Source organism: Apus apus, chromosome 17 (genome assembly GCF_020740795.1).
Source record: "Apus apus isolate bApuApu2 chromosome 17, bApuApu2.pri.cur, whole genome shotgun sequence".
Taxonomy (NCBI): Eukaryota; Metazoa; Chordata; class Aves; order Apodiformes; family Apodidae; genus Apus; species Apus apus.
In genome coordinates this window covers 3,308,731-3,881,079 of record NC_067298.1, presented here as the reverse complement: position 1 = coordinate 3,881,079, position 572,349 = coordinate 3,308,731, and the positions used below count along the sequence as shown (strand labels likewise).

At 45.6% G+C, this 572,349-nt stretch overlaps 11 protein-coding genes and 1 long non-coding RNA gene across 23 annotated transcripts; 9 read left to right on the top strand and 3 right to left on the bottom strand.

The window, feature by feature from the left end:
• Window positions 1–4,108: 4,108 nt before the first annotated feature.
• On the bottom strand, window positions 4,109–48,867 carry FOXK2 (forkhead box K2). The gene is made up of 9 exons (XM_051635289.1): window positions 48,414–48,867; window positions 17,568–17,762; window positions 14,800–14,947; window positions 14,202–14,348; window positions 11,153–11,346; window positions 10,152–10,327; window positions 8,853–9,149; window positions 8,034–8,243; window positions 4,109–5,080 (listed from the first exon to the last, which is right to left on the bottom strand). The coding sequence occupies exons 1-9, from the start codon at window positions 48,770–48,772 to the stop codon at window positions 4,884–4,886; spliced, it is 1,923 nt and encodes a 640-aa protein (XP_051491249.1). The 5' UTR covers window positions 48,773–48,867; the 3' UTR covers window positions 4,109–4,883.
• Window positions 48,868–85,194: 36,327 nt separating this feature from the next.
• LOC127391681 (uncharacterized) lies at window positions 85,195–269,972 on the bottom strand. 2 transcript variants are annotated; one of them, XR_007891103.1, is made up of 7 exons: window positions 269,876–269,972; window positions 124,512–124,624; window positions 123,273–123,405; window positions 117,451–117,560; window positions 96,911–97,043; window positions 95,832–95,935; window positions 85,195–90,252 (listed from the first exon to the last, which is right to left on the bottom strand). It is a non-coding gene; the product is annotated as an uncharacterized LOC127391681 (long non-coding RNA). The 2 variants fall into 2 exon arrangements; XR_007891102.1 differs by lacking the exon at window positions 269,876–269,972 and adding an exon at window positions 129,990–130,094.
• LOC127391662 (myosin heavy chain, skeletal muscle, adult-like) lies at window positions 97,116–168,947 on the top strand. 5 transcript variants are annotated; one of them, XM_051634667.1, is made up of 39 exons: window positions 152,584–152,602; window positions 153,383–153,625; window positions 153,715–153,858; window positions 153,951–154,107; window positions 155,804–155,831; window positions 155,927–156,035; window positions 156,128–156,220; window positions 156,306–156,369; window positions 156,462–156,560; window positions 156,666–156,769; window positions 156,851–156,989; window positions 157,634–157,752; window positions 157,870–158,019; window positions 158,834–159,004; window positions 159,331–159,640; window positions 159,794–159,864; window positions 160,436–160,523; window positions 160,618–160,735; window positions 160,893–161,016; window positions 161,103–161,239; window positions 161,344–161,599; window positions 162,425–162,667; window positions 162,897–163,073; window positions 163,159–163,304; window positions 163,396–163,486; window positions 163,579–163,968; window positions 164,119–164,245; window positions 164,427–164,545; window positions 164,924–165,120; window positions 165,480–165,663; window positions 165,750–165,915; window positions 166,082–166,206; window positions 166,365–166,673; window positions 166,774–166,977; window positions 167,243–167,368; window positions 167,463–167,633; window positions 167,720–167,824; window positions 167,968–168,063; window positions 168,664–168,947. In XM_051634667.1, exons 2-39 carry the CDS (start codon window positions 153,419–153,421, stop codon window positions 168,817–168,819), a joined length of 5,820 nt encoding a protein of 1,939 aa, XP_051490627.1. In that variant the 5' UTR covers window positions 152,584–152,602; window positions 153,383–153,418; the 3' UTR covers window positions 168,820–168,947. The 5 variants fall into 5 exon arrangements, with proteins under 5 accessions (XP_051490628.1, XP_051490631.1, XP_051490629.1 ...); XM_051634671.1 differs by lacking the exons at window positions 152,584–152,602; window positions 153,383–153,625; window positions 153,715–153,858; ... (34 more) ...; window positions 167,968–168,063; window positions 168,664–168,947 and adding exons at window positions 123,207–123,428; window positions 123,517–123,660; window positions 123,753–123,909; ... (33 more) ...; window positions 136,947–137,042; window positions 138,176–138,400; XM_051634668.1 differs by lacking the exons at window positions 152,584–152,602; window positions 153,383–153,625; window positions 153,715–153,858; ... (1 more) ...; window positions 155,804–155,831; window positions 155,927–156,035 and adding exons at window positions 97,116–97,298; window positions 97,391–97,547; window positions 98,107–98,134; window positions 125,255–125,366.
• Window positions 170,602–185,586, top strand: LOC127391661 (myosin heavy chain, skeletal muscle, adult-like). Its single transcript, XM_051634666.1, has 39 exons — window positions 170,602–170,699; window positions 171,145–171,387; window positions 171,477–171,620; window positions 171,713–171,869; window positions 172,932–172,959; window positions 173,055–173,166; window positions 173,259–173,351; window positions 173,437–173,500; window positions 173,593–173,691; window positions 173,789–173,892; window positions 173,974–174,112; window positions 174,732–174,850; window positions 174,946–175,095; window positions 175,250–175,420; window positions 176,060–176,369; window positions 176,524–176,594; window positions 177,062–177,149; window positions 177,244–177,361; window positions 177,523–177,646; window positions 177,733–177,869; window positions 177,974–178,229; window positions 179,054–179,296; window positions 179,526–179,702; window positions 179,788–179,933; window positions 180,025–180,115; window positions 180,208–180,597; window positions 180,748–180,874; window positions 181,056–181,174; window positions 181,553–181,749; window positions 182,110–182,293; window positions 182,380–182,545; window positions 182,718–182,842; window positions 183,004–183,312; window positions 183,413–183,616; window positions 183,882–184,007; window positions 184,102–184,272; window positions 184,359–184,463; window positions 184,607–184,702; window positions 185,303–185,586. The coding sequence occupies exons 2-39, from the start codon at window positions 171,181–171,183 to the stop codon at window positions 185,456–185,458; spliced, it is 5,823 nt and encodes a 1,940-aa protein (XP_051490626.1). The 5' UTR covers window positions 170,602–170,699; window positions 171,145–171,180; the 3' UTR covers window positions 185,459–185,586.
• LOC127391677 (myosin heavy chain, skeletal muscle, adult) lies at window positions 188,369–203,925 on the top strand. Its single transcript, XM_051634708.1, has 38 exons — window positions 188,369–188,613; window positions 188,703–188,846; window positions 188,939–189,095; window positions 190,808–190,835; window positions 190,931–191,042; window positions 191,133–191,225; window positions 191,352–191,415; window positions 191,508–191,606; window positions 191,704–191,807; window positions 191,889–192,027; window positions 192,650–192,768; window positions 192,857–193,006; window positions 193,161–193,331; window positions 193,970–194,279; window positions 194,433–194,503; window positions 195,362–195,449; window positions 195,544–195,661; window positions 196,003–196,126; window positions 196,739–196,875; window positions 196,978–197,233; window positions 197,713–197,955; window positions 198,185–198,361; window positions 198,447–198,592; window positions 198,683–198,773; window positions 198,866–199,255; window positions 199,406–199,532; window positions 199,714–199,832; window positions 200,211–200,407; window positions 200,767–200,950; window positions 201,037–201,202; window positions 201,375–201,499; window positions 201,661–201,969; window positions 202,070–202,273; window positions 202,539–202,664; window positions 202,759–202,929; window positions 203,016–203,120; window positions 203,264–203,359; window positions 203,639–203,925. Exons 1-38 carry the CDS (start codon window positions 188,407–188,409, stop codon window positions 203,792–203,794), a joined length of 5,823 nt encoding a protein of 1,940 aa, XP_051490668.1. The 5' UTR covers window positions 188,369–188,406; the 3' UTR covers window positions 203,795–203,925.
• On the top strand, window positions 236,348–344,190 carry LOC127391678 (myosin heavy chain, skeletal muscle, adult-like). The gene is made up of 39 exons (XM_051634709.1): window positions 236,348–236,554; window positions 264,053–264,196; window positions 264,289–264,445; window positions 264,910–264,937; window positions 265,033–265,141; window positions 265,234–265,326; window positions 265,412–265,475; window positions 265,568–265,666; window positions 265,759–265,862; window positions 265,942–266,080; window positions 266,326–266,444; window positions 266,541–266,690; window positions 267,172–267,342; window positions 268,281–268,587; window positions 268,699–268,778; window positions 269,264–269,351; window positions 269,444–269,561; window positions 269,726–269,849; window positions 269,935–270,071; window positions 270,169–270,424; window positions 272,208–272,450; window positions 272,555–272,731; window positions 272,815–272,960; window positions 273,051–273,141; window positions 273,234–273,623; window positions 273,779–273,905; window positions 274,099–274,217; window positions 274,522–274,718; window positions 275,070–275,253; window positions 275,340–275,505; window positions 275,678–275,802; window positions 275,961–276,269; window positions 276,370–276,573; window positions 276,855–276,980; window positions 277,075–277,245; window positions 277,332–277,436; window positions 277,580–277,675; window positions 277,793–277,934; window positions 344,148–344,190. Exons 1-39 carry the CDS (start codon window positions 236,348–236,350, stop codon window positions 344,159–344,161), a joined length of 5,826 nt encoding a protein of 1,941 aa, XP_051490669.1. The 3' UTR covers window positions 344,162–344,190.
• Window positions 303,858–320,276, top strand: LOC127391679 (myosin-1B). Its single transcript, XM_051634710.1, has 38 exons — window positions 303,858–304,061; window positions 304,150–304,293; window positions 304,386–304,542; window positions 304,877–304,904; window positions 305,000–305,117; window positions 305,197–305,289; window positions 305,402–305,465; window positions 305,548–305,646; window positions 305,752–305,855; window positions 305,937–306,075; window positions 307,960–308,078; window positions 308,167–308,316; window positions 308,917–309,087; window positions 309,282–309,588; window positions 309,944–310,026; window positions 311,240–311,327; window positions 311,413–311,530; window positions 312,175–312,298; window positions 312,384–312,520; window positions 312,618–312,873; window positions 313,798–314,040; window positions 314,151–314,327; window positions 314,413–314,558; window positions 314,649–314,739; window positions 314,832–315,221; window positions 315,377–315,503; window positions 315,697–315,815; window positions 316,120–316,316; window positions 316,577–316,760; window positions 316,847–317,012; window positions 317,185–317,309; window positions 317,592–317,900; window positions 318,000–318,203; window positions 318,572–318,697; window positions 318,790–318,960; window positions 319,047–319,151; window positions 319,385–319,480; window positions 319,963–320,276. Exons 1-38 carry the CDS (start codon window positions 303,858–303,860, stop codon window positions 320,116–320,118), a joined length of 5,835 nt encoding a protein of 1,944 aa, XP_051490670.1. The 3' UTR covers window positions 320,119–320,276.
• LOC127391675 (myosin-1B-like) lies at window positions 335,392–337,290 on the top strand. The gene is made up of 2 exons (XM_051634706.1): window positions 335,392–335,839; window positions 336,323–337,290. Exons 1-2 carry the CDS (start codon window positions 335,508–335,510, stop codon window positions 336,606–336,608), a joined length of 618 nt encoding a protein of 205 aa, XP_051490666.1. The 5' UTR covers window positions 335,392–335,507; the 3' UTR covers window positions 336,609–337,290.
• Window positions 344,191–362,028: 17,838 nt separating the features above from the next.
• On the top strand, window positions 362,029–389,852 carry LOC127391940 (myosin-1B-like). Its single transcript, XM_051635225.1, has 40 exons — window positions 362,029–362,247; window positions 362,343–362,486; window positions 362,579–362,735; window positions 363,240–363,267; window positions 363,350–363,461; window positions 366,139–366,231; window positions 366,320–366,383; window positions 366,472–366,570; window positions 366,667–366,770; window positions 367,073–367,211; window positions 367,616–367,734; window positions 367,835–367,984; window positions 368,063–368,233; window positions 368,413–368,722; window positions 369,251–369,336; window positions 369,859–369,946; window positions 370,616–370,733; window positions 372,176–372,299; window positions 373,144–373,280; window positions 373,712–373,967; window positions 375,119–375,498; window positions 375,558–375,567; window positions 376,841–377,140; window positions 377,789–377,934; window positions 378,021–378,111; window positions 378,858–379,247; window positions 379,939–380,065; window positions 380,468–380,586; window positions 381,291–381,487; window positions 381,885–382,068; window positions 382,958–383,123; window positions 383,910–384,034; window positions 385,026–385,334; window positions 385,423–385,626; window positions 385,711–385,836; window positions 386,985–387,155; window positions 388,620–388,724; window positions 388,803–388,898; window positions 389,329–389,463; window positions 389,838–389,852. Exons 1-40 carry the CDS (start codon window positions 362,044–362,046, stop codon window positions 389,850–389,852), a joined length of 6,099 nt encoding a protein of 2,032 aa, XP_051491185.1. The 5' UTR covers window positions 362,029–362,043.
• Window positions 389,853–400,916: 11,064 nt separating this feature from the next.
• GAS7 (growth arrest specific 7) lies at window positions 400,917–493,759 on the top strand. 4 transcript variants are annotated; one of them, XM_051634683.1, is made up of 14 exons: window positions 400,917–401,099; window positions 430,722–430,842; window positions 449,852–449,923; window positions 451,405–451,490; window positions 454,722–454,775; window positions 464,018–464,107; window positions 466,127–466,242; window positions 470,998–471,072; window positions 474,304–474,382; window positions 478,180–478,308; window positions 480,698–480,821; window positions 483,072–483,151; window positions 483,555–483,653; window positions 484,661–493,759. In XM_051634683.1, exons 1-14 carry the CDS (start codon window positions 400,917–400,919, stop codon window positions 484,772–484,774), a joined length of 1,422 nt encoding a protein of 473 aa, XP_051490643.1. In that variant the 3' UTR covers window positions 484,775–493,759. The 4 variants fall into 4 exon arrangements, with proteins under 4 accessions (XP_051490643.1, XP_051490642.1, XP_051490644.1 ...); XM_051634682.1 differs by having other exon boundaries at window positions 430,719–430,842; XM_051634685.1 differs by lacking the exon at window positions 400,917–401,099 and adding an exon at window positions 428,318–428,449 and having other exon boundaries at window positions 430,719–430,842.
• A 14,426-nt stretch (window positions 493,760–508,185) lies between these two features.
• Window positions 508,186–525,566, top strand: GLP2R (glucagon like peptide 2 receptor). The gene is made up of 14 exons (XM_051634688.1): window positions 508,186–508,290; window positions 511,915–512,008; window positions 512,977–513,081; window positions 514,108–514,233; window positions 516,185–516,287; window positions 516,535–516,691; window positions 517,605–517,764; window positions 518,597–518,657; window positions 518,856–518,925; window positions 519,245–519,333; window positions 520,796–520,934; window positions 523,131–523,172; window positions 525,228–525,419; window positions 525,474–525,566. Exons 1-14 carry the CDS (start codon window positions 508,186–508,188, stop codon window positions 525,564–525,566), a joined length of 1,536 nt encoding a protein of 511 aa, XP_051490648.1.
• Window positions 525,567–533,428: 7,862 nt separating this feature from the next.
• On the bottom strand, window positions 533,429–570,542 carry MYOCD (myocardin). Of its 4 annotated transcripts, XM_051634678.1 has the most exons (14): window positions 570,231–570,542; window positions 560,168–560,233; window positions 555,499–555,554; window positions 550,376–550,451; window positions 548,414–548,575; window positions 544,571–544,746; window positions 543,501–543,626; window positions 542,761–543,026; window positions 542,248–542,401; window positions 540,152–541,102; window positions 538,338–538,364; window positions 537,747–537,848; window positions 536,749–536,806; window positions 533,429–536,068 (listed from the first exon to the last, which is right to left on the bottom strand). In XM_051634678.1, exons 1-14 carry the CDS (start codon window positions 570,283–570,285, stop codon window positions 535,500–535,502), a joined length of 2,844 nt encoding a protein of 947 aa, XP_051490638.1. In that variant the 5' UTR covers window positions 570,286–570,542; the 3' UTR covers window positions 533,429–535,499. The 4 variants fall into 4 exon arrangements, with proteins under 4 accessions (XP_051490638.1, XP_051490634.1, XP_051490635.1 ...); XM_051634674.1 differs by lacking the exons at window positions 537,747–537,848; window positions 538,338–538,364; XM_051634675.1 differs by lacking the exons at window positions 537,747–537,848; window positions 538,338–538,364 and having other exon boundaries at window positions 536,749–536,803.
• Window positions 570,543–572,349: the final 1,807 nt, after the last annotated feature.

The window sequence follows — 572,349 nt, the reverse complement described above, 5'->3', positions numbered from 1 at the left end:
GACATATCTAAGCCTGTTCTCTCCCTGTTTTGCTATTTCCGCAGCACCCGTGGGTGGTCACAGCTCTAAATCCAGAAAGGAAAACCAAGATTAGCCAGTGCAGTAAATCCAGTGGTAATTCCAGGTACTTGCCAGCAGAAGCCAAGGAATGCAAGTATGTCTGTTAGAACCTTTAAATAGTCACATTAAAGTAAAAAACTCAAGATTAGTAAGTTAAAAAGTAAGAGAAACAAGCCTGGTGCTTCCAGCTGCAGGCCCAGGGGCTGTGTCAGACACTGCCAACCTGGGCCCTAAGGCCACAGCCCTGGAGGCACAGGCTGCCCAACCTGCCTCTCACAGACCACTTCAATGCACTGCATTTTTTTTCCCTCTTCCCCAAAGTTTATATTTGCCTTAACAAGGCAGTGACTGCTCTGGTCTGTAGGAGAGCCTGTGGAATTTCACAGAATGGTCCATTCTTTTGTTAAAGGAACAGGTGATGCTCTTTCAGCTTCAGCTGCTGCAGTCCTTTGCAGGGGGTGCAAAGCCCTCCTTTGATTTCTCCCAGACTCATGTATTGACAGGAAAACCAGACCCAGCTCTCTGGTCAGTTTTTCTCGTGCTCCAGACAGAAGCATTTCCCCAATGCTGATGAGAAACAAAAAGAACATAACGAATCAAAAGAGGATCAGAAACCAAACCACCGTTAATTAAAATTATTGCAGAAAGTGCATATCTCATTAAACTAATTTTTAAAAACAATTATTGGTTAGTGTGGCTGTCCCTGCTAAATCAATACATTTGTGGCCAATGTTTTGAAAGTCAAATCATTGAACTAATGCAAATCCTTGGCTATGTACCTGAAATCATCCCCAGATGCTAACACACCTTCTAGAAGAATGAGATCCTTTGATACAAAAAAGAATTCTTAAAACTCTGGCTTGATAAGACAGAAAACAAGTAGTAGCAGGACTAAAGCTTGTTTTCATCTGCCACTCCACAAGTAAGATCAAGAACCTGCTGGTTAAAAGCAACCCATGCACGTACCAACTTCAGATGTTCACTCCCTTCATCAGTTAATTTTGTGTCAGACACAATGGAGGATTCTTAGTAAGAATGTTAAACTAGATAGTTATAGGGTATAGAGAGTGGTCCATCAGGTTAGCAGAAAGAGCAGCACTCCATTTAGTGTTAAGTTATATATATACAAAATAGGTGTTTTTATATAAGTATCTATCACACACATTTATATATAAAATCACAACGATATAAAACCACATGCTATGTAAAATCACAACTCAACCTGTATTGATAACCACCAACCACTCAAAATTTACCTCTTGGGGGAAATGAAATCAAGATACAAAACCTAGATCCCAACACCAATTGTTGAAACTAAGTTCCACTCCATGTTATTATAAAAAACCCCACACATTTAAAAATGAATCTGTATTGTAACAACCATGCAAGTGAAGGCAAAGTTTTCCCAGTTCTGCCTCCTGTACAGCAATCCATACTGTGAAGGGGCTTATGAAGCAGAAGTGCTTTTGTATCTCCTGGGGTTAGTCTGGTACAGGGATTTACCTAAATCAGCACCATTAAACCCAGCATAATACAGACTGGTACCACAGGGGCAAATATGCTGCACTGTGGGCAGGGGGAGGCAGCAGCTTAGCACTGAGACTGACCCCACCGACTAAACAGGAGGAGCCTTTCCTGCCACTCCAGCCTGAGTCCCCTCTGGGTTCCAAAGCCTCAGTGTCTCTTTGCTGGATCACAGGACACCCAGCAGCTGCTGGCACAGAACAACAGTCCTGTCTGGAGCCAGGAATATCCTACTGCCCAGGAGACTGTGCTGCCACCTTCCCAAAACTGCCCCGTGCAGCTGGATGGATCAACCCGTGAGGGCAGGGAGGGGGGTCTGGTGGGAGGAGGGCAGAACAGGCTGCACTGGAGGGGGACACCTCTGTCACTAGAAGCAAATGCACACTTGGGTCTTCCATGTGTTGGAATGCAGAGTCCTTTCCAGTCATGTTAAAGATTACACAAAAGCTGACTCTTAACAGAAGAAACACTGATCAGGCAGCCTAGAAGGAGCACAAAAAGGAATTAATACCACACACCATGAAACACAAAAGGAGAAAAGGTTTCATCAACTCCTAAAGTGAGGTCAAATCTCTATATACATGAATCACCTGAATAAATTTTCCATTTGCAAAATGATCCTGGGAGTCCAAGATGATTGACACATAAGAGCCATTTCAGAAGGGTGATGAGCATCAATCACCTGAGGAGCAACAGCGGGACAGGAGCCTCCTTCAGCCTTTGGTACCCAGCACTGCATTACCAGTGGGAGGTACATGAATACACAGACAAACCAGGAACAGTTTTGTTTCAACAACCCAATGACCCAGCTTTCCAAGGCTTGACACATAAAACAGAGATGTCTGCATTAGTCAAAAGCACTGGAGATTATCCCAGATGAGCACCTTCAGCATCCCTAGAAGCAGGATAAGCGTACATTATTTTTCTGTAAGACCATGAGCAGTTTCTCACATTGCACGGCTTTTCCAAAGGCTTTATCCATCGTCCCTGTGCCAAATTCCACATGCACCACAAAGTGTAAAACACAACCACGTTACAAAAGCAGGACCCAGACCACATCCTCACCTCCCCCTCCACCCAGGAGGACCCCACGTCCAGCTTTACCATTAACCGATAGCAAGGATCACCTGGCCTTCTTTGATCTGATAATACTTCCTGTGGCACTGCCAACATAAATTGGATTAATCACCCCAAAGTGTACATAAATATTCCAAACACACTTGTTGAGTAATTTCAACTTAGTTAATTTGCTGAATAAAATTTAATTTTATTTAAAAAATCTTATACACTATTATTCACCTAGCCCTAGTTGTGAACAGATTCTCACTTCTGAAAATAAACCACATTCTAGTCAATTCATTCAACACCAAATTAAATTACTAGTACTGGATATTTTTTCTTAAAAAAAGTATGTTAAAACTTTACTTTGTTTATTTTTAAAACCTCTAAAGAAAATGTTGCAATTTTACAGAAATGTTTCTTTTCAGGTTAAGCTTTTTTTTTAAATGCCTGTTATAAATTCAGCTTGTGTAGAGTTGTTGGGTTTTTTTCATAGTTTTTTTAATATGTATTATCTGCAGAGACATTGTAACAGTTCCATTTTGTGGATGAACACAAAACTTGTACAGATTTCTCATATTTGGTCTTTAGGTAAATAGTTCCCAAAAGCTGCCTAAATAAACCACTCACAACTGTTCAGTCCATCATGAAAATACAGTGTTTCCTTTCGTAGTGTGAAAGGAAATATAAATAATGCATCACTATTACAGAAAATGACAAAAATCAAGTTCAAATTAAGCCAACTATCTAGCTTTCACTCACCTTACTGCATGAGGAAATAAGACATCATGTGAATTGAAGACTGAACAGCAGCCTTACGTTTCAATTTAATTTTGAAATGTAAAGTGGAATCTATTACCACAATAAAAGTGAGAAATTACCAATACATTTTAAAATGTTCAACTGCAGAACACACACTTTAAAAAAGAAAAATATTATTATAATATAGTAGCCACTGTTAGAAAACCACAACAGCTACTCTGCATGGAGACCCCAAAAGGTCAGTGTATGACATCAAAAGTGTTATGGAGAAACTGGTCAGATTAATTCCTACTGATGGGTGCTTAAGCTTAAAAATATTGAATATACCTCTGACAAGATAATTTTACTCTCTTTTTAAAAGGACTTGTGATAAAGAATTTCATCTTTCTAAATGAAGAACAGTCTGTTATCTTAAACATACACAATATTAAGCGAGACTCTTGTTTTACTTTAGACTGGAAAAATATGCCAGGGACAGTCAAAGTCAACACAAAGTAACAAACAGCAAAGGTAGCAGAAAGAGAAACAGGTAAGTGCAGCTCTGGTCAAATTCATAGCAGTTCTTTACGTCAGTTAACGGCTCATTTACATTGTAATTTCTAATCAGTTACATGCAAGCCCAAAGAAGCATTTGATCACTACACATGGTAATAAAATTTGATTAAATTTATCAGGCAACTGCTAAAATATGAAAATTTGCAGATGTAATAAAGTAGCTTTATCTGAACTTTAACAGGACAGACAAAAGTAAATCATTCCATTGGTTAAAAAAACCCTACATTCAGTTTTTTACCAAACAAAATTTCACATGAAAAGTATTGTGTGATTCCAAAGTTTCCGGAGTAGAAATGGAGTGATTTGAAATGTCAAAGACCCCATATTATTTTGCAAAGAAATGAAAATACACCTCAAAAATTCCTAAATTCCACATGTGAACAACAAAATACTGCATTATCTACCAACAACTGCATCGGGTAGGTCATTATGAAAGGCTAGCTGCCAAGATGTAGGAAATGGCTCCTTGCCTCTGTTCCCTTTAAGGAATATACAATCGTTTGAAACCAGTTCACACTAAGCGCTTATCATGCTGCCGTTACACTGAGATACTCAGTCCTTAAAATAATCTGATAGAGATTTTTTTAAAGCTGCAGCCCTCCCCAACACTGTATTTCTCAGTGCTCACAGTTCAGTAAGGGGGCAGGGAGGAGCGGGGGTCACAGCCTCTGGAACAAGATGTTTTGCAGTTTGACTTTAAATTACCGAGTTTTAAGGCCACCTGTGTTGGGTTGGTTTTGTTGGTTTGTTTTTTTTTTTCAGTGCTGAAAGTTGAAGTCTGATCACAGGGCCCCTTTCCCCACTGCGTGAGAACATGTTCCAACATTTTAGGTGTTATGTTTAAGTGTCTCCTTTTGGCACCACGGAGTTTGTTTGTACGTTTGTTTTTGTTTTTTTTAAAAAAACACAACTCCCCTAAGTTTCTAGTTCTGGCTGCCTTTATCACTCACTGCCACAGATGGGGTGTCCACGTTAACAGCTATGACTATGCTCTCTCCATCTTCTGTTTTGATACGTTTGAGTTCCTGCTGTTCTGACTGGTCTCCGTTCTGGCGCTTGGTCGGGAGCGACGCCGATGCGGACGCATGGGTTGCCAACATATGCAAAGGACTTGCAGCAGCTGGAAAAAGAGAATATAAAACTTCAGCAGCCTAATCCTTGTCAAAACAGATGATACCAAAAGCAAACTGCATTTGCATCCAAAGGATGTATGGGTACTACCTGGGGTATTAGCAATCCCCGCTGAAATTCAGGTCTTTGTGCACACCTGAAGGTCATTTTCACAAATGACTGAATTTTCATGCAGATTTGGACAAAGGTGGGAGAATGGGGAAGTATCTCCATTTTCTCAAAGGGGAGCTGAAGACAGGGGGATTAATCCCTACTGTGATTTGTGACAGAACTGGGAAGTGAATTCAGAATCTCCCTGCAGCCGGTTCTGGCCATGACCATGGATCACTGCAGAAGGCGTGACCTGGCTGGGAAGGGGAGCACTGCCAAGTCACACTCAGCTGGGGCCACAAGGTATTTAAGAAGCCCTGAGGAGCACACAACTCAAGCACTAATCCCCCCCTTTGATAGAGAATGAGCCATGTTCCCACAAGGCAAGGAAAAGGCAGTGCTTTAACAAGCAGCAGCGTTAAGAAATGACCCATTTGATTAAGTGCACAACTGAATTAGATCAACAGAAATGTATACAGTTCAAACGTCCTATCCAACATTTTACTCTTTTTCATTCCATGGAAATGAGAGTATAGGTCATTATTAATGGGTGGGTGCAGCCCTTTAAACCTTCTGAGACACCCAAAGATTCCTTCCCTCTACTTGTTAGCAGTCCGTTTCTCAGTATTGATGCTGACTTCATTAAACCAACTATTCAAATGCAAAACACTAATTATATATTTGCTTGTTAATTGCATTTCATAAAAAATTATCTAAACATTATCAAACCACCTGCTTTTTTACACACAAGCTCCCTTTCTTCAGCACTACCACTTGCTGGAATTATTACAGCATTCCCTGCTAGCAGAGCTTAAACGTGAAGTCCATAAGGAATTCTTACTTATTAAACTTGTTGCATCTGTTCTTAGTAAACTATCCCAGAGAATATCTGGAATATCACCTTCTGCATGTAACCAAACTGATTTGTACTTTGTAATTTCTGGTAAAACAAATACTTCAGAAAATATGTACCTGATGCAAAAAGCAATTTCTGACTAGATGCCACAGATAGTGCTGAATAAACTGCCTCACTGCTAATTTATTGTTGCTTAAATGAAAACAAGAAGTTTACCCCTCAAACATGCATGAAGACTACTACTGCACTACTCACTGCAGGGTCTGCTTAGTAGAAAGAGACTTGCTGGCTGCAGCCACCCTGATACATGGAAGTATAAATACACAAAAGAACAATGATGTTTGAAATCTACACTGCAAGTTGAAAGAAAAAGCATTGAGCTACATCATGACATTCTGCAATAAGAGACCTGAATTTACTTGGGGCATCACAGGTTTCACTCAGACTCACAGCTACTAAAAAGCACTGCTGAACTGTTCTGCTGAGAGTAAGATTTGAAAGTACCTCATTACTACAAACAGATAATATTAGAAGCACAGCAGTTGCTCTGGATTTCTTGGATTTCAGATTGCACAAGTCATCTTTCTCCAAAGGCAAACACATACACTTACAAATGTGTGTGTGAACACAGATGTGTGCAGTTGAACAGAGCCCTATGCAGATGTCTGTGTTTGTAGACACATGCAAACAAATCCTATTTCTGGAGGCCTAGCTCCTCCTTTAGATGCTTTGCCTGAGAATTACCTGGTTTCTGGCTGCTTTGGGAGTTACTGTAACAGAGAGAAAAGGATGGGAATACACCTCACTTGCTGTTCATAATGTTAACATCTCATGAGGTATTTAAGCTGAGGAACCTCAGAGTGAACATCCCCAACACTGCAAGCACACCCAAGTCCCACACAGTGAGAAGCACCACAATTCTACTCCTACATTCAGCCACATTCCTTAAATACACCCAGCACCCGTGAGGCTTCCCCACTCACGAAAACGTGCTGAAATCAGTTGAGTTTTCAAAGTCCAGTAAAAAGACAAAAAATAATTATTTCTTACTTTATAAAATAACTTTTCAGTGTATTTCTTGTGACTCTTGGCTCAATTCACACATCCCTTCTGACAAAAAAAAGCTCCTATGAAGTCTGACAGTGATTGCTTTTGCTTTACTTAAGCTGGAATTGAAGTGGAAGCAGAGAAAACACTGACCTATAAATGTCAGTGATGGAAGAAGAGTAAAATGGAAACAAGGAAGATAATTCATTCCATTATAAAGACTCTGGAGAAGAAATGCAGGTGATAAACTGATATAAGATAGCCTAAAACTATTTTGGCAAACATTTTATGACAAAAAAAGGCTCCTTCAGTATCAGACAAGATCTCAAAGTGAAACTGTTAGAACAAGCTGTATGCATGCACCTGCAAAACAAAACTGAACATTCTGTGAACAAGTGTGAATATATGAAAATTATGAAAAAGTACTGCTACCCACTCAGACTGCTGGGTCCAACAGGGGAAAGATGGTATTCAGACAACAAGAATCTCAAAACCATACAGAATTTTGGTCATTTTTAGTACAGAATAAAAAGTAACAGTTCAAAAAGCCAACCCACAAGCAAGTTCTGCTTTGTTTTCCTGTTGGTTGGTGCTTGACAAATCATCTGGGGAGCAGCAACCATTTTAATGGCACTGTTTTACAAGCACTTATTTTAAAACTTGTTTATATGAAGAGGGAGGAAGGATTGTCACCACTAAGTATATCCCTATAATGACCACAAAATGAATAAACAGTTGGTCAGGTAATCATCAACAAAGAGAAATGTTGGTTCTTACCAACCAAGAGGGAACAACCCCTTGCAAGGCTGTAATCTACTTTTTTTTTTGGGGCAGAATTTAGTTTCCAGTATAACTAAGAAAGACAAGTGAACAGAGTTCAAAAATCCAGCACTGGTCACATGGAGGTTTTAAGACATACAGAGAAACAGCATCTTGAGACAGTACATACCAGCATTGCCCTGGCCTTGTATTGCAGTGGTGATGGGGACTATGTGCGTTCCGTTCTGCGTTACAGTTTTTATTGGTAGCTGGTGTTGACCTAGAGGTGCTTGTTGCACTATAGTAACTGTCTGTAGGGGTGTGGTCTGAGATGTCTGAATGATACGACTAGCAGCTCCTATTGTAGCATGACTAATAGCAGGTATAGGTTCCACTTTAACTGGAAAAAAAAAAGATAAAACACCATTAAAACCAAGAAGGTGTTAAAGAACCATTTAGTTTTACTCAATCAACCTTCAGTGAAAAAGGATACTGGTTTATTACAAGTTCCAACATATCTGAGAAATTATTACAGTATCGTCATGGTTGGAAAAGACCTCTAGGATCACTGAGTCCAACTGTCACGCCCCAGAAAACCCACCAAAATCAAAATCCAACCTTGGCCATTAGAGCATGCCCTGAAGTACCAAACCAACATGGCTTTTGAATACCTTCAAGCATGGTGACTCCACCATCTCCCTGGGCAGGCTGTTCCAGTGCCTATACTCTTAGAGTATAGAAATTCTTGTTAATATCTAATCTAGCCTCCCCTGCCACAACTTCAGGCTATTTCCTCTGGTCCTGTCATTCTTCACTTGGGAGAAGAGGCCAGCACCCACCTTCCCACAACCTCCTTTCAGGTACTTGTAGAGGGCAATGAGATCTCCCCTCACGATGCACAATCTTCAGTTTTAGTCAAACATTTCAAGAGTCCATCTGGAAGTAAGTTTCAAATAATAATCCTTCTGTATAAAGAGCTAGCAAAACAACTAACCCCACAGGCTCTCACCTTTTCCTTCCTTGTGGTCTCCATTCTCTTGAGGTTCTACCTTGGGCTGGGTTACCATCGCAGCTTGCGTGACTACAGCCTGTCCAGCTACAGTGTAAGTGTTTGCTGGTGCTAATCCAGTCACGTTTGTGACTGACACAGCTGGTATCTGGTGGACAACATGTACTGTTTGAACTACAGGCTGCTGGGATGTCGATGTGGTCACAGGAGTTGCAACAGTGTAGGTGACGGGTTTAATAGTTTGTGGTAGCTGCCGTTGTACAGTAATTAAAACTGGTTGGCTAGATAGAGGTGATCCTACCAAGAAAGAGACAAAAATGAGGCTGCTGATCTTAATTATTTTTTTTGAGCCAGTCATTCTATTAAACCTAACACTAAAGGCTCAGAGGATTAATGACCTCCTTCACTAATGCCTGAATGATCCAAAAGATAACACCAGACAATGAAGATTATGACACACAGTTAAAGCAAGTGCTGTGTTAGCTCAGTGAGACCCATACACCATGTGGGCAAAAGCCCTCCCCAGATCCCCCAGATGAAGCTGTATTACCAAAGGTATGTTTAATACCCATTTAGTAAAACTCTTTTCCACAGATGAGATCATATACATGCTTCAGAGGTTGTATGGAGCATGTCTGTGTGGGCAAAACTCCCAGCTTCCCAGACTGGTGAAACCCTGGGACTATGTTTGCCTCTGCCACGGAATGGTCACTGGCACTTCTGTAGTACCAAAGTATCACCAAGAACACAGATGGTAAAAGTATATGAGCTAAGATAATGAAACAAACACCTCCTTATCCCAACATGCTTTATGCTTTTTTTTTTAATTTTAAATAGAAAAATTCTTATCATGCAAATTTATTCCTTCTCTCTTTAACCTTCCAATTCATTCATCCAGACCTGTGAAAGGATGACATGACCACAGATGCATGCAAGACATTTGCTTATTTCTGTAACCCATGTAACCTGAAGTTTTTTGTTGTTTTTTTTTTTTTTCTTAACGAGAAATAATGTGTTTTAAAAGGAAAATGACAACTGTAACAGGACAGTGGTCCAATGCAGGGCAGCAGCAGGGTCTCTGCTGAGTAACAAAGTGATCAAGGTGCTGGCCCAGCACACAGATAACATTCCATATGCAGGCAAGCAGAATTTACCTGTCACATTCACATGTTTAGCAAAGATTGACTCTAAGGAGGTTAAATATTTACCTTTTTTTTTGCTATGTGAAGTTTTGGTAATATTTACATGTCAGCCCTCTCCCACCTCCAACCCGCAAAGGCTTCTGTCAGGACTCCTCACCTGGGGCACTCTGTGCAAATCGCGCTTCTTGTATTACCGCTAGTTTTGGCTGGATAGCACTAGGCTCAGGTTCCATTGGGACTGGAGATCCTTCCCTGGACAGACTCTCGGGGGTCTGGACTCCACTGGAGTGCGCAGACAACACTCCAGAGTGATTAGGAGAAGCTGGGGCACTTCTGTATTTAAAAATGAAAGCAGCAGCTTATGTGTTTTAACTTCTGAACTGTGCAAGCCAGTGACCTTCCTCTAAGAGACCGTAACTCGCACTGCCCACAGGAGGGCACCTCTGCCTTCTGGCAAGTGCAGTTACAATCCAAAGCACTTCTGATGATCTTTTACAAAGCTTTTGTTAAACAGGGACAGAATTTAAAAGCAAACTTCAGGTACAGATAACGGAGAAGTGGTGGCTGGATACCTTAGAGAGACTCTGTAAACAATCTGTGAAACTTGAACGTTTCTTCTGGTGGAGAAGAATGATGAGCAAATCTCAGTCTACAGGGCAAGTAATAAAAGATCTGCACCAGCAGAAAGGCCGTAACTTTACAGAGGGAATAATTTAAACCCACCTATTTCCCCATCATTAATTCTGCTTGAATATTATAGAACTAAATACATAATTGTCATCTCTAAATTCAGTAAAATGGTAGCTGGTATTGGGCAAGTTCCTTTGCAAACAGTTTAAAATGCAGTAGATGGTAGTTAGAAATTAAAATGATAGTTCTGAAAAAAACCCCAAACAAACCCAAAAGATACATCAAGGCTTGCTTACATTAACAATCTGATAGTTATGCAAACTGAATCAGTTCTTTAACACTAAAAACATGAAATAAAAACAAGCCTAGTGTATGGGGCAGCCTCCTAGTAAATGATACAGAATTTAAACACTGAGTCTGGATGAAATTAAATTACTAACTTGTGACTGTATCCAAAACTATCAAGTCTGTATCAGCCTGAAGATTAAACAACAGCCATAGTCTTTTTGTTCATCTGTTTTTCCTTACCTAGAAGAGAGTGGTCCCAGAGGGGTTCTAAAGCAAGGTACTCCCCTAGGCCGCCTTTTCCTAAAAGCCTGCTCTATTAATTTGCTTTCAGAGGCAGGGTCTATCCTCCAGAATGAGCCTTTGCCTGGTTCTTCCTGGGAACGTGGTACTTTGATGAAATAACGATTCAGAGAGAGATTGTGGCGTATTGAATTCTATGGAACATAAAAAAATATGTAGAATTCATATAACTTTTCCAAGTCAGAATGTGGCCTACTGCAGCAGTTCGTACTATAGGAGACTCGGGGTTCAGCTCTTTAATTCCTTAATTCAACAGAACTCAAGAGCACTACTACAAAGGCAGTGCCAGAAACCTGAAAGGACTCGTGCATTTTTCAAATCTTTCCCAACAATTAAAAAACAAGTATGCTAATGAGGCAATAACAGGAATTCCATTTAACTCTCTAATGAGAAACACGGCGATTGCAACAAACTGTTGCAACACTACAAATACTTGAGAATAATGCAGTGTAAAAAAGAAAAAAAAAAAACACCAAACAAAAAATTGTCAGTCTTCACACACCACCCTTCCCCAGGTGTCAAAGAAAATGCAGTCAGTTGTAGGAGGGCCAGTAAAATACAGAATATACTGGTTCTGATCTTGTATGATAATCTTGTTACTCTTGCACAATACAGAAAGAAAAGGTTAAATTTCACAAGTTCCAGCCAGATTGTTGGGAGTTCACCCACAGTCCAGCCTGTCTCAATAAAGGAGCCAAGGATTTAGTGTATCTAGAAAAGCAACAAATGACAGTAGGTCCTAAAACAGCTCCTCAGTGAGACCATCATTACTGCACTCTGGTTTGCACATCACTTTATCCTCACTTTGCTGTAACACACACTTTGATCAGAGACTGCTAACACCCTGAAGTGGCTGTACCTATGTTTGGCTTTGCACATGTACTATTTTTTTTTTTAAGGTAAATAAACCCAAATATCATCACTAAAGCAGATGAAAATATACTGAGATTCTTGTGGAGGAACAGTGGAAAACCAGAGAAAAAGCTTGACACTAACAAAACCTCTTCAAAAATTTGCAAAATCAAGTGCAAATCATGCTCAAGTGTCTGAGTTCATGACTCTGATGGCAAGCTTGGAAAACTGAAAGCAATGATAACCATGTATTATTTCTTAAATGCTAACTGATGAAACCAGAAATGGTTTTCCCTGCCAAAAATTTGAACAGAACTAGAAATATGCCAAGACCATGTTTACAAACTGTATTTATTTCTCCATATGCTAGAATAAAAGAGTAGATCCAAAAGTACCTGCTAAAATGAGTTCAAAAAAAGGAGTCTTCAAATCCTCAACAAAATGAGACCTTTATATAATAAAGGATAAAATACCTCAATACTACTTATTAAGGCATGGGATTTGGTATGTACTCTATGTTTTGAGTAATATGCACATATATAGCCTCAAATATTATTTAAAACATCTATGGTGTAAGTCACCCTACCTGTAATCCAACACCTGATGGATAAAAACAGGCAGAGCTGTTCACACCAGGTACACCTGTTAGTGTAAAAGTACTGTTTTATACGACTAGTGACTGAACAGCACCTCATTTCCAGCTTTTCCAATAGTTTTTATGAATAGGTGCTAATTAATTATCCTAGAACATACTATGTCTGCTGTGTCTGTCACCTTGGTTTTGTGCATTATTATACATCTAAATCCCTACACTGTTCCAAGATCGAGTTCTTTAGCCATGCATGACAATATATGTGCATGTATGGTGCCATGATGCTTCCATCAAGAAGCACTGTATACACAGATGTTCAAGGTAGTTCAGAATAGGAAGCAAAAAGCACTCCAACGTTTTATAAACAGCATCTTGTTGCTAAAACAGATCTGTTAGTACAACTGCAGCCAGGATTCTGCATTGTTTGTGTGTGAAAGGGAAACAAATGAGACTTCCTAGCCACAACAACAGCTTAGTCCTTTTCTAGCCAAGTCATTAGCACAAAGCTAGGAATGGTTATAACTCCCCACTAATCTTGGAATTCCTCTAAGAGTGATTCAACTTTTATATAGGCCCAATGATAAATCAGCATGTGATTAATATTTAACAATCTATTCCTCTACTGAGAAGGTGTGTATTCTCTAGCCTTCTACTTGTACAGCAAGTAGGGTATTAACACTTCCTCACTTTTCCCCTCCCCCAGGCTCTCCAAATTTTACTTCCCTGAAAATAACTTCAGAGCATGCCTCTGAACTAAGCAGCAACACAGTGAAACTGATACTCCGTGATGGACAGAGCAGTCTGAATGTTCTAGGGGCAAACTGGCCAGTCCTGCTAACTGTGCTCTTCTGTCCTTGGCTTGGAACTAAAAACAGCAGCAAAGGCACTGAGCCTTTATGTGTATCTGGAAAGACTATGCCAGACTGATTCATACTCAGTTAGTCATCCTGGCAAATGCTGAGGCTGGTGTCTTTAAAAATGAAAAGAAAGCAGAAATTAATGCTACAGAATTGAAGGACTTGATCTAACTCAATACAGAAACTATTAAATTCACAAATAGACTATGCTGGTTAAATAAAAAAGGGCACATAACAGTGCAAGATAACACACACTTGTTCCTTCACTGTATTGCATGGTCAAGATCACAGTTTTCAAATAACTGAACTTGTAATATTTAATATCTTCATTTTATCTCAAAATAACAATAGAGATGTTTACACAAGGACGTTACAGAACACAACTACATTCCTAGATAGTGTATGCAATTGTACAATGCCAACTGTACTTTTCTTCCCAAAAGCTTCTATATATCCCCCCTAGAGGTTTAGAGAATACCATTCCATGAATAAAGCAACATTTCAAATACAGAATAATGTAAACTGCCTACTTTGTTGGAGAATTCAGGATTAGGAAAAAGACAACACACTCTTTGACAAGGTCTATTTATGAAGGACTATTAGGCTCACCAATTTACTACTTATGAGCATTTAGAGCTGCTAGTATTACTCAAACTAAAAATAAAAACATTCCAGAAATCAAATTTACCTGCCAGCCCTTGTCTGCTGTCCTGTAGTATGGATAATTTTTAGTTATGTGCGTATAAATTCCATTTAGTGTAAGCTGCTTATCAGGTGCCATTGTAATTGCTTGTACTATTAACTGTGCATAGGAGTAAGGTGGCTTAGAGTCATCCTGCAGAAGAAAGAGAAGAGTCTGCATCAGTAACCTTAAAAGATATACACACCACTTCCTCAAGCAAAAGTTACAAAACACAATTAGACTGATTAAAAGCATTTTTTGGCAGCCAAAATCTTGAGGCAGAAAAGAAACTAAGACAATTTTGCTCTTCTGAATAGCAAATGTTAAGATAATATTAAAAATGTGGAGAAACATACAACAGTAAAGAACGTTCAATAGGCCTTAAGCAGATAGAGAACTGAAAATACATACAGACCCTCCCCCAAAGAGAAGAGAGGTAAACAGACAAACAAATCTCATGTCTAAGTAAAAAAACCTCCAAAATGTTTTTAAAGTCTGCAATGTTAAATTACGCTTTAGTGCATATACCTTAGGAAACAAACTTTCAGAAGTCTTACATTCACTTCAGATGTAATTTGTGGGATTGATTTCAAACAGTCTTTACCTTTGGGCTATCTCCACCCGATGCTTCCTTGTCATTTTCTGACTGGGAATTGTCAGCCATTAAATGTAGGTCAGATGGTATTACACGACTCATTTTGTACCCTGAAGAGCCTGCACCACGGGGGCTAGATGGGCAGGAATTTGCAGCACTGTAGAGCATAAAAAGAAGATCCTACTATTTTGTTATACAGTATATCACCACATTATGTCTAATCAAAAAGCTCTTATTACAGAAAAGCCAGAGCTTCTAAACTACAGTTAAGGGTGTGTAACTATTTCCATTGCAAACCCCATCTCCCAAGCCTTTCTAACTCATCCATGGGAATTAAAATCACTGCAGGAAGAAACCTGTCAAATGAAGCTCAAGCTTTCCTCCTCAAAGGAAAAAGGATTAGCTGATTTATTAGGTTGTAAGGAGTATTTGTGCAAGATTTGCCAACAGAAAAGTCCACTTCCACTACGTAAGCAACCACAAATTTTAAGACGCTCATTTGAAACAAGAAACATGTCTTGCATGAAATTTCTGCCATATGCTTGTGTTCAGTCTGCTCAAAAAAGATCATCTCTCCTGAGCAGTATTTTTGCACATTTGAGAAAGTATAGTGAGCAGTGAGGGAAAAAAAGGTTTGATTCTCATTTAAATCTAAGCCAACACTATTTTAAGTGTTTACAGGTATGTGCATGTACATACATATATGTATAAAACCCACAAACTTATCTATAAATGGGATGGATCAGCACTGACTCATCTGATTTAATGCAGTATTAAGCCATAGCTGCACTAAGTTGGTTTTCTTCTACCATTTCCATTTAGCCAACAGGAAAGAGACAGTCAGGGTGTGATGTCTGTCCTCTTCCCCTCAGAAAAATCTGGCAGTGCTCTACAAGGACGCATATTTCTCAGCAATTCATACTGTAACTGATTTCAGCACAGGCCCCAGAAATTTCATAAAATCTAACTAAAAAGTAGAATGACAAAGTCTGCTGTGCCCCAGAACCAGCTTCATCTCCAGTCTTTAACTGAACTTGAATCTATGGTTCAAAACATCAAGTACCAAACACAGCTAGAGAATGTTACTCAGATTTATACAATAAAACTTTAACAAGTTTACATCTGTCCAGCTTTGTTTGTCTGCCTGGCTTCTCAAGCTTTTTGCTACCTCCCTTTTTATATACAGTAACAAGGCAGGCACAATAGACTGGACTATATGTATAATTTAAAAAGTATTGTTCAAGTTTCACATCACAAGAAATGCACCAAAAATTTGCTACTAATGATACTCTATACAAGAGAGACTGGATTTTTTAAGTGTTGCATGGAAGAAACCTTGATTGGAGCCTGGATTTTTTTAAGTGTTGCATGGAAGAAACCTTGAGTGGAGCCAAAACGTGTAACTAATTTATTTTTTTAAATATAGGTCACTGCTGTTGTATGTTTTCACATACCAACTGACAACATCTCTCCACTGTGCTCACTTTAGCATACATTGACAAAGCGACACATATGGTATAATCAAAGCAAATTTACAAGTCTTCTATAAAACAGGAAGATTTGAAGAGAAACTGTCAAGCTTTGCTCTCAAAATAGACTCAAAACTGTAATCTATTTTTTTCTTCTTTTTTTTTTTTTTTTTGTCATGAACTACTCAACAGGTGCCTGAAAGCCCTGAAGAGAATTACAAAACTCATAGTGAGGCAACAACTGTCGTGATGTATGTGGTATTATCTGAAATATTTACGAGCTATTCTGTCATTTCTCGGGCTGGATATGGTTTCCCTGAATTTTAATAAGAAACCAAACCTGTTTTATTCAGTGAAGTCTCGATCTCTTTTCTCTCTACTTCCACCATCTATACAGATCTCATTAAACAGCACAATATTGATCTCCAAGATCTTGGCAAGCATGAAAGAAGTCAATTATCCTTACATTCAAATTCCATTACTAAGATCTACATTTTTAACAATCCTTTGCCCAAGTGAAGATACAGGGAGGAAGAGGGGAGGAAAAATCTTTCAAAAACATGTAGGTGACTTTCAAACACAACTTTCAGTGCCTTTAAACAACATTTTTGCTCCTGAACTTTCTAGGAATTGTAAAAATTGTATCTAAACTAATTTTACCAGTTTGTGAGGACAGCTCACTTATGTTTAATTCAGTTTGGTCCCAAATAACAAGTTGGACAATGGTTACAAGTACTAAATTAGGCAGCAGAGCAAGTAAAAAACCCAGATTGACCTCCTCTGCAGAAGACTTCCCTATGCCAATTTTTAAAGTAAAATATCTGTTTGCTTCCAGCAATGGCTAATCAATAACAAATCCCCTTGAGTAAGAGATCAGTCTGTTTTCCATAGTAATAAAAACCTAAAAACATTTTTACTGATTATAAACTTCAGAGGGACAGTGACAATCAGAATGTTTAAAAATGCTGTAATTTAGACTTTTCTCACTTAAAATGCTGCCATAAGCATGCAAGAGTAAAAAGAAATCTAAACCACCTGAAATGCAAGGAAAAGAGAGGCTCTTTGCTGCTCTAAGAATGCCAGGCTCCTGAGCAAACTGTTTCACATTTAACATGTTAAATTTGAACATTAAATGCTGTTCATGTAACTAGCTTAGTATTATCAGAATGGTGGTTTTCTCCAAGGTAGGTAATGCTGAGCTTCATCTAAACTTTTAACATAAAAGCAAAATACTTAAAATGAATTAGAAAGCTGTCTCAAGCCTGTAACCATACATTGTCCCACATCCACTCTGCAGGGTTTAAATACCTGATAGTTCCTGTGGGAGAAGGGAGAGGGCTGATCAGGTGAGCCATGTTGTCTGGAATGTTTATTGTTAAGGGAGAGATCTGGGGTTGCACAGGCTTCACTGGGGACTCCGGGGCCTCTTGTTTTTCTCTCTTTTCATTGGACAGAGCTGTGAATGTTATCTTGATGTTTGTGCTGGGAAACCTGAAAGTACACCTGAAAAGTAAAAAAAAAAAAAAAAAGGCAAACATAAGCCACTTGTTTAAAGAACTCAACATTTTCTGCATTTAACTTACATGTATCGCCTAAACTTATTTTAAAATAAAAAGGTACAGTATCTTATGTAATTCCCCGTGAACACCTTAATTTTGCAGATCATACAGAAAGATTTGACCAGAAAAAAATCCTCAAGTAAGCAACTTTAATATTTGCAAAGAAATAAAAGCAAACATAATTCTTTGTGACAAGGGCAGCTTGTCTCTCCAGATTTCTTGAGGTTCATCCTGATCTTGCAGCTATCCATAAAGGACCACTTTGAAGACTAAAGGCTACTAATTTATGATACCAGATAATGGCTTTGGCAAATGAACACAGAGGTCCATGATAACAAAATCAATCAGGAGCACAAATTTTGGCCAATTTGAGGTCTACCAAGTTTCACAGACTGGTCTAACTAAAAGGTTGTTTATTTTATCTTAAAATACTTAACAAATTAAACACATGCAAATCCTGATAATTTACAGAGTACATTTCTGTTGTAGTATTACATTCAAGTATCTTTTTTTCCAGAGCTGAATTTAAGAGATTATTTCAATAAATTGCCCATTTTCAAATATTACCAAAGACTGCATGTCCAAATTGAGAGACTGACGGTAAACTAACAATGTGTAATTGTTTTAAACATTAAAAAATAAAATACAATTAATGCACCTTGGACTATTTTCTTTTCTTCATCTCTGTATATAGCACTTAGAAGTTAATTAAACAGAGCAGGCTGATTATAACTTCTCAGTAAATAAACAGATTGAGTAAACAAGAAACTTAATTTTCTCTCAACAACAGCATCTATAAAAATACCACTCAAATAACTTTACTATTTCTTTTTTCTTAAGCTGTTAGACTGCACTCCAAACCCACAATTATATTTACACACCTCTTTCACATGATGAAAAAGACTTTCCAATGACACTACACCCAGAAACAAACCACAGAAAATGTGAGGGGTTTTTTAAGTGATTCTAGGTAGGTCGAGTTTTATACAGAAAGGAAGCAACAGCATGCTGGGACAGGCCTAAGAAATGTAGCTATGAAGCAAGACACAGATGATAAAAAAAAGTGATAACAGAACCATAGAACAGTATGGGTTGGAAGAGACCTTAAAGATCATCTTGTTCCAATCCCCTGCCATTGGCAGGGACACCTCCCACCAGCCCAGGTTGCTCCAAGCCCCATCCAACCTGGCCTGGAACACTTCCAGGGATGGGGCAGCCACAGCTTCAGTTTCCAACTTGTAGACTTTCGAGTTCTGTAGCCTGTCAGAGCCTCCCGGACCCCAGCAGAGCTCATTTAACAGAACACAGTTAACATGAACTGTAACATTCAACAGACTGGTCACCAGAGCTCCAGCAGTAAAGTCCATTATGATCTTTGGTGTCAAGCACTGAAACCTACATGGTACAACTCTCCATGTCTTCAATCCTATCATTCTGGGTGCATCACTCTCCTGCAACTTGCACTGCAGAGGCCGGACAACAATTGCTACTAAGTTACTGCAGAGGTTCGGGCCAGTTTCCAAACTGCACACATTTTTGCTGAACTGGTCCTCTATCTGCTATGGTCCCCCAAAGGTCACCAACTAAATTTTCTGATGTCAGACACAACCTTGCAGGAAACAACATGAGACTGACTGATTATACTTAGCTGCTAACTACAATTTTTCTGCCCAGTGAGGCGGGGGGAAACAAAACCACATAGTTAATGCTGGAACAATTTCTATGGAAGAATATATTAAACATAAAAGTGATATAAGAATTGGAAGGCACACTCAGCTGTGGAGTAGCCTTAAAAACACTAACTCTCATGTATTTTGCCTTTTATTTCTTAAAATTATTCCAAGGATATTTCTAGAACAAAGACAGCATTTGATTTTCACTACATTTCTTGCCCCATGCACCACAGTGGTTCTTTTTTCCTACAATACACACCCATGGATCAGGAAAAAAGAGAAAGAACCAACAATGACCTTCCCTTTCTCTCAGTCTTACTTCTCAGTATGGACCATGCCCGAATTTAACAGACGACCTATTTCTGAAACATGCTCAATGTACTAAATTAGGAACAGAATCTATGCCAAAAAACTGCACATGCATTTCAGCAAGGAAGTTAAATGGACCAATTTCTGGGTTGCTTTTGCTTGGTTTTTTTTCATATATTCAGTAACAACTAATTTCTTTGCCTTTTCCAGTAGAAAGTAGTTTTTTGCGTATATTGCTTAGTGACAATTCAAAGAGGTCTTAGCTGTTTGGCTAATAAAAATTATTTTCTAAACATTTCAGGTAATCAGGACTAATGACAACACTACACCTCAAGAGTATGCAAAGAGGGTAGCCAGAGGCATCATTTTTGCTAAAGATGAAATAAAAATCCCTGTGACAAAGTGAACAGTATCTGTTTGACTTAAAGACAAGTTTAAATTTTAGTTACCTGTTCTATACATTTTATGTGGCTATTCCATACCTGTACCATACCATTTAACTTCACGCCTTTCAGACTAAACTTATTTCAACTTGAGACAAAGGCAGGAACGACTGGATATAGCTGTAGATACTCATTCACTGCTTATATTTCTTATTTCCCAGTAAAAAACCTCAGTAAATCAAGATGAGCAACCAGGGTTCTGCTAAGGACAGGGAGGAGGTAGATGGTCACAAGTACCAGAAATACAGGAACACATAAAATGTATACTTGACAATTCCCCCAATATTCCATGTAATTATGCACATTAAAACATCTCCCTTCTTAGCTATTCCACTACCTTAAGGCATTATCTGCCCTGTGGGCATCTTTTGCAAAAAAGGTAAGGGCAGCTTACTCAGATAAGAGGAAAGTACAGATTTCAAAGTACAGTAGAGACATGGTGCTCTCAAATGTTGCTCAGTTTGGACAAAAATTAAAAAACAACCCCCAAAACAGGAGCTTTGTCTAATGAAAGGTACTGTATAGGTTATAAAGGTGCCAAACAAACTTGGAACTTAAGAGTCAGTAAGACCTAAGAAGCGTTACTGTTGCAGTTTACAACAATTCACACACTGAGCTTGAAAGGATATACTTACAAATCACTATCTGGTTAGCCCATACAAACACCTGACTATTATCAAAAGACCACAGCTGCCAATTGATTCATATTTGTAAACAGAAGGTTTTTTTAATAGAAGCATATTTTTTAATCACTGGAATTCAGCCAAAAAAAGCAGAATAAAGAGTGTATATTAAACAACAGATTTTATGAATAAATTGCATTAACATGAATTTATTAATTCAATTCAAGTAAGGAACATGTCCTAATTGATCAGAATCAAGTTGGTTTTGGCACATTCTTTAGTTATACAATGAGCAAAAGTACACCCAGAAGGAGAGACCTAATCAAACAGTCAGTGTACAGCAAATTGAATTTGCTTTTTACTCACTGTTCAAACTGTTTACAATAGTTTCATGATGTGCTACCACAGGACAGTTGCTACAGAAGAAACTCATCTCTACAACCCACTTTAAAATAAAAAAGGGGAAGCAAAAAAGAGCGCTTTTGCAAGCTGTCACTCTACAGCTTATCTATTCAACTAACTTCTGTTCTTCCTTTATAGGATGATGTCATTTGGAGTAAGAAATCAAACAGAGCCACCAAGAGTGATCCAACTGATTCCCAAAACCAAATGTTTACAGAATACCCATGTTTAAACAGTTATACAATTAAAAGTGTCCTAGGTATCTAAGTGATGAAAACCACTAGCACTATTTAGCTGACATGCCAGCATTGTATTTTATGTATTTCAAACAAGTATTCACAGCATCCACACTTGAATAATTTTGTACATGTATTGATGACAAGTACTTGCCCCTTGCTTTCTACAGAGCATCACAAAGCAGGACAGTGTTCAATCTAGGAAACTGCAGCAGAGGTGTCACAACCAAACTGCCAATCGTGAATCTAAGTATTCTGTTTGAAAAGTTCATTCTAGTTTGACTAGTAGAAAACAGACAAGAAGCATCAAAATAATTTCAAACTATTCCCTAGCAAATTCCTACTACCTCTATAGCATCCAGCAAAACGGAAATGTGCTGATCCAGGCACTGCCTCTAAGACTTTAGCAACTTTGTAGGATGCTAAAGAAGTATCTTGTGGGAAAATGTGCAAAGTGTAGTTTTGTCACATCTGTATTGCTAATATTTTCTCACTTCCCCATAGCAGTTCTGTCTGTACTACAGGGAAAAGCTAATTATACACTTGTAATTCTGCCTACAAGAAAACACCATGGCTTGTACTTCCTTCTCCTCCCTTATTTTCATCAGTGCAGGAACAAAAACCCATGGAAATCACCATACCTGTAGATATGGCCTCCCTTCCATGGAAGGGAGATTTGAAACAAACCCCTTTTCTACCTCTTACCTACCTACTTATCACACACCTCCAGTTGGTCTTTCCCCATCACTTCACTAAAAATTCTCCTCACAGACAACTATTTTATTTATACTTCTAGGAGAAGAGATGCACACTTTGAAGCTTAAGCCACTGTAGTAAGATGCTACACATTTCTAGGTTCACTTTTGATTCAATAGTATTTAAAAAGCCAAGCAAAAATTGCTGGTTTTTACATTGTTCAGATAGAACCACAGAGAAATCAAGTCTGGAAGAGATCTCCAAAGGTCTCTGGCCCAATCTTCTGCTCAAAGCAGGGCTAACTTGCAAGTTAGACCAAGTTGCTCAAGGCCTTGTCTAATCAAATTTAGGGGCCTTACAAGGACAGAGGTGGGCAATTAATTCCTGCAATTCACCACTGAACAGTGAAGGGTTTTTCTCATTTGTCCAGGTACAATTCCTTAGTTACAACTTGCTGCAGTTGCTCATCCTCAAACTGAGCCTCTCAGCACAGCCTGGCTCCATCTTTCTAGAACTAGCCTTTAGGCAGGGGAAGACTGCCATTAGATCCACCTTTGGGCTTTTCCAGGGGAACAAAATTTAAAAAAACAGTGGTCCTTTAGCCTCTCCTGATATGCCATGTGTGCCAGTTCCCTAAGCATCTCAGCAGTCCTTCCCTCACTTCTCCAGCTTGTCATCAGTGCCTGGACCCAGAGCCCAAACCCACAGCTGGTTCCTGCCCAGCACGAGGCCACAGCCTCCAATCTCACCAGGCCTCACAGCTCACACCTACAATCTCCCCTCCCCAGTGCCCCCACCCTTCCTCCGCTGAGCTGCTCCCCAGGCAGTCCTTCCCTTAACCCACCCCGGACGCCGGATTTTACATCTGTCTTTGCTGAACTTCACAAGGCTCCTGTCTGTCGTGCCTCCAGCCTGTCAGTGTCAGTCTAGACGACAGCCCTGCCCTCTAGCATATCAACCATTTCCTACCCCCAACTGGGCATTATCTGCGCCCTGCTCCGGGGGTACTCTGTCCCATATCCCAGGTCACTGACAAATAACAGCCCTGACCCCAATTCTACAAGGTTAGAAAGCTCACAAGGATACCAATTCTGCCTTGCTCTACATAACATCTGTAAAGGAAATCCAAGAGCAGCACGTCAGAACTGGGCAGCATTCTGGCAACACAGCACGTGAAAATTACAGTTTGTGTGACTCCATTTCAGTATGAAAGAACAAGGACCACAATTTTATTTCTTCTCCATTTGCTGCTGCATTTATTATTCACTTCATCACAATGGGTTATTAGGAAATTAATAATAAATTAAACCAGATATAGCTACTGATTTTAACAATTTTTTAATTAAGCAAGGCTTAAAAGATGAGTTTTTATGAAAACAACTAGAAATGCCATGGAGGTAAAAAAAGCTCCAAAAGTTGAAGTACGATTACATGTAATTTCAGCCTTTTAAAAGTCTATGTATTGTGCCCTCATGTCCTGAGAATAAAAATGCATTTCTAAATAAAGTTGGCTCCTCTCAAAGATCAAACTGACACACACAAAACACTGAGCAACCTGCAAGAAGAGACTCAGCTCCATGCATTGCAGATACCTGAAAGATGCAGCTTCTGTTAATTTGGAGGAAAGTAGCAATTCCCAAGGAGAAAGTGACTCTTCACTCAGCCTACTCTTTTATAAAAGAAATATAATTACATTTTCTGACTTCCTCTTCTGAATTTTATACCAAAAGGTTTCTGACCGTTCAACACTACGAGCAGGCATACTAAATTATTCACATCCAGAATTTATTTTTAAGACTTTGGGCTGTGTTTAATTGAACTCTAATTCAATACTGCAGTCCATTTCCAGAATAGAATCATCATCTTTAGACCTAAACAGAATCCACAAGCCCAAAACTTACTAAAGAGACAAACTGAACCAAGCTGCTTCGAAACAGAATCAAAATTCTGAAATAATCTTAAAATACCAAATAGTTAAAAATATGGGTTTCCAAAGCAATAATGAAGACAGATATATCAATCCATGCACTTCGCCATTTGCAAACTCCCAGTACTAAATTATTACTAATAAACTATAGTTTTTTAAGAAAAATCTTTACACACATTTTTATAGTAAGCATTTCCTTCCAAATAACTTTATAAGAGATTTGTTTTACCAAGTTTTTTCTAGGATTATGTAAAAAATTGCTGCTGTAAAACTGACCCATAGTACAAAAATTGGTAAGAGTACAGGAAATATTATAATGGACACACTGAAAAATGGTGATCTGATATATTATAATACCAGTAAGATTATAATTATTTTCTCATTGTCCAAAACAGAGACACCTTTCTCTATTGTACAGCTTCCAGTTCATCTACATGAGGTACAACCTTCTGCTCCTATCAGAAATTTTAGCTTTAACATTCCATTTGTAAAACCTTCTGCATTGTTGGTAATAAAAGAAAGTAGTATCCATTTTTCTCTGCCGACTTTGGGGGGGGGGGAGAATTAAAACGTACTTCTAAAATCCATATGAAAGAAACATAAGACCCAAGTCCTCTACTAGCTTTTTTAAAAGGAAGTTTTTAATGCTCTTCTGCTCGTAGTTGACCACACCCTGTGCAGCAATGAGGGAAACTACCCCAGCAGGAACACATCATCACTTCCTACAAAGTACATGTACACATACACTAGAATGGATTCCTCCTTCCTGCCTCCAGTTTTAAACTAAGTCCTGATTCAGCTAATTTACCATAAATTTACATTCAATTATGTTTGGCCATTACTAGTCAGGACACTTCTAGAGGTCATCCAAAAAGTAACTGCCCTTTAAAAGGTGGCAGCTTTTTCCTCTGGGGAGTGAATCATGACCTCATGTGTGTTTCCTTTAATTCTCTGTATCCTCTGCAATTGATTTCTGTTGACCAAAGATCAATAGTTGCAAAGCATGTCCTCCACCAACAGAAACGTGAGGGCTCTATAGCAAGCTCGACCTCTAATACAGTAAGGAACAAAACACTTTTTTATACCAGCAAATATGCTTTTTTATTCTGGGCAGTGAGAACACTTTTCACAAGTATTATGTCACTGTCTACTCAGTGACACAAAGCAGTACCAAAAAACACTCTAAAGAAAAATGATCACCCACCTACCTACCTACCTACCTACCTACCTACCTACCTACCTATCTATCTATCTATCTATCTATCTATCTATCTATCTATCTATCTATCTATCTATCTATCTATCCACTCAGATGTCTTAAGATTCAAAAGCAAAGATCTGCAGAAGTGATGAAATATTTCTGTTGCCTTGCCTTAATTCATGCTGACCAACAAAACACTTTTACTAAATTCTAAGCAAAGGCTGGAAATATGAACCAGTTGTAAATTAATGGCTCACCCATAGAAAATCTAGGTTACATACTTCCCCACTCATGACTTAGCAAGTGCATAAGAAGTATGTAAAGTTGTTGGTATTCATTACAGGAATGGTGCTAACCTGCTTGCAGAGGGATCTGGAACAAGCCTGTCTGTATCAAAAAACGATCCTATGACAACAGAATATTGATAACAACAACAAGAACATTCCTGAGCCACCAGCAGCAAATACAAGCTGAGTAATAATCACATGTTCTTGTTTGAAATGGTGCACAATTCTTCTTTCCCACTTAGAGAGCTACCTTGGTAAGAAACAATGCATTTTTAGTCCTGTGTTCACAACAGTTTCTCTAAAGGCATTTAATAGTCGAGACTGAAAAAGACGCATCCTCGAGTTGTTCAACTACAGCAAATTTTGCTGCAAATGTAAATGATTCTATTAACAACTTACAGCTGATCTCACCCCTCCCCTGCATTGTTATGCTACAGAAACAAGTATTAACGAAAGTACTATTACAAGTTTTCAAAGGTTTTTGTTTTAGCAGTTGGACATTCTTTATATCCCAACCACATAAACACTGGTATTGATCAGGAGCAAACGCATTCAGGTTATCCTACAGTCATGGAAATATGCTATGATTAATTTGAAACATGTATCTCAAAAAAATCACAACTTCCCACTGCACTGTCCTCTTTTCTTAAAGGGTAAAATATTTTAACCAGTATAGAAAAAAAACAAACCAAGCCACAACCACAAAACCTAAAGAAATTCAATACAGTAGCCCTGCACAGGCTGCAGGAACTGAGAAAGAAATTGGCCTGCAGGCAAGAATGTAGGCAGTAGTTACTGTAGAAACCAAGCTCTTCGTTGCTTTTCTCTAAGCAAAAGAAAGACACAAAAGAGCTGGAAAACAGCGATCGATGGGAAGCAGCTTATAAAGCTGCTTGTCACATCTGCTGCAGGAAAACCAGACACTAATTCATTAAAACTGCTCATGTAATGCCTCTGGAATTTGAGGCTCCCCAGCCTGTGAATACAAAAGAAACTCCGCCTATGGAAACACTGCATTTTCGGGTATTTAGCATCTCTGTACACAAAAGCCGTAGAGTCAGGTTGTGTGGTCTCTATCCCTAGATTTCGATTTAAATTATAAAAACAAACTAAGAAGTGTCCAAAAGATTGTGTGCCTCTATCTTTGCCAAATTTCAAATAGCTAGTTTGATTCCCAACAGAGCATACATAACTTTATAATACAATAGTTTCCTGTTTAAAAAACAGAAATTAAATGCTTGCAGCAGGGAAGTAAATATCAATCATGTCTTCTTCCTTCCAGATAACTGCATTTAACAATGGTTTCCTATGATCAAATATGCAAGCACCACAACAGTAAATACAATTCAAAAGCTTTTCATAAAGCACTATGATTTACAATCATAGCTGAGCTAAACGAGACAAACCAAAACCACTGTATCCTTTATTACAAAGTTCACTAGTTAAAGCATTACCAAGTATTTCAGCCTCAGATGTGAGGTGCCCGTGGGGATGCAAAAGTTCGTATGGAAACATTGATGTTATTGTATTATTATTCAGTGTTGAATGAAAAGCTATTGGCAAACCAAACCAAACCGCTTCAGCCAAACATACTGCACTTGGCATTTTACTATTCCTTATAATTGAAACAGTAGGGGGAAGTACAGTGAACAAGTACTGTCATGACATGTTTTGACGAAAGCCTAATCATAAAAAGCACTTATGACTCACACATCACTTTAGTAACAAAAGCCTTCACTTATTACCTCATCAGAAACCTGCATTCTATTGCAAAAAAATGCCAAATCTCCAGGATCATTACCAAAAGAACAGCTACCTACAGAGGCAAAGCTGCACAGAAAAAAAGATCACTGAATCAAGGAAGCAAAGTTTATTTTAGATAGGCTTTTCAAGACAGAACTTTGCTTCCAAGAGCAGAACAGTCCTTTATTTCTCACAGAAATCCATGACTAACTCAGGCCATTGAAAAGTGACAAAAAACCTACTTCTTACCAACTCTAATTTTGAGTAGACAGCAGTGTGTAATTTCCCTCTTAAATGTGCCTGTCTGGTCAAAGAACAGACTTTTTTCAGACTCCTCTCAAAAAAGCTATGGACATTAATTCAGAATTACCTACATAAAGATGCTTGATATCCAAGGTCATTCCATACTTGCCTCACTGATACTCAGTGATGCTGCTGGGCTGGGTATCTCAACGGGAATAATGATTTTATCCTATATTCTGAGATCCATTTTTTAACCAGCTGTACTCTGCAGCATGTTTTTTCAAACCAGTTTTCATTTTTTCTTCTGTTTGCAAATTCTTAAAACTTTCCCAGTGAAGGTGCAAACCCTTAAGAAATTTTAAATGCAAGGACTGCTTCACAGAGTATATAAACTTACCTTCCTTCATCACTTGTGTGGGCACTCAAGAACCAATCAAGACTCCAAAGAGTCTGAAAGGCCACAAAGCAAAGAAACTATTTAATCTACAACAAACACATTGTTGTTAGAAAATATTCCTCAAGAAACACTCCTCCTGAGCTATTCTTCTAAGACCACGCCAAGCTGTCAAATCTTGGGCTGTTTTAAGGGGCAGCATGAAAAGTGCAGAAGGATAAAACTCAACAAAATACAGACATGATTTAGTAAGTCAGTTAGAAAAGTCAAAATCTATCCAGGAATCAAAAAACAGGCTAAATGAAAGTCTTCATCACAGTTAACTATTAACAATTAATAATTAATAGTTAACTATTGTCACTGTACTGATAAAGGAACAACAGTACAGAGAAGGGAAGGGTATACCATGCAAACATGAAGCATGGGATTAATTTCTCCAAACATAAACCTGTACCTGTGTTAGTCATCTGTCTTTACAATGAGGGAAAATGAACAGACACTGAATGGTGTATATGCCATGGAAGGGAAAAGTCTAAACTGGCTTGGAGAAATCAGGTCTAAGGAGGCCTGTTTTTCACTGCATTTAAAGGGAGTCTAGGTGTACACAACACACAGGCAGTCTCACTTGCTCACACTCCTGCCCCTATATTAAGTAAAACAAAACCCAGTCTGAGTAACATCTAGTAATGAAAAAGAAAAGCCAAGATTCCTGAAGCATAGGTACCAAACAGGGTCTTAGCAATGAAAGCTTGATCTTGGGGATAGTTTCATGGGATACAGGGATTAAGAGCTCAGCACTGCCAAACGGGGCGGGCTCTTCCCTGCCTCTTGCAGGGAAGAGCTGCTGCCAGCCATGATTACTCCACCAACCTGCTATGAGGAGCCACTGGCACCTCCAGCTAATTCACCAGCAGAAAACTACTCAGGCTGAAATGTACACCTTTACTCATGTTTTAGTAAGCTTAAGTATCTCACAGTCTAATCTCTCTTCAAGATGGTAAAATCATCACGACACCTTAAAAGCTGTATTGTACTTTCTATACAAGAATAGGTTTCATTATGCGATTGTTCAAACCATTCCCTTTGAAAGACTGAAATTTGAACTAATACAGAAAAATGAGCTTCTATAAGTTACTAGTCATAAAATAAAGTATAGAAGTATGTTCGTAAACAAGTGTGTGTATTCAATGCTTTTCAAGAGAATAAAGTTTGGTTAACTTCTAGTTTAAATAGAAAGCCAGTATTCTGACTGCATATACTGTTAACAGAATGGATTAATGACCATTTAAATCAACCACCCCTTACAAAATTTCTACTACTCTTAAGATATACTAGAAACTACACTGGACTAAAACTTGTCAGAGTAATGGCAATTATACAGAAAGCATTTTAAGTAACTGAGGCATTTTTATGTTCCCAAATATAATTCTTCCGAGGTCTCAATTGTAACTGAATAAACATCATGCTCAGCAGTTCTGTGACATCTTTTATTAGAAAACACTGAAGTATTGAACACACACCAGCACAACACATTAGATGTAGTGTTCGTTGTACTCCTGGGCACACCAAACTTTAGAGGTAGCAGCATTCACATAGGGAACAGTGTATATAAGAAACTCTGGGGTACTGGGAAAAACAGAACCAATAGTCCTCAAAAACGGAGAGGGGAGGCAAGTCAGAAAGGGAGAGAACTAAGGTGTTTGCACTGCAGACAAAATAAGCCACTTCAAAATCCAAGGAATTAATTTTAAAAGGCAGGGCATAGCTCTTGATAAAAAGTGCCAGAAAAGGGCACTAAAATTTCACCATCCCCTCTGCCTCCACCCATGAAATATTATCCCCATTTTTAAAAACAGATTAAACAGATTTGTGACTTGGCCAAGTCATCTTGGCAAGTGTGCAACAAAGCTGAGAACAGAACATATTTTTCCCCAACAGCCAATCTTCATTCAAACCTCTTGATCATTCCTTAAGTCTTCCTTTTCCTACAACCACTTTTAGAGGAAGAACACCAGGTGAAACACACATCTCCAATAAAAGAGAGGTTATTTAATTAAATAAGACTGACATATTTCAACCAGAGTTCGTTGCTCAGGAGTAGCTGCTTAAGGAGCAAAAAAAGTACTGGCTGTGAAGCCTACATGGCAAGAAGTAAAACATGTGCATATATCTTGAGCAATATATCATCTCCTCCCAAACACAGCTAAAGGAATTTTCATTTCAGGCCTTACTATTACACCATGAAAACTGCACATTAAATGCACACACTCTAAAATTTGTAGTTATATACTGAAGAATTTGAAGATGTTAAGCTACACAAACCTCATTTTCTATGTATCTGTGAGAAGGATGGGTTTTTTTTCCACAATCAAACATAATAAAAAAATTTTCACTGGCTCAAAGAAACCAGATTACTAATTTATTTATTTATTTATTTATTTATTTGGCAGTAACTGAAATGCTTCGGAGAAGGAAATACATGGCAAGACCTATATTCACTTTTATTCACTTTTCATTTTTTGTCCTATTTAAATAAAGAGAACTGCTGTACACTATTTAACTTGTTTTGACTTCAACTGCATTCCTACAGACAGGTGGCAGAGTTCACAGTAACTGGATCAATCCCATACAACAAGGCATACTGTTACAGGAGGGTAACACAAAAAGCATGTCAAATCTGAGGTTTTCTGATACTAACATAACCATGACTTGTGACCAGTTACTTCTGGTTTAGCTTCAAATTCCAGACCTTTTGAAATTATTATTCTGTGATTCAGCTTTTCCAGACCATTCAGAACACCAAAATGGAAAAAAACGGTCTTCAGTACATAATGCACTAGTTCACTATACATCACTCTGCTTTAAACTCTGGTCCTTCTTTGAAATATACTGGAGACAAGCCAACTTTGTAGGTAGTAACTGACAAAAAATTAAAAGTCTTCCAGAATAAAAACTAATGTTGAGACCCATTTTTCTCTTCCTCTTCTGCAGATAAATGGATATAGTTAAGTTTATAAAATAATTTGATATGCTGAAAAAAAGCAAGCTGCAATCAACTCCAGAGATTCTTGTACAGCTACAGAGAAGAACATCCTGCTAACCAGCACAGACAAAAACTTCCCTCAATAAGCAGAAATCTGTAAAGCTTTCCTAGAGACACACATATATATATATATATGTAAAGCAAAAACCCCCTCAAAAGGAAATTGACATTTGCGCCACCCAGGCTTCCCCAGCTCATCAACTGAGGATCATTCTTTCCTGAATGGGGCTGCCAAAATTGTCACAAAGAAAATGATTGTCATGTAGCAAAATTACCAATTAAAAACTCCCCATCTCTCCCTCCCCACTTACCTACCTGCTGGACCTTCCCTCTACCTGAAGACCATTTGCTGTTACTACTTAAATTTCTGTCATGCACAACTATTCATTGTATAAAAATCATACATTTCTGTAGTGAAAGATGAAGGTAGGATTGCAAATTTAAGAACAATTTCATCAGTCATGTGATTTCTTCAAAATTCCACTGCAGAATCCACTTGCACAGCAAAGCTGAAAAGATGCAAAGGAGATCCATGCACACACTACTGCACAAAAAAGAGCTGCACACACTAATTTGCACAGTACTTAAATTAACATGTTTCCATCAACACTTGAAAACCAAGCTAAATTTATAAGATTCAGATTTTCAGAAAGCTGTATTATACTGAAGAGAAGTGTTCATCCCTAGCTACAGAAAGGCATTTCCTAATTTCCTTATATGTGGAAGACATTATACTTTCTTCAATGACAAAAAACTGTACTAATAAATGGATTTTAAAAAGAAAGCACCATCAAAAAATGTTGCATTTACATTATCAAAGATGGTCCCTAAGCTAAAGTTCTCATAAATCAGAAGTAGCAACAAACACTACTATATAATTCCCTCATTTTTATTTCATACACAAATACATCCAATTTAATTAATACATTATAATTTTAGAAGCTCTCATCTGAAAATATAAAAGACTAATATTTCTGGTGTAAAATTTTATTTTACAGACATTTTAAGAACTCTGGAGAGCGTGACCATGGCCTTACCCTGTACTCTAGCACCATGTACTCTTTTCCAGTATAGAGAAGGCAGTGTAAAGGCTTTAAGTCAGAAAAACTAAGATAACAGATACCTTAGACGATAAAAAACAATCTGTATAAAACAATGGTTTTTTAACATCCTTCCCCCCAAAATAGAAATCATCAAGATTTTTTCCCCACATCTGACAAGTTTTTTCTTAAATGTTAACCTTAATGAACAAGTTTGTTTGTCATGGTTTACAGAAGGAGCCAAAAAGGTTCACTAGATATTTTTAAACTACCACTCCTTTAATCATCATTGGGAATCACATCACAAAGATCTTAAGAGCACTAATTAGTTCAATTACAAAACTGTCTTACAATCAGTTTTCCTCCCTCTCCTGAGAAAACAAAAGCCCGTTTATATGAAAGTATCACCAGAACCAGTGACTTTTCCTTAAGAACTGTAAAGGCAAGACAGGACACCACCACCTGATGCAGAAAGCTTGAGATGCAGTAAGAACCCTTAAACTCTTTGTCACTGCTCAAAAACCAAGCCACTAAACTTAACAGAGACTACCATAAACTAGTTAGTGAGAGGACTGGCTAACAGGGGACCTAGTGGTGCCAGAGCAAGTGTGAGGGGATGGCTGGACCCTGGAGCCAGGATCAGGAATTAGAAAGAAAGACCAAGACCTTTCAAGACTGGAGAACCTTTGGATCAGCTCAAATGCCGATAAAACTGCTACACAAGATACTGTGAAGATACTTCATCAACCTTATTAATTTCTTCCCATTTGGTAATGGAAAAAAATTGACTTCTCACCGGACAGAAAACTAACCCTGAGACTGCCTCTCTCCTCTTCCAAGGGATTGTTTTTCAGGCCCACCAGTAAACTAATCTGACTTGAGCACACAGTGTGAACACAAGAGCTAACAGAGGACAGAACAGGATGGCTCTTTCAGCTCTAACTCCCAAGTAGCTTGTTTTAACTAACCTTGAAACCAAAGGGTTAGTTACAGTTTATCTTCACAGCCTGAATCTTATATATGGGTATGCTTAAAACAATGAGATGTAAGTGCTGTTCAGGTTGTAATAAAACTACACTACTGTATAAATCTAACACAAAGATTAAAAAGAAATCCCTTTTAAAAACAGGAACGAGAAAGATACTGCAAATGCTTGAAAAATAAACTTTAGCAATATATTTAACATGAGAAGCAAAAGCTTTTTGTGAGTATGTCTTTTAACTCAATGAGCTCGGGAGAAAACTGTATTTAAGAGAATAATCGATGTAAAGAAGTAGGCAATGTTAAACATGTTACCTACAGCACACACAGAGTGTGATGCATTCTGAAAAGCTCACCAAGACAAATTAATTTTCTGTCAAGTCTGAACCCATCAAAGAGGTAATAATCCCTAAAATGTTATAAAACACACTGCAAAGATGCAATAAATTTGTTTGTACATTACAGTTTTATTTATTGTTGCTTCCCCAGTCAAGTCTGGGTCAGTGCTCACTCAAGACATTTTGTACCAGAATCCACAGCACAAAATTGCTGCAACTGAAGAGTCATATGTAGTCTGTGAACTTGAGCTGTGATCAAAAATTGCTTTAAAGACCAGAACATGCCTATGGAGTGTATGCTTACCACCACTTATTTAACCAAAGATGACACAGGATGGGGGGACAAAACCTGCCATTTCACAGAGTTAAACACAATTGGAAAAGGTTTACACAAAGAGGTATCACAGCTAACTAATGAAAATAGACCAAGTCCCAAAAGATTAACTATAAGGTCATTTTGTCTCAGTTTCAAGTTGAATATAATCAGACTGGTCTCCACATTTTCAATGACACTCCCACATGATATACCAAGGACCACATCCTGAAAGAACTAGCACAAAATAGGGGTCACAGTGGTGGTAAACACAGCAGAAAATTTTAGAAATACAGAATCAATAGCAACATCAAAAAAAAGGAGGAAAAATAAAAAGAAACAAAAGGCTCAGTACTTGACACTGACAGAGGGAAAAAAACCCTCAAAAATAAACAGCTTGGAACACAAACTAAATAATTCATGCTCTATACTGAAGAGAGGGCATGTGCTGGTCATATGTTCAGCGTATGTTATTGGCACCACTCACCAGCATGTTCCATGTTGTAACAGCTTAAACATTTCAATTTGAAATGCGCTGCCTTCAGGGACGACATGATCTGGGCAACCCTGACGAAACACACACCACTCAAAATGAATACATGCTAATTTTGGCTTGCAGGTTATTTCTCCATACTCCAAACAATGCTTGGCTTGGCACTAACTCATTCGAAAAGCTTACATTAAATATAACCAGTGGTAGTGTGAAGCAACTTTTAAAACCAGTAGACTCAGTTTATGTAAGATTATATAAAATTACTATTGTAGTATGTGTGATATTAGAGGCAACTTTCTGCTTGGATCCATGCTACAGATTAGACATGCATGCCTTTAAACAGCAACAGTCTTTGAAGTTGTGCATGACTTCTCTATGCATTCACAGTCTCAGACATAGCAAGACATGACACGATGCAGCCCGTTGCCCAGATGACAATTAAATGCAGTGGTGTAGTTTTAAGACTCCAAAATATAGGGGGGGAAGGAACTTAGTTGGAGTTCAAACATGCAACTTCAAATGCCTGCTTTCTCTAGCAGTCAGCTCTGCCTCCTCACTCTACAGTCATTTCCATTTCTGTGAAAGTTACACCAAGATAGCTGCTTCTAGTGTTGACACACTGAGATCTGAGAAAGGATCACCACCTCACTACTGTATGCTAATTTTTGAGTGTATCAACCCTTTCTGCATTCAAACCAGTGGCTATGATTAGATCTATTTACTTCCTTTTAAATACCCATTCTGTAGTATTTTAATTTTAAATCCCCTAGAGCAATTTCTCTCTCTTTTGTATTTTGTATTATATCATTACCTGCACAAGTCAAATCCTGTCTGCATTTAGAACATCTCTAAGAGGGTTATTCTAATGACTTAAAGATGGTGTGAACCATCACATTACAAGTATCTAAGGACTTTTCGGATTTAAAAATAAAAGTCTCCTTCACTCTCTGAAGAACTTTACCAGCCAAACTTCTTCCTCTCTATCAGACACTGTCAGTATGCTCTCAGTCAGCAATTTATTTCCCACAAAACATCCCTATAAAAACACAGGGCAGTCCTATATATATTCTCTTCTTTAAATCTCTTGGCAAAAGTTTCAACAAGCAGCTACCACAAAGACAAAATAGTCCTAAGTAGGACAAAACTGCATTAGTGTAACATATCCAGTAACTAACACTTCTTTAATCAGAGCCCAGGGATCTTCAAGTTGAAACCAATGTCACTGCAACAGGCACCCACCCCCCCACTCCCCCCCCAGTACTCACCTATATTTATCTGGAAGTAATTAACCCTAAACTACTCAGACCTTCAAGATAAGAAATTTAACTAGAAGAACAAGAAAACCATCTAACCTTGTTAATATCAAATGCTGTTGCAAAAAGAAAAAGTTACAGACAGTAGTTTACCTAGATAAAGCATGTAAACACCTTTCAGTACAAAAACTGAAAGCATATCCTGCCTTCTCAAGTCTTTCCAAACAAAAAGAGACTTGGGCAACACATTTCTACGTTGCCATCTCCCATGTTCATTTCCACAACTGCACAGTTTTTTCTTAATTTCAAAAACTACAGAAAAGCCTAATTTTTACAACCAACATTTCTGATTAAGCTACCAAATGTGATTTCTCAGAAACACCTGCCTCAGGCTCTTCTCCCTGTCCACTATCCTGTTATTTCTCCAAGTAGTCAAATCACACTCTCTCACATTATGGTTATTTTGTATTCTATATAACCATGCTTTTAAGCTTTTCAGAGTAAGTTCAATTACTTTATGGCACACTTCTTAGCTGCATTCCAGCTAAGACAAAGAACACACATATAGGAGTAATGTTTTCTTCAGCTTCAACTAAGCCAAAACCAGTTTAAAATAATAACCTCAAACTTAAAACTTTAGAATCTTATTTTATCCATCTGACTGAGGGCTGAATTACTTACATTCACATGCTTCTTTTATTTCTTTTTTTTTTTTTTTTTGCATGGTTTGCATGCTTCTTTTCTTTAAAGGCTTAAAAACACCCATTTTACTGATAACCTTAGATAATAGTGAATAACCTCACATAAGAATCTTGGATACTTACTAGCCCACAGCAGACCAAACTTATTTATAGCTAAGTAGCAAGCTGGGGTTAGTGATCTCTTCCAGGCTCAACAATCTTCCAGCCTCAGAATAACCACACCATAAAACAAGCCGGGTTATTTCACTAGTGACAGAAAAGTAAACATTTGTGTACTAGGGTGTGCTCACAGATGATTGCTCTGGCTGCCTGTACTGCAGCAGACAGTAAAAGCTATTCTCAACTGGCCAAATTTCATGAACGAAATTTACAGTTTTGGTCACAAATACCTTTCAGAATTTAACTTGCATCTTTAAAACAGAGACAGGTGGAAGGATCTGAATTCTCCTCACAACTGTGAATGAAGTTTCCCTCATTCATGACTATATTGAGAAAACAGTACTTTAGCCCATAGAAAAAGCTTCAAAACAGAGAACAGCTCAGAAAACTAAAATTCTGCAAAAGTTCTAACAGAGTTCTCTGTTATAATGAAGAAAGATTTTTAAGAGAAAGCCTGGATACTAATAGAATTGGATACTCAAGCAAAGATGACAAGTAAAAATTAAACACTTCCAGAAAAGCCTGTTTTGATGTCAGCTTGCTGCTCACTGTTTCCTCCATCTCACTCCATCCCTCTGCTTAACCACTCACAAGATGATGTACATTTCAATTTGCTCACAAGAATTTCTGAAGTCACTACATGTATTCTGCTCAAACAACAGCACTCCTCCAAGACCAGCAGTCCTTCAGGAGGAAAGAAAAAAAGAGAAGGGATGCAATTAGTCAAGAACTAAGTAGTGAAACAGGCAAGAAATGACACAGCTTTGTACTATTCACTGCTGAAGGTTATTTTGTCTTGCCAGCATTCACAAGGCATTTGAGCACTGTTAAACGGTTCTGGAATTTGCTGATAATACAGACTAGCTGCATTTCTCAGCTTTATGGACAGACCAATACCAGGAAAAGGTTTTAAAAACAAAGGCTTGAATTTCAGTTCATGAGGATAAACAACTGAAGTTCTACTGTGGTTTCTACCTACGGCATTTCTTTCCTGTGTTGCTAAATGTGCCTGTCATCTGAACATTTCAACTGACACACACACTGTGGTTTCCAGGTCCAAAATGTTTGTAGCGATTATCAATATCTAGAAAGCTGAATGAATAATACTGTCATCAACCACAAACTGTAGGGCCCGCCCTCAACTCAGAATTCAGTTCTGCATTCATTTCAGAACCCACATTCATAGAAGAGGGTAACCACCTTAAACTACTGCATTTATTATTCAACTCAGTGATGTACCTACAAAAGTGCTGCCAGGAAAAAGGCTCTACTCTAACCCTTGATAGTATCATGGAAGTCAGACTATGTGAAGATGAATTTCATCATTCTGTGAGAATCTCATTACCCAATCTAGTTATTTTAATAAAGTTATTTAAGAATAGATTGCACACTCTTCAAAGCAATGTTTTCATATTATTTCAACAACTTAACAGTTCACCACTTGGCTGGCAGCCCGAGTGCTACTAAAAAGCTGATACACTTGCTAAGATGAAAGGGCAAAAAGGACCAAAGCCACCAAACCCCTTTACCCAATAAAATAATATCCCAGGTCAGATCTCCACACACACACAAACACTTCACTTGGTTACCCCAAAAGAAGTGTATCAACTGATGACCGTATAAAACAGATCACACAGAACAGAATACCTAGAATAAATCTTATCTGAACCTAGCCCAGCCACACCCAGAATATTCACATATGTAAGGAAAGGAAATTACTTGCTTCCTTTAACACATCTTTGCTCGATACGTTATTGAATGCTTACATCTGTGGAAGCCAGAAATTGGATTTTTATTTATGACAATTTTTGTCATTCATTGCTACTAACTTTTGTCAGTATCCAAGACCACTCAATACCTCGCTAGTAATGAGGGACACTTTTTGCTATAATCTCCTCCTCCAAATGATTGTTTTTCTTAAATGTTTCACCTCATCCCTTCTGAATGAAGTCTCAGAGTGAGAAGACAAATCAGACCAGGGAGCACATGCACAGCTACTTTCAAAGCTGCTACCTAAGTAGCTTTGGAAGGCTGGATCAACTAAATGTATTTCTTAACTGCTAACACACCTGCCTTAAATGGCACTCTGGTTTTGCTACCCTGAGTAAGAAGGGAGAAAGATTTTATTTTTTTTTAGATATTTCTGCATCCTATCAAGCAGAGACCCTTATGAGACAACACAGGAAATCCAAATCATATCTGATTTACCTGCATAGTCAAACTTCAGCAGATTTACATATTTCCTGAAAAAAAACCTATGGATATATGCAGCCCACACAATAAGGGACATGTAAAAACCAGAAAGGTTATTACAATTTTCTTCAAAATAATTTCATATTGCAGGCATATGATTTAATGCTGCACAAACCCTATTCAGTCACCTGTCTTAAAGGTAGAGAAGTCTGCTTTCTGAGATAAAAGGACTTTTGGGGGTGGAGGAGGCACAAACAAAATACAACACACAATTTTTTCTAAAAGGGCTACCTGCCTCCACTATATTCTTAATGTTCAACTTTCTGTAGAGCTTGTGACTTCCCTAGTCTATAATATACTTCAACCACCAACTGGACTAAAGACCTATGGTGCAAAGACTACCTTTAAGAACAAGATACAAGGATTTAGCACATGGAATGAAGACCATACATTAATTCTATCCTCTGGTACAAGATGATCCACAGCCAAAGAACTTGTTTAAAAAGGGCCAGAAAGCACATAGTAACCAAAGATTTGACACAACTGAATCATTTCAGCATCTGGACGACTTAGATCCACATTTTAAAATTTTATTTTGTGACTTGGAACAATTACTTAGCAGGCTTCTTTATCAAAAAGCATGTTGTCTTAAAACTTTCAGAATTTAAATATTTTTATATTACATTGCAAATGATTTTTTAATGCACAAAAATTCTTTCTGGTCTTTTATTGCTTAGGACCTTTTCCTTTCCATTTTTATTTCATAGACCATAAGAGCTCTTAAAACTGCAACTCCTTAATGTATGATTCCACAAGACACAGCAAGCTGACTGTTGCTGAAAGTCTGTGAAGCCCTGTCACATACTTTATGCCAGCTCCACTGCTTGCCAGACCTCTCCATGAGCCACTTCAATGCAACAGAAAACCACCCAAAAATAGCAAAAAAAGCAGTCATCAGCAGCTTATGGAACATCTGATGAGCTTCAAGGCCAGCACAACCTGCAGTTGGGGGCACTGCAGAAAACAAAACCTTCCCCTCCCAAGCTCCATTTCAGCAGCAGTGAAATGCTGTTTAGCTCAGACATTCATGAAAGCACAACCTATGTTTCTAAAAATGTGAGACCCCAGGTTCTTCTGAATCACATTTCCAAAACTAAACATCAAAGTTAGAGCCTCCTTACATTCTGTAAAGATAACAATCGTATCACTTCTCAGTCTCAGCTCTTAACACTTGAAATGATCTTCAATTTTTTCCAATCTTTTTTCAAGCCTCCCAGCAAACATTTTCATTTCTCCACACATAACAACTACAAACACCACTAGTGCCCTGTCCATATCCTAAAGCAAAACACATTGGGCTACGTCCTCATCTTTCCCATGTAGTAACTGAATTCTCCTCTTCCATTTTCTTAATCTGTACATGGCATGATGCTAATATTATTCTCTTTACCATTATTCTTGGTTTTTGCTTGCTTAATTAATCAGCTTGTTTTAGTTCAAATATGAACTTATCTTAACTCAGAAAATTTACAGTGAGTATATTCACCCCTCTCTTGTCTAAGCTTACTCTTCTTAATCTTATTTAAACCTCTGCCCTCATTGCTATGCAGGCCTTCCCCACCTATCTAGAAAGACCAGAAGACAGCAGTATCACCTAAGGAGGGAAACTCTTCTTCAAGAATCAGCTTCCACAATTTATATTTTCCAACTACTTTTCTTGAGTGTTTACTGCACTGACATGGTGACCAACAAGCCTGCCTGCTACTGAAGTATACACAAACTGTATATACACTAATTATATTCTGCCTAGAACACTCCAAATATAGTCACAGGACAATGCAAAGTGATAAATCAAATTTTTAATGTATTCTCAAATGTAAAAAAAAATCCAACAAAAAACCCATTAAAACAACAACAACAAAATCTTAAGTTTGTATCTTCATAAATAAATCAGACTTTTACTACACATGTAGTAAGACAATACATCATAGACTCTGCTAAGACACTAACATTTCAGGTATACTTTTTTGAGGATATTGATACTTCAGTGGAAGCTAAACTCTTGTTCCCCAGCTATGACACAAAAAAAAGGGAAGGCAACTTTTCTGCTCCCACAGTGCAACATGTCAGTAAAAATCAGAATTTAAAAGTAGATTCTGTCAACATGTTTGCTTGTCCATATCATCTCTGAACCAAACCCACACATTCACCTTAATTTCTTTAAATGATTTAGAAAACCTGAATTTAATTTCAGTACAAAGTGCAAACACTTCTTTCTATTGCATCCTAACCTGACCTCTTACCAACACATGAACTAAAGAGTAGTATCGAGTAACCAACAGCAGTATCAAGTAACAATACCAAGTAGTGAACAAGTATTTTTTTTCATGATTTGGTGGTAATCTGCACATTATAATAACCACCCTGCATATTTCCAAAATCCTGGTATTGGAAATACCATTGATTTTTTATTTTTTTTCCAATCTGGGTAGTTCCATGAAGCATTTAATAGTTACCTCCATCCCTGGAGATACTGGAAATTCAAATGGACAAGGTGCTAAGCACTCCGATCTGATATGGAAGTAATTTCTGCTTTCAGCAGGGGTTCAGCTGTAGGTTCCTTCAAATAATTCTTAATGTAAAATCTTAAACTAACACTTAATTAAAATTAATTCCAGTCAACTTTACACTGATTTTGTTACGCTTCATAAAGCCATGATAATGACATGTCTCTGACTTCTTTACAGCTCCCATTCTACAAATGCTCAATCCCATATACATCTTTATCCACATGAGCTGGCTTGCTGAAGTCACAGCAATGTTTACAGTTTAGCAGGGACAGAACTGTTTGTCAGTCTGCTTATGTTTTTTATTTTATTTGGTGCATGTGAACAAACAAAAACACGATGTGTTCATATAAATATTCATTAAGATGTTCTGAAATATTGAATATTGAAAATTTCACCCCCCAAAAACCTCAACTGTACAGCAAACATGAAGATGATGCTTTGTAAAAGTTTATGATTCACAGTCCTAATGAGGAGGACAGAACAGCACAGAAGCACATGCAGTAGCTGCAGCAGAATCATGCAAACACATGGGAACAAAGACTCCAATCATGTATAGACCTTCTTCAGCTCTATAAAAAAAGATATATTACAAAATTAAAAAGATTTGCACTAGCTCTTCAAGTAACTTACTAAAGCCTCAGCACTTTTCAGTGATAAAACAGTAGTGATGAAATCTTAACTGAGGAATATAATGTTTGTTTTCTATGCCATCCAATGTGGAATAGCTGCAGAATAAATATGGTTTCTCCCTTCTGACTGCTTTATCTAGGTCAAAATACTCCTTAAAGGCAGGAAGTCGCAGGAAACAAATGTCACTACACATCAACTTTTTATCATGAAAACAAGCAAGACACTAGACAAAACCACTACCTTCCCAGTATTTCAGTATGATGTTCCATGAAAGACATCAGCTTATTAGTAAACACAAGACTGTTGTGATAACTCCTTATAGGCTGTGAAAGAGATGACGTTACACAACCCCATGACAAACTCATAATTTTCTTTGAAATTGTATTTTTCCCAGTGTTTTACATAATTTTACGTAACTTAATGGGCTTGAGAGGTCTGGAAGGCACTGCTGTGCCTGCTGAAAAATACAGTAAATCAGATGCACAATCATCTTATTTTTAATGGCTTAGGCATGACTGTGAAAAAATCTCTGCCTTGTGCATGAGAATTACACATGCTCAAAAAAACCCAAAACCAACAGCAGCACAATAATTCTGCTCCAGAAGAATTCTCTAAAAAACAACTGCCTTCATGAAGGACTATTATTTACAAGGCGTCATTTCCTGATTTTAGGCAAATTAATAACGCACATTTATTTTGAAAAAGGTGAAAGATTAACTTATTTAACTTACACTTTCCAACAACAAATGGTGTCTCTTCCTACTCAAACATAGTGCATTTCACAACCAATGGCCAGTATATAGATTTAATCAATGCAAAGCAAATAACTAATTTATATATCTCTTACCTCATTATTATAACTGAGGGTAAGAATCTCAAAACTCTTTTCAACTACTGATTCTTGGAGCAGACAGTTTTAAAACTCACTCTGTCTTTAAACCAAAACAACACTCATCTTCCTTCTGTCACAGAATTGAAACTTAACAGACAATAAAGAAACCGTCAGTTTTTAAGATTATTTCCCTGTTCATAGTATTTCATGTAACTATACAAAGAATGTACTTAACTCCTATATCTAACTACAGATGTAACAACACTGTAAGATCAGTAAAACTGTAGAATTCAGTAAGGAAGTTTCATATACGTATCAATCACACCAACACAAAAAGCAAGGCAAGTGGGAATTAATCCAAATATAAAACGATTTAAGCTTTACCTCAACTACCTGATTGGTGTATGACAATTTGCAATGCTGCCTCAGTAACACAAAAAAATTCCCTCATACAGTGTGTGCAATTGAGAGGGACAAATGAAAAAAATGAGATTGCAGAAACAACTGTAGCACAAATTATGACTATAGAAACTTCACGCTTGTCTCCATTTTTATTTCAAATAATATGCACTCTACCTTCTTCCTCCCACGTTCCTTTTCAATCAGATCTGCTTATGTGAGAACACTAACTGCTACTAAGCCTGACATTTGCAAATCCTACTTTAAAGTAGCCAAAACCACACCTGTAGTCCCCCTGCCACACAGCTCAGTTAACTTTATTGGTCACTATGGAATGGGACACTGTCTGCTAAAGAAAGTAAATAAAAGTTTTTGGAGTCCAATTTGTAAGTCACATCCAAGTCCAACATTTCTTAGTTTTATGCTTAGAGATGATCTGTACATATATAATAGTTTTAACACAACCAGCATGAAACTCCAAAATACTCCTCCGAACACAAATCAGTCATAGGGTCTCAAAAACATTTCAGCCAGCTGTCTTCCTTACAAGCAACTGTATCTATCAAAAGTGCTGTCAAGTAAGGCAAAAAGCAGGTGCCAATCCGGCCTGAGGTATTAAGCTATACTTACAAACATATTCCCTCAATAATTGTTTTGATTTATTAAAGTATCTAACACATACATTTTAAAAAAAGAAGTTTCAAACATAAACCCCAAGCCAAAACCAAGCAAAGAACATTCTTCCTAAGCTAGTAAGTAACACTACCTAAGAAGATGTTATGATCCAACTGTTAAGCCAAACCTGTTGTTTTCAGTGAGAAACTCTGAGCACGTCTGCAGCCACAGCTCTAACTCGTACTGCAATCACAACTTCACATATAATGTAACTAACTGCAGTAAGATGACAGAAAAAAGTACCCTGATATATTAGAGGTTCTTTACAATCTGTCTGCATAGCTAATGCTGAACACAAATTTTTCCAAGGAATTCACTCAGTGAATAGATATACTTGATCCTTGTTCTGAATATACCAGCTTTCAGTGGCAGGAAAGCTTCTGCTACTTAAAAGGATATAACCCCACTTGGTACATCCAGACCACAAGACCAAACTAAAAGTATTATCTCTGTATACTACAAAGACACAAGAACACAACCAAGCAAATTAAGCTAAAGTGAAACATATTCAATGTGGTTTACTATACATTACTGAGTATGGGAGGTTATAAAGAAGTGAATGACAGAATGGGAGAATCATTTACTGTTTATTGTAAAAGAGCAAACTTAAGTTGCATCAATTGAAATTACCAGGTGTCAAGTTCAAAAAGCACAGCATGAAGAGGCATTTTTCCCAACTTGGACTCCTATTACAGTAGGACTTGCTGCCCAACGATGCTGTGGATACAGAGGTTTACAGGGATTAAAACAAAAGCTAAAAAACCCACAACATTGGAAAAAAAAAAAAAGCAAACAGTAAATGGTTATAACTCAAAAAGATACCAACTTTTGGGATCCAAAAGAAAAAACAATGGAAATACAATCATTTGCCTTTGCCATTTTTATGCCCCTCTCTAGGCATCTGCTACTGACTCCTCCTGGAGGCAGGTAATAGACTAGATACATCTTTGCTCTGACCTGGAAATGCTGTTCTTATGTTAATGTACCCTGTTTGTGATTCCCAGGTTACTTTCACAAAAACAAAACTAATTACTAAAATACAAAATACCTGGTTTTGTCAAAATTAACAAGACACTGTCTTGGAACAATCAAGCCCAAGATGCCAGATTTTTGTGCATTTAAATGCTGATGTACAAAGCACATCCAAGAAACACAAAAGTACAAACCAAAAACTTCTTCAGAGCTAAGCTGTACCCAGAAGTCAGTCTGTTTTTTCCAGCTCTATCAGTAACATCTGTCTGGAATTGTGCCTCTCCAAAAGCTGTATACAAGAACTCTGTCAACAACTGCTGCTGTGTCCAGCACAAAACGTATTTTCAAGCATAGTACCTCAAAAGTCAAATATGAATGCTATTATTTATCTAGCAATATACCCTAAGAATGCTTTCACTGAAAATGAACCAATTAAAAAACCTGACCTTTGTGAACTAGAAAGTGATAGTTCATACATGTTAGGTAATAAAAGACTAATTGAACTGTTTTGATTTGTGTCTATTTAACAGGAGACCCTAAAATCTTTCACTCCATGCCTCTCTGTGTCATGACATTGAGAGGAGATCTGCTTACTGAATATGAACAAAAAATTGCTGTTTTTTTCCCCTCACCCCCCATTTTATTAATTTAACAAGATGACACCTGGTTTGTATATACACAAGTATGTATGTGAGTCTGTCAAGAATTGGAAAAACAAAAACACACTTCCCACTGCTATTATCTCCTGCTTGATAACTTAAACATTTGAATTGTGAGCAAGGCTTCCAGGGAACCCTTAAAAATAGCAACCAGAACTGTTATCTTACTACACAGTAATTCCATGTTTTCTGGCATTTATATCTGTAGAAAGAAAGATGCCTTTATTACAGGTAAAAGTATACTCTAATATTAATAATTCAATTTCCCCAGATGTTAAAAACGTGTGTTTTGCAGAAAACTACAAGGTTATATTTCTGCTTTTCCCTTCCAAAACCAGCAAGTTCAATAACACTATTCATGGAATCATATTTAAACACTGTACTGAAATTAAAAAAAGAGGCCAAGGACACCGGAACTACATACAACTATTAGTGACAATTAAATAAGATATATCAAGTCTGTAACAATATTTTACTTGGAATCATCTGCAAGTCATTTTTAGTTAGACAGAACAGAGACGGACCCTCCATTCTTAGTTTCCAAGATCACTTCAAAACAAACAGACAGAACAGGGCATTTTGCTTTTTATTTTTTTTTTTTAACTTCACCTGCCATTAAAATTTCAAATGATTCTTTAGTCATAGGCAAAGCATATTACTGGCAACTCAGCAGGATTAAACTACAACAACAAAAATAGATCTAGTGATTACTTGAGCTGGAGGTTATCAATCTTGAACTCTCACCAAAACTACTTTCTTTATAATAACGTTTCAGCTGTTAATGTTAACATTGTACCAAAGCAACTAAGTTTGATTCTTAAAATCCAGGAGATCATCTTCAGTGTGACCAGTGAAATCTACCATGAAACTCAAGACACAGCTACAAACAATATTAGTCACCAGTAATTCACAGTAATGACTTGCTATAAGCAGATAAGGTCTGCTTTGAATTTGCCCAGACTCCTGTGTTAAACAAACAAACACACACTTTGCAAATAATGAAACTACTATTTCCCTATACAATGACTTTTCTTTTATAAACAGCTTTATTTTTTAATCAATCAAGCAGCACTGACTGACTCTCAATCACCAATCTAACCTAAGTCATAACCCTGTTGATTTTGCCTGCCCTTCAAAATAAAACTCATCCCAGTGCCTGATGACTGAAGAAATCCTAGTTGACTCAGTATACACACTGCTCCATTGTTTCTAGCCTGGACTGAGAGTATGTCACCTTTTATTTACAGGACTTGATGGCAGATCACACCTACATTTTGTAATTAGATCACTACTTCAACCAGCTTATATATCTTGAAACGGAAGGCTAGCAGTGTGCAGCCTAAGAAATGGTGTAATCACTGAACACTGTCAGGCAAATGCTAGTTTCTGTAACACCACCCACATGCACTTGTGAAGAAATTTTAACTGCACATAAGTTTTCAGCATTGTTCAACAAAAAAGTGACACCAAAAATCCTGCAAAATTTTCCTTCTCCTTAAAAAGCAACAATGACAGAAGGAACTAAAATAAATTACAAGTCAGTAATTACACAGACACTATGAAGAAGCAGTACTTTTTTTCCTGAGGTCTTAAGAGATTGCTACTGACTAAATTACTTGAATTAATTCTAGACTGTTTGCTATCAACATACACAAAAGCACAATGACTTGCTGGCAATTACTGTACACCAAATTCTGTTTACAAAGAAAAAGAGTATTTTATCTATACTTCATAAATGTGTTAGATTAAAATATAGATTAACCACATGCCAAACTATTATTAATATTAAAAACCAGAAAGCAAAAATAGAAGTTACAGCTAAAGGTCAAACAAGTCATCCAACTGTATTCATGATTATACAACTCTACACATACTGGCACTTTTAATCCCTTTCAAAATGAGCATTTCCTAGAAAGCAGCAAGGTAAGAAAATTTTATTTTCACTGAGGAATTAGGTGGGGAAACCAACATTAAGATGTCAAAGTGGAAAATACACACCATCAATGTCCTGAGCACAGTTTAAAAACTTGTAAGGCATTAAGGCTGTGTCACTAATGGCATGTGTTTTACAAAGGTAAAAACACTTGTAATCTTTCAGGTATTTCTTAGTCGACTAAATTTCTTTAGTCAAGACTAAAATGTCCTAAACCAAGCCACTTTCACTTTCCATACATGGGACTCCTCAAAACCTAGATTACTTATTTAGAGTTCAACATATCTTTAAACAGAGGAGGTAGGCCTCACACACTCCCCTAGAAGATTTTGCAAAAACAGTTAATGTTTGGTAATGGTAAAGGAATGTATCACCATTTTAAAACTCTAAATACATATTTTGTAACGTAAGGAAAGGCATTTTAAAACACTAAGGCTAGCATAAGTGTTTCATGTGGGTGATTCAGTTTACCCATAAAATGAATGTTACCATTAGGCAAAGAGGCACAAACTACCATAAAATCAGAAGGCAATCACATGCACAAAACATCCCCCCCACACTCTGCAAAAGCACCGAGTGTGCTACAGGATTTACTCAACACTGATCTTGAATTCAGAAATCCCAGATATGTGGATAACCATTTGAGTGGTTTCCTTTGAAGCACGTAAACAATACTCAAGGGTGTATCCAGTTCCATTTGCTAATTATAATACCTCCAAGCACTGCTGCAGACGGATTTACTCCCAAACTGACAACAGACACTGCTACGTGCAAGACACAGCACGGGAAGAGGGTGACCATTTGTCAACCACCAGCCCCTCACGCTTCCCACCTGTACCACCGGCTGCCGGAAAGGCTGGAGTGGGAATGGATCTGCCGGCGGGGCCCGGGCCCCGCAGGAAGGACACATCCGAGGGCAGCAGGCGCCGGTGCCCGGGTGGTGCCGGGCGACAGGGAGAAGAACTGGGGGGCAGGAGGCCTAGGGCAGCGCTGGCATGTGTCGCCAGGACGGGGCCGGCTCCCCACCTGTCACGCACCATGTGCCAGCCACACGGTAACGGAGACAACCGGCGCGGATGAGAAACGGCACCACCCCCGCCGCGGCAGCCGGTGTCCTCCCGGGGAAAACAGGGCAGCCCGGGGCGGCGAGGCGCGGCGGGTGGGCCCGGGCCCGGCCCGGCGGGCCCCGGTGTAACGGGGAAGGGCGGCAGGCCCGGACCACGCTTCTACTCACACTCGGGGCAGCTGCAGCGGCGGCGCCCCCCGCCTCTGGAACACGCCGTCCACGAAGACGCCGTTCTTGCCGAGGCAGCGCAGGTAGAAGTCCCCTCCTCCGCAGCCGCCGGGGGCAGCTGCAGGGTCCCCCGCAGGCGGAGGCGGCGGCCCGTCCGCGCCGGCCGGTGGCGGCGGCGGGGGAGCAGCGGTGAAGATCTCCAGGTGGCGCCGGGAGATGAAGCTGGAGTGGCCCATGCTCACGTCCACCGAGCCCTGCGACGAGTTGCGGCCGATGGTCACCGAGCGCTTCTTCATCAGGTACTCGAACTCCCGGCCCTCCAGCCGCGCCACGGCCGCCGCCGCCGCCGCCGCCGCCATCTTAGCGAGCGAGGGAGCGGGCCGCCCTCCGCCCGCACCGGCCCCGCAGCCGCAAACGCCGCCAGACACAGGAGGGCCGGGGCCGCTCAGCCCGGCCTGACGCAGCCGCCGCTGCCTGACGGACGGCGCTGCCGGGCCAATGCGCGGCCCGCACGCCCATGGGGCTATGGCGGCGCGGCCAATGGCGAGCGGCGCCGGGGCCAGCGCCGCGCAGCACGTCCGAGGGTCGGGGCTGGAGAACACGGGGAAGGCTCGGAAAACACGGAGCAGATCTGAGAGCGGGGGAGCGGAGCGACCCTTGTGTCCCGTCCCCCCCGCCCCGCTTCCCCCGGCGGCGGCAGGAGAAGGGCTGCGCCGAGCCCCGGCCCCTCCCCGGAGGCTGGGCTGGCTCAGCGCGGCGGGGCTGGCCCGCCTGCCATCTTCTTCCCGCAGCCCCTTCCTCCCCAGCGCCGGGGGGCCGCGGGCCTCTGGCACCTGCGGAAGGCCGGGCCGCTCCTCTCGGTCCCCCCGGGCCCTGCAGGAGGCCGCCGGCACCTCCCGCAGCCCCCGTACGTGTTTTCAGGCGGCAGAGAGTGAGTGAGGCACACGTGCCAGCGCTGCGGGAGGGGGGAAGAGTCGAGAATCAAATCGATAAGAGCATCCAGACATGGCCAGAGGGGTGGGCTACCACTTGGAAAGTAGTTTGTGACTCCTCAAATTGAACCTCAAACAACTACAAGAAGGAAAAAAAAAAAAAGTTTGATGCATCGTAGACAGCTGATGGCCTTTTAAGGGCTAGTTTAAGAGTTGGGTTAGAACTAGAGGCAACTCCCTGTCTTGGAGTTTGTCACATCCACGTAAAACAAGTGCAGTGCTTTAAAAGTTTCAGATAAGTCAGTTTGTGTCTATAAGCACACACCTCACTCGGCTTAGTCCTGGTCTTCTCATAGGAACTAGAGCGCAAAAAAAAAAAATAAGCAAGCAATCTGACACGAGGAAACAGAACCGGACACCCCGGGGCTGGGGCGGCCGGGCAGGAAAGTGTCACAGGTTACAGCATGGGAGAAGCCCCAGCAGGGGGGTTTCACTTGAGAAAATCACCGGCTGCCAAAAAGGCATTAATTGTATCCGATTTGTCAAACATAGCATCTGCATTGAGAGTGATTTACCTGATCAAAATCTTACAGGTACGTTTGCACGCTCCTCTCTCAGCGTCACAGGGACCAGGCACACTGTGAAAAGAGTGCTAAAACATGTTTATATCTGCTTACACACAAACTCTGCAAACACTTCATTGTAACAGCTCTGATAGCCTTACCATATTTTCAAGCACTTTTCGTTTAGAAGTGTTTTGTTTGTTTGTTTTTTAATTGTGGTTGCTTATTTGGGCTTTTTTTACAATACTGAAATTCAGAAGATCTTTAAAGACTTTCTTCAGTTGTGCACACATGCTCTGAGGGAATTGAAAATAATCTTTAAAAACCTTTTTATGCTCTGGACAAAACCAATCAAATCTCTAACAAACATCTAGTGGTAAATTTTTAAATTTAAACTTCTGTTGTTAAACACTTCAGTCAACAGACCTTTAACTGCAGAAATATGTTATGCTCATGAACAGAACACAGTGCCTGCTACCTGCAAAGTTACAGTAAACCTTTTGCTTTTCTACTCTTGGGATTGGATCAGCATTTGTTAGAAGCAGCTACAGCACAATTCCATACTGGTTAAGTCAATTTATACAATCACGTACACACATCAGATGCAGGAAAATATAGCAACAGTTTAGGGCTTTGGTTTCTTTTACAGAAAACCTTAGCTAAATCTTGCCCACACTTTGGTATTTAGAATCAGACTTTCTTCTATACCAACATATGTTTGGCACAGAAAATGTGGAGCATCAGAGAGCCAGTTATGACTCTCTGATTCTCAGCTTTTTTTTTTTTTTTTATCCCTTGGCTCTGCTGCAACTATAGAAATGTTGCGCCTGCTCTGCTAACAATCGGTTAGGGATCCTGAGGGGTATGCTGGCTGAAAATTGCCAGTGGATTTCCATCTCCTAAAACATCCCCACGCCCACAGAGAGGGAGAAAACAGGCAGATTTGGAGAGCAGCCAGCTGCACTCCCATCAGGCCAGCAGCACTTTCCACCACTCCTATGGTTGCTCAGTTCGCCAAAGTTAAAGGCATTAATGCTGCTTCAATATTTTCTGTTATGAAGTGCAACTTTGTTAATTTGTGTTAATTTCTTAATACTATCTAGTACTAAATTCACAAAGCTGATAAACCTTCCACACATAGAGAACACAGCTATTGACGTAGAATGCTGAAATTTTGTAATATAAACTGAAATTACTTTTCAAAATCCAACCATCAGTATGCTACCCCATAAAAAGTGACTAAACAGCAACAGAAAGTCTGTTTACTTTTGTATTACCAGCACTGTAGAGCAAACAACAAATTCCATTGTCAGAAGCTATATTCATTGTAAGAGGACAGGTGACATCTTTCTGCCCATGTTTTTCTAAATTGGTGCAGATTTAGTCACTCTCTTTGTGACTATACAAAATTGCACAGTTACAGGTCATTCCAACCTGCCCACTTGCAGTTCTGTTCTCTGTTGTATAAAGCAGGAAACAGAGCAGCTAGATGTGGTGGAACAACTCATGCTGACACAGAATCCTCCAGTGCTGTTCTGGGTTCTCCCAAAATCCACTCCTTGAACATAACCTGGTCCTGATGTTGGAGCTGCACAGCAACTCCAACAGATCCATGCTGCTGTATCCAGCAGATACATATTATTCCACGCATTGCTTTTCCCTGTCATTTGAGGGTAAGCAAAAGACATTCTTTTTCTGTCTGCTTTGCATCCACCACAACTCTTCAGGACAGAACTAGGGCTCAAAGTTACTGCCCAAAATTTAATCTTGCACCAAGTTGCTGCAAGTGCCACTGAAGCTAAACAAGGTCTCAAAGCACTCTTTGCAATTCTCCACTTCTTGCCCTTCAAGCTAAGTTACTCAGTCCACATCAAATTATACAGCAGCACCTGACTTCATCACAGAAATTAAGAATTAGCAGGAATTATCTGCACCATCTAATGTTAAAACAATATGACCTAAGTTTAGTAGAGATGTCTAAGTATTGTTTAAGACCTTATCCACTAATACTATTTCATTTGACCAAACTTCCCTTAAATGACTACATAGTTTTAGATATGTTCTTTCTTCCTTGAAGCTCATGCTACAGCCACATAAGGGTATTCATTTACAGTCTGCTTGTTCTTGGGGCTAGTAAACTGTCATATTACCAACTTATCTTTCTTTAGTGTTCTTATAATCTAATAAGGTATGTGCTTACTACAGAGGGCTATGAAGTGGTGAAGCAGCCTTCTGAAGACATTTTCCCAGATCCAAAAGCATATAATGCTACTAGAGGAATGTGATGAATAATCAAGTAGATTAAGTGACCCTAATTGCTTACTCTGACACAATCAGCACTAAACAGCTTTTAAAAGCCATTAGGAACTATCCATAAGCTTTTTATGATGGCAAGCGTCACAAGCTTCCAGTGAGATTTGATTTTTGTTAAACAAAACCCTACAAAGTTAATTTGCAAAACCACTTCCCTGTAACATTCGTATGTGATTTAACGAGATAAACTCTTCAAATACCAAAACCTACACAACCGAAGGAAGAAAGATTTCACTTACTGCTACTCCCGCACCTGACAAGTTCAATTTTTTCCTATTTACTAGGTGAGAAGCCCTTGTAAGCAGTGACAACTTCCTCCAACGCAGCCTCAAAACCGCTGCCTCACACAGCCACATTCTGAAGTAATCCCAGTAACCATACCGGAGCTGGATGTGCTTAAATTTAACGATGCGTGTAAAAACTTTGTAGGACTCGTGGTGCGTTTTCTCACAGACGCATTTTGGTTAAAGGGTTAAAAAAATAAACACAACAAAACACCAACCAACCACAACATAACGTGATGACTGCAAAGTACTGAAAACAGCGAAGGGTGGGGGGTGGTGTGGGGCTAGTTACACACCTGGCCAGCTCTTTCAGTGGGTTTAACGTGAAGAGGAGGAAGCAAAGCGCGGTACCTCAGGAAGGGGAGGTTTGGGGGTTGTTCTCCTGCGGCTGCCTCAGCCCGCCGCGCTGCCGCCCCTTCCCGGCGTGCCCCGCGCCCGCCCCGCGCCCGCCGGCCCTGAGGGAGCGCGCGGGACGGGCTGGGCGGGGGGGGGGGGGTTCGGTCACCGCGCGCACCCCGCGCTCCCGGCTGAGGTGACAGACGTGATCTCGAGGGGTAAGAGCGGTTTTGTGAGGTAAAACCTTTCACCTTCCAGGCGTGCGAAGAGTCGACTCATCAGTGTTTACAAATAGGTGAAGGGTGAGTGTCAGGAGGGCAGAGCCAGGCTTTGTTCAGTGATGTCCAGTGACAGGACAAGGGGCAGTGGGTGCAAACTGGAGCACAGGAGGTTCCATGGGAATATCAGGAAGAACTTCTTTCCTGTGAGAGTGACAGAGCCCTGGGACAGGCTGCCCAGAGAGGCTGTGGAGTCTCCTTCTCTGGAGACATTCCAACCCCCCTGGACACGTTCCTGTGTGCTGTGCTCTGGGTGCCCCTGCTCTGGCAGGGGGGTTGGGCTGGGTGATCTTTCCAGGTCCCTTCCAACCCCTGGGATTCTGTGACTCACCCCAAACTAGAGAGGAGCAGACTTGGTTAGTAACCAAAAAGAGAAAGTTTCCATCCCTAATGACTCTGTTTGCTTCAAGCAACGAGCATAAGACAACAATTCAAATTAAAAGCATCCCATCCCCTTTCAGAGGATAATTATGCATAGAGCAACTCGAAATCCCCACACCACAAAAGGATTTTTAAAAGCCACAGCATTACTCGGTTAACTGGAAATACGAAACCCCCATTTATTTGTAATTCAGCTTTGCCAAATATATACCTTCATGCTTCTATGTTACGTTTAAAATTGTAACACCTCAGAGAAAATAGGACCAAATGATTCAAAAGCATTTCTTATGTTTTGTTACCCACTTCCAAAAAATAAAGTTCTACCACTACTAAGTCTTGAAGCGTAGTCAGACAAACTGATCCTTATCCATTGCAACAGTTACTGCATTTAATGTTGATCCTTAGTTACTGCTTTTAGTTATGACCCCCATTTAGGCACAATTCTACTGTAAGATTTTTCTCCAAATTAATTAGCTTGCCTTTTGTGTCTGTTCATTTTATCTCCTTGCTTGATCAACAGATGTGTAACAACGCTTTTTAAGTAAACACTTAAAAGTACCTATTAAAACACACCAGAAACTAAAATGACAACTTTGTAGTTTATGCTATCAGAATAGGCCAGTTCTGCAACATCAGTGTGGAGAGCATCTTTGAGGCTTTTTAATTCTTTCAGAGCTCCAATTCTGTAATTTTTACCCATCTTTAATTCTGAATTCTTTTACAGTCTCCTTTTAGCACTCCCTTGTCACATACCTTTATGATATGGTATCATAAACAAACCCAGCTTTGCAAAAGGAAAAAAAAAGAAGCAAATTAAGCTGACAAGGTCCATCTTATCAGGAAGTGCCTCAGGCATCTGAAGGAGGTGACTGCAGCAGTACCACTGTCATAGGAGTCAGATACAAGTTTTGCAAAAACAGTAACAGAAGTCGTAGTTTGGTTAGCAGAAAAAAAGTAGATGAGTAGAGAGTCTAAGATATGGAGGCAAATGAGTAAATGATGGAATCACTGACATTAATCAAAACCAGAAAGAAATTATAGAAATGTAAGTAGGCTAAATGAAACAGCCAAAGGCAGATTAAAACCAATGCCAAGTGTAAACTAATAAGCATCAATAAGAAAAATACACTTTACAATATTCTTCCATGTTTTCATGACAGAGCATTCTACTTTAGATTTGCCATTTCAGGAAGAGATAAATGAGGCTTTTATCAAAATCAGATTGTTTTGTTTTTTAAAATCAATGCCATTCCCTCAGCCAACAGAAAGCCAAAAAGAAACAGTCAAAAATGTATTTTTCTTTACGTCTGTCTCCTCTGAAATACCCCTTACTCTGTCAAACAGCATAACTACAGAACTAAGCAAAGTTCAGAAGAGTTACCAAGATGATGAGGTATGAAAAGACTCTTACACAAAGGTTAAGAAACATGAATTGTTTTCAGTAGAGAAGACAAGTGGTATAGAAATAATGTAACAAGGCAAAAGCACAGTGAGAACAACCTCATGTTCTGTAAAGAGATATTGTGAAATTCCTGTAAGGCAGAAAATTGGCTGCAGTCACAGCCCACAAAGAAGGATCCTTAAAGGAACAGGATGACAGCAGCAGTATTTGTCATATTCATATATTCACCTTCACTGTTTTTGATTGACTAGCCAAAGTCTAAACAACTTTTTAAAAAGTTTTCCATCCCTAATAGAAGTCCTACAGTACAAGGACCACCTCTTTCCTCCATTTATATAAAGCCTAGCAAGAACTGATCTTACCCACAACTGCATTTGTAACATTGATTAATATAAAATGGAGCTGTTTGCAAATCTCTTTTACCTGAATACAGAAACCAGATGCTAAAGTGCATAAGCCTTGGGTCTGGTCCAATAGTTTTTCTTATGTCCCTAATAAATCTCAAAATATTATTAATCATCATAATATTTGTTTTTTTCTGTGAAACTTACTCAAGTTTACACCTAATCTTCTAAACATAAATCAAAGCATTTAAAGATTTTGAAGACAGGAGAGAGAAAAAGTCACACTATAAACTTATTTTGGGGAGGGTAACACTTGAGTGGTTTCTTCTGTTAAACCAATTTCTCTGTGGCAGCCAGAGAAAGAAAATGGATCTACAGAAAACTGGATGTGGTGCAATGAACTGATTATTTTCTCCTGAACTGGATGATGCAAATAAAACTAAAAGACTGTATCAATTATCTGAACAACAACAAAAGCACTTCAAAAAAGTTTAGAAACAATGCAAACAAATGCTGCACTGACTGGTTATGTTTGAGTCCTATGCAAGTCATGGGATGTTCAACCAGTGTCCAAATAGGGGGAGAACTACAAACATTCCTGACATGCAGGAATCTTAAGATTCACTCACCTTAGCATGCCTAGCAACGCACAAAGGACAACACAGACTGATCTTAGTGCTTTTCAAAAAAAAGTTGTCAAAATATCAAAGCCAAAATCCTTTTGACACAACAACAAAAAAAACTGCAAGTGAAAAATCGATTTATATCTACTACAAATAGAAAGGAATGTTGAGGCAGAAAGATGTCAGGCACTTCCACATTTTCATATGGGTTATATATATTAACCACTCTGAAGATGAAGCAGAAAATGAGGAAAATGGTTCCCTTTCTACAGATATTGAGTACCAACACAGTCACTAACACATCAAGATCAGGAGCAGAAAAATGAAGATGAGTCTCAGCAGCAGAGAGACCACTACAGATGGTGGGTGGGAGAGCACCAACCAGCCAGTTGTGCTTAGGGAGAGTCATCACTGACACATGTCCAACAGGCTGAGGAGTAAGTTTCTCCTCTGAGGACTCAGGTTCTTCAAAGCTCATCTTGTCCTCTACCTCCATTTATTTTGCTAATCAAATTAGTCTATGGTCAATTTGAGATTTCATTCTTAGAAAAAGAATGACCCAACAGACTATTCAAATCAGCAAATAAACAGCCCCCCTCATGACCAGGATCTGAAGTTTCTTGCAGTGTTCTTGAGTGACATTTATTTCAACAGGAACTGCCTGTTTGGATCATGACAAAATGGAACAGAAGAATATGAAACAATTCACTTATTTTTACAGTTGCTCCAGTTAGCCACATAGTTCTTTACTGCTTGTTGTTAAAAAACAGAGTAAGATGCAAGGAGAGGTCAAGGAAAAATGAACTTCTTACTCAGAAAGAAAAAGCAGTTGTGGATAGCTAATGTGACCATATTTTTATATATGTAATATATACACACAAGATAATAAATAACATGATAAAGATAAATTTAAAGCTTTTCTGAGGATGAACTAGAGAAAAACTATCATGCATCAACTACATAGCAAAGCATATACCATGGCACCAGCTACGGGGCTTTCTGGTCTTGTAAGCAGCTGTTGATGTCAACCTGAAACTTGCAGAGTACAAAAGCTTTGCAGTTTACTACTGAAAAGATGCTAATATAGCAATCATAAAACATAGTGATGGTGAGAAAAATCCAGCCCTTTTCTAAGAGGATCCTAAGATATAAACAAAACTAACCACTGTGGCTGGAAGTGGAGTTGAAATATTAGCAGGGTACAGCTGAAGTATCTGAATTTCCCTCTCTCCCATGGGCACAAACGTTTTTTAATCAGTCAACTTTCACACATCACCATTAACTTTTCTAACTCAAAATACTTTTTTGCAAAACACTTCTCCCCATAAGAAGATTAATTTCAGCACACGTCTGTAAACACAACTGCTACACCAACCCTGCACTGCAGCCTTTCATGACCTTGGGGCTGGTCAGTAGTGGTGGGCCACTTGAAAAGTTCCAACTACTACAAAGCTGGCAACTCACTGGCTTAGCGTGTTGGCAGGCTCTGTGGATCCAACTGATTTTTCAGCTTTCTTCTCATCAGTTTTAAGGGACTACTTGCATTTTTCCCCATCACATCCCTAATGGCACTTTTCATTCAAATTGCCTTTATTTTGCTTAATAAAGCTTTTTTTCTTGGCTGCCCAGAAAAGACTTAATAAGAAGCTGTTTGCAGGAATCAAACTGATTCCTGCTACAAGCACAATTAAGCAAACTGACCCATGACAAGTAACTCAATGCATTTACTTTGTCAAGTCATTCCTGACCCAGGGTTTTAGTACACAAGAGGGGAAGTAAACTGCAGTATGGATGCATAGAGTATAATATTCATCACCCAGCAACAGTAACTGAAGAAATCCAGATTAGAATGAGGTAAGCAGGAGAGAAGCAAGAATCACCAGACATCTAAAAACAGCAACACATTTATCTATAACAGTGTTTGGTTTTGGTTGCTTTTGGTTTTTGTTTGTTTTCCTCTAATTCCCAACACAGACTTTTGAAGAGAAAACCTTTGAGAACTCATGGTTTCACTACATCACTAAATGCATCAACACTGCATTGCATTTTGGAACTTTGCCACTTCACACAACAAAAAAGATCTGATATGGGAAAGAAAATAGAATTTTAAATAAGTGCATTTAAAAGATGTATTAAGTATCTTGAAAAATTTATTTTTCCCCCACTCATCTCATTCCAGTTTGCTGGGTCTCTTTTTTGTTGTTGGGGTTTGTTTGTTTTGGTTTTGTTTTGTTTTTGTTTGCCATTTGGTTTGGTTTTTTAGAAAGAGATGAGGCAAAGTGGGCAAATAAAGAAAAAAGTTCTTAAAAACAACATTCTGGAAGCTCAAAATTTTAAGTTAAACCCTTAATATCCTATTTCTAAAGCTCAGTAAGTTTTTAATTTGTCACTGAAAGTAGGTATTATTTACCTCAGATCCAACAGTAATTTGACATAATAGTTTAAGTAACTGGATAAGCTTTTTCCTCAGTGCTTTTATGAATGACTACAAGCCTAAAAGGTATTTCATGTCACAGATAAATATTTAGCCAACAGTTCAATGCAGGCCTGCAATGGTAGAGTCATTTCCTGCACTCCACACCAGCTCCCAGCCCCTCCTGTTGTGCCAGCAGATGTTTGCATGACTAAGTGACAAACCAGGTTAAGAAAACGACAAAAATGAAGAAAAATGACACCACCGTTCTGAGGGTGAGTTTTTGTAACCAGGTGAGTTCCCATATCCAGCCCATCCAAATGGACTCACCAAATGCTGTGCTATCAGAGGGAGAGGCCATGGTGAGACCAGAATAAATGCCCAGGAGGATCTGGGGAGCACAGCACTGCATGAGCCCTGGCCTTGCCTTCCAGCACACATCGAATTCCCCTGCATCTCTGCTGCCCTGAGCAGACAACCCTGCATTAAGCAGACAGCCTTGGTATGAAAAGCTTCCAAGAACACTCTGCACATTCACTAGAGCATTTTTAGACCTCTTTTAGGGATGTTCTGGCTGTAGCTTTTGGAAGCCTTCTTAAAAAAAGCACCTTATTCCTGTACGTGTATTTGCACCAAACTCATCAGTCTTGAAATAGTTATGGAAATATTTACCTGATGATCAGACTTCTCAAAAAACGCTGTTTTAGAATTACTTTACATATAAGTAGACAAAAGCTAAATTAATTACAGCAACAGTTGTTTTCTACACGTGCATAAAACCACACCTGCTGCCACCTCCACAACTGTCTTAATGTATATCAAAGTTCACAACCAAAGTGAGGTATCTGTGCTCCAAACTTGTTCAAGCTCACAGCTATCAGACCACACTAATACATTGAATCAAAAGTTTCAGGATGTTAAAAGACAAGAAACATTTTCACCTTTGAGAACCACCTACTGCAGCCTGTACTTTCAGCTGCCTTTTGGGAAAAGACAAGGAAAGACAAGTCATTTTTTGATACCTCTTAAGATTTTCTCCACATGTGTATGCTTTTATTTAGCACAAAGCTATTAACATCAGTAATTTGCTACAACTGTATAATTTAGGTGCCCACATAAATACATTGTAAGCATTTCCATACTGTCAGGTCATGTACCTTAAAAGACACAAATCAGGACTTTGACTACAACAAAAACAGGGAAAAAAGAAAACTGGAAATCTTGCATTCCAGATCCCATGTTGCATCAAGAAACATTTCAAGTTTCTATCAAGGACTTGGAGATTTGCAAAACTCAGCTAGTCAAGGCTCTGATCCAAACCTAAAGTCAGGTTTTAGAAGGCTGGATGTGGTGACCTTCAGAAGTCCCTTCACGTTAATTCTTTTCTAAAACAAAATGAAGAGTGGGAGTGTGTTTGCATACACATACATACAAACACACTTTTCTTTCTTGCTAGATACTCTAGCCAGTCTATAGACAACTACACTGAATACTGCATAAAACTACACTGAATACTGCACGTAAAGCAAGATCACAAACACCACTGAGTGGCAGACTGATACTGAGATCTTAAATACAATCAATTTTACATTTATACACAAAAAATAGAGAATAAATTACTGCTTTATGAGCTAAATGAGGTAGCAAAGATGTAAGACTTCTCACATGTATCAGATCTATCTGATCTCAGAAGTGTCCAGTTTATCTGTTGAATCCTCAGCTTCATGAAAACACAATCCTCCCTACACAGAGCTTTGACTCCCACAGTGTGGTGAGCAATCCCTCTGGAATTATAAAGGGATGAAATGTGAAAAGCTGCTGAGACATCAGGAAAGAGGAAGCAGGCGTGTCCTGAGACAGGTAACCACTCAAACCACAAAAAGCATTCAGGTTCACCATTCCTCTCTGACCCACATTTCATTTACACATCTCAAACTGAAACTCCACTACTCCTGAATTCCTTCTTTGATGCTCTTTCCCTTCTGCCATCCACTGATCAGTGTTCTCAGCAGTGACTCATGAGACTGCCTAACATGACACATTGTTAAAACTCACTCAGGCTGCCTCGATTTAAAAGCCTCAAAGACATGTCATTAACAGCAGACACAGACCATGAACATTTCTTGAAAGAGTAATGACAAGTATCACTCTTATAACAGTATTTCCTAATATTAAACCTTGCTTACAGACAAGCAATTGTGCCTTATAAAAGTTGCATTTGGAACTTAATCCTATGTTACCACAAAGTAAAAAAAGAGAAGCAACTTGAACAAGATGATCTACTAACCTTGGATTCAGAATAAAACCAGATTCTTGCATCCCTGTTATACTCTTTAATGTGTCTAGGGAGAGCATTCTGCTTCCTCCTCAACTTTTGACTGTGTGATAAGCCAGGTGTCCAGAACAAGAGATAAAAACTTAAACAGCCATTCTAAATGGTAAGAAAACAGGGCATTGAAACAATATTATTTCCTAGAGTAACCTACTCCCATCTACCTCACCTCAGTTCTATCCCCTATCAAGTGGTGTCTGATATCTACAAAAGTACTTTCTCTTCACTATGAAAGCTGCAAAAGCTGTTTGAAATATTTTCTCCTCAAGTTTTGTAGTTGTTTGACTACAAAAATTCATCACAATATAGAACAGATCACCTTTCCCGAACATAAAGTTTTCATGTAATACTAATTGAGCTAAGAGCACAACCATAATTACGGTGGTTTTAGAAAATAATTTCTTATAAAGGCAAAATAATGGAATATGAAGTTAGCAGCACAGAAACTGGTGCATTGTGAGTTAACTTTTTAGCTAATGGTTTGAAATATAAGTTTCAAAGCAGAAACTGTCCTTATTTGGATGGAAGTTTCCCAGTTCCCATACTTAAATACTCACATTTCAAAAGATTTGATAGATCCACAGTTCTAAGGAAACCAACTGGGACAGTAAAACCACATTAGAAACACAAACCCAAAATTCTGTATTTAAAGCCAATGTTGCCTTTCACTATAGACTCCCATAGAAAATGTTCTCATTTTCACATTACTTAGGCCAGATCCTGTACTCAGTATTGCCAAGAACCCAACTAACTATTTTGCTTAGAGCAAGTCTTCTATGTGTATATTCTTAACGTATCATTAGAACAACAGTGTAAAGAATTTTTGCAGCTTTCATTCTGACATTTGGATATATGCAAGTTCAGCAATTCCCATAGACCCATGGGTGCAGAAACACTTACTCAGCTGCTTTGACAAAAGCACAGCCACTGCTCTTGTCATGTTCTCAGCAGAAGCAAGAATCTTGTTTCAGAACCACTACCATTCACTGCTCTGCAAAATCTGCTGGAAAATACTTATGATAATCTTCTACTCTACAGAAGCCAGATATTCAAAAGTAAATGTTAATATAACAGCCCCAAATACATCATCCATGCATATTTTAACATGACAACAGGAAGTTTTAAAAAGTCTGCTTTTCTCTTGACTTTTCTTCAGCATCAGGTTCTAGTCTAATGGGAGGTTTTGGGGAAACACATTAGTATGATCATACTACATTCCAGTACCACACCAGAATCATCCTTCTACCAATAATCTTGCATACTGAGTGCATCTCAAAACACCATGAAATTGTAGGATTAGTTTACTTCCACAATAGTAAGTCTCATGAAATAATAAAAGTATTTTTAGTGTCTATTTATAAAGGCACAAGAAGTAGGCTGGACAGGCTGACAGGACAGAAATCCTTACTGAAATAACCCCCTGTAGTTTCATTTTCTTCTGCTGATCTTGTAAACGTTGGAAGAGAATATAAGAGATGACCCTGAAGGCTGAGTCCTCTTCCCTTTTCACTGTGATGACAGTGACAGTAGAAAATCTGAGAGCACTGAAAGACATTTAAATGAGAACTAGTGGCACTGCTCATACTTCTGTGAGCCAAACTGAGTCATTGATATGACTGACTGCTTGGCAGCCAAGGAAATATTCGGAAGTGCAGAGCAAAGAGAGAATAGAAACACATGGGAAGTGGTGTTTTCATTTTGAGAAAGCTTCAACAAATCATCTCCTCTGATTTATTTAAAAAGAACTATCTGTGCAACACAAGATACATTGTTAATAAGGTAACATTGAATTTTTATACTTCAGAAGCAACAGTATTGAAGAGCAGCAGTATTTTATAGCAGATGAAGTGAAGCAGCTCATTAAAAAACAGAATGTAGAGTGTAATGACCTAATTAGGGGAATTTGTCCATGGTGAGAGGCTGTTCCAAATTAAGTTGATGGGAAAACCCAGCTGGCTTGAATACTGTTAAGATCAGGACCTAAACACTTATGAAAGTGTGTGGTTAAAGAAAAAAAATTATAAAAAATCTCAAGACTGGTAGTTTCTGTCCTTCTGACAAACACACACTGAATACTATCATACTAATTTCACCATTTCTCAGTCAAAAATTTTCCAGGATTACTCATACTTAGTAACTACAAAACAATTCAGAATTGCCAGCACTATTGGTTGGCAGTGACTGAACTTCAGTCACTGAAAGTGCTCCAGACTTATTTAATCTTTGTTACAGAAGAAAATAATTAAGAAGCATCATATATCAGCTTGCATAGTATCAAAAGCCAAAGCAAGATAGCAAATTATTCAATAATGAAATATATTTAGATAAACAACATAGTATCTGATCTTGAATACTCATATTTTAGAGGGCACTAACAGAACACACTATCTCTCAGTGTTTTTCCTCATCATTTTTAAGTGCATCAATAACCTGCAAGAATACCTTCCAGGATGTGGGACATGTTAAACTTGCTCCCTTAGGAAACAGCATCCCAAGACACACATCCAGGATGGAAGCATGCTAGATGCTTCAGCTGCTACTAAGATGTTGTTTCTACTTTAACTCTTTGAGTTTTAAATAAAATGAGAAGAATTTTTCCAGTAACACAACCTACAGAAAGTTAACAAATGCTAAATAATCTTGAGCAACACCTATTGCTTCTTTGGCTTGTTTCTGGTTGCCCTTCAAAGAATTACGAACAGACTCTCCTGGGGAAATAATCCATTCCACACACTTTATTAATGTTAACATAACACAACAAAACTTTAGGAATTAAGCTTAACGTGCTGTTCTGTGAGTAACATGGAACTTCACACTACAACTTATCATAATTCTTTACAGTTCACAGTATCCTCACAGCAAAATCAAAGTGGACCAAAAACTGCCCCATTATTGTTATGCAAGAGCTTGATTTTCATCCGGCATCACCCTGAAAAGCAACACAATGGTAACAGTTACATATGAAATCTGTTTAATATTAAACATGAAATATGTTGGCATTGTTTCACAAAGTATGTCTAGGCACGTACATTTCCCTAATTTAACTCTGAAATAATGGAAAATAGGACAATCATTCCATTTGTGCATTTGTATGTGCAACAAATATCATCAGACCAACATCTTCTGCTTTTATGATGTCTATACACAGGCTTCACTGCAGTGAAATAAACATGAACATTTATCATCACAATAAAGTAAATTATTTAAGTGTCTTAGACTCACCACTCCATCTTAATTTCTGTAAGGAAAAACCATGTTACACATTCACTTTCAAGTTAGATTAGTGACATAACCACAGACTGGTTTGTCAGGGTTGTTTGGCTTTTTAAATTAAAACCAAACTATGAACACTGATGACCAAAACCAGTATGTGCAGAGTCCTCTAGTTCAGTGAAGAATTGTCATTTCATACTTTGGCCAGATTTGGTCTGAATGCAGACTAGTGAAAACAAAGCACTGAATAAAATAACCTGCCTCACAGAATATTTTATCAGGTTTGGGGTTTTGGTTTTCGGGTGTTTTGTTAGTTGTTCTTTTTATTTTTTTCTCTTAAATATACTTTAAGTTTTACTTTTCTGCTTGCTAAGAAACTCCTCAGCTGTTCCCACTGGTGTCATGGCAAGTCTTCAGCATGAACAGCTTGCTGCACTTTTCCTCAAGAATGTTTGTGTTATTTCCAAGTTAGGGAATTACAATTTACAACGGCCTTCTCTGGACAGTAACAGTACAACTCTTCAAGCAACAGATTACTTAAGATACAGAGAAATCCTGCAATGCAGACTCTTGGAAGGTCCCATGATTGTGAGAAAAGCTACGTAGCAAAACTTGATTGTAAAAGGAATTGCCACTACCATTTTAGGAGAGAAAGGAACTGAAGCTGAAGCCTTCCTTCAAAGTAGGGGCTTCCCAACTCATCATTTCCTAATGACAGACACCAACTCATACCAGGGGTTTCAGTCTTCCTCACCAAACTGCTATGACACTTTTGAGTATTTCTTTTGCATTTGTATTCTGGTTCATTTCTTAGTTAATCAAGGTGAAAAAAGATACAATCCATAATCAAATCCAAGGAAAGTCAGTTTTGTCAGGTAAAGGAGTTTTCGAAAATCACTCAAATATTGCAGAAGTAAAAGAATCCCAACTCTCCCTAAGCTTTCCTCAGAAAACACTGTTCAACAACCTGAACTCATCATTCTTCAATCTTGATGTCAGACTGAATAATAAGCACTAAAGAATAAATCACATGTTATCTGCTGGGGCAGTTTTGTACTTGCTACATGTAAATCAGAAAAATAATTTTCATCTAGGTAGGTGAGCATTCTAAATGTTAAAGTTGAAAGTTAATAACAGGAGAAGCATTAGAGAAGAACAGAATCTATTCCAGAGCCTAACTGGACATGGCTCAGTAACACTTCCCTTTGGCCATCACCTATTACTGCTACTATAAAATCAGATTTCTATGCTTTCCTTTCTTTCTGCACTATTTCAACATTTCAACTCCTCACAATAGCCAGAACTCAGAAAACTGCACCATTTCACTTGGCAAGAATCTGTAAAGCCCTGCTGCTTGACTCCCTCACTGTTTCTCCTAATTGTTCACACCACCAGCAGCCTCTGAAAGCTCATCTCATCAGGCAAGGCTCCAAAAACAAGACAGAAACCAAATACTAAAACCACTGATGATGCAGGTGAGTTTAAGTGTTCTTTGCTATTTCCGATTCTTCAACACAGATCATGTTTAGCCAGCCTAAAACTAGACTAGATAGTAAAAGTCCTGGAATACAGAAGCTGCTTTCTGACTTGTTACTTCAGAATTTGTTATTAAAGCACCTTCAATAAGACCTTGTTCTTTTCCTGGACCTTATACAGCAGCATAGAATGAAAAGACATACTGTGTAGGGCCCAAAATAATAACAGCAGGAAAACATGACACCCAAATGCCTGGAAAGCAGGAAATATCTGCTTTCATCTGCACCCTGTGCAGTGCAGGGCAGTTCCACACCTTTAAAAATTAAAATAAAATGATACATTAACATAAACACTGCTCCTTCCTGAAGGAAAACCACTATTTTCTACAACAGAATTTTGCCCACTCATCTAAAAGCACCGAGTTTAGTCTTACCCAAGACCCAAGTTCAGCTACCAACATGACTTTGGGCAAATCACTTGACCACTGTACAGACTTTTTTTTTTTTTTTAATCAAGGTTGGAAAAGACCTTCAAGACCATCAAGTCCAACCCTCAGCCCTACACCCCCATGACCACTGAATCACACAAAAAAAACTTTTCCCAGTATTTCTCACATTTCAGAAGGCTGAAATTAGCAATCAATTAAGAATCTTCTGTCTCACCTGTATCAAATCAATTTCAGGAATTCAATTATTGCTGCACTCCCAACTAAAATCATGTTGCCAGAGAAAAATGCTAGTTTGAAGAATGTCCTTGAATTTGTCAGCTTCATCAGCACTGGCATTTTATCTTCTCCTGACCTAGCTTCCAAGAATTCTTCTGTGCCACTGAATTGTTTTCAGACCCCCAACTTGTTCACCTACTAAAATCAAAAGTAAGAAAGAATTAGGGAAGAGACAGGGCAAAAACACAGTGGAAAATGAGATTGAGACAAGCATCTACATGCATTACGTACTTGGAGGGGTTTGGACACATCATGCAATGCCAATGCAATGTCCCAGGTTCTCAGTGTCCCCCTGCACACATTAAAAGACACAATTTTTTTGAAAGGTCAGGTAAAGACATGGACGAAATTACAATGATTCAGTAACGCTGCTGTGGATAATTCAAACCTAAATAAAAAGGAATGGACAAGCATACCTATTGGAGGCTCCTCTGATCTCAACTGTGAATGCCTCAGTTACTGATGACACTGCAGTAAAAGCAACCAGCAGTCCACTGATGGGGTGGTTCCCTCCTTGAGCACAGCACTATTTTCAGACAGGTGTACACATCACTTTTTATGTAAAAATCACTCAGTCAACAATGAAACATTTTGCTTTGGAGAAAGGTTCAAGCACAGGCAACTGCATTTGCCTGGATACTGTACTGCTGTGGAAATGGAGCTGCTTACCAAGTGTCTAGGGTACATGTAAAGCACCAGCTCTTTCCTTGTTCTGTGAATCTGGTCTCCAGTTAAGGAAGGTAGTCACTGAACAAGCAGGTTTGCTGAGTGTACTCTCAGAGTCTTAAAGCTTTGCCAGAATCTCTCTCAGATCCTTGCCTCAGAAGGACTGGACCAACCATTATGTCCCAACACGTTTTCAGATGATGAATCAGAGCATGAATGACATGAGTTTCTAACAACCAAAATTAAAAGTGGCAATAAAATAAATGCAATATATTTCCAAGCACAAAACATGCAAAAAACCCCCCAACGTAGTATCACTAACGTGTCTGTTGACAAGCAGTCATGTGGCCTCTCTCTCTCCTCTTTCACAGCTACAAGTCTCACATCTCCACGTTCAGAACAAGCAGATTCTTTAGACAACTGGTCTTCGTTGTCATACCTGCCAAGACAACCCAAACTGTTGATTAAAACATTTCTTCTGCAAAAATAAAGCTTTGTTTCTGCTTCTTCTACACTAGTACCAGGTGCTCAACAATACAAACAACAAACTGAATGCATAAGCTCTTCAACAAGGTATATGAAAAACATTTCATTTTCATAAAGCTAACTGTATACTTTCTTCTTTCTCACACAACTTCTGCCCTGTCTTTACTTTTTTGAGTGTCAGTTATGGTCTTCCAAGTATTACCAAGAAAAAAAAACACCTTTCTCCTGCTCTTCACACACAAGGAGAGCACTCTACTCACGTTCCATCAGCTGCTATTAAAGAAGTGCTGCCTGACAATGCTCCTTCTTCTTTCACAGTAATTCTTCTCACACCCTCAGGGAGGGGACAGACCAGAGTTTTTGACAATGGATTGTAGCTGTCATACCTAAAAAGAAAACACAGCTGATATTAACACCAACAGTTATGTCTTTGGCATTCAGAAACAGATTGTGACAGGCTACTCACAGGTCCAGTAAAAACCCTGCAACCTCTGCATCATTCCTGAAATCCAGCTTTTCCTTAAGGGTCAACCATCGCTCAATATGACTTCCCACATAAATCCTTGTTTTCCCCCTTCTCCGATCAAGACTTTGCTTCCTTCTCTTCTTTTCCAGAAAAGACAGGACTGGAGGCCTTCCACACCTCTTTGCTGGCAGTGCCATGGCAACCCTAGCAATAAAGGGCAGATAATTAGTGAGACGCAGCTCAGAGACCAAAACCCTCAGCGTTCCGAGTCACCGCGGCACAAACCCGACTGCCAAACACCACAAGCCTTTTTACTCCGGAGTTAAGATCCTAAGCCGCTAAAAAAAAGCGCGGCTCACAGGAGATGCCACCCCCGCCGGAGCGCGGAGGGGCCGGGCCCGGGAGGGCACCGGGAGGACACCGGGCCGGGCCGCCCCGAGCTGCAGGCAGGCGCGGCGCTGCCCGCTCCCCCCGCGGGTCTCGGAGGATGTGGCTGAGGCGCTGGGCCCCGGGGCAGCCCCGCCTCACGCTGCTCCTGGGAACACCCCCTCCCCGCCGCACCCCTCACCCCCAGCCCCCTCCTCTAACCCCCAGCCCCCCTCCCCTCACCCCCAGCTCCCTCCTTTAACCCTCCAGCCCCCCTCCTCTAACCCCCGGGCCCCTCCTTTAACCCCCCAGCCCCCTCCTCTAATTCCCAGCCCCCTCCCCTCACCCCCCGGCCCCCTCCTCTAACCCCCAGCCCCCTCCTTTCACCCCCAACCCCCTCCCCTCACCCCCGGGGTCTCTCACCCACCGGCGGCGACGGAGATAAACACGGGGCACGTGACCGCGGGGCGGCGCAGGCTGATGACGCGCGCGCCCCCGGTTCCGGTGCCGCCGGTTCCGGTGCCCGGGCCGGGCCGGGCCGGGCGGGACCGGGAGCTGCCCCGGGCCGGGGGGGTCGGTGCACGACCCGTGGGTGTCACACGGTGTCACAGGGTGTCCGCGAGGCGTGGGGGGCGAGGTCAAGTAGCAGATTTGAGGAGACTGGTAAAAAACCCTTTTTTTCCCCCCCTTTTTTTTTTTTGTTTTTTTTTTTTTGTTTTTAACGTTAAAGCGCGCAAATAACCGCAGTCGCGTCAGCTGAGAGACTGAGGTAACTGAGCAAAGCTCTGCTGAGGTACCGAGGTAAACCCGGGTGTCTGCAGGGTCCTGAAGCTGAGAGGAAGCAGCTAAAACAGCTGTTTCTGACGTTTAATTAGAAACTTGAGTAAATGTGGGTTTTTTGTGTTTTTTCTTTTTTTAAAAAAAAAAACAAGGACACTGTTTTTTCCCCAAGCAACACGTCCCAGGGTGAATTGGAAAAATTCTCTGTTCTACCTCCTGAAAAGCCAGATTCAGAAACAAAACTAAAATCTTCCTCTTAAGGGCAGAAAGTGTTTGAAATCTGACTTGTTCGTTGAAATAAAAATATTAAGGACACAAGGAAAAAAAAATATCAAAATTAAGTTTAGAATCCATGTTGTCACAAGGCACAGGGTGCATTTTACCAGCTTCTTGGCACTTCTGTGCACTCTGCTTACACTTACTATGTTTTTTTAAACAAATAGCTAAAAAGACCACAGGAACTGCCAACATTTATGGATATCTTTAACCAATGACAGAGACAATAATCCCTGCCAATTTATTTTTATTATTTCTACTGCCAGTTTTGGAAGATTCTCACAGTTGCTGGTCAAACAAGTTTGCTGAAATAGGTGACTGCAAACATAAAGAAACATTTATTTTCATCTGCTGAATCAGCTGAAATGACTGAAACAAAACCTTTAGTTTGGTTTTGTCCAACATTTCCATAACTTGAAATGAAAGAACTGAAGGAAAACAAAAGCCATGATGTCCTGAAATATATTTCACAGAACGTGGAGCAGATTTTAGTGACATTTTAGTATGTTGGTCAATAGAGAAGTAAGTTTTGAAAGACTGATTGTCATGTAATCGTAGTGATCATCTCTTAAAATAGCAAGAATTCCCTGCAACCCCCCATGGGGGGACCAGGCCAGCTGGTTCTGGGTGATGTAGAAGCAGGAAGACTGGGGGATGCAGAAGCAGGAGAGGAGCTGGGAAAGGGGGTCAGGAGAGGGGCTGGGGCTGGCAGGGGGGCCAGGAGGGGTGGGAGGACTGCACTTGGGAGAGATCACCTTGTTCCAGCACCCCCACCATGCGCTGGAACACCTCCCGCCCGTGCTCCCCACCTAACTGTGGAGCTGCAGAGGAGCTTTCCAATAGTCCTGATCTAATGCCAAACCCTCCCAGCCATCCCCAATCCTGATCCTTAGCAGAAGCAAAGCTGGACAGGGTCCAGCAGGTAAACAAGTACAATAAAGTACCATCTGGTTGCATCCAGAGGGTAGTGGTCAATGGCTTGGTGTCCAGATAGAAAACAGGGACAAGTTGCCTGGAGAGGTGGTGGAGGCCCCATCTCTGGAGATACTAAAAGTCAGGCTTGATGGGGCTCTGAGCAACCTGGTCTAGTGGGAGGTGTCCCTGCTTAATATAGGGGAGTTGGACTAGATAACCTTTATAGGTCCCTTCAAACCTCAGCCAGTCTATGACTCTATGTAAGGGCTTTTTTCTTTCTTTCTTTTTGGCAAACTGTCATTGGGAAATAGAGCCAAACAAAACTTATCCTCTTGTTTGTACTGTCTTGCTGCCTTTGGCTTCTCTCTTAAAAGGCCTAGAAGAAGCAAGAGTCAGGCGGGCCTTACTTCTTTGTGTATTTTTAAGAAAAGCTTGTCCTCGACACAGTTCAGCGAAGTCTGCAGTCATGACAAACAACTCTTACAGCCAGTTGCTTCCCATGGTAACAAAGTGTCTTTCTTTGCCAGTCTGACCTCTCACATCCTTCCCTGATCTCCAGGCACTGTCCTTGAAGGCAAAGTTACTGCTTTCTTTTGCTCCTCTTAACACAGGTTGAAGCTATCCCTCAAACTGGGATGCCAAAGGTTGTGTTTGCACACTTTCCCTCAGCCCAAACACAACGGGATTTCTGCTCTTCCTCTTGGAGCTCACCGGGGCTCTTCATGAATTGGAATCTCTGTGGATGAGCAGAATGAGGGCTAAGACTTGAAGTGGTCGTGCCTACCCCCTAGTGGAACCAGACAGAAGCATTAATCGAGCTCACGGGCCAGGTGGGACTGGTACTGCGCTTTAGGACTGAAGAATTCCTGCCCTTTAGGGGGCTGGCTCGAAATGAGCCATCACTGCCCTCTCAGTGCCCTGGTTTGATAGGCCAGGATAGAACCAATTCTCTTCCCAGTGGTTTTACTTTTCAGTTAAGCAGCTGCAGTTGGTGAAATGAACAGCATGTGTTTCAGTCAGTGTCTGCCTCTCGGGCTGATAATGCTCCATGTGCACAGTTATGGCCGCTCCATCCCAAGGCCACTGCTTGGTTCTGAAAAACATCTTGTGCTCTGGAACCAGAAGGGGGGAAAGGGGTCACATACCTGTGACCCTCCTTTGGGGAGGAGCAGACCGGACAGGTGACCAAAATTGGCCAAAGTATTCCATCCCATAGGTGTCATACTTGGTATGAATTTGACGAATCTTGAGGGTCCAGCTCTTTGTCCATGGCCAGTGTCCTGGGAGGATTCCATCCATCTACCTTTGATCCTGGTGCACATGTCCCTGAATCCCTGCACCCAGCTCCCACCAAGGGTTTCACACGTGAAATTCCCTATTTCCAGCATCAACAGTGTCAGTGGCAGAAGGGCCATGGAAAAGCAGCCCAGTCACAGATGGAGCTGCAGCCACAGCAGCAAAATGTTCTCTGATGTTTTAACTGATCAGCCCCCTCTGGTGAACTCCCCAAGCTTCCTTGCTGGGCTGGAGCAGGGGGGCTGTTGTCCTGGTGGAGGAAGAAAGGAGAGGTGTGAGAGGGGAAGGTGGGGGGAAGCTGCACCAGCAGCCAGACCGAGCCTGTGCTACAGGGGGAATTTATCCTCTTCTGGGGTAAATGAGACGCAGGAGAAAAATAGTGGAGACTGGCACCAATTCCAGGAGGAACGAAAATGGATCATGTTTGTTTAGAACTGAGGGAGGGAGCAGGAGGAGAGCCAAAGGGCTTCCCCCTTGCTGGGATGAGGTGTGGGGCTGAGCAAGAGGGCAGAGGAGAAGGAGAGCAGCATCTCCAAGGTAGAGGCTCTGGGCTGCCCTGGGTGCTCCCCTGCCCAAGCCCCCTCCTACGGGCTCTGCACGGCCCGTGCGCTGCCCTTAGAGCAGGGTCTGAGTTAAGCCCGAGTTGGTGCCCGCCAAACCATCCTGGCCACGAGAGGAAAGGCAGGGACTGCGGGCCTGAGGAAAGGGACGCTTTGACCGAGTTTCATTATGTTTAATTATATTGAAATTAATAAAACATTAATGAAGCTGTTCTTTTCTTGTTGTGTGGATTCTGTTTTTATGTTTTTCTGTTGAGTTCTTTTTAAATCGACACAAAAAGTTTAGAAATCAATTCATTAAATTTTATTGAGACAAAGGAGCAAACAGCGCTGGGCGGCCGGGGAGTCTTTGCTCTACCCACGGCGCGCAAGCTGCTCCGCACACGGTCCTCCTTTTATACAGTTCTTTTTCCCGCCGCCGTCGCTGTTACCGTTCTTCGGAGCTTGCGCAGTCAACCAAGATGTTATGGAAGATAGAGCCATCAACGTTTAACAGACATTCCAACGTTATGTAACTCGACTGGTTATCTTCCATACCTTCAGTTCATGACAGAATACAGCTAACAGACATTGCAGTTTAACATTTAACAAATACTAACAGCACATTCGTCTTTGATCGGCAAATGAAGTTCCTCATTCTTCTGTTACGGAGGGTGCCTGATTTCCTCTGAGCTGCCGCCCTTTTACTGGCAGAAACCAGCCTGGAATCCCTGGAGAAGGTTTTCCTCTCTGCAGGGCCCAGGGCAGGAACACCCAGCATACGTACGGGTGTGTAACCCATGGCCTGAGACGCCCAGTTTTTGCCCTTGTGTAGCCCACAAAATAACATCCTCGAGTGGGTTTCGCTCTAAATACCAACTCCCTTCACCTCCAGCAGCTTTGCTGCTGCCAACCTGGGCAAGAGCAGGAAGGACCTGGTCCTCCAACTGCCTCCAGTGTGAAGTAGTGTGCTTGGAATGCCTTGTTTTTCCTTGATTTCGTGTCCAGAAATACACTGATGTGTTATCACCAGAGTTTTCAGACTGTCCTAGATCTCCTCTTGCAGGAGAGGCAGCCAAGCTGTGCCAGTGCTGAGTGCTGGGGCACCCCCAGGCCCAGCCCCCAGCCCTCCAGTGCTGCCTGGCTACGGGTGAGGTCACAATCCTGCTCTGTGACCTCAGCCTCTCTGACCTATGAAAGCCCCACGCCGGGGCTCACTTTGCCACTCGTGTGACCCCCCAGTTGGGATCGCTTCCTGAGGTGACAAGGAGAAGGAAGGCTATCAGCTATCCATCTCTCACTCACCAGACTGATAACCCCTGGCAGAAAGCCTCTGGTGTCCCCTGGTCAGCTCTGCTGTAGCAGACAGGACAGCACCATGGACTTGTTTGGCCTGCCCCAACTTCTGGACCTGATCCTCGTGCCCAGAGACATGTGGACGGTCAACTTTGGGGCCCTGCGCCGTCTGTTCCCAGCCAAGCAGGGGCAGCCGAAGGAGCAGGAGACCAGCCAGACTGCCAGCGGCCCCCAGGTGGCCTCCGTGGCCACCGATGAGGGGCAGAGCAAGAGGACAGAGGAGAAGGGGAGCAGCTTCTCCAAGGTAGAGGCTCTGGGCTGCCCTGGGTGCTCCCCTGCCCAAGCCCCCTCCTACGGGCTCTGCACGGCCCGTGCGCTGCCCTTAGAGCAGGGTCTGAGTTAAGCCCGAGTTCCTGCTGGCACCTGGGGCTTCCCTTGGGAAAGGGATGGAGTTTTGGGGAGGAAGAGCTGGGGCTGAAATGCTGCTCCACTTGCTCTGGGTCCTCTCCACACTTGCATCTGCAAGTGCTGGTGGCTCCAATCCAGCCCTCTTTGTCCTGGGCTCTTCCAGCCCGGGGCTCAGCGCCCCTGAATCTTTGACCCCAACACCCTCCATCCTGCCCTTCCCCAATCCTGCCCTTTAGCCAGCCCCGTCCCTGAGGCTCACAGCTCACTCACCCCATCTAAACCCCTCTCCCAGGACCAGCCTGTGTCCCAGCACCTCCTCGGGGAGGTCAGAGAGCTGCCACCCGTGTGGGCCCGCCTGAAAGCAAAGATGGAGAAACTCCAGGGGCCAGTTGGCTTGGAGGCAGCTCTAGAGCAGGAGACCACCCCGACCACCCGCAGCCAACAGTTTCCCTCGGTGATCACCAGGGTTGGGCTGAGCATGAGGACAGAGGAGAAGGAGAGCAACATGTCCAAGGTAGAGGCTCTGGGCTGCCCTGGGTGCTCCCCTGCCCAAGCCCCCTCCTACGGGCTCTGCACGGCCCGTGCGCTGCCCTTAGAGCAGGGTCTGAGTTAAACCCGAGTTCCTGCTGGGACCTGGGGCTTCCCTTGGGAAAGGGATGGAGTTTCTGGGAAGTGGAGCTGGGGTGGTAATGCTGCTCCGCTTGCTCTGGGTCCTCCCCACGTTGGCATCAGCAAGTGCTGGTGGCTCCAATCCAGCCCCCTTTGTCTTGGGCTCTTCCAGCCTGGGGCTCAGTGCCCCTGAATCTTTGACCCCAACACCCTCCATCCTGCCCTTCCCCACTCCTGCCCTTTAGCCAGCCCCGTCCCTGGGGCCCACAGCTCACTCACCCCATCTAAACCCCTCTCTCAGGACCAGCCTGTGTCCCAGCACCTCCTCGGGCAGGTCAGAAAGCTGCCAGCAGTGTGGGCCCACCTGAAAGAGAACACGGAGAAACTCCAGGGGCCAGTTGGCCTGGAGGAAGCTCTGGAGCAGGAGACCACCCCGACGACCAGCAGCCAACAGTTTCCCTTGGTGATCACCAGGGTTGGGCTGAGCATGAGGACAGAGCAGAAGGGGAGAAGATTCCTCAAGGTAGAGGCTCTAGGCTGCCCTGGGTGCTCCCCTGCCCAAGCCCCCTCCTACGGGCTCTGCACGGCCCGTGCAGAGCCCTTAGAGCAGGGTCTGAGTTAAGCCCAAGTTCCTGCTGGGACCTGGGGCTCTCCTTGGGAAAGGGATGGAGTTTTGGGGAGGAAGAGCTGGGGCTGAAATGATGCTGCGCTTGCTCTGGGTCCTCCCCACGTTGGCATCAGCAAGTGCTGGTGGCTCCAATCCAGCCCTCTTTGTCCATGGCTCTTCCAGCCTGGGGCTCAGCACCCCTGCAGCTTTGACCCCAACACCCTCCATCCTGCCCTTCCCCACTCCTGCCCTTTAGCCAGCCCCGTCCCTGGGGCCCACATCTCACTCACCACATCTAAACTCCTCTCCCAGAACCAGCCTGTGTCCCTGGACCTCCTGCGGGAGGTCAGAAAGCTGTCACCAGTGTGGGCCTGCCTGGCTGAGAAGATGGAGAAGATCTGGAGACCACTTGGCCTGGAGGCAGCTCTGGAGCAGATCAGCCTGACCACCAGCAGCCAGCAGTTTCCCTTGGTGATCAGCAGGGTCGGGCTCAGAATGAGGACCGAGCAGAAGGGGAGAAGGTTCCTCAAGGTAAAGGCTCTGGGCTGCCCTGGGTGCTCCCCTGCCCAAGCCCCCTCCTACGGGCTCTGCACGGCCCGTGCGCTGCCCTTAGAGCAGGGTCTGAGTTAAACCCGAGTTCCTGCTGGCACCTGGGGCTTCCCTTGGGAAAGGGATGGAGTTTTGGGGAGGAAGAGCTGGGGCTGAAATGCTCCTCCACTTGCTCTGGGTCCTCTCCACACTTGCATCTGCAAGTGCTGGTGGCTCCAATCCAGCCCTCTTTGTCCTGGGCTCTTCCAGCCTGGGGCTCAGCGCCCCTGGAGCTTTGACCCCAACACCCTCCATCCTGCCCTTCCCCAATCCTGCCCTTTAGCCAGCCCCATCTCTGGGGCCCACAGCTAACTCACCCCATCTAAACCCCTCTCCCAGAACCAGCCTGTGTTCCAGCACCTCCTCGGGGAGGTCAGAGAGCTGCCAGCAGTGTGGGCCTGCCCGGCTGAGAAGATGGAGAGGATTTGGAGGCCAGTTGGCCTGGAGGCAGCTGTGGAACAGATCAGCCTGACCGCCAGAAACCAACAGTTTGCCTCAGTGGTCACCAGGGTTGGGCTCAGAACGAGGACAGAGGAGAAGGGGAGAAGGTTCCTCAAGGTAGAGGCTCTGGGCTGTCCCCTGGGTGCTCCCCTGCCCAAGCCCCCTCCTACGGGCTCTGCACGGCCCGTGCGCTGCCCTCAGAGCAGGGTCTGAGTTAAGCCCGAGTTCTTGCTGGCACCTGGGGCTTCCCTTGGGAAAGGGATGGAGTTTTGGGGAGGAAGAGCTGGGGCTGAAATGCTGCTCGGCTTGCTCTGGGTCCTCCCCACGTTGGCATCAGCAAGTGCTGGTGGCTCCAATCCAGCCCTCTTTGTCCTGGGCTCTTCCAGCCCAGGGCTCAGCACCCCTGGAGCTTTGACCTCAACACCCTCCATCCTGCCCTTCCTCACTCCTGCCCTTTAGCCAGCCCCGTCCCTGGGGCCCACAGCTCACTCACCACATCTAAACCCTTCTCCCAGAACCAGCCTGTGTCCCTGGATCTCCTGCGGGAGGTCAGAAAGCTGTCACCAGTGTGGGCCTGCCTGGCTGAGAAGATGGAGAAGATCTGGAGACCACTTGGCCTGGAGGCAGCTGTGGAGCAGATCAGCTTGACCACCAGCAGCCAGCAGTTTCCCTTGGTGATCACCAGGGTCGGGCTCAGAATGAGGACCGAGCAGAAGGGGAGAAGGTTCCTCAAGGTAAAGGCTCTGGGCTGCCCTGGGTGCTCCCCTACCCAAGCCCCCTCCTACGGGCTCTGCACGGCCCGTGCGCTGCCCTTAGAGCAGGGTCTGAGTTAAACCCGAGTTCCTGCTGGGACCTGGGGCTTCCCTGTGGGAAAAAGATGAAGTTTCTGGGAGGAAGAGCTTGGGCTGAAATGCTGCTCCGCTTGCTCTGGGTCCTCCCCACGTTGGCATCAGCAAGTGCTGGTGGCTCCAATCCAGCCCTTTTTGTCCTGGGTCTTCCAGCCCGGGGCTCAGCACCCCTAGAGCTTTGACCCCAACACCCTCCATCCTGCCCTTCCCCAATCCTGCCCTTTAGCCAGCCCTGTCCCTGAGGCTCACAGCTCACTCACCCCATCTAAACCCCTCTCTCAGGACCAGCCTGTGTCCCAGCACCTCCTCGGGGAGGTCAGAGAGCTGCCAGCACTGTGTGCCAACCAGAAAGAGAAGACGGAGAAAGTCCAGGGGCCAGTTGGCCTGGAGGCAGCTCTGGAGCAGGAGACCACCCCGACCACCCGCAGCCAACAGTTTCCCTCGGTGATTACCAGGGTTGGCCTCAGCATGAGGACAGAGCAGAAGGGGAGAAGGTTCCTCAAGGTAGAGGCTCTGGGTTGCCCTGGGTGCTCCCCTGCCCAATCCCCCTCGTACGGGCTCTGCACGGCCCGTGCGCTGCCCTTAGAGCAGGGTCTGAGTTAAGCCCGAGTTCCTGCTGGGACCTGGGGCTTCCCTTGGGAAAGGGATGGAGTTTCTGGGAGGAAGAGCTGGGGCTGAAATGATGCTGCGCTTGCTCTGGGTCCTCCCCACGTTGGCATCAGCAAGTGCTGGTGGCTCCAATCCAGCCCTCTTTGTCCTGGGCTCTTCCAGCCTGGGGCTCAGCGCCCCTGGAGCTTTGACCCCAACACCCTCCATCCTGCCCTTCCACACTCCTGCCCTTTAGCCAGCCCTGTCCCTGGGGCCCACAGCTCACTCATCCCATCTAAACCCCTCTCTCAGGACCAGCCTGTTTCCCAGCACCTCCTCGGGGAGGTCAGAGAGCTGCCACCAGTGTGGGCCAACCAGAAAGATAAGACAGAGCAAGTCCAGGGGCCAGTTGGCTTGGAGGCAGCTCTGGAGCAGGAGACCACCCCGACCACCAGCAACCAACAGTTTCCCTCGGTGGTCACCAGGATTGGGCTCAGCATGAGGAAAGAGCAGAAGGGGAGAAGGTTCTCCAAGGTAGGGGCTCTGGGTTGCCCTGGGTGCTCCCCTACCCAAGCCCCCTCCTACGGGCTCTGCACGGCCCGTGCGCTGCCCTTAGAGCAGGGTCTGAGTTAAGCCCGAGTTCCTGCTGGGACCTGGGGCTTCCCTTGGGAAAGGGATGGAGTTTCTGGGAGGAAGAGCTGGGGCTGAAATGATGCTGCGCAGCTTGCTCTGGGTCCTCCCCACGTTGGCATCAGCAAGTGCTGGTGGCTCCAATCCAGCCCTCTTTGTCCTGGGCTCTTCCAGCCCGGGGCTCAGCACTCGTGGAGCTTTGACCCCAACACCCTCCATCCTGCCCTTCCACACTCCTGCCCTTTAGCCAGCCCCATCCCTGGGGCCCACATCTCACTCACCCCATCTAAACCCCTCTCCCAGGACCAGCCTGTGTCTCAGGACCTCATCAGGGAGGTCAGAAAGCTGCCACCAGTGTGGGCCCACCAGAAAGAGAAGATGGAGGAACTCCAGGGGCTAGATGGCCTGGAGGCAGCTCTGGAGCCTGACAACAGCCCAACCTGCAGCGACCCCCAGGTGTCCTCTGTTGTCACCAGGGTTGGGCTCAGCATGAAGACAGAGAAGAGCAGGAGCACCCCCAACGTTTTTACTGTCCTGGCAGACAATGTGAAGGACACTGTCCTGGTGATGCTAGGCCTGTATTGACAGGATGGAGGTGGTGCAGGCCAAGTGCAGCCCCTGTCCCCCAGCCACCCCAGCCCTGCCCAGCCCCCTGCTCTCTCGTGCCCCAGTTAGTTTTGGATGCTCCTTTTCCATCCTGCTGCCGGTCCTGCCTGCCATCCTTCTTGGGAGAGGGGCTCCAAAGGGGAGCTGGGAATGCCATGGCTAGAGACAACAAGGCCTTGCTGTGCTGTCCTGGGGAGTCACTGGGGGGTTGCTGATCCCCTGGCTTGGCTGCTGAAGCTCTGCAGGCCCAGAGGCAGCGAAGCCCTCAGGGGGCTGGGGAGGAGCTGAGGGATGTGGCCACGGCAGCTTGGGGGTCTCTGTAGGTGGGCAGCCTTTGTCTTTGGGCTCTCGTGGGGTCCTTGAGTCTGCCCCCGTGAGGCGGTGCTTTGGGGACGGGGCCTGGGGACACAGCAGGGGGCCCTGGGCTCTGTCCTCCCCTCTGCACGGCTGCCTGTAACCCTGTTCCCAGCAGGACAGTGGGACTCAGTGTGCCCCACCAAGCCCACCACAGTGAATGAGGGCACCCAGTGTGAGGACACCCTGGAGACCACCACCCAGAGGAAAAATCCAGGATCTCTAGACCAGGAGAGCATCTTCCATCTCCTGTCCTCCCTGCAGGGCTAGGTGTCCTCCCTGCAGGGCCTGGCCAGTGACTGGCAGGGCCAGAAGGAGAAGAGGAGCCAGGAGAGGTCCCCAGGGAGACAGGGGGGTCAGCTTGGCAGGCTGGTCCTGGCTGGGTTCCCGTCCCCATGCCTGCTGGATGGGACCAGGGCCAATGAGAGTCCAGAGCACCCAGGCTTGTTGGCCACATCCATCTCATCTCCCAGCTGATTCCTTCTCCCTGCAGCTGGATGATGTCCAGGCAATGGTGGAGAGCGTGGGGCAGCAGCAGGCAGGGGTACAGGCAGAGGGGCAGGCAGGGGCAGGCAGGGGGGCAGGCAGGGGGGCAGGCAGAGGGGCAGGCAGAGATGCAGGAGGAGGTGCAGGCTGTCCCCAAGGCAGAGGGTCACAAGGACAGAGTCAGCTCCCACAGATCGCTCCCAGCCACTGAGGATCCTGCAAAGGAACTTGACCCCAAGGACCAGCAGATCCATCACCTCAGCAGCCAGGCAGGACAGGGGGGCTCTGGCCAAATCCCCCCATCCCAGCCAGTGAGAGAAAAGAGGAACCACAGCCCTGTGGAACGGGATGGTTCAACTGGATTTCTTGGATGTTTAAATTAATAAAAAAATCCTTCAACTGTTTTGGTTTTTTTCTTATGGTGTGGATGTTTCAATTTTTCCTTTTTGTTTAGGTATTTTTTAAAGCCAGATTAATGTGAACACTATGAAAGCCCCCATCTCTCCCCTCCTCTGGGAAGGTCACAGGGAAAGAGGGGGCATCACCTGCAGAAATCCCAGAAATAGACCCAGGTCCCAGCAGAGCTGCAGCTGCAGGAACATGCTCTGCGATTTTAACTTGCTGCCCCCCATGCACTCCCCACAGGTCATGGGTGCAAAGGCTGGTGGGGCAAGGGCAGGGGGGTGACACACAGCACCCTGGAGCCCAGACACAACTTCCCTTCCTTGCCTCCCCCTCATCCGAGGCTGGAGCAGCTCTGCCCTGGAGACAGGCTGGGAGAGCTGGGGTGTTCAGCCTGGAGAAGAGAAGGCTCCAGGGAGACCTTAGAGCACCTTCCAGTGCCTGAAGGGGCTCCAGGAAAGTGGGGAGGGACTTGGGACAAGGGGAGGGATGGGATGAGGGGGAATGGTTTCAAGTGAAAGGGATGAATTTAGATATGAAGAAGAAATTCTCTGCTGTGAGAGTCGTGAGACACTTCTGTCCACCAGGACGCCCAGGTCCCGTTCCCCTGTGACACTCTCCAACAGGTCAGTCCCCAGCCTATACTGGTACATGGGGTTGTTCTTACCCCTATTTTTAGGCTCCTTCATGATTCACTGTGGCCGAGACAAGCTGCTGCCATCCGTGTACATCTGTTTTACTCCACATCTTCCTTCCCTCCCGCCCCTCCACGCTCAGGCTCTGGCTGTGCCACAGGACATCACCCACAGCCCGAGCCCAGTAGATGGTGGTGTTTGGTAGGGATAGAGCCTCGGTGGAATCAGGAACGGCAGCAGGCGGGAGGAATCTGTTCCAAGGAAGGATTTGCTGTTGATGGATCTTGTGTTGTCCTGTATCTCTGGCCCTGTGCAGTGTGAATCTCGCAGGCTGAAAGGCAGAGTGCCCAGCACTACGACCTGGAGCTAGAACGAAAAGCTTCTTGGTTTTAATTTTCCATCAGAGTCAAATCACATTGGAATATTTGCATTATGTCTCCAACTAGTATGGAGATTGCAAACGATCTCTTTTTTACAGGAAAATCTAAATAAGCTCACGTCCAGCTTGCGAACAACTCATCCTCATTTTGTGTGTTGTATCATTCCCAGTGAAACTAAGACCCCAGGTAATACGTAAAACATTGATTAGAAATTGGCAGAAAGACCGATTGACCAATGCTAGAAAAATCAATATATCCCCATGTTGCTCTGTCACAGGCCTGATGGATCACAAACTTGTTCTGCACCAGCTTAGATGTAACCGTGTTCTGGAAGGCATTAGAATCTGCAGGAAAGGATTTCCTAACAAGACATTATATGGAGATTTTAAACAAAGGTCTGTAATAACATTCCTGTATTTGCATTGAGCCAAATTCATTTGAGAGAAGAGTCTTGCTAAACTTGTCGATGCTGTAGTTCTTAGGAAAAGACTATTTTAATATTTAACAGCTATGGAAAGTATGAAGACATATCTAGTAGCAAGGTCTGTGTGGGCAGTGCCCACCCAGATGCCTTCCTGAATACTGTGTGTCAAAACCTATCTTCACTTTGTTCATGTTCATCAGAATGTTTGGGTACTCTTTGCTTAAATTTTCCAATTTGACCCAAGCATGTCACAGCCATAGCATGGGGGGTGGCCTATGCCACATCCTACATTCAACCACTATCTAGTAGAAGTGTGAAGAATGTGGTTTAAATAATTCTAACTAGAATGGTTTTACTGAAGGGAGATTTTGTTAAACCTGATACAACCTTCTGATGAAATTACAAGCTTGACTGGCAGGTGTAGCTACATGAACAAACCAGACTTCAATAGGACATCTAAATTAGTTCCACTTGGCACTCTCATCTTGCATAGGGCTGACAGTTCTACATGCTAACATTTCCACAGCACCTTGCCTACATTCATTGTGCAGAGCACAGACCTACTTTTTGTGGCTTGACCTGAATTATTTTATTTGGGTTTGCATATACACTTAATTTAAAAAGAAACAAACCACAACTTCCACTATTGTACTTATTAAACTACATATATAATACACTTTTTTTTTTTTAAAAAAAATCATATGCTTGTTTTATTTGTTTTCCTTTAGGAAAAAGCTCTCTCAGAGCCTCCAGGAAGCAGGGAAGCAGGCAGAGAGTGAATTCCAGGTGTGCATTCTTGGAGAAGATGAAGCTGAAGTTGCAAGGGAAGGTGGAAGATCTGACAGTGGACACAGAGAGAGCAAATACATGGGCAGCTCCTCTTGGCAAGAAACAGCAGAACTTTGATAAGGGGGTAATTAAGCACAACTTCTTTTAAGTCTAGCCTTCCTAAGTGATCAAAAATAACATTCTCAGTACTTGCAGGAAAAGAAACATGATGTCTTTCAGGCTGGGGCAGAATGGAAGGGAAAGTATGAGGATATGTGGTCTTAGGGGTTACAGACACTGCTACACTGTCCTGGGCTCCAGTTGCACATCCTAGCTGGATATTTACATAGATGATTTTAAGGATCAAAGACTCATCTTGACATGTGTGGACCAAACAAAGCTTCTCCTTTCCAGGTGGTGTTAAAAAGTGAAAAATGAGCTTCCTGTGCAATGACCAGAATTTACACAAAGTATCTTTCAGCTGTGGATTTGCAGTAGCTAGAGCTACACTAGAAGGAAGTAATCTTTATTTTGCTTATGGTTATAAACATTTCTGTCACTCCACTGATGTACCAGTGTCAATAAAGTAATACCTGTAAGTTCAGATGCTCCAAATTATGTTCAGACGTGAGTAATTTTCATTCTAAGTTAGGCATAGTCAAAACTGTGGGTTCAAGTCTTACTGCTGCTATGATAATATTTGACCAATTTTGTCCTGACCTTCAAATCTAGGTGTTTGAAAGACTTCCTCCATACTTTCTGCTTGAAAGCTGATATTTTGACCTTGTTAAATGAAGCTGAGAATAAACTACTGTATGTAGTACTAGGTTTACAAAGTTTGGTGACTGGTTGTCTGGGGAGAGTCTTCCTAAACCTGTGTGGAAAAAGCCTGTGGTCTGCTTTGTGTACTGCCAATTCATGCAGTAATAAAACAAATGGAGAGAAATGTGTGGACATGGTCACAAAGCTTCACAGCTCAAGTTACTGCAAGGAATCGTAGCCCCTGCTGAGCCATGATGGTTCAGGGCAGCATGGTTGGCAGCTACTGGAGAGCCTTAGAGGAGCACACAGCCCTGTCCAACATGCCCATCACACAGCCTGCCACACTGGGGTCTTAAGATCTTGGTTGAGTCTCCACCTGGCAAGGCTGCTCTGTAGGAACCTGATAATCATGGAATGCTCTGCAGGAACCTGCCATCAAATGGCATCAAGATGGGGGGTAAAGCCTTTGTGTTTATCATCAACCTGATCTTTAGGTGAGCAAGGGCTCTTCACACTGCCCACATCCAGCTGGACTGTCTTGTGATAGACACAGGGGGATGCCTGGCAATGCCAGACTGCTGGGGCTTCTAGGAGGATTCAATTTAAATTATTGGGCTTCTGGAAGAAAAACTTGCCTGTGAGTGAACAGTTGTGCCTCTGGTCTGCCAGCTGAATTGACTGAGTCTTCATCTGCAGGAGTGCTGGGAACCTGGGAACAGCTCAGAAGGCTGGGGCTGTGCCCAGAGGCCTTCTTCCAAGAGCTGGCATCAGATCCATCCCCTAAGGCTGTGGGATTGCATTTAGTGGCAGCACTTTATAAACTGCCTATTACACATTCAATCCCCTGACCACTTGTTCCTGCCTGCTAACCCTGCTGCATCAGTCCAGCTGAATATGGAGTACCAAGGAAGACTGACTTGGCCATTTGATCCAGCTAGAAAGCTTTTCTGGGATACTGTTTTTCCACCCCCCACCCCACCAAGAGCTTAATGTGCAGATCTGTTTTTCACAAACCAATAAAAATGAAACAGAAATAAAAAGTAAATGAGACATAAAAATAAACTGGCATGAAAGAAATCCATGCCAGAACAAGAAGGAGGGCACTAAAAGGATGAAAATAAGTTGAGGAGGGGATTTGCAATGGCTGGGAAGAGGAAAAAGGGTCTCTCAAACAGCCAGAGATAGACAGCTTCAGGTGGTTAAGAGGTTAATACCCTCCCAGCTGCAAAGGATTTACGTTTCACTTGCACAGAGTTACACACCCTCTGGCATCCCCCTAGGGCTCCAGGACGTGGCTGGAAATGGAGCAGGCAGCCACATGCCCTGTGCTCAGGGACACCCTCAGGCAGGATGTGCCCAAAGTGCTGGTGGGCAGTGCTGCTGGGACTGGGGCCTGGCCTTGCAGCCTGGAAACACACAGCCCCCTCCTCCCGGGCTCCCAGGTCCCACCGACTCGCCCATCAGCCTTCACAGGAGTCCTGCCCACAGGGGGAGACAAGGCCAAAGCAGAGAGCTCTGGAGGTTGCCCATGCCCAGAGGATCAGCCTGTCACTTGCCTCCCGTCCTCCTCAGTCTCAAAGGCTCAAAATAGCCCTGGTCTCGCAGGACTCCTGCCTGGGGTCATGCCTGTTTGTGTGGCTGACACGCTCCACTCATGGCGCCCCAAGACATTCCTGGGCGGGTCGGTTGCCTTCTATATCTCAGCACAAGGTGCTGCCACGTAGGAGCTGGACAGCTGTGCTGTGTCCTGAGATGGCAGGTGCTATTCTTGCTCCAGAGAGACTCGCACAGCTCCTTCCTCAGCTGAAATGTTAAAAACCAGAAGCAGGCCCTGGGGTGCTCTCCCTGGGAAGTGCACAAATCAAGAGGGGACCCTTGGAGGTCGGTGCCCTGAGGTGGTGCCAGCCCAGCTCCTGGCTGCTCCCCCTGGGATGTGCTGGCCCAGGGGGGAAGCAGCAGCTGCCCAGGCACTTCCAGCAGGCGGTGGGGGCTCAGTTTGGGGTGCGTGGGTGCCCCTTCTCTGGTACACCAAGAAATTAAAGCAATGCTTGTGGACCTGAATGCTAATTGGTTTTTTTGCTCATCAGAAAGAGGCCCCAGCCATGAATCCCTTCCCTGATGAGGAAGGCAGAGGCTTCTCCAAGCTTGCTCCAGGACCAGCAGCTTTGCAGAGAGTCATGGAGTCATGTCCCCTCTCTCAGCCAAGTGGAGCAGGAGCTGCCCATGGGCATGTGCAGACCAGATACAGAGCTGGGGCCCCAGTTCATGAAGTGTGATGCAAAAAGCTGAACTTGCCTTCATGTGACTCTTGTTACAGAAAAAAATTAATTAGCTGGTAAGTGAGAGAGGGTGGAAATAAAAGCAACCAGAGTGCTAAGGTAGGGTTGAAATTGTGCTGGGGACTAGAGGGAGGAGTCTGAGGGGGGGTGAGGTGGATGTGTGTGAGGAAAAAGAGTAAGTGATAAGATGGTAGAGGATGTGGGGGTGTAAGGAAAAACAGCATCAGGTTTCAGGAAGAAAGATCAGGAGAAATCTGAGGAGAAACTTCTGGGAAACTCTACAATGATCACAGGATTTTTATTTTTTTTTGTTGGAAAAGACCTTTAGGATCATCAAGTAAACATAGCACTGCCAAATCTATCACTAAACCATGTCCCTCAGCACCACATCTACACATGTTTTAAATACCTCCAGGGATGGTGACTCATGATAATCTGCAAATGACAGTCTAACTCATAGCCCACCTTGAGACAGCTTTGTCGAGCTTTAGTTTTGAAGAAATTACTGTATTTAATAATTTGATAATTTACTGTATTGAATAATGTAATAATTTCTTATATTTCAAGTGTAAAGTAAAGCAGGGTGTTGTTTCTTTACTCCTGGACATGGCACATGGCTATTGCTCATGCCCAGGCTCTGTGCTGAGAGGAACTGGCTGCACCTCAGAGGGAGCATCTTCAGGCAGCATTTCCCAAACTCAGGAGCACAACCTGTGTTGGCAGGAGGCAGTGAAAACCCATACTTTCCCAGAGGGCTGGGACTACTGTCAGTCCCCAGCTGGAATCTGAAAGCCCCCAAACACAGTTAGCCCTTTCTGGCCCAGCCTGGTCCCCAGGCAGGGATGGCAGCCTGTATTGGGATCCTCCAGCCTCAGGAGCTGCTGTCTCTGGAAGTGGATGGGGATGGTGCAAAGTGGCCCAAGTTTTGAGCTGCTGCTGTGGCCCACCCTACAGGGACCTAGTTTGTCACTCTGTGTGAGCCCAGCCCGTGCCTGCCACCCATGCATATGTTTTGGAAGAAATCTTCCAAGAAAAAAAACAAACACCAACCTGGAATTGGAGGAGGAGATGGAAGCAGAAGCTAAATCCCCACTGAAAGCCACTCCTATAAAGCCTGCTGGATTATCAGGATCAAAGTGAGACATTGATATGAAGAAGACGAATTACTCGCTGCTGTACGGAGAATGAGGGTCATTTTGCACTGGCACTCAGCCTGTGGAGTGAGGCTGCCTGTCACCTGATAAGGGCTTCTGCAAAGGTCTTAAGAAAAGCAGCAGTCCATAGTGGCCATAAATGAACATCTCGGAGAGAAAGTTTAAAATAGATGCAGCTGATGGGCTCATATAGAGCTGCTGTCCCCTATGGATGGCCAGGGATCACAGCCCAGAGGTAACGTCCACGCTCAGCTGACATGGGGCAGGCAGCAGTGTGGGACTATGGGATGATGCTGTGGGACCCCACAAGGCACCTGCAAGATTGTGCCCACCTGGAGGCCCTCTCAGGGAGAAGCAGACACTTTGAGGGACCTGAGGGACTGGTCTGGAAGGAAGGCAACGCAGAGCTGTGTTGCTCAGCAAAGCAGTGATGCAGTGAAGTTGGTGCTGCATTTTGTGTGCAGAAGAATTAGCATGTATTTTTCAGTCCACAGTCCTGACTGAGATGTAAAACACTCTGGCTGCTGGTTATCTGGTTGCTGTCATTGTCTCCAGCTGCTTTACACAACTGATTTACTCTTCAGAGGGAGCAGGGATGTGTGTCTTTCCCTCAGCATCTCAAACGGATGCAAAGAGCAATTAGGGAAATGTTTAGGCTGACCACTAAGAAAATCTGTCTCCCAACAGAAAATAATGAGGCTGTTGACAAATTTCCTGAGGATGCAAAAGGAACTTCTCTGCAACACAAAAAGTTAGTTCAAAAATGCCACTAGAACATTCTGCTATGTATCCCGTAGGTACTCTGGTACTCAGAAAATCCCATGCTAACCCAGTATTAACCTTGAAAAGTCTAATGTTTAAAGTGAAGAGGTTTATACAAATTCCATACCAGTGTATTTCCATTTACAGCACTGAAATGTGCCCAGAAGTGGGATTTGTGCAACTGTCACAGATGAGTGTCAGCCTAGGAAGATATCACCTCACTGCTCTCTTTTTTAGGATACAGTTGTTGCTAGTGCTAAAATTATGCACCTAATCCTGATTTTCCTTCCCTCTCTTTCCCTCCCCCCTTTTGCCACTTGCTCTCTTTTTTCTTTGTCTTAGCCTGCCCACCCTCCTCCCCTGCTCCGTAACAGGAGCCCCTCAGCTGCTTTGGTGGGTGATAGAAAGGGCATCCTGAATGTCACCTCCTCAGCCAGCTCTTCTGCTGATGTTTCCTGGGAACATGAGGAGTCTGAGTAAACAGCACAACTCTGACACTCAGTGAAAAGCTGCTCACCTCCAAATAAAAGTTTGCTGCCTCACATGTTGTTCCCCTGCTCTGCTGGCTGGGCTGTGCCACCCTTCAGTCCTCACTGTCATTTTGGTGAAGGCCACTATGAAAGTTGGTGTCCTTGTAAGGCTGACAGTAAAATCATCAGTGTGAAAACCCTTTGTGCAGATGAAACAGAACATCAACTTCTCTGTCCATATGGTGACTGAGCCACACACAGACCAAACCCTACAGTCTCTGAAAGGAGGACCAGGATTAGGAGACAGGAAATACAAAAGAATAGCGAATAGTTGCCTCCAAACGTCAAGTCAGTGCTCACTGGTGGCCATAAAAGGCACACAGAGCACCAGGAATTACCAGGATCTACTGAGAACAAACAAGAAATCACTGTAGCAGGCCCACAAACCACCTGCTATCTGCAGGTCTTTTCCAGCCTTGGTGAGTCTGTGATTCTATTTTGGCCTATGAAATTAGGGAGGATACAAAGAAAGATGATGAGATTTATGGGAGCACTGGAGAGACAAGGTGTCCAGGCTATGATCTTTCACTTTAGGAAGGGAACAACTAGGTGGGAAGATGAAATGCTTACATGATATTACAAGTACCATTGAAAAAATTAAATTGGATTTTCCCCAAGTATCCAACATACACTTATGCACAAGATACCAGCAAGGCCTTTGCTCTAGGCTGATATGGCTCTCTGCTTATTCTCAAATTTACAAGACTATCTCTGCATGATGCTTTTTTATGCTCTGGCTTTCTTACCTTACAGATCCTCCTGTTTTTTAGCCAGGAGATGAATGCACAGCTGCTGTTTCATATCCTCTCATGGGCTGAGGTTCAGTTTTGTACAGCAGCTGGAAACGCAAATTATTTGGGAGTAAAATTCTCTGAAGATGTGGGGAGGGGAAGGAAGGGACTAAACTAAAACTCTGCTGTTTAAAATAGTCTCCTGTAGTCAGGAGTGTTCAGAAGCAGGGGACAACAACCACATCATGATCAGAGCAGAATGGCTCTGCCTACACCAGACCTCTGCAAAGCCTGATAACCACGGGGGGATGGCATGTTGGAGCAGTGGGTAGTGCTAAACAGCTGCTCCCAGAAACCACAGCCACAGCTTTTCCCTGTCTATCCCAGCAGCTGCCAGGCTGGGAAGTCAGTGATCTTCCTGTACATCCCTGTTCAAGCTCAGCCACTTCCAACTCCCTCTGCAGGAACAGGCTTGTCCGGATGCCTGGCATCAAAATTGCTAAACCCCCCCTTTCCTCAGGTGCTGTTTTTCAGATAACAGGGAGCAATGCAAGGGTGAAGATCACTTGAAACAGCATCAGACTGTCTTTCATGAGGAAGAGTCCGAGTGCTATAGCCTCTGGGGGACTTTTGTCATACAAAAAACCCAAAGCAAAACGTGTTTGTTCTGAATGACTTCACGGTGCAACCAGTTGCTTTTGCACCAATGACTACGCAGGAGGTTGTTCCTCTGGAGATTTTGAGGGAATGTATGCTAATTCCTCTTGAAGATAAGCAACAGTTGCAGGAGATGGACAAAAATATTTTAATTTCTCAACGCCAGGTCATTTTTGGTTGTTATAATTGAGAGGAACCTAATTCAGAAGCATGTCCAAGAAAAGCTGCTTGTCACTAAGTCTGTCACCCGTGTGACACAGTGTTTAGAGACACATCAAGCACTAATGTGCATATCACCACCAGGCAGATGTGTGTACATTATATGCTGTGGGTATTTATAGTGTTTTATGAGGGTCTGGAGATCAGTCACCCAGGATACTGATGAGGTTGAAGCAGGGCATAGTCAGCAATAATAACCTACCACCTGCAGGCTTTTGGCTTCATTTCACCTTACCTCTGAGGAGTGCCCGGAGTAGCAGCACATCCATGCAGACATTCCTGGTCCCTCCAGGGACCTGAGCACCTCCCTTTCTGGTGAGAGCATCAGGGACCCTGATCACCTGAGGAGGAGCAGCTGGAGTGACTTGTCCCCAGGCACAGAAGACATTGCTCTCTGTGTAGGCATCTGAGCCTGCACTCCAGGCCATTGAACAGGGGAGCCAAAAGCTGGACAAACCATTTCAGATGAGGACTCACTAGTGTCAAGCAAAAGGAATCACGGCTTCCTACAGGCTGCCCAGAGAGGTTGTGGAGTCTTCTTCACTGGAGACATTCAAAACCCGCCTGGACGCATTCCTGTGTGATGTGCTCTGGGTGACCCTGCTCTGGCAAGGGGGTTGGACTAGATGATCTTTTGAGGTCCCTTCCAACCCCTAGGATTCTATGATTCTATGATACAATGAGCTGACCACATTTCTAACACCACATGACACTTGATTTGTCCTGTTTGCAGTGAGAGCACTTGTATTCATATCAACCACACCCCCAAAGTCATTCCTCTTGGAGGGCAGCCTGTTCTAGCTAGGATAGCAGAAGGCCTGAGAGTAATTCTCAGGGTGAGAGATTAGGGATCACCAGAACACAGGAAAGGATTCCTTTTCCTACTGCAGAACCTCCTTTCATACAGGTACATTCTCCTGTTTCCAGCTCAGAAGCTTGAGGACCCAGAACATGCAGGAGAGGGAGGTTCCCACTCCCCGTTGTCCTCTCCCCCAGGCTGTGCTACCTATCTAAGAAATGCCTGCTCACTCCTTGTCTCTCAGCTAACCACAGGGATCAGGAGGAGAAAATACACACCAAGGCAGGCAGCTGCCTGATCTCTGTCTCAAGAAGGATCTGTTTTCAGCATGACTGAATGTTCTCGGTGGGGAATGTGTGCTGTACCGACTGGCATTGCTGTGCAGGAGAGGCTGTATCCAGAGATGGCTTTCAGTCCACCTCTTCTCTTTAACTGTGCTGTGGGTTGCCTCTGGGCCCAGTGGAGCACTGCCCTGCAGAGATGGAGATAGGATTGACAGAAAATTAATGGCTGGCAGAAAACATTACATTCTTCTATTTGCATTGAGGCACCTGCACTTTTTTCAACAAGTCTCTTTCTGGCTGGATTTCTCCTTGGCTGCACCTGAATACAGGAAAGAGGACCCAAGTTTTCCCTGATGTCACTTTCTGGGATCTACAGAGTTTAACTACAGTGAAATGTGGACCATCTACTTCAGATTAGAGCCTGCTTCTTTGTAAGAAGCTTTGTAAGAAGCCACAATGCCAGTGTCAGCTAAGTGATACCTGGAGAGGGTAGATGAGCTTTATAAATTAAAACAAATCCAAAGCAGATGATTGGTAGCTTAAAATCTTTTTTGGGGGATGCTTATGGCAGCCGACCAAACACTTCACTTTTCTTTTTGTGAGCTTTATGCCTCCTTTTCCACCCTTCACAAACTTAGTCCAATTGTTAGATGTCTTTCCCTTGTAGATGTTCACTGAGAGTTCATATACTACCTGTGTTACAAACATGTCCTGTTAAGCTGCCATTGCTTTAGCTCATACTTTCCTTTAAACACACTGGACTCTTTGTCACTGAATTCAGTCAGACTCCTTCACCCCTGCTGGTCTAAGCCATCAGGATTGTTTTTGTGTTACAGTGCAGCTGACAGAAAAGTAAGCAGGCACACCTGATGTCATCCATAAATGCTGCTTTATGTTAGAGGTAGTATTAATGAAGGTAAAGTATATCAGTTTTAGCTAAACTCAGGATGCCAATTGTTCTTGACATGAGGGTCACATCTCTGTATGCAACATTCTGGAGAATTTTGCTAGATTTCAGTAGTTTTTCAGGCCCTTGACTGATTAATACCAAGCACCTTTCAGGGATTTCACTCCAAGATACCAAGCAGAGCCCACATACACAAAGTCACAGCATGCTACCTTTGGGATTTTTATTGGTACTGAGGTACCAAGACAGAGCTATTAATAAAAATATAGGCTAGTACTTCTTGAGGGCACAGAAATTCAAATTAATGATAACACAGTAACAATAGTTTGTTCTTCTCTGAACAAATAAATAGCCAGCCTGCCCTCTCAGACAAAAGGAGAAAAGACTGTCAGAAAGTTTCTTCCCTGTTTTCCATGTTTAGGATAGTTAGCAACTAGGTACTGGTTAGGAAACCCCAGAGGTCAATATTGGGTCCCATAGTGCAAAGGAGGAGCAAAGCCCTGCATCTGGGGAGGAGCAACCCCATGCACCAGTATATGCTGCGTGCTGACCAGCTGGAAAGCAGCTTTGCAAAACCAGACCTGAGGGTCCTGGTGGGCACCAAGTGGATCATGAGCCTGCAATGTGACCTTGCTGCAAAGAAGGTGAACTATATCCTGAGCTGCATGAGGAGGATGTTGCTAGCAGGTTGAGGGAGGTGATTCTCCTTGACTCAGAACGGGTGAGAGCACACTTGTAGTGCTGTGTCCAGTGCTGGGCTCCCAGCACAACAGAGATACAGAGATACTGGGGAGTCCAGCAAAGGCACAGCAAGGGACTGGAAAGGCTAAGTGAGCTGGGACTGTGTAGCCTGGAGGAGAGAAGGCTCAGGGGAATCTCACTAACCTATATAAACAGCTGGAGGCAGGTGAACAGGGAAGGAGCCAGGCTCTTTTCAGTGGTGCCCAGTGATATCAGGCAATGGGCACAGACATTCATAGAATCATAGAATGGTTTGGCTTGGAAGAGACCTTAAAGATCATCTAGTTCCAACATCCTTGCATGAGCAGGGACATCTCCCACTAGACCAGGTTGCTCCAAGTCCTGTCCTTGAATACTTTCAGGGATGGAGCAGCTCTGGGCAACCTCACAGCAAATAATTTCTTCCTCATATTTCATCTAAATCTCCCCTCTTTCAGTTTGATATTGTTCCCCTGTGTCCTATCACTCCATACCCTTGCAAAAAGTCCCTCCCCAGGTATTGAAAGGTGCTCTAAGGTCTCCCTGGAGCCTTCTCTTCTCCAGGCTGAACACCCCAACTCTCCCAGCCTGTCTCCAGAGCAGAGCTGCTCCACCTCTCCCATCATCTCTGTGGCCTCTCCTGGACTCCCCCCCAACAGCTCCGTGTCTTTCTTGTGTTAGGAGCTCCAGAACTGGACACATCACTACAGAGGAGTCTCACGACAGCAGATGAGAGGGGGAGAATCCCCTTGCTCGACCTGTCATGCTTCTTTTGATGCAACACAGGATGCAGCTGGCAAACCACGTAGGTTCCCTCTTAACACCAGGAAAGGCTCTTTCTCTTTAAGGGCGACGGAGCCCTGGCAGGGCTTTCCTGGAGCTGTTGTGCTGCTTTGGTCTGGCAGGTGTTTTGGCAGCAGGGCGGAGCCCCAGGGGTGGGTCCTGTAAGGAGCTGAAAAGCTCCCCCAGCTCCAAAGCGCCTGCTGGGGTCAAGTCATCAGGGAGACAATAGGCGGGTCTGTGAGACTGACATACGAAGGAGCTGGTAAGAGAGCGGAGAGTAAGGAGAAGAGCTGTGCTGGAGAGCAGAGGGAGAGCCTTGCGGGGTGAGGATCCCGAGGTTGGAGGGGAAGGAGGGGCCCAAGCAGCAGTTTCCCTGCAGCCCATGGGGAGATGGCAGCTGTGCCCCTGCATCCATGGAGGAACGTGGTGGGACATCCCCTGAAGGCACCAGGAGGGCTGAGCTTGGCTTTGCTGCCAGAGGCCTCGGGGGCTGCAGCCGCGGAAGCCCCCGGGCCAGGGGAGGTGCCAGTTCCCGAAGCCCCTGACTCTGGGCAGCGCTGGAGCAGCTCCTGAGGGACTGCACCTCCTGGCAGGGACTGGTGGGGAGGTTTGGGAAGGACCCTCTGCCAGGGCAGGGACCCCGTGGGGAAGCAGGGCAGGACTGTGAGGAATCCTTCTCCCTGAGGAGGAAGGGGCGGCAGGAACCACCAGCCTGTGCAGGGACTCAAACCCCATCCCCATCCCCCTGTGCCTGGGGGGAAGGAGGGAGAGAAATGGGGAACAAAGGGGTTTGGGGGGAAGAAGGGAGGGCTGGGCTGAGGTGTGTGAGCCCTGCTCTGCTGTCTGGGTCCTGTGGGCACTGGAGCAGTGGGAAATTACTGTTCCTGTGACCATAAGTGGTGAGTGAAACCCTCCCTGTCCTCTTTCTCAATCCATGAGTTTCTAGTTGGTCTTTTCCCTCCCCATCCCAGTGTGTGTGTTTGGGGGGCAGCGAGCGGCCTCGGGGCTGGTTCTAAGTTGTCAGGCCTAAACTAGGGCAGTTGTGAAGTCTCCATCTTTGGAGATATCAAAAAGGCATCTGGATAAAAGCCTCTTCATGGCTGTGTCCTGCTTCACAACGGTTGTCTGACTTTCAAAGAAAGATTTTAAGTTTTTTAACAGCGGCTTATGGGGATCTACTGACACTGAGTTTGATCCCCAAAGCACTGCTGAGTGACTCTCCACATTGTGAGGCACCTGAATTTACTGGCCCCCCTTCCCTTTCAAACAAGTCCTCCCCTTATCTGACTGCAGGCCCAGAGCTGCCTGACCATGTGTCTCCTGCACGTTACGCAGCTGGGTCCACATCCTAGACCACAACAAAACCCCAGAAGAGCTCTTCTGAGGAGACTGGCTCTGTCACTGGCCTCTGGGAAGTAAAAAATTTCCTGTCCCCGAAGTAACTTGATCTAGCTTAGCATACCCCATAGAGGCCCTGTCACATCCTGAGGGCACTTTGTCCCAGCCTGAGGGCACCAACACAGGTTTGCCACTTACTGCTCTGAGCAGGGCCCCATAGAAAAGCAACAGCAACGATTTAATACTTAATGTGCTGCTGCCAGAGAACACTGCCTTTACAGTACAGACGTTACAGCTTCTCAGGGAATGGGAGACCAGAGCTCCCTCCTCGATCTGTGAGACCTTTAGCTCTCACACCTTAGGAGATGCCCAGCCTTTCCTTGCTCTTCTTGCATGGACTTCTAAACCCTGGGCTCTGAGCTGCCAAGACCTTCCTGTCCCCTCCTCAGCCAGGACCAATAGCCACTGGGCTGCTGGACACCATGTGGCAGCCCAGCACCCCAGGGACTCGGCTGCAAGAGTCCCTGTTGCCCCTCAGAGCAGCAGCTACTGGCCCAGGCTGGGGAGCACAGTTTGTTCTGGGTCCTGCTGGAGGGAGGTGCCCCCACCAGCACCTTTGGTGCCTTCTCCCCAGAGAGGCAGGACTTCAGATGCACCCCTGTGCTCACCGTTTCCCACTGGCTGACCTGGGCTCTTCCTGGGCTGGGTGCAGGGTGTTTCCAGCAGCCTCCCCATGCCCTGAGCTCCTTGCTGCAGTGCTGAGCTCTGGGTTTGGGCTCCAAGAAAGTGGGCACTGCAGGGCTGCAGCCCTCCTTGGAATGGGCTTTGCAAGCAGGTTTTACCCCTCCCATAGAATCAAAGTGGTACATAAGCTCACAGCATTTCTTGCAGAATCTCCCACTTGTTTCCAATATATTTCCAATATGAAGTGTGTACAAAGAGGCACACATGCCTGTCTGTGTGTTTGCATGTTCTTGACAACCCTGAAGCTGCACCAGCTTAAAAGCCACAACAGAACCCAGCCTCTCATAGGCTGCTGTGCCTGTAACCCTGGTGAGCAGTTACGCATCTGCACTTCTGCCTTCAGGATTTTACCATCACAACTGCAAAAGCTATTAATAATGCTAATTTATGTCTTAACATCCTGTTTTATCTATTATACAGCTGGGATATCTGCAGTGCAGACATACCAAGCAATCCACCCTGGGTCATACAGTGAGTCGGTGGGAAAGCCAGCAATAGAATCAATAAGTCCTGCATCCAAGTTCTCTAAGTGCCTTGACTAGTCCAGATTCCCTCCTTAACACCCCTGTCAGATTGTTTATAGGAGATGTATTCATATAGTCGGTAAGACATCAAAATTTTCTAATAATATCTCATCATGTCAAATGACAATTATGCCCTTAGTTCAGTTTGCCAGACAATGCTTTGCCAAAGGTTTGCCAAAAATTTTTTGACCGAAGAAAGAGGAGGCATCTGTAGCATCTGCAGACGAGAGCGTATAAAACATGCCTGTGACAAGTCTGCCCTGTCTGCACAGGCAGCTTCAAGGTAAGTGCACGGGGTCTGCAGGGTTGCAGGAAGAGGATGGTGTCCTTGTGTGCCACCACATTCCTGCTGCCTCCAGTGCTCACTTCCAGGAGGGCACTCAGTTTCTCAGCGCAGGTTTTAAATCAGCTTTCAAGGCACCTGCACGTTCTTACCCCGAGTTTCTGTGCAGCAAGTAGGGAGTTGCCATTTCTGTTTTACAGCACTGACCAGCTGCCAGCCCACGAGCCATCCATCTGCTGTCACGAGAGGTAAGAACCTGATTTATTAGTTTTTAGAGGGTAGAGAAAGATCCTTTTGGGTGGGATTTCTGGAAGGTTCACTGTTGCGCTCTGTATTTAAACCTAGTGTGATTACAGCAGAAGGTAGTGGGGTGCTCAAGGCTTTCAAATGGCTCTGTTTGAAGCCTCTGACCACTGATGGCAGACAGAAAATTGCCATGGGGAATTTTTTCACTTCTGCATAACTCACCTAACTGGATCCAAGACATGCTGGCTTCCCATCTTTGCTATGGCAGCAGTAGAACCAGTCCAAGAGGAGCACAGCAGGAAATAGTGCAGGATTCTGCATTCTACCTGAGGAAGTACGAATTAATAAATTTCCCAAGCATACAGACCTTCTAACCATCTTTATAAACTGCCAGATCTCTCTTTGATACCCATTTTCTCACTCTAGATTAGGTAGTATTTATTACCTAATGAATAAAGAGGGAATCAATTTTACTAGCATAGCTAGAGAATTTTTAAGGGCAGCTGGCTAAATTTAGCTACCTCCACGTTTAATAAATACTCCTGCTTTTTTAAAGTTTGGAGAACTCACCTGTTCCTATATTTGGGATCTTAATACAGGCTTGGCAATTCCAGTTTTGATACTTGAATTTAATTTCACCAAAGTCAAAACTTTGGGGCTGAAATAATTGAAATACAGTACTGAGGAATGACAATTGCATGCAACAGATTATATTATGTCAGAATATTAAAAGGTCACAAAGCCTGCCCTTTTATTTCAGCTGAAAATGTCATTAGCAAAATTCATTAGTTTCCCACTGCCTTTCTTTCACTGGTATATTTAATAGATTAATGTCCCACAGGTTGAATGCTTTCCAGGACTGTAGGTCACCTAAACTGCAGTTTTTGAGAAATGTTACTTCACTGTTCATCCTTTTAACAAAATGTCCCAATTGTATTTCCATTCCTAATAGTGATGTGTTAGTGAAACTTGCTCAGCAAATTGATTCTTGTCTTGCAGACACAGAATTCTGAAATCACCAAACCCACTGTTCTGAAAGGTCGTTAAAAGTTGCTCTGCTAAGTTGACCTAAAAATCAGATCTCTCTAGTTAGCTATTTTAGGTGTTCCAAATACTCAAATTAAGGAGACAAACCAAGGCACAGGATGTGAAATTTTTCCCGGCCTTACAGAATAGATGTAAATAATCAGTGCCATGTTGTTCCTTCCCATTAGAGTCCTGTGCCGACGTGCTTTCGATAGAGCGCAGCCATGGCCTCTGGAGATGCCGAGATGGCTGTTTTTGGGGAGGCAGCTCCTTACCTCCGGAAGTCAGAGAAGGAGAGAATTGCAGCCCAGAACAAGCCTTTTGATGCCAAGTCATCTGTCTTTGTGGTGCATCCTAAGGAATCCTTTGTGAAAGGGACAGTCCAGAGCAGGGAGTCCGGGAAGGTCACTGTCAAGACTGAAGGGGGAGAGGTGAGTGAAAAACAAGGCTGAAGGTCACCATTTGATTCCCAGTCTCAGCTCTTAGCTGACATACATGGATCTTTTGTTTCCTTGGCAGACCTTGACCGTCAAAGACGATCAGATCTTCTCCATGAACCCTCCCAAGTATGATAAAATCGAGGACATGGCCATGATGACCCACCTCCATGAACCCGCTGTGCTGTACAACCTCAAAGAGCGTTATGCAGCCTGGATGATCTACGTAAGTACCAGCAGCAGCCTTCCTTTGGGCAGGCAGCAGGAACGGCTCTGCCAGGCTCAGGGGAAGCCAACGTGCTGTCTCCCTTCCTCCAGACCTACTCGGGTCTCTTCTGTGTCACCGTCAACCCCTACAAGTGGCTGCCGGTGTACAACCCGGAGGTGGTGTTGGCCTACCGAGGCAAGAAGCGCCAGGAGGCCCCTCCACACATCTTCTCCATCTCTGACAACGCCTATCAGTTCATGCTGACTGGTGAGTGCTTGACCTCTCTCACAGCAACCTAAACCAAAAACCCCACTGATCTCACTGGAACATGTGACAAGCCAGCTAAAAACACCACGGAGCTGTATGACTCAGGACTTGATTGAGTTATGCAGGAATGAATTTCAAGTGAAACTGACCCAGGAGTATGTGTGGACTTAGCACTGTGGATTATTTGCACTTTATTGTATGAAATTCTACACTCTCCTACTGCAGAAATAGTCCTTGACTCAATTTGCTACTTTTTTCACTGATAGGAAAGAAAAACATATTCCATATAATCCCCTATTTTGAATATAGACGTTTTAATAAATTTCTTAGTGAGAACTGTGTGAAGTGCAAATGAATGAACAGCCTATGGATCACATGCCTCTGACAGCTCTGTGCATCCATCTACACTTAGACCTGCTAATGTTAGGGCCAGGGTGGGACTGGTACTCTTAGACTTTCTGAAGAAGCCCTGATTTACATTTAGAACTTGACATTTCCTTCAGCTCAGTTTTAGCCAGGTCTGTTGCTAACACCATCTTCCATTCTCCCTCCTCCGCAGATCGCGAGAACCAGTCGATCCTGATCACGTACGTAGATCCCTGCTCAGGTCCCTGTGGGGCTGCCCAGGGCCAGGGGATCTCCTGCCTGACCACACGCTCTCTGCTTCTCTTGCCTTTGACAGCGGAGAATCCGGTGCAGGGAAGACTGTGAACACCAAGCGTGTCATCCAGTACTTTGCAACAATTGCAGCCAGCGGGGAGAAGAAGAAGGAGGAGCAGTCTGGCAAAATGCAGGTAAATTAACAGAGACTGGCTTGAATCAAAGCTTTCCTGGTTTCCTGACGTGGTTTTGGAAAGGAGGCAGCAATAATTATGGTCCTGCAGGGAACGCTTGAGGATCAAATCATCAGCGCCAACCCGCTGCTGGAGGCCTTTGGGAACGCCAAGACCGTGAGGAACGACAACTCCTCACGCTTTGTGAGTTGGTGCTTTGGGGAAAATCTCTGAATTTGAGCAGAATCTCTGAATCTCAGACTGAAATGCTGCTTCTTGTGCTCAACAGGGCAAATTCATCAGAATCCACTTTGGAGCTACAGGCAAACTGGCTTCTGCTGACATTGAAACCTGTAAGAGGCTCCTCTGGCCTGATCCCATTCCTTCCCCAGTTCCCACCTCTACATGTGGCCTTGTGCCTGACTCTTCCTGCCTTCCTTGCCAGATCTGCTGGAGAAGTCCAGAGTCACTTTCCAGCTCAAGGCAGAAAGAAGCTACCACATCTTTTATCAGATCACTTCCAACAAGAAGCCTGAGCTAATTGGTAGGAAGGATCATTGAGCTTTTTGGAGGAGGATTACTAAGCAATATTTAACTACATTACAAAAAGAATGAAATTTAACCCCTGAATACATTTCTTTTCAGAGATGCTCCTCATCACCACCAACCCGTATGACTACCCTTTTGTGAGTCAAGGAGAGATCACTGTTCCCAGCATTGATGATAAGGAGGAGCTGATGGCTACAGATGTAAGTAACTTTACCAAAGAAGGTCAACAGGCACAGGGCATACATCAAATAACATGCAAAAATTTCACTTTGTTTCTGTTGCCAGAGTGCCATTGACATCCTGGGCTTCACTGCTGAGGAAAAGACAGCCATCTACAAGCTGACAGGGGCTGTCATGCACTATGGGAACTTGAAGTTTAAGCAGAAACCAAGAGAGGAGCAGGCAGAGCCTGATGGCACTGAAGGTATTATCAAAACCAACAATTAAAGCTTCTGTAAGCCACTATGGATGTGAAAAACAGCAAATTCTGCTTTGATAGACTTTAGGATCCCAAGGAAAACAGTAAGTCAGAAAAGAATTGTCCCTTGTCCTCTTTTCGGTATATCAAGTTCCCTGATCTCAGGACTCTTTTATGCTACAGACAATATTATAAACTGTCCTGTATACACTTCCAGGAAGTCAGGGGCTGGGGATGTACTTCCTATAACAACATAAGCCATACCTTTGTTGGAATATGGCTTGCAATTGTGAAATGGCTAAATGGTTCAGCTCTAGCAGAATGGGGAACATGTTCCCATTCACCCTTACCTGTCAGGTGCTCAGGGAACTCTGGTGTGAGAGGTGTATTTGATTCATAGAATCATAGAATTTTTAAGGTTGGAAAAGACCTGTAGGATCATCCAGGCCAACCTTTAACCTAACATTTACTAACGTAGCTCTGCCATCCCACTGGTAAACCATGCCCTCAAGCACTGTATCTATATGAATTTTAAACACATTCAGGCTCCTCTTGCTAAAGGACTAGGCAAAAGGTGGGTAGTACCATAGGTAAAAGGATGAAACCCTGAGAGTTCATCTGAACATGGGAGGAAGGGTTGTAGACTCTGGATCTGAAAGAGAACAGAGATACTGCCTGTGTGTTCCACCCTAAATATTTGGTGGTTTGACCAACTGAATGTAGATCTGTACCCAACTGCTGTCACTGCAGCTCCTGAGCTATGCATGTACTACACATGTTCAGACCTGCAAGCTTCAGCTTTCAGTTTTGGGCCAGAAGATTTGTGAAAACATGAGCAGTTTCTACATGTTTCAGTGAAGATTTTAAAACATAATTTCTTTTTAAAAAACGCTAATATGCATAATGATGACTTTGACCAAGATTCCCTCTATAAGAGTCTATCAAAAGGTTTCAAAGAACGGAAGTCTGAACCCTGCAGCCTTTTGAGAAGACTCCAGGATTCAAAGCTTATATTTGTGACACTAAATTCTTCCTTTTTCCTCTGTCTTTTTAGTTGCTGACAAGGCTGCCTACCTGATGGGTCTGAACTCAGCTGACATGCTTAAAGGCCTCTGCTACCCCCGAGTCAAGGTTGGGAATGAATATGTGACCAAGGGTCAAACTGCACAGCAGGTAGGAAATGTGTGGTAACCTGGAACTACATTTTGTATTAAAATCCTTTTGATTCTCCTCTGCTCTATACAGTAACTCTGGACATTTATTTTTCTCATAGGTGCACAATTCAGTGGGTGCTCTGGCAAAGGCTCTCTATGAGAGGATGTTCTTGTGGATGGTTGTTCGTATCAACCAGCAGCTGGATACCAAGCAGCCCAGACAATACTTCATTGGTGTCCTGGACATTGCTGGCTTTGAGATCTTTGATGTAAGTAACAAGGATTTGGTAAGAGCTATTTGGAAGTGACAGCTGGATGTTATCATCACTCCGAGGCATATTTAAAATAAGATGTAAAGATACCACACAATTACTTACAGCTATTTGATTTTTTTTTTGTCTTGAAGTAAAAAATGACCTTTTAAGACACTTGTCTTATTTCAAGAAGTGCAAACTCAAAAGTACAGAATGGCCCAATCAGAAAAATTCCTTGGTTTAAATGATCTAGGACAAGCCAGTATAAAAACATGTATATTATGGTATTATATTATATATATATTATATATATATAGTATATAGTATATTATATAGATGTGAACTTGGGTTTTTTCTCCTTGTAATTTGTTCTCAAATTATTCATGAAATTTTATCTTCTCAATGGAAAAATCCTTCTGGAAAATTAATTTGATGCTTTTGTCAGTTTCATTATGTAGAAGAGTCTGAAGAAATGCACAGACTTGACAATGAAGCCAACATAACTGCATTCCTTATTTTTAAAGAATGAGCTTTTGCAAATATTGCTGCATCTTGCAAACATGTCTTTCTTTATTTTTTAACTTCCAGTTCAACAGCTTTGAGCAGCTGTGCATCAACTTCACCAATGAGAAACTGCAACAGTTTTTCAACCACCACATGTTCGTGCTGGAGCAGGAGGAGTACAAGAAAGAGGGAATTGAATGGACATTCATTGACTTTGGGATGGACCTGGCTGCCTGCATTGAGCTCATTGAGAAGGTAGCTTCCTGTTCAAATGTGTTACATGCATGGGAATTATAAAATTGGCCTTATTTGTCAAAGGGGCTGCATGGGAGTGTTGACCTTCCTAAAGGTAGGATGGCTCTTATTTTCTGATATGTATCCTAGCCTCTGTTCTGCTGCTCTACCTAGGTGAAGGTCGTTACTGCACTGAAAACTAAAGTAAAATCTGTCTCACTGATGCTTTTTTCTCCCAGCCCATGGGCATCTTCTCCATCCTGGAAGAGGAGTGCATGTTCCCCAAGGCAACTGACACCTCTTTCAAGAACAAGCTCTATGACCAGCACCTGGGCAAATCCAGCAACTTCCAGAAGCCCAAGCCTACCAAAGGCAAGGCTGAGGCCCACTTCTCTCTGGTGCACTATGCTGGCACAGTGGACTACAACATCACTGGCTGGCTGGAGAAGAACAAGGACCCTCTGAATGAAACTGTCATTGGGTTGTACCAGAAATCATCTCTGAAGACCCTGGCCTTACTCTTTGCCAACTATGGTGGAGCAGAAGCAGGTTTGTTCTATGAATACCACATTTTAACTGATGTACAGCTTACAAAAAGCCAAAAGTAAAAATCTAAACCCTGTTTTGTTTTCAATTTTGCAGATGCTAGTGCTAGCAAGAAAGGTGCCAAGAAGAAGGGCTCTTCATTCCAGACTGTCTCAGCTCTTTTCCGGGTACGGTAGAGAGTTCATTACTTCTTCTAAAGCTAAGGAGTAAACCCACCATTCAGAACGGCTGGTCTTTACTTGGCTTAGTTATGTTAAATGCCCCTGAAGTTCTTGGGCTGTATTTTGGTAGGAATCAAACCTCTGTAATCTATTTATTCTCCATTCCACTGAACGCACAATTTTTCTTGTTGTTCACTTGTCTCACGATGACGTTTCCAGATGGAAGAATGTCATCTAAAACACACCAGATTTCTTTTACATGCCTGTTTCTGGCTTTGGAAGCTTTTATTGCCCTTTTAACACCATTCTGCCCACTGGTTGGGAGGATGACCTGTTTCCTCCGTGTATATCTCTAGTTCTTCTCCAAGATTCAGGGATCAATCTCTTATAGTTGAAATACCACCACTACTTGGGTTGTGGATTTTTAAGATCTCATACTTGACTGGAAATTATGCTTCAAGTTGCCTCATAGATGTACCAGTTTATCTCTCTGGATACATCCAATGGAAGACAGATATAATTTCTAATTAAGGTGTTCCACATGTATTAAAATTGTATTTTTAAGAGTATGATATCTCTTACAGATTAATCAGAAAAACTTAATACATTAAGTTAATAACAGCAAAGATCTGTGGAAAGTCTGAAACTGGTCTAGGGGACTTCAGGATTCTGCAAGCTAATTTTTGTCTGACATCTCATTTTCTTGTTTCAGAAGGCTTGATGTTTATAGGGAAGTCACATTTGCTAATACATACCTTTGTTAATGACTCTCTCAGGAGAATTTAAACAAGCTGATGACCAATCTACGAAGCACCCACCCACATTTTGTACGCTGCATCATCCCAAATGAAACCAAAACACCTGGTAAGACTCACATACAGAAGGTTTTCAATATGGTGCAGTTCTTTGCCTCTGTATTACAGAATATAGCTTATGTTTGTGCTCTGAATTGCCAGGTGCCATGGAGCATGAACTGGTGCTTCACCAGCTGCGGTGTAATGGTGTGCTGGAAGGAATCAGAATTTGTAGGAAAGGGTTTCCCAACAGAGTCCTGTATGCAGATTTTAAACAGAGGTCAGACTTCTTTCCCTTACTGGGTCATTTTGTCCATTGGAGTAGCTTGTGAGATTTAAATTTCAGCTCTAGTGAAAGCCTTCTCTAAAGTTTATGTTTAGCAGTGCTGTTATATTCTCAACAGTTCTTAGACTCCTTGCAGTACCAGCCAGTTGGTCTCGACAACAGACTTCTTTATATTCAAGAACCATAGAATCATTTAGGTGGGAAAAGACCCTTAAGATCATTGAGTCCAATGCAAATCCTTCCATTTTCTCCCCCAGATACAAAGTATTAAATGCAAGTGCTATCCCAGAGGGACAGTTCATTGACAGTAAGAAGGCTTGTGAGAAACTTCTTGGATCAATTGATATAGACCACACTCAATATAAATTTGGTCACACTAAGGTACAAAAACTGTTTGTTTTAAGTCCTATGTGTTTTTGCTTTGCATGGCTTGAGAATGATACTCAGGTTCTTTTGATAGTACCTGAAATTATCAAATAGTGTATTTTAAATAAATCAACTAAGTACTTACTGACTCAAAACTTGAATAAAACTAAAATTCATTGTCTTAGGATGATTTAATCATGGGGTAACTAAGGCTTCATAATTTAAGAAAAAGTTGTAGAATAAAAGAATCAACAGTTAACAAAAACAAAGACAAAATGTCTGGCTATTATGGTTCCTCAACTACAGGTAATTGGATGCTTGGAGATATAAAAGGAGGTCTAACACTATACACATTCTTTGTGCTTCTGCTCTTTCTCCTATCTTCCCATACTATCTGCCATGGGGACAGGGTATTGAGCTACTCTGAACAACAAGCACATACACTGCACTTATTTACCTGTTCTTACCTTAGGTGTTCTTCAAAGCTGGGCTGATAGGCCTCCTGGAGGAGATGAGGGATGAGAAGCTGGCACAGCTCATCACCCGCACACAAGCCAGGTGCAGGGGCTTCCTGATGAGAGTGGAGTACCAGAGAATGGTGGAGAGGAGGTAGACATTTCTTCAAATTAGGTTCACTGTATTTGGCTTATTGTGTCATCATGGTCTAAATATTTAATATTACATCTGACTTCCTTTTCAGAGAATCCATCTTCTGCATCCAGTACAACATCCGTGCATTCATGAACGTCAAGCACTGGCCCTGGATGAAGCTGTTCTTCAAGATCAAGCCCTTGCTGAAGAGTGCAGAGTCTGAGAAGGAGATGGCCAACATGAAACAAGAGTTTGAGAAAACCAAGGAGGAGCTTGCAAAGTCTGAGGCCAAGAGGAAGGAGCTGGAGGAGAAAATGGTGAAACTGGTGCAGGAGAAAAACGACCTGCAGCTCCAAGTGCAGGCTGTGAGTACTACCAGTGTGCCTCAACTGAACTACCTGTCACTATCAGGCTGATACTTACATACACATTTTCCAAAGACTCACAGAAACTACAATTTAATTTAATTCAATTGCATTTCACTAAATGCTGCTCTTGAAAAATGACCAGCTTCAGGACTGTGAGGAGGCTGTAGTGAGTAGTGATATAGTGAGGCATGAGTGAGACTTTCCTGTGGTGTATGCTGAGGTCTCTGTTATTTACATTCAGTTAAACTGCATCAGAGTGATCAAGAAACTACTTTTATTAGTATAATGTTTGTTCCTCTAGCAATTTTTTCCTACCTCTCCAAAACTGAGTATGCCTTTCGTTATGCACACATGATAAGATATTCTCAGGACTAAGAGGACATTTCTTTCCTCTCTTCCTTTTCCAATTAAACAATATAAATTGTTTCTTTCTGGTGTAGGTGATGGCTTAGCTGATACAGATATTTCTATGCTGTAGTTGTGAACTAACTGAGAGGAAACAGAATTAAATATTCTCACTTGCCCCCCTAAATCACCCAGAAAACCACTACATAAAATTAAGTGGCACATCTGTGGTGTTGTAATGCTGTGGTTTCTAAATCACTTCAATCACACAATGGAAATAACTATCCTTAAATTAGTGTTATGCAGCATATGGGACAATATAGGAAAATTGGCATGCCCCTATTCTTATAGAAACTTGAACTGTAAAAAAAATTCAACGTCATGCTATATAACTAGAATTATTTTATATATATATTATTTCATATCTGTACTAGACTGAAACTTGAGGCAAAATATAACAAATACCACTGGACATTTGTTGCAAAAAAAGCCTGCAGACAGAATTTTCCCGCAGCACTTTTTCTTAGCTGATAAAGGCCTCAAAGAGAAAAGGCAGAGCTTCTACAAGCTGACTGTTTTTGGGCCTTGGTGTTGAAAATCTAAATCAGAAATAGTTGCTCTAAGATGACAATAGGGTAAAAAAAGAAATACAGGGATGATGAGAGCATAACTGTGACTTTGGTGTTTATATGTGTCTGGGCATACTCAACACTTCACACGTTTGGGAGATATTTCTATGAATAAACCCAAATTTATGTACTTAGTTCTAATGTTTGATATTCTGGAAGAATATTGGATTCTGTTCCTTGCCCAGATATGTAATTACTTGGGACTTCCTGTAGATGGAAAATAATTTTATTCTGTTGTAGCTTTCAAAACAGGCTTTTCAAAACCAAAAAAGTAGAATTCATTCTATATTATATTTTATTCTCTTGGAACATAACCCAATGATTTAACTACAAAATTGCTATCCAGGACTCTAAACTATGAAGGCAAGCACCTCAATATTCCTTAAAAAACATATCCTTAAAATCAATATTTCCTTACCAGGAAGCTGATGCTTTGGCTGATGCTGAGGAAAGGTGTGACCAGCTCATCAAAACCAAAATCCAGCTGGAAGCCAAAGTTAAAGAAGTGACTGAAAGGGCTGAGGATGAGGAGGAAATTAATGCTGAGCTGACAGCCAAGAAGAGGAAACTGGAGGATGAATGCTCAGAGCTGAAGAAAGATATTGATGACCTTGAGCTAACACTGGCCAAGGTTGAGAAGGAAAAGCATGCCACTGAAAACAAGGTCTGAGGCAGAAAATGTCACGCTCACTCCAGAAAAGACATCTCTTTTGTTGTACAGTGTAAAGTTTTAAACAACATATTTATCTGCAATTGCTCCCTTTTTCTCAAAGGTGAAAAACCTCACAGAGGAGATGGCAGCCCTGGATGAAACCATAGTGAAGCTGACAAAAGAGAAGAAAGCCCTCCAAGAGGCCCATCAGCAGACGCTGGATGACCTGCAGGCAGAAGAGGACAAAGTCAACACTCTGACCAAAGCTAAGGCCAAGCTGGAGCAGCAAGTGGACGATGTAAGCACACAGACACACAGCAAGAACAGCACAGGTGTGGAGTGAGGCCTGGCTGGCAGAGCACTGAAGGTCTTGTTTGTTGTAGCTGGAAGGGTCCCTGGAGCAGGAGAAGAAACTGCGCATGGACCTAGAGAGATCTAAGAGGAAACTTGAAGGAGACCTGAAGCTGGCCCATGACAGCATCATGGATTTGGAAAATGATAAGCAGCAGCTGGATGAGAAACTGAAGAAGTAAGTGTGGCTGTGGGGCCCTGAGAGCCGGGCTGGTTTTGACCTTGGGGGGTTTTGTTGCGGCACTAAGACGGTTTGCTTTGCCCCAAGGAAAGACTTTGAGATCAGCCAGATCCAGAGCAAAATCGAAGATGAGCAACTTCTGGGCATCCAGTTACAGAAGAAGATCAAGGAGCTGCAGGCAAGTGTCTGTTCCTTCTGCTCCCTCTCTCCAGTGTCGGGTCAGGTGGGAGGAGGGCCTGGGCGTGAAGGGTTGTTGCTGCTGTTCCCCAGGCTCGTATTGAGGAACTGGAGGAGGAAATTGAGGCCGAGCGAACCTCTCGGGCCAAAGCAGAGAAGCATCGGGCTGACCTCTCCAGGGAGCTCGAGGAGATCAGCGAGCGCCTGGAAGAAGCAGGAGGAGCTACTGCAGCTCAGATCGAGATGAACAAGAAGCGCGAGGCAGAGTTTCAGAAGATGCGCCGTGACCTGGAGGAGGCCACGCTGCAGCACGAAGCCACGGCTGCCGCCCTGCGCAAGAAGCACGCGGACAGCACAGCTGAGCTGGGGGAGCAGATCGACAACCTGCAACGGGTGAAGCAGAAGCTGGAGAAGGAGAAGAGCGAGCTGAAGATGGAGATTGACGACCTGGCCAGTAACATGGAGTCTGTCTCCAAGGCCAAGGTACGCAGCTGCAGGCGAACATGCTCACAGGGTCAGGGTGTGGCGCACAGGCTGCCTTTACCAGCCACGTTCTCATTGAAAAACCCTGCTGTGAGGAGAAGGCAGAGTCCAGGAGTTCATCTCCTTTCCTTCCTTGTGTTTGCTGTCTAGGCAAACCTGGAGAAGATGTGTCGCACTCTGGAAGACCAGCTGAGCGAGTTAAAAACCAAGGAGGAGCAGAATCAGCGCATGATCAATGACCTCAATACTCAAAGAGCTCGTCTGCAGACAGAATCAGGTGAGAATCATCCTCATGCCTGAGGTGCAATGGGAGGACCTGCATGCCATGAGCAAACCAGGACCAGCAAAGTGGCAACTGGTAGAACCGCTCCAGGCCACTCCTGGTTACAGGGCTTTACAGGCAGGAAGTGTCTTCTTGTCATTCGTCTTGTTACCTTGATTCACTTTACCCTTCCCAGGTGAATTTTCGCGGCAGGTGGAGGAAAAAGATGCTCTGATTTCTCAGCTGTCCAGGGGCAAGCAAGGATTTACCCAGCAGATTGAGGAACTCAAGAGGCACCTAGAGGAAGAAATAAAGGTCTGGAAGCACCCTGCTGCCCACAGCCTTCATCATCCCTAGAAGCTTCTGGAGAAGCCTGTCTCATCCAAGATGGGTTCCATATTCTTTTCCCAGACCCATGTAGAACAGGAGGGAACTCCAGAAATGCACAAAACCCCACCTCAACAAGCTAGGGAGGGAAGGAAGCAAAAACTAACACATCCTGATCCTCATTGGCAGAGGCTTCCTCAGCTCCCAGCTTTGCATTTGCCCAACTAGGGTTTCATCCTAACGCCCCTGTCAGTCTCTCTGTCAAGAGGCATCTCAAGAGAAACCTTCCAGTTACCAATCCCAATGTCCCCCCAGGCCAAGAACGCCCTGGCCCACGCCTTGCAGTCTGCTCGCCACGACTGTGACTTGCTCCGGGAACAATATGAGGAGGAGCAGGAAGCCAAGGGGGAGCTGCAGCGTGCCCTGTCCAAGGCCAACAGCGAAGTGGCCCAGTGGAGAACCAAATACGAGACGGACGCCATTCAGCGCACCGAGGAGCTGGAGGAGGCCAAGTACGTGGGGAGTAGGATGTCAAGTGGCTGGGGAAGACTGAGGATGTTTAGGGAAACTGGAAGTTGGAGGCTCAGAGAGTGGGACAGGACAGGGATTGGACTGTCTTTGTGATAGATGAGAGAGAGGGAGCGAGAGGAAAAGTGTAGATTGGAAGGACAAACATTGTCTTTAGGGCTAGAAAAGCTAAGAGAGGCCAAATACTCAGGAGGTGCTAGGACCCTTTAGGCTGCTTGCAGCCTTGGGACAGAAAAAACACCTGACAGGTGCTAGGCTCAAAGGCCCTGAAGTGGCCAAGTGCCCTCTCCTTGACAATCCACACTTGCCTCCCTTCTCTGGAGCTGTGCTTATCTCCTCCCAGGAAGAAGCTGGCACAGCGGCTGCAGGATGCAGAGGAACACGTTGAAGCTGTCAATGCCAAATGTGCTTCCCTGGAAAAGACCAAGCAGAGGCTGCAGAATGAAGTGGAGGACTTGATGATTGACGTGGAGCGCTCAAACGCTGCCTGTGCAGCTCTGGATAAGAAGCAGAGGAACTTTGACAAGGTGTGTTGGGCTGCAGGCGTGGGGCTGGGGAGCAGGGCATCCCCTCCTGGCTGCCACATCCACACTCAAGCCCCATTTCTCTCCAGATCCTGGCAGAGTGGAAGCAGAAGTATGAGGAGACGCAGGCTGAGCTGGAAGCCTCCCAGAAGGAGTCTCGCTCTCTCAGCACCGAGCTGTTCAAGATGAAGAATGCCTATGAGGAGTCCTTGGACCACCTGGAGACGCTCAAGCGCGAGAACAAGAACTTGCAGCGTAAGTCCCTGGCCCTCTGCTGCTGGCAGGGCTTTCTGACTCTCCAGCTCTCCCCACTGCTGCACACGGGTCTGTGCCTGCAGCTCTGCAGAGATGCCTGTCACCCTGGTGGGGCAGGGCCCTTCCCCTCTGGCTCTGTGCCTGACCAGGCCCTTGGTCTTGGTTCCCACAGAGGAGATTTCCGACCTGACGGAGCAGATTGCCGAGGGAGGAAAGGCGATTCATGAGCTGGAGAAAGTCAAGAAGCAGATTGAGCAGGAGAAGTCTGAAATCCAGGCTGCTCTGGAGGAAGCTGAGGTACGTGCCCATAATCACTGGTGTCTGCACTCAGAACAGAAGTAACGGGGAAATGTGGCTAGAACCTGCTTGGCCCCTCTCTGTTCTTGCTGGGCAGCACGGCCAGCTGAGATGACCTGAAATATTCAGTCACTACCTAGAAAGGAAGCAGTAGCATTATTGGTGTTGCCAATGTTTGTGTCCACTTGTGCAGGCCTCCCTGGAACATGAGGAGGGGAAGATCCTGCGCCTCCAGCTTGAGCTCAACCAAGTGAAGTCAGAGATTGACAGGAAGATAGCAGAGAAAGATGAGGAGATTGACCAGATGAAGAGAAACCACCTGCGAATTGTGGAGTCCTTGCAGAGCAGCCTGGATGCTGAGATCAGGAGCAGGAATGAAGCCCTGAGGCTGAAGAAGAAGATGGAGGGAGACCTGAACGAAATGGAGATCCAGCTCAGCCATGCAAACCGTGTGGCTGCAGAGGCACAAAAGAACCTGAGGAACACACAGGGAGTGCTCAAGGTCTGTTCAGCAAAGCTACAGACAGACAAATGCCACCCCTGACAGTTTTGGCACCCAAGCACACACAGTCACACTGCAATTGCTCTTGCCTCTTTTCCAGGATACCCAGATACACCTGGATGATGCTCTGAGGACTCAGGAGGACCTGAAGGAGCAGGTGGCCATGGTGGAGCGCAGAGCAAACCTGCTTCAAGCTGAAATTGAGGAACTAAGAGCAGCCCTGGAGCAGACGGAGCGGTCGAGGAAGTTGGCTGAGCAGGAGCTTCTGGATGCCACGGAACGTGTGCAGCTCCTCCACACCCAGGTCAGGGTGTGGTGCCAAAAGCAGTTGTGTTGACCCTTAACAAACACAGAGTGCTGCTAAATGCCAGAGGTTGGAGAGCACTGGAATGGCCTTTTTACTGCTGTCCACATGGAAAGGCCTGCTGAGCACCCATCTCCTGAGCTCACCACTCACATTTTGTAAACAACCTTTGAAAAAAGAGCTGCAGATTTTGAATTGCAAGCTTGAAGAGTAAGGGCTCAGACTGTAGGTTTGGTATTGCAGGCCTCAGAAGACAACTCTTGGAATCTCTTTTTGTGCAGAACACCAGCTTGATCAACACCAAGAAGAAGCTGGAAACAGATATTACCCAAATTCAGGGTGAAATGGAGGATATGATCCAGGAAGCCCGCAATGCTGAAGAGAAGGCCAAGAAGGCCATCACTGATGTGAGCTGGGGGTTCTTTTCACTGCTTAACATGAGTGCCTTTTCCCTAAAATATCTCCAGCCACAAAATGGCTTGGAATGTTTCCTGTCACCAGGCAGCCATGATGGCAGAAGAGCTGAAGAAGGAGCAGGACACCAGTGCCCACCTGGAGAGGATGAAGAAGAACCTGGACCAGACAGTGAAGGACCTGCAGCTTCGTCTGGATGAGGCCGAGCAGCTGGCCCTGAAGGGGGGCAAGAAGCAAATCCAGAAGCTGGAGGCCAGGGTGTGTAGGGCTTGGATTTGTGTGTGAGTGAAGATGTGAGTCAGCAGCCAGCAGGGAAGCTCCAAAGATGGGCTTCTCGTTGCAGGTGCGGGAGCTGGAAGGGGAGGTTGATGCTGAGCAGAAGCGCAGCGCTGAAGCCGTGAAGGGTGTGCGCAAGTACGAGAGGAGGGTGAAGGAGCTGACCTACCAGGTAAGGCAGGAGGCCTCCTTGGGCTGGCAGAGTGTTCTGACAGCAAGTCAGGTTGTGCAGCCACCATCCCCAAGGGCAGCAGTTAACCTCACATGGTGCAGAACCAGCCTCTACTTTTCTTCCCTCTTTGCCAACCGCTCTAGTCTGAGGAAGACCGGAAGAACATTCTGCGGCTGCAGGACCTGGTGGACAAGCTGCAAATGAAGGTGAAATCCTACAAGAGACAATCTGAGGAGGCTGTAAGTATCACTGAGTGCTTGTCAAGAATCACTTTCTAAGTGGTTAGCACGGTCATTGTGGAGATGAATATAGGAAACTTCAAAAATGCCATTGGTCAGTAATGATGTCTTCAAATTTTCTAAATGCCTATAAATGATCCTACCCTTGGAGAATGAAAACATGAGGCTAAGTGCACATATGTTTATTTTTTGTTTACATTATAAAAAAATAGGATTCTACAAGAAGTTCTTATTAATAATATTGGAAAGAGAATATATTACGAAGTTTTGCAAGGAAGTCCCTTTTTCCGGACATGCTGCAAACAGGAATGAATTGCTGCAAGTCCTGCAGTCTCTGAATGTATGAATATCTGAGCACAGCTTCTTTGTTGCTGCACATAGTCCAGTGCAGACAAGGGCTTCTTTATTCAGAGAAGGAGATTTAATGAAATGTCTGTCTCTTACAAATTCCTAACCCCTTTTTAGGTCTGCATCAGTAGTTGAACATTTAATTCCAGAGCTGAAAAAAAATCAGATTTCTAGTAGTCCCATCTCTTTCCTTCCCAAATTCCAGAGCAGAATTATGTTTAAAACAAGTTTTGATCTGTCTACAATGGTCCTTCTAAAAAGTGGAGGATGAGGTCTGTGTAAGCAGTAGTGGGTGGCAGATGGAGGTCCAGGCCTTCCCCCAGTGAAAAGCCACAGCCCTGCAAGGCTGAGAGGTGGGAGGAGTGGAACCCCAGCCCAGGGCTCCTCACCACCAACTCCCTCTCCCTGCACAGGAGGAATTGTCCAACGTCAACCTCTCCAAGTTCCGCAAGATCCAGCACGAGCTGGAGGAAGCCGAGGAGCGGGCTGACATTGCAGAGTCACAGGTCAACAAGCTCCGGGCCAAGAGCAGGGAGTTTCATAGGAAGATAGAAGAGGAAGAGTGAGAATGTCACGAGGCAACAAAGTGACCTGAGGATGCACAAAATGTGAACCTCTTGGTCGCTTTTCTTCTGCAATGAGTCTCTGTACCCACCCCCGTGTCTAGAGAATAAAGACTGTAGATTCCTCTGCATACAGGCTATGAACAGTGCCTTCTTTGGGTTTGTTTCTGACCAAGCCTGGGGTGTAGCATTGCAGCACAGGTTTTCTTGCTTTTCCTGGCTGGGGGAAGGGAGAAGCAACCTCTGGATTGAGGCCCTGCCAACTTAGAGGCTGGCCACTCCAGTGGAGAAGACTACTGCGAGTCCAGGCTGTGCTGTCTTCTGTTTCCAGCAGCTCCTTGCCCTGTTCCTGCCCTCCCATATTCTTCATGCTTCTCCCATTGCCTTCCAGCACAGCTGACTTCTCATGTCAGAGGCAAGAGGGGGTGATCCCTTCCTTTTTCCTCTCCAAGTTAATTTGGAAATCCTTTCAGCAATATCAGAGCTCCCTACCTGTTCCTCCAGCTGAGTCCAGGCTGCAGGGCCCCTTCATGCAGAAGGCTGTGGAGGCAAAGAGCAACACATGGGCAGCAACTGGGGAGTGAGGTGCAGCTGGCACTGAAAAGAAACAAGCAGCAGGCTCAGGAGCAGAGGCCAGGACATGGGTTGATGTTGAAACTTGTGGCAGTCGCCAGCTTTCCAGCTTTGTGCACTAGCAAGTGCAGAGGTAGTTCCTCCATAGGGCACTGAGCCCTGCAGGGCTGGCAGCTGCCAGGCCCTGTGCCCAAGCCTGAGGCAGGTGCCCCTGAAGGTGATGGGAAGTGGTGAGGACTGACACTGCTTGGTCTAAGCTTGTAGAAGTCAAAGCCTGAAGCTTAGTCTCTAAAGATGCTCACACTGCTGGGAAGTTACAGCCACCTTCAGGCTTCTTTAAAGCTACCAGTGGGGCTGGGTAGAGTCTAGATGACACACAAGATATTGTGAGTGTCCCAGTTTGCTGTAATGGCTGGTGCAAGCATCAACTTCTGAGTCTCTGTGCTATCCTGCTTTACAGACCCTGCACCATCCTTTACCTCCCACTGTCTCCACCGCAGCACCCTGAGGATGTGTCATGGCAATGAAGTCCTGCAGCCAGCAAAGCCAGGCACAGGGAAGGGAGAAGAAGGCAGATGTGAAGAGGAGTGAGCAGGCTGACAGCTTCTGGCTACACTGGTAAGTGTGACACCTGGAGATGGCTTCTTTGATGACTTGTACAAAAGAACTGTCACCAAAGGCACTGGGGGGAAAGGACAGGGAAGTCTCTGAAGAAGTAGCTTGGATGTTGCCCATGCCCAGAGGATCAGCCTGTCACTTGCCTCCCTTCCTCCTCAGTCTCAAAGGCTCAAAATAGCCCTGGTCTCGCAGGACTCCTGCCTGGGGTCATGCCTGTTTGTGTGGCTGACACGCTCCACTCATGGCGCCCCAAGACATTCCTGGGCGGGTCGGTTGCCTTCTATATCTCAGCACAAGGTGCTGCCACGTAGGAGCTGGACAGCTGTGCTGTGTCCTGAGATGGCAGGTGCTATTCTTGCTCCAGAGAGACTCGCACAGCTCCTTCCTCAGCTGAAATGTTAAAAACCAGAAGCAGGCCCTGGGGTGCTCTCCCTGGGAAGAGCACGGATCAAGAGGGGACCCTTGGAGGTCGGTGCCCTGAGGTGGTGCCAGCCCAGCTCCTGGCTGCTCCCCCTGGGATGTGCTGGCCCAGGGGGGAAGCAGCAGCTGCCCAGGCACTTCCAGCAGGTGTTGGGGGCTCAGTTTGGGGTGCGTGGGTGCCCCTTCTCTGGTACACCAAGAAATGAAAAGGCAGGTGGGGTTGTAGCTCTGAAAGTTCATGATTTTACAGTTGCCTGTGCTGGAGTTTTTGTGGGTGAAAGTGAAGACAGAGGCAGGGTTTGCTCTGAGCTTCAGCAGCATTGTAGAAGGCCATGCCCCTTTGCTTAAGCTGTGCTTTCACAGCCCTCACTGAGGAAGGTAGTAGGGCTGTCAAGCAGAGAACCCTCAAGGGCCACTGGATTATCAGGGCCACAGGAGAACCCCTGGCCAGGCTGTTGGCTCTTGCATATTGGTTATGGAGACCCAGCTCTGCCTGCAGCTTGACTGCACTAGTTCTCTGGAGAGCTCAGTAAAGCCAGCATCACAGACTCGTGCAGTCACCACAGGCCATCAGGAGGAGGATGCCAAGGCATCAGTTGGGATGTGGCTGTGCTTTGTGCTTTTTGCCACTTGGAGTGTTTTTTTCAGAGCTCACAGACCTACTGAGCTCTCTTCTCAGCTTGGGTCTTTTCACCAGTTCCTCAAGGGAACAGACAAGTTCTTTTAGGGATCCTTGGCAGAAAGATGATGGCACTATTGCCAGGGGTTAGAAGCAGAGGGTACCCATGACAGGGCCCCAGCAGGTTCAGCTGAGCTCAGGGCACCCATTGCCAGGGGGTGGCAGCATGAGGCCACCAAGCTGGATCCTCCTCTGGGTGGCTGGCCTGCCACAGACCAGCAGCCAGGACTTGCTTGAAAATGGATGTTTTTCAGGCTGCTGAAACTTCCTGGGCCACATCTCTTGATCAAATCTCGCCAGAGAGGTTAAAATCCAGCCAAATGGGTCAACCAGTCTGTTTTCTCCACTGGGACAGAACAAAGACAGGTGGAATGGGCCAAAGAAGGCCTGGAAATGTTAGGATCATCAATGCTGAAAAAAAGAAATACCTCTGAGCTGACAGAAGCATCCACTAGTGTTGTCTCTTTTCCACTTTTGCAGCATGGCTTGGGGTCAGAATTCAAGTAGCTCTGGGGAATTGTAGAAAAAATATCTAATTTTCAGAAGGAAATATAATGAAGGGAAAGAAATTACTTTGGGAGATGAAGTAAGGCAGAGAAATGCATGTGCTTTGTCATCTGAGCCCAGGAGAAAAGGAAACAGGAGCATAAATTTTCTACATACTCAACAATGTCAAACAGTTGCAAAAATGTTATATCTAATTATTGAAATTTTTAGTATAAGTACTCATTCTGTGGTGCAGGTATGAATGTTTGCTTACCTCAGCAACAGGGTCTCTCAGTGACATTCTACAGTACTTTGAATAGAGCACATTTTGTAGACCTCTTCTGGATAAAATAATAATGTCTCTTTAGAGTAAGGAGGAGAGGAGTCAGAATAACAGATATAAAGGATATGACTTGGAAAATGTTATGGGTAGAACTTCATTTTTAAAGTTGAGAAGTGAGAAAAGTAAAGACTGGGGGTGGGAGTATGAAAATAATTTTGTCAAATGAAAAAGGTTTTAATTAAGAGACATTGAGGGTTCTATCACCAGGAGTCTAAGTGTTTAATTTTAAGGATTTGGAGTAAATATTTAGGAAATACTTGAATGAGAAGAACTGTAGGGTAGAACAGTTTATCTATAGTATTGCATGATCTCCTTTAGCCTGTGCTTTTAAGGTTGTGTTTTAGACAAGCATCTTCCAAGGACTGTCTAGATATGGCTGGTGTCATATGCACTTTTATAGAAAAATAGCAAGTACATCTATAGCTTTTTTGTAACTGTAAATGTGATGATCATCATGTCTATTTTTGTGTTTACATTTCATAGTCAGCTACTGATCCTGCCTGCACAAGGTGCTATAATTTCTGAAAGGGTGTGTGTATCTCACTTTGCCTCTTAATAACCAGCAAAATCATGTAGACATTTTAATATCTGAAATATGATTTTTATCTATTAAAAGCTTCTTTCTCCAGTTGGAAGGAGTTCCCATTTTAAGATTCTGTTTACTTGCTTCTCTGAACAACAAGGTTAGTGTGGGGAATACATTCTAAGGTAGATAAAAACACTGATTTTTCAAAATTGATAGATTAATAATTTACCTTTAACACTCTTTAAAACACCCTTTAAAAAATGAGAACTCTTGCTATTTTAATGGACCTATTGTGAGACCTTTTTTTCAGAATTCTTTTAATTGTAAAAAATACCTCTCTAATGGTGCAATATGAACAATGTGCCTACACCAGACAGATGATGTACAGCTAGAACAAAGAGAAAAAAAATCGTATTCTCAGGTTTTCTTTCCTACTGATCTAACAGTGGTTGAGGAGGCCGTAAACTATGACAAACTGCCAGGATCTAAATAGCAAGATGAGGGAAGCCAAAAGATCTGAGCCCAATTCTTTTCGTTCTGTTGCTTGTTACCTGGGAGATCAACTCCCACCTCACTGCAACCTTGGGGAGGTCTCCTCTCAGCCTTCTTTTCATTAGACTAAACACCCCCAGCTCCCTCAGCTGCTTCTGCTCACACTTGTGCTCCAGCCCCTTCCCCAGCTCCCCTGCCCTTCCCTGGACACTCTCCAGCCCCTCCATGTCCTTCTTGTCATGAGGGGCCCAGACCTGACCCCAGGATTCCAGGTGCCCCCTCCCCAGTGCCCAGCACAGGGGGATGATCCCTGCCCTGCTCCTGCTGGCCACACCAGTGCTGGTGCAAGCCAGGATGCTGGTGGCCTTCTTGGCCACCTGGGCACACCCTGGCTCATATTCAGCCACTGTCAATCAACACCCCCAGGTCCATTTTCTCTGAGCAGCTTTCCAGCCTCTCTTCCCCAAGCCCCAAGCAGGATAATTTGCATTGTGCACGATTGCTTTTTGTGAGTTAGCCTCAGTAGAGGATCACAGTCACATGCCATGTGAGCAGAGAACTGTTCATAGGCTCAAAAAGTGTTTGGACAAATTCAACAGTTAAAAATCCACCACGATCTGTTCAATATCCAGACATCATGTCCTGCTCAGGACCTTGATAAATACAAACTACTGGGAGTCAGGGGAGTGTTAGAGAAATGCTGCTCTGTGTTGCTATAGGCAAGATGCTGCTCCTTCCTGGGCATCACTTTCAAAGACAGAAAGTTGAGCTACTTGGACCTTTGATCTCACAAGTACAGCTTATTTTAGGTTATGTTACAGTTGCCTGCAGAGATTAATACTATGCTCCTTCCCTGCTTTCTTTTCCTTCCTTTTATTCCTCCTCTTGCTGTTTGAATTATCTTTTTATACCCAGTTGTCTCCCAGCTCCCTCACTCACCTGGTCTGTAACAGGAGCCCATCAGCTGCTTTGGCTGTTGATGGAAGGGCATCCCAAATGTCACCTCCTTAGCCAGAATCTGCTGCCCAGATCTCTTCCTCTGGTGTTAGCTGTGGAGACAGGAGGAGTGTGAGTAATGGTGCACCTGTGGTGCACATTTTAAAGCTGCCCATCCTCTAATCCCAGGTTGTGGTTTTTATTTGCCTCTCATGTTCAGTTAACTCCTTCTGAGGACTTCCAGGAATACCACTCTGTGGGAAGCTATTTAGCCACAAAGTGGTCATCAAAGCTTCCCCCAGGCCAGACACATTCACCTCCCTTGACATATGGTGAAGGTAAATCACAACTGCCTTAAGGTCTGCAGAAATTAGTTTCTGAACAGAGCAGAAGGGACAGGGGATAGCAAGGCCATTGTGGGCCTATCATGGCCAACCTGTGACATCAGCTTGTCTTCACTACTGCTCACATGTAGACCCAGAAATTTTTGTACATTTGCCATGGTAAAGAATGGATGGCCCACACTGCTTCTGAGCCTGCAGGTTTTAAGTCTCATTAGTTATGATCCTCAGTAGCTCTTCCTGGGAAATAATTTATTGCTTCCAGCAATTCTCTCAGTCTGTTCCTTCAGCCACATTTATCAGAAATGTTAGTTTAAGGGCACATTTCCTAACCACATGACACATCAAATACATGGACTGAGCACATTCTGCACATAACATTGACAGCATGCATCTTAGCAGATCTACACTGAATTGATAAGGAACCTTTTAATATGGAAAATGTGCTCTTACCATCTCCAGGGTTCAGTGTCCAGCCACATCCTAGCAGAAATGTAGGGATGAGCTGTTTTGCTACAGAGAAGTGTTCTGACATTTCTGTGCTAGCATTCCTGGGAGCTCTCATTTTACACAGAGGGCTGCAGAAATGCTGCTCCAGCAGAGGCTGGGCATTCTCTGTCTCAGTGTCCATCACAGGCTACAGAGCAAACTGTTCTGTCAGGCAGGCCTTACCAAAATGACAGCACGGCCAAAACCAGCATTTGCAAGCTGAAAATCCTGCAAGGAGTGTTTGTTGTTGTTTTATTTTTTGTTTTTCATGATAAGCAAGTCAGAGAAGTTCAGACTCCATCATGTATCATTGTTCTTTCTAGAAAAGTCACAACTGTAGCTCTATTTTGCATGATTTTTCTCTCTCCTGGGAAGGGTCTGTCACTGTCCCAGCCTCACCATTTTGGGGTGATAGTGTTTGGGTTTGTGTTTTGTTGTGTTTTTTTTTTTTTTTTTAACCTGGAAAGTGCTATATGTTAATACAATGATTCCAGAATAGAAACGATGCCACATATCCTGGGGGGATACTGTTCCACTCTGTGTAAGTGACGGAATCTTGGGGCTCCTGCTCTGGCAGGGGGGTTGGACTCAATCTCCTGAGGTCCCTTCCAACCCCTGACGTTCTGTGATTCTGTGAAGAAGCTGGAGTGCCCAAGAGACCATGCCACAGAAATTTATCACTTGAATGGGATTGATAGTGTCTATGAAACAAAACAAATCCAAAGTAGATGGTGTGTATCCCAGAGTTTTTTATGAGGTACCTATCTCAGTGTCCATATGACCAAGATATTTAAATCTGTGGAATAAAACTTTTAAAGTAAGTTTGCCAGCAAATATAAATTAAGAAAAATTTTATCTTCCAGAAAGAACAAATGAAGGAAAGGGAAAAAGTTTAGGTCTTGTTTTCTCTGGCAAGTTCCCTGTAACTCCTGGGAAGTGATGCCAGGAGTTCTTAGACTGTGCTAATGACAATATTCTGATGTAAATACTGAACAGGCAATGCTGAGTGCTGGGAGCAGGGATGAGCCAGTGGTAAATATGATCCCAGATGGCAGTTCAGGCTGCAGCAACCACATCATGACTGGGTGAAGGATCTAGTGGAGAGCTGGGCAGTTAAGCATCAGAATTAGCACTCTAGACTTCTAAAGACTGGGATTCGTCGTATTCAGGGAACTACCAGTTAAAACACCCTTGGCAGCAGCTGTGAAAGAGAAGACTGCTCAGGAGAGATGGTTAGGGTTTAAAGGAAGTTATTGAGGCCTCAGAAACAAACGACCTTGTTCTTCAAGAAGACAGTGAATTTCATCTTAGCTAAGTAGCTTCACTTCACTTCTTGGTGAACTTGATACAAAATTATGTAAGAGGTGGAGGAAAGGACTGGCAACAAAATAGGAATGTAACACATTGCTTAGGCACTTGGGGACATTAAGCATAAAAGTTCTGCATAGATGATGAAGAAAGACATTTCAGAGGAAATCTGTGTCTGCCACTGAATGTGGGAGCCCACCTAGTGAGAGATGACAGAGAAAGCACTTCAGTATGCAGCTTATTTTCTGTATTAGTCTTCACAGGCCAAGCTTGTCTCCAGGTGTCTGCACCTTCCAACAGAGTTTGAGAAGAAAAGGGATAACCAACAGTGGGAAGACCTAACCTACTACTTAGTGGAGCTGGAATTACTATGGGAAGCTGGATGTATTCATGTCCATCGGGCTGGGTCTGACTCATCAAAGGATGATGAAGAAGTTTGCCCATGTAATTGCAAGACCTGTGTTTGATATTGGTGAAAAATGATGACAGGCATGTCCCATGTGAATGGAAAGAGACTAATGTTATGCCCATCTTTTTAAAAGGGAGGAAAAGGATCAGTGAAACTTTAAGCTCCTCAGTTTCACTTTAATTATTTGAAAGATCACAGAATGTGTCCTCTTGGTACTTATTGCTATGGATGTGAAGGACAAGATAACCAAGAACAGCCAATATGTATTTCCCAGGGAAAAATAATCATGTTTGACCAACCTGATTGGTTTCTGTGATGAAGTGACTGTTGCCCTTCATCAGTTCCTGATAATTAGCAGGTCTATTTGTCTTGGACCTCTGCTATGGTATCATTAGGAGGTCTTCAGTCTACTGAAACTGAACTGCTTCCCTTTGATTCTTTATTTCTATGTGCTTTATAAAGACAATCATATTGGATTTTTGGGGCTATTTTAACTCCTTTAAGGATGTTATATTACACGTATTGCCATGGGTCAGTTCTTAAACAGCTTTACTTTCAGCTACATTCACAGCTGTATTTGAAACAGCTGCTTTTCCTCCACACCCTAACTAGTAGTTTCATCAATCACTTGCTGACAATGTCCATAAATACAGTTTTGACACAATGACCCAAAATAGCATTTTCCCTTTCTGCATGGAGTAGTTGTGGTCTCCTATTGGTGTTACATTCATTGCTCTAGCAGTCTGGTAGTTCTCTCTTAATTGCAGCTGCTGTTACTATCCTGAGAGGACAGCTGTTGAGAAATGAGGAGAGGCTTGGTGACAGGCCTCAAGCAGGAAACGTGAGGACTTGAATTCCCTGAACAGCATGAGAATGGAGAAATGTTAACACAGGACAGTGGTGGACATGGCAGGAGCTGGAAGGAATTTAGCTGCACAATTTCCACCTCTCTTGCATGCAATCTGTTGGATATGAGCCTACTGTTCAGCCAAGAAGGAAGAGAAGGCCATTGTTGGTCCATGTTCCAAATAACAGAATGCCTCATCTTTCTTCAAGGATCTGTGAGTGGTAGCTGAACATGCAGGGAAATTTGGCAGTCTTCTATTCCTAGATGAAGAATTATTTGGTGAAGGTTGTTTGATCAAACAAGACATTAAATGCCCTCCCTGTTACTGCATTGCACTAGGCAAGAATTCAAAATTACCACACTAGTCCTCCGGTAATGGGTAGCTCTTTTTCCTGATCTGTGTGAAAAGATGACCCTTCTGAGATATTCAGCTGTCACTTTAACTTATGTAGTGAGCTCTGAATTTGGATTCCAATCTGGGGGCCCAAAATGTGGGTGCTGCAGTGTGAGAGCACTCTTGGCAGGGGCTCCTACAGCACAGGGCATTGTCTGATGCTGTAGGCATATTCTGATGGCACAGCAGTGCTTGGATGAGGACTTACCAGAATGGATAATATCTGGAACTATATGCTGAGGTGATCTGTGTGACCCTGTGTGCAAGCATGGCAGGGTAAGTAAGGCATGTTATACTGGGGAGTTGTTGGGGAAGGGATGGGCTGTGGGAGTCTCTGGAACTTCAGATTTGATAGAGGGAAATTGCTAATTATGCAGACAATAACAGGAGCAAGCTTACATAAAATGCAAATCTAAAGCTTCAGAGAGTGAACAGTGAGAAAACAGAGGTTCTTGGAGAATCACTTAAAATAAAATATGCACAAAACCATATACTATCTATGCATGCACAAGAATACACTTCAATTTGATATCTCATATATCAGCTCAGGAATCTATTCAAGAGCTCCATTTCAAAGTAGACTCTCCCATTACTTGGGAGGCTTCCAACTCACTGTATTTCAAACTCTTTACATATTGAGAGTGTCCTATACAGAAACCTCAGCTATAATGCATTTTGACTTTCTGCTTTTTAAAAAATACCAGTGAAAATTAACTCTTAACAACAATTATTTGCTGGTTTTTTTTACATGTTTTTCCCATTCCTCTCAATGTATGTGTCCCTAAAGCATTGCAGACATTGCATGACTGTAAATTTGTGATATAAACATACCAAGGAAACTACCATGGATCAAGGAGCAAATCACTGGGAAGGCCAGCAATAGGATCCATAAGTCCCTGTATCCAAGTTCTCTAAGTGCCTTGAGTCGTCTAGATTCTCTCCTTAACACTCTTGACAAATTATTTATAGATGTATTCACATAGTAAGATGTAAAAATGTTCTAATTATATCATTCAAATCCAATGACAATTATGCCCTTAGTTTGCCAAACAATGCTTTACCAAAGAAGGTTTGCCAGAAATGTTATGACCGAAGAAAGAGGGAGTATCTACAGCATCTGCAGACCAGACACTATAAAATCTCCAAGGGATAAGTCTGGGCTGTCTCCACAGAAGGCTTCAAGGTAAGTGCATGCATTTTGTAAGCTTGAAGAAAGAGGACAATATCTTTGCAATATCCCATTCCATTTCTCCTGCCTCTAGCAACCATTTCCATGAGGAAAGATATTTATTTGCTCATGCAAACAAAACTTTGCAGTATAAATTCAATGCATATCTGTATTTTCATTCTAAAATTTGTCTCTGGGATTCTATGCAGCTCTAAGAAACAACTGCCATTCCTATTTTACAAATTTGGCTCATTTCCAGGTTACAAGTCTTTCTCCAAAGGTAGCACCCTGAATAATGCACTTCTAAACTACAGCCCAAGACAGGATTTCTATAAAGCTGCATGAGTTGTTTTTGTGAAGTCTCTTATACTTCTGCAGACTTTGCTTAGGCCAGACTGTTGAAAAATAGGGAGGATCTAAAAAGAGAAGTAAGTTTTCATTTTTAGCACACAAGGTAATACTTTTTACAAGTACTCTGTTGAAGATTCATTGGTTGTAATTGAGGATCTGAGCAGAAAGTGATATTCTCTGGCTGTAGATTCTTTTATGTGAAAACCTCAAATCTGGTTCTATTTACTGTCACAAGGCAGAAGATTAAGTCTCACTCTAGAGTGGGACTTAGGTACATTAAAGTTCAAATCAGAATGGATTTCAGTGATTACTTTTAAGAGATTCTGAGAAAATAGCTACAAATTTATTAGCTAAAGAGGGAGGAGTTTTCTCACTGATATACATTATATTTTCCTTCTCTGTCTTCTACAAACTTTTTTTTCCTCCACCAGACACCTCTGCTGACGTGCTTTCGATAGAGCGCAGCCATGGCCTCTGGAGATGCCGAGATGGCTGTTTTTGGGGAGGCAGCTCCTTACCTCCGGAAGTCAGAGAAGGAGAGAATTGCAGCCCAGAACAAGCCTTTTGATGCCAAGTCATCTGTCTTTGTGGTGCATCCTAAGGAATCCTTTGTGAAAGGGACAGTCCAGAGCAGGGAGTCCGGGAAGGTCACTGTCAAGACCGAAGGGGGAGAGGTGAGTGAAAAACAAGGCTGAAGGTCACCATTTGATTCCCAGTCTCAGCTCTTAGCTGACATACATGGATCTTTTGTTTCCTTGTCAGACCTTGACCGTCAAAGACGATCAGGTCTTCTCCATGAACCCCCCCAAGTATGATAAAATCGAGGACATGGCCATGATGACCCACCTCCATGAACCCGCTGTGCTGTACAACCTCAAAGAGCGTTATGCAGCCTGGATGATCTACGTAAGTACCAGCAGCAGCCTTCCTTTGGGCAGGCAGCAGGAACGGCTCTGCCAGGCTCAGTGGAAGCCAACGTGCTGTCTCCCTTCCTCCAGACCTACTCGGGTCTCTTCTGTGTCACCATCAACCCCTACAAGTGGCTGCCGGTGTACAACCCGGAGGTGGTGTTGGCCTACCGAGGCAAGAAGCGCCAGGAGGCCCCTCCACACATCTTCTCCATCTCTGACAACGCCTATCAGTTCATGCTGACTGGTGAGTGCTTGATTTCCTTGGAAATGTCATGACCTAACTGTAGAGCAATGTGTATTCTCTGGAAATATGGTGCAGCACTTAAAATATTGTGTGTGTGAAATTAATGAAATATTAATGCACTGAACTGTATTGGTCTGTTTGAACTGGGTGTCTGTGTTCCCATTGGGATCTGTAAAGACCTGGAGCTAAGGAAAATAACCTAGGAGTAAACTCCCTGGAAAGAAGGCACCTATTTTCTGTTGTACACTTTGTAATGGGATCTTGCATATATGCATAGATTTATGTATCAATTGCCAAACTAGTCTCAGCTGGAGAAGACAGAGTACAATAGTGTATCATCTACTGAGGGTGTATAGTCAGTTGAAATTTGCAAGCATCTGTGCTAAGAAGTAAACCAGAATATCTCTGCATTGAAGAGGTACATAAGCTTCACTTGATTATTATGCAAATGTCCTTAATGATGGAAAAGATGAGGGGGTGTTAAAAGTACATTCATCCTTTAATGGTCTGTAACTGTTACCTATATAACTGTAAATTCATTGCACCTTAAAGTGAAAAGTAAACCTCAGAAAACAATGTCAAGGAAAACATAAATCCTTTACCTTCCACCTCTTATTTTTTTCTTCCCCATGTGTGCATTGAAATCAAGGATTTGCAGGACTTTAGATCTTCTTTTCCTGTTTTTCGGTAGAACAGGATAAAGAACAGATAGGATCTGAAAAGGGGAATGATAGAGAAAAACGAAATGTTAACCTTTTCAATGTATGATCTCAGAATTATGTAATTTCACTATACATATAGGGGCTAAAAAAGAAAAAAAAAAGAGATGAAAAATAGTGGAAGAAGTTTGTCAGACACTTCTATTGTTCATGACACCATTAAATTTCTGTAAGATAACTGGGGAAAGCTTGAGCTTCATGCTGCCAAAACCCAACCTCAGCATTACATTTCACTGCATTTACTTCTCTAGAAGAGAGAAGTACATAACCTGATATGAAGACAATATCCTGAAAGGCATTATACTAGAAAAGGTACTTGGAAGCGATGTTTTTAGTGATCCAGTTGATAATACCTGAAGTACTGCTGGGAGCAGAAAAATAATCCTGGGTTTTCTCTGTCCCTGCACTCTCTGGGAGTTTCAGTTTATAATTTTCTTAGGTTTTGAGTCCTTTGTTATACACAAGCACGAGTAAAATCTTTCTTATCTCTGCCTCCTCCGCAGATCGCGAGAACCAGTCGATCCTGATCACGTACGTAGATCCCTGCTCAGGTCCCTGTGGGGCTGCCCAGGGCCAGGGGATCTCCTGCCTGACCACACGCTCTCTGCTTCTCTTGCCTTTGACAGCGGAGAATCCGGTGCAGGGAAGACTGTGAACACCAAGCGTGTCATCCAGTACTTTGCAACAATTGCAGCCAGCGGGGAGAAGAAGAAGGAGGAGCAGTCTGGCAAAATGCAGGTAAATTAACAGAGACTGGCTTGAATCAAAGCTTTCCTGTGTTCCTGACATGGTTTTGGAAAGGAGGCAGCAATAATTATGGTCCTGCAGGGAACGCTTGAGGATCAAATCATCAGCGCCAACCCGCTGCTGGAGGCCTTTGGGAACGCCAAGACCGTGAGGAACGACAACTCCTCACGCTTTGTGAGTTGGTGCTTTGGGGAAAATCTCTGAATTTGGGCAGAATCTCTGAATCTCAGACTGAAATGCTGCTTCTTGTGCTCAACAGGGCAAATTCATCAGAATCCACTTTGGAGCTACAGGCAAACTGGCTTCTGCTGACATTGAAACCTGTAAGAGGCTCCTCTGGCCTGATCCCATTCCTTCCCCAGTTCCCACCTCTACGTGTGGCCTTGTGCCTGACTCTTCCTGCCTTCCTTGCCAGATCTGCTGGAGAAGTCCAGAGTCACTTTCCAGCTCAAGGCAGAAAGAAGCTACCACATCTTTTATCAGGTCACTTCCAACAAGAAGCCTGAGCTAATTGGTAAGTAGATCACTAACTTTTTTTTGAAAGAATATAATTTGACAATATCCCATTGTGTCATCTGGAAAGCTCAAGTAACTTTAATTATTCCTGTTTGTTACTTTCAGACATGCTCCTCATTACCACCAACCCTTATGATTTCCACTTTGTGAGTCAAGGAGAGATCACTGTTCCCAGCATTGATGACAAGGAGGAGCTGATGGCTACAGATGTAAGTAACTTAACCGAACAGGTCATATGAGGGAGAGGAGCCCTGGCACAAATACATTTACTGTTTCTTGTTGCCAGAGTGCCATTGACATCCTGGGCTTCACTGCTGATGAAAAGACAGCCATCTACAAGCTGACAGGGGCTGTCATGCACCATGGGAACTTGAAGTTCAAGCAGAAGCAGCGAGAGGAGCAGGCAGAGCCTGATGGCACTGAAGGTCTTTAGCAAGTGTCTCGGTTTTGAAAAGATACTTCTTTTAGACAAGACAAAGACTGTAGCTTAAGCAAGTGACAACTAAGTAATGTTTCTTCTAGACTCCATCAAGCTGTAAACTTGATTCTCTGACGCCTGGCCCATTGGTTCTCCAGGTCTCTGCGTGATGAATAATTTTGGTATAAGACTAGAAAGAAAGCAGGGAGTCTCATATTCATGCCTGAAAAAGGATGAAAGCAATGCATTGTCTTGAAGATGATTTGTAGAAACCGAAGGTCAGGAAGTGCTGTAGAGTCTGAATCCTGAAGACAGCAAGAATTAGCCTTGTAGTTTGGACTCAGATAATTTTGTGCAGTGTTGTAACAGTGGACATTGCTATTACTTTTGAGTAACAGGCTAAAAATTTTAGGAATTGTCCAGTATTTATTTGTCTCTTACTCTTTTCTGGTATTCAGTGGCTGACAAGACTGCCTACCTAATGGGTCTGAACTCAGCAGACCTGCTCAAGGCTCTCTGCTACCCCCGAGTCAAGGTTGGGAATGAATATGTGACCAAGGGGCAAACTGTGCAGCAGGTAGGAAAAAAAGTGGTAACCTGGAACGTGCTTTGATGGTTCCTGTTGATTGTCCTCTGCCGTGTATAGTAATTTCCAAATCTTTCTCCTTGCTGTAGGTGAACAATGCAGTGGGTGCTCTGGCAAAGGCTGTCTATGAGAAGATGTTCCTGTGGATGGTTGTTCGTATCAACCAACAGCTGGATACCAAGCAGCCCAGACAGTACTTCATTGGTGTCCTGGACATTGCTGGCTTTGAGATCTTTGATGTAAGGAGCACAGTTTTCCTAGCATTTTCATAAAAGGTCAATTGAGAATGAAGGGAATTTTGCGATGTGTTTTATAGAAGTTGTATCTTTGAACACTTGCAGGGATTTTAATCCTGTAAAAAAACCCCACCAAAACCAAATAAACAAAAACCAGAACTAATCTCCTAATTACACTGAATTTGAAACCTGTCTGAAGGCAAAGCCAGTCCTACAGAGATAGCATAGCAAAACTACACAGGAAGAGGTCTTGTATTTAAAATATCACCCATGATGAAAATAGGATTGCACAAGAAAGCACCTTGCTGTTATTGCTGAATCTTGATAATGTCACATCCTTTCATGTCTGGCAGTTCAACAGCTTTGAGCAGCTGTGCATCAACTTCACCAATGAGAAACTGCAACAGTTCTTCAACCACCACATGTTCGTGCTGGAGCAGGAGGAGTACAAGAAGGAGGGAATTGAATGGACATTCATTGACTTCGGGATGGACCTGGCTGCCTGCATTGAGCTCATTGAGAAGGTATTCTTTGTGTTGAAGGGCATTATATGTTGGATTTTCCATACTTGCCAACAGACATACTGAAGAAGCATGTGAGAATATTCTGGTTTTTTAATGTGTATACCCTGAGGAAGTGTTTTTGGAGATCACACTTAGATATCAGGACTTCTGGTGAGAGTATTCATTTCCAGATTTTTAAAAGAAGTTATAAAAGACTGTCACGTTCTGTAAGTCCTCATCAGTAAAGAAGTTTTATGAAGAGGACAGTATTTTCTGATGTAATAATTTTTTCATAGGCAAAGGTGTTTACATAAGTTCAAGTGAAACAGTATCACAGCTGAGCCTTAGTTAATTATTGTCATGAAATGCATGGGAACAGTTCTTTTCTTCTGACTCCAGCAGCTTTCCAACCAAGGAACGTCTTCTTTCTAATCTGTTTCTCCTTCTTGTCTGTTGTCATGCCTTCCAGCCCATGGGCATCTTCTCCATCCTGGAAGAGGAGTGCATGTTCCCCAAGGCAACTGACACCTCTTTCAAGAACAAGCTCTATGACCAGCACCTGGGCAAGTCCAACAACTTCCAGAAGCCCAAGCCTGCCAAAGGCAAGGCTGAGGCCCACTTCTCTCTGGTGCACTATGCTGGCACAGTGGACTACAACATCTCTGGCTGGCTGGAGAAGAACAAGGACCCTCTGAATGAAACTGTCATTGGGTTGTACCAGAAATCATCTGTGAAGACCCTGGCCTTACTCTTTGCCAACTATGGTGGAGCAGATGCAGGTCAGCTCAGTGAAAATTGCATTTTTGGTGTGGGACCATGATACAGAACTAAAGAAGCAACCCCCAAACATTTAAAGCTGTTCTGTGTTCTGTAGTCTCCAATAGGCAACATCCTTATTTTAATACTCTTTTATTTTCTTCCATTTACAGAATCTGGTGGTGGCAAAAAGGGTGGCAAGAAGAAGGGTTCTTCTTTCCAGACTGTCTCAGCTCTCTTCCGGGTACAGGAATGCATTGATTATCTATTTTAATCCAATGAAAGGGGGCTAGTTAATATTAAATTTGAAAGGGCTATTTTGCATTATTTTAATGGGGATACATTCTTTGGAAATTCCACATAAGGTTTTCCATTATCAGTTTCAATGCAGTGTCCAATGATGTGACAAGGAGGAATGGGCACAAACTAGAGCACAGGAGGTTCAAGCTAAACATAAGGAAATTTACTGTGAGGGTAACAGAGCACTGGAACAGGCTGCCCAGAGTGAATATGGAGTCTCCTTCTCTGGAGACATTCAAAAGCCATCTGGACATGTTCCTGTGTGAGCTACTGTAGTTGAACTTCCTCTAGTAGGGGGGTTGGACTACATGATCTTCAGAGGTCCCTTCCAACCCTGACCACTCTGATTTTTATATTTTTATTCAGAGTCATCTTATAAGCATTCTGCAATGGGATATTTATATGATTTGAAAAAAACCCCCTCACTTTTTTAACTTAAGTAGATTGACTTTAGAAGGTCAAATATGAAAAACCTGTAAGTTAGCTATTTGTATGAAAGTGTGAAATTGTATATTATTTTCCACTGGAATTATGTCCAGTATCTTCAAACAGAAGAAATACTTGCTTTAGGCTTTGCCTAAATGCACGGAGACCCAGCTAATTTTGAGAAGTTGTAAAGTCATTACTATGGCTTGATGCATCAAACACTGGACATAGGAAGCTCACATTGCTAACTGATCCCTCTAGGAGAACTTAAACAAGCTGATGACCAATCTACGGAGCACTCACCCCCACTTTGTCCGTTGCATCATCCCAAATGAAACAAAAACACCTGGTAAGATGCTCAAGCAGAAAGAGGACTTGCTCTGATACAGCCATTCCCAGGCACTGGGAATTGTGGTGTTCATGTCTGCTCTCAACTGCCAGGTGCCATGGAGCACGAGCTGGTGCTGCACCAGCTGCGGTGCAACGGAGTGCTGGAAGGGATCAGAATTTGCAGGAAAGGATTCCCCAGCAGGGTTCTCTACGCTGACTTCAAGCAGAGGTGAGAGCTCTGCTCTTCTCAGCATCATTAGAGCAATGTTGGTTCATCTGCAGAGGCTCATTCAGGCTGGACTCCATTGTCAGCTCTGTGGAGCTGTTAGGGTTCAGCAGCTAGTGTGTGTTGGTTGGGAAAAACCAGCCTTATGGTCCTGTCTCTTTTCACAGATACAAGGTGCTTAATGCCAGTGCCATCCCAGAGGGACAATTCATTGATAGCAAGAAGGCTTCTGAGAAGCTTCTTGGGTCAATTGATGTGGATCACACCCAGTACAAATTTGGACACACCAAGGTACAAACCCTCCTTGACTCACTCACCCTGTGCCTGTGCTTTGCTCTGCCTGTCAGTGACCTGCTGCAACACTCCCTCTCTCCAGGTGTTCTTCAAAGCTGGGCTGCTGGGGCTCCTGGAGGAGATGAGGGATGAGAAGCTGGCACAGCTCATCACCCGCACACAAGCCAGGTGCAGAGGCTTCCTGATGAGAGTGGAGTACCAGAGAATGGTGGAGAGGAGGTAGACATTCCTCATCTTCTGTTAAAGTCACTGTACTTGGAGGAAAGTGTTGGCACTGGTTATACTGAAAATATTTGATGTATATTTTCTGCTTCAGGGAGTCCATCTTCTGCATCCAGTACAACATTCGTGCATTTACAAATGTCAAGCACTGGCCCTGGATGAAGCTGTTCTTCAAGATCAAGCCCTTGCTGAAGAGTGCAGAGTCTGAGAAGGAGATGGCCAACATGAAACAAGAGTTTGAGAAAACCAAGGAGGAGCTTGCAAAGTCTGAGGCCAAGAGGAAGGAGCTGGAGGAGAAAATGGTGGTCCTGCTGCAGGAGAAAAACGATCTGCAGCTCCAAGTGCAGGCGGTGAGTGTATCACCAGAAAAGGAGGCTTCAGAGTGTCTTTACTAAGTAGAGGGTCAGACTAGAATCCAAATGTCAGGTATGTGGTGAATTATCCATCATCTCTATGTGAAGTTTAGGAAACAAATGTCTGGCAGCAGAATAGTTAATGCAAAGAAGAAGGGGGCTCCAAGTGGGAGCCCATGTGCTTGCCTTGGGAGGAATGTGGCAGACAGAACTGGCCAACATAAAATACTCAGAGCAAAGTTCTGCTCAAACCCCCAACTTGCTCTGAGCCAGTGAATCCTGCAGGGCTCATTTCTATCTCACCAGGATGTGCAACAATTAATTAATTTTGGAGCATAAAGGCAAGTCAGGTGCAGGAAAAGCCATTTGCCTTTTGCTTAATAACTAGTGGTTAATCACTCAGTACTTGGGAAATACAGATTCAAATTTCTCCTTCGTCTTCAAATATATAGACAGAGTTCTTGTTTCCAAGAAAAAGTCATGACATCTTTGGATGTGTGTGTGCTTCTTCTTTTGTCAGTTGTTAATTACACAAAAGAACTGTGAATGCTTTAGACTTAACTGGTATAAAGCAAGATCATATACAAAATGTATAATGGAGCAGAAGGTTTTGGGTTTTTTGAACATCGTACTTGTTGAATCTCTAATCTTGATTTGCTGTAATAGTTCCCCTTCAAGCAATGTTCTATGATAGTAAAATTAAAGCATTTTAACACACACTTATACAGAAAAGTTCAAAAAACAAATCAGGAAAATCTGTATCTTTCCACCAGGAAGCAGACAGCTTGGCTGATGCTGAGGAAAGGTGTGACCAGCTCATCAAAACCAAAATCCAGCTGGAAGCCAAAGTTAAAGAAGTGACGGAAAGGGCTGAGGATGAGGAGGAAATTAATGCTGAGCTGACAGCCAAGAAGAGGAAACTAGAGGATGAATGTTCAGAGTTGAAGAAAGATATTGATGACCTTGAGCTAACACTGGCCAAGGTTGAGAAGGAAAAGCATGCCACTGAAAATAAGGTCTGAGGCAGAAGATGTCACGCTCACTCCAGAAAAGACATCTCTCTTGTTGTATGGTATAAAGTTTTAAACAACATATTTATCTGCAATTGCTCCCTTTTTCTCAAAGGTGAAAAACCTCACAGAGGAGATGGCAGCCCTGGACGAGACCATTGCCAAGCTGACAAAAGAGAAGAAAGCCCTCCAAGAGGCCCATCAGCAGACACTGGATGACCTGCAGGCAGAAGAGGACAAAGTCAACACTCTGACCAAAGCTAAGGCCAAGCTGGAGCAGCAAGTGGACGATGTAAGCACACAGACACACAGCAAGAACAGCACAGGTGTGGAGTGAGACCTGGCTGGCAGAGCACTGAAGGTCTTGTTTGTTGTAGCTGGAAGGGTCCCTGGAGCAGGAGAAGAAACTGCGTGTGGACCTAGAGAGAGCTAAGAGGAAACTTGAAGGAGACCTGAAGCTGGCCAATGACAGCATCATGGATTTGGAAAACGATAGGCAGCAGCTGGATGAGAAACTGAAGAAGTAAGTGTGGCTGTGGGGCCCTGAGGGCCGGGCTGGTTTTGACCTTGGGGGGTTTTGTTGCGGCACTAAGACGGTTTGCTTTGCCCCAAGGAAAGACTTTGAAATCAGCCAGATCCAGAGCAAAATCGAAGATGAGCAAGCCCTGGGCATGCAGTTACAGAAGAAGATCAAGGAGCTGCAGGCAAGTGTCTGTTCCTTCTGCTCCCTCTCTCCAGTGTCGGGTCAGGTGGGAGGAGGGCCTGGGCGTGAAGGGTTGTTGCTGCTGTTCCCCAGGCTCGTATTGAGGAACTGGAGGAGGAAATTGAGGCCGAGCGAACCTCTCGGGCCAAAGCAGAGAAGCATCGGGCTGACCTCTCCAGGGAGCTCGAGGAGATCAGCGAGCGCCTGGAAGAAGCAGGAGGAGCTACTGCAGCTCAGATCGAGATGAACAAGAAGCGCGAGGCAGAGTTTCAGAAGATGCGCCGTGACCTGGAGGAGGCCACGCTGCAGCACGAAGCCACGGCTGCCGCCCTGCGCAAGAAGCACGCGGACAGCACAGCTGAGCTGGGGGAGCAGATCGACAACCTGCAACGGGTGAAGCAGAAGCTGGAGAAGGAGAAGAGCGAGCTGAAGATGGAGATTGACGACCTGGCCAGTAACATGGAGTCTGTCTCCAAGGCCAAGGTACAGAGTTTCTGTCAGGTTACCACCCTGCCACGTGTGACCTGATACCTGATTTTGAACCTTTTGATTAGGCTGTGCTATCAGACACAGGCCTTTTGTATTTAGTCATGATATAATTTGATAGTGTTCCTTCCATGCATGCATTTGCTTTCTAGGCAAACCTGGAGAAGATGTGTCGCACTCTGGAAGACCAGCTGAGTGAGATTAAGACAAAGGAAGAGGAGCATCAGCGCATGATCAATGACCTCAATGCTCAAAGAGCTCGTCTGCAGACAGAAGCAGGTAACAGCCCCCACAGCCCTCCACAATGGGAGAGTCTGTAACCAACATTGACAAGAAAAGTAGTGATATTTGACTCAAAGTGGTCGAATACTCTGTAAGGGGACACACAGTGCTTTAAAGGCACAAGGGTTTAGCATTGCCTTTTAAATGACAGCGTATCTATAAAATTTCTCAAGGTGAATATTCACGCCAGGTGGATGAAAAAGATGCTTTGATATCTCAGCTATCCAGAGGCAAACAGGCATTTACTCAACAGATTGAGGAACTAAAGAGACATTTAGAAGAAGAAATAAAGGTAAAGTTACTTCCTGGAGGGGCTTTGACTTGGGATTCAGATTCCATTTTTTTTCAGGATATTTCCTACTCACATAAAATCAGAATATATAAGCCATGTTATTTTAATTTGGGAGGTTTCAAACTACATGGACACTTTTGCCACCTCCCTCTCTAGGGTGGGAAGAAAAGTTGAGGAGGGCATTGCTTCCAACCTGAAACTGAGATAGGGAAAGACATCTTTAGGTTTAAGGTTGAGATGTATCTAAAAAACTGCACTTCTTAATTGTGCTTTTCTGTAATGGAAGCTGAAATTTTAGAAGATATTTAAAAGGATTCAACAAGAGCTTCATAGTTGTCATTTATAGTTAATACATCAAGGTAAGATACTAGACACCTATGAATGAAGTAATTAAAACCTATTTGGAATCAATATACCTTTTTTCCTTGGGCTGACATTAAATGTGAAATTCAAAGCCTTTTCAACAACTTTGCCTAAGTTAACATTCTACTTTCTCACAGGCAATTAATGATATCAATCCCACTCTCTACCCAGGCCAAGAACGCCCTGGCCCACGCCTTGCAGTCTGCTCGCCACGACTGTGACTTGCTCCGGGAACAATATGAGGAGGAGCAGGAAGCCAAGGGGGAGCTGCAGCGTGCCCTGTCCAAGGCCAACAGCGAAGTGGCCCAGTGGAGAACCAAATACGAGACGGACGCCATTCAGCGCACCGAGGAGCTGGAGGAGGCCAAGTACGTGGGGAGTAGGATGTCAAGTGGCTGGGGAAGACTGAGGATGTTTAGGGAAACTGGAAGTTGGAGGCTCAGAGAGTGGGACAGGACAAGGATTAGACTGTCTTTGTGATAGATGAGAGAGAGGGAGCGAGAGGAAAAGTGTAGATTGGAAGGACAAACATTGTCTTTAGGGCTAGAAAAGCTAAGAGAGGCCAAATACTCAGGAGGTGCTAGGACCCTTTAGGCTGCTTGCAGCCTTGGGACAGAAAAAACACCTGACAGGTGCTAGGCTCAAAGGCCCTGAAGTGGCCAAGTGCCCCCTCCTTGACAAGCCACACTTGCCTCGCTTCTCTGGAGCTGTGCTTATCTCCTCCCAGGAAGAAGCTGGCACAGCGGCTGCAGGATGCAGAGGAACACGTTGAAGCCGTCAATGCCAAATGTGCTTCCCTGGAAAAGACCAAGCAGAGGCTGCAGAATGAAGTGGAGGACTTGATGATTGACGTGGAGCGCTCAAACGCTGCCTGTGCAGCTCTGGATAAGAAGCAGAGGAACTTTGACAAGGTGTGTTGGGCTGCAGGCGTGGGGCTGGGGAGCAGGGCATCCCCTCCTGGCTGCCACATGCACACTCAGGCCCCATTTCTCTCCAGATCCTGGCAGAGTGGAAGCAGAAGTATGAGGAGACGCAGGCTGAGCTGGAAGCCTCCCAGAAGGAGTCTCGCTCTCTCAGCACTGAGCTGTTCAAGATGAAGAATGCCTATGAGGAGTCCTTGGACCACCTGGAGACGCTCAAGCGCGAGAACAAGAACTTGCAGCGTAAGTCCCTGGCCCTCTGCTGCTGGCAGGGCTTTCTGACTCTCCAGCTCTCCCCACTGCTGCACACGGGTCTGTGCCTGCAGCTCTGCAGAGATGCCTGTCACCCTGGTGGGGCAGGGCCCTTCCCATCTGGCTCTGTGCCTGACCAGGCCCTTGGTCTTGGTTCCCACAGAGGAGATTTCCGACCTGACGGAGCAGATTGCCGAGGGAGGAAAGGCGATTCATGAGCTGGAGAAAGTCAAGAAGCAGATTGAGCAGGAGAAGTCTGAAATCCAGGCTGCTCTGGAGGAAGCTGAGGTACGTGCCCATAATCAGTGGTGTCTGCACTCAGAACAGAAGTAACGGGGAAATGTGGCTAGAAGCTGCTTGGCCCCTCTCTGTTCTTGCTGGGCAGCACGGCCAGCTGAGATGACCTGAAATATTCAGTCACTACCTAGAAAGGAAGCAGTAGCATTATTGGTGTTGCCAATGTTTGTGTCCACTTGTGCAGGCCTCCCTGGAACATGAGGAGGGGAAGATCCTGCGCCTCCAGCTTGAGCTCAACCAAGTGAAGTCAGAGATTGACAGGAAGATAGCAGAGAAAGATGAGGAGATTGACCAGATGAAGAGAAACCACCTGCGAATTGTGGAGTCCTTGCAGAGCAGCCTGGATGCTGAGATCAGGAGCAGGAATGAAGCCCTGAGGCTGAAGAAGAAGATGGAAGGAGACCTGAATGAAATGGAGATCCAGCTCAGCCACGCCAACCGCCAGGCTGCAGAGGCACAAAAGAACCTGAGGAACACACAGGGAGTGCTCAAGGTCTGTTCAGCAAAGCTACAGACAGACAAATGCCACCCCTGACAGTTTTGGCACCCAAGCACACACAGTCACACTGCAATTGCTCTTGCCTCTTTTCCAGGATACCCAGATACACCTGGATGATGCTCTGAGGACTCAGGAGGACCTGAAGGAGCAGGTGGCCATGGTGGAGCGCAGAGCAAACCTGCTTCAAACTGAAGTTGAGGAGCTTCGGGCAGCCCTGGAGCAGACAGAGAGGACGAGGAAGTTGGCTGAGCAGGAGCTTCTGGATGCCACGGAACGTGTGCAGCTCCTCCACACCCAGGTCAGGGTGTGGTGCCAAAAGCAGTTGTGTAGACCCTTAAGAAACACAGAGTGCTGCTAAATGCCAGAGGTTGGAGAGCACTGGAATGGCCTTTTTACTGCTGTCCACATGGAAAGGCCTGCTGAGCACCCATCTCCTGAGCTCACCACTCACATTTTGTAAACAACCTTTGAAAAAAGAGCTGCAGATTTTGAATTGCAAGCTTGAAGAGTAAGGGCTCAGACTGTAGGTTTGGTATTGCAGGCCTCAGAAGACAACTCTTGGAATCTCTTCTTGTGCAGAACACCAGCTTGATCAACACCAAGAAGAAGCTGGAAACAGACATTGCCCAAATTCAGGGTGAAATGGAGGATACGATCCAGGAAGCCCGTAATGCTGAAGAGAAGGCCAAGAAGGCCATCACTGATGTGAGCTGGGGGGGTCTTTCAATGCTTTATAGGAGTGCCTTCTTCTGAAAAGTCTCCATTCCCAAAATGGCTTGTGCTTTTTGCCTCACCAGGCAGCCATGATGGCAGAAGAGCTGAAGAAGGAGCAGGACACCAGTGCCCACCTGGAGAGGATGAAGAAGAACCTGGACCAGACAGTGAAGGACCTGCAGCACCGTCTGGATGAGGCTGAGCAGCTGGCCCTGAAGGGGGGCAAGAAGCAAATCCAGAAGCTGGAGGCCAGGGTGTGTAGGGCTTGGATTTGTGTGTGAGTGAAGATGTGAGTCAGCAGCCAGCAGGGAAGCTCCAAAGATGGGCTTCTCATTGCAGGTGCGGGAGCTGGAAGGGGAGGTTGATGCTGAGCAGAAGCGCAGCGCTGAAGCCGTGAAGGGTGTGCGCAAGTACGAGAGGAGGGTGAAGGAGCTGACCTACCAGGTAAGGCAGGAGGCCTCCTTGGGCTGGCAGAGTGTTCTGACAGCAAGTCAGGTTGTGCAGCCACCATCCCCAAGGGCAGCAGTTAACCTCACATGGTGCAGAACCAGCCTCTACTTTTCTTCCCTCTTTGCCAACCGCTCTAGTCTGAGGAAGACCGGAAGAACATTCTGCGGCTGCAGGACCTGGTGGACAAGCTGCAAATGAAGGTGAAATCCTACAAGAGACAAGCTGAGGAGGCTGTAAGTATTGCATGTGTTGGTAACAAACAAAACTTTGAGGAGTAACACAAATGATATGGGAAATAACTTTTTTTTTTTTGAAAGCATCGAAGCTGTTTTCAAGTGCATGGAAAGAAAGGTCAGTTATCTGAGAATGTAACAGGAAGCTCCTCCTTGTAAGGTGGTTACCCGTGAGAAAGATAACTCTAGGAAAAGCATCCTTAGAGCATGGTTGACATAGTTTTCTTTTGGTTGTGCTCCTGTCAGGTTTAAACTAAGAGATGTCCTGCAAACCTTTTTTGAAGGAGGGCAGACTGAGGGACATATCTCACAATGAGTCTCTCAGCTGATAATCTTTTCAGTGAAGTTCCTCTCTGCATAGGCCAGTGTAGAGAGGTTTTGTTGCCCTTTGATGAATAAAATTTGTGAGAGGGACATGGTTGGGTTCTAACTGACTCATGCCCTCTAAGTCCTTCATTTCGTATCAGAAAGTGCAGACCTAGAACACTGAGCCAGAACAGGACACAGATAGGTGTGTCTTATCTCCTGGACTGGAAATAAGCTTCAATATCTTCTGCAAAGCAATGTTCTTCGTAAGAGAAAATGATGAGATACTTGACTACAGAGAGTAGTTTGAAAAGGGTGGATTGTGAGGGATGTTGTATGGTTGTGGAAGACATGGAAGTCATGGCAGACACATTGGAAGGAGAAGCTATACTTGCCTAGTGGAGAGTGGCAGGAGGAGGCAGGTACTTCCTAAGGCTACTAACCTTTGGGGAGTATCCAGGCTCTTTCTTAGTAATGCTTCTCTTTCTTAGCCCTAACCTTTCAGTGTAAACAATAGCAAACTGCAGCCCAAACAGCTTTTTCTTGACAGTTAAAACTAGAGAAAGCTGTGCTGTCCATTCTCCTTTGCACATTCCAGAGAACAGAACTGCAATAACCATTCAAAAGTTCCTTCAGTGGGTTTAGATGTGACATTCCAAACAAGGGAAGATGAGGTCTGTGTGAGGCTTCTGGGTCATCAGTGGTGGGTGGGAGATGGAGGTCTGTCCTTTCACATGGGAAGTGCCACGGTCCTGCAAGACCAGGGTGAGGGAGGAGTGGAACCCCAGCCCAGGGCTCCTCCCCACCAACTCCCTCTCCCTGCACAGGAGGAATTGTCCAACGTCAACCTCTCCAAGTTCCGCAAGATCCAGCACGAGCTGGAGGAAGCCGAGGAGCGGGCTGACATTGCAGAGTCACAGGTCAACAAGCTCCGGGCCAAGAGCAGGGAGTTTCATGGCAAGAAGATAGAAGAGGAAGAGTGAGGGTGTCATGAGGCAACAAAGTGACCTGAGGATGCACAAAATGTGAACCTCTTGGTCGCTTTTCTTCTGCAATGAGTCTCTGTACCCACCCCCATGTCTAGAGAATAAAGACTGTAGATTCCTGTGCATACAGGCTATGAACAGTGCCTTCTTTGGGTTTGTTTCTGACCAAGCCTGGGGTGTAGCATTGCAGCACAGGTTTTCTTGCTTTTCCTGGCTGGGGGAAGGGAGAAGCAACCTCTGGATTGAGGCCCTGCCAACTTAGAGGCTGGCCACTCCAGTGGAGAAGACTACTGAGAGTCCAGGCTGTGCTGTCTTCTGTCTCCAGCAGCTCCTTGCCCTGTTCCTGCCCTCCCATATTCTTCATGCTTCTCCCATTGCCTTCCAGCACAGCTGACTTCTCATGTCAGAGGCAAGAGGGGGTGATCCCTTTCTTTTTCCTCTCCCTCCTTGTTTGTGATCCTGGCAGTCACAAACCCTAAACATCAGTCTCTGTGTAAGTTATCAGAAGTCACAGTACACTGCACCATGAAGGACCAACCAAGAGTTCCTTGGCAGGGAGGATTTTTGGTGCACAGAGCACTCTGATGACACCTTGTCAGTGCCTCTGAATTGTGCCATCTCTCTTACCCTAGATTCCCTCAGCTGCTGCCACCACCTGCTCCTAGTTTCTCTGCAGTGGACAAAATGCTGCCTGGGGCCATGTGCAGGAAGGACAGCCCCTTGGGGCCCATTTCTTGCACGCTGTGTGGCACCAACACACCTCCTCAACACGTCATCTCCAAGGTCAGCCTTGTCCCCTCTCACACCACAGGCTGCACCTGGCATCTCCTTGGGCAAGAGGAAAGAAGAAAACTGATGGGTGCAGCCCTCCATTCCTCCCTCACATACCTGTACCTCACTTGGCCTCTCTACAGGTTAAACAGAGCCAGTATTTTTGGGATGAAGGGAAGAAGGGAAGGGGGAAATTCTTAAACACCTTTTCCTTCCTTCAGACCCTGACCTGAAGAGCAGAGGCACAGTGGGCACATACAGCTGTGAAGTCTCCTGTGCTCTGTCAGCCATCTCAGCTGGATTATTCTGACACAATCATCAAGCCTTGCCTCTACTTTGGGTGGAAGACACATGGACAGTGCCAAGGTATGTTGGACACAAGCCCACTGATGTCTGCCTAAGGTGATGTTTTACCAGGTCCCTGTTTCAAGTAACTTCTGTCTCTTAGTTTCAGGGAGACCACCCAGCATTGGAGGATTTTTGCAGAAACCCCCAAGAGTGAAGGGCTGTGTGTGCAGTGAATCAAGTGCAGGTTAGTGGGGCCTGAGGGCTATGAGGTTAATTTGGAAATCCTTTCAGCAATATCAGAGCTCCCTACCTGTTCCTCCAGCTGAGTGCAGGCTGCAGGGTCCCTTGATGCAGAAGGATGTGGAGGCAAAGAGCAACACATGGGCAGCAACTGGGGAGTGAGGTGCAGCTGGCACTGAAAAGAAACAAGCAGCAGGCTCAGGAGCAGAGGCCAGGACATGGGTTGATGTTGAAACTTGTGGCAGTCCCCAGCTTTCCAGCTCTGTGCGCTAGCAAGTGCAGAGGTAGTTCCTCCATGGGGCACTGAGCCCTGCAGGGGCTGAAGGGATGCAGGTGGTGCAGAAAAGGATTTTACCCGGGGAAAAAACAACTGTCTGCTGCCATCTGGCTGCTGCCACCTTGCCTCTGATCTCTTCCACACTGCAGACTCGCTGCTGGCACAACTGGTCACCGACCAGCAGGTGGTGGTGCTCACTCAGCACCCTGAGCTGACCCTCGGGGAGCAGCAGCTCTGCTCAGGGTGCACTCATTTTTTTGCAAGGAAACTGTGTGTATGATAGGGGAGTTCAAGTGCGTGAGTCACACCCTTTGTGGCAGGAAAATTAATGGTGTGATAAAGGTAACTCAATTAAATGTGATATATTTTCTAAAAGGAGTGTTAAACAAAAGTAATTTAAAAAACATAAAAACGCAGTTTTAAATAGTGATGTTTAGGACTGTGACCCAAAACGAACTGCTCCTAATACAAGTGATTGAGTTGCCTTTTCCGTGAGCAGAGCTGCCTGCTCCGGAGGGTCATGTTCATGGTGCTGAACCAGTGCCACCTGCTGACTGGTGAACACTGTCCCAGCAGGGAGGTGGCACTGCAGAAGTGTCTGACAGCAGCTGGTGGCAGTTCCATGGCAGCAGCCAGGCCCCTGAAGGTGATGGGAAGTGGTGAGGACTGACACTGCTTGGTCTAAGCTTGTAAAAGTCAAAGCCTGAGGCTTGGTCTCCAAAGATGCTCACACTGCTGGGGAGTTGCAGCCAACAGCTCCCCAGCTCTGCTCCTATGGCAGCGATTTCCAAAGGGCTCTCACCTTGCCTGGCTCCCAAGTGCAGCCTCACCAGAGCAGCAGCCCTCACAACAGGGTCCTCCTGCTTCCAGTGTCACTAGTGAGCACTGGTGAACAGAACCTCTGTCAGTGCTGCCTGAAGAGAGCAGTGGGAGAAGGCTCTTTAGGAGCAATTTGCAATCACCAAGGGTCTTACGAAAGCCACCCAAGACCTTGCGAAGATGCCAGACTAGTTCTCCTTTCTCAGGCCATTGAGCACTTTTTCCCAATGGCTCCCTAGCAGACTCTCAACCTTGTCCATCCCTCCTGATCCCCTGCAGTCTTTCTCCATGCCTGACAGCATGCATTGGTCTGCCACTACAGCCAGGTTCTCTTGTGGGGACACTTGCTTGCCCAAACCCACCAGTGACCTGAATGCTCCTCTTGGGTGGCTTGAGAATCTCTAGTCTCACCTTCAGGCTTCTCTAAAGCTTCCAGTGGGGCTGGGTAGAGTCTAGATGACACACAAGATATTGTGAGTGTCCCAGTTTGCTGTAATGGCTGGTGCAAGCATCAACTTCTGAGTCTCTGTGCAATCCTGCTTTACAGACCCTGCACCATCCTTTACCTCCCACTGTCTCCACCGCAGCACCCTGAGGATGTGTCATGGCAATGAAGTCCTGCAGCCAGCAAAGCCAGGCACAGGGAAGGGAGAAGAAGGCAGGCATGAAGAGGAGTGAGCAGGCTGACAGCTTCTGGCTACACTGGTAAGTGTGACACCTGGAGGTGGCTTCTTTGATGACTTGTACAAAAGAACTGTCACCAAAGGCACTGGGGGAAAAGGACAGGGAAGTCTCTGAAGAAGTAGCCTGGATGTTGCCCATGCCCAGAGGATCAGCCTGTCACTTGCCTCCCTTCCTCCTCAGTCTCAAAGGCTCAAAATAGCCCTGGTCTCGCAGGACTCCTGCCTGGGGTCATGCCTGTTTGTGTGGCTGACACGCTCCACTCATGGCGCCCCAAGACATTCCTGGGCGGGTCGGTTGCCTTCTATATCTCAGCACAAGGTGCTGCCACGTAGGAGCTGGACAGCTGTGCTGTGTCCTGAGATGGCAGGTGCTATTCTTGCTCCAGAGAGACTCGCACAGCTCCTTCCTCAGCTGAAATGTTAAAAACCAGAAGCAGGCCCTGGGGTGCTCTCCCTGGGAAGAGCATAAACCTCCCAGCCCACGCACTAGACCAGGTTGCCCAGAGCTCCATCCAACCTGGCTTTAAACACTTCCAGGGATGGGGCTTCCATAACTTCCCTGGGCAAGCTGTTCCAGTGTCTGACCACCCTCACAGAAAAGAATTTCTTCCTAATCTCTAAAGCTCCCCTCTTCCAGTTTAAATCCATTCCCCCTTGTCCTCTCCCTCCCTGCCCTTGTCCCAAGCCCCTCCCCAGCTTTCCTGGAGCCCCTTCAGGCACTGGAAGGTGCTCTGAGGTCTCCCTGGAGCCTTCTCTTCTCCAGGCTGAACACTCCAGCTCTCCCAGCCTGGCTCCAGAGCAGAGCTGCTCCAGCCTTCCAATCATCTTTGTGGCCTCCTCTGGATTCCCTCAATGAGCTCCATGTCCTTCTTATGTTGGGGGCTCCAGAACTGGCCACAGAGCTCCAGGTGGGGTCTCATGAGAGCTGACTGAAGTGGGAGAATCCCCACCCTTGACCTGCTGGCCACACTTCTTTTGATGCAGCCTAGGGCATGGTTGGTTTCTGGGCTCCAGCACACATTGCTGGCTCGTGATGAGCTTCTCATCAACCAACACCACCAAGTCCTTCTCCTCTGGGCTTTTTTTGATCCATTCTCCACCCAGCCTACTCAGGTGCAGAACCTTGCTCTTGGGGAACCTGTCCTGGGATTCCTGTTAAATTTTAAAGCCATATTCAGTGCCACACTTGGGAACTGCACCATGTACCTGCCCCATGAGCTGCTATTTTAACCACACTGTGGTTAGCATGACTTTCTGCTCTGGGTACCTCATATGGCTGCTACATTGCAGACTTTGTCAATGGCCTTAGAGCTTGTGGGAGAGTCAAGCCTTGGCCTCCAAGCACTTTGGCAAGGCAAAACCTGAGCAGAATTAAAAGTAGCTCTGGGAAATTGCAGAAGTTGTTTCAGGTTTTCAGAAGGAAATTTCATGAAGAGGAACAAAGAACAAAGCACTTTTAGGAAGATGAGATGAGGTAGACACATGCATTGTTTATGGCTGTTGAACTAAGAAATAAAGGAAGTGGGGCTTGTAAAATATCTCAAATTAACATTGGAGGAAAAAAAAAGACTTTTTGAATATTTTTGAATATTTATAGGCAATTTTTTTGGTCTGTGTTGGTGTTTGGATGTTATTCTTGCAGACCTGGAAAGTTTCTGTAGTAGGAAACATTTCAATGAGTTGGTTTGGCAATTATTTGAATAAGAAAAACAGTACCTTTATTTTGGAACTTACTATATTAGTGAAGTTGTGCTCTTCCTGAAGCCCTCTTTAGGTAGATTATTCTAGTCCAACATATTGTCCTGCATTTGAATAACAGTGTAGCTTTGTTGAGGATTCACTACCTTACTAGGACATGTGTAGAACACCAGTGAGAAACTAAATTTGTTTTTTCTTGACTTGTGATTATCTGATATGTGTTCAGGTCAGAGGTTGCTTTGCAGTGATGTACTATTTTTAGAGTTGTCTGTCATCTGATCAGTCCTAGTGCAAATGTCCTGAAAAATATGTTGGGTCACAATGGCCACGAAGAAAGACCTCTCAGAGGAAAGCTTAAAGATGCAGTTAATGAGCTCAAATAGAGCTTCTATCACATATGGGTGGCAGGGGATTGGCAAGGGGTCTATGGAGCACAAAAGCAGTGTTGGAATACCAGTAATAGTAGCACAAATGATTGCAAATATTTCCAGTCAGAAAGTCTTTGTCAATAGTCAGCAGTTGTCACTGCGAGCTTCTCAAACACCCCAGACAAGGAGGAAATCACCAGGCACCTGAGCTTTGCTGTCCAGGTCTCATGTCATGGCTCTTACACCTCCCACAGAATAGATCCCCTTGGTCCCACCCTGCCAGCAGCACAGCCCCAACATCAGCATGATACTGCTGGGAGAAAGGCAGTTCAGTGCAGATGGAGGTTTTGGAATTGGAGCCCAAAGAGGTGAAGTCCATGCTCAGCTAACACGTGGGTCAGACAGCACGGTGGGGTCATGAGGATGGCTCTGCCCTGAGGGTCTACAAGTGAATCTGCTTCCACAGGATATGGCCAACTGGAAGGATTTGTCAGAGAGCTGAAGAGACTGATCTGTTCTGCCTGGCATGGCAGTGGCCAGGTGGAGTGGTCACTGCACATGTAGCTGATTAGGCTAATACTACAATAGGCTAATTTTGGAGGAACACCAAAATATCCTGCTCTCCAGTGAGAGGTGTTTTTTTATTCTCCAAACTGAAAGCAAGTTTTGAGAATCCTCTTGTCTCGATGTGAATAATGAATATGGGAATTACTAATAGAAAATCTCACATGTTATCAACACTGCAAACTCTTCCTGCACTTGAGAATGCCTTGTGTATTTAAGTAGTTTAATGTTCAGAAGTCTTTCTTGTTTTAAGGAGAAAGCAGATAAAAATTCAGGGTACAATTGTAGCATCCACTTATAGCAGCAAAAAGCTAGGTGTGAAAATCTGAACAAATCTATCTCCATAGTATAGCCTCTCCCTGCTTCTCTCACAGGTGTATGGTCAACAGGGAAACAAGCCCCTTAATCAAGTGTCTGATAATTTTAGTTTATCTTGCTGTCCTCATGACTTCTCCTGTCATGTCATTCTCCAACTCCTTTTGCATTTTCCTTCCCCTTCCATTGCTGTCAGAGCCTGTCCACCCCACTCACCTGTTCTGAAACTGAAGCTGTTTGGCTGCTTTGGCATCTGATGTAAAGGGCATCCTGAATGTCACTTCCTTGGCCAGGGACCTACAGCTCACATGTCTTTCTCTGACATTTGCTGTGGAGATAGAAGGAATTTGAGTAACCATAGAAATCTCATGCACTCTCAAGAGTTGTTTCTCTGTAAACTTAGAGAGCTGTATGTTAACTGTCTCTAATCTCTAGCTGATTTTGCCTTCCATCTTGAATTTTCCTTGCAAGATTGTTACTTTTATTCAGTGGTCAGCAAGGCTGCTACTTTTATTTAGTGGTCAGCCACTTGGTGTCATTAGAGCAAAGCATTCCTGGGCTTAAGATCTACTGTTGAAACTTCTCAGTCAAAGTAACTTCCTTTTTCCTTACTCTGGGGTCAAATAATAACTGTATCAAGCACTGTAGAAATCAGTCTCCACACAAAGGAACAGGATTAGAAGACAACAAGGCCCCCTTGTTCCATTCATAGCTAACCTGAGGTACGAGGAGCTTCTGAACAGCAACGGACACAGGTTAGTTCACTTGAGTTTTGTCTTTCCAACAGCCAAATCAGCAACTGTCACAACATATCTTAACTATTAGCAGGTTTGTTAATATTTTATTTGTTAGGCTCATCACTGGCATTTTTCTAGAAGCAAGTCCCAGCTCCTTTTCTACTCCATCTTTTTCAGCACTGCTCACCTGGAATGGTAACTCAGATCCCTGAATGACACTTTTTACCCGGCTAAACCACAATCCCTCAGGTTAGATACGTGATGCCAGGAACAGAGAAAGCACTTATCATATTCCACTTAATACAACACAAAACATGCCTTTCAGCAGAATAAAAAGAACTTTTTCATGTGAAAAGTGTCCTTACCATCTCTAGGTTCCAGTACCCAGCCACATCTTAGCAGAAGTGTTAGAATGAGAAGCTTTGCACCAGAGAGAATTAGTGTTCCAGCATTTCTTCTTGTCTCATGCCAGGATTCTTGTGAGGTCTTATTTTACCCATGGATCTTCAGTATGAGGCTACACATTCCTTATCAGTCTGTTCACTAAGGATCCGCAGGCACAAAGATACCTCTTGGCATGTTTTATAAATATTAACAGCATAGCTGAGAACAGCATTTGCAAGCTGTAAATCCTGTCAGGAACTTCCTTCAAGATTAGTGTAAAAATCTAACACCAAGTGGTAAACAAAAATTTAACATCTTTAATATTTAACATGAAACTTGGGTGCTTATATTTTACGTGTTTTGTGAGCAATTCAGCATTATGAGATAACCTATTTTGTTGTAATTTAGTTTTTTAGCTAAAGGCTTGTCATATCCTAGCATGCTCATTCCCCAGACAAATTATTCTAGTAACCCTGTAGGAGCTAAGTCCATTTTCTGAATCCATGTGTTAAATAGCTCATTTTCGCAACAAGAAATGAGTATGAATTCCAGCTGTAGCATATAGATTATTTTTTTGGGCTAATTCTACTAAACCTAAGGTATTTCTATAAGTAGAACAGAGTTTTTGCTTTACTTACATAGGAGGCTTTAGATCTGAAAGTGCTTGGGACATAAAGGAATTGTATAGGAAGCTTGGAGAGGGTATATTATGATATGAAGTATGGATTTCTCAAGAAAACATGTAATACATCTCATTTTAATGTATTTAATCTTCAACTGGAAGCCACTTGATTTTCTGAACAGATGATCAGTATTTTGTCAAGAGCCAGTGACCAGAACCTGTGTTTTACCATCTTCACAGAAGAGAATGAAACAGTAGTTGATTTGTGGAGAACTCCTGGACTACCCACTTTTATAGGAAGTGTGATCCAGAGTAAAGCAATAGGAAACTGTAAAATTTAACTCCAGGTTCTCTGGTCATAATGGAAGCTGATCATCTTTGCATAGAACAGGGCTGTATGCTTTTGTCTTGCCATTTATTCAAAGCATTCTGTGGTTCATGTCTTACACTGAATCCTAAGCCTGTTGTTTCCTTGAATGGAAATCAAATAACCTTCTCAAGTTGTAAGTTCCTGCCTAACAGAACTGCAGTGCAGGATGGGCAATTTGGGGTCTAAAAATAATCATAAGATATGATGAAGAAAAACAACAGATGATGTTTCAGTTAAATGTCTTTGAAAGATCTCACAGACAGTGAATAACCTAAAGGTTTTACTTATACAGTGTGATTGTAATGTCCACTTTTGTGTTTGATTTCTGGAGGCTCCAGGTTATATATAACTGTAATGCATTGCCAAAAACTTGGAAATGATGAAATACCACCATGCCCATTGAAAAGCTATCGTTCTCCACAGCTTAACACCAGGTTTTCACAGAATCACACAATGTCAGGAGCTGGAAGGGACCTCTGGAGATCATCTGGTCCAATCCTCCTGCCAGAGCAGGAGCTCTGAGAGCAGATCCCACAGGGAACACATCCAGACAGGTTTTGAATGTCTCCAGGGATGGAGATTCCACAGCCTCCCTGGGCAGCTTGTTTTAGTGCTCTCTTCCCCCCAGAGTAAAAAAGTATTTTCTCATATTCAGGTTAAATCTCCTGTGTCCCAGTTTGTGACCATTACCCTTGTTCTTCCACTGGGCACCACTGACAAGAACCTTCTACAAAAGACCTAGGCCTCTCATCTGTAACTGTTGGTCAGTTCCACCAGGTTCCTGTTCCAGCTCCCCATGTCCTTTCCCTCTGAAGTTATCAGAGGTTCTGTCAGATGTACCCTGTCACCTCAGCCAAATTTTAAAAGTTGCTACTTGATTGTACTGTTTCAGCAAACGGGACAAGATAAGAAGTCAGTGGCATAAATTTATGCTGCCATGTCTAGGAAAGAACCATAGTTAGAAATTTAAGAAATCAGCAGTGTTCCCATTTCATTACTTCTTCCAAGTTATAAAACAGAGTGGATGAGTACTATGTAAAGATCTGGGGCCAGTGATCACTCTTTTCCTAGATTCTGACATCTGAATAAGTTCCATAAGGTTTCTTCTACTAATGATCACATCAGTACTCATGGATAAAAGTCATGAAGAAGGCATCACACTCCCAAGCTGTGAAATTTCTTCCCATACTGGAATGTTATAAACTCGAGTCTCTAGTTCACAATGCAAATCTAAAAGTAAAACTCATGGTGAGATTTTGCCTTTTTGTAGGGTGCAAATCTGTTTATGTACTTATTTTCTCTTGGAGTGTGATGTGTTGCTGAGTATTCTCTCTCTGCTAACACAGAGCCTGAAGGAGAAGTAGTATTTTAAGGGCTGGCAGAGTGAGACAGCTGCCTGATCTCTTTCTCAAGGTGGTTCTATTTTCAGCATGAGTCTCTTCTTCTCCATGGGACATGTCAGCACTGCAGCACCTTGCCCGTGACACATTGCTGGGCAGGACATTGTGTACCCAGGGACTGTTTTCACTCTGCCTCTGATTCTTCTGTGCTTGGCTTTCAGCTGCAGTGAAGTCCAGCCTTGCAGAGACAGAGCTGTGAGAAATGGAGTAGTAGAGCAGGATCTATGTCACTTTTCTTTTTGCATTAAGACATTGTTGCTTCTTTCAGCAGATCCCTTACCAAGAGCTAACATGCAAATAGCACCACGTTTCAGACAGACAGCACAGCAAATGCTGTGAAGCTTTTCACACTCATGTGAAAGGCTGGATTATTCACTACTATGACTTTTTTTGCAAGAGTTTTCTGTCCTGAGCATTGACTGTCAAGCATAGGCTGCCTGCAAGCTTCCATTAGTATCATTATTAGTCTCCAGAAAGAACCAGTACAGGGTATGGTTACAAATGAGAGTCATTCAGATACATTCACACTGGCAAAGAAGCAATGAGCTTTTTTCTTAGTCTCTTTGACACGTATTGTCTTCTAATTTCTTTTCCTTTTGTGATATCTGCAAATATAATCCAAGTGGCAAAGGTCTTTCCTTTCTAAACCTGTACCAGGAATTCATGTCTATCTTGTGTTCAACATCACATGATATGTCACAGCTGTCATTGCTATAAATAATTTTTCTTGCCTAAAATATATGCATTTTAATAGCATCTGTGGAAAAGTAGGGAATTTTTGGTTGATAAGAATTGGAAAAAGAAAATTGTATGATATTACAGTTTTCAAATGAAATGTTAAATAAGTCTATTTTTCTTCACACTGTAGCAAAAGGTTGTAACTATTGTTTCCTCCAGCAGAACTTACTGAATTTACACTGTTATTCATCTTATTGGCACTGAGCTTTTTAATACCAAGCAGTGAGCAATTTACTGTTGAACCTTGCTAACCACCTGTATCCTTGATGAGCCTGCTGAATTAGCAATACCTTCATAACTCTAGCAACAGGAAACTCAGAGAAGTGCATTAGGTGCAGTGTGTAAGGACAGCTCAAAGGTGGGTAGACTTTTGAAGAACCTTTGTAATTAGAATCTTGAGGATTAATTCAAACCCCTAAGCCTGCAACCGTATGATGAATTTTGCTGACTTTTTGGAATCTCCCTAGACGTGGTTCAATACTGATTTCTTGCCATGATAATGTAAAGTCTCATTTATAAAGCAAAGTTTGACAGAAAAAAACCCAACACAACAAAAAACAATCTGTAAAAAGATCTTAGCTGAAAGTTGAGCTCCCATTTAAGAACAACTTGTTATTTTTTGAGCAGCAATCTGCATGTAAGCAACCACTGTGCACTGCTAGCACTTGGTTCCAGGTTCCCTCACTACAAGAAGGTTGTCAAGTTGTTGGAGTGTGTCCAGAGGAGCTACCAAGAGTTTTTTCTTGCTAATGAAAGGTTTGGAGAACAAATCCCATGAGGAGAGGCTGAGACAACAGGGATTGTTTAGTTTGGAGAAGAGAAGGCTGAGGGGAGACCTCATTGTTCTCTACAACTGCCTGAAAGGAGGTTGTAGGGAGGTGGGAGTTGGGCTCTTCTCTCAAGTGAATAATGACAGGATGAGAGGAAATGGCCTGAAGCTGCACCAGGGAAGGTTTAGACTAGATGTTAGAATTTCTTTACTGAAAGAGTGATGGGACAGTGGAACAAGCTTCCCAGGGAGGTGGTGGAGTCACCATTCCTGGAAATATTTTAAAGAAATGTAGATATAGTGCTTTGTGACATGATTTAAGCACTGAACAGGTAAATCACGTTATGGTAGGGGGATTTAGGTTATGATTGGACTTTACGATCTTCAAGGTCTCTTCCAACCAGGATGATCCTAAGATTCTGGAAATCTTTCAGTGCTCCCATGTAAGCAAGGTTTGTCTCCTAATCAAATGATTATAAGCCTTCTTTGGCTGTAAGGGTGGTAGTTCACAACCTGTGAGGAGAACAGACAGGAAATATATGCCTTTTGGGGGTCCTTCCTGCAGGAGATAAGAGACACTTTCCTTGCTTGCAGAGGGAGGAGCTTCCTTTCTTCCCCAATAGTACTTACATATTTTAGAGCAAGAGCTCACATTAAAACCCCAAACACATTTCAATTGAGTTTTCATCCTGTGTCATGCAATGTATCCATTTTCAGTTTTACTTTTGCTGATTATCTCCTATCTAGGCAAAGCATGGACAGTCTTGCATATTGAAGCCATCACAACTGTACTTTGTAAAGAACAAGATTAGACATGCTCATAAAGAAGAAACACTGTATCTTCTTTTCAGGAGACATAGGAACCAAACTGTATGTCTGTAAATTCAGAGTTGTCTATTTGGGACAACCATTACCTTATTTTAAGGCTACCCTTTCTGAAGGTCCTGCAAAATAAGGTGGGATGTGAAAGTGCTGACTTTAACTGGTCCAAGTTGCAATACTGTTAGTAAAAGAGCTGATGTCTCCAAAAGGCTGCTGAAGGTTTCGGATATGCACAGCTCTGGGAGAGTGAACCAGGCAGTCTCAGCACTCCCCATCTGACATCCTGGATTTTAAATGTCTGTTCATTCTCTGTGGGTTACTCTATTTGACCAAGTAGACCACTTGACTGGCATGGTCTTTCCTTTTAGTCCTGTAGTGACCTTAGTGCAAGTTATCTCGTACTATCTTTGTTACTTCATAGCCTTATTGACTAGCTGATCTAAAAACTCTGTTTGCTGACCCACTTACTGTCTTGTTCAGGCAGTGGGGGAGGAGTTATGGAGATGGGCAAGAGAGGAACAATTCCTATTCTTCCACTTTCTGGGCTCACATAAGTAATGTTACCACTATTTGAGTTTAAGAGCACTCTTAAAAGTGTGTCAGTTTCTAACACTGGCTTGTGTTAGAAGACCAAGCCTGACCAAGACCAAGCCCTCCACCCTAAAAGCACTGCTGAGTGACTGTTCACACCTGGACACACCTCAACTCACTGGCTGCTTCCCTTTCAAACTAGTCCTCCCCTTATCTGACTGCAGGCCCAGAGCTGCCTGACCACATGTCTCCTGCACGTTACACAGCTGGGTCCACATCCTAGACCACAACAAAACCCCAGAAGAGCTCTTCTGAGGAGACTGGCTCTGTAACTGGCCTCTGGGAAGTAAAAAATTTCCTGCCCCCAACCTGTGGGGAGAAAACCTTTAGCTCTCAGACCTTAGGAGATGCCCAGCCTTTCCTTGCTCTTCTTGCATGGACTTCTAAACCCTGGGCTCTGAGCTGCCAAGGCCTTCCTGTCCCCTCCTCAGCCAGGACCAATAGCCACTGGGCTGCTGGACACCATGTGGCAGCCCAGCACCCCAGGGACTCGGCTGCAAGAGTCCCTGTTGCCCCTCAGAGCAGCAGCTGCTGGCCCAGGCTGGGAAGCACAGTTTGCTCTGGGTCCTGCTGGAGGGAGGTGCCCCCACCAGCACCTTTGGTGCCTTCTCCCCAGAGAGGCAGGACTTCAGGTGCACCCCTGTGCTCACCGTTTCCCACTGGCTGACCTGGGCTCCTCCTGGGCTGGGTGCAGGGTGTTTCCAGCAGCCTCCCCATGCCCTGAGCTCCTTGCTGCTGTGCTGAGCTCTGGGTTTGGGCTCCAAGAAAGTGGGCACTGCAGGGCTGCAGCCATCCTTGGAATGGGCTTTGCAATCACAGGACATTGCCTGATGCTGGATATTATATCATAACCATGCACGTTATCCACTGAGCTCTTTTCATAAACCAAATGCCAATGACCAGGAGAAGAATGTGGTTAGATCTGACACAATTTAAAGCAGCTGAAGTGAGAGTTGTTGCATATTTCCTCTGGCTGAACTCTGTATGTAAGGAATTTCACCTTGCATTCAACTGAAAACATGTCATTTTTTACAGACATGGGGTTGGTGTGATTTTTAGCCACTTAAATCAGAAAGCACCTTTTGACCATTTGTTTTTACATGCTTTATAGGACATTGCACAACAACTTGCAACTTCTTGTTGGTTATTAGGGAGATACAGAATGTCTTTAGATACTTCACTTTTCTGGGAAGTTTAGTATCTTTAAAAAGTACTCCGTATATGAACTATATTTCAAGAGTTGATATATTGTCCCTGATGGAATCAGAGCTGCAATAGCTTCTGTTTTTCTGTTTTCAAGAAAAGCACTTGGGTTTTAGTCATAATCAGTTGTAGGTTTTGGTATACAGTTATTATTCAAGTATTTCTTTATAAACCTCACAGCATCATGTGAAAAAGGGAAATGCTACTACCTGCATTGAACAATTCAAATTGTTGTAGCACTGTGCACCAAACAGTCTATCTTGGATGGATCAGAAAGTCACCCAGAAATATGTCAGCATCCCAGAGTCCTGCATCCAAGTTCTCCAAGTGCCTTAACTGATTGAGATTCCCCCTCTTAATTCTCTTGTCAAATTATTTTTAGTAGATATAGCCACGTAGTTGGTTAGATCTAAAAATTTTCTAATTATATCTAGTCAAATCAAATGACAATTATGTCTTTAGGTAAGTCTGCCAAACAATGCTTTGCCAAAGAAGGTTGGCCAAAAATGCTTTGACCGAAGAAAGAGGAAGAATCCAGAGCATCTGCACACCCGACTCTATAAAATCTCCTTGGGACTATTTTGCCCTGCTCTGATTGAAAGTTTCAAGGTAAGTGTTGCTTTCTGAAGGACTGCAGAGGCTGAGCAGATTCTCATCTTGTATGTCTTGCTGTATTCTGATTGCTTCTGATAATCAGAAGAGAGGGCTTGCTTCTGATAGGTGAAAATTTCTACCTGATTTCCATGGCATCATTTTATTTCCAACCTAAAGTTTATCTCAGAAATACTATAGGAAGAAATTTACCAACTTGTTAATATACTAGTGACTGTCTTAGAACCTCTGATGTCATGACAGGCAACACCCTAAGTTGTTAGCTGTTAGGCCAGTGACCATGAGATAATTTTATTATATTAATTCCTCATTTTTCTCATTGATACTCATTGCAGAAAATACTGATCTGAGCCTTGTGAGAGGTATACAGTGTTAAGGAAAATGGTCTTCCACAGATTGTGGGCAATGGAAGAACTTCTTGTAGACTCATTGCTGATAATTAAGGGCAATGGAAGAGAGAGATTTGCTTTAGGTCTAGTTCTCCAGAATATCAAAAGTAAGATGCTAAATCTCCCATCAGTATGATAATATTGCAAAATGATATTCAGAACTAAAAACTCTTCTCATAGATGGAAGATTAAAATTATTTAGAGTGCTGTCCCATTCTCAGGTGGCATGGAAGTACTTAGGTGTTCAAACCAAACTAGCTTTCTAAAGGTGTTATTGAAAATGGCATGCTAGTTCAAACACCAGAAAAACAGAAAACACTAAGAATTTTCATCACTGGAACAGAAAATTACTGTCTACCTCACAGGCAATGTCTTCTTTCCCCCTTAGAGTCTTCTGCTGACGTGTGTTCTGGGAAGTGCAGCCATGACTTCCCCAGACTCTGAGATGGCTGTTTTTGGGGAGGCAGCTCCTTACCTCCGAAAATCGGAAAAGGAGAGAATCGAGGCCCAGAACAGGCCTTTTGATGCCAAGTCATCTGTCTTTGTGGTGCATCCTAAGGAATCCTTTGTGAAAGGGACAATCCAGAGCAGGGAGTCCGGGAAGGTCACTGTCCAGACTGAAGGGGGAGAGGTGAGTGAAAAACAAGGCTGAAGGTCACCATTTGATTCCCAGTCTCAGCTCTTAGCTGACATACATGCATCTCTTTCCTCATCTGACAGACCCTGACCGTGAAGGAAGATCAAATCTTCTCCATGAACCCTCCCAAGTATGATAAAATCGAGGACATGGCCATGATGACCCACCTCCATGAACCCGCTGTGCTGTACAATCTCAAAGAGCGTTATGCAGCCTGGATGATCTACGTAAGTACCAGCAGCAGCCTTCCTTTGGGCAGGCAGCAGGAACGGCTCTGCCAGGCTCAGGGGAAGCCAACGTGCTGTCTCCCTTCCTCCAGACCTACTCGGGTCTCTTCTGTGTCACCGTCAACCCCTACAAGTGGCTGCCGGTGTACAACCCGGAGGTGGTGTTGGCCTACCGAGGCAAGAAGCGCCAGGAGGCCCCTCCACACATCTTCTCCATCTCTGACAACGCCTATCAGTTCATGCTGAATGGTGAGTGCTTAATGTCCCTTAAAATGACGCAGTAGTGTACACTTCAGGAATAATCTTCCTTTTCTCTGCCGATAATATTTGAAATATGGAGTCACGTTTACATAATATATGTCAGCTGAGTAAACTAGAATGCCCACCTTTAAATGAGATAACACTGAAATTGTACTGGGAATGTTGTAGAGAGAAGTCTAGAAATCAAGTTTTGTAGATTAAAACGTGCAATGGGAAGCATAATTTGCAATGCTACAGAAGTGCTGCTGCTCTCTCTTAACAAAAAAGCATGGAAGAACTGCTAATGTAATATCCATAACAGGAAATAAGAAGGAATCACTATGAACTGAAGTTCCAAATCCAAGTATGTACACTGTTAGGGCTTTTTTTATTGCCTTAGAACTGCAAATGATATGGAATGGAAGACTGGCAGAATGGTTAGCTAAGAAATGGCTATTACCAGTCTAGAATAAGAACTCAGACTTACAATGAATAATGCTACATCAATTTTGTCTCAGTGCTTATTAGGGCAGAAGAAAACAAACTGAACTTTAGGGAAAAAAAAAAAAAAAAAAGAATAGAAAGAGCAATAGTTCCATGATTCTGTTAAAAAGTGGAATGTTGACATCCTGAATAATGCAGTCAGTTCAAGTTTTCTCACGTTAAAGAAGGAGATAGTGGGACTGGAACAGACAAAGCAGTATTCATAGACATGAAATAAATTCAGTATGAGTAACAGGTAGGAAAGGGCATTGATGCAGAGAAGAGAAAACTGAGGGGATATATGGCAGAAATTTTTAAGATCAAGAGTTGTATAGAAATAAAGGTTTGTATTGGAAAGCAGAATCAGAATTCATTCCTTCTGTCTGACATTTGAACAGCTGGGAAGCAACACAACTACAGTCAATTGAGATATGTTTTAAAACACAAAGGTAATTGCACAGTGCATGCAGCATACTTGAGCCCTTCTGTATCAAAGGTTCATTTAAATAGCTAAGGTAAGGAATTTGGGTAAATTCTACCCAAACCATTCCATATCGTTGTTTTATGCATAGCTCAAAACCCCCTTGAACTCAGGAGGGCCTATCATCTGATCTCAAAAGGCCTCAGAAAAGGTGTCAACCAGTTTTATGTTACCTGTTTTGGTCACTTTAAACATACTGAAATTAAAATATAATATTTCATTTTGATTCTTATTTATATACAGGAATATGATCTTGATTTAAAGAGAATAATCGTAAAAGGAAATTAGTATGTTTTATCTTACATCAACATCCAAATAAGACTTTCTTTTTTTTTTTTTTAAATTAGGGAACTTAAAAATAAAATGAAAGGTATTAAGTGCTGCATTTCTAGGGTGTTTTAATTGGGAATTAGCTGTCTACTAGCTGTCTAATAATCCTGCACTCTTTATGAAACTTCAGTTCATAGGTAGTTAGAATAATAGAATCATAGAATGGTTTGGGTTGGAAGGGAACTTCAAGACCATCCAGTTCCAACCCCCTGCCATGGGCAGGGACACCTCCCACCAGCCCAGGTTGCTCCAAGCCCCATCCAATCTGCCCTTCAACACTGCCAGGGATGGGGCAGCCACAGCTTCCTTGGGCAACCTGGGCCAGTGTATCATTGCCCTCAGTTTTCTCATAGATTTTGATTTCTCTGCATTTTAGGAGCACTAAGAAAACTCTTTCTCTCTCCTTTACAGATCGTGAGAACCAGTCGATCCTGATCACGTACGTAGATCCCTGCTCAGGTCCCTGTGGGGCTGCCCAGGGCCAGGGGATCTCCTGCCTGACCACACGCTCTCTGCTTCTCTTGCCTTTGACAGCGGAGAATCCGGTGCAGGGAAGACTGTGAACACCAAGCGTGTCATCCAGTACTTTGCAACAATTGCAGCCAGCGGGGAGAAGAAGAAGGAGGAGTCTGGCAAAATGCAGGTAAATTAACAGAGACTGGCTTGAATCAAGACCTTCCTCTGTTCCCAACATGTTGTTTTGGAAAGGAGGCAGCAATAATTATGGTCCTGCAGGGAACGCTTGAGGATCAAATCATCAGCGCCAACCCGCTGCTGGAGGCCTTTGGGAACGCCAAGACCGTGAGGAACGACAACTCCTCACGCTTTGTGAGTTGGTGCTTTGGGAAAAATCTCTGAATTTGGGCAGAATCTCTGAATCTCAGACTGAAATGCTGCTTCTTGTGCTCAACAGGGCAAATTCATCAGAATCCACTTTGGAGCTACAGGCAAACTGGCTTCTGCTGACATTGAAACCTGTAAGAGGCTCCTCTGGCCTGATCCCATTCCTTCCCCAGTTCCCACCTCTGCGTGTGGCCTTGTGCCTGACTCTTCCTGCCTTCCTTGCCAGATCTGCTGGAGAAGTCCAGAGTCACTTTCCAGCTCAAGGCAGAAAGAAGCTACCACATTTTTTATCAGGTCACTTCCAACAAGAAGCCTGAGCTAATTGGTAAGTAGATCACTAACTTTTTTGAAAGTATATAACTGGAAAATATCCCATTGTGTCATCTGGAAAGCTCAAGTAACTCTGATTTTTCCCATTTATTACTTTCAGACATGCTCCTCATTACCACCAACCCTTATGATTTCCACTTTGTGAGTCAAGGTGAGGTCACTGTTCCCAGCATTGATGACCAAGAGGAGCTGATGGCTACAGATGTAAGTACTTCAAAGGAGATCTCGTTCATGAGACAGTGAAGGTTGTCAGGTACTGCTTTGACTTTCTTGTTTTGACTGCAGAGTGCCATTGACATCCTGGGCTTCACTGCTGATGAAAAGACAGCCATCTACAAGCTGACAGGGGCTGTCATGCACTATGGCAACCTGAAGTTCAAGCAGAAGCAGCGAGAGGAGCAGGCAGAGCCTGATGGCACAGAAGGTCATTAGCAACTGACCTTTTAATAAATAAATCAGTTTTGAAAAGATAGTTCTTTTAGTCAGGACAAAGACTATAGCTTAAGCAAGTGACAACTAAGTAATGTTTCTTCTAGACTCCATCAAGCTTTAAATCTGATTCTCTGATCCTTGAGTTTTTGTTTTCATAGGGTAGTTATATGCAATTTTCCATTCAGCATGCAGAGGGTTTTGACAAGCTTTTTTGAAGAGGTAGCTTCTCTAGTTTTATACATAGGCCCCTGAGTCAGCTCTGGCATGTACACGCTTCTACTGTTGGCAGTGCAAACCACAGCCTATTTAAATAGAAGAGCTGTCTTAGATCTTGAGTAAGGTGCCAAGTTGTAATCTTCATGTATTTTTAAACTGAAAGTTATTAAAAGCAGTGTTGATTTTTTTTAAATTCCATCAAAGTTTTCAAGGAATAGTTTATTTTTCATAACTATTATCAAGAAATGTTAATGTTGGCTATACAGGTACCCTGTATTCAGTGTGCTTCCTGCCATAGCGGAGTAAAAGCTTTGAAGTCAGGAATTTTTAACATTGATGACTTTTCTGACCCAGACCCATCGATCAAATTCCAGTCCTTGTCCAATGGTCAGATTTTTCTTTGTCTCTCTTGCCTTTCAGTTGCTGACAAGGCTGCCTACCTGATGGGTCTGAACTCTGCTGACCTGCTCAAGGCCCTATGTTATCCTCGAGTCAAAGTTGGGAATGAATACGTGACCAAAGGTCAAACTGTGGAGCAGGTAAAATACTTGGTTACTAGGAATACATGGCTATACCCCAGATTTTCTCTTCCGACAGTTAAAATTTCCTACCACTTCTCTGTGTAGTAATTTTTGTACGTTTCCCTTTTGCTTCAGGTGAACAATGCAGTGGGTGCTCTGGCAAAGGCTGTCTATGAGAAGATGTTCCTGTGGATGGTTGTTCGTATCAACCAACAGCTGGATACCAAGCAGCCCAGACAGTACTTCATTGGTGTCCTGGACATTGCTGGCTTTGAGATCTTTGATGTAAGGAACAAGAATCTCACAACAGTTTCACAGAAGGGACAACGGGTGTTAAGAAAACTCTAAGGCTTCTTTCATGAAGAAAGAGATTTAAAAAAAAAAATTCAATGACCAAGAGATTAAAGAGATTGGTCTTTTCAGCCATTAGATCTTCACGGTAAAGAAATTAATACCACAGTATGGAAGAGGCTTAGTTAGAACAAAAGAAAAAAGCAAGAAATCTGTGACAAAGTTATATAGGCAAAGGTCTGGAAAATATTCAAAGAGACTAGAAATGTCTATTGCTATTGGTGGAAATTATAGAAAGGGATTACAAACAGCTCATGGTGTTGGTGAAAGGACCCCAAAAGTTTCTATACCACTGCATCAAAATATCTAAAGCTACTCTCTTTAGAGCATTAAAATATTTGAGTGGCAAATTGAGGCACTCTTCATAATCAGAGTGTTGGGAGAGAGACAGAGGCAGGTAGTATATTTATACTAATAGGAGAAAGTGTGCTGAAGCTATTATGCAACTTTGCTTTACAATCAAGAGATTCTAAAGGGATAAATGATAATTATAATAATAAAAGTATCATGATAATATGGAATTCTAACAAACTAAGAAAAGAAATACATTACATATATTAAAATGAATTACTAGTTTTTTCACTCTTCAGAAGGCAAGTACAGTCCCAATGAAGGATTTCTGGGAGAAAAGATATGGAAGGGGCCTTTTATTAACTGAAAAACACAAGAAGCGTAAGAAGTACACAGAGGAAGCCTTGTGGTGATGACTGAACCTTGAAAACATTGCATCTTTTTTTACATTTGGCAGTTCAACAGCTTTGAGCAGCTGTGCATCAACTTCACCAATGAGAAGCTGCAACAGTTCTTCAACCACCACATGTTCGTGCTGGAGCAGGAGGAGTACAAGAAGGAGGGAATTGAATGGACATTCATTGACTTTGGGATGGACCTGGCAGCCTGCATTGAGCTGATTGAGAAGGTAGCTTCCTGTTCATGTTTCTTAATGTCTAAATTCTCTAGACATAATTTATGTCTGGAGTAAAATGTTAAATTTCAGTTATTAAAGTGTTCTGTATTTCTGTTATTTGTGATGTTGACAGCAATCTGTTGATGGATTTGTAAGTAAAGGTAAATCATCAAGGATTAAAAACTATAAACACCTGTTAATTTTTTGTGACACACTGTCTGGAAGGGAAGAGAAGCAACCTTACCTTCTGATTTATTTCACAGCTTTCTGTACTAAAATTAGCCTCTTTCTAACCAAGGAATCTGTTTCTCCTTCTTGTCTGTTGTAATGTCTTCCAGCCCATGGGCATCTTCTCCATCCTGGAAGAGGAGTGCATGTTCCCCAAGGCAACTGACACCTCTTTCAAGAACAAGCTCTATGACCAACATCTGGGCAAATCCAGCAACTTCCAGAAGCCCAAACCTGCCAAAGGCAAGGTTGAAGCCCACTTCTCTCTGGTGCACTATGCTGGCACAGTGGACTACAACATCACTGGCTGGCTGGAGAAGAACAAGGACCCTCTGAATGAAACTGTCATTGGGTTGTACCAGAAATCATCTGTGAAGACCCTGGCCTTACTCTTTGCCAACTATGGTGGAGCAGATGCAGGTCAGCTCAGTGAAAATTGTATTTGCAGTGTAGGACAATGTTGATACAGAAGTAAAGAAGCAACCCCCAAACATTTAAAGCTGTTCTGTGCTCTGTAGTCTCCAATAGGCAACCTCTGTATTTTAATACCTTTTCCTTTTTTTCCATTTGCAGATTCTGGTGGTGGCAAGAAGGGTGGCAAGAAGAAGGGTTCTTCTTTCCAGACTGTCTCAGCTCTCTTCCGGGTATGTACCAGTTTCTTCAGTTTGTCTCTTTTTCAACTGAGGAAATGGAAACTAAAATGTCAACAGGGATGTTATAATCCTTGAAGTCCTACAGTGAAAGGATGAAAAATATTATATACTAGAGGTCGATTTTATTTCAATTTAAATGCTGGACTATTTTCTTCTCTTTTTCAACATGCAATGATATTCTCTTATTTCCATATCAAAATAAAAACTCTTTCAAATATTTGGCGATGTTGTAATTCAGATTTTTTTTTTTTTGTATACTTCCATTTTTAAAGCTAAATAAGGCATTGAAAAAAGTTGATTTCTTTGACCTAATGCACAGAGTTAAAGATGTTTAACCATGCAGAGATTTTGGACTTATTTTCAATATTGCTATCATGCAAGGTTCATAAGTAATGGAGCAGTTCTTAAAAAACAGAGAAGCTGGCTTTAAGATTATCACATAAAAGAGCATAACCATTCTATTGATTCACTGTAAACAAAGTATATTTCCTTTTAACAAAGAAGGATGGAGGCAAGCAGATCTTTCAGTTGTTGATGCAAACTTTTCCTTGTCCCCTCACAGGAGAATTTAAACAAGCTGATGACCAATCTGCGCAGCACCCACCCTCACTTTGTACGATGCATCATCCCAAATGAAACAAAAACACCTGGTAAGGAGATCCAAAAGGAGGAAAACTCAAGCCACAGAGGCTCTTCTCCTGAGTATCAAACAATGGGGCAGTCACTAATGGTGGTATTTGTTAGGTGCCATGGAGCATGAGCTGGTGCTGCACCAGCTGCGGTGCAACGGAGTGCTGGAAGGGATCAGAATTTGCAGGAAAGGATTCCCCAGCAGAGTCCTGTATGCAGACTTCAAGCAGAGGTAAGAGTGCTACACCTTTGTCCCCTTTCAGATCAAGATGAAGATCCTGAGTTTAACAAACATTGAAACAGAAAACCTCAAAAGGACCTATATAGTAACATAGGCATGTTGTGAGATTATGATTGATTTTATACTGCTGTTCTGCTTTCTCCTACAGATACAGAGTGCTTAATGTAAGTGCTATTCCAGACGGGCAGTTCATGGATAGCAAGAAGGCTTCAGAGAAGCTTCTTGGGTCCATTGATGTGGATCACACCCAGTACAGATTTGGTCACACCAAGGTACAGACAAGTCTCGTGTTCAAGTCCTGTGTGCCTCTGTTATGCACTACCTGAGACTGATGTGCTGCTATGCTCCCTTTCTGAAGGTGTTCTTCAAAGCTGGGTTGATAGGTCTGCTGGAGGAGATGAGAGATGAGAAACTAGCTGAGATTATGACCATGACACAAGCCAGGTGCAGGGGCTTCCTGATGAGAGTGGAGTATCGGAAAATGGTGGAGAGGAGGTAGACATTTCACACCCACATGTCATGATCTCATGGTACTTGGCTAATTGAAACCAAATTCATCAAACCCAAGGTATGTAACAGCCATGTGAATTTTATTTCAGGGACTCAATCTTCTGCATCCAGTACAACGTTCGTGCATTCATGAACGTCAAGCACTGGCCCTGGATGAAGCTGTTCTTCAAGATCAAGCCCTTGCTGAAGAGTGCAGAGTCTGAGAAGGAGATGGCCAACATGAAACAAGAGTTTGAGAAAACCAAGGAGGAGCTTGCAAAGTCTGAGGCCAAGAGGAAGGAGCTGGAGGAGAAAATGGTGGTCCTGCTGCAGGAGAAAAATGACCTGCAGCTCCAAGTGCAGGCGGTGAGTATCACCCTTTGTTTGTTCTGGGGAAAAGAGCGATGTGCAGTCAGGCAGGAGGCTGACAAATGTGCAGTGGAAAACAGAGAAATCACTCACTCCAAGGCACTTGAACATTATGTAAACAGGCTCTGCCAGGGCCATAGTGAGTCTCATGGCAGCCCCACGTGAGACTCTCCTAGTGTCAGAGGAAAGAGCCATGTAACGCTCCACAGCAGAGAGCTCTGAGCTGGAAGGCAAGTATCTCCATCTACTCAAATTCCCACTGGTATAGCTGCCTAACGGGCTAAAGTCAACCAGACAACGACCTATTTTCCTCCCAGCAGCTACACTAGGAGGCTTTTCAGAAACATGGATACTTCTCAATCAAACTCAAAAAGGAAAACCTTAACACCTAACAAAACACCTCTTCCTCCACTAAGCTCTTCTCACAAATCCTTTACTCCCCAAATATTGTAAAGTTCAGGATGGCAGTTAAGGAGAAGATGCTATTGAATGCTTTTTCTGCTAGGAAAAAGGCCTCCAAGCCCTTGTTCCTGTTGAAAATAATAACTGAAGTGACCACTTCATGCCATGCTTGTGGATATATGAGATGTTCTCATAGCCAACCTCTTGGTGAGGCATTTTTAAGAGACACAAAGTATTTGGAATCAATGTTGATACCAGGTGGCAAGGTCTCCCAAAGAGCAGTGGTCAAAGTCTTCCAGTTGCTGGAGTGGCAGGCCAGGCTCAGCCCCCATTTAACACATGCCTCCTCAGTGATACAAGAGTCAGAGTGGAGAATCTTCAAAACGTGACACCCCACCGTAACCTGTGTCTCCCCACCAGGAAGCAGACAGCTTGGCTGATGCTGAGGAAAGGTGTGACCAGCTCATCAAAACCAAAATCCAGCTGGAAGCCAAAATTAAAGAGGTGACGGAAAGGGCTGAGGATGAGGAGGAAATTAATGCTGAGCTGACAGCCAAGAAGAGGAAACTGGAGGATGAATGCTCAGAGCTGAAGAAAGATATTGATGACCTTGAGCTAACACTGGCCAAGGTTGAGAAGGAAAAGCATGCCACTGAAAACAAGGTACACACATGGGCAATCACATCAGGGGTGAAGGGGAAGATGCTTCCCACATCAGCCTGGTCTTCTGAGAATGAGGCTGCTTTGCTACACACCAGGAGCATCACAGCGGGGTAGCCAGGAAGCCCAAATTGAAAACAAGTTCCTGGCTAAGTGCTGTGAAGCAAAAATTTCACTCAAGTAGGAGTCCAGCCTTCTACACAGACTTTTGACACTTTCTTACAAACCACAGGTGAAAAACCTCACAGAGGAGATGGCAGCCCTGGACGAGACCATTGCCAAGCTGACAAAAGAGAAGAAAGCCCTCCAAGAGGCCCATCAGCAGACGCTGGATGACCTGCAGGTAGAAGAGGACAAAGTCAACACTCTGACCAAAGCTAAGATCAAGCTGGAGCAGCAAGTGGACGATGTAAGCACACAGACACACAGCAAGAACAGCACAGGTGTGGAGTGAGACCTGGCTGGCAGAGCACTGAAGGTCTTGTTTGTTGTAGCTGGAAGGGTCCCTGGAGCAGGAGAAGAAACTGCGCATGGACCTAGAGAGAGCTAAGAGGAAACTTGAAGGAGACCTGAAGCTGGCCAATGACAGCATCATGGATTTGGAAAATGATAAGCAGCAGCTGGATGAGAAGCTGAAGAAGTAAGTGTGGCTGTGAGGCCCCTGAGGGCCGGGCTGGTTTTGACCTTGGGGGGTTTTGTTGCGGCACTAAGACGGTTTGCTTTGCCCCAAGGAAAGACTTTGAAATCAGCCAGATCCAGAGCAAAATCGAAGATGAGCAAGCCCTGGGCATGCAGTTACAGAAGAAGATCAAGGAGCTGCAGGCAAGTGTCTGTTCCTTCTGCTCCCTCTCTCCAGTGTCGGGTCAGGTGGGAGGAGGGCCTGGGCGTGAAGGGTTGTTGCTGCTGTTCCCCAGGCTCGTATTGAGGAACTGGAGGAGGAAATTGAGGCCGAGCGAACCTCTCGGGCCAAAGCAGAGAAGCATCGGGCTGACCTCTCCAGGGAGCTCGAGGAGATCAGCGAGCGCCTGGAAGAAGCAGGAGGAGCTACTGCAGCTCAGATCGAGATGAACAAGAAGCGCGAGGCAGAGTTTCAGAAGATGCGCCGTGACCTGGAGGAGGCCACGCTGCAGCACGAAGCCACGGCTGCCGCCCTGCGCAAGAAGCACGCGGACAGCACAGCTGAGCTGGGGGAGCAGATCGACAACCTGCAACGGGTGAAGCAGAAGCTGGAGAAGGAGAAGAGCGAGCTGAAGATGGAGATTGACGACCTGGCCAGTAACATGGAGTCTGTCTCCAAGGCCAAGGTACGCAGCTGCAGGCGAACATGCTCATAGGGTCAGGGTGTGGCGCACAGGCTGCCTTTACCAGCCACGTCCTCATTGAAAAACCCTGCTGTGAGGAGAAGGCAGAGTCCAGGAGTTCATCTCCTTTCCTTCCTTGTGTTTGCTCTCTAGGCAAACCTGGAGAAGATGTGTCGCACTCTGGAAGACCAGCTGAGCGAGTTAAAAACCAAGGAGGAGCAGAATCAACGCATGATCAATGACCTCAATACTCAAAGAGCTCGTCTGCAGACAGAATCAGGTGAGAATCATCCTCGTGCCTGAGGTGCAATGGGAGGACCTGCATGCCATGAGCAAACCAGGAGCAGCAAAGTGGCAACTGGTAGAACCGCTCCAGGCCACTCCTGGTTACAGGGCTTTACAGGCAGGAAGTGTCTTCTTGTCATTTGTCTTGTTACCTTGATTCACTTTACCCTTCCCAGGTGAATTTTCGCGGCAGGTGGAGGAAAAAGATGCTCTGATTTCTCAGCTGTCCAGGGGCAAGCAAGGATTTACCCAGCAGATTGAGGAGCTCAAGAGGCACCTAGAGGAAGAAATAAAGGTCTGGAAGCACCCTACTGCCCACAGCCTTCATCATCTCTAAGACTTTTAATACATTCTGGTGATACTGTCTGGGACAGGCTGCAGACACACATATCGAAACAGCGACTGAAATGGCAGCCTAACTGTCCCCAGAGCAGCTGTCACTAACCCATGTAGAACAGGAGGGAACTCCAGAAATGCACAAAACCCCACCTCAACAAGCTAGGGAGGGAAGAAGCAAAAACTAACACATCCTGATCCTCATTGGCAGAGGCTTCCTCAGCTCCTGGCTTTGCATTTGCCCAACTAGGGTTTCATCCTAACACCCCTGTCAGTCTCTCTGTCAAGAGGCATCTCAAGAGAAACCTTCCAGTTACCAATCCCAATGTCCCCCCAGGCCAAGAACGCCCTGGCCCACGCCTTGCAGTCTGCTCGCCACGACTGTGACTTGCTCCGGGAACAATATGAGGAGGAGCAGGAAGCCAAGGGGGAGCTGCAGCGTGCCCTGTCCAAGGCCAACAGCGAAGTGGCCCAGTGGAGAACCAAATACGAGACGGACGCCATTCAGCGCACCGAGGAGCTGGAGGAGGCCAAGTACGTGGGGAGTAGGATGTCAAGTGGCTGGGGAAGACTGAGGATGTTTAGGGAAACTGGAAGTTGGAGGCTCAGAGAGTGGGACAGGACAGGGATTGGACTGTCTTTGTGATAGATGAGAGAGAGGGAGCGAGAGGAAAAGTGTAGATTGGAAGGACAAACATTGTCTTTAGGGCTAGAAAAGCTAAGAGAGGCCAAATACTCAGGAGGTGCTAGGACCCCTTAGGCTGCTTGCAGCCTTGGGACAGAAAAAACACCTGACAGGTGCTAGGCTCAAAGGCCCTGAAGTGGCCAAGTGCCCCCTCCTTGACAAGCCACACTTGCCTCGCTTCTCTGGAGCTGTGCTTATCTCCTCCCAGGAAGAAGCTGGCACAGCGGCTGCAGGATGCAGAGGAACACGTTGAAGCTGTCAATGCCAAATGTGCTTCCCTGGAAAAGACCAAGCAGAGGCTGCAGAATGAAGTGGAGGACTTGATGATTGACGTGGAGCGCTCAAACGCTGCCTGTGCAGCTCTGGATAAGAAGCAGAGGAACTTTGACAAGGTGTGTTGGGCTGCAGGCGTGGGGCTGGGGAGCAGGGCATCCCCTCCTGGCTGCCACATCCACACTCAAGCCCCATTTCTCTCTAGATCCTGGCAGAGTGGAAGCAGAAGTATGAGGAGACGCAGGCTGAGCTGGAAGCCTCCCAGAAGGAGTCTCGCTCTCTCAGCACCGAGCTGTTCAAGATGAAGAATGCCTATGAGGAGTCCTTGGACCACCTGGAGACGCTCAAGCGCGAGAACAAGAACTTGCAGCGTAAGTCCCTGGCCCTCTGCTGCTGGCAGGGCTTTCTGACTCTCCAGCTCTCCCCACTGCTGCACACGGGTCTGTGCCTGCAGCTCTGCAGAGATGCCTGTCACCCTGGTGGGGCAGGGCCCTTCCCATCTGGCTCTGTGCCTGACCAGGCCCTTGGTTCCCACAGAGGAGATTTCCGACCTGACGGAGCAGATTGCCGAGGGAGGAAAGGCGATTCATGAGCTGGAGAAAGTCAAGAAGCAGATTGAGCAGGAGAAGTCTGAGCTCCAAGCCTCCCTGGAGGAAGCTGAGGTATACAGCATGAGTTATTGATAACTTACAGGTCTTGGATGTCTCATGAGCACTGTGAAGTCATTCCCAGGCATTATCTAAACAAGGCTCTGCATTTACTCAGATCTTCGGGTCCAACACTTGTCACATAAAAAATACTCTAATTGTTTCCTGTCCAGGCCTCCCTGGAACATGAAGAGGGGAAGATCCTGCGCCTCCAGCTTGAGCTCAACCAAGTGAAGTCAGAGATTGACAGGAAGATAGCAGAGAAAGATGAGGAAATTGACCAGCTGAAGAGAAACCACCTCCGAGTTGTGGAGTCCTTGCAGAGCACCCTGGATGCTGAGATCAGGAGCAGGAATGAAGCCCTGAGGCTGAAGAAGAAGATGGAGGGAGACCTGAATGAAATGGAGATCCAGCTCAGCCATGCCAACCGCCAGGCTGCAGAGGCACAAAAGAACCTGAGGAACACACAGGGAGTGCTCAAGGTCTGTTCAGCAAAGCTACAGACAGACAAATGCCACCCCTGACAGTTTTGGCACCCAAGCACACACAGTCACACTGCAATTGCTCTTGCCTCTTTTCCAGGATACCCAGATACACCTGGATGATGCTCTGAGGACTCAGGAGGACCTGAAGGAGCAGGTGGCCATGGTGGAGCGCAGAGCAAACCTGCTTCAAGCTGAAGTTGAGGAGCTTCGGGCAGCCCTGGAGCAGACGGAGCGGTCGAGGAAGTTGGCTGAGCAGGAGCTTCTGGATGCCACGGAACGTGTGCAGCTCCTCCACACCCAGGTCAGGAATCCTGCTGGAAACTAAGCCCATCCACAAGGGATAACTCAGAACGAGATTGCTCTCCATCTTGTGATTGCAATGTACATATTTGAAGAGCCAAGCCTTGATATGGCCAATCTTGCCAGTCCCCCACATCTGGTTGGTGGCTATGGCTCTAAAGAGGTCTCTTGCATGAAAGACTTCCATAAACGCTGCTTGCAATTTCAACTCCTGACATGTAGACCTCAGGTCTAAAAGTAGAACTCATGTTTTTCCTGTTGAACAGAACACCAGCTTGATCAACACCAAGAAGAAGCTGGAAACAGACATTGTGCAAATTCAGGGTGAAATGGAGGATATGATCCAGGAAGCCCGCAATGCTGAAGACAAGGCCAAGAAGGCCATCACTGATGTGAGCTAGGGGTTCTTTTCACTGCTTAACATGAGTGCCTTTTCCCTAAAATATCTCCAGCCACAAAATGGCTTGGAATGTTTCCTCTCACCAGGCAGCCATGATGGCAGAAGAGCTGAAGAAGGAGCAGGACACCAGTGCCCACCTGGAGAGGATGAAGAAGAACCTGGACCAGACAGTGAAGGACCTGCAGCACCGTCTGGATGAGGCTGAGCAGCTGGCCCTGAAGGGGGGCAAGAAGCAAATCCAGAAGCTGGAGGCCAGGGTGTGTAGGGCTTTGATTGGTGTGTGAGTGAAGATGTGATGTCAGCAGCCAGCAGGGAAGCTCCAAAGATGGGCTTCTTGTTGCAGGTGCGGGAGCTGGAAGGGGAGGTTGATGCTGAGCAGAAGCGCAGCGCTGAAGCCGTGAAGGGTGTGCGCAAGTACGAGAGGAGGGTGAAGGAGCTGACCTACCAGGTAAGGCAGGAGGCCTCCTTGGGCTGGCAGAGTGTTCTGACAGCAAGTCAGGTTGTGCAGCCACCATCCCCAAGGGCAGCAGTTAACCTCACATGGTGCAGAACCAGCCTCTACTTTTCTTCCCTCTTTGCCAACCGCTCTAGTCTGAGGAAGACCGGAAGAACATTCTGCGGCTGCAGGACCTGGTGGACAAGCTGCAAATGAAGGTGAAATCCTACAAGAGACAAGCTGAGGAGGCTGTAAGTATTGCTTGGAGCACGGGCAAGAGCCACCTGGGCAGCACGCTCATTGAGATGAGTATGAATACCAGGAAAGAAGCATGAAGGAAACTCCCAAGACACAACAGCCTTTTCCATGCTCATTTTCACTGTCGTGTCTTGAGGCCTTGCTGAGTTCTCAGCACCCTTCAGTCAGGGATGAACAGGGACGTTCTGCAGATGGTTTTACACAGGAGGTCTGACTACAGAAACCCAGGGGCCACATCCACTGCCTGAGAAGTTCAGGAGCCTCTGCTGCTGATCCACAGCAGAAGGCTTCAGGGTCTTTCTCAACTTAGTGTGTCCCACCACTTCCAGGGATCAAGTAGGGCGGGAATAAGTACACCAAGGATAAATCCAAGAGACACAATTGCTTTTAAAGTAGGAGTTTTTCACAGTGAGGTCCTGAAGAGGGGGAGATGAGGAGGTCTGAGTGAGGTTTACGTGTAAGCAGTGGTGGTGGGGGATGAAGTTCTGGTCCTTCCCTGAAGGAAGAGCCACTGCCCTGCGAGGCCGAGGTGTGGGAGCTGTGAAAGCCCACCCCTGGGCTCCTCACACCAACGACTCCCTCTCCCTGCACAGGAGGAATTGTCCAACGTCAACCTCTCCAAGTTCCGCAAGATCCAGCACGAGCTGGACGAAGCCGAGGAGCGGGCTGACATTGCAGAGTCACAGGTCAACAAGCTCCGGGCCAAGAGCAGGGAGTTTCATGGCAAGAAGATAGAAGAGGAAGAGTGAGGGTGTCACGAGGCATCCAAGTGACCTGAGGGATCCACAAAATGTGAACCTCTAGGTCACTTTCTTCTGTAATTAGTCTTTGTAACCACCTCAATATCTAGAGAATAAAAAATGTAGATTGCTTTGCACCTTGCTAGCTAGCTCTTATTTATCCCTTTTTTTTTTTACCTAGTGACTGAGAGATGAATAGAGATTAAAGTGCACATGAAGAGAAATCAAGGACAGTAACTGTGCGAGTCTGTGCTCTAACCTCTGCATGTCCATGGGAGTCAGAGGTTGCCCAGAGGCAGGACTTCAGATCTGTGCCCCCACGCTCACCGTTTCCCACTGGTGTTTTCTGGGCTCGTCCTGGGCAGGATGCAGCGTGTTTCCATCAGGCTCCCCATGCCCTGTGCAGGGAGCCCCGGGGTGAGCTCTGGGTTTGAACTCTGGAAAAGTGGGTGCTGCTGTGCTAGCAGCCTCCTTGGAACAAGCTCCTCATGCACAGGCCAGTGCCTGATGTCCCCCTGGACCACAGGCATAATTTTTATGACCTTTCCCCTGTGCTAGTCCCTGAGCTTTATCCACTGAGCTCTTTTAATAACCAAAATGCCAGTGACCAGAAGAAGAGCGTGTTTAGATCTGACAGTGCTTAAAGCAGCTCAAATGACAGTGCCCTTTTCCCAGAACTAGATCAGTCCCTCTCCAGGACTAATGGCATATCCCCCCTTTCTCAGAGTATTGGCATTGTACAGGACTGCCTGCCACCTCCAGTGCTCTGGTGTAGGCAGCTCTGTGTTGGTAGCTTTTGTTGGTGGAACTGTGTGAATGTGTGAGTGTGCAAGAGATCTGTGATGGGGCAGGAGTGCTGGAGTGGGGACGTGTCAGAGTGCAGAGGAGCTTGGACTCTGTGCTGTGTGATTGTGTGTAGAGATGTGTTTGGGTGCAGGGGTGGCTTTTTGGGGCTTGTTGGTAGTGAAGGGCCATAGGGACCTCCCCTGCTTCCTGACTTGGTTGAGGACATTGGCTGGTATCTGTTGCAAGTGCAGATGTGCATATTGGAGACACCAGCTCAAGATCTTTGTGTGCTTACTTTACATTTTTGGTTTTTTCATGTTCTTAAAATATTTACTAAAGGTAGAGGTACAGTAAAAACTTTGTTAATTACTTTAGTGATACTTACTAAATATTACACATTTATACATACTCAGATTTCTAGCTAATGTATTTTTTTGTGAACCCCATCCTTCAAAAGGAATTTTTTGAAAAGGAATGTATTTGTTTCTTTCTCTTGCACTCTCTCTCCATTCCCAGGACTATAGTATATATGAATTTGTACCGTAACATATTTTGTTTCGCTCGTTTCAAATATTAGATGAACATGAGTTAAATTCATTTAATGAGAACATTTTAGGTTTTTTCCACATAATTTAACTACTGCCCTTAATGTTTTTCTTCATTAGCCGGAAAATATAATATGGAACATAGTAATGTTAGCTGCTCAATGCAACTGGAAGAGTTGCAGCACAGACATGCAATAAAAATCTGCCCTGAGTCCAAGAAGAAATAACTGGAAATGCAGCAATAGAATCCATAAGTCCTACATCCAAGTTCTCTAAGTGCCTTGACTAATTGAGATTCTCTCCTAAAGTCTCTTGTCAAATTATTTATAGTGGATACATTCACATCATTGGTAAGACACAAAACATTTCTAAATATATCAGGTCAAATCAAATGACAATTATGTCCTTAGTTAAGTTTGCCAGACAATGCTTTGCCAGAGAATATTTGCCAAAAAATATTTTGACCGAAGAAAGAGGAGGAATCCAGAGCATCTGCCAACCAGACCCTATAAAACCGTCTTTGCAGCACTCTGCCCTGTCTCCAAGAAAAGTTCCAGGGTAAGTGCTGGGTCTAGTAATTTGTTGAAACTAGGCATCCCCTTTTATTGCATACTGTGGAATATATTATTTCTTTCGAAACTGGTTTCCAAATAAGTTTTTTACATCTGCATTCAAGGCATCTGAGTATTTTCTATGTATATATATAATTATTATTTTTTTAAAATTTTACATAAGAATAAGAAGCTGTACCATCTGTAAAGCAAATGAACCATCTGAACATTGTCACAAGACACAAATAACAGTAATTTTGAAAAGATTATTCTGTATTATTCAAGGATGAAACAACAATTTTTCTGAGTTTAAGTCATTCAATAGGAGGAATGCTGGTTTTGCTAGTTTTACCAGTTCTAGTATGTACTTAATTTTAAAACATAGGAAATGGTCTTCTTGCAACCAAGACATTTTAGTGATCTATTGGTGCTACATTTCTTTTCCCCCACAGGGTTCTATGCTGACACGCCTTCAATAAAGTGCAGCCATGGCTTCTCCAGACTCTGAGATGGCTGTTTTTGGGGAGGCAGCTCCTTACCTCCGAAAATCAGAAAAGGAGAGAATCGAGGCCCAGAACAGGCCTTTTGATGCCAAGTCATCTGTCTTTGTGGTGCATCCTAAGGAATCCTTTGTGAAAGGGACAATCCAGAGCAGGGAGTCCGGGAAGGTCACTGTCAAGAGTGAAGCAGGAGAAGTGAGTAAAAACCACAGTTTAAAAACTGTGTGTAATTCCCAGTCTCAGCTCTTAGCTGACATACATGCATCTCTTTCCTCATCTGACAGACCCTGACCGTGAAGGAAGATCAAATCTTCTCCATGAACCCCCCCAAGTATGATAAAATCGAGGACATGGCCATGATGACCCACCTCCATGAACCCGCTGTGCTGTACAACCTCAAAGAGCGTTATGCAGCCTGGATGATCTACGTAAGTACCAGCAGCAGCCTTCCTTTGGGCAGGCAGCAGGAACAGCTCTGCCAGGCTCAGGGGAAGCCAACGTGCTGTCTCCCTTCCTCCAGACCTACTCGGGTCTCTTCTGTGTCACCGTCAACCCCTACAAGTGGCTGCCGGTGTACAACCCGGAGGTGGTGTTGGCCTACCGAGGCAAGAAGCGCCAGGAGGCCCCTCCACACATCTTCTCCATCTCTGACAACGCCTATCAGTTCATGCTGACTGGTGAGTTACTTGGTTTTGTTTGAAATTATTTGGCTGCATAAACTCACAGAGGAGAAAAAAGTCTTCACTGCAACATAGTTCAGTTTAATGGTATTCGGAGGGTGGATGTCCTTTCATAATTGAAAATATTTTCTTTACACACCATAATTGAGATCATGCTTCCAACAATCAACATTAGACTTTACTAAGATATTTAGGAGGATACTGTTAAACATTGAATACAGTGTAATATTTTCCTTCAAATAAATTAGGATAAACTTTTAAAGGTCTTTTTTTTTTCCTTAGTTGAGAGGCTTGCTCATTGAATGATTTGTTTTCCAGAACTGAAAGTAACTAGGGTGGAGTTCTGTAAATACAATTGGCTGTAAAGGGAAAGGAGATTCAGCATTGAAGCCATGGCTTCCTCTGCTGGTATTACAAAAACTCCGGAAGCAATCTTAGTCAGATGTTGCATTGAAGCTTGCTTTGAAAATTGATACTTCTGCCCTCCATCTCAGAAACAAGTTATTATTTTTCATTCAGTAATGTAAGTGAAAGCAAAAAGAAAGAAGGGCAGTGAAAATTTGGTGTCAACAGTTGATGTCCAGATGGAGACGAGTGGTGATCCTCTGTGGTAAGGATTGAAACCAGTGCTGTTTAACATCTTTGTTGGTAACATGGACAGTGGAATTGAGTGCACCCTCAGCAAGTTTACTAATAACACCAAGCTGTGTGGTGTGGTTGACACGCTGGATGGAAGGGATGCCATCCAGAAAGACCTTGATAGACTTGAGAGGTGGGCCCATGCCAACCACATGAAATTCAACCAGGCCAAGTGCAAAATCCAGCACCCAGGCTGGGGCAATCCCAAGCAGGCTGGGTGAAGAATGGATTGAGAACAGCCCTTAAGGAGAAGGACTTGCATGTGCTGATCGATGAGATTATCAACACGAGTCAGCAATGTGCACTTCCAGGCCAGATAGCCAACCATGTCCTGGGTTGCATCAAAAGAAGAAATCACATTGTGATCTGTGTTACTCAAGAATACCACTAACAGCATCTTCCATTCTGCCTCCTTCGCAGATCGTGAGAACCAGTCAATCCTGATCACGTACGTAGATCCCTGCTCAGGTCCCTGTGGGGCTGCCCAGGGCCAGGGGATCTCCTGCCTGACCACACGCTCTCTGCTTCTCTTGCCTTTGACAGCGGAGAATCCGGTGCAGGGAAGACTGTGAACACCAAGCGTGTCATCCAGTACTTTGCAACAATTGCAGCCAGCGGGGAGAAGAAGAAGGAGGAGCAGTCTGGCAAAATGCAGGTAAATTAACAGAGACTGGCTTGAATCAGGACCTTCCTCTGTTCCCAACATGTTGTTTTGGAAAGGAGGCAGCAATAATTATGGTCCTGCAGGGAACGCTTGAGGATCAAATCATCAGCGCCAACCCGCTGCTGGAGGCCTTTGGGAACGCCAAGACCGTGAGGAACGACAACTCCTCACGCTTTGTGAGTTGGTGCTTTGGGGAAAATCTCTGAATTTGGGCAGAATCTCTGAATCTCAGACTGAAATGCTGCTTCTTGTGCTGAACAGGGCAAATTCATCAGAATCCACTTTGGAGCTACAGGCAAACTGGCTTCTGCTGACATTGAAACCTGTAAGAGGCTCCTCTGGCCTGATCCCATTCCTTCCCCAGTTCTCACCTCTACGTGTGGCCTTGTGCCTGACTCTTCCTGCCTTCCTTGCCAGATCTGCTGGAGAAGTCCAGAGTCACTTTCCAGCTCAAGGCAGAAAGAAGCTACCACATCTTTTATCAGATCATGTCCAACAAGAAGCCCGAGCTAATTGGTAGGAAGGATCTCTGTCTTTTTGAGGATGATCATTGAGTGACAGTTCCCTATGGCTGACCAAACTAACCCTGTGCCTTGCCTCATCCTGCTTTTAGACATGCTCCTCATCACCACCAACCCTTATGATTTCCACTATGTGAGTCAAGGTGAGGTCACTGTTCCCAGCATTGATGACCAAGAGGAGCTGATGGCTACAGATGTAAGTACTTCAAAGGAGATCTCGTTCATGAGACAGTGAAGGTTGTCAGGCACTGCTTTCACTTCCTTGTTTTGACTGCAGAGTGCCATTGACATCCTGGGCTTCACTGCTGATGAAAAGACAGCCATCTACAAGCTGACAGGGGCTGTCATGCACTATGGCAACCTGAAGTTCAAGCAGAAACAACGAGAGGAGCAGGCAGAGCCTGATGGCACAGAAGGTATCAGTAAATTCAGCAACTGACTTGTTCACAGAGCTTCTCTGATTGCAGAGATGGTGTGTTGGGCCCCAAAGACAGGCCTTTGTCAGCCTGAGTCACCACTTAAAATGCAGAGGGAGAACATCTGTCTTCATTCTCTCTCTCACTGCAGAGGTCCTTTCCTGATCATGGGAAGTACCGTTATTTTATTCTCACCAAACACACACAGTCTGAAAGCCAGAACTTCTTCAAAACAGGGTATCTCTCTCTTTTTCTAAAGCCTTCAACCACTAAGTCACTATGATGCACAGTCCTATTTTGTGTGGGACATAAAGCTTGTGTTCTCTGCTATCCAGAACCCCACTTTCCAGAGAAAATGAATGTGCTGCATGAGTGCCTCACATTCCCAGAGGCTTTTGGGGTTATTCTGGCAGATTCCAGATTCCAGCTATTCCTACCCAAGCCACGTCTGTTCTTGCTTTCAAAGGTGGCCATCACTGGCTTGCAGAATTACATTCTTTCCCAGACCTGTATCAGACCAGACCATTTCTAGAACACGAACAGCAGAGTTGCTCACACTGACCAAATTCTGGTCGTTGTCCAAAGAAAAATGCTTCATTTTCTCTCTCTTCCTCTTTAGTGGCTGACAAGGCTGCCTACTTGATGGGCCTGAACTCAGCTGAATTGCTCAAAGCCCTGTGTTATCCCCGAGTCAAGGTTGGGAATGAATACGTGACCAAAGGTCAAAATGTGGATCAGGTAAAGAGAAGATCAATATAATGTAACTTGAAAGATCACCTGAGGATTCATTTTTGGACGTAGGAGGCAACTCTAGTCCTTTTTCTCTGCTCTAGGTGAACAATGCAGTGGGTGCTCTGGCAAAGGCTGTGTTTGAGAAGATGTTCCTGTGGATGGTTGTTCGTATCAACCAGCAGCTGGATACCAAGCAGCCCAGGCAGTACTTCATTGGTGTCCTGGACATTGCTGGCTTTGAGATCTTTGATGTAAGGAACAAGGGTTTGGCACCATAGCCAAGGGAGGATCAGGAGGGGTCAAGGGGACTCAGACTTCTTTTCAGGAAGATTCAGAAGTGCTATCAAAGTCCTGTGGTGTTTGCCACACCTTGAGAACCGGTGTACCTCTCCTTGCTTTGGGCAGTTCAACAGCTTTGAGCAGCTGTGCATCAACTTCACCAATGAGAAACTGCAACAGTTCTTCAACCACCACATGTTCGTGCTGGAGCAGGAGGAGTACAAGAAGGAGGGAATTGAATGGGAGTTCATTGACTTTGGGATGGACCTGGCTGCCTGCATTGAGCTGATTGAGAAGGTACCTTTTCCATACAAGGGTATCATCAGGGGTATGATGAATTTGAGAGTTCTGTGATGTTTCTGGTCCAGATTCAGCTCAGAAACAACTCACAGACTGATATTCAGTGCAAGTGAAACAAAATATTTTGCTCTGAAATTTATTTTAGTCTGTGAACAGGAAATTAGGAACGCAAATCTCTGTCATCCATCCTGCATTTCCTGGTCTTCAAGCATGGAAATGTAGCCTGCACTCCCACCTGTAGACTTTGTTAAAGAAACGGGAGTCAGGCTCCTTTCCTTTTTTCTCTGAAGATTCCACATACAAATATGGGTAGTAAACATCATCTTGCCTGATTGCCCAAAACAAATGGGCCTCTTGAAGCTACTTCCCCAATTGTTTTCCTGTTTAAAATGTGTTCCCCAATGTCTGCTCCTAATTCCAACTGGAGCAGTAGAGATGTTCTTGCCAGTTCCATGAAGACAGGCTGGAGGAAGGGAAGGCAGAAATAAGCCTCCCTGGCAGAGAACAGCTCCTGACAAACATAGGCCCTGATTCAGCCTGAGGTGCTACCAGCAACACAGTGGTACCTTTGATGTTCATACCAGATGCTTCACATCATTGTAACCTTCCTCTGTCACTCCCTGTGATACCTTCCAGCCCATGGGCATCTTCTCCATCCTGGAAGAGGAGTGCATGTTCCCCAAGGCAACTGACACCTCTTTCAAGAACAAGCTCTATGACCAGCACCTGGGCAAATCCAGCAACTTCCAGAAGCCCAAACCTGCCAAAGGCAAGGTTGAAGCCCACTTCTCTCTGGTGCACTATGCTGGCACAGTGGACTACAACATCTCTGGCTGGCTGGAGAAGAACAAGGACCCTCTGAATGAAACTGTCATTGGGTTGTACCAGAAATCATCTCTGAAGACCCTGGCCTTACTCTTTGCCAACTATGGTGGAGCAGATGCAGGTCAGCTCTGTGAAAATTGTATTTGCAGTGTGGGACAATGTTGATACAGAAGTAAAGAAGCAACCCCCAAACATTTAAAGCTGTTCTGTGCTCTGTAGTCTCCAATAGGCAACCTCTGTATTTTAATACCTTTTCCTTTTTTTTCCATTTGCAGATTCTGGTGGTGGCAAGAAGGGTGGCAAGAAGAAGGGTTCTTCTTTCCAGACTGTCTCAGCTCTCTTCCGCGTATGTACCAGTTTCCTCACTTTCAGGCCTTTTTTCATACACCCCTATTTTTGAAGCTAAATAAGGCATTGAAAGAGGTTGGCTTCTTTCCGCTTATGCACAGAGTTCAGGATACTTAATCATGCAGAGATTTACAATTTATTTTCAATAATTTATATCCTGCATGATTCAAAGGTATTTCAGCCATTCACAGGGAATTGTTAATGATTTTCAAAGTCAGGAGTCTCAGGGTATCAAATGAAATATTTCCCAGTTTTTGTAAATAATTACAATGACACTCTTAACAAAGTATATTTCCTTTTAACAGAGAAGGATGGAGGAAAGCATAAGATTTTGTACATTAATATGGATTTTTTTTTTAATCTAGTTTAAACCTGGCAATGTATTAGCTCCTTTGCATAAATGAAATATATGCAGCTGCAAGGATGCAGATCTTTCAAGTGTTGATGTTCCTCGTCCCCTCACAGGAGAATTTAAACAAGCTGATGACCAATCTGCGCAGCACCCACCCTCACTTTGTACGATGCATCATCCCAAATGAAACAAAAACACCTGGTAAGGGGATCCAAAAGGAGGAAATCTCAAGCCAAAAAGGCTCTTCTCCTGAGTATCAAATGATGGGGCAGCCAGTAATGGTGGTGTTTGTTAGGTGCCATGGAGCATGAGCTGGTGCTGCACCAGCTGCGGTGCAACGGAGTGCTGGAAGGGATCAGAATTTGCAGGAAAGGATTCCCCAGCAGAGTCCTGTATGCAGACTTCAAGCAGAGGTGAGAATGCTCCTCCTGTCTCTCCTTTCAGATCAAGATGAAGATCATGACTTTAACAAACATTGAAACAGAAAAACTCAAAAGGACCTACATAGAACATAGGCATGTTTTATTGTGAGGCTATGATTGATTTTATACTGATGTTCTGCTTTCTCCTACAGATACAGAGTGCTTAATGCAAGTGCTATTCCAGAAGGGCAGTTCATGGATAGCAAGAAGGCTTCAGAGAAGCTTCTTGGGTCCATTGATGTGGATCACACCCAGTACAGATTTGGTCACACCAAGGTACAGACAAGTCTCGTGTTCAAGTCCTGTGTGCCTCTGTTATGCACTACCTGAGACTGATGTGCTGCTATGCTCCCTTTCTGAAGGTGTTCTTCAAAGCTGGGTTGATAGGTCTGCTGGAGGAGATGAGAGATGAGAAACTAGCTGAGATTATGACCATGACACAAGCCAGGTGCAGGGGCTTCCTGATGAGAGTGGAGTATCGGAAAATGGTGGAGAGGAGGTAGACATTTCACACCCACATGTCATGATCTCATGGTACTTGGCTAATTGAAACCAAATTCATCAAACCCAAGGTATGTAACAGCCATGTGAATTTTATTTCAGGGACTCAATCTTCTGCATCCAGTACAACGTTCGTGCATTCATGAACGTCAAGCACTGGCCCTGGATGAAGCTGTTCTTCAAGATCAAGCCCTTGCTGAAGAGTGCAGAGTCTGAGAAGGAGATGGCCAACATGAAACAAGAGTTTGAGAAAACCAAGGAGGAGCTTGCAAAGTCTGAGGCCAAGAGGAAGGAGCTGGAGGAGAAAATGGTGGTCCTGCTGCAGGAGAAAAATGACCTGCAGCTCCAAGTGCAGGCGGTGAGTATCACCCTTTGTTTGTTCTGGGGAAAAGAGCGATGTGCAGTCAGGCAGGAGGCTGACAAATGTGCAGTGGAAAACAGAGAAATCACTCACTCCAAGGCACTTGAACATTATGTAAACAGGCTCTGCCAGGGCCATGGTGAGTCTCATGGCAGCCCCACGTGAGACTCTCCTAGTGTCAGAGGAAAGAGCCATGTAACGCTCCACAGCAGAGAGCTCTGAGCTGGAAGGCAAGTATCTCCATCTACTCAAATTCCCACTGGTATAGCTGCCTAACGGGCTAAAGTCAACCAGACAACGACCTATTTTCCTCCCAGCAGCTACACTAGGAGGCTTTTCAGAAACATGGATACTTCTCAATAAACTCAAAAAGGAAAACCTTAACACCTAACAAAACGCCTCTTCCTCCACTAAGCTCTTCTCACAAATCCTTTACTCCACAAATATTGTAAAGTTCAGGATGGCAGTTAAGGAGAAGATGCTATTGAATGCTTTTTCTGCTAGGAAAAAGGCCTCCAAGCCCTTGTTCCTGTTGAAAATAATAACTGAAGTGACCACTTCATGCCATGCTTGTGGATATATGAGATGTTCTCATAGCCAACCTCTTGGTGAGGCATTTTTAAGAGACACAAAGTATTTGGAATCAATGTTGATACCAGGTGGCAAGGTTTCCCAAAGAGCAGTGGTCAAAGTCTTCCAGTTGCTGGAGTGGCAGGCCAGGCTCAGCCCCCATTTAACACATGCCTCCTCAGTGATACAAGAGTCAGAGTGGAGAATCTTCAAAACGTGACACCCCACCATAACCTGTGTCTCCCCACCAGGAAGCAGACAGCTTGGCTGATGCTGAGGAAAGGTGTGACCAGCTCATCAAAACCAAAATCCAGCTGGAAGCCAAAATTAAGGAGGTGACGGAAAGGGCTGAGGATGAGGAGGAAATTAATGCTGAGCTGACAGCCAAGAAGAGGAAACTGGAGGATGAATGCTCAGAGCTGAAGAAAGATATTGATGACCTTGAGCTAACACTGGCCAAGGTTGAGAAGGAAAAGCATGCCACTGAAAACAAGGTACACACATGGGCAATCACATCAAGGGTGAAGGGGAAGATGCCTCCCACATCAGCCTGGTCTTCTGAGAATGAGGCTGCTTTGCTACACACCAGGAGCATCACAGCGGGGTAGCCAGGAAGCCCAAATTGAAAACAAGTTCCTGGCTAAGTGCTGTGAAGCAAACATTTCACTCAAGTAGGAGTCCAGCCTTCTACACAGACTTTTGACACTTTCTTACAAACCACAGGTGAAAAACCTCACAGAGGAGATGGCAGCCCTGGACGAGACCATTGCCAAGCTGACAAAAGAGAAGAAAGCCCTCCAAGAGGCCCATCAGCAGACGCTGGATGACCTGCAGGTAGAAGAGGACAAAGTCAACACTCTGACCAAAGCTAAGACAAAGCTGGAGCAGCAAGTGGACGATGTAAGCACACAGACACACAGCAAGAACAGCACAGGTGTGGAGTGAGACCTGGCTGGCAGAGCACTGAAGGTCTTCTTTGTTGTAGCTGGAAGGGTCCCTGGAGCAGGAGAAGAAACTGCGCATGGACCTAGAGAGAGCTAAGAGGAAACTTGAAGGAGACCTGAAGCTGGCCAATGACAGCATCATGGATTTGGAAAATGATAAGCAGCAGCTGGATGAGAAACTGAAGAAGTAAGTGTGGCTGTGGGGCCCCCGAGGGCTGGGCTGGTTTTGACCTTGGGGGGTTTTGTTGCGGCACTAAGACGGTTTGCTTTGCCCCAAGGAAAGACTTTGAAATCAGCCAGATCCAGAGCAAAATCGAAGATGAGCAAGCCCTGGGCATGCAGTTACAGAAGAAGATCAAGGAGCTGCAGGCAAGTGTCTGTTCCTTCTGCTCCCTCTCTCCAGTGTCGGGTCAGGTGGGAGGAGGGCCTGGGCGTGAAGGGTTGTTGCTGCTGTTCCCCAGGCTCGTATTGAGGAACTGGAGGAGGAAATTGAGGCCGAGCGAACCTCTCGGGCCAAAGCAGAGAAGCATCGGGCTGACCTCTCCAGGGAGCTCGAGGAGATCAGCGAGCGCCTGGAAGAAGCAGGAGGAGCTACTGCAGCTCAGATCGAGATGAACAAGAAGCGCGAGGCAGAGTTTCAGAAGATGCGCCGTGACCTGGAGGAGGCCACGCTGCAGCACGAAGCCACGGCTGCCGCCCTGCGCAAGAAGCACGCGGACAGCACAGCTGAGCTGGGGGAGCAGATCGACAACCTGCAACGGGTGAAGCAGAAGCTGGAGAAGGAGAAGAGCGAGCTGAAGATGGAGATTGACGACCTGGCCAGTAACATGGAGTCTGTCTCCAAGGCCAAGGTACGCAGCTGCAGGCGAACATGCTCACAGGGTCAGGGTGTGGCGCACAGGCTGCCTTTACCAGCCACGTTCTCCTTGAAAAACCCTGCTGTGAGGAGAAGGCAGAGTCCAGGAGTTCATCTCCTTTCCTTCCTCGTGTTTGCTCTCTAGGCAAACCTGGAGAAGATGTGTCGCACTCTGGAAGACCAGCTGAGCGAGTTAAAAACCAAGGAGGAGCAGAATCAACGCATGATCAATGACCTCAATACTCAAAGAGCTCGTCTGCAGACAGAATCAGGTGAGAATCATCCTCGTGCCTGAGGTGCAATGGGAGGACCTGCATGCCATGAGCAAAGCAGGAGCAGGAAAGTGGCAACTGGTAGAACCGCTCCAGGCCACTGCTGGTTACAGGGCTTCACAGGCAGGAAGTGTCTTCTTGTCATTCGTCTTGTTACCTTGATTCACTTTACCCTTCCCAGGTGAATTTTCGCGGCAGGTGGAGGAAAAAGATGCTCTGATATCTCAGCTGTCTCGGGGCAAGCAAGGATTTACCCAGCAGATTGAGGAGCTCAAGAGGCACCTAGAGGAAGAAATAAAGGTCTGGAAGCACCCTACTGCCCACAGCCTTCATCATCTCTAAGACTTTTAATACATTCTGGTGATACTGTCTGGGACAGGCTGCAGACACACATATCGAAACAGCGACTGAAATGGCAGCCTAACTGTCCCCAGAGCAGCTGTCACTAACCCATGTAGAACAGGAGGGAACTCCAGAAATGCACAAAACCCCACCTCATAAGCTAGGGAGGGAAGGAAGCAAAAACTAACACATCCTGATCCTCATTGGCAGAGGCTTCCTCAGCTCCCAGCTTTGCATTTGCCCAACTAGGGTTTCATCCTAACGCCCCTGTCAGTCTCTCTGTCAAGAGGCATCTCAAGAGAAACCTTCCAGTTACCAATCCCAATGTCCCCCCAGGCCAAGAACGCCCTGGCCCACGCCTTGCAGTCTGCTCGCCACGACTGTGACTTGCTCCGGGAACAATATGAGGAGGAGCAGGAAGCCAAGGGGGAGCTGCAGCGTGCCCTGTCCAAGGCCAACAGCGAAGTGGCCCAGTGGAGAACCAAATACGAGACGGACGCCATTCAGCGCACCGAGGAGCTGGAGGAGGCCAAGTACGTGGGGAGTAGGATGTCAAGTGGCTGGGGAAGACTGAGGATGTTTAGGGAAACTGGAAGTTGGAGGCTCAGAGAGTGGGACAGGACAGGGATTGGACTGTCTTTGTGATAGATGAGAGAGAGGGAGCGAGAGGAAAAGTGTAGATTGGAAGGACAAACATTGTCTTTAGGGCTAGAAAAGCTAAGAGAGGCCAAATACTCAGGAGGTGCTAGGACCCTTTAGGCTGCTTGCAGCCTTGGGACAGAAAAAAACACCTGACAGGTGCTAGGCTCAAAGGCCCTGAAGTGGCCAAGTGCCCCCTCCTTGACAAGCCACACTTGCCTCCCTTCTCTGGAGCTGTGCTTATCTCCTCCCAGGAAGAAGCTGGCACAGCGGCTGCAGGATGCAGAGGAACACGTTGAAGCCGTCAATGCCAAATGTGCTTCCCTGGAAAAGACCAAGCAGAGGCTGCAGAATGAAGTGGAGGACTTGATGATTGACGTGGAGCGCTCAAACGCTGCCTGTGCAGCTCTGGATAAGAAGCAGAGGAACTTTGACAAGGTGTGTTGGGCTGCAGGCGTGGGGCTGGGGAGCAGGGCATCCCCTCCTGGCTGCCACATGCACACTCAGGCCCCATTTCTCTCCAGATCCTGGCAGAGTGGAAGCAGAAGTATGAGGAGACGCAGGCTGAGCTGGAAGCCTCCCAGAAGGAGTCTCGCTCTCTCAGCACCGAGCTGTTCAAGATGAAGAATGCCTATGAGGAGTCCTTGGACCACCTGGAGACGCTCAAGCGCGAGAACAAGAACTTGCAGCGTAAGTCCCTGGCCCTCTGCTGCTGGCAGGGCTTTCTGACTCTCCAGCTCTCCCCACTGCTGCACACGGGTCTGTGCCTGCAGCTCTGCAGAGATGCCTGTCACCCTGGTGGGGCAGGACCCTTCCCATCTGGCTCTGTGCCTGACCAGGCCCTTGGTCTTGGTTCCCACAGAGGAGATTTCCGACCTGACGGAGCAGATTGCCGAGGGAGGAAAGGCGATTCATGAGCTGGAGAAAGTCAAGAAGCAGATTGAGCAGGAGAAGTCTGAACTCCAAGCCTCCCTGGAGGAAGCTGAGGTACTCACGGTGCTCATTAATGGTGTCCAGACTGAAAGTACGGGAGGAGTTACCTGCAGAGATGGCAGGAAAGGAAGCCTAGATTTCATGAAGTACTTGTGTTAGAGAGTACTCAGAATGGCAGCAGTAGTTTAAGTCACTGTTCCTGATGACCCGTCCAGGCCTCCCTGGAACATGAAGAGGGGAAGATCCTGCGCCTCCAGCTTGAGCTCAACCAAGTGAAGTCAGAGATTGACAGGAAGATAGCAGAGAAAGATGAGGAGATTGACCAGCTGAAGAGAAACCACCTGCGAATTGTGGAGTCCATGCAGAGCACCCTGGATGCAGAGATCAGGAGCAGGAATGAAGCCCTGAGGCTGAAGAAGAAGATGGAGGGAGACCTGAATGAAATGGAGATCCAGCTCAGCCACGCCAACCGCCAGGCTGCAGAGGCACAAAAGAACCTGAGGAACACACAGGGAGTGCTCAAGGTCTGTTCAGCAAAGCTACAGACAGACAAATGCCACCCCTGACGGTTTTGGCACCCAAGCACACACAGTCACACTGCAATTGCTCTTGCCTCTTTTCCAGGATACCCAGCTACACCTGGATGATGCTCTGAGGACTCAGGAGGACCTGAAGGAGCAGGTGGCCATGGTGGAGCGCAGAGCAAACCTGCTTCAAGCTGAAGTTGAGGAACTAAGAGCAGCCCTGGAGCAGACGGAGCGGTCGAGGAAGTTGGCTGAGCAGGAGCTTCTGGATGCCACGGAACGTGTGCAGCTCCTCCACACCCAGGTCAGGAATCCTGCTGGAAACTAAGCCCATCCACAAGGGATAACTCAGAACGAGATTGCTCTCCATTTTGTGATTACTATGTACATATTTGAAGAGCCAAGCCTTGATATGGCCAACCTAGCCAGTCCCCCACATCTGGTTGGTGGCTATGGCTCTAAAGAGGTCTCTTGCATGAAAGACTTCCATAAACGCTGCTTGCAATTTCAACTCCTGACATGTAGGCCTCAGGTCTAAAAGTAGAACTCATGTTTTTCCTGTTGAACAGAACACCAGCTTGATCAACACCAAGAAGAAGCTGGAAACAGACATTGTGCAAATTCAGGGTGAAATGGAGGATATGATCCAGGAAGCCCGCAATGCTGAAGACAAGGCCAAGAAGGCCATCACTGATGTGAGCTGGGGGTTCTTTTCACTGCTTAACATGAGTGCCTTTTCCCTAAAATATCTCCAGCCACAAAATGGCTTGGAATGTTTCCTGTCACCAGGCAGCCATGATGGCAGAAGAGCTGAAGAAGGAGCAGGACACCAGTGCCCACCTGGAGAGGATGAAGAAGAACCTGGACCAGACAGTGAAGGACCTGCAGCACCGTCTGGATGAGGCTGAGCAGCTGGCCCTGAAGGGGGGCAAGAAGCAAATCCAGAAGCTGGAGGCCAGGGTGTGTAGGGCTTTGATTGGTGTGTGAGTGAAGATGTGATGTCAGCAGCCAGCAGGGAAGCTCCAAAGATGGGCTTCTCGTTGCAGGTGCGGGAGCTGGAAGGGGAGGTTGATGCTGAGCAGAAGCGCAGCGCTGAAGCCGTGAAGGGTGTGCGCAAGTACGAGAGGAGGGTGAAGGAGCTGACCTACCAGGTAAGGCAGGAGGCCTCCTTGGGCTGGCAGAGTGTTCTGACAGCAAGTCAGGTTGTGCAGCCACCATCCCCAAGCGCAGCAGTTAACCTCACATGGTGCAGAACCAGCCTCTACTTTTCTTCCCTCTTTGCCAACCGCTCTAGTCTGAGGAAGACCGGAAGAACATTCTGCGGCTGCAGGACCTGGTGGACAAGCTGCAAATGAAGGTGAAATCCTACAAGAGACAAGCTGAGGAGGCTGTAAGTATTGCTTGGAGCACGGGCAAGAGCCACCTGGGCAGCACGCTCATTGAGATGAGTATGAATACCAGGAAAGAAGCATGAAGGAAACTCCCAAGACACAACAGCCTTCTCCATGCTCAGTTTCACTGTCGTGTCTTGAGGCCTTGCTGAGTTCTCAGCACCCTTCAGTCAGGGATGAACAGGGACGTTCTGCAGATGGTTTTACACAGGAGGTCTGACTACAGAAACCCAGGGGCCACATCCACTGCCTGAGAAGTTCAGGAGCCTCTGCTGCTGATCTACAGCAGAAGGCTTCAGGGTCTTTCTCAACTTAGTGTGTCCCACCACTTCCAGGGATCAAGTAGGGCGGGAATAAGTACACCAAGGACAAATCCAAGAGACACAATTGCTTTTAAAGTAGGAGTTTTTCACAGTGAGGTCCTGAAGAGGGGGAGATGAGGAGGTCTGAGTGAGGTTTACGTGTAAGCAGTGGTGGTGGGGGATGAAGTTCTGGTCCTTCCCTGAAGGAAGAGCCACTGCCCTGCGAGGCCGAGGTGTGGGAGCTGTGAAAGCCCACCCCTGGGCTCCTCACACCAACGACTCCCTCTCCCTGCACAGGAGGAATTGTCCAACGTCAACCTCTCCAAGTTCCGCAAGATCCAGCACGAGCTGGACGAAGCCGAGGAGCGGGCTGACATTGCAGAGTCACAGGTCAACAAGCTCCGGGCCAAGAGCAGGGAGTTTCATGGCAAGAAGATAGAAGAGGAAGAGTGAGGGGGTCACGAGGCATCCAAGTGACCTGAGGGATCCACAAAATGTGAACCTCTAGGTCACTTTCTTCTGTAATTAGTCTTTGTAACCACCTCAATATCTAGAGAATAAAAAATGTAGATTGCTTTGCACCTTGCTAGCTAGCTCTCATTTATTATTTTTTTTTTTTTTACCTAGTGACTGAGAGATGAATAGAGATTAAAGTGCACATGAAGAGAAATCAAGGACAGTAACTGTGCGAGTCTATGCTCTAACCTCTGCATGTCCATGGGAGTCAGAGGTTGCCCAGAGGCAGGACTTCAGATCTGTGCCCCCACGCTCACCGTTTCCCACTGGTGTTTTCTGGGCTCGTCCTGGGCAGGATGCAGCGTGTTTCCATCAGGCTCCCCATGCCCTGTGCAGGGAGCCCCGGGGTGAGCTCTGGGTTTGAACTCTGGAAAAGTGGGTGCTGCTGTGCTAGCAGCCTCCTTGGAACAAGCTCCTCATGCACAGGCCAGTGCCTGATGTCCCCCTGGACCACAGGCATAATTTTTATGACCTTTCCCCTGTGCTAGTCCCTGAGCTTTATCCACTGAGCTCTTTTAATAGCCAAAATGCCAGTGACCAGAAGAAGAGCGTGTTTAGATCTGACAGTGCTTAAAGCAGCTCAAATGACAGTGCCCTTTTCCCAGAACTAGATCAGTCACTCTCCAGGACTAATGGCATATCCCCCCTTTCTCAGAGTATTGGCATTGTACAGGACTGCCTGCCACCTCCAGTGCTCTGGTGTAGGCAGCTCTGTGTTGGTAGCTTTTGTTGGTGGAACTGTGTGAATGTGTGAGTGTGCAAGAGATCTGTGATGGGGCAGGAGTGCTGGAGTGGGGACGTGTCAGAGTGCAGAGGAGCTTGGACTCCGTGCCGTGTGATTGTGTGTAGAGATGTGTTTGGGTGCAGGGGTGGCTTTTTGGGGCTTGTTGGTAGTGAAGGGCCATAGGGACCTCCCCTGCTTCCTGACTTGGTTGAGGACATTGGCTGGTATCTGTTGCAAGTGCAGATGTGCATATTGGAGACACAGGCTTAATCTCTTTAAGGCTTGTTAGCTCTTCTTGTTTGTGTGAGGGGAAATGGGATTTAGCAATGTGTATTTATTGAGCACATTGGGGTTGCAGATATGTCCTAGTTAGGGTTACTTTGCATGTTTTTCTCTTTTAAACTTCAGAGTATCCTTAATAAAGACTGAGAAATAGAAATAGACTTGACTATTAATAACGTCCATATTAATAAAAGTGTTATTCTTTAAATGATCTGCAACAAAAGCACTAACTCTTTTAAAACCATATATGTTTTTTTAAAAAGTCAGTATAATATTTTTTTAGGTGTGACGTACCATGAATAATTTGTTTAAGGCTAGGTAAGACTTATTTCTAATGTCAGTTATGACTGACTACACCAACAGTGAACATTTCTCTACCATGCATATTTTGAATTTTTCAGTATCTGCAAAATACCAAGTGTAGATTTGCTCACAAAGTCATTTATGTCTTTTTGTAGCTAAGGAATCCTCTTTCAAACTCTGGGCACTAATTGTGTGTCTAAACTTGTCTACACTTGCACTTGTATTCTGACGTTGCTCTTGCAGTCAAAGTCCTGGCCCACAATATGTCTGTTTTTCCCCTTTTCAGTCTAACAGATAATGAACTGCTGAGTGACATTTAATCAAGGTTGGTCTTCTGTAGAATTATCTTTCCTAATACTGCAGAGGCAATCCCTAAATTCACAGGACAGTATACACAATATAGATTGTATTATTCCAATCTTATGTCTGGAACAGTTGCAGTACAGAAACGCCAAAGAATCACACCTGGGTCAAAGATCCAGTTATCAGTAGAGACAGCAGAAGACCCTATAAATTCTACATCCAAGTTCTTTAAGTGCCTTGACTAGTCAAGATTCCATTATTAATAGCCCTGTCAAACTATTCATAGGAAATGTATCCACAGGAATGGTAAGATGTAAAACATTTCTAATTATAGCTGGTGAATTCAAATGACAATTATGCTGTTAGTGAAGTTTGCCAGATAATGTTTTGCCAAAGATGGTTTGCCAAAATATATTTTGACTGAAGGAAAAGGAAACATCCAGAGCATCTGCATACCAGACTCTATAAAAGTCTCTTTGGAGTGCTGTGCCCAGTCTTGACAGAAAATTTCAAGGTAAGTGTGTGGTTCCTGTGAACTTCTTGGCAAAACATATACCGTTTAATTCCATTTAACTTCCTATAAGCCTCTGAGAACCATTTCTATCAGGGACTGTCTCTATCACCAGGTATTTTATTCTAGGTTTGAAGGTGGCATTTTCCCCTTCAACTTATAACTTATCTCTGGATATCTGTGTGACATAAAACGAGTTGCTGTGTTTTCAAAGAACATTGACTTCCAGCCTCTGTCACCAGAATTAAACTCAAAATTTTCCACCTTTTAAGGATTTGGAAGAAATCCAACAGTTAAAAATTTCTAGAAAGCAGAACAGGCAATAACGACATTTGTATCTGTCATAAAGCAAAATGAATTGTCCGTTGCAAGTAAATGTTCCAGTGAAAAGCCACTATTGGCTATCAGACAAAGAAGTGTCTCAGAGATTCTCAAGTAGCATTTAAAAATCTCTGCTATGGCAATGTCCAAATTCACTGGAGTCAACAAAGCTGAAATAATACTCCTGCACTAAAGAACTTTTCAGTGCTTTGTTATATACCTAGATGTCTATGGATTATTTTCAGAAAAGTAGATGTCTTACAGCCAAGACTGGGAAGCTTAAATTCAGCTTCAGACTTGTTTATATCTAATATAATATTTGAAGAGATCAAAGCGAAAGAGATCTCCTCTCTTCCACATAAAATTGTTCACTCACTGACTCAACATATCTTCTTTCCTACAGAGTGCCCTCCTAACTGCACTGCCTGTACAACTGCAGCCATGACTTCTCCAGACTCTGAGATGGCTGTTTTTGGGGAGGCAGCTCCTTACCTCCGAAAATCAGAAAAGGAGAGAATCGAGGCCCAGAACAGGCCTTTTGATGCCAAGTCATCTGTCTTTGTGGTGCATCCTAAGGAATCCTTTGTGAAAGGGACAATCCAGAGCAGGGAGTCCGGGAAGGTCACTGTCAAGAGTGAAGCAGGAGAAGTGAGTGAAAACCACAGTTTAAAAACTGTGTGTAATTCCCAGTCTCAGCTCTTAGCTGACATACATGCATCTCTTTCCTCATCTGACAGACCCTGACCGTGAAGGAAGATCAAATCTTCTCCATGAACCCCCCCAAGTATGATAAAATCGAGGACATGGCCATGATGACCCACCTCCATGAACCCGCTGTGCTGTACAACCTCAAAGAGCGTTATGCAGCCTGGATGATCTACGTAAGTACCAGCAGCAGCCTTCCTTTGGGCAGGCAGCAGGAACAGCTCTGCCAGGCTCAGGGGAAGCCAACGTGCTGTCTCCCTTCCTCCAGACCTACTCGGGTCTCTTCTGTGTCACCGTCAACCCCTACAAGTGGCTGCCGGTGTACAACCCGGAGGTGGTGTTGGCCTACCGAGGCAAGAAGCGCCAGGAGGCCCCTCCACACATCTTCTCCATCTCTGACAACGCCTATCAGTTCATGCTGACTGGTAAGATTATGGCAGTATCTTTATGGTGATATAACATTTTTTTTTTTTTTTTAAATTGTGTTTGTAGAGATACAACCGTCAGTGTGGGCCTTTAATTAATTTAACAGTTGCTGATACTATGCATAGTTCTGTCCCAGTGATTTTTACAACTCCAATTAATAGTATGAACGGCACTGAATAAGTTAGAGGGAAGAATAATTGATAGGATTAATTGAATTATATAAAACAAAAATTCTCTTTACTTCTAATTGAGATCTGATTTGCTCTAAAGTTGACAGAAAATATTAATACAGCTCTGAACAATGTCATTAATCTGTCCCAAAACTGTAAGACATTGAAAAAGCAAATGATTTAATTTCAATTGTTATTCTGATATGTACACCTTCTTTGGGGAAAAAAAAAAAAAAAAAAGCAAGCTAGAATCCCAGCAAAGTTGCACCCTCTAGTAATAAATGACTTTATTTCAAATCAAATGCTAGTTAATACTCCTGTATTATGGATTTACTTCTTAGGCATGAAAGTTACTTGACCAGAAAGGACTATAATTCTGTGTACCAAAACTGCAATATACAGAAGAGAATCTATGATTTGATGGCCATATAACTACAGTTGTTTCATGATTCCACAAGGAGATAACTGAATCCACAGACTGTTAACAAAGTCCCTGACTATTGAATAAAAATAGAATGACAACTTGAATTTTTTTTGTCTCTTTTCCACTTTAAAAGTATTAAATACTGGAGCAGGTTTAGGGATAATTAATAATTTAGTGTTTTCTTTCTCAATTGCTATCTTCTTTCTTCCTTTTCTCAGTTACTGCCTTTAAAAACAGACTTTTAAAAGACAGAAATAAAAAGTGAACAGAAACAGTCTGAAACAAAAAACAAACCAAACCCCAAACAACAGCAGCAAAAAAACAAAGACCAAACCACAAAACAAAAAAAAAAAACCCCAACTATCTTTTTCACCTCAGAAAGACTGTGTCTTTCAGTTCACTGGTGAAAAGGAAAAATAAGAAAAGGAGAAAAAAAGCAACTTGTTTAAACATTTCCAACATTGGTTAAATCTCTACACTTCCCTAGAGTAAGGCAAAGATCAGAATTCATTTGCAAGTGGTTACATAGATGTTACTTAATGCTCATTAAGTTAATGGTTATAACCTGTTGCTATGTAGACATGAGACCTAATTCACCAGATTTGTAAAAGCGTCTTTTGTTAAAGGGAAACAAATACAAATTCTTAAATGGTTTCACTCACTGATGGACAAGCTCTTTGTTACACTTGCTGGGACCCTAAAAATGTACATGAGAAATTTGATATTAATCTCATTGGATTCTCCAAGAAGTTCTTTCATACCAAGATTTTCCAACGTCTATAGCAGACTTCCTAGAGGAAGCTAAAGATCCAGACCTCTTGAAGTCACTGGTAACAAACAGCCATACTTGCATTGCTATTTACGTCATACAGAGATAGATATAAGAAAAAGGTTAAATTAAGAAGAAACGTCCTATTTCAATGACAAAAAAAAAAAGGGTTTAAATTAATATTTCAAAGGTGAAAAAACATTGAAGAAATCAAAATTTCATAACTCGAGCCTTTTCCACACACTACAAAGGTTCGCTAAGAGCACTGTTTGTATTTATCACACACATTGTGATCTGTGTTACTCAAGAATACCACTAACAGCATCTTCCATTCTCCCTCCTCCACAGATCGCGAGAACCAGTCGATCCTGATCACGTACGTAGATCCCTGCTCAGGTCCCTGTGGGGCTGCCCAGGGCCAGGGGATCTCCTGCCTGACCACACGCTCTCTGCTTCTCTTGCCTTTGACAGCGGAGAATCCGGTGCAGGGAAGACTGTGAACACCAAGCGTGTCATCCAGTACTTTGCAACAATTGCAGCCAGCGGGGAGAAGAAGAAGGAGGAGCAGTCTGGCAAAATGCAGGTAGATTAACAGAGACTGGCTTGAATCAAAGCTTTCCTGTGTTCCTGACATGGTTTTGGAAAGGAGGCAGCAATAATTATGGTCCTGCAGGGAACGCTTGAGGATCAAATCATCAGCGCCAACCCGCTGCTGGAGGCCTTTGGGAACGCCAAGACCGTGAGGAACGACAACTCCTCACGCTTTGTGAGTTGGTGCTTTGGGGAAAATCCCTCCTCATTATAAGAGCAGTGACGGGCTACTGGTGTTCTCACATGAGGAGATGGCAATTAAATGCATCCAGGCTGTAATGCTGCTTCTTCTGCTGAACAGGGCAAATTCATCAGAATCCACTTTGGAGCTACAGGCAAACTGGCTTCTGCTGACATTGAAACCTGTAAGAGGCTCCTCTGGCCTGATCCCATTCCTTCCCCAGTTCTCACCTCTACGTGTGGCCTTGTGCCTGACTCTTCCTGCCTTCCTTGCCAGATCTGCTGGAGAAGTCCAGAGTCACTTTCCAGCTCAAGGCAGAAAGAAGCTACCACATCTTTTATCAGATCATGTCCAACAAGAAGCCTGAGCTAATTGGTAGGAAGGATCTCTGTCTTTTTGAGGATGATCATTGAGTGACAGTTCCCTATGGCTGACCAAACTAACCCTGTGCCTTGCCTCGTCCTGCTTTCAGACATGCTCCTCATCACCACCAACCCTTATGATTTCCACTATGTGAGTCAAGGTGAGGTCACTGTTCCCAGCATTGATGACCAAGAGGAGCTGATGGCTACAGATGTAAGTACTTCAAAGGAGATCTCGTTCATGAGACAGTGAAGGTTGTCAGGCACTGCTTTCACTTCCTTGTTTTGACTGCAGAGTGCCATTGACATCCTGGGCTTCACTGCTGATGAAAAGACAGCCATCTACAAGCTGACAGGGGCTGTCATGCACTATGGCAACCTGAAGTTCAAGCAGAAACAACGAGAGGAGCAGGCAGAGCCTGATGGCACAGAAGGTATCAGTAAATTCAGCAACTGACTTGTTCACAGAGCTCCTCTGATTGCAGAGATGGTGTGTTGGGCCCCAAAGACAGGCCTTTGTCAGCCTGAGTCACCACTTAAAATGCAGAGGGAGAACATCTGTCTTCATTCTCTCTCTCACTGCAGAGGTCCTTTCCTGATCATGGGAAGTACCATTATTTTATTCTCACCAAACACACACAGTCTGAAAGCCAGAACTTCTTCTTCAAAACAGGGTATCTCTCTCTTTTTCTAAAGCCTTCAACCACTAAGTCACTATGATGCACGGTCCTGTTTTGTGTGGGACATAAAGCTTGTGTTCTCTGCTATCCAGAACCCCACTTTCCAGAGAAAATGAATGTGCTGCATGAGTGCCTCACATTCCCAGAGGCTTTTGGGGTTATTCTGGCAGATTCCAGATTCCAGCTATTCCTACCCAAGCCACGTCTGTTCTTGCTTTCAAAGGTGGCCATCACTGGCTTGCAGAATTACATTCTTTCCCAGACCTGTATCAGACCAGACCATTTCTAGAACACGAACAGCAGAGTTGCTCACACTGACCAAATTCTGGTCGTTGTCCAAAGAAAAATGCTTCATTTTCTCTCTCTTCCTCTTTAGTGGCTGACAAGGCTGCCTACTTGATGGGCCTGAACTCAGCTGAATTGCTCAAAGCCCTGTGTTATCCCCGAGTCAAGGTTGGGAATGAATACGTGACCAAAGGTCAAAATGTGACACAGGTAAAAAAAGTATTTTGAAAATACATGGCTTAAAAGAGTACTTCAGGATTACCTAGGAGGTAACTCTAGTCCTTTCTCTCTGCTCTAGGTGAACAATGCAGTGGGTGCTCTGGCAAAGGCTGTGTTTGAGAAGATGTTCCTGTGGATGGTTGTTCGTATCAACCAACAGCTGGATACCAAGCAGCCCAGGCAGTACTTCATTGGTGTCCTGGACATTGCTGGCTTTGAGATCTTTGATGTAAGGAACAAGGGTTTGGCACCATAGCCAAGGGAGGATCAGGAGGGGTCAAGGGGACTCAGACTTCTTTTCAGGAAGATTCAGAAGTGCTATCAAAGTCCTGTGGTGTTTGCCACACCTTGAGAACCGGTGTACCTCTCCTTGCTTTGGGCAGTTCAACAGCTTTGAGCAGCTGTGCATCAACTTCACCAATGAGAAACTGCAACAGTTCTTCAACCACCACATGTTCGTGCTGGAGCAGGAGGAGTACAAGAAGGAGGGAATTGAATGGGAGTTCATCGACTTTGGGATGGACCTGGCTGCCTGCATTGAGCTCATTGAGAAGGTACCTTTTCCATACGAGGGTATCATCAAGGGTATGATGAATTTGAGAGTTCTGTGATGTTTCTGGTCCAGATTCAGCTCAGAAACAACTCACAGACTGATATTCAGTGCAAGTGAAACAAAATATTTTGCTCTGAAATTTATTTTAGTCTGTGAACAGGAAATTAGGAACGCAAATCTCTGTCATCCATCCTGCATTTCCTGGTCTTCAAGCATGGAAATGTAGCCTGCACTCCCACCTGTAGACTTTGTTAAAGAAACGGGAGTCAGGCTCCTTTCCTTTTTTCTCTGAAGATTCCACATACAAATATGGGTAGTAAACATCATCTTGCCTGATTGTCCAAAACAAATGGGCCTCTTGAAGCTACTTCCCAGTTGTTTTCCTGTTTAAAATGTGTTCCCCAACGTCTGCTCCTAATTCCAACTGAAGCAGTAGAGATGTTCTTGCCAGTTCCATGAAGACAGGCTGGAGGAAGGGAAGGCAGAAATAAGCCTCCCTGGCTGAGAACAGCTCCTGACAAACATAGGCCCTGATTCAGCCTGAGGTGCTACCAGCAACACAGTGGTACCTTTGATGTTCATACCAGACGCTTCACATCATTGTAACCTTCCTCTGTCACTTCTTGTGATACCTTCCAGCCCATGGGCATCTTCTCCATCCTGGAAGAGGAGTGCATGTTCCCCAAGGCAACTGACACCTCTTTCAAGAACAAGCTCTATGACCAGCATCTGGGCAAGTCCAACAACTTCCAGAAGCCCAAGCCTGCCAAAGGCAAGGCTGAGGCCCACTTCTCTCTGGTGCACTATGCTGGCACAGTGGACTACAACATCTCTGGCTGGCTGGAGAAGAACAAGGACCCTCTGAATGAAACTGTCATTGGGTTGTACCAGAAATCATCTGTGAAGACGCTGGCCTTACTCTTTGCCAACTATGGTGGAGCAGATGCAGGTTAGCTCTGTGAAAATTGTATTTGTAGTGTAGGACAATGTTGATACAGAAGTAAAGAAGCAACCCCCAAACATTTAAAGCTGTTCTGTGCTCTGTAGTCTCCAATAGGCAACCTCTGTATTTTAATACCTTTTCCTTTTTTTCCATTTGTAGATTCTGGTGGTGGCAAGAAGGGTGGCAAGAAGAAGGGTTCTTCTTTCCAGACTGTCTCAGCTCTCTTCCGGGTAAGGACAGAATTAATTATCTCTTTGAAGGTAGAAAATATTGTATTCTGAATCCAAAAGGTCTTTTTAATTTTGGTTATAGCTCTTCTAAATCACTACCTGAATTGAATGCGTGCATGGTCTTCCTTTTTTTTATCAGGAGACAGAATGATAATATTAGCCTCCTGAATCTTCCTAGGGAATTGTCTTAGACATTTTCTACCTAGCTATTGATATTGCTTCCTATGTTTTGGCTGATTTCTTCCACCTGGCTTAATTTTGCTACCACCTTCTACGAAAGATTTTGAAAGTAATAGATCAAACACCAAAAGCAAAAAAAAACAAAACCTTGAGATTGTAAGACTTTAAGGCATTGCTTTCATTTCACTGGGGAGAGTCAATGTTAAATTATATAAATTTAATGAATATTGAGGTCAGTTTGAGTTATGTTTTCAAGATTTCCATTTGCATGAAGTGGAGAAATTCAGGGATATTGAATCACTAGTAAAAAAGTTTATTTGTATCATCTTTTTTAGCTACCACATCAGATTCTAGTCATGCTTAGCCAAAAGAACATGTCATCCACTTAAAATGTCCCACTGAATACCACAAGAAATACCACCTGGAAGAATCAGGGAGATGGCAGCTCTGTATTTGTATAAGGAGATTAAGGAAAAGTAATAGTAACCATTATTTTACAAAAGATTTTGAAAACCAAAAACATGGGAGCCTTCAGCTTCCAAATTTCCCTTTGGGATCTCTGCAAGATGTTTTAGAGGAGACAGGTCTGTCTCCTAAAACACTCAGTCTGATACATCTACTACTAAACCTGCCAGTGCTTACGCTTATTAATGTAAACTACATTTCATGATCTCACAGGAGAATTTAAACAAGCTGATGGCCAATCTGCGCAGCACCCACCCTCACTTTGTACGATGCATCATCCCAAATGAAACAAAAACACCTGGTAAGGGGATCCAAAAGGAGGAAAACTCAAGCCAAAAAGGCTCTTCTCCTGAGTATCAAACAATGGGGCAGTCACTAATGGTGGTGTTTGTTAGGTGCCATGGAGCATGAGCTGGTGCTGCACCAGCTGCGGTGCAACGGAGTGCTGGAAGGGATCAGAATTTGCAGGAAAGGATTCCCCAGCAGAGTCCTGTATGCAGACTTCAAGCAGAGGTAAGAGTGCTATACCTTTCTCCCCATTTAGACCATGTTGAAGAGTGTGAGTACCATAATATACTTGAAATATTATAGTTTAAGTTGGTAATGAGTAGTAACGTAAAACATAGAACTGTTTCATCAATCAGTTCATGACGATATGACATCACTGACATCAGGTTTCTCTTTCACTTACAGTTAACAGTAAAAAACATTCTCCATAATATCCTCTTCCTCTTTTGAAAGAATGAACTGTCTCCAGGCATGACACTAGTTCAATAAGATAGTCTGAGAAAATTGAGGGGTTCAGTCACAATCGTGGTTTTGTTGATGGGGATTTCTTCTGTTTTCTTCTGCAGATACAGAGTGCTTAATGCAAGTGCTATTCCAGAAGGACAATTCATGGACAGCAAGAAGGCTTCAGAGAAACTTCTAGGATCCATTGATGTGGACCACACCCAATACAGATTTGGTCACACCAAGGTAGAACCAAGATTTGTGTTAAAAGTTTGTCAGGGAGTAGTAAGGGCAGACTGCTTGCCAGGGGCAAGGAGCACAGCACAATAACAGAGCTGGCTGGGTAGGGACGTCAGTCAGCAAGTGCTTGGTCCCACAGTACCCAAGCAAGGCAAGTGAGGAAGACTCTGGAATGGTAGCCAGTTTCATACAAGTGTACACATCAAAAGGTAGGTTTGTGACTATAAGAAAGGTCTAAGTTGAAGCTATAAAGCCATGGTTTTTGAGATTGGTCAGGATTAGATATAGGTAGTTTAACAAGTCCCAGGCAGTATTCATTAATTCATGCATAGGTCCACAGCAATGAGATTGATCTAACAGCAAGCCAGGAAGAAAGCCTAAAGGTTGTGGTAGAGCTCATGAGGGTTCCTGACCAGGTATAGGTGTGGCAGAACTGGAAACCATAACTCATACCACATAACTCAGTCAGGGAATGAATGCTTAGGGCTGAGCTTATAGGAAGTTTGTAGACCCTTGGGAAAGAGTTCAGAAAGGGCCAAGGTGGGGTTGGTCATTCTGAAATACTCTGTGCTTTTATACTACCAGAAAATGACATGCTGCAATATTATCTTTTTTAAGGTGTTCTTCAAAGCTGGACTGCTGGGACTCCTGGAGGAGATGAGAGATGACAAGCTTGCAGAAATCATCACTTGCACACAAGCCAGGTGCAGGGGCTTCCTGATGAGAGTGGAGTACCGGAGGATGGTGGAGAGGAGGTAGACGTTTCTCATATTTACTTTGTTCTCATGCTACTTGGCTGAAGAAAGCTAAATGCATCACAACAAAGATATGCAACAGCCATGGGAACTTCATTTCAGGGACTCAATCTTCTGCATCCAGTACAACGTTCGTGCATTCATGAATGTCAAGCACTGGCCCTGGATGAAGCTGTTCTTCAAGATCAAGCCCTTGCTGAAGAGTGCAGAGTCTGAGAAGGAGATGGCCAACATGAAGGAGGAGTTTGAAAAAACCAAGGAAGAGCTTGCAAAGTCTGAGGCCAAGAGGAAGGAGCTGGAGGAGAAAATGGTGGTCCTGCTGCAGGAGAAAAATGACCTGCAGCTCCAAGTGCAGGCGGTGAGTATCACCCTTTGTTTGTTCTGGGGAAAAGAGCGATGTGCAGTCAGGCAGGAGGCTGACAAATGTGCAGTGGAAAACAGTGAAATCACGCACTCCAAGGCACCTGAACATTATGTAAACAGGCTCTGCCAGGGCCATAGTGAGCCTCATGGCAGCCCCACGTGAGACTCTCCTAGTGTCAGAGGAAAGAGCCATGTAACGCTCCACAGCAGAGAGCTCTGAGCTGGAAGGCAAGTATGTTCATTCTCATGGCCACTCTCTAGGTGAGGCATTTTTAAGAGACACAAAGCATTTGGAATCAATGTTGATACCAGGTGACAAGGTTTCCCAAAGAGCAGTGGTCAAGGTCTTCCAGTTGCTGGAGTGGCAGGCCAGGCTCAGCCCCCATTTAACACATGCCTCCTCAGTGATACAAGAGTCAGAGTGGAGAATCTTCAAAACGTGACACCCCACCATAACCTGTGTCTCCCCACCAGGAAGCAGACAGCTTGGCTGATGCTGAGGAAAGGTGTGACCAGCTCATCAAAACCAAAATCCAGCTGGAAGCCAAAATTAAGGAGGTGACGGAAAGGGCTGAGGATGAGGAGGAAATTAATGCTGAGCTGACAGCCAAGAAGAGGAAACTGGAGGATGAATGCTCAGAGCTGAAGAAAGATATTGATGACCTTGAGCTAACACTGGCCAAGGTTGAGAAGGAAAAGCATGCCACTGAAAACAAGGTACACACATGGGCAATCACATCAGGGGTGAAGGGGAAGATGCTTCCCACATCAGCCTGGTCTTCTGAGAATGAGGCTGCTTTGCTACACACCAGGAGCATCACAGCGGGGTAGCCAGGAACACCAAATTGAAAACAAGCTCCTGGCTAAGTGCTGTGAAGCAAACATTTCACTCAAGTAGGAGTCCAGCCTTCTACACAGACTTTTGACACTTTCTTACAAACCACAGGTGAAAAACCTCACAGAGGAGATGGCAGCCCTGGATGAGACCATTGCCAAGCTGACAAAAGAGAAGAAAGCCCTCCAAGAGGCCCATCAGCAGACGCTGGATGACCTGCAGGTAGAAGAGGACAAAGTCAACACTCTGACCAAAGCTAAGACAAAGCTGGAGCAGCAAGTAGACGATGTAAGCACACAGACACACAGCAAGAACAGCACAGGTGTGGAGTGAGACCTGGCTGGCAGAGCACTGAAGGTCTTGTTTGTTGTAGCTGGAAGGGTCCCTGGAGCAGGAGAAGAAACTGCGCATGGACCTAGAGAGAGCTAAGAGGAAACTTGAAGGAGACCTGAAGCTGGCCAATGACAGCATCATGGATTTGGAAAATGATAAGCAGCAGCTGGATGAGAAGCTGAAGAAGTAAGTGTGGCTGTGGGGCCCTGAGGGCCGGGACGGTTTTTACCTTGGGGGGTTTTGTTGCGGCACTAAGACGGTTTGCTTTGCCCCAAGGAAAGACTTTGAAATCAGCCAGATCCAGAGCAAAATCGAAGATGAGCAAGCCCTGGGCATGCAGTTACAGAAGAAGATCAAGGAGCTGCAGGCAAGTGTCTGTTCCTTCTGCTCCCTCTCTCCAGTGTCGGGTCAGGTGGGAGGAGGGCCTGGGCGTGAAGGGTTGTTGCTGCTGTTCCCCAGGCTCGTATTGAGGAACTGGAGGAGGAAATTGAGGCCGAGCGAACCTCTCGGGCCAAAGCAGAGAAGCATCGGGCTGACCTCTCCAGGGAGCTCGAGGAGATCAGCGAGCGCCTGGAAGAAGCAGGAGGAGCTACTGCAGCTCAGATCGAGATGAACAAGAAGCGCGAGGCAGAGTTTCAGAAGATGCGCCGTGACCTGGAGGAGGCCACGCTGCAGCACGAAGCCACGGCTGCCGCCCTGCGCAAGAAGCACGCGGACAGCACAGCTGAGCTGGGGGAGCAGATCGACAACCTGCAACGGGTGAAGCAGGAGCTGGAGAAGGAGAAGAGCGAGCTGAAGATGGAGATTGACGACCTGGCCAGTAACATGGAGTCTGTCTCCAAGGCCAAGGTACGCAGCTGCAGGCAAACATGCTCACAGGGTCAGGGTGTGGCGCACAGGCTGCCTTTACCAGCCACGTTCTCATTGAAAAACCCTGCTGTGAGGAGAAGGCAGAGTCCAGGAGTTCATCTCCTTTCCTTCCTCGTGTTTGCTCTCTAGGCAAACCTGGAGAAGATGTGTCGCACTCTGGAAGACCAGCTGAGCGAGTTAAAAACCAAGGAGGAGCAGAATCAACGCATGATCAATGACCTCAATACTCAAAGAGCTCGCCTGCAGACAGAATCAGGTGAGAATCATCCTCGTGCCTGAGGTGCAATGGGAGGACCTGCATGCCATGAGCAAACCAGGAGCAGCAATGTGGCAACTGGTAGAACCGCTCCAGGCCACTCCTGGTTACAGGGCTTTACAGGCAGGAAGTGTCTTCTTGTCATTCGTCTTGTTACCTTGATTCACTTTACCCTTCCCAGGTGAATTTTCGCGGCAAGTGGAGGAAAAAGATGCTCTGATTTCTCAGCTGTCCAGGGGCAAGCAAGGATTTACCCAGCAGATTGAGGAGCTCAAGAGGCACCTAGAGGAAGAAATAAAGGTCTGGAAGCACCCTACTGCCCACAGCCTTCATCATCTCTAAGACTTTTAATACATTCTGGTGATACTCTCTGGGACAGGCTGCAGACACACATATCGAAACAATGACTGAAACGGCAGCCTAACTGTCCCCAGAGCAGCTGTCACTAACACATGTAGAACAGGAGGGAACTCCAGAAATGCACAAAACCCCACCTCATAAGCTAGGGAGGGAAGGAAGCGAAAACTAACACATCCTGATCCTCATTGGCAGAGGCTTCCTCAGCTCCCAGCTTTGCATTTGCCCAACTAGGGTTTCATCCTAACGCCCCTGCCAGTCTCTCTGTCAAGCGGCATCTCAAGAGAAACCTTCCAGTTACCAATCCCAATGTCCCCCCAGGCCAAGAACGCCCTGGCCCACGCCTTGCAGTCTGCTCGCCACGACTGTGACTTGCTCCGGGAACAATATGAGGAGGAGCAGGAAGCCAAGGGGGAGCTGCAGCGTGCCCTGTCCAAGGCCAACAGCGAAGTGGCCCAGTGGAGAACCAAATACGAGACGGACGCCATTCAGCGCACCGAGGAGCTGGAGGAGGCCAAGTACGTGGGGAGTAGGATGTCAAGTGGCTGGGAAAGACTGAGGATGTTTAGGGAAACTGGAAGTTGGAGGCTCAGAGAGTGGGACAGGACAGGGATTGGACTGTCTTTGTGATAGATGAGAGAGAGGGAGCGAGAGGAAAAGTGTAGATTGGAAGGACAAACATTGTCTTTCGGGCTAGAAAAGCTAAGAGAGGCCAAATACTCAGGAGGTGCTAGGACCCCTTAGGCTGCTTGCAGCCTTGGGACAGAAAAAACACCTGACAGGTGCTAGGCTCAAAGGCCCTGAAGTGGCCAAGTGCCCTCTCTGTGACAATCCACACTTGCCTCCCTTCTCTGGAGCTGTGCTTGTCTCCTCCCAGGAAGAAGCTGGCACAGCGGCTGCAGGATGCAGAGGAACACGTTGAAGCCATCAATGCAAAATGTGCTTCCCTAGAAAAGACCAAGCAGAGGCTGCAGAATGAAGTGGAGGACTTGATGATTGACGTGGAGCGCTCAAACGCTGCCTGTGCAGCTCTGGATAAGAAGCAGAGGAACTTTGACAAGGTGTGTTGGGCTGCAGGCGTGGGGCTGGGGAGCAGGGCATCCCCTCCTGGCTGCCACATGCACACTCAGGCCCCATTTCTCTCCAGATCCTAGCAGAGTGGAAGCAGAAGTATGAGGAGACGCAGGCTGAGCTGGAAGCCTCCCAGAAGGAGTCTCGCTCTCTCAGCACCGAGCTGTTCAAGATGAAGAATGCCTATGAGGAGTCCTTGGACCACCTGGAGACGCTCAAGCGCGAGAACAAGAACTTGCAGCGTAAGTCCCTGGCCCTCTGCTGCTGGCAGGGCTTTCTGACTCTCCAGCTCTCCCCACTGCTGCACACGGGTCTGTGCCTGCAGCTCTGCAGAGATGCCTGTCACCCTGGTGGGGCAGGGCCCTTCCCATCTGGCTCTGTGCCTGACCAGGCCCTTGGTCTTGGTTCCCACAGAGGAGATTTCCGACCTGACGGAGCAGATTGCCGAGGGAGGAAAGGCGATTCATGAGCTGGAGAAAGTCAAGAAGCAGATTGAGCAGGAGAAGTCTGAACTCCAAGCCTCCCTGGAGGAAGCTGAGGTACTCACGGTGCTCAGTAATGGTGTCCAGACTGAAAGTACGGGAGGAGTTACCTGCAGAGATGGCAGGAAAGGAAGCCTAGATTTCATGAAGTACTTGTGTTAGAGAGTACTCAGAACGGCAGCAGTAGTTTAAGTCACTGTTCCTGATGACCCGTCCAGGCCTCCCTGGAACATGAAGAGGGGAAGATCCTGCGCCTCCAGCTTGAGCTCAACCAAGTGAAGTCAGAGATTGACAGGAAGATAGCAGAGAAAGATGAGGAGATTGACCAGCTGAAGAGAAACCACCTCCGAGTTGTGGAGTCCATGCAGAGCACCCTGGATGCTGAGATCAGGAGCAGGAATGAAGCCCTGAGGCTGAAGAAGAAGATGGAGGGAGACCTGAATGAAATGGAGATCCAGCTCAGCCACGCCAACCGCCAGGCTGCAGAGGCACAAAAGAACCTGAGGAACACTCAGGGAGTGCTCAAGGTCTGTTCAGCAAAGCTACAGACAGACAAATGCCACCCCTGACAGTTTTGGCACCCAAGCACACACAGTCACACTGCAATTGCTCTTGCCTCTTTTCCAGGATACCCAGATACACCTGGATGATGCTCTGAGGACTCAGGAGGACCTGAAGGAGCAGGTGGCCATGGTGGAGCGCAGAGCAAACCTGCTTCAAGCTGAAGTTGAGGAGCTTCGGGCAGCCCTGGAGCAGACGGAGCGGTCGAGGAAGTTGGCTGAGCAGGAGCTTCTGGATGCCACGGAACGTGTGCAGCTCCTCCACACCCAGGTCAGGAATCCTGCTGGAAACTAATCCCATCCACAAGGGATAACTCAGAACGAGATTGCTCTCCATTTTGTGATTACTATGTACATATTTGAAGAGCCAAGCCTTGATATGGCCAACCTAGCCAGTCCCCCACATCTGGTTGGTTGCTATGGCTCTAAAGAGGTCTCTTGCATGAAAGACTTCCATAAACGCTGCTTGCAATTTCAACTCCTGACATGTAGACCTCAGGTCTAAAAGTAGAACTCATGTTTTTCCTGTTGAACAGAACACCAGCTTGATCAACACCAAGAAGAAGCTGGAAACAGACATTGTGCAAATTCAGGGTGAAATGGAGGATATGATCCAGGAAGCCCGCAATGCTGAAGACAAGGCCAAGAAGGCCATCACTGATGTGAGCTGGGGGTTCTTTTCACTGCTTAACATGAGTGCCTTTTCCCTAAAATATCTCCAGCCACAAAATGGCTTGGAATGTTTCCTCTCACCAGGCAGCCATGATGGCAGAAGAGCTGAAGAAGGAGCAGGACACCAGTGCCCACCTGGAGAGGATGAAGAAGAACCTGGACCAGACAGTGAAGGACCTGCAGCACCGTCTGGATGAGGCTGAGCAGCTGGCCCTGAAGGGGGGCAAGAAGCAAATCCAGAAGCTGGAGGCCAGGGTGTGTAGGGCTTGGATTTGTGTGTGAGTGAAGATGTGATGTCAGCAGCCAGCAGGGAAGCTCCAAAGATGGGCTTCTCGTTGCAGGTGCGGGAGCTGGAAGGGGAGGTTGATGCTGAGCAGAAGCGCAGCGCTGAAGCCGTGAAGGGTGTGCGCAAGTACGAGAGGAGGGTGAAGGAGCTGACCTACCAGGTAAGGCAGGAGGCCTCCTTGGGCTGGCAGAGTGTTCTGACAGCAAGTCAGGTTGTGCAGCCACCATCCCCAAGGGCAGCAGTTAACCTCACATGGTGCAGAACCAGCCTCTACTTTTCTTCCCTCTTTGCCAACCGCTCTAGTCTGAGGAAGACCGGAAGAACATTCTGCGGCTGCAGGACCTGGTGGACAAGCTGCAAATGAAGGTGAAATCCTACAAGAGACAAGCTGAGGAGGCTGTAAGTATTGCTTGGAGCACGGGCAAGAGCCACCTGGGCAGCACGCTCATTGAGATGAGTATGAATACCAGGAAAGGAGCATGAAGGAAACTCCCAAGACACAACAGCCTTTTCCATGGTCATTTTCACTGTCGTGTCTTGAGGCCTTGCTGAGTTCTCAGCACCCTTCAGTCAGGGACGAACAGGGACCTCTGCCACTGCCCTGTGAGGCCGAGGTGTGGGAGCTGTGAAAGCCCACCCCTGGGCTCCTCACACCAACGACTCCCTCTCCCTGCACAGGAGGAATTGTCCAACGTCAACCTCTCCAAGTTCCGCAAGATCCAGCACGAGCTGGACGAAGCCGAGGAGCGGGCTGACATTGCAGAGTCACAGGTCAACAAGCTCCGGGCCAAGAGCAGGGAGTTTCATGGCAAGAAGATAGAAGAGGAAGAGTGAGGGTGTCACGAGGCATCCAAGTGACCTGAGGGATCCACAAAATGTGAACCTCTAGGTCACTTTCTTCTGTAATTAGTCTTTGTAACCACCTCAATATCTAGAGAATAAACAGTGTAGTTTCATTTGCATAAGTACCATGAGTAGTTTTCATTTTTTCCTCTTTTCAGTTCTTAGATCTGTACTAAGATTAGCCTTCAGACACACTATTGTTTTATAACCTTTTTTTATCTGTTTCATGGTACAGCCTCTGTTACCTTGTTCCTAACTGCATATCCATTCTATATTACTTTATTAAGTGACAGGAAGGAACCATGTCAGAGATAATCCTCAAAGACACAGAATGAAAGATATTTTTAGTGCTGGGCATTGCGTTGCTTAAGCAATTAATAAAGCAAGCTTAAGAGGTGTTGAACAAGAGGGAACACAGCATTTCCCAATGAAATAAATCTGTTCCAGGCACTAAGGAATGAATGCTTAAGGAACACAGGTAACAGGCAACTTTCATGTCACTGACCAAAAAGTATCATTAAATAGGATACAAAAGTCTGTAAAGTTAAAACCACAAAATTTTATCTGTGGGGAGCATAATGTAGTCTCACATATAAAAAGATGGACTCTGAGCTGACAATTACCATCCAAGAGCAAGGTCTTCCACATGTGCTGCATAACTGTGTGTAAATAGCCACTCATTTCTCAGCAGTGGGGACCAAAGAGAATAGAAAAAGAGACCAACTGAATTTGCAAGGGATTATTATTCTGAAGGCAATGAAGTTGATCAAATGCATGGAGAGACCTCTATAGGAGGACCAAGGAAACAAACCCAGAGACTTAAGATTATGAGAGAACTGAGTGGGCATACAAAGCAGAACTCTAAAGTCAGCACAGCGTGGAGAGGCTTGGCAGGAATCAGTTTTCTAACCGGTGCTGGCACTAAAAGAAACAGGAGAGTGCAGAGGGCAGAGGCTGGAGGACAGTGTGTGTGTGTTTGTGAGTGTATGTATGTCAATCAAATGAAACTACCTGAAGGCAAGGTATTCAAAAGCACAAAGATGGGTGAGTACTTCACAAAGTATGCAGTTAAGTTGTGGACCTCCTTGTCACTGCAAGCTAAAGGATTACCTGGATTTAAGAGACTTGGACATGTTCATGGGGAGAAAATCTACTGGAAGTAACTACAGAGAAACACTGTCCATGGTGTAAAGGCTTAGAGCTGTATAGAAACACAGAAGTTCAGAAAGAACTTAAGGGTAACAGCATGCTTGATTTGTTTTGTCTTACAACTTCATCTTCTGCCAAATCTTTTTGGAGATGGGAGGGCATCCTCTGCTCCAAGTTAATTTCATGGTGAAAAATGAGCCTATCAGTCAGGGGAAGAGAGATGAATATATAGTTTGGGCAGGAAATGGAGGCTTCTAGATTGCTCTCAGCAGTTTACATTCTGTGCTGTCCTTGGTTTGCTCTCTGAATGCCTAATGCCTGGTCTAGATCTTGCTTAAAAGGTGAATTTAAAAAATATTGAGGTCTAGCCATTACTGTGGTTGCCTTGGAGCTGCACTGTCAAGCAGAGAGCAATACAGGAGAAGCTATCACCAGCATGGCATGGCAGAACATAGCTATGCCCAGGCCTGAGGTCAGTTGTCTTGAAAAACTTTGGCTCTGTTAATCTACCAGACTTTCAAAGGAAAGCCTGCATTAGAGCTCTTCAGGTTTCCAGGGAAGTGCCGAGTGTTGAGCTTGGTCCCCCAGTCAGTGTGTATAGAAACTACTGTGGCAGCATAGGCTTTGCTTCCAAAGAGCAAAATGAGCTTCCACTGAGCTTTGCCCACCCTGCTGGAAACTTCCAGCTCACAGTTCCCTGTCTGTATGGCTAAGACAGAATTATCAAAATGATTCTTTAATTATCCCTCTCCAAGATGTAAACTCACCAACACACACCAGTACTGTTGAGGTTGTGCTGCTGTCAGCAGCGAGGGTAAGTAGAACCCTGGATGTCTCTGCCATTGTGACCTGCAAGAGTGATAAGAATGAGCTTTTTCAAAGCCGATCAGATTTCAGCCACAAAGAGCTTAATAAATCCATCTAACAACTAGCATTGAGGCCAGACTAGCTCTTTGTTAAGGTTCCTTCCCATGACACGTTAGAAGGCTTTCTATGGTTCCCTAGCAACTTTACATTTCTTTCACTCCAGTTTATTCTCTGCACTCATGCTCCAGCCTGATCCTGGATTCAGATACTGTCTTTGCCATCAGTTTATCTTCTTTTCACTCCTCCTTCTGAATATCTGACCATTGTCTGTCATACTAAGATTCTTCAGTTCTTTAAAATCTCCGTTGCTGTAAAGCAGTAAATAAGATTTTTTTTTTTTTCCATTAGTAGCATAAGGCTTTAGGGTTTGTATTGACCTGAAAATGCAAAACCTTAGGGCTTGTCTGGGCCTCAAGAGGTTTTGGGTTGTTGGTTTGTTTTTGTTTTTTGTTTTTTGTTTTTTTTTTAACTGTCTATTAGTCAAACAGCTATTACCTTACTTGTTTTTGGCTAAGTGCTGTGAATACCATAGATCTGGTAAAGGTCTGCCAAGCCTTGGGGGTCACTGGATAATCAAGAATTATGTTTCATGATAACTGAAGCAGAGGATGCTACCCTGCATCTTTCAAGCTTCAATTGAGAACCAGTGAAAGGGAAGCTGACTGGTAACAAAAGAGAGAAAAATAAACCAAAGCAAACCCAAGACTAAGGAGGAAGAAACCCCTGTTATACCACACCACCTTTCTTAAGAAAGCCTGAAGAGTCAGCATTAAGACAGAAAATAACATTGGTAAGTATAATATGACACATAACAGGCTGTTATGTGAAAGTATTTTGTATAAAACTTTTAACTTTTATTGAGATTGGTTTTGGTTTTGGACCTAGGAAGGGAACTTAGATCCACGTATCTGGTATGTACCAAACTGCCAGTAGCAAGAGATTTTATCCTTCAATGCTCCCACTAGTTAGGATGTGGGAATTTCCATGTAGAATGCAGAGGCACTTAAAAATTATACTCAACAGACAATGAACAAATTACTGTAAAATCTTTAGCACGTATCAGCACCAGGTGAGTATGAGGGACCTTCCCTATTAGAAAGGAGTGCAGAACAGAATGGTCTGTGCCTCTGTCAAATATAACTTTCCTTTTTTGGGGGAGACTTTCCAAGATAATCTTGTATAGAAAGGAAAGGGCAAAGTGCACTTCTGCAAGAACGTGCACTATTTATTGGAAATGGCCTTGCCTGTCTCAAGAACTAGCCATGCAGATTTGAACCCTGCAGGTAGACCTAAAATCTTGGAATGTATAAATGGAGGTTCTACCCCAGCAGCACATCTCCAGCCTATAAATGGAGGCCAGAAGGAATCTGCTATGTACCTTGTAGCTGCATGCTCAAATGAGGTCTTAAAAATTTTTCCCTGAGTGTCTCAGATTAGTGGTCAGGGGAAACCAAACACCCAGAGAACATAACTGCTCTCTGTTACTCCCCTTCACCCTCCCAGGAGAAGATAAAAGGGGAATAGGGAAGAGAGACTTAAAGGTTAGAAGTTAAAACTAGGACAGGTTTAATAGAAGAAGGAAGGAATAATAACCCATGGGATAAGGAGCAAGAATGCAAATATATAAAAAACCTGATTTCAGTGATCACTGATCTAAGGGTCTGAAAGTCCCTTGCAGCAGAGCTGACTCTGGAAAAGGGTGCAAGGCTTTCCCAGCACACGATGGATTTGGATCCTACAGAGCACGTTGAAAACTGAAAGCAATGAGCAGGAGCCTCTCCCCAAGACCTCCAAGGGCAGGAAGGCAGGAAGGAACTTGAGAGCAGGAAGGGCTGGACTTTCCCACCCTCCTGGCTTTAAAGAGTATGGCAGGAAATAGGAGGGAATGCTGACCCCTCTCTGTTCTGCCCCCTGTGGATGCATCCTCATATTGACAATATAAAACCAGCCTGTGTCTCTTCAAACCATAACACTGAGCCAGCACCAATGCTACTTTTGCATGTGCCCAGTGGAAAAATGTCATGTGTTCTGAGGTATGAAACCCATCCTCCCTCACAGCTGTCAGGTGAGAGTGAGCAGAGGCTGTCCTACCTGGAGGCATGTGCTTGGCTCTTTTCTCAGGACTTGTGAAGTCTTTTGGAGAGATAGATAACAACTTGCTTAGAGAGGTTACACTAAATGGGTTTCAGGGGGGAAGGGTGGGAGTCCCAAGAGCTGGAAGCTTGCCTGAGGTGAGAGCACATTAGATGTGCCCCTGGAGCACACCTGTCATGCAAACCAAAGTGTGGGACATCAGAGAGGTCTGCTTCAGTAGCATTAATGAAGCCATGCTCAGAGACTCCCTGTGCAGTTCATGCTGGTTCATGGCAGCACGTGTGGAGCCCTGGTGAGGAAGGGGCTGGGCAGCACCCACCCCAAAAACACTGTCCCTGTCCCAAAGGGAAGAGTCTGCTCTGGGACTCTGTGCAGCTGAAGCTGCAGGCACAGAGGTGCCCTCCAGCTGCAGAGCTCTAAAATCAGGTGAAGTCTTTCCTCTCTTTCTGCCCTGGCATGTGGCAATGAGCTAGCCACAACCATGGAAGGAGAGGGCTTTGGAAAGCCAGGAACAGATACTTTCTCTATTTAGGTGAGCTGTGCTTTGTGTCCTTGGTTTTGTGGATCCCCTCTGCATGGAGGAGTCTGTGGCCAGAATGGGACATTTCCTTCATGATACAGCTGCTGAGCTGGTAACAAGAGTGTCCCAGCAGGAGCCTGCCAGACACAGAGGTCTCCAAGGGCAGAAGGGTCTGGCATAACATAATCAAAATTTTCCCATGGGCATCCTCAGGTAGATGTTAGGACCTCATGAGTGAGGGTATGTGAGCATAAAGGGCCAGAGTTGGCTGCATCTGGCTCATGATGGAAGTATTAAAATAGTGTGAGAAATGAGTGGGGGCAGAAATAGTGATAAGGGTTGAGCAGAATTGGATATGCACATGTGAGGTCTGAGATTAAGACAGGATTGACAAAGGCTAAAATACCCAAAAAATGGGCTGGAAAGGAATGGTTAAATGAAAAAGGGTGGGGATATGTGGGAATAAGAAGGATACTGATGTTAGCTTTGGGGAAGCATATAAAAAAATTGACCCATGTTGGGCTTGGAAGAGTTTTACAAGTAAGGATGACACCAAAGAAAAAGGAATAGGAGTTGGAGGTGGGAAAAAGTGTTACAAACATTTGTTGCCTTTTTATTTTAAGAAATGATAGGCTTGAGGCTTTAAATGTGTAAAATAGCTAAAATTATTATTATTTGAGCAACCAGAATCATAATTGTTACATTATGATAACTAGATGTTTTATTTGATTTACTAGTAAAAGGCAATTTGAGCAGATGATGCCACACAAGGAAGATACTTTCTTTTTTTAAAGAATATTTAAGGTTGCTCTAAGCATCTTGGATAAAGGAAAAAAGTCTGCAAAGAAAAATTTTGGAAGTTGAAGTTTCCTATGTTGAAAAAACTTTTCCTGGCCAACATTTTCTACGCTGGCATTTCTAAATACATAAAGAAAAATCTGTATACAGTCAGAACAACTAGGGGGAAAACTATATGCCTATGTCAGAACAAAAATTACTTTTGTAGTAACCAAACCAAAACATTTGTAGGGATGTTATTACAAAAGTATTTTTGTTTTCTGTCTGCTTTCCATTTTTTCAGTGACCAGAAAAATTACCTTCGTATAATCCAATAAGCAGAGCTCATTAGCAGTCATATGCAGAGCCATGATATTATTTTGCAGCAAAATTTTATGAAGACTTTATATGTTTGATCCAGTTAGTTCTTTGAATAGAAGATGGGTCCTCAATAATTAAAACAGAAGTCTTCTTATTTATTTTTTTAATTAAATATTAAACTACATTAGTGATTATCAAGCTGAACATTTACAGTGGTGATGGTGTTTTATTGCAACAATCAACCAGCTTATGCCACCAAGCTGCATGTGTGTAGAAAAAGCAAAATAGTGAACTTTGTGTCTTAAATACTTAGTTCTTGTGAATCTGGAAATGTTCCTAATTTATGTTGGGGAAATATCTCTCATTCATTCATATAAATGAAAGTATATTTAATTGGTCATGTTACATGCCATACCTTGAGGAATAGAATCAGCCTGTATGAACACTCTCTGTAGTCAGGCTGTCTGCTCCCTGGCAAGCAATGCAAAGGTCACAGACCTTGAAAAAAGCTTTCGTCTGTAGTTACCATAAAGGAACATCTCTGAGAGAAAGTTTAAAATAGACACAGTTGGTGTGCTCCAGTGGAGCTGCATGGGTTGCAAAAGACTCTTAGAGATGTGGTGATCATCAGTGTTGTGCCTCCTAAGTAAATAAGCACTGTTTCAGTGATAGAAGGACATTAACTGGAAATATTGATACTCTGCAGAAAGGAATTTAGTGAATTCTGACAAACAAAATTTACCAATTCTTGTTGACGATAAGACTTATAAGCCTTGTAAGTTTACTGAAAGCCCAGAAGAAGCTAGTACCTGAAAAAGATCCTGACTTTCTTATGGAAGAAAGGAAGTAAGAGGTCTGGTGAGGCATCTTATCCTGCTTACCTGGGTAGCCTTTTGGAAGACAAGACAATACTGCTGGGAACAGATGATTCAACAAACATAAAGACCTCAGACTGGGGGCATTAACAAGCAAAGTCCAAAGCTGGTAGATGTGCAGGGCAGACCACTGACCTGCTCGTTCTGTGCCAGCTCTTGGAGCCACCAGAGGTCACCCTGCTCCAGGGTGACATGGGCTGCCTTGGGAAATCCCGGGACCAGCATCAGGTGGTTGGTAACCTCGATGCAGAAGGCAAAGGTTATGTCTGCACCCTTGATAAAGCAGTGACCGAGCGAAACAGTTTTTACAGCTTAAGATAGATGGGAAATAGTTGCACAAAGTTCAGGCAAAGCATAGTTGAGTTGTACTTTCCATTTATAGTGGCTGAGGGTCACACATCAGAGTTATGATAATCTGTCTGCATCATGACACCTCTCCAATTCTGTGACAGACAGAGGGGCAGATAACATGCCACCTGACCTCTCTTTCTGAGTCATTTGCATCCTAATATTAATACCATGCTAGCAACCCTGATTTCCCATCCATCCACCTCCCTGTCCTTCTCTGACTCTTTTTGCCACCTGTTGTCCCTTTGCTTTCTGCACTTTATTCAGAGGCTTCTAAGTCTTTTTACTTCACTCACATGTTCTGTAACTGGAGTCAACTTGGCTGTTTAAATGTGTGAAGGAAATGGCATCCTGAATGTCACCAAAGGGTTACTTAATATTTGCTGTGGAAATAGGAGGTGTGTGCATTGTGCACCTTGGCTGTGCATTCAGTACTGCCCGTTTGCAATCACAGGTTGCATATTTACCCACCTCTTTACTTTCAGTTGGCATTTTCCAGACCTTTCAAAGGGACTAAGTTGCTTTACTCTATGTGTGGAATAGAGAGCTACTGCTGGGAAGAGAAGACTCCACAGGTGTGGAAGTCCATTTTCCACCTTCCTTATGTGAAGACATGGAGTGTTTGCTTTCCTTTTTGTGTTGTAAGGCTAAATTACAAATGCACAATGCATTGCAGATACTAGTTCTTGAAGGCAAGAACAGGATTAGGGAAGAGGATGGACATCTCTTCCCCTGCCTTATATGAACTCATGCATGGTACAAGCTAGTCTTCCTCAAAAATGTTCTCATGAGATTCACCTTTAGCTTCAGATATTGCCTTTTACATATGTACAGAAATTATTGGTCCCATCTGCCTTTCTTCCTAGGGAATTTCTCCACAACTCATATCAGTAATGGTAATTACTGAGTTATCTCCATAAATTAGTTCAAAATTCCATCTCCCCCTTTCCTCCCCAGCACACAAAGTTTTCATCAGGAACATTCAAATAGATTCTTAGAGGATATCTTAAGAAGGTAGCACAGGATGTTAAGCTCCACATGTAACAGACAAGTTCCATGGGGGATATAGAAGATATTCCCTGTAATTAATTTAATCTGTTCCAATACTTATCCAATCTAATAAAGAAATTGCATCCTTACCATCTTCAGGTCCCATTCACAGCAACATGTTAGTCGAAGTGTAGCAATGAGATGATTTGCTCTGAAGGATTAGTGTTCTGGCATTTCTGCTTATCATCTGCCAACATTCCTGGGAGCTCTCCTTTTACCCACAGAGCAGCAGGACGAGGCGATGCTTCCTACCTTGTGCCACATGCCCTGGTGTTCCACAGGCCATACTGCTCTTCCCAAGCATCTTCTAATTCTGACAGTGTGACTGACAACAGGATTTGCAAGTTGCAGATCACACTAAGATTGTGGGGCTTTTTGAAATGAGCACACCAATCAGCTCAAGAAAATGCTTCTTGCTAAGAAGCATCTGAGCAGGAAACAGGCCCAGGTCTGCTGTACTGTGTGTGCTCTTGTCTGCTGTTCTTCTGGTCCACAGATCTTGAAAGGCAGATACTGTTCTGCATGAAGTGGCCTATATCTTAACACTTACAGCATTGTCACAGTATGTTATTTGATGGTCACAGCCTACAGCACAGCTATTTCACTATCTCAGCATGTGATTACACATCCTGGAAACAGAAAGAGGTTTTTAGATAACACTGTCTAACTTAGATTCCAAAAGATTTAGGGACTATAATAGCACCTGTGTCCCCAGGTTGAGGCTGCTTCTCAGTTAACATAGAACTTAACACTGAACGTTAAGGAACAGTTCCAGCTGGTATGTATTTAGGGAATAAGAAACTTAAGTAGTGCTACAGGGAAGGCAGGCTTGTTGAATTTAATAGAATTTAGGGAGTTGCCATTTTTATCTGCTTGTGATGTTGAGGCTTATTGTAGCAGAGGGTGAGACTCATGGCTTGTTCAGTGTTCCTGTGCCACTCTTCTTCTAGGCTTGTTTCCTTGTGGTAAAGCTAACGTTTTAGCTGGCCTTAGCTGGACTGGAAGAAGTGCAACAACTATGACTGAAGATATTTTGGCAGTGTCTTAGGTAGTGAATGACAAGCATGTTTGGAAAGCTCCACAGTCTGACTGGTTTGTAAGACATGAATCTTAACATTTCTCATCTATTTTAAACTCATTAATTAACCAGTCGGCGTTGACAGGTAGGAAGCTTCTTGGAAAGCAAATCAGTCAAAGGAAAAGGCAGAAGAACCCTTCAAAATAGACAGGATTCAGGAAGGCAAACTGTCTTACTTCTGAGATTTATGTCTTCTTTATGGATGGAGTCTGAGTTATTAAGCCAAATTCAGAGAAATTTAGAAAATATCCCCTCAGGTGCATGTGAAGAAGACATATAAAGAGCATTTGGCTTATGAAAAATACATATCTAGTCAATAAGAGCTCTTTTCTATTAAAGAGTTATTAGGAGTTCCTGAAACACCTCAAGCAAAAGCCTCATGAAACTCTCAAGCATTTTGTCTTCTGAATGAAAGAAACTCCTAGATGCCACTATGAGGCAAGATCTGGCTGATCATGAGTGAATTCCATTTCTTTGCACAAGTTAAGTAACATTGTCCCTTTTGTGCAGTTATTGTGACATAATTCTAAAACTATTCTCTTATATTCAAATTACAATTCTCTTCCACAGCTAAATTTACAGAAAATCTATCTTGATTTTCCTATTGAGCTTAGACCCAAGGGTCTGAAGCCTTATTAAGAAAATCTCAGGGTGATCACTGCTAATTTTCAAAGGCAATGACAGCAACAGACATAAGTGTGTTCTGGCTAGAATAACATAGAAAGTCAACTTCATGTACCCTCTACTCTAATGACTCAGCAGCAGAGAACCTGGCCACATTTTGCCTATGTCCTTTATTGTTTTGAGGAGGAAAGGGGCTGTCAAAGTGGCTCATATTAATATTCCTTCTGAACTTTTAACTTTCACAACCGTTCTTGATCTTGGGTTCTTTTATGTATTCGAATTTTTTGTCCAGTTTTCTGGCTCATTTTTACATTCCACATAGAATTCTACATTACATTCTACGTTCCATGTAGGATCTCAGAATACTTGAGATTAGAAGCCACCTTTGGAAATCATACAAACCGATATCCTTGCTCAAGTAGGGCAGGTTTCTTGAGACCTTGCCCAGTTGGGTTTGAATATTTCTGAGGATGGATACTAAACAACCTTTCTAGGCACCCAGCTCCAATGTTTGATGACCTTCATAGCAAAGAGTCTTTTCTTGTGTTTAAAAGAATTGTCTGTATTTTATTTTTTTGCCCATTGTTTTTTACCTTGTCACTGGTCTGCATGTCATTGCTTGTCTGTTATATATGTTTTGTAATATGTTTTAATCTCTCCGCTGTTTCCCCTTAAGAATTACATAGTTTTTTTGTGTTCTTTTCCTTTTTTTTTCTTTTCTTTCCTTTTGCTGGGGTACTACTGTGTGAACAAGGGGCCGGTACAAAACTGTCTTCTGTACGAAGGATCAGGTTTGGAATGGAGCTGGGGTGAGAGCAGTACAGAGATACTGACCTGGGGACGCTTCATAGAATGGTTTGTGTTGGAAGGGACTCCAGGCTTTGTACTGCAAGAGGAAGACCAACCCCAAAGGAACATTTTATAGCATGGTAAGTGGTGTGTGGGCACCTGCAGATGTGACTACATTTGTGTGTCGAGAATAATTTCTAAACCTGAAATGACAATATCTGAAACAGATGTATAAATCCCTCAGTTCTTATGTTTCGCTCAGATCATATTCCCAGTGCAGATGGTAGAACCAAATGTTTCACTCAGTCCTCACACAGCTCAAATCTTTCCTTCATAACTTAAGATGTCAGTGAAACACTAGCTTCTTTCTACTGAAACCTAACTCCAAGGAGCAATGACACTTGCATCCATAAAAAAACCTGTCTGGGCTTCAGTGCTTAGTGAAGTGTTTGCTATTGGTTTCTTGAGCCCAGTATAGAATAGTCATTTTCATAACAAGTCAGACCCTCCAGGGCCCCCATTTCAGCTTGGTCCATTTTTAGAAGTCATTGCACACTTCATGTGTGGCAGGGAAAGGAATAACTTGTGTCCTTGAATGCTCCCACCTCAGAATTACTGATGTTTCCTGCATTTCCAGGGAATACCCTTCACACCTTCTGCCTACAGTAAACATGTGACATGAGCCTTTGAGAAACTGCATTTTCTTTGAAAATGACTGTTATCATGATCACAGTATTACTGCTGACCAATGGCTTGGGGTGCCAGGGAGAGCTTGGAGCCTTGTGAGATGCTGCTGTGGTGGCAGGACAGGCCCTGCTCCATGGAAGGGAGGCTGCCCCTCTGTTTGCACAGACTTGCTCACACCTACCTGTCTAGTTACCCAATAATCACTTGTTTTGATTCTGGGTTTTTTTAATAGGAATTAACATATAGGGTGTAACTTCTTTGCTCAAACTAGGCTAAAGCTAAAAACAAGTTAGACATTTGTCTCCAGACTGCTGGGAAACTTGATGCTGCAGCTAAACCAAGTTAAACAAGCTCAAGACTCAACAAGTCCAGGCAAGCTCTGATGAGTCCTTGAATTACTAAGCTGGTTCAAGGATTCTGGCCTTCTGATAGAAACAACCCCAGAAAATATAATGTTCTATGGAACTACACTAAGAAAGTTCTTTAAGCACCTTCTGGACTGGTTTGACATTTAGTCTGGCCCAGAATAGCTGTTTTCATTCTTCAAGCTACTTATTTTGAGTTTCAATCTGAAACATGCAGAAAGAAGTAAGTCACTCTGAAAGGTTCTCCTTTCTATGACCATGACACCTTTTGTAGGGAAGGGTTTATCTCTGGCAGGTCTGTCTCTTACTATAGGAAGACAAGTCTAGAAGACCAAGTTGGACCAGAAGTCAAATTTTTAGACAGTGACACCTACTGTACTGCAAATGTCTGAGTCTACACAGGTAAGCAAGATGGTTTTTTAACCCATTGAAGCTAAGCAGATAGTGGTATTTATTTTTCATGTCAAATAACTATTTTCTCAATGTGTTATATATATATATATATATATTAAAATCCAGTCAATAAAAGGTCTTATGAAGCTCTCTGTCATTGGTAGAGTAAAGGAAAGATAAGTGCTGTGTCTGTTTGCATTTGTTATAGACTCCCTGATCTTTCACACCTCTGTGAGCAGTAGCTCATTTTATACTTTCACGCCAGGGCATTTATGTTTTCTTAAACATGGTTTAGAAATCAGTTTTCTAAACTGAACAAAATTTTTTATGTTGTTTTACTTCACTTTCTATTCACTTTAGTTCAGTGTGAGGTGATTGATGAAGATTTTGTACTAATTTCTTTGCTTATGTTCAATATCAGTATCTTTTCTGAAGCTTTGCAATCCCTGCTGTGAGGCAAAACTTCCTGTGGAGGAGAGTCAGGTCAGTTCAACACTGCTCTGAGGGCAGAAGCAGAAAATCACAAATGTCAAAACAAGATCCTAAGCCCCATCCCTGGAAGTGTTCCAGGCCAGGCTGGATGGGGCTTGGAGAAATCTGACCTAGTGGGAGGTCTCCCTGCCCATGCAGGGGGTTGGAACTGGATGATCTTGAAGGTCCCTTCCAACCCAAACCAGTCTGTGATTCTATGAAAGTTGTAAGGTGACTGGGGAATGCAGAGCATGTAAAGCTCCCTCACTTTTTTCCAAAGCTGTAGTTTGTTCCTTCAGGGATATGTAGAAAATAAAATGGTAGAGATCTTGGAATAGTAAGTGTTTCAAGTGATTTCTCACAGGTTAGTGCACACTTGTTTGCTACTGAGAAAAATCATTATCAGAAAGAAATTCACACACAGTTGGTGTTAAGTTAAGGCAGGATAAATGGGGAAAGGCATACTTAAAATATCTGAGAGAAAGGAGTAGGCAGCTATATTGATTTTGGCAGGAAAACTTCTCCAAACTGACAACAATGGCACTTCTATCTTTATAACAAATGTTTCCCAGCATGTGTGTGATATATTAATCAACTGTATTGATTGACAGACCGACTGAGATTGCTTTACAATGCAACTAGGTATGGGATGATAATAATACATGTGATTTACAGTTGGCCATAGTTTAACCAAAGCAAGCAAACATGTAAATTGCACTCTGTGTGTTTGTATGTGGTTAAAGGAGGTAAGCTGATTACAAGGTATAATTGTATGGAGGTATGATTTGGATTTCCCTGAGATGCCCACATATTTCTTGGAGTAAATAGGACTAACTAGGTGTATTTCTGTGCCAAGAGACAAAATTGCTGTTATGACCTTAGCTACTTGCAGTTGCAGATTAAACTGGAGCTGAGAACTGGATCTTGTGGGACTGTGAGCAGGATCTGACAGCAGATGTGCCATTTGCCTTTTCTACATTTTCCCTCTGGAAATCTGCAGATTGCTTTAGGGCATGACTGTGCCAGCTCAGTCAAGCAGAGCAGCAGTGTCACGTTTGGCAGAGCTACCACTGTGGAGGAGTATGAGAATGGCAGCAGGGCACCATCCATCAGTGCCACTAAAGAGTTGTTTTCATTCCACCAGTCGGACTGTGCTGGGTTTAGAATAATGATCTTGCTTTGAATGGCTTTGGCTGGCTTTTCTGTCCTCTGCAAGGCTCAGAAGTGGGAAGTTTGATACTAAATAGCAGTTGGCCAGAGCAGTATTTCCTGTGTTGATCTGAATTTGCCTCCTATGGAAACATATTTTTTGTGGTGTTTGGTTTTTGTTGTTGCTGTTTGGGTGTTGGGGTTTTTTTTTGTTGTTATTTTTGTTGTTGTTGTTGTATTTAATCTTAAGAAAAAAAATTAAAATATTGCCCAGAGAATGGGAAGCCAGGAGAGGAGAACTTTCATTTTCAAATGTCAGATGTGACAGTCAAAGAACCAGAGTACAGTAAAATATCAATTCATCCATAATCTCTTTTTAGATCTGTTACTTTATTAGATAATTCCTGTTAGTCCTGGTAGGTGAAACAAATATGAGATGTCAAACTCAGGTGATAATATACTGTTAATGTAATCTTTGAACTAATGTACTGGAATCTGAGCTTTCTCTGCTGCTTGTGAATAGGACTCAGTGCTGGACTTGGTAGTGTGGGGTTAATGGCTGGACTTGATTTCAAAGGTCTTTTCCAACCTAAGTGATTCTACGATTCTATGATTCTCTCTCACTTCTGAGTTGGTTTGAATGGTTAGAAATCTGAATTTTAAGTACTCATTCAAAAGAAATGAAAAGATAATCCAACCCCAAACTTCTTTCAGATGGATCCAGAGAGGAAATTTTGTAACCTCATAACTTCATACGATCAGAGCTCATTAACGTTGGGGGTGGCTTCCAAGGAGAGCAAATGACTTCAAAAGGACTCAGTCTGTTGTATAACTTAATTTTTCCTTCTGCCTTAGTACACAAAGTGTGGAAAAGGAGACACCAGTGTTTTAAAGGGTTTTCAAGAATGATTTTAAGGAACCCAAATCTGAATAAACTGTAGGCAAGAATATAATTACTGAACATGTAACAAAATACCTATCGGGAGTCTTTGGAGGCACCAGAAAGAACAACGTACAGTTCTTCTCAGTATCGTATTGCTATTGACTCTACAATGATTTATCTTAACAAATACAAGCTTAAAGAATATTTTGTCTTCCCTGCTGTGTGTCACTAGTGGATCTGGCTACCTGACTGAGGAAATGCCTAGCATGAAAGATTCTGCCTGTGGAGCCAGATCAACAGGGAAATGCAGAGGCCAGTTACCTTCCCACCAATAAGAGAGATTGAGGCAGGTGCAAAGACTCCTGTTGGAGCTCCTGGTCCATCTGACTACTCCCTGGCATCCTTGGCAGTCTGTCATACTACATGGAAAGGATACACTTCTGAGTGGCTCAGCCACTCACTGCTGCAAACCGAAGTTAAACTGAAAGCAGTTAGGGCCAGCCAAGGAGAAGTGGCAGCTAAAATCAGAACTACTTCCTGAATTAGCCATTAGGAGACAGTTCCTGTGAGGTGTCCTCTGTTCATGGCTGTTCTCTGAGAGATGTGATTCCCTTTGTCACCCAGCAGCAGGACTTTTACATTTTCTCCACACCCAGATCCTTTCCTTTCACAGGAGACTTTTATAGGACCACAGGGTTCATTTCTCTGCTCAACTCTGCATTAAGACTCTTTATGATCATCCTCAGTCCTTCTTGGTTTTCTTCCCTTTGGTTTTCTTTGCATGCACTTTGTAAATCAGTGTCCATGCTGAGTAAGAATCTGGGGATGGTGGAGACTCATCTTTCCTGGATAATTCTGTAACCTAGTGCTCAAAATCATCTGACTCCCTGTAGTGTCTTAACTGAATGTGTCCCTCTGCCTCAGAACACATTACATGGGTTTATGCCTCACTTTTGTGTTCAAGACTGAAATGGAAAAGAAATGTAGGGTGACTTTGGTGCTTTGCCGGCTACTTTATATCAGTTGGTTATGTTCTTGGTCCCTGAAGCTGTTAGAATCCCTAATTGTGGAGTTATAGAAGTAAAATTTGTTAAAAGAAATCTGATGAAGGAGAATTAAGCTACTGGCCAATCTGAAAACTGCTCAACTTTGTTTTGCTTCTTGTGAAATGAAATTAAACACTCCTGAAGGTTTGCCAAAGTCCAGAGACATTAGTGGGATGCACCTGTTCCTCTCTCACTGCAAACACAGTGTTGGATTTCTTCTGTGATTTGCTAACAGGTTGTGTCAAATGGGCTGATCCAGCATGAACTCTTGCTATGGAGCATGAACTATATTTTTAAAAAGCAGTGTTTGTAGGAAGTCCTTCTCCAGTGGACTCTTCTACACACACTTTAAATGTATCAGAAGGACTTACCACTTCTCTCCAGTGTGTTTGTTTGTTTGTTTGTTTTGTGCTAGCATTTCTTAACTATTTAATCTAGATAGAGAATTTTAACCCTTGTAGTATCTTGTGATTATGCAAAGAATCAAGAATTTATTTAGGACCACACTGCTACATAGTTTAATATAACTAGAATCCCATGAGCATTGAGTGTGGCAAATGGCAAGGGAAATAGCTGAGATGCTCAACTGTGGAAGAGAATCTCATAGCCAGGGGAAGATCTGTGTACAGGAAAATAATGGCAGATACTTGATGTTTTCCTGTGGACTGTTGCTGAAAGTTGCAACAATTTCCTTTTTTTTGTTTGTGGTTACTCTTTTGGTGTGTTGATCATTACAGAATTATACCAGCACAATTTTGGCAGTATTATTTCCTCCATCAAAAAATAAAGAAATCTTGAAAGAATATTTTTGTTACAACGTTGAAATGATCTGACTCCATGCAACTCTGAAGATCAGTTTAAGTACTTAATCAAGCTGACAGAGAGTGGAAGGCTGTGATTTGTGTGCTGCTCTGTTGGATAATTCCAGGGCAGGGGTCACCTATCCTGAGCTGCACTGTTATTCTTGAATAATTTGGCAGTCATTACAGCCAGCAGATTAATACTGCAGATAAAAGATATGGGATCCAGCTTGTGAGATTCTGGGAGGTGGTTAATGGGCATCCTCTTTTGAGGACAATGGTCTGTAAAGATAACAGTGGATGTTGAATAAGTTGGTCCTTCCAACAAGCCAGAACACCCTCCCTAGATGTCAGACTGAGCTGAGTCTTAAACTCTTCAGATCAAAATGCAGTTGCAAATGTTTTTATCAGTATTTCTGCAGGAAAACAATGAATTTTGCAGGGGATGCAGTCACCAATGTAGCAGCAAAAGCATACGGACCATTTGTCCTTCCTGAACTCAGCTTCTGAAATTTTAAAATGTCTGGAAAAATGCTGTGATGGACATCTGGAGCAAGTCCAGTGAAGGATCACAAGGGTGTGCCAGGAATTGGAGCATCTAACTACTGAGGGAGGCTGAGTGAGCTGGAAGTGTTTAGCTTCAAAAAAAGAGAAGCCTCAAGGGGGTGATGTTAATGTGTGTAAATTTCTGACTTGGGGCCAGGGAGTAAAGAAGTTAAAGCCAGACTTTTTTGAAGTTCTATCCAGTGGCAGAACAAGAGGCAATGAGCACAAATTGAAATGTAGGAATTCCACTTAAACATAAGAAAAAAGAAACAGAATGTTCAAACACTGGAACGGGTTATCCAGGGTGATTAAGCAATGTCTGTCCTTGGAGATATTAAAAACTCAGCTGAGCTTCTTGTTCTACTTGACCCTGCTTGAGCAGGAGGATTGGACTAGGTAACCCCTTCAGAACCTTTAGGATCTCATAATTACATGACTCGGTGATTTGATAGACTTTTTGTTCACCTAAGGTTGTAGAGGACAAGTTCAACTCTGTGAAGGGTGATTTGGCAAGGCAGAGGGACAACTGCCTCCCTTCAGCTGGATTTTGTCAACTATCCACCTCCAACTCAGTGCCACCAACTAAATGCTGGATGATTCTACTCTGCCAGTTCCTCACTGGGACAACTGGCCACCAACCAGGAGGTGGTGGTCTCATTCAGCACCATGAACTGACCCTCAGGGAGCAGCAGCTCTGCTCACTGTGCTGATTTTTGCTAGGAAACTCTGTGGACGTAGGGGAGTTCAAGTGTAGGAGCCACACCATTTGTAACATGAAACATTAATGGTCAGTTGGTGGCATTCAATTGGCAGAGGTGAGTCACCAGGAGTCAGCTAGAGGTGGACAGTTTTCCCTTGCCCATACATGAAGCCTTTAATTTTTATATATATATACATATATATATATTTATATATGTGTGTATATATATATTTATATATGTGTGTATATATATATTTTAATCCATATAAATGTTAATATTTGAAGTACAGAAAATGTTGAGATCTATGTCTGTTGGCTGAAGGGCAAAGATTCTAATAAAACTTTTGGAGGTTTTAATTAGCCATAATCCATTCTGTTTACTTTGGATGATATCACAGAGAATATGGAATGGATAATACATATTTATTTTAAAGTAGTAGCAAAAATATTTCAAATCAAGTATTTTTATTTAGTCGTTAAGAAGTGATTTTCTTACAGTGTTTTGCACAAACTATTGATAGTGTGGATTTTTTTTGTATAGGAAAATAACATATTTTCTTAGATATAATTTGGTTTTTCTATTACAAATAGTATATTCAGGTAACACAAAATTCCCACACATTGCACTGTAGAGAACTCCACTAGGTATCCTATAAAGTACAGAGGATTATCAGGATCAAAATGGAATATTTATAGAGGTGGAATGGAAAAATTATTTCTCCTTGCTTTGTAATTTGCTGCCATAGATGGAGGACAGGAGTCACTTTGCATTGACACACTATTTCTGGAGTCAGGCTGCCTGTCAGCTGGTAAGTGCTGATGCAAAGGTAACTGATCTTGGGAAAAACATGGATCTATAACACATAAATTAACATCTCTGAGAGGAAGTTTAAAATAGATGCATCTGATACCTTGTTTGTATTGCATAGACTTTCAAGTCCATCATCTTGATGTGAGAGTGATGTGTGTTTCTTAGCATATCTGAGCTTCGTTCCCTTTCCTCTCATCAGAGTTAAATTAACACATCTCAGTTGCACAAAAATGATTATTTTTTTTCTTCAGAGACTAGTTCTGTAAGACTAACTAGTGAAAAAGCTTTAACCCAGGTCATCTGATGCCCAAGAATGAACTGTATCTGACTTTTGAGATGTAATTTAAGGCTCGATAACAACAGGCTTTTTCACAGTTGGGTGTGTCCACCATCTGCAGGTGCTGATGGGCTCTTTCAAAATAGAGGGTAGTAGCATGAAAAAATATTTAAGCAGTAATGAGTGGAAGTTTGCAATCTTGAAAGGCAAAGTCTATCATTTCAGAAGAAAGAATGGAGGCAAATATCTTTGAAATGTCTGCAAAACAAGATATACCAGGCTTGGGCATATTCTGTGTTTTCACACCCATTTCATGCCCATTGCCTGAGAACCTCAGTGCCTGTCTCACTGGGTACTGAAAAAGTGCCGTGGGAAACAGATTCAATTGCCAAATCTCTGCTTTGTCCTGCCATTGCAGTAGGAACAGACAGACAGGCTGACCGTGTCTGGTGCCTCCTCACACCCAAAGTCCTTGAGAGAGATGGTGCCAAAAGAAACGGCTGAAAACAACCAAGGAAGGGAAAGCAAAGGTACTGGAGGGGACTGGAAGGACAAAAAGTGTTTAAGACACTCCTGAGAGAGCTGAGAGAGTATGTGTACATGGGGCACTGCATGAGAAGCTGTTCTATGAGCAGGTAACATTTGAGGTATAGATAGTGTGAGTGTGACCTTAATGAAAACAAGTATGAAGCATAGAGCAGTGAGATCATGGTCCTTCTCCTCACAGTACCTGCCTGACCACTGAAGAAGCATAGAAACAGTTTTGGGAGTCTTGGACAGGGTGGAAAACACTGGTCAGTCACTGGTAGGTCACTGATATGTTTGATTTGGAAAGAAATACCTCTCTCTGAACAAGGTGGGCATCAGTTTCTGCTGAGCAGTGAAGGCTTTCCCACAGTGCTTGAACCCAGCTTTCCTTCTACTCATCTGCTTGTTGCTTTTTGGTTTCTCCTGCCTCCTGGTCCTCACTGCACATCTGTCTGGGTATCTTTTCTCTCCTGCTCCACCCCCTTGATCTGCTCTCCTACTGAAGCCTTGATAGTCACTCCAGCCCTGTCAGTTTAACACTGTCCCAGCTTGCACTGTTGAGGTTTCTTTCTTTACTGGGAAGGTAGGATTGGTCTGACTGAACATGAAGCTCTAACTTGCTGCCTGCTGGCACTACACAATCAACTGTCCCTGTTGAGACAGTGCACCCTGTGGCACCCCTGAGGAGCCACCTGATAAGTTGACAGGGGATGTCCAGCCCCTGCTGCAGCAGCATTTCTGCTTCTCTCTGTGCAAAATGAGACCCGACCAGTTGCTCTTCATTTTGTGCAATTTATAATTAATTTGTAATTTGAATAGCTTGTACTTGTCTTTATGGAGTTACATCTCCTGTCTGAAGGGACTGTTTCAGTTTAAGATGCCATAAATTCTGGTCACTGCAGTGGTAAGCCCCATATAATACATTTTTCTCCATCCATACAGTGTTCCTCATCATAACTGGTAGTAATCTGGGACCTGATGAGATTGCAGAACTGATTGTAAGACATGTTGGTTGGTACAGACAGACCCAGAAGGTGTCTATCTTTGTTCCTAGCTTTCTGATTGCCAAGTGACAGCACTCTTGCTTTTAATTGAAAGCTCAGCCTTCTTTTTGGCATCATCTGGACTGTCAGGAGTACAGTGTTCTTCTGCTCAAGAAATGTTGGTGTGTCATGGCTAGCAAATGAATTACAAGGATATTTGTCAAGTTTTTCTGTCTGGCCAGATTTGTAGAGCACAAACTATATTATTATTCTGTAGACAAATTAATATGCCAAAATGCTCTCTCAGCAATAACAAGCTGTAAATCACAAAAATAATGTCACAAAAACTTTCATGACATGCCAAATATTTCTCACCCTTAGGGAGTGAATTGCTAGGGAAGAACCACGTGTCTTCTAAATACTGAGTTTATAACAAGGGGTGGGAACACTGTCCTGATTGTTGGTGGCTTTTCATCTGTTCTTTGAAGATTACTCATGCAGTTGCCTTTTTCCAGAATAATTGTGGTACATAATTACTTTTCCTTTTTTCACTTGGCTTCTCTTTGTTGATGTTATTGGCAGAAGGTTCCTGCTCCCTCTACTCTCTGGCACCCACCCGAGTTCTCTTCTGGATGATCTGCTCCCCGGAGGTTATACAATACCATGCTATAGAAAGGGTTCATTCATGCTACATTGTACTTGCAGATTGTGACACTAAAAGTGGCATCACATTCTGCTTACACATGCCTAACACTTTGTTGGCCTGCATCAGAAGAGCCCTGAATGCTCTGCCTAAAGCAGAAGCCAAACTTCCTTGTTATGCAGATAATCCACTGTTTAGTAGATGCCATACCATTCAGGCTTCCCCCAAACAATCCAAGTAGCTATTGCATGTGTGGATTGTTTCCTAAGCATGTTAACAAGCCCTGTTCCACGGGACTGCCTCTGACAGGACTGCCAGATGGGCGTCTCAGCTGAAGACATGAAGGAACTGCTGCTCTGGAGAGAGTGGATTGATGGAAGGGCCAGCACCTTCCCTTGAGGTAAGTGCAAGGCACCATCAACAGCCCCGTTTCCCTAAAGCCATGGGGAGACCCACAACAGGGTTGTCCTCTCATGGCAGGTGGCCAGAATTTTTCTCTGGGAGGGAAAACACTGTCAGCCTGGCAGAGGGTCAGTGAAGATTTCACACTCTGGAGAGGGTGTGTTACATCAGCTGCACGGGACCAAAGCAACAAAGCAGCTCTAAGGTTCCTCTCTGTCCCAGTTTTCCCTTCCTTCCAGCCCTGCCTCCTTAGGTGCTGCATGTCAATGCTGTTCTGAGCCAGGGCTGGCTGAGCCATGCTGTCTTTGGCTGACTGTGCCTGTGAGGTCCCAGGCTTTCCCACTTCTCCCTGTTCAGAGTGGCTGGGGTGACAGCAGAAGAGGGTACAGAGGCCAGCCCTGCAGCATGAGGAGCCAGCACATCTCTGCAAAGGGCTCACTTTTCTTTCTTTCATGCTGCTGTAGGGATGGCTTTCCCAAACCACACCCTCACTCACTGTTTGCTTTTCCCAAATGCTCTGGAAACTGCTTGGTAAGGCTGCAGTGAAGGGAAGCCAGGACACCATGAACCATGGAGCACATTGTTGTGTGAAATCCTCCTCAGTAAAATTCAGGGAACTCAGCTTTTGTTTGCTTGGACACTGGCATCATCATTTGCAAACGTGGGAGCTCACTCACAACTTTGGTTTCCCTGAGTGGGATGTAAAATGGGAACCCAAAAGTGATCTCCAGGAGCGGACCCGAGCTTTTCTGTTCCAGAAAAGAGCTGTTGGGAGAGTTATGCAGAGCTATTCACAGTCCTTATTCGCACCTCAGCCTTCAACCTGCAAAAGTGAGCCTTTGATAAGTGTAACTTCTCTGTTCCCTTGTGGTCTCCCAAGATCTCTTTGCACCCCATATGGCTTGAGTCAATATATTCTGAATGTGTATGTCTGGGACAGTACAGAATATTTCAGAGCAGGTGTCACCAGAGCTTTATGAAGAGCCACCAATGTTCCCCTAGAGGTTTCCAAAGGACCACAGCAGGTGCACTCCACTCAACATCACTGTGCCTCTTTGGGAAACCCACAGCACACGTGACTTCTACTGATGTTCTGACCTCTTATTTTCAGTCACTCTTTTGCAGTTGTGCTCTCATCTTACCTCTCTGATGGGGGACTTGTCTATATCCTGTAGTGTCACACAGCCCGTGGGGATCAAATATTAAGTCACCATCTCAGTTGTCAAAGCAGCAACAAACTCAATCCAGATTTTCATGTTATGGTGCAGATTACTCAGCAATCAGAGCTATTTTGATACATTAGATGCAAAGGATCCAATGAGTAGTAGGGGCTTCTCCCACAAGGCTGATAGGCATTCCCTGTGTCCCAGGAATGTCATTGCAATAACTCTGCTGATATAAAAAGGGACATCATACTTCTTGTTGCTTCCTCATGAAGCAGCACCCAAACCCAAGTAATTTTCTAAAACAAGAGACTTTGTCAGTCCCAGGGCAACAGGAGAACTGGTAACACTCTGTTCTGGTGAACGGGACATTTACAAGACAGAGGAGACAGAGAGCCAAGCTCTTTCATGCTGGGATTTCCTAATAATTTGTTTAGCTAACACAGTTGTATTTGCTGACTTTCAGCAACACCTGTTAAATGCTGTTGCCCAAGATATGTTTTAAGGCTGAAGGACTGACAAGTTGCCCTTGCCAGTCCAGAAAATGCACAGGAATGATCTTCTGTTCTCCTTCTTCATTGCCTTTTCTTCCTCCCATATTGCAGATCAGGAAAGATACCTTGACATGAAGTTCTCTCAGCAGGGCAGGACTACACCTACTACAAGCCTCAGCACTTACACTCCACACACCCACAGCATAACTGAGTCAGCAGTAGGGCTGCCCACACAAGCATCCATGGTGGGGGTTCCTCAGGGACCTTTCTATCTACCAGCAGCCAGGCTGCAAACACAGGACCCAGAAGGATCTTGCACATTCTGACAACCTCTTCCTAAACATCCCATCACTTGGGAAAGCAGCAGCTGGTTAAAGCCAGGAAGCTAATAACTGTAATGATTATGGAAGGACTCTGCACAGGGGTGTGAGGGGAGGGCCTGCTCCTGATATGGGGAAAAAGAATTCTTCTGAGATCCTAGCATCCCTGGTGGCTTTTCCCTACTATCCCCAGGTTAAAAGTTTGTGAACTGTAGCTCCAGCCTGCTGTCCACCTGCCCTGCTGATGTCTTCAGCAAAAATTCCATCTCTTTGTGTGTTATCTTTTCCTCAAGGTAAGAAGCCACCAGCAGCTGACAGGTCAGGCTCCAGCAGGTAGCCCAGTCCCTCATTTTCACACCAAAATGCAGTAATTTACTTAGTTTTCTAATGTATTTTTGATGCTGGAGGTTCATGAAGTACCTATGCTGGCACCTTTCCCTAAGCACTCACATCATGTCTGATACCCCAGTGTCCAAAAGTCCAGGAGGGAAAGCAAGTTCTTTCAGTCTCTTGGACACACTGTTCCCAATGCAGCCTAAAGGGATTTGCTTTCCTCACTGTGAGAAAGCTCTGCTGGCTTATGTTCAAACCAGCATCTTCCAAACCCCCCTGTCCTTTCCAGCAGGGCTAATGCTAAGATCCTCTCCAGTCTGTATGATATTATTCTGCATCAGGTGCAAAACCCCTCACTTAGAGTTGTAGAATCACAGAATGGTTTAGGTTGGAAGGGACCTTAAAGATCTTCTAGTTCCAACCCCCTGCATGGGCTGGGACATCTCCCACTAGACCAGGTTGCTCAGAGCCTCATCCAGCCTGGCCTTGAACACTGCAGGGGGCACCCACGACCTCCCTGGGCAACCTGGGCCAGTGTCTCACCACCCTTACACTAAATAATTTTTCCCCTCTTCCAGTTTAAAGCCATTGTCCCTCATCCTGTCACTTCATGCCCGTGTTCAAAGTCCCTCCCCAGCTTTCCTGGAGCCCCTTCAGGCACTGGAAGGTACTCTAAGGTCTCCCTGGAGCCTTCTCTTCTCCAGGCTGAACACCCCAACTCTCCCAGCCTGTCTCCAGAGCAGAGCAGCTTCAGCCCTCCCATCATCTCTGTGGCCTCCTCTGGACTCACTCCAGCAGCTCCATGTCTTTCTTGTGTTGGGGAATCCAGAGTTGGACATAGTGCTCCAGGTGGGGTCTCTCAAGAGTGGAGCAGAGGGGGAGAATCCCTTCCCTTGACCTGGTGGCCACGCTGCTGGTGATGCAGCCCAGGAGTGGGACACTTCCCTACTCAACCTGTGTTCTTGCTGAGATGTGACTTCTTGCTTCTGGTCTCAGAGGCAGTCACAGAACAGGGGGGAGGGGGAGCCATGTATGAAGGGGTGGCAGAGAGTGAGGCAGCTGCCTGGTCTCTGTCTCAAGAAGGGTCTATTTTCAGCACATCCAAGTCCTCCCTCTTCCGTAGGAATACCAGCACTTGCAGAGCCTTGCCCACGCTGCACTGCTGAGCAGGACAGCCTGGATCCAGGGTCTGCTTTCATTCTACCTCTTCTCTTCCAGCTCTACTGTTCTTTGCATTCCACTGCAGTGGGGTCCAGCCCTGCAGAGATGGAAATATCAGCAGAAAGTTAACAAAGACAAGATCCATTTCCTTTCCCTTGTACCATCAAGGTACCGTTGCTTCTTCCAGCAGGTCCTTCCTTTCCCAAGGACTGGTACCTTTCTGGCTGCTCCAAACCTTTCTACAGAATCACCACAGCTACACTAAGAAATTAAACATGTCCAGGAATTTAGTCCAACTGGCACAGGACTGCTTATGCTTATAGCAGTAAATTCTTTCTGTATCAAGAATGGTGAGACTGGATGCAAACTGTACTGTGAATGGTCCAGCATGTGCCAGCTGTCCAGCTGAACCTTAAGAGACTGATAGCTGGCAGAGGTCAAAATCTTGACAGGGAATCCACTAATATTTTATCAGTAAAAGTGACTGGCTTCCTGTAACTTCAAATGTTCTTTAGCGTAGTGCAATTTATTAGCCAAAACACAATATGAGACAGTTTTCTCCATTGCAATTCACCAATGTTAACATAAAGCAGACAGGAAATAAGAGAATCGAGGAGTTTGGAGACTTCTTTGGAGACTTCTTTGCAAGAAGCTTACAGACCATCATGATATGAATATAAATTAATCATTGGTGGGAGAAAGATCAGCTTCATGAAAGAAAATAAAGCTGGCAGAAAGGATGAGTAGCTCAGATCCTTTTAAGTTGTGCTCGTATGAGTTGCCAAGTGATTAAACATGAGTCTTGGCAATTTTTGCTTCTTACAGAAGAACACTCAAGAACAGGCTGCCTAGAAACTTTCTTTGGTTTCACCATGCTTTTACAAAGGCAGGAAATTAAAGAAGTGCTATCTTTAATTGGTAGTTTCAGTGACACACAAGCCCTAGGTACCCAATATTTTTCCTGGTATTTTGGCAAAGATGACCTAAGAATGTTTCAAGCTATTGAAGCTATTGTTTCTATATGGTTTAGTTCAATTTTTCAAGCTAATTTACTCTTCAGTATTTCTTGCCTGTGTTTCTCTTATCTTTGTGTGTTCTCCCAGTTCAAAACACTAATGAATATACTGATTAAGTCCCTGCTAAGTAAGCTTTTGTTGTGGGTATCAAGTGCTTTTACCAAGGACTGTAAATAGCCAGTCAGTTTCTGTGGACTAGCTACTAATATATAATTCTTCTCTTGGAAGACTCATGCAGCACAGTGGTAATGGGCTGCAAGTTTAGGCAAACTTCTGATACAAGTTTTTCAAGAAACCATGCTCTTCTGGAATGATTTTACCAATCCACTTTCAAGTAAGATATGTAAATAAGCTACATTTTTAATCCTAATTTCTTCACTTTATCCTTTTTGATTTGTTTATTCAAAATGTGAATTGTGGGCAAGATTTTTCAATGGTCTATAGATCTTTCTTTCAATACACATCGTGTTTTACAGCTGACTGCTAAACTATGAAGTTAAGAATTATCCTTTTTAGCATATTCTGATTCAGGTAAATGACAACCAGGAAATTAAGCAACAAAAATGTTAACATGTTTCTTTTCACTTTCTCAGTGTGTCAATTTTAATGTCAGCAAGGTTCCTTTAGAATAGGAAATGAACTGAGATGTTGCTGAGATGGGGCTGTTGGTTGTGATCAGTGAGATCAAGTTTACCAGATTTGCAAGGATTAATTAAGGTTCTCCTAAACAATCAGGACATTCAAGTGGTTTTTTATATTGAAAGTTTTTTTCTAGTGATGTAATTATATGGTAGTAAAAAATACAGCAATGAGGTTTTCCTTCAGTGTGCTTAGAGAATGGATGGGGTCTGCCCAGGCCTCTTCAGCCTTTATAGGGAACTGATAATGGCTGAGCTTCTGGCTTTGGCATGTGTCAGCTACAACACAGAGTAAGATAAACGTGGACCAGTGAATTTAGGCTTGCATTTCAGCTATTTAATTATGCTGTTTCTTTGCTCTGATATTGAAACCACCATTACTGGAATCTCATTCCATAAGGAAGCACTTGTAGCTTAAGAGGGAGTCAGAGTTTAATCAGTCCTTGAGCTCATCAGATAGTTGAAAGTTTCCTCCAAGACATGAGGCTGATTTCCTCTCAAGCTCTTAGCTAAGCTGTCTCTAAATTATCACCTTCTTTTGGAAGAAACAGAGCTTTCCATTCCTGCCAAGATGCTGGTTGCATTGCAGGAGCATGTTTACAGCATTGCCTACAGAGATGGTGCAGTTTCCTTCAGATGATACATCTTTGGGAACTATGGATTTCCTTGTGGCTCAGGCAGACAGAGCGTTAAGATATTTTTAATTGCACTGATTTTTTCTTAATTTGCATTATAGTGCAGACATCATTTACTCAAATGTAAGACTGTGTTCTTCAATACACATAGTACTGCCCCAGTTGTACATCTTTGAGGGAAGAAAAGTAAGCTGCTGGTGAGTAGGACCAGAGTCAGGCCAAGAATAAATATACTGGATAATTTTGATGTTATTAACATACCCTGCTCTGGCCATTTCCATTACCTTGGGTACTGCCTCTTGTGAAACAAAGACTGCTGCACTACAGACTTTGGCCATGCTGGTTCAGCATGGTGTTATTTCCCTCAGAAACCATCCTTGTGCCTAGGAAGAGATTTGAGTGGGACAAAGAAAAAGGTTCAGCTAGATGTCACACTGGGAATGACAGCAAAGACTGAGGGACATTAATATCAGAGAGAGGACATATGAAGGAATTAGCTTCTCCAGCCATCCCCTGCTGAGCCCTGGCAGTGGGAAACAGTATTTCTTTTCTCAGCTGTTGCTGTAACCTGGAAAGAGCCTCGAAAGGCTCATTTCAAGGTCATACTGAGAAGGTAGGTCAGTGCTGCAGTAGACACAGTGGCTTCTGGAAAAGGCAGTGGGAGCGTTTCATTTATGAAACCCTTCATGTTTTCAGATGAGCTCAGTTGAGGCATTTCCCCTAACCCTCCTGGCAGAGCACAGATAATTATATTCTTCTCTCTGCAGATTCAAAATCGCTGAATTTGACATTGTGCCTGAGTGCACATAAACATAAGCAAATTTAAATTGTTATTGTTCCCTCCGAATCCATTTCACTTAATGTGTAGAAATTTGGTGAGGCTCCATAACACGACAAGAAGTTCTTCATAATTTTATACTCTGATTTTTTGCATTGTCTTTAGACAATATAAGAAAGACAGTGGCAAAAGCTGTTATAGTTTGGATTTGATAACACCATTTAGTAAAAACATAGTTCTGTACAGTAGATATGTAGATACAGTAGATGGAGACTGAAAAAAAATCCAGAGAATGTAGAGTCTTTTTTCAGAATTTGTACGAATATTGTTTCAATTATCTTCCCTGATATTCTTAATCTACTACACAGAAAATGAATATACACAATATGATAATCTTTCCTTAAGTAAAATTAAAATTAAGAATTGGGCATATGTCTCATGTACCTTTAATGCATACCCCACCTGGAGTACTCCCTTCAGCTGTGGGCTTCCCAGCACAAGAAAGACCCACCTGTACAAGTGGGTCCAGGGGAGGGCCACAAAAATTCAAGAGCTGGAACACCTCTCCTATTAAGAAAGGCTGAGAGACTGGGGGTTGTTTAGTCTGGAGAAGAGAAAGGTTCAAGATGGCCTTCTTGCAGCGTTTCAATACCTAGAGGGGGCTTGTAGGATAGATGGATAAAGACATTTTAGCAGTGTCTGCAGTGACAGTAATCAATGGTTTTAAACTGAAAGAGGGTAGATTTCTAGCAGATATAAGGAAGAAATGTTTTACCATGTTTTACCATGGTGAGGCACTGAAACAGGTTTTCTAGAGAAGTTAGAAATGCCCCATCACTGGAAGTGTTCAAGGTTAGGTTGGATGAGGCTTTGAGCAAACTAATTTGTTGAAGGAAGTCCTTACCTACAGCGGGGGTGTTGGACTAGATGATCTTTGAAGGTCCCTTCCAATGCAAGCCATTCTGTCATTCTACTAATACTTAACTTGTTGCCAGAGGATTCTGCCTTTACAGTTCAGATATTAGAGCTTCCCTGAGAATGGGAGACCTGAGCTCCCTCCTTAATCTGATGGGACAAAACCATCAGCTCTCACATCCTCGGAGAAGTCTCTGCCATCCTTGCTTCTCCCATGGTTTTCTTAACCCCATGCTCTGATCTGCCAAGGCTCTCCTTTGCCCCTGGGCCAGGACCAATAACCCCTGGGCTACTGGACACCACATGATACCATAGGGCCTTATTTTGGAAAAGGTTTGGTTTTCAGTCTGGGGTCCAGCCACCCAAAATGTGTGTGCTGTATTGTCAGAGCCCTTCTTGGAGCAAGCTCTTCATGCACAGGGTAGAGCCTTATGCTGGATATTACCTTGGGTCCCATGCATCATATTTCTAACCTTGTCCCTGTTTCCCTGACCTGTTTCAATAGCCAAAATGCCAATGACCAGGAGAAGAGTGTGTTTAGGTCTGACAGCATTTAGAGTAGCTCAAGTGACTGTGCCCTTTCCCCAAAACTAGATGAGTCACTCCTCAGGACTATCAACAGATCCCCCTTTCTCAGAGCATCAGGACTTCCTACCACCTCTAGTGCTCATATGTAGGCAGCACTATGCTGGAACAGCATGAATGTATACATGTGCAAATACTAGTTTGTGGAAGTTCTAGGTAGGGAAGGGCTGAAGGGATCTTTGCTTTTTTCCTAGCTGGTGAATTTGATGGTGGGAGCATAAACGTGGGAGACAGTCTTTGGCTGGAGCTGTGCTTTGCTTATGTTAGAGGAAATGGAAAGAAGGGCTGTGTGTTGAAGGATAAACTGAGGACTGCAAATCTCTACCTAGGTTGTCTTATGGATATGTGAGCTGGTCTCTGGGATGGTGGAAGGGTTCTGGAATTCCTCAGGAGCAGAAATTTCTGCAGGAATGGAAAAATACTTTGGTTGATATATAGGTTCTAAGGACCTGTAACCACTCCTTGTTGAAAAGGGGTATGAACATTAAAATGCCACAGGATTCTACAGGCCTAGATCTTTACCTCAGCAAGTTGCTTTATTCCTGGTACAGACTGACAGGTCAGACTTGAAAAAAAGACATAAGAAAGAGCTGAGGACCTTTCCTGAATTGCCAAGATGAGTGCTTTCTGAATGAATTAAAACATCATCAGAAAAGAAAGGAGCACCTCTTCTTCAGCTGCACTGACCTACCCAGCAGAAATCACAACATACCCTATAACACCTTAGCACAAATTCATGAACAGGCTTATAGCAACTCTTGAAGAATCTCCCACTATTTCAGGCATACAGGTGGACACGTGTGTAAGTGTATGGATGCTTTCTTCAAACACTGGAAATTACCTCACACGTCTCTCTGAGACTCCAACCCAGTAGTTCAGCTGGACCATGACCTCCTATTGCTGTGACCAAACCTGTGTCTCATGGCTATTAATCTTGCCATGTCTGTGACCCTCAGATCACTCCTTTACATTCAGAATTTACCAACACAACCACAAAATGCTTTCAGTAATACTTATTTCCTCCTTAGTGGCCTGCCTAATGTATTGCTCTTAGGCATTTCTTATAAGCTTCACACCATCACATGGGAGAGATAAATGCTGTCACCTTATTGTACAGCTGGGATATCTGCAGTGCAGACATACCAAGCAATCCACCCTGGGTCATACAGTGAGTCGGTGGGAAAGCCAGCAATAGAATCCATAAGTCCTGCATCCAAGTTCTCTAAGTGCCTTGACTAGCCCAGATTCCCTCCTTAACACCCATGTCAAATTATTTATAGGAGATGTATTCATATAGTCAGTAAGACATCAAAATTTTCTAATAATATCTCGTCATGTCAAATGACAATTATGCCCTTAGTTCAGTTTGCCAGACAATGCTTTGCCAAAGAAGGTTTGCCAAAAATTTTTTGACCGAAGAAAGAGGAGGCATCTGTAGCATCTGCAGACGAGAGCGTATAAAACATGCCTGTGACAAGTCTGCCCTGTCTGCACAGGCAGCTTCAAGGTAAGTGCACGGGGTCTGCAGGCTTGCAGGAAGAGGATGGTGTCCTTGTGTACCACCACATTCCTGCTGCCTCCAGTGCTCACTTCCAGGAGGGCACTCAGTTTCTCAGCGCAGGTTTTAAATCAGCTTTCAAGGCACCTGCGCGTTCTTACCCCGAGTTTCTGTGCAGCAAGTAGGGAGTTGCCATTTCTGTTTTACAGCACTGACCAGCTGCCAGCCCACGAGCCATCCATCTGCTGTCACGAGAGGTAAGAACCTGATTTATTAGTTTTTAGAGGGTAGAGAAAGATCCTTTTGGGTGGGATTTCTGTATGGCTGAGTGAATGGTCACTTTTCACTGTATGTTTTCTAACCCAGGGTGGTCACAGTAGAAGTTGGTGGGGTGATCAAGGTTGGTAAGGTTTTCAAGTGAATTGTAGAATCATAGAACAACCCAGGTTGGAAGAGACATCAAAAGATCATCTGGTCCAATCTTCAAGTGTCTATGTTTGAAGTCTCTGGCCATTCTGGTGGACCAGAAAATCTCCACAGGACATTGCTCACTTCTGCTTAACTTACCTAACAGGGAGCGAGGCAAACTGACTTCCCATCTTTGCTGTTACAGCATTAGGACTGGCTTAGCAGAGTAGGAAAAAGTGCAAAATTCAATATTTCATCTCAGAACATGTGGATTAGTATATTATTCTGTCAAAAATTTGCCATGAAATCACTAAAGAAATGAGTAGAAAGATCTGTAATATGAGCAACCAAGCTCTGTTTTCATCTCTGTAAAACACAAAGCTGTCATTTGTTCCCCTTGATCTTCTGCCTGTTCTCTGCCTCACAAAAAAATGGAAGCTGCAGCCCTCCTCCCCTGTAAGCCACCACCTGTTCCTGCAAGGACAAATGAAGAATTATCATGTTACTGTCTCCTTTTAGAACAAATATAACACAATATTAAAGGCTGTGTAAATATTAGGCACTTATCCCTATAGAGGGTAGAAATAAATAAAAGGTCCTAAGATCCCCACTGTTTTTTCTGGGGAAAAAAATGACCAAAAAAGAAGTTTTCAGATAAATCAATCCTAGCTTTAAAATTACTTGTTTTTAAGCTCCTAAATTGAGCTTTGATCTTTGTGTATATTTTTTATTTCTCTTGAAGTCATAGTAATTTTACAAAAGCAAAAAGAAAATGATAGAAATGGAGCTCTGTCAGTGTGCTGTGGAACAGCATTGCTCTGCTTTCACAAAGTGCTGTAGCCCTTTATACCTGGATCGAAGAACTCACTGAAGTTGGTCAATAACTGTGTCAATAATGCAATAATACAACAATAATGCAATAATACAAACATTTTAGAGACTGAAACTGAGCCATCAAGATGCTCGAGTTGTCTGTACATCACTCAAGGCAGTGGTGAATGAGCCTTTTGAGTTTTCTAAATTAGTGTTAGCTGGGAAGAAACTGCATTGTAACACTTCCAAGTGATTTTTACAGGAGTGCCTAAGCAGCAGAAAGGAAGATTGAGGTTATTAACTCCACAGTTACAGAGCCTAAATACTTGACTACTAAATGACTATGCGATATTTCAAATGCAAATTCAGTGCAGTGGACCCTAAGCCAAATGATATCCTAAAACACAATTTTCACTTTTTCTATCAATATTGAATCTGCCTTCTGAAAAATACGCAATTGCTTCTAAAAAAGCTGTGCATAGAATTAATATATTATCTTTCTTTTTTCAAAATTTTTACTACTGATGCACGCTTGATTTTGACACACTTGAGCAACCTGTCCACTCTTCCCCAGTGTTCTCTGCTGACGAGCGCCTCAACAGAGCACAGCCATGGCCTCTGGAGATGCCGAGATGGCTGTTTTTGGGGAGGCAGCTCCTTACCTCCGGAAGTCAGAGAAGGAGAGAATTGCAGCCCAGAACAAGCCTTTTGATGCCAAGTCATCTGTCTTTGTGGTGCATCCTAAGGAATCCTTTGTGAAAGGGACAGTCCAGAGCAGGGAGTCCGGGAAGGTCACTGTCAAGACCGAAGGGGGAGAGGTGAGTGAAAAACAAGACTGAAGGTCACCATTTGATTCCCAGTCTCAGCTCTTAACTGGCATACATGCATCATCTTCTTCTCTGACAGACCTTGACCGTGAAAGACGATCAGGTCTTCTCCATGAACCCTCCCAAGTATGATAAAATCGAGGACATGGCCATGATGACCCACCTCCATGAACCCGCTGTGCTGTACAACCTCAAAGAGCGTTATGCAGCCTGGATGATCTACGTAAGTACCAGCAGCAGCCTTCCTTTGGGCAGGCAGCAGGAACGGCTCTGCCAGGCTCAGGGGAAGCCAACGTGCTGTCTCCCTTCCTCCAGACCTACTCGGGTCTCTTCTGTGTCACCGTCAACCCCTACAAGTGGCTGCCGGTGTACAACCCGGAGGTGGTGTTGGCCTACCGAGGCAAGAAGCGCCAGGAGGCCCCTCCACACATCTTCTCCATCTCTGACAACGCCTATCAGTTCATGCTGACTGGTGAGTGGCTCCATCTGTCTCAGCAGGATTGTACCATGACATGCTCTGAAGGCAGACCCCATCTCAACAGTACAAAGAGATTTTTTCAAAGCTGTCATTGTTCTGATGCTTGCCTGCTATTGAACATGGTACTACCTACACATAGTTTTTTCTGCTACTTTTAAAGAAAGACACACCTGCATTAAGTGAGGTGTGGTATAGATTGGTTGGTTGGCCAGCTTTTTAAGTTGAGTTGACAGCATCGGTTTGACAACGTTAAATTTACCTGACTTTGTTTCACTCTTTCTGATTTGTTAATTGAGTTTTAAGTCCTGTATCTCTGTCTCCTCCGCAGATCGCGAGAACCAGTCGATCCTGATCACGTACGTAGATCCCTGCTCAGGTCCCTGTGGGGCTGCCCAGGGCCAGGGGATCTCCTGCCTGACCACACGCTCTCTGCTTCTCTTGCCTTTGACAGCGGAGAATCCGGTGCAGGGAAGACTGTGAACACCAAGCGTGTCATCCAGTACTTTGCAACAATTGCAGCCAGTGGGGAGAAGAAGAAGGAGGAGCAGTCTGGCAAAATGCAGGTAAATTAACAGAGACTGGCTTGAATCAAAGCTTTCCTGTGTTCCTGACATGGTTTTGGAAAGGAGGCAGCAATAATTATGGTCCTGCAGGGAACGCTTGAGGATCAAATCATCAGCGCCAACCCGCTGCTGGAGGCCTTTGGGAACGCCAAGACCGTGAGGAACGACAACTCCTCACGCTTTGTGAGTTGGTGCTTTGGGGAAAATCTCTGAATTTGGGCAGAATCTCTGAATCTCAGACTGAAATGCTGCTTCTTGTGCTCAACAGGGCAAATTCATCAGAATCCACTTTGGAGCTACAGGCAAACTGGCTTCTGCTGACATTGAAACCTGTAAGAGGCTCCTCTGGCCTGATCCCATTCCTTCCCCAGTTCTCACCTCTACGTGTGGCCTTGTGCCTGACTCTTCCTGCCTTCCTTGCCAGATCTGCTGGAGAAGTCCAGAGTCACTTTCCAGCTCAAGGCAGAGAGAAGCTACCACATCTTTTATCAGATCATGTCCAACAAGAAGCCTGAGCTAATAGGTGGGCAAGAATTACTAACTTGGAGGATAATTGCTGAAAACCTGCTCACACTTACTTGCTTAACTAAACTCAACCTGCATGTTCCCTCTTCTTTCTTTCAGACATGCTCCTCATCACCACCAACCCATATGACTACCAATTTGTGAGTCAAGGTGAGATCACTGTTGCCAGCATTAATGACCAGGAGGAGCTGATGGCTACAGATGTAAGTAAAAATTTTAAAAGTTGTACCTATTGTCATCTCTCCCAGACAAAGCTTTTATTTTATTGCTCCTATTGCAGAGTGCTATTGACATCTTGGGCTTCACTGCTGATGAAAAGACAGCCATCTACAAGCTGACAGGGGCTGTCATGCACTATGGCAACCTGAAGTTCAAGCAGAAGCAGCGAGAGGAGCAGGCAGAGCCTGATGGCACAGAAGGTATTGGCAAAGGCTACGGTTGAACTGTTAGAAATAGAAGTAGCAATAATAATTTAGTGTTTCAAAGATGGAGAAAGAGAACAGTGGAAATGTATAAAAAAGTGTTTACATGGAGCTAGTATATAGGTGTGAAACAGCCATCCAAAATATACTTTCTCCAATTACTACTTAATTTTTATTTGATGTAAAAATTGTGTATGTGTCCATAATTCACCCCTGGGACGCACAGATCTGGATAATGCAGCCTACTTGTAGTGCTTATATTAAAGACGCTTTGAGAAGAGAAACATTTTCAGAAAATCTATTTCTCATTGCTTTTTAAATTCATTAAATTCAGTAAAGCCATTACATTCAGTGTTAGAACTTCTTTTTCATAAATCACATGCTATTAAGGAATTTTACCCAGGTAAATCCCTTGAATTTCTTTCTTCTCCTTTGGCAATTCAAACCCATAACTGTCACTGCATACTAGCATTAATTGAACATCAGTCTGTTGCATCATTCTCCTTTAGGAAAATACAGGTAGCCCAAGTATCTAAGTGTATGTTTTGGATTACACTCAGGAAACCAGTTCTGGTGTTTTGTTGCCTGGCTTATAGATACCAATTAGCAGAATTTGATCACAAGGATATTTAGTATCGTAGTTGCTTTAGAAAGGGTTAATCACTCAAATGCTGCTTGTCTTGTTAGTCTTAATTTGTCTGTCTCTTTATCCTTATACTTAGTTGCTGACAAAGCTGCCTACCTGATGGGTCTGAACTCAGCAGACCTGCTCAAGGCCCTTTGCTACCCCCGAGTCAAGGTTGGGAATGAATATGTGACCAAGGGGCAAACTGTGCAGCAGGTAACCACCAACTGGGAACTGGGAACCTCTAGGTTGTATCACCTACTTTTTGGTCCAGGCACTGATTTTCTTCTGCTCCGTTCTTCTTTGCATTAGGTGAACAATTCAGTAGGTGCTCTGGCAAAGGCTGTCTATGAGAAGATGTTCCTGTGGATGGTTGTTCGTATCAACCAACAGCTGGATACCAAGCAGCCCAGACAGTACTTCATTGGTGTCCTGGACATTGCTGGCTTTGAGATCTTTGATGTAAGTATTTCAGGTTTGAGAACTGCTCTTGCAGGGGAAGACTGCTATATCAGAGGACTTCCAGGTAATATTATTCTGAAGGTTTAACATGCCAGTTTTTTGTAATGTTCTGGAAAAAAAACCTTCCTTTTCTTTTGTGCCACAGAACAAAATCCTCAGAAATTTCATCAGTACAGCAAAAGAACTGTTGTTTGTGTAGAAGTACTAAATAGAACCTTCTGTGTTGTAATTTGTTAAGGACTAAAAAAAAAAACCCAACATAACTACAATAATTTTATATAAAAGCTTCTAAAACAGAACTAGGATTTGGAAAACAATTGGCAAACATGTAACAGATTGAAGACATGTAAATTGCTTAAAGGACCAAGGAAGGAATAGGTAAATATTTAATAAGAAATATCAGCTGTTTAAAAATTGGAGACCAGGGCATACACTCTTCTTTTTCACTGAACTGAAAAATGCCACTTGATGACTTTTAGGAGATTCACCAGGAATATTTGCTCTGGAAAATTTCTGTTTTCATTATGTAAGAATTTATTTGAAGATCTGCACCTAGGTCCTGCTGTAGTGTGGTCCTGATAATACAGTTATGTTTTAACTATGGAGATTTATAAAGGTGTTGAGGATGAACAAGAACTGTGCAAGTTGATAATAGGTGGTTGTGGTTTTTTTTCCCCTGGGAAGTTCAACAGCCTGGAGCAGCTGTGCATCAACTTCACCAATGAGAAACTGCAACAGTTCTTCAACCACCACATGTTCGTGCTGGAGCAGGAGGAGTACAAGAAGGAGGGAATTGAATGGACATTCATTGACTTTGGGATGGACCTGGCAGCCTGCATTGAGCTGATTGAGAAGGTAATTTTTTAATTCAAAATACTTAGTGTTTTCAGGAATTCATTCTTTTAAATTGTTTTTAGAAAGATCCCCTCTGTGGTTAGTTTCATGCATTCAGTTTTAGTTGAAATATCTCTTAATCTGTTCTATTGTTCTATTGTTTATTATGCATGACATACAAACCCCACAAATAACTATGAAAGTCTTTCCCCACCCACCTTCTCTATGAAAGGTATTTCCACCTGCTTGATTAAAGGACTTTTTTTTTTTTTCTTTATCAAAACCACAAAGCAGCTCCTAGAAGAAAATAAAAATATTTTCTTAAGTTTCTGGAATAAAGTTATCTGGACTATACATTTTTTCTAGGTTGTTCGTAGTAAAGTATGTACAGACCAGTACAGTCAGTGACCAACCTCTGAGAACAAGAAACTGAAAGAGATTTCCTGTACTTCCATATAATGTAGGGAGCTTGTTAAAAGTACAAAAGCTGAAGTTAATATGCAATGGACACTTTTCTGAAAGACGTTTTAAAATATAATCTTTCTCCTCCTGATTTTTAACATGTTTTTTTGGCATAAACCCCAGTCCTGTATCACTGTGCCAAAGTCTGAGCCAAGCAGGTGAATCTTTTAAACTCACTTTGTAGAAAGAAATCTTCTTTGTGGCAAGGGTATTGATTTGTTTCTCAGCTTTCTGTCTTTTACTACATTCCCTTTAAGATCAAGTTACTCTAATGCATTCCCTCTATTTTATTATTTCCCAGCCCATGGGCATCTTCTCCATCCTGGAAGAGGAGTGCATGTTCCCCAAGGCAACTGACACCTCTTTCAAGAACAAGCTCTATGACCAACATCTGGGCAAGTCCAGCAACTTCCAGAAGCCCAAGCCTGCCAAAGGCAAGGCTGAGGCCCACTTCTCTCTGGTGCACTATGCTGGCACAGTGGACTACAACATCACTGGCTGGCTGGAGAAGAACAAGGACCCTCTGAATGAAACTGTCATTGGGTTGTACCAGAAATCATCTGTGAAGACCCTGGCCTTACTTTTTGCCTCCTACGGTGGAGCAGAAGCAGGTTAATTTTCTAAAATTGTTCTGTGGTTTTTTTTCCTCCAACATTAACAATATGTAAAAATGCAACAAAAAAGGATAACATGAAAATCACGTACTGTTTTGGCAGAGGCTAGTAGTGGTGGTGCTGGCGGTGCAAAGAAGGGTGCCAAGAAGAAGGGTTCTTCTTTCCAGACTGTCTCAGCTCTTTTCCGGGTAAAGCATGGGTTTCATTATCTGTAAGTGACATGAACATAGTTTAAAAGCTATGCTATCTCATCTCCTGTTCTTCTCATGATCTTTGTTTTACAATGAAAGAAAAATAAGTATTAAGTGAGCAGAACTTATTCACTGCCTTCTCCTAGTAATTGTCTGTTCAAATTTGGGATTTGTTCCAAACAGTCTTCAGGTGACCACCTGAATTTCTTTTAAAAGTTCACGTATATTATTTGTGAGAAATAAATTTTGAATTGGAAACATTCTTGGTCCTAATATTCATTATGTTAGCTCTTTGGCCTATAGATACAGGATATACAGAAATGAATTTTTTTAATCTAAGCTGCTACATATGATCCCACAGGAGAACTTAAACAAGCTGATGACCAATCTACGGAGCACTCACCCCCACTTTGTCCGTTGCATCATCCCAAATGAAACAAAAACACCTGGTAAGATGCCCAAGCAGAAAGAGGACTTGCTCTGATACAGCCATTCCCAGGCACTGGGAATTGTGGTGTTCATGTCTGCTCTCAACTTCCAGGTGCCATGGAGCACGAGCTGGTGCTGCACCAGCTGCGGTGCAACGGAGTGCTGGAAGGGATCAGAATTTGCAGGAAAGGATTCCCCAGCAGGGTTCTCTACGCTGACTTCAAGCAGAGGTGAGAGCTCTGCTCTTCTCAGCATCATTAGAGCAATGTTGGTTCATTTGCAGAGGCTCATTCAGGCTGGACTCCATTGTCAGCTCTGTGGAGCTGTTGGGGTTCAGCAGCTAGGGTGTGTTGGTTGGGAAAAACCAGCCTTATGGTCCTGTCTCTTTTCACAGATACAAGGTGCTTAATGCCAGTGCCATCCCAGAGGGACAGTTCATTGATAGCAAGAAGGCTTCTGAGAAGCTTCTTGGGTCAATTGATGTGGATCACACCCAGTACAAATTTGGACACACCAAGGTACAAACCGTCCTTGACTCACTCACCCTGTGCCTGTGCTTTGCTCTGCCTGTCAGTGACCTGCTGCAACACTCCCTCTCTCCAGGTGTTCTTCAAAGCTGGGCTGCTGGGGCTCCTGGAGGAGATGAGGGATGAGAAGCTGGCACAGCTCATCACCCGCACACAAGCCAGGTGCAGAGGCTTCCTGATGAGAGTGGAGTACCAGAGGATGGTGGAGAGGAGGTAGACATTCCTCATCTTCTGTTAAAGTCACTGTACTTGGAGGAAAGTGTTGACACTGGTCATACTGAAAATATTTTATGTATATTTTCTGCTTCAGGGAGTCCATCTTCTGCATCCAGTACAATGTTCGGGCCTTCATGAATGTCAAGCACTGGCCCTGGATGAAGCTGTTCTTCAAGATCAAGCCCTTGCTGAAGAGTGCAGAGTCTGAGAAGGAGATGGCCAACATGAAGGAGGAGTTTGAGAAGACCAAGGAGGAGCTTGCAAAGTCTGAGGCCAAGAGGAAGGAGCTGGAGGAGAAAATGGTGAAACTGGTGCAGGAGAAAAACGACCTGCAGCTCCAAGTGCAGGCAGTGAGTATCATTATTTTCCTTTTCTTTTTTTTTTCTTTTTTTTTTTTTTTAATAGAGGAAATGTATAAAGAAGATCTCAGTCTCAGTCTTATTTCATCCTGCAGAACTCTCAAATTACACACTATAGCTGCAATTACAAAACAATTTAACTAAATCTGTAATTCAGGCCACATTCTTTCCCTTCTCAGTCTCTCTCTTTTCAAAGTGGAGTTTAAGCTAAAAAATGCCTTCTGTTGCCTACATGCACGTCTCCTTATGAGTTCATGACATAAAGCCTCATTATAGGCACTGTTGCCAATTATAGTCACCAATTGCTTTGCCTTAATTCTGTTCTTATAATAAGGAGCCGAGTGCCATTTCCCACCTGAGCTCCTTTAGCTACTGCTCTCAGAAGGCACAGGTGGCCGTTACATTCTATGACACAGCCTTGTGTATTTGTCTTTAATGCCATTTGGGCTCTCAGAAATGTAGGCAACATTTAGGAAATGCCCTTGATTTGAAGAGTCCATTTCAGGGAATTACGAATCTTGTTCTTGTGCAAATTGAGTGTATTGGCTGTATATACTTCTACAAATGGGAGTTTCAAATCTTTTTTCAGTGATGGAATTATTTACATTACTCAGTGCTTCTACATGAATTAGAATATGGTACATTATCAAATATAATCACTTTCTAAAGGAGGAAAAGGAAACATCAGTTAAATCCAAGTGAGCCACTGACATGCCTAAAGTATACAAGGTGAAATATAATTGAGTTAGACATAGTACCTGATTATTAAAAAAAAAAAAACAAAAAAAGTGATTAAAATCTTCCTCTAAAATTATAATTTGTAATATAATGTAATAGTGCAGTAAACTTTTCCCAGAAAGTAATCACAAAGGTCTTACTGATACACATTGGGTACTACTGCATTCAATAACTTTTCCTGTATGGTCCAAACAGGAAGCTGATGCTTTGGCTGATGCTGAGGAAAGGTGTGACCAGCTCATCAAAACCAAAATCCAGCTGGAAGCCAAAGTTAAAGAAGTGACTGAAAGGGCTGAGGATGAGGAGGAAATTAATGCTGATCTGACAGCCAAGAAGAGGAAACTGGAGGATGAATGTTCAGAGTTGAAGAAAGATATTGATGACCTTGAGCTAACACTGGCCAAGGTTGAGAAGGAAAAGCATGCCACTGAAAACAAGGTACACACATGGGCAATCACATCAAGGGCCAAGAAACCACTGATTCTAAGAGAATGAGCCTGCAACTATGAGACATGTTGACTTTCGGAAGTTTTGAGCAGGGCTGTGTCTCAGCATCAAAACTGCTGTCTCAGCAGCAAAACACTGCAAACTGAAAGAGCAATTGCAAAAGCAGACATGTTCTACCAAATTGTTATGCTTTCTTACAAACCACAGGTGAAAAACCTCACAGAGGAGATGGCAGCCCTGGATGAGACCATAGTGAAGCTGACAAAAGAGAAGAAAGCCCTCCAAGAGGCCCATCAGCAGACGCTGGATGACCTGCAGGCAGAAGAGGACAAAGTCAACACTCTGACCAAAGCTAAGACCAAGCTGGAGCAGCAAGTGGACGATGTAAGCACACAGACACACAGCAAGAACAGCACAAGTGTGGAGTGAGACCTGGCTGGCAGAGCACTGAAGGTCTTGTTTGTTGTAGCTGGAAGGGTCCCTGGAGCAGGAGAAGAAACTGCGCATGGACCTAGAGAGAGCTAAGAGGAAACTTGAAGGAGACCTGAAGCTGGCCCATGACAGCATCATGGATTTGGAAAATGATAAGCAGCAGCTGGATGAGAAACTGAAGAAGTAAGTGTGGCTGTGGGGCCCTGAGGGCCAGGCTGGTTTTGACCTTGGGGGGTTTTGTTGCGGCACTAAGACGGTTTGCTTTGCCCCAAGGAAAGACTTTGAAATCAGCCAGATCCAGAGCAAAATCGAAGATGAGCAAGCCCTGGGCATGCAGTTACAGAAGAAGATCAAGGAGCTGCAGGCAAGTGTCTGTTCCTTCTGCTCCCTCTCTCCAGTGTCGGGTCAGGTGGGAGGAGGGCCTGGGCGTGAAGGGTTGTTGCTGCTGTTCCCCAGGCTCGTATTGAGGAACTGGAGGAGGAAATTGAGGCCGAGCGAACCTCTCGGGCCAAAGCAGAGAAGCATCGGGCTGACCTCTCCAGGGAGCTCGAGGAGATCAGCGAGCGCCTGGAAGAAGCAGGAGGAGCTACTGCAGCTCAGATCGAGATGAACAAGAAGCGCGAGGCAGAGTTTCAGAAGATGCGCCGTGACCTGGAGGAGGCCACGCTGCAGCACGAAGCCACGGCTGCCGCCCTGCGCAAGAAGCACGCGGACAGCACAGCTGAGCTGGGGGAGCAGATCGACAACCTGCAACGGGTGAAGCAGAAGCTGGAGAAGGAGAAGAGCGAGCTGAAGATGGAGATTGACGACCTGGCCAGTAACATGGAGTCTGTCTCCAAGGCCAAGGTACGCAGCTGCAGGCGAACATGCTCACAGGGTCAGGGTGTGGCGCACAGGCTGCCTTTACCAGCCACGTTCTCCTTGAAAAACCCTGCTGTGAGGAGAAGGCAGAGTCCAGGAGTTCATCTCCTTTCCTTCCTTGTGTTTGCTCTCTAGGCAAACCTGGAGAAGATGTGTCGCACTCTGGAAGACCAGCTGAGTGAGATTAAGACAAAGGAAGAGGAGCATCAGCGCATGATCAATGACCTCAATGCTCAAAGAGCTCGTCTGCAGACAGAATCAGGTGAGGAGGCCTTCTCTGTGTCGTGGACTGGGAGACCATCCTACAACAATTTCTTTGGGTCATGAAAAACAATGAGTATTTTTCTTTTTTGCTTTCCCAGGTGAATTTTCACGCCAGGTAGAGGAGAAAGACGCTCTGATTTCTCAGCTGTCTAGGGGCAAGCAAGGATTTACCCAGCAGATTGAGGAACTCAAGAGGCACCTAGAGGAAGAAATAAAGGTGATGACTATTCCTACAAATAGCCCCTGAAAACACTGTTAACTTCACACTGGCTAGAGTGTACATGGTCTAATTAGCACAAGTCGTACTGGGAGAAGATATTACTTTCTGTGGGGATGCAATTTTGCCCTCCAGACTTACCTTTCATTGCAAACACTGTACACCCTCATGTACAGTCATGTTAGCTGTATTAAATTAATTAATTGGAAAAGATTTCCCAGGATATTACCATTCATTGTCTCAATCCCACTCTCTACCCAGGCCAAGAACGCCCTGGCCCACGCCTTGCAGTCTGCTCGCCACGACTGTGACTTGCTCCGGGAACAATATGAGGAGGAGCAGGAAGCCAAGGGGGAGCTGCAGCGTGCCCTGTCCAAGGCCAACAGCGAAGTGGCCCAGTGGAGAACCAAATACGAGACGGACGCCATTCAGCGCACCGAGGAGCTGGAGGAGGCCAAGTACGTGGGGAAGGAGGGCAAGGCTGACAGAGAGGAAGAACAGGAATTTGAGGAGAGCACTATGATAATGTCAGGAAGAAGCCAATGTTCTGTTTTGGTTGGGAGGCCAGGAAAAAAGTCCATGCCCAGGGGAAAGGCAGGTTAAGCAAAGCTCTTCTCATGCAGAATAGCAGAGAGATGCCAAGTGGGAACAGCAGAGTGACCAGCCAAGACTGAATTGCTGTAGCCCAGGACTCAGCCATAGCAGTGCAGTGTCTTTGGGGTTCCTGCAACTCTGTGTAAATGGGGATCAGCCACTACCAAGTGGCCAAGTGTGCTCTTGTGAAAAACATACTGGCTGCACACCATGAGCTCCCATTGGCTTCCTCACATGGACCTGTGCTTATCTCCTCCCAGGAAGAAGCTGGCACAGCGGCTGCAGGATGCAGAGGAACACGTTGAAGCCGTCAATGCCAAATGCGCTTCCCTGGAAAAGACCAAGCAGAGGCTGCAGAATGAAGTGGAGGACTTGATGATTGACGTGGAGCGCTCAAACGCTGCCTGTGCAGCTCTGGATAAGAAGCAGAGGAACTTTGACAAGGTGTGTTGGGCTGCAGGCGTGGGGCTGGGGAGCAGGGCATCCCCTCCTGGCTGCCACATGCACACTCAAGCCCCATTTCTCTCCAGATCCTGGCAGAGTGGAAGCAGAAGTATGAGGAGACGCAGGCTGAGCTGGAAGCCTCCCAGAAGGAGTCTCGCTCTCTCAGCACCGAGCTGTTCAAGATGAAGAATGCCTATGAGGAGTCCTTGGACCACCTGGAGACGCTCAAGCGCGAGAACAAGAACTTGCAGCGTAAGTCCCTGGCCCTCTGCTGCTGGCAGGGCTTTCTGACTCTCCAGCTCTCCCCACTGCTGCACACGGGTCTGTGCCTGCAGCTCTGCAGAGATGCCTGTCACCCTGGTGGGGCAGGGCCCTTCCCATCTGGCTCTGTGCCTGACCAGGCCCTTGGTCTTGGTTCCCACAGAGGAGATTTCCGACCTGACGGAGCAGATTGCCGAGGGAGGAAAGGCGATTCATGAGCTGGAGAAAGTCAAGAAGCAGATTGAGCAGGAGAAGTCTGAACTCCAGGCTGCTCTGGAGGAAGCTGAGGTACAGCTTTCTGTTCTTAAATGCTCACTTACAACACAGTTTAGCAATCTCAGATACTGGTTATGAAATTATATGCATAGAGAATCAACTCCAGGCCCAGGAAGCAGGGGGTTTTCATTATTAAAGTAGTAAAGTCTTTGCATACACAGGAACCCTTTTTTCTTCTTCTCCTTTCTTGCAAGTGTCAGACCTCATGCTGGGCATTATACTTCAAAAGGAAGTTCAAGTAAAGTTACTGACAGTGTTATTTATACAATTAACTGTTTTGTGTGGTTTTTTCAGGCTTCCCTGGAACATGAAGAGGGGAAGATCCTGCGCCTCCAGCTTGAGCTCAACCAAGTGAAGTCAGAGGTTGACAGGAAGATAGCAGAGAAAGATGAGGAGATTGACCAGATGAAGAGAAACCACCTGAGAATTGTGGAGTCCATGCAGAGCACCCTGGATGCTGAGATCAGGAGCAGGAATGAAGCCCTGAGGTTGAAGAAGAAGATGGAAGGAGACCTGAATGAAATGGAGATCCAGCTCAGCCACGCCAACCGTGTGGCTGCAGAGGCACAAAAGAACCTGAGGAACACACAGGGAGTGCTCAAGGTATGTTAAGCTAAGGATGTGCACATAGGTGTCTAGCTTGTCTAGTACCATAGAATTACTGAATCATAGAATGGTTTGGGTCTAAAGGGACCTTCAAAGACCATCTAGTCCAGCTTCTCTTCTGTGAGCGAGGACATCTTGTGCTAGTCTGCTCAAAATCCTGTCCAACCTTGCCCTTAAGATTGCCATGGATGGGGCATACGTAATATCCTGTCACTGGCTAACAAGGAGGAGAGATCAGCACTCCTTTCTTCACATCTGGAAGCTGGAGAGCAATGAAGTTTTCCCTCAATATCCTTCTCTCCAAACTAGACAAACCCTGTGAACCCCAGTCTGCTGCTTCTGTATGCATTAGCAGCCCCTGGGTTCTCTCCTTTTCTCAGAACTCCATTCCCTACTCTTTCTAAGTCTAATTTAATGCTCTCTCCAGCCTGTTGCCTGATCTTGAAGGTGTCTTCCAACCAAAACCATCATTCTATGATAATAATTCTGCATATAAATGTACTTTACATCTATAAAGGCAAATATATTATACTGACATAATGATTATTAGACTGTTGGTAGTTGCCATTGTGTAACAGTGCTGTGTCACCTTATAATTTCTCTTTCCTCTCTTAAAGGATACCCAGATACACCTGGATGATGCTCTGAGGACTCAGGAGGACCTGAAGGAGCAGGTGGCCATGGTGGAGCGCAGAGCAAACCTGCTTCAAGCTGAAATTGAGGAGCTTCGGGCAGCCCTGGAGCAGACGGAGCGGTCGAGGAAAGTGGCTGAGCAGGAACTGATGGATGCAACAGAGAGAGTTCAGCTCCTCCACACACAGGTGAGATGCATCATTTGAAGGATGATGCTAATATTATAAATAAAGATCATAACTTTGAATTTAAACAGTAAATTTCTAAAGATAAATGTTCTGTTTTGGAACTCACTGGACAATCTTTTTTGTTGTTCAACAGAACACCAGCTTGATCAACACCAAGAAGAAGCTGGAAACAGACATTGCCCAAATTCAGAGTGAAATGGAGGACACAATCCAGGAAGCCCGTAATGCTGAAGAGAAGGCCAAGAAGGCCATCACTGATGTGAGCTGGGGGGGTCTTTTAATGCTTTATAGGAGTGCCTTCTTCCAAAAAGTCTCCATTCCCAAAATGGCTTGGGCTTTTTGCCTCTCCAGGCAGCCATGATGGCAGAAGAGCTGAAGAAGGAGCAGGACACCAGTGCCCACCTGGAGAGGATGAAGAAGAACCTGGACCAGACAGTGAAGGACCTGCAGCTTCGTCTGGATGAGGCCGAGCAGCTGGCCCTGAAGGGCGGCAAGAAGCAAATCCAGAAGCTGGAGGCCAGGGTGTGTAGGGCTTGGATTTGTGTGTGAGTGAAGATGTGATGTCAGCAGCCAGCAGGGAAGCTCCAAAGATGGGCTTCTCGTTGCAGGTGCGGGAGCTGGAAGGGGAGGTTGATGCTGAGCAGAAGCGCAGCGCTGAAGCCGTGAAGGGTGTGCGCAAGTACGAGAGGAGGGTGAAGGAGCTGACCTACCAGGTAAGGCAGGAGGCCTCCTTGGGCTGGCAGAGTGTTCTGACAGCAAGTCAGGTTGTGCAGCCACCATCCCCAAGGGCAGCAGTTAACCTCACATGGTGCAGAACCAGCCTCTACTTTTCTTCCCTCTTTGCCAACCGCTCTAGTCTGAGGAAGACCGGAAGAACATTCTGCGGCTGCAGGACCTGGTGGACAAGCTGCAAATGAAGGTGAAATCCTACAAGAGACAAGCTGAGGAGGCTGTAAGTATTGCTTGGAGCACGGGCAAGAGCCACCTTCCATCAGGGCAGCACACTCATTGAAATGAGTATGAACCCCAGCCCTGGGCTCCTCCCCACCAACTCCCTCTCCCTGCACAGGAGGAGTTTTCCAACGTCAACCTCTCCAAGTTCCGCAAGATTCAGCACGAGCTGGAGGAAGCCGAGGAGCGGGCTGACATTGCAGAGTCACAGGTCAACAAGCTCCGGGCCAAGAGCAGGGAGATTCATGGCAAGAAGATAGGAGAGGAGGAGTGAAGCTGTCATGAGGCAACAAAGTGACCTGAGGGATGCACAAAATGTGAACCTCTTGGTCACTTTCTTCTGCAGTGAATCCTTGTAGCCCTGTTAATGTCTAGAGAATAAAGCCTGTAGATTCCTTTGCAAACACAGCAAAGCTAAGCAGAGCTTTTGATTTACTTTTCAATTCTGCAGTTACTAAACTTTGGGGCATTTTCAAATGAAACATAGTTGGTTTTTTCACTTTAACCCTAGGAGAGCAGTAGAGTTATTAATATCAATTCCAAATTAAAAGAAATATTGTATTTGGATAATGAGTCATTGCAGTTCCTCACGTTCTCTCCTGGAGAAAAAAGCTGATGTTAAGACAAAATGGAGGTTGATGAAGAACAGAGATGGATGAACAGATTGGTAGAAATGTGAATGTCAGGACTCACCATCGGATCATCTTCAACCAATATAACATGTAGAGCCACCAGAACAAGCCAGGAACTGCTCCAGTACTGGGCAGTGTTTTCCACTATGGAAATATTGATATAAGAATACAATAAACGTTTGTGCCAAGAAATAATTTGGAGTTCTGTGTAAATACAAAAAGCTACAGGAAGGAGTATGATCATGTAAAATAATACTTCAAGTTGGATTAATTCTGGGAACATGACAGCTTTAAAGACATCACAAAATCTAGCACTTGACCCATAGATGATAATGCCAAAGTGCATCCTACCTGTCTGGCTGGTTGGAATGTAAATACTACCTGCATCCTGGCTGGATAAAGAAGAAACAAGTCACCCACACACTGTGGGCCTGTCTCAAGTCTTAAACAAATGACACCTTGTTTCCTGCAGGGCAAGAAGCAGAACTTAAAATACAGAACAGCCATTCTGTCCACTCAGGACCCTCATGCACTGCATACCTGCTACGGGCAGGTTTGACAAGCAGATATCAGAACTGGCAAATGAGTCTTGGGGCTTTCTCACTATGGAGACAATTAGGAATCCGTTGAGGTTCCTGGCTACCTCTACACTGCTACATTTCCAGGGAGGACTTCAAGAAGCTGGGAAGTTGCTGGGGAAGGGAGCTGGAGCTGTTGGAGATGAGGAGGGGAGGAGACAGCAGGACAGGAGCCCTTTGCACTGACCGCAGCCGTCAGCATGTTTGCAGCAACAGCATCCAGGATGGGGAGGTCCTCCTCCCAGGCACACTGAGGTTTCCACCCAGGGAATCCTCCCATGTTTTAACTAAATATGGAAGTACTCAGAGAGGCAGCAGCTAAATATATTGAAGGAAAAGATGACACCCTGTCTTGAGTCCTGTGGCACTGTAAGTGATGCTCTTGAGCGACAGCATCTTTAGGTGTGAAGCTGTGAAAGCTGCACCAGTGCCAGTGATAGCTGGGCTCCAAAGAAGGGAAAGCACCTCTCTCCTCTCTCCCTTCCCACAGTATCCTCCCAAGAACTAGGTGGGATTCCTTCTTTCCAGACAAAACCTTTGTTTCCACACCTTGCAAGGAAGCAAAAGGATTTTGTTTATGCTCAAGCATGTAATTCTTGAAACAAACGGACAAAAGATGGATACTGAATGCAAAAGCTTAATTGGAAAGTCAGTGTATTGCGTGTATGGCTCCATGAGTATGATTTGAAAGCTGTTGACTGACTAGCAAATACCACAACAACTTTGGGGAGCATATCTGGATGCCTCAGGTCCCTGTTCTCCTTGAACAATATTACAATGACCATCCAAAACAGCCTGTTCCTGACGTGGAAGAATCGTGACGCACTTGAAGCACTGGCAAGTGTTAGGGCTCTTCTCTCACCTCTAAGAAGTTGTGGCTTGAGAACTTGTTGCCAAATGCTCAGCTGATGAAAGGTTATGTTGCAGGTTCCTTAAATGACCAATATCTTGGTGCAATTATCTCCTTCAAACTGTATTTGTGGGAAATGGAGAGCAGTCTCACACATGGCACTGGGATGACCCAGCCTTGCCACCGGTCTTCCCAGGAAGCATGATGGGAGACTTCTTGGAATCAGAGTGGCATATTAGTGTGAAGGGGTAAGGAAAACTAATTTCCCCTCACTTTGTGATTTGCTGCCTCAGATGGAAGCCAGGAGTCATTTTGCATGGACACACTATTTCTGGAGCCAGGCTGCTTGTGACCTGACAAGTGCTGATGCAAAGGTAACTGATCTTGGGGAAAGCACAGGTCCATAATAGGCATAAAGGAATATCTCTAAGAGAAGGTTTAAAATAGATGCAACTGTTGATCTTCACTAGACTAGCACTGCATGTGGACTACAGAGTTATTAGAACTTATGCAGCTTGGGCATTAATGTGGTTTGTCTCCTGTGCACAAAATCTTCAGCATTAGAAGAGGCACTAAAGCATGGAGGAAGTATTTCTGATGTGGAGAGAGAAGTTAATTACAGAGACTCCTTGCCAGCAATACCAGATTCAACTTTCCAGTTCTCTGAGTCCTTACTGGCCACCTGCTTAGGACACAGAAACATTTTGTTGAGCAAAAAGGGCATTCCTTATTAATGACAGAAAAGGAGAGGAACAGAGAAAGAGAAGGAAAAAGAGAGAGAGGAAAAGGGAGGGTGGAAGGAAGGAAGCAAGCAAATGAACAGCATCTAGCTGATGCCACCTGACCCTGGACTTCAAGTCTGCAGCTTTTGATTATTTGTGAGAACATTTGCTAGTTACAAAACCAGCCCTCTTCAAGTAGTGGAGTGCAGGGAGCTGCTGTTCCCTGGTGCAGGATCGTGGCTCCAGTGGCCAGAGGTGTGCTGGGAAGAACAAAGGGATGCAGGGAACTTGCTTGGGAGCAACTGCAAGGGCTGTACCTCAGCTCCAGAAGGGGAACCCACAGTGCTCATGTTAACCCTCTGTCTATCCACTATTTTATGCCCATTGTCTTAGTACCTCAGTGCCTGTCTCACAAGGTGCACCTTGGGGAAGCAGAGGTACTGGAGAGGAGTGGGAGGGCAGGCAGGATGTGGGACTCTCCTAGGAGAGCTGAGAGTAAGGGCACACTGAGGTCTGCATCAGATGCTATTTTATAAGCACTTAATTTTTTGAGCTACTGGTTAATGTGACCCTAACATTCTATGATTCTATTATTCTATAACCTTTTTGCAAATGACCATGAACTGTAGAGCAGTGAAGTCATGTTTCTTCTCCTCACAGCTCCAACCTGCTCACAGCACTGGCATAAGTGTATCCTACAGGGTATCTAAATTATATCCCAGTCAATAGATTAGAAGCCCTGTGTGAGCTAAGAAATAATTGAAGTTCACATTTTAATGAAGGCAAATCTGGTACTGCACTGCATCTGTAAGGGCATTTCCAGCAGAGTTAGAGATGTGATCATCTCACTCTATGCAGCACTTGTCAGGCTGCACATGGAGCACTGGGTCCATCTCTGGTCTCCACAATTCAAGAAAGTCTTGGACTAACTGGAGAGAGTCCAAAGGAGGACCATGAAGATGACCAAAGGACTGGACAACCTGCCTTATGAGTAAAGACTGAAGGATTTAGGTATTTTTTCCCTGTAGAAGAGATGGCTTAAGGACCAACCTCATCACAGTTTTGCAGTACTTAAAGGGGACAGAGGCTCTGTCTTCAAAAAGAGCCACATGGAGGGGACAAAGGGTAGTGGGTGCAAATTGCACTGGGAGAGGTTTTATCTTGATGTAAGAAAGAAATTCTTACAGTGAAAACAATCACTGGAATGAGGTCCCCAGGGAAATGGGTGGAGTCCCCATCCCTGCAGCTTTCCAGGTTGTGTCTGGACAGAGCACTCAATAATCTCATCTATGCTCCCTTTCCCATGAGAGGCTGGGACAGATGATTTGTTGAGGTCCCTTCCAATCTGGGTTATTCTACAGTTCTATGATTTTTGAGGTTTTTCATAAAGAAGATTGTGTCAAAAGAGATGTAATGTCTGTATAACTTCCATTTATATTCTCAAAAGAGTCAGGCTTGAAAATGCTGCTGATGTACTTCCATACCAAGATCCGTAAGTTTCTGTTGTAGGTGAGTAAAAGCTCATCACCTTTTTTTTTTTTTTTTTTTTTTTTTCCTTCTCCCACTACAAGCTTCTGTCACTTCTACTTCATTCTCCAACATCTCAGACATTTCCAGACATCCTATTCTTGCTATTGACTTCTCAGGTTTTCCACCATACTAATCTTCTCTGTAATAGGAGCTCCAGTGTGTGATGGAAGAAGTATCCTCTATATCCCTATCCTCTATATCCCCCTCATTTAACACACTACTCAAATGTCATCCTCTCAGGTTTGCTGTGATGATAAGAGAAGGATAACTAAATAACTGTAATGCACTTTCAAGGAGTCCTTATTCTAATATCCCAGGTCATGGTTTTTTACTTTCCTGTTCACTGCTCTGTGAAGTGATATATTTCCCTGAACCACAGATTATCTGTCAGTGTAGCTTTTCAGGAAGCTTCTTGGAATACACACTGAAAAAAGATGGCATCACCTTTACAAAAATGCAGCTTCCAACATCCCATACCAGGAGAAGTAAGCACTTTGATTTACATTAATTGAAGCAACAACATGAGTTATACCGAACAGTAAGAATAGAGGGACAGGACTTGGAGAGAGAAAAACCAGCCGTTCATATAAAAAAACCCCACCCAATAACTTCCCCAGCCTTCACCAGCAGCAGTATCCTGGGACTTATGCTGTAGCTCCATGCATTTTAGCTTGCATTTCTCATAGCCCATGCAATGAACATCCTGCCCTGCTTTTGATCCTAGAGGAGATGTTCAAGTCCCTCATTAGTTACGATCATTAGCAACTTCCTTGCAGAGATCAGTTCTTGTTTTCCAATTTTTTATTCTTGTCAGCATGGAATTCTCTATTAGGGATGCCAGAGCAGATCTCTCAGACACATCTCTTTACAAGGCAACACATTGTAGCAGCCACAATTAGGCACACAAACAGCCTGCACAACAAAAGAAAAGATTCCCTCATTTTAATTTAATCATACCTAATTCCTATGGATTTTTATATGCCAGGTTTGTCCTTACCATTGCCACAGTCCAGTCCTCAGCTGCATCTTTGCAGAAGGATAGGGCTGAGAAGTTTTGCTCTAGTAGATTAGAGCATTGGCGTTTCTATTCAGCTTGTCCTAACATTCCTGGGAGCTCTCATTTTACACAGAGGGCAGCAGAAATGCTGCTGCAGCAGAGGCTGGGTGTTTCCTGTCAGACAGTTAATTGGAGTCCATGCCTTGCTCATACTGAGAGTGTGGCCAAGAACAGCACTTGCAAGCTGCAAATCCCATGGGGAACATTTTTAAATGTAAAAATCTGGTGTTTCAGATAATCCACAGAAGCACAAAACTTAATCTAACTGCAAATATTGGTATGTCTGTCTGTTTTATCTGTGAGCTTTTTACTGTAGGTTGTCACACAGCAGGTATGACTCTGCACATCTGAGTGTTTCATTGTTTGCTACAACATTTCTTCAATGTTTAACCTTGAAAACGATAAAAACTATCACGGAAGAGTGATCCCATTAACTGCATCACTGGGGCTAATTTGTTCCAATATGATAAAAGGTCTTACACGATGATCCAAATTATCTCAAGGATCAGTATATGTCCATGAATCTTTATGTAAATTATCAACATTTTATGGGCAGGCGTGAGAAAGTGCAGCAGTTATAGTATCATCTGAAGAATAAAAAGAGCACTAAAGGATAACAAGCAGAAAATTTCAACAGTTTGTGCAGGTTTTCACTTAAGAAGGGAGGAACTTTCCTGAAAGAATATATATAAATAGAGAAAAGCATGAGGATCCCTGCTAACTTGACGTCTTTATTGGATACTTCAGGTTGTAGGACAAAATAATATCTTGAATGGTAACACTTCTGTTAGAGCAAATTTGATATACCCAGGAATATATAAAACAAAACAACAACAGAAAAAACAACCCAATAAACAAACAGATTGCATTATTGTATAGGTGATCTGTTGTTTAAATCATGCTTAGTACCAAGAAAATAAAATATTGTACCTGTGATAATAGACTTTTAAAATTTTCCTGATTGCAAGGCAGTAGATCTGTCAGCTTGACATCTGCATGAGACAAATCGATAGAAACCACAGTAAGAACAGAATTTGAAAGTGAAAATGTATCTCACAATAAGTTTGATTTCAAAAGAATCAACAGTGATACGGATAAGAATCATCTAGTCAATACAGCATGATGAGATTTTGAAAAGTATAAGCATGCTCCCATGTGACCCGGGCAAAAGAAATTACCTTGTGAATTGAAAGACAGGACATAAAATGTGGAGATAAATGCTTAGCTGGGGTGGGAAGCCGTGAGCAGAGTCCCACAGAGATGAGAGTTAAGACTTGTGCAGTCGACATATACATGAATGGCCTGGAAAAAAGGACTTAAAAGATGACCTCTATAAAATCAACAGTTGTGTGGAAAAGGCGAAGATAAATAGATTGTGTCTTACGAAGACAGAAAGCAACCAGTAACAAGTAAACATCATGTCTTCCTGCATTTCTTTGTCATCTGCTACATGAGGCAACAGCACATAAATTTTCCTGTGCCATCTGGCACACATAAAACAGTACCTCATGTGACAGTTCTGACTGCTAAACTGGGATGTATCCTGATAGCCTGTGGCCCAGTCGTACACCTAGGACACCATCCTCCAAGCTTGTTACCTCCTCAGGGTGGTTACTCAACGGCAACATCTACATGGTCTTTGTACCCAAGAGAGCACACCTTGTGCACAGGGGCATGTGGTGCAGTCTTGGTAACACCCCTACTGGGGCTCCTGAGCTGTGGCCTCTGGGCAGCGTGTACTGCCTTCCTTCTGTGCATGGGTTGCAGGACACTGTGGTGTGACAACTGTTTCACAGCCCTCTAGATTTCCACAGCCTTCATCTTTATTGCACATGCCTTTATTGATCTTCTCTGCCCTTTGATACATAAGCACACCAGCATTCACTGTAAAAGAAGATATTTCCCAAACAAATCATGGAATCGCTTAGATTGGAAAAGACCTTCAAGATCATCAAGTCCAACCATTAACCCCACGCTCCGAAGTCCAGCACTGAGTCGTAGTCCCAAGTGCCACATCCAGATGACTTTTAAACACATCCAGGGATGGTGACTGAACCACCTCCCTGGGCAGCCTGTTCCAATGTCTGACAACCCTTTCAGTGAAAATGTTATTCCTAATATCTAGTTTAAACCTCCCGTGGTGCAGCTTGAGGCCATTTCTTCTTGTTCTGTCACCAGCTACCCTATCACCAGGAACCATACCTTGAGGTATGCCTGCCTAGTGTGAAAGAATCATCTTTAGAAAGCTTTTATTAGTTTCTGGATTTCACTTCATCTTCAATACTCCATAAAATATCAAAGGATGAAAAAGCATTTAACCACATTTCCAATCAAATTTAAAAAAAAAAAAAAAAAATCTTCAGGAAGGACTTCCAGAGCATCTTACACCAGGTACACACCATGTATGGGCTGGAGCAAGACTCAGGAATTACAAGGTCTGGGGAAGGAATGACTGTCCAGAGAGTCGGGGATTGTACTCTGGCCATCAGCAAGAGGTAACATTCTGCAACCCAGTCTCAACTACAGGGGGAAGTGAATGAAAGGCAATTTGTCAAAGGCAGGCCAAGACAGAAGAACCTGTCTGGACACCCAACTGTGCAGGCAAAGGAGCTGTGACAATTCTGATCTAGCTGGACTAAAACACCTAGGATTTGAAGTAAGGCCATCAGGGAAACTGCTGTTAGGGTGGAAAACAGCCAAGCATTGAGCTCTGTGAGGTAGGAAAGGAGTGTTTCCCTGCTGGACAGCCAGCCTGCCAGATGAGCCCCTTCAGCTGGCAGGGCTGCAGGGTCTTCTGCTGCTCTAAATATTCTGGCAGTGTCTGAGATAACAAGTGAATGACAAGCATTTGGAAAGTTCCTCTGGCTGACCTGTCTGGGAAGGCACAAACTCACTATTCCTTTTCTGATTTAGCCATGTGTGCTACTTGCTCAGTGTTGACAAGGAGGAAGCTTGATGGAAAACTAATTGATCAAAACAAAAGGGAGAAGAACTGACAAAAATGGCAATATGTTCCAGTGTCTCACCACCCTCATAGGAAAGAATTTCTTCCTAATGCCTAGCCTAAATCTGCCCTCTTCCAGTTAAAGCCCTTGCTTCTTGTCCCATCACTCCATGTCCTCGTAAATAGTTGCAACCCAGATTTCTTGTAGGCCCCCTTCAGGTGCTGGAAGGTTCCTATTAGGTGTCCCCGGAGCCTTCTCTTCTCCAGGCTGAACAACTCCAACTCTTTCAACCTGTCTTCATAGGAGAGGTGCTCCAGCTCTCTTATCATCTCCATGGCCTTCTAAAAGCTCCATGACCTTCATGTGTTGGGAGTTCCAGAGCTGGACACAGTGCTCCAGGTGGGTTCTAATGAGAGTAGAGTAGAGTAGAGGGGCATAATCTCCTCTCTTAAGCTGCTGGTCACCCTTCTTTTGATGCAGCCCAGGACACAGTTGGCTTTCTGGGCTCCAGCACTCATTGCCAGCTCATGTTGAGCTTCTCATCTGCCATGAGCCCCAAGTCTTTCTCCTCAAGGGCTGTTCTCAACCCATTCTCCTCCCAGCCTATATTTGTGCTAGGGATTGCCTCAACCCAGGTGCACTTGGCCTGGTTGAACTTCATGAGGTTGGCATTGGCCCACCTCTCAAGCCTGTCAAAGTCCCTCTGGATGGCATCCCTTCCCTCCAGTGTGTCCAGCTCACTACACAGCTTGGTGTAATCAGAGATTATTGATTTTTTTCTATTATGGGAAAAAATAGGGACTTACAGGGAAATAAGCACCACTAAAGTAAAGGAAGTATTTTTAATGAAGTCATTTACACAATAAATGTCATTGCCAGAGAGCTCTTTGAAGTAAAATTGGTCCTAAAGTGATTAAATAAAAGGAAATATAAACCATCTAAGGCTCTTGAACACAATAATGTGTCCTCCTATGAATGTCTAACCTCATAATTTCATAATGTTGAAAAATATACAAATGAATGTTATTTTATATTCATATCCAGAGATGGAATTCAACCTGATGTACACTTGGTTGGCTCAAGGCTGCTGTTCTTCCTGATACATTGCACTGTAACATTTACTAATCTGATTAAGAGAAGCAGTGCAGACAATAATAAAATCCATATCTCTTACCCAAGGTTTGTAAGTAGAGTGCTCTGTAAAGGGATAGCTGTCATCAGAGTTTTGGTGGCCTCAGAAGAGGTTAAAGTATGCACCCAAAGGTCACAGTGCTTGTCCAGTGAATGATTGTTCCTTCTCCCATAGCTCAGATTCATGGAGCATCTATGGCCTAGAGTTATTAGCAGTTACCCTCATCCCTCCAGTCAGCATTAACTGAAATCCCTCCTTAGGAGTCTTCTCATATTATTTATAGGAGATTTATTCACATAGCTAGTGAGACACCAAAATTTTCTAATTATATCTAGTAACATCACTTCCCAGTTTTCAGTTCATTCGTTTTGCCAGACAATACTTTGCCAAAAACAAGGTTTGCCAAAAATTCTTTGCCCAAAGACAGAGGAGGCATCTGCAGCATGTGCTGACAAGACTCTATAAAAGAGTCCATATATCTGGGCTGTCCTGTCTCCAGAGGAAACTTCATGGTAAGTGCATGTCTGTGGCTGGCAGGAAGGGACAGCGTCCCTGCAGTCCACACGTCCCACTCCAGCCCTGCTGTCCCAGTGTGTGTGTCTGTGTCTGCAAGGATTTAATAACTGTAAGATAACGCACACTGGTATTTCCACTTTGTGATCCACCTGTGGAATTCTGTGCAGCAGTAATGAGGAATATGCCATTTCTGCTTTACAGCACTGACAGTCTTCCAGCCTGCAAGACATCTGCAAGACAAAAGAGGTAAGAGCTGAATTTACTCACACTTAAGGGGAAAACAAAAAGGTGGCAGATTTCTGTAGAACAGATTTCTTTGTTGTGTGGTACAAATTTCTTTAAAACTGTGTGGGCAATGGCTGTACACCCATTTATTACTGGTCACTGCTTGGTTATGGTAAATACAGCATGCTGATGGTTGGGTAGGTTGCTCTTGGCAAACTAGCTTTGAAAGTGGCTGTGCTTGAAGCTACTAGCCACTGATGTAGTGCCAGGAAATGCTTCTTGGGGATTCCTCATGTCTAATTATGGATCAGTGAAGTAAATTATCTGCTTTGGCATGAAGACCAGATGGATAAAGACAGCCAACAGAACTGACTATTGCAAAATCTTAAAGGTTTATAACAAATTATATGCATTAACTCTATATGATACTGGCCACAAATGTATGTGGAAATACTTTTCAGATTACATGGCAGGGTTATCATGTGCATATGGACCTTCTGCTAGGAAACCTGGTAAAAATGCATAAAATTAACTAACCAGCTAAACAAACAAACAAAGATGTACTGCTCCTGTTCCTCTGAAACAAAACAGTAAAAAGGAGGATCTGCATGCAACTAGGAGTTGCAAATGACAGCATTTGGTTGGCTTATTTAGGCAGCTAAAAATCAGGATGTGACATCTTAATAAGTTGCCTGTTTGTCTAACCTCCTAAGAACTCAGGTGCTTTCTATTACTGGGCATGTGGCATTTCCTTGGAAACCCAGTACTGCCTTTACATATCCAGCTTTGATTTGTCAGTTCTTCAACTAAGGTTTTTAACTTTGCATATAATTATTTTTGCAACAATTGCTATAAAAATAAATAATTAGGGATGCAGTATTTTAACTTGCTGTATTATCTGTCCTTATATCCCACTTGCTCAGATACTAATTCTCAGAGTTAAGTGGTCTCCAACAGACTTCTATCATTACCAAAGAAATGTCAGTGCAGCTTATTTAAGGTGACAGCCATACTAAAATTTAAGCATAAGATTAAATAGACATTAACCATAACTGATATACTTAACCTCTTGGACAACGAAACATGGACAAGAAAACAAAACAAAGAGTCTGATTTCATTCAGAAAGATGTCCAGTATTATTTTTCTTAGATCATTGAAACTGTTCTATTGTCCACATCCAGGATTATTTCTAATTTAGGCATGGGTATAGCTCTTCACTTAAACCCAGAAACAAATTTGTATCTCTAAGACACCTAAAGGACAAAATTTGCTAAGCAAAGGGGGCCCAAATAGCACTGACTAGTACAGTCAATAGCACAGCTAACATTCACAGGTCAGTTCAACAGTAGGAAAGAATTGTTGACATCTAACCCCTGCTTTATTATCAGAATCTATGCTAAAAAATGAGGAGGGTGGAATCTAAGCTCCTTTAGCCTTAGGAATTTTGTTTTGCTCAATACATGCTTTAGATGATTGCCCTTGCCACAAGGTCACAGGACCCTTCCTCATGCTGGAGAAGGTGTGCCATTGTGCAACCAAGAAGGCAATATTCTTCAGTATGGTAGGAAGATAAGCAGGATGGCAGTTGCTGGAATGATGTAGTTGTTTAGAATCTATACTCTGTGTTTCTGCCCCTAAAATTGCCCCTTGACTGACACAGAGAGAGGGTGCACACCTTATTTCAAAGAGTTACATTATGATGCTAGGCTGCTTAAACAGTCTGTGATGAGAAGCAAACAACTCCAGTGAAAGATTCAGAGCACTAGCAAAAGACATCAAGCACTATTAGTCCTCAGAATATCTTCTGGATTCAGCTACCTCTTTTTTTGTGTGTGTGTATGGGTAAGGAAGGCTTTTAATGTGGGCTTTTTGGTTTGGTAACTCCAGTTACATGGTGTGAATATCCCCTTCCTCAGCCATGGTGCCTCACTGTGATGTTTCAGTTCTCCTTTGGATCTAATTCCTTAATATTAACTTGAAGAAGGGCACAAAGCATTTACAGCACACTTTTAAAGCTTTGAGCTTACAAAATGACAAGTGCTTTCTTGATGTTGCATTGAATCACAGTAGCCTTGCAGCATTCCTCCAGAAATGCATCCGTTTAGAATTTTCCTGGTGAAATCTCCAGTGTCCTGGGGCCTAGCAATCTGACTGGAAAGAACAACTTTTTGAGGGGTTAGGGGCCCTAGACACAAAATATGAGAAGAATGTAGAAGTTATCCTGCTCAGCTTGAAAAGGCAGAATTTATTTTGTCATTTCCCAAAGATATGTAGATGCCTAGAACTGTGAAAAGCAGCACAACTCTTTCAGTTGGCACTTTTCAAAAATTGAATCACATCATAGCACACGGTAGTGCTAGAAATATGTCAGTGCTAGGAGCCCAATATTTATCATCACTGTTAGCAACCTAAATGGTGGATGGAATGTATTCTCAGGAACTAAGAATACTGGACAGATGAGATCAAACCAAGGGGCTCATTAATATACTACAGTGGAATGTTGCCACTTAAGAAGGCTCCCAAAGGCCTTCAGCTGACAAGAACCTAACAAATTTTAGCAAAGACAGTGTGAAACCCTGCATGTAAGAAAAAATACCCCCATACAACAACATATGTAGCTGTTGCTTGGCTAGAAAATGCCTTTGCAGAAAAGGGTCCTGTGTCCTGCTGCACGTGTAAGAAGAGTGCCCCTGGGGGGATGAAGGCCAACAGCACATTGTCAGGCACTCTTAGCAGTGTAGCCATCAGGTAAAGTGGTTCTTTCCCTGCATTCATCTCCCACATCTGGAGCACTGTGTCCAGTTTAGTGATCACTGGTGGCAAGAAAGGCATGGACAATCTAGAGTGAGTCTGGTGGAGAGCTTGGAACACAGGTAGGACCAAAGGCTGTATACAGAGAGGATGAAAGGGTGGGGTTTGTTCACTTTGGAGACAAAATTAAAATGTGGTTTTCTTATTGCTATCTTCAACAAAAGGGGGTGGTTATACAGTAAAAAGAGCCAGACTCTTCTCAGATGTGCAGAGAGAAAGGATGAAGGACAACAGATGCATGTTTCAGCAATAGAAATAATGTGTTAGGAAAAAGAAAATCTCCATCAGGATCGTCAGACATTAAACAGAGATGCAGAGGCACTGAAGAATCTCCATTCTTGGGGATAATGAAAATGTTCCTGGGAAAGGCTCTGGGTAACTCAATCCATCATTTGTCCACCTTTGCTCAGGAAGGTGACTCAAAAAACTGCCTAAAATTCTTCCTAAATCACACACCCTATGACACTCTCTAGGTTTTTCAATAAACTGTGTGACAACAAAAATTATGGACACATTTGAGTAACCTATCTGCTCTTCCACAGTGTTCTCTGCTGACAAGCTCCTCCATAAAGTGCAGCCATGTCATCAGACGCTGAGATGGCCATCTTTGGGGAGGCAGCTCCTTACCTCCGGAAGTCAGAGAAGGAGAGAATTGAGGCCCAAAACAAGCCTTTTGATGCCAAGTCATCTGTCTTTGTGGTGCATCCTAAGGAATCCTTTGTGAAAGGGACAGTCCAGAGCAGGGAGTCCGGGAAGGTCACTGTCAAGACTGAAAAGGGAGAGGTAGGTAAACTGCAGGATTTACAAGGAGCATTAAATTCCCACAACGAGAACTTAGCTGGCATGCATGGATCTTTGTTTCTTCTGACAGACCTTGACCGTCAAAGACGATCAGATCTTCTCCATGAACCCCCCCAAGTATGATAAAATCGAGGACATGGCCATGATGACCCACCTCCATGAACCCGCTGTGCTGTACAACCTCAAAGAGCGTTATGCAGCCTGGATGATCTACGTAAGTACCAGCAGCAGCCTTCCTTTGGGCAGGCAGCAGGAACGGCTCTGCCAGGCTCAGGGGAAGCCAACGTGCTGTCTCCCTTCCTCCAGACCTACTCGGGTCTCTTCTGTGTCACCGTCAACCCCTACAAGTGGCTGCCGGTGTACAACCCGGAGGTGGTGTTGGCCTACCGAGGCAAGAAGCGCCAGGAGGCCCCTCCACACATCTTCTCCATCTCTGACAACGCCTATCAGTTCATGCTGACTGGTGAGTGGCTCTCAGAGTGATTCCATCAAGAAGACATTTTAAAAGTAATCACAGATTTTCCCTGATAAATATGCCAATATTTTCTTAATGTGTCTTCAGAATTTTCCTTCAGCCACAGCGTTAATCACTGCTAATTTAAGCAGAATTTTCTCACATCAGTATTTCTAAAAAGGAACTAGAGTACCAGAGGTAGTTAGCATGTCAGGAAAAACAATAAGCCAAATGGACTAGGTGGAGCAAGAAATACAGTAATGTCTGTAATGAAATATTGAAATTTATCAGGGTATGAAACTGACGTGATGTGAAATTGTGTCTATCGATGTGAAGCTAATTCATCAAACTCGAGCCCTCTCCACACACTACAAAGGCTCCTTAATAGCACTGTTTGTATTTATCACACACATTGTGATCTGTATTTCTCAAGAATACCACTAACAGCATCTTCCATTCTCCCTCCTCCGCAGATCGCGAGAACCAGTCGATCCTGATCACGTACGTAGATCCCTGCTCAGGTCCCTGTGGGGCTGCCCAGGGCCAGGGGATCTCCTGCCTGACCACACGCTCTCTGCTTCTCTTGCCTTTGACAGCGGAGAATCCGGTGCAGGGAAGACTGTGAACACCAAGCGTGTCATCCAGTACTTTGCAACAATTGCAGCCAGCGGGGAGAAGAAGAAGGAGGAGTCTGGCAAAATGCAGGTAAATTAACAGACACTGGCTTGAATCAGGACCTTCCTCTGTTCCCAACATGTTGTTTTGGAAAGGAGGCAGCAATAATTATGGTCCTGCAGGGAACGCTTGAGGATCAAATCATCAGCGCCAACCCGCTGCTGGAGGCCTTTGGGAACGCCAAGACCGTGAGGAACGACAACTCCTCACGCTTTGTGAGTTGGTGCTTTGGGGAAAATCTCTGAATTTGGGCAGAATCTCTGAATCTCGGGCTGAAATGCTGCTTCTTCTGCTGAACAGGGCAAATTCATCAGAATCCACTTTGGAGCTACAGGCAAACTGGCTTCTGCTGACATTGAAACCTGTAAGAGGCTCCTCTGGCCTGATCCCATTCCTTCCCCAGTTCCCACCTCTGCGTGTGGCCTTGTGCCTGACTCTTCCTGCCTTCCTTGCCAGATCTGCTGGAGAAGTCCAGAGTCACTTTCCAGCTCAAGGCAGAAAGAAGCTACCACATCTTTTATCAGATCATGTCCAACAAGAAGCCCGAGCTAATTGGTAGGAAATACTAGAAGTTGTTGGATGGATTCTGAATGTGTTTAACTTCTGTCTTCATTCTTATGCCCAGATACGTCCTTTCTTTCTTTCAGACATGCTCCTCATCACCACCAACCCATATGACTACCAATTTGTGAGTCAAGGTGAGATCACTGTTGCCAGCATTAATGACCAAGAGGAGCTGATGGCTACAGATGTAAGTGAGACAGAGCATATTGTTGTGATGAAATTGCCTTTATTGGCCTAGGGGTTTATTTGAAGTATTCTGTTGCCAGAGTGCCATTGACATCCTGGGCTTCACTGCTGATGAAAAGACAGCCATCTACAAGCTGACAGGGGCTGTCATGCACTATGGCAACCTGAAGTTCAAGCAGAAGCAGCGTGAGGAGCAGGCAGAGCCTGATGGCACAGAAGGTATTAACAAAATCTAGAACTCCCAATAACAGAGACAGTTACGTAGCTTGCAGTTTGCCTTCAGGTATCTTGCTCCAAGTTACTTTTATAAAGACATAAATTTCAGCTCCCATAATATTCATGCTTCCAAATTTCCCTTCAAGATATCATAAAATTGCAGTGCTGAAACCTACAGGTGCATCTTAGAGGACATGCAGTTTCAATAATCACTTCTCCTTTGTCACTGCCTCCCTCTCTGTGCATAGTTGCTGACAAAGCTGCCTACCTGATGGGTCTGAACTCAGCAGACCTGCTCAAGGCTCTCTGCTACCCCCGAGTCAAGGTTGGGAATGAGTATGTGACCAAGGGGCAAACTGTGCAGCAGGTAACCACCAGCTGGTAACTGGGAACCTCTAGCTTGTATCACGTACTTTTTGTTCCAGACACTGTTTTTCTTTTGCTCCATTCTTCTTCGCATTAGGTGAACAATTCAGTGGGTGCTCTGGCAAAGGCTGTCTATGAGAAGATGTTCCTGTGGATGGTTGTTCGTATCAACCAACAGCTGGATACCAAGCAGCCCAGACAGTACTTCATTGGTGTCCTGGACATTGCTGGCTTTGAGATCTTTGATGTAAGGAGCACAGAAATCAATATAAAATCTTGAAAAGCAATTAGAGGTCGAGAGAAAATGTGTAATTGTGGTGTGGGGTTTTTTTAAACATTCAGTTCACTTGCAGCTTCAAATCAAGCGTTGCATTTTTTTTTTTTTTTTGTAAATAGTTTATTTTTCATTTTCTGGAAATGTTTTCCTTCCTTGTATGTCCAATGCTTTTTCTTCAGCACAATCCATGATCCTCAATGGTAGGGATAAGACTACCAAATCATTTTGCAATTTGATTTAAAAACAAATTATATATGTAAAGATTATTCAGGTAACAAAGAGGAAAAAAATAATCAAAACTGCTTTAAAAATAGTTAATGTGATATTTTAATTGTAAAACATCTTAACTTTAACTTGGCATTGCTGCATGGGATCTGGAGAGTACAGGAGAAAGTTCTGCAGGCAGCTCTTCATCTTGAGAATGGCTAAATCTTGTCTTTGCACTGAGCAGTTCAACAGCCTGGAGCAGCTGTGCATCAACTTCACCAATGAGAAACTGCAACAGTTTTTCAACCACCACATGTTCGTGCTGGAGCAGGAGGAGTACAAGAAGGAGGGAATTGAATGGACATTCATCGACTTTGGGATGGACCTGGCAGCCTGCATTGAGCTCATTGAAAAAGTATGTTGATTACATTGAAGATTTTATTTCTTCTTTGTGATAGAATTTTAGGGTTTTACTTCAGCATTATTTTTCCTGCTTCACAAACCTAATTACCATGCATTTGTGTTCCCAGTTACTTGCATTCAAAAAGTACCTTTTAATTTCAAATATTGTCTGCATTCAGAAAGTAATCTTTAAGTGTCTTTGTAATTAGGCTACAAATGATAAATATTTAGGTTATCCATTAATTACATTATTATGTAGTTAATTATTATTAACTGTAATTTTTCCTGTTTGGCAACAGAATAATTAAAATGATCTCACTTAATTTGATGGCAAGGATTGTCTGCACGTGTGTTTTCTAGTCTACAAAGATGAAATATATCTTATCAGAAACCCAAACACAATTTTCAATATTATCATTTCAATATTTACACTCTGATTTCTCAAGCCCAATTTCTAAATAAAACCACTGGTGCATATAGATAAAATGTACTAGATAAGCAGTGATGAATAAAAACATCACTATGAACTGATGTCAATTTGTTTACCATCCTCTTGTATAAGAATGAAGAGAGAGATATCTCATAAAAATATTTCAGAAAGCAGCTGAAAGGTTTTTTAATCTGTTGAACTAAGATCAATTTTAGTAAGACACCATCTACACAAATTTAATTTGGGAAAGCATTACTGCAAAAGACAAAAGTCTCCTTTTGATTCATCAGAATTTCTAAATTACTTAGAAAACTGTGTGAAAGTGACGCTGAGTTTTGAAACGCGTTAATTTCAGACACAAATTCATAATTTGTCTAGAACTGAATGTGCAAAACATAAAAAATATTTCTCAATTTTGACCCAAAATTTAATAAATTTCTCAGCTTCCTGTGCCTTACTGCAGTCGCCCTCTGAAAGTAGATCTGCATTTTACTGATGCTATTTTTTGCTGCTTCTTCCAGCCCATGGGCATCTTCTCCATCCTGGAAGAGGAGTGCATGTTCCCCAAGGCAACTGACACCTCTTTCAAGAACAAGCTCTATGACCAGCACCTGGGCAAGTCCAACAACTTCCAGAAGCCCAAGCCTGGAAAAGGCAAGGCTGAGGCCCACTTTGCTCTGGTGCACTATGCTGGCACAGTGGACTACAACATCTCTGGCTGGCTGGAGAAGAACAAGGACCCTCTGAATGAAACTGTCATTGGGTTGTACCAGAAATCATCTGTGAAGACCCTGGCCTTACTCTTTGCCTCTGCTGGTGGAGAGGCAGGTCAGTTCTCTCAAATATCATTTATTTGGTGCATGATGGTTCTGTAAATTTATAGGATCATGAATGGATCCCAAAGCCATAAATGTTGTTTCTTTATCTTCACTTTATCAGAGGCTAGTGGTGGTGGTGGTGGCAAGAAAGGTGCCAAGAAGAAGGGTTCTTCTTTCCAGACTGTCTCGGCTCTTTTCAGGGTACATAAATACTTTATCTTTCATCTATGCAAGTTAGAATTAAACTACACTTTCAAATGGCTCAGCCACCATAAAAGCAAACAAACAAACAAACAAAACCAAGCAAAGAACTTTCATTCAAATTCTCATTATAAAAAAACACACCTTATGGAATGAAAAATGATATTGGAATGCTACACTTACACTTCAGATAAACACGGATTTTCTCATAAAGCTCTGAAGTGCCAACAATCTATCTATCTATCTATCTATCTATCTATCTATCTATCTATCTATCTATCTATCTATCTATCAATTTTGTTATCCTAAAAGGTGATGTTCAATGTTCAGAATCAGAGGGGACTGAGCTATTTATTGAGGTATTAGCAGCTGATAATTTTCAGCTCAATGCATGTCCATTGATAGGTTTTTTATGCCAAGTTCTAAGAACCAAAGTGTTAGTTTTTCCATATTTCATATAAACACAAGAAATCATTATTCCGCAGGAGAACTTAAACAAGCTGATGACCAATCTACGGAGCACTCACCCCCACTTTGTCCGTTGCATCATCCCAAATGAAACAAAAACACCTGGTAAGATGCTCAAGCAGAAAGAGGACTTGCTCTGATACAGCCATTCCCAGGCACTGGGAATTGTGGTGTTCATGTCTGCTCTCAACTGCCAGGTGCCATGGAGCACGAGCTGGTGCTGCACCAGCTGCGGTGCAATGGAGTGCTGGAAGGGATCAGAATTTGCAGGAAAGGATTCCCCAGCAGGGTTCTCTACGCTGACTTCAAGCAGAGGTGAGAGCTCTGCTCTTCTCAGCATCATTAGAGCAATGTTGGTTCATCTGCAGAGGCTCATTCAGGCTGGACTCCATTGTCAGCTCTGTGGAGCTGTTGGGGTTCAGCAGCTAGGGTGTGTTGGTTGGGAAAAACCAGCCTTATGGTCCTGTCTCTTTTCACAGATACAAGGTGCTTAATGCCAGTGCCATCCCAGAGGGACAGTTCATTGATAGCAAGAAGGCTTCTGAGAAGCTTCTTGGGTCAATTGATGTGGATCACACCCAGTACAAATTTGGACACACCAAGGTACAAACCCTCCTTGACTCACTCACCCTGTGCCTGTGCTTTGCTCTGCCTGTCAGTGACCTGCTGCAACACTCCCTCTCTCCAGGTGTTCTTCAAAGCTGGGCTGCTGGGGCTCCTGGAGGAGATGAGGGATGAGAAGCTGGCACAGCTCATCACCCGCACACAGGCCATGTGCAGGGGTTACCTGATGAGAGTGGAGTACCAGAAAATGGTGCAGAGGAGGTAGACATTCCTCATCTTCTGTTAAAGTCACTGTACTTGGAGGAAAGTGTTGACACTGGTCATACTGAAAATATTTGATGTATATTTTCTGCTTCAGGGAGTCCATCTTCTGCATCCAGTACAACGTTCGTGCATTCATGAACGTCAAGCACTGGCCCTGGATGAAGCTGTTCTTCAAGATCAAGCCCTTGCTGAAGAGTGCAGAGTCTGAGAAGGAGATGGCCAACATGAAGGAGGAGTTTGAGAAGACCAAAGAAGAGCTTGCAAAGTCTGAGGCCAAGAGGAAGGAGCTGGAGGAGAAAATGGTGAAACTGGTGCAGGAGAAAAACGACCTGCAGCTCCAAGTGCAGGCGGTGAGTATCACCACTTACTTCTCAGTCAGAAAACAAGTCTACTTTCAGACTGCTCTTTTGCTAGCAGGTAGTCAGACTATGGGTGACCAGATGTTGTATACTTGTTGAATTATGCATCATATGGACTTTGAAGCTGAAGATAACAGTGTCGTACGATAGCACAGTGAGCATTCCAACAGCCAGTTCAAAGGGGCAGGGAGCTCCAAGTGGGAGTCAGTACTCTTACTGTCCATAGCTACCCAAGTTTAAGTATTCAGTAGACAGTTGTACCTGAACCCTTGGAGTAGATGAGTCCTGTGGGCAGTAGCTCTATCTTACCAGGATTAATTAATTTTCTACAGTAAATGCAACCTAGAATTCAAATAAATGTTTATTAATTCAGACACTTAATAAACAGTGGATAATTGTTCATTCAGAATGTGGGAAATAAGGCTTGAAATTTCTCCTCAGTCTGAAAAGAAATTAATCCAGAGCTCATGCTTCTGAACACAGTCTCATTGCCCATGCTTGTTCTACAGTGTTTTACTGTGCTCAATAGTGCTCAATATTCCCCAGGAAAATGAAAAGGAACAGGTAGATAAACCCTGGTACAGGCAGATATTGATCCTTCCTAGTGATCTGGCTGAGTCCACTTAAATGCAAAATGTCCATATCAAATGAGGAGAGCACGTGTATGTATAATAATCTATAACACTATTAAAATACCATCTCTGGGAAGACACTTCATACCTCTATATAATTTATATATAATTCAGAACAATGTAGAATAAGAAAGCAATAAAGCAATCAAAGCAAAATCTTTCATTTCTGAGTACTGTAATGATTTGCATCGGCAAATTGGATTTTCCTCATATGCCATGTAGTAGATTTGTTACTATCCCATGAAACTTGTAGGCACACAATATTTAGGGAAATAATTTATTTTTTAAAAATATATTCCAACACCACTTGGTATTCAAATTCCATCTTACAAAGAAATTCTACTCATTACAGTATTGAAATTACTGAAATCACTGAATATGTTATTTGCGTTTCCTCTAGTTACAAAGTGATTTGAGTCTTGAGTTAAAAAACAGGAAACCTGGTTTATTTCTTTGGTCTAAAAGAAAATAAGACACAGATTTTTATTTTATTATTTAACTGAGTAAGTACTTCTAAGTCAAACGCGTTTAGACAAAGCTATTTGAATGAAATACAGAAGACCAAAGAAATAGAAAGCCAGCTGAAATCAGCATTGAAAACTCCAAGCAGTCAGGCTGGAAATATGACAAGTGTGCACATTTTTTAAAAGCCAACACCTCCATAGTATGTGCACTAATTTTAATGAATGTAGAAGAGTTATATTCTTTTTTTATCTTACAGTTTATCTCTTGAGAATAATACATCCCTTACATCTCCACATATGACTGGGTTCAGCATCACTTACAAAGGGGAAGCCACTTATTACTGTGTATGAAGCAAAAAGGTTAGAAGTCCATAAAAAAAAAAATTAGTAATAGATATGATCACTTCTTTGTATTGCCTGTAAGTGCATCAGGTATTCTCATAACTACAACTACTGAGATATTTTTGAACAAGCAAAAAAATATATAAATAAAAGAAGCAGTTCTAAAATGAGTATTTGCAAAACTATTTCCCAGGCAGAAAAATTAACAACATTGTTCAGCTGTTGCAGGGGAAGCAGTATTTTAGACATGGCTGTTACATGTGTTAATAAAATAAAAAGTAAAGAAGGAAAATTTCCAAATATCAGGAAAAAACCTGACCTTTGTGTCCCCACCAGGAAGCAGACAGCTTGGCTGATGCTGAGGAAAGGTGTGACCAGCTCATCAAAACCAAAATCCAGCTGGAAGCCAAAATTAAAGAGGTGACTGAAAGGGCTGAGGATGAGGAGGAAATTAATGCTGATCTGACAGCCAAGAAGAGGAAACTGGAGGATGAATGCTCAGAGCTGAAGAAAGATATTGATGACCTTGAGCTAACACTGGCCAAGGTTGAGAAGGAAAAGCATGCCACTGAAAACAAGGTCTGAGTAGGAACTTGTAAATAACAATCCAGAAAAATCACTGTGCTGTTACAGGAATTCTGTATCTATTTCCTATATTTACACTTGCTCCCTCCTTCTCAAAGGTGAAAAACCTCACAGAGGAGATGGCAGCCCTGGATGAGACCATAGTGAAGCTGACAAAAGAGAAGAAAGCCCTCCAAGAGGCCCATCAGCAGACACTGGATGACCTGCAGGCAGAAGAGGACAAAGTCAACACTCTGACCAAAGCTAAGATCAAGCTGGAGCAGCAAGTGGACGATGTAAGCACACAGACACAGCAAGAACAGCACAGGTGTGGAGTGAGACCTGGCTGGCAGAGCACTGAAGGTCTTGTTTGTTGTAGCTGGAAGGGTCCCTGGAGCAGGAGAAGAAGCTGCGCATGGACCTAGAGAGAGCTAAGAGGAAACTTGAAGGAGACCTGAAGCTGGCCCATGACAGCATCATGGATTTGGAAAATGATAAGCAGCAGCTGGATGAGAAACTGAAGAAGTAAGTGTGGCTGTGGGGCCCTGAGGGCCGGGCTGGTTTTGACCTTGGGGGGTTTTGTTGCGGCACTAAGACGGTTTGCTTTGCCCCAAGGAAAGACTTTGAAATCAGCCAGATCCAGAGCAAAATCGAAGATGAGCAAGCCCTGGGCATGCAGTTACAGAAGAAGATCAAGGAGCTGCAGGCAAGTGTCTGTTCCTTCTGCTCCCTCTCTCCAGTGTCGGGTCAGGTGGGAGGAGGGCCTGGGCGTGAAGGGTTGTTGCTGCTGTTCCCCAGGCTCGTATTGAGGAACTGGAGGAGGAAATTGAGGCCGAGCGAACCTCTCGGGCCAAAGCAGAGAAGCATCGGGCTGACCTCTCCAGGGAGCTCGAGGAGATCAGCGAGCGCCTGGAAGAAGCAGGAGGAGCTACTGCAGCTCAGATTGATATGAACAAGAAGCGCGAGGCAGAGTTTCAGAAGATGCGCCGTGACCTGGAGGAGGCCACGCTGCAGCACGAAGCCACGGCTGCCGCCCTGCGCAAGAAGCACGCGGACAGCACAGCTGAGCTGGGGGAGCAGATCGACAACCTGCAACGGGTGAAGCAGAAGCTGGAGAAGGAGAAGAGCGAGCTGAAGATGGAGATTGACGACCTGGCCAGTAACATGGAGTCTGTCTCCAAGGCCAAGGTACAGAGTTTCTGTCAGGTTACCACCCTGCCACGTGTGACCTGATACCTGATTTTGAACCTTTTGATTAGGCTGTGCTATCAGACACAGGCCTTTTGTATTTAGTCATGATATAATTTGATAGTGTTCCTTCCATGCATGCATTTGCTTTCTAGGCAAACCTGGAGAAGATGTGTCGCACTCTGGAAGACCAGCTGAGTGAGATTAAGACAAAGGAAGAGGAGCATCAGCGCATGATCAATGACCTCAATGCTCAAAGAGCTCGTCTGCAGACAGAAGCAGGTGAGACAGACTCATCTCTGATGCGCAAATGGATAATATCAGAGAGGTAATGCTGAGGTGACCTTTTGGGCACATGGTCTGTCCAACATGCTTTGTCTCCCCTGCATGTTCTGCTAACTGCCTAGTTTTACAGCCCTAAATGTCCACAATACTGATGGCAATAAAAGGCTTGAGCATCTCCAAACTTTCCCAGGTGAATTTTCACGCCAGGTAGAGGAGAAGGATGCTCTGATTTCTCAGCTGTCTAGGGGCAAGCAAGGATTTACCCAGCAGATTGAGGAACTCAAGAGGCACCTGGAAGAAGAGATAAAGGTGAGAAGGCTCTCTGTATTCTGACTTAACCATCAGATTCCTTGTCTGTAAGAGGTGCTTCCAATACTCATGCTGACAATGAGAGAGAAAAAAACAACCCAATTAGGTACTTCAGTGCAAGTCTTTCCATATTAGCTACGCTCCAGAATTTATCCACTTTTTTTTTGTGTCAATATTGTCTTCTTTCCTTATTCAATGCACTGCTGTAATTTTTTCACAGAATAATCCAGCATCCAATAACATATACGTCCAGAGATTTCTGAAGATATTTCTGATCATTGTCCCAACACTCTTGTTACTGCAGGCCAAGAACGCCCTGGCCCACGCCTTGCAGTCTGCTCGCCACGACTGTGACTTGCTCCGGGAACAATATGAGGAGGAGCAGGAAGCCAAGGGGGAGCTGCAGCGTGCCCTGTCCAAGGCCAACAGCGAAGTGGCCCAGTGGAGAACCAAATACGAGACGGACGCCATTCAGCGCACCGAGGAGCTGGAGGAGGCCAAGTACGTGGGGAGTAGGATGTCAAGTGGCTGGGGAAGACTGAGGATGTTTAGGGAAACTGGAAGTTGGAGGCTCAGAGAGTGGGATAGGACAGGGATTGGGCTGTCTTTGTGATAGATGAGAGAGAGGGAGCGAGTGTAGATTGGAAGGACAAACATTGTCTTTCGGGCTAGAAAAGCTAAGAGAGGCCAAATACTCAGGAGGTGCTAGGACCCTTTAGGCTGCTTGCAGCCTTGGGACAGAAAAAACACCTGACAGGTGCTAGGCTCAAAGGCCCTGAAGTGGCCAAGTGCCCTCTCTGTGACAATCCACACTTGCCTCCCTTCTCTGGAGCTTTGCTTATCTCCTCCCAGGAAGAAGCTGGCACAGCGGCTGCAGGATGCAGAGGAACACGTTGAAGCCGTCAATGCCAAATGTGCTTCCCTGGAAAAGACCAAGCAGAGGCTGCAGAATGAAGTGGAGGACTTGATGATTGACGTGGAGCGCTCAAACGCTGCCTGTGCAGCTCTGGATAAGAAGCAGAGGAACTTTGACAAGGTGTGTTGGGCTGCAGGCGTGGGGCTGGGGAGCAGGGCATCCCCTCCTGGCTGCCACATGCACACTCAGGCCCCGTTTCTCTCCAGATCCTGGCAGAGTGGAAGCAGAAGTATGAGGAGACGCAGGCTGAGCTGGAAGCCTCCCAGAAGGAGTCTCGCTCTCTCAGCACCGAGCTGTTCAAGATGAAGAATGCCTATGAGGAGTCCTTGGACCACCTGGAGACGCTCAAGCGCGAGAACAAGAACTTGCAGCGTAAGTCCCTGGCCCTCTGCTGCTGGCAGGGCTTTCTGACTCTCCAGCTCTCCCCACTGCTGCACACGGGTCTGTGCCTGCAGCTCTGCAGAGATGCCTGTCACCCTGGTGGGGCAGGGCCCGTCCCATCTGGCTCTGTGCCTGACCAGGCCCTTGGTCTTGGTTCCCACAGAGGAGATTTCCGACCTGACGGAGCAGATTGCCGAGGGAGGAAAAGCGATTCATGAGCTGGAGAAAGTCAAGAAGCAGATTGAGCAGGAGAAGTCTGAACTCCAAGCCTCCCTGGAGGAAGCTGAGGTATACAGCATGAGTTATTGATCTCTTACAGATCTGGGATCTCTCATGAGCACTGTGAAGTCATTCCCAGGCATTATCTAAACAAGGCTCTGCATTTACTCAGATCTTCGGGTCCAACACTTGTCACATAAAAAATACTCTAATTGTTTCCTGTCCAGGCCTCCCTGGAACATGAAGAGGGGAAGATCCTGCGCCTCCAGCTTGAGCTCAACCAAGTGAAGTCAGAGATTGACAGGAAGATAGCAGAGAAAGATGAGGAGATTGACCAGCTGAAGAGAAACCACCTGCGAATTGTGGAGTCCTTGCAGAGCACCCTGGATGCTGAGATCAGGAGCAGGAATGAAGCCCTGAGGCTGAAGAAGAAGATGGAGGGAGACCTGAATGAAATGGAGATCCAGCTCAGCCACGCCAACCGCCAGGCTGCAGAGGCACAAAAGAACCTGAGGAACACACAGGCAGTGCTCAAGGTCTGTTCAGCAAAGCTACAGACAGACAAATGCCACCCCTGACAGTTTTGGCACCCAAGCACACACAGTCACACTGCAATTGCTCTTGCCTCTTTTCCAGGATACCCAGCTACACCTGGATGATGCTCTGAGGACTCAGGAGGACCTGAAGGAGCAGGTGGCCATGGTGGAGCGCAGAGCAAACCTGCTTCAATCTGAAGTTGAGGAACTAAGAGCAGCCCTGGAGCAGACGGAGCGGTCGAGGAAGTTGGCTGAGCAGGAACTTCTGGATGCCACGGAACGTGTGCAGCTCCTCCACACCCAGGTCAGGGTGTGGTGCCAAAAGCAGTTGTGTTGACCCTTAACAAACACAGAGTGCTGCTAAATGCCAGAGGTTGGAGAGCACTGGAATGGCCTTTTTACTGCTGTCCACATGGAAAGGCCTGCTGAGCACCCATCTCCTGAGCTCACCACTCACATTTTGTAAACAACCTTTGAAAAAAGAGCTGCAGATTTTGAATTGCAAGCTTGAAGAGTAAGGGCTCAGACTGTAGGTTTGGTATTGCAGGCCTCAGAAGACAACTCTTGCAATTTCTCTTTGTGCAGAACACCAGCTTGATCAACACCAAGAAGAAGCTGGAAACAGATATTACCCAAATTCAGGGTGAAATGGAGGATATGATCCAGGAAGCCCGTAATGCTGAAGAGAAGGCCAAGAAGGCCATCACTGATGTGAGCTGGGGGTTCTTTTCACTGCTTAACATGAGTGCCTTTTCCCTAAAATATCTCCAGCCACAAAATGGCTTGGAATGTTTCCTGTCACCAGGCAGCCATGATGGCAGAAGAGCTGAAGAAGGAGCAGGACACCAGTGCCCACCTGGAGAGGATGAAGAAGAACCTGGACCAGACAGTGAAGGACCTGCAGCTTCGTCTGGATGAGGCTGAGCAGCTGGCCCTGAAGGGGGGCAAGAAGCAAATCCAGAAGCTGGAGGCCAGGGTGTGTAGGGCTTTGATTTGTGTGTGAGTGAAGATGTGATGTCAGCAGCCAGCAGGGAAGCTCCAAAGATGGGCTTCTCATTGCAGGTGCGGGAGCTGGAAGGGGAGGTTGATGCTGAGCAGAAGCGCAGCGCTGAAGCCGTGAAGGGTGTGCGCAAGTACGAGAGGAGGGTGAAGGAGCTGACCTACCAGGTAAGGCAGGAGGCCTCCTTGGGCTGGCAGAGTGTTCTGACAGCAAGTCAGGTTGTGCAGCCACCATCCCCAAGCGCAGCAGTTAACCTCACATGGTGCAGAACCAGCCTCTACTTTTCTTCCCTCTTTGCCAACCGCTCTAGTCTGAGGAAGACCGGAAGAACATTCTGCGGCTGCAGGACCTGGTGGACAAGCTGCAAATGAAGGTGAAATCCTACAAGAGACAAGCTGAGGAGGCTGTAAGTATTGCTTGGAGCACGGGCAAGAGCCACCTTCCATCAGGGCAGCACACTCATTGAAATGAGTATGAACCCCAGCCCTGGGTTCCTCCCCACCAACTCCCTCTCCACACACAGGAGGAGTTTTCCAACGTCAACCTCTCCAAGTTCCGCAAGATCCAGCACGAGCTGGAGGAAGCCGAGGAGCGGGCTGACATTGCAGAGTCACAGGTCAACAAGCTCCGGGCCAAGAGCAGGGAGTTTCATGGCAAGAAGATAGGAGAGGAGGAGTGAAGCTGTCATGAGGCAACAAAGTGACCTGAGGGATGCACAAAATGTGAACCTCTTGGTCACTTTCTTCTGCAGTGAATCCTTGTAGTCCTGTTAATGTCTAGAGAATAAAGCCTGTAGATTCCTTTGCAAACACAGCAGAAGCAGAGCTTTTGTTTTACTTTTTAATTCTGCAGTTACTAAACTTTGGGGCATTTTCAAATGAAACATAGTTGGTTTTTTCACTTTAACCCTAGCAGAGCAGTATAGCTTTAATGATGCCATCTCCGGTGTTCCCCTACTGTGTCCTATTACATCACTGGGCAGGGAATAACACTAACAGAATTATTCTGCTGGAAGAAGGAGAGGATCAGGACAAAGGCAGGATGAGTACCTTGTCTGTCCTGGCCCAGCAGAAGTGTTTCTGCCTTGGGGAGTCCTCTTTCTTGATGGGTGCAAGAGATAGAGTCTCTCTTGGCTGGTCCCATTCTCCCTTTGCCAAGTTTGATTTTCAGGTGTCTTGCCCATTAAAAAATAGCCTGGAGCCCGAAAGGCATCTGGATGGCTCTGAGTCCTCATGGAGGAACTTAGGCAAGTACTGAGGTGCTGCCTCTGAACAAAGCAGGTTTCCCCCAGAAATTATTAACAATCAATTCTAAATCAAAAGAAATAATGTATTTGGATAAGGAGTCATTGCAGTTCCTCATGTTCTCTCTTGGAAAAAAAGCTGATGTTAGGACAAATTGTTCCTTCTGTAAAGGAAACAGAGGTTGATGAAGAACAGAGTTGGATGATCAGATTGGTAGAAGTTAAGTGTGAATGTCAGGACTCACCATGGGATCATCTTCAACAAATATAACATGTAGAGCCACCAGAACAAGCCAGGAACTGCTCCAATACTGGGCAGTGTTTTACAGTATGGAAATATTAATGTAAGAATACAATTAGCAACAGGGACATTTAGGGCTGCCTTGAGGTTTCTGGCTACATTTCCAGGGAGGACTTCAAGAAGCTGGGAAGTTGCTGGGGAAGGGAGCTGGAGCTGTTGGAGGTGAGGTGGGAAGGAGACAGCAGGACAGGAGCCCTCTGCACTGACCGCAGCCGTCAGCATGTTTGCAGCAACAGCATCCAGGATGGGGAGGTCCTCCTCCCAGGCACACTGAGGTTTCCACCCAAGGAATCCTCCCATGTTTTAACTAAATATGGAAGTGCTCGGAGAGGCAGCAGCTAAATATATTTAAGGAAAAGATGACACCCTGTCTTGAGTCCTGTGGCACTGTAAGTGATGCTCTTGATAGACAGCATCTTTAGGTGTGAAGCTGTGAAAGCTGCACCAGTGCCAGTGATAGCTGGGCTCCAAAGAAGGGAAAGCACCTCTCTCCTCTCTCCCTTCCCACAGTATCCTCCCAAGAAGTAGGTGGGATTCCTTCTTTCCAGACAAAACCTTTGTTTCCACACTTTGCAAGGAAGCAAAAGGATTTTGTTTATGCTCAAGCACGTAATTCTTGAAACAAACGGACAAAAGATGGATACTGAATGCAAAAGCTTAATTGGAAAGTCAGTGTATTGCGTGTATGGCTCCATGAGTATGATTTGAAAGCTGTTGACTGACTAGCAAGTAGCACAACAACTTTGGGGAGCATATCTGGATGCCTCAAGTCCCTGTTCTCCTTGGACAATGACCATCCAAAACAGCCTGTTCCGGATGTGGAAGAATCGTGATGCACTTGAAGCACTGGCAAGTGTTAGGGCTCTTCTCTCACCTCTAAGAAGTTGTGGCTTGAGAACTTGTTGCCAAATGCTCAGCTGATGAAAGGTTATGTTGCAGGTTCCTTAAATGACCAATATCTTGGTGCAATTATCTCCTTCAAACTGCAGTTGTGGGAAATGGAGAGCAGTCTCACACATGGCACTGGGATGACCCAGCCTTGCCACCGGTCTTCCCAGGAAGCATGATGGGAGACTTCTTGGAATCAGAGTGGCATATTAGTGTGAAGGGGTAAGGAAAACTAATTTCCCCTCACTTTGTGATTTGCTGCCTCAGATGGAAGCCAGGAGTCATTTTGCATGGACACACTATTTCTGGAGCCAGGCTGCTTGTGACCTGACAAGTGCTGATGCAAAGGTAACTGATCTTGGAGAAAAACATTGTGACTCTGACACTTCTTGTCAATAACTTGTCAGAATAGTGTTTACCATAGCTGTCCACAAAGCCTCAGGACCCAGAAACTTCACCTCAAACAAAAAGTGTATTTGTCTCCAATGACAGAAAAGGAGAGGGACAGAAAGACAGAAAGCAAGAGATAAGTAGAGGAAGGAGGGGGAGAGGGAGAGAAGGCTGGGACAGAGGGGAGAGATTCTGAGAAATAAACGTAGAAAGAGGAAAAAAAGTGAGAAAGGGAGAGGAGGGATGGAGAGAAGGAGAGAAGGAGGAAAGGAATGGAGAAGGAAGGAGGGAAGGAGAGAAGGCAGGCAGGAAAGAAGGAAGCAAGTAAATGAACATCTAGCCCTTATACAGCTTGGGCATGAATGTGGTTTGTCTCCTGTGCACAAAATCTTCAGCATTTTAAGAGGCACTAAAGCATGGAGGAAGTATTTCTGATGTAGAGAGTGAAGTTAATTACAGAGACTCCTTGCCAGCAATACCAGATTCAGCTTTCCAGTTCTCTGATTCCTTACTGGCCAGCTGCTCAGGACACAGAAACATTTTGTTGAGCAAAAAGGGCATTCCTTATTAATGACAGAAAAGGAGAGGAACAGAAAAAGAGAAGGAAAAATAGAGGAAAAGGAAGGGAGGAAGGAAGGAAGCAAATGAACAGCATCTAGCTGATGCCACCTGACCCTGGACTTCAAGTCTGCAGCTTTTGATTATTTGTGAGAACATTTGCTAGTTACAACACCACCCTCTTCAAGTAGTGGAGTGCAGGGAGCTGCTGTTCCCTGGTGCAGGATCACGGCTCCAGTGGCCAGAGGTGTGCTGGGAAGAACAAAGGGATGCAGGGAACTTGCTTGGGAGCAACTGCAAGGGCTGTACCTCAGCTCCAGAAGGGGAACCCACAGTGCTCATGTGAACCCTCTCTGTCTATCCACCTATTTTATGCCCATTGCCTTAGTACCTCAGTGTCTGTCTCACTGGGTGGAAGAGTGACTTGGGAAAGAGGTCTGGTTTCTGAATCCCTGCTTTGTCCTGGCACTGCAGAAGAGGTAGGCAGGCATGCAGGCTGTGTCTTCTGCCTCCTCACATGCCAGGTTCTTGTGAGAGATGGTGCCAAAAGAAATGGCTGAAAACACTGAAGAAAGGTGCACCTTGGGAATGCAGAGGTACTGGGGAGGACTGGGAGAGCTGAGAGGGTGGTTTTACATATTTGGCATTGCATGACAAACTACTATTTTGCAAGCTGGTAATGCTTTTAGATACAGAGAGCCTAAATGTGATCATTTTCACAGCAGACACACTAGTGAATGAGGAGTGTGTTAGAATTCAAGCACTTAAGGATGTTTCCCCATCCTTAAGTGCTCTTGGAAATGGTCAAAATTTTCTCCTCCTTACATATGTGAAATCACAGTATTCCAAAACACTTATTAATGTTTGTCCCATCCTGGAAGACACCTGCATTGGACAGGCAAAAATATGGCCTTAGTGAGTGATGGACTATGTTCACACCTCCACATTGCAACACAGGAACCACTGAAATCAAACAAGGAAACATGTAGGATGAATACAGAGAAAATATCTTCCTTTTTTTTTGTTCCCAGGGTTAGTTAGAGGTTGTGGGTGAATCCTAGTGGAAGTGAGTGGGAAATGGGCATGACAAAGATAATACAAGATAACTTACAATTCTTCTGTATATAATTGCATGCACCTTAATCTGTTGTCAGGAGATGTTTTAGTGTTCAAACTGTTATTTGGATCTCAAGTATTTTGTGACGGTACCTAACAAGCCACAGCTCAGATAAAGGATGATATGCATGTTCCTTCCATTCACAGCATTCAAAAGAAAGACAGCAGAATCATATTAATCAGCTGATATTATGGCATGTCTGTGACCTGTCAGTGACTGCATCTGATCAACAAATTCTCAGACCTCTGGGATAAACAGTCATTTTCTCAAACTTACACTATACTAGCAATCCTGATTTCCCTTCACTCCAAGTCAGTCTCCTTCTTCAACTCCATCGACCAGCTGTTCTCTCTCTTTTTGCTTGTTCTACACAGAGACCACCCAGCCTTGTCAGCCTGCTCACCTGCTCTGCAACAGGAGCTCCTCAGCTGTTTTGGTGAGTGATAGAAAGGGCATTCTTAATGTCACGTCCTCATCCAGGACACCTTCTCCAGTTCTCTTTCTTCAAGACTTCCTGCAAAGATAGGAGGAGCCTAAGTAACTGCAACTTTGACATTCATTCAGCATCTGCACAGGTATTACTTTTTACCTTCCTCTCCACTTCACAGTTTAGTGGTGCTGAGCTATCTTTAGAGTTCCAGTTGCTCACTTCCTGCTCTCTCTTCTGAAAGACACACGTGGCAGATTTCTCTATACCAACAAGCAGTATCACAGATGCATTGCAAAAATTAAACTTGAAGAAGAATCAAGAGAGTACAATTAGGAGACAGACAGATCTACACTGTCCATCCCTGCTTTGTTGCCTGTCACAGGGCAGTCTTCCCAAGCAGCTTCTAGCCCCAGAAATGCTACTTTGCCATTGCCAGTGTCATGAAAGGCCAAAATTGCCCTGTATCCTCTATAAGTCACCCCCCGAATATTTTTAGTTTCTGTAAGTTCTGCTCATTAATCTGTTTCCCTCAAAAATCAATACCTCTAGTCTTATCATGCTCTTTATGAGATTACTTTTTAAACTACACAGCACAATGTTTTATACTAGAAATTTCTGCAGGGAATATTAAAAATGTGCATTTTATTAGTAAACAGGAGAAAGAGAGGTTTTAATAAGGAAGGTGTGTCTTACCATCTCCAGAGCCCAGTGTCCAGCTCCATCTTAGTGTTGGGAAGTGTTGGGATGAGAAGTCTCGCTCTGAATAATCAGTGTTTCAGCAATTCTGTTTCTTTGGTGCCAATATTCCTGGGAGCTCTCGTTTTACACAGAGGGCAGCAGAAATGCTGCTGCAGCAGAGGCTGGACATTCCCTGTCAGATGGTTCACCAGAGGTCCACAGGGTGCACTGATCCCTCCAGCATGCCTGGCTCATGCTGAGACCATGGCTGACAACAGCACTTGCAAGCTGCAAATCCCATGGGGAATGTTTTTAAAATCAAGCGTTGCACTGAATAATCCATAGATTGATAAGATCTGGGCACTTTATTTTAATAATTTTTTTTTTTTTCCTGGAGATCTCGATAATTTTAGTTCTTTCGGAATCACACTTTAGTCTTTCATCTGACAAGATTCATTTCTGGTACAGCTAAGTGCAAAGAAGAAAAAACACTGTTCAGAATTCCTTCTGTAAGGTTGGCAATGACTGAAGACATTGGTTCTTACAATGAACATTCAGAGACATCTACTCTACATCTGTTAGGAAAGGTGCTACACCAAGAAGAAGTTTTATCAATGTGATGAAGAGAAAAATTATTTCTAAATGAAAGCAGCTTGTGGAGCTAGCTCTAGATTTCCAGAAACCCCATGGGTTTTCCTTGTGAGTTTTTTAGCTGTAATGAAGACTTCAGAAATATTTTAAAAGCCAATAGATGATCAAGCTGTAAAAAGAGCACAGAAGAAAATAACACCTCTGCAGAAATGTTGATTTTTCACTACAGAGCAATTAAGGATATTGTCACTTTTTTCATACAAGAGATTTTGGAATAACTAGAAGAGTGACAATGTACCAGGAATAAATGGTACTCACCAGGTATTACTAAATTAATTAAATGCTGAAGAACCTGAACTCTTCTGTGGGACATACAACCTGTGCTTAAATCAACGTGAGAGAAAGAGAAATTACAAATGTAACATCAGACTTTAAAAGGGACTCAGGAGTGAATCTGACAAAACATCCCAGCATGTGTATTTTCATAGAATAATAGAATGGTTTGAGTCGGAAAGGACCTTAAAGATCATCCAGTCCCAACCCCCTGCATGGGCAGGGACACCTCCCACCAGCCCAGGCTGCTCCAAGCCCCATCCAACCTGCCCTTCAACACTTCCAGGGATGGGGCAGCCACAGCTTCTCTGGGCAACCTGTTCCAGAAAAATAGGAAGAAAGAGAATACATGCATATGTACCAGCACAGCTTTTGTAGGATGAAGTCATACCTTACAAGCCAGCAGGTGGTTGCAAAAACATCTCATAATTAGCTGCATTTATCTATATAGGAGAGAAGAAGCTTGAGATAAGAATTTTCTTAACTGATAATGCTATCCAAGCACCTCAAAACCATTATCAGAATCCATCAAAGTCCTCAGTGTGGGTCAGGCTCAAAAATATTTTGTCCTTTTTTTTATTACAAAATTGTCTTTTTTTATGTAAAAAATTGGCAGGAGTAGGTGCCTGGAAGAACAACCTCAGAAAGGATTAGTAGGTAGAAATTTCCAGTAAGAAAGAAAAAAAGAAAAAGGAAAATGTCCCATTATCCCTTGTCCCATGCTATCCCCACCTACCCTACCCTACCTATCTGCTGATCCTTGAAGGGGCCGAAGTGTGCTGTTTTGAAATCAAGGGTAGTGAGCTGTGGTATAGTTAAGCAACAGCACACCTGTCTTCATTCTAGAAAGAACAATGACAGAACTGGTGACAACTGCAAAAAAACCCCACATCCAGTCATCATAGAACTGGAGCTGCTGGGGCCCAGACATACAAAACACTCCTGGAAAAATCACACATTGCAGGTTTCTGCAGGTTTCAGCAAGGTGTAGCTCAAAGGAACTGGGAAAGCCAGTATTTTGCACAAGAAAAAAATAAATAGAAATTATAGTTGTTAGCAGAACTGAAAAACACTGAACCACAGCCCAAAAATTGCATCCTTAAACAAAAAAGCAAACCAATGCTTTGTACAGTGACAGCAAGCAGTCAAACACAGGTTACCTGAAGGAAAGAGGAGAAGTCCTCCCATTCCATTGGATATCTAACACCTGTCTGGTCCCTCTTCAGGAAGCATTTCCAGAGCTGACTTCTTACACACCATGAAGAACATGGTGTGTGTGGCCAGGAGAGACTGGGATTCTGGGACAGCTACAACACACACTGAGTGTCCATGCCCAGAGTCTGGCAGGTTCACTTTCTAGGTGTCTGTATCTATATTGCCACTACCAGATCTTCATCCTGAGCTGTCACAGGGGAACAGGATGAGGCCATTTGTGCTGTTTGCATTTTCACAAGCTCTGAGTGTGGTGACCTGCAGTGATCTGTGTGAACAGATGTGTGTACATATACATCAGCATGTGTTGCAAATCTTTGCTTTGTGTCACAAAAGTGCCCAGCCTCACTAGTTGGTTGGGCCTGGGCTTTGAACTGTGGCAGTCTTGCCTCTGTCACACTCACCCCTCTTCCCGGAGAAAAAACACCTCTGGAGTAAGGCCATCAGGAAACTGCTGTTAGGGTGGAAAACAGCCAGGTATTGAGCTCTGTGAGGTAGGAAAGGAATGTTTCCCTGCTGGACAGCCAGCCTGCCAGATGAGCCCCTTCAGCTGGCAGGGCTACAGGGTCTTTTGCTGCTCTAAATATTCTGGCAGTGTCTGAGATAACAAGTGAACGACAAGCATATTTGGGAAGTTCCTCTGGCTGACCTGTCTGGGAAGGCACAAGCTCATTATTTCTTTTCTGATTTAGCCACGTGTGCTACTTGCTCAGTGTTGACAAGGAGGAAGCTTGATGGAAAACTAATTGATCAAAATAAAACGGAGAAGAACTGACCAGAATGGCACGTTTATGATCCAAGTGTCCAGCCCAATATGCCCTCAGAGAACTTTTGATAAAAGCTTTTTGCCAAAGGCCAACCAGACTTGTTGATTTGGGACAATTCCCAGCAGGAGGGATGGCCCAGCATTCAGCTCAAGGCAACAGAAAATGGAAACCCCTGTACATTGCCACACACACAGAATCACAGAATCACCAAGGCTGGAAAATACCCTTAAGATCATCAGGTCCAACCTATGACACTCTCACACGTACAAGCACTCTCTCATACAATTATATATAACCTAGAAAGGGCTTGGTTTTGACATCTGCAATTTGGTAGGCACAACTCGAGAAATACCTTTCCAGCATTTTCTTCTCTGAGTCTTAAGGTTCTTCACTCTGAGAAGACAGAGCTGTGTTAGTATCAGCATCCAGTCTGCACCATGTCCTGACTCTGAACTACTTGCTCCATACATGCCTCCCTCCTACCACACTGCATGGTTGGCCTGTGCTGGAAGCAACCCAAGTGCTCTGGACAATGTGGAAGCCAAACACGTAGGTGCCAAACTTTCTTGTTATGCAGATAATCCGCTGCTTAGCAGATGCCACAGCCCAGGCTGCTCCCAAACAATCCAAGCAGCAATTGCATGTGTGGATTGTTTCCTGGGTATGTTAACAAGCCCCTTGACACTGGCAGGGCTGTCGCATGGACATCGCAGCTGGGGATATGAGGGAACTGCTGCTTTTGCTAGAGTGAACTGGTGGAAGCCCAGCACCTTCCCCTGAGCTAAGTGCAAACCCCTGTCAACAGCAGCCTGGTCTTCTCTAGTCCCTGTAGAGCCTTGGCAAGCCCCTCACAGCACAACTCACTTTTCTGCAGTACTGCTGTGACCCCTGAGCATGTGCTGCTTTCTCTGGTACTCATGTACCATTCCTGGCTGAAAAGAAGGACGACAGAACTCATTTGAACATTAAGTAGGTTGCTAAGTGAAATCTTCCATGATATCATTCAGATATGGGGGATAAAACTTTTCCCCATAACTCTTCTGAGTTAGTGTCTCTTAAGACCCCTGATATTGAAGATCTGGAGGACAGAGATGCTGCTGCAGACACAAGCATGAGCCAACACATGATGGTCTTGGTACCCTATGGAAATCTAATGCCACATAGGAGACCTTCATTCTGCTGTACTACACAGAAAATAGGTGTCAGTCCAACAGGATATAAGGACTCTTCTCCTGCAGTTCCACAGCCACACTTCTGCTGCCAAAGAAGGAAGTTTTATCACATAAGGAGAGGAAAGTGTTTAACCTCTAGCATGCAGGAACCTCTTTTCTTGCCTGAGACAGCTATGAATGTTGATTCATATACTTATGTGAGAGCTGGGAAACAGAAAAAAAGGAAAAACTAGTCCATCTGCACCATCAACCAGAAATTCTCTCTCAGGAAAGCTTCAGACTCTGCACAGCAATGGCAAAGCCAACCAGAGAAGAAAAGTTAGAATCCCATAAATGGTGTGGGACAGACAAATGTGAGTATGGCTGTAAGGAGAACCATCACTTTAACTTCTAACATCTAAAACAAATGTACAAATCCTTGAGTTCTTATATTTGGCCCAGATCATGTTCCCTGTGCAGCTGGTGGAGCCAATTGCTTCATTTACTCCCCAGAGACCTCTAACCTCCCCCTCAAATTTTACAATGTCAGCGAAAAATTAGATTCTTTCTTCTGAAACTTGACTCTTGAGAGCAGTGATATCAAGAACCATAAAAATAGGTACTTCAGCTGGAGTCCTAAGAAATATGTCTGTATTGGAATTGCTGAGCCAAGGGATTTTCACACCAAAACACACTCCTCTGGGTTCTCCCAGTGTAGGTGAGTTCATTTTGAGGAGAACATCATGTACTTCATATACGCTGGGTTGACAGAAAACTTTTTCATCTCCTCAACATAAATGTGAATCAGAATGAAAGATATTCTCAAGCACCCTGCAGGGGTCCCTCCCACTGGAAAAAACATTCAGTGTCATGTGGCACAGGCGTCTGAAATGTCCTTCATCACTTGAAAATGCCCAGTCAGCCTTGGGCCTTCCAAGCTGGAGAGGGGACAGCCAGCAGTTGTAAGATAAGATCTGTAAAATCGAGTGAGGGCAAAGAGGAATGGGTGGGTGACTGAATTTCCATGCAGAAGAAGTAGGGACAGTAGGTGAAATCAGCAGGTGGTCAAAGACAGAAGGATGGGATTCTTCAAGCCACTCGTTCTGCAGAGCTCCTCACCACCACTCGAGGGGCTTCTGAATCTTCCCATTCATTCAAAAACCTGTCACACACATTCATGGAAGGAGAACCAGGTGCAGACTCCTGAACTCACACATAACAAGCACATGTGGATTAGGATGTGCCTGAGCCAGGAGCACCTGGGGAACGGGGCAGTGTTCAGGGAAAGCCTCAGTGCATCTGTCCTCATAATTCTCATCCTCTGTCAGCCTCAGACACCAGTGAAGCTCTCAGCCACTGCCAGGGAACCCTGCTCCGAGATTTTGGGCAGACCCAGAGCAACCACCAGCCAAAATGCAGAGCCAGGCAGGACCCCCTTGGCTCAGCAGCTGGCACAGAGGCCATGCAATGGAGAGGCTGGAGCTGTGTGCTGCTGCTCCAGAGCCAGGGCAGGCTCTGCTCCCTGGGAGGGAGGATGGGCAGGCTGAGCACACACAGCATCAGACACAGCCACTGCTTATAGGTCTGGGCAGACCAGGCAGAACACTCTCTGCACCCTTCCTGTGGCTGCCAAGCCACAGCCTCAGGTGCTTGCTGGGTTTAGATGTCAAGGTGTGACCACAGCACAGCTGGGCCCCCTCACTGCTGAGTAAATCCCACTCCCGGGCTGCTACAGGCAGTGGGGACACACCAGCTGGGCTTTCAGCAAAGCTGATGGAGTTTATCATAAACCCTGGGTTACTTCTGCAGCACCTGGCCCATAACCTCAGTGTTAATGTTATCTACCTAGAAAGATACAGGATACCTTGGGTGTGACATGCTGCATGTCTGTGCTGCAGTCTGCAGTGTCATGCAGAGGTGCCTGAAACAGCTTCATGCTGCTTCTTGCCTAAGAATAACTGCCTTGCTGTGCTCTGTAGCCTGCTCTGGAGCTGGGATCATGAAATCACACAGAATAGCTGAGATTGGAAGGACCTCCAGAGGTCATCTTGTCAAACACCCTACTCAAAGCAGGCCTAATTAGATCAGATTGCTCAGGGATTTGTCTAGTCAAGTGCTGAACACCTCCACAGATGGAGCCACTACAGACAACCTGTTCCTGCCTGGGATCACTCTGATGGTAAAAACAGTACTCCTTGCATCTATTCTGAATTTCCCAGAAAAGGGAAGAGGAAACATACAGACTCTCATAGCATCCTCACCTGAGCCACCTTCACTGGACCATCAGAACAGTCTCTTCTCCATTTATAGCATATTCTGATGGCCATTATGGAGTGGGGAAAGAATTCTCTCAGCAGCACATAAGGAGTATTCCTTCCCAGCAGCTAGGGACACCTGAGGATTGTGAGTATATAAGGATGGGTAATAGTAATTGCATCTGGTTTATGATTCAGCTTTATATTGTGATTGCTCTAGTGTGTTTTTATTGTGATTTCATCACTCTGCTGTATAACTAACTCTGTGAAATGAAAAACCTCTAACATCAAATATCTTTGACATTAAACCCTCCTCGTGGACCAAAAAATATTTGCCTCTGACATAATCTCATAGGAGGAGCTCACACATGGGTGTGTGGTGAGAGTGTGCTGCTTGTCACCACAGAGAGAAAAGAAGTGGGCTCTGGCATAACTTATTTTGCTGAAGAGCTGGTGACATTGCTGAATTTGTATGGGAGGCAAGTTCCCTCTGGGAACTAAGGCCAACAGGAAAGAATGTGAAGAATTAATAAGAATCTGATGTCAGCCAAGCTGGGAATTCACTTGCTGTTAGAATTCCAAACTATTGTATTCTGAAGTCTGCTATGACTTCAGTGCTGGTCACTGTACTTATTTTATCTAACCTTATATTCCACAGACCATAAAGCAGCTGGTGAAGGCCACAGCCCTTGGTTCTTCTGCAGACAGAATGGTAAATCTGGATCATTTCATTCTGCTCCCACTTTCTGATATAATAACTTGCTTCCACCAGAGATAGGAAAGGCATTTGAGTAAATTGTCCTAGCACACCTTTGTTTTTACACGCAGTAGAAAGATTCTTAGAAAGTTTTTTAGAGAGTTATTTTAGCCCCTGAAAAAAGAACATGCTCTTTCTAATTAGCCCTCAAAAGAAGGACTCTGACAGTAACTCAAGATGCAATCATGGCCTGAGGTGATAAGGTGTGAACAAGCTGCAAAATCTCAATATCTAATGGTGTTCTGCAAGAGGCAGGCGGGAGGGGATAGATAATGAAGGTTTCTATCTGGATCTTAAGAAGAAAGGTCCAAGAACAAATGGCTTAATAAAATAGCCAGTTGGATAAGATAGAATAAAAAGAGGAACACAGATTCTGAGTAAATCTTATAACCCTTTGTCCATTTCCTTTGTATTTTCAAATTCATGGAATCACAGAATAGTCGGGGTTGGAAGGGACCTCTGGAGATCATCTAGTCCAGCCCCCTGCTAGAGCAGGAGTCTCTAGAGCAGATTGCACAGGAACACATCCAAGCACGTTTTGAATGTCTCACGTGACTCCACAACCTCCCTGGGCAGCTTGTTCCAGTGCTCTCTTCCCCTCAAAGTAAAGAAGTATTTTCTCATAATCAGGTTAAATCTCCAGTAACCCAGTTTGTGCCCATTGCCCCTTGTCCTGTCACTGGACACCACTGAGAAGAGACTGGCCCATCCTCCTGACAGCCCCTGGAGATACTGATCAGCACTGATGAGATCCCCCCTCAGCCTGCTTTTCTCTAAGCTGAACAGCCCCAGCTCTCCCTGCCTTTCCTCACAGACAGATGCTCCAGTCCCCTCATCATCATAGTGGCCTGTGCTGGACTCTTTCCAGTAGTTTCTTGTCCTTCTTGAACTGGTGGCAGGGTGGCATTGGCCCTCTTGGCTATGAGGGCATATTGTTGCCTCATGCCCAGCCTGTTGTCCACCAGAACTTCCAGGTCTTTTCCCCCAGAGCTGCAATTGTGACAGTGATTCTGTCTCATGGTGTCCAAATTAGACAGCCTGCTACCTCACACTGCAGTACAAACCAACCTCATCTTGCCTCCCTTCAGGGAGGGCTGAGCTGTCCTGTGAAGACATCTAGACCTGGCTCCTTTTTCAGGTAAACCTCCTGGTCCTCAGATGAGTGTTGGAAAAAACTTCAGAGGAAATATCACATCAGTCAGAAAACAACACCTGCACCTGATTAGTGCCAAAACACCACTGAAATGCTGTGATGATAGCAGCTGGCACCCAGGCCTGTCCACATGCTGCATGTTATGTTCTTCACTGGAAGCTGGAGATGGAGATTGATGTATATGCTTCATGTGCCAAAAACCCTGTGCCAAAAAGTGGGCTCAGATATGAAAGCCATCTTATGTATGATACACATCATGTTTTGTGGCTGAAGGAGGAAAAAAGAAGTTAAGGCTGAGAATGTGAAGCTGAAGAGGGATCCCAGCCACAAGACCCTGTTACTGCATTTTCATTCTGCCCAAGAAAACCTAGAAGGTTACATCTCAAGGGATATTTTAGCAAATCATGTTGTGCAAAATGTCTGCCTATTATGCCTTTGAAGTTCTGTGGGGTTTTGTTATTCAAATAACAATTACACAGGCAGTAGCAGCACAGATTTCTGCCAGGAAACCACCATAGAAGATCTGTAGGTAAAGTTCTAAAGTGCCATCAGTCCCTATGACAGTGAGGTTCTCCAGGGCCTGGATCTAATGGGAGTACAGAGGGGAAGAAGGAGAAAGAGAACAGGAGGAGAAGATGTGGAAAATTATCTGGAGAGATGGAATGTAGAGTTTGAAGGCTCTGCCTAAGAAGACATTAAGAAGAAGGGTCACCAGTCAATGTTTCAGCTGCTTTTTCACACACAGTAGCTTGCTTCTGACTTCCAATCATTTTCAAAAGCCTCTGTCTTGACAGGAAATGGACAACTGGCCACTCTCAACTGACTACTGCCAACTGACTACTGCCAACTGGCTGGCAGACTCTTCCAAGCTGCCAAGTCATCATCAGGACAACTGGCTGCTGATGGGCAGAAGGTGCTTGTTTAGCACCATGAACAGGGAGCTGCTCCTCGGGGAGCAGGCAGCTCTGCTCACCCTGCTCTATTTTTTGCAAGGTGGCTGTGCATATATAAGTGTATAAACATACATATGCAAAGATATATAAAGGAGTTCAAGTATATGAGTCACACAATTTGCAACAAGAGAAATTAATGAGATAAAGACAACTCCATTAAATGTGAGATACTTTCTAAAAGTACTGTTAAAAAATTACTTCTTTTTAAAACAAACAAACAAACAAACAAACACCGTTTTAAAAGTGATGTTCAGGACCTGGGGGCCCAGGTTGATGGCAAACTGAAGATGAGCCCTGGCAGCCAGGAGGGACAACCCTGTCCTCAGGTGCACCAAGCAGAGCATTGCCAGTTGAGGAGGTGATTGTCCCGCTCTGCTCTGCACTGGTGCAGCCTCACCTGGAGCACTGGCCACAGGCTTGGGCACCACAATATATAAAAGACATCAAGATGTTGGAGATTGTCCAAAGGAGAGCCACGAGGATGGGGAAGGGTCTGGAAGGGATGACTTACGAGGAGCAGCTGTGGTCACTTGGATTATTGTGCTTGCAGAAGAGGAGGCTGAGGGGTGGCCTCACTGCAGTCTGTGGCTTCCTCATGAGGGGAAGAGATGGGGCAGGTCCTGATCTCAGCTCCTGTGACCAATGGCAGGACTTGGGAGAATGGCAGGAAGCTGAATCAGAGGAGGTTTAGGTTGGATATCAGGAAAAGGCTTTTGACCCCGAGGGTGGCTGAGCACTGGAACCAGCTCCCCAGGGCAGTGGTCCCAGCACCAAGACTGCCTGAGCTCAAAAAGCGTTTGGAAAGAAAAAAACAAACATTAAAGTCTTTCCCTCATCTGCTTTATGAAAGGACATCACCCTGGGAAGCTGACAACCCTGGGAGAGAGCTGACAACCTCTTATTTTATTGTAAGCTTCTATTCAGAAAGGCCTTGAGAGACTGGAGAAATGGGAAGACAGGAATTTCATTACGTCCAACAAAAGGAAATGCAAATAATGTGCATAAGCTGGGGGCAGGTAGGTACAATCCAAGGGAAGCTGACAGCCCTGGGAGAGAGGAGGGGTGTGTCTGTTTGTGTGTCTTAACCCGCCTGGCCAAAAAAAAAACAAACAAAAAATCAAACCAAACAACAACAAAAAACAACCTAAAACCCCCCCAAAACAAAACACAAGAGGCTTTCCTACAAAAGCGAAGATGATTATGGACACAAATACAGAATGGCTTCTGAAATTTGCAGTTCAGTCTGTAAATACAGGTGCCATATCCAACCAAGAATCAGCCAGACAATGCAGAGGGACAGTCCCTAGAGAGCCAGCAATGTTTGGATACTAAAAGAAAAACAAGTAGGGTCCTGCCAGTCATTGACTTCCCATCTATCTTTCCATCTCTGCAAGGCTGGGCTTCACTTGCACTAGAAGCAAAACAGCACAGCCAAAAAGAAGTGGTTGATTGAAAGCCATCCCTGGATACAGAACACCCTGCACAGCAGTGCCCTGAGAGAAAGGCACTGGAGTGCTGACATTCCCTACAGAGGAGGGGGCATTTGGGTGTGCTGAAAATAGATCCTTCTTGAGATGAAGATCAGGCAGCTGCCTCAATTTCTGCCAGCTCTGAAAATATTCCTTCCCTTCCCCCAAGCTGAGAGGGGCCAGAAAGGACAGACAGGTAATTTCAGCAGTTCAGATAAAATTAAGTTGAAGTATCTCAAAATCTTCAGTTTATGGCCTGCCTCCTCCAAGACCTGTGAGGGGAATGTTCTTCCCCTTGTTCATCTGGCTGTGGAGGTGACTTTTGTGTTCTGAAAGGACCATTTATACAGAAACAATTCAATCTTCTTGCTACTATCCTCAGCCAACATTGCCCACTGATTTTAAGGCAGCACCCCAGGCAGAGACAGTAAAGTTGATATTATTGTAATACTTGTAAGAAATCTGTAAAAATGAGTGGTGTCTAGGTGCAATGCACCCTTGTTTTCACCAACAAGGAAGGCTTGGTGAACAACACAAAGCTGAAGAGCATCTTGGCTGCAGCGATCATGAAATGGTGGAATTCAGGATCTGTAGGGTAAAAAGGTCCACAGCAAGCTCGCTACCCTGGTCTTCAGGAGAGCTGACTTCTGCCTCTTCAGGGATCTGCTTGGTAGGGTACCATGGGATAAAATCCTGGATGGGAGAGGAGCCCAAGGAAGCTGGTCAATATTCAGAAATTGACTCCTCCAAGGCCAGAAGCAATGCATCCCAAGAAAGAGGAAGGCAGGGTAGAATTCCAGGTGACCTGCATGGATGAACAAAGAGCTCCTGGACACTCATAGATGAAAAAAGGAAGTTTTCAGAGGGTGTAAGCAGGGACAGGTGGCCTGTTAAAAGTACAAAGAAGTTGTCTGAGAAGCCAGGGATCAGGCCAAGAAAGGTAAAGCCCAGATAGATTTAAACCTGGCCAGAGACATCAAGGGTGATAAGAAGGGTTTCTACAGGTACATCAGTGGTAAGAGGCAGAACAGGGAAAATGTGGGCCCTCTGCAGAAGGAAACAGGAGACCTTGCCATGCAGGATATGGAGAATGATGTACGGAACGAGTTTTGCTCCAGTCTTCACTAGTAAGGGCTCTGGCCACACTGACCAAGTCACAGAAAGTAAAGGCAGAGACTGGGAAAAGAAAGATCTGCCCATTGTAGGAGAAGGGCAGGTTTGAGACCACTTTAAGAACCTGAAAGTGCACAAGTCCATGGGACCTGGCAAGACCCATCCACGGCTCCAAAGGGAGCTGGCAGATGAAGCTGCCATCATATTTGAAAAGTCATGGCAGTCTGGTGAAGTTCTCATTGACTGGAAAAGGGGAAACATCACCCACATCTTCATTTTTGACAGTTACCCACTATTGTATTCAGTTTTCAAAGTACTGGACTTTAATTCTTTCTTCCTCTCTTATTTCTTCCTTTCCCAAGCCATCATTCTCTCTCTGAACAGTGGAATTTGGCTGGTATTTTCTTTGTGTCAGAATCTTTTATGTCTGGAGGACTGTAAAATAGATTGTGCCATCTCTAGTGCTGGCTTGGACTTGGACATGCATGGGTGATGTCCTTTCATAAAGCAGATGAGGGAAAGACTTTAATGTTTGGGGTTTTTTTCCAAACACTTCTGGAACTCAGGCAGACTTGGTGCTGTGGCCACTACCCTGGGGAGCTGGTTCCAGAGCTCGTATTTTTTCACCAGTTAGGTCACAGTGTTAGGGTTATCACTGTTCTTATCCATCCCTGGAGTTACAGCTGAGAAAGTTTCATGAAAGGTGTGCTCCAGCTGTTCTTACAGGCAAAGCACATTGTTTTCCCTGCCTACCTCGAAATAGGGAGCACAGAATTACCTTGCAAAACCCAAATATTTCTAGATTAAAGATTAAGAGAATGTAGAAAAGCATGTAGTCTGGGGAGAAGTCCTGCTATCCTCTTTTCTGAAAAGCCAGCAGGCCTCACAGCTGGCTTCTTGAGGGTCTGTTTTTAGACCACATTAGGTACTTCAGTGAAGGGCACCAAGCCCAACAAGGAAAGGTAACAGGACAGTTCCAAAAACACTGCTTCCCCTGTAGAACATACAGTAACTGTGCACCTAAGGTAGTCATAAATTCAGCCCACCTGATAGAGTATATAGAGACATACAGCCAGCTGAAGGTAGCAGAAAACTTTGAAATATTAGACAGGGTCTTCTTTTGGTAGAATATATGTGAGTAGGGTTGTAAGATACATAGAGGGGAAAGTAAATTATGGAGGTGGATGTATGAGAGACGTAAGGGTGAGAACACACATCTGAATTTCCTGAATTCCTCTAACAGCTGGGCCAAATAAATATCAGTGACTGGTTCAAGCAGTTAATGATGCTGAGAATGTAAGTACAGGTTCAAGGACCTAAAAAAGCAGGTCACACACAAGCCAAAGAAAGCACCAGGAGCAGAGGTTTGTGTCCTGCCCTAACACAGCTAGAAGAAAGCCCTGTAACAGACTGAGAGACTGCCATCCCTTCCCCACAGACACAGCACTTCCAACTCTGGGAAGCAGCCAGGAAGCCAGGACATCCAAGGCTTTGCACTGGAATGTTATGGTCCAAGTGTCCCTAACAGATTCCATCAGTATTGGGAATGTATGTTCGTGTCTCCACATGCTGCAGAGGGTCCCATCCAGACTGCAACATCCATTGTCCCTGTTCCTCATTCCTCTCCCCTTAGATCTCCCCAGAGGTATAAAACGACCATCAACATTTCTCACCTTTCTCTATACCCTCATTGTCTGGTTTTTGTTGTACATCACCTGGTTTTCTGAATTTACTGGCCAGTCTGTTGGTCTGTGGATGTTTTAATACATAACAGCAGCCCCGTGGACACTGAGACGTGCCTGTCTTGAGACAGTGTCAAGTCTGGGAATCCTGTGATAGTGAAAATTTAGGATAAAATAGTGGAGTAACAGGTAATAGCTGACCTTAATAAAAAGAAACTCAGAGATTTCTGTCCTTTGTTTGTAAGACTATCTAAGGACCTCTCCAGGTCTTCCTCCCTCAGACCTACCATTCCAAAAGAAACATCCACTCTACTTACAACAGCATCAGAGAGAAAACTGCTACATACAATTAATGAGAAGCACCATATTCTAATACTGCACTTGATGCTGTACAGCTGCTCTCACATCAGTGAAATTCTCCAACATGGCAGAACAACAAGAGGCTCAGGAGGCTTTTCTGCCTCCTCTCAGGAGGACTCCTGGCAGTAGAAGCATCCAGCTGCACACTCTTTCCCCATTCTACACCCAAAAGTAGCATGGGAAAGACCTCTGACCTGTCTGTGGAATTCTGCACTGCAGTAGGAAGGAGCCTGACATTTCTGTTTACTGGACCTGACCAGTTTCCAGTTTGCAAACTGTTTACTTTGGGTTGGCTTATCAAATGAAAATCAAAATCTAACTTTTAAGTAGCCTGTCTGTCGAAATTCTGAAGAACACCAATGTTTTGAACACGCAGGACTTCCTTAGGATTTTCCAGCCTTGGTTTCAAAGCTCCCAAACCCTGCATTACTTTTTTCTTACCTGTTTTCACAAATAATTAGTGTACAAGGAAATATTCACAAGTGAATCACAGCAGTGTTTTAACTCACGGCATTTTCCAACCTTCTGTGTCATTTGCTTACATTTGTCTCTCTATTTTCTGTAGCTTAGCCCTGGATGGCAGCCAAATACCCACCCAGACACACTTCCCTACACACACACACACAGGCACCTCTACTCCCTCAGTGGGACATTGGGAACAACAGGAGCCATGGGCTCCTAACTCCTCCCCTTTCTCTGAACTTGGTGTTCCCTGTGCTGTTTCTCACTCCTTTTTTTCCCACCTCCTCTCTCTGACATTTTCTACACTTTAAAAGATACATTTCCACAGAGGCAGCACCACTGGTGAGCACAGCTGTGTCCTGTGGCACCTCCACAGGCTGGAACTGTGCACAGCAGGGGGGCAGCTCCTGGCCTCTTCTCACAGAGACCATCCTTGCAATCCCCTGCTGCCCAAACCTGGTCACAGGCACCCAGTACATAGTTAATTCACTCACCACTATTTATTTTTCTTGTAGTAGGACATTTCTGTGTGGCATGTTTAAACAAAGATCAAAACAAGAAACTAGAGCAGCCAGCTGCCATAAAGTTAAAGGGGGATCTTAACCACCCTGGTATCTACAGGAAGGGCAGTACAACAGTGCACGAGCAGTCCAGGAGGCTGGAAGACATTTATGGTAACTTCCTGGCACAGGTGATAGAGGCACTAATGAGAGCTGGTGCTCTGCTCTATCTGATGCTTAGAAAATAGGAAGAATTGGATGTGAAGGTCAGAGGTAGCTCTGGCTGCAATGACCATGAGGTGCTGGAGTTCAGGAGCCCAGAAGAAGAATCACAACCCTGACCTTCAGAAGAGCAGGCTGTCACCTGTTTGGGGATCTAGTTGGAAAAATCACATGGGAGACTTTCCTGGAGAGACGAAAAGCCTGGGAGAGCTGGATGATTTTCAAGGATCACCTTCTCCAGTTTCATCCTGGACATGCAGAGAGTCAGGGAAAAGTGGTAGCAGCATGGATGGGCAAGGAACCCTAATTATAATCAAACAGAAAAGAGGAGGCATACAAGAGGTGGAAGCAAGGTCATGTGTTCCAAGAGGAATATAAAGACAGTGTACGATAGCAGGAATGGGATTAAGAAAGGCAAAACTCATCTGGAGTTAAATCTGGCAAAGGGATGTGAAGAGCAAGAATGGCTTCTATAGGTTTCCCTATAGAAAATGTGGGTCTGCTGATGAATGGGGCAGGGTACATGGTGGCAGGGGACAGACAAGACCAAGGTACTGAAAGTCTTTCACTTTCATTTTCACTGGTGGGATATGTCTTCAGAAATCTCAGAATCCTTAGCCCAGTAGAAAAGTATGGAGAAATGAAGACATAGCCTCAGTAAAGCAGAATCAAATTAGATAACAACTAAGGATTTCAGAGTCTAATCCTTGTCACGTGCTGGGAGGCAGGCACAAGTACTGAAGGAGTTGGCTGGTGTCATTGCAAGTCATTGTCCATTATCTTTGAGAAGTCATGGTGCTTGGAGAGTTTCCTGCAGACTGGAAGGCAGTAAATCTTCCTATCTTCAAGAAAGGCAGGAAGGTGCAAACTACATGCAAGTCAGCCTCTCTTTGATTCCTGGGAAACTTATGCAAATCCTCATGGAAACTATTTTTAAGTATAATGAAGGACAAGAATATCACAGGGAGTACTCAGCAGGAGAGGTAATACCTGATCAACATAATAGCCTTCTGTGATGAAATTACTAGCTTAATGAACAGGGAAAGAGCAGTGTCTGTTGTTCAATTTGACCTTAGAAGGCATTTGATCCTTTTGATCCTGTGTTCTCTAAGGTTAGAGAAGAAGGAGGGGAAGGACCTGCTCCAGGCATTGGACAGAGACTCCCCTGCAGCCCATGGAGAGGGCCATGGTGAGGCAGATATCCACACTGCAGCTCATGAAGGACCCCACTCTGGAGCAAGTGGAAATTTCCTGAAGGAACTGCAGCCCATGAGAGCCCATGCTGGAGTAGGGGAAAAGTATGAAGAAGTAGGAGCATCAGAGAGGAACTGTTATGGACTGTCTGCTACCCTCCTTTTCCAGTGCACCAGCTGGAGGCAGGGGCAGAGGAGTCAGGAATGAAGAAGTCGAGTCTGGGAAGTGTTGGGGAGAAGCAGTTTGCTCTTACTAAGCTACATGAGGAAGAATGTCACCATCAGACTGAAGGAAGTTATTTTTTTTTCCCTTTATCAAAAAGGATGTGGAGAAACTGGGCAGTGCAGTGGTAGGCTCCCCAGCTGGTCAGTACACACAACCTACAAGTTGAGTCTAGTAAAGAGGCTGGGGATTGGTATAGCAGTTTCTACCTACTGGACATGCCATTAAAAAAGTGAAGACAAACTTCTTATTAGTATCAGATGATAGAAAACAAGAAAAGACTTGGAAAGTTCAGCCTGGACATTGTTTTTCAGGAAGAGGATAGTGTACAACAGCAAGAGATTTTTTGAGAGAGGTGAGATGTTTTCCTGACTTGGTAACAGGACCAGGGACCTTCAGAGGTCCTTTATCACCAACACTTCTGTCATTCTATGAAGTTATTATTCATTTTCTACTGCAGAGAGATGAATTTGGGGAATATAAACCTGCAAAGTGTCAGGCAGAACTTGGCAAAGGAGAAAGGTCAATGACTTGGCCAGTAGCATGGAACCCACATCTACAGTCAATCAGAGGAGAAGTTGAACCATCAGACATTTGTGTTTACGAATCTTTTTTCCATCCAGAAGAGAAAAAAATTTAACCAAAATGAAAACATCAGGAAGTGGCTGAAATGCATGTGGACACTGTACCAGCCCAGCTGAACAAATTATGTAAAAACTGACTGACTCTAATGGGAGCATGAGAACATCACAAACATGAAATATTATTTAGAAAATTCATGGAACATTAAACTTTCACTTTTTTGTAATAGTAAACTGCTTTTTAATTTCTTTTCTAGACATTAAAGATTATGGAGATTACTGCAAGCAATCCTAGAATCACAGAATGGTTTGGGTTGGAAGGGACCTTCAAGATAATCTAGTTCCAACCCCCCTGCATGGGCAGGGACACCTCCCACCAGGCCAGGTTGCTCAAAGGCCTTCCCAGCCTGCCTTTCAACACCTCCAGGGATGGGGCTTCCACAGCTTCCCTGGGCAACCTGGGCCGGTGTCTCACCACCCTCACAGCAAAGAATTTCTTCCTAATGTCCAGCCTAAATCTCCTCTCTTCCAGTTCAAAGCCATTGCTCCTTGTCCTATGACTCCATGCCCTTGTAAACAGACCCTCCCCAGCTTTCCTGCAGGTCCCAGTACCAACCACTGAGGAACACAGAGGGATGAATTTATGTGAAGTGCTATTTCCTGAGCTAGACAGATGAAAGCTGTGCACTGTAGAAGGTGATCTTTTCTTACCAGGTTTCTAGCAAGGGAAATTAAAGACACGGGGAAACAGAAATGCAAGTCATTTGTCAATTCCTCTCAAATCTGTTGCCATTGATTCCCCTTGCCCTGGGAGGTGAAACCCAACACAAGACCTCACATTGACAGGGAGGATGATCTACTGCAAGTGTGATCTTTGAAGCAGTGGACTGGAATCCAAGTCATCCTCTTTAATTAACATGTGCAGAGGACCCAAGTAGGAAGCTGAGATATAAAGAATCATTCTGCAGCTACTACTAGACACATAAACACAGTAATGCCTGTAAAAGCAGATATTGCCAGGATGAGGAGCCTTAATCAGAATTAACAGGATGAGAGATTTCAGCTGCAAAGCTTTCACTTCCTGCACACCTTGGAAGTCATTATATCTACACTCAGAGACAAGTCTATCTGAAAACTACACATCCAACTTGGGGCTAATTTCATGCATTACATAAAGAAAAGTCAAGTGTGTTCTTTGTGAAATAATTACATAATGCATTACAAGAAGAGGTGAAAACCTATCCTTCCTTTCTCTCCCTTTATCCTGGTTTGCGTGGTAGAGGATAAACAATACCTTTCCATTTTCTTCAATGACATTTCTACAAGTGCTCAATATTCTTTTTCATACAGCAAATACAAAATCTCTACTGTTCAGAAAGACATGGGCAGTCTCACAAAGCAATGCTTGTTCTCAGATGTTGCACGGGCAGTGCTTGAAACATGCAAAAGTTCTTTAAGGCAGCGAGTCGAGAGGACCAGTCATCACCTCTGACCCTTCTGGCAGAGCTTTACCTCCCAGACATTTGAGGGAGACTGTCAGCTTTCAGAACATGGCACAGAACTTCAACCTAGCTCCATGGAAGAACTTAAAATAAATAAACTGGTTTGTTTTCTACAAAGAATGTGTCTGTCTTAAGTCACAATGTATCAGAATGTGTCAATCTCTTCTTCCTCTGTGTAAACAGCATCCAAAACCTTTGTGAATTTCACATAAACTAATGATTCTTATTTGTTTGCTTTAGAAATGACAGGGTGTTTTCATATGAAGCAAAAACTTCCTGTTTGACACAGTTAGGGTGAGGTTTAGGTTACTTTTGTTACTATTTTCTGTTGAAGGAGGCTTCTGGCAGAATAAATCTACCTGCAATACCCAGCGTTTGCACTAGGTTGCTATGGGGGAAAAAAAAGTCATGTCTACATCCAGAGTTGAGACATGTCAAGACCCTCCCAGGAGTTATCTCAATTTCTGTGGAGTTTGTGGTTTTGCTTGGGAAGGCTGGAGAAGCTGTGTTTGTGATCTAAACCCTTAAGTTCAGTAATTGCAGCCACTGTCCAAGGTGGCTGCAACAGCAGCAAACGGGTAAATTAAAGCAAGGAACCTAAAAGACAGAGGATGCAAAATGCCAAGAATCACTGCTAATCTGACACCACTGACCACTCTGCTAGACACACATCTGAGCAAACCAGCACAGGCAGATACAGGGAACAGTGAAACAATATCTATAAAACCCAGTTTCAAAGCACAGTCAATTGGCAATATTCCAGAAGGTAAAAAAAAAAAAAAAGTAATTAAATGTCTGAATCAAGAGGGATAAAAAGTCTTCTCTGATCTTTTGAAAGTAGCCAGCAAAAAGATAAGGAGTTGTAAATAGGTGCAATAACACAAGTAAGATCTGATTGTCTGAACTTCTGGAATTAGATTGTTCCTGTTCTTTATGTCCATCATATTGCAAAACAGAATCTCTCTGAAGCTCTTTGTAATAGTAGCCCTTCTCAGCAGGCCTGCTGCTGAGTCCTGAGACACACAAATCTTATATGTCAATCAGCAATTCAGATTTAGGAGAAGCCAACAATTCCAAGTCCCAGTGTCCTGCTCTGTTTGCTGGACAGCACTTCCTCCTTTCAGATTCCTAGTCAAAATATTTATAGTAGATTTATTCACATAGCTAGTAAGACTTCATATATTTCTAAATATATCCACAAGCACGAATGGGAATCATGCACTCAGTCAAGTTTGCCAAACAATACTTTGCCAAAAATTTTTTGACCTAAGAAAGAGGAGGAGGGAGTTGTATGTGCAGACCAGAACCTATAAAAGTGCTGGTAGGACAAGTCTGTTCTGTCTCCAGAGAAAGCTTCAAGGTAAAAGTGTGGTGAGCTGGGTACTGGCAGAATCCCACTGCTTTTCTGCTGCCTGTGGACCTGCTTTCCTCAAAGGATTGTCTGTATAAATAGATATTTTCTTTCTGCTTTCGAGTCACTGGCATATTTTTATATTTGGATTCTGTGCAAAAATAAGCAGCATGTTGTAATTTCTGTTTTTCAGTGTTGTCCAGCTTCCAGCCTGAGAGCCAGCTGGCATCACAAGAGGTAAGACTCTGATTTACCTACTCCATAGAAATAGACTCTCCAAGATTATTATTTTCCTTTGTGCAGCTGGATGGGCACTTTCCATACCCTTTATATCTGTGCATACTAATGCAGTGCAATTCCAAATTTCCTTTCTTAACTGGGTTGAACATGTTTGTTTGGTACCTTCTGGGAAATAGTTGACCTCTTGCCACCCAGGACTGTTAACAGAAGATTGCCTGTAAACAGAAATCCAGGAAAGAGGAGGTGAAGGAACAGAAAATGTATAGTTAAGATTTTGTCAGATCCCTCTGAGAGATTTTTGTTGAGAAGATTTCCCCTTTGGTACAAATTAGTCTGAAAGGATCAGCGTGAACTGGAAAAGGCAGAACAACTGGAGAAGCTAAAATTCTAATTTCTGAGGACACATCTTTGCATAGACTATTTACACCTTTACTTCTGCCTACTCCACACCTTTTTTTTATGTCCTCCACCTCTACAGTTGATACCAATTACATGGTCTATAGTGTGCAGAAGAGAAAGACTATAGGTGGGCTTTCATAATTTTCATAAGATGACTTCCCTTGGTATCTCTGCTGCTTCGTATAGAACCTTTTAAATTGTGCCAGTTAATCAAATTTTCCTGTAAAGCCTACAGAAACTTTACTTGGTCAAAAGAACCTAGCTTGTAAAATGGAATAAGGGAGAGAAAGTTAAAATAATCTAAATCAAAGAGACATATTTTCTTTAGGATCTAAATAAATTAAAGGATATCTAGTGTGAAAAGTGATAAGAAAGTTAGGGAGACCATAAGATTAGGCAGAGCAGAACATTAGAGTCTCAGGTGTGTGGTAGAAGGGCATTCCTTCTTGAGTGACCACTGTGTATGTCTCTCCACTTCAGTCCTGTGCTGTGGTGCACTCAATAAACTGCAGCCATGTCATCAGACGCTGAGATGGCCATCTTTGGGGAGGCAGCTCCTTACCTCCGGAAGTCAGAGAAGGAGAGAATCGAGGCCCAAAACAAGCCTTTTGATGCCAAGTCATCTGTCTTTGTGGTACATGCAAAGGAATCCTATGTGAAAAGCACAATCCAGAGCAGGGAATCAGGGAAGGTCACTGTCAAGACTGAAGGGGGAGAGGTAGGTAAACTGCAGGATTTACAAGGAGCGTTAAATTCCCACAATGAGATCTTAGCTGGCATGCATGGAACTTTCTTTCTTCTGACAGACCTTGACCGTCAAAGACGATCAGATCTTCTCCATGAACCCCCCCAAGTATGATAAAATCGAGGACATGGCCATGATGACCCACCTCCATGAACCTGCTGTGCTGTACAACCTCAAAGAGCGTTATGCAGCCTGGATGATCTACGTAAGTACCAGCAGCAGCCTTCCTTTGGGCAGGCAGCAGGAACGGCTCTGCCAGGCTCAGGGGAAGCCAACGTGCTGTCTCCCTTCCTCCAGACCTACTCGGGTCTCTTCTGTGTCACCGTCAACCCCTACAAGTGGCTGCCGGTGTACAACCCGGAGGTGGTGTTGGCCTACCGAGGCAAGAAGCGCCAGGAGGCCCCTCCACACATCTTCTCCATCTCTGACAACGCCTATCAGTTCATGCTGACTGGTGAGTGGCTCCATCTGTCTCAGCAGGATTGTACCATGACATGCTCTGAAGGCAGACCCCATCTCAGCAGTACGAAGAGATTTTTTCAAAGCTGTCATTGTTCTGATGCTTGCCTGCTATTGAACATGGTACTACCTACACATAGTTTTTTTCTAATATTTTAAAGAAAGACACACCTGCAGTAAGTGAGGTGTGGTATAGATTGGTTGGTTGGCCAGCTTTTTAAGTTGAGTTGACAGCATCGGTTTGATAACTTTAAATTTACCTGACTTTGTTTCACTCTTTCTGATTTGTAAATTGAGTTTTAAGTCCTGTATCTCTGCCTCCTCCACAGATCGCGAGAACCAGTCGATCCTGATCACGTACGTAGATCCCTGCTCAGGTCCCTGTGGGGCTGCCCAGGGCCAGGGGATCTCCTGCCTGACCACACGCTCTCTGCTTCTCTTGCCTTTGACAGCGGAGAATCCGGTGCAGGGAAGACTGTGAACACCAAGCGTGTCATCCAGTACTTTGCAACAATTGCAGCCAGTGGGGATAAGAAGAAGGAGGAGCAGCAGCCAACAGGCAAAATGCAGGTGAGGTCCTAGGGGCAGGAGCCTGCAACTACCAGTGTTATCGAGGAGCTGTATCATCACAAGAAGGTTTCTGGTTTAGGGGACGCTTGAGGATCAAATCATCAGCGCCAACCCGCTGCTGGAGGCCTTTGGGAACGCCAAGACCGTGAGGAACGACAACTCCTCACGCTTTGTGAGTAGCTGCCTGGGACAAACTGCTCTTCTCTTCTCAGCACACTGACTCAAATATGCTTGCAGTCACGATTGGCAAAATGGATCTCAATCAACTCTTCTTCTTCTTTCAGGGCAAATTCATCAGAATCCATTTTGGTGCCACAGGGAAACTGGCCTCTGCTGACATTGAAACCTGTAAGTGACCTTCCTGGCCTGATCCCTTTCCTTCCAGCCTTCCACAGCTCTTGTCCTAACTCTGTCCTACCTTCCTTGCCAGATCTGCTGGAGAAGTCCAGAGTCACTTTCCAGCTCAAGGCAGAAAGAAGCTACCACATCTTTTACCAGATCATGTCCAACAAGAAGCCCGAGCTAATTGGTAGGAAACACCACTAACCCCTGCAGACAAGGGCCATGGAACCACATCTCATTCCTTTAGGTGCCAATTGCATTTCATCTGGATGTGTTTTGCCCTTCCTTTCAGAGATGCTACTGATCACCACCAACCCATATGACTATCAGTACGTGAGTCAAGGTGAGATCACAGTTCCCAGCATTAACGACCAGGAGGAGCTGATGGCCACAGATGTAAGTAACGCACACGGGTTTTCTTAGGCGGGCTCTGACCTTTCATGGGCCTGGCCCTCCCTCTCATGATTCTTTTCTCAGAGTGCCATTGACATCCTGGGCTTCACTGCTGATGAGAAAACAGCCATCTATAAGCTGACAGGGGCTGTCATGCACTATGGCAACCTGAAGTTCAAGCAGAAGCAGCGTGAGGAGCAGGCAGAGCCTGATGGCACAGAAGGTACCGGCGCGATACGCACCGCAGCACAGCAGACACCAGAGCACCCACGGGTACAGGCAACCACTCAGGGTCACAGACATTGACCCAGTTCCCAGGTGTGCTCTAGAACTTCAGCATGTCCTAACCAGAGGACTGTGCTGCAAGAACAAGGCTCATTGGCAGATGCAGGTTATTTTGAGCTAAGCAAAGCAGAAGGTCCAGTGAATCCTAAACCTGCTTCCACTGGCTGGCACGACAGGAGTCAGGCAGCAGAAAAGCTGCTTTGCTGCCAAGGTGAATGGCAGCTTCCCAGACCTGGCACAGAACTGGGAGCCACTCTGCTCAGTGCCTGAAGTTTGTCTACCCAGGCAGCTACTATCATTTTCCATCAGCTGTAGCCACCTCTTAATGGTTTTGTGTGCTGGTGACAAAGCTGCTCTGCTTCAAATCCCACATTTCATACCTGAACTGACAGCATTTTGCTGCTTCATTTGACATGGGGGGTTAAAATAGAGCATCAGTTAATACTGCTGCTGTGGCTGATATGTTTCACATTTTTTGTAGTCTCAGCACATCTCCAGGACTTTTGCATGAAAAACAGATATCTAGAGTGTGCCTATCACCTTGGTACTGCCTAGAATCATTCCCAGGTGCATTCTTTTAAAAGTTCATGGAAGTATTTCCACAAAGCCAGAGTTATTTGCACATATCATAAATTTACTCTATGAAGGAGTCTGGTTTTTTCCTAGAGTTGATAGTTTAGTGTGTGTGGTTTAGGTTATTTTTTAGAAAAGTTGAGCCAGAAGTGCAAATGACTGTAAGGAATGCAATGGCAATGAATCTGATAATGATGAACAGTAAATGCAAAAGAGGCTACAAATAATAACTGTCACTTTACTTAAGTGATGGTGTTTCCCTGACCAAATCTTGGAAGCAGTCCACATAAACTGATCCCTCTGAAATCAGTTCTGTTGCACAGACATTGTAATTTTCTTCTAAGGATTACTCTGAACCTGTGGACAAATTTCTATGTGACAAAGTAATTTTTTGCTTTACTAGTTATATTTGTTCATAAAGCTGATAGAGAACTATGGAAGCTCATTTTCTGCTCTTCTTGTGGACTCTACTTGCTGTGCAATCATTCTTTTTTTTTTCTCTGCTTTTGAAAGCATTGAGGAAAACATGCATCTATTCCAGGACTTCTCTATCTTTTTCACCAATTTCTAGCATAAATATCTCTACACACAATTTCAGATTGTTAGATCATGTCCAATATTAATGCAGTAATCTGCTGACCTTTTCAATCATTATTTCATATGCATTATATAGGTATTGAACAAATAATTTGACATACTGTGCCTGCTGGCACACTTTGAATTAAATAGTAAAAGCAATAGGAGAAGGTAAAATGTCAAACTTTTTGTCTGAGGATGCACTTCTAAAAATAGCTTTTAATTTCAAATATTTCTTTTGTAGAATCATAAAGGCAAAATTGGCACTTATGCAACATACTTAAGTATTGTGTCTTTAGAGTTAACCTGCCACAAGTCACCAAAAGAAATTGCACTGCAGTTGTCTTTGTGAGGATCTGCAATGGTCTGCAGCCTGATCATTACCCCAGGCTTACCTATCCTTAGTCAGCAATTCATATAGATAAGTCTGCCAGCCTAAATGTCTCTAAACTGATTTTTCATTCAAAATTAAAACCAAACTAAGAATAGGTGAAGAAAAAGTAGCCAACAGAATTGGCCCCAAATTACTGGGGAGTGTTGCCTATGATAAGCTACAAATACCTTATTTTTTTATCTTAATTAATGTTATCTTTACTAGAATTGACATTTAATGCTTATTTGAAAGGAACAAGGATGTCTGCTGGTACCTTAACTGGTTTTTTTTGGTCTTTAGTTGCTGACAAGGCTGCCTACCTGATGGGTCTGAACTCAGCAGACCTGCTCAAGGCTCTCTGCTACCCCCGAGTCAAGGTGGGGAATGAATATGTGACCAAGGGGCAAACTGTGCAGCAGGTAACTAAAATCCCTGTTTTGTTGACGAATCCTCTGGACTTCCTCTTGTTCTGCAAGATAACTGCAAGTTTTCTGTTCTTTATTTTAGGTATACAATTCAGTGGGTGCTCTGGCAAAGGCTGTGTTTGAGAAGATGTTCCTGTGGATGGTTGTTCGTATCAACCAGCAGCTGGATACCAAGCAGCCCAGACAGTACTTCATTGGTGTCCTGGACATTGCTGGCTTTGAGATCTTTGATGTAAGGAACAGTGTTTTATTGCTAGGCTTTTAGAAGGAAAGATTCTATTTTTTTTCTTCATCTTCTTTGTTTTTGTTTTGTTTTGTTTTTCAGAAATTGTTTAATCCTTTCATATTGCACCTAAAGCATCATCATTCCCACAGGTTTTTAATTAGGCACACATTTTTCTGTTGCACATATGCCAATAGAAATCCATAAATACATCTTTTTTAAAAAAATAATTATTACAAACAGTAGAATAGCATGACATTTGGTACCTAAAGCAAAGACACCAGTTTCATGGACAGAATTTGTGCTTAGAAAGCTTGGGACTTGCCTTGAAATCAGCATTTGGAAATGTTCAGTAAACTGTTGTACTGTGGACTCTCCTGTGAATTAATTAGCCCAGTCTAGTAGAAATCAAAACTGACAAGTTTGAAATATTAAAGTAGCTTAGCCTGACAAAAGACACACCCTGATATCAGTTCCCAACTCCTAGCTGAGCACAGAGACAACACTCACAGATCCTCCTGCGATTTGATACAAAAACCCCCAGAACTGTTCTTTATCCCTAGCTTTCTATATTTACATTAATAGTAATCTCTCCTTGTAATTCTACAGTTCAACAGCCTGGAGCAGCTGTGCATCAACTTCACCAATGAGAAACTGCAACAGTTTTTCAACCACCACATGTTCGTGCTGGAGCAGGAGGAGTACAAGAAAGAAGGAATTGAATGGGAGTTCATTGATTTTGGGATGGACCTGGCTGCCTGCATTGAGCTCATTGAGAAGGTATTAATATAATTCACAATCTTTAATATTTTAAGAAATGCATTATTTTTTATATATTTATAAATGTAGCTTGAAAGGGTGGATGTGATATTGTAAATACGATTTGGTTTGTTGAGCACAACAATCCCTGAGAGCATGAAAATTGTCCTACTCAGAAAGCTATTTTCTCCTTCACATGTTGCTCTTTCTCCCAGCCCATGGGCATCTTCTCCATCCTGGAAGAGGAGTGCATGTTCCCCAAGGCAACTGACACCTCTTTCAAGAACAAGCTCTATGACCAGCACCTGGGCAAGTCCAACAACTTCCAGAAGCCCAAGCCTGGAAAAGGCAAGGCTGAGGCCCACTTCTCTCTGGTGCACTATGCTGGCACAGTGGACTACAACATCTCTGGCTGGCTGGACAAGAACAAGGACCCCCTGAATGAAACTGTTGTGGGGCTATACCAGAAATCATCCCTAAAGACATTGGCCTTACTCTTTGCCTCTGCTGGAGGAGAGGCAGGTCAGTTCTGTGAAATTCATATTTGCCTTTTTTTTTTTTTTAAATATCCACCATAAATACCAGCTGGAGTGTTCTAAAGAAACTAGATATTGTGCAGAGTCTCCCATGGCTTGAATTTATTAATAATGGAAAAGATCAAATGTGCTTCAGGCCTTCCACTCAGCCATGGCAATCCCTTGGATTATCACAACCTTTGGTCCTGTGTTCCTTTAGATTAACTGTTGACTCGGTTCCCACTGCAATCCAGGTTCCTTTCTCAGCCTGACTGACACGTATGATCAAGGTTCTTGCAGTCTCATACCGAAAAATTCTACAAATCAAAGTCGCAAAACCATAATTATTGTTGGTGTTTCAGAGGCCAGTGGTGGTGGTGGTGGTGGCAAGAAGGGAGGCAAGAAGAAGGGTTCTTCTTTCCAGACTGTATCAGCTCTTTTCAGAGTAAGTACAGTAGGTATTCACAACCCCCCACCCCCCACTAACTCCAACAAGGCCTACTAATGCTCTTCTGCATCAAAAACATCTCTTTACTTATTCATAAAAGAGCTGATTGCAAGTGAGCTGAGGAAGATATATCTTGATCTTGCCTTTGAATGTCAGAAGAAGTACTTAGGTCAGGCTACAGCTTCATTTATTCATGAATACCCTGGCTGGTAGGATCAAGCTCTTCCCCCTCTCCCTCTGACTGTAGGAAGAAAATGGTGGATCTGACTACCTGCCTCAGGGAATCTCGAGCCTGGATCAGCACATATAAATGGATGTGCATTTGCACATGTTAATACATAACACAACTTTTTGCATGTTAATTTACGTATGAATACAAGGTAACAGGGAAATGGCAAGGCCAGTTACCTTTCCACCAATGACCAGAGTTTATGGCAGATGGACACACTCTCGTTTCAGTATCTGTGGCATCTGGCTACTATCTGGCATCCTGAACAGTTTTACACAACATGAAATAGGTATTTTTCTGAGTAGCTTTGCCCCTGCTCCAAACCAGGACTGAACTAAGAACTTTTAGTTTACCTAAAAGAGTAAAAATTATTGCTAAAATCAGAGATAGTTCATGGGTTTGCTTTTAAAAACACTTCAAGAAAGAGGTGCTGTAGGACCTGCCACTCATACCTTTTCTCTACATCTTGTGACTCCCATTCTCACTGAACAGGGAGTCCTTCTAGTTTCCCCTGTGCAACCTTTGTCAAATATATCTTCACAAGGAGCACCTAATACCATGAATTTTCCCTTTCTCAGCCTTCTCTGCAAACTCAGCCCTTACTCCTCTTCCCTTTTGTCCTATTTTTGGTTATGTTTCTGTTCCCATTGGCAATCAGTGTTTTTCACAGAGTGAAACCCCGGTGATTAAAAGAAACACCTTCACTCAGAATTATGCCTCTTGCTATGAACTTGTGAGCTTGGACACCACCCTCCATAGGTGTTGTCTTAGTGGCATCCCTCAGTCTCATGAAAACACATTACATAGTTCTGTGACTTCCTCTCATGCTCAAGACCGAAACATAGAAGAAAACTAAAATTAGGATGGCTAGAGATGGGAATAATAAATCCACTATTGCTCTCCAACACTTTTCTCACATCTGACAGTATAACTGCAGAGGTACCATTTGTTAATAAAAATTTTTTGCTTGTGAACCCACAGGAGAACTTAAACAAGCTGATGACCAACCTACGGAGCACTCATCCCCATTTTGTGCGCTGTATCATCCCCAATGAAACAAAAACACCTGGTAAGAATCTCAAGTAGAAGGAAACAAATAGCACGACGCAGCCATTTATCATGAAGTATCAAATATTTGTCTTTTTTTTGCTTAGGTGCCATGGAGCATGAGCTGGTGCTGCACCAGCTGCGGTGCAACGGAGTGCTGGAAGGGATCAGAATTTGCAGGAAGGGATTCCCCAGTAGAATCCTCTATGCAGACTTCAAACAGAGGTCAGTCTCCTTTCTGGCCTCCATTCTGCGTTTATTGCTTAAGTTGTACATATTCACTATGTTAATGTTTGTGGTTATTTTTTAATACTGACTCTGATGATAACTGAAAGAAGGGGGAAATCCTGGAATGTATAACCAAAGGCAACACGTATGTCTAGCAGAAGAGAAATTGTTGAGAAATGAAGAGATAAGTCAGGTCTCCTCACTGATTGCTGTTCATCACACAACTGAACGTTGCAGTGCCTCTAAGTATGAAAGTACAATAGAACTACACCAGCCAGGGATTACAAGATGTAAAACCACAGATTGGGATGTGCTTACAACACTTTCTCAGACAAAAATTGCAAACTCAGACAGAGCTTTGGCTAGTTCAGCTGCAAGTTTCAGGGGAAGATGCTTTCTTCTCAACAGCATAGTTGGAGATTAAAATCCTCTTTTCATCTATGACTGCTCAGCAATAGATAGTAAGAGGTCCTTAATTTTGCTATCAGATTAGAACTTCATTACAACTGTATCTCTAAAGAAGGGCTGGAATTCCAACTTCCTCAGCCTCATTCTACTGCAAAGACTGATGTTAATTTCAATAAATCATATAACCTTACGACTTGAGATTGTCTTTGTTCCTATTTCTGCTCATTCCTCAGATACAAGGTGCTTAATGCCAGTGCCATCCCAGAGGGACAGTTCATTGATAGCAAGAAGGCTTCTGAGAAGCTTCTTGGGTCAATTGATGTGGATCACACCCAGTACAAATTTGGACACACCAAGGTACAAACCCTCCTTGACTCACTCACCCTGTGCCTGTGCCTTGCTCTGCCTGTCAGTGACCTGCTGCAACACTCCCTCTCTCCAGGTGTTCTTCAAAGCTGGGTTGCTGGGGCTCCTGGAGGAGATGAGGGATGAGAAGCTGGCACAGCTCATCACCCGCACACAGGCCATGTGCAGGGGTTACCTGATGAGAGTGGAGTACCAGAGAATGGTGGAGAGGAGGTAGACATTCCTCATCTTCTGTTAAAGTCACTGTGCTTGGAGGAAAGTGTTGACACTGGTTATACTGAAAATATTTGATGTATATTTTCTGCTTCAGGGAGTCCATCTTCTGCATCCAGTACAATGTTCGGTCCTTCATGAACGTCAAGCACTGGCCCTGGATGAAGCTGTTCTTCAAGATCAAGCCCTTGCTGAAGAGTGCAGAGTCTGAGAAGGAGATGGCCAACATGAAGGAGGAGTTTGAGAAGACCAAGGAGGAGCTTGCAAAGTCTGAGGCCAAGAGGAAGGAGCTGGAGGAGAAAATGGTGAAACTGGTGCAGGAGAAAAATGACCTGCAGCTCCAAGTGCAGGCAGTGAGTATTACTAGTATATGGATTCCAGGGAAAAATAAGTAAGGTCTTAATCCTGTCTCATAGCATGGAACGCTCACATTGAACACTAAATTGCCTTAGAAAATATTTTAATCTGAATGACTAAAAGAAAAATTCAGACTACTGAACATTGTAATATGAGGTTCTAACTTGGGAGTGATCTTTTAAGTCTCTATACCTATAGGTATGTGTCTCCATGCAAGCTCACAATGTAAGTTCAACTATAGTTTTATTACTTACAGTTAAGAGAGTCAAGAGAGCAATTCAGTTGACTAAATACTCAGTTTTTAATGAGCTGCCTAAATAAAAGAGCCTTATGTCGTTTATTGCGATCTGTGGTATCTCATGTCCTCCTGCAGCTGCTATTCCAGGAAGACACAAATGCCCTCAACATTCTGTCTACCCTATCCATGTATACAATATCCTTTGGAAGATCTTAAGATCAGGAAGAGTGTCTACTTCATAGCTTCAGAATAAAGTTAGATTCAAATGGAAACCACCAATTGCATCTAGATTATGTACCAATGTATTTGACACAGAGAAAAATAATTCTGACTATGTCTGGTCAAGTAAAGCTTTTACAGAGGTAGAACAAAAATATCTGTGCCCGATAATGTTCACTTAGCACGTTTCAGGGAAAGTAATCAAAATCCTTTGTAAAAAAAAACACATCAAAAAGAAATCTTATAAAAAATACAGCAAGTAAGAATATTTAATGAGAGGAAGATAACACTGAATGGCCTACTCTGATTTAAAACAGGTTGTGTAAAACTCATTATCCTTTTTTTTTTTTTCTTTTCTTTTTTCTTTTTTTTTTTTTTTTTTCCCCCAGCAGGAAACACCTGTTTTCTACAAAGGTCTTGCTAAAACTTGAGATTAGAAAACAAAACTGATTTTCTCTTCCAGGAAGCTGATGCTTTGGCTGATGCTGAGGAAAGGTGTGACCAGCTCATCAAAACCAAAATCCAGCTGGAAGCCAAAATTAAAGAGGTGACTGAAAGGGCTGAGGAGGAGGAGGAAATTAATGCTGATCTGACAGCCAAGAAGAGGAAACTGGAGGATGAATGCTCAGAGCTGAAGAAAGATATTGATGACCTTGAGCTAACACTGGCCAAGGTTGAGAAGGAAAAGCATGCCACCGAAAACAAGGTCTGAGGCAGAAGATGTCACTCTCACTCCAGAAAACACATCTCTTTTGTTGTACAGCATAAAGTTTTAAACAACATATTTAATCTGCACTTGCTCCCTTCTTCTCAAAGGTGAAAAACCTCACAGAGGAGATGGCAGCCCTGGACGAGACCATTGCCAAGCTGACAAAAGAGAAGAAAGCCCTCCAAGAGGCCCATCAGCAGACGCTGGATGACCTGCAGGCAGAAGAGGACAAAGTCAACACTCTGACCAAAGCTAAGACAAAGCTGGAGCAGCAAGTGGACGATGTAAGCACACAGACACACAGCAAGAACAGCACAGGTGTGGAGTGAGACCTGGCTGGCAGAGCACTGAAGGTCTTGTTTGTTGTAGCTGGAAGGGTCCCTGGAGCAGGAGAAGAAACTGCGCATGGACCTAGAGAGAGCTAAGAGGAAACTTGAAGGAGACCTGAAGATGAACCAGGATTCCATAATGGATTTGGAAAATGATAAGCAGCAGCTGGATGAGAAACTGAAGAAGTAAGTGTGGCTGTGGGGCCCTGAGGGCCGGGCTGGTTTTGACCTTGGGGGGTTTTGTTGCGGCACTAAGACGGTTTGCTTTGCCCCAAGGAAAGACTTTGAGATCAGCCAGATCCAGAGCAAAATCGAAGATGAGCAAGCCCTGGGCATGCAGTTACAGAAGAAGATCAAGGAGCTGCAGGCAAGTGTCTGTTCCTTCTGCTCCCTCTCTCCAGTGTCGGGTCAGGTGGGAGGAGGGCCTGGGCGTGAAGGGTTGTTGCTGCTGTTCCCCAGGCTCGTATTGAGGAACTGGAGGAGGAAATTGAGGCCGAGCGAACCTCTCGGGCCAAAGCAGAGAAGCATCGGGCTGACCTCTCCAGGGAGCTCGAGGAGATCAGCGAGCGCCTGGAAGAAGCGGGAGGAGCTACTGCAGCTCAGATTGATATGAACAAGAAGCGCGAGGCAGAGTTTCAGAAGATGCGCCGTGACCTGGAGGAGGCCACGCTGCAGCACGAAGCCACGGCTGCCGCCCTGCGCAAGAAGCACGCGGACAGCACAGCTGAGCTGGGGGAGCAGATCGACAACCTGCAACGGGTGAAGCAGAAGCTGGAGAAGGAGAAGAGCGAGCTGAAGATGGAGATTGACGACCTGGCCAGTAACATGGAGTCTGTCTCCAAGGCCAAGGTACGGAGTTTCTGTCAGGTTACCACCCTGCCACGTGTGACCTGATACCTGATTTTGAACCTTTTGATTACGCTGTGCTATCAGACACAGGCCTTTTGTATTTAGTCGTGATATAATTTGATAGTGTTCCTTCCACGCATGCATTTGCTTTCTAGGCAAACCTGGAGAAGATGTGTCGCACTCTGGAAGACCAGCTGAGTGAGATTAAGACAAAGGAAGAGGAGCATCAGCGCATGATCAATGACCTCAATGCTCAAAGAGCTCGTCTGCAGACAGAAGCAGGTGAGACAGACTCATCTCTGATGCGCAAATGGATAATATCAGAGAGGTAATGCTGAGGTGACCTTTTGGGCACACGGTCTGTCCAACATGCTTTGTCTCCCCTGCATGTTCTGCTAACTGCCTAGTTTTACAGCCCTAAATGTCCACAATACTGATGGCAATAAAAGGCTTGAGCATCTCCAAACTTTCCCAGGTGAATTTTCACGCCAGGTAGAGGAGAAGGATGCTCTGATTTCTCAGCTGTCAAGAGGCAAGCAAGGATTTACCCAGCAGATTGAGGAACTCAAGAGGCACCTGGAAGAAGAGATAAAGGTGAGAAGGCTCTCTGTATTCTGACTTAACCATCAGAGTCCATGTCTGTAAGAGGTGCTTCCAATACTCATGCTGACAATGAGAGAGAAAAAAACAACCCAATTAGGTACTTCAGTGCAAGTCTTTCCATATTAGCTACGCTCCAGAATTTATCCACTTTTTTTTTGTGTCAATATTGTCTTCTTTCCTTATTCAATGCACTGTTGTAATTTTTTCATAGCATAATCCAGCATCCAATAACATATACATCCAGAGATTTCTGAAGATATTTCTGATCATTGTCCCAACACTCTTGTTACTGCAGGCCAAGAACGCCCTGGCCCACGCCTTGCAGTCTGCTCGCCACGACTGTGACTTGCTCCGGGAACAATATGAGGAGGAGCAGGAAGCCAAGGGGGAGCTGCAGCGTGCCCTGTCCAAGGCCAACAGCGAAGTGGCCCAGTGGAGAACCAAATACGAGACGGACGCCATTCAGCGCACCGAGGAGCTGGAGGAGGCCAAGTACGTGGGGAGAGCATGTGAAGACGCCAGGGGTGACTGAAAATTCAAAGGTGTCACTGGAAGAGTCACACCAACATATTCTGAAGAACATGTAATGGAAGTGACTTGGGGAAGGGTGCTTTAGTATAAGGCAAAGGCTAAGAACAGCACAAATGAAGCCTTTCACTCTGTAATTGCTGATTGCAAAATGGTTAAGCAAGCTCTTGTACAAATCACACTGGTTCCTCTGTGCTAACTGAGCTTTGCTTATCTCCTCCCAGGAAGAAGCTGGCACAGCGGCTGCAGGATGCAGAGGAACACGTTGAAGCCGTCAATGCCAAATGTGCTTCCCTGGAAAAGACCAAGCAGAGGCTGCAGAATGAAGTGGAGGACTTGATGATTGACGTGGAGCGCTCAAACGCTGCCTGTGCAGCTCTGGATAAGAAGCAGAGGAACTTTGACAAGGTGTGTTGGGCTGCAGGCGTGGGGCTGGGGAGCAGGGCATCCCCTCCTGGCTGCCACATGCACACTCAGGCCCCATTTCTCTCCAGATCCTGGCAGAGTGGAAGCAGAAGTATGAGGAGACGCAGGCTGAGCTGGAAGCCTCCCAGAAGGAGTCTCGCTCTCTCAGCACCGAGCTGTTCAAGATGAAGAATGCCTATGAGGAGTCCTTGGACCACCTGGAGACGCTCAAGCGCGAGAACAAGAACTTGCAGCGTAAGTCCCTGGCCCTCTGCTGCTGGCAGGGCTTTCTGACTCTCCAGCTCTCCCCACTGCTGCACACGGGTCTGTGCCTGCAGCTCTGCAGAGATGCCTGTCACCCTGGTGTGGCAGGGCCCTTCCCATCTGGCTCTGTGCCTGACCAGGCCCTTGGTCTTGGTTCCCACAGAGGAGATTTCCGACCTGACGGAGCAGATTGCCGAGGGAGGAAAGGCGATTCATGAGCTGGAGAAAGTCAAGAAGCAGATTGAGCAGGAGAAGTCTGAACTCCAAGCCTCCCTGGAGGAAGCTGAGGTACAGCTTTCTGTTCTTAAGTGCTCACTTACAACACAGTTTAGCAGTCTCAGATACTGGTTATGAAATTATATGCATAGAGAATCAACTCCAGGCCAAGGAAGCAGGGGGTTTTCATTATTAAAGTAGTAAAGTCTTTGCATACACAGGAACCCTTTTTTCTTCTTCTCCTTTCTTGCAAGTGTCAGATCTCATGCTGGGCATTATACTTCAAAAGGAAGTTCAAGTAAAGTTACTGACAGTGTTATTTATACAATTAACTATTTTGTGTGGTTTTTTCAGGCTTCCCTGGAACATGAAGAGGGGAAGATCCTGCGCCTCCAGCTTGAGCTCAACCAAGTGAAGTCAGAGATTGACAGGAAGATAGCAGAGAAAGATGAGGAGATTGACCAGATGAAGAGAAACCACCTGCGAATTGTGGAGTCCATGCAGAGCACCCTGGATGCTGAAATCAGGAGCAGGAATGAAGCCCTGAGGCTGAAGAAGAAGATGGAGGGAGACCTGAATGAAATGGAGATCCAGCTCAGCCACGCCAACCGCCAGGCTGCAGAGGCACAAAAGAACCTGAGGAACACACAGGGAGTGCTCAAGGTCTGTTCAGCAAAGCTACAGACAGACAAATGCCACCCCTGACAGTTTTGGCACCCAAGCACACACAGTCACACTGCAATTGCTCTTGCCTTTTTCCAGGATACCCAGATACACCTGGATGATGCTCTGAGGACTCAGGAGGACCTGAAGGAGCAGGTGGCCATGGTGGAGCGCAGAGCAAACCTGCTTCAAGCTGAAGTTGAGGAACTAAGAGCAGCCCTGGAGCAGACGGAGCGGTCGAGGAAGTTGGCTGAGCAGGAGCTTCTGGATGCCACGGAACGTGTGCAGCTCCTCCACACCCAGGTCAGTGTAACGTATGACTAATAGTGTCATTAGCATCATTTAACAATGTAATTCTAATTCTCCTATAGCACCAGTTAAATTTCTTATTGCCACTAGATTTAAAAGGGCAAGGAAAAATTTTCTTTTTTCTTTATACATCTACATTTCTTCTCTGTTGACTGAGAAAATGTGAGGAAAGATTTTATCTTGAAATATTTAAGTACATCATACCTGAGAAAGTATCAGCTACCACAGCTCATTTAGGACGAAATTCCATCTGTCTTGAGGGCACAATTTGTATTAAAAAAACCCTGACATTTATGCAATGTTCTTGTTATGATATTACAAGCTAACATAAACAAAATTATGTTGTTAATGTTCTTGAACAGAACACCAGCTTGATCAACACCAAGAAGAAGCTGGAAACAGACATTGCCCAAATTCAGAGTGAAATGGAGGACACAATCCAGGAAGCCCGTAATGCTGAAGAGAAGGCCAAGAAGGCCATCACTGATGTGAGCTGGGGGGGTCTTTTAATGCTTTATAGGAGTGCCTTCTTCTGAAAAGTCTCCATTCCCAAAATGGCTTGGGCTTTTTGCCTCTCCAGGCAGCCATGATGGCAGAAGAGCTGAAGAAGGAGCAGGACACCAGTGCCCACCTGGAGAGGATGAAGAAGAACCTGGACCAGACAGTGAAGGACCTGCAGCACCGTCTGGATGAGGCTGAGCAGCTGGCCCTGAAGGGCGGCAAGAAGCAAATCCAGAAGCTGGAGGCCAGGGTGTGTAGGGCTTGGATTTGTGTGTGAGTGAAGATGTGAGGTCAGCAGCCAGCAGGGAAGCTCCAAAGATGGGCTTCTCGTTGCAGGTGCGGGAGCTGGAAGGGGAGGTTGATGCTGAGCAGAAGCGCAGCGCTGAAGCCGTGAAGGGTGTGCGCAAGTACGAGAGGAGGGTGAAGGAGCTGACCTACCAGGTAAGGCTTCTTTGTGTTGACACACCCTTATTCTCAGAAGTCAAAGTGTTGGCACATTCCCTTCCAGAGGTATTTCTTTCTATACCTCAGTCAGTGATACAATTAGCAGGACTTTGACCTCTGTCCTTCTGGACAGCAATGCTTTACAAGGAATATTACTGCTTCTGTTTCACAATTATGAAATCTAGAGAAAGATTCAAACAAGGGTTTCTATAACTTGCTGTTTTCTGTAGTCTGAGGAAGACCGTAAGAATGTTCTCAGGCTCCAAGATCTGGTGGACAAGCTGCAAATGAAAGTGAAATCCTACAAGAGACAAGCTGAGGAGGCTGTAAGTATCACTGTGACCAAGGCCAGACTTCTTCTGGTGGAGGTGGAATTCTGTGGTGGTGTTTTTTACTGTCCAGCCTTTTGAAACCTTGACTATTTTGTTGCATTTGCTGCTGTAAGACAATGGTGAAAGTCAGAGTAACACTTGCTAGTTTGGGGAGGAACTGTCCTTCCTCACCCATATTTATTTTGCTCTAAGCCTCTACTCCTTCCTACTCTACACTGGGAAGTAGAAGTAGCTGTTCTGTCTGTGCAGGAGTCTGCCATGAGCTCTGCTTAGACCATGCAGTGTAACGTGGTTCTGGCTTTTTTGACACTCTGATGTTCTTTTATCTTCTGGCACAGTTCACGTCCCAAGCTGCTTATTGTCTTTGTCCTGAAATTGCCTTGCTTGCCCAGCTGAGGTGTTTAAATTTTTGTCCGCCCAGTTTTCAGATACTAAATGTTTACACACTGCTTCTGGTTTTCCCTCTTCCCACACAGGAGGAATTGTCCAACGTCAACCTCTCCAAGTTCCGCAAGATCCAGCACGAGCTGGAGGAAGCCGAGGAGCGGGCTGACATTGCAGAGTCACAGGTCAACAAGCTCCGGGCCAAGAGCAGGGAGATTCATGGCAAGAAGATAGAAGAGGAAGAATAAGGATCCCAAGGCTAAAAAGTGACCCGAGGGATGCATCAAATGTAAATCTCTGTGTTGCTTTCTTCTGTCATTATCTTTTATGTAATAGCTAATCACCTAAGTTACCCAAAGGTAGGTAGGTAATAAAAACAATAGAGACCTTTGCATATGAACAGTGATTAGCAGCTTGGTCCATTTTCTTTCTAGCTTCCTTTACTTTTGGAGTACACGTACACAGTTCATAATCACATTTAAAAGCATATTAAACAGCAATATGAATTTGCACATTTACATTTTAAAATATGCATGAGGAGCAACAGCAGTTATATGGATTCCTCACGGAGACAGTGATCAGACATTGGAATGGACTGCCCAGGGCAGTGGTGGAGGCACCATCCCTGGATGTGTTCAAGGAAAGGCTGGAGGTGGCACTTAGTGCCATGGCCTGGAGATGTGGGGGTGTTGGTCATAGGTTGGGCCTGATAATCTGAAAGGTCTTTTCCAGCCTTGGTGATTCTGTGATTCACTATTCATCTTGCAATGAGAAGAATGCATTTCTTTGGTAGACTAGGACTTCAGTCTTTCAAGTTATTTAGATAAATTCTTGGGGGGGGGGACAAATATTCCTACAGCATTTTTAAAATTATATATATTATTTTTATTAATGGAAAAATATTGCTTTTTTGTTAGGCATAAGTGTGAGAAACTTAAGCTTCTACTTGGATTCAGAACGCTGCAGGCTCCTGGTTATAGGTAAAACAGAGTATTTTCTGGAAAACTGAAAGATAATTGAACAATCTTAAGACAGATAAAGGTGATGGAATGTCCTGGTTTTTTTCATTATAAATACAATATAAAGAAGTAATATCATAGATTAAAAAAATAAGTTTAAGTGATAATCCCTGAGGACCCTGAATATATGTACGTCTATGGGACCTGATAAGATTGCATCCCAGAGTCCTGAAGAAATTGGCTGATGTAGTTGCCAATGATAATTAAAGAGCCATGACAGTCAGATGAAGTTCCTGGTGAGTGGAAAAGGGAAAAAATGTACCCATTTATAAAAAGGGGAGAAAGGAAGACCCTGGGAACTACCAACCTGTCAGCTTCATCTCTGTGCCTGGGAAGATCATGGAGCAGATCTTCCTGAATGCTCTGCTAAAGCAAGTGTGAAATAAAGGGGTGATTACTGACAGCCAGGAAGATAGAGCAGATCTTCCCTGACAAGTTAAGCCTGTGTTGCATGTAGCAGCCCTGGGAGAAGATGGACTTTTGGGTACAGAATACTGCATTCCTCAACTGGCAATAAAGGAGAGAGATCAGTCACACCCCCACACTAATCTTTACAGATTTAAATCTTGGATAGCATCCTATGGTCAAGAACACTACAAGAGATGCCCCTCAACATGGTCCCCAAACGCCCTGAAATTTCCCAAACACAGTGAAGCTGCATCAGGGCAAGTTCAGGTTGAACACAGGAAAGGGCTGATCACTGGAACAGGCTCCCCAGGGAAGTGATCAGGGCACCAAGCCTGTCAGAGTTCAAGGAGTGTCTGGATGACAATCATATGGTTTGGTTTTAGGTAGTCCTGTGAGGAGTAGGGATTTGGACTCAGTGATTCTATGATTGACAATATCAGACAGCTTCTAGTTGAGGAATTGCACAGACTATCTTCAGGAATCTCACTGACCCCAAACCTGATGGTTAAGACAGGGCAAAGACAGCCCAGTTGGGCAACTGAAGAACATAGGGAAGATTTAAGCTGAAATATTATCAGAACCAACACAGAAAATTTCTAAGATGGCAATAAATCTCTCTCCTTCCAGCTAAGAGTGTGACCTTACCCCTCTTTCCCATACGCCTGCCCTCCTGCTCCATGACAAATTCTCAAGATAGGAGTACGTGTGAAGTTTGCTGGGATGTGGCCTAAGTGATTCCAGCCAAAGTTCAAAGAATCTCATGCAAAGGCCTAAGAAAAACACTCCTTCCTTGATGCTATAACATTGCAGTAATATTGGGCAGGAAAGGGGGACATAAGCACAGCTGGATGGTCAGCTCACTGGGACAACTGCGTGAGGAATTTACACAATACATCTCTCACATGTAGTAGTGTGCCTGTACCACCCAAGCAGGGCAAAGATGCTCAGTGGAGAACCATCTTGTGCTGTTTGGTTGTGAGAGGTGATCACCAGGTGATCATCCCAAAATCATAGTGATTTAAACAATCATCATGGTGGTATGTTTTGACAGAGAGTAATGCTGTCTTAAAAGAATATGTCAGAGGGGGAACATACCAAAGGGGATCCCTGGGAGCACATTTGTTCTCTGAATTATCTCTACAAGCACAACAGTCACTTTAAGGAGATGCCTGATCAGGCCAGTCCCCTAAAAGTCTCCTGCTCTCACAAACCAATGTTTTTGCTCTGAAATATCCCATGTTGTACAGAATGTAGGTGACCAGCAGAGACTGGATTCTTTGAAGAAGAATATAAGGGACATGATATCCATGGCTGGAGGGTCTTTCTACAACACACTGTGTGGGAACACAGCAGAGCCAGGCTGGATAAATGAGTGGTACTTGCCAAAGCCTCTGGATTGAGAGCCTTTTCATCACAGGGAAAACTCAAAAGGTAAATAAGGGACAGAAATCACAGACTGATTTTCCTCAAGCCCCTCAATTGCTTTTCACACTGCATTGCCATATATATCACAAGCTCTTTAGGAGGACTGAAAGGTGTCCTAGAATTGGTGGGTATTATGATTAAGCCATCAGAGTATATTTAATCTATTCATACTTTGAGTCAAGCCTCCATCACCTTTCTAGGAGGCTTTACTCTGTCTAGGGAAGGTCTATTGCAGAACCAGCCAAGAATGGGTCTAAGAAACAGCAGATTTACCAGTATGCAGATCCAGAGCAAAGACACAGCTGCCTCCTCATAGAAGAGGAGTGACATGGCAGTGACTGTTGCTGTTGACCATTCACTTCTAGATGTACATGCTAGGCAAGCAAGCTGGTCCTCTGTGCCAGATTCAGTGGCATTGTCATATCACACAGGTCCACCACTCTCCTCCTGCCTATACAACAAGCTCCAGAGCAGGAAAACCTCCAGTCTAGGCAGCTTCTTTAAAAATTTGATTCTTTCCCTGAATGATCAAGGCAAAGCCTTGACACCAGATGATGCTCATCACCACAACTTCACAGCTAAGGTGTTTCAGGACCGTTCCCCACATAAGGCCAGCACTGTGGCCAGACAAACCATGTTTAAGTAATACTAACCTTCCAGGCATTAACAAGAAATCAGACATTGAGAAAGGGGTGATGGATTATTTCTCATAAATCCTTCTGAGCCTTCAAAATGCTATGGATTATTCTTTTTCTATTTGAAAAACTTTTGCAAATAAAGATTTTTAACCAGCTTTACACCAATATTACATATGAATGTGGGAAAATCATGAGTTTTTCCTGTAGCCAGTTTTAATCCAGTTCAAAACTGCATGCAGTAGCAAAATGAGACAACATAAAATCATGGAAATACCTGAGATTCCCAGTGGATTCCAGCTTTCAGACACCGTCATTCCATTGAAGACATGAAAGAAGTACTCAGATGAAGATCTAGCTGTTGAGGTTAAACAATGGGCCTCAGTCTTACTCTTCACTGTAAATTTGCTCCAAATGTGAAGATGAGCTTTGCCAATTTTCTTCCCACCCCCAGGATTGCAGTGCCATCACACAAACACAGTCAGCTGAGAGAAGAGGAGGAAGGAATTTCCTCACTTTCTTATCCAGACCTCTGAGTAGGTGATGCTAAGAGGGCGTGGAGCACAACAGGTGCTGTCAGTGGGGAGGCAGAGTGCTATGAAGTCAGGTGAAGCTGCTGCAGTGTGATTCAATACAGATTGCCTCGTTTATCATAGGAATTGTAATTTGGAAAGTGAAGACCAGAACATGAAAAAAAAAACACAACCCAAATCAATATCTAGTGGATGGGGATGTATTGTTTCTCAAGAAAGTGAAGGATTCCTCTGCCCTCTTCAACTCTCCTCTTCTTGTGCTGCTGCAGAACTTGTGCAACCTTAACCCTCCTTAATCTGGGTGGGAAACATTGCAGGGATCCGTGCAGTAGGCTGACTTTTTTCACACACTAGCATGGGGTTCAGGTCCTTCTAACAATAACTGTCTGTCTTCCAGACTAGCATAGGACATTACTGTTTCTCTTCTAGAGAATGTATATTCAGTAATCCTTCCATCCATCTAGCACATCTAATGTACACAAGTAGTGCTGAATGACTCTTCTGTGCTTGAAACAACTATTCCTCCAGTGGAATAGATGCCTTAAGTTCAGTACACCAGGTCCATAGTCCTGTTCATAAGATCTTTGAAACACTTTAGCCCTGGAAATGAGAGTTGGATTTCTGTCTTTCCTCTGGGACTGTAAGACTTCAGTCTTACAGGCTTGTATCTTCAACTTGTTTTGCCCTCTTATTGGTTCTTGTGTCTATGATGACTTGTTGTTATCCCCGTGGAACAACACTCCCCTTTACTTCCTCTTCATGAATCATATATCCTTCCTTATCACTAGCTTCAGACTCATTATTCACCTCTTTTCTTGCTTTGGTCCATTTTACTACTTGGTCATCCATGTCATCCCTTGATTGTCACTCCTGCAGCTTCTGTTCCTATTTAGATGCTTCCTCTGGGATTTTTGCATGATGCTCCATTGGGATTTCCTTCCTCTAGCAATGACCCTGCATCTCAGTAGGATGCCTCATACATTGCAGCCCCAGAGCATTTGCAGCATGAAGGCGCCTGTGCCTTCACCTCTCCATCCCTACATGTTTCCCATTACAATACACTGGCTCTTACTCTTCACTTTCTCTGCTCGAGTCAGCATCCAATGGATTACAGCACCAACGTAGCCCCTTTTAATCTCCTTTAGCACATGGAGCGAGTGCTTCCCCCCCTTCTCAGGCTCTCTTGTCAAATTATTTATAGGAGATTGATTCACAGACCTGTTATGTCTAATTATATCCATTCACATCTAATATGAATGGCAATTCTGCTAGGAGTTAAGATTGCCAAAAATGTTTTGACCTAAGAAAGAGGAGGTGGTGGCTACGTATGCAGATCAGACCCTATAAAAGTACCCTGGGATCTGTGTGCCTTGTCCTTCCTCAGAATTCTTTAAGGTAAGAGTGTCAGAGGCTTTGGAGTGGGGAGGTGGGGGATGAAGGGAAACTGTCCCTGCATTCCACAAGCACCAGTGCATTCCTACAGACACATTCATTCACTGGGGGACTGCCAGAGTCAGCTGGGATTTTCAGTCTGCTTTCAAGGCATCCATATGTTTTCTGTCTATAAATTCTCTTTGAAATTCTGTGCAGCAGTAGGAAGGAAGTTGCTCATTCTCTGTGGCAGTACTGACGAGCTTCCAGCCTGCAAGCCCTTCATCTTCTCTCACAAAAGGTAAGAATTTGATTTATTCACTCTTTAGGGCAGATAGAGATGCTCTAAGGCAGAACTTCTATGCAGGTGTGCTGGTAATCCCCATATTCCTTATATTTGTGTTCATTGTATCAATACAGTATGAGAATGAGGCTGGATTGCTGATACCTTTGCCACAAGATTCTCAAAAACTTAAAAGCAGCAATCTTCAAAGTACTAATCACTGCTGCACTGCCTGCACTGTCCCCAGGATTCTGTAGAGAGTGGTTTCCTATATGAACAGACAAGTCCTAAGCTCAGGAGAAACTCTTTAAGAAGAAAAACCCCACCAGGAAGTGATTGCAAATTGCTTTTCCATAAATTAAATATATTATTGAAGCAAACAGATTTTTTATTATTATTATTCTTTTTTGCATTTGCCTCAAACATCAAGGGTAATTCTCTATTGCTGTGAAGCAACAGAAGACACGCATTTAAATGATGTATTTTCTTTTTTCACAGGATACTTAGGGAATGGGGTTACAATGTTGTGTATCTAAAAGTTGAGGGCTAAAAGGAAGTATTTCAGCCCCATTTTTTTTTTATACACTTGCTGTGCTTATGAAAATACTGCACAATTGTGGTAGAATTATATAAACAAATACTCATAAACACAGAGAAAGGAAGAAAGAATGATACCTACTTGAAGAAGTAGAAAAAGAGAGATGGATAAGCAACTAAATTCAAAGGTTGAAATATTTTCACCCAGGAAAATTAACTCTTCCTATTTATTTTTTACATTAACTTATACTAATCTTTTCAAATATTGTCATTGGAATGTATCCCTGAAAATCATAACATGTCAACAAGCCATCATGTGTAAAGAATATAACTGGCATGCTTTGAGAAAGTAGAGGAGAGTTAGCACATAATTTATTTCAGGAAAAATAATGTCAAACATCAGAAGTAAATAGTAAGCAAATACTATATATATTATAAATATTATATATACTAGATGCCAACATACTGTATACTATCCCACAATATATACTATACACTGAAATAATACCATAAAGATACATGGCAAAACTAAATTACAGTATCTATTAAAAATACAATATACAATATTTATGTAATCTGTAACATACACTATAATATAATATACACTATAATATATACTAACATAATATATACTGACGTATATAATATTATATTGTTATTCCTGTTAAGTATCTTGTAAGAGATTTCAGCAATGATAAAACTGCGGGTGAAAAACTTGGGCCATTTTACAACCTTATGTAATTACTTTGTGATTTTTTTTTTATAAATGATACTTGAATGAAGTGGAAAATCATGTAGTTAGAAAACAAACTATCAGTCAAGAGATTATTCCCAGGCATTTGAATTAATAACACTAAGTTTTGTGGTGAAGTCTGTCCTTGCTGGCTAAGAAGGCAATGCAATTTTTTCATATGTAAGCAGTGGAATAGAGTGGAACAAGTTTTGTAAAGTACAAAAATATTAGTATCATTATTAATTATTATTTTTTCAGTTAGGCTGGCCATGCTACAAAACTTAAAGGGTTCAGAAAAGAGTTTTAAAAAATGTTTGGAATATGTTTTCTGCAATCAAAGTGAATCTGTTTCTCAAGGAAAAATTAATCAATTATTTGATTTCCACCTAGAGTTTTGCCAGTGTTGGCAAAAAGTATTGATAGAGAAATGAGCTTCTTAATTTATTCAGAAAAGCTACTCAAAATCCAAACTGTAGGTGATGAACCTACATAAAATTAGGCTACAATAAAAGGAATTGTTGGAACAATATTAATTTTGGAACAATATAGCTAAATTTCAGCTTCACAATAGCATGAAAGTTTTCACTCAAGACAGTTGTTTGGCAATAATAAACAGGGTTACTGATCACTTTTAAAAATAGAAGTGAATGAATACAAGATTACTTGGTTTCTGTTAGGAAGAAGATCAAAGCAGAGAATATCAGATTTGTTCGTTAGCAGATGGATCTGCAGAATAATTGAAATATTTGACAACTTGGGCTATTTCATCCCAAGAGAATGTCTCTAATGAGAAGTGCTAATAATATGAGCTGTCTGCATATCCAGTGTTCTCAGCCTCTTTCAGTTTTATTATTGTGAACAAAACTCCTCGTCTGAAAGGTGCAAAACAAAGAATACACTAGAGGGCTTTAATAAATCCAAAACTGGGAATATTTCTTAAGTGCAACATTTCAAACCTCGGGAAGGATCTGCTTATCCTATTTAACCAACAAATAAATAAATATTACTCCTGAAAGCATTTCCTCTGTAAATGCAGATGTCCAGGAGGTCTAGAGATCTGATTACATTCTAGAGAAATAAAGGGAAGCAAATTATAGAACAGAGCTCTGAATTAGCAGGAAAATTGAAGAGTCAGTTCAACCAGCTGATACATACAGAAGAGCAACACTTAATCCTCTATGCTCTATCAGTTTTGCTTTCATGTCATGTATTTTCTACCCTCACAGGTACTTGCTGCATTACCCTGAGTAAATAGCAGCCATGTCAACAGACGCTGAGATGGCCATCTTTGGGGAGGCAGCTCCTTACCTCCGGAAGTCAGAGAAGGAGAGAATCGAGGCCCAAAACAAGCCTTTTGATGCCAAGTCATCTGTCTTTGTGGTACATGCAAAGCAATCCTATGTGAAAAGCACAGTCCAGAGCAGGGAATCAGGGAAGGTCACTGTCAAGACCGAAGGTGGAGAAGTGAGTAAAAAAAAGTTCAAGAATTGAGAATACAATTTAATACTGCTGTGAATTTTTAGATGGCAAATATGTATCTTTCTTTGTCAGACCCTGACCGTCAAAGACGATCAGGTCTTCTCCATGAACCCCCCCAAGTATGATAAAATCGAGGACATGGCCATGATGACCCACCTCCATGAACCCGCTGTGCTGTACAACCTCAAAGAGCGTTATGCAGCCTGGATGATCTACGTAAGTACCAGCAGCAGCCTTCCTTTGGGCAGGCAGCAGGAACGGCTCTGCCAGGCTCAGGGGAAGCCAACGTGCTGTCTCCCTTCCTCCAGACCTACTCGGGTCTCTTCTGTGTCACCGTCAACCCCTACAAGTGGCTGCCGGTGTACAACCCGGAGGTGGTGTTGGCCTACCGAGGCAAGAAGCGCCAGGAGGCCCCTCCACACATCTTCTCCATCTCTGACAACGCCTATCAGTTCATGCTGAATGGTGAGTGCTTGACCTCTCTCACAGCAACCTAAACCAAAAACCCCACTGATCTCACTGGAACGTGACAAGCCAGCTAAAAACACCATGGAGCTGTATGACTCAGGACTTGATTGAGTTATGCAGGAATGAATTTCAAGTGGAACTGACCCAGAAGCAAGCATGAACTCAGCATTGTGTTTTAATTGCATTTATTGTACAAAACTTTAAACTATCCTACTGCAGAAATTGTACTTCTTAACTTTTTCCACTGATGGGATAGTAAGAATTATTAATCCATATGTCCTGGTACCATATAATGCTCTATTTTGGATACTGATAGACAGTTTCATTAAATTTCTGGATGAGAACTGTGTGAAGGGCAAGTGGATAGACAGCTTGTGTGAGGACCACACACTTCTCGCAGCTCTATGCATCCATTTAATCTTACTACTGCTGGGTCCTGGAAGGGAATCAAAAAGTTTTGAACTTCTTGGACGACCAGTATTGGGCTTGGGAGAAAGTCCAACTTCTATCTACAGCTTTACTTCCCAGTTATCTCAGTTTTGCCCAAGACTGTTGCTAACACCATCTTCCATTCTATCTCTTCACAGATCGCGAGAACCAGTCGATCCTGATCACGTACGTAGATCCCTGCTCAGGTCCCTGTGGGGCTGCCGAGGGCCAGGGGATCTCCTGCCTGACCACACGCTCTCTGCTTCTCTTGCCTTTGACAGCGGAGAATCCGGTGCAGGGAAGACTGTGAACACCAAGCGTGTCATCCAGTACTTTGCAACAATTGCAGCCAGTGGGGATAAGAAGAAGGAGGAGCAGCCAACGGGCAAAATGCAGGTGAGGTCCTAGGGGCAGGAGCCTGCAACTACCAGTGTTATCGAGGAGCTGTATCATCACAAGAAGGTTTCTGGTTTAGGGGACGCTTGAGGATCAAATCATCAGCGCCAACCCGCTGCTGGAGGCCTTTGGGAACGCCAAGACCGTGAGGAACGACAACTCCTCACGCTTTGTAAGTAGCTGCCTGGGACAAACTGCTCTTCTCTTCTCAGCACACTGACTCAAATATGCTTGCAGTCACGATTGGCAAAATAGATCTCAATCAACTCTTCTTCTTCTTTCAGGGCAAATTCATCAGAATCCATTTTGGTGCCACAGGGAAACTGGCCTCTGCTGACATTGAAACCTGTAAGTGACCTTCCTGGCCTGATCCCTTTCCTTCCAGCCTTCCACAGCTCTTGTCCTAACTCTGTCCTACCTTCCTTGCCAGATCTGCTGGAGAAGTCCAGAGTCACTTTCCAGCTCAAGGCAGAAAGAAGCTACCACATCTTTTACCAGATCATGTCCAACAAGAAGCCCGAGCTAATTGGTAGGAAACGCCACTAACCCCTGCAGACAAGGGCCATGGAACCACATCTCATTCCTTTAGGTGCCAATTGCATTTCATCTGGATGTGTTTTGCCCTTCCTTTCAGAGATGCTACTGATCACCACCAACCCATATGACTATCAGTACGTGAGTCAAGGTGAGATCACAGTTCCCAGCATTAACGACCAGGAGGAGCTGATGGCCACAGATGTAAGTAACGCACACGGGTTTTCTTAGGCGGGCTCTGACCTTTCACGGGCCTGGCCCTCCCTCTCATGATTCTTTTCTCAGAGTGCCATTGACATCCTGGGCTTCACTGCTGATGAGAAAACAGCCATCTACAAGCTGACAGGGGCTGTCATGCACTATGGCAACCTGAAGTTCAAGCAGAAGCAGCGTGAGGAGCAGGCAGAGCCTGATGGCACAGAAGGTACCGGCGCGATACGCACCGCAGCACAGCAGACACCAGAGCACCCACGGGTACAGGCAACCACTCAGGGTCACAGACATTGACCCAGTTCCCAGGTGTGATCTAGAACTTCAGCATGTCCTAACCAGAGGACTGTGCTGCAAGAACAAGGCTCATTGGCAGATGCAGGTTATTTTGAGCTAAGCAAAGCAGAAGGTCCAGTGAATCCTAAACCTGCTTCCACTGGCTGGCACGGCAAGAGTCAGGCAGCAGAAAAGCTGCTTTGCTGCCAAGGTGAATGGCAGCTTCCCAGACCTGGCACAGAACTGGGAGCCACTCTGCTCAGTGCCTGAAGTTTGTCTACCCAGGCAGCTACTATCATTTTCCATCAGCTGTGGCCACCTCCTAATGGTTTTGTGTGAAGGGGAGAGGAGTTTTGCATGAAAAACAGACATCTAGGGTATGCCTGTCACCTTCGCTTTTCCTAAAATCATTCACAAGTGCATTCCTCTAAAAGTTTATGGAAGTATTTCCATGAAACCAGAGTTAATTGCACATATGATAAAGCTACGTGCAACACCTGTCAAGGTGTTGGGTTTTTTCCCTTGAGTGTATGTTTTGGGTTGTTATTTGGGAAAGCTGAGCCATAAGTGAAAATGACTGTAGGGAATATGATAGCAATGAATCTGATGGTGAACAGTGAAAGTAGAAAGGGCTACAAAGAATAACTGTAATCATTGCATGAATCTAAACAACAGAAAGAATTACAGAAGATGATAATAGAATAAGATTGCTATTGGAAAAGTAACTCCAGAAAAGTGAAATAAAACATAAGTTCCAAGTTTTCACTATGAAAGTTGTACTAGGTAACCCATTTGTACTTTTGGCATAATCTGTCTCTCTCTCTAATGACAGCAGAGTTTCACTGACTGCAATTCTCAGTACAGTGACAAGAATATCTGCTGGTACCCTGACAACTGATTTTTTTGGGTTTCAGTGGCTGACAAGGCTGCCTATCTGATGGGTCTGAACTCTGCAGACCTGCTCAAGGCCCTTTGCTACCCCCGAGTCAAGGTTGGGAATGAGTATGTGACCAAGGGGCAAACTGTGCAGCAGGTAGGAAATATGTGACAATAGAAAACAATTTACATTAATTAAAAAATTTGAACTTCCCTTTTGCCCTGGATGGTAACTTTTCTTTTACTTTTATTTAGGTATACAATTCAGTGGGTGCTCTGGCAAAATCTGTCTTTGAGAAGATGTTCCTGTGGATGGTTGTTCGTATCAACCAACAGCTGGATACCAAGCAGCCCAGACAGTACTTCATTGGTGTCCTGGACATTGCTGGCTTTGAAATCTTTGATGTAAGAGAAGGCTCATCATACAAATTTTCTGGAAGGGGCATTAACAAACTGGAATAGTTTGGGGTCTGCTCTTTTTTTTTGCTCTTTTTTTTTTTTTTTTAATTATGGATTGCTTGTATTTATTGGGTAATCCTGACTTTCTGATGCTCCTATTATTCCACAAGGGTTGCAGGTTTTTATAGATGTCTATTGTTGCATATAGAAGTGAAAATTGTAGAAAACTAATACAAACATGTTGAACAAGTGAAAGGTAACAGCAGAGGCAGATTTGGGGCAAGTTAAATTATGACATGTTGAAGGAAGATTTTGCTAATGTTGAATCCATATTCCCACTGAATGCTTGGAAACAGACTGGCAGTGTAGACAAATTCAAGCAGATGAAAAGCTGGAATTGGACTAACTCTGCAACTCTTTTCAGAGCTCAGAAATATGTTGAGACAGTGCATTGGCCTGAAAGGGTATATATTAGAGGATGGAATATGCCAGTCACCTGTCCAGTCCCATGACTAGAAATTCAGGACCCAAATCATGGAGATTTTGTATGGGTTGAAAATAAAACCTGTTGAAAGATGGAAAGTGTTTCTGGAACTGAACTTCTCATGTAAGTAAGTATCTTTGCATTCTGCAGTTCAACAGCCTGGAGCAGCTGTGCATCAACTTCACCAATGAGAAACTGCAACAGTTCTTCAACCACCACATGTTCGTGCTGGAGCAGGAGGAGTACAAGAAGGAGGGAATTGACTGGGAATTCATTGACTTTGGGATGGACCTGGCTGCCTGCATTGAGCTCATTGAGAAGGTTTTTTTCCCTATTCACTTCACAGTTTTTCAGATTTAAAACATAAAAAGAATCTTGCATGTTCAAATTAGACCACTCTTAATGTGTGGCACTTACACTGAATGCAACACAACTTTTTCTGGGCTCCAAGAATTTAATATACATTTTCATTTGTCTCTCACTTCACCGTCTGTGGGATTCTGTGGTGTAGTATATATGATTTACCTGGGGTAAAAATTTCCATCTTAGTCAGTATTCCAGATTTGATACTCAAATTTGTGTATATTTTTAATGCATGTTGAGTGAGTAAATAGACTGAGCAACTTCTATCTTAATTTTTTTTTTTATCTTCTGTTCCTCACTCTTATATACATTCTCTCTGTTTTTTGCTTCCATGTTCCTTCCTGCTTCACATGTTGCTCTTTCTCCCAGCCCATGGGCATCTTCTCCATCCTGGAAGAGGAGTGCATGTTCCCCAAGGCAACTGACACCTCTTTCAAGAACAAGCTCTATGACCAACATCTGGGCAAGTCCAACAACTTCCAGAAGCCCAAGCCTGGAAAAGGCAAAGCTGAGGCCCACTTCTCTCTGGTGCACTATGCTGGCACAGTGGACTACAACATCACTGGCTGGCTGGAGAAGAACAAGGATCCCTTGAATGAAACTGTTGTGGGGTTGTACCAGAAATCATCCCTGAAGACACTGGCCTTACTCTTTGCCTCTGCTGGTGGAGCAGAAGCAGGTGATTTATTTTAAATCAGTTCTAGTATAATTTACCAGTAAAAACAAAGAAATAAAAAAGCAAAACTTTAAAAAAACCCAAACAAACAAAAAACAAACCAACCAAACTAAAGCACAGCAGACTTGCAATTATTTTGCAATAATGTTTACATTTCAAAAATTGGGAACCTGAAACCTTGTCTACTTTTTTATCTCAGCTGTTCAGACTAATAAAGGGTATTAGATTTCCCTGCAGACCTTAAAAGGTCTGTAGGTTCTAAGACCAGGTGGCTGTACTACAACATTAACGTGTATCAACATGCTGCTGATTTTATTCAGCCCTTATGTAAAAAAGTGTATCTGGTGTATTCAGTAGTGATTTGTTTAATTCCTTAAATAGCTTTCCATGCAAAATGTTACATTTTATCTCTGTTGGTATTTTCTTAACTTCAGCTCAATGTCACTAGATTTCATTCTGCTACCATTGGAAAAAAACAATGCTCCCATTATAACTTTAAACATGCAGAATGTTATCTTATTACATTGTCTGTTTTTTCTTAAGATGAGCACACAAAGTTCATCAGATTCTAACTGTGCTTTTATTTTTCATTTCTTTTATGAAAAAATTTTGTTTAGAGAGTGGTGGTGGTGGCAAGAAAGGTGCCAAGAAGAAGGGCTCTTCCTTCCAGACTGTTTCAGCTCTTTTCCGGGTACTGTAGAATTATCATTACAAATTTTACTCCATTGTGAAAAAAAATATAGAGAATTCATTTCAGAAAAGCTTTAGATTGATCTAATATACAAAATATTTATGGTGAGAAAAGAAAAAAGCACGAGCTTCTTAATAAAGAAGGATTCTCAGTGAATCCTTGGAAGTATTCTTTGACAACTGCCCAAAAGTTGTGTTAAAGAAAAATACTGTTCATGGTTTTACTGTAGTGTGATCAGTCCACCCAATGCTGAGGTTGTGTCATTTTTAAGCCTAAGTTTTTGCTCTTAAGGAAAATTTAAACAAGCTGATGAGCAACCTGCGAAGCACACATCCCCATTTTGTGAGATGCCTTATTCCTAATGAAACAAAAACACCTGGTAAGTTGGTAATGTTCAAAGATGTAATAAATCTGTTCTTCTCTCTGTGGTACAATGAAGCACCGATTCATTATGTCATTTATTAGGTGCCATGGAGCATGAGCTGGTGCTGCATCAGCTGCGGTGCAACGGAGTGCTGGAAGGGATCAGAATTTGCAGGAAAGGATTCCCCAGCAGAATCCTCTATGCAGACTTTAAACAGAGGTCAGATTCCATGTCATTCACCCTCCAAGATACCCATCAATGCTGAATAATTTACATTTCCTTGTTATTTTAAATACTGTGGGAGTTACGGAAGGGGTTCATTGCACCTACTGTTAGGCAAAAAAAACCCCAGAGAATTGCCCAAGTTAGTAATCTAGTTTCTTTCTATAGCTAATTAGAAGAACAAGAATTTTCAAATGGCAATTATTTATTCTTGTCCTTTATTCATACTCTGGTATGGGATAAAGCATTTTTTTAATTAACTATCTAGAAATGAAGTTGACTAGCTTAGACTTAGTTAACTTCTGGATAACAAAGCAGAATGACTTGCAGCCATGTGAGAGATGTGATTAAAGACACTACAAGATTTTCTAGACAAACTTGTTGGAAAAACAAAATAAAAAAATCGTACATCTTGCTGTGTATCAGCTGGAAAATACCCAGTTTGTAGTGCCACTACTTTGGATTTAAAATTGCTTTTCCTCTCCACATATTTTGTTCTTGCAAATGAAGTTCACATTTGGAGATAAAGCATCAGATAATAGGGCATGTGAAGTATGTCAGCAGTGACACATGGAAATAAATCCTATTCTGTGTCAAGAATTTCTGGACTAAGGGAACTGCAAGGTTTTTTTTCCTAAAAGAATATTTGTCCATGAAAATGTGATTTCTAAACAATGGAACAGAATTCAGTCTTATTCACCATTGTCCACTCTGGATCTCCCTTTAGAGAATCAACAATGGCATCAGTTACTACCAGTTTGATTGAGTCAGATTCCTACCTGACCTTCTTCATATTCTACTTTGTCCCATAGGTACAAGGTGCTTAATGCCAGTGCCATCCCAGAGGGACAGTTCATTGATAGCAAGAAGGCTTCTGAGAAGCTTCTTGGGTCAATTGATGTGGATCACACCCAGTACAAATTTGGACACACCAAGGTACAAACCCTCCTTGACTCACTCACCCTGTGCCTGTGCTTTGCTCTGCCTGTCAGTGACCTGCTGCAACACTCCCTCTCTCCAGGTGTTCTTCAAAGCTGGGCTGCTGGGGCTCCTGGAGGAGATGAGAGATGAGAAGCTGGCACAGCTCATCACCCGCACACAGGCCATGTGCAGGGGTTACCTGATGAGAGTGGAGTTCAAGAAAATGATGGAGAGGAGGTAGGTACCTGTGCTTATTTGGCCTGCTGGGCTAGTTCTCATCAGATACTGATGATATGAAGAAAACTGAAAATAAGCTGCATCTCAACAAATCTGCTTCTCATTAATTCAGTTTACCAATACGGATGTATTTAGGAGTATTCCCTGGCAGCAGGTGAAGCAGTATACGATCTCAATTTTAAGAAAAAAAATCACTTGTATCTAACTTATATCACCCTTTGTTCAAGTATTTTGCTAAATTCAGTAAATGGCAACATTATATGTATGTCCAGAAATCAGATATCTAGTCTAACCTGATTATTTTAGGTCACCATTATAATCAAAGGTGAGAAATATCTACTTCTAGCACAAGTATATAAGAAATACTGATACACACATAGATATATAGAACTATAATATATATTATTACATGTATAACTTCCTGTTATAGGTATTATACATTCAAAAGTATGTACCATAATATATATTTTAACTACATTTCAGGGAGTCCATCTTCTGCATCCAGTACAATGTTCGGTCCTTCATGAACGTCAAGCACTGGCCCTGGATGAAGCTGTTCTTCAAGATCAAGCCCTTGCTGAAGAGTGCAGAGTCTGAGAAGGAGATGGCCAACATGAAGGAGGAGTTTGAGAAAACCAAGGAGGAGCTTGCAAAGTCTGAGGCCAAGAGGAAGGAGCTGGAGGAGAAAATGGTGAAACTGGTGCAGGAGAAAAATGACCTGCAGCTCCAAGTGCAGGCGGTGAGTATTGCTAATGGTTTTGGCTTGTAATCTCTGTAAAATGGTCCCAAATGCCTCAGTAACAGACATGTTATCCCAAAACAGTATGTATTTTAAAAACATAGACTTATTTCTGGTAAACATCAGTCTTCCTTTCAAAATGTCCTTCTTGACCACAAGTGCTAGAAACGTGCATAATCTAACTACTGCCTGCAAAACAGTGATCCTAACACAAAACTGTGCCAAAACTATAAATTAAATTCATTCTCAGCAAATTCTTTCAAGATAGTTCTAAGATTTTCTCAGCTGAATCTTAGAGTTTTTAGAATCCAGATTTTAAACATTATATGATAAAAAAAATCTGCCAACATGGTTTTCTTCCCTAGAACTCTATGCCAGTATCCAGTCCAATCAAATGCAACATAAATAAAATGATTAAAAGATACAAAGGAGATACGAACACATCTAATTTCAGGGTCTATACTCAAATTAACGTAGGAGCTGCAGGAGCAGTTAAACAGATTTTTAAAAAATCCTCAGAGCTTGTATTTGCAGTGTAATAAAATATTTCTTTATTTTCTAGGCTGGAAGTAATGCAAAACAAGAGATACTCTTAAAATAATGAGTTTTAATTACAAAGGACTTTGTTTGAAAACCAGTAAGAAAAAATAATTATACAAAAAAAATTTTTTAATTAATCATGTAGGAAGCTGATGGTCTGGCTGATGCTGAGGAAAGGTGTGACCAGCTCATCAAAACCAAAATCCAGCTGGAAGCCAAAATCAAGGAGCTGACGGAAAGAGCTGAGGAAGAGGAGGAAATTAATGCTGATCTGACAGCCAAGAAGAGGAAACTGGAGGATGAATGCTCAGAGCTGAAGAAAGATATTGATGACCTTGAGCTAACACTGGCCAAGGTTGAGAAGGAAAAGCATGCCACCGAAAACAAGGTCTGAGGCAGAAGATGTCACTCTCACTTCAGAAAACACATCTCTTTTGTTGTACAGCATAAAGTTTTAAACAACATATTTAATCTGCACTTGCTCCCTTCTTCTCAAAGGTGAAAAACCTCACAGAGGAGATGGCAGCCCTGGACGAGACCATTGCCAAGCTGACAAAAGAGAAGAAAGCCCTCCAAGAGGCCCATCAGCAGACGCTGGATGACCTGCAGGCAGAAGAGGACAAAGTCAACACTCTGACCAAAGCTAAGACCAAGCTGGAGCAGCAAGTGGACGATGTAAGCACACAGACACACAGCAAGAACAGCACAGGTGTGGAGTGAGACCTGGCTGGCAGAGCACTGAAGGTCTTGTTTGTTGTAGCTGGAAGGGTCCCTGGAGCAGGAGAAGAAACTGCGCATGGACCTAGAGAGAGCTAAGAGGAAACTTGAAGGAGACCTGAAGCTGGCCCATGACAGCATCATGGATTTGGAAAATGATAAGCAGCAGCTGGATGAGAAACTGAAGAAGTAAGTGTGGCTGTGGGGCCCTGAGGACCGGGCTGGTTTTGACCTTGGGGGGTTTTGTTGCGGCACTAAGACGGTTTGCTTTGCCCCAAGGAAAGACTTTGAAATCAGCCAGATCCAGAGCAAAATCGAAGATGAGCAAGCCCTGGGCATGCAGTTACAGAAGAAGATCAAGGAGCTGCAGGCAAGTGTCTGTTCCTTCTGCTCCCTCTCTCCAGTGTCGGGTCAGGTGGGAGGAGGGCCTGGGCGTGAAGGGTTGTTGCTGCTGTTCCCCAGGCTCGTATTGAGGAACTGGAGGAGGAAATTGAGGCCGAGCGAACCTCTCGGGCCAAAGCAGAGAAGCATCGGGCTGACCTCTCCAGGGAGCTCGAGGAGATCAGCGAGCGCCTGGAAGAAGCAGGAGGAGCTACTGCAGCTCAGATCGAGATGAACAAGAAGCGCGAGGCAGAGTTTCAGAAGATGCGCCGTGACCTGGAGGAGGCCACGCTGCAGCACGAAGCCACGGCTGCCGCCCTGCGCAAGAAGCACGCGGACAGCACAGCTGAGCTGGGGGAGCAGATCGACAACCTGCAACGGGTGAAGCAGAAGCTGGAGAAGGAGAAGAGCGAGCTGAAGATGGAGATTGACGACCTGGCCAGCAACATGGAGGCTGTCTCCAAGGCCAAGGTACTGACATTTTTCTTTGTAGTAATTCAAACTTAATCCAGTATTTCTATTTTAACATAGAAATTTGTTAGTCGGACTTTAAAATACATAGTTGCCCTCTACAACTTTTAGTTTAAGTATTTAAATATGTATCATAATAATACATTGTATCCTTTGCGTGAGAGGTAAAAAGTTGACCTGAAGCACCTGACCTGAGGAACTACCAGGTTTCATTTCTTGGTTCAAAATACTGCAATAGTCAAATGAAAGTGGTGACCTTCCCAGTTTTTCACTTCTGAAACAGAAATTACTTCTATCCTACTCTTTCCTTATTTTTCTTTTCCTGCCTTAAATATTTCAATGACATCATCATTTAGAGCCAAAAAGAAATTTTAAAAAATTCCTCGTGTTACAGCATTCCACCATCCTTTTCATTCATTGAAAATAAATACGGAACGTACATTAATAAATTATACAAGTGTTTGAACTAGAGATGCAAATTTCAAAGAAAGACATATTGGTCAACTGAGACATTTTGACTATAATTCTAAATCTTTGACTTGTATTTTTGTCATTCATAAGGCTTCAAATTCTCAGCAGTTGTGTTGAACCATGAATCATCTTTCATTCTGTTCTCCACCCAAATAGGCAAATCTGGAGAAGATGTGCCGCTCCCTAGAAGATCAACTCAGTGAGATCAAGACAAAGGAGGAGGAACAACAGCGGACAATTAATGACATTAGTGCTCAGAGAGCTCGTCTACAAACAGAATCTGGTAAAATTTGTGGTATTTAAGAGAACACAAGAGGGTGATCCTTTTCCCTACTGAAGCCACACACTGTGTCCAGTGCTAGCCTCCCTAGTACCAGAGAGATACAGACATCCTGAAGTAGGACTAATAACATGTTTAAAGGACTAGAAATGTCCCCATCACTGCAGGTTTTCAAGACATGACTGGACAGGGTGATAGAAAATCTCATCTGGTATCCCGTTCCCAGGAAAAGTTGGACCAGATGACCTTTCAAAATCCCTTCCAACCTGCACTGTTCTAGGATAAAATTTTAAAAAAATAATAATAAAATAAAATAAAAATAAAACTCCCTCCTTGTTCTTCCCAGGAAGTGTTGAGTAGAGGACAGTAATGTGCCTGAGAACATATTCTCATTCTGTAAGCTCAAGGCTTGAAGTAAGCACTGAACCTAGAGTAAACATAGTCATACATGGGACATACTAGTCAGATATTGGAGAAGGAGGCATGATATATCTCATTTACTATCTCTAAGATAAATACTTTTGCACACTCAGAGATATGGAGAGGTATTAGTGATGATGATACCATTAATGAAATAAAATTCTGTTTAACTCAAAATGTTTTAATGTGCATTTAGTTATCAGCTTTAAATAAGTAGTAAAAAGGTTATTTTACTCATCATAACTTTCCCAGGTGAATATTCACGCCAGGTGGAGGAGAAGGATGCTCTGATTTCTCAGCTGTCAAGAGGCAAGCAGGCTTTCACCCAACAGATTGAGGAACTCAAGAGGCACCTGGAGGAAGAGATAAAGGTGAGAAGGCTCTCCATATTCTGTCTTATTCATTGGATTCCTTCTGTCTAGGAGGATCTTCAGATACATACAAAGTTACAGAATCAACAAGATGAGAGGGAGAACAAAAACCAGATTTCCTTTATCTTTGTGTAGCTCACCAACACTCACAGTGGAATAATCAAGTGTGCATCAACACGTGGGGAGACTCCCCAGGATATTTCCACTTGTTGTCACACTATTTTTTTCCCCCAGGCCAAGAACGCCCTGGCCCACGCCTTGCAGTCTGCTCGCCACGACTGTGACTTGCTCCGGGAACAATATGAGGAGGAGCAGGAAGCCAAGGGGGAGCTGCAGCGTGCCCTGTCCAAGGCCAACAGCGAAGTGGCCCAGTGGAGAACCAAATACGAGACGGACGCCATTCAGCGCACCGAGGAGCTGGAGGAGGCCAAGTACGTGGGGAAGGAGGGCAAGGCTGAGAGAGAGGAAGAACAGGAATTTGAGGAGAGCACTATGATAATGTCAGGAAGAAGCCAATGTTCTGTTTTGGTTGGGAGGCCAGGAAAAAAGGCCATGCCCTGGGGAAAGGAGGGATCAGCAAACTTCTTCTCATGCAGAATAGCAGAGAGATGCCAAGTGGGAACAGCAGAGTGACCAGCCAAGACTGAATTGCTGTAGCCCAGGACTCAGCCATAGCAGTGCAGTGTCTTTGGGGTTCCTGCAACTCTGTGTAAATGGGGATCAGCCACTACCAAGTGGCCAAGTGTGCTCTTGTGAAAAACATACTAGCTGCACACCATGAGCTCCCATTGGCTTCCTCACATGGACCTGTGCTTATCTCCTCCCAGGAAGAAGCTGGCACAGCGGCTGCAGGATGCAGAGGAACACGTTGAAGCCGTCAATGCCAAATGTGCTTCTCTGGAAAAGACCAAGCAGAGGCTGCAGAATGAAGTGGAGGACTTGATGATTGACGTGGAGCGCTCAAACGCTGCCTGTGCAGCTCTGGATAAGAAGCAGAGGAACTTTGACAAGGTGTGTTGGGCTGCAGGCGTGGGGCTGGGGAGCAGGGCATCCCCTCCTGGCTGCCACATGCACACTCAGGCCCCGTTTCTCTCCAGATCCTGGCAGAGTGGAAGCAGAAGTATGAGGAGACGCAGGCTGAGCTGGAAGCCTCCCAGAAGGAGTCTCGCTCTCTCAGCACCGAGCTGTTCAAGATGAAGAATGCCTATGAGGAGTCCTTGGACCACCTGGAGACGCTCAAGCGCGAGAACAAGAACTTGCAGCGTAAGTCCCTGGCCCTCTGCTGCTGGCAGGGCTTTCTGACTCTCCAGCTCTCCCCACTGCTGCACACGGGTCTGTGCCTGCAGCTCTGCAGAGATGCCTGTCACCCTGGTGGGGCAGGGCCCTTCCCATCTGGCTCTGTGCCTGACCAGGCCCTTGGTCTTGGTTCCCACAGAGGAGATTTCCGACCTGACGGAGCAGATTGCCGAGGGAGGAAAGGCGATTCATGAGCTGGAGAAAGTCAAGAAGCAGATCGAGCAGGAGAAGTCCGAAATCCAGGCTGCTCTGGAGGAAGCTGAGGTACGTGCCCATAATCAGTGGTGTCTGCACTCAGAACAGAAGTAACGGGGAAATGTGGCTAGAAGCTGCTTGGCCCCTCTCTGTTCTTGCTGGGCAGCACGGCCAGCTGAGATGACCTGAAATATTCAGTCACTACCTAGAAAGGAAGCAGTAGCATTATTGGTGTTGCCAATGTTTGTGTCCACTTGTGCAGGCCTCCCTGGAACATGAGGAGGGGAAGATCCTGCGCCTCCAGCTTGAGCTCAACCAAGTGAAGTCAGAGATTGACAGGAAGATAGCAGAGAAAGATGAGGAGATTGACCAGATGAAGAGAAACCACCTGCGAATTGTGGAGTCTATGCAGAGCACCCTGGATGCAGAGATCAGGAGCAGGAATGAAGCCCTGAGGCTGAAGAAGAAGATGGAGGGAGACCTGAATGAAATGGAGATCCAGCTCAGTCACGCCAACCGCCAGGCTGCAGAGGCACAAAAGAACCTGAGGAACACTCAGGGAGTGCTCAAGGTCCCTTGAACAAAAGCTGCCTACACAGAAATATCTTAGCTGGTATTTTCAGTGCCAAAGAGCTCTGAACTGGCTAATAATATCTCTCACTGGATCTACAGGATACCCAGATACATTTGGACGATGCTCTCAGGTCGCAGGAGGACCTGAAGGAGCAGGTGGCCATGGTGGAGCGCAGAGCAAACCTCTCACAGGCTGAAATTGAGGAGCTACGTTCAGCACTAGAACAAACAGAGAGGTCTAGAAAGATGGCTGAGCAGGAACTCATGGATGCAAGTGAGCGTGTACAGCTTCTCCATACCCAGGTGAGTCACTTGGTAAGAAATAACACTCTTGGTAAGTAGGAGAACACTTAGATGCTCTATTCAGGTCACTGTTGGAAGCTCACCTTTTAAGACAAGAGTTACCTTTTCTGAAGTAATCATCACGGTACTAAAAGCCATGGTACTGAAAAAGTTTGTCCAGTGGCTGTGTTCCCGTGCTGCATTCCATGAAACCCTTGCTTCTCCTTCCTTTGCATCCTAACACAATCTCCACGAGGACCAGATTTTTCAGACACACATTCCAAATGGTCTGACATCTGAACAGTCTGGGAAACTCATTCCTTTCTCAGTTGAAATGCAGCACTAGGGAATCCTCATATTCCTTCAGAAATGTCTATTTCCTCTCTAGCGAGAAAGTGAGGATGAACTCTGTTTTCATTACTGTCCTGTACCAGTCTTGGTGGATGAAATGTGGCAGTGATTATTCTAAGTACTCTTTTTCAAATTAACAAAATCTATGATAGGAGGGGAATAAAAGCAATTTGTGGTATTTTTTTTTACACAAATTATTTCTGAAATTATTCAAAATCCTGCCATGTTCTTTATTTGAAGTTGCAAGCTAGGAAAAACAAAATTATGTTGTTAATGTTCTTGAACAGAACACCAGCTTGATAAACACCAAGAAGAAGCTGGAAACAGACATTGCCCAAATTCAGAGTGAAATGGAGGATACGATCCAGGAAGCCCGTAATGCTGAAGAGAAGGCCAAGAAGGCCATCACTGATGTGAGCTGGGGGGGTCTTTTAATGCTTTATAGGAGTGCCTTCTTCCAAAAAGTCTCCATTCCCAAAATGGCTTGGGCTTTTTGCCTCACCAGGCAGCCATGATGGCAGAAGAGCTGAAGAAGGAGCAGGACACCAGTGCCCACCTGGAGAGGATGAAGAAGAACCTGGACCAGACAGTGAAGGACCTGCAGCTTCGTCTGGATGAGGCTGAGCAGCTGGCCCTGAAGGGGGGCAAGAAGCAAATCCAGAAGCTGGAGGCCAGGGTGTGTAGGGCTTTGATTTGTGTGTGAGTGAAGATGTGATGTCAGCAGCCAGCAGGGAAGCTCCAAAGATGGGCTTCTCGTTGCAGGTGCGGGAGCTGGAAGGGGAGGTTGATGCTGAGCAGAAGCGCAGCGCTGAAGCCGTGAAGGGTGTGCGCAAGTACGAGAGGAGGGTGAAGGAGCTGACCTACCAGGTAAGGCAGGAGGCCTCCCTGAGCTCACACTCCCTTCTTGCAGGAAGCCAATATGTAGCCATTAGGGCTTTCTTGCTGTCCTGAGTCACACAGTTAAAAGGAGAGGACTGAGGACATCATAACAAATTTTCTTTCTGATCATGTTGGGAAGATTCAGTTTATTGCTTTTGTCTTACTGGACAGCAATGGTCTAGGAAGAATGTCACTTTCTGTTTTATGTAGAGGGCATTTAAAGAGGGGGGTCCAAAAGGTGTTTGTCTTTCTCATCCTTCTCTTTAGTCTGAGGAAGACAGGAAGAATGTTCTCAGGCTCCAGGACCTGGTGGACAAGCTGCAAATGAAAGTGAAATCCTACAAGAGACAAGCTGAAGAGGCTGTAAGTACCATTGTGTGCACACTCATCCTCTTTCCAGGTGGAGGTGGAATTCTGTGTGTTGGTGTGTTCCCCTGTGTAAATCCATTCAAACCCTTAACTTTTTTGTTGCTTTCCTGCTGTGCACTCAGGAATGTACAGCTGAACAGCTGCTCTAGCTGAACATCTCAGGGGCCTAGAATACACTTTCTGTTAGCATTACTACATGCTATGAAGAGTAACAACTTCTCAGGTCGACATTGCAGGAGTAGGTCTCTGCTTCCTTTCATGTTCTTTATTTCATATCTCGGCCTTGCAGCAAAAAACCCCCAAAACAAGCAAAGAAACAAGTTAAAAAAACCATAATTCATAATGCTATAGCAGTAAATAAATGGAATATTATTTAATGGAAAGAACTGTAAGTATATATACTTTTACAAATTTCAACAGTCCATTAACACTTGATTTGCAGAGAGGGATTCCTGGCATAGCACATCAGCCATCTAAATATTTAGCATTTAAGCCATTTCTTTGGATTCCCTCCACAGTTTGTCTTTTTTTTTTTTTTTCATTATCTAAAGGCAAAAGACCACACTATGTCTATGATTAGACATTTTGAAACTTCTTGATCTCTCTTCCTGCCCCCAGGAGGAATTGTCCAACGTCAACCTCTCCAAGTTCCGCAAGATCCAGCACGAGCTGGAGGAAGCCGAGGAGCGGGCTGACATTGCAGAGTCACAGGTCAACAAGCTCCGGGCCAAGAGCCGTGAAATCGGCAAGAAGGTGGAAAGTGAAGAGTAGATGCCTCCAGTGATGCAAAGTGAAAGAGAATTGCACAAAATGTGAAATTCTGTCACTTGTTGACTTTGTAATCACTGCTTCGTCCTTTCGTTGATCTCTAGATAATTAATGCCTAGATAATAAAAAGTGTTAGAGATGTTCCCATGGAAATAATGAGATGTTTACTGTTGTATTTTAACATTACCCTGGATTCTTACAAGGCTGATGTTTTTCCTCACTTATTTAAATTAATTCAATTAAAAAATCTTGCTCCAAATATTTTCGAAGTGCTTCAGCCACTGTTGAAGTGGGATAATGGAATTTTACCTGAGACTTCCTTAAGGGAAAAAATAATCATTTCTTAGCAACAAAATATAATTTTCCTTATAATTTCTGCTTTAGGAATACAATAGATTTTAACTCAAAAGTTCTGTCCAAAGAATAAGACTGTATTGCACCTTCCAGTAATCCAGTCTAACAACTGATTATTCTAAGAAATTGTGCCTTATTTACAGGATCTTTTTTCAGGTTAAACATCTTCAGTCCTTCAAGCCACTTTGAAACATAACTTAGAGGATTTAAACCTGAGATCTACTTTTAACTGTCCTTTATGAAAGTGATGTGCAAACAAACATTCCAAGGGCAGCACAAACAGCTACTTCATTAGTCATTTATTGCCTGAATTCTGTTCCTAGAAGTCCTCTGAATCTTTGAAGCTGGTCAGGCAGCCACTTAGCTCCTGTTCATCTGGTAGAAGGAAGACTGCACTTGACAGACCCACCAGCACTACTGAATGGCTAACGATTCACCAGTATTACATGGGCCTGTCCAAATTCTTTTTTGATCTATGAGGAAATTCATGACTTGCAAGAATTGCCAAGTGCCAAGGAAATTCAATTATCTTTATTTTGAGTTGGGCCATATCCTGGAACTTGCTTCCTCGTCTCACCTGCCTTATCAGGTCTCATTTCTTCTTCTCCCTTTCATACCTCAGATTTAACTGGACAATGGGGCTCTGGTGCTATTTGCTGTTTTTTTAAGAACTCCAGAAGGCCATGATAAACAGCACAATGTAGTATCTTTTGTCACAGTAGACCTCTGTAGTTTCTTCATTTGGCTTCTTCTGAGAGGAGTCATCTAGCCCACAACCCATCTACCATTTGGCCTAAGGACACCACTGTCTCAGACCAATCTTACAGCCATCTTATTTCTAGACTAAACAGCGTTGCAGGTCTCAGTAGGGATCATAATTCTAAACAGTTTGCCAGTCATTCACAACCCTTCCATTTCCTCTTAAAAATAATAAAGTTATTAAGCTTCCTAACCATGGAGGGTGCCATGTGGGACAGAGTCAAATGCTTTGCACAAATCCAGGTAGATGACATCAGTTGCTCTGCCTTTATCCACCATCTCTGTAGACCTATTGTAAAAGGCCACCCAGTTGGTCAGGCATGATTCGCCCTTAGTGAAGCCATGTTGGCTGTCATCAATCACTTCCTTATTTTCCATGTGCCTTCTCAGAGTTTCCAGGAGGATCTGTTCCATGCTCTTGCTGGGCACAGAGGTGAGACTGCCTGGCCTTTAGTTCCTCAGGTTGTCCTTTTCCCCTTTTTTAAAAATAGTGGCTGTGTTACCTTTTTTCCAATCAGTGGGAACCTCACCAGACTGCCACAGCCTCCCAGATATGATGGACACAGGCTTAGCAACTGCATCTGCCAGCTCCCACAGGACCTGTGGATAGATCTCATCAGGTCCCATAGACTTGTACACCTTCAAGTTCTTTAGACAGTAATGAACCTTTTCTTCTCCTACAGTGGGAAGAAGAAGGACATTCATTCTTCCAGTCCCTGTTTTCAGCTGTTGTGACCTTTCTGACGAGGCTGGAGCCCCCCCCCCAGTGAAGACTGATGAAAGGCAGCATTCAGTGACAGAGCCATTGAGTAATTTTTCTCTTTTATCTCCTTTGTTTTCTGTTTAATGAGTATTATCCAAACCAAGTTTAAAGACGGAAATACTAAATTTTTCACAGGCTTTCCAAGGTTACAAGATACATCACACATTAATGTATTTACTGTATGCAATTTATGCATACTTATATATATGTGTATATATACATACACATACTTGTATACAAACACACACATATACACATATATAAGGTTTCCAAAGCTGTTTTTTCAGCAACACTACAGTGATATGAACATATATGTCAATTTTATCACTCATATGTAATAAAGGTCAAAAGCAGTCACTATTTTTAGTGTTCAATTTCAAGGCTTTGATAAGCATTTTACAGCTTTACAGGACAGGTTCCTGTGACTGCAGTCCCAGTTGGGTGTCACCATGTCTCCAAACCCATTCCCAGAGTCACATGTCAGACACCTGAGAAATGAAGTTTGTGGGATCAATTGCCACCCATGAAAGGTATTGCTACCAAGTTTCTTTCAGGGGAAGAAAAAAGATGACAAATCAGCATGCAGCCTTTTATACTGTGTGGAGAGTCCTGTTGACATGTATGCCACAGAAACTAAAGCAGTAGAAAGCCTCCTTGCTCAGAAACCCTCCTACATGCCAGAGAAATGTTTTGGGCTTTGGGAGGCTCCACTTCCTACTTTTCATGATGATTTTTTCCTGCCTCTGAGTCAAGAAAATCACCTTCATCTTTCAGCGACCATGTGGACTTCTACTTAGATTGTAGTCCAAGCCCTGACCGTCCACAGATACGAACTTTGTAGATGGTAACTACCTTCTTTGAAAATAGCCTTGCTTGCACAGGATGAAACCCTGGATTACACAACATGGGCTGCAAAGCCCTGCAGACTGTGGGATCTGTATAGGTTCATTACAGAAATCAAAGTTAACAGGTCCATTTTATCAACCTAACAGGGCAGCTCAGCTATGAGGGGGAGTTTGCAAGGCCACTGGCAGCAGCAGATAACATTATTGCTGTGGGACAGACAACACCTCATCACCCATGGACACCAGCTGGTGTGGTCACAGGGCTGTGGAATGCTGTGGCAAGTACAGCAAATCTCCTCTGAGTGTGGAGTGCTGCAGATCATATGTACACTTCAGCTGTGTCTAACAGACTGATTGTGAGCAGTCAAACCCTGAAGAAGAGGCTGTGCTACAGCTTCTCCCTCTCTTGGTTAGCCTGCCACACCTTGCAGACACTGTACAAAGGCACCAGGGAGCTATGCCAACCAAAGGCTGTAACAGCTTTAGTCTCTTCAGGTTCTGTACAGTACTAGGCCATTCAGGTGACACCACTAGCACCAGAAAAAATGAGAAAGCTGTCATCTAGCCTATCTGGCACCACAACATTCACCAATGGCACAACAACTTGGTGATCAGGCATCGGACATGATGCTAACACAAGTAACAATGCCAAGTTTGACTCTTTATTCTTCCCTTCCAAATGCATCTCTAACTTACTCCATCCTTGTCTGCCCCAAAACCTTGTAATCACACCGTAGCTGTGTTATCAGCTCTTTTTCCATGTTTGTTGACACCCTGTGTTCACATAGCAGTGCTATCAAGCCTCTACTCCCCTATCAGCCTGATTCTGCATCAAAGGTAGGGTTGACAGGGGAATATCATCCAATATTCCCTGAAAAGACTATGGCAATATCCTGCTGTGCCCATTACAAAGCAGTACCTTGCTGCAGTTAAGTCTTAAAACACAACAGCAATAAGGGAAAACGTCTCTGGTCTAGGGAGACATTTCCAACAACATCAAATAGCTAAAACCTTTAGTGCCCAACCATCATGCCTCAATTAAGTGTGAAGGAAGGCAAAAGCAGCAAGTGGGAAAGGCTCAATCCTTTTGCATGCTTTTAGAAAAAGACAAAAATAAGACTTCAGTCTGGTTCAGAAATGCCATTGTCTCTTTCTGGCTAATGTTCTTCCCTGCTGGTATGGTAGGCTGCAGAGACTGGGACTGACTGAGGAGTTGAACCCACAGCTGGAATAGCTGACACCAGCCACCACCTGGAGCAGCAAGGTCACAGAAATTAATTGCAAAATATCATTAAAGATCTGTGTGCCTCTTAAGGTGTCTCTTCCACCTCCTGTTGTAGATGCCACATTACTTCCACAGAGGAAGCCCAGCTATTGTGCAGGCAACATCTGAGTGGCATGTGTTCGGCTGTGTGATTTTTTAAAAATGGTCTGAACACCCACAAAGCAGCACAGAGTGACAATGGCAGGGAGGAGGGCCCAAATAGCATCATACCTAGCTACTCCCAGGCCTGTCACAGGAACCATCAGTCCATCAAAAGCACTTCTCCAGCCCAGGAGAGCACAGGGTGCAGTGTGGACACCGAAGGAGCAGGCACCTTTGCCAGGCACCTCCCAGGGCATTCCTGATGCTGCACAAGACCCAGGATGCAGGAGTGAAACCCATGCCACCAGAGCAGCTCTCCTTTGGACCTGAGGGGAAGAGCAGTTGGGATTGCACAGGGTTGTTTGAGGGGATGTTTGAGGGAGGAACAGAAGGTGTGGAAGAGGAGGGGATTAGGTGATCTGTGCAGGATCAAATGTAGGAAAATAGAGGGGCAATGAGATAAAAAGGGTCATTGGCAGGTAAATAGAGGCTTGTCAGCTCACTCATCTGGCCATGCCCTGTGCTTGATCATTGTGGTCTGTCCTTTCTTGTTATTAAACACCTTTCTAGCTCTGTCCCAGGTGGGGGCTCCCTACTCAGTGCGTATCGGGTGTGAGTGCCACAGCTGGAGTCAGATCATGGGCTGGAGGGCCCATGTGTCCATGATGCAACAGCTGGATCAGGTGTGCAGAGACCTGCATTTGCTAGTGAGGATCAAGCCAGACCAGCTGGTGAGAAGGTGAGATGGCCTGGGAGTGGGAGCTGAATTCAGCTTGGATCCACAGACACCTTAGAGAGCAGCTTTGGACTGGATGACTGGCCAGGTAGTGCTGAGTGGCCACCAGAAGAGCAGAGCCCTGGGGTCAGCCCAGGGACCTGTGCAGCTCTGCAGCTGATTGCTGACTCCTGACCACAGGAGAAAGGTGAGCCTGGTCTGGGCAACAGGAAAGCAATAGAAAAAAGCAACCTTGATGGTGGTAGAGGTCACTTCTCCACTCTGTCTTCACTGCTTGCTTTGAATAGGAAACAGTTCAAGCAAAGCACAGTGCTGATGCCCCAGATGCAGAAGATATTTTACAAAAAGCAGTGGAGTCCTCAGCACTAGGCAAGATCCTTCTGACACCTTGGTAATCATTATTCAGTACATTAATGACTTAATGACAGCTCTTTCATAACCTGCTAGCAGGCTCTACAGAGAAAGATAGCAAGAGTAGAAGGAACATTGCTTAGGAGGGGTGTGAGGTTACACACGGAGTGTGAGGACACAAGGTTTGTTGAGGCAGTATCAGAGGGCTGTGCTGGGCTCTAGTGCAATATATTTATAAATAGACCTGCTAGAGTGAGCTTTCCACCAAGCTACTCCTGGGATTTGCTTCATATCAAGCCACTTTGGATGCTCAGAGACCATCCTCAGAGACACTCATATGGCTGCTGCAATAATTATCAGCCTGTCCTTGACCAGGATCACTTCTCAGAACTATCTCATGTAACAACAGACACACACTTAGCTTCGTTAAGAAAGGTGATATATCTTCTCACATGGCTTTTAGATATTCATTAAGGCACTACCAGCTGGTTCTCCCACCTATCCCCCTATTTTTGATCCCTCACTAGGTGTGTGGAATATTACTTTCCTTTAAAAATGCTGTTTTTTTCCTCAGTGTGTTGTATTTACCAATGTGTCCTATAATTCTACTCACTATTAGCTTCTACTCTTCTTCCAGTACAGACACCACGTTTATATGGCCACATCTTTTTAGTATCTTACTAAAAAGTTAATTGGCTCATTTCTAGCTCAAACCAGGACAACCTCACACACTTCAGCCAATCGTTCATCTGTTTCATCCCTGCACCTTTTTGGAAATATCATGTACATTTCATCTGGTCTTGGCCACTTGCTACTATTCATCTTTTCTATTTGGCAACAGGTAGAATGTAGTATCATCATTATTTTATTAGCTGAACACTTCCAGCATGGAAGACAAGCTGGTTTTTTCCCAACACTGGTTTGTTGTGTTGTTTTTTTACTCTGGTGCTATCAGGTAACATCCCAAATAAACAATATCATCTGGTCTTGTACAGGTAGCTGGTACAGATGTGAGAGCAGCTCTAAGTTGGAGCAAACAATCTGTATTTCTCAGTTCCTCCTGCCTCTCTTGCTGCCACAACTACCTGGGAAATGCCAAAGTACAAATGATGGCCTGGTAATCAAGTGCTTTCTAGTTTGGCTGCCTCAGGAAGGGCAGAAGGAAGTTGAACATACCTTATTTAGGGTGAAATAGCCCTGCAGTCCCCAAGGTAATAGTTTTTGTCAGTGACTTGCACAGAATATAGATTGCTGCCAACTTTACAACTGCTGAAACCACCTGAAGATGCCACGATGTCAGTGCTTTATGCTGGAAAAAAAAGGTAGAACAATAAATTTACAATAGAGATCACTTTTTCCCCAGAAATATGTATCTTTGACCATTTTGCAGTCTTCAGTAGTTAGCTGAAAGACATCTTCAATGTTCATGTTCCAGTATTACAAGAGAAGCCCTTCCAGACTGGGGGGAGTTGACAGCTGTGAAAAAAGCTTGCAGTTGTATTTTTAGAAAGGAATTCCTCAAAGTTTATCTTTAATTCTATTTGACCTTGGTACAGTGTCAAACTCATGCTCAGTTTTGCAGATCAGCATGCAACATCACATACTTTTGACAAGCTCAGATGAACTTTATTTTCCCTTTACAAAAACTATCTTTTCAACCTTCATTAGAAAAGAGCATCATTTAAAATCAGGCTGAGAAGATGAAATTTTAGTGCATATTTTCAAAGCTCAATACATTTGTTTCTGTTAAATGCAGGAACGCTTGCTGAGTTCAATAACGCACTTGAAGAAATATCTTCTCATGAATTTGCATTTATTCTGCCATCACTGATTATTTGAGCCTAAAAATCCTTCTGTCTAATCTGGTAAGAGCTATGGAGAAGTTCTCATTCTTCTGCCCATGGAATAGAAGACTGTATGCTCAAACTTTTTCAATAAACTGGACATTACCAAACGAAACTGTGGAGTTACCATGGCATTAAATTGCAGTGAGTGATGTCACAGTTCTGTATCTTGTGGGCAGAGTTTCTTGTCCCACTTTTCTCCAGAGCCAGCCCCACACAACTTTGCAGACACACAATTTAAAGCACAGGGAACAGGCATCATCCCATAACAAACACTAATGCTGCATTTGATGGATCATCTTTGTGGCTTTCAAGGGCCTGAATGAACAGTTAAGGATACAGTCCAAAGCTGCAGAATTAGTAGTGCAGATTCCTGATCTTGAAGGCCAGGCAACTTTGCCTCACTCAGTATTTAATGGAAGAATCCTATGTGAAGGCTAAAGCCACAGAATTTTATCTTCAGAAGCTGTTTAAATTCATGGGGGAGAACAAGAAGTTAGTTGCCTGTCTTGCCCTTTCATTCTTTCCAGTGTACTGCAACAGAGAGCCCTGGGACAGGCTGCCCAGAGAGTTTGTGGAGTCTCCTTCTCTGGAGACTTTCAAGACCTGTTTGGATGCCTTTCTGAGTGATCTGCCCTAGTTTTTTTTTGGTCCTGCTCTGGCAGGGGGGTTAGACTCCATGATCTTTGGAGGTCCCTTCCAACCCTAATATTCTGTGTGATTCTGTGAATAATAGCAACACAATAGCCAGTTAAGATGCAATGATAGAAAGTCTAAAAGGTGGACGGAATGAGGAGCAAATATTTATCTGCTTACAGGCCTAGGAGGAGGGGGTTGGGTGTGAAACATGAGAATAGCTGTACTAGTTAGACCAAACCGTCCCTCTGTCCAAACAGTGTTAGATAGTTGCAGATACAGCAATTATCAGTCAGTGGTTTGGGAGCTTGGTACAGGCTGGCTTGCTTCACTGGGCACTTGTGTTAGGAAAATTTTCTCTTCATGAGCATCCAGTGGAAAAGATACTGGGTAACTGTAATAGGATCAAAGTCACTTAGTGCTATGAACAGGTGTGATGTTGCACCCCACACTAGACACAAGGAACTGAGGAGTCCTGCCAGAAGCACAGGAACAAAGAAAAGAAACAGTCTTTTATCCACAAATAGGAAAGAATTTATAGGATAATCTAATGCACAAAATCTGTAGGTTGTGCTTTGCACGGTATCTAACCTTTTGGCTACCAGGACAGGCTTATATTTACATTCTATACATTGTTTGACAAAGCCAGAATTACAAGAACTCACTAAGATGTTGTTTGCATGATGATGCCTTGATTGATCAACCCACGTAAAAAGCAAAAGTTACAGAATTGAATGAGCAGCAGAATATGAAGAAACCACACAGATTAATTAGCTCTTACAACATATGTTTAGAAACTGACACAATAAAAGTGTGGCACTTTTCTTGATGTAAAAATTGCTGTAAAAGACTCAGCCATATTTATGCTTTTGATAAGTTTGCATCTGTATACATCATGTGAAAAATAAACAGTATCAACAACTCATCAGTCAAGATGTACAATAGACTCATCACATCAATATCATGTCCATATCTACACAGACATTTATATACTACCTCTAAAACTTACCTGGCATGTTTACCTAAATTGACTTAAAATGTACTTTGAACAAATCTTCCCTGTCTGCACTGTTTTCTGAGTCTTTACATGCAACACATTTGTTTAACTGTTTTTTCAACTTAAATCAACTTTGAAGGTTCAGTTTATCTAAGTAGAAGTGGCATTTTTTACTTGACCACAGGAGAGGCAGCCTTTTGTATTTCATTTGCCCAAAGGAGACATTATCCCCACACTCCTGCAATGGAAAGCAAGGTAGATATTGAGACCATGAATCATTTATCTCCTCAGTGCCTTCCAGGGATGCCCTAGAAAGTCAGCACATTCAAGGACACTCATACAACATTTTCTCTTCTGGTTTCCCTGCTCCTCACACAGTTTTGTAGAGAAGATTGTAACTGAGAGAAAGATAGAAAACATACAATGTGCCCTGAGGATCGTAGGGACCTGTCTCCATCACTGTAGTTTGGTTGGAACAATTATGTTTTATTTTCAGTATTCCAGAGGTCTAATAAATGGTGTGCAGAGATATAGGACTAATTTACAAATATTTGGGGTTTCCTGAGGGAAGCAGTATCAGACATAATTTCCTGTGAAGAAAAGAGAATGAATTTTGTAAAAATAAAAGAGAAGTTTTCATTAAAAGTTCCTTGTGTCTACTGGCAGCAATTATGAATCTGGGACTTCCTCACCTATAAAGGGTGATCCTTTTGGCTGGGGGAGATATGCACAGTCTGGAGCTAGTTTGCTAGTGTTCCTGAAACTCATCATCTGAACCACCTGCAGTCCCTTGTTTCTCATGACCCCAGGTCCTCTTCTAATACCTTATTATTATCCTTATTGCTTCTCCTTCATTCTAGAGGTCCTTCTTTGGGGTAGTCACTCTCACTGACCCTTGCAGTCAGATGCCCTGCATAGGTGCCATCCATACACCTCCTTTCATGTGTCCTGAATTTCAAGACAGAGAATCAAAGTCTACTTAATCATTCCTTAGGTGGAGGCTATTCCATACCAATCACTTTCTTCTTTCCTTCTGCACGACTCTTCTGAAGAAACTTGTTCTCACAATCTGACAAGCAGTCACTCTGTTTCAAAAACATCATGAATACTGATTTTTAATAATTCTTGAAATATTGGGGAACTCCCACAGGGCAGGTAGCATTTTAAAATTCTATAAATATTATAAATGTTTGCAACATGGGGCTGTACCCAAACCAGGTATTGAGATTACTAAAAAGTAAAAAGTGCATGCAAGTTCAGTGCTGCAACCAGTAGAGCTAATCTGAATATTTGATACATGGCAATTGGTCAAAGAAACTTATAGTGATAAAATTATCTCCAAGTCTGAGTAGCTATCTTTCCAATTTCATGCAGTGTCTCTGCTCATACTTCAGTCCAGACTATGACAATTTAAAAACAAAATAAACCAAACAAACAAACAAAAAAACCAAACACAAAAACCCACAAAACAAATGATGTAATAAAAGCATTGAAATACATACTTAAAATGTACTAAAAAAGACTCAAGAAGCCTAAGAAAAGGCCTGAAGAGGACATGACTCAACACTGCATATTGCAATGTTAGACTTGAAGGAGTCCATCTTCTGTAACATAATCCAATATATGCTCTGACATGCCTTTACTTCCTATACAGTGAACCTAAATAGTAGGCATCATGAACATGATCCAAAACAAACAGCCAAAGAGAACTGTGTAAATGCACCAAGGACATTCTCTAGATTGAGCGATGACAACAATGCATCTGAAAATCCATCTCATTCGGGTAGGGATCTGGGTCAGCTCTATAAAGAGGAGATAAGGTTTCATGGCTTCTGAAGTTTAAAGTGTTTTCTGACAAATGTTGCTTCTGCCTTTAAAACAAAGAAGCGATTAAGTAACAATGGCAAATCTACTTGGCCACCTCATCTCCTGCACAAAATAATCTAATGGTAAGAGCCTTAACCCAAGCTGTGAGAAACCTGAAATCCACTCTTGGTGTGGCTCGAGGAATTCAGACCCCAGGCTCTTGTTCCAGCAGCTATATGGCTCTCAGCAAGCTCACAGCAGCATAAGACTCATGTGGGAATGGATTCACATTCTCAGCATCCCTTCTGACGTGCTGTTCTCCAAGAGAGAACAGAACTGTTCCATTGCTTGGGACACAGGCAGAAAAGTGAGGATTGACTACCTGACCTACTAGTGAGGGAATCATCTGTTTAGCTCTTTGTGCTAAACCTTATCCAAAGGCCTCTTCGTGTATTTCATAACAAGAAATCACTGATAAATAACATAAGTTAACACCTCCCTGCTGTTGATTCTACAGAGCTGTTATTTTTGGCTCTCTTGTATTTTTTCTAACTCAGAACACTTCCAATTTCTTCTTCACATCAGAGCAGCTTCAAGGAAATGGATGGAGAGTTTCACTCCTTGCTTTCTTGACTGCAATTAATTTTGCAATTGAATGATAAACCTGAAGACTGAATTAATAATAATAAATGTGAAATTATGCTTATGAGAAAAAAATTAAAACCAGTTTTACTCACAGAAACGTGTTCTGAGATGACCACCCCTACTCAGAAGAGATAATACAGATACAACAGCTACTTCTCTGAAAACATTAGCTTCTCTGCTTGGTAATTATTCAAAAAAGGAAAATCAGTTGTTTTACATTATTAGGAAAGGAAATCAGCTGTTTTACATCATTAGGAAAGGAACCAAGCACAAAGAGAAACTATTACATGATTGTAGGAATATATTATGTCCTCACAGCTTGAATACTGCATGAAGTCCTAACATGTACCCAAAAAGGAGATAAATTATTAGTGAGAGGCTTAGAAAAGGACAACAGAAGTGAATAAGGCAATGTAGTAGCTTCTAAATTAGGAATTATTATTAAGGAGTATAAAAGCATGGGTGGAAAAAGATAGTAAATAGGCGTGTTGGTGGGTTTTGGGGGGAGGTGCCCCAGGGGTGGGTCCTGTAAAAAGCTGCTAAAAGCTCTGGAGCCTTGGCTCAGGTGGCCAAGGTCTGACCGTGAGAGGGATAATAGGTGTGCCTCTGCGATTAACATCTGAAAGAACTGATTTAAGAGCTGAGCGCGGAGAGGAGGAAGCAGCAAAGCCTCAGAGGTGAAGTGGCCTGACGTGGAGATCCTGAGGTTAGTGGGGAAGGAGGGGCCCAAGCAGCAGTTTCCCTGCAGCCCATGGGGAGATGGCAGCTGTGCCCCTGCATCCATGGAGGAACGTGGTGGGACATCCCCTGAAGGCACCAGGAGGGCTGAGCTTGGCTTTGCTGCCAGAGGCCTCGGGGGCTGCAGCCGCGGAAGCCCCCGGGCCAGGGGAGGTGCCAGTTCCCGAAGCCCCTGACTCTGGGCAGCGCTGGAGCAGCTCCTGAGGGACTGCACCTCCTGGCAGGGACTGGTGGGGAGGTTTGGGAAGGACCCTCTGCCAGGGCAGGGACCCCGTGCGGAAGCAGGGCAGGACTGTCAGGAATCCTTCTCCCTGAGGAGGAAGGGGCGGCAGGAACCACCAGCCTGTGCAGGGACTCAAACCCCATCCCCATCCCCCTGTGCCTGGGGGGAAGGAGGGAGAGAAATGGGGAACAAAGGGGTTTGGGGGGAAGAAGGGAGGGCTGGGCTGAGGTGTGTGAGCCCTGCTCTGCTGTCTGGGTCCTGTGGGCACTGGAGCAGTGGGAAATGAAATGACTACTTTTCCCCAAGCGGAGTCTGTTTTGCCCTGAGCCATAATCTGTGAGCAGACCCTCCTTGTCCTTTGCCTCGACCCAGGAGCTTCTGGTTGGGTTTGTCCTCCCCATCCCAGGGTGTGTGAGGGGGGAGCTGAGTGAGCGGCCCCGGGGCTGGTTCTTTGTTGTGCCAGCTCCAAACCACGGCAATAGGAAATAATGTTTTACTGTAGATGACACTAATTCAGTTTTCAGATGGATGGCTCAGAACAAGTAAAAGTGCTTGTTCTTCATACATGCAATTAACTTACTGACACTGGATGTTGTAAATGCCAAATGCTTACAGGAGTACAAAAATGGCTGAATATTTCGTAGAAGAAATGCATAAATAACTATTTAAAGGCACAACGTCAGGATCAGCGATTCCTTGAACTACTAGCTTTTGCAGGGTAGGAGAGCAAGAAAAGATTTAATAAGATCTAAGTAGATAGGACAGACTGCAGTGATCAGGTGCACAGCCAGACACACACAGGCTGGCCCCATTTTACTTGTGACCAGCCCCTTAAGAGTGTTTTCTTATTACCTCCCGACCCCCCTGCCGTGTTCTTCCCTGCTCCCTCTTCCTCTGTTAATTCCCTCATAGCTTGGTTAAGCTCTTTTGGTTCCTGCACGGCAGGAATTTCTGGAATTTCCCCTGGTTTACACTCTTAACAGCAGCGAAGTCCAGGTTGGTCTTCCTGGAAATGGTGCCTGTAATTCCTTGATAGCCTATCAATTAGTGTGATTGGTGAGGTTTGTTTCTTCTCATTGTCTCCATGTATGTTTTGTCAGGTCTGTCTCTACATGTGGTTTCTAGTTCCTCCTTTTACCTTAATTTCTCAACTGACAAGGTCCCCAATCGGGTAACCTTACCAGAATAATAGTTTTCACACACTCTCATGCTTTCATCAAGTCGTGTGGCTAGGGTTGATTCCAAGAAGCTCCTCCCTTACCAATTGTCAGTAAAGTTTTTCTCCCAATGTGTTCTTTTTTGATGGCTTCCTCCCATTCTTACTGCCCTGGTAGTGTCTAAAAAGATCCTTAATCACATACTCATAAAGATGCAAACACTTTCCTTCCACATACTCTTACAGAGCAACTGAGAGTTATTCTGGCTCAACATTCAGCCTCCTCCACGACATACTCTGCAGGATAATGGACTAGCACAGAAGCCAGGGTCTGTCCTGCAGGCTGAGACCTTAACTGTGCCTGCAGGCCTCAGGTACTATAAAACCTACAGGTCAAGACTGCAAATTTGCCTTGTGGTCCATAAGCTGGCAGTTGTCTTACTCTGTCCCAAGCTGCAGGCAAGTTTCAGGCTTGCTAGCGCCCATACAGCGGTTTAAAGAAATGTTGAGAGAGAAATTCTTCCTCACAAAGTCTTCCTCCTTCTCTATCAGCATGTGTAGACAGAGGGAGAGGATAGGATGGAATCCATTAAAATCATAGTCTGTAAAGAAATAATGGTGTGAAAATAGGAAAAAAATGCATGTTGTTGGTTAAAGGAAGCTCTTGAACTCAGGAGCCAAGTGTTGCCTTTTTTGGCATTATCAGAGCAGTCTTTGGGTTCCTCCATCCTGGCACAGAGCAATGTGAAAAGAACAGTTCAGTGCAGCTGACTCCATACAACCTTAAACCAATCCTGTCTCTGAGTAATTAGCAGACAGATCAGAGCTTCAACACGTTTACAACTAAAGAGTAAATTATTATTGACCAAAAATAGAGCGCTTGAATGCCGTGTGGGCAGGATGTTACATATAAAGAGCCCCAGCTGAAGGCAACTTAATTCTTTGTTACCTCAGCATCTCAGGGTAAGTGTCCCATCTGCTTTCTTCATGCTCTGACCACAGCATCTCTGCGATGCTGCGAAGAGGTGGAGTATGTAGGGGCATTTTCTTCTCATTCCCCACTTCTAGTGTTCCAGGTCATGCTTTACGTGCAATGCCAAGATAATATGACCCAAACCACTCCAGTGTGGTGGCACAAGCAGAAGCAGAGGGCTATGCCATTCCTTAGAGGGGCCTTCTACAAAATTTGCTGCATCCCTGCCCTGTGAAAGGCATAGGAAAATGAACTCTGAAGGCAGCTGAAATTTATTGGGAAGTATATGCAATGTAGCTGATCTTCTCCAAGACAGATTAGATTTATTTTCTGCAGATCATGGTAATATGGGGGGCACAACACACACAAGATTTTCTGTGGGATTTGCCTCTGGCTTAAGAGTTGTAAGGCTCTGTGTACAGTTCAACTGTAGGGAGTGTCTACAGAGTAGACTGATAGAGCATATGGTTAAGAAAATGGACTGGTTTTGATCTAACTCTCTCTGTCCTTTCCACACAGATACTGAAAGCAGATTTTCTCCTTGGCTCCTTGAAGGTAAGGATTTAACAAATAACATAGTTTTTGCTAATTGATCCTGAACAATGGATGAAGCTCAGCCTGGCAATGGCAGGGACAGGTGGCAAAAGACTGTGTTGTAGAATCAGGTTCACTGAGAAGGATTTATGCTTTTTTATTCAATACAAGCATATTCACAGTTCTTGGTAGCAAATGCTCCATTTATCAGGAAAGAAAATTTACAGATACTCAAGTTTAGCCAACAGGACATGAGAAACAGCAACAGTAGTGTGTCCTTTTGTGGTGTAACCTGGGATCCTGGGATTTACAGGTGATTAAAATTTACCCTTTGGCCATCTGCACAGCTGCTGGAAGCCTGAAAGTTAGGTAGTGTTCAGAAAGGAGTCTCAAAGTACAATTCAAGGGTCTAAACTTATCCTGCATTAAGTGAGTTTCCTCTGGGTTAAGTTCTGGACTATTATATGCTGACTTTGGCTTTTAGCACAGGTTCTGAAACCAGAAGAAAGTTCAGGACCATCTTGTCTCCTTTCTGATAGATCAGTTTATATACGAAGAGTCACCTTCACAGATAACTTAATGTGCACCATTCCCTTCTAAGTTTTTTGGGGAAGGTTAATGATTGAGTGATTGGGAAAGTTGACCAGAGCAACAGAAGGAACCCTCCACACATGTGCCTTCCATCCTAATACCAAAAAATGCTCGCTGAAATTGGAGGTAAAAGGATGGAGGTACTGTTATTCTCCCAGAGGATGCCACCTTCTCTCTTCATGAATTCATAAAGACCTAAATTTTACACTATTTCCTATCACAACCATTCAGTACTTCCACAGACCATGCCTCTGTAGATTTTCTGATAACCTATTGGCATTTTCTGATGCTTTGTCCCTTTCGTGGACACTGTGAAATAATTTTTCTCTGTCTCCTTCCCTTGAGCCACTCAGGGGCAGGACCCCATAGCAAAATGCAGAGCTCTATATACAGAGAATAATACTTTCAGGGAAAGTTTAAAGTCCTGGATTCTGTGCTTTGAAATTCCTGGGTATTAAAGGCTCTTGAGAGATGCAGTCTTTCAAAGTCCTACAAGGTGCATATCCTATAGCAAAAAGGTTTTGCTGAGAGGCATCAGCACTTCTACAGCAACGTGTCCAAAAACAGAATTGCAAATGCCTTCCATCATTTTCTTGCACATAAAATTACTCTATGTTGATTGTTTCAGTACTGTGATGACTTGAATGCATACATCTGAGTTTTTCAGTTCTGTTCCTTTATCTTTTCATTACCACAGTGCACCAGACAGCCCATGAAATAGCAGGAGTTTAGAATTTATTTATTTTTTCTTTCACTAGCCTGTATATTAACTTGCTGTTGGAGGAACATTCTGTTTTACATTATCTCTGCCTGTCTTATTTCCAGATGCTCTTGAATTATCCACATCAGTAGCAACTAACAGAATTTATTTGTGTTGAAGAACTTTTACTAGATGTTGCTAAAAATGTAAAATAAAACTGAGCAGAAAGCAGTTTTCTGAAATATTTCTACTGGAAAAATTCCTAACTGAATGAATGGTGTCTATTGATACACATTAATTGTCTGTTAATGATTCATAACTAATAGTACTTTTATACAATATGCTAAAGCAAAAAGGTACTTTGTAATTTAAATTCTTTGCTATGTTACATCAAGTACTTACCTAGTTACTACTATACTATTAATTCCTACCTTCAATATACATTAGATTCCTTTATTAGATAATTTTGCCACAGATTTAAACCAATGTTTTAGATTTGGTTCATAAGATAAACAGGTTAGACTTGGGACAGGTGATGACTGACCCTCACAATTTGTTTCAGTGCTTGGCACAGACAAAAACTAGTTGAACTTCTCTTGCTTGATATTAAAACCTAGAAAATAGAAAGGTGCCAGGAATGCTTCCACTTAGAAATGGTGTGCAAGGGGCAGTATGCTCAACTTGCAGATGTTACTCCTTTCTAAATGTGTTGATGTCTAGTGAAACAATCTAGCTAAATGGCTTTGTGTACGTGGCTTTGGGAAGTCTGTGGCTGAGTGAATAGCAGGTGAAAAAGATGCAGTAGGGGAGGCTTTTGAGGGCTTCTAGCTTGATATTCTCTCTACCCTCACTTGGACACACAGGCACCCCTCTTAAGAGGGACGTCTTTAAAGACAATACAGCTCTGTCTACAAAAGGAACTTTGTTAGGACTTCTACAGTGGATACTTAAAATGGAGGTTTGATACTGAGTAGTTGTCTTCTTCCCTGTAGTCATTGAGCATGACCACTTTCTGGATAAATACACTTGATGAATGCACAGACTCTCTGAAACTTTTCCAAATTCCTACAGAGCAACTCCAGCCATGAGTTCAGATGCAGAGATGGCAATCTTTGGAGAAGCTGCTCCCTATTTACGGAAGTCTGAGAAAGAGAGAATTGAAGCCCAGAATCGCCCATTTGATGCCAAGGCAGCCTGTTTTGTAGTGGATGAAAAGCAGATGTATGTGAAAGGATCCATACAGAGTAGAGAAGGTGGCACAGTCACAGTTAAAATAAATGATGATACAGTAAGTGACATCAGTTGTTACTCATATATGATTATCCAGTTCAGGCAGTTCCCTGGTTTAGATTTCTTCTGTTTTTTCCCTTCTGGTTTTCTCAGACTGTGACTGTGAAGGATGATGAAGTCTTTCCCATGAACCCCCCCAAATTTGATAAAATCGAGGACATGGCCATGATGACCCACCTCCATGAACCCGCTGTGCTGTACAACCTCAAAGAGCGTTATGCAGCCTGGATGATCTACGTAAGTACCAGCAGCAGCCTTCCTTTGGGCAGGCAGCAGGAACGGCTCTGCCAGGCTCAGGGGAAGCCAACGTGCTGTCTCCCTTCCTCCAGACCTACTCGGGTCTCTTCTGTGTCACCGTCAACCCCTACAAGTGGCTGCCGGTGTACAACCCGGAGGTGGTGGCTGGATACAGAGGCAAGAAGCGCCAGGAGGCCCCTCCACACATCTTCTCCATCTCTGACAATGCCTATCAGTTCATGCTGACTGGTGAGTCATTTGGCAGGAATGAGAAACCCTGATGTACACAGGGCTGGCTGCTTGTGTAAGGAACACTTGTCAGTTCAGGCATCTTAGGTGCTGTTCTACGCAGTACCTGATGGCACCAGCTCTCTTAGTCCTATGGCACAACTCAAGATTAGACTGCCTGTGTCATCTTAATGACCTCTGTGTTGTCAGACAATGAAGGTAAGGCAGTAGCTGGCTATATGGCTTTGTGCCTGCTTTCCTAGTAAGGAGTTTAAACAATATTTAAGATCTCTACATAAAAGAAAACAAATGTTAAGTGGGAAGCCTTATAAAGAACCACTGCTTGGAGTTAGATATTGGGATGCTCCATCTCTCTGCACAAAAACACCACACACAGACTAATGTGGAATTTGTCTGTTTGCAAAGTTACAGTGTAGTTATTTCCCTGGAAGTCAAGTAGTTATACCTGAGGAACAGAAGCCCTCCACATCTCATTTGAACATCTTTCTGTGGCTTTGTTTACAGATCGTACCAACCAGTCCATCCTTATCACGTGAGTACATTTTTACTTCTGTCAGCTCAGACACACATACCAAACTGTTTCCTGGTTCCTGTAACCATTTGCATTACAACAGCGGAGAATCCGGTGCAGGGAAGACTGTGAACACCAAGCGTGTCATCCAGTACTTTGCAACAATTGCAGTTACTGGTGAGAAGAAGAAAGACCCACAGCCCGGCAAAATGCAGGTATGTCTTTGGCTCCCCCTTCCAGTGTTTGTCCAAGACTCTGCCTGCAGAGCAGAAACTACCAATGCACACTTTTGGGCTGCAGGACCATCAAAAGACAAAGCGTAGCACAACTGAGGAGACAGTTGGGCTGCACAGCCTGAGCACATCTATGCTTGATTGGCTGCTATCCAGCCTCCATCCCTCTGAACACTAGTGAAACTCCACTTACAGAAACACTTTATTAATGTAGAAAAGGCCCAAGAATCAGTTTCTCTCTAGTCCCCATTTATAAGGGGGAAGTCTTCACCAAGAAGAGGAAGCTGGTGTAGGACAGCAGTTTTCTCTGTGCTGTGTACCTGTCCATTAATCTATGAGACTGGCCACATCCACAGCAGCTGGCTGACTGCAAGTGTAAAGAGAGTAGTCAGCTCTTGCTGGCACATGATTGTGTCATTCCTATTCCTTGTTCCAGTCCTATTGACAGGGGAAGTGCAGGCACTCTAAATTTGAGAGTGGTTGTGCTGAAGTTAAGGGCAATTTCAATCCCGTCAGGCACTAGTTTCCACTGGCTTGTTCTCTTGCCTGTGGTTAAGGTAACAGACCTGAGGGACAGCATAAAAAAGGTGGCAGATTTGGTACAGCTGGGACCACTTTGCTGACAGTCAGAAAGAAAGGATCTGTCCAGGGAAGAAACCATGTGCTCTGATTCTCATTTCTGGTGGGCAGCCCAGCTGCTGCAGTCTGCGTGGCCTTCATTCCCTAGCACAGAGCAAGCTTCAAACACCCTTGTGGCACAAGTGTGTGTCACCACAGCCCTTGAGATGGTATGTGCATCAAAGTGGGGGACACGTGTCAGCATGTTATTTGAGTACCCAAGGGCATAGCAGAACCTAAGGAGGAGATTCCAAGGCTGAATATTCTTTTCACACTCAGAGGCAGGTGTCTGTGATTGATAGGTTACTATGGCCAAGGAAAGTTCATCACAAGCACTTTTTCCATCAGCACCATTCCAGAATCTCCTGGGCTCAGCTTTCACCAGCTGCTCAGTATGCCAGGACTGATCTCAGGAAAACTTGTAAGACAGCTGAGAGAAGTACTGATCATGTTTGAGGAAAGGAAAATTACCTGGTTCTCAGATGAACAACAATCTGTTCTGCCCTCTTCTGAGTTGATTCTCAGAGTACTTTTGGTTTTTTATTATTCACAATCTCTGAAGCAGTAGTATGTTCCTCTCCATAAGAACATTGAATAAAACAGATTATAGTTCTGTCTAGCCCAGCATCCTATCTCAGATGCAGGCCAAAATCAGATGCCAGGCAATAGTGTGTTAATAAGGGAAGCATGTAACAGCGTTGCCCTAGAATGCTGTCTAAGCCTCCAGCAGTTTGTCCTGTAGACAGGACTCCAGAATCAACTTGTGTAAAGAATTGCTGTGTCTTTTTCCATGCTCAATACACCCTTATCTTCCCAGGGCACAGCTGTGCAGTAAAAAGAGGTTTGGTGTTGGTGTAGGCAGCTGCACTGACACATGCATCCTCTTAACCAGGCAGTTCATTTAGAAAGTGGAAAGATAGATGTAAGAGGACATTACTCTAAGAATTGGAGATCTTTAATTAAAAAGAAAATTATATAGAGCTTCACATGCTGCTGTGTTGCTTTAAATTTATAGGGTCCACCTTAACGGTGGACTAATGAAAACTAATTTAAGCCCGTTCTGCCATCTGCAGACAGTGCTGGGAATGGCACTCCCACTGCGTTGCATGATGTGAAAGGCTGCACTGAACACCACACAGATTGAGCTGTGCCACTGATCTTTCATCTGGATAAAAACTGTTTGTTGTTTGTTTTTTTTTCCCCCTCAGTCTTTGTTTTCCATCTCTGTCTTGGAAATTACCTCTGGCGACACATTTGTGCCCTGACTACATCAGGCATCATGATTTTGTTGGAAGCCTTGAGGAAAAACTTCCAACAAAGCAAGGAGTGACTCTCCTTCCTGGACTGTACTGGACAGAAAAGGAGAGACATAATGTCACAGAAGTGTCCCTCTGCCCATAATTCTGCAGTTACCAAGAGTGATACAATACAATCCTGAAACTTTACATGTTGATCATCCCTTCTCTAGTCATGCAGCAAAAAACTCAGTTTCTGTTCTCTGCTTTTTTAAATTAGGTATTTGAGTCTCAGATTTTGTTCATATCCCTCTCTTCTTTCCAAAGCATGTCTGGAGATGTATTTCTGCATTCTGAAAGGCTGTTGGTTGCTTGAATCCAATTGCAGAGCTAGGTGCACCCTTGCTAGGTGCTCCCTACTAAAGGCTTTACCTGTCTCAGTGTGTCCTGGACTTGAGTAACCTCCATAAAAAAGCCCAGAATTGTCACATTTTTTTTAGATAGCATGGCCTATGGGAATGTGGAAGCACCTCTCATACAGGTTTTGAATTCCTAGAACTCCACTGTAATAACTCTGTATGATATCCAATGTATGACAGCAGGTACAAGAAGGAAACACATACAGATATGTCCTTAGACCAATGGCAATATCAATGAGTGATGGCTTAGGAGTACTTAAAAGCTCTGCAGAATTTTAGGTTAAAATCACATATGAAGTGTAAAAATTACCTATTTGTAATATCTCCTTTGTAATATTTGTTACTAACTAGTGAAGTTTTACAAGAAGCCTTTTCTCCTGTAACCAGGGAACTTTGGAGGATCAGATCATCCAGGCCAACCCACTGCTGGAGGCATTTGGCAATGCCAAGACTGTGAGGAATGACAACTCCTCACGCTTTGTGAGTTCATTTCAGATCTGTTAGAATGCAGACATCTAATATATATCTCATTCATTGATCACTGTAACCAATCTGTACTACTCGATAGGGGAAATTCATTCGGATTCACTTTGGAACAACTGGCAAACTGGCCTCTGCAGATATTGAAACCTGTGAGTTGGAGCAAGTCAGTGCATGCAGGATTTGTGCATTTAATGACCTCGCCTTTACCAAGAGACTAACAGCATCTCTTTTGATTAGATCTTCTGGAGAAATCCAGAGTGACTTTCCAGCTGGCCAGTGAAAGGAGCTATCACATTTTTTACCAGATAATGTCCAACAAGAAGCCAGAGCTCATTGGTGAGTGTCAGTAGTGCTGAGTTACACTCAGCAGGTCATTTCTCTTTCTGCTGTGACCTGCCCTGGTGCCACCAAAGGTGCCCTGTATCCCTACAGATCTCCTCCTTATCTCCACCAACCCCTATGATTTCCCCTATGTGAGCCAAGGAGAAGTCACTGTTGCCAGTATTGATGACAGTGAGGAGCTGCTGGCGACAGAGGTGAGTACAGCTGAGCACCCGTGGGACAGCCAGGGAGGCCAGGCTGGCAGGGAAGCCCAGGGGCAAGCAGGGAGGTTTGGTGGGATGTGAGGCTCATCAGTGGGAAGGGAGGCCCAGCCAGCCCAGGGCCACCAAGTGCCAGGCTCTGTTGCCTGCAGGGGTCACAGGACCATGCTGGTCCTGTGCTTGGTGTGGGCAGGGAGGCAGGGGCAGGAACCTCAGCTTCCCATCGCAGGACACGTGCCTGCGAACAGTCCTTGGTGCTTCTCTGACCTTCCTCAACTTGCCTGTTGCCTCTGCAGAGTGCTGTGGACATCCTGGGGTTCAGCCCCGATGAGAAAGTGGGGATGTACAAGCTGACAGGGGCTGTCATGCACTACGGGAACATGAAGTTCAAGCAGAAGCAGCGGGAGGAGCAGGCAGAGCCTGATGGCACCGAAGGTAGCGTTGGCTCCAGAGTTCGCTTGTAAACTGCACCAGGACACAAGCTAAAAACCCATCCCATTCAGTGCCCCAAACTTGGAGAATTATTTTCCTTTCCAGAAACTTAATTTTTTAAAGTTTGTTGCAAGTTCCACAAAGTCAATGATCTAATTTATGCTCCACAAGGAAACAGGCACAAATATGAAGTGTTGCTGTAGGCCTCCAGGCATGGGGTGTCCTGCAGCTGAGACACGACCTGTGCTGGGGGAAGACATTCTCCATGGGACTGGAGAGGAACTTTCCTTGGCAATAGGTGCATTTGAGTAGTGCCAAAAGTAGACTTCTTGTAACAGAAACATCCTAGAGGGCCAGGACACCCTATTTTTTTCTGTTTTGAACTTGTTTGCTGTCTCTGATCCCAGTGGCTGACAAAGCTGGCTACCTGATGGGTCTGAATTCTGCTGATTTGCTCAAGGCTTTATGCTACCCCAGGGTGAAAGTCGGGAATGAATATGTAACTAAAGGACAAAATGTTCAACAGGTACCTAGACAGCTGATCTGCTTGTCATTTTGTTCAGATAGTTCTTTCAACTTTAAAGCTAACTCAGCTTTCATTGCTGCCATGCCTGTGTGTCTTACAGGTGTACAATTCAGTGGGTGCATTGGCCAAATCAGTTTATGAGAAGATGTTCCTGTGGATGGTTACTCGAATCAACCAACAGCTGGATACCAAGCAGCCCAGACAGCATTTCATTGGTGTCCTGGACATTGCTGGCTTTGAGATCTTTGATGTGAGTTACAGTAGGCCTGCTTGCACATGGAGGACTTTTCCAAACTAACTGGCATTTTTTTATCTTTTGATATTGCAGTTCAACAGCCTGGAGCAGCTGTGCATCAACTTCACCAATGAGAAACTGCAACAGTTTTTCAACCACCACATGTTCGTGCTGGAGCAGGAGGAGTACAAGAAGGAGGGAATTGACTGGGAATTCATTGACTTTGGGATGGACCTGGCTGCCTGCATTGAGCTCATTGAGAAGGTAGAGGAAATCTTTCAATTTTAGCTACTAGGGATTTATTAAGAACTGAAAGTTCGTTACAGCTGATTATGAACTTCAGTACAAATTACAGCCAAGTAAACAAGGCACAAATAATATGCAAGGTGACATTTTATTTACTTTTCATCTGCCCACCACTTACTTATCCGTATTTCTCCCAGCCCATGGGCATCTTCTCCATCCTGGAAGAGGAGTGCATGTTCCCCAAGGCAACTGACACCTCTTTCAAGAACAAGCTCTATGACCAGCACCTGGGCAAGTCCAACAACTTCCAGAAGCCCAAGCCTGTCAAAGGCAAGGCTGAGGCCCACTTCTCTCTGGTGCACTATGCTGGCACAGTGGACTACAACATCTCTGGCTGGCTTGACAAGAACAAGGATCCCCTGAATGAAACTGTTGTGGGGCTGTACCAGAAATCATCCTTGAAGTTGCTGTCCTTCCTTTTCTCTAACTATGCTGGTGCAGAAACAAGTAAGTGCTTTTTCAGTGTTGATTGATAGGGCAAGAATAACTGAAGTCTACTTCAGTTATAACTCAGAATAGATCCTTGTTCTTCACCTAGAAGATCAGATTAGGAGACTTTTCTAAAGAAGACTTCACTGCACTGAAACTAATGTCCACTGCTGAGCCACATTCTTGGGCCTTTCGCCTAATTAAAAAATAATAAAAAATGGGGCTACATGTATAAGTAAAATCAATGTGCGTAGTAGCACAGAGTACCCTGTTACAAATCTTAGGTCAGGTCATAGTGTTCCACACCACTAAAACCACACATGCAAATAATTTAGATGCAATCTAAATGATGCACCTGAGACCTAATGTATCATACACTGATCAACAACCACCTCTCAGCAGTTCACTGAATCTTCCACGCAGCAGTGGGTCCGTGTTTAAAATTAAACTATTGTTTTACTGGTTCGTGACCAAAGAAAAGAAGATGAGGCTTACAAATCATCCTGCTTACTCTTAACAGTTCACTTCCTATCTACTTCTTCCAAGGTGAGAGTGGTGGTGGTGGTGGTGGTGGCAAGAAAGGTGCTAAGAAGAAGGGGGGATCTTTCCAAACGGTGTCTGCTGTGTTCCGGGTATGTGAACTTCCTGTTAAATGAACCAAGCTTCCACAGAAATTCTGAGGGCTGGAACACATCTGTGTAGGAAGGCTGACAAAATTGGTGTTGTTCAGCCTGGGGAAGAGAAGGCTCCAGGGAGACCTTAATGCAGCCTTTCAATATATAGCAGTCACTTATCAGAAAGAATGTTTTATCAGGGCCTGTTGTGACAGGACAAGGGACAATGGTTTTTAACTGAAAGAGGATATGTTTACATTGGACATAGGAAAGATTTATATTTTTTATTATGAGGGTCATACACTGGAACAAGTAGTCCAGAGGAGTCATGAATGCCCCATCATTGGATGTGTTCAAGGTCAGATTGGATGGGGCTTGGAGCAACCTGATCAAGTGAAAGATGACCCTGCTCATGGCAGGGATCTTCAAAGGTCACTTCCAGTCCAAACAGTTCTGTGATTATTTAACTCCATGATATTTGAATAAAAATACACAAGATTCATAGCTCAAAGCTCAAACCCAGGTTTTGTTTTATCACAGGAAAATCTAAACAAGTTGATGACTAACCTAAGAAGCACCCATCCTCACTTTGTGCGTTGCCTGATTCCTAATGAGACCAAGACACCTGGTAAGTCTGTCATTATACTCTGAAGACTTGGGCCTGATGGAGATTCTTTGGAACAAAAGGATAGTCAACATGCTGGCTTTGGCTGGGATAGAGTGAATTTTCTTAATAGTAGCTGGAATGGGGCTATGTTTTGCATTTATGCTGAAAACAGGGTGATAATGCAGAGATTTTTGTTATTGCTGAATAGTGCTTACACAGATTGAAAGCCTTTTCTGCTACTCACACCACCCCCTCAGCTTGGGGTATACAAGAAGTTGGGAGGGGACACAGCTAGGACAGCTGACCCCAACTGACCAAAGGGATATTCCATACCATATGATGTCATGCTCAGTGTGTAAAGCTGGAAGAAGGAGGGGGGAGTGTTTGGAGGGATTAGTCTTCTCAAGTAACCATTAGGCATGATGGAGCCCTGCTCCCCTGGAGATGGCTGAACACCCACCTGCCAGTGGGATGTAGTGAGGGATGTAGTGCCCTTGTTTTGCTTTGCTTGCACGTGTGGCTTTTGCTCTACCTGTTGAACTGTCTTTATCTCAACCCACAAGTTTTCTCACTTCCACCTTCTGATTCTCTCCCCCACCCACCAGAGGGGAGGGAGCCAGTGGCTTTGCAATGTTTAGTTGCTGGCTGGGGTTAAACCACAACAGTCATGCTGGGTGTGTTTTGTTTAAGGTGAAATGGACCATTACTTGGTGATGCATCAGCTGCGCTGCAATGGGGTTCTGGAAGGCATCCGAATTTGTAGGAAGGGGTTTCCAAGCAGAATCCTTTATGCTGACTTCAAGCAAAGGTAGGTCTTCAGTTATTGCTGTCTGTCAAGGGAAGGCCTCAGTAGACTGATAACTCAGGTAACAAGTCTGGTGACAGCACAGAGAGACACCCTCTGAATCAGACTAGATCAGTGACATTTGAGGGAACTATGTCATTAAAACTGTCTTAGGTCACTACAGTCTTTCCCCTCTTTGATCAGACCAGAAATTTCTTGATTCATCGGAACCAGTATAATTCCTAAACTGTAGTCAATGCCCAGTGAGCAAAAGAGCTGTAAACTTTTTATAATGTATTAATTATAAGGCATTATAGACTGCTCTTTTTAAGCCTCCCAGAGAGAAAGAAAACCAATACACATCAGTGCAGCCTCCTTACTGTGCACTGACTAAATATTAAAAAATCTGAGACTTTGCTGGTGCTCTTGTCACTGGCCTGCATCCTGTGCCTCATTTTCCTCATCTTTAAAATGAAGACAGTTAAATTGGTTCATGTGAGTTCATTTGCTATAAAGTGCAGAATCTGAATTAGCTGCTATTATAATTAAATGTAACAGTAGCATCTTCCATGCAGAATTAGTGTGAAAAGGACACAAGACCTCTCTGAAAATGCCCTGCAACCATGTTCAGTAAGGCATGAGCTGGTCTCAATTGTCAAATCATAACTTGATGGGTTAGGTGAAGGAATCTATCTGTAATGGCCATGGTCCACAACCAAAAAGTGCTTTATAGTTCAAAGGAAACGTGCTGAGCTTCAGGAGGAAGTACAATGGAAGCCTAAAATAGAGAATATCACTACACCATCAGTGTCTTGATTTTACATATTCTCTTTCAAGGTAGACTTGAGAATAAGAAGTGTTCCAGTGTACAGTCACACATCCTCATTGGTGTATCAGAAGAAACCCCTTTAGGTCCTGTTCGTGTCACAGGATTACCTTAATCATTAAGTTACTTTGCAAAATGCTAGGATTGCTGCTAGCATTTACTGAATACTACCATGCCATTTTTAGTCCAAACTCAAGGATTCAGTGGTACAGCTTGTGGAGACTCTGAGCTGTTCAAGACATGTATTCCCTTTGGAATATACCTGATTTTTGTCAGTAGCTTTAATTCACCTTCAACGTCCATTTGAGTAGCATTCCTCTGATCAACTGGAACAAGATGAGAAGGGGTGGATGTGTTCTCACTATGTTCCTCCTAATTCCTGGACCTGCAGACACTCTCAAGTATGCACATTAATTTTGTATGTAACAACATACTGTGTTGTTACACAGCCAGCAGATTCCTCTGAAGAGTAGATACATCCCCTTGTCATCACGTTCTGTTCAGCCAAGACTGTTTACATTTCAGATGGCATATTCAGCCACTGTCAGATAGCTCAGCTTCCATGTATTTTATGATATACAATGGATTCTGTTTTCCTCACCCTGTTTGAAACCAGTCCTTGCAACCTCTCTTACCACAGGTACAAGATTCTTAATGCCTCAGCCATTCCAGAAGGCCAGTTCATTGACAGTAAAAAGGCTTCAGAAAAACTTCTTTCCTCCATTGATGTTGACCACAACCAGTACAGATTTGGCCACACCAAGGTAAAGTCCTTGTGGAAGAGTGGGTTTAATCCATGGCAAAAAATACTGTTTGCTGAAAATGTTTCTTACATATGAAATCAGCTTTCATGATGATTAGAGTTGAAGTACACCACTAGGAAGAAGCAGTGCAGAAAACTTATCTGGTTGTGGGGCTATGTGTGAGGGGTACCACTGTCAGCCCTAGGAACACCACACTACCATAATGACCCAGAGTGGCTCCAACTAGAACTAGTGCTGCCCCTTTCTCCTGCCAGTTAAGCTCCTTTATATCAGGGCATGTTAGGCTCAGACAAGTTTGCAAAGTCAGACTTTTCAGGGGATTTAGACACACACACACACGTCTGTCTCCCATATCCAAAGCAGTCTTAGGTGGGACACTGATTCTCTGATAAGCACAAACAGGGCAGCACTGTCTCTGGAGACAAACCCAGTTGTCTTCAATGCCAAAAAGACAGAATCATGTTTGCTTCTCAAGCCATCTCTCAGTCAGTTAACAGAGCAAAACTTGAGCTGACGTAGAAAAGTGGAGTACAGTGAAAATATAGAGTAGGACATAATACTGAACTGAAAGTTAAGTTTTGTTTTAATAACTCCTGGTGAATTATATCTTCCTACTCAGTAGCAGGCATCAAATAACACTAAATTTGATCAGGTCATACATCAGTGACTTGTCATGAATCACAGGAACACTGAGGACATGAATACTGACTCAAAATTTCTCTAGCTGTTAAACATTTATTCTGCCAGCATTTTACCAAAACTGCCTTGTACTATACTCCATCATCTGCCAGTGATTCTATATCTGCCCAAGCCTCAAAATGTTTGACCCTTTCTTATGTTCTAGGTGTTCTTCAAGGCAGGTCTCCTGGGACTCCTAGAAGAAATGAGAGATGAGAAGCTTCTGAGCCTCATCACTCACACACAAGCTATGTGCAGAGGGTACCTCATGAGAACTGAATTTAAAAAGATGAATGCAAGAAGGTAATATAAGTAAATAGAAACAGTCATGCTGTGTCAGACCAAAAGTCCAGCAGTGCAATAAATTGTCTTAGGTTTAACAAAAAGTCCTCAGGAAAGACCCTTAGAAAGACAGTGGAAACAGAGCAAGCACAAACTGATAGTTTCCTTGTTATGGTCTCCCAAATTCTGGCAAGAGCCATTTAGCAATTGTACCATGCAGCTGGAGCATGTTATCCAGTATTTAACAGTGAACCTTTTCTCCAGGAATACCCTTCTCATTTTCAGCCTTTCAAATCTAGAAATTACTCTTTAATAAAAGAAAGGAGGTGAGGGGAAAAAAGTCTCATGCAGAAGTTCCTGGAGGAAAATGCTGATGCTGCATGGCCAATAATCAGAGTGTTTCCAACCGAAGTCTTGCCAGCCTCATAAATGGTGTTTTCATGTGTTTTCAGAGAATCCATTTATATAATCCAATACAATGTTAGAGCATTCATGAATGTCAAGCACTGGCCCTGGATGAAGCTATACTTCAAGATCAAGCCCTTGCTGAAGAGTGCAGAGTCTGAGAAGGAGATGGCCAACATGAAGGAGGAGTTTGAGAAAACCAAGGAAGAGCTTGCAAAGTCTGAGGCCAAGAGGAAAGAGCTGGAGGAGAAAATGGTGACCCTGTTGCAAGAGAAAAATGACCTGCAGCTTCAGGTTCAATCTGTGAGTAACCTCCCTTTTCAGATTCACTCCTGTTCTCCAGAACCCACCTAGCTTACAAGCATCTGGGGCTTTACTTTAACCCCTGCACAGATGGCAAGCCAAAAAAATCAAAAAGCCCAGGTTTAACTGGATTAACTAACTTCCAGTTTAGGATGTCTTTCAGAGGACTCCAATTTCAAATTTTAGAACATAAAAGAATTCCCAGGGGGTGATCATCACCCTCGATTATGTTGTCTGAGTCTTTCTTGACTCCCAGCTTCCCACTGTGTCAGTACTGAAGGGGTCCTTCCTGTCTTCTTGCGAAGTCCCATTTTCCTGGAGGAATTCCTATCAGCCCTGCTGGAAAGATTCCTGAAGCACCATCTTCTCCAAGGTTGTCCTAGGCAATGCACACTCACTATCTATGATTTTCATTGTGCTATGGGTGCTAGTCAGAACCTGAGAGAGAATTCAACATACCATCTTCTGTTACTGCAGTGGTGGCTTTCAGCCATAACTGGCCTGGAAGGCATCAGATACCTTTTCTGGTACTCTGACTAGAACACATCATAGTAGCATTAATTTAGACAAAATTTTTCTGTCAGTAATGTGTTTTAAAATGTTATAGTAAAAGCTGAGGCTACAAATTGGGTTGAGACTGATGTTGTCTTGACTGAGAGAGGTTAGAGATTAAGAGGAGCAAGGTTAGCCTCATGTGACAGAAGTGGGAGAAGTAGTTTGGGGACACAGTCTGACCTGTGTCATTAAAGTTGGAGGAGCTTACTAAAGATGGAATCATCCATCACTATGAAAGAAATGCTGTTTGTTCTACAAATCCACATTGGAGCTCATGCTCTCCACCTGTTGATCTCACTAATTCCTTGCAGACTTCTTGTTATAACTAAACCCTGTGAGTCTGTGGCATGGTATTGTCAAAACATCTGACCAGTGGAACAGAAGTGTCTCTAGCATGGGATAATGGTCCACTTTCCTGAGCCATGACTGAGCAGGACAACTTCCTTATGACTGAATCACATGCATTACTGTGATTTGCATAGGAAATTGTGCCCAAACTCGTGCAACCAGGTTCCTGGAGATGGCGCTTGAACAACATGTGTTGCCCTTTGTAATTTTTATGATAAAAATAACATGCCTTTGATATGTTCTGACAGGAGAGTGAAAATCTAGCCGATGCTGAAGAAAGATGTGAAGGACTCATCAAAAGTAAAATCCAGCTGGAAGCTAAAATTAAAGAATTAAGTGAAAGATTGGAGGATGAAGAGGAGACAAATGCTGAACTGACAGCAAAGAAGAGGAAACTTGAAGATGAGTGCTCTGAGCTGAAGAAAGATATTGATGATCTTGAACTGACTTTGGCCAAAGTGGAAAAGGAGAAACATGCAACAGAAAATAAGGTGACAGAGGAATCGGGGAATTATTCTTTCCCTGACAGTTTTCAGTTTTGTAGAAAGTTGGGGTCATTCCTAAGTGCTATAAATGGGAGTGATATGTGCCCAAGTCATAGAAGAGAGGTATTGCCACTTAATGACCTGTGACAGAAACTTTTTTGTTAAAATGATAACTCTTAGGAATTATTTTTTCTTTTGACAGTTCTAAACGAGTTAGGAGGTTGTTATGGTGCTTGATAGATAATTTCCTCATTTGGCTATTTGCAGTCATAAAGGGTCAGTATATTTGTATCTCCTGTGGATAATGGAGGACTAGTGTGGTTGTGCTTGCTCAGCACAGAAGGGCTCTGCTGGTTCTTTCTCACATGTGTTGAGGAGAACAGATTTTGCAGATACCAAATGTTTTCTTACAATTCTCTTAAATATAAGAAGCCTAGGTCTGAGCTAGGGTGGGCATCCTTTCCTTCCATTGACCTGACAGTACAATGAGAGTTCTTCCAGACTTCTCAAGTTTAGTTGTCAGCATAGCAGAGAGAGTCTATATCAGGTGGTCATTAACTCATTTATGTCCCAGTAAAAGCACAGGTCTTACATGTATATTTCAACAATCAATGTGAAGAGACAGAACTGAGATATATATGTTAGAATTCAGAAGCCCAGATTTGTGGTAGCAGTGTTCAGTCCTGCTGTGGAAACAATACCAGCAGAGATGTAATTACAGCCCTGAGGTTCCCTTCAGTGCCACCACTGAAAAGAATATTGGATCTTAAGACACGTTGGACATTTCTATCCTAATGCTTAGAGGAAATCTAGCTGGTGCTGAGTATAGAGATTGAGGGTGTCTCTCATCAAATCTCAGGGCCATATAGATACATCACTTGGCACATGGACTTTCCTTATCCCCACTGTCAAGCTTCCCCAACTGAATGAGACAACTGAGAAGCAAGGGTCAGGCAGGTTAATGCACAGCACCTGAAGGGTTTGAGATAAGGCTGCTGTTGTGCAATGCTCCACATACAAGGAATAAGTTTCCAAAATAAAGTGAGCAGAGCTGGTATGTCCAGCAGTCCAGTTAGAAGCTCCTGCCTTAAATTTGTGATAACCTGTTCCAGGGGCATAAGGTTCTTTGTCATGTTGCTGTGTTCCTTTCACTTTCATGGAAAAAATAACATCTTTGGCTACACTTGGCACTTGATAATATCTTCTTACAGAACCTCACTTCCTGAGAAGTTACAGCTGTTTACCTAGCAAACATGTCACACATAGGAAGCACATTTTTTTTGACAAGAGCAGCTCAGAGGCCTTTTGTAAATCTGAGTGGGAAAATATTGCAGAGGCAAGTGAAGATTGAACAACATGTTCCATTATAGAATTCAGCAGGATAGGGCTGGTAGTGAAAAAACAACTAAAGCAAGAACTTCTGCCATTGCAGGACCAGAGGTGTGACTGTCAGTCATGACACTTACAGCATCATGAACTATATAGACCTTCCATGGAGAGCATTTTGACTACATCCATGCAAGATTTTGCAAGGGTGCCCTCACTGTGTTCTCAGTCTGTCATTTCTCAAGGCTCTCCCTCATAGTGTGGATGCTGGCTGTCCAACAGGTTAAGAATCTTACTGAAGAGATGGCAGCTCTGGATGAAAATATTTCTAAACTCACAAAGGAAAAAAAGGCCCTCCAGGAAGCCCACCAGCAGACACTGGATGACTTGCAAGTTGAGGAAGACAAAGTCAGCACACTCACCAAAACTAAGACCAAACTGGAGCAGCAAGTAGATGATGTAAGAAAAAGTTTTTTTGGGATGCTCTGACAGATGAGAACAGAAATCTGTAGTTGGGAGTATAAGTAACACCTAAAGCAGCCAAGCCAGCTCTAATAATTTCAGCTAATAAATTGCCAACTGACAGGCTGATTTGGAATCCAGTACATCTTCCATCTTTCCCTGACTATTTTAACTATGTTCATCATTGGGTATTTCAGCATTGTAGACTTTTGTGACCCATTTTAACCAATCAGCTGGAGCAGTGTATCTGTGGCAGTCTGAGGTTTGCTGCAGTTATTTGAGGTCTCTTACTGTGCACTGTGAATGCACTCCAGGAAGTTATGAAGAGGGGGAGTTTGTCAGTATTTAGCAGTATATATGCAAGGAACTGCAGCCACTGGAAAATGTTAATTTCTGTATTTTTCAAAAACTGGCACTTCAACTGTGCACAGCCAAGCTGTGGGCAGCTTAATGCCTGCAACCAAATCATAATGGCAGCTCTAATCTTGCAGCGAGAGTCTAGCACAGGTGGAGATGAGAAGTATACACAGGAACTGATTGTGTTCTCTATTCATCAATTGCCAACTCTAGTTAGATTTTAAAATCAGTAATAGTTACTTTCAGAGTATAATTTATATGTTTCAAAGTATGTTGTATGTGTTTTAGCTTGAAGGATCTCTGGAACAAGAGAAGAAACTGCGAATGGACCTTGAGAGAGCAAAGAGAAAACTGGAGGGAGATCTGAAAATGTCTCAGGATTCCATCATGGATCTGGAAAATGATAAGCAGCAGATGGATGACAGGCTAAAAAAGTATTGCACTGACTTTTTATGCTCTGAATTCTAAAACTCAGCTTTGATCTTAACCATATTGAATTTGCGTTCATTTTCTTTAACAGAAAGGATTTTGAAATAAGCCAGTTGCAAAGTAAAATTGAAGATGAGCAGGCTCAAAGCTCTCAGCTGCAAAAGAAAATTAAGGAGATTCAGGTAAAGTCTAAAAGTTACTGATATATTTAGTAGCCAAGCAGAAGTTCCATAGACTTAATTGATATTTTTTCATAGACTGTTACCAAAAAATATTTTCCTCCTCATAAATAAAACAATCAAAATGGGCTCCTAGTGCTAATCACATCTCAGGGCACTTTTACAGAAGCTCTGGCCTTTAATCAGAAAAAGTATGAAATTTCCTAAGTGAAGGCTTTGAAAATGGATCAGATACTGAGCTGTAACAGCAGAGAAGTCACTGAGAATTGCTTTTCCAAGACAACAATAGGAAGTGACAAAGAACACCTTCTAGACACAGAGCCAGAAAGGCAGTTCTCTTCAGCTGTTCTCTCATGGTTGCTCATCTCAAGGTTCTTTCCATCTTGTTTACTAATAGAGGACACTTTTTTTTTTTTTGCCTGGCCTTTGAAAAATTTCTAAGAAAAACACATTCTTTTACATTTTCCAGTGACACATCCTCTATTTATTCTGAAAAGTGCAATACTAGACCTTCATAAACTGATAAATCCATTCTGAGCTATAACAAACAATGAAATACTAGATTTTACCTTTCCTATTGTTCCAAAACTAAATCTTGCATGTTCTAGGACACAAGTCACATGAAATTTCTAGTGGTTTTTTCGCGCTTTATGCCGATGTAAGTGGATGTGAGTGTTTACTCTATTTCTTAATGGCCACTTCAGCTCTGTCAATTCAGAAGTCCTCATTTAACCAATTAACTTTCACAGGCTCGAATAGAGGAACTGGAGGAAGAAATTGAGGCTGAGCGTGCGATCCATGCGAAGACCGAGAAGCAGCGAGTTGACCTCTCCAGGGAGCTCGAGGAGATCAGCGAGCGCCTGGAAGAAGCAGGAGGAGCTACTGCAGCTCAGATCGAGATGAACAAGAAGCGCGAGGCAGAGTTTCAGAAGATGCGCCGTGACCTGGAGGAGGCCACGCTGCAGCACGAAGCCACGGCTGCCGCCCTGCGCAAGAAGCACGCGGACAGCACAGCTGAGCTGGGGGAGCAGATCGACAACCTGCAACGGGTGAAGCAGAAGCTGGAGAAGGAGAAGAGCGAGCTGAAGATGGAGATTGACGACCTGGCCAGTAACATGGAGTCTGTCTCCAAGGCCAAGGTACTGACATTTTTCTTTGTAGTAATTCAAACTTAATCCAGTATTTCTATTTTAACATAGATATTTGTTAGTCGGACTTTAAAATACATAGTTGCACTCTACAACTTTTAGTTTAAGGATTTCAATATGTATCATAATAATATATTGTATCCTGTGGGTGAGGTAACAATTTGACCTGAAGCACCTGACCTGAGGAACTACCAGGTTTCATTGCTTGGTTCAAAATATTGCAATAGTCAAATGAAAGTTCCCAGTTTTTTCACTTCTTCTGAAATTGAAATTACTTCTATCCTACCCTTTCCTTATTTTTCTTTTCCTGCCTTAAATATTTCAATGACATCATCATTTAGAGCCAAACAAATTTTAAAAAATTCCTCGTGTTACAGCATTTCACCATCCTTTTCATTCATTGAAAATAAATACTGAATGTACATTAATAAATTATACAAGTGTTTGAAGTAGGGATGCAAATTTCTCAGAAAGGCATATTGGTCAACTGAGACATTTTGACCATAGTTTTAAGTCTTTGACTTGTATTTTTGTCATTCATAAGGCTTCAAATTCTCAGCAGTTGTGTTGAACCATGAATCATCTTTCATTCTGTTCTCAAAATATTGTGACAGTCAAATGAAAGTCACTGACCTGAACAATTAGATGAGCTGAAGGATGTTCTTTTCTATCTCTTTAACAGAGCAATCTGGAAAGGATGTGCCGAGCTCTCGAGGACCAGTTCAGTGAAGTCAGAACAAAAGATGAGGAACATATGCGAGTAATTAATGATCTGAATACCCAGAAAACACGTCTACAGGCTGAGAATGGTGTGTCCCTAGGTGACATGTAATTGTCCTGTGCCAAATATGTAAATACGCTGTCTGGTGGCCTGTGTATTTGGTAATATATTCATCACTGGGTGATCTGAACAAAACTCAAGCTGTAGAATTTCCTCCTGGTGGAGGCTCCACCCAAGGAAACATAAAACCAAGGTAAAAGAAGCACTGTCAATCAAAACGAATGTGAGTTTTTGGTCAGTTCATACCCCCTCCTTTGATGTCAGCACAAAATTTATCTTCAATAGCTTTTTCCTACTGGTGGTAATGAAATTGCTGCTCTTTGTTCCACCACATGATATCTTGTAATCTCTTTCCATATAGCTAGCTGCTCCTATTTGTACATTTTATTACTCTTATTTCTGTCTAAAAGACTAAACATTTTCTTGTTAGGTGAACTCACCCGGCAACTGGAGGAGAAGGAGTCCTTGATTTCTCAGTTGACTCGAGGCAAACATGCTTTCACTCAGCAGACTGAAGAGCTGAAGAGGCAACTAGAGGAAGAAAATAAGGTTACTTGATTTAATTTGGACCTACAAATTGTAAAATAAATCAATGAGCTAAAACAGTAAGTCAGATTTCTTCTCCTCAGAGAAAGGTGGAGACATCAGAAGAGTGAAACTTGTGAATGCTCAGAAGAGGCATGAGAAATTAAATAAGGGAGACAGTTTAAGCCCTTATTATCATGCCTTCTGGAGTTCTAAATCATGAGAGAAGTGAATGGAAATAGCTCTGTGTGCATAGCTTTCTGCTACAGGAAGTCTCCGAGACAAAGAATAAAACAGCAGCCAAAAAAAAGAGTCCAGGAGTGCGGGCATACCTAGGGTTAGATATGACAACATAGCTTGAACCTTCTTCCACCTTCAGGCCAATACCAAATTCTACCAGAAAAGCTTATGAGGAAACTTACTGAGAGGAAATTCTCACCTTGACTGTTGCTGGATTTCTTGTGTCTTTGCCCGAAGGACTTGGTGCAGGTGTTTTTGAGAAGCACCATCACAGACAAGATGGACATTTGCCTCATCTTGTTTAGCAACATCAAATCAGAAACACAGAGTCCTTGATGTTATTTACTTTGCTCCTTCAGTTACTTTAGCGACTATGGCACACAAGGCAGTGAGATGTGGAGTTCTTATCAAAATACAGGGGTGGGGGGGAAATAATCCAGCCACAAATTATTAATGTTTGGACAATTTTCATCATTCTAACTCCCCAGGCCAAGAACGCCCTGGCCCACGCCTTGCAGTCTGCTCGCCACGACTGTGACTTGCTCCGGGAACAATATGAGGAGGAGCAGGAAGCCAAGGGGGAGCTGCAGCGTGCCCTGTCCAAGGCCAACAGCGAAGTGGCCCAGTGGAGAACCAAATACGAGACGGACGCCATTCAGCGCACCGAGGAGCTGGAGGAGGCCAAGTAGGTGCTGGGAGTGAGAAGGGGAGTCAGGAGAGGTTTAAGTGAGAAGGAGTTAAAGTCTTGGGAGCGTCTACAGAAAGGAGAATTCCAGTGTGTTGACTATGCAGTTAATTGTAGTAGTTGAGAAATCGCATTCTTTACACTGCCAATACTGAATGGCTGTTCCTAGTTGCTCTCCACGTTGGTCTAGTCTGCCCCTTGTGTAAGTGTTGTCCCAGACCATGCACCACTCCAGTGTGCTGCGTCATCCCAGGCTCCTACCCATGTTCTCTGTTCACATCACAACTTCCTATGTTGCCCTCTCTGTCCTCATCTCCCATGCCAGGCTCCCTTCCTGTCCATTTTCTGACAAAGTCAGAATTTTCCTTCTCTCAGTGCTGATTGTCTCATCCTGCAGAAAGAAGCTTGCTCAGCGCCTGCAGGAGTCAGAGGAGCAAATTGAGGCTGTCAACTCAAAGTGTGCTTCACTGGAGAAGACAAAGCAGAGGCTGCAGGGAGAAGTGGATGACCTCATGATTGATGTGGAGAGATCGCATGCAGCCTGTGCAGCGTTTGATAAAAAGCAGAAGAATTTTGACAAGGTTCATTCAAAGAGCCTGCCAGATACAAACACTGTTAGACATCTGATGGGCCAGACCCAATTCTGAAATTGTTGAAGTTCTCCACTCACAGTAAGATAAATTACATTTTATCCACACCAGAGGCCTGGAAAGAAGTACATAATGGGACATACAGTAATAATAATGTCACAGTGAGAAGTAATCCCAGGTGACCACAGTAAACAATAAAATAGCTTTCTGATAGTTTTAAAAAGCATGAAAATGTTACAAGGGAGACTGGGATGATCCGTATGTAGTCCTTGATCAAGCACACTGACTTGCCTGGTGCTACTCTGCCAGCCTTGTATTTGTGTTAGGCAGATCCTCAGACTCCTTTACACAGTTCCAACCTTCACTGCCTTTAATAACATTTAAAAGAATGAGCACTGTTTGCCCAAGTGAGGTTGCACAGCCTGGTTCCTTGAACCAGCCTTGTGTGAGTGAATTGGGGGCATGTGCTAAATCAGATGCCCTGCAGGGCTGTGGTATCAGACTCCAGAGAAAATCAGTAGAGCATGATCATTCTGGGTGGGCTGTGAGTGCAAGACCACTGGCTCCTACAGTGACAAAAAGGCTCACAAAGCCACACTCAGACTAACCACATTGTGTCCAGGCTGGTGATAAACCAGACTCCTGTTGGAGAGCTTGGGGTATGCACTAGTGCTGGCTGAAGAGGATAATTTAATTAGATTCCACCAGAACAGCCAGTGTATGTTTCATCATGAATTGATTGTCACAGGGTCACGAGCTGTTTGGAGAACAGTCCAAAGCAAAAGATTGTCAGACAGGTCATGTCTCTTAGGTTCTTGTCCTGTGAACACATAGAGAGAAGTGTTGCAGAATAGGTCATTCTCATGCTCTGTCACCCCAGGTCGTGGCTGAATGGAAGCAGAAGTACCAGGAGAGTCAGGCTGAACTGGAAGCTGCCCAGAAGGAGTCTCGCTCTCTTAGCACTGAGATCTTCCGGATGAAGAATGCCTATGAAGAAATACTTGACCAGGCTGAGACTGTCAGGAGGGAAAACAAGAACCTCCAGCGTAAGTTCAGATCTCCATCAGCTCTGTCTGGATCCACCATGAGTCCCAAGATGTTGCCATGTTTCCGGGTTACCAAAGCTCTGTCTCTTCCCAGGGTTTTGTTCTATATGATTTTCCCTCAAAGCTCAGGTTAGGTGACTTTCTTGCCTGTTCAGCTGATCACAAAGTCACCTGTAAGCACAGCTACAACTTGCTACAGCATCCTGCTTCCTCCTGGTATTGCCTGTGCTTCACACCATCATAATCCTGTTCATGGGTAGGGACCCAATTAACTAAATGGACAGAAATTATGATAAAATCAGATAGTTTTTGTGGTTTGGTTTTTTTTGTTTGTTGTTTTTTTTTCCAGATTACTTTAATTGCTGCCACAAGAAAAAAATCTGGAGGGCTTTGTCTCCTGATTATTGGAGGACCATGCAGCTATGGCACAACAGATTGCCATTTCATAAGCAAACTGTCTATAGCTGAATGATCCATGGGGAGTATCTGAGGGTAAAGGGACAAAACAGCCAGGACTGTCTCTGGAGATGTAATTTCACTATCTAGAGGAAGCTGACATTCTCTAATGCCACTCTAGTTGATCCTTCTCATTTTCCAGTTGCACACTGCACTGGATATATCAGTTAATCAGAAATGAAGACTGTAGACAAAACCTGGTATTTCTCCTCCCTGTGTCATCATGTTACATCATTATCTCTTCCATCACTCCCTTTGCCAAACAGTAACTGCAGGTGCCACTGACAACATCATCCAAGATGAACTGAGTGTGTGTTTTTTGTATTGCAGAGGAAATCTCTGATCTTACTGAGCAGATTGCTGAATCTGGGAAAGCTAATCATGGACTGGAGAAAGCAAAGAAGCAAATTGAGCAAGAAAAGTGTGACCTTCAAGCAGCATTAGAAGAAGCAGAGGTAAGTTATCAATAAGGGGGCTTGTTTTTAGAGACACTATGAATTTGGAGATGATAAATTCCTGCTAATCCTGATACTGTCACAGAGGTGCAGTATGAGAGCACAAGCACACCAAGTAGCACGGGGGCTGCTCCTCTCCTGTACCACTGTGGCATTCCTTGCTGTGCTATCATGCACAAAAAATACTCAGTCCCAGACTAAAATTGAGACAATTTTGCATGACCTGTTTGAATTTGCTGCTGTGAAAGGCTGAAGAAAGGTCATTTGTATTTCAAAACTCTGACCGTTTTTGTTTTCTAGTCAAATTAATCAAGGTTGTTTTCAGAGTAGGTCTAATACATACTTTAAAAACTTCTCAGTGTCACATCCTGTTCAAAGAAAGATGAATATTGAAGAGAATTAAGATTGTATTTCTTCAGTTCCTCCACTTTCAGTGAAGGGGGAGTCAGTAAGGCATTCAAGGAAGAGTCAATGCACAGGACATGGATTCTGATGAACATAGAGACATTGCTGAGGATCAGCCTGATCTTGGAAGTGTCACTGGTACACTGACACAGGCTGCATGCCAGGTCCCACAATGCTATGATTTCTCAATCTTTCTTACTCTTTTTTGCTATCTCTTAGCTCTACTTAATTTTAAATCTTAATTTTTTTTCCCAATACATGCTAGATGGCAGCTCCTTCAGTTCCCTCGTGTCTGGGTTCTGTGCCTTTTGTTCCTTTTCTGCCCTGATGGTGCTTTGGAAAAGCTTTTATTACTTCTGTATGATTGTATGTGGTTCTCCACAAAATGTCTTTGCCAGCATTTCATGGAGCTGCCCATGGTGTTCCTAGGGCATAGCTTAAGCACAGAGACACAGATCTCACTAGGTGGGTGGGCAGTAGGAGCAAGGCCATGCAAATCCATCTGCTCTCATTTATGCATCTGAATGCATACATTTCCCAGTAATTAACACTATAGAGACAAATTATGTTATTTCAACCTTACCAGGGCTCTTTAGAACATGAAGAAGGAAAAATCTTACGTGTTCAGCTGGAGCTGAACCAGGTGAAGTCAGATGTTGATAGAAGGAATGCAGAGAAAGATGAGGAAATTCAACAGCTGAAGAGGAATCACCAGAGGGTATTGGAGTCCATGCAGACCACGCTGGATGCTGAGATCAGAAGCAGAAATGATGCTTTGAGGCTGAAAAAGAAGATGGAGGGAGATCTGAATGACATGGAGATACAGCTGAGCCATGCCAACTCTCAGGTAGCAGAGACACAGAAGCACCTCAAAGCTGTGCAAGGGCAACTCAAGGTAGGGACCACAAGGGCTACCGTCCTACAAGCCTTTGCCACTCACTCTGCTCACCTCTGAGTCTCGTGTTGCTTTCACCTCTTCAAAGGATTCCCAGCTCCATTTGGATGATGCTTTGAGAGAAAACGATGACCTGAAGGAGCAGCTTGCTATGGTGGAGCGCAGGAACACTCTGATGACCACAGAGCTAGAGGAGGTGCGAGCGGCCATGGAGCAGACGGAGCGAGCACGGAAGGTTTCTGAGCAGGAGCTGACAGATGCCAGTGAGCGAGTGCAGCTTCTCCACTCACAGGTATTTGGTATCTCCTTTACAATAGGCATGTGGGAGTGGCATGAAAATGGGTGGGAATGACCTGTCTTTGGACTGTCCCAACAGAACACCAGCCTCCTCAACACCAAGAAGAGACTGGAAGTGGACATTACTCATTTGCAGAGTGAAGTCGAAGACAGCGTTCAGGAAGCCAGAAATGCAGAGGAGAAAGCAAAGAAAGCCATCACAGATGTGAGTCCTCTTGCTTGCCTTTCTTACATTTTTATACTAATGCAGTCACTTTTCACTTTAGAAATGCAGCAATCAAGTGAAGGAGAACCAATTCTTCAACATAGGAACAGAAAATACTGGTGGCACAATCCCTCTCCACACAGTGTCTGTCCTACTACTTGTCACAGAAGACACCTTCAGTGGAGGTCCTCCACTCATGCTCTGCTAGCAGTCTGTACTGAAAAGCTGTCCTGTTCCCCCTTCCCCATATCCACATTCACTTTTGCTTCCAGGGTAAATGTAGAAGCATGGAACAGATGTTGGCAAAATTGTAGCAGGAAAAGTGTGGTCTGAACCATATCCTGTTTAGACATAGCAAGAAAAGCAAAAATTAAGACTAAAATCATACATGGTTTTATACAGATGCTAGACATGCAGTATAAAAAAAAAAGAGAGAGAAGATAAATGTTTTTTTTAAGTAAGGCTACAGTTCCACAGAATCAGAAGAAACAGTCTTAAGACCATCTAGGAAACGTATATGAAAATGAAACAAAAAATTATTACACTATTGCATCAAGTTATGGTGCACCTGGGCCTGAAGTGCTGTGTCTAGCTCTGGTTGCCAACCAGTGACAGGGCTGCAGGTTCCTCTCTGCACTCTCTGCCCTGTCACATTGGTGACAGCTGTCCACCCTGGGTTCTGAAGATCTCAGCAGGCAAAAGCTTTTCACTGTAGTCAAGACAGTCATTTCACTGGCAAAAACTGCTTAGGAATCTGACTCTTCAGCAAATGTAGGCACCAAATGGCCAGATACTCAAAATCTGGGAGCCCAGAGATGCAGAGTGCTGGCTGGTGCTGCTTCAAGATGACCTTCATCTCCACTGACTCTTAAAAAATGAAACTTTGGTACAGAGTCATTTGCACGCCTTGATTATTTTTTTTCTTGTCATCAACCCTGCTTGTTCTCCAAGGCAGAGTATTTTAGAAATACAGATAATGAAAAATGGTGATCCTCTTTATATGACAAACCCTTAGCTCAGCCATGGGCACTGACTGAGCATGTGGAGAGCCATGGACCAGTGTGGAGCTGGGTATTGCTCCCAGGAAGGGTGAAGAAGTGCCAGGGATGGGGAGGCATATTTGTAACATAACTGTGCATTATAACCAGGCAGCCATGATGGCAGAAGAGCTGAAGAAGGAGCAGGACACCAGTGCCCACCTGGAGAGGATGAAGAGGAATCTGGAACAGACAGTGAAGGACCTGCAGCACCGTCTGGATGAGGCTGAGCAGCTGGCCCTGAAGGGTGGAAAGAAGCAACTCCAGAAACTAGAGGCCAGGGTATGGTGAAGACTGGGGTAGGCTAAGGTCAAGTTCCTGAGTGGATCCTTGGTTATTGGAACCTCTTGGGTAGGTTACATGAGGGACCAACCCCAGGTATCTCCAGCAGGTTTGCTGAGAGTTGCATTGAGTAGTTGAACAGTGCACTGTGGGTGAGGAACTTGAGAATGACCTCATAAAAACTGAGTGGGCAAAAATGGTGGCAGATGAACATCAAGGTAGAGATATAATTTAAAACATACTTCCTGGGGGGTGAACTTGGAACTGGCAATTACAGCTCAGCCAGGAGATCTCAGTCTCATCCATGACAGCCCTCAGAGACTGTTCAGTGTGCAGTAGGAGGAAAAACCCAGAAGAGAAAAAAAATTTGAGCTTTGTTAGAAAATGCCCTAAGAACAAAGAGAGCATCACTTGCTACTATATTAAATGTACCATGTCCAGGTCCAGTCTCTGGAACTCAAGAATGACCTGAGAGTTAGAGAAGCATCCAGATAGTGGCAGCTCAGTGAGTAGTCTTTTAAGGACAAAAAAAACAAGGCTAGGACTCTTCTGATTGGAGAGGAGATGGCTGAGCGAGATGTGATCAGAATTTACTGAATCATGACAGCAGTGACCAAGATATATTCTGAACAGTTATCAGCAAAATGCACAGTACTTGGCAGAGTGGGCACTGAAATTCTGGAAGCTGCTGCCATGGGTGGCTGTAGAGGCAGCTGGTAGAAGGCTCTAAAAGAGATTAGAAATCAGCAAGTTTCAGACATACTTAAAGGAACAGGTACAGGTATGTCACACCTCTAAACTATTGACTGTGGAAACTGGACAAGTGTGAGGGGAGTAGATAGAAGCCAGGTTTCCATGCTGTCCTTAAGCAGTGGATGCTGCTGCCACTTCCAGAGGCACTGGGTTAGATGGACCATTTGCCTGACCCACTTACTGTGTTCAACTGTTTCTGTTCAGAAATACAGCACAACTGACTGGGAATTCTGTACTTTTGACTTTGAAAGGAAATATTCACAAATAAATAAAAGCATTAGTGTCCAGGTTTGACCTGGTACACTGCAAAAGAGGCATGGAGCTAAGGACTATTCATGAGGATGAGCTAGACTCAAAGATTACAAATTAAGCAAATTTTGCCCCATTTACCTGGTGAGCATTGACAGAACCCTCCCCTCCCTATTTCAATTTCCTCTTCTCTGACATATTTAAGCCTAATTTTGGTTTTAAATGCCCCAGGTACACATTCCTAAGTTTCTTCTATAAATAACTCGGTGTTCACACACTACTAATATAACATGGTGAGCAGTTTTTAGCTAGTCTAGCCCCAGGAAGCATCTGTGGAAGGTTGCCCTGCATTGCCACTTTCTCTGCAGCCTTAGTTTGCAGAACCCCAGTTCCCAGGATCCTACAGCAGGATCCAAACCATTCTTGGCATTTCATTGTCTTCACCATGATACTGTTTTTCAGATTCATGAGTTAGAAAATGAACTTGATGCTGAGCAGAAGCGAGGAATAGAGTCACTGAAAGGTGCTCGCAAGTATGAACGAAGGCTGAAGGAGCTCACTTACCAGGTATTCAAATATCTGTCCTCTTATGTGCATCACCTCAGTCCATCTTCCAAGGCTGACTTGATTTTTCACTTCCCACAGTCTGAAGAGGATAAGAAAAATATTCTGCGGCTCCAGGATCTGGTGGACAAGCTGCAGTTAAAAGTGAAAGCGTACAAGAAACAGGCTGAGGAAGCTGTGAGTGAAGGACCCTTTTTAAATCTTCGTGGGCCCTGGGTGGAGATTCCCTGGGCTCCCAGGTTCATTAAAATAATTGAATCCTCAGTTTGACAGGGCAGCTATGGCCTCTGCCTTTGACTATTTCTTCCTTCATAGACTCATGGCTCACAACAGAGCAGACAGAGCTGTAATTGTCCCAGAGCTGATGCACTTTTGGAGCCACAATAGCCAATCTTCCCAGCTTGAAGTGAGCAGGACTAATTGTTCTGTCCCCAGCTGAGTGCTCGCATTGTTGACAGTACTGGGTAGAAAAGGATGGAGTGCTGGCAATGCAAGGATGTAGCTGTGAGGCTAAGGGCAGTCGGTGGCACAGCCTGAGGGTTGGTTAATGGTAAGAGGGCAATGTTAGTTTGTGTCCATGTCACTGATGGCACCCCATGACTTTCAGGAAGAACAAGCAAACCTTAATCTCTCACGATGCCGCAAGGCCCAGCACGAGCTGGAAGAGGCTGAAGAACGAGCTGATATTGCTGAATGTCAGGTTAACAAGTTGAGAGCCAAAAGTCGTGATATTGGAGGACAGGTGAGTTGGAGGGCTGCAGAGGACCTTTCTTCTGCAGCAAGTGCCACAAAGATCTCTGCCCAAGCAGCTGGCAGCCACAGCTGCATTCCGCTCTTCCTTCCACTCTTGTACTGGAGTGTCCCCATAAAGGAAGGGCAGAAATTGGGACTTAATAAAAACCAGTAGGTTTTGAAGGTCCTCTTGGTGCCTCCCAAGAGACAGGCCAAATATTATTTACTCTTAAGAATCCAAGTCTTTGAGAAGAATTAGGAGATACTGGTTCTTTGCTAGTAACATGGTAGAATATTTGCAATAGCTACAGACATGAAGCAACCCCACAAATAATTAAATAGCTCAAACAATCTTTACATGATCTTCCTTTCTTTTATATTTAGAAATCTGAGGAATGACAGCCCTGACCAGAGAGAGCTGCAGCAGCCTCCCTTGTGATACAGTCTTCTGTGTGTCCAGCAGAGATGTTAATTACTTCCTTCAAGTAACTATGTGTGCATGTAACTGATCTTTCAGCTGGTAAAACCTTAAGTTGACCTTAGCCAACCCTAAGTAGAGACTGTGAGAAATAAATTAAACCTGTGTGATGTTCTGGTGACTGCAAGGACTACCCCTTGGTTAGGAGATTGACAGTGAGTATCTGTAAGTTGATAGAGCAGGTATGGCAGTGGTTCCTGAGGCCCAGGTTATGTTTTATGCAGGAAAAAAGGTTTCCAGGGCAATGGGAACACGTTGCAGTTATTCTCCACGGTTTCAACTTCCATGCTGGAGAGAAGCTAACAGGTAAATAGGATAAATACAGTGGAGATCTCTCAGTGCCTGTGACCTGAACTGCTCCCTCCTCCTGCCTGGGCAGGGCAGAGCTCTGTGGGGAAGGGCAGGGTCTCTCCTCCGGACAGCGCAGATGCAGGGGGATCTGTCACCAGTGGAAGGAAGGGGTGTGGATCAGCACCCTACACGGTGTGTGCCTGAGCGGGGCTGTGGGCTGTTCTGTGGTTGTGGAGGGGAAAAGAGGGGGGAAAAGAGGGCATCCTCTTTGTGCAGCGTCTGGGGAACCTGCTCCCTCTGGGGAAGGGGGGTTAACCTGCTGAGTCCTGCGGGATCGCCCGGCCCCCTCTGCCCATTGCGTTCCTGCAGCCCCCCCCCCCCCCCGCCCCTGCAGCCCCGCCCCTGCAGCCCCTGCTCCCGGACCCCACAGGCCCCCAGCCCACTGGAAAGGGTGCGCTCGGGGCGGCCAGACGGAGCGGAAAGTGGGGCCCGTTGTCCCTCATGGTCTGGGTGAAAAAGGGGCCCTGTTTGAATTGCTAAAATGTTCTGGACACAGAACAGCTTCAGATTTTTCGTTCTGAAATATCTGGATGTTCACTCTCTGTAGGAGGTGGGCTTTGCTGGGTGGTTGTGCTCTGCCAGAAGTCCTGGCCAAGTGACAGGCAGCAGCTCTGCCTGTTTTCCTTGGTCTCGTTTTTGCCATCACCACCCATCAGCTGGTCACCCTGTCAGGCTTCTTCCCTCCTCCCTTTTTTGTTCAGTACTCAGTGGCCTGCAGTTCACATCCCCTTGATGCCCCCTCCTTCCCTATCATTCTTCTGTGCATTCATCTGCATCAATTGTTCTCCTTTGTGCTCCATTTGGGTTCCTCTCATCCCTCTCCAGCCACTGCTGGCTGCAGCCCATGTGCCTCCTGACTGATCATCGTCCTGTTCACCTTCAGGGTCCTTCATGCCACTCATAGCTCTCTGATGTTTTTCCTGCTAATGCCCCATCAGGCTGACCAAAATAATCTTATTATTTCTTGTCCCACGCTCCATGGCTACCTGCCATCCTTGGCTCTAGCTCCCATGTTCTTTAGCATGGCATTTTCTATTGTCATAGAGGGATGTGGACAGCTTGGGCACAAAGCACAGCACAGCCTCACCAGCACAGCACTGTGTCACTTGAACTGTCATCATGTCCAGCCCCCCCAAAACTGGCAGGTCCTGCCCATGCTCTCACATGATTCCATTGCACAGCTGTGCACATTAGGACCACGTCTGCCCAAGCCAACAAACAGTGCTGTGATAAGCACAATGCTAGCACACAGATCAGTAGATTAGTAGGGTTTATCCTTTTGTTAAGTACAAACCTGTTCTCAATACTCTTAATTGTCCAAAAAGGAAAAAAGAAATGGAAAGAATGAGTAGCAGGTCCTGCATGGGAGTTTTGTCCTGCAGGAGTGGTTTTTAAGGCTATCTTTTCTTTAATGATGATGGTTCCAAACATTCATAAAGCTGAAAGAAAAGCCTTTGAAAATATCTTTTGCACTCCCAGAAGCTTCTGTATGTGCTTTGTAGTTGTCATAGGATCTATAGAACCATAAGATCTATAGGACAGGAAGCAATGGTTTCATATTGTGCACCAGGGAAATTATTTTTCAAGAAAAGAAACACGTTATTTACTATGATGGTGGTGCAGCCCTGGGACAGGATGTATTTCCAGGATACAGTTGGACAAGGTCCTGACCAACTTCATCTAGCTTTGGAGTTAGCTCTGTGTTGCATAGAAGATTGGGCTAAAGAACACTGATATCCCTTCCAATCTACTTTTTCCACTGATTCAGCTGAACTCACTGATCCAGCAGAAGAAAGTTGTGTTCTGCTGTTTGAACACTGATCAATTCACTGAAAAGGCTGAGGAACACAGAACTGGTACTAGGCACACGAAGGTCAGAAACATGCAACTAGCAGGAAGGGTGGTGGCTGGGGAGGGAGAATAGGGAATGAGGCCTGTGTCAAACACCATCCCAGTGAGCCATCAAATCACCTTCTTCAGCCTGTGAGTCCTCAAAGTGATGATTCCAGGGATAAAGTGCCAACCTCTTTTTTCCATTACATTTTTACAGCACAGATTTGTACTCCCTGTCCTTGGAAGTATTTGAAAGCTGTGTGGGCACATTCCTGAGCAACCTCCTTCAGGTGCAGGGGGTTTGGAACAGATCATCTCCAGAGGGTTCCCTTCCAACTTCAGCTGCTCTGTGATTCTGATTTCATCTGTTGGTGTTTTGGTTTTGGGCCTGACACGACAATAAAGAACCAGCCCCGGGGCCGCTCACTCAGCTCCCCCCTCACACACCCTGGAATGGGGAGGACAAACTCAACCAGAAGCTCCTGGGTCGAGACAAAGGACAAGGAGGGTCTGCTCACAGATTATGGCTCAGGGCAAAACAGACTCCGCTTGGGGAAAAGTAGTAATTTCATTTCCCACTGCTCCAGTGCCCACAGGACACAGCAGAGCAGGGCTCACACACCTCAGCCCAGCCCTCCCTTCTTCCCCCCAAACCCCTTTGTTCCCCATTTCTCTCCCTCCTTCCCCCCAGGCACAGGGGGATGGGGATGGGGTTTGAGTCCCTGCACAGGCTGGTGGTTCCTGCCGCCCCTTCCTCCTCAGGGAGAAGGATTCCTCACAGTCCTGCCCTGCTTCCCCACGGGGTCCCTGCCCTGGCAGAGGGTCCTTCCCAAACCTCCCCACCAGTCCCTGCCAGGAGGTGCAGTCCCTCAGGAGCTGCTCCAGCGCTGCCCAGAGTCAGGGGCTTCGGGAACTGGCACCTCCCCTGGCCCGGGGGCTTCCGCGGCTGCAGCCCCCGAGGCCTCTGGCAGCAAAGCCAAGCTCAGCCCTCCTGGTGCCTTCAGGGGATGTCCCACCACGTTCCTCCATGGATGCAGGGGCACAGCTGCCATCTCCCCATGGGCTGCAGGGAAACTTCTGCTTGGGCCCCTCCTTCCCCTCCTTCCTCACCCACCAGCACCCTCTGCCTCTCCAGCCCAGCTCCTTCTCCTGCTCACTCTGCCCAGCTCTTCTCTCAGTTCTTTTGTACATTAATGGCAGAGGTTCATCTATTGTCCCTCTAATGGCTCCTTGGCTGCTTTTGGAGCAGGGAGAGCCTCTCAGCTTCTTACCAGAGCCACCCATGGGGCCCTTCCCCACTACCAAAAAACTCACCAGACCAAACGAGCACATTCTGTCCAACTCCCAGCTTCACCCGCACTCACAGGGGCATTTTTCCTTTCATGTAGTAGCACCTCGTACCCTTGCTTATCACCTAAACATCCTAGAGGAATTTTAAAAACTGAGAAGAAAATTTCTAATTAAAAATTGTAATCCAACTGAAAAATTATGTGCATGTTTTCTGGTATGGTCTACGTATCTGGAGTTGTCTTACAGTTACATTATTAGGATTTTCCACTGTTTTAGACTTTATTGCTTTAATCCCTAGCACCAGAGACTGTTACCTCTCAGGGGCAACGGAGAACATGAGAACCCTCTAATCTTTTCTTTCCACAGTGCTGGAGAAAGTGCCACAAAGCAGAACCTTCCCCACTAGTCAGAGAAACTCCCTTGATTTACAGAAACTCTTCTTCCTGCATTCATTCCGGCCACAGCAGATTTTCTGACAAAATCTTCTGTGTATTTCCTTTCCTTCAGCAATTTCCTAAGCACCCAAATCTTGCTAGATATATATGAAGATCATTCTGATTTTTTTATACCAATATGCATCACTGCCTCAGATAGTCCCTACAGCCAACTGCACAGTTTTTTGAGCAGGTCCAGGTGTATCTTGCAGGGTGGTGGGAACAGTGACCCTATCTTTTCCTGCTCACCCATTGCAGTTAGCAGAGAAGCAGAGTAGCCTGGAAACATAAGGGAAAGGGCTGGAGAGAGTCATCTGTGGGGGGAGAAGAATGAGGGAGGTGGAAGAGTCACTAGGTGGATCCAGATTGGAAAACTGAGTGAGGAAAAGTTGGCCACAGTGAACAGTACTGTGCTGGGTCTTTGTCAGAAGCAAGCAGTGGACTTGCAGTGCCCATTTGCAGAAGACAGTTTACTGCCAACCTGATGTTTAAATGTGTGTCAGCAACATGTTTTAAAGGTTAAAGCTGTCCAGGGAAAACTAATGCTGAGTTTCCAAGAGTTTATGGGACTGAATCCTCATCTTCAGAACAACTCAAGATGAACATAGTTCTTGCTAATTCTTAGAGACTTTCCTGTATGAGTCATTGTTCACGAGAGAATAGCAGCTTTATACACAGATGGTTGCAGAACAGAGACACCATTGAGAGGAAAACACTGAGACATCTATGTCCTGCAGATACAGGCACACACATACACACAGATCAACAACTTCATCCACAGAAAGGAGTCAGTCCTGCTCAGTGTGTTCAGGCAGAATCTCTGCTCTTTTGTGACATAAGAAATCCCTGATGGAATTCAAGTAACGAGCAACTCATCCTGAAGAGGGAAGTTTAGTGTCACTGAAATATCAATGTCCAAACTAGCACAGCCAGGGGGAGTTTGGCTGGAGGACTGCCTGGCTGGATGGCTCTTCTTATCTGTCCACAAGCCCAGTTCTCTGTGGGATGAAAATAAAAGATCAGGTGCTCTGAAACCCAGTAAACTGTTGTAGATGATCTGGCAAGTCCAGATCACACCACTGAGACTGAGAGAAGGAAGCTTGAAGGAAGGTTTAGGTGCTTTCATCAGACTCCTCTTGTGATGTTTTCCTGCTTCTCCAGGGCCTCTCCATGTCCCTTAAGACCCTTAAAGTAGATGTTTCCTGTATGTTCAGGCCCACATCTCCACATGCAGGTACCTTTCAGTTAAATGGTTCAGGTTTGGACATCAGGAGAATTCTTAACAGTATAAAGGTCACTGTGGGCGGGTTGTGCCTGTGATTGTGGGCCAGCACTGACTCAGATGAAACAGGCAAAGAATGGATTCCAAAATATAGTGCCTGATCTGGAAACCCTTGCTACAGAATTTTATGGATGCCAAAAGTTTGCATGGGCTCAAAAAATAACTGCCCTAGATAATGGAAACAAGCTATTAAATGCAAGATACCACCTCTAGCTGGGGAAGATCTGAGCTATCATTTGCTGGAAATCAAGAGGGTGTTAGGCAGAATTTTCTCTCTAATCCTGTCCTTTCCCCTAGACTTGTCCTATTAGATATTGCTGGAAACAGGATAATAAACCAGAGCTGTGATTTCATCCAGAACTATGTCTTATGTTGTTGTAAAACAATTAGAAGTTAAGACCCAAATGGCTACATCTTACTTGTGACTGATACTGAAACTATATGATTTACAGATAATGCCTTTTTTCCTTTCAATGGCTTTTCCATTTAGCCTAAAGTAGTTAAAAATTCAATAAATAAAATTGTGTGATCTATTGGTTTTAGAGCTGGAAGAAGAGAGGACAAGGCTACAATATCTGCTCTAACGTATAGAAATGACTGGGAGATGGTCTAGAGTCAGGCCTGCCTGTTCTTTGTGAGCATTCACCATGAAATGCCCTAGATAGCCTCTGCATACTTAGTTTGCACCAAGAGTAACAGCAGCAAGAGGGACTGAAAGAAACTGAAATCTTGTAGCCTATTAATTGGAGCACATTGTTGTGATTCAGGCTTTCCAGAGCCTCAGGAAGAGAGAGATGAACACTTGAGCTGGTGGAGACCAGGCATGGCATCACCATGTCACACACTGGTTTTGTGACAACTGGCAGCTGGTGACACCTAGCTGTAAGGCAAACAGCCAGAGCTCTGAGTCACAGTTATATGACCAAATATGTGTCATGTGACAGGGTAGGACCTGCTCTGCCTCTCCATCGGAAACATGTTGGCTAGAAGCAGGCTGATGTTATCAGAACAGTTATTCTGACCCTGCTTCCAAGAAAGGAAGTGAATGGAAACAGCCAGCTCTCCAGGTGAATTATCCTGGCAGACTAATCCAGTTTAGTTCTCAGGTGAATCACCACAGGCTGTTTGTTCATGTAGTATCACTGTCCATTTATAGACAGAGACTGTGTTTGTTTACATCTGATTCTAAAATAGGAGGTACAGCTCTGGGCACTGTTATGAATAAGGTGACTAAATCTGCCCTGAAACATCACTAAGTTTTACATGTGGCCACAGCCAGGCCTGCATCTGATCTTATTTTCTGCACATCTGATCTTATTTTCAGATATGACCTTGTACAAGGGGAATCCCAAGGTCAGCAGAGCCACAAAAACACTACTAAAGGCAGAATCAAAGGTAAAGCCATTCTGTATCATTAAGTGCATTTTTTAATTGTGTTTGAAGCACATATTTGGTCATATGAACATGACTCATAAGTCTGAGTCCTCTCCTTGAAATGTTTGAGGTCCTGGATGCCTAAATTTCCAAGTGTTATACTCGAGAATATCTGGCTTAGGAAATCCCTAAACTGCAGTTTGGGGGATGTGGGAGTGAATTCAAGGGAAGCTCTGCTGTGTTGCCCTCATCTTTCACCCCACCCTACACATTATGCTATCAGAAACACAAAAATAGATGAAATTTTGTGCTGAGCTCCTGTATCTATTCTCATGTCTTGGCTGTTCAAGGCATTGAGAAGAGTCCCTTCCATCAAAACCTACAGCTTTTAAGCATTTTAACAACTGGAATTATGTGTAACATGCTCAGAATGTTTCTTCTCCAACAACAGAACAAATTTCTGCTAGTCTCTTAGACTTCAAGAGTCACTTAAAGATCCAGTGTTCCATGGGGTTTATTTTTAATCTCTTTCTTTCCTGGTTCTTGGCCTCAGAAGACCTCCTGCTGCTGTTGTGTCTTGCAAAAAGGTTTGGCCAATCAATTAATGTGAATCTCCAGTCCATCATGACTAAAAAACTCTCCCATGCACCTACACCAGCCTTTCCTCATTCTGAGCTCTGCAGGATCCTTTCAGTGAAGACAGCAGGAGTAATTTAGCTCTTTTCCATCGACTAGATGGATTGTCAGATGTTGCTTTACAGAAACAAAACACTGAGCATGCTGCTCCTACAGCTGCCATATGTGACCTTTCTTCTGTTACTCCCAAGATGTTCTTAGGTCTCTTTTCAGGGAATCTGCCCATCTGTGTAGGACCTGTTTTAGTGGTGAAATTTAATCTCCAGGTACAATCTGTAAAGTCATGGAATAATTTCCTAGATAACCATAATTGAGGCTCTCTGCAGTGTTAGATGAAGTTGTCTTTTACTCATTCACAGACAGCATTTCAGTGACACCAAGGTTTGTTAAGAAGTTAGATGTCTAGGTTCTTCACCCTAGCCTCTTTGGTAGCAGACAGGGAGAAAAAGGTCCTTTCAAGGTGAGATTTGTCTCACCTGAACACAGAGTATGTTCATGTGACACTAATTTTAGAACTGGTTTCTCCTTGCTGAGTGGAATACCCTCCTAGAACAGATGACAGAATGAGGATGACAGTTGTGAAATAAATGCAGAGACATCTTACACCCAGAGGGAATATTTTAATCATTCAGTCAGACCTGAGTACTGGCCAGAGGACACCTGCATCCAGCCAGGATGGTTTAGCTAAGGTAGAATAGATGGGAGAAAACAAGGCTGAGATGGAAAGCTGACCAGTTCATTCCAATGTCTTGTACGTTTGAAGTCACAAATCTGCACGTTTCTGGGGTGGTTTCTCTATCTTCCATCTAGTGACTCCATCACATGCTGGATAAAACAATTTCGCATGCACAGAAATAATTTCCCTCCCAGAATTTCCCTTTACCATCCTTCACAGTGAAGACAACACATGGTGCAGAGGCAAAGAGAGGTCTGAGCACACAGAGTTGCTGTGTGTGCAAGAGGTAAAGCCATTTTGCACGTTGAGGAGAGGGACGTGATGTATCTCAAGAGAAACTAACCATTATCTGCAATTATCTGCACAATGGAATGAGCATTTCTTATGGGACCTGTCCAAGAGATGTGGGCCTTCAGGGACCTGAAGGGATTCTCTGACAGGAACAGAGCCCTTCTGTTTACAGGCTGGGATATTTGTAAACAAGCTAAAGAGAAGAAGCTGTAGCAGCAGCTTTAGAAAGAAAATGTAAAATAAGAATCTAGTTAGTGTTGACATTTGGGCTTGTCTGCTGCAAAGCTGAATTTTGTAATTGCTTTCAGGAAGTGGAAAACGCTGGGACTAAAACCCTGCTAGAGGTTTCTTCATCAAGGAAGTTCACACAAAGAAGAAACCCTCAAAAATATCAGAAAAGGAGATAAAAGAGAAAACAGAGCAAGTTGGAAGTAAAAAAAAACAGCAGAGGAAAAAAATATTAGAGAATAAACTGAAGATAAATATTTAAGTATTCTGGAAACATTGAGCATTAATAAAGTAATATTTGGACTAAAATTCCTTGTTGTATATGAATGTTCTGAACTATTTGGATCTGTCTTCCAAGGTTAATCAAAGTTTGGTCTGTATAAACTGAAGAAAAATATGGGGCTTTTTGTTCCATTTCAGTTCTTGCCATCTCTAAATGGCATTGTTGGGGAATGCCTCTGGTAGGTGCACCTGAACGTGTACCATGGTACCTGCTGCTTTTAGCCAAACGAGCCACAGCTGGTGTGGTGACACCTAATGGATCGTAGTTCATTAGTTATCAGCTCCAGGGCTTACCAAAAGGAGACGATTTTAAGAAATTCACCCGAAATTCAGAGAATCAAAAATAATTTAAATAAAAAGCCTGTGCAGCCCCAGGCTAGGGGACAAACACAAGGTTGAGTGTCACACGAGGCTGAGTTTCGACACACACGCGTGTCCCACAAACGACTCGCAAGACATAGCAGAGAGTCACTCAGGTAGGTGTGCCCTGCCTCTCGGGTACACCCCTGCACACGTGGAGCTCCCACGTGCTGTGTGGCTGAGTCTCACGTGTGCACACACTCTCACACCCACATACACACACAGTGACTGCATCGAGCAGCCCGCCCTGCAGCAAGTCACACTTGTGTGTGTGTCTGGGCTTCATACACACACCCCCACACCCGTAGGCAAGCAGGTATGTGCATTTACACATGTGCAGTGAGTCAGGTGTGCACACCTGGACAAAGAGATACACACACGTTCAAAGACACTAGTGTGCACAAAGACAGCTGTGTCTTACACACACACACACACACAGAGGAGTCGCACACGTGCTGCAGTGAGCCAGGCTTGCACACCCAGATCAGGTGTTCATAAATAAAGCACACACATGGTGGTGTCTGACACAGATACACGAGTGTCACACAGACCAGGGTGTCACAGACACAGAGGTGTGTCACACACGTGCTGCAGTGAGATACCAACCAATGGAGCAAGCTGTGCACCCAGCTGAGTGCTGCAGAGGTAGCTGCACCTGGGGACGTGTCACATACTCGTGTGCATTTCATCAGGCCTTGGGTGTGTCACACAATGTCTTTCAGGCAAAACGGATTTCACACGCTCGGGTGTGTGTCACAAACACACGCGTGGTGTCTCAGACACGCAGGGTCACACACGTGGGTGTTACAGCCACCCGTGGTGTCTCGCACACCGTGTCACGCACACAGAGCTGTTGCACACACGCGGGTGTCACACGTGCTGCAGGCAGCGGACACAGTGTCACACGCGGGGCCTCTCACCGACACGCGCGTGTCACACGGTCACAGACACGGTGCCTCTCACAGACACACGCGTGGGCGCCACTACCGCACACACGGGGTCACACGCTGTGCCCCGCACACGGCGTCTCTCTCTCTGACACGCACAGACGGTGGCTTCGAGCACACGGGTGTCACACTCCGTCTCTCGGACACCCCGTCACACGCGGGACTTCTCGGCGCTGCCCCACGCGCGGTGCCTCTCACGCCATGTCCCTCCGGGTCGCACACGGTGTCACCCTCTCTCTCTCTCTCTCTCACACGCGGTCCCGCCGACACGCGTGTCACACCCGCACCCGGGCGGCCCCTCCCGCTCCGCACGCCTTCCCTGCCTCCCCGTCCCGCCGCACCGGCGGGTCCGATCGGATCGGATCGGGGCGGGTCGGATCGGAGCAGAGCGGGTCGGAGCGGGTCGGATCGGGGCGGGTTGGAGCGGGTCGGAGCGGATCGGGTCGGATCGGGGCAGGTCGGATCGGGTCGGAGCGGATCGGGTCGGATCGGGGCAGGTCGGATCGGATCGGATCGGAGCAGAGCGGGTCGGAGCGGGTCGGATCGGGGCGGGTTGGAGCGGGTCGGGTCGGATCGGGGCAGGTCGGATCGGATCGGATCGGATCGGATCGGGGCGGGTCGGGTCGGGTCGGATCGGATCGGATCGGATCGGATCGGATCGGATCGGATCGGATCGGATCGGATCGGGGCGGGTCGGAGCGGGTCGGGTCGGGTCGGATCGGGGCGGGTCGGATCGGAGCGGGTCGGGGCGGGTCGGATCGGATCGGAGCAGAGCGGGTCGGATCGGATCGGAGCGGGTTGGAGCGGGTCGGATCAGAGCGGGTCGGGTCGGATCGGATCGGATCGGGGCGGGTCGGATCGCGCCGGGTCTGGCGGGGCGGGGCGGGGGCGCGGCCAGCGCGGTCCCTCCCTCAGCCCAGCGGCCCCGGGCGGGCTCGGGCCGGGGCTGGAGCCGGAGCCGGGGCTGGAGCCGGAGCCGGGGCGGGCGCGTCCCCCGCAGGATGTCGGGGTCCCGCTGCCAGACCCTGTACCCCTTCTCCGGGGAGCGGCACCGGCAGGGGCTGCGTTTCGCCGCGGGGGAGCTGATCACGGTGCTGCAGGTGCCGGACGGCGGCTGGTGGGAAGGGCAGAAAGAGGACGGGCTGCGCGGGTGGTTCCCGGCCAGCTACGTGCAGCTGCTGGAGGTAGGAACGGGAACGGGGGCGGGGGGCGGCAGGAGGGCCGGGGGCGGCCGGGCGGGGAAGGAGCGGTCCCGCAGCTCGGTTGGCCGGGCACGGCCCGGGGCTGGGGTTCCCGGGGCTGGGAGTCCCGGGGCTGGGGGTCCCGGGGCTGGGGGTCCCGGGGCTGGGGTCCCAGGCCGGCAGTGCTGGGTGCGAGCGGTGCGGGGTCGCTGCCAGGCGCTCCCGCGGCGCGGCCGGCGCTGCAGCGGGCTCGGTGCTGGCGGGGGGTGCGGCTCTGGGAGCCCGCCCGGCCCCGCTCCCGCTGCTTGGGGTACCCGCGGTCCAGCCGTGGTCTGGGGAGGTTCAGGGTGCAGGGCAAAGCTGCGGGCTCCTCCGGACGTTTGGGTTTCACAGTTGCTAGAGAGTGTCTGGGGCGACGGAGCTCCTGTCAGGCAAGCTCTTCTCCCTCCTTGCTCCCTCTCCTTTCTCTCTTTTCCTTTCACTGAACATCTCTTGGCTTTACGTTGTGGAAAAGGCTTGTGTTGCTTCAGTTCCCCAGCTAGCTGGAGGTTTCCTTGCTGCTGTGTGTGTGACATTGTCCCAGAGAGCCCCAGTAGCCCAGCAAAGTTAGAGTCAGTTGCCTGGACTCGGAGGTCATGGGCTTCCTTTCCCTCAGGATGCTGAGGAGCCCTTTTAGCCCCGGTTGTTTTCAGGGACCTAGCAAGTAAGGCAACAGTTGTGTTCTCACCTCAGGACTGCTTGTGCCTGGATTTATTTATAACTTTCTCTCCTATGCAAACAAGAAACAACACAAGTGTAAAATAAATGTTCACAAAGAGTGTGTTCACAATCTCTGCATTTCTGAAAGTGAAATCTGGAACATCTCATGCACGAAAGCAAGAACCTGCTGTGAGCCCATGAGTCTTTCCCTCACAGGCCATGCCCTGTTGTCATTTGAAGCTTAACCTAGGATGTGAGTATGGAAATGGTCTGAAGCCATGTCCCTGCAGTGACTGGGCTGGTAGCAGCACAGTGTCTCTCGGGTCAGCCTCTGTTTGTCCTCCGAGTTTCTAAGGGGGGTCAGTCTGCTTTGCTTACATACAAGGCAGGCACCACCCACCCCAGGTTTTCCATGCACACCCTCTGGGGAGTCCAGAGTGGCAGGAAGCACAGCCCTGAGCAGAGCCAGGCCCGTCAGGTGCATGCAGAGCAGTGTCCTGTGAGCACTGTCCCAGAATGATTTGAGTTGGAAGTGACCTTAAAGATCACCTAGATCCAACCCCCTGCATGGGCAGGGACACCTCCCACCAGACCAGGTTTCTCCAAGCCCCTTTCAAGGTTCTGTGCAAGAGGATATTTTGCCTATAGACCCAGCATTGCCTTTTGGTAAAAAGAAATGTGTGATGTTTCCATGGAGTTTCTGTTTCTCATTCTAACCTGGGAAAAACAGGAAAACAGAAGCAAAATTTTCCCACTCAGTTTTACAAGAGTGAGGCCAATGACTCCTCTGTGCCATTGAAGCACTTCGGATTTTTTTTTTTGTTATGTTAATGTGGGGAGTTCATTTGTTTGTCAGTTTTGCCACCTACAAGATCATTTACTGAGATACGTGAACGTTTGTGGTTTCACAAATTGCTTAATACTTACACATCTAACCAGGAATTTAGAAACTGTTTGAGGCAAAATGTATCATGAGACAAACTCTGCTCAGCCAAGGCAGTGGGAAATCACTTCTGTGTACACAGTCACTTCGTCAACTATCTGGGAACTCCTCTTTTTCTGCTTAAGCCTGGGCAAGTTCTGCTGTGCTCAGATCAGAGCCTGGAGCCCCTAGATGGGCCCTTCCTTGACTCATGTACCACTGAAAAATTTGCTGCAAACCAATTGTTCAGATATCCCAGCCTCTTTTCTCTTGACCAAACCTTTGGAAAGAAGGCAAGAAAGATAGGAAGTGCCAAGTGGTGTTCACTCTGGTATGCTTTCCTTTTCTGGAGAGGTGATGCCCTCACTTCCCCATGCGCAGTTCACTCCAGCAGGTACCTGTGCTCCTCTCTCTGGAGCCCTGTACCTCACTGCCACAGCTGGCTGCATTTTCTGCCACGGCAGGGAATGAGCATGGCTTGTGACATTGCTTGCCCATGGCCTACATGCCACATACCCTTTCTCCTCACAGCAGTGTGTCAGGTGGCTGGGTGCCACCAAAAGGAGATGGCTTCCTGGTGCCTCTGTCACTTTAAGCCTGCCCCTGAGTATAGACAGGCAGGCTGGGTTCTCTCATTGGTACCAATTCATGTTTAGCAACACTGAAATCTCTGACAGTGCTGCTCTAAAGTCTGCACTGAGTTTTGGTCCTAAACTGAAAGAGGGAAGTGAGGAAGGTACGATGGGCAGCAGTGAAGAGGGGAGTCTCTTCCAGCCTTGAGCAGTTAGATCAGCAGCCAGTCTGCAGCATGCTGGTTCCTGCTGGATGAGAGAGGAGAAATGACTGTTCCTGATGCTATCTCTGACTTGGGAGGAACTGTGCTGCACAACAGCACCTGTGTCTCTTCACAGGCAACCCAACTGTGGAGCACAAATCCATGTGCTCCCACATGGCTCTACCTGGCTCAGACGGGAGCTGAGGTCAGGGCAGGCTCTTCTCCTCGTGTTCAGTCACACTGAGTGGTAGCTCTTGGCTCTGGTGGAGAAAAATCGGTATCCACAACTGGTTGCTAACCAGAATAGGCTTTAATGGCAAATATGGAGTTAGCTGAGAAAACCATGAAGGTGGCTTGTGGGAAACAAACTCCAGTGCTGGAGGTGGGCATTGCTGAGGGATTGCTGCCTTTGCCTCCCGAGTCCTCATTAGCAACAATGTGATTTCAATTCCTTCCTCACAGAGCATGAAGGAAAGGAGCAAAATTGTAGTCAGTGTGGGTAAGAGAGACACAGGGAAGTAAGGAGGTAAAGATGTTTTACATCCTTTGGTTCCTGGTCGTATGGTTGCTGCAAAGATACAGTGGTGGATTAGAAGAAAACAATGATGGCTGGACAGTCCTGCTCATGGAAATGATGGAAACAAGGAGAACTGGAGGAGGACTGCAGGAGTGTGTGGTAGGGATAAGACAAAAACAGGATGTCTCTGTGAGCTCCAGAGAGGTTAAAGTTGTCACAGAGCAAAAGAGATAGCAGAAACCAAAAGACTATCACAAGCAAAGAGCAAAGTGAGCAAAGGGGTGATGGGGTTCCATATGTGTTCCCTGAGGAACCTGCTGGTTGGCAGCAGTTGGGGAGGCAACTGTGGTCTTGCTCACAGAATTGTTGAGTTGGAAGGGACCTCTGCAGATCAGCTAGTCTGGCTTCCCTGGCCATGTCTGGTCAGGTTTTGAATATGTGCAAGGATGGAGGCTCCACAACCTTTCTGGGCAATCTGTTCCAGTGTTTGACTACTGCCACAGTTTTTTTGTTGTGTTTAAAAGGGATTTACTGTGGTTTAATTTGTGCCCAGTGCATCTCATCCTTTCATTGGATATCACTGAGAACAATCTGTCTCTGCTTTTTTTACCATCCTCCCCATAGGTTTTTATAGACATTGCTAACATCCCTCTGGAGCCTTCTTGTCTTGATACTAAACAGTCCCAGTTCTTTCAGCCTTTCTTTGTATGCCAGATGCTCCAATCCCTTAATCATCATTGTAGCCCACTGCTGGACTCTCTCCAGCATGTCCTTGCCTTCCTTGTGCTGGGAAGCCAAGTACTGTTTCCTGTACTGTTGTGCACTTGGAGACTGTAGGTTAATGGAGAAACAGCCCCCAATCAATATTTCCTGAACATGAGAAACCAGGGACACCATAGGAATCCAAGAGTGTGCTGCCAAATTCATATGATGTTGCTTTGACTGAGGTTGGTCTGTGAACAAGCAACACCCTTCCCCAAGCTGAAGGGCTTAGGGAAGGATGTTGCCTCTTGTGATCCATAGCCCATTGAATAGATGTAACATCAGCTTCAACTTTCACCCCACCTTTGGTGATTTATCAGCCATGAGACCTGAAAGCTGGGGACTAGAAGCTGCATCTTCTGACCATTTCTTCCACGTGTACTTTTATATGTTTTCCTCACCTTTTGACCATTGGAGCAGGGCCACACAGGGACCCTCTGTACCAGACTGGCAGTCCCAGGTTAAGCAGTTGCCCTTCCCAGCCTGGTGCAAAGAGCAATCTGTGCAGATGCAGGAGATGAGCAGTCCTTCAAGCCAGTGCTGCCATGGGTGAACACAGATACAGAGCAGCTGGAACGTGGTGAGGATTTCTTGACAGCTGAAGACAACAAAGCGTTTCCTACCCAGAGGCTGACTGCCTCCTCAGCCCCACTGCATCAGAGGTGCTTGGGATGGTGATGTGCATAGAAAGATCTATACAGCTCCAGGCCTGAGAGCCACCTATGACAAGTCTCAGGTGTGTCCCAGTTTGTCACAACCTTTTATTGGTGCAGGGCAGCATAGATGTCCAGGGGGTGAGGTGGTATTAGAACTCAGGGTCTGTATTCCAGGAGGTGCTTTGCACAGGAAACACTGGCTGTTGCATCTGCCTTTTTAGAGGAGTGAGTCTCAGAGTAGTGGGGAGATGTGTCATTCAGTCACATTTGAAAGTGGTTTGCTTTAAAATCTATTTTGGGCATCATTTTTTGTATTTGTGGTTAGCCAGAAATCACTTATATAAGCAGCAGCAGTAGCAACATATGCAAATTTGCTGAAAATTGTCAGCACTTTTTATAGCTTCAGTCATCCCACAGATGTAAGTCTCTGCATGAAGCACAGTGTGTGCTTCCAGCATGGATGGAGGTGGCTCTGGAATCTGGCTGAGTGAGCGGGACCAAGTGAGGGAGCTGCCTCTGTCTGCACTTCCACAGCCTGATTTACCAGAACTGTGAGGCACTTTGAGAAGAATCACACGCTTCTCCCCAGAGCGTGGTGCCCGTGCAGGCATCACTGTATTACCCATTACTGCTTCTGCTGTGTAATATTTGGGGGGTAACTCACCCCACCTGTGACACCTGCCACGGGGACACTGAAATGCACAAAGGGTTGAGCCCGGAGGTTGTGGCACATTCAGGTGCAGGAGGAAGAGGCACAGGCTGCTTCACTCTTTGTGCCCGGGTAGTCATGGAGAAAAAGGATGAAAGGAGTTTGTAGAAATGATAATCCTTGTAATCTGTTTTGTAATAGCAGAAAATGTGTGGAGGATTTCTCTGCCAAACTGTGTCTTGTCGTAAGCTGGTATGATCCAAGGAGACAGTGTTCTTAAGGAGAAACTAGAACTAGAACCTGCCAGCTGATGAGCAAGGATAATTCCATTTCATGACAGAATTCAACTTGTAGACATTTATTGTATTGTGGGAAAACCACTATTTTTAGGGAGAGAGAGAAAAAAATACTGTTTATATTCCTCCCTCTTCATGTTAGCGATTGAGCATATTTTGACCAAGAAAAACCTCAAAAGATTTTTGTCAGAAAATACCCAACCAGTCCTAGAAATGAGCCAGTGCTGAGATGTGAGGGTTGTGCTGTGTGCTGCCCCAGGGAGGGCTGGCAGGAGAACCTGAGGCCTCTCTGGATGTGGTGTTGATACCTCCTGCACGCAGCAATGGTGCTTTGCTTTCTTAGCAGGGTTTTCTACATCTCTGGGATTTGTTACCTCACACCCTCTTGTCCTTGTGGAGGATCGTGGGCTGTTGCTTTGGGTTTTAGTTTCAAAAGGTCATTTTATAAAGCTGTGACTTTCTGCAACTGTATCTTTTCAGACATGAAACTTTTTGGTCTTCTGACCATTGACTTTTCTGGAAGATGTGGACAAAAGGAAAGAATCGATTTTCTCATATTAGAAGTGTGAGGAAATCATGTTTTGCTGCCAGAGTATCCCTTTTTGATCAAGGATTCTGAGGGACTTTAAAGCCCTGTGAGAATGTGAAGGAGATGTGGTAGTACAGTTCACAATCCTTTGCTTATAAGAGTGCTGTCTGTCTTGCATCTGGTGATAGTTGTCTTAGACTGTTGAAGTTAGAGAGAAATTTTTAAAAATGAATAGGACCATAAATACCCACAATTTGTGAAATGAAGGGTTGCAGTGAAGAGTGTGGAATTTTTTGTGCGCTCTTTTGTCCTCTGCTCAAGTTGAGGTGTTGCAGAAGCTGGGCTCATGGGTGCAGCACCTGTAGCAGATGAGAAGAATCACACTGAGGGCCTCTCAGAAACTGCACGTGGCAGAATTTTTAAAGGTGGTTTTCTTTATCCTTAGCTAAAAGATAAAAACAATATAATGGGAGGTGTAATCTGGAAGGATCTCTTTCTGCTTATGGATTACAAAGAGAGTCTAAAAATGGCCTCACTGCAGATGTCTGCCTTGTAGGTGTTAAAGATCAAATGATGATGCATGAACCTGCACGTTAAGGGTGGATATACAGTGAAGATGAAAAATATGGATCATTTAAATACTCACTTGAAGATTACTTAGTTTCCTAAGAAATCCCCCATTCATTCTGGTCTCAGAACGGTGTCCTGTAGACAGGCACAGGGGTGATTTCTGCAGTGGTAGGCATGGGATACCCTGAGTAGTCTCACTTTCCAACTTGGGTGCCAAATGGATCTTCAGTGTCTTGAGTGTTGTGCTGCAAACAACGTGTTCTGAATGTATTACATGGTATTTTATACTGAATGTAGAGTAAAAAGACACAGTAGGAAAAATGAGAAGATGCCAGGTACTCAGTACTCTCTGAAAGAACTGCTTTATTTTGGTGTCTGAAATGGAAAATTTAGCTCTGAAACCAATACCAGAAGGTTCTGGTAGATTTGGTGGGGTTTTGTTTTCTCTACTCATTTCACTTTTCCCTGGGCAATAGTAAATGACCAGGTAGAATGAAATGGTCTTCTAAAAAACCAGATTAACTTTTTGGTTTATTCTCCATGATTCCTAATCTTCTGTGGTTGTTCATGTGCCATAGAGCACATTATTATCAGTAATGTGCCCTGGTGCTGCATTACCAGAATCTTAAATGTCTGAGTATATAGTCAGGACTTGTTATCAATATCTGAGAACTGGAGCACCTCTCCTATGAAGACAGGCTGGGAGAGTTGGGGGTGTCCAGCCTGGAGAAGAGAAGGCTCTGGGGTCACCTTATACTGGCCATTCAGTACCTGAAGGGGACCTATGAGAAAGCTGGGGAGGGACTTTGGACAAGGGCAGGGAGAGGACAACAGGTAATGGATTAGAATTGGAAGAGAGGAGATTTAGGTGAGACATTAGGAAGAAATTCTTGAGTGTGAGGGTGGTGAGGAACTGGAACAGGTTGCCCAGGGAAGCTGTGGCTGCCCCATCCCTGGCAGTGTTGAAGGGCAGGTTGGATGGGGCTTGGAGCAACCTGGGCTGGTGGGAGGTGTCACCTGCAGGGGGGTTGGAACTGGATGACCTTTAAGGTCCCTTCCAACCCAAACCATCCTGTGATTCTATGATTTCACTGACTACTATAGCAAGTGCAATCTCAAAGATACGACATTCCTCTATTTTGGAGACATCCCACAATAACAGGAACAAGTATGTGGTGCTGCAGCATTGTAGATAGTATCTGCTCTTGGAAGTATCTGGGACTGTTGCAGTTGTTTTCACTGTGGCCATTGTGCAGCTTGGGGCAGCACGAGTGGTATTTCTGCTGCTGTGCGTGTTCACCGTGTTGGCGCCGTGGGCAGAGCCTGGGGGTGCAGGCTGCTGAGCCTGGAAGGTTTGACACGAGGCACCAGTATTTCTGACTTTGATTTCTGACACTTCTAGGGGAGCTCTTGTTCTGTGCAGCTTGTTCAGCGTCCAGCGCGTTGGGGATGTGCCCCACTGGCTGTGCAGACATGGCAGAGTTGCTGGAAGCCTCCCAGCAGCCCGGCCCTGTCGTGGTGGCTGCTTCCTGCTGTGCACTTTGCCTGGAACCCTGCTCAGCTCCACACTGGCACACAGGGAAGAAGGACCTGGAGTGGAACATCTCCCTGATGAGGAAAGGCTGAGGGAGCTGGGTCTCTTGAGCTTGGAGGAGACTGAGGGGTGACCTCATCAGTGTTTACAAATATGTAAAGGGTGAGTGTCAGGAGGACAGAGCCAGGCTTTGTTCAGTGATGTCCAGTGACAGGACAAGGGGCAGTGGGTGCAAACTGGAGCACAGGAGGTTCCATGGGAATATCAGGAAGAACTTCTTTCCTGTGAGAGTGACAGAGCCCTGGGACAGGCTGCCCAGAGAGGCTGTGGAGTCTCCTTCTCTGGAGACATTCCAACCCCCCTGGACACGTTCCTGTGTGATGTGCTCTGGGTGACCCTGCTCTGGCAGGGGGGTTGGGCTGGGTGAGCTTTCCAGGTCCCTTCCAACCCCTGGGATTCTGAGATTCTGTGATCTGAAAGAAGGATAATGGACTTGATGTTCCCCACTCCGAGCTTCGCACGCTCTCATCAGTTTACGTCAGTTGAAAGTGTGTCTGTCTAGATTTAATTACATGTCACACTCCCTTTAATGGGTGTGATCCAATTGGAGTGCAGAACAGCCTAAAATCAAGGCTGACAGTTTGCTCAGCCACTTTTTTTTTTTTTTAAGAACAGGGTGCTTCAACAAGTGTTTGTCTTGAAAAATACAAGTATGCTTTCGTGTAGGTGGAATGTTTTATGTCACCGTGTAAAACATTCCCTATAAAGAGGACCTGGTGGAAAGGCTTGGTGTGTGTCAGGAGGCTCTGCAGGTGTGCAGTGTGTCTGCAGTGCAGGCAGGGGCTGGGCAGGGGAGTGCTGGGCCAGCAGGAACCCCTGGCACACCTGCCATACCAGCAAAAGGGCACTTGTTTTGGTTGAGGGGCAGAGCAGCCCCTGCTTCTCGGGCTCTAGACCTGCTGGCAAAGCTCTGCCTGCCAATTTACTTCCTCTGGAGGTGCTGTGGTGACTGCCCTGGGCAGGGGGGTAATAGCAGAGAATGGTTTTTGTTCATACTAGTAATCCCATTTTCCACATTGTGCTATCAAAACAGCTTTTGTATTAGCCTAGTACATTTGTGGTTTGCTTTTTTGCTGGCAGATTCCGGAAGAGGGATGCCATGGGTTGCTCAGGAGCTACCACTGCATTTTGTAGAACACATCTAGCAGGGGAACATGTCTTTTAACATGCACCTTTTTCAGCAGTTGTGAGCAGTCCCCTCAGTGCTCAGGTGTTGCTGTGGCCTGGTTTGGGGTGAGTTTAGGCTGGCTAACAGGTGATTCTGCTCACTGATCTTTGAATTCTTAGATGATTGCAGACCCAAAGGTTGAATATCTTTTTTTTGACATTGTTTGAGATCTTTCCTCCATTTGTAGTGGTAAGAGTAGACTGCAAACTGCTCTTGAGCCACAGATATTCCCACTGTGATGCTGGCAGCAAAAGCACTGTGGTCTTCCACGTTTGTTTGGATCTCCCAGGGCTTTCCCAGCTCTGTGGCAGCTTCTGAGAGCCCCTCTGCACCTCTGCAGCAGTCTGCAGGGTGTATGCCAGGGACAAAGTGACTTCACTATTAACTGTTTCATCTGCTCTCACTTTGGGTGCCCCTATTGATAAGTTCTGTGTCTCTCTCTTTTGACCTGCCAGCTGGTTTTCCACGGAGGAAAAAAACCTCAGTAAAAGAAAAATTAAAAAGGCTTATAAAGGCCTGGGATGTTTATATCAGGCCAAAGTCTGTAAGGAGGGTGTGAGTGAGTGTTGTGTGGAGGAGGGCAGGCAGCTGGCATGAAAGCTGCAGGGGGTCTGCCCAGTGCTGCTGCCATCCTGAGCTGGGCAGCAGTGCTGGGGTTACAGGAGCAAGGCTGCAAGGCTTGCATGCATCTCACGGAGAGAAAGCAGGAGCTCTCTCTCTGGATGCACAGGCTGTAGCTGTCAGGTTGTCCCACTGGCAGGGGGTCTTGGTCTTTGAAATGTCAACTCGCACTCAGTGAGTTCAGGAATGGATGAAAGGGAGAAAGGTATGAGAGTAAGGAGGAAGCAGAGGCACATCACAACTTAGTTAAAAGTCCCAAGGCACTCATCTTATATTCCTGTATTTGCCTCTATCTTTTACTTGAAAACCCTGTAAAATCTTCCTCAAGTTTCAGAGGCAGATCTGTTAGTTCAGGGCTAAATCTGGTCTCTCACTGAACATGCAAATGTGCTTTCTGGCATTGCCCATGACCTGTGTTAGCCTTTTCACACCCATTCCATCAGGCACATGGTCAAGCAGCCCTGAGACTGTTGAGGAAAAAATACAGCAGTTGAATGGGAAGCAGGGACAGGGTTAAAATGAAGCATATCCCCTCTCCTGAGAACTCCTTGGGATGCTAAGGGACCAGCTTTTGTGGAAGAAGGAAGGAGAAAGAATCTTTGAGCTGGTGGACATTGTTTGGGACATGAAAGATAGATGTGGCATTCCAGTTATTCCCTCCCTATGTAATATTTTGCATTTATCACTAGTGTAACATGTTTGCTGTGATGTTACCTGTTAATTGAAGACTTACTGAAGCTCTTCAGGGTTTTGCCTCATGTAAACAGTCATGTATAACAAGCAAATATTTACAACACTCTTCTCATGCTCCTTTTCATGAATTGCTTTTTGACTGCTTCTTTTCTTCTGAAAGTCTTCACAGAATGAAGTTTGTTTTCACAAACATGGTTGTGATAGCTGATCTTACAGAAGGTATCAGCACTACCAAGAATATCTAACACACGCTCATGCCCTCATGGCTGTAACATTGCTGTTGAGTGTACTCTGCCATTCTGCTTTTTTTGTCCCTTCTAATAATTTAAAACTTTCAGAATGTTCTTTTAAACTGGCTGGCTGGATCTTCTCTGTCTTCTGGATCCTTTCTCATTCACTTATTTAGCAATTTATTAATGTTTCTAAAAACAAAACCCTGCAGTTGCTGTGTGCCCTCCTGCTCCTCCATGAGTTGTGTGCCACAAAGCCACAAACCAGACCTACAGGGACAAGCTGCTGCATGACAAGAGCAGTTTCAGTTGCTGCAGATGTGATGCTTGGTCATAGAAGGGGCAACCTCAGGAGCTGGCAAGTTTTTGGTAGTGGGGGAGAAGGAATCATTAGTATGGAGGAGTTTGGAAGAGAAAAATGGAGATTTGGAGTGACAGAGTTTGCAAGGTGTGGCAGAGAATGAAGAATTAACACAGTTTGAATGTGATACTGATCCAGCAAAGCACCAAGCAGAACTTGCACAGAAGAGGAATTATATTGCCAAGGGGTGGGGAAATGCTTAACTTGGAAGGGAACAGACAGAAACTGGATTGATGAATGTAGTGTTTTGCAGTCCTGGAGAAATGTGTGTACTGTCTGCAGAATTCAGTTCAAAAAACCCTGCTGAGGGCTGTGTGTGTAGCACATGGCTGAGCAGTTCCAACCCTGCCTCTGTAATGAGCTGCCTGAGCAGCAGATTTGCTTCTCCTGTGCCAGCTGCTGTATAATAGGACTAATTCATTACCCAAGGCCAAGTAATCACTCTCAGTAGCAAGATTTAAAGGAGATCCTATGACTTATCTCACTGTGCTGTGACTGCTGATTATCACAGTAACAACTGGCATCAAATGAAGACTGGAACTGATCCTCAGTCTGTTATGGGATGAAGAATAGAACTTCAGGTATTTTCAAATATAAATCATGTTTAAATTATCTATTGGTCCCTTTTGGAAAACTGTTTTGAAATGAATCTGAGTCAGTGAGCCCCTGGGGCCAGTTCCTCTCAGCTGCATGGCCCCAGGGTTTGCTGGACTCCCTCAGTCCTTCTCTCTCCTCTGCTCTTCATCAGCACAATTTGCCAAGTCTGGGTATGGACCTTTGGTGAGGGGCAAAGCTTGTCCTCAGTGCCAGCCAGAGATATTATCGTGGGCTCTAATTCAGCTCTGGGATGGGGCCATGGCAAATTCTTCTGATGTTCATCTTGCTGGCTGTACTGGAATTGCTGTTCCCAGCATATTGTGATCACTGTGGCTGGTGCCCTGCTCCGTCCAGTGTGTTCCCAGCAGGATGCTGCTCACCTCCTCACTGTAGGAGGTAGGAGAGAACAAGGCATCTTCTCAGTGTGCCCCACTTTGGCATCTTGTCAGTTTTGAGGTGGGACCTGCAACACCTCAGAGGTGGGATTCTCCTGGTGCAGGAGAGGAAATTATCTGACCACGTTGGAGTCCCATGGTCAGGGAACCCACAGATAAAGACCACCAGCCCCAAGCAGCACATGAAAGGAGAAAGAAGCTGATGAATCAGAGAAACTGAATGGTACAGCTCTGGCTGCATTTTTCACTCAAGTGAAGTTGGAGAGCTTGCTCTACACAGTGAGGCCCAGAAGTTCTTTGTATCACAGCCCTATAGGCTTGAGCCCATGCACTGCTCCTTCTGTGTGTCCAAGGGAGGACCACTCCAGTCTGACCTGGGAGTATGGGGATTGCCACCTTCCTCCTGACTGTGACCCAGTGGCACAGTAGTCCCTAGGCTCCTTACTCCAGGCCATGAGCTCCTCCACCCACATCTTCTGGGCTGAGAAGCTGCTGGTTTGTTATCTGATCACTGATCACTTCAGATCCACGGATCACCTTGTTTTATCCCGTGCATGGATGGCACATGAGAAGCTGCCCACGTCGTGGCACCCCTGGGCTGGCAGGGGCTGCTCTGCCTGCAGGTGGGCTGCATGGAGAGCCCGACTGGCCCCGGCAGCCCCTCACTTGCACAGAGCTGATCTGGGGAAGGGCTCTTCTGCTTCACTGTTTTCTTTTCTCTCAGTTGACCTCAGCGGAGTTTGCATTAGGCTCAGTCTCTGCAGCCAGCAGGTCTAATCCCTTCTTCCTCTGAGCTGACCATGAACGTTTGCTCTTGCCACCTCCCAGCATTTCAGCAGGATGGGGAGGTGCAGGTGCTGACAAGCAGGGCTGAGCAGAGGAGACCAGGCAAGTCCCATGCACTAGGTCTTGTGCAAAGCAGCAGCTCTTGGACCCTGCAGATACAGCTGAAAGACACTGATTTTGGTAACACCAAGCTAGGTGCACTGAGTGGCTGCCTTGCTGGACAAGATGTAACAGCAGCCGCTGAAAACAGCTCTTTTATGTATCTAGGGTCAGAAATATGCACAGATGGCAAGGTGTGACAGATGGCACCAGAGCTAGACCTCCGCCTGGTCACTGACATGTAGGTGTGTGGCTCAGGCAGGTGATCTCCACCATCTGAGGTGGGCATCCAGCCCTTTGGTGCAGACGATGCCAGAGATGCTGGTTTCGCCAAAGGGGACTGAGCTGTGGCTCGTGCTGAGCAGGAGCTGCCCAGAGCTCACCAGTGGGAAAGGCCAAGCCAAGGGGGGTGTGAGCTGCAGTGCCTGGTCCCTGTGGGGCTGTGCAGGGGGGCTGTACCATGTCCCCTGGCTCATTAAATGTTGTGGGGGAAGAGGCCCTGAACCACCCACCTCCTGAGCAGGGGAGCAGCTCGAGGGCAGGAAATGGGAGACGTGGCTTTGATTTCCTCCTGCTCTGTGCAGAGTCCACATACTTCTCTGTTCCTCCAGGAGCCTGTTAGCTGCCAGGCTGTGCAGTGAATGTCCTCCTGCCCCAGGGAGGCTGCCCGTGGCAAGCATGGGGTGTCCAGGGGTCAGCAGGCTTCTCACAGGCTTCAAGGATTGCTTCTGCTCTGATGGACCGATGTGGACAGGGGAGCAGTCCTGGAGCAGAAACTTCTCAGTCCAGCATTCCAGACAGTGAAGTACAAGTTCAACTTTGCTTTAGAGAGCCAAGAGTCACTTACATTCCTTTTATAGCCCGCTGAGGAAGAGAGATTTCTGAGGTTAGACCTTCACAATGCTTTTTCAGATGTGCAGGCTGAAGGAGCTGGATCCTCTGCTTCTCCCTGGTGATCAGAGAGCACCAGCCCAGCTGGCTCAGCTGTGGGCACCTGTGTTTGCTCAGCCAGAGCTGAACGGAGGCAGGAGCACTGACCAGCTCTGCATGTTGATGTCCCTGCACTCAGAACAGGCTGTGTGGCAGTCTCCACAAGGACCTACACTGAAATGTGGTTTTCATGTCTTGCCAAACTGTTCTTGCTTGCTGCTAACTCAGAGAGTAGGAGCCTGGGGGTGTTGTTATCAATCTGTAGTTTGAATTCAGCATCTGTTCTGTGTCATCCTGCTTCTTTCCTAGACATGAGGCCGGGGCTAGTGTTTGGTGTCCAGGAAGAGGTGAGACCTGCCTGCAAGTGCAGGGCTGTGCTAGGGCTCCTGGTTCTTTCCTCCATAAGCAAGGCTGTTGCAGACTCACCAGAACTTCCTTGCTTTGCCTAGGTTCAGGTTTTTTTGCCATCCCAGGCTTGGAAATATCTCAACTGCAAATACTGCTGTGGTTCCCACGCAAAAGTTCACAGCAGTTCATGTGGAGAGGGCCTAGGAATTATTTCTGTGTGCCTCTTGGTGGTGATGAGTCCAGGTCATTGTACGTGAGGCCGGTGGCAGTGCCACCTGCTGAGGGAAGAGCAGGGTGATGGGGAGGAGGGAGTGCAGGGCTGCAGGATGGGCCCTTGCTGGGTTCTGGGCTGCAGGGAAACAGCCAGCTCTGCACTTCAACTCCTGCAGAAACCCTCAGGTGTCACAGCACGAGTGTGCTGCACTGCCCAAGGGCTTCGGCAGAGACCACTCTGCCCAACACGCCTCGTACAAATCCAAGGTCACTGATCTGCAGAACCCTTTGAATAGCAGAGCACAGGCTTAGATCTGCCAACTGATCAACCTCAGTCTGACTTTTTTACCAGATCTTTTAAAAAACAATGACCTTGTGCCTCTGCTGTTCACGCGCATTCATTTTGTACTGACAATTTTAAACGCCTGCTGGATCAGTCCAGAAGCTTGTCTGGCTTTGTGATTCAGAGTGGCTTGGAAAAGTCCTCTTGCATTTGGCTCGTGGTCGGAGAACTGTCTGAATGCACGGGGAGCATGACTGACCTGAGAAGTGACCGAGGCACAAAACTAAACCCAGGCCTTCCACACCCCTGGGAAAACGGCCTGGTTTGGGTGTCTGCAGGGAGATATGACTGGTTTGGCTGGTGGTAATTAAATGACACGTATTTGTTCTTAAATATCAGGATCAAGGAGGGGTAAAACCCACTTCTTGGTGGTCTCCAGGGCCTTATTCTCAATTGCTGTCAGTCTAAATTCTTGCTCTTACAGCTGAGTCCATTACCCTGATACTAAATTTCTCCCTGGGGGATGGAAATGAGGTGGACTTAGGGAGTTTCTCACTAATCACATAACTCAAGCATCAGAGGCCAGTTGGAAGAAAATGATTTGTGATAGTTATTAAAGATTGCATCGTGCATGCTGTCAGAGAGATGACATACTCCCCACCCTAATTCTTCTTAACTTTCAGCTATGAGTGTTGGCCTTTTCTAAGCAGCGTTTTCTTCTATTAGGTTTTGTTTTCTTTTTAATACATGATGTCATACTTTAAATAATATTTCCATTTTCATATCAAGTGCATCTATTCCAAACCGCCTCAGGGAATGTCAGCAGAGTGGTATATTTGAAAACAGCTGCCCAGGGTACATATGCTGTAGTGATAGGCTCACTCCTCTGCTCTGAGAGAGGCTCAAAAATACCTGCATCACTTCTGATAACAGTTACCTGTTCTGTTCTTAAGGCAGTCCAAGCCATGCTATGGCTTCAATATCACCTCCATCCTGAACCTTCCTTCCTGCCATTTAAATCTTTTTTAATCCCACCCCTATGATGAATGGGAAAATAAACCAGCCTTTCTCTCTTTTCAGCAGCTTGATGATATATCTGAGAGACTCCCCTCTTAACAACTTTTCCTCTTTCCTTTCAGGTTCTTTTGTCTAGATCTCTGGTTTTTACTCTCTTCTGGACTAGCCAGTTTGTTCATGTTTTAAAAGAGTAAAGCTCAAAACTTGACACATAGCTCCAGCTGAGTGTTACCAGGTCCATGTGTCTCATGCTGCTCTCTTGTTTTCTTTCCCAGTAAGATGTTTGTCTCTCTTGGAGAAGGTACCACAGCTCCACAGCTGACACCTCTGTGGCCCCACTTCCACCTTGGGGTTAGTGTTGGGTCACATTAGTTCAACAGATCATCCCATGACAAAATGGTGCAGGCTTTTAATCATATCCTTGTTGTCTGTTCAGGGTCCTTAAAAAATTACTACAGAATTTATTCAATGATTTTTCTAGGAACTGGAGCTAAACTGGTTATTCCACAACTCCATTTCCTTCTTTTCCCATTTCTTCAAGCTAGGCACTATGTTTGGCCTTTGCTGTCTTGCCAGAAATCTCCCTCCCTGATTTTCCATGAATTCTCAGAGATGATTAACAATTGCTATTAGTTTTATGAGCCAGTTCTTTTCAAAGACTTGGGATTAATCTATCGATCTCAGTGTCTCCAACTTATTCCTTCCCTATTGCAGGCTGAGATCTTAACCCTTTGTTGCTAGTATTAACTGTGACAGCCACTTGATCCAGGATGACTTCTTTATTGACAGATAGCTTTTTGTTGAAGATACTGAATGTGATCATCCATGAGCAGCTCCCTGCTGAGCTGCAACTGGTTGCTTTACTTGGTCTTCCACTTAATAGAACATTTCCAGTTACTGTTGATGCTTGTCTGCTGATTTTATCTACTTTTGTGCCTACACTTCTGTACTTGTCATAAGAGTAACTGGCAGCTTCTTTTTCATTTAAAAGCAACCCAAGGAAAGCAATCCCTTCCTTATGTGCACAGTGTGAGGTACAAATGGTTCCCAGTCCCAATGACTTCTGATGTTTCTCTATTATAATTATTAAAATTCACTGCAGCAGTAAGAGGTAATTATATCCTGTGGACGTAAGAGAAAGATGTATATGCTCCATGCAGAAGAACAAAGAAGATAGATTTTCTGTGTGTTCTTTGAGAGACAGAATGGCTTGGTGATGAGTTGTCAGTAAGCAGCAGGTCACAGTGACTGGATCATGTTGGAAATGCATCCTCATTGCAAGATTGTCCCAGGGGTTAGAGGGCCAGGTGATGAGTACATGCAGTTCTCAGCTCTGCAATGAGATTTATCTATAAAGGCAATTAAGTCACACAGGGTTGGTGCCTCTGGTTCCCTTTGTGTCATTGTGGTAACTCAAAGCCAAAATTACATCTAAACCTGGTTGTTGTGGTAAGAGGCAATTTCTGTGCTTGCTCATTCTGTAGGTAGCACACAGAGGCTGAAGCTTTACTGCTCTTGGAACAGGAAAAGTTGTGAATTGCACAGAAATAATTACATTTAGGGGTGAGTTCTGTGCTCAATTCTGTACTTCTCTGTCTCAGCCCATGTCAAAGGGTAACAGTGTAGTCACGTATTTCATCAGTGGTGCAAGTCACCGACTAGCAGTTCACCAGCAAAACAGCTGGGCTTGAGAAAGAAAGGGAACCTCTGGTGATGTGTCAACATTACAGTTTAGAACCTGGTCTTCTGTTCCCAGGGGCCATGAAGTCCTGCCAGGAGCAACCACCACCTCCTAGCAAAAACTCCATATTTCCTACACATGTCACCCAAGTACTGATTGACCATTGGCATAACCATGTTTAACATTGGCCTTTTTAGTAAGAACTTCCTCCATCCTTTTTGCTGCATACAAAAATCTGAGGTGAAGTAAAAGTGCATCCTCAGAGACATCTGTTGGGAAGCCTGAAGTCTGGTAAGGGAGGGTCTAGAAGGTAAACATGGCAGTTTTAACATGGACAGTTTATCCATGTGTTAGTTATCCATGTGATGTGTTATCCATCTAAACCAGTGTTAGTGGGACAGGGGAGTGAACAGGAAAAGAGAGCCAGGGGAGGTGACCCTCTGACACTCACTGTGCTGTGAGGATGCTCAGTTACTGGGTGGGGCAAATTACAATTCATCAATAGCTCTTTCCAGGGATTTCCCTCCCACTTGCTGGTTTTTGGGCTGTTTTCTTGTACTTTCACTTTTTCCATGCTGAATCTCATCTTGATCTTTCCCGTCAGTGTTTCTGCCTGCTCCGTTTAGCTGCGTGTGTCTGTCCTGGCTGCAACTGATCACCTCCCTTTCCTGGTCCTGATCAGCTGTGCTGTTTCTTGGCACTTTCCTTGAGGTCTGCCTTTGTCATTCTCTTCTCTGCAGCCCTTCCCACCATCTGCAGTGTGCTGGCTTAAACATTATTCTTGTATACAGGCCATCCCAGGAATAAATGAATTTCACTGCACAAACGTGGTGACCTGGATATTCATTTTCTCAGATGAAATGCCTGTACTGTGGAGTTTCATTAGAAAGAGAGAAACTGGGCAAATGAGGTCTGAGCTTCCTGTAGTGAGCAGAGGGTTGGGAGCAGTAGCTTGGAGGACAAGAACCTGAGGTTTTCAAAATGCTCAAAGGTTTGTTGCTGATTGGAAGGTAAATATGAACAGACTCTTCCATGTCAGTGGTTTGTCAGAGGTAAGAGACATCCACGTTACCAGGGACTGTCCAGTCTGTTGAAATGAGGCTCACTTTACAGGCCGGGGTAGGTGGCATGTGGGAGACACAGGCGTTCTTTGTGTGTGTCCTCTTCCAAATCAGAAAGGCCAGAAGAAGGAGAAGAGCCTCTGTGGGAGCACCAGAGGGGAGAGCAGCTACAGAGAGCACTTGGTGCTGCCAGGATCCATGTGAACCAGCTGGGTCCTTCCCTGGAGCAGCAGAAGCTGCAGGGGGCAGAGGAGACCACGCTGCTCTTGGATCCTCTGCTGCTCTGCCCACCAAGCATCATCTTCAGAAGCAGCTGATGGTGCTGCATTGCCTGTAGGTCACATTTGCACTTTTTTCCATTCCTGTAATGGGAAGAAGCTTGCAAATGAATATGGCATACTCTGGTGCCAGCAGGCAACTCTTGCTGTGCTTGTCCAGACCTTCCTGAGAAAGGGTCAAGGCAGCCAGCAGAGATGGTTGTGGTCGTGCTCTGCACGTCCTGCCTGGGCAACCTCCAGAGTTGTTGAGCCTGGCAGAGAAGGAGAATCATGTTTTAGTGCCATCTCAGTCTCTGTCAGGATACAGAGGCAGTCCTACACTTTGCATTTTTAGAGAAGGGACCCCTGGAAAAATGCTGCTGATGCAGCAAGTGCTTGTGTCAGCAGGGCTCTCACTGCAGGATGTGGCCACTGAGGCTGGCAGCAGACGTGTTCCAGCTGCAATGGGGGGGAGCAAGTATTTTGCATGTAGAGAACCCTGAAGCCCCCTGTCCTCCCCTTGCCACCTTATCCCCCAGCAGGGATGGGCACATGGCCTCCTACTTGCTGTCACACCAGCCCCACTCCCTGAGCAGTGCCCACCCATGGGTGGTGGCTGCCTCTCCATCCCTCCATCCACCTGTCTGGCCACAGGGTGGGCAGGCAGGGTCCAGGTTGCCCCCTGGCTGGGGCTCCAGCAGCCTTGCTCAGCCTTGGCAAGTTGTGGGACTGGTCTTCTTCCCTCACTTTTTATTCGTTTGCTCACCTAATAAGGATTGTAGCAGCAGCAAAAATAAAAACTAAATATCGTGTGTCTGAGTGTACTCGACTGCAGAGCTACAGGCAACAACAGCTACATTCCCTGCGCCAGAGAAAGATTATGAGGGAGGGTGCAGGAATGTGCATCTGGCAGCACTTTGTATCTTGGCCACTTCATTGTTTTCTCTGCATCTGAAGTTCCCAAACTTTTGGTTGTGGAGGGCCACTTAGTCCAGGGAATATCAGGTTGGGGCTGCAGAACACATTTTCTCTGCAGGGAAATAGCACTGAACAAACATTGAGGATGGTTGTAAATAAAAAGTCCCCATCCAGGCTATCTGCAAAAGTAGCCAGAGGCTTTATCTGGGGATCCTGACCTACCACAGCAACAGGGGGAAGCAAATTTCATTTTAAAGTGCAGGAAAATCTAGCTGCAATATGCCAAAAACCTTAATAGCTCTGCTTAAGGCCTGGGGCCAGGAACAGAATCTGAATTAACTATTCTGATTTTCTTTGAATTGAATAGATTTTTCTGTAATATTCATAATAAAAATATCTTGATGGAACTGCAGATCATTAGCATAAGGTTCTCAGGTCCCAACATGCTTCCTAAAAGAGGAAGGATATTTAAAGTCTTCTTTTAAAAGTAATTAAAGATAAACACAGACAACTAACCTGCGTTATTACTTGGAGTCTCAAGAATATCCTTTCATTAACTTCTCTTGAGAAGGAGAATGCAACAGCAAAGAAACTCTTCTATGATGCTTTTACTTGCTTTTTTGACTTACAAATATGTTACTCACTTGTTCCAAAAGGTTTTGTAAATAGCCTTCTTTGGCAGATGACTGCAGCAGAGGTGGATGTTGCTGTGCCTTAGCTTTCTGTGCAAGCCTGTGTGTGCTAATGGGAGAGAGTCTATATATAATTTAAGGGAGAACCCCTTCCTAAGCAGACAGACACTAATTAGTTGTTATAAAGTGATCTTATTGTGTCTGGGAAGCTGCAGAACAGAGCAGTGGAATTGTTCTTCTTGAAAGAACCACAGTGAAGGATGAGAAACGCAGCAGGTGAAGACAAGCTCTGGCACAGCCAGTGGCACGAGGTCATGAAGGTGTGTTGTACAGGCACATTGTCCCCTTGAGAGAGAAATTGTCTGTCATAGTGATTTGTGTATTTTTTGTCATTTTATTTTTACTCATAACTTCTTCATTTTGCACCTTGTGCATTGCTGGAGTGGAAAAGTGTCCTAGCTCTGTGTAAACCACAGAAGCAAGCGAGTCTGGTGCTTGTAGCTCCTGGGGTGGCACCAGGTTGGCATTGTCCCCAGGTGACATGTGGGGTCCCTGCAGTCCCCCTTGGAGGATTTAGCAGCAGGGGCAGTTCTGTCCTTGTGCCACTGCTGGTTTGTTTACCTGGCTGCTGTGCTCTGGGTTGTGCAATGGTGCTGGAGGAGAGGATGCCTGTGATTCCTGGGAGCTGTGAAGCACACTCGAGAGAGACAGGCTGGCTGCTGGCTGCAGAAGGGCTTGTGGAGGGGGCAGCCAGGGGGGTGCTGAGAGCCCCCTGTGCCTCTAGGAGGGGTTTAGTTCCAGGGACCATGAGGGTGATGCCAAGTGTGGTGCAACACAGAAAGTCAGTGCACAAGATCAAGAGTGGATCTGAAAGAGCTGCTCAGTGGGCAGGGCAGAGGTTTCTTTGCCACCTCTTCTTATTTCTGCTAGGTTTCTGTTCAAGGTTTTTTTTCCTGTTTAAGCAGTTACTGCTTCACATTTGCCTTCAGATAAAACCCTGTGGCATTGTTTGGGGATGGTCATGGCAGGAGGGGGCATGGCACACCTCCACAAAGACCAGAGTGGCCTGGGACTCCCTCCCCGTTCTTCGTACATGTATTTTTTGCAGCTCCCTGCAACGTCTTGTGAAATATCCGGCCTTGAAACTGCACCTAAGCCCATGAAGCTGTGAGAGCTTCTTAGCCCTGGCTGGAGAGAGGGGACATGTTCCCATCTGGAGGTGAGGTGGGTTGGCTTGGGTCTCTTTGTGCCTTGTGTCAGCCCAGAGAGCAGAGCACAGAGCGGGGCGGAGCTGTCCTGCACCGCAGGGGCTGGAGGCCCCATGTAAAAGCATTTGGCATTATTCCCAGATGTTTCATTTCTCCAAAATCAGCTGCACACACAGGACTCTGGGAGTGCAGAAGACAAGCCACCCTGCCCAGCTCTTTGCCTGCCGGGGGTGATTTCTCAGCCTGCCTTTTCCATGCCGCAGCCAAGGAAGGGGGCTCAGACCTTGGCATGAGGTGGCTGTGGGGAGTTTCTTGTTTTAACTGCTTCCAGTCACCCCTCCAGTGCAGAGCACCTGGAGAAAGCAGCATAGCCCTGGCTCCCCTGGCCTCCTCATGGGCCTCTGACCGTGTTCCTGGTGTGCCAGGCTCTGCAAACACTCACGGGGGGGATCTGTCCTTGCAGCGTGTCATTTCAAACTGGAGACAAGCAGTAATGCTGCAGCTGGCCTGACCTGGCCTTGTGACTCTCTGGGTGTATGGGGGTGACTCCTACAGTACAAGGTTTGCTCAACAATAGCCCTGTTGTCCCTGCCTGCCCAGGACAACAAAGCCCTTCAGAGTGCTTGGCCCTGGTGCTCTGCCTTGTACCAGATGCTGATGTCAGAGATGGAGCAGGCATGTCCCTCGGGAGCAGGGTGAGGGGCAGGGGGTCCTGCCTGCTCCCCAGCTCCCCTGGCACGGGGCACATCCAGCCCACAGCTCTGAGAGTGCCAGAGCTGCCTCATCTCTAGGCTTTTACACGTGAGCTATCCCTCTTCATCATTGCTTAGCTTTGTTTTGGACTGGGATTATTCCATCTCAGCCAACCTTCCTTCACATCAGTACCTGGAAAGGTGAATCCCAAGGGCTGGGAAGGGCATGTGCACGTGTTAGGGGCTGCTGAATCAGTAACCCACTAAAGGCAAGGCTGCCAGAGCTCCACATCCCCAGGTCCACACAACAGTGAGGCTAAGCATGTGTTCCTGGTAGGCATACAGCACAATCTCACATGCATGGTCCTTCCATATGCCTAGGCATGTCCAACTGCACAGATCAGCCAGAAGCACTCAGCACTCTCACAAAAGGCACCAACAACCTCATCCTGTTCCCCTTCCTGGTTAAAAAAGGCTATCAGTCTGTTAGTGGGGAATGCACACATATATATCATGTAGAGCCTTCCACTAACTGGCCTGAGACACTCTGTCCAGGAGCTGGCCTGCCCCAGCCTGCCCAGTTGCTGATACCTGGTCATGCAGCCCCACTGACCACAGACTTCCTTGAACATGCCAGCACATCCACAGACACATGTAAGGTTCTTCCAGTAACTAGATGTAGATACCACGTCTGCCTGGCAGCTGAGCCATGGGTCCTCTCACCTGACACACACAGACATACGCAAGCAAATAGGTCTCAACCAACAACGAGAACTTATGGTCCCTACAGTAGTTGGCTTGGATCTCCTGGTCCCTCCAGTAGCAGCTCAACAACTCTCTGGTCTCTCCAATACCTGTCCAAGACTTATGGCTGTTTTGATACCTGGCTAGCCCAACTTGATAAGCACCCACATAATGCTTGATATGCAGCCGGTGCTCCAGTCCCTCCAGTTGCTGGCATTGCAGACACAATGGCCCCTATGACTTGTGGCCCCCACTCCAGTTTCTGGTGCTAATTAAGTCTCTATGCAGGCACATGCACACTGAATGGAGAGGCCCTGATCCAGGAAAATAGTTAGAAATAGATTTTAAGAAGACAGGCTGCAGTGATCAAACTTAGGGCATGGACAGACAAATGTGATGACCAGCTGCCCATTTATATGTGACTAGCTCCTTTCATCCCCTTACCCCTCTGTTTTCCCACAGTGGTTTCCTCTGTTCCACCACCTTAGTTTCTTCCCCTATAATCTTGTATAATCCCAGAATGCTCTTTGCCTGCATCCTATAATGAGTCCCATCCCCCTAGGGTCAGGATCAGTCTGTGAGATGATCTGGAGATCCCTTCCCTTGATTCACTGGGTTGCTTTTCCCCCCAGACGATGGGGCTGGTTGCTCTCATGCACAGGGGAGGCTCCAGGCAGGGTGCTCTGTGTGTGGGATCAGGTTATCTCGCTTCCCCACCCATCACTGCCCCTCTGGGTTGCTGTTACTGTTCCCTCTGTGCTCCACTGCGTGTGGAGCTGAGCCCTTCGCCACAATCTGCCTGGTTGACTTCTCCTTGGCCAAGTGTCCATTTGGCCTCCCCAGGCCACGCTGGAGAAGCTCTGTCTAGCAGTGCCAGCTTCATGCACCAGGCACACGTTGAGAAGGGAGAGGACAGCTGCTCTGGAGTTACCCACATTTTTCACCTAAAGCTTGACAGCCCCTCTTTTGGAGGGGTCTAGGCTGGGTTCACGGATCAGAGTCTTTCTCATCCCACCTATTTTAGTCTCTCACACAACACTGAGCCAGAAAACATCACCCAATCTGTCTCTCTGGGTCATGTATCCTTCAGAAGCACTTTGTTTTTCCCTGGTTTAGGGTACTGAGAGAGAAAAGTATACCAGTCCCAGAAGGCTAATTCTCTGCAAACAGTGTGCTATTCATGGATAGTACCTTAAAGCAAAGTCCTGGACACATGCCTGCACCAGAGCCAGGGACCTGGGTGGGAAAGGAAAGAGGATCTTGGCAGCTGTGGGTCTGGTTGGAGAGGAGGCCCTTGGTGGGGAAGGTGGAGCTGGATGGGAAGCACAGAGACTGCATTTCAGAGCCAGGTGGGACACCGAGCAGTGTGGAGCTGTCACTGTGTCTCTTGCCATGGTTTGAGCTATGGAAGAGTTGGCCCCAGAGCAGAGACCCATGCACCTGGCCAGCCTGTCCTCCTGGTCATACCTGTGGCAGGTTGGTGGGAAGGTGGCAGAGATAGCACCCAAGGGAACCACGGCTGCATGGGGATGCTGAAGTTATTTAGGAAGAAGACAGAGTGAGTAAGACTGATGTAGCACAGAGGAGACTTATTAGTGCAGGGAGACTTGAAGACTGGGAAAAATGGGAGCTGTCCTGCTAGGCTGGGATGTGGGGTGTGTGCTGGTGTGCTCAGCCCACAGCTCCAGGCGATGCCTGAACACTTGGCATGGCCAAAGTGACTGTTCCTCCTGGAGAAGGAGGGCTGGTGCTACAGAAGGAACCTGGAGACAAGGCATGTGCCCAGGGGGAGGAGTGCTGGGCAGTGGGGCTGGAGGGGCAGTGGCCTTATCTGCATTGGCAGTGTCTTGCTGTCAGCAGCAGTGCCTGCAGGGCCACCCAGGAAGGGCAACTTGTCCCCATGTATCACCAGATTCAGCCAAAAGGGAGCTGTGCTGGTTGCCATGACAACTGGAACAGGTCATATGACCCGCTCTACTTTCTAAATTTAAATCTGTTTCACACAGTGTATGTGACTCCATGGAAACCAAATGTTGAGCAAGACAGATTGCATAAAAATGAACAAAATACAGAATGACTCAAAGTACTGGAGAGGAAGAGGCTGCTGGTGCTGCTGGTGGGGCTCAGAGGAGCCCTGGGCATCCTCCTTCCCCAGGGCACATGTTGGTGCAGACATGCCCAGCCTGGGGAGGGTCTGCAGGGCACTTCTAGTGCCAAGCTTGGGATGGACACAAGGGGTGTCCCCTGCTGCCAGGGCTCTTCTGTGGGCTTCTCTCATCAGCAAATGCCGTTTGCAGCCCCAGCTGTGGTCAGACACAGACCCCACATCTCTGACTGCACTGGATCTGCTATGTTTCTGCTTCGTGCACTTACTTTCACACACACCTTTGCCAAGTTCAGTATTTAGAAAATTCAGTTCAGTATTTAGGAAACTGTCGTTAGATAGAAGCACAAGCTCAGTAATGTCAGTACAGAGTAAGCTTTTCCCTGCAGGACAGAGGGCTGTTCTGGTGCAGGTTCATGTTATGGCAATTTTTCCCTTTTGTGTCCTTTGCTTCTTGCAGGGAGTTTTCCTTGCACATTTTGTCTGGTTTCTGTCACCAGTGTCACTGGGCAGGACAGTGCAGGGGAGCTGCTTAGCTGGGCTCTCTAGCCTTTATTTGTGCTGTTTGGGTCTGCAGCAGAAGTGCAGTGTGACTCTGAGCAAGTGTCCTGACACTGCATCTAATTCAAACTTTTCCCACAGCTAGAGGCATCCTGTTCATTTGCTCCAAGGATAAATGTTCTGTTGAAATAGGATCATAAAATCATAGAAGAATTTAAATCGGAAGGGACTTTTGGAGGGCTCTGTTCAAACACCCTGTTCACAGTTAGATCAGGTGGCTCAGGGCCTACATTTGTGGGTTTGGGATTGTTTTTCTTTGCCTTTGGTTGTGTGTTCAGGAGAGCCCCTGGCTGCACTCTGCTGGAGCTCAGTGCGAGCTGACACATCATGAGGGAGCTAAGGCTTTTAAGTGCACAGATGTTTCCTCCCTAGGATCCCTCTTTGAAGGGAAATGGGGGTTTCCTGAAGTTTGAAAATGAGAAGTGTTTTTCCTCTATTGAGCAAGGCTGAGCTTGTCTCAGGGAATCAGTGAGCATGGGATGGAGACTGAAGTGTGCAGGCCCTTCACTCCCTGTTGCCTCACTTTGCTGTGTAAAACCCCTTTTTGCTTTATTTTTTTCCACCATTGGGAGGGGATCACATTGCCAGGTGGCATTCCAAGGAGCAGGATGAGTTGGGCTGCTGCTAACTTGATCGAGAAGAGCAGGAAAGAAAAGAGAAACAGTCAGAAACAGTTAGTGGGAGAGGCTCCCCCAGAGCCTCCCTGCTGGGCTACCAGAGTGGGACAGCAAGTGCCAGGACTTCAGTGTGCAGGCTCTGTTTTGCATGGAGCATCCAGGATATCTGACCCAGTTGTCATGCTTTTCAGTCTTGCTTCTAGGCAATCTGTGCTAAACAACGTTCCCTGGTCAAGAGTGTCACCTCTGGGTAGGTTGTGATGCCTGGGGTGGCTGTCCTGCCAGCACCAGGCATCCTCTCCCTAACATCCCTAACCCAGTGCCTGTGGATGAGGGGCCACAGGTCAATGGTCAGGTTCTTGTGCTCTGCCTAGAAACCTCATCCTTCTGCCTTGTCAGCCCTGATGTCCTGGGCTAGATGGGTTAACTCCACAGATCAGCTCTTAATTCATATGCTCACCTTTGCTAGCTCCGGCTCATGGTTTGGTGCTTCAGAGCTCCAGTGCCCTCTCTGCTTGGAGATGCCTTTTACATTTGTTGCTCATTTCTGGTCCCTTTCTGCTGTGCCCATGTCCTGTCCCTGTGCTTCTGCAGGCAGCACGTGAAAACCATTGCTGGTCGTGGAGAATGTGGCCTGTTGGGTGGCTGGCTCTTTGCTACCCCTACATACAGCAGGAACCCTGCTAGATGAACTTCTGCTCCTAGGAAATCTCACAGGGGGAGCACTTGTGTTCTTGGTTTTGAATGTTTTGAGAGATACGTTGGTCCCTTTTCCAGGCAGCAAATACAGACACAGGAGGATTTCTATGGGGTCGCGTGATCCCTGCACTGCTCATATTGTTCAGGTTTCCTGTTTCCTCAATGGCGTGTTGCAGACATCCTTTTCAGGTCCAAATCTGCCTGTCCACCACCATGTAGGGGCTTGGTGACACCCCCAGAAGTGACAATGAGGGGAGTGGCCTGAGTGTTTTGTCTCAGCTGGAAGGCACTGGGGAGCTGCAGGGTTTGGGAGGCAGAGGGGACTGCTGGTGCACCCAGCCCCAGCTTCTGCCCCACCAGGTCAGGGTCTTCAGGGTCCCATCTCTTTCTCTAAATGGAATAGAGCAGTTCTTCTAGGAAGAGACACCTAATCTCTATGGAAGAACTACAAGAAGTGCACAGCCCTCTGGTAAGCCATTCCAGTCAATACTTATCCTCATGATTGGCAGATCTTTTCAGTCTGAGCCTGTCTGGTTGCACTTCCAGTCACTGCTGTTCTGTGTTTGCTGGCTGGTCGTGCTCTCTGCTGATATCAAAACCTCCTCTCCATGTAGACAGTCCTCTCTTGTAATTTGCCGTTCTCATAAACTATCCTGGCAAGAATTCTCCTAAAAATAGGAGCAAGAGATTGAGTAATAGCCCAGTCTCTTGCTGAGCTGCCCGAGGAAGAGGTGTGCAAGTGCCTCACTTTTCTTATGACATGTGGCTGGGGCACAGGGTGTGTCCCAGTATGAGCTGGCTTTGGGGACAGGTTTGAAGCCTGTCTGAGGTGCTGTGCCAGTGGTGGAGCTGGCCTCTGGGACACTGTGTACCCATGGCTTCGTGTCTCCCTCCTCTCTCCTGGCCCCTGTTCTCTGGCTCGTTTCAGCAGCAGGGTTGTCTGTCCTTACAGGTCAGTGTAGCCTGAGCTTCTCCCATATGGGTGTGCAAACATGGTTCCAGTTTAACTGAGCTGCTCCTAGAAAGAAGGGACTGCAGAAGATCTGGCCAAGACAGGGTTGTGTCTGCTGGGAAAAACAGAGCAAGAAAGTCTTTCCTGTTACTTAGATCTCCTGTTTGGCAGAGAAGAGATGATGTGCTGTCCCCATGGCCTCCATGGCACTCTTGCTTCTGAAAGGATGCTCTGTGATTGTGTCAAAACCACGAAGTATTTAATCTGTGATGCATTATAGGGCCCAGCCCCATATTCTGCTGCCCCACATCATGTGTCCCAGAGTCTCCTGGTATCCGTGCTTCAATGGGTGTAGAGTGGTGAGCAGAGAATGAAGCCAAGTTTCATTTCCTCTTCAATTCCTCTCCTATGCCATCTTCAGTTCCTCTTTTCCCCACGGAGAATCAGTCTGGAGCAGACCTGCTATGGGAATGGGAGTTCCAAGTATGTGTGGAAGTGGATTGCACTGGGACCAGTTAGGGACTCTAACACAGGAGTGGTCCTGGTGTCAAGAGGATCTTCCTCTGCAGCCCCAATGGAGAGATAAAGTCATGCCCACGGTGAAGAAGTTCTTCCTAATGTCTAACCTAAATCTCCTCTCTTCCAGCTTAAAACTATTCCCCCTTGTCCTTTCACTACAAACTCTTGTAAAAGTCCCTCCCCAGCTTCTGAAGCCCCTTCAGGCACTGGAAGGTGCTCTAAGGTCTCCCTGGAGACTTCTCTTCTCCAGGCTAAACACCCCCAACTCTGTCTTCATAGCAGAGTTGCCCCAGCCCTTCGTGGCCCTTCTCTGGACCCTCCCCAACAGCTCTATGTCTTTCCACAGCTGTACCCAGTACTCTAGGTGTGGCCTCACCAGAGCAGAGTATAGGGGGAGAAAACCACTAAATTTGTCCACACTACGTTGATGCAATGCAATGTGGACAATCACATGCACTTCAGCCTCACCTCTTCCTTTTCCTTGCACCCTGAACCTGCGCTGAGGCTTGAAACTGAGATGGTGAAGCTGGTTGGTGCAGCTGAGGTGGCACTTGAGCCCTGACAGCAGTTCTGGGTCTGCCTGGAGAGCAGGTGACAGCATGACACTCATCTCCTGCTCATAAAGACCTGGATCACTCCTGGTAATTTGGATCCTAATGATCCTGTATCTGGATGATATGGATCCAGATTACATCGAGATCAGTAATGTAAGCATTGCTAATTACATGTATTATTAATAGAGAATCAGCATACTGAGAAATTCACTTCAGCACACTACTCCTGTAGGCAACATGGCTCTGCAGTGGTTCTTCTTGAAAATAGCTGAAGCTGGTGGTGCCCCTGTAAATTAAATTGGGGTAGCACCTCCATAACCTGTGCTTTGACCCACCAGTGTATCTACATGAAAGTCAATGAGTGCCAGATGCATGCTTTTCTTTCTCAGACACATTATTTTATGCTTTGCATTTTACTGCTTAACAAGAGTAATTTTCTTGGAGACGTCCAGGTGCTCATGGGACATCAAATACAGAGGAGTTTTATTTCTCTCCCAAATTATGTTCTGTGTAACTACTGCTCCAAGTGAAGATTGCTTCATGCTCTGGATGAAGCCAGGACAGACATGGGGAGGAATGGACTGAAAGTCTTTGGGTGTTTTGCTGTCTCTAGAATGCCAAACCATGAAGTCCCTTTCCAGATATGTGTCTGGTTAGACTTGGGATTATCTAGACATCGACTTAAAACGTTGTTTGTTTGTTTGTTTTCTCAGCAGAAACCCAGAAAGGCAACTCCTCAGACGGGAGAAGATACCATGAATGGCCATCTTCCCCCTGGCTGGCAGAGCTACATGTCTCCCCAGGGCCGAAGGTACTATGTGAACACCTTCACAAATGGTAAGTGGGGGTGGGGGCCCAGTAAATGTGCTGATCTATTGCAAGTAATTGTCTCTCAAGTTGATTTTGGTGACAAAATAGGCCCAGAGTCAAAGGAAGTATAATGACCCTGCCACCGTAGGAAAGAACATAGTTATACAAAGTTTTAGTCTTCTGAATCTCTGTTACGTTTATTCTGACCATTAGAAGACAGCCAAAGATTTTACAGAAGACAGAGAATGTAAAGTAGAAACACCCCTGCCATAGCAGTTTTAGAATAGAAACCACTGTTAAGGATATAATCTTTACCACATTCCTTATTTCCTTTCCCTTTAGGTTCAGGTATCTATGTCTATATAAGTACATCTATGCAAAGTAGCTTGGTAGAAGCTCAGGTCTCACTGAAGCACCATTAGGGGAAAACAGAAAGAATTAATGGAAAAGTTCCTCAAATCAGAGTCAGTTTGGCCTGGGAGACAAGGGGAGAAAAAGGCATGTAATGGGACATCAAATACAGGCTTCTCAGACTGTATTTGTCAGTTTTGTTCTCTGTTTTGGTAGCAGAGAAGCAGACTTAACTCACAATCTTATCAGCTGCTCAAGACCTGTCAGACTGGTACCACCTCTGGCTTACCCAAGACTCTGTCTGCCTGCTTCTCTCATCATGAGCTCAGAGCAGCATTGCAAAACAGGGATGTGTGACCAGCAAAACCAGATTTCTTTAGCAGAAAGAATGACAGGGGAGGAAAGGACAGCAGGAGTTCACCTTGTTCACAAGGGAGTCGGAGCTATCAGGAATGAGCTCTGGCCTTCCTCTCTGACTCACTGGGAGTGAAGGGAGAGCCATGGGCTGTCACAGTGCACCTCCTGGCCCTTTCAGGGACCAATGTGTTTTATTTTAGAAGCTGTGGCCTAGAGCTTGGCCAAGTCATGATCTACCTGAATTGTATGCACTGACATCTCACAGGAACCTCCAGAGGGCACATTACGAGGAACCACTGCTTTCATTTTCGAGCACAGGCTGCTCTGGCTCATGGGCAGCATCCCCTGCACAGCTGGGGGGATAAGTGGAGTTAGATGCTCTGTCCCCACTGCAGTTCAGAGGTGGGTGAGGAGGTGATGACACTCAGTCCTGAGCCACCATGGTGAGGGACCCTTACTGACGTGCATTGGGGTGAGGTCAGATAAAACCAGTAAGAGGCAGAGCCTGGGTTTTGTGTGATAAAAGCTCTTGTCAGAGGAGCCTGACCCCAGAAGGGTGGATGGCCTGGACTCAGTTTCACCATAAAGTCAGGCAGCTTTTCACATTCCTCATAGAAGTTAAATACAGTGTAACAAGGGCCAACAGCCACATCCTGCTTGGTAGATCCAGGTCAGAAATCAGGACAGGTATTTTCTGTAGGAAGACAGGCTAGCCCTGGCACAGGCTGATCACTTTGGTGGTGGAATCTCCATCTTTGGGAGATTTCAGGATCTGGCTAGACAAAGCTGTGGCTGACCTGCTCAGCTGTTAGGAGTGATCCTGCTCAGAGTGAGTAGCTGGGCTGGAGACTTCCAGAGGTCACTTCTAACCAGTCCTTCTCAGGAGAGTTCCCAAACCACCTCTGGGTGCACTCTCAGCTACTGCAGTGGGATTGCTATGCAGCAAGAAAAATCTCAGAATAACAGAGAATAAAAAAGAAGGTAGAAATGGGATTTCTGTGTTCTGGTCCTTGCTTTAGGAAGCACTTACTCAAGTTTGGTTTAGATGAGAAAGCTGCTCACCAGAGTAGTCCTAAGCCCAGCTGGCTTTGAAGTTATGCATGCTCTTGTTTCTTGTGCTGGGCTCAAGGATAATGGATTTCTGAGCCTCCCACATTTTCCATGAGGTCTGTAGCCTTTTGGGAGACAACAGGAATTTCCTATATCATGTACAGGGGCACTCTGCCCCCTCCACTTCTCCAGCCTAGCTGGTGTTCCTGGCAAGCTTAATTTTTCCCAGCCTGCTCAGTTAGAATATGCTGCTGCCTGAAAGTCTTTTTATCTGTTCAGATACTCCTTTTTGCTAGTTTATCAGTTTCATTATGTTGTTTGGGAATGTTTTTGCTCTTGTTGGGCTGTGTTGCACTATCAGATTCACATCCCAAATGCCTGTGCTTCCTCGAAGTGGACTGTGTGCCAAAGAAGTGTCACCTCTGGGTGTCACACAGGCCTCAGACAAAGCAGAAGCTGAATGCAACCTTTAGGCCTTTATGTTGAAGAGTGTGATGAAACCTCATCCAGTCCTGGCATGAGCAGCTGTCTGGACACTGTGTTGATTTAATCCTGCTAATTGGCTCTGACCTTTGTCCCTGCAAAACTGGCAGTGCAGGACTATCCATGGGCAGATTGTCCAGTCTCAGGGATGAACTTTCTTCCTTGGCTCTGCTGCAGAGTTGGGCCTGCTGAGCTGTGCAGTCCCCATCAAGTCCCACGTGGCATGCAAGGCTTCTAACAGTGGGATTGCACCTTGGCACTCAGAGGTATTCTTTGGCTTTCAGCCATATGATAGGTCAAAGACAATATGCTGTAAAACTACAGTCCCCATCTTTCCTGTGGCTGAGCTGCATTGGCCTAGATAATATTTATTGCAGGTCTTACAGGCTTGACATTTCATTGCACCTGCTGACTTGTCTTAACTGCTTATTTGTGCCATCATTGCTGCAGCTGCTGCTGGGGGTATCAAGGTAAACACTGACAGTGTTTGTCATGGGGACACGTGCCAGCCTACATCTCTGTCACAGGGTTTCATGGGCCTCCTTCCCTCTTTGCCTCCACAGCACCGTTGTTTCAGCAGCAGGAGGCTTTTCCGTCAAGGTCTTACTTGTGCAGATGTGCTCCTGGTTTGCTTGGTCTTTATCAGAGCTATCACCAGATGATGAAAGTATGTGGAGTGTTTGAGAGAGACATCACTGTTTAGTGCACAACTTGGTAACTCAGAGGCCAGTGAAAGGTAACTTGTTGACTTTCAGTCTGGTCATGTACTTAAAGGTCCTCTGCTCACCATTAGCTCCCAACAGCAGCTGATGCAAAACTTTTGGTTAGTAGGGACATAACCATCCCTCACATCTCCCAGGGACCAGTTACTGCTGAGACAGATGATCAGAAAGTGTTCCAAGACCTTCTCTGGAATCTTCAAAAATTCTCTCAATTTTTTTTAAAAAATTTATATATATACTTTTCCCCCACCACAGGGAGGTCTGGGTGTTCAGCAGCTTTCACACAGTGATTCACAAAGTGGCTGGTTGACTCCATGTAAAACCACTGCAGAGGTGACAGCCGTTGCTAGAATGTTCATCTGGTCTCAGCTAAAAGAAGCAACACTGCCAACCCATCAGGAAATGCTGCAGACCCTGTGCACGTTGCCACCCACCCCTCTGATTCCACAGCTGAGATGGTCTGAGATGATCCTTTCTCTCATCCCTCACTCATGCAGCAGGAGACTGTGGAGGGGCAGGAGGTGCTGCTGCGGGTGCTGGTGGCAGTTCTGCCTCCCAGGAAGGGCACAAGCACTTCTCTTGCTGGGACATGGGTGTGCACTGCACATCCTGACAAACCACAGCGGTCACTTCTCCTTGCTGGGCAGAGGTCTGGCCTCAGCAGGGTTGATGAAATGTAGGCTCTGCTAGAAGACAGAGTAGCATGGGAAGGAAAAGCTGTGGGATCTGTCCATGTGGCCCAGGAGAACCTGCATGTTGAGTCTGCCTAGGAGAGAGAGGTACCAGAGATTAGGCACTGCTGTTGTGCCTGTTCTCAGCCAAGTCCAGCAGTGTTCTACATGGATTAATGCATCTAGATGGGTGCAACCAGCATACTTGATAACTACAGGCTGTTCCAATAGACAAGATTCTGTGTAAGATACATGTCACAGTTAAATATGCCAGTGAGTCACTAGAGGGAGGAAAAGGGAACTTCTTGAGGCAATAAAGTGTTAACCGGTCAGTCAAACAGAGAAATGTTTGCATCTCTCTGAGAAAGAAATATTTGCATCTCCAAGGGAGTGAAGCAGTCCTTACTTTAATGAAGATAAATGGCCAAACTATCTCCTGGACAAGGAATAAGTACTGTGAGATTTGAGTGAAAGATTAAATCTGTCTGAACCTGCTTCAGAGGGCCTGGGAGGAGCATTCCCGAGAGGAAGGACTTCCCAGAGCTGTCTGGTGAGTGCACATTGTGATGCAGGCTTTGGAGGGCTCTCTTGATGCAACAAGGCATAAGGGACCTTGGAGAAGGAGGCTCTGTGTAGCACCCTGCCAGGAGGGGATAGCACTTCAGAGTGATAAGAGAATGAGAAAGAACTTTCTGGCTATTTTTCATATAAATGGTTTAGTTGTGGGTTTCTTCTTTTTTTTTTCTTTTTTTTCTTTAATTTTTTTTTTCCCTTCTGTCTTCAATAAGCATCTGTAATTGCTTTGCTGAAGCTAGATGTTTGATTTAGGTTAGAATTGCACACTAACGTGGCTGCCCTGGACAGTGAGTTTAAGGCAGCTTGGGTTACAGCAAGTCAGTGTTCACTGAAGACTGTGGTAGATGTTTCAGTTGGGGGACCTCAAGCAGGACACTGTCTGCTCTGCCCTACCAGGGCCTTCTGCATGGACTAGGTGGGGAGCTGGCACCAATGGGGTGGACCCTCTGACATGCAGCAAAACACCAGGACACAGCCTGTAGGGTTTTCCAGGAACCTTGTTGCATTGGGCTATACTGAAATATGAGTGTTTCTTCTCCATTTGGAACTTTCTGTTCAAGGGGACTTCAGTTTTCATTCCCAAAGTGAAAGGATGCCCTGACTTTACAGCAGTTAAGGTTTGCCCCTGTCTGATGTCCTGTTACCAGGATCTACAAAGCTTCCTATTTAACAGGAAGAAACATCAAATTGTCCTGGAAAGGCTCAGTGGTTGCTATCTGTGATCAGTCAAGGTTGGTTCCCTCCCAGGCTCCTCTGAAATGCTCTGTGGAGTTTCCTTCCATTTCCAAGTGCAGAATCTAGACCTGGATCAGAATCACTGTGCCAAATAAGGGTGTCTTCTGCAGGTGCTGAAACACTAAATTGTCTAAAGGGACTGTCCAGCTTTCAACTTTGTTTTAGTGGCTTGTACTTTGTGTTGTATTTGGACATCCTCTGAATGGCATGTCCTCCTCTTGCAGCGCTCCAGCTGTCCTGCTGGCTCAACCAGTTGCCCTGTCAGTCAATGGGAGGCATATTTGAGAGCTAGGTTGGGGTGTTGACCAAGCTCAGGGTTGTGGTGATGCCCTGGATTGGGTTAGAGCATGGCAGAGCATTCCCCTGCCTCACTCTGGGGCCTTGCTGGCACCCACCACCTTTCTAAAGGTGCAAGAGCAGGATTTCTTAGCAGGTTCGTGGCATTTTCAGTACTTCCATCATTGACAAGCAGTGGTGGAATGAGGTACCTGCCTTCTCATGTGGTAGGATTGTGGCAAAACATTTATAGAGCCTCTGGGCAGGGCAGGTCTGAGAGCAGACACCCTGCATGCAGGAAAGGCAGCTCATTTACAAGAAGAAAGCAGCAGTGGAAGTTTGAAAGCTCTCTAGAGGGAAAACAAACTGAAGGGACAGGGAACTGTAAGATGGTGCAAAACTTCTTGGCAGATCATACTCAAAGCAGGGTAATCAATGGTCCCTTGTCAAAGGGAAGTTTTCACCAAAGGAAATCCTGCAGGGATCTGCCCCAGGCTCCGTTCTAGTCAGTGTTTCCAGTCATGAATGGCATGTTGACATTGAGAGCACTTATTGTTAACTTTAACTGAAGCTGGGAGAGAACATGGTGTGCTGCAGAGAACAGGCTCAGGATTCACAGCCATCCTGCAGCTGAGGGCACACGCTGCAAGAGCAGGATGCTGTTCAGTAAAGATGCACTTAAGATTAGAGATTTCATCAGAAATAATTAAGTGACAAAGACAGGCAAGGGAGCAGTTCACAGACAAAAACATTGGGGCTCTGGAGGATCTAAAACTGAGCGTGAGCCAGCAGTGTACAAAAACTAGCACAAAACCAGCCAGCATTTTCCGTTGTATAAATAGGAATGTTTTCTGTGAGGCATGAAGTAACCCTCCAACTTTACAAGGAAATTATAAAGCCTCAGCTGGAATATTTTATCTTGTTTGGGCTCTACACTTCAGGAAAGATGTGAGCCAGTTGGATAAAGCCCAGAAGAGAGCAGCAGGAATGATGGGAGATGTGGAAAACATGGCTTGTTGGCCAGGGTGAGAGATTGGGGGTGTCTGCCCCAAGGAAGCAAAAAGATGTGGATGGGGACATGGAAGCAGGCTGCAAGCACATAAAATGCTGTTGTGGGGAAGACTGTTTGCAATGCCTGTCGTGACTCAAAGACACAGCAACTCAGCTCAGTTGCACTGAGGATGACTCTAACTCTTCCTAGCTAAGATAGTAAAGTGTGGGAGTAGGGAGTTGCCTGGGAGTTCGTATCACTGGAGGTCTCTCAAAGCAGGTTACACAAAGCTGTGAAAAATCATGCTGGCCTTGCTTTGGGGCACAGCAGGGACAGAATGACTTCCTGAAATCCCTGTCAGGCCTGTTTTTTCAGTCTGTAAAGCCTAACCTATCTGAAAAATATTTAGCAATGTGGAGGATGACAAATGCCTGGGACTCACAGAGGGGTTGTTCTTTATTTGGTATCTTTGTGTTTCCCCAGTCTTTACATACCTCACAGCTACCTTGGCTGTTGTCACTCAACTGCTGGTTTGCTTTTTTTGGTTGTCTAATTCAAAGAATCTTAGTATGATTTCAGAGGAACGTTCCCTGTGCTTCATTCCATGTGTACCCACCTGCACCTGTGCTGAATATTCCCGCAGTGCTTTGGGACAAATCCTGCTCCTCCTGGGATAGTCCTGCCCTCCTGCTCTCCAGGTAGAGGCAAGATGAGCCAGCAGTGTGAAGGGCAGCAGGAGCTGGTGAGCCCAGCACTGTGCAGTCCATCTGCTGGGATGGGTGCAGGGCTGGGAGGAGGGGACACAGCCTATGAAGGGCAGCAAAGCAAAAGCTGGACAAGTTTTGGTGCCGTGGGGCTCTGTGCAGCTCCTTAGCTGAACCCCTGCTGTAGTTCTGCTCCTTCCTGACCACAGGAGGTGTTGGGTCTACTCAACAAATTGCCATTCTGAAGGTGTCTGGCACTGCATCATCTCTGCTTTACCATGCAACGATCACCATTTGCCTCCTTCTTCACAGTGTGCAGAAGCCTGGGTTTTTTTTGGATTAAATAGGTTTTTTGGTCTTGGTGCTTGGGCACTCGAGTATTCATCCCCATTCCTGGGGAGTGGAAATGGGATTTTAGGGGCAAGTAACATCTTAATTCTTCTTGAGCCTTCAAAATACAAGAGAACCCTTCCCCTTGTGAGGCATTAATATTATTGTCAGAGGTTTCCAGTGGTTAGAGTCCTTCCACATTGTGGTTATCTGTCTGTGCTATCCATACATCTGAACATAATAGTATTTCTACTGTGTGTGTTGTTGTGTGGTCTAATTTTCATGGTCTTAATATGAAAAACACAAGGAGATTGATTAACTGGAAAGAAATAGACTTCATGAGTCAGTGTTTTTATGAGGAAAAAGATGTTAGAAAAACTGTAATGAAAGAATTAGTGTGACTCTGTACAGAATAAACAGATTGGCACAGGTAAATGAGCCAGCCAACAAAGACAGCACATTCCTCTCTGTCTCCGTTGATGGCCCAACCAGATAAAAACTCCACATTTATCATCCTTTGAAACTGGTTGGACTCAATCCTGAAACCATTTTAAAGGCCTCTGGCCTGTAAAAGGTCTGCAGAAGGAAGCCTGAGGTAATTTCAATATACCTGAAACTTGTTCTCACAGCTTGGTCTGCCGTGGGAAGGCTGAGTCTGCATCAGCTCCTTTCCAGTCAGGATGCAGGACCTTGGTCTTGTGCAGCATCTGGAGACACCCAAGCTTGTGTCAAAATAGAAGCAGGAGGAGAAATGGGAAGCCACTCTAAGGTTCCTGGAAGACCCTTCTTGGTAGCAGCTGTGGTCCTTATTTTGCATCATTTACTCTGCAAGGAGTCCTCTGCTGGATATTCAAGATACCTCTCCTGGGATCTGGAGGGTTAAATGCATGTTCATGCTCTTTGTTTAGAATCAGGACACCAGTTAGTAGGGATGATAAATTGGAAAGGAGTGTGTGCAAAGGAGGGCATGGCTGCCAGGCTGCCACCCAGCAGAGTCCACAGCAGTGACTGACTCCTGGGCCCTCAGGAAGGTTGCACCATCCCTGTCACCAGGGCAGAGTTTGATTCACCTGACAAGGTACCATCTGCAGGGGGGACAACTCCTTTTGGACGTGATCTTCCAGTATCACCATTTATCCATTGAAGGAAATAATTACCTTTACTTCTCAACTGTCTTCCTGGTTGGAAGCTCTTGGAGTGGGTCCAGAGAAGGGCCACAAAGATGATGAGAGGGCTGGAGCACCTCTCCTATGAAGACAGGCTGGGTTGGGGCTGTTCAAGCTGGAGAAGGGAAGGCTCTGGGGAGACCTTATAGTGGCCTTCCAGTGCCTGAAGGGGCTACAGGAAAGTGGGGAAGGACTTTTTATGAGGGCTTGTAGTGAGAGGACAAGGGGGAATGGTTTTAAGGTGGAAGAGGGGAGATTTAGGTTAGACATTAGAAGGAAATTATTTCCTGTGAGGGGGGTGAGACCCTGGCCCAGGTTGCCCAGGGAAGCTGTGGCTGCCCCATCCCTGAAAGTGTTGAAAGGCAGGTTGGATGGGGCTTGGAGCAACCTGGGCTGGTGGGAGGTGTCCCTGCTGTCATGGTTCACTCCTTGGTGGAGACTTGATGGTTGGTTTTAGCTGTGATCCCGAAGTGTAAAAATGAAATGGCAACAAGCCCAGGGAATTCAAGTTATCAACACACAGTGACTTGATTGGTCTTGCCCGTAAAGTGGCTTGTGATAGAAAGGAAGAAGGAATAGGAAAGATGAGGTAAAAAGGGGGGGGGAAAGAGGACAACAGCTACCACCATGGGTCCAGAGGTGTCCCTATGGTTCTGAATCCATTAGGATTCTGCTGCTTCTTCGATCGTTGTGATCTCTCGGTGGGGAAGGTCTTCAAAGTCCGGTTACTAAGGAACCGTCTTTTATCCTGGGTAGCACACCTTGCTCCTCTGTCCTGTGGAGATGTGCCAGTCTCCACCTGTCTGGAGTGAGGCTTCCACGCATGCCCAGAGAGGAGTGTCTGAGGCCTGGCCAGCTTTGGAGGTGGGTAGCTTCTTACCAGGAGGTGTGGTTTTGTATTATAATAACATTATAATGAGGCAAGTTCAACTGAGGCTTCAAGGGTGTTGGCACAGCAAGTGTGATCCATCTTCCTCAACAGCAGCTTTTCCCTTTGTTGCTCCAGTAGAACAGACCTGTACCAGGTTCCAGCACTGCTCCTACCTCACTCTGTTCTCCATGGTTTCTGCATCTGATAACAGCCAGTTCAGCAAGAGACTGCAAACTCATCTTGAGATGTTAGTCCAAATTTTGGGGTCTAGTCACTGTTGACAATGTTGAGACAATACCCATCTTCTGATCGACTCTTACACCTGCCCATGCAGGGGGTTGGATCTAGATGATCTTTCAGGTCCCTTCCAACCCAAACCATTCTATAATTCTGTGATGTAGGTGCCTGAAACAGCTGATGTGAGCTACAGCCCAGAAGTGCCAGTCTCCACTGACTGACTCTAAGGAGACCTTCAGTGACAATACCAAATCCACAGGCAGGTGAAGCTGACTGTAGTGAGTCTCGCCGGGGCCTGAGCAGACAGCCTGAAACTGCAGGGGAATGTCAAAAATGTCCTGTTTCCTGGCATGGGGTGAGTGCCCCTTCCTCCTCCCCCGGCAGCACGCGGCTGTGCTGGTGTCAGCAGGCACAGAGAGGGGCTGCACTCAGACAGTCTCTCCCGTCAGGTCGCATGGTGAGCACACCTCCCTTCACACCCAAAACACCCACCCTGGCTCCTTCCCCAGCAGTGTGTGGGATGCACAGGACACCTGTGACATGCTGCACTTGGTTCCTACAGCTGCTCGACACACCCAGGCCTGTCCACACACGCACACAAACACACATCTGCTCGTGTGCTCACGCTGCGGGGGACAGGGCTCCAGGGACACTCCCTGTCTGAAAAGCTGCAGTATTCCTGGGGTTACTTGAATAATAGCAGCTGGAACTCCAGGCCAACAGCTCTGCAAATCAGGGAAAAAAATATTTATCCAGGGGCAGGAAGCCTTGACAGGTTTAGGAAATACCAGAAGTATGGCCTGTTGGCGTAGCAACGGTTGAGGGAAGAAATATGTATTTAGGTGCCTTCATTGCTCTTCTTACTGAAGAAGAACCAGTAAGTGCTTAGGTGAAGTGCTGCAGACCTTTGTTTGCCCCTCAGGGCCTGTGCCCTTGTCACAATTCAGCTGAGATTGCCTAGACCTGGCTGGGTACCTGTCAGTTCCCTTCCCAAGACAGGAACCACTGCGGCAGGTCAGCGAGCAGCTCGGTTGTTCTGCTGGAATTTCAGAAAATAAGTGGTTCCCAGGCTGGTCTGGGTTGCAAAGCCCCTGTGACTGAAGCTTTCAAAACTTTTCATGCATCTGAGCTGATGGGAAGACTGTGAATAGGAAGAAACCCTGTCAGGGAGATGGGGCAAATAGACAGAGTGCTCACATTTACATTCATCCCTGAGCACGTCAGGACAACCTGTGGGTTATTGGGAGGCAGATGCAGGTAAGGTGAACTAATTTCTGCCTTGGGTATCTCCTACCTGACAGTCCCTGTGAAATAACTGTGTTTATTCGCTTGCTGCTGTTTTGGGGGTTGGCAGCAGGCTTCCAGCTGGCATCTTCAGAAGCCAAAGCAAGAAAACCAGCACTGCTCTCCTCGGCCTGCATTTCTTAACGACACCTCCTATTTGGTTCAGGCAGTGCCAGATCTGCTGGCAACTGTGCAGCTCCCTGGGCTGAGCCCAGGTACTGGAAGGTGCTCTAAGGTCTCCCTTGAGCCTTTTCTTCTCCAGGCTGAACAGCCCAGTGCCTGCCAGAACAAATGCAGTTTAAAACACGTAGCAGACCCTGTGGAACAAGGCAGGGAAGAATCATTGGGCAGAGGATGAATGACAGGAAGGGGAAGGAACTGACATGTCAGGGTGACTCAGGGCACAGACCTCTGATTGCTCTATCATCACATTCAGGTTTTATCTTTTTAATCAACTGCTACTTCCCTTTTATTTCCTGGGGCAGGAGTGCACCCAGGGCCTTTTTGGAGGAGCCCAAAGAGATAAAGCAAGTATGCAGGGCTTAAAAAGGAACTGTAAATACCAGGGATGCTCAGAAGATCAGAGGGAAGCTTAGGAACAGGTCGTGTGAGGGTTGGTGCTACTGAAGAAAGCCTTTGAGAAGAGGCTGAGGGTCTCAGGAACAAGAACCCAGGTCACAGAATCACTCTGTGCAGTTGGTTTTGGCTACCAACATCCACATGGGCTGTCAGCAGAGTCCTAAAGGCAGGGGATGCTTTAAGGGTGATGTTTGAGCAGGTTTACAACTGTTGTCAGGACATCAGGGGCTGACACACTACATCTACATGTATACTTCTGAATTCATTCCCTAGTATGACATTTTCTTGTCAATAGTAGTTGTAGTTCTGTGTTGTGATTGCAAATGAGAGGAGACATGAGTCCAGGCACACGTGATGGGGAAGGACATAAAGACATAGGGTAGGATGGGTAAATGAAGGGGCAGAGAAGGTGAGAAGCAGTCAGGGTGAGAGTGTGGAGATGCTATCCTGTCCCTGAAAAGTAAAGAATTGTGTGCTTCACATAGCCTCTTAAAACCATCTTCTGTGCATGGACAATACTTATCATATTAAAGAAAACTGGGGTGAGCAATCTCCTCTGCTTTAACATCCCTTTAATCCTCTTTTCAGATGTGAGGCACTTGTAAGCCCATTGACTGAATGGTGTTGGCAGAGCAGATGATCCTGCACGTGTCCTGGGCTGTGAGAGAACGTGGAAAAGTTTCCAGGCTGCTCAACAGGGGTGGTCTTTGTGTGTTTTCTGAAAGGGGAGCCCTAGGATCACACTGCCATGGCCAGTTTGAAAGTACCCCGTGCCCAGAATGCACAGCTACTCTGTGGTTAACCATATGGTTGCTCAGTGTCTTTGGGAGTGGTTTACAACTGTGTGTGGGTGGTAGATTCAGCAGGAAAATATTTGATTATACTGAAGAAATTCTCTGATGTGCTGCAGCTGTAATACCTCTTGCATTAGTCAAACAATAGCACTCCAGCTACCTTGTCCATCACATTAAAGATGATTTATGTTCTTAAGACACAAGAGTGCCTGTGGCTTGCTGCCACCTTGCATTCTCAGCTGAGGCCAGCCCTACGTGGTGTGTCCTGATTTCCAGGCTTTTCTTGTCTGTGGTGTTATGTCCTTCCCATTTGCTAAGCTGCTTTCTGTCTCCTGGAAAGCAGGAATTCCCCTTTCGTGTTATCTCTTGATCCTAATTAAGGTCCGTTTATTCTCATTGTCACAAACATCATTAGTAACATGACACTTCCAGGGCAGGGGGTTTCAGGCAGTCCTGAAATGTGCCGCTGCCAGTGGTTTTTTTCCTTGAAGGAAATTTGAAGTCCAGCACTTCACAGTTTTAGTGAAATTTTCTTGATCTGCCTATAAAAACAGGCATTACTGAGTATCCTCCTGGTGCCACCAGCCAGTTTTTCTGTTTCTGTGCTCCTGGGTAGCCTTTCAAGCTTATCTTCATTTACCCTTCACCTTTCTCCCACTGCAGTTCCTAACTCCAAGCAAGTGTCTGATCCATCTGTGCAACCACTGCAACCTGCAGCCTGTCTGCTGACCCCAGGCAGAGCAGAAACAACAGATTGTGCTTTTCTAGCCAGCTGAAAACTGCCATTAACACCACGCATTTCTCTCAGAAACCTAGTGCTGAGGGACCTTCAGCATCCTGTGGCTGGTGAGCAGCTGGGTTCCCTCCATCCAGCAGGTCTTTTTCACGTGAGCAAATAGCTGGAAATAGCATTATTATCACTACTAAGCCTGCCATGAAGAGCTTGCTTTTGTTGCATGGTATTTGCAAAAGGAGGGGCATGGTACAGGTCCCAGAGCTCGTTTTGAAAGATCAAGTAAGGACTATTGTCAGCAGCTTTTCCCATGCTGTTAAGGTAGTGACAAGCACCTCTACCCTCAACACATGGACAGAAGATTTCAAGAACTTTGGATGGTGCCTGTCTCCATACTGGTGTTTTGGGACCCAGGGTAAGAGCTGTGTGGCAGCATCAGTCGCTTTTTCATTGAACTGCCCATGGGATGGAGCTGGATTTCAGTTCTTGTACTTCAACTACAGGTGCTACCTGGTGCTCTGCTTTCAGCACTTGGGAGATTGAATCTCATGTTTCATGCAGGTGCAGAGAGATTTGCACCTATCACTTCTGCCTGCTCTTTGTGTCTCTTCATTAAGTATGAGGATGGAAGTAAAGGTCAGGTCCTTAAGGGGCCCATGGAGGACTGTGACCTCACAGTGCAGTGAGAAGACACAGCTCATGAGCTGGTTGTTTGGGCTTTTTGAGCTGATGTTGCTATAGGTGACAGGGCTCAATGGACCAAAACGTTTGGAGCACAAAGATGAAGCAGCTGCTGTGCTGAATCAGGACAGTCCTTAGGGCCTAGTCTGCAGGAGGTCAGGAAGGGAGAGCCAGGATGGTTCTTCCTGGCTGGGAGTCAGTTCTGTGAACTGAAGCAGAGGTGAGACCCTCTCATTCCAGTGCAGCAAAATCTCCTTGTGCAATATGTCCTCTATGGAACAGGAGGAAAGCATTTTGATTGTACTCTCACTCACCCACTCCTTCTGATTCCAAAGTTCTGAATGGTTTACTCCAGTCTCAGGGCATTGCAAGTGGTTTAACCCTCCTTGTGTGCACCAACCCACACCCTCCTCTGCCTTTCCTCTGGGCTGTTTTCTACCCCCCACAATACCAATAAATGAAGTGCCATGAAAACCTTTCTCATTCACCACAAATGCAGGGAAGATTTTAGTAAGAAATGGGATAAAAGGTGTGAGGGCACTGGCAGCACTTTGTTTCCAGCTGGTGAGGTGAGGTTTTTCTTCCAGCAAAGCCAGCTGGAGCGTGGTGGCTTCAAGCAGCTTGGAGGTTTGGGCTGGGGAGTGCAAGTTCTGTGCTGTTAAAGGAAACCTGTTTCCAAGGCTGGGCTGTTTGCACTCTCTTTGACCCACAGGTCCAGCCAATCTTGGGACTTTGGGGACCCACAGACAGGCAGCAAACCTAGCTGAAAGCCTGTGGAGATGCAGTGGAGCAGCAAAGGAAGGCTAGCAAGTTTGCAGACTGCTCATACAGGTGATTCCTACGTGCCACTGACAAAACCAAAGTGGTTCCAAAAAAGGGTGAGATAAGACTGTGGGGGCTCTTTTACCCTACTGTGAATGTCACTTCTAATTCTGAACATTTTTCAGGAGCAGTCTGGGAGAAACTTGCAGGGTTTCTTCCTGTGTCATTGAGGAGGGACCATCCATGTCAGAGTGACCTGTGCAGTCTGCACAGCTTCACGTTATTCAGGGCAGAAACTGAATTTGGAGCTGCTCAACATTACAGATTTATTGCTGTTAAAACCAAAACAAACTCCAAACCTACTTATAAAATGTGAGTAAGTAAGCAGACCTGAAGGTCCTCTGGCTTACTGTGCCCTGTTCTCATAGTTCTACCAATGAAACTATGGAGAATTTAGCTCCTAAAATAACACTACACATGACACCATGCAGAGGTACTAAATCCATCCCTAAAAGCAACATAAGCACACTCAGGAGGGATTATACTAGACCTTAAAGCCCTGATGTTTGGCTGATGTTGGATGTTCAGACTGGAAGGCAGCTGCTCTGGGCTCAGAGTGTGACTGGACTCATAGAGGAGGGACAGAAGGTTCCTTCTTCGGCTGCTACACTTGGATCACAAACATTGGCTGCGTTGTGACCTCCTCAGAAGCTGTGTCTTGATTAACATGAGATCCCAGAGTGCGTGGCTCTCTGAAGGCCATGTCATGTCATCATGTCATGTCTCATTCTGCCAAACAGATGCAGTGTGAACTTTCTTCCCCCAAACAGCACAAGTTCCGCTTTCCTTTGGGAGGAAATACTTGACCACATCTGTGAGAACCCCCTTGGTTCTGTTGGCACATCTCTCTTGGGTCTTGTAGCTGCTTTTTCCTCTCACATCATTTTGGTTTGAACAAGTCACTTTCTACTGCCTTGCTGTTTAGTAACACATTTCCAGTAATCTCCCAGGGCTGCAGGACTTCTTTCTGTTCACAGATCTTCACAGCTCAGAGAGTGACAAGGAAACTACTGATTATACCTTCCCCTCATTAGCTAAATAGAATAATTAACGTGGCTGATAAGGGAGTAGAACTAGTTGGTATTGGTCTGCCAGTGTTAATTTACACTCTCACGAAGGGAGAGGTTTCAGCTTGTCTCCAACAGCCTCTTGGGAAAATTGGGTGGGATATAAAAATTTGTCTGGTCCTGAATCTGTTCCTAATAGCAGTGATCATCCTTTTACCACCAGGTTGCAAGTAGTCTGCAGGTTTTCCAAGCCCCAGGATCAAAGGCTGCATTTGGTACTCCCAGATGACACTCTGTCAAACAGGGCGTTATCTCTAGTTGTGGAGAAAAAATCCTGCTTCTCATTGTAATTTAGCTTCAGAGAATTGGCAGTTGCAGTATTATCTCTGCAAATGTAGTTGTTTCCAGCAGATGGCACCGCAGCAGTGCAGTCCTGATCCCCATGTCTCTGCTTGGGCTGTCAGAACAATCCTCATCACTCTGTGCACAGAAGGGTATTTTTTTTTATCTCCTGGCACTCAAGATAAATGGAGTTCAAAACATTTTTTCTTTTCATTTTCTAGCCAATAAAAGAAGTCACTTCTGTTTTATGCATTTTTATAGCATCTCGTTGTTAGCTTTCTCGATGTGCGTAACTCCATAATCATTTTATTTTAGAATATTTGTCAAGACACTGAGTGTTTTGGGTTGTATTCACAAAAATGCTGACCTCTGGGCACTGCTCTTGCATGTATAAAACTTTTGCCCTCAAGTTATGGATCTGTGCTTTCTGTATGGCAGAGAGGAAGAATGATGTACCTCACACCAGCTCCACAGCAGCTGGCAGGGAAATAGAGGCCAGTTAAAAGAAGCTGATAATTTTAACTGATGAATTGCATTATCAGGTTTTTAGGTAAATTGCTCTGTACAGTCTCAAAAATGCAAGAATATTGTAGATAGATATGCTTGCATATAAAAACCCACAACAAACCCAAGCCAAATAAGTAGGTAAGTGTTTTCATAGAATGGAAACTGGTTTTGCTGCTAATGTCAAAGTCAGGGCTGACAAAACCCTGTTACCTGACTGCTTGGACATAGCAAGAGTGGACATGCCAACCCTTCCACAGACATCTCAAAAAGTCAGTCTTTAAAACAATCGTCTTCAAGTCAACTCACTGACATTATTCATTAATCAACAATTTACATTAGAAAAAAAAATCTGCCAGAAACGTGGGTGTCATATTCTATTGTTTACCTTTGCATTCCAATGAGTGTAAATTAGATTTTGTCTGTATTTAACCATGCACTTGTGGATTTTAAGCCAAGACAAGCTGATTCATTGAAGACACGGCATTTATTAGCTTACTACCCAATTCACAAAAAGCTGAGTAAAATTTAAATATTTCCTCATGATTCATAAAGCTTCTAGTCCACCAGGTTTTGCACTTGCAAGGAAAAAAAAGTTCAGAGCATTTTTCCTTGCATCCAGAAGTGTCTTGTGGCTTGGGGAGGAGAAGCAAGAGGGGAAGCAGGGTGTGTGTCTCAGGGACTTGGGCAACACAGGTGTGGGGAATGGCACCTTTTCCCGTTTGGGATCCTTAAAGTTAAGTCCTTTCCTGAAATAAGGAACCTAATGCAACCCTTGAGGACATCTGTGTGTGCATGAATGTGAACTGAAATACAGGTAACAACCCCAGGCAACGCTCCAGGCTTGGGGAAGAGAGGCTGGAAAGTGCCCAGAGGAAAAAGACCTGGGGGTGTTGATTGACAGTGGCTGAATATGAGCCAGGGTGTGCTCAGGTGGCCAAGGAGGCCACCAGCATCCTGGCTTGTACCAGCACTGGTGTGGCCAGCAGGAGCAGGGCAGGGATCATCCCCCTGTGCTGGCACTGGGGAGGGGGCACCTGGAATCCTGGGGTCAGTTCTGGGCCCCTCAGGACAAGAAGGACATGGAGAGGCTGGAGAGTGTTCAGAGAAGGGCAAGGGAGCTGGGGAAGGGGCTGGAGCACAAGTCTGAGGAGGAGCAGCTGAGGGAGCTGGGGGTGTCCAGCCTGGAGACAAGGAGGTGAGGGGAGACCTGCTGGCTCTGCCTGAGAGGAGGTTGGAGCCAGGAGGGGCTGGTCTGTTTTCCCAAGGAACAAGTGATAGAACAAGAGGAAATGGCCTCAAGTTGTGCCAGGGGAGGATTAGACTGGATATTGGGAACAATTTATTCATGGAAAGGGCTGTCAGGCCCTATCCCAGGCTGCCCAGGGCAGGGCTGGAGTCCCAATCCCTGGAGGGGTTTCCAAGTTGTGTAGATGTGGTGCTGAGGGACATGGGGCAGTGGTGGCCTTGGCAGGGCTGGGGTAATAGTTGGAGTTGATGACCTTAAAGGTTTTTTTTCCAACCAAAATGATCATATAGTTCTGTGCTGGCATTATGTTTGTTGCTCAAATGAGCAGTCACCCAGGTTAGGAGCCCTAATGTGTTGCAGAAGTTCTGACTAAGCTCTTATGCCCAAGGTCTCTCTCAGCCTCAGCCCCGGATTCTATGATTCTATGTTTATCCAGAACATTGAGAGAGATGCAGGATTTCAGGCTCTGACAGGCTGAGATTGCTGTTGGTTAGGATTTGGGAATGAAAGTGTCAAAGTGGTCAAAGTAGTCCTTGGACTTGATTACATTGACTTGCTTACATTCTAATTTGATACTGACAGTCAGTCAGTATCATTTATATGGTTTGGTACCACGATGTTTATTTGAAAGGAAGTGTGTCTTGAGCTTTCTAGCTAGACTTCTGCAGAGGTTGCTGTTCTAGCTCCACTCTGCAACTTCTACAAAGGTTTGCAATTAAATCTTCTGCATTTAGCACATAGTAAAAAATTATTTTCCATTTGCTGAGAAAATGACCAGAATGGTTAAACTATAGAGGAAACTGAGAAGGGAAAAGCAGCAGCAGTCTTTTTGAGTATTGAAACTGGTGTGACATACACGTGCAGAGCCCAGCTGCTAAGGGACCCAGGTGGAAAAAAGGAAATTTGCCAGGGATTTTTTTTTAATTTTTTTTTTTTTTTAAGGAAAAAATGCTGTGTTCTGTGTATCTGTCACTAAACCCACATCTCTGAGTGACTCACAGCTGCCTGTCATGCAGTGAGCAGGAGCAGAGGCACTGCCACTGCTGGGTCCTTGTTCCCAGGGTAAGAGCCACGACTGGCTGTGCTGCAGCCCCATGTCTGTCCTGGGCTGCAGGTGGGATCTGATGCTGGGCTGGATTTATCTACCCCTGGAGATGCTTTGCTGATGGGGGCTGCAGCTTCCAGCAGTCATCTGTGTGTCCAGCTGCATCCCTGTGCAGCTGCATCCCTGCTTTTCTGTCCAGCAGGGCCCTGGGGCAGACCTGCACTGGAAGAACCAGTGATGCAGCTCCCAGGCTGTTGTTTCCACCCATCCCAGCTGGCTGCCAAGGGAGAGGGGGTTGGGAAACAACAGCAGAAAGAGGTGGGAGGAGATGGGGAGTGCAGGGAGGTGCAGGCACCTTCCTCACAGGGTGAGAACCTAGTTCAGAGAACACTGAGGGTCAGACCCCTTTGTGGTAGACATAACTGGTGGGTGTGCAAGGCTTCCATCACCCTCACACTGATGTTTCCCTTCAACAGAAACGACCTGGGAGCGGCCAAGCAGTGTCCCTGGGACTCCAAAGAGCCCTGTGTCACAGAAGAGTTCTGCAGGTAGTGTTTGATGCTGTGCCTGACCACTGCACTGGCTGAACCTGCTTCTCTGCCACTGAACAGAGCAAAGGAAAATGCTGTCACCACATGGGCTGTGTATGTAATGTGCACAGTCATGGGAGTGCAGCAGAGTAAACGTGGTGGGGCTTTCCCTCCCAATGCAGTTTCTCACCTGCTGTTTCCCTACTGATGCATCTTCTCAACAAGTTGCTTGGAGTGGGGATGGCTGCTTTCTTGGAGCATGGAGGCAGATGGTGGCCCAGGGAGTCAGCAGGGCTTCTGGCTCTGGGAGGGAAGTCACAGTCCTGCTTTCTGCTGGGGCAGGGGAAGCCAAAAAATGCAGAGGAACATGGGCTGGCTGTAGCTGTTCCACACAGAGGACATGTGGACAATGAAGCTTTTTAGCAAGTGGTAGCTGCAGGGTTGACCACTTCACCTCTCTCCTGACTTGAAGTTGCAGGGAATCAGGTAACAGAGAATCAGCTGTAAAATTGTACTTAAAAGCTTTGGGTACTGCAGAAAGACAAAGCAAAGCAAAAATTACTCCAGAATTAAAAGTGTTAAATGTAAAGGTCATTGCTGCCAGCTGACTGTAAGTAATGCAGCCTAGAGGATGCTTTTCATAGACTTTTTTTGAACTGATGCCCCTCTGTCAGCAAAGCTGAGTGTGAAGTATGCTTGAAGACTGTGCATTTTGTTGTGACCAAAGGATTTGAGATGCATTTGTGTATCTTGTTTCAATCCTACTTTGACCATGATTGTTTGCTCAGTATATTCCAAAGATAAAGCACCTACGGCTGTATGCTTGAATTGTGAACATCCTACAAGGCTTGATTTCTTGCCATGAAATGACATCCCCATGAAACCAGTACTTTTCAGATAACCTGCTTCTTCAAACACATCATTTTTCACCACGAGGACAGTCAAACACTGCAATAGTCTCCCAAAGGAAGTGGTAGATTCCCCTACATTGGACAGTTTTAAGTCTGAGCTGGACAGGCTGCTGAGCCACCTCATATAGACTATAGCAGTACCTAGAAAGGTTGGATCAGATGATCCTTGAGGTCCCTTCCAACCTGGCATTCTAGGATTCTGTTATTTTACCAAACAGCACTATAGGAACTGTTTTGAGTTTGGAGGTCTCTTTTTCTTGACTCTTGCCAGCTCAGTCACTCCTGTCATAATTCCTGGTAAAAGCCTGCTGCAGGATCCTGACAGCAGAGTGGGCCCATGGGCTGAGCTTCTGTAGAGTCCAGTTCTGGGGACCTTCTGGGTTGGAGCTAATACTTCATAGTTGCCAGCCTCTTGGGATGGGGAGAAGCATCCCTAGCTTCTTAGGCTGGAGGCAGTGAACACTGGTGACTCAAAAAGGCACAGTGATTTCATGGCTGTATATTCAGTGATGTGATCAGTCTTTAAACTGTGCAATGATCCCTTTGCTCCCAGCAGCAAGCCTGCTAACTCTCCATCTGTTCTCACAGTGAATGGCTACCACATCTCTGGGACTCCAGTCCACCAGCTCGACTCCAGCCACATGAGCCTCCGAAAAGCAAGTGGGGACCCTCAGGTATGTTCTGGGGGGAAAGCCAGCCAGTGGTATCCAAAAATAAATGGGTCTCCACTTAAGCAGTTTAGGAGTCTGCCCAGAGTGGGATCTCAAGAGGCATTTTCTCTTAGAAACTGTCAGATCAGACAGATCTGTTGCATCTAGAATAATTAGCCTTTGTGTCTAACTGATAAAACAGTACAAAATGCCAAGATACTTGGGACTTTTTTTTCCCCTATCACTCCTCTCTGTAAAATCCAGCAGGCCACTTTAGTCACTAGTAACAACTCTACAAATTTTCCTGCCACTCCAGCCTGAAGCCTGGGCCTGTCTCCAGCACAGCCCTCTCTCTAGGCTTAAACATCTGCCCATGTATCTGTATCTCATTGTATTTTCTTGCAGCTCCAGGCTTCCCTCCCAAAGACAGCATTCACAAAGAATTTGTCTGAAGCTTTTTTCTCGATTACTTCATCCATTCCTGGATGTCCTTTTTACAGGCCCTCCTCTGTGTCTTACATAGCCTGTGCCTCACTCATCACCCCAGGGTAGTGCTCCAGATGCTGACTCGTGGACAGCCATTCTCCCCAGCCTGTCTGTCCAATTTTTCAATAGCTGTTCCTTCACTTTTTCTTGCACCACTCCACGTCCCTGGGAGAGTCTTCCCCTCAGGTCTGCAGATGCAGCACAGGGCCCTCTTCCAGCTCCCCCCATGAAGCTCTTTGCTCCCTGCCAAAAGAGCAACAGCTGAACAGCAGGTGGCCTGCACTGCTCTTGGGTTGTGCTTCCCTGTCCCCTGGCATTTTCCCTCAGTGGCAGTGGACCCAAGTTCTCTGTTCCATTTCTGTGGGTTCTTCTGCAGCACAACTACTTAAATTCACCCAGTGAAATGTATCTTTGATGCCTGTGCTGCTACCATGCTGACCTGGGGGGCCTGTTGCTCCAGATGTCCCCCTGATGTTCCCTGTTTCTGTGTTGTCTGCCAACTGTCTCTGTTTGCCTCAACCCACTTTCTCACCCACTGCTTCCGAGGTAGTGGCCTTCAGCCACTCGTGTGCTGTTTCAGCTAAGTCAGCATTCTGGTTTTGCCCACCAGTGGGTTCATGGCATCTTCTGTGATACAGTCCAGTGCATTGGACTCCCTGTTCCTTCCACATCCCCATCAAACATCTTGCACTCAACTGTCCCACGCTGCTGCTTCTCTGAGCTGCTTCCACAGGCTGGAAGCAGAGCCATGTGGGCACCTAAACTGGGTTAGAAATGTTTTAGGGACTGCTGAAGTGCATTACCAGACACTTCTGTCCACATGCCTGCTTTAAGTCCCTCAGAGAACCTGGATGAACTTGCAGGCTGTGACTTCCTTTAAAAAAAAGCTGTGTTAATCCTGGTGGAACAAATCTCATTTCTCCAGGTTTCTGATCCACAGTGTTTTGCAGCTGGCTTGGTACACAAGTCAGATTAGCTGAGTCCCCCAGAACTTCCTTTGCCACTTTCCATTTTCATGGTGCTGAGTCTGACTCCAGTTTATAACCAGCTTTCTGGTCGAATTCACCCCTCAAATGGGGAGTCTGTTGCCATGTACTGGTTTGCTCAGCTGACTCAACCATCAGCCTGACAAAAATCCCTGTTCTCACTCACATCAACACCCCTCACAATACTTTCTTTCCATCGCTCCTTTGTTACAGGCTTTTCCAAATTGAAGTCCTGGCTTCATTCCTGCTTTGGACCTGTAACTAGTTTTGAATCTGTCACTAGCTGCTGGTGCTGTTAGTTAATTCTAAGAGCAGCTTGTGTCCATGCCCGGTTGGGAGCCTGCTTTTCCTGGGAGCTGTGGCTCCTTTTGCAGAAGAGTCCTTAGGAAGGAAAAACCCCTGAGCAGAAGCTGTTGGTTACAGAAGGCTGACCCCCACACACTTTGGCCAGCCCCTCTGCCGTTTGCCTGTCTTGGGCCACCCCCTGCTTTGCCTTGGCCACCTCCGGGATGCTTTCTTTACCCCAGGGGAGCAGCCACCGTGCAAATAAACCTTGGCAAGATCCCTCAGGCCAGCTCAGCTGCATTTCTCGGAAGCAGGTGAAGGGGGGTTGGGGAAAGCCACAGCAGAGAACAAGCTGGAGCTGTGCCCAGCGCGGGGGCAGCCCTTCTTTCACAGAATCACAGAATCCCAGGGGTTGGAAGGGACCTGGAAAGATCACCCAGCCCAACCCCCCTGCCAGAGCAGGGTCACCCAGAGCACATCACGCAGGAACGTGTCCAGGGGGGTTGGAATGTCTGCAGAGAAGGAGACTCCACAGCCTCTCTGGGCAGCCTGTCCCAGGGCTCTGTCACTCTCACAGGAAAGAAGTTCTTCTTGATATTCACATGGAACCTCCTGTGCTCCAGTTTGCACCCACTGCCCCTTGTCCTGTCACTGGGCATCACTGAACAAAGCCTGGCTCTGTCCTCCTGACACTGCCCTTTACATATTTGTAACCACTGATGAGGTCTCCCCTCAGTCTCCTCTTCTCCAAGCTCCAGAGACCCCGCTCCCTCAGCCTTTCCTCATCAGGGAGATGTTCCACTCCCTCCATCATCTTTGTGGCTCTGCCCTGGACTCTTTCCAGCAGTTCCCTGTCCTTCTGGAACTGAGGGGCCCAGAGCTGGACACAACATTCCAGATGTGGCCTCACCAAGGCAGAACAGAGGGGGAGGAGAACCTCTCTTGACCTACTAACCACCCCCTTTCTAACCCACCCCAGGATCCACTGGCCTTCTTGGCCACAAGGGCACATTGCTGGTCATGGTCACCCTCCTGCCCACCAGGACCCCCAGGTCCCTTTCCCCTACCCTGCCCTCCACCAGCTCAGCCCCCAACCTGTCCTGGTACATGATGTTTTTCTTCCCCAAATGCAATTACTGCTTCCTAGAGATCAGCGCCGGCACAGCTGCCCCCGAGGGACGAGCAGCACAGCCCGGCGGGGGGCCCGGGGGCACAGCCAGACCCCGCTGCCCGGAGCCCGGGGGGGGGCTGGGGATCTGTAGCCCCGGCTGCCATGGGCTGTGCCCGCCCTGGGCTGTGCCCTCCCTGGGCGGTGCCGAGGGGAGGCGGCTCCTCCCGCGCCGGGGCGAGCGGCGCGGAGCTGCGGGAGCTGAGCGCAGCCGTGCGGGACCGGGCCGTGCGGGGCCGGGCCATGGGGCTCGCCTAGCCCCCCCCCCCCCAGCCTGCCATGCTGTGCCCCGAGAGCGGCCGTGACGCTGCCCCCCGCTTGTCCCCACAGCCCCCCGGGTCCCCGCTGGCGCCGCGGCGGCAGAGCAAGGAGAGCAGCCTGACGGTGAGTGCGGCGGGGCCGGGCTGGGGGGGGGGGGGGGAAGGTTTGTTTTCTTTTTTTTGGGGGGTTCTCCGTCCGGCGCCGAGTTTCGGTGCCGGCCTGGTGGTGGGAGGGGGGGGTGGCGGGACGAGGGGGGGGTCCTGAGAAAAACTTGCTCGCCCCGCGGGGCCCCGCAGCTGCCGGCAGCTCTGGGGGGGTCCGAGAGATGCGCCCAGGAGATGGGTCCTTGCCTGGGCACGGAGAAACCTTTGCCTGTTCCTCCAGGAGCTGTGCCAAGGTGGGTTGGTTTGTTGTTTGGGTGTTGGTTTTTTTTCTGAGCCAGAGCGTCCAAGCAAAAGATTCCTGGTGGGAAGCGTGAGGCAAAGGTTTTAGGCTTCAATCTGAAGTTAATCTTACATTTTCTTTTAATATTGGTAACGAAGTATAGCTGACTCAACGGAGGTGTTGTCAGTACCAGGTTTACAGGTGTTAATATCTTTTGGATGCCTGGTGAGCTCCTCTGGAACGTGGTTTGCCTTTCTGGGCTTCTCAGCACATGGTAGATGTTTAAAAACAGGAAGGGAATCAAAATTGATGAATGAATGTGGCTGGGAAGAGAAAGTTATTTAAAAGGCAGTAATAAAGTGAGCAGGTAGATGAATTGCAGAGATAAAGGAGAGGCAATAAACACGCTTACGGCTGCAAGCATTGGCAAGGTATAAAATCCATGAGAACTGAAGGAATAAGTTAATGTTGCACATCGTTGTTAACTGTTACTGTGAGGCTGGGCACGTTATCACACACAGCTGTTGATTTATCCCTCGGTGGAGATGGTTCCCTGGGTTTCTGGTGACAGGGATGAGGGTTCAATAGCAGCATGTTCAGATGTCCCTGAGTGCAGCCTGAGCCAGTCATTGCCACAAAGGTACAATTTTCTGGGGGGGGAGAAAAAAATAAAATAAGGTATCTTCAGTAGTTCACTTGGCTATCAAAGCAGTCGTTGCAAATTAAAAAAAAAAAGTGTGTTATTACTCTGGTGTGTTGTGAAGGAAGTTTAAATTTGTTGGTTTGGGCAGATTTGCAAATGTCCCTGGGACTCGGCTGCAGGGCCACAGTGGCTGGGGCTGGAATTGTGTCTGAGCCACCTCATGCAGGCCCCTGGCCACCTGGGTCAGAGGATCAACAGCAAACCATGGGCTGAACAATGTGTCCCCAGGATCTAGAGGTGGTCTCGGGGTGGGTTTTGGGGCACAGCACAAGGGGAACAGCGCTTGCGTTTCTGAAATACTTGCTGCTTACAGGGGTGAGGCCTTGGGCTGTTCACTGGGGGTGGTTTTCACTGCCCATGTGCCATCTGGTAGCATCTGCAAAGCAAGAAAGTGTTGTGTGTTATGTCAGGGTCACTGAGCGTGTGTTTCTCCACCAGAAGTCCAAAGCTTTCAAGTACAATGCATCACACAGACAAAAACAAGCTAATTTTAACATCTATTTGCTCCAAGCCATTGCCTGCATCAAGGAAGCATTGTGTAAAACAAGATTCTCATAGAGAGTGTAAACTGTAAAGCAATGTCATTTCCCCCCTGTCTCCTAGGAGGTTGTGTTTGTTCAGTGCCACTCAGGCTGAGGTTGGGATGTTCTGGTTAGCAGAGCTGCAGGGCACATCCTTAGCCTGCTGTCAGATGTTTTGTCTTGGTCTGTGCAGTGCTCGGGCAGAACCTCTTCTTGCAGAGGGGAATTTTGTGATTGACTTTGGGGATCTCAGTCCAGCAAACCTCCCTTCAAACTGGGAATCCTGTGATATGCAAACTGCAGACACGAGGTGACCTGGCTGTCTCCCAACTGCTTTCAGCAGAGGGGTGGGGATTCATTCCCATCTCCCTAGGGATGCATCTGCCTTCTCTACTTCCAAAGAGCCATTTGGGAGCACGGCTTCTGAAAATCCTGAAGGCAAGTGGGAACTGGTGTATTTCTCACCTACCAAGAGAAAAGAGGATGGTGTTTTCTCCCTGGGAGACCTATGTTACCAACACTGTGTTTTCATTGGAAGGGAAACCCCTGCTGGGTTATATCAGAGGCTGTTATGAAACTGCTGCTTGCACAAATTATTGATGCTTACTTAGGAAGCAGCAGTGGAGGTCTGCTGTCTGCACTCTGTGTTGGTTTTGCAGTTTCAAGGTGCACACATTAGTTCTGGGCTAGGTGGTTTGCTGTCTGATTCCTGAAGAGCTGTCTGTCTGACCTTGAGTTCCTATGGAAGCTCCTTTACCGTAGGTAAGAGAGAGTTAAATGGAGAAGCAACAAGGGGATATCAGCTCTGCGACAGAGCTATGAAGAGTGAAAAATCTGTGTGATGATAGAGTATTTTCGAGTGTGGGCTTCTTTCTGAAGAATGCTCTAGTGCCCTGTCAAAATACAGCCTGGCTTGGAAAGTGTTGCAGATGGGAAGAGGGGCAGCCTACATGCAGTAACTTGGTATTTTCTGCTGCTGTGCTCTGCATCTGACACAAAGTGATGAACACGGTGGGTGGCTGCACATTCAACCCCCTTCTCCCTCAGCCCTGGGGCTGATTGCCCAGCAGAAGCTGTCGTAAATCTCCTGCTTTGGCAGGCACTGACCAAATAATCTCTGGACCTTTCTACAGGTAGAACAAATAAAGAGACCTCTAAACATTCTTGGCAGAATCATCCTGTTGAGATAGGAAGGGTATCATCAACTGACTTTGTTAATCAGAACTTCAGTTGTCTGTTCTCCCCTTCCATTGTACTGCAGTTGTAGCCTCCCAGCCTCCCAGCACGAAAACCACAGGCAAACTCATGATGTTGAAGCTACTGAGATGCAGCCTGGGCATTCCTGGGCTTCCCTCTCTGGGTAGAGTTAAAACTGCCCAAGCCTTTCTCTGTGCTTAAGCTCTTCTGAGATCTCCTCCAGCCTTTGCATTTGACTGTTTTGCCCAAACAAGCCCATTTAGCAGGTGAACTGACTACATCTAGTGGAGTTGACCATTGTACTTTTCAGGTCTAGGCTGAAATCGTAAAGCAGATACTGAGTTCAGGCAATCTGGCATGGCTGTGTTATGTGTAAGGTGCTGTGAATATGCAGAAATCAGGAAAAGTAATCTGCAGTTTTAAGATGAAGAAATGAGCAAGAATATTGCCCTGCTTGAGTCACTTCAGCACAATACAGGAAGTTCACCCTCTGTCTGCTCGTTTATTTATATATTGTCTTATGTAATAAACATGTCGTTGATTATCTAAGCCTTGATAATATTATTCTTGCTTTATTCATGTTGCTTGGCAATGTCTCATTTACTGGTGAGTGCTGGTAGCAACTTCAAAGCCTCCAGAGGATTTTGAAACCCATGAGAAGAGTGTGCATGTCCAGCCCAACAAAGTCTCTTGCTCCTGTGCAAATCCTGTGCACTCACCTGCCTCCCTGTGACTGTTCTTGTGTCACCCTCTTGCACCTCAGACATGAATCAAGAGTCACCTACAACATAAACAGCTCATTTTGCCATCACTGCCAGTGCACTCCTGTGAAATATGAGCTGCAATATTTAGCTGCTAAGAGTGTAATTGCTTTTGCTCATGATCAGCATAGAGGCAAAAGTGTTTTAATCCATTGATGGAGTTTGGTACACAGCAGGCTTGTCAAGAGAAATGCATCAATTTGTGTTGCTGATCTGGTTTTCCTCCCTCTCTCCTCAACCCCAGGCTTTGTTGTCACCATGTTTTTCACAAAATGTCTTCTCTGGCTGTGTACCTTCTTCTAGCCTCTGTCATCCAGTGGTTCTCTCAGTTTTTATGGTTCCTCTCATGTCTGGTTGCAGCTGGAAGGACAGGCTGCTGTCCTCTGGCATGTTTGCTTGGCTTACACTCCAAGTACACCTTGCTGGTGTCTTGTAATTAATTTTTCTCTGTTGCAAGCTGACAACAGCCATTATTTTTATTAGCAAAGAGGCTGGATGAGAACTTAATATTATGGTGAGACTCATTACCACCTTGGCTGTCCCTGCAGAGCCTGTGTGAATATAACATGGGTCATAACGCCTCGTTTTCTCAAGTTCTGTGGCTCCACCATTAGCCAAGATATGTGCTTTAATTTGTTTCTTGCTGGCAATTACAGCTGTAACAGTCAGCTTCTGCATGCTTTTGTTCAGCCTTGTTGGCTGGTCAGTGTTGTTGGAAGAGATCAGCACTGAGATGGTCTCTCCTGCTGGTTGTGTTTGGACCTTGCACATAACGTGACTGGCTGTCAGGGGGGCAATTAGTGGGAGCAGTGGTCCCTGGCAGTTAGAGCAGTGGTCCCTCACAATTAGAGCAGTGGTCCCTGGCAGTTAGAGCAGTGGTTCCTCAGATGGGGAGAGGATGTCACTGTCTGTGGGACTGACAGAGCTGTTAAATGCTGTTCAACACCAGGATGTCATTATGAGATGCTTTGGCTCTTTTCAGCATCAGTCAAAAAGTCCCTCAGTGGGACTGAGCTGGTGAACCAGGGTGTTTCTTTTCAGCTGTCTTGGATTTTAGAAACAAGAAACAGAGCATTTCAGAGGGAGGATTGTAGGGGGAGGGAGAGGTGGTCCCTCCACTACTGACGTGCAGCTCTTTCCTGCCAACCCTGTTCTCCCCTCCTTGCTAAGAAACCCCACGAGGTTTTAGAAATGTTTGGAAATACAGATCCAAGAACTCTTGTGTAAGAAATCTGTGGTGATGAAAAGAAAGAAAGAGCCACAGGATTTCCTATGCAATTGTAAATAGGAATAGTTGTATTTTAGGAATATTCTAGAGTTTTTTAGGATTTTTTCTAGAGTTTTGAAAAATTTTATGCTCCCTCTGGGATTTATTTAGCAACATTAATTCTGCCAAGTTCTGTTTAGCACATAAATAATTTGTTTATTTATTTTAAATGTGAGAGCTGCTGCATTTTACTTTTTAAATTCTGAAATGGTTTAAATGTGATACTAGACCCAAATGGCCTGCTGACTTCTCCCAGACAATTCAGCATCATTTGTAGACAGTTAAATACAAGCTTCTGAGATGTGAAGAACTTCTGATTTATTCATAAAAGTTGAGTCTGATGATACTCTGAGAAATATGTGAATTAACCCTGCTATCATCACCTGTTGAAATGTGTACTCACTGATCCTCTTGCTGCTGCTGGACTGGTGATACCTTCACCAGTCTAAGCAGGAGCATTTCCAGTGACTCTGTTTCCTTAGGACATTAGTGATGGAACAGCCTTAGTAAGCTGCTTCCAATCAACACAGATCTAGTTTTTGAGAAGCAGGTGCTCTTTCTATCAGGGAATATAAATTTCCCTTGCAGTCGCAGGGATGTAGAGCAGAGTAACTCTCATAATCCAGGAGGAAGCAGTTAATGAACTGCTTCACCACCTGGACACTCACAAGTCTATAGGGCCTGATGGGATCCAGCTGGGAGTACTGAGGGACCTGGTAGAGGAGCTTGCCAAGCCTCTCCCCATCATTTATCAGCAGTCATGGTTAACAGAGGAGGTCCCAAAGGACTGGAGGCTGGCTAATGTGACTCCCATCTACTGGAAGGGCTGGAAGGAAGATTGGGGAGCTGCAGGCCTGTCAGCCTGACCTCAGTGCTGGACAAGATTATGGAGCAGTTCAACTTGAATGAGCTTGCAGGACAAGTGCACAATAACCAGGGGATCAGGCCCAGCCAGCATGGGTTCAGGAAAGGCAGGTCCTGCTTGACCAACCTGATTTCTCTCTGTGACCAGGTGACCTGCCTAGTGGATGAGGGAAGGGCTGTGGATATTGTCTACCTGGACTTCAGTAAAGCTTTTGGCACCATTTCACACAGCATTCTCCTAGGGAAGCTGGTGGATCATGGCTTAGGCAGGTGTACTGACTGCTGGGTAAAAAACTGGCTGGATGGCCAAGCCCAGAGAGTTGTGGTGAATGGAGTTAAATCCAGCTGGTGGCTGGTCACAAGTGGTGTTGCCCAGGGCCCAGTTTTGTGGCCAGTCTGGTTTAATATCTTTATCGGCGATCTGGATGAGGGGATTGACAGCACCCTCAGTAGGTTTGCAGACTACACCAAACTGGGGGGAGTGTTGATCTGCCTGAGGGTAGGAGGCTCTGCAGAGGATCTGGACAGGCTGGCTGGATGGGCTGAGGTCAATTGTATGAGGTTCAACAAGGCCAAGTCTGGGTCCTGCACCTGGGTCACAACAACCCCAGGCAACGCTCCAGGCTTGGGGAAGAGGGGCTGGAAAGTGCCCAGAGGAAAAGGACCTGGGGGTGTTGATTGACAGTGGCTGAATATGAGCCAGGGTGTGCTCAGGTGGCCAAGGAGGCCACCAGCATCCTGGCTTGTACCAGCACTGGTGTGGCCAGCAGGAGCAGGGCAGGGATCATCCCCCTGTGCTGGCACTCGTGAGGCCATGCCTTGAATCCTGGGGTCAGGTCTGGGCCCCTCAGGACAAGAAGGACATGGAGGGGCTGGAGAGTGTTCAGAGAAGGGCAAGGGAGCTGGGGTATGGGCTGGAGCACAGGTGTGAGGAGGAGCAGCTGAGGGAATTTGAGTTCTTTAGTCTAGAGAAGAGGAGACTGAGGGGAGCTCCGTGAGAGGACGTTGTAGTGAGGTGAGAATCTGTCTCTTTTCCCATGTAATCAGTGTCAGGACAAGAGGCAGCCTGTCCCAGGGCTCCATCACTCTCACAGTAAAGAAGTTTTTCCTCCTGTCGAGGTGGAACTTCCTGTGTTGTAACTTGGTGCTGCTTCCCCTCGAATGCTTTGTTTCCTGAAAGTCCCCTGCTCTGGGAGGATAAGCAGGAGCACTGCCCACTCACGGGGAGCAGTTGGCCCACTATGATGTGTGACAGAGCAGTTGTGCACGTGTTCAGAGGCCATCTCATTTTATTTTTTTTTAAGGCAAAAATACAACATATTGCGTTATCTGAGAAATCGGGTTTGGCTGTGACAGTGTAGGGGCATGTCCAGGTAGCAGCACAGCCCGTGATCAGCAGTGGGGTGGGATCTGGTGGTCTGGGAAGCAAAGCAGAGCCTTTTCTCTCCCTGCCTGTGTGTGCTGGCCCAGGTCTGTGCTGCTGAGACACCATCTGAAAGTAGCACTTTGGTGTAAGGTTTCTGCCTGGTGTTTGTAGGACATTTGGTCTGATCATTTGCAAAGCTGCCTGATGGGGATCAGTGGTCTCCTAACAGGGTGTTGAGGCTGTTCACAGTCAGCCCCTTGTGCAGGAGCTTTGCTGTGTCCTCGAGTGGCTCTGAGCAGCCCTGCATGCACTGGCTGTGCCCAGAGGAGAGGTGCTGGCTCCTGGGCTGCTGCCAGGAGATGGTGGGATCTTCTCACAGGCTTTTAGATCTCATGATCCTTGAATGGAGCAGGGAAGGTAACCCAATCTACCTAACCAAAAAAGCCAGAGCAAGATGGGCTTGTGGTGCTGTCCTGAGATAACTGACATGGAAAGAGGCAGGAGAAGAAAGGGTTAGCAGAGACAGAAGGTGTCCTCAGTGAAATGTCCCTCGTGGAGGGGCTTCATCCTGGAGGCTGTGGTGGTGACACAGGGGCCCATAGCAGAGGCAAGGAGTGCAGCTGCACTGGCATCTCCCCTGGCACGACCTGTGACACTGCAGGGGTGCAGGGTGCCCAGGTGAGGGTGAGCACTGGCACCTCCGTCACACGACCATCCCACTCTGAGCTGATGCTTTGTAATTCCTGACGTGTGGCACTTCTTATGGGGAGCCTGAAGAACAGGGAGGTGTTGGCCTTTGTTGGGATAGTGTGACCAGTGGAGGCTGGCTCTGGCTGGAGATGCAGGCTGCTGCTTGTGAAGTGAGAACCCTGGTCTCCAACCTCCTGCAGATCAGATTGAAGCTCAGTGGAGCTGGGAGGAAGCTGGATGGGAATTCACATGTTTAGGATCTAGCTGAGGTGACAGCCAGAGATACTGTAGGTACAGGTTCCTCAGCCTGCTTTGCGATGGAGTTGGCAAGGTCTGGACAGGGTGATTTTTGTGGAGAAGGGAATTGGAGAAATCTCTTGTGTTTCATGCAGGACAGCTACTGAAACTCCAGCCTGGGCAGACAGCAGCAGAGTCAACGTGGGCTTGTAGGAACAACATTGGATCAGCTAAAGGCTTTGTCTGCATTGCCCTGGCCTGGTGGGCTTACACTGTGTCAGCACTTTGCAGCATGTTGCTGTGTCCTTTTTGATCCTCTCTGAATAGCCCAAAGGCAGATTCACTGTGTGTAAGCACTGCCCTTAGGGCTGCCCGTGCAGCTGTGCTCACGCTGCCCGAAGCTTTGGGTTTGGATTTAACTGCTCTAACCCACGCCCCAGATCTGTACAGTTACATTTGTGAGTCTTCCACCCCCAGTTTCTGTTGTTCCCTTGATTCATACACAAGTACTCTTTGTGCCCAGTGAACCTGCAGGCATGATAAGAGGAGCTGCTTCTCCTGTGCCTGCCCAGCAGAAATTTCAGGCGAGTGTTATGTCCTGGCAGTGAGCTCTTAACTCTCACTGGTGCTTGCCCTGAAGGGCTTAACTGTGTCCAGGGTTATTCTGCAGCACATTCAGCAGTAGCTGTTACACTTTTTGCTTCCACTGTGCTTTTATCAGGCTACGTTTTCTACCGTGATAACTTAATGAGCACTTGTACTTCTTAACACCTTTGTTTAATGACTGTGTGACGAGTCCTGTCCCACAGCTTCCTGTGGTTTTTGGGTACTGAAAACCAGCTGACCTTAGAGGCCCATGTCCCTTTTTGCAGGGAGCATCCATTTAATCTGCAGAGGTCTCTGGGATAGATGGAAGGGCTGTGCAGTGAAAAAATGACACCTTTTTTAGGTAATCCTCTGAGAGACTATTATAGCCAGCATTTTCTGGTGCGACAGGCTGGCAGAGCCTTCAGTGCTTCTGCTGCTCATGGTGTTCCTTGTATCCAGGGCATGCTCAGGGTGTTTCACATGAGGATTTTTACCACTGTTTGGTAGGGGTCTGGGAGAACTCTCTGTATGGTGCTTTCCAAATCAAGCAAGTTTTCCTCGTGTGAAATGAGTAGTTTATTTTCCTTTGAGCCTACACTCCAGCTTGCTCAGAAGAGCTTTCTGGGATACTTAGCAGCTGTTTCCATGCAACAACCAATTTGTCTTCACTGACATGCATTCACTGTGGATTTTCTGATTGGAAGTGCGTGTATATAACCTTTCATTTGCATATTTCTCATCAACAGCTAAATTCCACTACCTTCTGACTCTCTGCTTTTTTTAACAGATAAACTGTGTAACTTTCCCCCACCCTGACGTAATGCCAGAGCAGCAGTTGCTGAAACCTTCGGAGTGGAGCTACTGTGATTATTTCTGGGTAAGTAGGCAGCCAGCCACATGCCATCTTGCAGCTCCTGAAGCTTCTGAAAAAGTGGAACAAACAGCTTAATTTGTGGTAAAGGTAAAGGAGAATTTGGGCTGCAGTTCATTAGGGCAGCACCAGGGAGACTTGAGGACAGCAGTGAAGACCAGGTGGAAACCATCTAACTAGTCTCAGATGTGGGTGGTTATCAGAAGAGTGTCCAGAAGGGCAGGGTCAGCTGTCAGAACATGGGTTTGGTCAGGAAATGAGGATGTAAGACATCTTGGAGTGCATCAGCCAACAGGGCTGTGCAGCAGGAGGAGAGATAGTGAGGTGGCTGACAGCGAATATTACTTCAGTGTTTCCCAGAGCTGGGGATGCAGCAGGAAGCTGGGAGTATCACATTTAAAAACAAGCAGATAGTTACAAACTTCGTGTTAAATTGTAAAACACTCCCACAGGATATTCTGGAGGAGAGAGGACGAGGTTTATGAAGAACAGGCCTATTTGTAGCTCTTAAATTGAGTAGTTTTATCAGCCTTCAGCACAGGAAGTCTCCAGTAGCTGTGTTACTGTGTGTGCTCTCTTGTGCTTAGCTTCACTTCCAGGATCCTGAATCAGATTAACATGATACAGTAGTCCTTCAAGTGTGGGGCTGACAGAAAAAGGTCTTCCACTGGGAAACACTTTTGGGGGGTGGGGATGAAGATTTTATGAATTTAACTTGTGTTTTCAGTCATCAGTTACTGCAGTGTTTCTGTTTTACAAAAAGATGTAGCTGCTGGAGGCACAGCAGCCCTTTGCCTCGTGTGTGCCCAGTGTTGGTGTGAGGACTAATGGCAGTAACTTGCTAAAATACACTGACACATTTGCAAACGGTCACGTTACCAAACCATCAAAGTTTCTTCGTCTTCTGATCCCATGGAGCAATAAATCAGAGGTGGTGCACAGGCTGGTTTCTTTGCATGTGTTGTACAGAAGTCTCCGCCCTGCTTGGTTCTTACCATTTAGGCTGGGCCTAACTCCACTTAAAGCCTCCTTTCTTCTGCAGACTTTTATCCTCCCATAGCTCCACTCCCAGGGCTTTCTTCTTACTCAGCTTTGTAATCTGTGGTCTGCCCATGAGTCACCTCCTTCTCCGACGGGCTCTGCTCATCCCATTGTCTTGAGCTGGTGGTGCCTGGCCTGGTGTCCTACAAGTCTCCTGCTTGGATTAATATGGCATTTTTATTTGTGCAAATCTGCAGCACAGATTAGGGTTTGGAGCAAAACCTGTAGTCCTTAGGGAAGTGTTCTCCAGGCCCGTGTGTTGGAAGAGAGTGGGAAATGAAGTTCTGAAATCAGGGAAAGCAGAGAGAGAAAAGAGCAGAGAGAAGACTGTTGGTCCTTGTAGCAACCTTGAACTCAGTGGAGCAAGGAGTGAAAAGAGCTGTGCAGGAAGCAAGCAGGGAAAGATGGGATGTATGGAAATAACCTGTTGAACAAGTTGCTGGTTTACCCTGCTTTACAGCAGCCCGGTGCAGACTGGCTGTTTTCTTCTGAGTGCAAATCAGGGTTGAACTTCACAATCTATTCAAGGTTGTTTAGGGCTATGTTGCCCCTGGACGGAGCAGCAATGTCCTCCCCTCTCCTCCAGCAATTTCCTGTGCTGGCTCTAGGATCCCTTCTGCCCTGTGCAGGGCTGAGCTGTCAGGGCTCCTGCTTGGCTGATCCAGTCCAGGGGGTTATCAGGTGTGAAAAGCCATGGGCAGGAGGGGAGGCAAGACTGCTGCTTTGGCCCTAACATAATCTCATGCTAGCTGAAGATAAGTGTAAAACTTGTACTTTTTTTTAATATAAAAAAAAGCTATAAGAGGAGGAGAAAGAGAAAATGTTGAGCTGTTCCTCTGAGAGAGGCTGAGGTGCTGTGACCACCAGGTGTTCTCAGACGAGGGCTCTTTGGACACCATCACTGCTTGTTCTTGGGCTGCTGGGGACTGTGTGTCTGTGGTTTTGATCCCCATATCTTTTTCTTGAACTTCTTTTTCCTTCCAGGCTGATAAGAAGGATTCACAAGGGAACAATACAGTGACGGGGTTTGAAATTCTTCTTCAAAAGCAACTTAAAGGGAAACAAATGCAGAAAGAAATGGCGGAGTTTGTTCGAGAGAGGTAATTAACACTTTCCTATCAAGTTATTTATGGCATTATTGTTTTTTCCTGATTCAGATATTCCTTTGATACATTAATGATGTAACATAAACTGCATAAAAGATATGCTACCAGTTCTTAAAGACTATTTAGTATTTCTTTAATGTCCGTCCACACTCTGCAGCCTTCCCCAGGTCTCACTCATCTCTCCTGCTGTGTCTGTCTCAGCTGCATTGCACACGAATGTCTGGTTAGAGAGAGGGAACCAAGAAGGTTTTTAAGCTGCAGATTCTGGAAAAAAACAGACGTGGACAAAACAGAGTAGAGATAATACTTAGAAAGGAAATGTTTTGTCTAAAAAATAGAGAAGCAATTTGTTGATATGGAGCACAGGCACAGCCTCCTAGGGGAGGATGTAAAAAGACATCACTTGGGTCTTAAGCACATGCACAGATATTTAGACTGAACCCCAAGTCTTAAAGGCAGATTTCTCTGCCAGAAAATGCCAGAATGCTATTAATGGTCTGTTGCTCTGCTGATATGGGAAGAGCAGTGAGCACCAAGCAAACAGGTGATGGATGTTCAGTTCAGCCATGTACAGGAGATGATGTGACATCATTACTCACAAGCACTGTCACTGTAATTTGAAATCACTTGTCGCGCATCCAAACCAGTGTAAATCATTTTGAGGATGACTCTCAAAACTTGAGAACAGCCCATAGGAAAGAAGCTGTGTTTACTCTGAGGAGGAAGGCAGAGCATGCTGATGGATGTCCTCTCCTGGAGGCAAGCTGAAGAAGCTGCTGTTCTCTGTTGTTGACTCTGTGTGTGTGCTTGCTGCTGAGTTGGTGGGACGCAGGGTGGCTGTGCTGATCAACAGTGGTGGAAGTGATGAACAGGGCACCAAACAGGCACCTGTGTTGGTGTTTGGGGGACAGTTTGATTGGGCAGAACTTGCAGAAAGTTGCTTTCATTTGTGGTTTGTTTTCTTTCTTGCTCTTGTCTTTTTTTTTAGTATTAGGGATGTGGCAGCAGTGAAGAAATGCAAAGGACAGGGAATGAAGATGGCATCTGTGTGTGGTTCCTAATGCCTTTAATTTAAGACAATCTGAGAGACAGTTGCCTCGATGATCCATGGAAAAGTGTGACTAGAGGCAGAAGAAAGGACCAGCTGGCAAAGGAAGAATAAAATAGAGAAATAGTCTTGCTAAGCTAGAAGATGAGAAGACACCCAGAATTTTGATAACTGGCCTGGGAAAAGAGGATGAAAGCTTCTCCAAATAAAGTAATATATAATGACATTTGACAGGAACAAAAGGAAGCAGCTTTCAAGAGGGAGGGAAGGTTGGCATGAAATAAGAGAGCAAGAAAGGAGCAGCTCTGACACTGGGAAGGGGCATGTTCATGTCCTCAGCAGAGGAAGAAGTAGGCAAATTATAGAAGAAAAGACAGAAAAGATCCACTTTGTACTGGAAGCCAAAGAGGTTTGGAATTGAGTGTGAGAGGATCTAGAGGAGAGTTATAGAAGGATGAATTTATTTATTTATTTATTTTCCTGTTTGGAACAAGTGATTCAGGATTGCTCTGTGTGGAAAAAGAGGGCAGTGTTTTGCTGCAGAGGTTACTCAAGGAATAATGTCCTAAGGGAGGTGGTGGACTCCCCTAAACTGGATGGTTTTCAGCCTCAGCTTGACCCAGAATGTTGGGCCATCTCATTTAAACTATATTATTAACTAGAAAGGGTGGAGCAAATGATCCTTGAGGCCCCTTCCAACCTGACTTTCTATGATTCTATGAAATGAGAGCTCAGGCCATCAGGGGAACCTTTACATTCCCAGCTAAGAGGGAAGAAATATTGATAAGGTTTTCTTCATGTCCATCAGGTGGCTTGGGGAATGCAAGATCACATTTACCTAGGGATTTTCATGTTCAGAAAAATTCTCTCCATCTGTACAACCAGCCTTCTGGGTGTGAGGTTCAGGCAGCTGATAAAAATAGCTTTAAATTGGAAGCTGGGAAGAGACACGATAACCAGATTTCTTCATCAAATAAACTAACTGAAATTTAGTTTATCAAGTAGATGCTTTTATGAGAGCTACTTGTGAACAGCACTCTTAGACTGAGCAATTATGTGTTCATTCAGTTCTTGTTGACAAAGGTAGAGATTTAATACAGACTTTGAATTTTAATAAGAGAAACCTCAAGAAAGAGGGGGAAATAATTAGTAAATTGAACTGAAAGATCAAGAATGTGGGTGTAAAAGTAGGGAAGAATTACTTGAAGTAAGAAGGGAAAACATGGTCCAGCATTTGCATTCAAGTGAGCACTCCAAAAAAGCCAAGAAAATCTGCAGACTGCCCTGAATAGCATCAGTCTCTCCAAGTATAAGGAGTAGTGTTTTTATTAGCAGAAGAGCACTGTCTTAGGCTTTTGGCCACTCACTTTTTTTATTGAGCTGAGCTATGCTTAGAAAATGTAAATGATTCTTCAGCTTCATGAAAAGAAACACAAACAGGAGACTGGCTCTAGAGGGTCTGTCTAGCCCACTGGTTTTCATCTGGCCGTGTCTGTACTGAGTGTGTAAGAGGAAAAGAGCACCTCCCAGCTTCCAACAACCAGAAGTTTGAGGGTTTCCAGAGCCAGAGTGTTTGCCTTAGATTTGCCATGTTCAGCAGATACTTTTAAACATCTTCCACTATTTGTCTGATCCTTTTGAGTATTTTGATATTTTTGACTGCTGCAACAGTTTGTGGCTGACTTCTGCAATTTATGCACTGCAGGAAAAGTAATTGTGTTTCTGTTGTCTGCTTATTTCATTGTTGCCTCCTAATCTGGAGAAATACTGTAAAAAGACTCAGTCTCTGTCTTCAGGCAGTGACAGTTGTGTTAGTTGTCTGTCAGATCCCCTCTATTACCTTTTTTTCATATTCCCTGTGTTGTCTTAACCTATTTAGTTTCTTCCTGCATGGTAGTCACATCAGATCATCTTTGCCTCCCCTTGTACCTCTCTCTTTTGCCTTCTTCCATTATAACATCATGTGACTGAAACTATTTGAGTGTGGGCACACAAAGTACTTTAAAAAGAAACAAACTGAGAGAGCAGCATCCAAAGAGCAACTAGAACTCAAGACAGTATAGGTCAAAAATGCACTTCTCATCTGCAATGCTTCTGACTAAACAGGAAGGTTTTACACAAGTTAGTGGAAACAAGAAACTTAAGGCTTTTTAGCTGTGGAGCTGGAGTAACTGTGAAACAGCTGTGGGGGTTTCTGGACATGGGCTCACAAGGCTCAGGAGTCCCTGTGTACTGGTGTGTTGGTGTTTCACAGTCACCACCACCCAGAGTTTGCAGGGTGTTTCTATCAGTTGGGGCCAGAAGGCATTTTTTTTTTCCCTTTTTGAGGTGTATCTTCATCTTGTTTTTTTAGCTTTGTTAGAGGTGTTAAAGGTGTTTTGGCCACAGATGATGACAGGGCACCAAGCTGGGGTGGAAAATTTATGTCTTGTAGTTGGAGCTCTTAAGGAATAAGCAGTTTACCTTTTTATTGCTATTTTGTATTGTTATTCCTCCTTGCCAAGGCAGTCTGCCCTGTTAGCAGTGACATCCACCTGCAGTACAGGTAACATTTGGAATTCCAGAGCCTGGGCCAAGGCTGGGACTGGTGAGCAGAACTTCCACTGATGCCAGTGGCTTTGCATTTAGAGTGCCATGCATGGGACAGGCACTGATGGCAGCAGACACCTTCTATCTTCTCATGAGAGGGAAATGCATTTCAAACCAGGTTTTTCCCCTACTTGTACACAGCACAGAATCAGGAGTTGCTCCACCTGGTGCCACTTAGCTCTGCTGGAGATGCTCTGTAGAGGAAGCTGGTTTGAAGACCACTGAATAGCCAGCTGTTTGCCCTTGTGGGGATCTTCTGTGCCTTGCAAATGTTTCACTAGGAGAAGAACTCAGGAGAGCTGGAGATGGGTTTCAGGTGTGATGCACATCACCTCTGAACCAGCAGCTGCTCCCTCCCTCCCTGCTGTGCACTCAGCATTTACCCTTGTCCCCTCGCTGAGCAGCTACACCTGTTCTCCCTGCAGCCCATGGTGGTTCTGTGCCAACAAGGTCCCTCTTCTGCACCCCCACCACTGGAAGGCTCAGATCCTGGTCCTGCTCTGGTGCTGCCAGGTGAATGGAGACAAGAACCAGGCAGTGGGTGGGATAGGTGAGGGGCAGGGGCTGCACCACCTTGTGTCCATCACAGAAGCTCCTGCCACATCTTCCTCAGGTGTGGTGTCTGTAGTAGGGGGCAGGAAGCATTTGGTGTCTCTAGGGACATGCAGCCCAGCTCCCCAAACCTCAGTTGGATTTCTCCTGTTATCACTGTGTTCCTTCATCTTTGCTTCAAGGATTTCCAGCCTCACGTTTCGCAGCAGACTGAAACATGTGCTTCTGAAGTGAGCCCAGTTTTGCAGACAGTCCATGTTGCACAGCAGAAACACTTTGTCCTTGTTATTTGCTCTCCAGAAACTGTAGCTTTTCCTTCTAATTTTATCACACATGCTGTCCTGCATAATCCCTGCTCTTGCCATTGCATTTTTAGCATATGGAGGGGAGAGATGGATTCTGAAACTGGTGCTGCCAAGCCCTGGAGACAGAAAGGAAAATTCCTGTGGCAAGATCTGTTAAAATGCAGAGAATTTCTTTAAATTATGTGTGTGGGCTTCTGCCTTAAAGCTTACTTACTGCTGTCTTTTTATTTTCTCTGTGTGTGTGTGTGAGTGTAGGATAAAGATTGAGGAGGAATATGCTAAGAACCTGTCCAAGCTGTCTCAGAATTCCTTGGCTGCTCAGGAAGAAGGGTAAGTGTGTCTTTGTGACTTCTGCAGAAGACAGGAATTTTAACATAACAGGCATTCCTCCCACACAGGTACATGTATTTTTCCTGAGCTCTCCCATTGAGGAGAAGTTTATTCATCTTGGCATCCTGGGCATGTTGGGGAAGATAGAATTGGTTTGGAATGTTTTTCTTTTGGAGATGTTAATGGTAAATTTTTAGGAATATCTGTATGAAATCTTGCATTTCCAATAATGTGGTTGTGCTGTCCTTGTTCTAGCCAGCACTAGTTCCTTTAGGGATGAGCATGTATAAGTACTAAATTACTTTGAATATGGAATAATACATGGAATATATATATACAGCTGATAGTGGGTCCATAAAGTCAGGCCAGTTGAATTGGAGCAGCACAGATAGGGGGAGATAGAAGTTTCTTCTCATCTTGGGCCTGACCCTTCATGAAAAACAGCAGGTTGTCCCTTATTTACGTCGTGTTCACTTTGGAAGTTATGAAGGAGCTCTTAAGCAATGCACTTCAGACTAGACTGTAATTCTTCAGTAATAACGAAAAGACACCACTCCTGAAGCATCAGAAGTTTTTAACTTGATCTGTTTCAACATAAACCCTCTAAGCACTGCAATCCAAGGTGGGAATTGCCTGCCCTCACCCTAGTTCTGGCACACTGTGTTGTGTCTGCTGACAGTGAAGCTCCAGGAGGTGTTTGCTCAGCTTCCAGTAGGCAAGGACAGAAATGGCAAGAGACTGAACTAGGCTGTTACTTCTCCAAGCACCTGCATTGACAATGGTTTCTGTTCTTCTTTCCCCTTTAGGCATGGGTGTTAACCTGCTCCTAGCAAAGCTAAAACCACTTTCTACCACATCCTCCTCCCACTTTCTCCTACCCCCAGTAGGAGAAGGGGGGATGCTTGAAAAAATGAAGGGGAAGGAAACTAGGGGAGAGTAGATGAAAAGAGAGGGAATGAGGATCAAAGCATAAAAACATGTCAAAGGAACTGAAGGGGACACGGAGTGGAGTGCAGGGAGCTAGGAACACTGCCCAGTGGCACTGCCTGGAGAGGTGTCAAGATAAGGGAATAGAAGGTGCTGTGGTGGTCACATTGCCTAGGTCCAAGAAGAGGCTAGTGAGAAGATCCTGGTTAATAGTGAGACCCCAGAAAGGGAATAATTCCATTTAAAGATGTGAGGAGGAGCGGCAAACAGGAGACTCTGAAGGAACCAAAAAGGGGGAATGCAGCATAGCACACTCAAACATTCTCAAGGGTCTTCCTCTCATTTCTGAAAAGGTGTGAGTTGGGCAATCTCATGAACTGCTCTGAACACACCAGTTACCACTGCAGGTTTCATATCCCTCAGAGTGTTTTCCAGCTTTGCTCTCCAGAAGTCTATGAAATTAACACAATGTATGAGCTGTACCTCTAGGGTCCTCTGATGGTAAGAAAACCCACCATCAAATATGTAAGTGGGACATGAGGGTGATGAGATGGGACCAGTTTGTGGTATTGGGATGGTTCTCTCCAAGTTTCTGTGAATACAGTGCTGCTGCATGTACACAGGGGATGCAGTCTGTGGTCATCTCAGTCACTGTGTTTGGATAAGAGATGCTGAAGATGCTCAGCAGGCTCAAATATCTTCTTTACTTAAATAGGTCAGATGATATAGTACCAGTGAGAACTGGACAGTGGGAGGAGACCTCAGGATGGGACTAGGGAAGGAGAAGAACTGGGAGCACTTATGCAGGTGATAAAGAGTCTCAGGTTGTTTATCTGCGATGAACACGCTTGAGGACTCAACTCATTGGAGCAATGTCAGAGATTACAGGTCGTTATTTTGAAATTGCAGCTGAAAGGTAATTTTTCAGGCTACCAGGAAGGGACAAATATGACTATCTTTGAAAAGGAGGTGGGAGAGAGAAGGAGCCAGGAAATTGTAGATCAGTGAGCTTTATATAACCTGTGCAAAGTGGTAGAATAAACCCATCAAGCTTTCTAGAAGCACTCGGCGGAAAACAAAGATGATGAGCAATTATTGTGGATGCATAACAGAACAAACAATGTCAAACCAACCAGAATCCCTCTGGTGATGGCATAACAGAAGTCAGCATCATAGCTCTTGATTTAGTACAGCTTTTTGCAATGGGAGATTCTTGTAGGCAGGCAAGAGAAGTGTGGCCTAAATGAAGCCTGAGGTGCAAAGCTAGGTAAGAAATCATACCCACTGCTTACAGAAAGGAAAGCACAGAAAGCAGCCATGGAGTGAGATCCTGTCATGTTTGTCTTCAGTCCAGATTTTTTTTCAATGCTTTTATTATTAATTTTTAGAATAAATGATGGGTTTACTGTGATCACAGATGAGACGAAGCTAGGAGGGGTGGTGTGTGCAATTTGGAGACAAGATTGCAATTCATAATTACTTCGTTAAACGAAGTAAGTGAACTGAAAAAATTAAGATGCCTTGCAATGAGGACAAAGTAGCAGGTTTTATACTTTCACAGGATGTGAAAGATACACTTACATAAGAGTTTGTGGGAGAAGGATCTGGCTGGAGTGAATCACAAGCTTATTCATCAACAACTTCAGGCTGTTGTCTAAAAAAGCAGTCATCCTGAGATATGTAGAAGAAAGAGTGGCTGACATGAAATAATCTGTTATCAGTTCAGCAACTGGAAGGCCTCTGCTGGAAGATGGTGTAGTTTTGGTTATGACACGTTAAGAGGAATCTAGGCTTTTGGAGAGAGTCTGGAGGATTGTACCTGAACTGCCAGTGTCTAGAAAATATGTCTGAAGGGAAAAGAAAGTGGAGAAAAGGCTTGGTAATTTTCAAATACTGAAAGACTTCTCCAAGTAGAATAATCTGTTCACTAAAAGCAGGATGTAAAGTAGAAGAGACAGTGGGAAAACTGCATTGGTGAAAATTTAGTTTAAAGATTAGAAAGGAGAAGCTTTCTTATGGGTAAGGATAAGATACTGAAGTATCTTGCTTCTGGAAACTGGCATCTCTGTAACTGGAGCTCGTTATGAACAGGATTTATAAAGATCTGCTGCATACGATGCCAATATAATTCTGCTTTGGTCACAGAGATAATTTATCTTAGATTTCTGCTGTCAGTTTTCTGTGACTTTGCTGAGCAGGATAAGGTACAGAGCACTGTACCCCATCTGTTTGACACTGCCTGACATCTCTGGGGGGACGTGCAGAAGACAGAGCATTGATTGCTGTCGCTCTGTGTTCTTTCAGCACACTAGGAGAGGCTTGGGCTCAACTAAAGAAGAGTCTAGCTGATGAAGCAGAGGTTCATCTCAAATTTTCTTCTAAGGTAAAGAGTTCTTCCTTTTGCAAAGATTTTTGCCCTGTCATTGATGTGGAGCTTCCTTCAGTGCTTGTTAGTGTGGAAAATACACACGTATGTGGTACGAATTTAGAAGGTGAACAGACGTGTGGAAACTCCGTCCATTCTTCCTGCCAAAATCACAGTTTGTTAATCTACTAGATGATTAAGGTAAAACAAGTCTAGCCTTCATTTTTCACAAAAAAGATGGAAAACTGATTCTAGATGTTATTCACCTAGGGCTCTGAGTTCCAGCCTGTTCAAGTAAATTTAGGTAGAGCTCATACAGATTACTGCTCTAGAGGAAGAAATAAAAAATAACATTTGACTTCCCAACAAGAATCTACCAAATCTGTGTGGAAAGAAGGGAACCAGGACTCTGACTTCTTCAGATCATTAGCCTTTCTGAAAAGTGCACTGGGAACTTACTTCATGTTATTTTTGGATCTTCTCTGAAGTGGTGCCCAAGGTGATTTCTTGTACAAATTATAGTAGTTATCTGGTTCTTCCCACACATGTGACACTCCTGTGTCCTGTTACATTGTGGTAGCCCCTGTGGGTGATCAAGTTCAATACAGTGGCAGATACCTCAGCACAACAGCCATGTTCTGGAGGAAAATTATAGCTCTGCACTGTTTGTGAGTGATTATGCAGAGGTTACTCAGGCAACCAGCTGCTGCCTTGGTAACCTGCTGCTCTGCTTCGAACTTCTACTTCAGGGCTGTAATTATTTAAATACTTTTTGCTCCCCATTGTCCTCTCATATTGTTTTCCAAGAGGAAGAAATGCACCCTGGAGTGTTGTGTGCTTCTAGGCAGGCAATGTATAGGGGCTCTTGCATTATTTTACTTTTCTTTAAACCCTGCACTGAAGTTCCACAGCATCCTCTGAACTCTCCCCACTGTTCCCATACCTGCTTTGGGAGTTCCTAGTTCCAGCATTCTTTTCTCAACAGGGTATGATTCTGAATATATTGATTATTGCAATTACTTTCAGAGACCTTATTCTTACATGCAGTGATTATATTTCTTGTTGATAGTTGAACCAAGCCAGCCAGTGCTGGCACAAAGGAGTCACTACAGTGCAGAGCACCCCAAGAACATTCAGACATAAACACCATGAAGTGGTTGGACAACTTCTGTGACAGTCCTTCGTGGCACTGTTATATTGGGGGTCATGAACAGATCAGAGAAGGTGACAGCACTCTTGTGGCACTCAGAACATAAAGTATTATGACACTGCTAATGCCTGTGCAGACTGGCATGGCAGCTGTGGATTCATGCACAGGATGGGTCCTTCAAGAAGGCCATCGTGCCACTGAGCTCTTCTCCAGCTGTCTTATTAGCCCTCACTAAGCTCTAGGAGTTGAGTTCTGCTGGAAGATGCACACATGTTGTACTAGTTGAAGCCATGGTGGGTTGGCCTGGATATGATGGTGTGTTACCAGCCATTCTGGAAATGGTGCTGATAGAGCAAAGGGAAAAATAGAAATCAGAGGAATTTTTGAAGTATGTTTTCTGATAACTCAGCTGTGTAGTTTCTGCAGCATCTAACTACCCTGTGCCTGTCTTTCTGCCTAAGTCTCTACCATACTGGTACAGAGATGCAGGGTCTCTGTCTTATACCTGATAACTTCTTTTAGCAAACTGACTGAGATTTCCAGTCCTTTGTCACATCTCACCCAGTGATGGGTCTGAATACACTGGTGATTTGAATCTCTCCATCTTAGGAAAGTAGTTTGTTTTTTCCATCAGTTGCATGCATTTGAAAGTTTTGTAGCAAGAACACGAAGCACAAAGGAAAAGGAATAAATCTGGACAACTATAATGCAGCATTTAAAAGCCTGGGTCATTCATACATGAGTCTATAGCTTATGGTACCTCTTGCAAGATGGAAGTTCAAGCAGGATAATGATGCTAGAGGAAGGATGACTGCCTTCACTGAGAAGTCTGCCTCTTTGATTCCCAGAGCACAGAGCTGGACAGAGCAGTTGCCTTGTTTTCATTTTGAGCCTCCTGGTGATGCATTTCCCATCTCTATGAGGATCTCAGGATTTCCCATCCCGTTATAAACTATGGGAAATAAATAACTTTCTGTTAGGCAAGAGGAACTAACTACCAGTGAAAACCAGCTTTCCTGTTTGGTGTGGCCCTGGCCCTGCTGATTTTTATAAGGTTTTCAGAGCAGTACCTGCTTATGTCAGGTGAGTCAGGTTGCCACTTCTTCCACTGAGGATGATTGACTCATGCTGGGCTTTTTACCCAGGTTAGTCCATGTATTTATGGAGCAAGCAGTCTGAATGGCACACAGACAATTTAGCTACTTCAAACTCAGCTGGACACAGGTCTCTATCCATTTTGATCTGTTGCCCCTGGAATTCACTGAAGCCATCCTGAACTTCTGTCTGTTACAGTTTCTGTTCTGTTGAGCATTGACAATGCTCCTGGCACAGCTATCAGTTTTTACTTCTGTTCTCAAGAGAGCTTGTGTAACCATGGAGTTGTGAACAGGTCCTTATTAGCTTGTGTGAGGCCATCCTGATGACACTGTCATAAAAATATTGTCCACTATTTTCCAGTGCTCCTCTGCCCCAGTCAGAGCACCTGATTACCATCTACAGTGGTTCAAGTCAGCTACATCTTTGTCTAGCAGAATCTTGAATATCTCTATGGACAGAGATTTCATGATCTCTGTGGTCAACCTGTTCCAGTGCTCAGCTGTCATTCAATTGGCTGTTGAGACATTGCCTGGCCCTACAAAGAGGAATTTGGCTCTGTTACCCTTGCATCTGACCTTCAGCTAGCTGCAGGCCATATTAGATCACCATGGTGCCAGTCTTCATCTGCCTAAACAAGATCTGCTTTAGCTTGTTTAACCTCTCCAGGATGTGTGCTGTAGGGCCTTGACTCTTTGTAGCCTCTCCCCATTAAAAGGCTGTACTGAGCTTAGTGAAGTTTCCTTCTCCATTAAAATAGCACTGGAGAAAGGCCAGAAGTACTTGCTTTCAAGGACTATTTGATACTGCTCCACTCTGGGCCATGTTAGGTGATTGTGGACCCCACTCGCCTGCATTGATGGAGTGCAGCATCCCCTCAGGATGGGAAATAGACAAGAAGTATTTGTTGCTTCTGGGGAGGTGAAATGTCTGTATTATTCCTTCAGAGCACGTTTCCTAGATGTCAAAACTATGTATCAGGAGGTCAAAGAATAGTATTATAAGAACTCTGATAAGAGTTGGGTATTACTGGCTGCCAAGTCAGTTGGAAGAGATAAACACGTGCAGTCTTGATGGATCTCTCCTGAGTTCATTTCAGTGGTTTCTTGCCACTCCTTAAAGAGTTTCAACTAAACATTCACATTTCTCTTTAGGCTCAGTGTAAGGTTTCCCTTATACTTGACAGAAGTTGCAGTCAGGGTTAGCAGCTTTAGTTTATGCACTTTGGGCTTTTTTAAGCAAGTTGAGTCAGTTAGGCCAGAATCGGAGTGCCTCAAGTAGTGCTCTGGGTATTTCCTGAAGTGTGATCTTAATGTGCAAGAAGAGAGAGATGATTTAACAGGGAGAGAGGAGGACAAGTTCTGTCCTTTTGCTTCCTTCAGTAAATATTCCCTTAACAGAGCTGTCCTGTGAAGAGCTGAATTTGGCAGCAGCATCTCTCAGAGATCTCTTGGGGAAGAGACTTGTTGTGTGTGTTATTTCCTCTCTGTCCTGAGCTCTGCTCAGCAGAAGAGCCAGGGATTACTGCCTGGGTCCTCATTGCCACTTCTTCCTTTGTTTTCATTACCAGCTTCAGAGTGAGGTAGAGAAACCCCTACTCAACTTCAGAGAGAACTTCAAGAAAGACATGAAGAAGTGTGACCACCACATCGCTGACCTACGGAAGCATTTGGCCAGTCGCTACGCAGCAGTTGAGAAGGTGGGATCAGAGAACAATCTGGAGAGTTTGTAAGACATTGCTGTTTTGGACAGAAAAGCAGCTGCCCTGTGAAAGTTTCTGTTCTGCCACAAAGGACCATAAAGGTTTTTCCTGAGTGCTTTCTGTTGTTAGTTTTGTTTTACTGGGTCCCAGATGTTTGCTGCTTAGCTGAGATTGAGGAAGCTGGGGGTACAGGCAGGGCTAACACTGCTCAATTGGCTTTTGGGACAGTGTATTTCTAATGCATTTGATGAAAATGCTTCTTGCTCATGTGCATCTGGAAGTCACATCTGTTGCCCTCAAAATTTCATTAAGCCTTGCCTTAGTAGAGCAGCAGGGTCCTGTTAAAGGCATACCTGGCTCTGCATCCTCTCGTGCATTGGCCGACAGCAGCTGGGCAAGGTCACAGTCATGGCCCCTCTCCCTGTTGCCATTTGCTGCACCTCCCAGCAAACATCCTCACCTGAAAAAACTCAAAGAGCAGCAGCATCACTCTAGTCCAGTACGTAGCTCAGGTTGTGACTGGAGCAGAGTTACACCCACAAAACATGCTCAGCAGGAAGCAGGGGACCCATCCCCAGCTGCCTCACTTATGCCAAATGCTGTTCTTACCTAGTTTGCTTGTGGGCGTAAGCTGGAAAGGAAGGTGCCATGCTCAATCAACCCAGAAGGTTGTTTGGGCTTTCATTAAAGATCAGAGTGCACTTGAGAAAGTTCACCATGGGCCAGAATTGTTGCAGGATACATGAGGTTATTGCACTGTATGTAGGAAGAAAAGGCACTTTTCTGCCAACAGCGAGTTCTTCATGGTCATCTCTGCAAAGAAACACAGTCCTCAGTGCAGGTATTGAAAATGATGGATTAGAATAGCCTTGAGAAGAAGCAACAAAAAAGGGAAAAGCTGTGTCTGCAGAGTGCCTGAGGCAGCAGCAGCTGTTCCCCAGTTGCTTTCCTGCAGCTCCCCCTGCCAGCTGCCCAGTCCAGCACAGGGGCTGGGAAACTGCTCATGGAAATAGTTGAAGTGCGTTGCAGCCTGCAGGCTGCTGTGAGTGTAGAAAACTGCAAGGTTCTAACAAATTGTCATCCAAATTTAGTTTTAAACACTGTAGCTGGATAAACAACAAACGTGAGCTGTATGTACTGTGTCCAGTTCTGAAGGCACCAACACAAGAAGGACATGGAGCTGTTGGAGCAAGTCCAGAGGAGGCCACAGAGATGATGGGAGGGCTGGAGCAGCTCTGCTCTGGAGACAGGCTGGGAGAGTTGGGGTGTTGAACCTGGAGAAGAGAAGGCTCCAGGGAGACCTTAGAGCACCTTCCAGTGCCTGAAGGGGCTCCAGGAAAGAGAGGAGGGACTTTGGACAAGGGCAGAGAGGGATGAGGAGAAATGGTCTCAACTGAAAAGGAAGAAATTGAGATGAGCTAGAAGAAATTCTTTGCTGTGAGGGTGGTGAGACCCTGGCCCAGGTTGCCCAGGGAAGCTGTGGCTGCCCCATCCCTGGCAGTGTTGAAGGGCAGGTTGGATGGGGCTTGGAGCAACCTGGGCTGGTGGGAGGTGTCCCTGCCCATGCAGAGGGGGTGGAATCTGATGATCCTTAAGGTCCCTTCCAACCCAAGCCATACTGATTTTTTATTATAACAAGTCCTTACAAAACAAGTTATCTTTATTTTATATATTTAGACAACCTCAGCAAATGAGGTGACAGCACACATATGTGGTAATGATGTTTGTTTGTTGAGACACTTTACTAATTTCCCTGTATTAGTTCAGTCATGATACTGACAAATCAGGTTTTAAAAGCCTGAAAAACTTTAATTTAAATAATAAATTGTAACCAGGTATTAGATTCCTTATTTCTACAGTACAAACTGCTGTTGTCATGAACCTGAATTAGCTTTTCTGAAATATGTCTAGAAGATCCTGTTGTTAGTGTCTGGTGGTGAATCCAGAAGGTACTTAAAAATAAATGTTGTAAGATACTTGAAAATATTTTAACAGTTTAGATCCTAAGAAAAGCAAATACAAGAAGCATCTTGGTGATGCTGGTGAAGACATTTCAAAGAAGCTTCATCTCCCCTTCCAGAAAAAAAGTGAGAACGTTACTAAGAAACATGGAAGTCTGATGATGCCTTTTCTGCTGTGTCTTTCTAAGGATCTAAGAGTTCAGGTGCTTTTGTGGTGGGTTGGTGACAGCTTCTCTACGGTGGTAGGACACTTCTTTGAACACCACATGGTGACCAAAGAACTCAAATCCCAGTTAGGACCCAGTTTTACGCAGAGTCCATGACTTCTTACTGACAGATACTTGTGTGAGGGAGTCATAGATGGCTGAAAGCAGCTGGCAGCTCTTTTCCTCTAAAACATGTGACTCTTCTTTAATTACTCCAAGGCCCGGAAAGCCTTGACAGAGAGACAGAAGGATCTGGAAATGAAAACACAGCAGCTAGAGGTGAAGCTCAGCAACAAGACAGAAGAGGAGATAAAGAAGGCGAGACGGAAGTCCACGCAGGCAGGTGAGTGTGTCGTGGGGCTGAGCACACCCCACGGGAGCACCACGGGGTGCAGCTGCCTGTCCACCCCCCTCTTGCTGGGTTTCTAATACTGTAGCTACAAGTCAAAGTGAACTGTGCCACAAATCTCTTTGGTATTGAATTCTCTAAAGAAACAAGCCTGGTTTTTCCAAGTCAGACGTCAAAAATTATGATTTTTATAACGAGGGTGAGAAGGTAAAAGGAGGATGAATTGTCCTTCTGTCTTGTGAAAATATGCTGAGGTAACTACAAGTAAAACTTTCAAAGTCAGATTCAAAGAAGCTCAGCTGAGGATCTTTCTTCCTTAAATCATAGTTTTTTTCCTTGGTGCACTCACAACTATGTGGTTGCCTCTTATGCTCCCTGTTGCTGACTTTTTCCTTTAAAGTGAACTTTTTGTCTTTTTTCCACCACTGCTTGGTGATTAAAATTATTTCTGTTCAAGGAATACTGAGAATATAGTAGTGTGTGATGTACTGTACTGAGGACACAGCTATTTGATGTGACCTCTGCATGTTTGACAGAGGCTCAAATGGCTTCTACAGGATCCATCAGGAACTGTCATCCTTGAGATCTACACAGCTGGTATTTGCAGCTCTGTTAGTACCTTTGCTGAAAATATATTTTAACTAAGAGCTTCTGTGTTTCATCCCTTTATAGGTCCATTCCTTGGCAGAGTGGTCCTTCAGAGTTCTGAGGCTTTTGAAACTTCAGGATAGCCTGGCTGGGTTTTAAAGAGACTGAGAAGGTCCTTCTCAGTGTGATGATGTGTATAAACAACCATTTGAAGAGAAACGAAAGTTGCATGCTAGTGACAGGAGACTCCATGAGAGATGCTCTTTATCTGTCTGCAAATTCACAACCTCTCTGTGTTCTCTGGGGTCCTTAGAAATTGTTTCTAATAAGTATTTGTTCAACAAGCAAGGGAGAGCTGAAGATCACAGGGGAGTAACTCAGAGCTTGGTGTGTGCCTCCCCCACTTTGTGCCACAGTTCTGGTGTGGTGGGGAAAGACCTGCCCTGACCAGGCAGTGCTGCCCAGCTGCGTGCTTGTGGTGTGCACAGCAGCAGCATCTAGTGATGGGGCTTTGAGATGAGGCCTGCTGCAAGTGCACAGTAGGAGAGGGAGCTCTAGACCAGAGTGCTCCTACCATCCCACCAGTTACTGATATCTTTGCTTTCCACTCCCATGGATTTTTCATGCATTTCATGGCTTTTATGTTCCTGCTCAGACCCACCTGGATGAGTGGAGGATAACCCCAAACCAGAGGAGCCTGCTAGGATGCAGGAGCCCTAAATTCAGCACTGAATCCTGTTTTTTTCATAGAGTTTGGTTGCTACCTCAAGTTGTAAGTCCATGAGAGACTTCCAGATGCATTTACTTCTTTGACACTTTATTGGTTAATGGCATCCTGTTCTTAAAGCTTTATTTGTCCCCGGTTTATGTATAAAGACCTTTTTGCACATAAAAGAACAGGATGGATTTGAACCCAGGACCTAGGCATTAAACCATTAGCAACAGCATAACTGAGTTTCCTTTAAAGAAGACAACTTCACTGGCTGGAAAGCAGCACCCTCTCTGTCAGAGCAGAATCCTGCAACAAAACAAAAAACTGAAATAATCACAGGTCATTCATTGTGTTACTGCCCTGAACACAGGAAGAAGCCAAGAGCTCGACTGGAATTGTGCATTTTCAGAGGCTTGAGAATGCACAAGTGTGCAGCTGGGTTTGAGGTTGCAATTGAGCATCTCTTGTTCTCAGAAAGCTTGAGCTTTGCTTCTGTTTTAAACCCTCCTTGTAGAATGCAGTCTCACCTGCAGAGTGCTGCCCTGCAGCTCAATAACTCATTATTATTGATTTCCTCATTTTGGTTATTTTATTTTTCAGGTACAACTTTCTGTCTGTGACCATTTTTGTCCTTCTCTGAAATAACTTGATGTCATAGCTCTGTGCATTTTGTAAAATGTTACTTAATGTTCACATTTTCCTTGTATTTCCCCATCATCCTTTCTCACACAGTCACCTGATCTTTTACCACACACGGACTGCATATACTTTGTTGAAATTTTGGTGCACTTAACAAATTCAGTGCCACAGAACTGCCTTCCTCTCCACCAGGGCTGACCTTCAAACCCTCTGGGTCTGCCTACAGAACCTGAACTGCTTTTTCCTTCTAAGCTCCACAACATTGGCTGGGGAAGACTAATCTGTTGCTGTCTTGAGCTTTTCAGGAGATGACCTGATGCGCTGCGTGGATCTTTACAATCAAGCCCAGTCCAAGTGGTTTGAAGAAATGGTGACCACCACTCTGGTATGTACTGTGTAAGATCTTACATGGGTAATATTGTTAGAGTGTGCAACATTCCTGACTCATAGCTAGTTACAGTGGAAAGCAATGGGAAAAACTGCATGATAATATTCCCTTTCTCAGTTCTAAAAAAACCTCGTATCATCAGGAGAAAGAAGAAATAATTGTTTCTTTGCAAAAGGCATTAAACCTTGTTTTCTGTTGTTAGGCTGCAGTGAATTCTGTTGCTTGCTGTCTCTGATTCTCTGCAAATCAGAGGGCTGTACAACCAGAGAGTTCAGCTCCAAAGTATGACCCTGGGATAGTGTCACTCTGACTGAAAACATTTCGTGTGTCATCCCTTCTCTGGGCCTTCAATCTCAGCTTCCAAAAAAAAATATGGACTTGTTTTTCTTTTGGTGTCCAGGAGCTTGAGAGGTTAGAGGTTGAGAGGGTCGAGATGATCCGGCAGCACCTTTGCCAGTACACCCAGCTGAGGCACGAGACAGACATGTTCAACCAAAGTGTAAGTCTGCTTTTTGTTCAGTCCCTTTGGTCTTTGCTGCACTTCAGCTGAGCAGGACGTGCCTTGCCGTGGTCAGCCTGCAGTAGCAGTGTGCTGCCACCTCCTGTCCTGCTCCTCCAGGAGCTCTGAGCTCAGCCTGGGGACATCTCACACTGCTGGATCACAGCTTTTTCGGGGTGGGGAGGGGGACCACAGTGAATTGATTAACACTGGGCCAGCATGAGCCATTCTGAGCTCTGCCAGCATCATGCACTGCCCCTTCAGGCCATCTCTTCCTACCGAGGAAGATGGTGAATAGTTTCACTGTTGGGGAAGGGAGTATATGTATTTTTTTCTTATTATAAGACTGGCTGGTCCTCAAATACTAAAGTAAGAGGCATGTGCAGTGAAAAGGAAGCATTTGAGGACGAGGGACACACTCTGTCCAGCCTTTCTCTCTCAGTGCCTGTTAGAGTTAATTATCAATTAAGTAATTGAATTCTATACAGTTGCACAAAAGACACACACATATACATAGATAAGTACCATGCACTGGTATATGTGTTTCATATCTGTGCAGTGGCACATAAATGGAAATTAAACACACCCTTTGACCTCAGTGAACTAGGTGAGAGCTTGCTAACCAGCTGGGATGGCACCCAGACTCTGGCTGCTCCCAGAGAGGCCCCTACCTCAGAGGCAGCTCCATGAGAGGGCTGCCCACACCTCCTCCTCAGCACCTGCAGGGCCAGACTCAGGCTGGACAGGAGTCAGAGTCTGACTGGCCAATGCCTGGCACAGGAAACCTGTCAGTGCTTGATGTTAAAAGTCTGTCTCTCCTCTGCTTCCCCCTGTGAGGTTTCACATTCAGAGCTGCCTGTTGTCCACCAGATCTTGCCTACGTGCAGCTCTCACTTGTCTGCAAATGCAACGTAGATGTGCCTGTAGCTGCTGGTCACTTCAGAACAATGACTGTCCCTGCTTGAAATGCACCCTTGACATTTTGATTCTTCTTCTGTTTGTTTTAGACAGTAGAGCTCGTGGATCAGTTGCTTCGGAAAGTGGATCCTGCCAAAGACAGGGAACTGTGGGTAAAAGAACACAAAACTGGAGATATCCGACCTGTGGACATGGAAATATAGACTGATCTATAGTTGTATGTGATGAGTCCACTGACTTAACCAGGCTAATGTTTGTTTTTTAAGGGTCAGAAGAGTACAGGGAAAAGGTTGTTCCACTGCCAGACACCTTGTAATTTATGCCTGTACAGGCTATCTCTGTTACATTTAGTCCTCGTTGTGCTAAGCCTTAAGCACCAGACATTCCAGGGTGAAGAAACCAGATGTGTGCTTCCCACCAGAGGTTCCCAATTGCACGCAGCTTCCAGAAGAAACCTGCTTTCTGGTACAGAGAGAGCTCTGTTCTTCAGTGACTTTGTGCTACATCCCTTGCATGACTATCTTTATACACTATGTTAGAACAACCATGCAGTGAGCCTCTGGCCAGCAAGTAGATAACAGTTTGAACATGATGCAGGAGGCAAGGAAGTCCTGATCATGAATCCCAGGTCTGTCACTGACTGCTTTCATGGCCACAGGCAAGTCAATTAACTTTCCTGGCTCCCCCATCTATAAAACATGCTTATCTCTCAGCAGTGTTCTACAGACACATTTATTTCACAACACAGTTCTCCCAAAATCTATGGGGAAGACCCCTGTTCTTCCTGTTTTATACTCCCTCTCAGGGATACATAAACCCATTATCATCAAGATTTCTGTTCTAGGCCAATCAATAGGGTTGAAGGTGTTACCATCACCGTTGTTTATCAGGAAAGACTTGGTTGTGCTTCTACCTACCTCATGAGCTGTCTGAGTGCCCTCAATGACAGAAAGAGGTTATAGAAATAAATGATACGTTCAAAACCTTTCCTGCTTATGCAAGATGTTTTCTCACAGAATCCCCTTAAAGACAGTCTGCTAATGTTTTGTTTGAGATCCAGGTTTATTGTCTTATGTTGGTTCCTTCAGGTGAATATCACAGCCTTTAGATATCTTTAATTACCCAGTTTGTTGGGCTGAATTGTGGGGTTTATCTTTTTAGAGCCTGATGTTCAAAGGTGCCACGAATCTGTGATGCTACATTTCATTAAATGTAGATGTGGGTGCCCAGCACTTTGTCACCATCAGGTTCTTCTCCTTTGCTTTTTCTTTTGTTGCCATTACCACAAACTACCAAAAATTCAGCACTGCTCTTGACACACAGTGTTATATGGTTTGGAGACCGGTTTTGAAAAGGTATTCATTTCCTTCTCCTGCTATTATTTCTGATTGATTATGCAGTGTTACTGTTAGTATATTTTTCAGCATTTCATACTGTGCCAAGATTTCTTTAGATCCAGCAGAAACCTTGATTCTCACCACTGTGGCCTTTTTCTCAGTGTTTACTGTGTTGTTATCTAAAGATTCCCAAACCATATTATTTCATTTGATCCACAGTTTTACTCCACTTTGTTACTATTCTTTTTTCCTCAGCATCAACATTGCATCCTTCTTTTGTTCTACTGCTATTCTAGGTTTTTGTTCACCTGCCTCAAAATGCTGTAATTAGATCACTGAGAGTATTCATAGAATCATAGAATTAGTTTTCATTAGAAGAGACCTTTAAGATCATCAGGACCAACCATTAAGCCAGCACTGCCAAGGCCACCAGTAACCCCTGTCCTCAGCTCCACATCCAGGGATGGGGACTCTAGCACCTCCCTGGGCAGCCTATGCCAGGGCTGACAATCCTTTTGGTGAAGAAATTATTCCCAATATTCAGTCTAAACCTCCCCTGGCACAACTTGAGGCCATTCCCTCTTGTTCTATCACTTGTTCCTTGGGAGAAAAGACCAACCCTCCCAGCTTCAACCTTCTCTCAGGCAGTTGCAGAGCCAGCAGGTCTCCCCTCACCTCCTCGTCTCTAGGCTGGACACCCCCAGCTCCCTCAGCTGCTCCTCCTCAGACTTGTGCTCCAGCCCCTTCCACAGCTCCCTTGCCCTTCTCTGAACACTCTCCAGCCCCTCCATGTCCTTCTTGTCCTGAGGGGCCCAGAACTGACCCCAGGATTCCAGGTGCCCCTTCCCCAGGGCCAGCACAGGGGGACAATCCCTGCACTGCTCCTGCTGGCCACACCAGTGTTGGTACAAGCCAGGATGCTGGTGGTCTTCTTGGCCACCTGGGCACACCCTGGCTCATATTCAGCCACTGTCAATCAACATCCCCAGGTCCTTTTCCTCTGGGCACTTTCCAGCCCCTCTTCCCCAAGCCTGGAGCGTTGCCTGGGGTTGTTGTGACCCAGGTGCAGGACCCAGACTTGGCCTTGTTGAACCTCAGCCCATCCATCCAGCCTGTCCAGATCCTCTGCAGAGCCTCCTACCCTCGGGCAGATCAACACTCCCCCCAGTTTGGTGTAGTCTGCAAACTTACTGAGGGTGCTGTCAATCCCCTCATCCAGATCATTGGTAATTCCCCTTAACAAATACAAGCTGACACACACAGACGTCTTCTCTGAAATGCATTTTTAATATGGCTGCAGTGATTATTTTTCTGGTTTGTCATTTCAAACCGAATTCTGTTGCATTTTCCTATTCCCTTTTTCTCAGCCATCTCTACCAGTTTAGATTCATTTCTGTCTTGCAGATGCCTCCACGACCCACTTGTCTATTGCAACATCAACCTTTATAACCCTTTGTGTGTTGGCATGTGCTGTGGCACAACCACTGCATGCACAGCATCACTGTCCTGGTGTGACACCTCCTGTGCTGCTCTTCCACTTCACACATCTGACTTTGTGACTACTCTTTTATTTCCAGTGCTCAAGCATCCAGCACACTCTTGTGGGGCCTCTCTTCAGTTCCCAGAAAAGCCACTGCAATACAAATGGAACATGGTTTGCCTAAGCCTCATGTAGCTCTGGGTAGACAAGCTTCTCCAGACTTCTCTGCTGCTGCTCAAGCAGGGAAATTTCATTATGATCTCTCTTTTTCAGTCTTCTATTGATTCATTCTCTGTCCTGTTTCTTTTTTATTTTGCATACCTGTGTTTATTTTCCTATTTCTACCATGCACTTTGGAGCATATTTGTGAACAGGCATTTAATTTTTCTATGTTTTTTTTCTTTAAACCACAGGTACAGGGTGAGATTTCAAAACTTCAGTGGCCAAAAATAACTGGAGTACTTAAGAGCTGCATGGCAGGTCAATCTCTGTAATCTAAATTAAAATGTAAATTGTAAATTAAAATGAGCAATCTTGATGACACCTCACCCCATTCTTGTTTCCCTTGCAAAACCATGCTACTTGTGCACTTTATACAGTACTCTCCTTAGAAAATAATCTGTTCAAATTGCACTTTCTTTTTCTTTAAAGGTGTTCATCATTTTATCTTATTTTGGACAGGAAATAATGTCTATTAGCGCAGGTTTCTCTGAGGACTGAAATATATTTTGGCTCCTCTACTAAGGTGTATTTAAGATGTTCTCAATTCTTAGTTGCATTTTCTGATAAGTACCCCCCTCCCTTTTTTCTTTCCCCAGACAGTTTTCCTACTACTAGTTTATCATCCATTTGAAATGTTGCAGGAATGTGTGAACTGCACAGAGCAATAATTCTCCTGGCATGGAGTCTGTATCTCTTTTTTATTTCAGTAATCTGAGGAGAGCACTTTTGGAGCTGGGTTGTTTGTCTTACCAGGCCCAGCAAACTCTTGTGTGGGGCTGCTCTGCAATGGGTGAGATGCTTCCTCCACAACTAGAGAAGTTTTGCTGTTGCTTGTAGACAGTTTCCAGTTGATTTCCTGCAAAAGATGATAGTCCTTGTGATACAGCACTGCAGACACTGGGATCAGTGTTCCTGGCTCAGTCACTTTCCTGCCTGATGAATCCTGGACAGTGTGATGCCTTTAAGGTCAGGGAATGCTGGAGCTCTTCTGCTTCTGAATAGACAGTATCTTCAAAGGAGGAAGTGGCACGTTTTTAAAATGGGGGGGTTGATACCTGGCCTTGTATTCTTTCCCAACAAGGTAACTTCAGGAGTTTCACCATTGCTCTGTTCACCTTTCATTGAGTTGCAGAAATGCTTCTGAACCCAGATTTTCCTCATAAGTATCTTCAGAGCCAAGATAAAGCTTTGCTTTGTTAAAATGTGAAAACAATGATCATGTTGCAATGAAACTGATTCATAGGAATAGCAAAGTCTCTTGCCTCCATAGGTACTGAGCTTAAGGGTCACCTCCTTTGATCTGGCAGGTGGGCTCACATACTTGATGGAAGTTTTTAGTATTTTAGTCACTACAGGTAGCAGTCTTGTTGAGCAACAAGGCTGTCTTACATCTTCATACAGCTCTGTGGTTACAGAGCAGAAGGTGAGTTTCCATTAGTGCTGTTGCTTTCACCTCAAGAGATACAATTAGTGGGGATTTGCCTCTGGTTCTTGCCTGGTAGCTCTGCTTGCCCAGGTCTTTCTTGAAGCTGCCTGTATTTCAGGAGTCTGCTGCTCCTGCAGAGCTCCCTCTGTCCAAGTGATGCTGTCACATACTCATGCTGTGCTGTCCTGTGGCTCCCTGGTGATCTCTGCTTCAGCCAGACTTTTGGCCCTTGTCTGAGCTAAATGGCTTCATGATTTCCCACAGCTTTGAATCTGTTGGGTGTCCTGACTCCAGTGCTAGAGCTGGAGAGGTGCTTACCACCTGTAACCTCAGCTGCCCTACAGAATTAGAGGATTTTCTTCATCATCCATACTAGTACACCTCTGTCTTCAAGCCATCTCCTGGCACAGTATACTCAACAGAGAGTCCTTGTTGGTTGGAAGTCTTCCTCTAAGGTCTTCTTTCCTAACAGAACTCATTCTGGATCCAGTGCTGTTGGCTGATTCCTGTTGGAGTGAATGAGCTGAAGGCAATGAGTCCTTTACCACATGGGCCAAGTGAATCTTCTCCCATTACTAGTAAGATCCCTGTTGCTTTCATAGAGCAACATCCAAAAAGGCTTAATTCTCAGATTTCCGAACTGCTTCAGATTTACTCAAATCTGTAACTCACGTCTGTTCATCACATCAGTTGTTCCCTTATGTGAATGTTGTTTCATTATTTGACTCTGGGATCTTTAGAGAAAGGTTTAATTTATTTTTTTAAAAATGTTAAAATACTGTACCAACAGTGGAAGTCAGATAGAAATCCCTGGTATGTTTCTGGAATGCTTTTCCCTCTCTGCAGCCCTGTCTGAGCTGCTGTGGGGTCACTGTGCTCCCCCTCGTGTTGCAGTTACAGTAAACACTGAAGTTGTTCTTCCTTTCATGCAAACTTGGACTCTGGTTAATGCATCTGAGCAGTTTTGTGTTGCAGAATTAGCTGCATTTATTGAACTGACAGCCCCATGCTGTAAGTCAGTGTGTATAGCTGTCATGTGGTAGTGAACTGCACTCAGATTGCCCCTTTTTTTTTTCTTGATGTTTTGTTTTTTCTAACAGGATTTTTCTCTAAAGCATTCACAGGAAACTCACATTCTCAGTAGCAGTCATAATTTCTCAGACCTTCTCAGAACCTCTTTACATTTGTCCTTGCTTTTAATGTCATAATTTAAATATTTGCTCCAAGATGGACTCTTTATGTAGAAACGTGCACTGTTGTTTTCACCTGATCTTTGGAAGTGCTTGGCCCTCAGAGATTCTTGGGACACAACAGGGATCATGTAGGTGGTAAGAGACCTTCAAAATCAAGCTAACAAATGCACAAGCCTCTTTTTTTCTGTAGTCATTGAGTATAAGGTAAAGATTAAGAAATGAGAACCTCATATTCTTAATGTATAGGACCTTACTGCTAGACATGCAGTTCCCAGCAGCTGCACGAGTGACCCAGTGTCAGGCTGTGGTAGGAGTGCAGCTCTGGAGCACGGGCCTCCAGCTCACCCTCTGATGCAGCTGTAAAGTCCAAAATTAAGTGAAAAAGTAGCTCTGCCCATCTATTTCTTCAGTCACACACAGGGAGAAGAGCACTGCTTTCCTAGGTGGGTCCTTCACTATCAAGCACCTTAAGAAATCCAGACCAGCACCTTGAAGGTCCCCCTGGAATGAGTAGATGTGACTTCTTGGTGTGATCAGTTGATTGTTTCCTTCTGATTTGAAAGCCCATTTGCTATTTGATAGTAGTTAGTGTGCTCTTCTGCACTCGTGCAGCCTGCAGGGGCTGTGCTCCCAGGGGTGGCACTCAGAGTCTGCTGTCCTGGAAGCAGTCCTGGTCACCCTTACATTTCTATTTTGTGAAAACTAGATCTTCAAAAGACTGTCCAAAAAAATTTCAAAATAATGAGTTTTCCTGATTGTAGAGCTTTCTGGAAAGTTTGTAGGCCTTTGGCTACCCAGCATGTGTTGAAATACGAGGATGAGGTCCCAGAGGTTGCTGAGGTGTTGCTGGGAAGGGCTCTCACGTTCCTCCTGTGCTCTCACAGTGGTTGGGAAGGGCTGATGAGCGTCCTTGGCACAGCAGAGATGTCTGACATTTTACCAGAGGAGCCTGCTGGGCACATTTCACTTACCCAGGTGGGCAGTAGTCACAGGCAGATTCACATTAAAAGCAGACACATGGGGCAGGAAGATACTTAGCTACCCCAGTGGCACTTTTGCTTCTCAACAGGAGACACTCATCTCCCTCAGACCATGATGTGTCCAGTAAAGGGCTCATCACTCTCCAAATTTTGCTTAGCACACAAAAATCATTCTGAAACATTCCCTTGTATCTACTGATACAGGGCTTTCCAACCAGCACCTGGTTGTGCCAGCAGGACACTGACATGTGGCAGCACCAGGTGAAAGCAGAATGGTTTTGGCCTTGGGCAGCACTGTGGTGTTCTGCATCCTTGGACTGAACTGAGCTTGGAGCACCCAACCTTTCTGTTGCATGATGGTGATGAAGCCTGTCCTGTCAGCACCTCCTTGGCTTTTTTTCTGAGAAGCACTATTACATAAATAATTGTCATTGCTTTGTCTTAGAGTAGGTCTTTTTCATAGACACGTACATCTTTCAATTCTTACTTGTTCCTCTTCACTCTCGGTGCAGCCAGCCCTCCCTCTCTGAGATACACCTGTTTGCAGGATCTTTAATTCTGAATTTTCATGAAAGGATTCTGTTGCTTTCATGTGTTGACCAAACTTCATGCTTTTGGATATTTTCTGAGAGTTGGGAAGTGCGTGCTTTTTGAAGGGGTTATTTTTGGTTTCATTTTGGATATTTTTTTTATCAGCCACCAGCTTTGGAAATGTAATAACTCCTTTTTTTTTTTGTGCTAATCACTTTTTTTTTTTTTTTTCATTCTGGGACATTTTTTCTGAAGGGACCAACACAGAGCACAATTTAACTTTAATTTCCAATCCCATACATTCCTCAAGGCAGAAACCTCCCATGATTAATGATGCACCTGATTCTAAGAATTGTACATGGATAAAACTTTTCATAGACTAATAAAAAATGAGTTTTGGGTTGACCACTTAATTATTACAGAAAGAAAGAAATGCCCTCAACAATAAGTTGAACTATTTCAGGTGTGCTGTAAGAGACAAACTCAGTGGATATTCAGAACAAAAAGCTTTTCAGCTGCTATATTCAGGTTCAGTGAGTGGACAAGACTATATTTTTGAATATGTGCAGTCTTTCAGGGCTACTGATTTAACAAGTAACTGAGTAATGGCTGGTATCACAACCCTACTAAAACCCTGCTAGCAGTTCCCCTTGAAGTGCCTCTTTAAATTGTATCTGCTACAAGCATGTAAAATGCACAGGTTCACCCTACAGATTTCCAAAAACTGCACTGATCTGTGCAGGATTCTCAGCCCTCCTTCCTTGCTCTGCCCTGTGAACTCTTTTAGGACATCCCCATCTCCAGCAGACCTGCCTTTGTCTCACTGACCACGTGCCATCCAGCACAGCCATCCTAAATTCTCAATGCTGAAAATGGAGTAGGAAATGTAAGACTTAGAAGCAACTGTATGAATGAAGTGTTGCTCACCTAATCGTCTGACAGATCCTTCAGTACAGGGGTCTCAGTAGAATAATTCTGCATAAAAATAGGTGGGTAAGTGGTATTTGGGGCCTACGTAGGCCTGTGTTGTGTAAAACTACAGACTGGAGTCTTTTTTTTAAAAGCAGTTCCTGAGAAGTAATTTCTGGGACTGGAAGTCTAAAGCTGAATAGTGATTTCTGGGATCTCGCATCTGGATGACATGGCAATCTTAGTCATTTGAATTTGAGAACTTTTGACCTGAAATCCCTTGTTCTTCTGGATTTATTTTTTTTTTTTAATGTGATGACTGAGATTTTCAGAAGAGCTGAAAGAATTTGGGTGTCCATTTAATACTCTTTAACTCCAACAGGTCAAAAGCACTCTTTAGGAACAGCAACCTTGATCTAATAAGAAAAAAAGCAGGTCCTGGTATTGGACGAGTGTTTTTTTTTCCACCTCCTTTCTTTCAGCAGCCCAAGACAGTGTGAAAAATCCACTAAGCAGGGATTCACAGGTGGGCCAGGTCACCAGTCAAAACACTAGAACAGAGTTTTCTACTAGAAGTTGCTTCTTATTATTGTGTAACTTTTGCTAAGTACTTCTAAATTTCTAGGAAAGTTGTCTTTTGCCAGTACTAATGACTTATTTTTAAAGATGTTTAACCAAAATTTTATAACTTCCCACAAATTTTGGCTGAATAGACCCTTTAAATAGTTTATGTATCATGCAGCCTCTGTCTGGGTAACTAGGAAATTTTGGATCATTGTGCAACTTACAGGATGGCTTTTGTTCCATGAGGGTACATGAAGGAATCACTTACTAAACTTAAGAAGTCGAATGCAGGAAAGATTTAAGGGGCAGATCTTCAGCTCGGGTAAACTGGCAGAGTTCAGTGGAAGCTACTTTTATGTCAGCTGTGGATCTTGTCCTTCAGTGCTGAAGGCATTTCCTATACATAATTTTTTTCTGTCTTGACTGTAAAACAATTTCATATGGTTAAACTGTATTTTCCTATATTGTTCTGCAAGTTTATATGCACCACAGTGCTCATCTCATCTTCTGTAAAATAAAATGTACAGAGACACATGGAGAATGGAATTACCTTTATCCAGCTGCTTTTTCTTTCCAAGGCACACCCCTTTTGGATGCAGTTATCACCAAGGGCCGCTTTGGGCACCCTGTGCAGGCGTGCTGCTTTGTTGGCACCAGCTTCATGCAGCTTGAGTTGGCATCAGGGAATCCTAGGATGCCAGGGTGGAGGGCACCTCAAGGATGGACCTGGTCCGACTTGTCTAGGTACTGCTATAGTACCCTGTCTCAGCACCCTGTCAGGCTGAGACATAAACCTGGGAGAACCCACCACTTCCCTTGGGAGACTGTTCAGGGCTCAAGTCTCCTCAGGGTGCGGGGCCGCCAGCCCAGCCGGACCCCCCCCCCCTTCCCGCCCTTTTCCCGCCCTGCGGGGCCGGTTGCCGCGGCGCAGGCCCCGCCCACGGCCCCCTCAGCCAATCAGCGCCGCCCTCAGCGGGACCGGCCGGGCTCTCCGCGCAGCCCCGCCCGGCGCCATCTTGGGCCGCTTCCCCTCAGGTCCCGCAGCGCTGGGCTGGGGGTGCTGGGGCTGGGAGGGGGAACCCGCTGCTGAGGGGGGAGCCCGCCACAGCCTCCGCTGCTCTTCTCCCTTGCACTTGTAATTGAAAGCCGTGATAGATAAACGTCGCTGGTGTCTCTCAGCCCAGGGAGAAGGGAGCAGGAGCGCAGAGGAGCTGCCGGGTGGAAGGGCTTTCCCTGCTGCCCCCCGGCATCCCTGCAGCAGGGCAGGAGGCGAAGGGGGAATAAGGAAGAAGAGCAGCTGCTGGAGGCAGCTGTGGGCACCCGGGATGGGGGGCACGGGGCGGCTGGGACCCCCTGGCTCTGGGTCTCCCTGACGCTTGTTGCAGATCCCGGAGCGAAGCCTCTGCCTTCCCAGATTCTCTGCTTCTCGCGCAGAGCCCCCCTCACCCCGAGCTCCCCTCCTTTCCGGCAGAACTGGGGCCGCGGTTTCCCCAGGTGACGCCCCCCCTTTCCCTGTGAGCGTTCATGGCTCTGCCCGGGGCAGGAGGCACAGGGGGCTTTGTTGGTGTTCAGACCAATCTCCTTTAAAAAAGAACTCTACAGAAAAAAACATAAAAATAAATCCACACAACAAGGAAAGAACAGCTTCATTAATGTTTTATTAATTTCAATCTAGTTCAACATAATGAAACCCGGTCAAAGCGTCCCTTTCCTCGGGCCCGCAGTCCCTGCCTTTCCTCTCGTGGCCGGGATGGCCGGGAGGGTTTGGCGGGCACCTCCAGTCCTGCCTGGCTGCCGGCAGCTCCTGGGCTTTCCCCCCTGGAGCGGGGTGAGGAGAAGGACGGCAGCCGGGGCCGGGAGCGGGATGGAAAAGGGGCATCTGCAAGTGACCTGTGGCACGAGACAGAGGGGCACTGGGCAGGGCTGGGGCTGCACTGCCCGGGAGGAGCAGGGGCTGGGGGGTCCTGCTCCCCCCTTGGAACCTGCTTCCTTCACGCTGGGTGCCAGCCATGGCCGCGGGGCAGGGCTGGGGTGGCCGGGGGACAGGGAGAGGGGCTGTCAGGGGGCGAGGGTCCAGCTCCCTCCCGGGGGCACTGGCAGCTGCTCAGCAAGCAGCGATCCTTGCTATGCCACACGCTGCCTGGCCCTGCAGCTGCCCCAGCTCGGTCGGGGACAGCACAGGGGCCAAAAGCTGACCCTCCAGACATCTCGCAGCACCAGGACGAGGTCCAGCAGCTGGGCAGGCCAAACAAGGCCACGGCTGCTGTCCTGCCTGGTGCCACAGAGCCTGCCCGGGGGGGGGCCACAGTCCTGCCTGGCTGCCGAGATGATGGATCTGGCCCTAGGGTCCAAGATCCTTGGGAGGATCCTCGGTGACTGGGAGCGATCCTCGTGGGCTGACACTGTCCTTGTGTCCCACTGCCTTGAGGACAGTCTGGGCTTGTCCCTCGGGAAGCCTGGCAGGAGAGAGCAGAGAGAGCCGGTCTGGGGGGAGCCAGGGGTGACACGGAGTGGGGAAAACCTGTCCCCCTGTGGGCACCCTGCCCACCCCACTGTCCCCTTCACCCACTCCCCCTCCCACATGTCTGCCCCAGCCATACCGTTCTTGAGCACAGGCAGCTGCCTGTCCTGTTGGCCCCTGTTCCTGTGGCCATCCTGGCCCCGCAGCTTCAGCTCGTCCTGCTGGGAAGGAGAGAGCGGCTGGCTGAACGCGGGGAGATTCCTGTCTCACCAGGCAACCCTGCCAGCACCCGCTCTTCCTGGGGAAACTGAGGCACGGAGCCTTGGGGACTCTCAGCACCCCCTCCCAGCACCACTTATCCTCCTCTCTCCCTCCCTGCCTCATCCCTACCTTGCTGGGGGGCTGGAGCAGCTTCAGGGCGCTGGGTTGAAGGGGCAGGAGGTGCTGGGGACGCTGCAAGGGCAGGTGATCCTTACCTGGCTCCCTTGGTCCTCCTTGTCTGCTTTCTCCCGCAGCCTCTCCATGCACAGGGACAGAGCCTTCCAATGCAGAAAGAAGCCCGTGATGCCACCGTAGGGTCAGAGCTGCCTTTGGCCAGCCCAGCACCCACCACCTCCCCAGCCCTGGTCAGAACCTCCAGGACAGGCATCTGGAACCTCCCCAGGGCTGCCAGCAGGTTGGCAGGGGGACCAATCCCTTGTGGTGCCCAGGCTGGGCTCTGCCTGCAGGATGCTCTGACCCTGTGGGCCCCTTTCAGCCACCAACCTTGATGTCTTTCTCCTGCTGCGGAAGCTCATCCATGAGGGACCTGACGCCTTTGCCTGCACCTCTTCCTGCTGGTGCCGCACACTCTCCACCGTCACCTGCAGCTTGTTCAGCTGTAGGAAGGGGAGAAGGAATCAGCTGGGAGATGGGATGGATGTGGCCAACAAGCCCGGGTGGCTCTGAAGGCTCAATGATGCCATCCACTGGGGCCAGGGGATGGGGACAGGACCCCAGCCAGGACCACCCTGCCGAGCCAGCAAGGGGGAAGCCCTTTGGCTCTCCCCTCCCCACCCAAGCCCCCCCAGTATCTCCCCAGCTCCCCTGGGGACCTCTGCTCTCTCACCTTCTCCTTCTGGCCCCAGGCCAGGCCCTGCAGGGAGAACATCTGGCCCAGTAGATGGTGCACGACATGCTGGCTGCTCTCCTGATCTAGAGATGGGGTCCAAGGGAACACAGTCAGTGAGGGGTGCTCAGAGACAGGCTCTGAGCAACACAAGCCTGTGACCCAGGGTGTCCCCATGGAAACCCCCCCCCCCGCTATTCCCCCAGGGCTCCTACCGTTCTCCAGGTAGAGCAGCTGCATCTTTTTTGGTCTGGCCTGGTCTGCTTGGGTGGCCTTCAGCTGGGCCACCTGCTCCCTCAGGTCAGCGTAGAGGTGGCTGAGCTCTCTGTTGTTCTCAAGAGCTGCCTTTGTCTGGGGAGCACCAGGAGTGTCCCCACTGGGGACATTCTCAACTCCAACAAGGGCTTCCTCCATGCCCTTACACTGGGTGCCCATGTCTGCTGTGGTGGGCTTGGCAGGAACAAGCTGGCTCCCACTGCCCTGCTGGGAAGAGAAGGCAAAGGGATCAGGGTTACAGGCAGATGTGCAGCAACACCAGGGTTGGACTGGATCCACCAGCACTTGCTGATGGCAACGTGGGGAGGACCCAGAGCAAGTGGAGCAGCATTTCAGCCCCAGCTCTTCCTCCCAGAAACTCCATCCCTTTCCCAAGGGAAGCCCCAGGTGCCAGCAGGAACTCGGGCTTAACTCAGACCCTGCTCTGAGGGCAGCGCACGGGCCGTGCAGAGCCCGTAGGAGGGGGCTTGGGCAGGGGAGCACCCAGGGCAGCCCAGAGCCTCTACCTTGGAGAAGCTGCTCCCCTTCTCATCTGTCCTCTTGCTCAGCCCCACACCTCATCCCAGCAAGGGGGAAGCCCTTTGGCTCTCCCCACCCAAGCCCCCCAGCATCTCCCCAGCTCCCCTGGGGACCTCTGCTGGCTCACCTTCTGCTTCTGGCCCTGCCAGTCACTGGCCAGGCCCTGCAGGGAGGACATCTGTCCCTGCAGGGAGGACACTGGGCCCTGCAGGGAGGATACTTGGCCCTGCAGGGAGGACATCTGGCCCTGCAGGGAGTACATCTGTCCCTGCAGGGAGGACACTTGGCCCTGCAGGGAGGACATTTGGCCCTGCAGGGAGGACATCTGGCCATGGAGGTCAGAGAGGAGATGGCAGATGCTCTCCTGGTCTAGAGATCCTGGATTTTTCCTCTGGGTGGTGGTCTCCAGGGTGTCCTCACACTGTGTGCTCTCATCCACTGTGGTGGGCTCGGTGGGGGCACACTGGGTCCCACTGTCCTGCTGGGAAGAGAAGGCAAAGGGGAACAGGGTTACAGGCAGCCGTGCAGAGGGGAGGACAGAGCCCAGGGCCCCCTGCTGTGTCCCCAGGCCCCGTCCCCAAAGCACCGCCTCACGGGGGCAGACTCAAGGACCCCACGAGAGCCCGAAGACAAAGGCTGCCCACCTACAGAGACCCCCAAGCTGCCGTGGCCACATCCCTCAGCTCCTCCCCAGCCCCCTGAGGGCTTCGCTGCCTCTGGGCCTGCAGAGCTTCAGCAGCCAAGCCAGGGGATCAGCAACCCCCCAGTGACTCCCCAGGACAGCACAGCAAGGCCTTGTTGTCTCTAGCCACGGCATTCCCAGCTCCCCTTTGGAGCCCCTCTCCCAAGAAGGAGACTAGGCAGCAGCTCACCAAGCAGCAGTCCTTGCTCTGCCCCTCATCGGTGGCCACGGAGGCCACCTGGGGGCCGCTGGCAGTCTGGCTGGTCTCCTGCTCCTTCGGCTGCCCCTGCTTGGCTGGGAACAGACGGCGCAGGGCCCCAAAGTTGACCGTCCACATGTCTCTGGGCACGAGGATCAGGTCCAGAAGTTGGGGCAGGCCAAACAAGTCCATGGTGCTGTCCTGTCTGCTACAACAGAGCTGACCAGGGGACACCAGAGGCTTTCTGCCAGGGGTTATCAGTCTGGTGAGTGAGAGATGGATAGCTGATAGCCTTCCTTCTCCTTGTCACCTCAGGAAGCGATCCCAACTGGGGGGTCACACGAGTGGCAAAGTGAGCCCCGGCGTGGGGCTTTTATAGGGGGGAGAGGCTGAGGTCACAGAGCAGGATTGTGACCTCACCCGTAGCCAGGCAGCACTGAGGGCTGGGGGCTGGGCCTGGGGGTGCCCCAGCACTCAGCCCTGGCACAGCTTGGCTGCCTCTCCTGCAAGAGGAGATCTAGGACAGTCTGAAAACTCTGGTGAGCCTGGCAGGAGAGAGCAGAGAGAGCCGGTCTGGGGGGAGCCGGGGGTGCCACAGAAAAGTAGAAATGTCTGCTTCCTTATTTGTGGGTAGCGCATTAAACAGTTAAATACATTTAAAGAATGTTTCCGTGACTGCACTAATGCAGAGTGCACTGATGGGGACACAGGTGGCGTGGCCACAGGGAGGGGAGGGACACAAGGGGAAAGGTCCAGGAGTGCACAGGAGTGGGGACAAGGAGGTCCTGGGTGTCCTGTGTCCCTGTGGGTCGGACCGGCACCCATGGCAGTGGTGGCCATAGAGTGGTTGCTGCTCCTCATCTAGCACATCCAGCTGCACCTGCAGCCCAACCAGCTCCTCTGTGGGGACCAGCCTGAGCCCCACCCAACCCATGGCCACCAGTGCACCACCCCAGGGCCACCACCCCACAGCCACCACCCCCCTGCAGCCACCATCCCACCACCCCTGCAGGCCAAATTGCTGGACCTGTGGGCCCTGCTGCAGAGGGTACAGGCTAACTTGCGGCCTGAGCTGCAGCACCTGGGGCTCCTGCTCTCCCTGCCAGAGTCTCACCAGGCTCAGCATCGGTCACTGGCGGCAATGGTCCCTCTCTGGCAGGGCTGCCTCTGCCTCGGGGACTGTGCCTTGGGGACAGGGTCGGTCCCCATGATCCCTGCCACTGGTGAAGCCTCCCCTTCCATGAGCAGCGAGCAGGGGGTGCTGGGTGGGACCCCCAATGGTGGGCAGCCCGTGCAGTTGGTGGGCAGCCCATGGAGATATGGCACCTTGTGGCTGGGCTCCCCATGGCCAGTGCCCCTGTGAGCTTCCTGCTCTGGTCCCAGAGCAGCTGCAGGAGATGCTGGCCCAGCTGGGGGCCCTGCTGGCCCGGCTGGAGGTGGAGCAGGAGGAGCTGGAGCTGGGGCAGCTGTGGCAGGCACTGGCCCGGGAGCAGGCCCAGCTGGAGCAGGCACTGGCCCTTGGTGGGTGGGACCAAACCCCCAGGGGTGATGGGGCAAGTGGGGCCACGGAGCCGCTTCTCCCTCTGCCCGACCCAAGCTGGCCCTGCTTGTCCTGCCTCCATCCTTTCCGCAGCGCTCTCCTGCCTTTCCCCATTGCTAGAAAGCAGACAGAGCTGCCCTGGCTGGCACAGTCACCCACAGCCTGTTGGAGGCTTCACCCGACATTGCTGGAAGGGGGTTTAACTTTGCACCCATGACCTGTGGGGAGTGCATGGGGGGCAGCAAGTTAAAATCTCAGAGCATGTTCCTGCTGCTGCAGCTCTGCTGGGAACTGGGGTCTATTTCTGGGATTTCTGCAGGTGATGCCCCCTCTTTCCCTGTGACCTTCCCAGGGGAGGGGGGAGATGGGGGCTTTCGTAGTGTTCACATCAATCTCACTTTAAAAAAGAGCAAAACAACAACTACAAAAAATTCCACAGAACAAGAAAAAACAGTTGAAAAGGTTTTATTAATTATAATTAAACACAGTTCAACCATCCCTTTACTCAGGCCTGAGGTTCCTGCCTTTTCTCTCAGTGGCCAGGATGGGGGGTTTGCCTCCGCCTGTCCTGCCTGGCTGCCGAGATGATGGATCTGGCCCTAGGCGTCAAGATCCTTGGGAGGATCCTTAGTGGCTGGGAGCGATCCTTGTGGGCTGATTCTATCCTTCTGTCCCTCTGCCTTGGGGACAGCCTGGGCTTGTCCCTCGGGAAGCCTGGCAGGAGAGAGCAGAGAGAGCCGGTCTGGGGGGAGCCGGGGGCAACAGAGTGGGGAAAACTTGTCCCCCTGTGGGCACTTTGCCTACCCCACGCTGTCCCCTTCACCCACAGGGTCCCCCACATGTCTACCCAGCCATACCGTTCTTGAGCACAGGCAGCTGCCTGTCCTGTTGGCCCCTGTTCCTGTGGCCGTCCTGGCCCTGCAGCTTCAGCTCGTCCTGCTGAGAAGGAGAGAGCGGCTGGCTGAACCTGGGGACATTCCTGCCTCACCAGGCAACCCTGCCAGCACCAGCACCTGGGGAAACTGAGGCACGGAGCCCTGGGGACTCTCAGCAGCCCCTCCCAGCACCACTTATCCTCCCCTCTCCCTCCCTCTCTCATCTCTACCTTGCTGGGGGGCTGGAGCCGCTTCAGGGCGCTGGGTTGAAGCGGCAGGAGGTGCTGGGGAAGCTGAACGGGTGAACGATCTTGAGCTGGATCCCGCATGTCCTCCAAAACTCCTTGTCTGCTTTCTCCCACAGCCTCTGCAAACACTGGAAGAGACCCTTCCAATGCAAAACAAAGCCTATGATGCTACTGTAGGTTCAGAACTGCCTTCCAGCCAGCCCAGCACCCACCACCTCCCCATCCTTGGCCAAAACCTCCAGGACAGGCATCTGGAACCTCCCCAGGGCTGCCAACAGGTTGGCAGGGGGACCAATCCCTTGTGGTGCCCAGCCTGGGCTCTGCCTGCAGGATGCTCTGACCCTGTGGGCCCCTTTCAGCCACCAACCTTGATGTCTTTCTCCTGCTGCGGAAGCTCATCCACGAGGGACCTGACGCCTTTGCCTGCGCCTCTTCCTGCTGGTGCCGCACACTCTCCACCGTCACCTGCAGCTTGTTCAGCTGTAGGAAGGGGAGAAGGAATCAGCTGGGAGATGGGATGGATGTGGCCAACATGTGGGGTGGCTCTGGAGGCTCAATGATGCCATCCACTGGGGCCAAGGGATGGGGACAGGACCCCAGCCAGGACCACCCCGCCGAGCCAGGGGGCAATGGGAGCCCCCCCTGCCTCAGCTGCTCCTGGAGCTGCTCGGCTGTCTTGATGACCAACTGCTCCAGAGCAACCTTGGTCATGTCCTGTTGCTCTCCCAGGTCAGTCAGGGCATGGCCCCCCTACTTCCTCCCAGCATGGAGGGAGCCTTTGGCTCTCTGTTCCCTACCCAAGCCCCCCAGCATCTCCCCAGCTCCCCTGGGGACCTCTGCTGGCTCACCTTCTCCTTCTGGCGCTGCCAGTCACTGGCCAGGCCCTGCAGGGAGGACACCTGGTCCTGCAGGGAGGACACCTGGCCCTGGAGGGAGGACAGCTGGCCCTGGAGGTCAGACAGGAGATGGCAGATGCTCTCCTGGCCAAGAGATGCTGCCTCTGTCCTCTGGGTCGCAGTCTCCAGGGTGTCCTCACGCTGGGTGCCCATGTCCACTGTGGTGGGCTTGGCAGGAACAAGCTGGCTCCCACTGCCCTGCTGGGAAGAGAAGGCAAAGGGATCAGGGTTACAGGCAGATGTGCAGCAACACCAGGGTTGGACTGGATCCACCAGCACTTGCTGATGGCAACGTGGGGAGGACCCAGAGCAAGCGGAGCAGCATTTCAGCCCCAGCTCTTGCTCCCCAAAACTCCATCCCTTTCCCAAGGGAAGCCCCAGGTCCCAGCAGGAACTCGGGCTTAACTCAGACCCTGCTCTAAGGGCAGCGCACGGGCCGTGCAGAGCCCGTAGGAGGGGGCTTGGGCAGGGGAGCACCCAGGGCAGCCCAGAGCCTCTACCTTGGAGAAGCTGCTCCCCTCCTCTGTCCTCTTGCTCTGCCCCTCATCGGTGGCAACGGAGGCCAACTGGGGGCTGCTGGCAGTCTGGCTGGTCTCCTGCTCCATTAGCTGCCCCAGCTCAGCTGGGATCAGATGGCGCAGGGCCCCAAAGTTGACCGTCCACATGTCTCTGGGCACGAGGATCAGGTCCAGAAGTTGGGGCAGGCCAAACATGTCCATGGTGCTGTCCTGTCTGCTACAACAGAGCTGACCAGGGGACACCAGAGGCTTTCTGCCAGGGGTTATCAGTCTGGTGAGTGAGAGATGGATAGCTGATAGCCTTCCTTCTCCTTGTCACCTCAGGAAGCGATCCCAACTGGGGGGTCACACGAGTGGCAAAGTGAGCCCCGGTGTGGGGCTTTTATAGGGGGGAGAGGCTGAGGTCACAGAGCAGGATTGTGACCTCACCCGTAGCCAGGCAGCGCTGGAGGGCTGGGGGCTGGGCCTGGGGGTGCCCCAGCACTCAGCCCTGGCACAGCTTGGCTGCCTCTCCTGCAAGAGGAGATCTAGGACAGTCTGAAAACTCTGGTGAGCCTGGCAGGAGAGAGCAGAGAGAGCCGGTCTGGGGGGAGCCGGGGGTGCCACAGAAAAGTAGAAATGTCTGCTTCCTTATTTGTGGGTAGCGCATTAAACAGTTAAATACATTTAAAGAATGTTTCCGTGACTGCACTAATGCAGAGTGCACTGATGGGGACACAGGTGGCGTGGCCACAGGGAGGGGAGGGACACAAGGGGAAAGGTCCAGGAGTGCACAGGAGTGGGGACAAGGAGGTCCTGGGGGTCCCGTGTCCCTGTGGGTCGGACCGGCACCCATGGCAGTGGTGGCCATAGAGTGGTTGCTGCTCCTCATCTAGCACATCCAGCTGCACCTGCAGCCCAACCAGCTCCTCTGTGGGGACCAGCCTGAGCCCCACCCAACCCATGGCCACCAGTGCACCACCCCAGGGCCACCAGCCCAGGGCCACCACCCCCTTGCAGCCACCATCCCGCCTTCCCATGGCCACCCACACCTCGCCCCCTGCCCTGGAGCTGTGCCACCCGGGTGGTGACCCTGTGCTGCTGCTGGTCACTGTTCTGCGCCTTGAACTCCTGCACATTGGCAGCAGCTCCTGCCTGAGCTGTGCCAGCTCTGCCTGCAGCCTGGCCTCCTGCTGCTCCAACTGGGCCACCTCGGCCTGCACCTGGACCACCTCCTGCACAGCTGCCCCAGATCCAGCTCCTCCTGCTCCACCTCCAGTTGGTCCAGCAGGACCCTCAGCTTGCTGGTAGCTCCAGCATCTGCCCTGGGACCACAGCAGGAACCATGGGGGCCCAGCCACCAGGTGCCCATCTCCATGGGTTGCCCATCTCCATGGGTTGCCCACCACTGGCATCTCCACACTCCCCCTGTGGTTCCCCACAGGAAATACCTGTCCCACCATGTGGGGCGAATATCAACCGTTATTCGAGACCCCAGCCAGGGCCCCCTCTGGGACCCCCCCAAAAGCACAGATTAGAACACTCCCCCCCCTCTCCCCGAAAACCACAACTGACTGGGTCAGCTGGCCAAGTCCATGGCAGCAGCCTGTGCTGGAGCTGGGCTCACAGCACGAGTTTCCTGGTGCCCAGAGCTGCCTTCCTGCCCTCTAGAAGTCCCTTCCACAGAAGTACAAATGACTGCACCGAGCCTGTCCCCGGGCAAAAAACAACACAGAAGCTCTGGCTGATGGTGCATCTGGAAGCAGTGCAGTGGTTTTCTGTGTGTAGACCTCTGACAGTAAAACGTGGGAGCCTGGGAAACTGTCCTTTATTGCTGCACATTTTTTATCCCGCCTCCAACTGGACTTTGATTCCATAAAAGCCATGACTGGCTTATAAAGATGTGGAATTGTTGGGTGCACGAGGGAAAAGGTGCTAGAGGGACAATGGCCTGACTGTGGTTTCCCTGGGGCTGTGGTTTCCCTGGGGCTGTGGTTTCCCTGGGGCTGAGGTTTCCCTGGGGCTGTGGTTGCCCCGGGGCAGTGGTTTCCCAGGGGCAGTGGTTTCCCTGGGGCTGAGGTTTCCCCGGGCAGTGCTGCAGGACACTTTATCATCCTGTTGGCAGGATTGGCTGCAGCTCATGCAGAGTGAGCCCTGTGTGTGTGTGTGTGTGTGTGTGGCGCGTGGATTTCCTCTGCATTAGATCTGTGTGTCGGGGGGTTGGGGTCCAGCCAAACAAGGACCTCAAGACCCCTCTGCCACTGCCCCCCCAGCCCCAGGGACCATCCCACAGCCTCCCTGCGCCGGCCGTGGAGAAAGATCAAGAGACATGTTTTTCTAGTTGTCGGCAGCATGAAAAGCATCTCTTAGAAAGACCGGATGGACAGGCCCTCGGTCTGTGGCATTTCCATGTCTTGAATGGGTCAAAAAATCTCCAGAGAACCTGCTCTGGGGTCAGGATGGTGCAGCAAGGCTGAGTTCAGGTAGCAAAGCCTGTGCCCAGCGCGGTCCTGCTGTGCTCCTGCTGAGGGCAGCACCGCTCCGTGGCTCTGTTCATGTTCTAGGTCATGGAACTGACTCTTTACAGATGCCTTGCCGTTCATAGAGCCAAGGAACCCATTTTTTTAAAGTCATGTCTTCTCCCCATGCCCAGGTCTGAGGGTAAGGCAGTACCTAGAGGAGCTTAGAAGTCTTCTGCAGAGAGAGATGCTTGAAGGAGAGTATGATGAAGGCAGCGTGAACAGAAAAGATCACGTTAACTGCCGACTCTTGATAGAGCTTTGTGCCTTTTCGGGTTTTTTTTTCATGACTGGTGGGTGCTGAGAGCCCAGGCCACAGCGAGGTGCCTGGGGTAGTGGAGACACCTTCTGTGCCTCCATCAGTTCAACACAGCAAGACTCCAGGGACCCATTTTGGAACAAGATCTAGCAGAGCTCAGCGCCACAGCCAGCAGCGCGTTTCGCCCCTGCACGCCGTTCCCTGGAGGAGAACTCTGGCCTGTTGGGAGAGACGTTGTGCAGAAGGCAGGAAGAGCCTGGAGTGGGCTGCCCACACTGCTTCCTGCTGGGAATGGCCCCAACCAGCCCTGCCGCGGGACGGGAAGCAGGGAGAGCGGCGGGAAACGGGGAACGCGGGGCTGAGTGTGGCTGGGAAGCAAAGCTGAGTCATTCAATAAAATCTTCCCCCATGGGCTCAATTTTCCACCAAACAGGGTCTTGATTTTTTGGACAGAGAAGTTTTCACCAGCCCAGACACTCCAGGTTTCGCTGAGCTCAGTTTCTCTGGTTTATCTGCTAATTCTTCTCTTTTTGGAGATCTGCTAATAATTGGTAAATGTGGTCAGAAGAGTTTCATATACACACACCAAAAAAAATCATGTCTACCTTGATCAGTCAGGCTGGTGAAGCTTCTACATTTCTCACCTAAAGCAGTAACATTTATTTTAAAATGAAATTCAGGATTATTTTGTATTCTGGAATGATCTGAAGAAATACATTAATAGAAAGCATAAAATGCAAAATCTATCATAAAAGCACAAACTGAGATGATAAACTATTTCTGAGGTGTGTTGGTACATGGAGTCTCTGGGACATTGACCCAATCCTGGCACTTAGAGGATCACTCAATATGAGTGAACAGAGCACTGCAGCAGCAAAGAAAGCCATAAAGAAGTCATCATCCTGCTTTACTCAACACTTGTCAGGCCACACCTGAAATACTGTGTTCAGTTCTCATCTCAGCTTTACATCAAAGATGTGAACAGGCTGGAAAAGGTCCAGAGAAGGGCCACAAAGATGACTCAAGGACTGGGAAGCCTGCCATGGGAGGAAAGGCTGAGAGAACTGGGCTTGTTCAGCCTGGAGGAAAGAAGGATCAGAGCACACCTGACTGCCATTTTCCAGCACATAAAGAGTGGCTACCATGAAGATGGAGACTCCCTTTTTACAAGGAGTCACATGGAAAAGACAAGGGGTCATGGGTGCAAGTTATTCCTGGGGAGATCCCAGTTGGACATCAAAAATAAAATTTTTCATTATGGGAACAGTCAGACATTGGAATAATCTCCCCATGGAAGTGGTGGATTCCCCAGCACTGGACACTTCCAAGACTTGGCTTGATGATGTGCTGGGCCATCTCATCTAAACCATGTTCCTACCTAGAGAGGTTGGACCAGATGATCCTTGAGGTCCCTTCCTACCTGGAATTCTGTGAGTATGAAATGTATTGCATGAGCATTTATAGGCTAAAAAAAAATAAAAAAGAAGAGCAAATAGATTAGCTGGATCTTCCTTCAAACAAAGTGTCATATTCAGAGAATTTTGCTGGGGTAGAAGTGAGTGTGAGTGAGGGTGGGCAGCTGTGCTTTGTGTTCAGCATCATCACCTTCCTGATTTAACTTGTTCTGGTAAAAATTCTGAAAAGAAACTCAGAAATTGAAAACTTCAGCTCTGCATTTTGTCCTTATCACCTGGTGTGATTCCTGTTCCTGGAATTACAACAGGGGGATCCTTAAGGTTGGTCTCCTGCAGTGACCAAGCCCTGGGTGGTGTTCACTCTAGAGAGGGATCCCAGAGCCAGCACAAGTATAAACTGCAGAAGACTTTTATAAGTCAGCAGGTGAAAACTAACCATGTTTTGAAATCAGAAAGTGAGAACAGCCTCAGCTGCCGGGTGTAGCTATCAGTGGAGGTGAGAGGACTTGCAGGCTGCTGAGTAACAGTGAAGATGTGCCACAGGACACCCTGTGCATCTGCTCATCTAGGGTCTAGGCAGACCTCATGGTTTCCTGAGGACTCAGGCATTTCTTAAAGTGACGTCAGAACAGCTCCAGCCCCAGTGCACTGGTCAGCTCTTCTGATTTTAGCCTGCTGCAGAGCTGATCTTACAGCATGACACTTGTAAGCTAGACCCTAATGTGATTATAATACAAATGTTTAAGTCAATTACATTTATTAATGTTTTCAAGCTTTTCTCTGCAACTAGAAAAGTTGCAAGCAAATTTTTTGAAAACAAAAACCTGAAATGCATTGACAGTTTCTCCAGCCTTGCAGCTGAAGCTGTGAAAACACCTGAATCTTGTAAGAATTGTAGCAAAACTGCTGGTAACATCGTTTGTTCTACATTCAGTTTCTCCCTGATCCTGCCCTGATGGTGCATTTCACAAAATCTGATCAGAAAGGATAAAACCAGCTATTACTGAGCTGCTCCCTGGCAGCCAGCTAGATTCAGCAACCTTCCTACACTAAATATTTTTGTGTTCTAGGGCATATTTTAATGATTTAGTGAGGTGTGTGCAAATATATATATGTATTTATGGAACTGGATTCCATTTTTGCAAAACCTCTGGCAAAATTCCTATGGAGTTTCAAGGGAACAAGATCAGCCCTTTAATGTTTTAATAGTTTTCTGGCTTCTTATTGGCTAAAGGACAAACCACTTTAAGCAGACTTTTCTGTGAAGTTTAGAGTAAACTTGCTCTGCCTTGAATCAGAAAACACAAATCATAGTTGGAGTCCAGCAAGCTTAGACACTTCAGTAGACTCCCTCACTTCCTTGTAAGAAGATTCATTAAACAGTTGCACTCATATTTTTCTATTTTTTGGGCCCCCCCCACAGGACAGAGTCATACAATAGACTGAAACTGCAGCATTTTGGGGACCAGTTTCTTAGGATGAGCATGGTAACACTTTTTGGTCTCTGTTCCAGCATGGGACTCTGGTCCAGAATATCTCCTGCACCTGCCAGCTCTGTCATGATGTTGTTCCTAGTGAAGCAGGTAAGTTCATTTCATAATTAATAACGAGCAGTAGAAAGTGGATTCTTAGCACAAACAGTTTAACCTTCACGAACAGCATGTTTGTGTAAAAAAATAGTTCTGACATAAAAATTTATGTTTATTAGTCCTGAGAAATGGTGACTGAGAAGCTGTATTAGCAAACTGTGTCATTTATTGCAGTTTTCATCCATTACTGATCTTTCACCCAGTGAACACACTGTTTATATCTGTTTATACAATCTCTTTTCATACCAATATTGATCAGCAATGAATTATATTGATTTTTTTCAGTTTTCCTACCAGATAGCAATACTATTGTGAGTCATGTTTATATTCTGCACTTTTTCCCTTGTTCTAAAAAAAGCCCTTTAGACCCATCCTGGGGGTGAGCACTGAATCTCACATTTCTGCTTTGGTGGTGTTGGTTTCATTCAACACCTCAGCTTCTTCAAATCTATATCCTGCTTCTGCTTTTATTTCTTGTTGAAATCTACTACACCATTCATTTCTCTTTTTGTTCTAAATTCTAAATTCAAAAAATCTGGCAGTTTACTTCTTCATCTATATTGTGTTATAAGTTGGAAGAGTTTTAGGTGTTTAATGACAAAAATGTGTATTTCAGTGTAATTCACTTCAAGGAAATTTTCACAAATGTTTTCAATCTGTATTATTTATTTGTGAATATCAACCTTGATTTAGATTTTTTTTAAATTACTGTGATGTATTAAATTTCAATGAATCTGAATAAAAGTCATATGTAGATTTAGGGTACCTTTCTATGAAATAAATGTGCATGAGAAGAAGTTTTATTGACAGGCTTATTTTAAACTGAATTAATAAGGTATTTCTGTCCACTCCTCCTGCTTTTAGCTGGATTACTAAAGAAGTGGGTCAGCATGTGTGTGTGCTGGTGAGACTGGAATTGTGTTCCCAGCATTTTTATGAAGAACAAATTACCAGGAAACACACAATCTGTATTTTTTTTTGTTGGTTTGGTTTTGGTGTTTTTATTATTATTATTATTTAATAGAAAATATTGCTAATTCTTTTGTATTATTCAAATTTAGAGCTTCTGTCACATCAATGAATATAGAACTGAAACAGCTCTCACATTTGTGAGACCCTCTGAATCTGTAGGGCAGCTCAACCAAAGCACATCAGTGGTAAAAGAAAATCTCCCAATTCCTTCTGGGAGTTCAAAACTGAACAAAAATATAAATCACAGTGAATTACTTTGTTGTAGTGATTCCTGTAACTTCCTTAAATAATAAGCAACATTTCTTTGTCTTTTTTTTAATAAAGTAAAGTTTAAATAAATTACAGTAATAAATCACTATATCCACCTTTTCTAGTAAACACATACATAAATATGAAAAAGATTAATCAGAATAAACCAGGATTGTGGTGGAAAAAAGCTCTTATTTCTAATTTATACCTAAACTGAAGGCTTTTTCTGTCCATAATAGACAGCCTGAATAAACACCATCATTTTACTATTAGCTTAGTCTAAGAAATTAAAAGGATGAATCCTGATTATCCTGTGGCCAATTATGAAAAAAGTAAATTTAAACCAATCTGTTTGCAACCTTGGAGGTTTCTTACTATAATCCACTTCCAAAACAAGAGCTTCAGTCAGTGTCACCTGCTGCACCCAACATGTTTTTAAACAGTGGTGACCTCTTGGTGCAGTTTGTGGGCTCTGAGCAAACCAAATGAATTGAAAGATTCTTTCAGGGAAGTTTGATTAAATTTCAGTATGTGAGTGGGGTTCCAGGCTCACAGGCCTAATCATATCTTTATTAATCAATTATTTTATAAGTTATCCTAATTATATTTCAAATTAAGTTTAGAGGTTAGATGACAGCTCCTAATGTTTTTGTCAGGTGCAGCTTTCATTTTGTATAGAACTTGGTTTGTTTTTTCCATCAGAAAGTCTTAATGGTAGAAAACCAAGCATCTCACAGATCTCAATAGTGACCAAGTATTGGCTGTGTGACTCTGCCTGCAGCTTTGCAGAAGCTGGCAATTAAAAAAGAAGGTGATGTGAAACTGTCGTTGATGCTTGAACTGCTCCTTAGTCTTGTTGAGGGAGCTTCTCCATGTCTGTGTGTCCACCTTGCCTCCAGGAATGGAGCCAAACAAGCAGCCAGGTAGCCACTGTGAGGCTCCCCTTTTATTTCCTTGACTGTTCAATGCTTTTGTTAATTAGCAGCTGAAGTGTTGCCCCTTAAATCAGTCTTCTCTACAAACGTCATCTCCATGACTTTGCCTCTTCACTGACCCAAGAGTGTGTGAAGAATCTCCCCTGCCTCTCAACATTTTGAGGCCTACGTGAGGGAAATGTCAAGATGCTTTTTATTTTGGAAACATGCATTCCTTTTTCGTGGCTGCTGTAAATATTCTCTCCTTATCTTGCAAACCCATCAGAGGAAGAATAATTATAGACTTTCTACTCCCTGGAATTTAAAGTAGGGTGTCTGGAAATTAGCTGAGAGACTGATAGCAGGCACAGCAAAAAAATGCATGAAAGAGTGGTCTCATTTAACAGCTAGCTCATATTCTCCATTGTTCTTGATTGGAAAGTAAATAAATACAATTTTCTTTATTTTTTCCAGCAAACATAGGTTCAAAGAAAAAGATACAAGTGAAGTTCAGAACCATACCTTGCCCAGGTTATCTCAGCCCTTGGCACATCACCAAGCTCAGGACAGCTACATGTGTGAAAGGCAGTTTCCAAAATGGGTCTAGTCCAGACAAAAGGAAATTGATTTTCCTGGGAGAGCTGAAAAGCATCATTTGGTAGAAGAGCTGTTCATTTTTAGAAAACTTCTGTTTAGTCTGATCTCCACAATTTGGTCATTACAATTGGTGACATTTTCAGCCAGTAGTGCATTTCCCCTTTTTGGTGACTACTAGTTCTTTCACTAGTTGCTTGCCTGTGGCCCCTCAAAGCCCTGGTTTCAGAACGCCAGCTGGCACATTAAACAGAGGCTGTTTAGGCTGATGTTCTTTTCCCTGGATAAATCATGATCTGCATAATTAATGATCACTGATACTGAACTGTAAGCAGTGTCCAGCATCACCCTTTCTCTACTGCTCTGATTCTAATTGAGCATTTATTCAACAGCCTCAATCTAACACATCACCAAGCAAATACTCTAAAATGAGCAGCCCTCAAAATTACCACCAAGTGGATTCATAAATTTATCTAGCAGAAACAAACACATGAGAAATATTAGCTCACCTTGGCATAAATTGACTGTAAAAGGCCTGCAAAGACTGGAAAATTAGTGAAGATAAGCACCTATTTTCTACAGTGGAGGAATGAAATGCCAGAGTTTTTGGTGCACCCTCACAGGTCCTAGCAATTAAATGTCTGTGTGGACTTTACACAAGTTGCATAGATTTCTAAGGTAATACCTCACCCTGGCTATACATTCCTTGCTTAGGCAAAAACAGCAACAGAAGACATTTCACTAATGGCTTCATGGAGATGAAAGGGGTCTGTCTTTACCTCCCTGCTTACCTACCTCTCTTCAATTTCTTCTAATGGAAGGAAACTTGTCACTAAAAGACCACAGGGTCCTAATTAATTTTCCTTGTGTCCAGTATTTTCACTCACAGGTCAAAGGATCTCTGCTGGAAAAAACCACTACTGGATGGAATAAATATAAACAAGAATGCTTGAAAATGCTGCAGGAATCAACTGTAGCTACTGGTAAGGAAACAAACAGCAAATAAACCAAAATGTTAAGTAACACTGATGTTTATGCAAATATTCTTTCACTTGCTTTGCAGAAGTGTGTGTATGTTTAGAAGTTCTAAATGTAGCTGTACCTAAACATGCAGACATGCAGTCAGGAAGTTAATGGCTCTTTATCTCCTGAAACATACTAGGTTTCTGTTGGGGAGCACTCAGCTATCTCTCTTGTTCCCTGCATTCTTCTTCCCACACAGTTTTGCCAAAGTATTGCTAAGTATTAGGGAAAACAAAGAGGATATACTCTTCTAGCTTTGGATGGGCAAAACCATTAAAGTTAAGAGAGGAGAACTTCAGCTTATCCTAGGAGAAAGACAGAAATAACCAAGAGACTAGTGCAGCCACTAATGCTTTTTATCTGACTGTAACCTGATTGTGCCGTGTCCATTCTGCATTATCAAATGCTTTATCTTAACCTTAAGTCCTGTGAGTGATATGATACCTGTGAAGCTTAAAACTGGTTTAGTCTGACCTATTATCAGCTCCCTAACCTTTATTGCCCAAAGGCCAAAAGGGAGTCACTATCTAAGAAGCTGGCAGTGGTCTGAGCTGAGAACCAGTGTTGCAAGGGCAGTGAAAGGTGGAATATCTTCAATTTACCAGCAAAAAGTCTGTGGCATGTACCAAAACCAGCTGGAATCTGCCTGTTACGTTTGGACACCAGAGGCTCAGGATGATTTTGAGCAATCCCCTTATCTCATAATGAAGCAAGTCAAGGCTGCTGCTGTTGAGTGGATCCAGGGAAGAAGGGCAGCAGTCATTTCTGCACTGAGCATTGCACAGTGAATGCACAAAGCTGCTCTGCTACATCTTGTAAATACTCTGGAGCAGCTTGCAGGTGGCCCGGAGCAGTTATCGAATGGCTTTTGGGATTGTCCATTGTCTGAACAACTCTTTAGGAAACTTCTGTTTGCTTCTTTCCCCAGGCATACATTGCAATGGAACATTTGATCAATTTGTTTGCTGGCCTTACTCACCCCCAGGAAAAGTGTCTGTTCCTTGTCCTTCATATTTGCCATGGATGGAAAATGGTAACATGAAAGTGGCAACTTTTTGAGTTTGTACAGGGAATTCCACTAAACAAGAGATGGTTCTTCTCCCAGCATCCTTTGAAGTGCCTGAGGACCTTCTTGTCTCCCCTCTTTTCACCTCTGTTCTGAATTGAGGCACAAAATTATTGTCACTATGAAATTGTTTACCCTTTTTCTCCATCTGTGCTTGTTACAGCTCCAGATGAGCTGCCATCAAGCAACGTTTCCAGGATCATGTGTCCATACTGCCAGGCCTTTATTGGCAGTAAGAGATATGGGGTTCAGCTTCTGAGGTTCAACTTCTGATGTCCCCACTGACCTCAGACATGAAGCTCTCTCCCATAAAACTGGCTTAGCCAAACAAAGCAGCAGTCCAAGCAATCAGCCCTCCAGTAGGACCTGCAGCAGGTGGTGTGGTGAACAAACAAGCCTTCCAAGCAGCCTTTACCTGGAGGTTGAGGACGACATCAGACAAACATTACCAGGGTCCCCATACCAAACTGGGCAAATTCTTGATTAGCATAAACTAGGACAATGCAGTGAAACCCAAGAGAGCTTCACTGATTCACACCACCTGCTGATTTGGCTCCAAAACGTGTAAATAAAACACCAGGCACAGGTGCTGCAGGGAAAGATCATTCCCTAACCAAACCATAATCTTCCTCCTCCACTTTTGGCTGCATACTCTGGGCAATGTGCTACCCATACTTGATGGAACTTAAGAGCTTAATGAGGAAGATTAAATAAAGTGAGATGTAGGCTTTTCCTTTGTGGTAACGATGTATTTTTTGTAAATACCAGCTAAACCTAGAAATTTATTTCTGCCAGGTGACATTTCTACTTTGTCCTACATAAATATGAAAAATATCTTGGAAAAGACAACAGAAAAATCTTTTTTATTCCCTTCTTTTTGAGTGGGTTGGGCTGGTGTCTATTGCTGCTGGGTAAGGGAGAAATCTTTCAAACATGTATGAAAAATGAAGCCTTTATTTTGACCTTTGAGACTAAAACTCTGTTTACTTTCAGGAAGTGTAGGAAATGTATACAGAGTCTGCTTGGATGAAGGGACTTGGCAAACCAAGGAAAACTCCACAGACATTTGGCGTGATAGTTCAGAATGTTCTGAGAAAAATCATTTCCAAAAAAATGTAAGTATGTTTTATATTATGCTTTAATACTTTCATCTTCTTAATCCCTTCTTGAGTAACTGATAAAGCATTTCCATTGAATACATGCAAAAGATATTCAGATTTCATTTTGATTACCAAATGGAAAGCTGGCATTTTATTTAGAAGAAGTGGAGGAGGGAAGATTGAGGAGGGGGATTCCTGCTTTAGATGCAAACCAATGTTTTCTGTTCAGAGCCTGGTGTTCATGTGTGCTGAATTTCTCCTAATAAAATTGAAAAGACTGCAGCTTAACAAGCAAGCAATTTCAATTCAAAGCATCCCATAGTCTGCCCCAAATCTCTGTAGTCTGCCAGGGCCAGAAAACTTCATGCCCTGATGCTTCCTGAGCCTTTTAGTAATTAATGAGCCATTAACTGGTCCTGTCAAGCTTAAGTTGCAGCCAGTGCAGCAGTTTCAGGTAGCAGTAACACATGCAGTTTACCTGGTTTCAGCTTCTTGTAGCCTCTTTTGCCAGAGAGTTCAGCTTAAAATTAAACGTCTTAGGTAAGCACTGTTACTATTTCTTGTTTTTTACTTTTTAGTATTTTATTTGGTGAACACTTTTACTTTAGTGAGTAACATTACTTGATTGAGAACTTAATTAATCACTATCAGTTCAGGATTCCCATGTACTACTAAGTTTTTACTAAACTCTGTATATAAACTTTCAAACTTACAGTGTATTTATACAAGTGTGATAAATATGAAGTACTGAGAGTTTTCCATGGCTTGTTGTCCATTCTAGATTGCAAACCTGGGGGTGGGAGACACACAATTAGTCTTGTGTGACAGCAGATGATTTCTAAGAAAGCTTTACCCAGCTTTCCTACCAACACTAAATGTGGTTTTGTACCTGTTTGTTCTATTTAGTGGAAAACCCCGGGATGGTGGGAATAACCCACAGCTAGTATCCAAATGCATTGGAGGAATCAGCAGATTTCATTTGCTTGGGTATTGAAAAATAGTTACAGCCAAGGTGATAACTCAAGCTTTTTATGAGGGTCATGCCAGTGTGAATGTTTCCATGAAGCAGGATGACTAATTTGCTGTGTCAGGGGAATCTGATGCACCCACACTGCTCTTCCTGGGCACTTCCACCCCCTCCAAGAGAGAATCTACTACCAGGCACAGCTATCTAGTTAGTACTCATTAGCATAAACTGATTAGAGAGAACTACTAGCAGGAAGACAGTGCTAAATGCCTGTCAGGAAGGCACTTGACAAAGAAAAAGGCAAAATCACTGAGGAAAAGACCAATTCCAATAAAATATTTCAAGGTCAAATAGGGATCTTGGAAGCCACATATCCCAAATCTTGACCTCCTCTCTGCAGAGAAGCTTTTCTTGAGCTGGAAAAGCAGTATGAAGAGATGAGAGGTCGATAAAAGCAGCTACATGGAAAAACTTTGCAAGAAAAAATGCTCAATGAAGCAAAGTGGAAAGGCATTGTGAGTGCCCCCTCCCCTTCTCCCTCTGGGGTTTGTTAATCAGGCAAAGACTCTGATTTCATAATTTTTATTTATTTATTTGTTTTCTTTGAACCCTGAGGCAGAAGTCAGTTTCAATAACTAAATGGAGCTGACTCTCAAAATTGTACAGACACAACTGATCTGTAACTGTGTCCCCAGGCTGCACACATGCACGGACAGGTCGAGTTGACCTCTGCAGTTATTGAACCACTAGGATCCATTCGGTGGGTGTAACCGTGGCAATGATGAGCTGGAAATCAGGCTACAAAGGGAGTTTGTGCAGGAGCAATTTGGAAACGAGGCCTTTGAATTTCAAAAGAAAATAAGGCTGTTTGCAAGTGTCTCTGTCATGCAATGATTTCATGAAGCAGTGCAGGGAGCAGGCATCACAAACCTCCCCTGGCTGCTCTCCTGCTCTGCCCACCTGCTTGATCTATAACACATTTTCCTTCTTTGTTCCTAGGAAGAAGAACATAAATTACTTTCCACATTGCAGCTGTTGTACACCATAGGATATTATTTTTCTCTCATCTCACTTGTATTAGCTCTCCTTATACTTTTTTTACTCAGGTTAGTACAAATTTACATCCCTTTTAAAAAGCATAGACCCCAGAATGCACTTTCTTTTTCATGTAATGGAATTTATTACTTAGCTTCAGATAAAAATATCTCATCTTTTCCTAAGAAGCCTTATAAAAGCAATTCCTAAGCAAAAAAAATCCATTGATGGCAACAGTAGGAATACAGCAATATTATTTTATTTCTGTTAAAGAAAATATATTGCAGAGAATCCATGCATTGTTTTTTTCTCCCACAGAAAACTTCACTGCACAAGAAACTATATTCATATGAATTTATTTGCCTCTTTTATCTTGCGTGCCACTGCAGTTCTTATAAAAGACACTGTATACTACAAGATTTACTCCAAAAGACCAAATGATGAAACTGGATGGATATTATACCTCAGTCCTGAGGTAACTTGTTAGTAAATGTGTGCTGCTAGTGACTCGAACCATTTCAGAAATTTACCCCATGTTTGAGGTGCTTGTTTGTTGTGCTCTGAGTGCTGAAATTTTGCTGATAAGACTTGGGGTAATCAAGAAAAAAAAATCAGATTGGATAAATTATAATAGATGAGCTTTATATGGAGCCTTGTATAGAAGTGACAGATTAATCTGTAGTTACATTTAGAAACACCCATTCAAGCAGAACACCCTGCCCCTGCAGGCTTTGGGAGGAAATCTACACATTTATTCAACATTTGCAGCACTGTATTTATTCAGTCTTGGTGTGCATGGCACAAAGCAAAGCACACATACATACCTTGCTTTGAAGACAGTGTTATTGAACCATGTTATTTGCTGTGAATGATAAGAAAAGCTTAAAGGATGTATTAGGAAAACATGCAACTTGCTTTACACTTGTTTAGGTACTGGAATATACACACTTCTCATCATTTGCAACCACTGAATATGTTGGATATAATTGGGTAAATTTCATGATGTTGCATGGCTGCAGTTTGCCCATGTCAGGAAGGGAGATGACCTGCAAGATGTTAATGGTGACTGTTATTTTATAGCTCACCAGCAAAAATTCTGTTATGCAGATAACGACACAGAACATGCAGCCCAGCCTACACTGTCACTGCCTTTTCCTACTTGTCACCTCCTCTCAAACTCTCTGACAATGTAGAAGCCTTCTAAATTGTTGCACTCCAGCCTCCCCAGGCAGCAAGGGGAGTCCTGTGAGATCTGACCAACCAAGTTCTAACACAACCACGTTGTGCTAGTTTGAAAACGGTCGCTAAAGTAACAAAAGAGGATTTGTCAGAGCTTTTCTACATGATTTTATGCATCAACAATGATTTCTGGCCTTTCATTTCTACAGATTGTAATCATATGCAGGACTGCCCAGTTTTTCATGCATTACTTTGTTGGGGCAAATTATTTTTGGCTGTTAGTAGAAGGAATTTATCTGCACACGTTATTGATCACTGTTGTGCTCTCTGAAAGAAGACTGCTGCAGACATATATTGTGATAGGGTGGGGTAAGTACATAACAATTTCCATGGTTTTTACTCCATGATACTTTTTTGAGTTAGTGGTGGATACTTTGCAATGAAGAAAGAAAAATCTGACCACTCGTTTGTTGTTTGTTTGTAATATCTAATCTTAATCTCCCCTCTTTCAATTTGAAACCCTTCCCCCTGCTCCCATCCCTCCCTGCCCCTCCCCAGCTTTCCTGGAGCCCCTTCAGGCACTGGAAGGTGCTCTAAGGTCTCCCTGGAGCCTTCTCTTCTCCAGGCTGAACAGCCCCAATTCTCAGAGTTGTTCACAGAATCATTTTGGTTGGAAAAGATTTGTAAGATTTTCTAGTCCAACCATTAACCTAACTCTTCCAGGTCCTGTGCTAAACAGGGGGGGATCCAGGAAAGGTAAGCCAGGAAAACAAGCCTTAGTCAGTTCTTTTAGCTAGACAGAACTCCATGCCTCCACTGAAACACTCTAAGGTCCAACAACAAAAAAATAATGATAACAACAGCTGCCTTAAGCAGCTGGTGAGGCCTCAGGTACCGATTGTTTTGAATTCTCAGGCCAGGAATCTAGGTCTGGACAGACCAGCAATGCATGGGTGTGGGTGTATATATGTATATACCAGTCTGAAAAGGTAAGATTCAGCTATGCAATTGAATTTCATTTTATATTTGAACTACAAATGGGGAAAGTCAGGATCATGTTGGGTTTAGTACAGTTCTAAATGGAAGACTGAAAAGCGTGTGCCTTGGCACGTGTCACTGTGTCACACACTGCTGTGACATATCTGTGTTTTGTATGAGCTGTTCTGCAGGCTTGACTGTAATTGACTCCTTTTCTTTCCAGTTGTTCCTATCCTGTTTGTGGGCCCTTGGGGAATAAGCAGATCAAAACTGGAAAACACAGGGTAGGTTACTAAACAAAATGTGCCTTAAAATACTGGCTTTGTGTTTGCTTCATTTTTCTGGAAGCCCTTTACAGTAATTTACACAAGTATTAACTACTAGATGATACTAAAAATTAAACAGCACCTATTAATACTTGTTACATTTCATAGGTTCATTTCAGTACTTTTACATTAAAAGTACTTCTCATAATCTTTCAGGTGCTGGGGAACAAATGAGCACATGGGAATCTGGTGGATCATCCGAGGACCAATGTTGTTTTCCATTGTGGTAAGAATTGTTTCAACTGTTCCTAATATCATGCAGAAGTGTGATTGTCTTTTGTTACCCTTTTCCTGTGATGACCTAGAGGTGTGTAAATTGTCTGAAGTCTCTCATTTGGAGGGAGCTGATACCAGCCCAGTCACTGCTGCTCTGTGCTCTTTTGCTGTGGTAATAACCTGCTTCTACTGACCTGATCACAACTGCATTCTGCTTATTCAGTGACATGTTTCACAAGTGTTTAATATCAATTTTACATTTCTTCACTAGCTGTGGGAGTAGTTTCATAGCATTTATTGTAAGTAACCTGTATGTATTTTCTTTCAAGGTTAACTTTGGCATCTTCTTAAAAATTCTCAGGATGCTGATTTCCAAACTAAAAGCTCAGCAAATGAGCTTTCATGACTACAAATACAGGTATGTAATTAATTAAAAAATGTCCTAGACCTTTTAATTTTTTTTCTCACAACATCAGAAGGTTGGCAGTTTGCCCTTGCAGATTATACATTTACCCACCACCATCAAGTGTCACAGGTACTCAGGGTATGATACAAGAAAGTCATCTGAGAAAACAGGCTCCACAAACATCTTTTCTGAGAGGTAAAGGCAGGTCAGCCCTTGTTTGCTGAGTATTATGGGCATTTTCTCAGGGGCTTTGCAATGTGGTAAGATCTCTGCTCTCAGGTATCCTCCCTGTGCACCTGTGGCACCTACTGAGATATCCTTGAGTGTGGCAAAAGATCCTTCAAAGAAAAGGAGGTGTAGAAGATTCATTCCTAAGTGACATCACTATCTCTGAGCTACATTTTGTCACAGACAGCAGACATTGTTGACTGAAGAACATCCCTGGTTGTCTTGTAGATCCAAATGAGAACATTATCCTTAGCCTGCACTCTTGCAAGCCCTGCTCTGGACTCTCTTGGCCAGAGTCTCAGTGGTACATCATGTCTTATGTAAAGTCCTAGAATTGGCCTTAGCACAAACATCTTTGCACTTTGTGGGAACAGCAAGGGCAGGCAGCTCTCCAAGGACTTAAGGGTGCAGTGAAAACTGCACTTAAATCAACAGAAATCTGAGGCTTTGTGAACTGCTTTCCACATCCCAGCTCTTTCCAGTTCTTCCTGTCTTGAATCAAAGCATTGTGAATGTCTGTTGCTGCAGTCCTGCCTTACAAAGATGGGTTATTTTATTGTCTCCCAGGACTGGGCAGGGGGAGTGGGGATGGCAGTTCCACCAGAAACTTTCTAATAAATTCCAATATTAAAGCCCTAACAAGAAGGTCCAGAAGATCTCAGCTGTCTTCTCCATATTGCTACAGGAAGATGGTTGTGATGATAGTCACAGACAGCAGTGCCTATATTTAAATTGCCAGTGTTTTGTGTCGTAATCTCTTTTGTAATGCTTATAATTTGGCTAAACTTTCAAAGATTCAAGCTATTCCTTACATTGCAAGTTCTCCTCAGGATTCAGTCTCTTTAGAGGTCTCGTCTTTCATTCACACAAACATGTTCCCAGACTTGTTAAAGCAAATTCTCTTCCCTAAAAATTACTCTGTTGACAGAATCCTGTTAAGAGATCCTTTGTGTTCAGCTCTGTAAATGTTCCTGTCACATACCAGCACATGTTTGATGCTGGTGGCCTTCCTGTTCAATTTCTTGTCCCTAACATTTCACCTTAAACCAAAAGCCAAGATTCCCTCCTGTACAGAATTTTCTGATAGTCTGCTCCAAATTTTGAATCTGGGACTTTGTCCTCAAAATGACAACATTACTGATACCAGAGCCCGAATATTGAAGGAATATTTCTGGAGTAAATTCTTTGTGTATGAATTTTTGATTGTTGCACCAAGGATGCTGAAAAAATGTGTTTTCTTTTTAAGATTAGCAAGATCTACACTTGTGCTGATTCCATTGTTGGGGATCCATGAATTTGTATTTACCTTCATCACTGATGAACAGGTGGAAGGACTTTCAAGACACATCAGACTTTTCATTCAGCTGACAATGAGCTCATTTCATGTAAGTACTGGTTTTGCAAGTATTGTTTTTAGGGGTCATAAATCCACGTATTTATGTTGCTTAACTACAGATACCACAGATACCACAGATGTATAGTATTCTTATTTAATATTATGCTCCAACCTGCCTCTGTACAAAGAAAAGACAAGCCAGATTGTACCAGGAGGTGCTGTCTGCTTCAGTCTGTGTTCTGCAGAGTTGCTGAGTAAGGACTTACCTGTTAGCAAAGTTGTCCTTTACCCTTATCTTCTTGCCTTGACTTTCTTGGTGAGACAGGACAGCAGTTCCCAGGTCTCCTTTCTTCAATGAAGTACCCAGCAATATCTGTGGCTAGAAGTCCTTACTACTCATTAACTCACTACTCTGACACATCTGCCCTCTGCTGCAGTCTGAGACATTAAATCATCAAAGCATTATTCCACTTTTCCCACAATTTTTGATGCTCCTTGTTTTTAACCTGTGCATTTGCACCATTGCTCTGGTGTGTCTATGGATCAGTGCTTTGACACTGTTAGTGAGGACCTAGTGCACAAATTCCACCACAGCTTGAGGGGAAAAATGTCCCTGCAGGCAGAAGGGAGTTCATGCAGAGCCACCACCCTAAGGGTGCTGAAGCACACATTCCTCAGACATATCCTTACTTGGAGAGGTTGCAGGGACTAGGTGTTATTTTAAGAAACACAGAATCATTTTAAGTAAAAATTTGATTTACTGGATTGTACAGAGAAAACTGATAAAGATAGCTCAGTCATCCCTGGTAGAAAACACAAGCTTCATTCCTTGCAGAGAAATATGCACGTGCTCAGCTACATGGCACACTTCAGGAGCAAAACTGCTTTTCAGAATACCCAAAGATCTTGGACAATGTTTCTAGCAGATTCTCTTCTTTAGCTACAGCATCATTTGTGAAGGGATTAGCAAAAAAAAAAAAAGCATGTAAACCCTCCACAATTATATTTGTTTCATCTGCAAATCTTCTCAGTAGTTTTAAAGAGCAGTTAAACTGTTTTTGTTAAAGAAAAACAATTACCTCTGGGATCTCAGCTGGAGGTTTTAACTGAAACATTTTCAAGGAGCACACTAGTACATTCTCAATACAAGTTCTGCTGCAGATATATGATCCTTCTTTGCTTTAGAAAGTGGAGCAATCTAAACATCTTGGCTCACTGGTGCATGCAAACTGTTAGCTACAGGACAATCAACTGGTTTCTGGTTGATAAAACCCAGCTATTTAATGAGAAATGTATCATGTTGCCATTGCCAATAGAACTGAAAAACAGTTGTGTGTTTTCTGCTTACATCTGTCCTTTCCTCTTGGTTATTGTGATAATGAACATTTCTTCTGGATTTCTGGTTCCTCTCTTTTCCCCTCACACTCTGAATGTTTTAAAAATGTATGTCTTAGAAATCATGGGGGAAGATTTCTAAGTATGAAGTTCCATGTATTGCAAAAAAAATTAATAAGAGGAAGCATTAAAGAAATCAGAATATAAAATGAACATAAAAGATGAATAATCAACTGAATTTTCTACCTTCTGGTGAGATTTTACAGTCTTTCCCTGCATATTCTGATTTTGCAGCAGCTGAACAAATAAGGAGGAGAATAATGGAAAGAGCAATTTCAGGGTTGGTTTAAAACAAGTTTTATCTCTAGGATTGAATTTTTAAAGGTGTTTATTTAAATCAATTTCAAAGGAAAAATAATTCAGAATAGCCTAACACTTAAGACAGCTGAGTCTTTAAGTAGCACTAATCACTAATTTTTAAAAAGCCCCCAGATGGATAACTCTCTGTAGTCTCATTTGCAAATTCAAACAAGCACATGAATAGTGTGACACCTCAGGCTGCATTTTTTGTTTTACCATGTTCAGAAGTTGCAGCAGTCCCAGCATAACAGCAGTAGTTTGAAAAAAATAAAAGTATATTCCGTGGTAGCAAAATGAAGATGACATGGAAGATCAAACTGGGTTGTGGAGTTCCTGGTTTTCAGCTTCTGCACAAAATGTGCCCAAAGGCACCAAATGAGAACAGGTTAATTCAATCATAGGTCACTCAATAATAAGAACATAGAGGCAACAAAATTCCTTTTTGAAAATTAAGAAGCATTGTTTATACTTACAGCACTAGTCCCATCTTTAAACTAAAACTTCAGGCATTTCCTGCAAACTCTTTCACTTTTTCCTCTTTCTTTTACAGGGTTTTTTTGTGGCAGTTCTGTATTGCTTTGCTAATGGAGAGGTAAGAGACAATGCTGTGAGAAAATGTTGGAGTTGGTTAGTAAAGTATCCTAATGACACCAAGAAGGATGAACACAGTGACCAGCTCTGCTCTTCTGGAGCACGTGTGCATTCTTCTGAGCTGATATGATTGTTTTGGATGAAGAGAACTGCAAGACCTCTCAGAGGTTTGGGATTCAACTGTAAAGTATTTCCATTGAAGCCTGAGTGGCTACAGCACTGTGGGGGGGATGGATAATCCGGGGGTGTCTGAAATACCAGTCGAGGGTTATGGTCAACCACCTCAACCCTTTAGTCTGCTGGAATCCCAGACTTCATGTTTGGCCAGACTAAAATCCACGTGAAGCAACCAAATTTGAGGTGCTTTAGTATCTTAGTCAGCAACATTTTTTTAAAAAGTAATTGCACACATGCACTGCTCAGGACACCCCTAAACTGGATGTAAGGGGGACTCTTTGTCTGGAAGTTGTCTCCTGCTATGTCTCAAGGGACAAGTGGGAGTTCAATCTGCTCCATGCCAGGATTTAGACAGGTGGCTCTTGTGCAAGGTAGTGGCAGCAGAGAAAGCTAACCTGCCCAGTGTAGGATGAAGACTGAATTCAGATCAGGTTGCTCATGGTTTTGTCCAGCTGAGCTTGGAACCCCCACGTGGACAGAGGTTCCACCATCTCTGGTTCTCTGATCAGGTGTTTCACTGTACTCAGGGGGAAACATCTCCATATGTTCTGTTAGAACTTATCCTATTCATTTCAGTTTATGATCACTGTCTGTGTCCCTACCAATCACCTCTGTAGAGTGCCTGGCTCCATCTCCTCCATCATGTCCTCATAGGCAGTATTTAGGCCTTCATTGTGAGGGAGGCCCCTTCATTCAGCCTCTCCTCATAGGGTAAGTGCTCCAGCCTCAATTCCTGCTGATAAGTTCAAGCTTATCAATGCAGTTCTTGTACTGGGGGCCCAGGGCTACCCTGACAGTTACTGAATGAAGGAGAACAATCACTTTTCTTGATCTATGGACTGTGCTCCTGGCCATACAACCCAGTGTCACCATCACACCTGCATGCTGCCTTTGCTTTATTGCACTGCCTTGCTCCAAGCTACCTCAGAAGATGATGCTGTGCAGGTTGTGTCATTAATCTCATTGAATTTTAAATGCTTTCTAAGTTGAATCTCACGGGCTGTACTTCCCTATTGTTTGGTTTGGGTACAGACATCTTGCAATAAACAAGCACATATCTGGTGTCAGTAGCACTTAAGAGCCTGACACAGCCAGCTGGTGTGGTCCACACTACACTGACACACCTACAGGGATCTGAACACCTTCTTAAAGGCACCAGTGAAACAAACAAGATGGGCTTTACAGAAAAGCTAGGCTTGCATGTTCCTCATTTTTAACAAGGAGACCTGGAGCTATTCATAGAAAGAGCTGGCACTTGTCTGCAGTACAAGAGTACTTGTGTGACATTTGAGAAGGTCACAGACCTGCTAGCATGGCTCATCAGCAGTTAAAAGTTGCTCTTTTGGCCTTCAGCCTCCTGGTCCCTCAGAACCCTCAGCCCAAGGGCAGCTGGTCAGATCCAGGACAGGCTGAGGTCCTGCCCTCTGTCTGCAGCAGGGCTGGGGGGGCAGGCAGCAGGACACTCAGTGCTGAGCATTGAAGACAGACTGCCAGACAAAAAGCTTTATCAAAACAGACCATCTGCATGGTCCTCATTTCCACAGCCCTTGGGCCTTCCTCCTCCTCCTTCTTCAGACTGTAAACAAGAAAGCCACTTGAGCTCTCCCACACACACTATGAGGATCACAGTGTGTCAGATATTCAGGGGCTAGGAAGAAACTTTCCTAATGAAAGTGCAGAAGGTGGACGCTTAAAATGGGCTTAGCAAAAAAGTCTGTTCCTACCCTCCAAGGACCTTCCCAGGTGAGAGGGGCACCCCAAAGGGGCAGGAGGCTCAGCACTTCCACACACCCTCTCGTTGTACACCTAGCATTTGGGTTCATGAACTGCAGGGTGGTCACAAGACATCACTGTGGACAGACTTCTTTTCTTCTCCCAGGTGAAAGCAGAGCTCCAGAAGCAGTGGTCCCGCTTCCTGCTGGCATATCCCTTTGGCTGCAGGCTCTGCTTTCTTGGGGAAAACATAAAATACCTCAGGAAATATTCACAGAAACGAAGAAAACAGCACCTTGGCAGCAAACACCACTTGTGCCTGGAGGCAAGTGAGCCCTGGGACATGCAGCTCCAGCAGGTGCTGGAGAAGCAGAGGACAGATCTCAGCCCAGAGCCAGGCTGTGCTCTCCAGTCTCATCCACGGGCCAGCATGTCAGACAGCAGTGAAGGAGAAGTCACCACTGGAGAGACAACTGAGGAAGTCTTTGAAGAAAGTGAGATTTAGAAAGCTATCCACTGGGACAGTGTCTTCCAACAGCCACAGTATTTTGAAAGATCTTTCACCTCCAGGCTCTACACATCTCTGGGATGTGCAATGCAAGGAGGAAGCTGTAAATACCCCACTTGTCTCAGATTTCCTAGTCTGAGAACAATGTCAATGTGGATGTTGCTAACCTGTGACTGGGGTAGATCTGCTGGCTCAACCAGGGCCAGGGTCTCACCACCCTCACAGTAAAGAATTTTTTCCTAATGTCTAATGTAAATCTTCCCTCTTCCAGTTTAAAGCCATTACTCCTTGTCCTCTCACTACATACCTTGGTAAAAAGCCCCTCCCCAGCTTTCCTGGAGCCCCTTCAGGCACTGGAAGGTGCTCTAAGGTCTCCCTGGAGCCTTCTCTTCTCCAGGCTGAACACCCCAACTCTCCCAGCCTGTCTCCAGAGCCTGTCACCAGAGCTGCTTCAGCCCTCTGTCCATCTTCGTGGCCTCTGGATTTGCTCCAACAGCTCCATGTCCTTGTGTTGGGGACCCCAGAACTGGACACAGTTCTCCAGGTGGGGTTTCATGAGAGTGGAGCAGATTGAGAGAATCCCCTCCCTGGCCCTGCTGGCCACACTGCTGGGGATGCAGCCCAGGACATGGTTTGTTTCTGGGCTCCAGCCTCAATGAGAGAGCCCATCCTCCCATAGTCCTGGGAGTTTTGTCTCTGCTGGATCAGTCCATTGAGATTAAGTGGGATGTTCATGCTCAGGACACCAAAGACAACTCACCCTAAACACTATTGTCAAGGATTTTGCTTTCCATCAAAACCTTTATGACAAATTTCAAGCTGAAAATAACTTGTGGGGTTCAACAGAGCATTCCCATTGGCTGGATTGTGATCACTGATCTGATTTGTATGAATAAGGTTTATGGAATTTTAATAATCTGCTCTGACACATTCTATAAATTTCTGTGTTTTACTACACATAAGGCCTAGTGTTCCAGGCACAATGGCTCCTTCTATGGCCAGAGATGTCAACTATATGCTAATTATGAATGTGTACTTGCATTCTTTTTAAAAAATATTGCTTCTACATAGAGGGGTGTGTGCCTCCAAGGCTCAAATAGAAGAGTACAAACACTCCAGTCTGGAGAGCTCTCTGTCAGTTATGCCTTGCAATCCATAATGCTGGTTTGTATTTTATTTTATTTTTAATATAGATTAAATCTGGTAGATGAAGAGAGATGTCATGCTTGATGTACTCACTTCCCAGACACCCAATAGAAGTGAAGGAAGGCAGAGTCACACAATGTGCCACCTCATTGAATCCTATGAAGAAGACAGTTTCTGTTTTGGTACAGTGCAAACATGAACTAATATAGCAACTAGTTTTTTAAAAAAGAGAGAAAATACAACTTTAATGTAATAGAGTAAGATGTGTTTAGGTATCCTTGCAGTCATTCCTGGAGTCACACAGAAGTACAGTGAGAAGCAGCTGCTTGTGAACTGTCATTGCAATTAGCTCCAGGAAATGAAATTGCAGCTGCCACATAACCAGGCGTCCAAATCTGGAAGGTTCAGTTTCCTTGTCTGTCATGTTCATCACATTGTAATGATTATTTTCTCCCAGCACAGCCAAACCATCACTGCACTCCCTGTTTGCTGTTCAGCTTGTTTCTTTGCCTTTTGTGAAGTCAGCTCTGACTTTAAGCCCAGCAGCATCTCTGCATTCACTGCCAAGCAGCTGCCCTGGGCTGTCAACCCTCTCCCAGAGACTGCCCCTCTTCCTGGACCAAGTCAGCAGAGGGTATGTTTGGTTTCCTTTAAGATTATAGAAGATCCAGATCTTCCTCCAGATTTCAATGTTACTATTTTAGGTAAGAGCATCTATATGCACTGCAGGACAACTTCTGTGCAGCAAATTCAACACACTTATCTCTGTTAGCTGAAGTTCATATGAACTCAGAAGCAAGGAATTGCAGGGTACAGGAGCTGTCAGGAGAAAAAGCAACATAAATAAGAGTGTGCTATGGATTATTTTGAAAGAAATAGCCACTTGGCATTATGCTGTCCTCTGTGGCCCTGCATCTTAAACACTGTACAGTTCTGTTCATCCTGTCTGAAGAGGACAGAGCAGAGCTAGGTCAGGCACATAGTAGAAGGGTTTTGGGATCAGAACTGCTGACCTTCAAAACCAAATGATTGGGGCAGGAGGGAAGGAACATGACAGTGAATTGTAAGGTGATTGACTCCAGAAGGCTCTTCTCATGCCAGAACGAAGGCAAAAAACTAATGTGGAGAGGTGCAGATTAGTAGGAAGCAGAAGGAGATGCTTCATATCATCCATCACTGTGCTGTGCAGCTGTTTTCTACCTAATGTTATGGGAAGTTTCTGTGAGTTCCAGAATCCACTCATGGGAGGAAAAAAAAAGATCTGCCAAGTGCTGTTGAAATGCAACTCTGCAACTGTGGGGCAAGAGAGTCCCTGAGCAGGGATCACCAGGGGATCTAAGTGTAATCTAGGTACAAATCACAATGTATTTTGTGACAAAGCTTTCTTTTCCCATCCTTCCCTAAGAAACTGGCACATACTGGTCACTGTCTGTGCCAGGATACTGGACTATATGGACCTTTGGCCTAAGCCAAATGTTTACATTTTATAGGCTTGGGAGGCAAAAATGAATTTATTTCAGCAATAGAGAAGACTGAGGAAAAGCATATAGCAACAAAGGACAAAAAAAGGCATAGACTACACATCTTCCATCAAAATAGGTAAAAACCACAGCAAGCAGGCAGTTAATTATGCTATTAAGTATAAAACTGTAACACATTTGCAGGCATTTTCTTAATAATGTGAACCAACATGAAAGATCCCTGAGAACTGGGAGCAGTGCTAGAGGGTGTCCTGACTTGAGTTCCGTGTTTCAGAATTAACCACAATGCCATCCAACAACCTTTCTCCCTTTTAAATAGACTTCCCAGAAAATGGGAGGGCAGTGAGAAGAGCTCAGGAAACCTGGACCTGTGACAAGAGAGTCAGGATTGTTACCAGGTTAGAAAAGTCATCTAAGCAGCTGATATAAAAAGAGGGTCCTAGTCTCTTTGAGCCACCAGGCAAATGATAAAGTTTTAAAGCATTTCCTAAGACTACAAAAAAACCCCATAGGTCCATAAATAAAAGGACTATCACTTGTCCTGTAGCTCCAGGACAGTGAGTGTTTGGTTTTCTACATTATAAAACAGGAAGTCAAAATAAAATCAGAGTTAGATGGTCTCATCCTCTGCTTTCAGGGACTTGTACAAACAGAGCATGCAGCATAACCAGTAAGGCTGGACTGTTTGTCCCTACAATAAATACTTCACCAGAGCATGTTTGTAATTTTTTTTTCATTTGTTTAAGGCTGGAGACAGTAATTTATACAAGCAAGATTCTTGGAGTAAGAAATGTGACATGAGTAGTTCTGTGGTTGGAGTCCAGATAGAAGATCCTGACTGCTGAAAATTCACTTGTGTGTGAGGTTAGTGCAGTGTAAGGCATGCCAGCAGCATTCCTTGGGCTGTGTTGTCTTGATCATCAGTTCAGGGATTGCCACTGTATTTAATGAAGCCGTGTGGGAGAGTGGTACCTGGTCCCTGTGCAGCAAACCAGGGAAGTTTTGAATAGTTAAATCAGTTGCTTCAACTTGGCACTCAGCTTTGCTTTTAAGGGCCTCCTGCAGGACAGATGCCACAAGGACCTGTGAGGGTTAGTTTGAGGAAGAGGAGGCTGAGAGGAGTCTCATCAGTTGTAGAGACTCATCAGTCTCTACAAATACCTGAAGGTCATTGTAGAGAGGTTGGTGCTGGTCTCTTCTCACAGGTGATCAGTGACAGAACAAGAGGGAAGGGCTTCAAGCTGCACCAGGGCAGGGTTAGACTGGACATTAGGAAAAAAATTTTCACAGCAAGAGTGGTTAGAGACTGGCACAGGCTGCCCAGGGAGGTGGTGGAGTCACCATCCCTGAGTGTGTTTAAGGGTTGTTTGGATGTGGTGTTGGTGGACGTGGTTTAGGGGAGACCTTTGTGGAGCAGGGATGATGGTTGGACTCAGGCATCCCCAGGGTCTTTTCCAACCTGAATGGTTCTGTGATTCTATGAAATACACTTTCAGCCCATTCAGCTTGTAGAGTAAGTTTAACTTCTTCATTTGACTCACAGCAGTAGTTATGACTCCTCCTATTCAGTGGTCTTGTGTGGATCACTCTGTGAGCAGTGTAAATCACCATGAGCATCTCTGACCTTCTGCAGCCTGGTTCTCTGTCCAACCCTCTGTCCATCTGAAGCCCTGCAAAGCAGAATTGTCTCTTCTTGTCTTTGTACAGTGGCCAATATGGATGCAGACAGGTCCAGCAGATCACTGTCTATCAGGCCCCTATGTGCACCAACAGGAATTAACTGCCCTCACCAGCCTTATGCAGGGCTTCAGCCCACACCCTCTGCCCATCATTCCAGGAGCACCATTTAAGTTCAGGCCTGAGCTTTGTTGTAGGTGTCTGAGCCATGTTATAGGTGTCTAAGCTATGTTATAGGTGTCTAAGTTATGTTGTAGGTGTCTGAGCCATGTTGTAGGTTCACCTATCTCCAGCTCTGCTGCTTGGATGGACCTCAGGCTTCTGTTGTGGCCTTGTCTCCTCATACTATGTGTGCCTCATCTCCTATTGCTGCTAACAAAATTCCATGGATGAACTTGGTTCATCACCTCACCTTGTCTTAGGATGTTGATACCTCTGCTGAGGTTACAAAGCTCCTGGTTTGTTTCACCCTTGTGGAGTAGCCCTGCCTTTTGCTGCCTCCTGACACCCTTGATCAGAACATTTTCCATCAGGAAAGGTGACTATTTGTAAAGGTTATCTGTGAAACACTAGAAGATACAAGAAGCAGCTCCATTAGGTGAACTCACAAGGAAAACAACTGTTTAGTAGAGGATTACGTGGTCCATTTCCAAACTTGGCACCCTGTCATCTCTCCACCTGGCAGGTGGAGATGCTGGGTGCACTGATGCTTCCAAGACTGCAGCTCCCTGTGGTATAAAGGTTGAGCATCACTTCTTTCTAGCTGCAAGTTCTGCCCTGTTCCTTGAGCAAAGCATCTCGTCCTGCACCACCACTGCTCTGCTGTAGAGTGCTTTCAGTGCAAGGCTTTCCCCTGGAATCCTATCAAAGGTTCCAGACTAGGGTTAAGCAGTAAGGTTTGAAGTAAGGTAGGTAATGTGGCTACAGACACCTTGTTGTCCTCTGCTGACCATATGTAAAGGTCCTATAGAAAGAAAATGCTGCTGTTAGAAATCTGTCACATGGCACATCACAGGACATGTCCTGACATCTCCTGTCTCCTTGTGCTGGTCCAAATTGGGGTACATTGATGGACTGTAGCCTGACAATGAGCAAGAATGAGGCAATTGTGGCAACAAAGCCAGATTTAAAAAAGCAGGTGACTTTCACCCTGGTGATGGATTTCTGTGCTGCTGGGGCTGTGCCTGTGCCTGGCCCAGCACCAGTCCTGGGAACACAGCTTGCAAGTTGCAGGTCTCTAAAGACGTGCTGGTTTGAAGCCCTCTAAGGCAAAAAGGGAGACACGCTGCCACCTGGTGTGACAGACTGAACCATGCACTGAGCTGCAGAGGTTGCTTTGAACTGCAGGAGGGTGGAAGGGCTCTGGCAAGTAATCCCAGGGTTTCCCCTCAGGCAGCAAGTTGCTCCTCAAAGGACTTGCTCTCAAGGCCCTTCACCAGCTTCGTTGCCCTTCTTTTGAGCTGCTCCAGCACCTCCATGTCCTTCTTCTACTGAGGTGCCCAAAACTGGACACAGTGTTTGAGGTGTGACCTCACCCAGGCTGAGTACAGGGGGATGATCACCTCACATCCTTCCCTGATCTCCAGGCACTGTCCTGGAAGGCAAAGTTATTGCTTTCTTTTGCTCCTCTTAACACAGGTTGAAGCTGTCCCTCAAACTGGGATGCCAAAGGTTGTGTTTGCACACTTTCCCTCAGCCCAAACACAACGGGATTTCTGCTCTTCCTCTTGGAGCTCACCAGGGCTCTTCATGAATTGGAATCTCTGTGGATGAGCAGAATGAGGGCTAAGACTTGAAGCTGGCTGCAGAATTTCTGAGGCTGGGAGGAAAAAAATGTGGTCGTGCCTTCCCCCTACTGGAACCAGACAGAACGACTCATCAGATTTTAATTTACTTCAGTGTTTGCCACAGAGGAGAGTCCTGAGGTTGAAACGGCCAGAATCAAGGTGAGGCTTGTAAAAATACTGCCATCAGGACGCATTGATTTCGGGAAGTGCCTCTGCTCTCTCCTGCCAGGCTTCCCGAGGGACAAGCCCAGACTGTCCCCAAGGCAGTGGGACACAAGGACAGTGTCAGCCCACAAGGATCGCTCCCAGTCACCGAGGATCCTCCCAAGGATCTTGGACCCTAGGGCCAGATCCATCATCTCAGCAGCCAGGCAGGACAGTGGGTTCCCAGGCAAACCCCCCAACCCAGCCAGTGAGGGAAAAGGCAGGGACTGCAGGTCTTTTTTAAAGCGAGATTGATGTGAACACTACGAAAGCCCCCGTCTCCCCCCTCCCCTGGGAAGGTCACAGGGAAAGAGGGGGCATCACCTGCAGAAATCCCAGAAATAGACCCAGGTCCCAGCAGAGCTGCAGCTGCAGGAACATGCTCTGAGATTTTAATTTGCTGCCCCCCATGCACTCCCCACAGGTCATGGGTGCAAAGGCTGGTGGGGCAAGGGCAGGGGGGTGACACACAGCACCCTGGAGCCCAGACACAACTTCCCTTCCTTGCCTTCCCCTCATCCGAGGCTGGAGCAGCTCTGCCCTGGAGACAGGCTGGGAGAGCTGGGGTGTTCAGCCTGGAGAAGAGAAGGCTCCAGGGAGACCTTAGAGCACCTTCCAGTGCCTGAAGGGGCTCCAGGAAAGTGGGGAGGGACTTGGGACAAGGGCAGGGAGGGGTGGGATGAGGAGAAATGGTCTCAAGTGAAAAGGAAGAAATTGAGATGAGCTAGAAGAAATTCTTGGCTGTGAGGGTGGTGAGACCCTGGCCCAGGTTGCCCAGGGAAGCTGTGGCTGCCCCATCCCTGGCAGTGTTGAAGGGCAGGTTGGATGGGGCTGGGAGCAGCCTGGTCAGGTGGGAGGTGTTCCTGCCCATGCAGGGGGCTGGAACTGGATGGTCTCAAAGGTCCCTTCCAACCCAAACCATTCCATGATTCTATGAATGGCTCAGGATTGTTTCCCCTTTCTAGCCTGGCCGTGGACACAGAGCCAGTCCCTCTCTGCAAACCAGAATGTTCCAGGAACTCTTGGATTCCAAGTGAACGTGCCATGAAACTGGAAACTGACAGTGGTGTCTCCCAGGAAGAAGGAGCCAGGGTGCCCCAGGGAGAGCTCTCCACCCTCTGCCACTCACCTGTGGGCAACAGGAGGTTCAGTGTGTGTGTGTGGGGGGGCAGCTCTGCCCATCCCTCCCCCTGTGCCCTGCATCCAGCAGCCCCTGGGCAGCCCCCTGGCAGCCCCCTGCTACCAGGAGCTGCTGGAAACTGCCAAGAGGTCTGGGCAGGGACCAACCTCTGCCTTTGAAGGGGACACTGATCCCAGGAGCAGGGTTTGCAGGGGAACAAAGCCAAACACCAAAGCCAACAGAAGTAAAAGCCTTCAGAAAACAGGTGGCTCCAGGCAGCTTGTTTAGAAGTCTTCCAGGAGAAGCTGTTGATGTGAGGGAAATACTTCTGCTCCTGCAAGGGCTGTAGCTGCCCTAGGGCATGGAGATGATAGCAAAAGGTGGCAGCTGGGCTGGCAGTGGCTGCCCCAGCCAGTGAAATCAAACAGCAAACTGGGAGCAGAGTGGCAAGACAAAGGGGTTTTTAATAATGAAGGTGTTGCTGGTAACATAGGTAAGGAAATGTGCTTGCTTACAGGTTTGAAGCTGACAGCATCCCTTCAATCAGGAAGTACATTTGCTGAGAGGAGAAAAATGATCTGGAAAGGCCTGTACAATGAGGCAGTGTAGCAGCTAACAATGCTCCCCTTCAAGTGCTATGAATAATTCCCCATAGACCGGCTTAAAAAAAAAAACAACCTCTCTCTCTTTAGAAAAAGAAATGCTTTAAAAAAAAAACAAACAACCAAAAAATGCAACCTGTGCTGGTCTATCCTAGCAGTGCACTGTGACCGTTTGTACAATAGGAAAGTGGTGCTTTAAATAGTGAGTTGAAAGCTACTGCCACGTGCTTTATACAGCATGCAAAGAAACGGCACCGACTGGAGACACAGCAGGGGCTGCAGAGGCTCCTCCGACTGCTCCAGCATCCCTGGGAGCCGGGCTGCCCACCAGCCCCTCCTGCTGGGCCTCCTCCCAGCTGCTGGTCTCCCTGTGCTCTCCTTCCAGTAACACAAATATTAAATACGCTCAGTCTGTAAATAGTTTAACAACCTTTGTCAGCGACAATATTTACTTTGGCAGAACCAGGATTGCAAAGAAGTGTCCGTCAAACAGTCTGCAGCGGGTTTGGTGGTTTTGGTGGAAGCCAAGAAGTGAAGGGAAGGCTCCTTGTTTTGTTTCGTTTGCTGGTGCCTGAGGAAGGATATTGCACAGAGACTGACAGGAGAAATGCTGGTGACTTCAGGCGGGAGGCAGCACTGCAGGAGAGCATCCACCTCTGCTGGCTCCAGGAGAACTGGCTCCTCCGGGCTCAGTGATTCACAGCTGTTCTCCAGGTGGCCCTGCCCTGGGCTGCGTGAACAGTGATGCTGGAGCCGAGTTGGGGAGAAGGGGATGACTGCTGGGGATCGAGGAGGACTGGGGAGAAGGACGGGGGGATGGATGGCAGGGAAGTGGAGGGAACAAAAGCAGATGCTCACACAAAACCGCTCATCGGGCCCCGCTCATCCCTGCCCCACGCGCAGGTCACCGAGTGCCCGTCTCTGGCTCCCCCTGCTCCCCGGCCATGCAAGGTGCTGGAGATCCATCCTGCCCTGCGGCTGTGCAAAGGACAGCCCCTCCAAAGCCTGCCTCTGTTTTCTATACAACTTGCTCCTACCTTGGACCAAAACACGTAACACATCTCTCCACCTGTACCAGACCAGCGGGGCCATGGCAGCTCCACGGGGAGGCCACGTCCCGCTGACACCTGAACCTACAGCCTGAACAGCTGCCTCCAACATCCAGAGAAGCCTCCAAGGCCACATGCTTCAGCCTGACTCAGTTCAGACTGCAACTGGGATGGCTCCTGGGCCCCCCAGGCACCGTGAGGATATGACAAGGTGCCACCATGAAAATGACAGTCTCCATCTCTCATCCACCCAGAACAGAGCTGTGCAGGGACTGGGCAAAGCCACTTTGGGGGCAGGAAAAGGGACACGAGGCGAGCTTGGATGTATGGAGAAGTGTGCCTGTGGCCCTGGCTGGGCAGAGCCTCCCCATTCCTAAAGCCCTGGCTCAGGCATGGCCAAGAGGAGCCCAGCAGGATTGTCTAAAGAGCTGGATAGGCAGGAGGTGGGTAGAGGAGGGGCCAGCAATGGGCTCTCCTCTCCAGGATTCCCCAATTCCACCCAGGTGAGGTCTCCTCACCACACAGTTTTGTCATGAGCTGCTCCATGAGAGTGACTGGGGGAGGAGGGGGGGGGGGGGGAAGATAAGAGAAACAAAACTGAAGTTCTTGTCAATCTAAAAAAAAGTGTTGTTAAAGGCACTGGTGTCCTCTGTGGGAACGTGTTGATGGAGGAAAACTAAAGTACCAGAGCTGTTGTGCTGTCAGTTCCCAGTAACTGCCAAATCCAAACAAGTTTATACGCTGGGAAAATGACTCCAGTTTCCCCTGGAAGTGGCACGTTAGCCCTTTGTGTCCCCCAGCGTGACAGAAACACCGCCCTGGCTGCTGCAGGCTCACAGTGCCCTGCCTCCAGCACCTGCCCTTTCACCACTGCTGCAGGTGCAGGTCCATGCTGGTGTTTAGATTGAGATCAGTAACATCTAGGAAATCAATGTTGAAGATGCTGGGCCCCGTGGGGGTGAGCGAGCCAAAGCCAGTGGCAGAGCTGGGGGGGGTGAGGTCCAGCCACTCCATCGTTTCCCACGGAGACTCAGTGAAGCTCATTTGTAAACCCGAGCCCTCAGCAGGGGAAGGGGAGAGCTGGGTTTCCATGGGTGAGAGGGGAGTCTGTAAAATCTCCTGGGAGGTGAGCAGTTCATCCGCGGCTTTGCCGGAGAACCCCTCCATCATCCCTTCAAAGTGGGACTCTTCTCCCCCCATCTTCAGCAGGGCAATTTCACTGACCCTGCCCAGGGGGCTGTGGTTGTTCAGCAGCACCTCGAGGTGAGCATCACTGCTGCCTGGACAGTGCTCGAAGGAGAGCTGGGCTGAGGAGACCTGCTCGAAGGTGCTGGGTGGCTTTGGGTGAGCAGCGCTGGAGTTCCCCGTCGACACAGTTATCTGAGGTACTTTCTGGAGGCAGGACCGATCCTCCTTGGCATTGGCTGGCATTTCTGTCAACAAACGAGAGGGGTTTGAGGTGCTCTGGTAGTGCCCACCACTGCTGGGCACGGGGCCACCACCACAGACCCCCCAAGCTGGGCACTCAGGCATGACCTGCTCCCCACTTGGTCCCCTTGGCACGGCTCACCCACCCTCCCTGTGGGAAGCTTCACACATTCCTGCTTTCTGACCTCGTCTCCACTGGTTTTGGACACAGTCCCCAGGGCAGGAGCACTGGCAGCTGTCCCCATGGGGCTGGGCACAGGGCACGGGCCGTGCGTGGGAAAGGACACAGGCGACACTTTGCAGAGGGGAGGGCAGCAGCAGTGCTCTGTGCAGGGGGTGGCACTGGCAGCACTGGGAATGGTGGGGGACACTGGGGGCTGAGTGTGGGGAGGGTGGGGGCACCGCTGTGCCCTTCTCTCTCTGCAGTCTGCACAGGCCATAACCAAGCCCTAGCACCCCACCAGCTCTGCACAGGTGGGTGCTGGTTCTGGGAGGGTCAAGGTGCTTTTGGGGTCCGTCTCGGTGGCTGCCAGCACCAGGAGGGCAAACGAGAGCTGTGCTCAACTTGGGCAGCTCTGCTGGGGGTACAGGGCATGCTGAGCCCCATGGGCTGACACTGGCTGGGAGGGGAAGCCCTGGAGAGGAAGAGGGTAGCCCTGGAGGGGAGCAGGGAAGCAGTGTGTACCTCCACTCTCAATCAGCACGTCCAGGAGCTCGTCCATCTGCTGACTTCGTGTCATCTGCTGAAGCAAACGACAAAGAGGAGAGGACATTAGGAGAGTCCCTCCGGCCACCAGCCAGGTAAGGTGGCTCTAGACCCCACCAATGGCTTTCTCCTGTGCAGGGAACGTGCCACCCCCAGCACAGGGCTGGCAGCAGCTTTCAGGTAACCACTGCAGGGCCCTGGGAAAAGCAGGGCAGATCTGGGGAGCACAGCACCAGGTTCCCCCAGCCCTGCTGCTTCTGCTCAGTGGCTACCACAGACTGTCCCTTCCCAGGCCCATCAGGACCCACCACCTCATACTGCCATATTCCTCCTTGCACTCCCTGCAGCTCCCTGGGGGCAGCTCATCATCCTCCTCTCCCTGACCAGAGACTGGAAGGACCTTCTGCCTCCCTCCCTGCCAGGCAGCATAAGCCCATTTTTATTGCTGCCAACAGCATCACTCCATTTTCCTGAAGGCGCCATCATGACCAGCACTGAGGCTGCTCCAGACTCAGAAGAAATAAGGGGTTGATGGGGGATGGACCTCGTCCTCCCTGTGGGAGCAGCACTCCAGGGGAAGGTGAAGGGAGGCAGATGGCATGGGGGGCACTTTGCTAATGGGCTCTGAGGGAAGGTGAGGTTTCTTGGTGTCTTGGAAATGCTCAAGAGTCTGTTTCTTCCATAGCACTGAGAACCCCAAAAAGAGTACACAGAAGACCTGGGGTATTTGTGTGGATGGCAAGACCCTGGGATGGGCTGGCATAGAAGATACTATCCCATCCAGCTTGGTGTCTGACTGCTGTGTGTCAGTCATCCAGCAACCAGCTCCTCCAGAAAAGCCCATTCCTTATGGAAACAGGCTTGTCCTGCCCAGAGACCCCATAGCAGGTTGTAACTCCTGCAGACGAGTTACAGGAACCACAAAAGAACACCCTGCTCAGCCCGAGCCTTGTAGAAAAGAAAAATCATGCAGTTACCTGCTTTACTGCATCCTCATAGGGTGGAGGCTGCTTTACCTCTGAGAGGGCTGGGCTTGACTTATAAAAACTTGGGGGTGGAATAGAAAACTTTTGACCTGCCTGGGTAGCCATCTGCGTGGGGGAAATACAGGGAAACGGAGTCAATGCACAGGGAGGCCCAGCACGCTCAGCCCCGTTGGGTGGTGCCAGGGAAATGGTTTTGTGGGTCAAGCCAGCTGGTCTGGTCAAACAAAGTGTCTGGCCTGTGGGCAGGAGATGGGAGGGGGTTAAACTGGGTCCTTCAGCTCAGCTCTGAGCCCCAGGGCTGGGCTGCTGCTGGAGGACAGGAGTGATGCTGCACCTGGTGCTCGGTCCCACCATGAAGATAACAAGTGGGAGAGAGAGCTGAGCTGCCTCCAGCTGCCCGCTGCCTCCCAGCCCCTCTGCTGGGGAGCCTCTCCATCACAACCTGCCCAGGGCATTTCACAGAGGCCAGGCCAGGGAAGACCACTCCAAGAGTCACGGTCGGGTCAGCACCTTGGCTGTGCCTCTGCAAAACCCCCGAGTAGCAGTGCCAGCCTTTTGCCAGTCCCCTCTTCCAGGAGGGACCTCATCTGAAGCTCCAGTGCCTGCCAGCTGTTGTCCCCATTGCCTCCAGGCCCCTGTGTGTCCTTTCCCACCAGCTGCCCGTGGCTGCCTCAGCCCAGGAGAGCCAGCACCAGGGGCTGCAGCATGGATCCTGCAGGCAGGTTAGCCCCAGAAGTGGATCCAGGGCAGCAGTGAGACCACTTGGCAGGGCCAGGCAGATCCTGGCCACCTTTCTCTGGAGGGAATGTTATCCTTGCCTTGGGGATGGCCCTGGCTAGGTACAGAGAGGGAGCTGTGGCTGAAGAGAGACCCTCACCCCTCAGGAGCCCCTTGCAGGCAGCAGAACACCCGGGGGGGTGTCACAGTGGGATGAGCTGCAGGACACTGTGGGGACACCCCCTCTGTGGTGCCTCTTGCACTGAGGCAGCGAGGAATGAGCTGGGGATGCCCCTAAGGAGCCCCTGCTCCCAATGGTGCTCACCGAGCATTCCCAGACTCCCAGGCAGCCCCACTGGAGTGTCACCTCCCAGCACTGTGTCCCACTGCCCTCACAGCTCTGCCCCCCAGCCCAGCCACCTCTGCAGCTCCGTGCCCCACTGCTGGGGCTGCTCTCAATCCATTCTCCACCCAACCTGTAACTGTGCTGCTTTTGTGGGTTGGCAGCATGTGCCCCTCTCCGAGCTCTCAGAACTGCCCAGAGGGCTGAGAGGAGTGCTGGATGATGAGGGACAACCCTGCTGTGCTGGTTGCCTGGTGGGGAGGCAGAAGCTCTATCTGACTGCAGACCCTGCTCTATCTTTCCAAGAAAAGGCTTCCCATGTGATGGGGATAACAGCCCCCCCCCTCACTTCGACCCTGTGTTCAAAACCCCTCACACACTGCTAGGAGCTGCAATGCCTCAGCAAGGTGCTGAAAGCCCTGCAGTGGGGCTGTCCCTTGGGTGTAGGAAGCTGTGCCAGGGCTCTCCCAGGGACTGAGAGATCTATGCTGGTGCTTCCCTACTGTGGACAGAACTTTGCCAGGGCTTTGTGGGGCTGGGGGAGCTGTGCCAGGGCTTCCCCAGGGTGGAGAAGCAGTGCCAGGGCTCCATGGGGCAGAGGGAGCCATGCCAGGACCCTCTCAAGACACAAGGAACTTTGCCAGTGCTCATACTGGGGTCCCCTGGGGAAGAGGGGAGCTGTGCCAGGGCTCCCCCAGGGGCACAGAAAGCTGTGCCAGGGCCTTCCCCTGAGGGGAGAGGGAGCTGAGTTGGGGCTCTTTTAGGGCAGAGGCAGCTGTGCCAGTACTCCCCAGGGGCAGAGGGAGCTGTGCCAATGCTTAACAAGGGGCAGAGGCAGCTGTGCCAGGTGTCCCCAGGACAGAGTGAGCTCTGCCAGTGCTTAACCAGGGGCAGAGGATGCTGTGCCAGGATTCTCTCCCAGGACACAGGGAGCTTTGCCAGTGCTCACCCAGGGGCAGAGAGAGCTGTGCTGGGGTCCCCTGGAGAAGAAGGGAGCTGTGCCAGGGCTCTCCTGGGGCAGGAGGAGCTGTGCCAGGGCTGTGCTGAGACACCTCAGGGCAACTGGGTGCGGTGGCATCAGGACTCCCCCAGGAGCTGCCCTGCAAAGGACTCCGTGGTGCCATCAGCTTCCAACCCATTGTCCATCTGGGCTGCTCTCTGCCTTTCCAGCCAGCCCCACTGCTGCTGCAGCTCCCCGGGCCACCCCCCCGCCCCCCCAGGGTGCCAGCAGTCCCCACCTGCCAGGAAAGGACTCAGACTGGGACGTTTGACTGGCTGCCCACAGACACCAGTGCGTTCAGCACCCTGATGCCACGGGGGCTGCTCTCCCCCTTACCGAGGTGCGCAGGCAGCTGCTGCTCTGCGGGGACCCGCTGCGCCCTTCGGCCGGCGCGCCGGGGGACACCGGGAGCAGGTAGTGGCTGTTGGGGGACGGTGGCAGGCTGATGTGCTGGGGGCTCTTGGCAGCCCCGAGTGGAGAGTGCTGGGGGGAGCACTGCGGGCTCAGGAATGTGGAGGAGGTGACGGTGCCCTGCCCTGCAGGCTCCAAGCAGTGGCTATTTACAACGTGCGGCAGCTGCGGCACCCCACAGTTACTCAGCTTCTCCGAGCTGCTGCACTGGCCCTTGGAGGCAGTTTGTTTGGATGCAAACGGGCAGCTGGACACTGCGTTTTCTTGCTTGATGGGAACCCCAAAGAAATGCTGAGGTGGCTGCTGCTTCTCCTCGAGGCCGTTGCTTCTCTTCCGCTTCTGGAGCTGCATCCGTAGCTCCTCCACCTGCCTCTGCTCTTGTTGCAGCTTCCATGTCAATTCATTGATGACCTTCTGCTTCTCCACCAGCATCTTGTCTTTCTCTGTGTCAATCCCTTCCAGCTCAAGCTGGATACTCCCTCCATTCATGCTGCTCATGAGGCTTTCTTCAGCACTGCCATGAACCGGAGACGGCTGGAGACCAAACTGTGGAGAAGACATGGGTCCATCGTTGAACGTGTCCGGCAAAGAGCCGCTCACAGAGAGGTCGGAGGAGGCTGGAGAGATGGGTGGGGTAGAGCTGGTGCTGCCGAAGTGGTAGAAGCCATTTGATAACATGCTGGTGGAGGACTGTGGCTGGTAGCTCGGCAGGGTGCTTGTCGGAGTGACGGGGAAGGTGACAGTGGTGATCTCACTGAAGTTGGGCACCGCGCTGCTGCCGCACTCCTGGAAGGGCCGCAGCCGCTCCATCAGCGCCGTCTTGGTGCCTGACACGGGCAGGCCTCGTATCCGGAGCTGCTGCCTCAGTTCTGACACCTAGGAAGGAAGACACCAGGGGCAGATGAGCTTTTTAGAAACCGAACATGTCTAGCAAGGGGTCTCAGGTCACAGGCTCCCACTTCAAAGCGCTGACACCGCAGGTGCTCGTTGTGTCACCTGCAGTCGCCAGTCACCATGCACAGCACTGACCACGGCACCTCCTGCAGGACCTGAACCTTTCCTGATGGGAAAAACCTTCCTTCTTCCTCCAGGAACTGTGACAGGACTCTATTAACCAGCAGTATTCCTTGGGCTACAGACATAACCCAAGATCCCCATCCTAGCAGTACGTTTCTACATCAGCAGAGGACTTACCCACAGAGCAGGAACTACTTGGTGGCATCCTTTAGCTCAGAGACTGCAACCTTGGAGCTAGACACTCCATGGTCAGGCATCTGCACAGGGTTCAGGCACCTGAGCTGGGGCATTGCTACGTCAAACGTTATTTCTATCTCATTTCCTTCTCTAATAATGAGCATTGCCCCCAGGTCTCTGCTCCTCAAGACTTGTCCTTCCTCATGGCTGAGGCTCCATCAGCAAAGTATTAAAAAGCCCTTGAAGGGAGTGATTCCCCCTCACAATTTGTCTTGCTCACATGAGAGATGTGTGTACTGCTCAAAGCAGTGCTTGTAGCTGCAGGCTCCAGGAGACACCTGCCTGTGTAGAAGGCTGAGCTGGCCTGGCTGCAATGACCACCAAGTGGAGGCTAAGCTTCCCTCCTAGCTCCTGGCTGGAGGATTCTGCTGCTGCTGGCAGTATCTGTGATGACCACCATAAAACCAGAGAAGCAATGGAGCCCTGAGCTGCAGGATCAGCAGCACAGATCATCCTTTGGTCCTTAACCTGCTGGCCTGGCTGGCAGCCCTCTCAAGTTAGACCTAAGCTTTGTGGATCCATGGCCTGGAGCAATGTGTGCACACACCACCCACAGAGCAGCAAACTCCTGTTTACCACCCTGCTGGCCAGTTCCTGACCCAGTGGGATGGATTCCTGGGGCTGGTCACAGTGTGCTGGCTCTGGTCTGGGGCTCTGGAACGTGTGTTCACTGCCAGGCAGTGGCACTGCCCTGCACACTTCAGGGGCAGTGAGGCACGTTCAGGCCATCAGACTCTGCTCCTGCAGTGACAAGGTTTTGCACTCACCTTCAGATCATCCAGGTTAGATGGCAGAGGGCCTGGCTTGATAGATGAGACACAAGTCTGGCCTGAAAAGGTGGTTTTCACAGGAGAGAGAGGGGTGTTGCTGACAGAAGTTGATGAAGAATTTGAACTTTTGACCATTTGCTCATTTGATTGCCTGAAATAACAAAGGAGATTTGGGGTAATTTGTCTGCCCCCCCAGCCCCAACCCCCCCTCAGTGTGCCATCTCTCTGCTCCCTTGGGGCTGCTCTCTCCCGTGTGAGACCTGAAGGACCACAAAGCCCCAGAAGAACCAGGTTGGGAAGTAAGGAGATTGCTGGTGACCCACCAGTAGTTCAGGTGTCCCCAGGCAGTGCCCAAAGCCAGAGCAGCCTTGCAGGGGACTGCAATGTTCCCAAGCTTTCGTGTGTCCCTTGCATGCATCCATCCCCTTTGCATGGGCACAAATGGGTATGGGGAGAGAAAGCTGGGAGGGAAACAGGGCTAAAGGCTGCTCTTGGCACATTGCCACTCACTTCAGCTGGCCTTGGTGCATCCCTGGGTAGCTGAAGTGCTGCTGCTGCTGCTGTTGCTGCTGCTGCTGCTGCTGGCTGAGGATCTGGAGCTGTAGGAAGAGCTGCTGCTGCTGGAGAAGTCTGGCATATGCTGAGTCCATGGGAGGAGGGGACTTCTCGGCCTTCTGATCTGGGGGGATGTACTGGTGGTACTTCAGCTTCTTCACCTTGGGCTTGGTGTCCTTCGGCTTTTTGTGACGGTTCTTGCTGTCGCTGGATGATTTGGACTGTTGGTCCAAGAAGGAAAGGGATTAGTTAGGAGAAGAGCTCCAGCCAGAGAGGGCAGCTCCTGCTGGCATCCTGACACTCCAGCTCCAAGAGCTGCTGAGCCTGTATGTGGGGGACTCCCTCAGGGTCATGTCACATCCCAGTTGTGCTGCAGAGCACACGAGATGGAGAACATCCCTTCTGGCCTGGAAGGTATTTCAGTGCTGCCTTGCATCTCCTTCTGCTCCTAGCCCCAGGACCTGAGCAATCACCTCTCAGGGGGTACAAAACTATATCTTATACTATTACAAAATGAGTCAAATTGCAGTTGTCCACAGCAAGCTTTGTCTCCCTGCACTGTTCCAAGCCTTAAGGCCAAACCCTGAGACCTCCCACCCAGGTGGGGTGCAGCACGTGGGCACTTGAGGCTCAGATGCAGCCAGGTGCCCTGGGGTTGTCCCCTCTCCCAAGGAGCCTGCAGGCACAGGCATTACCTTCACAGCAGAGGGCACTGGGAGGGGTGGGCTCTCCTGCCCTGCTGCCTGCTTGGGGCTGTCACACCTGCTGCCCTGTCCCGAGGCTGGCTCTGCTGCGTGGCCATCAGCACCGTGGGGATGGTCCTGCAGGGAGAGGGGCTGTGGGTGCCAGCCTGGACAGCCTCTGCCTGCACTTGGTACCCCAGCCCCCTGCCACATGTTGTCCCCAGTCCCACAGTCCATCCCAGTCCTTTCACGTCTATCCCAGCTCATTATCACCACTTCTCCCAGGCTATCCCACTGCCCTCTCAGACCCTCTGTCTCCTGAGTCCATCCCAGTCCTCCCCAGTCTCCACTCAGCCCTGCATCCTCTATTTCCCCCGTACACCGTTGGTCCCTTAATGTCCCCCAGACTAGCCCGGTCTCCAACGTCCACTTCTGAACTGCCCCAGTCTCTCCAGTCACCCACCCCAGCCCACTTCAGTTCACCCCAGTCCTCCCAGTTTCCCCATCCATCACCCAGTCCAGGCTATTCCCCCCAATCCCCCCCCATTCCCCCTTCATCCCACATCCCCCTCAGTCCCTCCCCAGTCCCTCCCCATCCCACAGCCCCCCCAGTCCCTCCCCATTCCCCCTTCATCCCACATCTCCCCAGTCCCACCCGCCGTCCCGGCGAGCGCCCCGCACGCTGCAGTACCCAGTGCGGCCAGCAGACGGCGCAGCAGCCCCGCGCAGCCCCCTTGTGTCCCCCACGCATCCCGTGTCCCCCATTCATCCCTGTGTCCCCCCATTCAGCCCCGTGTCCCCCACGCATCCCGTGTCCCTCCACACAGCCCTGTGTCCCCCATTCAACCCCGTGTCCCCCATTCAGCCCCGTGTCCCCCACGCATCCCGTGTCCCCCATTCAGCCCCGTGTCCCCCATTCAGCCCCATGCCCCCCACGCACCCCTCTGTCCCCCCACGCACCCCCATGTCCCCCGCGCAGCCCGTGTCCCCCACGCATCCCGTGTCCCCCAGGCACCCCCGTGCCCCCCACGCATCCCGTGCCCCTGCCGCGGCTCCCTGGCCGCGCCCCGTCCCGCCCGCACCTGGGGCAGCCCCGCGGGGGCAGCGGGGGCTGGCTCGGGGACCTTGGTGGCCGCTGCCGACTCGGTGGAGCCCGGGGAGTCCTCGCTCCTGGCCTGCTCCGGGGACAGCCCGTCGTTGCTGCTGTCCTCCTCGAAGGCAAAGGCATCGGCGGGCTTCGGGAAGGTGACCTGGGTGCCTGGCGGGGCAGAAGGGGCAGCCGTCAGGGCCCTGTCCAGCTGGGGAGGAGGTTTGGGGTGAACCTTGTAGCCTCCAGACCCGGCCACGGGTGAAGGACACGGTGCCCGGACACCTCCTGTCCCCAGCCGTGCACAGGGGCAGCTCCTGGGTCTGTCCCCGCAGCTGAGGCTGGTGGGACAGGAGGTGGCATCGTTTCCTGGCCCCTGCCATGGACCACATCCCTCAGGAGAGGAGTCCTGCAAGGAGCCTGGCCCACCAGGGGCAGGAGGCTTTTTGCAGGCAGGTGGGGCTGGTGCAGGAGCAGCTCTGCTTGTCCTCCAGCACCTCTGGGCTGAGCTGGGGAGTTAGAGCTGCCCATCCATCAGCTGAGCACCCCAACCCCGAGCCCACACCACGTGTGGGACCCCGTCCTCAGCAGAACTAAGGCTGAAATCCACCTGATCATGGCACAAGACCCAGCGGGCTGGACCCTGCTGCAGCTGAACAGAGGCTTCCAGATCCTCTCCCCCACCCCGTCCACAAGCTTCACCCACACAACGTGCCTCGATCCACCCCCCTGACTGCCCCAGATGCTGCCTCTCCCCCCCACAAAGCTCCCAGCACACCACCTCCTCCTCAGATGGGCAAGAGCTCTTGGCCTCCAGCTTCTGCTGATAAATAAAGGGTGGAAAAAGAAAAGGTCTGGTGAGCCTTGGCAGGGCTGCAGGTGGGGACAGAGGAAGGAGCAGCAGGGCCACAGCCACAATCTCCCTGTGCTCGTGTCTGGCTTTTGTCAGGCAGCTCGGCACGCCGATAGCGAGGTGACAAATGGGGAAGTAGGAAGGGCCCAGAAACAAGGTTCCACCTGTCCCTGCTGCTGGTCTAGGAATGTGCACCTTCCCAGGGACACACACCTCCTGCTCTGACCCCTGCCCCTGTCTGAGAGATAAGGGTTATCTCTGCCTGCTCCAGCTCCTGGTGCCGGGGTGGGGGGAGGCAGGGAGCTCCAGCTGCTGCTCATCCACCACCTGGGGCGGGTATATAAGAGGTGTCCTGTGGAGAGCCCCTCTGAGGCTCCTTCTGTCCTGTCTCCATCACAGGTGGCACCTGAGCTCGTCCCCTGAGGAACTGCAGTGCTGCATGGGCTGTGGCTGGGTGGGAGCTGCTCCCAGCGCCTGCAGACAAGCCTGAGGATCCTCTCTTGGAAAAAATGACTGAGCAAAGGGGGGGACTCGTGGGTCTGCAAGGCTCCCTGCTGCACTGGCATTTAACAAGCGTGCACTAGGAAAGGGTGCCAAAGCCAGGAGACCAAGGGACCTTCAGGACACAGTGGCAGCCCGGAGCATGACAGGAATGTGCTGCATCCTGCTGCTTGATACGGGGGCCTGTGCATTGGGAATGCTGCCCTTATCTGTCCTGCTCTCACCCAGCCCCAGGCTGACCCTATCATTTTGCCATCCCCTGTCTCCCCTGTAATCTCAGGCAGGATGGTGTTTGCTCGGGGCTGTTTCTGAGGCACTGGGTATTGTCCTCTCCAGCACATTGGACAAAGTGATGACAAGGACCTGGTAAAAAAAGGTTCTTATATCACTGCTCAGCTATGCCGGGCACTGGCGGCCTCCTGTCACTGGGACACTCGTGCTTTCAGTTGGGGTCTGGCACTTTCTGCTCACCCTGCCAGAGGTGATTAGAGGAACACGTCAGCTGAACTTTCCACTGTGTAAACAGTCGAGATTCCAAGGTTAAAGTAAAATGATTTTAAACCCTGTCATCTTTCTGGTATTGCAAAAACAAAAGGCTTAAAGTTCAGAAGTGCCAGTGCTCATCTCTGCTCTGTGTTCAGCTCTTCACCCCAAACCATCAGCACCACAAGTCACCTCTGACTTTGAAAATCAGCTGGAGGTTCCTTCAGCCTGGGGCTTCTGCAGAAACCTGAGGGCTGGGACTGTGTTCCTGGTGCAGGTGCATCACCTCAGCACCCAACAGTACCAAGCAAAGTCATTTGACCCTCACGTGCTGCACGTTTCACCCTAAATGGGATAAAACTGGCTTACAGGACACATTTTTTTTTCCCCAGCAATGTGACAGAAGGTCATTGCAAAAGGGAGAAATTTAAAATTGAGCAAATTGTTTTAAGCCAGAGATTCTAATGATTTTGCTCTGTAAATCTCTGTTTACCACAAGTTCCTGACAAGGCAGCTGGAGAGAAGCTCTGTTTGAACTTCAGGAACACTTGCCTAGCCTCCAAACCTCAGCTCCAGTGGATAAAATCATGCTCAGGCTGCCACGAATGTTTATAAAGGGGGGGATTATTTTTTACACTTTTTGGCTTCTTTTTTTTTTTTTTTTTTTTAATTTTCCACTCTTCTCTCCTTCGATAAGTGGCCGGGGAGATTTTACTTGAACTCTCCTTAAATATTCCTCTTCAGACAGAGTCCTGGAACATTTCACCTTCAAAGGCAAGAGCTGTGAAATGCTGGCAATGGAGCAGCTCAAGGACCAGCCTGGAGAAGCTGCAGGACAAACACTGTGAGCTCTTCACAAAGGAAAAACCAAGAGCAGGAACAATGGCAGGGCAGGGTATCACAGCCTGGAATACTTCATGTCATTTATGCTGGTTTCTGAGGTGAAATGAAAGTCCAAGTGCTTCCTGTCCAATTCCCATTTTCAGCACTGCTCTTGTCATTCAAAGCCCCCTCCTCTCTCTGAGCCCCAGGAGAAGCCCTTCAGATGGCATTATGCCAGTGGAAATCTTCTCATGAATTGAGGAACCAGGAGCAATAGCACAAGGACTTCTCAGGGGGCAAAGCATCTCCCAAGTGACACACTTGAGACCCAAGGGACAATTTGGATATGCAGAGATGGCCCCCAAGCTTCAAAAATGCAGGCTGCTGTCCTGGCACCACAGGACCTCCTTGACTTTCCTGCTCCTTTCTCTTCCTTTGGGCCTTCTTGTCCTGGCACTGGGGCCTGAGTCAAAATCTGAGTCACCTTTTTGCTCTATGTTGGCTCCCACACCAGCCTCCCTGCAGCAGCACGAGGGAAACACTTGTGGAGGATTCTGCCTCCCTCCTCTAGATGGGGGTGGGTGGTGGAAGAAAACCAAGCTGAAGCTAGGTACTGGTTGGTAGGAGTGTTCCCTGCTTTGGCAATACTGCTCCTCATATTGCCCAGCAGTCTGGCACCCCAGGGCTGATTCCCCTTTCCCAGCCAGGCAGCACCCTGCTCTGCTGGGCCACTAAGCACTGGTGGAAGAAAAGGAGCCTGAGGCCACTTCACCTCCACATACTGGGATGTAGAACTTGGCAGGGCACAAGCTGGAGAATCCCAAATGGCCTCACAACCACACGAGTGCAGCCAGGTCCTCTCCCACTCAGGGGAGGAAGGACTGTGCTGTCTCCAGCAGTATTTTATGCACTCCAAGATTTTGGGAAGGAAGGGGTTTACCAAGGGAGGTTCTTTCTGAGGAGACATGGCTGGACAACTGTGCATGTTTCCATGGCCATTGCTCAAAGAACTGGCTGTGCTGGACTGGGCTGCTGAAAATAATCAGATCTAAGCAATAAATGCAGCTCTTAACCCCAGGTTGGTCACTGCCTGCAGCCCCTGTGGTGTGTCCTTGTCGCTTGGCCAGCCCCTGCCCTGTGCCACCCACACACCACCACCCATGTCCCCACTCCCACTACCTTTTATGGCCTCTTTCACAGCTGAGTCCACAGGAATAATATTCTTCTCCACCAGCTCCAAAGGACCTGGCCTGAGAGCAATCTTTTCATTGAGATCATCTGCCAGTCGGGCTCTTTTCAGCTTCATCTGGGTAGACTGAATGGATCCCTCTGCAGCTGAGTCTAAAAGGCCAAAGGGAAGGCATCAGGTGGGGACCTGGGGCATCTGTAAGCACAGTGATGGGTGAGAGCATCTTCCCACCCCAGCACAGCCTTTCTGGGCTGTGGCCAAAACCTGTGCACTGCTCAGAGCACAGCCAGAGGTGCTCTGAGGCTGAGAGGCAGCAGGATGTTGGCAGCAGGGCTGGTGGGGTTTGGAACATGGGTCTTCCTCTGAACCTCCTGGGACATAGGTCCAGCTTCTCCCTTCCCAAGTGGGAACCTCTGTTTACCAGCCTAGGTTTGAAAACCCAGCCTGCAGCTGGAGCATCCCCCCTCTGAGGCCCTGGAATGACCTGCAATGGAAACTTCATTAGAAGTTGTCAATGCCATGAGGGTCCAAGTGGACTCTGGTTCCCACCTGCCAGGAAACCCTTGGCCCTTGTGTTCCCTACTTCTGAGGAACAGCTGGAAAAAAGAACCTTTAACAGTGTTTGACAACTGGAGTAAATGCCTTACACTGGAAGATGGAAAGCTGAGTCTTTGGGAGCAGATATTTGGAAGTGGAATGACTATGGTGCTCCAGGCCTTCAGGGGAAAAAACAAGAGTGGAGAGGAGAACAACAAAGGCAGCTAGATCTGGAAGCTACAGCCCTACCAAACTCAGCTGAGAATTTAGATGACACAAGGTGTCTTGGCTAGCCAAATGAAATAATCTTCAGGTCCTGCTATGAACCAAAGGGACATGTAAGTCCATGACATGCCAGGGAACATCCCCATGAAATACAGAGGTGTGAGCAGGACCCACCACACAGCCAGACCTCCAGCTCTTCTCCAGCTGTGTCTCTCTGGCCCTCCCCATGCCAGGTGACTGCAGCTGGCTCCACATCTTGTTCACAGGCCTCAGCTCCAGTCCATATTGCTTCTATTATTTAACCTAAGGGGAAGACTCTTCCCACCTGTTCACTGGGCAATGGTGCTTGCTCCTCTTAGGGATGGAGAGCCAAGGGCAAAGCCAGCACTGATCCAGCACAGCCCCTGGCTCAGCCCTCCTGCCTGCCAGAGGAATAACAAACAGGGACTTGATGCTGAGAGCAGAAGCCACCACTTCGAGTGGCCAGGGAGTGACCTGCCTCTTCCAGGGGCCTGGCAGGACTTGGGGAGAGAGGCTGCACATCCTCCCTTTTCCCAAGGAGCTGGTTATCTCCAGAGATAAGAGGGACACTGCAGGTTCTGCTCCCTGTGACAGGGTGCAGCAGAGCAGTGCCAGCTCTCTGGCTGGGGGGCACCAGGACAGGAGAGGGGACAGTGGCTGTGGCTTAGGCACTGATGGCAGGGCTCACCCTTTCATATGGATGTGCTTCACAGCCAAGTGTCACATAAAACACCAAGGATTAAGGAAAACCAAAAGATGTCCAGCACTGGGAAGGCACTGCAGCCACCTGATTTCAGTGCCCTGGACAATACATGCCCCAGCTACAAGGATCAGAGCTCAGCACTTCTGTCACAGAGTTGTCTCTCACAGCTGTTCTCTACCCCACTGTCCTCTAGAGCATCTTATACGTGTCCTTGCCAGAGATGGGACAAAAATGACATGGCCTTGGGTCTTCTGTCAGGGAATAAGTGTGTGTCCTGCCTCCTGAAGACCAGCTCTGGACTGAATTCCACCCAACATGTGGCCCATTTGAACCTGCCTCTCACGAGCAGCTGGGGCAAAGTTCATCATGACGAGAGTCCTGAAGGGAACCCGAGTGGGGCAGGAGAAACGTGACTCACAAGGCAGGAGACACAAAGGAGTATGTGGAGAAGCTCAGGAAGCCTTACCTTGTAAAATGTGCATATTGACCAGGTCTGATCGCTCAGGCCTGCTTCTGATCTTGTGCTTGAGATAATCTTCAGTCTGCAGAACACAAACACAGAGAGTGTTACCTGGCTAGAGCAGCACCCAGGTACAGAGAGTGTCTGTCCCTGTGCCCATGGTTCTTTTGGATTCATTGCAAGCTGGGCTGAGTGAGCTCCTAAATGGCTTTTTTTTTCACTCAGACTCCAGCTTGTTCTTGGACAGAAGTTCTTCAGAAAGGGAATGATGTGTGGAGCTGCTGATTGCTCACTATCCCCACCCCAAAGCTGTGTCCTTTCCAGTTTCCCTTGGGTTTCTGATGCCTGCAGTTTTACAAGAAAGAGCTCATGGGAAGGAGGAGACCTATTCACTGGGGGCAGTGGATCTGCTCCTGGCTCAGCACACCAGGTTGCCTTGGAGAGCTGCACGAGGGCAGCTGCAGAGCTTGCTGTTGGCAATGGCTCCATGGGAAGCCTGGCACTCTGGGATGAGGGATCAGGATGAGCAAGTCATGGAGATACCCAGACTTTGTAGCCAGGTCAGCCTTGAGGCTTAGCCTTCCTGCAAGCTCCTATGCTCTGTGGTTGCTCAGCCCAGTTATGTGAAAATCCACTCTGCAGGTCACTGCAGCTGTACTTGTGATGAACATGGTCCTGAAGCCTTGTGCCAGCTTCCTCACAGCTTGAGGAACAGAAAAGCCTGCAGAGGTACAATCATACCTTCCATTAGGGCCAAGAAAATCAGTGTTGAGGGCAGTTGGCCTCAAGAACACAAATATAACCTGAACCCCTGCTGAAGAAAAGCTAGAGCACGACAGAGACAAATCATCAGCCATTTGCTAATTTGAGATGCAAGAAGAAATAGTACAAAAAATGTACATAGTTCAAAGAGGTTAAACTCTTAAGGATAAATATTAAATAATAGCACAGGCAGCTGGAGCTAAACTGGAAAATCCACAGTACAGAGTGTACAGGATCATGAGAAAAAGATTTTACATGCACTTCTGTAGCCAGGAGAAGGCAATGGGAAGTGCTGTCTTGTGTTCCATGAACAGGAGAAGTAATTGTGGATGCTGCTGAGATGGCTACATGACTTAATGCCTTTTTAAACCATCTTCACTAAAAAGAGAAATGGCTGTTTATCAATCAATGACCAAGCAAAGAACCTTCAGCAACAAAAGAGAAGAAACTCCAGTTATCAGGTTGGAGAACAGGGTGGAGAATACTCAAGATGATTTGAATGTTCCCAGTTTGAGCTACACAAGGCTAGAGTAACAGCAGCTCCCTGTGGGTCTCCAGGAAACTGGGCAATAGTGAGTATGATTTCTTGCTTTAAAAGAGACAGAGAGAAGAAACCAGGAAATTATAAACCAGTTAGGAAGATGTTGGACCAAGTAATCAAACAACCTATACAAATGGATTTTGAAGATAGCAAGGAGTTGAGTAAGAGCCAAGACAGATTCCTCAAGACCAAACCACATCACACCAACCTGATTGCCTTCTAAGGAGACATGACAGATTTCTGTTGCAGGAATGAGCAATGAATGTCATGTAGCTCGACTTTAAGCATGTTTTGACATTATCTTACATGGCTTTCTCATATGCAAGCCAGAGAAAGTTGGTCTGGATAAGACTAACCTAAAAAAGGAGCATAGCTGTGGGTCACCAGAGGAATTCAGAACAGCTCACAGTCTAAACAGAAGAATATATCAAGTCATGTTACACAGCAATTTTTCCTACTAGTCAATATACTCATGAATGCCTTGGATGATACAAGACATACTCCCTAACTCTGAATCATTCAGGGATAAGAGATTACAAGGCAACATGATTTGGAGCAATTGAAGAAATGATCTGAAATACATTTGATACAGCTTAAAGAAGGACATTTGGAAAGGGCTGCACTCAGGTCTCAGGGAGCCACAGCTAAGGCAGCTGACTCAGCACTGGGGTGGACCAAGACTTAATCCGCTGGACAGTGGCCTTAGCAGAAATTAGCTACTGCATAAATAAGGGACAAAATACAAAAGGCTCTGAAGAATCTAGTGATCAGCAGCTGAAACACAGCCCCAGACCAGCAGGCAGCTTTCTAGGAGCCACAGTGAAGAACGTCAGATGGACCCCAGGAATAGCCAGGCCAGGCTCTGCACCCTGTGTCTGCAAGGGTGGAGGGGAAGGGGCTGGAGAACAGCTACAGAAACCACCAGGGATGGGGCCAATGAGAGGCTGGAGGGAGGGCAGGCTGGTCAGTCCAGAGATGAGATGGCTATGGGGACACAGGGAGCAAAATGCTTTTACAGGTGCTACAAGGAAAATGTTCAGCATGTGCATGTATGAGGGAGAGAAGGCAGCGGCCTTAAACTGCAGCTGAAAAGCTTGGGCTGGGAACCAGGGGACACTTGCTGAGAGCACAGGTTGGAAAGCACAGGAGCAGGGGAGGGGATGTCCCTCTGGGGTCACACATCTGCCAGGAATGACCCAGATGGGGCTGTTTTGCTGAGGGGCAGGGGCAGGAGGGCTGTCCCCTGCACCCCTGCCTGCTGAGCTCACTGGGAGGAGGTGCTGGAGCCCCACGAGCCTGACGGGCTCCATCCCCCAGCCCAGACATCTGTGACAGGACATTGACTTCAAAGCCTGCTGCACTGGCCTGATGCCAGCCTCAAACATGGCCAGTGACATGTTTAAACAAATATCGGACGTTTTATTTACTGAAGTCTTTAGAATTTCTCACGCTTCCCCCCCCATGTTTTTTTTTTTCCCTCAGCCTGTTTGCACCAGCTTGAACCCTTGGTTGGACCCCGTGTAGGTTTGCCTGGTTCCTGTGCCAGCTCAGCTGGTGTCTGCACCTGAGTGCAATTCAATGCACTGGATGCATTTCCAGCCAACCCTCAGGTCAGGTCCAGACTTGGCCTAAGCTTGAAACGCTGACCTGCAGGTGTGGGACTGTTCATGTTGAACCCAGCACTAACACTGTGTTTACCTGACTTTTTGCTCTGATTTCTGTTCATAGAATCATGAAATCATTCAGGTTGGAAGGGGACCTTAAAAATCATCAATTCCAACCCCCCTGCCATGAGCAGGGACCCCTCCCACTAGACCAGGCTGCACAAAACCTCCTCCAACCTGGCCTTAAAAACCTTCAGGGATGAGGCATCAACAACCTCCATGGGCAACCCACCCCAGTTCCTCACCACCCTTAGAGTGAAGAATTTCTTCCTAATATCCAACCTGTTCCTTCTGACCTTTGCTGTTTATAAGCTGCACTTGTGCCACTGGGGTGCAAATGGTGGAGAAAGACCTCAGATCTGGGGTTCCTTTAGCACGAGCTGAAGCAGAATAGCTTTCAAAACACATGAAAGTGGTTACAGTTATCTGCTTTCTGTTTGCAGAATATTAGTTTGGAGGAATATCAGCCAAACAACAAATGCCTTTGAGTAATTAGCCAGAAACAGCTGCTGCTCCTTCCCTGTCACAGCTCTAAGCAGGGTATTCTTGCAAAGGAGTGTAAGTTTGTTAGGGGCTGTGCTCATTAGTGTCTTCATTAGCACACTCCAACAATGCACACAGTTTGGGTTAGACTAGACCATCCTTCCCTTTTCCCCAGGCAACTAGCCAGTGGCAGCCTTTGAAGAGAAAGACAGAGACCCAAATGTATACTTTAACTGTAAAATATATGACACTTCAAGGATACTTTGGATTGCTTGAAATTTTGTAAGCACACTAATTTCTCAGAGTCATATTATGTTCCTTACACTAGGCGTTTATTACCACAGGAGACTCAGGGCAAGTAATTTGGAGTGTGTTTAAGTTCAGAAGAGAACTTCTCCACATTTCACAATCATTCTTCCTTGCAAAGGTCCTTTCTCCATGTGAGTGCAAGCACGTTTTGCAGATTTATGGAACAAACTCTTGTGTGCAAGCAAAACCTGCATGACTGACTTTTTTGTGGACATCCCTCCAGCTTGGCCAAGGCTGGATGGTGGGTGCTTGGAGAACTGGTGTGATTTCCCAAAAAGTGATTACATTGCAGAGTTCTGATGTGTTCTGGAAATGGCTACTTAACTTATCTCTGCCTTCAGCAATCTTTAGGGAAGCCTGAGTGCAGTGAGATAAAGGAGCCAGGGAGAGCCTGGCCCACTTAGCCCCTTGGATGGGCTGTGTGCTAATGGCCAGGCTGCACTGTGGGGTTCAAAGAAAGGATCACTGATGGTGAGTGGGGACTGGTGGGGAAGGGCACCTGCATTCCTCCTGCACACTTGCTGAAAGGCTGGGTTCCCTCAGTCCTGTTTGCTGCTGGCCATGCCAAGGACAGTTGTATGAGGTTCAACAAGGTTCAGTGGTGGGTCCTGCACCTGGGTCACAACAACCCCAGGCAACGCTCCAGGCTTGGGGAAGAGGGGCTGGAAAGTGCCCAGAGGAAAAGGACCTGGGGGTGTTGATTGACAGTGGCTGAATATGAGCCAGGGTGTGCTCAGGTGGCCAAGGAGGCCACCAGCATCCTGGCTTGTACCAGCACTGGTGTGGCCAGCAGGAGCAGGGCAGGGATCATCCCCCTGTGCTGGCCCTGGGGAAGGGGCACCTGGAATCCTGGGGTCAGTTCTGGGCCCCTCATGACAAGAAGGACGTGGAGGGGCTGGACTTCATGATCTTAAGGGTCCTTCCCAACCAAAATGATTCCTGATTCTATGCTCTAACCCCATTGACTTGAGCAGGAATGGAGAGCAGCAGTACAGTGAGGAGCCAGCTGTGCACCTGGCCTGGAGAGGAAAACAGCTCTTCAGCTGGCTGGACGTTTACTGGCAGCACTGAAGTGCCAGTGCCATGCTGAACTACAACCTGGCCGTTGCCTGATGGAAAACCCAGGGGCTGCTGTGAAACCCCAAGGCCCAGATGGTCTTTTTGCCCTTTCAAACCTCCCCTGCTTGGAGAAGGGAGTCCAGAGCACTTGTGAACCTTGGCTTGCCCCCTGCCTCCATGTCTGGAAGCAGGGAAGAGGCCCTGAGCCTCGTCCTTGGCCACAGGACTTGGATGGAGGACACCAGAGGAGGGGACAGTGGTGGAAGGTGCTTTCCAGCATGCAAAGTGAGCCCCACATGTTCCCGAGTTACCTTGGTTCGCTCCAGGCTTTTTCTTTGTTCATGGAATGTGGGTTGGCTTTTCAGTGCTGCAACAGGAGAGAAAGAAAGAGGAGCAGTCAGCACAGGAGCGGAAGGAGCAGCCACCGGGATATCCAGCACCAGCAATTTAATGAGTGCTATAAAAATAGCAACACAAACTAGCCCTTCTCTTTCTTGTGCTGACTAAAAATAACTCGGGGGAAGCTCTGGGAAATCCCGTGCTCCCAGCCAGCCCACGGGGAGTGAGCAGAGGGGTGAGGAGCACGGGGAGCGCGGGAGGCAGGAGGGCAGGGAGAGGGTGAAGCTGGAAACGCAACGTGCTCCGTGGGACGTGGCAGGGAGCAGGCTCAGCTTCCCCCTGCAGTGCATCCTGTGGGTTGTGGGAGGCACCACAGCCCCAGGAGACAGAGGTGGGAAGAGAGGACCTGGCCTGCAAGCAAAACCTGCAGGTGATTGAGCCTTGAGGCCAGCAGGAAAACCAAAAAGACCTGCCTGGCCTCCTGGGGCCATGTGGGCACAGCCTCCAGCAAGGGTGTTTCAAGGCAAGACCCCAGAGTTGTGGTCCTTCCTCCCTGGTCCATCACTGACTACCCTCCATCTCCTCTAGGTTCCCTCTCACTGGATGTGTGTCCTGTTCCCCTGCCCAGAAGCATCTGTGTGATGTGGGGCCTCCCCAAGCAGCTGCCCAGCCAGGTACCAGGCAGCAGGTCATGCTCTCAGCATCTCCTGACACCAAGGAAGACTAACCCAGAGGGGCTCCCGGAGGCAATTCAATAATCCCTGGCTCTTGGAGCAGTGAACAGCAGTCCCATGGAGCAGTCTGTCCTTGGAGTCATGGAGGACCTTGCACATTTTCCTTGCTGGCTCTTGTTCAGTAGAAATTCAAGCAGAATTTGCACAATGAAGGGGTTAATACTTCTCAGATCCTGCAAAAATTCTTTCCCAGCTTTGTAAGCAAGCAAAATCCACTGTTCCCATTGGGACAGGGAAGGGGAAGGTGTCCTGACCCACACAAACAGTCTGCTCCAACTCCTTCTTTGGCAACAGGGATTCTCTTTCCATCTTCTGAATGGAATCCAATAAGGACAGACATAATTTTCACACAGGACATCCTCCATCAGAGAAGCCTGGGGGCAGCCAGAAAATGTCTGGAGACCCTCTGAACTGGCTTTTGGTAGGTCAGCACCCAGGACAACCTCCCTAACCTCCAGTGAATGATGGTAAAACCTGGGAGGCACGTTCCTGCTCCTCCCATTTGGAAAGCAGACACACAGACAAGCCAGCAGGACTGTGCCATGCTCTGGTGAGCAGCCAGGAGGACTTGTGACAGCTGGTTTCATCAGAAGGAAAATAAAATGGTGCACATGAGAAGATGAAGTTAGCAAGAGAGATGACTTTACAGCCCTGCTCACTGTGAAGCACTGACACTGTGCTGTGGGCACTGACCAAACACCGTGCTACTCCAGAGGAAAATGGTGCAGAATTTAGTTATTTACCAAGATTTTTTGGAGGAATTATGTGGCTGCTGCAGCTTGTATTAGTCTGCAAAACAAATAAAGACATGGCTAGCACTGGTTATTCAGATAACTTGTCAGGGGATGATGACACGTCAGCCTGCAATGGCTGAGGGTCTGGAGACAACAGGGCAGAGCTGCTGTGCTTGGTGTTGAGAATCTTGAAACTATTCCCCAAGGTTGGAGTTAGAGGATGAGGTGGAGGCTGCGTACAGCAAGAGGGTCTTCCCTTCAAGTGCAGCTATTTCTGCAGCCAGCACAGTAGGGGGAACCTTGCTTTGAGGAACCCTTGACCCTGCCAGTTGCCTGCCTCCCTTTTTGGGCAGGGCCTGGCTGGGGCAGGTGCCTGTGCAGGTCTAGAGAAAGGGTTGGTCCATGCTCAGCCCTACAGCCTGCCCCTCTGCAGGTGACCCCACTTGCTCTTGATTTAAAATGCTTTCGCTGGGTCTGTACCAGTTTCACCAGGAAAATAGAACTGCACGTGTTGTTGCATGAACTGGGAGCTTCCTCCTCAGGGAGCCTGAAGAATGGAGCAGGCTCTGCTTTCTCCTGCCCTCCTGTGCATCAGGAATGTGGCCATGGCCCAAGGAACATGGATCCCCCTTGGCTTTCAGAGGATCCTCCACACAGAGCCATGGGGCTGAAGGAACCCACAGGCTGCCCTTGCCCACCAGCCTGAACTTGTCTTTATTATCTACAGCCTGTCTCAGTGGCACTGATTGTTGTGCCAGCAAGTTGTTCAGTTTACCACCTGAAAACATCTGACAATCAAGAGTCTAGCTTTGAACCTGAAGTCTTGTGCAATGGCACCACCTTCTGCTCCTGAGCATCTTCCTACAGGCAGTTCCTGCCATCCTGTGATGAGGCCACTTGAAGTTCTCACATTTCTCAGAGAACCATCCAAGCAAGTGTGAACAGAGCTCAGGAATGCAATGGCCTTCATCTTTTCCAGGCAAACCAAACACAGAGTGGGCTTTGGTAGGGATATTGATCTCCCTGCTCAGGTAACACTGACACTTCTCCCTGTGCTCTTCTCTGGATACCAAATCCCAGCCAGCTTCCTCAAACTTCCTCCAACATTTCATGTTGACTGTGTCACAGAGCCAGCGCAGCAGGCTCTGCCTGTAGGCACCAGCTCCCCTTCCTGCAAGGGTTTCTTTGAGCTCTCAAAGCTTTTGTCCAGTCTTATTCTGTTACTCTGGCCTTCCTGCTCTTTTCTGGTCTCTGGATAAATTGGATCAGTTAAAAAAAACCAAAGTTTCTCTGTCCTGGGATTCCATCAGCAGAAAACCTATGCAACAGGTTGACACCAACCCTTGTGCAAAGTCTATCAGATTTTGGGAATGTGGGATCAAGAACATGCTCCAAGCCTGGTACCAAACCTGACTCTCACCATGGAGACAGCAATGCCCACATCTCCTCCTTCCAGAACAGCTGTTCTCAGTCACCAAGGGTTACAGCTCTATGGGTTCATTTCTCACCCTCCTGCAACACATGGGAGCTGAGATCCTGTCCTGGTGCACCTCCCAGAGCTCACCTGCTGGTCCTCAGAGACAACAGGGCATGAGGATGTGTGGTTAAACAAACAGGAATGACTGCACAAGTCCAAGTCCTGGGGAAGCTGCTTGGGGCTCCTCATATTAAACACTGACACCTGATACTTCCTCCTAAGGGCAAGTTCAGCAGTTAAATTTTGTACATTTACTTTTATAACGCCAGAAGTGCCTTTTCTTCTGTTACTTTCAGAGTGAGAACTGTGCTCAAGCTTTCCAAAATGACCTTCATAGAATCATTAAGGTTGGAAGGGACCTTCAAGATCATCAATTCCAACCCCTCAGCCACGAGCAGGGAACCCAACCACTAGACCAGGTTGCACAAAACGTCATCCAGCCTGCCCCTAAAAACCTCCAGGGATGGGGCATCAACAACCTCCCTGGGCAACCCATTCCAGTTCCTCACCACCCTTAGAGTGAAGAATTTCTCCTCATATCCAACCTAAATCTCCCCTCTCTCAGTTTAAAACCATTACACCTTGTCGTCTCACTATCTTCTCTGATGAAGAGAAGTCCTTCTTGGACAGAAACCAGGCTGCAAAATGCCAGCCTAGAAGCTGGCAGTGCAAAGCAGCAACAGGACAATACCTTTCAGCTGCCATCAAATAAACTGGGTCTAATCTGAGGTCTGCAAGGTGTTAAATGTTTGGTGCCATTTGTAGAAGTGCAGTCCTGTGGCACTGGCTGTGTTGCCAGTGCTGGCAATAACTGCTACTGATGTCACAATATTTTGCTTAAAGCTCCAGCTGCTGGAGTCCTGTGATTGAAATGCTCACCCTTTGGTGGGGGGCAGTGAAAAATTCAAAGGTTTGAACAAATAAACAGAAGAAAAATGAAAAGAACCTGCATTTATCAGGTCTGGGATCAGTTCAGGATCATGATTTTTGTCCTGTTCAAGTTTTCTTAATTCCTGGTGCTGGCAATACTGGATTGAGGAGGTGTCTGTTGCTGGCTACCTTGACAGAATCCTTCAGGAAGGCAGAGGGGTGGGCAGGCTGCAGCCAGAGGAGCTACAGCCACACTCTTAGTGAGTTCTTGTTCTGCTGTTTAGACAAGAGCTGCATCACAGTCTGTAAGGTCAGCCAGGAGAGACCAAAGTGACACAGCCTGTGGAAAGGTGTGATCTTAGGAGGGGCCCTTGATGAGGCAGAAAGGATAATCCTCTACCTTGGTCTCAGATAATCATGGATTCATGGAGCCTGAGCTATGTCGGGTTGGAGTTGCCCATGGAGCAGGGCTGAGCTCCCATCATCATTTTGCCAGTGGTGCTACAGGGTTCACGATGCACCCACACGTTGGACGTGCTTGTTCTGCTACAGTGACCTGTGGGACAGGGGGCAACGCAGCTGAATGTTTGGATGGCAACACCTTGGCATCTCTCCTGACTTCACTTGGAGCATGACCACCTGTGTAGCACCAGGGACCACAGCACTTCCACAAGGCAGGAAGCAAAGTCCTCCCTGGCACCCATCTGCTCAGAGCTGAGCAGGTCTGAGCAGGCAGCTGGTGCCACCCAGTGCCCCAGCAGTGCCCAAGATGAACACAACCCCTCTGAGCCAGGAGTGGCTGAAAAAGGCAGAGAAAGGTACTCACGGGGCATGATGCCTTGGTCTGCCAGCTGCTCACGGGTCCTTCTCTGCTGGAGCCGAAGCTGTAAAACTGAGAGAGAGAGAGTCAGGGAAGATGCAGGATTTTATGGATACCTCTCTCAGGGACAATCGGTCAGGGGTCTGTGTGTGGCACAGAGCTCTGGCACTGATCCCTGCTGCTGCTGCTGGACCAGCCTTGCTGCAGCAGAGCTACAAGGCCTGTCAAGGAGGGGCTGCCCAGACTGCACCCAACCACCCCTGCCTGCACCCACCCACCCCTGCCTGCAGCAGAGGGATGGGCAGGGCAGGGCTGCCCCTGGTTCTCAGCACCCTGGAGCCTGGGGTAGGCTGATCCTTGCCTGGCACCTGGATCAGCAGCCTCAGATGACCGTGGCTGCAGCTCAAATCGTTGCTCAGCTCTGAACTCTGAAGCTGGCAGGTCCTCCCTCACCCCAGCACTGTGGGTTGAGTAGAGCTTTCCAACTCCATCACCCTCCTGAGGGCCTGGCAGCACATTTCCACCCTTGCAAGGCTTGGCACTGGATGTAGATATGCTTCTTCTACCCAGGAGGATGCAGCTAATGGGGTGAGGAGAGATTAGTGCCATCTCTGTAGGAACCACCAAGGACCTGCAGTCTCCAGTGCACCTTCCTTTTAAAACCAATGCCCTGCCAGATGGGAACAAACCACTGATCAGGGTGATAAAGTGGTTTAGTGGCACAGCCTCAGCTACAGAGCATCAACTGGGTGTCTCAGATGCACCTCCCAAGATCTAGAGCAGGCAGGGACAGCCCACCCAGGCTATGGAGCTCTGCACAGGACTGCACAGCTTAGTTCATCCCCTTGCTCAGGCAATCCTGCCTGTGCTTTGAATCAGTAACAGATGCTTCACCTTTGTGTTTGCAAATTTGTCTTCAAGATAGACAAGGTATCACGAGGTAAAACATCAAAGCCTCTTCTGTATTTTCCTGCTGGAAACTAGGCACAGCTTGCCACCAGGATGTGTGTTTTTCAGCAGACACAATATAACTGCACACAATATAACAGCCCTGGGCTGCATCCTATAGCTGCCTGCAAGAAGGAAGGGGAAGTATTCCAAGGACTGGAAGGGAAAAAGAAGCAGGAGCAGCAGTTTTGTCCTCAGGAGCAGCAGCAGCCTGTTGAGCTCTGCCAACAGCTCAGCTGTGCAGTGCAGCTTCCCTGGGACATGAGATGGAGCTGAACAATAATCCCTTCCAGGGGAGTGCCCCAAGGCACAAGGCTCCCTCAGATGCCACTGCTTGTGCCTCTTCCATGTCCTCTGTACAAAGCACATCTCACATTCAGAGCAGATGTTCAATGAAGGCCTCACGTGGGACCGTGATCTGCTGACAAATTTCAGCACTTGTTTGGACAGCAAAGATAGATCCTTGCTGTGAGTGACAAATGTGGCCTTCAGAACTGGCAAGGTCTGCATGCATGCTCTGCCCCTTATGCCAGGATGGAGCTGGTGACTAGAAGTCAGTGGCTGCCAGGAAACCTGTAGCCCTCCATCACCCTGTGGCACCACCTGGTCAGGGCTGGTTCTGCCCATGGACAAAGATTTAGACCCTCACTGTAGGTATCTACATCAGATCCAGACTCCTGCATCCCCTCTGCAGGAGTCATCCCCCTCAGGGGACCCCAAAACCAAACTAGGCACTCCATGCTTTAGGAATGTCTGCCTTTCCTCCTTGCCTATAGAGGCAGCCTAATGGTAACCAGCTCGTGGTACACATGGTGAGCTGGACCCCAGCTTGTGTAGAACCTTCTCTGTGACTGGTCACAACATTGAAGAACTACATGCAGAGCTCTGCACTTGTAGTGATGTATCTTTGTGGAGCAGGTGAGCCAAGGGAGGTTGGAGACTGCCCAAAACTCAAGAAGCTATGTAGCTCACCTGAGAATGGTTCTCTACTCTCCCAAGTCCTGGTCCAGTGTCCCAGGCATTAGAGCATCTTGCCTTAAACTGAGGCAATTAGCACTCAACATCCCATCAACAAGCAGGAACTGGAGATAGCAAAGACTTCTGGAGGCCCATGCACCACCCTGCCAAGGCCACAGCAGTCTGCCCATCTTGCTGTAGGACACCCCAAGGGAGGATTCTCCATCACTGCCCTTCACAGCTCCCTCATGTGCCAAATTACTTGCACCATGTCATTGACTTCTGACACAGCCAGGCCAAGAGACACAGAACATCCACACGAGCCAGGGCAATGCTGTCAGCCAGAGGACCATGCCTTCAAAGCCCACATTCTCTGCTTCTGCTGCTTATTTCATAGCCCTTCCTAGCAGACAAATAACTCAGCAGCCTCAGGGTGCAGGCAGCTGCCAGCCAGGCCTGTCTAGAGAAAAAGAAGGTGTTAGAAATTCCCTGGAAGCATAGGAGGGTGATGATGATTGCCAGTGTGGGGGCTGTAAGACTTAGCATCTGCCTTGATGCAAGAAGTGTTGACAACCTGGCTAGGTTTCACTGCCATAGCTCTCCTGTTGCTTGCATGCAGGAGCAGCAGACAGCAATGCAGAATTCCCAGATCCTGCTGCAAACAGTGCTCATCCAGGGGAAGCCACCCTGCACAGCTGGTCCCTGCTCCTGCTGAACACCTCTCCTTTGCCTCCTGTGCCAGGCACTGCTGAAGGACCATCACAGAGGGCACCTGATCTTACTTAATGATAGTTTTGTGCAGGGACAAAAGGTTTACAAATGGTTTCTCATGCTGGCAGACATAAAGGCTGTGACCAGCAGTGGCAGAAGCTGCTCTGAGCACGAGAGCTAAGCTCCTCCATGGGTGAGTGGCTCTGGGCAGGCCACGCAGCCTCCCCCACATATGGGGTTCATCTTGGGCCACACTAACCTTACAAACTCCCTGGCCCAATCTTAAGCCACAAGGAAAGGGGGAAAAGTTTATCCAGCCTTGTTTGTTCAGGGGAAGCTGGCAGAAGGTGGGAGGACAAGCATGTCCATCTCCAGGAGCAGCCCAAGCTCAATGGTTGAAGCAGTCATTTCAGCCCCTGAACATTCACCCAGATCTGGACCCCCTCATGCAGTAGGATGCATACCTTGACTCCCAGGTATCACCTCTATGGAATTCCAAATCCTTTTGCAGACCATCTGAAGAAACGTAGCTGGGGACAGATAATAAGGCTGAACATCCTTGCAGGAAGAGGTAAAGAGCCCACTGCTTTCTGCACTCTCCAAGTCAGTGCTGCAGCCTGCAGTTCAGCAGTGCCAGCTCAAGGCTTGCACCTTTCCCTAACCACCACAGGGCTGGAGGAGCCCCAGGAAACATCCAACCAACCAGCACTTCGGTGCTTCTTGAAGGGGACTTGCAATCTGACTTGCAATCTGCCTGACCCAGCTGCATTCCTGTCCTCTTCCTTTGCTACGTGCCTGGAGGCCTGAGCTCTGAGCACTGCAGTGACTCACTGTGAGGATGCTGTCACCCACCACGTATGGGAATCATCTTTTTCTGGAAAACCCTCATTTTTCAAGGAAACTGCTTTGCTAACACTTTAGAGGAATGGTTACATTACAGGGTGATGGCTGGAGTACCTCTGATGAGACAGTCTTGGTCCCAAACCCCCAGCATCCCCGTTTCCTTTCCTTGGGTGGTGGGAAGACCTAGATGACCTTTAAAAGTCCCTTCCAACCCAAACCATTCTAAGTACTGCCAAGGGAGCAGCCATGCACACTAGTCACTCTGTGACACCATCATCTGAGACACTGCCTTGCTTTCAGCAAATCTGCTCCCTCCTGTGGACCCCATGATGAGAAATTCCTCTTCAAATAATGCAAGGCCATGCCAGAGCTATCCCAGTGATCTTGCTTGTCAACTTTTTCTGTCAGAAAGAATCCTCTCTTCTGTCCTAGCACCATGTCCCACTTAGTGATACAGCTTCCAGGAACATCCTCTGCAGTGGGGCTGCATCATCAGTGCAGAGAAGACCTCCTAGCATCAGTCATAGCTTGCTCTGGTGGCCCAAGCTCTGAGCCCTGCCCATGACCAGTGGTCACGAGTCATCCTCCTCCCTAGGAGCTGACCTCAGAGCTTTAAGAAGCTAAAAGGACTGCTTGGGCCAGAGCAGGCTCCTTGGAAGCTCTGAGGCTGCAGGAGGCTCTCCCAGTGTTCAGCTCAGCCTCCTGGCTGAGGCCATCACTGCTTCTCAACTTCTAAGCCAGCACCAGTCCTGACAGCCTCTCTGGGAGTGGGAATGACTGGGGCAGATTCCCACCTGCTCCAGCTCTTCTCAGCTCTCTTAAGTGCTTTCAGGTGAAATCCCAATCATTTCTGGTTTCCTCCCTGCCTGGGCTGTGCCAGCACCTTTGCTGTGATTGGGACCCACATGCTCAGCTAGTGCAGTAGCTGTGCTCTCATCTCCCTCTGGAATAGGTCCCTGCTGCAACCAGCATTGATGGATGGTCAGACAGTTGCCTGCTGCTCCCTGCACCACCAGGTTCTCCTTGGCTACGTGGTGAAAGGGACCAGCAGAGGGAGGCACCACATTATGGCAGTTTGACCCCAGTGTGTGACCATGATGGGAGTCAGCAGCTTGACAATCAACTCAAGCTGGCACTGCCACCAGAAGAAGCAGCAGCAAATCACTGTCCCCTCTGCCAACCACCCCAGCAGCTCATTCCTGCCCTTCATGGCCCAGAACTGGGGTTTTCAGAGTGTGGGTGCAGCTGAATGGTGCAGGGGATGGGGGCTGCTCTGCTGGGGCCATAGGGGAGTTGGCAGCAAATTGGGAAAGGGGTGATGGGGAGGAGGGACTCCTGGTTTCCAACAGCTGCAGATGATGTGGCATGTCAAACAGCAGCTGAGCAAACGTGAAACGTGTTTATCCACGGCCACGGTGTGTCCCAGAGGAACCTGGTGATCACCCCAGCTCACACACTGGCTGGCAGAAAACAGCCCTGGTTTGGACCCATCCTCCCACGAGAGGCAGAATTGCTGCCTGCAATGGGACTGTCTCTCCAGGTGATGTCTGAGGCTTTCTCCTGTGAGCGTGCCAGGGGGAGAGGAGCTGTGCAGCAGGAGATAGACATGGGATCCAACTGTCCTGAGGTCCCAGCAGAGCAGCAGCAAGGCTGGCTTGGTGGCAGGGAGCATCTGTGTTGCTGTGGCTGTTCCCTGCAGCTGTGTCAGGAGCAGGAACCTGTGTCCAAAGCAGGATGTCCACATGGGCAGGGCAGCCAGGAGCAGCTGTGCTCCAGCCCACTGAGCAACGGGCTGGCATTGAGCTGCTGGTGTGAGGGCTCTACCTGGGTGAACATGTAGTCACCTTGAGCTGAGTGACAAGCCAGCCAACCTGCTGGATGCCACCACTGTCAGGGTGAAGCACTGGTCCAGCAGAGCATCATAGATCCTGCTTTCCTAGAGCTGCTGGTTTGCAAAACCAGCTTGGCCAGGCTCTGTCCTGAGCCCCTCCATGGCTCTCAGCCCACATGCTTTGCTGATAGCCAAGTGCCACTAAGTGATTTCTCTGTGGCATCACATCTTCAGGCCCATGGCATCCTCTGACAACATGGCCTGTGTGGGACCTGTGTGGGACCTGTGTGAGCAGAGACAAAGCTCAGCCAGCCCCAGCCTGGCTGCCAACAGCATTGCTCAGCCCTGGCCAGGCCTCTCCTGGCACTGCCTCAGAGCAGGGCCCAGCCATGCCAGCCTTCCTCCTGCCTCTGATGCCCACCCCTTCAGAGGTGGGAGTGTTTTATCTTCTCCCAGGCAGATGTGCCATGAGTTTGTGTATTACCCAGGGGCTGCACAGCACTGGAAAACTCATCTCCATTGGTGAGAACAACATCTCTAAACCCATGTTTGAGCCTGCAGGTGCCTTGGAAGAGACATATGACCAGACCTGGCTAGCTAAAAGCCCAAACCACCAAAAGGACATAGGTTGACACTAAAGTACAAGCAGCTGGGAAATTCCTCTCAGACTTGTGTCCATCACAACGTGCAACCCCAGCCTCACCATGGTCCTGAGAACAGGCTGTGACCAGCCCTGCCTGGAGTCATCCCTCCAGCATCCCCATGAGCAGCCCATCCATCCTTCCCTTCAGGTACACTGAGGTTCAATCCACGTTCTGACATGCACCTGACAGACAGACAAACGTACGCCTGTCAGCTAGAACAGCAAAGTGTAAGATGCTAGAAAAACAAAACCCAGCACAAACTGATCTACATCAAGTCAGTGTTTTACAAAACCTCCATGAAATCACAAAGCAGTGTCATCAGTTACAGCCCGGCTGTGGTTTGAATGCACACACTGATTGTGATCTGCACAAGCTCAGGATCTGAGAGGAAACACACGCACATGCTTTATCTTTGGACACTGGGAAAAGGAAAACAAAGGTTCTGCCAAAATGCCTGGCTTAACACCCTACCAAAACCTACTCTCTTCTGCCTTTATTAACTTGCTGGTTTTGGTCCAAATCACTCTCTCCACCACAGGCAGACAGAATAAATTCCTCCCATCTCAACCAGCTTCATTCACTCCCAGTGTATAAGCCCGAACCCTTTTTCTCCAAAGACCCAGGCGAGTCTTCTGAGCAAATTCACACCCATGTGTCCACAATTAGGCCTGGATATTACCCCATGCCAAGCCATGCAGAGCTGTATTTAGAGTGTTAAACTTTCACTTCTCACCAATTATCTGAACCACCACTGATGTTATGCAGATGTTGGCCTTGTAAACTCTCTTTCCATGTTGCTGGACAGAGAAGGTCAGAGTTAAGGTTAAGTCTGCATTTGCCAGCTTTGTTTGCTCTGTCCGATGACAAAGGCTCCTGTTGCTGCTGTACAATCAGTTTGTATTCAAAGCAGGAGATCACTTGACATAAAGGATCATCTCTGGGAAGAGTTAAATATGTTTCTGGAACAGCCCTTAGACATCCTAGCTGATTTAGTGCAGTCCCATTGATAGTTGGAGCACATGGGATAACACGGCAGGCTTGAAGAATCATCATTCCTGCAAAATTTGTCAGGATGACCTCAGATCAGCATATTTATCTTTGGCAAAACAGACAAAATAAACACACACACAAATCCTGGAGGAAGGGGAGGGGGAGCTGAAAGGCCTGCATCGTGTTGGTTAGTCTGATCTGTCTCCCCTGGAGCAGTGCCTGCTGCCCTGCACTGGGGTAGCTACTGTCTCTCCACACTGCACAGCTAAGATGGTCCTTCACTGTGGACCACTGGAGAGGAAAGAGAAGGAGAAAGCACTGTGGGACTTGAGGAAAGGCTGCTGGGCACTGCGTGAAAAAGCCACTGCCTCCCCCAGATCAGGCTTCCCTGGGCGAACTCTTCCTTTTCCTTGCTACTGATGCTGCCAGATGGAAGCAAGAGACTGAAAAGCTGACCCTTGAGTCACCCTTGGAGGGTCAGCTAAATGCCAGCAGCTTGCAGCTGCCACCTCCTTGCCCCACTCCCTGCCTGCTGTGTGCCACAGGGATTGAAGGGATGCTGGGATGAGGAAACAAGCAGCAAGTAATACAGCTGTAGCACCCTTTCACACACACATAGCTCTTTCAGCTGCTCAGTGTGTGCAGGTCATGGAGAAAGTGACAGCAAAAGTTGAGTTATTAAGATTATTAAGTTATTACCATTGGCCTGGAATCCTTCAAAAGGGATTCAGACTCGTCATGAGTTACGGAGCACAGCTAATCCTTCCCAAAAGCAGCCTCACACCTGCCTGCACAAGACCTTTCCCAAAGCACTTTGAAGCTCAGCTGCTCAGGCCTGGTCCCTCCTGGCTTCTCCTTTGCTCACCTGGGCCAAGCTCCACAGCTGCCCTGGAGCCTGTTGTGGCCCCTGAGCTGTGCAGGAGGGGGTGTGTGCAAGGTGATGAGTTGTTTGAGATGTTCATCCCTCTGCCAAGAAGGACAGTAAATTGGAGCACTGCTCCTCCTGCCATGCTCAAGGGGCTTCACAGCTCCAGACCCCTGCACATGGTGCAGGGACACCAGGGGAACCTGTCCCACAGACACCGCACGAAAGAGATTTGACCCCTTCAACCATTAAACGTTAGCTTTCCATCTCTAATCCCCACTTTACTAAAATTCCAGCACAAACTGAAGCAGCATCCTTGACTTGTTTTTATTCCTCAGTGTCCCTCTTCCCTGCCCAGTCTCACAGGCTGCCATGACCAGGGTTGTGCTGTGGCCATGTCCCACATCACCTGCAGCTGTCCCAGCCATGGGGCAGACATCCAAGCCCAACTCAAACACAATAAATAGGCAGAAAAATATTGTCAAATGGGAAACCTATCTCTCACAAAGCAATAGTGAGGGATGGCAGCTGTGGGAATAAGCCACGAACCAAAGAACACCCCACAAACTGACTGCTCTTGAAATGCTGAAAGACACGAGAATTTATGGACGCAAAGACCCACACAGCTTCCTTTTACTGGAGAATCATTTGAAAAATATGTTTAGAGATCCCACTCTTGGTTCCCTAATAAAGCCAGCTGACAAATAAACCAGAAATGAGCCTTAAAAACAATAGTGGTTCATTTGAGAAGAACGCAGGGACATGCAGCACAGCCCATCCTCCTCTGTCAGAGAGGTGGCAGTGTTGCTTTGGAGTTGCTGGAGGAAGAGTTACAGACTGAGATTTTTTTTTTTTTTCAAATGTACCATAATATACCAACAAAATCTAAGGAATGACTTAATCTAATGAAATGTAAGATCAGAGCGATATGGAAACCACACCAAAGCCCTGGACCCCAGTTTTGTATATTTCTGCCAGACTGGGACACTTGTGTTTGCACACACGCTCTTGGATTTTCAACCAACTGCCAACTTTGTATTTGCTGAGAAAACAAAGTTCAAGTTGACCACCCAGCTATCTAAGAGATTCTGATAACACCACTCATGTCTACCATCAATATCATAAATCTCTCATTTCGTTATCTACACCAGGAGGCACAAACACACACGGTGTGGGTGACATGCCAGACCAGGGGCACGTTCCAACGTGACCACCTCGCCCGGTCTTACAGCCTCCCAAACGGCACACGCAGCTCGCCTGTCCCAACACCCTCACAGATAATACTCCCAGGGGAGAACATCACCTCTGGGAAGGTCAGAGAAAGCTCCCGGAGAACACCTTTTTTTTTTTTTTTTATGACATTACCAAAAAAATACAGCACTAAGTTCTGTTGGTTAAAAACATGACAAGCCAAGACACTCGCTCACAGACACGGCGATACTTACTATAAATACAGCCAGTGAATAAAGGCATGAACATCCAGCAGAGGGGCTGATTTAGAAGCGACTGTCCCATAATTCACCTTCACTCACCTTCACTCAAGCTGAACGTCCTCCAAGAAGCCCCTGACTGGTGCTTCCCCTAACTTAGGAGACACAGGCATGTTTTCCTTGCAAACCCTCCGAGAGCGGCAATCAATTGTGTGGCTCCGGTTTTATTTCTCTGATGATGTCACTTTAAATACTTTTCGTGTTCCATTTGTTATTTTTACTTCTAAAAATGACGCATTTCTTCAAGTTCATTTTTCTCCAATTAGTCACGACTTAGTGGAACAAAGTCGGGCTGCCTGCATGTCCGGGAGCGCGTCGGGCCCGTCTGCGCCGCGAGCAGCACAGACAGACCCAGGAGAGCACCTGGAATATACCGACTGTGCTGGGTACCTTGTTTATCCCAGTGGATAAACAAGCCCTTTTTTTTTTTTTTTTGGCTTCCTGCCCAAATCCCTTGCAGCAGGGCCAGGGCAGGAGACCCGGGAATTACAGCTTTACCAAAATAAACCACGGACATAAATCGGAAGACAACGAAAAACCAGGAGGAAAAAAAAAAAAAAGCAAACAACCAAACCCCCAAACAACCACCAAACCAACAGCAACAAGAAGGAACAGAGAGGAAGGAAGGTGCATTTCTCCACTGGTGGAATTGCCTCTGTTAAGAGCAAAGCTCTGCCACCCCTGAATATTTTGCCCACGTGCTGCTTCCAAACATTTAATGCAAAACCGCCTGTGGCTGCAGCTTGATCGGAGAGAGAAGTTTTAAGAGAAAACTCAAGGTTTCCCCTACCTGATCTGAACTTGCTCCGGATCAGCAAGGAGTGCTCAGACCCCAGGAGCGTCATGGTGACTTGAGGGGTAGGGGTGTGGGGGGGGCAGGTCCAGGTGCCCCTCACTTTAAACCATTAACTTCCTCCAGAGAGACAAACCGGCCGGTTAGTGCTGGGGATTCATCCAACCCTCCTGGACTCTCCGGGTGCTTTTCCAGCCGGCCGGCAAGGAGCAGCGAGCGGCTCGGGAGGATTTGGTCCCATCCAGCACTGACCCTCCAGGGACTGTTGCACTGATGAAGGAGCAGGGGTGGCTGCCAGTCCTGCCTTGATGTTACCGTCTAGCGGAGCAGCGACTATCGGAAAGGGTCTTAGCAAAGACACAAGTTTGATATCTGATACTAATTACTACCGGCCGGGGAGCAGCCAATCAGGGCCAGCTTGGGGAGCCGCTCGGAAATATCAACAGAGCCAGAGTTTTAACTCTTTGGAGTGTGGGGAGGGCAAGGCCAGCCAAGCTGGTTTGGGGGGGTGGGTCTGTGTGGGGCCCCCTCCGGCAGAGGAAGGGCTGGGGTTGGTGTCAGTGTCCCTGGAGAGGGGACAGCAGATCACAGAATCACAGGCTGGTTTGGGTTGGAAGGGACCTTAAAGCTCACCTTGTTCCAACCCCCTACATGGGCAGGGACACCTCCCACCAGCCCAGGTTGCTCCAAGCCCCATCCAACCTGCCCTTCAACACTGCCAGGGATGGGGCAGCCACAGCTTCCCTGGGCAACCTGGGCCAGGGTCTCCCTGCCCTCACAGCAAAGAATTTCTTCCTACATTCTCATCTAAATTCACCCTGTTTTCTCCAGACTGACCCTCAGCTTTTGAGTCTTCCCTTGAACATCTTATTTCCTAGATTTCTGGTGTCTGTCTCTGTCCTCTGAGCTCTCTTCTGTCACCTCTCATCTCTCTGCTGGGATGGACAGCAGAAGACAGTGCTGCAGCTGGAAGCTGAAGCAGTTGGTTCAGCACTGCACCAGCCCCTTGCTCACCCTCTGGCACTTTCACAGCATCACCGGCCGTCCTGGCCTGGCTCATCACCCAGCTCTGGCTCCACAGCAGAGCTGCAGAGCAGTTTGCATGTTGTGGGTGTGCCATGGGGCACTTCCAGGGATGGGGCAGCCACAGCTTCTCTGGGCAACCCGGGTCAGGTCCTCCTGTGTGAGCTCCATGTTGGATGCCCTTCCTGCCCAGTAGCTGGAGGATGGAGCCCATTAGCTGACAGAGCTGGGACCCCAAGAGCTGCTGCCCCTTGTGGGGCTCGTTTGGATGCTGAGGCACCAGGGGGGCTGTGCCCTGGAGCTGGCACTGAGCACAGGGCTGCTCAAGTGCTTCAGCTGTGCATGGCTGCATCCCCAGGGTTACCCACTTGAGATGCTGGGGCTCAGGTAGCACATGCTGCAGGCACCCAGAACACCCCCTGTTGTTCTGTTACACACAGACAGGCAGAAAAACACCGAATAAATGAGGCAGGGCTGAAGCTTGACACTGGTTTGGAGCTTGAAGCTGGCACTTCTCTCCACACAGCTTCCTGCCCAGGTGGTGTTGGAGCCTTTTGTAAAAATGAGCATCAGATTTACCACCCTGCTCCACCCAAGGTAGGATGTTGGGCCTCACACTGTGCTTAGCAGCAGAGACATGTTCCTTCGAATCTTACAGACTCGTCCAGGACTACCAGGTCCCAGAGATTTGTTACTAGTAATTTGACAAATTTATTCTAAAATCATTTCTGATGCTACTTCACCATCTCCTTTACTACATTTCTAGGAAAGACAGACCCCAGCATACAACTGGCCCTGGAGAAGTTATTACCTGGCCACCATCTTTTCCACCTCTTGCTCTTCTGCTGGAGCTGGCAGTGGCTGTTCCTCTCTCCTTGGTGTGCTTTACAGAGTGTGCCCCTTGTCTGTCCCAACTGAGGGCAACGCCCTGCCCTTAACAAGCCAGATAAGTCAGGTGAGGTGAGCTACACAGGTGTGCAGGGGAGGAGCAAGCCATTAATGAGCTCCACTAGGCACCCTACTTAGGTTCCAGCCGGCACTTCTCTGTCTGACACCCTCTCAGAGAGTTAATTAGAACCCTGTGTGCTATTTA

Excerpts from the sequence above, each read along its gene's own strand:
- LOC127391678 (XM_051634709.1), top strand. The coding sequence starts at position 236,348 with ATGGCCTCTGGAGATGCCGAGATGGCTGTTTTTGGGGAGGCAGCTCCT. Across the intron at positions 272,961-273,050 it reads CTGGATGAGAAACTGAAGAA|GAAAGACTTTGAAATCAGCC; the intron begins GTAAGTGTGGCT and ends CTTTGCCCCAAG. Across the intron at positions 277,676-277,792 it reads AGAGACAAGCTGAGGAGGCT|GAGGAGTTTTCCAACGTCAA; the intron begins GTAAGTATTGCT and ends CTCCACACACAG.
- MYOCD (XM_051634678.1), bottom strand. The coding sequence starts at position 570,285 with ATGACGCTCCTGGGGTCTGAGCACTCCTTGCTGATCCGGAGCAAGTTC. Across the intron at positions 548,576-550,375 it reads CAATATGCACATTTTACAAG|ACTCAGCTGCAGAGGGATCC; the intron begins GTAAGGCTTCCT and ends TTGGCCTTTTAG. Across the intron at positions 536,069-536,748 it reads CGTGCTGATTGAGAGTGGAG|AAATGCCAGCCAATGCCAAG; the intron begins GTACACACTGCT and ends GTTTGTTGACAG.
- LOC127391677 (XM_051634708.1), top strand. The coding sequence starts at position 188,407 with ATGACTTCTCCAGACTCTGAGATGGCTGTTTTTGGGGAGGCAGCTCCT. Across the intron at positions 198,362-198,446 it reads TGGAGCAGCAAGTAGACGAT|CTGGAAGGGTCCCTGGAGCA; the intron begins GTAAGCACACAG and ends TGTTTGTTGTAG. Across the intron at positions 199,833-200,210 it reads ACCTAGAGGAAGAAATAAAG|GCCAAGAACGCCCTGGCCCA; the intron begins GTCTGGAAGCAC and ends ATGTCCCCCCAG.
- LOC127391675 (XM_051634706.1), top strand. The coding sequence starts at position 335,508 with ATGCCAGTGCCATCCCAGAGGGACAGTTCATTGATAGCAAGAAGGCTT. Across the intron at positions 335,840-336,322 it reads AAGAAAATGATGGAGAGGAG|GGAGTCCATCTTCTGCATCC; the intron begins GTAGGTACCTGT and ends ACTACATTTCAG.
- LOC127391661 (XM_051634666.1), top strand. The coding sequence starts at position 171,181 with ATGGCTTCTCCAGACTCTGAGATGGCTGTTTTTGGGGAGGCAGCTCCT. Across the intron at positions 176,370-176,523 it reads CTATGGTGGAGCAGATGCAG|ATTCTGGTGGTGGCAAGAAG; the intron begins GTCAGCTCTGTG and ends TTCCATTTGCAG. Across the intron at positions 177,362-177,522 it reads TATGCAGACTTCAAGCAGAG|ATACAGAGTGCTTAATGCAA; the intron begins GTGAGAATGCTC and ends TTTCTCCTACAG.
- GAS7 (XM_051634682.1), top strand. The coding sequence starts at position 400,917 with ATGTCGGGGTCCCGCTGCCAGACCCTGTACCCCTTCTCCGGGGAGCGG. Across the intron at positions 464,108-466,126 it reads GCTACTGTGATTATTTCTGG|GCTGATAAGAAGGATTCACA; the intron begins GTAAGTAGGCAG and ends TTTTCCTTCCAG. Across the intron at positions 466,243-470,997 it reads GCGGAGTTTGTTCGAGAGAG|GATAAAGATTGAGGAGGAAT; the intron begins GTAATTAACACT and ends GTGTGAGTGTAG.
- GLP2R (XM_051634688.1), top strand. The coding sequence starts at position 508,186 with ATGAGCATGGTAACACTTTTTGGTCTCTGTTCCAGCATGGGACTCTGG. Across the intron at positions 512,009-512,976 it reads GGAATCAACTGTAGCTACTG|GCATACATTGCAATGGAACA; the intron begins GTAAGGAAACAA and ends TTCTTTCCCCAG. Across the intron at positions 516,288-516,534 it reads CTTATACTTTTTTTACTCAG|AAAACTTCACTGCACAAGAA; the intron begins GTTAGTACAAAT and ends TTTCTCCCACAG.
- LOC127391679 (XM_051634710.1), top strand. The coding sequence starts at position 303,858 with ATGTCATCAGACGCTGAGATGGCCATCTTTGGGGAGGCAGCTCCTTAC. Across the intron at positions 304,062-304,149 it reads TCAAGACTGAAGGGGGAGAG|ACCTTGACCGTCAAAGACGA; the intron begins GTAGGTAAACTG and ends TTCTTCTGACAG. Across the intron at positions 316,317-316,576 it reads GAGGAGCTGGAGGAGGCCAA|GAAGAAGCTGGCACAGCGGC; the intron begins GTACGTGGGGAG and ends ATCTCCTCCCAG.
- LOC127391940 (XM_051635225.1), top strand. The coding sequence starts at position 362,044 with ATGAGTTCAGATGCAGAGATGGCAATCTTTGGAGAAGCTGCTCCCTAT. Across the intron at positions 367,735-367,834 it reads AAGGACAAAATGTTCAACAG|GTGTACAATTCAGTGGGTGC; the intron begins GTACCTAGACAG and ends TGTGTCTTACAG. Across the intron at positions 388,899-389,328 it reads AGAAACAGGCTGAGGAAGCT|GAAGAACAAGCAAACCTTAA; the intron begins GTGAGTGAAGGA and ends CATGACTTTCAG.
- FOXK2 (XM_051635289.1), bottom strand. The coding sequence starts at position 48,772 with ATGGCGGCGGCGGCGGCGGCGGCGGCCGTGGCGCGGCTGGAGGGCCGG. Across the intron at positions 14,948-17,567 it reads TCTCCCACAGGAACTATCAG|TGCTGCAAATTCCTGCCCAT; the intron begins GTATTTAAACCC and ends TATGCTCTACAG. Across the intron at positions 10,328-11,152 it reads CTGGGACCACTCTCTTCTAG|AAGTGCCCCAGCTTCTCCTA; the intron begins GTAAGGAAAAAC and ends TTTTAAATACAG.
- LOC127391662 (XM_051634671.1), top strand. The coding sequence starts at position 123,222 with ATGGCCTCTGGAGATGCCGAGATGGCTGTTTTTGGGGAGGCAGCTCCT. Across the intron at positions 123,910-125,131 it reads CTATCAGTTCATGCTGACTG|ATCGCGAGAACCAGTCGATC; the intron begins GTGAGTGCTTGA and ends CCTCCTCCGCAG. Across the intron at positions 125,699-125,790 it reads TTCTGCTGACATTGAAACCT|ATCTGCTGGAGAAGTCCAGA; the intron begins GTAAGAGGCTCC and ends CTTCCTTGCCAG.